At 36.9% G+C, this 576,716-nt stretch overlaps 1 protein-coding gene, 1 long non-coding RNA gene and 1 pseudogene across 4 annotated transcripts; all 3 read left to right on the top strand.

The window, feature by feature from the left end:
- Window positions 1-157,660: 157,660 nt before the first annotated feature.
- LDOC1 (LDOC1 regulator of NFKB signaling) lies at window positions 157,661-160,033 on the top strand. Its single transcript, XM_010983053.3, has one exon. It carries the CDS (start codon window positions 157,820-157,822, stop codon window positions 158,258-158,260), a length of 441 nt encoding a protein of 146 aa, XP_010981355.1. The 5' UTR covers window positions 157,661-157,819; the 3' UTR covers window positions 158,261-160,033.
- A 59,945-nt stretch (window positions 160,034-219,978) lies between these two features.
- On the top strand, window positions 219,979-530,810 carry LOC135320143 (uncharacterized). Of its 3 annotated transcripts, none has more exons than XR_010379378.1 (4): window positions 219,979-220,175; window positions 221,788-221,878; window positions 475,145-475,199; window positions 530,729-530,810. It is a non-coding gene; the product is annotated as an uncharacterized LOC135320143 (long non-coding RNA). The 3 variants fall into 3 exon arrangements; XR_010379377.1 differs by lacking the exon at window positions 530,729-530,810 and adding an exon at window positions 514,475-514,728; XR_010379376.1 differs by lacking the exons at window positions 475,145-475,199; window positions 530,729-530,810 and adding an exon at window positions 231,616-231,755.
- LOC116150973 (translation machinery-associated protein 7-like) lies at window positions 443,690-443,877 on the top strand (annotated as a pseudogene).
- Window positions 530,811-576,716: the final 45,906 nt, after the last annotated feature.

The raw sequence follows: 576,716 nt of genomic DNA, 5'->3' as shown, positions 1-576,716 counted from the left end.
ATTATATATCAGGGCCCATGTTAATTTTTGCAGAAAATTCTTAAGATTTACCTTTATCAAAGTTTCTTTCCTGTTCAACCATATAATGGCTTCTATCATGTGGACAGTACTTACCCTTGCTAGTAATCTTCCTGGAGACCATGTACTCACTTATGGCACAGTTTTAGGTATAGGTGTCCTGCTATCCTTAGATGGGGGATACTTGGCAGTACTTACCTGGATTCTGTGTCACTGTGCTCTGCCTATAAAAACTATTCTATTACTGAGAATTTGCCTACCATTTTCAGTGGTCAGTTCCCTTGAAACAGCTACTATCTCAGAGGATAGTTGGAAGAGAGGCACTTCCTTGGCAATTATTTATATGAAAATGTAAAAATTTTCCTGAAATTACATATACTTTTTAAATTAAAAATAGAACTGATATGGAAAGACTGTAAACCTTGAACATCCCTTGATGTGAAATACAGTTGCTGAAGAGAGGGTCTAGATGCTCACTAATCTCATTTACTCTTGCTGTACACACAGGAAAACTACGTTTGCCATTCTCTCTTACTGTTATTTTGGGCTGTGTAACCGGGTTTGGCCCATGGGATGTGTGCAGAATTGAAATATACCACTTTTAAAACTAGCCGTAAAACCCTATTGGATCACCCACAGTCTCCCTTCTCTTTCCCTGAATGAGGCCAGTGGTTTAAATGATCCAGGAATCCCACTTCTGGGCATATATCTGGAGGAAACTCTTAGTTTGAAAAGATACATGTACTCCAATGCTCATAGCAGCACTATTTATAATAGCCAAGACTTGGGAAACAACCTAAATGTCCATCGACAGATGACTGGATAAAGAAGTTGTGATATATTTATACAATAGAATACTACTCAGCCATAAAAAAGAATAAAATAATGCCATCTGCAGCAACATGGGTGGACCTAGAGATTGTCATTCGAAGTGAAGTAAGCCAGAAGGAGAAAGAAAAATACCTTATGATATCACTCATATGTGAAATCTTTAAAAAAAAAAAAAGTACACTAATGAACTCATCTACAAAATACAGACTTGCAGACATAGTTAACAATCTTATGGTTACTGGGGGAAAGGGGTGGGAAGGGATACATTAGGGAGTTTGAGATTTGCAAATGTTAGCCACTATATATAAAAACATAAAAAATTTCTTAATTTGAAAAGAAATGAAATGAAAAAGAATGAAAATGAAAAAGAATATGAAAATGAATATATGTATGTATGTGCATGACTGGGACATTGTGTTGTACACCAGAAATTGATACGTTGTAACTGACTGTACTTCAGTTTAGAAAAAAGTCAGGTTGTATATCTTAAATATGTAAAATTTGTATTTGTCAATTGTATCTTAATAAAGCTAGAAAAACTCAAATCTCATGATTTTTAATATTACAGTATACTGACTCCCTGATGTCATTTGGGCTTGTGTTGGGTTGCTATTCTAAATGTTAAGCAAGATCTAAGTGATACTAAGGATTGGGTTAATCGATTGCCTTTTTTGAGAAAGACAATACTAAGCTTCAGAATAGGATTTTTCCTAAGCCATTTGTTTCTGGGTAAACGTTCAAGGCAGAGTTACTCATAATCTACATTGGGAAGGTGGCAGGCTAGGGCTGAGTTTTGCATCAGTGCTTTCTAGCCTGCAAAAATCACAATTTCTAATATCACACTGTCAGCCAGCCTCTGAGGCTTGATTCTCTTCCTTGCCTGGCATGTGAGATCATTTCCAAGTAATCAGCTCTGCTTTTTAAAAATTTCCATTTCTTCTCTTCCAGTAAGGTAGAGGTCTTACACACATACCCTTGCTGCACTAAACTATAGAAAGTTAAAGGGATGGTGTTCATTAAGGAAAAGGGACACTGTCACAAAAAAACCTTACTTCTCTGTTATAGAAGTATCTAAGCTTTGAAGGTCAACGAAATCCACATCCTATGTCGTATAAGGAGTTCAATTATATTTATGCCTAAGTTTCTTCATTTATAAAGTGTACACAAAATTTCTTATTTACAGAGTACTTCATGTATTTATTCATCAAATACTCACCATTGATCCCTAAGCCCTTAGAGTGATACTATTTTAGCTTGCTAGGTCTGCTGTTCAGAGTACCATACAACAAACTAGGTGGCTTAGAACAACAGAAATTTATTCTCTCAGAGTTCTGGAGGCTTGACGTCCAAAATCAAAGTGTCAGCAGGACTGTACTCCTCCTGAAAGTGCTAGGGGAGGGTCCTTCCTTGCTTCTTTCTGTTTCTTGTGTTTTACTGACAACCTTTGCCATTCCTTGGCAGGTAGATGCATCACTTCAGTCCTTATGTGTCATTCTTCCTGTGCGTCTTCACATGGTCTTCCCTATGTGGGTTTCTATTTCTGTATCCACATTTCCTTGTGTAAGGACACCAGTCATAATGAATTAGAGCCTATCCTAATAATCTCATCTTGACGACTTCTCTAAAGACTCTTTTTCCAAATAAAGTCACATCCTGAGGTAGTGGTGGTGGGGGTTAGGACTTCAGCATATCCTTTGGAGGGTATAATTCAACCCATAACAGATGCCAAGATGATAAAGCACAGTCCTTGATGTAAAAGTGATTCCTTTTTGGTAGGGGAGATTAGCTGTAGAGAAATAACTGTTGTACAAAGCATCAAGAAAGGGCTTTAAGTGAATGACCGTGCTAGTTCTGAGGAGAGAGATCACTTCAAATAGGGAGAATGTGGAAGGAATATGATTGGAAGTTCCCATCGTTTAACATAGAAGACTATTTCCAGTGTGCATGTGGAAATATTTTTAAATAGTTTGCAATAAATTACTTTTGTGTTCTTTCCATAGCTGGCATATCTCTGAACACTCCTGTGCACACAGTGGTCCCTCTCTAGCCCCTTTATCCTGCTTTATTATTCATAATACTAAACACAATCTAATGTATTATGCAGTTAATTGTTTATCTATTCCTAGCCAGATGTAAGTTATTTGAAAGTAAGATCCTTATCCATCTTGTCTATCCATATATCCCTAGTAATTAGACCACTGTCTGGTAAACAGTAGATGCCCAATAAATAATCAGTGAATGAACAAATGATCCAGTGCATAACTTGAAAAATCAACTTGTCATGTGGTTTCTTTCACATCCATTTTCTGAAAAGAATCAGGAAGGCACAGTGGCTTTTGAACCTAGCAGTCACCTCTAGAGGTGAGAGAATCTCCTTATAGTGTACCAACTTGAGGGCATTGAAATGAAGGCTGCTAAGTCATTATGGTTCTAAAGAAGGTGGCGGGACCTTCTGTGGTCAGGTCTTGTCAGGGAAGAGGAGAAACAATTTGGCTGCAAAGACTCATTTGTATAATTTCATTACTTTCTTCCTCTTGGCTCTTCTTCATAAGTTAAAAGCCTGTGTTGCAGCAACCCCCTGCAATTTCTACAGCATGACGGGAGAATCCTGTGGCCAGAAAGCTTTGCAATACAATACAAATGGAGCGGTTCAGCAGCACTGCAGTGCCTCTTCTTTCCTTTCACTATCAGACAATGGCACAAGTACAAGCACTTACTCATTAGATGTTTGAAAACTATTGTAAAAAGCCAGAACCATTTGCCAAAAGTAATTTAATGAAATTGGGCATAATTGTGCCCTGAAGTTTTCTGATTTGCACACATTTAGATGACTCCATGGAAATTATTTAGCAAATGAATGAATAAAACACGTAGACAAAAATCTCTGTGTAGCTGGTGGAAATGCATGGCATCAGTACTGAAGGTTATGGATCTTTAATGATTTCAAGCGAGATTTTTGACAAATAGGAAGTAAGCTAACATATTTGCTTGATGGTAAAGTACTATTACAAAGGAAAATAAGATATTTTAAGGCTCAAGTATCCATTTGACATTTTGATTGAAATTGTTGACATTGGTAAATTTCAAATGTTGATTAATGACATTCTTTAACTACTTAATAAATACAACAGCAATAAAACAAGTTTTCACCAATTTGGATGAGTGAAGTTTAAAATGTATTAAAACTCTAACTTATAAGATAGCTTTAAAAGAAATGAAGTTTCTTTACTTTTTAATACATATAATAGCTACATAGGCCAACTATTACCTTGTCTATAGGGTCCAATATTTTCTGTGACTTGATGAGAATAATTTATAATTAATACCTAAATTGTTTGTAAATTGGTGCTTGATTATAATAGATTTTATGATGAGATTTAAACATTCCTTTTGTTTATTGATATATTACTGGCTTAGTAATCCTCACCCTATGTATTTTACTTCCTTTTTTATCAAATGAATTTATTTTTTTCAGTAAATGCTTGTTTATTTAAAAATAATCAAGCAGTGCAGAAGTACAACAAAGGGAGCCATCACCTCAAAACTCATTACCCAGAGATAACCATCAGTAACATTAATGAATATCATTCCATATATCTCTCTATGCCAGTATACAAGTGATTGAATGACTGGATAGATGCATGAAGTAGTTTTATAAAAATGAGATTATACTGTATTTATTTTTAATTTAAAATATAAAATTTAAAATAAAAAATAGAAAGTTTTAAAAATTTAAACAAATTTAAATTTAAAATTTAAAAGGAATGTATTAAAGTTAACTTGAATTTAGTAGAATTATAAAGTCAGAGTACAATTGAAAAAATCATCAAGGTTAAGCAAAAAAAATTATTCAAGCATTATTTTTTACATTTTTTTAAGCTCCAAGGGAAATTTTTAGACAGTACTTATTACTTACTTTTATTTTTTCAAAGCTATTAGCATTTAAATTGACTTCTAAAATCCTAATTCCCGTAGCAGTTTAGTTTTAATTCTCTATTTAAAAGCATTCAGTGCTTACCATTTCTTTTTTGGCCACAAGTTCTCCTCCATCCCTAAATTCTACATTTGGATTAATCTCTTAGCTGACTGGTTTCATCATCAAGTAATTTTTTTCAGGTAGTGCTCATGGTGGTCGTTGAATGTGTGCATGCTTAAAGAAACCTTTTGCCTTTATACACAAAGGGCAGCTTGACTGGTTATCAAATTATATGCCATGTTTTTCCCCCCTCTCAGGATTACAGAAATGGCTCTGCTATCTTTTTGAACTGAATGTTGTGCTTCTTTTTACCATGACTTCTCTATTCGTTTGTCGTCTGGCTGGATTTCATCATTGAGTCATTTTTATAAGACCCATTCATGTTGAATGTTGCAATGGAGAAGTTTGATGGCAACCTAATACGTATCTTTCTCTTTTGTAAGTGCCTTTTCCCCTTTGTGTGGATGACTGAAGAATTTCTGAAGGCAGTAAGTAATGGCTTCTGCTCTCAAGAGTCCAGTTTTGACTTTTCTCTGGGCTGTCTATCCATCCTGTCAATCTGATTGTGACCAGATGGTGGGTATTAGAATGTCTTTTTGAGCTTTTATTAACACTTTTTCCCTTAGAACTACCTGTGTAGTCAGTCAGTGGTTGAGTCAAATTGCTTGCTATGTCATGCTGGAATATCAGGATCTTTTCCCCCCCATTGGCCATGACTTTTTAGAAGTATTTGGCATGAGGTTATAGCCTTATGTTAATTTACTGCTGTTAAGTCACCACTCTTGCCATTTTTATTGTTTAAGAATAATATTGTTATTTATTGCATAAGATATTTTTCTGACTTATCAAGAAGTAGAACATAATACTTGTTTGTCTCATTTTCCCCACCATTTTATTTAAAATTTTTTTCAAACATACGTGAAAGGTGAAAGAATTCCCCAGTGAATATTCTTATACTGACTTGATCAGTCAGTGCCCAGTCAAGAGACAGAAACCACATCAGAATTTTGGGCAGGGAAATTAAATGTAAAGCATTGCTAACCAAGTAAAAGCTAGACAGTCATCACTTCTTACATTAGTGTAGAACTGTAAAAATGACGATGCAAGCTGAAACTTTGCAAAATGCTCTTAGTAATCAATGGGGGGAATTGATTGCATTTAACTTTTTGTCAAAATCCTTAAGTATTCTTTTACTGTTTGTTTTAAATATATAGGGGAATGAAAAATAGCCAAGCTAATATTTATTTAGTATACTAATTTAAAATACTAGAAACATTGAGTGTTAGAGTGTTTTATCTCTTTGTAAAACCTTATCAAGAGTAGTTTGAATAGTACTTGCTTTCTTCTTGGCATACAACTTAGTATATGGAATGAGCCTTGGCGAATTGTCATACTCCTTTCTAAGTTTGAGTTTGCTTCAAACTTTGTATTCTGTGTACTTTCAATGTTGTCAGGTATTTCTAAGATGTCCTTTAATGTGTAAGTTTCTGTTGGCATCACTTCTTCTGGGATATCTTCATCTTTTTAATGACAGCAGCTTTCTAAATTTATGTCAATAATTTTACCCTCACTAAGTTCTTCTGGCTTCATTTCTAGGTTCTCTTGAAGGGCAACAGTGTCAACATTTCCAGGCTGAGCTATTTCTTCTATAACTTCATTTATGCTTGATTTTATTTTCAGTTCTCCCATCATCACTTTTTGTTCTCTTTGCTTCTTTGTTACACTTTCATCTTTATTGACCAGTTCTCTTTCAGTTATCCATTTTTGTAAAATATCACATGGGTTTTTCACTGGGAAACAAAGGTTCGACACAATGACATGCTTTGCTGTCTGTGCATGAACTGAATATTGGCAGACTTTGAAAGAAATGACATGATTGGTTAGTGACCATAACATGCATCTATTATTTGTATAGTGATTTGTGAACTGAAGAGCAGCTGGCAAATTTTGTACTTAATGCAATTGCTCACTATTATTATACCCTTGCAGCTAAAATTCAAGCTGCGTTGTTCAGGAACTGGTGTGATAACTAAATTGTGGTAAATCACAGCCGTACAAAGTAAGAGCTGTCTTAGATAAAAGAGAATTCTAATGTGTAACTGAAATGTTGACTGCCAAAAGAAGCTACCACTTGAGGATGGAAGGAAAATTGATCATCTGATCTTTGTTCAAGTTCTAAAAGAACTTAAAAAAAGTTCCCCACAAGGCAGAGATTCAGGTATCTGAGAATTGTAACTGTGAAAAGGAGCATAACTTCTACTGCTGTGAGTAAAAAGAAAAAAAAAAAAAAAAGGACACCCCAAAGCCATAAGAGCAGCCTGTCACTATGCTGATGAAGAAAGTTGCTGGAGACCACCAAGAGCAACCTGCCACAATGGTGAACACTGCAGATGTCAGCTGCATTTGCATTGCTCACTGCTTCAAAGACAAATTAAAAGCAATAAATAAATAAATAAAGGGTACTTTTCTTTTTCCATCTCCAGGCTTGCAGTCACCCTCTTGCACCCAGTATTGGCAAAGCAAGATAGGAAACCAGATAGCAAAGGAGAAAGTGAGTTGCAGAGTCCAGCTCCAGAATCACAAAATGGGGCCAGGAATGGTTAGGTTGAGTTATGAGGCAGTTACTGGTAGATCCTAGATTATACCAGTAACATTTTCTTATATTTGTATTATCATATATCTGTCTACTGAGCCATTCCTTTTTTTGTTCATTAATACATCATATTTTTGATGTATTCCAAAGTAAGTTGCAGACGTCAGTACACTTCCCCCTAAATAGTTCAGCATGCATAGCATTAACAAGAATTTGAGGGGGAGGATATAGCTCAAATGGTAGAGTGCATGCTTGGCATGCACAAGGTCCTGGGTTCAATCCCCAGTACCTCCTCTAAAAATAAATAATAAACCTAATTACCCGCCCCCAAAAATCCCCCCAAAAATGAGTTTGATATTTGAGTTTTTTCAATTTTAAAAACTGTAAAATTTTTAAATGCACAAATGTTAAATTATATTAACTGCACAGATTTACTGATTTTGGAAAAGTGATACATCTGTGTAACCCTAACCCTAATTATGATATAAAATATTGCCACTATCCCCAGAAAGTTCCCTCGTGTCCATTCCTCAGTCAGTCCTCTCCTCCTGTCCCCAATGTTCTGATTTTTTTCCACCATAAATTAGTTTTGCTTTTTCTAGAACTCCATAGTAATGGGGTCAGAGATTATCTACTTTTCTTCTGTATCTGGCTTCTTTCCCTCAGCATAATGTTCTTGAGATGTATCCATGTTTTGGGTAAATATTGATCAGTCATCCCCTTTAAATGTTGAATGGTGTTCCATGGTATGGATATGTCAGAGTTTGTTTATTCATGCTTCTATCAGTGAGCACCTTGACTATTTCCAGTTTTGGCTATTGTGAATAATGCTGCTCTGAATATTCTTACACAGTTTGTCTGATTTTTAAAGACAAGATCAAATCAGCGTGTGTGCACGTATGTGTGCGTGCTTTCTTACAACATTCTGTCTGTGAGTGGGAAATGAGGGGACTTGTGTTCTAACGTGGAAAACATTAGCCCTATTCTAAAATTTAAAAACCAAAAATTTTTATCGATGCTTACCAATCAGCCTAGGGGAAAGCAGTTGAAAACAGTCGATGGCAATTGGCTAAATCAGTGTTTCCTCTCACGCACGATCTACGCATGTAGACAGTGCCTCAATCTGTTATTACTGCTCATTTCTTTTAATTGTATATTTCTCCTGTTAAGAAAACATACACAACAAGGATTGACAGACACACACACTGAAAACTTTCTTTTCTTCATTTTTTCTTTTAATGATTCTAGTAGTCATTCACATACAATCATATACGACATGCACTATGTGTGATTTAGTCTTAAAATGTTAATTTTAGTGTTTTTATATTGAAAAAAATTGGTAACAATGGTTTTAAATATTTGATTAATATAGCAAGTTCAACATTTTTGTCAATTAAATGAAAATTGGAAAGTTTTGTCTGTTTTTAATTGTTTGAAATTAATCAATGATCTCTCAATGAAACTAAAAACTGGATGTGTTAAAAGGTTCAGAGAAGAAGTAAAATGAATTATCTAGCTGTCTCCATGGAAATAGAAAATGAAAATGGAGTGAAAAACTTTAGTAGAGTTACAAGGTGATTTTTTAATGAATGCAACACTAATTTTTAATCTTAAGGGATATGACTCATGGTTTTTAATAAAAGTTTATAAAAATCATTTTGATCACTCACATTTAAAATTTTTTATTTTGTTCCTGGCTTGTACGAAACATGACTTTATATAATCATAACAATTGCATTACAGTATTTGTTTTTAAAATATGGGCTAGTGCCAGCTTTCAAACATATTGTGTATAAAGTATTGAATACCAAATGTAATGATTAATGAAGTCAGTAGTTATCAATGCAGAACGCATTTTCTCAGAGAAACTGTGTTGTAAAGGTGTTTTGTCCCTGAATCATATCTTAATTTAGATCTTCATAACATTTCACCTGAGTCACTTACAACAGCATTCTGTTTTCCTTCATTCACTATAATTTCCCTCCAGACTCCTGAAGAGTCTGATGAGTCAGTCTTTTGCTTAAAAGCAGTAAGTAGCTCCTCACTGCAGTCAGGGTCCTAGGTCCTTTGCCTTTTGGCCCTAATATTGCAGCTTTGTTTTCCATCACACGCCTGCTTCAGGATCTCCTCCTCCAGCTGGTCCAAGATCTTCACTTACAATATCTTCCAGAAAACATTGTACTGTTTGACTTCTCTTTTCTCTTCACATACTGTTCCCTGTGTCCTAGATGGCTTTACCTATTCTCTTTTTCTGGGCTTCACCGTGGCCTGGATAAGATAACACAAAAGACTGTCTTTTTTCTTTTGCTCTATTTCCAAGTTCACCAAGTAGCCATCTGATTAGAATTTGGCTCCCTACATAGGTCTGCCTTCAGTGAAGGAATATATGGGTCAAAATTTCTGGACTTAGAAATGTGAAGGTCAGATCCAGGACCATGGTACATTCACCCTCATCAGAATCACCTTGGTATCTTTACCAGCTGCTAGTCAGATTACTCTATCTACCTTTCTTTTTCCATCTTGTCTTTTAAAAATGTTAGTTCATTTTCCTTTCTCTCTTTCCCTCTTGGTTGTCAACATTTGTTTGCTTTTTAAGTGCGAAGATAATGTGTATATTTAGCATCATGGCTGGCAGATAGTAAGAGCTCATAAAATGTTGGCTAATAAAAACAAAAACAGTAACAATTACAATAATATCTTTGACATTTGTCCTGAAGAGACTAAGACTACTTTAATAATCAATTGTTAGCTTGCTTTAATGGTTTTGTCCACATGCTCTAGAAATTTACAAATATAACTGTTGCATTATCTAAAGCCCCAACTGTTTAGAATGTAGAGACAAACAACTCAAATGCTTGTAACTGATTATTATTATTACCACTTTATACTGGGGCATTTTGGTATCGTGTTGTTATAATAGTTAATCAGTTGTTATGGTCACTGTCAAAAACTTCAACAATTACCATTTTGTGGTTTTCTGGTAAATCACTCTTTAAATAGTGTGTCAGGGGCCTAAGCACCTAATAAAGAATGGAACCGTGGATGTTAACTAGGTAATTCATGTAAAAAATCCTTTTGTTCTAACTTATTTTAAAAAGAGGTTCTTATTCCTGAAATTTCTTCCTAAAGTGTCTAATTCTTGTTGATCAATGTTACTGATCAAGGTTGTTGGCATTTGTTGAATTTTCATAACAAAATTCTTACTTGAAAAGCTCTTGTGCAGTTTATTTTGCACAAATATATGTTATTTTAAAATACTTTAGCATGAGAACTTGAATAAAATATAATGCTGGGTATAGATCATGCATGTTTTATTAAAGCAGAAATGGACTGTCTAACTATACTTAAGACAGTATATATTGTAATATAGGCAAATGCATCATCTTATTAGACATTTAAAAAGTGGTTTAGCTTAGTATTTTGTATAGATTTGCACTTGAAGAGAACTTAAGGAACTTAAGATTTTATACATATTGATCTTTGAGTCTGGAACTCTGTTGTAAAATATTTGCTTTACTTTTGAGTTGATAATCAATAGTTAGCCTATCCACCATCAACCCTATGTTTAAAGGCCTTTATTTTACAGAGAGTGTTGATTATACAACCAATTTGTTCAACTTAAACCTCAGAATATTTTCTCTGTGCTATGCAAAATATATCTGCAGGGCTTGCTATGACTGTCTCTGCATACCAATAGACAGAGTTCTGTAGGCTATAATGTGCATCCAGTCAGTCCAGAAAAGCTGCTGTTACCACCTCCTCAGTGAAACATCTCTTGTGGGTACCTGCCAGCCATTTTACATTTGTGCCTGAGATAGCGCAGGTTTTGTGGAGGATCAAGATAAATAAGACAGTGTTGCTGCTCTCAAAATTTCATAATTAAGCAGGAGACATGAGAAATTCATCACAATTTTTCTAGGATCAGAAAAATGTGCTCCAGTATACCTCTGAAATAGCCACAAAGTGCTGCAAAGGTTTGAGAGAGGGAGCATTTGCTCAGGGAAGGCTGGGTAAAAGAAGTCATTCTTGAAGGGCAGACTGAGCATAGAAAGGCATTTCAGGCCATGGGAACAACCTGAGCAAAGGCACTGAGGGAGGAGAAGACTGTTTGCTGTATCCTACTAAGTGTCAGGCACGGCAGCAAAGCTTTACATACGTTTGCTCTGTGGAGTCTGTACAGTCACCCTGTAATGTGCATGGTACTCTTTCCATTCCACAGATAACATCAAGGCCCAGAGCTGGTCAAAAAAGTGGCAGAATGGGTATTGAACCGAGATTAATATGATATCAAAGTCCATGTTATTTCCTCACAGAGGTGGGAGAATTCCCAATCTGGGAAAAAGAAGAAATAGAGTTACTTAGAACATGGTACCCCTGAAATGGAACATGAAAAACAAAAGGATCAATGGAATCCATAAAGAACCAAATATGTTACACTAGATATTAACAGGTATTCTGGACAAACAATGTTCGGTAGTCAAATATGTATGGAAAATGCTGCAGGCTATATCCTAGTGCAGCCATGTATAGGTTGTGTATTGCTTAAATGAGTGCCATGTAATAGGCTATATGAATAGCAGCCTCTAGTGTTGTGCAGTGCGCAGCCTGCAGAACCATATGTTGCAGATCACCTCTCTCTCTTTCTTGGAGATTCACAATCACATTAACATATGAAAGAGGCTGTGAAGTCCTATAGTAATAAAATCCTTTTAACCCAATAACCTTCAAAACTATTTGACCACTGAGAGGGGATCACTTTAGTATGTATTAATAGGCTGTTGAAGGCGATTTGGAAAACACTGGGTTAATCAGTCATACTTGATAAGTCAGACTAGAATGGGTTGACTTGGCCACATAATTCTTGTCTGGAAATTCTGCCAAAGATACTCATGTATTAGTCTGGATGATACTGCTTCCATTTGCACATGGTGCACATTTTCCTTTCCCAATACCCAGTTCTGGGGAACAGGTTTCCTTGAGCAGAGCTTATGTATTGAAAATAGGTTACAGGTGTGACAGGGTATTTATTCCCTCAGTCTTGGGGTGGCCTAATAGGACATGAGGCAGCTGGAGTGCTCGGGCTGGTTCCTTCCTGCCCAGGCAGACTTGTCCATGTACCCCTGGGTAAACATTGTAATTTTCTTGGTATTCCATGATGTGGGAATGGGCCAGAAGCACTGATTTTGAAAATAGCCAGGAGTTACTTACTGAAACAAAAATCAAGTCTTATTTTATGAGGTAGAGGGTTTTTTTTCTCTCATAACACCAGAAAAATTAGTTGGTAGAGTCAATGTTAGAAGAAACCAGCATTATTACAAAATACACCGCAAGGAAAGATGAATCAGATATTTGAGAATGATTTTTTGATCATTTTGCTTATCAGGTTGTGAACATCACATTAGTCTGTGTTCCTCTCATGATTATAACTTTTTTGAATAACAGCAATTACACATTTATGTGCAAATATCTAGAATGTGAGCAATGTGAATCCGTAACAGTAAAGGAGGTATTCAGGATGAGCTGGCACCATTCTTTAAATAGTCATGTTTAATTTCAGTTGAAAAACTTTGCCCAACTGAAAGAATGACAAAAATGCTATTGTTAAATAGAAAAAAAATCTTTGGAAAGTTATGAATGTCTAAAATTTCCTGCAGTTATTTTTGCAAAGATTGATTCATATTCAGATTAGCTTCCTGCCAGATGGAAGAAACACACAGTAAATCAGGAGAGAAATCAAAAAGAAACACAAGCTTCTATTTAAAGAGTTTTCTTTCTTGTTTTGCTGTATTAATAGCGCATTAACCCATAGGGAGTATTAGTGCAAGAAGCTAAACTGTGGGGGCTACCATTCTATCCTTTAGGAAGACTGAATATTTTTTGGTCCAATGGATTGAGAAAAATTATTTCCTTGAATTGCACATCCAAGGTAATATTTCTGTTTAATGATGGTCAAACCTCGTGCATTCCAAAGCAGAAAGAAAAGGGCAAATGTGTGGAAGTTGGAAGTAAATTATTCCTCTTGTAGCCAGTGAAGCACTAGTTTATGTGCTTGATCCTGGGAAGGATTAGGCACACAGTAGATGAGACGGACTGATGTGCTTGGCCCAGGTTCATGATGTCCCAGGAGCCACACTGGTGGAGCCCATGCAGTGACCTGAAGGAGGTGTGTTTGTTCTGACCAAGTCAGCCAAGTGCATTAACAGCAAACCTTGCTACATGCCCGGTGTTGGAGACTAGATCTCCTCTCTGCACAAGGAGTCACATTCCACACTCAGTTAATTCTTGTTTCTCCTGGCTTCACATCTTCAATGTGTTCTTCCCATGATGGTTTTGTCTCTCCCATTCAACTCTATGCCCCTTTTTGTTCTCTCTTATTCTTATGATCCAGGATTTCCTCGTGAGTAACGCTCTTCCCTCCACTGCAGTTCAGTAAAATACCCAGGGCTGTGACTCTCAGGCTCGATCCATCCCAGGTGCTGTCTCTCTCATATGCTGACTCCATGGGGACAGCTTTCCATCTGGCCTGTATCAGCCTTGCTGGAAACTCCGACGATAACTGTAACAATTTAGCTGTTAACATTTGCCTACTGAGCACGTACCGTGTGCCAGTCCTCTCAATGGCCCCGTGAGATAGGTATTATTATTCGTCCATTTTTTCACAGCTGAGGAAATAAGGCTCAGACAGTTAAGGAACCTGCTCAAAGGTCACAGAGCAAAGATTGTCTTTTCAACAAATGGTGCTGAAGCATCAGGACATTCACATGGAAAAAAATGAATCTAGATACAGAGCTTATACTCTTCACAAAAATTAACTCAAAATGGATCATAGACCTAAAGCATTAAACTATAAAACTCCTAGAAGGCAACACAGGAGAAAACCCAATTGACCTTGCGTGTGGTGATGACTTATTTTTTTAATTAAAAATTTTTTTTAAATTAAAGTATGGGTGATTTAAATATATTAGTTTCAGGTGTACAACCTAGTGATTCAATATTTCTAAGTATTATACTTCATTGCAATGACTTAATTTTTAAATTTTTAAAAAATTAAGTCTTTGTATTTTAATTTCTTTTAAAGTTATTTTAAAAATAATTTTTGCAATGACTTTTTAGATAAAGCACCAAAGGCAAGATCATTGGTAAGCTGGACTTCATTAAAATGAAAAACTTGTGCTTTTTGAAAGACAATGTGTTGATAGAATGAAAAGACAAGTGACAGAGTGGGAAAAAATATTTGTAAAACAGTGTATCATAAAATATTTGATAAAGGTGATAGAGCATTACAAATATTTGATAAAGGATTGTTACCCAAAATATACAAAGAACCCTTAAAATACAATTATGAGAAAATGAACAACCTGTGTAAAAAGTGGGCAAAAGACCTGAAGTGCTCCTCACCGAAGAAGATATGTAGATGACAAGTAAGCATGGGAAAATATGCTTATTTTCATATGTATTAAAGAATTGCAAATTAAAACAACAATAAGATACTAGTACACACCTATTAGAATGGCTAAAACCCCAAACACTGACAACACTAAATGCTGGTGAGAATGTAGAGCAGTAGGAACTCTCATTTATTTCTGGTAGGAATGCAAAATGGCACAGCCACTTTGGATGACAGTTTGGCAGTTTCTTACAAAACTAGACATGTTCTTACCATACAATCTGCAATCACACTCCTTGGTTTTACCCCAATGTTTTGAAAACTAATGTCCACACAAAACCTGCACAGAGTTTTTAGCAGCTTTACTCATAATTGCCCAAACTTGAAAGTAACCAAAATGTCCTTCAGTAGTTAAATGGATAAGTAAACTGTAGTAAATCCAGACAAGGAAATGTTATTCAGTGCTAAAGAGAAATGAGCTCTCAAGTCATGAAAAGACATGGAGAAAACTTAAGTTCATATTGCTAAGTGAAAGAAACCAATCTGAAAAGGCTATCTGTTTGATTCCAACTACGTAAGATTCTGGAAAAGACAAAACTATGGAGACAGTAGAAGTATCAGTGGTTGCCAGGGGTTCGGGAGATAGGAGAGATGAATGAGCAGAGCATAGAGGATTTTTAGGATAGTAAAACTATTTTGTATGATACTACAATGATGGATACATGCCATTATACATTTATCAATACTCATAGAATGTAAAATATCTAATGAATGAAAATATTTAAGAATGAACTCTATTGTAAACTGTGGACTTTTAAGTGATAATGATGTGTTGATATAGTTTCATCAGTTGTAACAAATGTATCACTGTTAGTGTGGAATGTCTGTGAGGACTAAGGGTATATAAGAACTCTGTGCTTTCTGCTTAGTTTTGCTGTCAATCTAAAACCGCTCCAAAAACTAAAGTTTTTTAATTAAAAAAGACTACCAAGAAGGGAAAACAACTTCTATTGTGGAAGAATCAAAGTGTGCAACAAAGACTAACAATCCACTAGCTGCTGGTTCTCTTAAAATTTAGCAAATAACCAGTATCATTTCCAGCTGTCTTTCGTTACCCAGTTCAAACACAAAAGCAACAACAACCACAAATGGGCACACACACACACCCCAACACACACACACCCCTCTTCCCTTGTTGTGAATGGGTAGCCTACCACTACTGTGGTTTGACACTGGACCCTAAAGACCATAATTTAATTATAATTTATAAAATAGCCCGTTTGACAGATACATAATGCCATCTGTTATAAAGTCAATCAAATCATTCTTGAAAAGGTTAAGATAAAAGAAAAACTTACAAAATAAGTAAGCACTTTAAAAAATCAGTTTCCTTCTTCAAACTATCTTAGTAATACTTTCATAGGCCTGTTCCTCCTGATATATTGTACCCAGATTTTGTTTTCAGGGTTGTTCCAGTGCACCTTATAAGTATGCAGAACCATATCAGATGCTAAATGCCTGAAGCATGAGGTTCTTTGGGTTCTTATTCTTAATTATTGTGCTGAATTTCATATTTGAGTCTGGATTTCATATGAATAAATTTTCCTCCAAATACATAATTTAAGACAATTAATATTCAGTCTTAACTTTAATACAGACTAGAATCTAAGCCAAATTCATCTATGAACAAGAATGTTAAGTAGGAATGCCATTTAAAACTCCTAAAACTTGTAGTCAGCCAACATGCAAGTTATTATGCTATGGACAGCATCAATCCCCCAAAGCCAATTACTGTGTTCTTTAATGTTGTGCTTCCTGGCATTATAAATAACAATAATGCCTTCTGACTTTTGTTTGCTCTTGATCCTTAGTATCCCGAAACTGATAGATTACAAAATAACTGTAGATCCTGACAAAGTCATTTCCCTGAGTTGTTTTCCATTGGGGCTATCGCACTGTTTACAGAGTCCCATCCTTCCTCTCTGCTCTTTCCAGTTCTGTTCATGACTGCAACCTTGCTCTACCTTCAAGTTTATACTCATTTCCATATTTTTGTTTATATTTGATTATAATCTTCTTAAGAACAGGAAACACATTTTTTTAAAAAAAATTATGGCATTTAGTCAAATAATTTAGCACTGAATGGATGCTGAATTAGTAGGGAAGTGATCCATGTTCTGGACAAAGGTAGTCCATGTACTTCATATAAAAAATAAGTGAGTGGTGAAAACTTAAGGCTTTTTAGAATCACAATAAAGAGGGTATTACATACAAACTCAACAGTGTTGGAGTAAAAATTTGTTCTTTTTTTTACTCATAAATGATTTGATCAAAGTGGGGTTAAAAACTATTAATCTGGCATTAATTATCAGAAGAAGAGAACAGAGATGGAATTACATATTTTATCTGTAGGTAATGCAAATAAGTACAAGAAAGATCCCTAAAAAATGATTTAAAAGAATATAATTCTAGATTTAGGTAGTTCACTTTCTCACCAATGATAAATGGTCACTTATTCAACATGACATAATAATCTTAAATGTGCATGCACTTAAGAATTGAATTTCAAAATGCATGAAGCAAAAATTGTGAAAACTGAAAAGAGAAGTTAATGAATCAAGATTTATACTTGAAGATCCTAACATTCCTCTCATTAACCAATAGCATAAACAGACAGAAAATCAGTAAGGCTTCCAACCATTGTGACACAATGGCATATTTAGAATACTCCAGACAATGGAAGAGGAATGCACTTTCACTTCTAGTGGCTATGAAATAATCCAATAAAGTAGATAACCTGGGTTACAAAACAAACTATAAGGACTTTAAAGAAAAATAAGAAGTATGTTCTTGGATCATAATGGAGTTGAACTAGAAATCAGTAAGAAAGATAGCAGGAAAATCTCTAAATATTTTGAAATTAATGACATGTGTCTAAATAACCCATGGGTCAAACAAGAAATATGGGAAATTGGAAATATTTTGAATGAAAGGAAAATAGAAATATAGCATATCAAAGTTTGTGGGATGTTGCTAAAGCAGAGCTCAGAGGGAAATTTATAGCATACTATTAGATGTTTATTAGAAAAGAAGGAAGCTCTCAAATCAATGAGCTAAGCTTCTGCCTTAGGGAAATTGGAAAAGAGAACAAATTAAACCCAAAACAAGCAGAAGAAAGGATGTTAGAAAGGTAAAAGCAGAAATCAATGAAATTGAAAACACAAAAATTAATACAGAAAATCAATGAAATGAAATTTGATTCTTTGAAGAGAAAATAGTGCTATCAGTAAACATTTAGTCAGACTGACCAAGGAAAGAGATGACACAAATTTTAAATATCAGAAATGAGGAATGAATGATCAACTACAGGCCCTAAAAATATTTAAAAAATAATAAGGGGATACTCCACATAATTCTGTATCCATAAATATAATATAGATGAAGTTGGCAAGTTCCTCTGAAAACAAGAAACTACTAAAGCTGAATGAAAACACAAATAACCTATTATATCTATTAAAGACACTGCATGTGAAGTGGACAGCCATCCAACATGTAAAACTTCTGACACAGGCATTGTTGACAAATTCTACCAAACATCAAAGGAAGAAAAAATGCTAATGTTAACACAAACTCTCTTCAACTTATTTTATAAAGGACAGAATTACCCTTGTAATTGTTACCTTGTAATAACCTTGAATGAAATATAATCTATAAAAATACTGACTCACTATGCTGTGCACTTGAAACCATCATAATATTATAAATCAACTATATTTCAATTCTTAAGAATTTATTACTTTTAAAAAAAAATTTAGACATTTGCTGTATGATTCAGCGATCCCTCTCCAAGCTATTTACCCAAGTAAAATGAAAGCTTGTAGTCACACAAAGGCTATATACACCATTTTGTAGTAGCTTTATTCCTAACCAGCAAATTCTAGAAATGAGCCAAATATCTCTCAACTGGTGATTGGATTAACAAAGTTTGGTACATCCATACAATTAAATACCGTTCAGCAATGAAAGGAAAGAACTAAGGATACATACAACAATAATAATGACTCTTAAAATCACTATGGTAAGTGAAGAAAGCCAGAAAAAAAACCCTACATAATGTATGTTTCCATTTTTTTTTGGCATTCTAGAAAAGGAAAAGTATAGGAGAAGATATCAGATCAGTGGTTACCTGAGTCTAGGGGTAGTAATGGGGATTAACTGCATATAGGCATGAGAGATCCTTTAGGGTAATGAAAATTCTCTAAAATTGAATTTTGGTGAACATTCCACAAGTCTATAAACTTACTAGAAAACATTAAACTATATACTTATAATAGGTGAATTTTGTGATATACAAATCTACCTCTGTAAAGATGTTTTTTAAAAAAGCCACCATAAAAAGAGACATTTGCACGTGTGCTTGTGTGTGTGTGCACAATCTCTCGCTTGCTCACTTGCTCTCTTCATATATATATACACACATATATATATATATATATATATGTATCTCACACACCTATGAATGACAAAATGCTCATAGCCAGACTCCTCCTATAAATCAATAAAATAAACAGACAATCCAATAGAAAATGGTCAAAAGAATTGAAAGTGCAGCTCAAAAAAGGGGATATGTTTCTAGGAATTTTATGGTGTCATGTCTTGCATTTAGGTCTTTAAACCATAGGTCTTTAAACCATTTTGAGTTTATTTTTGTATATGATGTGAGGAAATGTTCTAATTTCATTCTTTTAGATGTAGCTGTCAGCTTTCCCAGCACACTGTTGAAGAGACTATCTTTTCTCCATTGTATACGCTTACTTCCTTTGTCATAGATTAATTGACTGTGGGTGTGTGTTTATTTCTGGGCTTTCTGTCCTGTTCCATTGATTTATATGTCTGTTTCTGTACCAGTAAGTACCATGCTGTTTTGGTTACTTTAGCTCTGTAGTATAGTCTGAAGACTGGAAGGGTTATACCTCCAGCTATGTTCTTTCTTCTCAGGATTACTTTGGCAATTCTGGGTCTTTTGTGGCTCTATATACATTTTAGGATTATTTGTTCTAATTCTGTGAAAAATGTCATGGGTATTTTGATGGAGATTGCATTAAATCTGTAGGTGGCTTTAGGTAATAGGGACATTTTAAGAATATTAATTAATCTAATCCATGAGCATAGAATGTCTTTCCACTTCTTTGAAGCATCTTAGTTTCCTTTATCAATGTTTTTGAGTTTTCAGAATGTAAGTCTTTCACCTCCTTGGTTAAAAATAGGGAGGATATAAAAATGGTCAGTAAAGCACATAAACAAATGAAAAAAAATGAACACATTTAAAAATGCTCAACATGATTACTCATGAGCAAAATGGAAACAAAACCACAGTGAGATACCACTGTACATATACCAGAATGGCTCAGATTAAAATAAATGATAATACAAAGTGTTGACCAAGATGTGGAACAATTGGAGTTCTCATGTACTGCTAGTGTCAATGTAAATTGGTACAACCACTGTGGAAAGCTCTTTGGCAGTATCTACCAAAGTTGAATGTACTCATATGCTGTGGCTCAGCAATTTCAATTTCATTCCAACATATAAGCAACATATATGTGTACATATGTTTACATAACACATGGACAGGGATGTTCATAGTAGCACTACTGGTAGTATCCCCAAACTAGAAACAACCCAAATAATCAAAAATTGAAATGGCTAAATGAATTGTGGTATATGATTAAAACAGCAAACCACCCGGCAATGAAAATTGATGAACTACTGCCACAGGCAACAACATGGATGAATTTCACAAACATAAATGTGATGGAAAGAGAACATACTGTAAGACTCCATTTATATAAAATTCAAAATCAGACACAACTAGTCAAAAGAAGTTAAGATAGGAGATGCTGAGGTGGCAGTGGTGGTGGTGGTGGTGAATTCCTGGATCAGCATAGTGATGCTGTAGCTGAGAGTGAAGTCTTTCAAGTTGGACATGGAGAGCTTAAGAAGTGATTGGGAAAAAAATGCACTGATCAAATGCATAGTACTTGTTATTACTTCAGTTCTACTGAGATATTATCTCAGTTCTACTTGCACTGAAGGAAACTTTGCCTTGAGATAAGGGCAAACATAGCAACTAAACAAAATTCAAGGCAGAAACAGTCTCCTTCAGTCAAGAAATCCTCAAAAATATCTTGCCGTGGATATAGAAGATGAAGAAAACATGAGTATTACTGGCTCCTGTTGTGCTTGGTTCTGGATAAATTTAATGATCTGACTGACTTCTCTCCTCACACACACTGAAAAGTTCTTGCTGGAATTGTCATGACAACAGGCACAGATGTGAAAGATGCCAAGGTGAGAAGCATTTCTACAGGAACAAAATGTAGTAATGGCAAATATGAGTGACTGTGGCCTTGCAGTAAATATCTGCCATGCAGACCTTAGATCAGAAATCCTTGCTTTGATTTATTTATATACTCCTTGAGCTTTACTTACATTAACAAAGATGATTAAAAAAGGATCTGTCTTTCAGGAATCAGTGAAGAGGGCTATAACCAAAGGAGAAGTTCAGTTTCATCTGTATATCAGCACCTCTCCTTGTGGAGATGTCAGAGTTTTCTCATTACATTACCAATACTGGAAGAGCCATCAGACTTGCTCAGTGGCAAGCATCTTTTGAATGTAGGTACTCAGTCTCTTTAAGAGAACTTTATTTTACAGTGTTCAAGTACTTAGGAATAAAAACAAGTGGAAGCTACTCTGTGGCTGTCACAGAAAAATCAGAGCCATTTTAAAAGGACAAAAGGTGATGCTTCTGGGCCTCTCAAGGACTTGTCTCTAAGGCCTTTTAAGTGAATCCCTCTGCAAAATTAATCTTTTTAACCAATTGAAAACCTTACTACTCATAGAAGAAATTAAAGCCTGGACATGGCACCCCTGTGTTTTTCTTTCACTCATGCATACAAATTCAGTTTCTGTCTAGTGGCAGATACTCGTAGCTGCTGTGAAAATTTTGTAATTGTTGGCTTTCTGAGATTAACTCTGGGCTGGAGTTTGCTGAACGTCCATCCTTCCATAAAGCCACCTAGGATATGTCCTCACAGTGATGAGCTACCACCCACAGCGCAAGCCGCTCTCAAGCCCTGCCAGGACCTGGCTGGGGCTCCTGGGAGTCATGAGAGATATCATTGAAAGGTACCCATGACAGATAGATGATGTTTCAGTGATGTCTTGCATCTACTCTGTACACCCTTCATCACATAAAAAAACTGTCAGTGGCTAACAGTAAAGGGGACAAGAACTTTTGAATTCAAGGGTCTTGACTTTTGAATGTACCCTTATGTGAAAGGACACAGTTAAGGTATTTTTATCCTTTTGAAAATACCATTTTACACTCCCTTACACCATATACAAAAATCAACTCAAAATGGATTAAAGACTTAAACATAAGACAAGATACAATAAAACTCCTAGAGGAAAACATAGGCAAAACATTATCTGACATACATTTCAAAAATGTTCTCCTAGAAGAAATAAAAGCAAGAATAAACAAATGTGACCTAATGAAACTTACAAGCTTCTGCACAGCAAAGGAAACCAGAAGTAAAACAAGAAGAAAACCTACAGAATGGGAGAAAATTTTTGCAAGTGAAACCGACAAAGGCTTGATCTCCAGAATATATAAGCAGCTCATACGACTCAATAAGAAAAAAATAAACCACCCAATCCAAAAATGGGCAGAAGACCTAAACAAGCAATTCTCCAAGGAAGACATACAAATGATCAAAAAGCACATGAAAAAATGCTCAATATACTAATTATCAGAGAAATGCAAATCAAAACTACAATGAGGTATCACCTCACACCAGTCAGAATGGCCGTCATTCAAAAATCCACAAATGACAAATGCTGGAGAGGCTGTGGAGAAAGGGGAACCCTCCTACACTGCTGGTGGGAATGCAGTTTGGTGCAGCCACTATGGAAAACAGTGTGGAGATTCCTCAAAAGACTAGGAATAGACTTACCATATGACCCAGGAATCCCACTCCTGGGCTTGTATCCAGAAGGAAATCTACTTCAGGATGACACCTGCACCCCAATGTTCATAGCAGCACTATTTACAATAGCCAAAACATGGAAACAGCCTAAATGTCCATCAACAGGTGACTGGATAAAGAAGAGGTGGTATATTTATACAATGGAATACTACTCAGCCATAAAAACCGACAACATAATGCCATTTGCAGCAACATGGATGCTCCTGGAGAATGTCATTCTAAGTGAAGTAAGCCAGAAAGAGAGAGAAAAATACCATATGAGATCGCTCATATGTAGAATCTAAAAAACAAAAACAAACAAACAAACAAAAACAAAGCATAAATACAGGACAGAAATAGACTCATAGACAGAGAATACAGACTTGTGGTTGCCAGGGGGATGGAGGGTGGGAAGGGATAGACTGGGATTTCAAAATTGTAGAATAGATAAACAAGATTACACTGTATAGCACAGGGAAATATACACAAAATGTTATGATAACTCACAGAGAAAAAAATGTGACAATGAGTGTGTATATGTCCATGAATGACTGAAAAATTGTGCTGAACGCTGGAATTTGACACAACATTGTAAAATGATTATAAATCAATCAAAAATGTTAAGAAAAAAAGAAAATACCATTTTACTTTATTTAGTCTCGAAACTAAGACCATAATCCTAAACTAAGACATCTCTTGTAGGGGTGTGTGTGTGTGTGTGTGTGTGTGTGTGTACTGTACCTTGTTTTGCAGTGTTTGACTACTAGCACAGCTTTAATTTGAGAGACAAGAGTAAGGGATTTTTATTTCAAACCTGTCTATTAGAGCACATACATTAAGCAGGAATGAGGGCAATCAGAAGTTATCTCAGATCAAATTTTATAGCTCCCTCACCTTAGCCCTTACTTTTTGAGAAAAACAAAAGAGAAAGACTGATGTGTGAGTTAAAATTGTAGCATCAGTGTCGAACTTTCAATGATAGATGTGAAATAAAATGTTAAATATTTTGTTGTAAAAATAAGTTAGTACCAGAGCTACCTTTAGAGTGGAAGGGAGGGTAGTGACTGGTAGGGGCACCAGAGGGCCTTCTCAGGATACTGCTAGTGTTCTAGTTTCTGATCTGAGTGGTAGTTACAGGATAATTGTACTGTGGGAAAAATCATTGAACTGTACAATTATGATATGTGTTCTTTTTTGTATTAAGTCATTTTTTCCAATAAACCAATTTCACTTAAAAAAGAGTAATAGTTAAAAAATTAAGACAATTATTTCCATCATTTTCTTTCCCCAAACCACTCATAAATATTTATAGGAATTGGCAACAAATATCCTAAGCTTTCTTCCAGTGCTTAAGGCAAAGATTTATGTAAACTTTTGCAACATCAAAACAGAAGAATTTTGCGGATTATTCCATCTTTTTTCACTTTTGTGTAGACCCAGCTTTTCAGTTTGAGATGCTTTATTTCAACAAAGCAAGCTTCAAAGTCGTCAGGAGTCTGTCCCTTCCACTTGACATTGTAGAATAGTGACTTTAGGGACTGTGACTGATCTTCATCAAGAAGTTCTCAGTGGTGGCAGCAGTACAGGTTTAGGCTGGAGTGCGGTTCAGTCTTAGGATTCCTTCCTCGGATGTCCTCCAGCTCCCTTCTGGTATCTCTGGTGCATTATTTCCTCCATAAAATGGAACCAGGGAACTCAAAACAGTACTGTGCTTTACTCTCAGATAGAAACAAGAGTCTGTTGGATTCTCCACTCATGTTTACCCAGGAAGCCTGCCTCTGGCTCAGCTTTGCATGCATATCTTGCTGCCTGCGGTGTAGATACTGTGTCTTTGTGTCTTCTCTCTTTAGCTACCTGAACCATAAACAGCCCTGTAATTAATGTGTGTCACATGGCTCAGCAAGATAGAAGCACTGAGGGGCTCCTGGGGCATTTCTTTTTGTGCTTCTTGCTGCCATCTGCCAAAAAAAAAAAGGTACAACCCCTTCAAAATAAATATACCCACTATTTTTAGTCATATCTGCAGAGTGTTTGATTAGGAAACCCTGTGCTTAAGGATTTCCACATGATACAGAAGAAAATACTTGATAACTTCAGTTTGATGTTTAAAAACTTGTTGAGTAAATATATGGCTATACTCAGCTATACTTAGCTGTAGTACATGAACTGCGTACTACGAACTACGTAGTCTCAGCGTCTTCCCTTAAATTGCAGCATTTGAAAATGGGGAATGATTTGTTGGGGTTAGAGAGGTGGCATAGTTAATGGTAAGGACAGTTTGGGAAGCATAATGGTAAGTTATAAAATACCTCTTTTATCACTACCTCTTCCTCTCTCTGATATTGGGTGATTCTTCATGTAACAAGTATTTACTGACCGCTTACACATGCGGGGCCTTGTATCGGGCGCGGAGGCCCTGTTCTGTGCGCTGGGAATGCCGTGGTGAACGATGCAGGCAACAGTCCCTGATGGCGTGGAGCTTCTCTTCCGCTGGGTGTGTAGACAACCAGATGTGCTTAATAGTAACTGAGTAAATATATGAAATAAATAGTATGTCAGATAGGCCATGAGTACTACAAAGAGGGAAAGAAAAAAACAGAGCAAGAATGTTAAGGAGTGCCGAGGGGCCTATTTTAAATAGTGTGGTCACGGCAAGCAGTACTGCTGAAGTGACATTTGAGCAGACACCTGAAGGAAGTGAAGGAGAAAGTCATGGGCCATCTGTCGCCAGGGAGTTGTCTGGTGGGAGAGCTTGCTAGTCGGAGGGAGCAGTGCGCACACAAGCCCTAGTGCGGACTTCGCGTGGCCTCTTTGAGGGATGGCAAGGAGCCAGTGAGGCTGAAAGGAAGGTAGGTTATTTTGCTGGGGCTACTGAAACAAAGCGCCACAAACTAGGTGGCTTCTCCCACGGCTCTGGAGGCCAGATGTCCAAAATTAAGGTGTCAGGAGGTTCACGCTCCTTGCAGAGGCTCTAGGGGAGAATTTGTTCCTTGCTTTCCCACGTCTCGTGACTATCTGCATTCTTTGCCCTGTGGCCGCATCACTCAGACCTCTGCCTCCTTCTTCACATCTCCTCCTCTTTGGGACTTCTCAGTATGTCTCTTTCTGCCTGTTTGGTATAAGGACCCCTGTGATTATATCAGGCCCATGTGGATAGTCCAGGATAAATTCTTTCTCTCAAAATCCTTTATCATATCTTTTGTCATAGAAGATGCCATTAACAGATTCCAGGGATTTGACACGTATATCTTTATAGGAGGAAAATTTTTCGGCCTGCCACAGAGGTAAGGAGTGACAGAGAGGGAATGAGGTCAAAGAAGTGGCCAGCCGATGGGTCGGGGGGAACTGTAGGCCACCACAAGCCTTTGGGCTCTTTTTCTGAATAAAATGGGAAGTCCAGTGACACTATCCAACTTATTCTACATGTTGTACTGCTTAAGAAAACCCTTTCAAAGTAACACCTATAAGGTTGTGATAAGGGAAATTTTGATCTGTTCTTGGTCACTTGATGGATCTCACTGACCCACACTGTGAAGAGGGGGCTGTCCATCCCTCACACTGCAGCCTTAGTGATGTTTTAAAATGAGACACCAGATTCAGAGACAAAACCTGCCTGTGGGTACTGAGCATGCTCAGCTCTTACAAGTTTTCATAGAAAGCTCAAGGACAGTACAGTTGGTAACATAAAAGGTAAGTGGGCCTAAAAAGGGCCCGAAAAAAGGAGGAAGACAAGTGGGCACTGCAGAGAGCACTCATAATGCAGATAAAATCTGACCTTGCCCCCTGTGACCTCCACTCCATCACCCTCAACCTCTGTCCACATTGATGTATCTACACTGAGCCTAGATTTCTTCATGATCACAAAAATCCTTTCCAGCCAAGTTACAAAGCTCAGGCTTCACCAAAAGGCCGATGGCTTATAACTGACTCAGTGTGACCTGACTTTTGTTTCAGAAACATCATATATGCCAGAGTGTTAGGGGTGGATTGGAGAGACGTGGGATGCAGACAAAGTTGGCCAGTGGCTGTGCTCTTCGAGGCCAGGCGAGGAGAGCCCACACTACACAGAGGCAGACACTGCAGGGGGGCAGGTTTAGAGGATGGAAGAAATCTTAACACTCCTCACTCTCAGCAAACAGTGTTGAAGGAAATACCTCTGTAGTAACAATGCCATACTGTATGATACATCTTAGAGAGGATGGCTCATGTCCACCAGCCCATGTTTTCGCATGCGAACTCCTTGTTCGTGACAAATCAGAGCATTGATACATTGCGACCCATGTGTGTCGGTGTCTCTAGAAAGACACCTGTGCAGCGTGTAACCAGCACGGATTGCTGCAGAAAAAGCTGTGGGTAAGTAAGGGTGTAGATTTCAGGTTCTGTTCACAATCTGCCTTTCCTTAAATGACTGCTGATCTTTTTGCTTTGATAATCAAGTCCAGATTCCAGACAACATTTTAAAGTAACTACATCATTTTCTATCTGCACAAACCTAGAGGGGAAAAATGACCCATTGAACAAGTTGACAGAGTGATCCTAATCCTAGACTTCTCAAGACAGTCCAGGTTTACAACACTTGAGGTGGCATAATTATGAGTAATCATTAGTAGCACACCTTTTCAAACTTAAAAGTGGCCTGGTTCAGAGAATACTTATATGATCACTCCTGATACAGAAAAAAAATCCCTCAAAACTAAAGGAGGCACTTTGCAGTTTCATGGCTATAACAGAAGCATTAAAAATCTTAAGGATATCAAATCATCTCCTGATGGTCCTGTGACCCAGATTAGAGGAACCCCTGCCTCTGATTTCACAGAGGAAAAATGCTAATGAGTACAGTTAATGTGTCTATTCCAACGTCTCCAAGCACTACTAATTTTGTTTGTATTTAGTGTTAAATGATTTTGGTGAAGGTTAGACTTAGGTCTGGGATGAGGACTAGTGGAACAAGCAGCAGGAGCAAGTCAGGACTAACATACAAAGGCCACCTGTTTCAAGAGGGAAGAAACGGAAGTGGATTCAAGGTAGAATCCAGCTGCCATATAAAGGCACACTCCCATCAGAGAGTGAAGCAAGAAAATGTGACCAGAATTCTATAAAACTTCATGGGGGAATTCATGGGAGAGAGGAATAGATTAACATATATTAAGTGCCTATTATATTCTGGGTATTGTGGAAAGTGCTTTTACATGTGATAGCATTTAATTCTTAAAACAACTCCACAAGGCATGTGTAATTATTCACGTTTCATAACTGAGGCCACTGAGGAGCAGATACGTTTATATCTAGATCTATTCAATATGTGGCAGAGCAGAGATTTGAACCCTGGCCTGTCAACAAAGCACACGTTCTCTCCATAACACTATCGGGCTCCCTGTTAAGATAAGACTGCCATCTGCTTTCCCCACAGACACTTGGCCGCATGATTTATTGGGTAGTTTTTGGTCAGACTCTTGGCCACAAATCCCTCTCTGTACTTCAGGGAGCCATTCGAAAGCCGGGAAGGTATAGAGTGGAAAAGATAGACGCTGTCCCCAGGGCAGAAGTAAGCCTGAGTGATAACCTCGAAGGTATTGCTCTGTTTGTCCTTTGAGAACTGGGCACCACATCATTTCAGAGCACTGCAGTAACTTCCAACAGTCACTTTCTGCAAATGCAAATTTCAGCATTAAAGGGTGTTAACATGTTTTAGAGATACAGTGTCAAATTATTTCTGTGTAATGACTGTAACGTCTAACAGATGAATGAATCCTGAGGAGTCGCTCATAATTAATACTATTTATTCTGTGCTGTAGTACTGATTACTCCCATACTAGAGGCAGGGTTTGGAACATAAGTATAAACCTCTGTGGTTGTTTTGGAAAAAAACAATATATAAACAGGAGGACACATAGATAAGATGCAGGCATTGTAGTAAACAGCTGTGATCCTGCAAGATCAAAGGGAAGTTTCTGTGTGTCAGTAAGAATGAAGAAACTGATTCCATTGACAGTAGAGGCTCTGTTCAGGCTGATGGTTTTCAAATAAATAGTATAATCAGACCTCCCGCTGTTAGTATGCGCATTTTTCTCACACAGAATAGAGAGAAATTGTTGTTCTGACGTTTCTTTAGATTAAATAATCAGGATTAAATGGAAAGTGACATGATCCTACCTTGAGAGTGAAGGTGTTGGTATTTGTATTTGTAACGGTGCAGTTGCAGGTGGCTCAGGGAGCCCATTCCTGGTGGCTCTGGTATCTTCTGATGCCACAGGAATAAAAGAGTTGTACCCTTTCTGTCCTTTCAGTCCTCCTTTCTAAATGAAAAGCATGTGGGGATGAAAGCACAGCTTCCTCCCCATTAGTGCCAACAAGTGCACCTCTCTCTTTTCAAATTTGCCACTTAGGAATTCTAGTTGTAGTAAGTGCTCGGGCACCAAGCATTTCCACTGAAAGAAAAGCTGTAATTTTTACCAGAGGTGCAACCTTCAGGTTGAATTTAATATATTGGGAGGCAATAGAGAAGAATTTAATATACTGTATTATCCTATGCAGATTATAGTTGCTGGGTAATTATTAGGTATTATACATCTTCTGTTCATAGAGTGGCTTTTATAGATGGACCATGTGAATGTTGGCAGGATCTATTTTTAAGACAGACTGTCTATGGCAGGCCTAATAGGATCAGAAAGTTTAAAGGTCCCTACTTCAAAATGACAGTGAGAACTGAATTTTCGGTTTAATACTAGCAAAGCTCCTGTAGGAGCTGCAAAACTGTACTCACTTGGCTAGCTCTGTAATGGTGAAAAGGAGGAAACAGGGCAGTCCTAAAGGCCCCCATCTTCTGACCTCTCCCTGAGTATGGCCCCACTAGCAGTTCCGTGGAAGTAGCCTTATTTTTTTTTCACCTGGAAATTGGGCCTGACGTACAGGACTCTTTAAAAAATTAGGTTACATCTTGATGCAAAGTGCCTAGCATCCTATAAATAGTAGCTTTTGATATTATTATTGTTGTTATGAAGAAGAGAGGGTAAATGTCACAGTACAACAGCAAATTATTGCCCTCTGGCATGTTTCCATAATAGCAAGACAGAAAGCACATGATGTCAGAACTACAAAGAAGCCAGAAGATTAAAGACCGATTCTCAACATACTGATTGAGCAGCTGTGGAACTCTGACCTTCTGGAAACAGCATCCTCAGGCACTATTCCACTATGATAACACCAGCTCAGAAATGCTCCTCTAACTTTTGAAAATCACTGTATTACACAGGTAGATTGATAGGCATGTTCGTATCACCACCCCTTTTATTTTCTGCAGTATACATTAGCAGGTCTCTACCCACTTTCTTTCTTTAATGGAGAACTTCACCTTCTTTCATGACATTCTTATTTTGCTACTTGACATGTAAATGCTTTTACTGAAAGGAAAGTACAATTTACAACAGACAACAAATCTAAATTACAGGTTGTGTGAAACTCGGGTCGCCATTTTAGAAACACAAACTTCAGAACCGAAGAGAAATAGCAGAAAACGACAGTGTCCATGACACAGAAGCCAGACAAACTGGAGGTGACATTACAGCCTACATTTTAATTCTCTTTTCCTGAATAAGTGATCTTTCCAACTAAATCTCTGTAACTCTGTCCTCAGCTTTTATGCTGTGAATCTGCCTGGTATTCCTCAGAACATACCTCTTTAGATTGGAATCAAGACAAACTTGCCTCCTGTCAGGAAGCTGGGCAATCATTCTGGAGTGCATGTCCTAGATGAAGGGCACAGAGTATTTTGCTAAAACATCCTGTCCAATATTCCCTTCTGTTTATTCTCATGGTGTCCAGTGATTGTCAGCAAGGACCAAGGAGGCATTGGACTTAAACAAGAAACGGAAAGACTTGGTAACTATAAGCGATGTTTTCTTCCCTCTCTCCTACTGCTGGTTGGGGCCTGTGAAAAGAGGGGCAGCTCTGGTTTATGAAGGACTCCCAAGGGAACCGACCTATGTAAAGCCTAAATCAGATCACATAATCCCTCTGCTTAAAACTTTGCAGTAGCTTCTTATGAACCTGTCACAGTCCTTACAATGACTGCCATGGTCCACTTAATGATCTGGCTATGGCTAACCTCCTGAAACTCATCTTCTCTCATTCTCCCCTTTGCCCACTCTGCTCCTGTTCCACTGTCCTTTATCCTGTTTTCTGAAGCAAGTTCAAGCTCATTCCCATCTGAGAGCACTTGCACTGGATGATCACTCTTTCTGGGAGACTATTCTCCAATAACTTCGTGTGACTGCCTCCTTATTATTCCGGTCCTAAAAGGTAACTTCCCTGACCAAAAATAAAGTAGCCCTGTCACACTACAGTATCATCCCCTTGTTTTACTCTCTCTCTGAAAGTTATTGCTCTGTGACATTTATTTGCTTATATGTTAGTTCTTCCCTCTAGAATGTAGGCTTTGTGAGATCAAGGACTTCCCCCATTCTGTTTACTACTATAGCCCCAGGGTCCAGAAGAGTGCCTGGTAAGCTTAGTGGATAGTCAGTAATATTTATCTATTGAGGAAATAGGGTAGGAATTTCTGAACTTTAGCTTTACATACCATATGGATGGGTTCTCTGAGTTAGAATGCACTGCACAGCCATAGTGATAAATATGTTTTCTTAAACTGAATATGATGAAAGAGGGGAAAATATGACCCAGTAAACACATGCAACCTGTTACTAAAAGGAACAGAAGGCAACATTTAAAAAAAAATGAACGCAGGAGGTACTAGAGATTAACATAAGAAAAGAATCTTGAAGAAATTTAGGGCTTTAGATGTGTATATATCAACATGCCAAGCTTAGATAATAAACAGGGTGAACTTGAGTTTATAAAAATAACCTGGTGAAGATGGTGTCACAAATAGTATCAAGTTTTGGTACAATGAGAATCAAAATTAGAAGCCAGTGATGAAAAGGGCTTCCTGTATGCCTTATGTTTTGTAGTACTTGTCAAGAAAGCACTCATGAAAACAAAATGAAAGAAGAGAAATCACTATATACAGTTCCCTGGAATGTGGGAAAATTGCTATTAGTCATATGCAAAATTATTTTAGTATTATGTACATAATCCTTCTCTGCCCAAACAGGTCAGACAGCACAATCCAAGAGCAGTCAGTTCTTGGCTGGTGCCAGGGTAGCTGGCAGCACTTAAACCTGGGGAAAGGGCATCCATAGCCCTTGGGTTTGATGTAGGAAAGAAGGGAGGAAGGAAGAAACAGGTAAGCAGAGGGAGTAGTAAGTGCAGACGAGTAAATTGGTGACTGGGCGTGCACCTCTCCCAAGATGGACCCAGGGTTCCTGACGCCCATCTCTGGGTTCTGAGGAGCCCTTTTTCAGCCTGCTTAAATTCTGTTACTGATAAAGTCGGCTTGGGGAATAATTAGGAAAAGCCCTTTTACCTATGCGTGATATATTTTCTTTCAAAATAAATTTCAGAGGGGGCAGATTATAAAGAAAATTGCTAAACAAATGTAATATATGATAATGGGAATATAGTAATAAATACAATTGAAGTGATCATTTAAAAATATCATCAGTTTTTTTCCCCATTTGACTGAGTACAAGAGTCAGACTTGCATTATGGTCTTACAATTTTCCTTCACAGGTGTTTCAATACATTTTTTGCTTGTCTAATCCTGCTTTGGCTTCTGATTCTCAGAGGACATGAACTAAATTTCAGACATGAAATGCAAATATATAAACTGAAAGTTTAGAAATCTAGATATAGACATATATATCATACAACACAAATCATAAGAAAACTCAAGTGCTTATATTAATAACAGAAAAAGACTTCAGGATAATGAATACTATTACAGATAAAAAGATAATTCTTGGTGATAAAAGTATGGAAAGTATGGATTCATTAAAATGACATAACATTCAAGATGTTTATGTACCTCAAAATAGATTAAACAAAAACGGACAGGACTTAAAAGAGAAATCTACAAATCCATGATAATACTTGCAGATGTCACCACTCTTACTTTATTAATTGTTAGAATAGAGAGACACAAAATCTGTAAAGATACAGAAGACTGGAAAAGCACTCTTAGCCAACTTGACTTAATTGACATATGTAGGACACTCCACTACCAAAAAAGATTACACATTCATTTAAAAGGCACATTGCAACGTTAGACCAGATAAGCCATAAACAAGACTCAATACTTTTTAAAGGGATAACACTATAGACCATATATTGTGTGACCTCAGTAAGCTTACATTTAAAAATTAATAAGAAAAAGGTATCTGAAAATTCCTAAATATTTGGAAATTAAATCTTACCACAAAGAAAACTCTGGGCTGACATGGCTATACTGGTCAATTCTACCAAACATTTAAGGAAAAAACAGCACCAATCCAACACAAACTATTACAGAAATTACAAAAGGAGGGATCACTGCCTAACTAATGCTGAGGCCAACGTTACCTGAATAACAAAGCCATATAAAGACATAGCAGCAAAAGCTAGGTAACTATCCCCCATGAACATAGATGCAAAACTCTTAATCAAATTCTAGCAAATGTAATTCTGCAATAATAAAAAAAAAGATTACCTCATGACCAAGGAGAGTTTATCCCAAGAATTTAAGGTTGTTTTTCGTATTTGAAAATTACTGATGCAATCCACCACGTTAACAGGCAAAAAATGATCATCTCAACAGATGCAAAACAAATTTTGACAAAATTTAACATTTACCCGTGTTGAAAATCACAATAAACAAGAAATGTAAGAGAGGTATTAACATCTTTGATGTTCCTAAGTGATCTATAGATTTAATGCGATCTCAGTTGAAACTGAGATTGCAGAAGACATTTTGAAGAAATTGACAGGCTATTTATTAAATTTGTATGAAAATTGAAAAAACCTAGAGTAGCTAAAGGTTTGAAAAAGAAGAACAAAATCAGAGCATTTGCACTGCTTGATTATAAGTCTGATAATCAGCACAGAGAAGTATTTTTACAAATATAGATCTATATTATTAATAGAGCAATAGAACAGAATGAAGTACAGAAAGAGACCCAAGCATATGTGGCCAATTGTTTTTTGACAAAGATGGCAAGAAAGATAGTCTTTTCAATAAACTTCAACTCTCACTTCACTCGATACATAAACTTTAACTCAAAATGCATCATACACCTGAATGTAAAACTTAAAGCTCTAAAACTTTTAGAAGACCTTGGAATACTGAATATTTTTATATGAGTTACATAAAGAATGACCTCCTAAAGAAAATTGATAAATTGGACTTCACCAAAGTAAAAAAGCTTTTAAATGATATATTGTAAAAATGTAAAAATGCAAGATACAGAGAAAAAATTTCTTAACACTAATCTCTGCAAAAGAACTTGTATCTAGAATATATACAGAACACTTACAGCACAATATTGAGATAGACATCCCCCAAAAATGTGCGAACCATTTGAACAGACACTTCATAAAAGTTGAACGTGAATGACCAGTAAGTACAGGAAAATGTCATAAAATAATTCATCATCAGGGAAGTACAAAGTAAAACCATAATGAGATACCACTGTATGCTTACTAGAATAACTAAAAGTGAAAATAAAGACTTAACAATACGAACTGTTAGCAAGGGTGTTCAGCAGTGGGAACTCTCATACATTGCTTGTGGGAAGGAATGGAAAATGTAACAACTACTTTGAAAAACAACTTAATTTCTTTTAAACTTGAACTTACGCTCTGAGCCAGTAAGTTCACTCTTATTTACTCAATGAGAAATGAAAGCGTGCCCTCACAAAGGACTGGCACACAAACATTCATAGCAGCTGTATGCATAGGAGCCCCAAACTGGAAATAATGTAAATATTCATCAGCTAATGAATAGATAAACAAATTGAAATATAGTTGTACAATGGAAGAGGACTCAGCAATAAAAATGAATGAACTACTGATACATGCAAAAAGGATGAATCTCAAAAACATTACACTGAGCAAAAAACCAGAAAGAAAAGAACACTTACTGTATGATCCCATTTATAAGAAATTTTTGAACAAACAGAACTAATCAGTTTTGACAGAAAGTAGATCAGTGCTTGCCTGGAACTAGGTTGGGTGTGCCTGTGAAAGTGAGGGTTATTTTAAACTTAAGCTTCAGTAGTTTCACAGTAAATCTGCCACTGATAGTGTACAATAAATAACATTTTAAAAGACATAAAAAGACAGCAGCAAAATGTTGGCTAAATAGGCATAGTCACATCAGGGCCCGCATTTCCCGTTTGCATAATATTAATTGTTCTCCCGAAATTCATTATCTTCTTGAGGAGCTATCTGCCCAGCTAGTGACTACATGCCCGACTCCCTTGCAAAGAGTGTGGCCACGTGACTAGTTTATCAGCAGTGGAATGAGAGTGGAAGTAATGTGGGCAACCTCTACCTTACTGGCTTAAAATTTTTTTCTTTTTGCTCTGGACTTTTTTTTTTCTCTTCTCAAAGGCTTGAAGATAGACATGGCCAGAGACCTACTTTAGCCACTCAGACAGGTAACAATAAACAAGATGGAAAATTCCTGCATTTCTGAATGACCTTGTATAGCAGAGCTGTTCCACTACCCTAGGTCATTTGTACTGTTACGTGGGAAAGAAAAAATGTATATATTATTGAAACCCGTGTATTTGAGGGACTCTTTTTGCTAGTCTTCCCCAAATGTGAAGGAGTATTCTGAATAGTCTGTAAGGATCTCACAAATCTGACATTTTTGTATTTCTATGAATCTTCTAAGAGATTTTGAAAAATTGTAACCGTGACTCATAGTACAAAGTGTGTGCTTCTTAAGGTTTCCACAGTTTAAAAATGTTATATAGCATGGGCCTTCACTCGGAGCTTCCCTTACTTAGGTATATTCCTTGTGGTGTTTTCTTAGTTTTCTTAAGTGTAATTCTCAAGAGCACAGACTCTGGAGTCCGATCTCAAAACTTCACATCAAGACTCTACCACTACCTAGTTGTTTAATTAGTTAGAAGTTAAAGTTACTTACCTTCCGTGAGTATCAGCTTTTTATCTAAAAAATGGAAATAAAAATTGTATCCACCCTGTAGGTATATTTTTGGGATCAAATTAGTTAATGAACGTAGAGCACTTTCCTCAGAACATGACAAACAGTAAGCATGAATGTAAACAAATCCTGATACCTCGTTATTATTGATCTTTCATGCTATTTCCTTAGCCTGGGGAAATTATTTCATTTCTTCTTATCAAAGTTCTGTTCATCTTTCAGGGCTCAGCCAAAATACTTCCTCCTTGGTTAGTGCTTTCCAGATAACACCCCTCTGTCCAAACAGAAGAGCTTTCTCTTCCCTCCTATGATGAATCTTTTGCAATAAGAAATTTGTCTAAGGATACCTAGGGCTGAGTCATTGTGTACCATTCTTACTCTTGACTGTGTAGACCCCACTCTTCTGATTTTCCTCCTATATCACTGGCCACTCCTTTTCAGTCTCTCTTGCTTGGCTGTCCTCTTCTATCTTACCTTTAAATGGTGGAATACCTAGATTGAGTCAGTCTTCAGTATCCACTCTCATTTCCTAGGTGATAACATTTAGTCTCATGTCTTAAAGTACCATCTGTGTGCTGAAGACTGCTAATTTATGTCTCTAACATAGAACTCAGCTCCGGTTTCGTATGTCCAACTGCATTCTCAGCATCTCCACTTAAGTATCTAACAGGCATCTCAAACGTAACCAGGCAAAAATATATCTGTCAATCCATGCTCTCAGGCTAATCCGCTTCTCTTTGGTTCTCATTTCAATAAATGAAACTAGGTATCCATCCAATTGCTTATGCCAGACACCTGCAACTCATCCCTGATTTCTCTGTTTCTCTTACTCTCCACATCCAGCCCACCAGCAAATGGAACCAGCTCTTTCTCCAAAACATATCAAATTTAACTACTTCTCCTGTCACCCTGCTTCCTCACAGAGCTACGAAAAGGTTTTTTTAATATGGTAATAATATAAAATCCACTTCATAATTAACCTTTCCCAAGACTTCATACCACACTTTGAGAGAAATTCAAACTCATCCCATGGACTATAATGGCCCTCTGTCATCTAGACCAGCCCTTCTCTTTGATGTCATCTCTAAGCTTTGCCTGCTGTTAGCCAACTATACTAGCCTTTTTCCTGTTACTCACACATGCCAAATTCAATTTCACATTCAGTTATTTGCATTTATTTTTTTCTCTGCCTGCAGTGCTCTTATTCCTGATTTTTTTTTTTAAGGCTGGCTCCTTATCCATTGTTCAGGGAGGCCTTCCCCAACCACCCACTCTAAAGTAATCACCCACACTTACTCTTATGTCACCCAATTTAAATCCTCTATGTAGTACTTAATACTAGTTGATGATTTACTTGTTTATTTACATTTGTTTGTTTGTCTAAGTGATTCCCATCTACTGCCCCTACCAGAATGAGTATTTTGTACTGAGCTCCACACCCAGTATCTATCTAAAACAATGTGTAACACATAAGAGTGCAAGAAATAATTGTTGAATGAATGTCTTTGCCTTTCATTTCCAATACAGTACTTATTTATTGTCCTTAATCAAGTAAGTAGGAAAGTATTAAGAAATCATCACCCTGCAAAAGCAAATCAAATTCAGAAACATTTGTGGAAAACTGGGTTGGACCAAAAACATCATCAAGGCAAATCAGTTTCACTGGATGTATGGCCACAAGATCCATTTCCAACTCTAACCAAAATGTTAAAATGGGGAGAGAAGGAAGGATGGTTAGTGATAACCCATATCTGTGGAGGAATAATCTCAGAAATTATGTGTCCTTCTAATGAAAATTTGTGCTTCTCATTCCACTTAAGCTGGCACCTAAAAGATGCTACATCAATAACATGTGACTGTCATAGACTGATAAGTGCCCGTGACCAAGGAAGATACTCATGATGGATCACTGTCACAAGTGACCATCCTGTGGGCAAAGATTTTTTGCAAAAAGAGGGAGAAGCTGCTGTATGTCTAAATGACTTAATTTCACTTGCTTTAGGCAGAAATTATTTTGATAATTGGATGATGCCCCCTTATTCATTCTCAGGGAAATAACCCAATGCAGGATATGTGTATAAAGGACAGAGACATAGCTATGAGTTCAGTGATCCAGGTAATCAAAAGTTACGATGCTCTTGGAAATTGGAAAGGACTTCTGATACTGACCAAAATAAAGTCAGCCCACTATAACCTCTCTCTTCCATTGATTGTAGCTAAAAATTGTGAAAAGAATACATGGAGGAACTGCCTGAGGACTCTGAAAAGTAAAGTAAATAATAGCAGGAAGATGAGAAAGAGAAGTCAAAACTTGAAGAATGTCTAAAAAGATGGTGAATTTCTTGGTTTTATTTTCCTCCATTGTAACAGGTTTTGACCCAAGGGTGGAACATGTCGCAGAGGTACATAGTGAGAGTGAGTACAAAAAATTCTGAGAGAAGCTATTTCTTTTCACTTCTCTGCCATAAGGGAAGCCTTAACTGCAAGAGAGCCTGAGGGGAACTAAAACTCCAAGAGAAACTAATTTTCTGGCCAAAGGAAACTGAAAAAGGTGCCCCTGAGAGCTGTCAAGTATGGGGGCAGTCCTGGAGAGAATGCTAGAGAAAGGGACCCCCAAACCTGTGTATGGGTTAATACATACCTAGGTTTGCTCCTGAGCAGTGCACAGGTGAAACAGACGCAAAGAAGCCTAGTGTGAGAACTGAGCTATAACACAAACCACCACACAAGTTTCAGGACAGCTCCTGAGTGGCTTAACACATGGGGCAGATCCGAATCCTGGAGCAAAGATTTTGAAACCTGAACTGACATTGTAACCACTGCCCACAAAAGGTGAGGCAGAATTTGATTTGCAGCTAACCATGCTGATTGTCTCCTAAAGCAAAAAAACAAAAATCTACATGCTACAGAGGATCTTAATAGGTGCCAGACTCTTACAACATAATATTCACAATGTTCAGGATACAATCTAAAATTGCTCAGAATATAAAGAACTAGGAAAGTCACACCAATTCTCAAAGAAAAATATAATCAATAGATGACAACACTGAGAAGACACAAACGTTGGAATTATCAAATATTTTAAAGGAGTTATTAAAAACATATTACTTCTATCTTAATGGAAAGATAGAAGTTCTTAGAAGAGGAAGAAGCTGTGAAATGGAACCTGATGGAAATTTTAGAACTGAGATATAAAATATCTGGATTTAAAAAAACCTCATTAGTGTGCTTAATAGCAGAATGGAGATGACAGAGGAAAGATACAGTTCACTTTGAGGGTGATCAATTGGAATCATTCCATCTGAAGAACATAGGGGGTTAAAAAGAAAAAAATCTGAAAAGACATTCAGGTATTTGTGAGACGATGTCATAAGATGTAACATTCATGTTAGAGTCTCAAAAAGATAAGAGAAAGATGTTGATAGCCCAGATTTGAAAGAAATAATGGCTGATAATTTGCCAGATTTGTTAAGAGACATAAATTTAAACACTCAAGAAACTTGGCAAAATAAATAGACTGAAACAGGTAAGATAAACTCAAAGAAAACCTAAACCAGATCCAGCATAATCAAAGTTCTGAAAACTAAAGATAAATTTAAAAAATTCTTAAGAGCAACCAAATAAAAATTGCACATTACCTAAATAGGAACAACAGTTCAAATGACTGAACACGTCTTCTCAGAAAGCATGGTGACCAGAGGACATGAAACATCTCTAAAGTGCTATAAAGGGAAAAAAGAAGGAAACTGTCAAGTTAGAATTCCATATGTAACCAAGCAGGACCCTATAGGGCCCTCCGAGGACAGACCTCTCCCTCACATCCTCTCCTATAGCTCCTCTCTGAAGTACCCAGATCATAGTGTGTGATGCACATGTCCTGAGTTATTTTACAGATGCTAGCCACCCCCCCAAATGGAAGAAGTTAACTACTTGATGACCAGGAAGGAGCCTGTAGCCCCCAGACCTACTGGTACCTAAAGATTGATAAAGTTAATCCCTGTGACACTGCCCTGTTACCTCACTATCAGCCAGGCAGAGAATTGTACACAAGTTGATCACGTACCCCAAAACACCCCTCCCTCACCTTGCCTTCAGAAATGTTTTGCTGAAACCCATTGGGGAGTTCGGGCTTTTTGAGTCCTAGCTGACACCTGTACTTCGCTTCACCACGACACAGTGTCAGTAGACTGGCTTTACTGTGCATGGATGAGCGGACCCAAGTTTGATTGGGTAACACATGTCCAGTGAAAATACTCTTTTGAAATGAAAGCAAAATAAAGACATTTCTAGATGAAGGAAAATTAAGAGAATTCATTGCCACCAGATCTTATCTTTAAAAAATGTCAAATTAAGTTGTTTAGATGAAAGGATACAAAATGGAAATTTGGAACTTTAGGAATGAAGAAAGAAGAGATTCGTGATTGTTAGAGTTTAGGAGTGAGGCTTTTACTCAAGAGGCAGCACAACGGAATGTTTTGGGATGAATATTTTGGGATTAATTATGGTTTTCATGTGACCATATGCATTTGTTAAAATTCATAGAACCACATACCAAAATGAGTGAATCTTACTGAATATATGTTAAAAATATTTTAAATGGGTGAGTGTATGGTTGAATTCCATATCATCTAGGGAAGAAAAAATTAAGCTATAGGGTTGTTAAATTGAAATGTGATCAATAATTAAAAAAAAAATACAGGTATCCTGCACTATCCGAAGTTTGCTTTTTCGAAACACCTACTTTAGTAGCTATTTTCACTAACCAAAACAAATGCAAAGAGGATTTTCACTTTCACAACAAACGGCAAAAAGTGAAGTGAAAATAGAGTCAGCATTTGTTTTGCAGCAAGCTGAGACATTACAGAGACCACAAGGACCCCAGGCAGTGAGTGTTACCACCAGGTTCCTTCCCCAGGAACCTCACTCAGCATCCAGCTGCCAGAGCTTTGAACTGTGTCTGTGAGCATCTGTGCTTTATCTCCATTTATTTTGTGCATCCCTTAGCAAGATGTGTCCTACAGTAATTGCTTCTTCACTTTATGCCATTTTGGCTTAGAATTGGTTTCATGGGGATGCTCCACTTTTGGATAGTGGGGGAAACCTGTACTTAAAAAAATACCCGCCAAAGAATGCTATTTAAAATCGCTCAAAACTGGAGTAAGTCGAATAACCAGGAGTCAGACAGCAGGTGGTCTCATCAAGAAGTGATCAGATTCCATGTCTTGGCAATTGTAAATAATGCTGCTGTGAACACTGGGTGCATATACCTTTTCAAATTAGTATTTTTGCTTTTTTTGGATATACACCCAGGAGTGGAGTTGCTAGGTCATGTGGAAGCAACCTAAGTGTCCATCAACAGATGACTGGATAAAGAAGGTGTGGTACATGTATATACAATGGAATACTACCAAGCCATAAAAAGAATGATATTTTGCCATTTGCAACAACATGGATGGACCTGGAGGATATTACCTAAGTGAAATAAGTCAAACAGAGAAAGACAAATACTGTATGATATCACTTACATGTAGAATCTAAAAAGTACAACAAACTAGTGAATATAATAGAAAAGAAGCAGACTCAGAGAACAAACTAGTGGTTACCAGTGGGGAGAGAGAATGGAGAGGGGCATTATAGGGGTAGGGGAGTAAGAAGTACAAACTATTATGTATAAAATAAGCAACTGGAATATTTTCTACAACACAGGGAACATAGCCAATATTTTCTAATAACAATAAATGGAGTATAACCTTTAAAATTTGTGAATCACTGCACCATACACCTGTAAATTATATAATATTGTATAGCAACTACACTTCAATTAAAAAAAAAGCCATCAAATTAACATGACAGTCGAAATACTGATCACCCTGCTGGGACGTCACCCAGAGAAGAGGACTGCTGGGGAGGATCTGATTTTGGCATGAAAGTAACACATTCCAAAGATCTATTCTCCCTTTTAGAAACTTCCTTGAATAACAGTTGGTGTATCATCTCTTCCAGACCTGTGAGCAGCAGGCTATCACTTAAAAAAAACACCCTAATATATTAAAAAGACTAATTAGAATTTAGCTTCTACACTTGACAACATCAAAATAAAAACATTAGAAACATTTTAATAAGACTAGGATAGATACGGCAAATGGAAATAGGAATGATGTGATTATTATTTGTCAGTTTTATAAAAACATTTGCGACAAGGTATGGTTTGGGGGATAAAAATAGTGTGTTGATAAGAGAACTCATGTACAAAATGGTGGACAGAAATACATGTAGAATATGACTGTCACTATTCAGGATACAAATATGAGGGACAGAAGTGACCATTTATTTGTTGATGACTCAGTACAAACTAGATGTCTCCTATACATTTTCTCATTCAACCTCCAGTGTTTCTGTTAGGTAGGACTTATTGTCCCTTTTCATTGATGAGAAAATGGAGATTCAAAGAGGTTAGGTAAGTTGCCCAATGTTACAAACATAGGACTTGAACTTAGGTTTGATTTCAATTTCACGCTATCACATTAAGTATGTACCATAAATACTTCAGTCCTGTAGTCGACAACTCAACTGAAGGCAGAACCAAGGGGAAACAAGCCAGGCATTGTTATTTTAATGTTATTTTATATGTAGGGGGTAGGTTTGATAGAGCGGGAACAAGAAGTAAGAAAAAGTAAATAGTTAAAAGTTTAAACATTTTTAATCAAATATAGTTGTTATTTGGGTGCTCCTAGTTTCTTGTTTCTCCTGTGTGATTTATAAAAATAAATGTCTCAGATCTTTTTTTGCCCAAATGATCATGTAACTCAGAGAAAATTTTAATTAAAACTGAGATTCAGATTTCAAAATGTTGTTAAAGGCAACTACACTTAAAAGAATATGTTCCTTGTTCCCATAACATTTTTTTTTTTTTGCATCTGATACATCATGGTATGGCTTCAGTTTTTCTTTAAACTCACACTCTATTTGACTTATTTTCATTCTATTCTGGCTCTTGCAAGATTGGCTCACTTCATCAATTCTTGTTACAAGAGTTGTTAGGGTAAAAAAATAATGTATGTACCTTCCTGAGATTTTGTGTTCCTTCCATTCCAGCCTCAACTTCACAGTGCAAAGTTCAGCATTTTTTGATAACAGTGACTGAAACCCAGCTATTATCAGGGCCGAAACTTAACAAGCCTACACCTTGATGATAATCAGTAGAAAAAGGTCTGTTTTTAAGGATACCCACATCAACCTCAAAAGCTAGAAAAAAGAAAATTATATTGAAAATATCTGAATAAACTGATTTTATAACTGTTGAATTTTTTCTAAACAGAAATCAATAATGTATAACCCATATGCTTATGAATCAACTTTTATTTCCGATCCTAAGTATAGTCCCCCAAAGTCCCCTGGATAAACCTAATTTTAAGATACTTGACTGATTATAGCAGTATAATGTTAGAGAACCCAGTGTCAACTGATATTGGAGCTTTCTTAAAGGATACTCCAAAAACAATTGATCTTGAGATTTTAAGTTCTTGCTATAATTCTGTTGAGGCAATTGTTCGGAATAAAAGAATTAAGAAAGGTCACTGAATGTATTGATCGCAATGGTCCCAATTTAGTTACACAGACGGGCTCCTTCCTTGCTTAATGGTGTCATCTCAAATGAATGGGCTCAATTTGATCAATTCTGATAGGAAAAAAAAGAGAAGAAAGGAAAAGAAAAGAAAAAAATTGATTATTCTTGGTAAATGGATTTTTGTGAAGCAAGCAAATCAGTGTTTATCACTATCAGTTCTAACCCAGGAATATTGAATGAAAAGTTTTATAAAACAAAATTTCCCCCAGATTATGGAATTATTACTTCCTTATCATTTTCACTTTCTTATCTGATATTCTTTTTTAAATTTTGATTTAAGGAAACTAGGGGTCAAACAAAACTTCAGTTATATTATAGTATCTCTGTTGAATAAAAGCCAATCTAAATGTTATAATGGCAGGGAAGTTATTTTTACAAACATTGATCTTTACCGTGTTTTTAATTTACACATTTCTTTCCTAAAGTAATTATATGATAGAAAACTAAGAGAAACATATTCAAAAAGCTTCTCTTCAAGAAGGACTATTAAGGCATTATTGGATTGTTTATGAGTGAACTTGCAGTTTAATATGTCTCATTTTCTTTCGAAGTCTCACTATGTACATCTTTTATGTGCAACTGCAAAGTCTGTAGTTTGATCTCATTAGATATCAACATGCAAATTACAGCACTACCCCCGAGTGTACTGAGAATAAGACTGATCAAAATAAATGACAAATATAAAAGGGAGCAACCAATGCAAAAGTCTAGGATGGCAATAAGCTTGGTGTTTCTGAGGAAAAAATATGCGTGGCCAGAGGACAGTAGCCACAGGGTGGAAGATAAGAGGTCGTTAGAGGCCAGATCTTAAGTCTTGTAGGCCAAGGTAAGGAGTCTAGGTTTTATTTTAAGGTTCATGGAAAGCCATGGGAGCATTTTGCATAGGAGAATGACACGGTCTGACCAACCTGTTAAAAGATAGTTCTGTCTATTGTGTGGCAAATAGACTGTAAAGGGGTGAGGTGAGGGGCAGGGAGATAAGTTCAGAGGCCATTACTAGAGTACAGGGGGTGAGCTGATGGTGGTGGTTTGAAGTAGGTTTGTAGTACAGAGCACAGGAAGAAGTGGCTGAATTCTGGACCCATTTTGGAGCCTACTGGACTTGCTGATGGATTGGTTGTAGAGAGTGAGGAAGGTAGAGAAGATGAAGGATGACTCCTAGTTGTGTGTGACCTGAGGAGCTAATTGGACGGTCCTGTAGAGGAAAAGGCTGTGGAGGAGCAGGCTGGGTGTGCGGTAGGCAGAGATCAACAGTTCTGTTTACAGCATTGGGTTTGAGGTGTCTGTTAACTGTCTAAGTAGAGATGATGACTCGGTAGTCCTATGTGAGTACAAAGCTGGAAGGAGAGGTCAGCGCTTGGGGCAATCGGGAGAGCCATGGAAAGGGTTGAAATTGCTCAGGGAAGAATGTATGCGGGTAGAGGACCAGCAGTCATATTGTAGATCCTCATAGAAGAAGCAAGTAGACAATCAAAGGAGACTGAGACAAAGCGTCCAGTAACATAGGGAAACAATGAATGCGGCATCTTGGAAGCAAAAAGAAAGTAAAAGTGTTCTAATAAAATGAGCCTTCTGAAAGGGAGTTGAAGGATTTGAGAATGAAAAGATGTGTTTTCTAGAAAGCCTTGCTTTTTGAGAAAAGGCACTGAGAAATGGGGCTGTAGCTAGAAGGTGATATAGGGTAAGAAAAATGTTTATTTTTGCTTTTAACATAAGAGGCACTAGAAGTTTTAAAGATTTCTTTGGTCTGTTTTTGTTTTTGTTTTTCTGATGGGAATGATGCAGTAGAAAGAGAAAAGCTTGCTGTAGGGGAGAGAAGGGAATGGTCACTGCTGGAGATGATGCAGGAAAAATGGATGTAGGGCATGAGAAAGGCCGTGTCCCAGGTCTCCGTTGAGCACCTGGGACGTGCCCTGCCAAGTGTGGGTCCTTGGTTTTGCGCAGGAAAGAGTTCAAGAGCGAGCCACAGTTAAGTAAAGGTAGATTTATTTAGAGAGATTCATATTGGATAGAATGTATGCTGTTTCAAAAGGCAAGAGAAAGGCCCTGAGGTGTGGGGGTTGGCTGCTCAGTTTAGATTAAAAGTGGGTACACACTCCATAGACAAAGTGCGGGCCCTCTCCCTGAAGAGGGAGAGAGTGCGGGCGGCTAGAAGGCCCTGTGTTGCCAGTTTTTATGGGCTCAGTGGCTTCATATGCTAATAAGTGGAAGGACCAGTCTAACTAGCCTGGGGAAGGGGCTGGGATTCCCAGGAAGTTGGCTATTTCCCACTCTGACCTTTTGTGGCTAGCTTTGGGACTGCCATGGCGCCTGTGGGCGTGTTATTCACCATGCTACTACATTACAATGGGCGTATAATGAAGCTCAAGGTCTACTAGAAGTCAAATCTCCCACCATCTTGAGCCTCAAGACCTACTGGGGGTTGAATCTTTTGCCATCCTGGTGTTTATTGTTATGTTATTCCTTGAATGGCTGTGCCCTGCCCTCTTCCTGTCTCAGAGCGGGTTTAGATTTGAAAAGAGGTCAAAATTTGTGATTTAGCTGCACCAAGGAAATGGATTTAGGAGTATGGAAGATAATTGTAATCAGTTCTACAAATTCAGACGTTCCCTGTACTCGGACTTCATGGTTATAACTGAGTACTAATCATATCATTGTTGCCTATACTCCCACACAGCTCATTCTTCATAACTTTCCAAATATGCACTAATCAAGGTGGGTATTAGGGAAATTAAGTCAGAAAGATGACTTGTTCTGATTTGACAAAAGCAATCCCAAATTCTCTGGATTTTCTTTTTGGTGTCATGGTTAACAAATTGCTTCAGAGGCATAGCTCCCTTAATTCTTTGTGAAGTTGAAGGCAGAATCAATGTTGTTTGATTCTGACCAGTCAAGGATGTAGAGGACTGTGGAGTTCCTAGACCATTTAGCTGAGCAACCTGAAAGCTTTGTCCACCCCATCACTTCCCTTCTGTACGAACTCTCCCTAGGGACCTTCTCCAATGTCGGTTTACCCCCTTTCGTCACATCCTGAGCAGTCTGTCAATGCCATCTATGGAAATAAGGAGTTTTTTCCCCAGATGTGTCAGCCCATAATATATTCAGTTATTTTTAGTGAGCAGACACTACACTCAGAGCATAATGAAAAGTTTTTTGGGGGAGGCATGATCTCCAGTCTATACAGCATTTATTAAAGACCCAGGGGGCATGATGCAGTATGACAGGAAGAGAGAGAATTAGATTATTCCAGTGGTTCGATCTCCACTTCCAGTCCTGCTGTCTGTTGTCAAAAACAAGCAATTCTTTTTGTGCTTCACATTAACATGACGTTTTCAGAATCTGGCACATCAGAACTCTCAGAGATTATCCAGTTCACCTTTATTGTATATACTGGAGAAACTGAGACCTATCTGAATTTAGGACTTGCCAAAGTTAATGCAGAATGTTAATGGTACAGTCCAGACTTACTGACTCCTTATGCATCACTGTCTTCACTGTGCTTTCCAGCTTTGCTCTCTCAAGGAACACTTCAGTGTAGCAGTCGTCTTCGCAGAGCAGGCATAGTGGTCAGGTGGACGCCTGATACCACATGTACACAAGCTTCTGGAGCAGCTTCTCTAGAGACCATAGCAAAATCCATTCCAGGTTAAGGAGCAAGAACTAGAAAATAACAAAGACAGAGGCTGCAGGAAAGGGATACAAAAGGAGAAACGTACAGATATAAAGTCCTAGCAAACAGGAGAAAAGAAATCTGGCATAGGGAAAATGAAGAAGAAAAACATCTGGCATGAGGGAAGATAAAAAAGTCTACAAATTGTTTGCAGTAGCAGGGCGGAAAGGAAGATGAGTTATGCAGCCCTCCCTCCCAGACTGACACAACCCAGCGACCTTGACTCTTCCAAAGGCCACGCTAGTTCTTGCTGGTGATTCATCTTGCCCCTAACAGAGACAGACCTCCTGCCTGGCTGCTCTTTTCCCTGTTTCCTGCTTTTCCCATCTTTGATATTGCAGAGACATGATTGTTGGTATAATCTTTTCATTTGGGAACTCATGGCCTTAGAACTAAAGATTTCATTACTAGTATCAAGCACTTAAAAGTTTGTAAATTGCTTACTCATACATTATCTCCTTTGGGTCTCACAATAAACTCGTAAGACATATGTTGTCTGAGGCCTTCCAGCAAGGCAATGGGCGGGTAGAGAGGGGCTGGAGGCCATGAAGGATCATTAAACCAAATATCCTCTGGAAACATACCAAGTCAAGGAGGACATTCCTCCTGGTACCCGAGAAATTCAAGGCTTCAAGCCAGGAGAGACTAAATCATATGTCCAGGTACTGAGGTGACAGATAAGGAGGGTACAAACCAAGGAAACTAAGATATTGGATTAATGACTAAGGGTGAAAAGTGGATGGAGTTGTTTGATTCAGAAATGTTGGCATCTACATATATTACCCATGCTTCAGTCAGACCCACTGACTCTTTGCTACACCTGCACACTGTATTAAGCACCCATGTTCTTTAAGTTTTTGAACTTTCTATTCCCTCTGGAATGCTATCTCACCCCACTCCCCTTTATACATGTCTGACTCCCTCATGTCATTAGGTCTCTGCTAAAATTTCACCTTACTCATGAGGTTTCCCCATACCTTCCGATCCTACCTAGTAGTGCACATTCTCCTTTTCCCCTGGCTTATAGTTCCTCACAGCACACGCCACCATCTGAGTATACATACGTATGTAAATATACAGATCCAAATCCATCCATTATATGGAGATAGATATAATGTGTCTACACACACACACACACACACACACACACACATTTGTCATCAGTCTATCCCAATTGTAATAGGATCACAAAGACAGAAATTTTTGTCTCTTTTCTTCACTCTGTCTCTCCAGCCCCAGGAACAGTGTCTGACCTGAAGAAAGCACTCAATAAATTTTTGTTGAACAAATGAATTATTCCATTTCCCTGTCTGCGCAGCTAGACTGCAACTGTCTCAAAAGCCAAAAACTCTGTCTTCATCACTACGTCTCCAGTGTTTTGCAGGGATTGGTGGAGTGAGAAATGGACAATCTGTCACATTCTTATGGAGCAAGCGGCAGTATAACCTGAAATTCTTTCTCCTGCCAACTGCAAATTTAACCCTCCTCCTTCAGTTTCCTGCTGAGCAACTGCTTTGTTATTCTGAGGATATCCATTCTCCTTATATGTTCGTTTTCCCAAAACTAATATAAAATGAATACAGCTTTTCTCTGAGGACTGTTTGCTCAGGGTCTCCTGTGTCTACTGAGGTTTCTTTACTTGATGAGGTATTTGTTAATTACCTTACCAGTGAGGAAGAATAACTTCATATATGTGAGCACTGTCGCATTAAAGTATCTTGAAATGTTATTTGAAGTAACACAAGTTTTTAACTAGAAAGATGTGAAAATACCCTCTAAGTATAAGGGTAGCTAAATGAGTTACCTAGTCAAGATTTTACAAGTGATTACGTAAATGGATATGTTCTGTACTTGAGTTAATGGACTTCTTTTTTTAGGGTATAAAATCTGTAATATCCAGATTATGCTGTCAGTTTGTTCTTTATGCTGCCTAACACATTTTGACTGCTCAATAAATAACAATCAAATGAAAGCCACAGCAACTCTAACGTTATGAAGCCCAGTACAGTTGTGCTTCCTTGTGCCTTTCTCTTTCACTAGTAAGTGCTTGTTGTGGGCTTGTGTAACAAATGCAGTACAACCTTAGTCATTGGTTTGTTGTCCTTTTTCTTACAAAAAGAAGATTTCGAAATATTTATAATCTGTAAAGAGTGGAAGGAAAGATATAAATAAAAACAGTAGCAAAAGCCACTGGAGTTCAGCTCAAAATGACAAAGTAATAAATCAGAATTACAAGAGGCCACTGACCTCTAAATATGCTTGAGAACAAACTACAGGGAATAGCTTGATTGAGGAATGGACAAGAAGGACCATCAAGTGGCTCCTTTTCACAGGTGACTTTCTCTTCCCTCCGTCAGTCTGTCCACCCTACTCGCTGCCAGTGTGATGAAACAATGAGATTTGGATAGGGACAAGTAGACACTATATCCGCTCTTCTCTAAGGAGTAGAGACTGTTGACTAACAACAAAAGGGCACCCTAATTATGCTCTAGTGTTCTTGTGATTTTCTATACATCAGTTTATAACTGCATATACACTCTAACATATTCAGATAAATTCATTAGTATTTCATAATCTATTTTAGAGTATGGGTTTCACCCCTGTCAGCTGAACCTCCTGTGATCCTTGTAAAGCTGAGAAAAAGATCCACTTTAGTAAATATATGTTCTATTGTCTATTGGGCCCCAGGTGTTAAGTTAAATAATACTATTATTTCAATCTTCACAATAACTCTCAGATGTAAGTGGATAATAACATCCCCACTGAAAATAAAGGAAATAAGAATCAGAAAGATTAAGTCATTTGTACAATGTTGTATAATTATGAATTGCCCAAGGCATGATTCCAAATCCAGCAGATCTGACTCCAAAGCCCATATTCTTTCCAGAGTAGCAGGACTCCTTCAAGTACTGTAAAAGAGTATCTGATTGGGAGGTCCAAGCGTGGGTGCAGTCAGTGGGTGCAGTGTGGTGCCCCACTTGACTTTATCTGTTTGGGTATGAGACCCTATATACTTTCATATATATTATTCAATATAACCTTCAAAATAGCACTGTGCATTATTTATTACTCCTGTTTTTTAGATGAGACAGCTAGAACTTGGCAAGTTCAAGTAACTGGCTCACAGTTCCACAGCAAGAGACAGATCCAAATGTCAAACTTCACTCCTCCAACTGTACATTCTGTTTTGGTACTTAATCCCATGTACATGTATATGTGTATGCACATGCACACTTGTTTCCTTAATTAGACTGTAACCTATTAGAATAAAAGGGTTATATTTTACATTAGTTTATATGTTACATTGTACCTTGTACGTGATACTTAAGAAATGGAACTATGTATTTTCTGGCAGTATGAAAAATGATTTAATAGAAATGTCAAGTAAAATGTATTTCTAATAATATACAGAGAAATGACATAAGCTACTCACAATACAACAAATATTTTCAATATACTCTGATATTTCAAGATAGGAATCAAGAAAGAAACACCACCAAAAACATTTTCTCCCAAATCAGGGACATTGAAAACAATCATTTGCTAAAAACTGCAGTGCAATGTAAACTTAAAGTGTTTTATTAAATTCTAATTGACATTTAAGAATATGAGAGTTTTTCAAAGGAGAAAGTTGTGACAAAGTGAAAAGCTCTCCACCTTTGTGGTAAGTGTAAGGTGAGCAACCAGTCTATAATTAAAAGTAAAATGAACAAGTAAAGCAGATTGTTTTTTAAACAATGGATGGAATATGGCTGATGGAATTGGTTTGTGACCTCCCACAAGCCAAAATTACTTTAATAAATTGGTAAGATGCAAATAAGAAATTTATATAGAAGTCAAAATGAAGGCATTTATTTATTCAGTATGACTAAAGGGCATCGTGTATGAAAAATATGTGACTACTTAAACTGATGTCTAGTCCATGTTTTGTGCATATAAGGCATCAAACGAGTATGTGCAAACTGGACTTTTATTTTTCTGTTTCATGCAAATGTTCCATATTACTTTGAGTTACAAGAACTTTGCATGACTTATCAATAATTCGGCCTAATATATTTATATCATGAGTTTATTTTTCAAAGATTTATGCAAGCTGCTGTGAAATGAAACAAAGTTGGCCCTATATAAGAGATAAGGAAATTAGTCACAAATGAATTGTTTAAAAAATAGAAAACAGATGTGTGGGAAAGCTGGCTGAATAGGAAAATATTGAGCGAATATAGGTTCATGAAGAGGACACATAGAATGATTCTCTTAGTTCTGAGATGGTAGAGGCAGAAGACCAGTTCATTTCCTTACGTAGATCATTCATGAATCAAGAGAATGAAGTAAGATCTTAGTAACTGAATTCTATTAGAAAATTACCAGTCTTTTCTTAGGTTCAGTCATCACTAGTTTGATGTTCAGATTGTTCCCGTTACAGACACCAGCTTTCTGCTATAAGAAAATCAGCCGGCGAGATGAGAACACTAATTATTGTCAGGCATTATATTTTCCAGAGACAGTTTTAGTATCAATGTTCTGAACTCTTGAGTCCACGATTATTGAGAAACCACTGAAGTCCAAGCACTTTTTTTCTCTCTGGCCACCCACATCACTGTGCTCTAAGCCTCTGTCATTCAAAACTAAAAGCAGTTGCTACAGTTAAGCCAATGTGCAATGCTCCCTGACCTCCAGGCTTTTGTATACATAGTCTGTGAAGAAGTTCCTTATGCTCAGATTTTTAAAAATGAAATTAAGATAAAATTGGTTTGTATTTGGTGTACAGTTCTTTGCATTTTAACTCATCCATATATTCATGTAACAACTACCACAATCAGGGTACAGAACAGCTTCATCCCCCCCAAATGCCTAGTGCTATCACTTTCGGGTCACACCCTCCCTCCCCAAATGTCTGACCCCTGGAAAATCACTGATCTGTTTTCTGTCGCATAGTTTTGTCTTTTCCAGGGTACTGGATAAATGGAAGCATACAACAGCATATATTTTGAAACTAGCTTCTTTTACTTGGCATAATGCCTTTGAGATGAAGCCAAATTTTGTGAATCAATAGTGTATTTCTTTTATTGCTGAGCAGAATTCCATTGTATGGGTATACCACAGTTATTCAGTCATCCATTGAAGGCCGCTTGGAATGTTTCCACTTTGGGAATATTTTGAATAAAGTTGCTATGAACCTTCATACACAAGCCTTTGCATGAACATGTGTGGTAGACTGAGTTATGTTTCCCTAAAATGTCCACTTTCTCATTCCTGAAGATTGTGAATATATTACCTTATGTGGCAAAATATGCATTGCAAATGTGATTAAGTTAATTATCTTGAAATGGAAATATTATCCTGAATTATCCTGGTGGGCCCTAAGTACAATCACAAGTGTCCTTATAAGAAGGAAACAAAGGGAACTTTGCCCCAGAGAGGAGAGAAGGCAATGTGACCGTGGAGGCAGATGTTGAAATGATGTGACTACATGCCAATGAATACTAGTAGCCACCAGAACGGGGAAGAAATAAGGGACAGATTCTCCCTTAGAGCTTCCTGAGGGAATTTGGTCCTGCTAACACCTTGATTTAAATCCAGTGAAACTGACTTCAGACTCCTGGCCTCTAGAGCTGTGAGGGAATGTATTTCTGTTCTATTGAGTCACTAAGTTTGTGATAATTTTTTACAGCAGCCAGAGAAGACAAATACAGTAAGTCTTCATTATTCTGGGTTAACTATCCAGGATTTACCCTACATTGTTAGAGAAATAAGTGTTTAACTTTAAATGAAAGTACAAAACTATTTTTCAGAATGACTATACAATTTTGCATTTCTATCAGCAATGTATGAGAGATTCACTTGTTCTTCATTCTTGCAAGCACTTGATACTATAAGTATTTTTCATCGTATCCATTTAATAGGTGTTGGCTGATATTTCACTGTGGTTTGAATTTACCTTTCACTAATGAAAACTGATGTTGAACACCTTTTCATGTGCTTATTAATTGCCATCCACATAGCCTCTTAAGTGAAGTATATATTCTAATCTTTTGCCATTTTCTAATTGGATTGCTTGTTTTTTAATTGTTACATTTTGAGTTTTAAAAAATATTTTGTAGATACCAGTCCTTTGTTGGAAATGTAGTATGCTTATCTTTCTATCCTTTTAATAGGATCTTTCCCAAGGCAAACATTTTTAATTTTCATGAGGGCTAAATTATCATTTTGCGTCTACGGATCTTGTTTTTTGTGTCAAATCTAAGCTTTTCCTCAGACCCTCAAAAACAAAGAATTTCTCCTATGTTTTTCTTCTAAACGTTTTACAATTAGATCCATGATCCATTTTGGGTCAATTTTTGTATAAGATGTGAGGTTAAATTGAGGTTCATTTTTTGCCTGTGGTTGTCCAGTCGTTGGATACCACATTTTGAAAAATTATCCTTCCTCCTTCAAATAACTTTTGCATCTTTGTCATATCTCAGTCATACTTGTGAAAGTCTATTGGTGAACTGTATTCTGTTCCATTGACTTTCATGTCTGTACCTCCAACAATGCCACCTGGTATTAATACTGATCACTATATCTTATAGAAAGTCTTAAAATTCCTCCAAATTGATTCTTTTTCAAAATTATTTTAGCTGATCTAGTTTCTTTGCTTTTCCCTTATATAATTTAAATATTTTTTATAAATAAACAAATAATCCTGCTGAGATTTTGATAAGAGTTGCATTAAGCCTGTAGGTGAATTTTAGAAGAATTGACCATTTTACTGTGTTGAGTCTTCCAATTCAAAACCACATGATTAATTAAAATCATCTTTGATTTCTTTCGTCTGCATTTGGTAGTTTTCAGCATGAGGACTCTGTTTATTCCCTAATATCAGAACCAGACAGAGACATTGCCAAAAAGGAAAACTATAGATCAATTATCTTTCATAAACATAGATATAAAACTCTTCAACAAAATATTAGCAAATGAAGTCCAGTAAGGTATAGAAAAATTATACACTACAACCAAGTAAGATTTAGTCCAGGTATATAAGGCTGCTTCATTATTTGGAAATCAATTAATGTACACTGCAAAATGATTAGTATAAGTATGTTAATTAATGCATTCATCACCTGTCTTTTTTTGTGGTGAGAATGCTTAAGATCTACTGCCAGCAAATTTCAAGTATATAATATTATATTGTTACCTGTAGTCACCATGCTGTACATTAGATCCTCAGAACTTATTCATCTTATAACTGCAAGTTTGTACCCCTTTACCTACATCTCCCCAGTTCCCCTGCCCCTGGCAAACACTATTCTATTCTCTTTTTCTATGATTATTGGCTTCTTTTTTTATTTCCATATATAAGTGATACCATGCAGTATTTATCTTTCTTTGCCTGGTCTATTTTCACTTAGCGTAGTGCCCTCCAGGTTCACTCATGTTGCAAATGGCAAAATTTCCTTTTTTATTTATGGTTGACTAATACTCAATTATATGCATATATGAAATCATCATCAGATTATATATACTTTATATAACATTTTATTTTTAATTTATTCCTCAATGAAGCTGGAAAAAAAGAAAAAAAATCAATTAATATAACCCATCACATCTATGGGATAAAGAGGAAAAATTATATGATCATGTAAATTAATGTAGAAAAAGCATTTGACAAAATTCAACAATCTTTCTTGATAAAAAGTCTCAGAACACTAGAAATAGAGGGGAACTTCTTCAGTTTGATAAAGGACATCTACAAAAATCCTATAACTAACATGATTTTTTTTTTATTGTGGAATAAATAATATATATAATACTGTAAATATAATATATATAATATATAATACTGTAAATATTTTTACAGTATTAGTTTCAGGTGTACAACATAGTGATTCAACATTTTCATAAATTATACTCCATTTAAAGTCACTATGAAGTATTGGCTATATTGCTTGTGCTGTACAATATATCCTTATAGTTTATTTGTTTTATACGTAATAGTTTGTACCTCTTAATCCTCTACCCCTATCTTGCCCCTGCCTCCTTCCCTCTCCCTACTGGTAACGACTAGTTTCTTCTCTATGTCTATGAGTCTTTTCTGTTTTGTTATAGTCATTCATTTGTTTCATTTTTAGATTCCACATATAAGTGATAACATGGATTGTTTATCTTTCTGTGTCTGACAGTTTCACTTAGCATAATGCCCTACAGGTCCATCCATGTTACGGAAAATGGCAAAATTTTATTCCTTTTTATGGCTGAATAATATTCCATTGTGTGTATGTATGTATGTGTGTGTGTGTGTGTGTGTGTGTGTGTATACATATATACACATACATATACCACATCTGTTTTATCTGTTCACCTCTTGTTGGGCACTTGGGTTGCTTCTGTATCTTGGCTGTTGTAAAGAGTTCTGCTGTGAACATTGGGGTGCATGTATCTTTTTGAATTAGTGTTTTTGTTTTTTTCAAGATATATACCAGGTGTGGGACTGCGGGAGGGCTAACTGTAATAGGGGATGCTGTATGGGTAGGGAAGGATGTCTGTGCTTTCTACTCATTTTTCCAGCAAATCTGAAATTATTTTAAAAATAAAGTCTATTAATTTCTAAAAAGATATTCTCTCTATATTATTAGATTTCTATATTTCATGTTGTTGGGGTGACCATAGATTTAATTTTGTTTTAAATTTCAGTTTCCAGTTGTTCATTACCAGTATGTAAAAATATGACTGATTTTTGCATGTTAATTTTATACCATACAGTTGTGTTAAATTCACTTATTTGTTGTACAAATTATTTTTTTTCAGATTTCTTGGGATTTTTCTACAATCAATTTGATTGTGAATAGTAACAGTTTTATTTCTTCCTTTCCAATCTGTCTGTATGCACACTACACACACACACACACACACACACACACACATACATACGCACATCAGTTCATAGCAGACTCTGCAGGAATGTAAATCTTTCATTAAATGACAAATATTTGAATGTTTGGAAGTTATCTGCATGATGTACTTTTGTCACTATGAATTCTTTTCATATTTTTAAATGACAATTCATGGCTACATCTAGAAAATAATGTCATCTTTGGTGGATGTCTACAATAATCCAAATACTTGAGACACATCTATAAAAGCACTTTGAAACTATCTAGATAAAAATAATTGTTTTTGCTCATGTTCTGCAGACTTCCTGCAAAAGTCTTCAAACAATGTAAACGCAGTGCCTGGTAAATGCACCTCAGAAAGAGTATTAATCATTTTGAAATGGAATTAAGACAACATAGTGACTCTACTGAAGTAAAAAAAAAAGACACATTCTTACTGTGTTGTCATCATTTACATCAAGGGAAGCAATAGCCCATCATCTAAAAGTTCTGTATCTAATTAAAGTTCCCAACAGACTTCTAAATAGAGAACAATCATGAGGAAGAAAACACTCAAGTAACCAGTATTCTTAAGAGTGAAACCTACACTACCCAGTAACCTGTGAGAGATAATCAATATGTAGAATTCTTTTGTTCTGGTTTTGAAATTATTTTATAGAGTCATAGTTTGCATATTGTATAACTTTCCCTTTTCATGTGTACAATTAGATGGTTTTTTGGGGGAGGGCACATTTACCACATTTGCTAAAATTACCTAAGCCATCATCATATATCAGTTTTACAACATTTTTGTCACCCTAATAGGAAATGTTATGCACATTTACAGTTAGTCCCTGTTACCCACAACCACCACACTAGGCAACCACTAACCTCCGTTCTATTTTTACTTTTTTTGCTTATTTTATATAAATGGAATAATGAAATATGTGGCCTCTTGTGTCTGGCTTCTTTCACTAAGCATAATGTCGTTGGGGTCTGGTAGCATGCTTTCATTTCTTTTTATGGCTGAATGATATTCCATTGGATAGATATACCACATTTTGTTTATTCACTCATAAGTTGATGGAAATTTGTGTTGTTTACACATTTTGGTTATTACAGATAATTCTGGTATGAGCATTTGTGTACAAGTTTTTCTGTGGACATTTATTTTCAGTTTTATTGGGTATATACTTAGGAGTGGAATTGCTGGGTCATATAACACTGTGCTTAGCTTTTTGAGGAACTGCCAACTGTTTTTCCAAAATAATTGTGCGATTTTACAATCCCATGAAGAATGCATATGGGCTCCAATTTGTCTGACACTTCTTGTTTTCTATCTTTTTGATTATAGCCATTCTGTGGGTATGAAGGAGTGTCTAACTGTGATTTTTATTTGCATTCCTTTAATGACTTAGTAATGTTTGAGTGTCATTTCATGTGCTTATTATTTATTCATGTATTTGCTTTGATGAAATGTCTATTCAAATCTTTTGCCCATTTTTTGATAGGATTGTTTGTTTATTTGTTACTAAGGTGTAAGAGTTTTTGTATATTCTGGATACAAGTTCTTTATCAGGCATGCATTTTGCAAATATTTTCTTCCTTTCTCTTGCTTGTTTTTTTAAATCAAACTTTTTATTTTGAAGTAATTGTAGATTCACAGGCAGCTGTAACAAATAATACAGAGATCCCATATACTTCTTACCTGTTACCCCAGTGTTAAGAATTTGCAGAACTGTAGTACAGTAACACAAACCAAAATATTTACGTTAATAAAATCACATAACAAAATGTTTCTATTACCACAAAGATAGAGCCACACCCATTTTCCTCCTACTCTGCTCCTTCCTTAACCCCTCACAACCAGTAGGCAGTTAATTTGTTGGCTGTTTTCTTTCTTTTGTGGTATGTGCTTTAAAAAAAAAAAGCACTTTCAAATTAAGATCATTTCCAAGGATTTTGGAGTACCCCTTTCACTATTACTACTGTAGCCAAAAAGGTTTTCAAAACCTCTCAAATTCATTTTTAAACATTTTTAATGAAACTGGGTTTTTTTGTTTCGATTTTTTTCTGTTTTTCATAGACCAGATGCCACCATATGGCATCAGTATGTTCAACTTCAGCAGCAAAGACAAAACAAAATGGCTGCCAGATTTCCCTAGAGTCCGCATAAAAGAAATGGTTTCTGAATCCTGGAGACTAAACATTATGATAGATCCTCCAAGATGTTTTAGGTCAGTAATTCAGGGTAGCCAACTGAAACAGAAAGGACATTAGATGGTACCTGCACTACAAGATAGCCATCCCACCCAAAGGCCTCAAAAGTTTGCAGGTTGATGGTGTTAAAAGCTATTTTTCTTCAGTGATCTAATCCAGTGTCAGTTCAGTTTTAGAATGTTGTCCCTTTTACAAAAGTTGCTATAGGTATAGCCTTCCATTAGTCAAAGAAGTTTCACTTGTAAATCTGACACCATGTATTTACATGAGAATTAATGCTAAACTTAGTTGAGTTACATCACTGTAATTAACATGTATAAAGACAACTATTCATGTAATTGAAGCCTTAAATTAATTTTTCTTCACTTTTGCTGTTCTTCTATGCTCTTAAGAAAATAGTGGTGATAATATTTATCAGTTAGTATTCCCTAGACAATATACATCTTCAAAATCTTGGTGGCTTCAAGCAAGAAGGCTTATTCCTCACACAGTCTGCTGCTAAACATAACATTGAATGAAGAAAGTTAAAATCAAAGAGGTATATACCAGACTTCAATGTAAAATTTGATGGTGTAAGTGGCAAAATATGCATGTAGGATGGGGAGATGGCTATATTAATTAGCTTGACTGTAGTAACCATTTCACGATGTATATGTATATTAAAACATCATGTTATGTACTTTAATATGTACAATTTGTAATTGAAAAATATAGTTTAGGACAGTAATTATCTTCAAGATGGACAGTGAGTACATAAGGGGTCATTATATTTACATTTTACATATACACATAAATATTTTCACATGTGTGAAATATTTCATGTGTCCAAAATGGACATTATCAAAGACAAACAAATTTTAGAAACATTTGTAGAGGCCCTGCCTAACACTAATAAGTAATGACAGCTACAGTTAGTTTATAATACTTAACTGAGATAATGGTCTAACCCTAGATCTCCCCTATTGCAAATTTTTTCATAAATTCTAAGGACAGTATTCATACTTTTGAATGATGTGAAAGAGACAATATATGGCTGTAGTTAATAACATAGACAAGAGGCAAAATGCCCTGAATTTGATTCAACTTGCATCAAGCATTCATACCAATAAAATAAGTGAAACTGGAAGACTGGAAGACTAGAAGGTGTGAGGCCTTGGCCCATTCTAAATGTTAACTGAAATACTAGTCTATGAGCATCATTGGAAGGAAGAAATGGATTTCCTTTGAGATGTGGTTCTATATTGAACTACTTGAGCAATAACAATCACAGAGGGTTCCAGATAGTGGCACCAACCCTACATTTTTACTTTCACAACAGTCTAGCATACATGCAGAGTCAGGGGATTATAGAGTTATTGGAAAAGTTTTCAAACCTAATAGTTTCCCCTTTGCAACCAATCTACCAGAGAACAGAAAGATAAATGATTTTGTAATATCTTCTAGACTAGGATCTGCTTGAAGTCAAAGGACTGTCTTCTACCTCAGACTCACAGACTAAGGTACACAGTAAGTTGCTCAGTAAATGTTGTAAAATGGCAATGAATTGATCCAATTAAAACCAATATTTTTCAAGTATCTCCACAAGTGTGTTTTATTGTATACATATCGATATCTAAATTTATATTGATATAAATCCCTATGTATATCTATATATAAAGTTTCTCTGGGTATGAAAGTTGAAAGAATATAGGAGCCTATAAGCAGCCTAAAATGATTGACTCACAGGGAAATGACTAAGAATCACCAGAATGCTATGATGTGGGCACTTAAACTGTAGACATGAGGACACTCACTCTCAGGAGCTATGAAACCCCCATAAGTAGTTTATGAACAGGATTTTAGGGTGGTAGCAAATATGGCTTCATGAGAAATATTTTACGGACTACAATAAGTTCTTTTAAATCATTACTATATGACAGCCGTATAGAGTTATTAAATTCTGGGTTTTGCTAAAAACAGTGTAAAAGCTAACATGTATACACCTATGATGGACTGATATGTAGAGTGATTAGAAAAGGATACAACAGAATAGCTAAAAAGACCTCAGAAATAACAAAATTAAGCTGGAAGGAGTAAAGTGGAATTTCTTGAAGGTTAGTGACAAAGTTGGAATGAGATGCTTTTTCTGCTAGGTGTGTGTGGAAATACTACCACCCTTCCAAACTTCCAAAACAGAACCTTAACTTGGAAGTCATAATCCAGGAAAAATCTATGGTTTAAACAATTAATTTGGGCAATAATAGTTGAAATGGAAGAATAATTCATCAGTTAGATGTTATGCCCTTCACTAGACACTGGACAAAATTTGAACTACCTAAAATATAAAATATGGAATGTTAGAGCTTTGAGGGCATCAACTCAAATTACCATGTTTTACATGAAGAAGCAGAGTTTCTTCATAGGAGTTCATGTACTTGTCCTAGGGCAGGCAGTGGATGTACACCATTAGGGCTAGGACCCTGGGCTCCAAGTGAGCTTTATTTTTCTTTGGATTCCATAAAATAGGACTGAAAAAGTCTGTTAGCAAAGTTTTGAAGAAGGGGCGATTTGGTGGTGGCCTCTCTGGCCATTCTCTCAATACCTTCCTCATTTTGTTTCCATTTTGTTCACAAGCTCAGTACTGCTGCATCCCGTGCAGTCCGGTCCTTCATATTCCAGACCTTGGTCATCTCACTCTCCAGGGTTGCCATAGGTTTTGATGCAAAAAAATCAAGAAAGAAATCCCTACAAGTGGAATTTTAGGCCATAGAAAAAGGCTTGGAAAGGAAGGGGACGTTTGTGTATCCTCAGATCACAAGTAGTTTCATACACAAATCTCCTACTCCTGTGGCATACACATTTCTGACTTTTTTGTTTTGTTTTGTTTTGCAATTCCAAAGGCAGAATTTAGCTTAGTATTTTCCACACAAGGCAGTGCAAGCTTTAAGTGCAGAGTCTCAGATTGGATCACTAATGAACATTTGCAACAAGGTTATTTCAGGCAAGTTAATGACCCAAAAGCTCAGCAATCAAATCAATTGTTCGGTACCTGACCTTTAACTAGACAGAAACCTATGTCCCTGACAAGTCAGGCCTCCATACAGCCTTCTATACAAAAAAGAAGAAAAAAAAAAAAAGGCTCTAGAGCATGAGCCAGAATGAGATACAGAGCAAACTATCTTATAATTTAATAAAATATATAACCACCTTTTCTTTCCCACAAATATAGTCAGCTCCAGACATAACGGTCAAGCAACTACAACTGCACAAGGAAGGCTCAGACTTTTCTCCTCTTTATGCTAAATATAGCTTACTGAGGAACTGTTGCAGGCTGTGGATTAATCCCACTCTTTGTTCCGGTAATAGAGTATGTCTGTATTACTACTTTTTAGAACAGCCAATTTTTTTTTCTACCCCAAAAATCTAAAGGGAGAAATATGGTGGTGTCGCTAAAATATGTTGCCATGAAATATTTTCCACCACGTAAGTGAGTAGAGAAGTCTTTCTGGCTATTACAGTGCTGTCATTTAAAGGTGGTTTTTTTTTTTTTTAAATAAGCTGTAGCCATGCAGGTCTTCTAGGCTAAGTGTATTTTTATACTGTGCATGATAATGGCCTTCTTTTAGAGTTCTCTGATAGAATTGGTCGGTCCAGGCCCTGAAACCTGTAGCAGTGGCTCACGGCCAGCATCCTAATTAGCAGTAGGATCCACGTGGCCCTCGAAGTATCCATGTTTCTCTTGGCACAGCCTGTAAAATCACTCGTACATTTTTCTACAATGACAGCCAAATACCTTTTCTTTCAAAAACTTCTTCCTCTCTTTCTCTGAAAGTAAACCTATGCTTTGAGAATTGTTTTTACTGACTCTTCAAACTTCAAGTAAAACTAGCCTACTGCAGGATAAACCCTGCTTCAGTTTCTATTGGAGTTTTGTATTTGCAGAAAGAAAATAGAGAATTTATCTTGTATCAATGCTGAACGAGGCCTGAGTCCCTTATTAATTAATTGACATTTAAGATGTCAACAGATGGGCCCACATATGAAGAAATAGGTGGCTCTCATACAGTTTATCTTCCTGATGCTCTCCAGTGGCCAGGCCCAGCAGTCCCTGCAATATTGAACAAGCTAATGGAGGTGCTGCAGTGACGCACTGTTGCAGTTAGGAGCAGAACATTAAGCACAGAGTTCTTTAAGTATTTGGTTGTAAGCACACATCCTCAATCCTAATAAAGAACAAAACTTTTCAGTATCTCATTGCAACAGTTAATAGTATTAAATACCTTACAAATAACATTGTAAAGTTGAGGGAACAATGCATCACATAAAAAATAAAGGGATGTGATGATATTTCATTGTTTGTAGCCTAACCAATTATGTCTCTTTCAAGAACTATTAAACTTTCTGGTTTAAGTGTGATTTTCACTTTCTAAATAGTTCAGTACATCCATGTGTGCATATTAAAATATGAGAATAAAATTATTATCATGTAATGCATTTAATGTTCAGTCAACTGAATTATCTTCTGTTCTAAATTCCTAATGATAGTATCAGAGAGAGAGGGAGAGAGCACGTGAGAGTGAGCAACTGGTGCTGTTCAGAACTATAATTGAAAGTTAACAGGATGTTTCATTACTACCCAGATATGATACAATTCCACCTATAATTTCACTAGGAGAAAAAAATAAGAGCTTTATGTTCTATTAATTCTGAATATTTTTTATTGTTTATAATATTTTATAATACACTCTGTAAAGGTAATAAATTGTGTCATTTTCCATTTGATTTCAACACTATCTAATCAGCTTGCAAATAACGAGGAGCATTATGAAGTGGCAATGCAATCTTGAATACGCATGAAAACAGACAGCACCACAAATCTGCCTGCCTATTACTTTCAGTGAAGCTAATAATCAAAAGTGCCTCTTATAAAAAGTACTGCATATTATAGCTTTAGAGAATTCAGAGGGTAGCTCAGAGAACTGCTATGCATAAATGTTCATGAAGGTCAAAATAACTAATAAAGCACGGGATGCGTTGCCTAGGGGAAGGGAGATTTTTTCCAGTCTTGCAGAGGCGCACGAGTCCATAACCCAGCAGCATGATAGAGTTATAGGACACACCTAAGGGGAGTTAGTTCAAGGAAGGGAGGAACTGCCCCAAGCAATTATGATATCACTAATATTGATCAGCTCTTTTACATACATTATGCAGCGGTTTCCAACTGCACTGATTAGAATGTTGTTCAGCTGCTATGAGGAAAATATAAAATAACAACGGATTAAACATTAATTTCTTTCACATAAAAGTCTGACTTGGTGGATCAGTGGTCCAGGATCACAGTGTCATTGCTCTACCTTTCTCAACATGGTTTTCCTGTTCATGACCCAAAATGGCTGCTCCAGCTTCAGATGATTTCCAGCCAGTAGGAAAGGGATAATAAATAGAGAAGAGGCCATACTTTCTCTTTAACAGCATTCCACCATGTTGCACATTTCACTTGTGCTTACATCCCACTGGTCATAACTTGACTTGGCTACTCAGAGTTGCATGAGGGACCATGGAATGAAACCATTATTTGGGCACCTGTGTGACCAACTGAAAGTTATTTGATCATATAAGAGGGTGCAAATGGATATTGGAAGCCAATTAGCAGTCTTTGTCACAGCAGCAAGTGGTCTGTGGAGCTCAAGTGACCATAGGGTTTTGGCAAAGGAATAAGAAGTTCATGTGTATACCAAGTATTAACTGCAAGTGGAACAAACAGTATATCTCATAGATAGATGCACTATTAAATAATAAAATGTAAATTTATTTTGAAATGTTCTTTAATTCTAGACAGCATTTTTATCATTGCATATTCTCCTAGTCAGTAGATACTAATGTATATCTACTTCATGTTGGAAGAAGAACTTGAAGGTTAAAGAAGTCAAATGACCCGTCCCCAAATTAGACAACTAAAGCCAGTAGAGGATCTGGGACTCCCACCTAGGTCTGTGTGCTTGTCCACTATGTCACTCAGTGTCTAGGCAAGCAATGCTGATAGTTTCTCATGAAGTTCAACAAAGATGGTATACAGCAAACAATGAATGCTGAGCCATCTCACTCATGTACCATCCTTTATACTAGGCTAACTGAGAAGAAATTTGAGCAGTGTTTGTCATGCTTGGTCTAAGGAAGTGGACAGGATGGGGTAGGGGAGACTAAGAGGGAATTCTAGTTACAGTAAGAGTTCTAACTTTGACCATCAAGAATTCCTGGACACAGTCTCACTCTGAGGGATTCATGGAGGTTTGCAAGGACTAGCAGGCTAGTGACTCTTAATCTAAGGGTTAGGGGTCTCAGCTCACCACTTAAAGGCCCAAGTGTACGTTTCCTGCTCAATCTGAAGGTTCAAAAGTCAGCATACTATACTGGACACAATCACACTTTAGATTCAGACACACCCAGGTATGAAGCTTTGAGAAAATTTTAAGTCCATTGGACTTCAAAGCATTAATCTGTACTGCTCATCACTGAGGATATTTGATGAGGGATGTGACAGATTCTGAGCCATGTTTTAATAAAAGCACATTTTTGGCAGCATGAAAAATGGAGAATAGCTAGACTAGAGATTGGAAATCCAATTATAAGGCTGCTGCAATAGAATTATGGTAGTGACAGTGGAGAAGGGGGGAAATGTATAGCAGCTGTTGCCGGTATAGCTGTGATAAAACCAGATAACTGATTTGACTCAGGAGGGCAAGGGAAAGAAAGGAGTTAACTACTATACATAAAATAGATAAACAATAAGGTCCTACTGTTTAGCAGGGAACTATATTCAATACCTTGTAATAGCCTATAATGAAAAAGTATATGAAAAGGAATATATATGTATAACTGAATCATTATGCTGTACACCAGAAATTAATACAACCTTGTAAATAGACTCTAATTCAACAACAACAAAAAAAAGAAAGAGGTTTCTAGATAGGAAAATTAGGGAAATGGTGACAAGTGAAGTAACACCCCAAAGGAGGATGGTGACCTTTGGTATATGTCAACTAGATGGTAACAGGAGATGGAGAAGCTGGGGAAATGAGTTCAGTTTTAGACATGTTGAAATTGGCATGTTGATAGTGGATAATTACATGGATTCTGCAGGTATTCTGCAGTTAATGTAATAGGAAGTTTAACAGATTATTTTAAAAATTCATCTGTCTATAAAAGTAAAATATGCAGAATTAACTTTATGAAAGTGAATATAATTTGAGAGAGTTGATGGTCCTAGTTCAGCCTATGTCACAGGGTCATTGTGAAGATTTGAGGTGATAGCTATAAAAGTGCTTTGTAACCTACAACATGCTATGCAAATATGAATAACTGACTTGCATTAGGGATGTGTAATAGGCATGTGGATACTGGAGACCAGTTACTAAAGGACAAAATCAATCCAAATGATAAAGACCTGAGAGTTGCTAACATAGAGGGACTGTGGGTGATGGAACACATTTTATTTTATAATTGCCTTATTGGACTAACTTGAAAATGAATGAAATCGGGGCCAAGAAATATAAGTTGAACTATTACTGGATTGCCAAACTGATTTTACTTTTAACCTTCAAAATTCAGCACACCTTCTAAAGTCACACAGAATAGAAAGCATTCCATTTTCTGGGTCTATTAGGAAGAAATTTATCTTTTGTTCCTCACTGCCTAGTGCCTCACACCACAGGAGTTACCCCATTATGGTGCTCTTTCTTTTGAAACCTTGGGTAATGAGAATGAACTAGATATATTCCATAAAATGGCTTTTGCAGATTTAAAAATAAGAATTGCATTTGGCTCATTAAAAAAATCTTTGTGGAAGAATTTCCATTGAAAGGAGCATATTTAAAACAGTTGTGGGAGAAAAGTAGTATGTGAAAATTTTATTATTCCATAAGTACACATAATATGGTTCAGGAATATTACAGAGAAAATTATTACATGGGCAGAAGGAGGTTAACATGCAATTGAAAGTACATCTCCTAGCTACATAATGAAACAGTAGAAAGTAATCATTATTTAAAAGTGCATGGCATAGACAAAATGAAGAGGGTCATTTTCATAATGTCTTTGTGGGTTATGAGCCAAATCTTCCCTAAGAATTGAAAAACTGGAAATGAAAAAGTCACTTAGTCTCCTGAAGCTCCTCTCAACGTAACTGCACAATTAGCCATGGATAATACTCAGTTGTTTCTAAACTACCTGTGTCTTTGCATTCTAAAACAAAGCATGTAACAGAAACGTCACCTGCCAGCATTGCAAAGACACTTCCTTTAGAGATCACCTATTCCAAACCTTCCTTTGCAGGTGAGCAAACCTGAAGCTCGGAGAGAGGAGACAATTTGCCCAAGGTCCTACATCAAGAGGAGAGTAGAGCTAGGTCTAAAGCCCAGAGCTATTTTCAATCCACCACACACAGCCGTATCTGTATTTTTGGCCTTACACACTGGTTTTCTTCTACCAAATTCTCTGAAATAGAAAATGTTGGTTCCTTAAACGTATTCTTCAACAGAAGCAGACAAAACTCAAATTAGTATGTTTGTCTAGTAGGCCCTCCACTTATCTAGTAAGAAGAATGGGCAAAATTGAACTGAATTGAAATAATCAAAAGTTATGAACTGTGAGTAACTGTGCCAGCTGAGACAGCTGTGTCATCATTTGTTCCTTTGTTCCTGGTACAATGGGGTGCAAGAAACAGAATGTCACTGCAAGTAACCCATTGAATTTACAATTGGAAAAAGCCACATGAGTAGATTTCATATGCTTGTAGGAAGCAAATTAGAATGAGATGATCTCATTTGATACTCCTCTTTAATATTTCTTAATTCTTTGAAATTTATCTAAAGTACAAATTTTAATGCATTCATTTTTTCCCCTCAGAATTCTTTGGAGAAGGAGAATAGTGAAGTTCCATTTGTTTCAGCATGTAAAACATGGGAGAATTTGATGAAAAATATTTAACAACTCATTTCTCACTTTTGGTTCAAAATATTATCTGATTATAAATCTCTTGAAGGTATCTCTGCCAAATTCTTACTAAAATACTAAGGAAGGCATAGAAAGAAGGAAAAGTAAGAATAATTCTTTAAAATTGAGTGCAATTTGTAATTACTGCAAAGTCATGAAGCTGGATGAAGAAACCCAACTAGTGACATATTCATGTTTCTCCCCTGAAATAGGGCAGCTCCAATTGCTTCACAGTAAAGAGGAAGTAGCTTCTGATTTGTGTTTTGATAAACTATATATATAAGTATATGCCAGCACAAATGAGTTTGAAAATTAATGACAAATACATTTGATTCACAATCATAGTAAAACTCCAAATACCTACAAATAAAACAAGAATGTGCAGGATACATGTGAGGCAAACTACAAAAGTTTTCTAAGGAAAATAAAAAACATCTTGAAAAATTAAGAGATGTGTGTACCACGGTTCTGGATGGGAAGACTCAGTATTGTGAAGGTGCTGCATCCTTTTCAAATTAATTTGTAAGTTTTAGGAAGTAGACATTTTAAAATTTGATTTGGTGGAATAAATGGCCAAGACATGTATAATTTTTAAAGCAAAGGAATAAAGTTTGGGGAATTCAACTAGGTATTAAAATCTACTTTTAACAGACAATGGTGTCCAACTTGTGCAAATTGGAGACATGTCAACACCAGTGAACATAACATATTTTTGTCCTTTGAATTGATAAAGATTTTCTAAAGGATAATATTTAATGCTGGCACATATTGGGTAAGATGGCTGCATTATGCACTGACCACAAAAAAATGATTTACTGTTTCTGGAGTTCAATTTGACAAAGTATATTAAAAGCCTTACAAATACACATATGATCAGAACCAGGATTTCCAATTCTATAACATGTCCTAAGAAAATTACCAGAGTGAAAACCAAAGACTTATGTATAAAATTATTTACGTGAACTTTATTCATTAACAAGTATAAATAAATAAAATAATCTAATGTCTAACAACAATGTATCATTAAATAAAATATAATTCCTTCTATATGATGTATTATGTAAACTCCATGATAAATATTAATTGAATGAATTAATATCTACTCAATAAAAATCATGTAGGAAAATACTTAATGGAATGGGAAAATGCTGATTAAATAATACAAAATTAAAAGATAATTATATTAAATACAATACTACTTGCACTTCATACATAACTTTGTATATATTCGTAAGACAAATAACTGGAAAAATACACAATAATTGTGTATAGCTCATTATCTTTGGTAAATTAGTTTTCTCTTTATATTTTCCATATTTTAAATGTTTATACAATTAATATGCATTATTTTCATATAAGTAACAGACAATTATTTTTAAATTGTTCATTGTTTCACATCAGGGGATTCTCTCCCTAGATTCTGTTCCATTATTCTGGAGCTAATATATATTAGTTTTATTTGGCTTCCTATGATTGATTGGTTTATAAATAAGGTGACTGCAACTTGTGGTTATTCCTAATTTATGGCTCCATAAATGATGTAATTATCAGTAACCCCATTTCACTCCCCAAAGAGTCCCAACTTGCACAATGAGGTATATGGTTGGTAAATAGCAGTCTTGTCGTCAGCATCATCATCCACACTTTACACTTCGGTTTAACATCAATTCCTTTTTTTAAGGGTGGTATTTCTCCAACATGGTTTACTGTTGGATGAACAATTAGCATGTAAAATACTGCTTTAGCATTCAAACCAAGTTTTGTCTACTATAAACTATATGTTGTACCGCTTCTGTAAGCAATTGTAAAGCTATTTTTGAGAGGCAGCCAGGAGTACAAATCCAATAGAAACCTGTGATAGTGTTTAAGAAGAGGATAAGGACAAGAAAGACATTCTATATTTTCCCAGCTATAGTGAAGGATAACTGAATTCAGGATAAAGTAAGGTCTAACTTATATAGAAGTAAATGCACTCTCATGACTATAAATGCTTTCCTGAGGCCCTGCGGACCATGTTAACCTGCCTTCATTGTCCCCCAAGGTGAACAGAAGTGATAAAGTAAAAATCCCTTTGCGAGGTAGTAATTCTTCCTATTCCAGGGTGGTAACCACAAAGAAATCTATTTTTCAATTGTATCCCAATATATATTTTTTTCTTTTTCACCTTCGCACTAACCTCAATGCACTGCTGCCTCTGCTACGTCTTAAATGCAGCAAACTACTATTTTAGCTGATTTCAGCTTTCACTGCCACTTTATAAAGCTGTGTGCTGTTGCTATCCTTGAGAGTTTTACTAATGGAAGAGATGATTAGGAAGAATAAAAGCCTAATCATAAAATTACTCTTTCTCCCAAACCTCTTTCTTCAGTGTCCCTTTACTATACAACATTGGTTACCCTGCTGCTAATTAATAAACAACAAAAAGAAGGCTCTTTTATAAAACCAAATTGCAGGACATCTTTCAAAACAGTACCTGTGATGACTCAGGCATCAGGTTAATAAAACTAATTTCTCCTCAGGGTTTCATACAATTTAGGGTAATTATTTTCTTTCATCATTTTCATTTACCTGGCAAGAAACAAGTCAAAATGTTCAAGGTTGGTAGCTAGTGAAGTGCATTGAGTGAGTGACTGTGATGTAATTATGAGAGTACCCTAGAGTATCCTATTATTTAGCAAACAGAAGTAGAACATGTAGCACCCTGCATAATTACTGATCCATCTTCACTAAAGGGCCTTAGTTTGAGTCCCGTTGCTTCCCGTCAGTTCAGAATTATGGTCTGCGAAACTGAAAATCAGTTACTGAATTTCAGTGTGCTGGCTACCTGTTGCTTCTGCCTCAGTTGGTTGTCCTAGGAAGAAGGAAAGTGTGTTTTGTAATTCTTCTGTGTTTCTTTTTGAAATCTCTTCGTAGACTTTGAGAGAAGAATACATATCAGGACAGAAAATTTTTCCAGACACATCTATCCTCACAGATTATTTTTGTATACTACTTTAATTAAGTTAAACATACAGGTATTGTTATTGACTGAGTGTTTGTGTCCCACCCTCCCCAACCCCAATTTCCTAATCCCAATGTGATGGTATTTGGAGGTAGGGCCTTTAGGAAGTAATTATGTCATGAGACTAGAACTGAATGAGATTAGTGCCTTTTTGAGAAGAGACCCGAGACCTAGCTTGCTTTCCCCAGTGTAAGGATATGCAGAGGAGTCAGCAGTCTGCAAACCAGAAAAAAACCCTCACCAGACCTTGACCATGCTGGAACCCTGATCTTGGACTTCCAGCCTCCAAAACTGTGGGAAATAAACTTCTGTTGTTCCTAGCCACCCAGTCTATGGTATTTTGTTCTATCAGTTCATGCTCACTAAGACAGGTAGTTTCAAAGAACATGACTCCAGCTTCTCATGCTCTGGTTACTCCTCATTACCTTTCAAATTGAGCACAGTCTCCTCTATTGATATTCAAGGAACTTTTACAACAAAAACTTCAACTACATATGCCCAGTTTATCACCATTACCCACTCAAACGCTCATTTCTGTGATGACAGACTAAGACTCTACCAGACAAAAAGACCCATGCAGAAAATAATTATAAAACCTAGACCTAATATAGCAAGCAACTACCTGAAAGTGCTGGAGTGTCAACAGAAGTAGACAGATTCTGGTAAGGAGTTTATCTTCAGAAAAGGGGAGGTGGATCGTTGTATGAGGTAAGTTGATGCTTTTGTGAGTTTTATCTGGAGAGTAAGTGCAGTTGCTTATGTGGTGCATAAAGTGATAGAGGCACCAGTGGAGGCAGAGGGGAGGAAAAACCAATGTCTTTCTGGCCAGAGAATCCAGAAAACTGAAGATGTGGAAACCATGGCTGCTGATTAGAGTGGGAGAATCTAAAGAGCCAGAGTGAGGATTCCCAAATTCTGTCTAACCACACTGCTGACTGACCTCTGAACCAAGCATACATGGCATAGAATAAAAGCTGCTTAAGCAAAGACAAAGGATTGATGTGAGGCCAGATTTGCTTCTCAAGAAAAAGAGTTTGAGGTTCAATCCAGCCAAGATAATTGCATGATAAAACAAAATAAGAAATATTCATCATTGCAAATTAGTAGAATACAAAATCTCTACAATATTCATAATGTCCAGAATACAATTCAGATTGATATGCATGAAAAACAAGAAAATGAGATACATTATCAAGAGAAAAGAAAATCAAACAAGTCATTCAAGATGACCTAGACATTGGTACTAGTAGACACGGATTTTAAAATAAGCCATTATAAAAATCCATAATTAAAACAAAATATGTTTGTAATAAACAAAAACATAGGATAAATCAGCAGAGATATAAACATTATTAAAAAGAACCAAATGGAAATTATAGAACTGGAAAATATAATACCTGAAATTTAAAAAATTCCCTACATGAATTTGACAGCTAAATGGAGGTGACAGAGAAGAATATGTGAACTGTAAAGTTAATAGAAATTACTCAGTGTGGATGAAGAGAAATAAAAGATTAACAAATAAATAAAATATCAGTTGACTAATGGATAATACTAGACTTTTCAACATATATGTAATTAACACTCCAGAACAAAGGAGAGAGAATGGGACAGAAAAATTATTTGAGGAAATGGTGACTGAAAATAGTTAACACTGTAACATTCACCAATATCAAGAGTTAGATTAAATGCTAATTAATTAAAAGAAAAATTGGGAGAATATACTTTTTATAAAGACACATATATCCTATCTAAAAGAGATATACTTTACATCTAAAGACAAATATTGGGTGAAAATAAATGGATGCAAAAAGATATACTAGGCAAAGAATAAAGACAGGATGAATGGAGTGGCTATATTAATATTAGACAAAATAGATTTCAAGATAAAAAATATTAACCAAAAATAAAGGATATTTCATAATGATAAAAGCAAATTCATTATGAAGGTACAGCTCTAATATATGAGTGTGCATCTATTAACATAGTTTTAAAACATGTTAAGGAAAAATTGACAGAAATTAGGAGAAAATAGAGAATTCTGCATTAATGATTGGATATTTTAGCATGCCAATCCCCTGGAGTTTGATTTAAAAAACTAAACCAATAAAAAGTAAAGACATAAAAATTCTGAACAACACTATTAACCGCACTGAGTTAATTGTTGTTTATAGGACATCATGGCCAACAATGACAGGATAACACATTCTTTTCAAGGGCACACATTGTACTAACCAGGATATAACATGTGATTGGTAACAAAACAAGTCTACATAACTTCAAAAAGAGAAATAGTACAGAGTCTGTTCTCTTAGCACAAAAAATTATATTAGAAATCAATAATATAAATAGGAAAATATCAAATATTTGGAAAATAAACTGCACTTGTAAATAACACAAGAGACAAGGTATCTCAGAGTTTAGACACTATTTCTAATAGAATGATAGGGAAAATATATTAACCTTTTGGTGTAGTGCTAAAGCAGTGCTTAGAGGGAAAATTATGGCTTTAAATGTATTAGAAAATAAGGAAAATCTAGTATCAGTGATTTGAGCTTCTATCTAAAAAATTAGGAAGAAATTAAACCTCAGGTAAAAAGATAAAAGAAAATCATAGAAACATGAGAAAAATCAATAAAATATTAATTGAACAAATAATAGAGAAAAAAATCAATGATACCAAAAGATGTTTTTAAAATATCAATTAAATTAAATTAATAAACCTCTAGACTGAAAAAGATAAAAAGAGAGAAAACACAAATTACCAATATCAGGAATAAAAGAGTGGCCTTCACTACAAATTTTACATAATTAAAGGGATAACAAGAAATACTGTGAATAATTTTAGGGTGATAAATTTTACAAATTGGATAAAATGAAAAAAGATGTTCAAATTTTTTTTGTGGTAAAATGCAGAAAACATAGAATGTATTGTTTTAAACATTTTTAAGTACACACAGTTCAGTGGCTCCAGTCCTTGGCACTTACCATTTCTACTTTAAAAAAAAAACTCATCCCTTCCACTTCCCCGAGCTTCTGGTAACCCCATCTATTACCATGAGATCAGCTTTTCTTTTCTTTTTCTTTTTTTTTTTTTAAGATTCCACACAAAAGTGAGATCAGAGATCATGCAATATTTGTCTTTCAGTGTTTAACTTACTTCATTTAGCATAATGTTCTCTAGGTTCATCCACATTATTTGCAAATGGCAGGATTTCTGTCTTTTATGACTAAGTAATGTTCCATTATATATCTATACTGCACTTTCTTTATTCATTCATCCATGTAACAGACAGTTAAGTTGATTCCATATCTTGGCTATTGAGAACAGTGCTACAGTGAACATGGGAGTGCACATATCTCTTTGTGATAGTGATTTTATTTCCTTTGGATATATACCCAGAAGTGGGATTGCTGGATTAAATGCTAGCTGTATTTTAAATTTTTTTGAGGGAACTCCATATTGTTTTCTGTATTGGCTGTACCAATTTATGTTCCTGTCAAGAGTGTGCAAATATTCTTTTTTCTACATCCTTGAAAACATTTGTTATCTTTTGACTTTTTGATAATAGCCATCCTAACAGGTGTGAAGTACTATCTTATAGTTTTGATTTGCATTTCACTGATAATTAGTGATATTGAGCATCTTACCATATACCTGTTGGCCATTTGTTAAGTCTTCTTTAGAAAGATGTCTATTCAGGTCCTTTGTATATTTTAAACCAGGTTTTTTTGTTTTTTTTTTTTTTTTTACTATTCAGTTATATCTGTTTCCTATATATTTTGGATTTTAACCCCTTATCAGAATTATGATTTTTAAATATTTTCTCCCATTCCATAGGTTGCCCTTAATTTTGTTAATTTTCCTCTGCTGTGAAGGAACTTTTTAGTTTGAAATAGTCTCGTTTATCTCTTTTTTTGCCTTTGTTGCCTGAGCTTTTGGTGTCAAATCCTAAAAAATCTTTGCAAGATCAATGTCAGGAATATTTTCTCCTGTGTTTTCTTCTAGTAGTTTTACTGACTTAGGTCTTATGTTTAAACCTTTAATCCATTTGAGTTTATGTTTGTATATGTTATGAGATAAAGGTCCAAATTCATTCTTCTGTATGTGAATATTTAGTTCTTCCAACACCATTTATTGAAGAGGCAGTTTTTCCACATTGTGTGTTCTTGGTACCATTTTTAAAGACCTGTTGACCATAAATATGTGGACTTCTTTTTCGAGTCTCTATTCTCTTCCATTGGTCTATATGTCTGTTTTTATGCCAATACCATACTGGTTTGATTACTATAGCTTTGTAGTATATTTAAAAATCAGGCAGTGTGTACTTGCAGCTTTGGTTCAGTTTGTTCAAGGTTATTTATGCTATTCTGGGTCTTTTGTAGTTCCATATAAATTTTAGAATTTTTTTTCTATTTCTGTGGAGAATGCCATCAGAATTTTGATAAGGATTGCATTGAATCTATAGATGGCTTTAGTATGTATGAAAATTTTAACAATATTAATTTTTCCAATCAATTAACATGGGCTATCTTTCCATTTATTTGTATTTTCAATGTCTTTCATCAATGTTTTATAGTTTTAAGTGTACAGATTTTTCACTTCCTTGGTTAAATTTATTCCTAATATTACTTTCTTTTTTGGATAGTTAATTGTTAGTGTATAGAAACACAGATGAGTTTTGAGTAAAATTTACTGAATCTGTTTATTAGTTCTAACAATTTTTTGGTGATGTCTTTAGTGTCTTCTATGTACAGAATCATGTCATCTGCACAAAGAGACAGTGTTACTTGTTAGAGACCACCAGACAGCTTGGAATGCACAAGCACAGTCCTTTGAGGGCAGAATTTATATTGCCTCCTTTGGCTCTATCTATATATACTCTAAATCAGCATTCAATATATGAAGTTGTTTCTCCCATATCCACTGTTCGTGGATCCAGAAATCAGCAGGTGGAAATGGGAGTGGCATCATCATTCACTATAATACCTAATGAGCCACTAGCAAAATTTTGCTTTCTGTTCACATGACCTTATGCTACTCTTTCCTAGAGGTGTTAGTTCCAAAGAGAGGAATTCTTCTACCAGAAGACACATCAGTGATTCATTCCATTGAACTGAAAATTAAGACTGTTATGTGGACACCAGGCTTTTCAGGACTCTGAATAAACAGGCAAAGAAGGGAGTTACTGTGTTGGCTGGAATGGTTGATCCTGAATACCAGAGGGAAATTGCACTACCATGAACAGATGAGGTGCTTGTTGAAGGCAAAGGGAATACAGTGGTTAGTGAAAGAAGATAGTTAAAAATACCAGCTATGACCATGTGACCAGTTACAGAAATGATTACTGTAATTGTCATGAGTCTTTCTTGTTTTGTTATGAGTATGTGGGTGTATGTTAAGCAAATATCTTTGTTTTATTTCCTTTCTTATTCACTTATTATGTAACATAAGATGTATTGATTTTATATTGTAGCATTTAAGTATTGTTTATTTTACATCATATTATTTACATTATTGGGTGTCAAGGAGAAGAGCAAGCATTACTCAAAGACTTTGCCTCCTCTTCTGTGGAAGGGGTTAGTGTGTACTGACTTGTAAGCAGAATAGTTGTATTATGTTCAGTGGAATTATGATCTTGTTATTGTCTTTATTCGAAGATTAAGTATGGGTTAAGGAAATGCATATGAGTGCCCAGTTGAAAGGTAGAGAATTGGAATGGTTAATTTTGTATGTCAACTTGACTGGGTCACAGGGTGCCCAGATAATTGGTCAAACATTATTCTGGGTGTGACTGTGAGGGTGTTTCTGGACAAGATTCATGTTTCAGTCAGTAAACTGAGTAAAGCAGATTGCCTGCTCTAATATGGGTGGCCTTCAAGCAAGCACTTGAAAGTCTAAATAGAACAAAATGGCTGACCATCCCATGAGTAAGAGGGAACTCCCTGCCTGACTGGTCAGTCTTTTCCTGTCATCAGGCTTGGACAGAAACATCAGCTCTTCTTGGGTTTTGAGCCTGTAGGCACTCAGACTGGACCTTAAACCAAAAGCTCTCCTGATTCTGAGGCTTTCGGACTCTGATTGGAACTATACCATTGGATTTCCTGTGTCTTCAGCTTGCTGATTGTATATTTTGGGACTTCTCAGCCTTCATAATCATGTGAAACAATTCCTTATTATCTATCTATCTATTTATCTTGTTGGTTTTGTTTGTTGGCTGGGAATACTGGACACCCACATACAATAAAAATGAAATTGAACACTGTCTTACACCATACACAAAAATTAACTCAGAATGGATTAAAGACTTGAAGGTAAAAAGTGAAACCATTAATCTCCTAGAAGAAAAAATAGGCAGTGTACTCTTTGACATCAGTCTTAGAAATATGTTTTTGGATATGTCTCCTCAGGCAAGGAAAACAAAGGCAAAAATAAACAGATGGGACTACATCAAATAAAAAGCTTCTGCACAGCAAAGGAACAACAAAATGAAACAACCTATCAAATAGGAGAAGATATTTCCAAATGATAAATCTGATAATGAATTAATATCCAAAATATATAAGACACTCCACTATATGCCGACAACATGTTACTATATATAGAAAACCCAAAAAGGTCCACACAAAAAATACTAGAGCTGATCAAAGAATTCAGCAAGGTAGTAGGTTACAAGATTAACATTCAAAAATCAGTTGCATTTCTTTACACTAATGATGAATCAACAGAAAAAGAAAGTAAAGAAACAATCCCCTTTAAAATAGCACCCAAAGTAATAAAATACCTAGGAATAAGTCTAACCAAGGACGTGAAAGAATTATACACAGAAAACTATAAACCATTGATGAGGGAAATTAAAGAAGACTTTAAAAAATGGGAAGATATCCCATGCTCTTGGATTGGAAGAATCAATATTGTTAAAATGGTCACACTGCCCAAGACAATCTACAGATTTAATGCAATCCCTATCAAATTACCCAGGACATATTTCACAGAACTAGAAAAAATCATAATAAAATTTATATGGAACCATCAAAGACCTAGAATTGCCAAAGCATTACTGAAGAGAAAGAAAGAGGCTGGAGGAATAACTCTCCCAGATTTCAGACAGTCCTATAGAGCTACAGTCATCAAGACAGCATGGTATTGGTACAAAAACAGACACATAAACCAATAGAACAGAATAGAGAGCCCAGAAATGAACCCACAAACTTTTGGTCAACTCATCTTCGACAAAGGAGGCAAGAATATACAGTGTAATAAAGACAGTCTCTTCAGCAAATGGTGTTGGGAAAACTGGACAGCAGCATGTAAAGCAATGAAGCTAGAACACTCCCTTACACCATACACAAAAATCAACTCAAAATGGATCAAAGACTTAAACATAAGACAAGATACAATAAACCTCCTAGAAGAAAATACAGGCAAAACATTATCTGACATACATCTCAAAAATGTTCTCCTAGAACAGTCTACTCAAGCAATAGAAATAAAAGCAAGAATAAACAAATGGGACCTAAAGAAATTTACAAGCTTCTGCACAGCGAAGGAAACCATAAGTAGAAATGAAAGACAACCTACGGAATGGGAGAAAATTTTTGCAAATGAAACCGACAAAGGCTTGATCTCCAGAATATATAAGCAGCTCATAGAACTTAGTAAGAAAAAAACAAACAACCCAATCCAAAAGTGATCAAAAGACCTAAACAAGCAATTCTCCAAGGAAGACATACAAATGATCAATAAGCACATGAAAAAATGCTCAGTATCACTAATTATCAGAGAAATGCAAATCAAAACTACAATGAGGTATCACCTCACACCAGTCAGAATGGCCATAATTCAAAAACCCACAAATGACAAATGCTGGAGAGGCTGTGAAGAAAAGGGACCCCTCCTACACCGCTGGTGGGAATGTAGTTTGGTGCATCCACTGTGGAAAACAGTATGGAGGTTCCTCAAAAGTCTATGAATAGACTTACCATATGACCCAGGAATCCCACTCCTGGGCAAATATCCAGAAGGAAGCCTACTTCAAAAAGACACCTGCACCCCAATGTTCATAGCAGCACCATTTACAATAGCCAAGACATGCAAACAGCCTAAATGTCCATCAACATATGAATGGATAAAGAAGTGGTGGTATATTTATACAATAGAATACTATTCAGCCATAAAAACTGACAACACCATTTGCAGCAACATGGATGCTCCTGGAGAATGTCATTTTAAGTGAAGTAAACCAGAAAGAGAAAGAAAAATACCATATGAGATCGCTCATATGTGGAATCTAAAAAAAACAAAAGCAAACAAAACAAGGAAAACATAAATACAAAACAGAAACAGACTCACAGACATAGAATACAAACTTGTGGTTGCCAAGGGGACAGGGGGTGGGAAGGGATAGACTTGAGATTTCAAAATGTAGAATAGATAAACAAGATTATACTGTGTAGCACAAGGAAATATATACAAGATCTTATGGTAGCTCACAGATTAAAAAATGTGACTGAATATATATATGTTCATGTATAATTGACAAATTGTGCTCTACACTGGAATTTGACACAACATTGTAAAATTATAAATCAATAAAAAATGTTGAAGAAAACAAAATATGTAAGACACTCATATAACTCAACAATAACAAAAGAAACAACCAAAATAAAAAATGGGAAGAGGATTCGAATAGACATTCTTCCAAAGAAGACATACAGATGGCCAACAGCATGAAAAGATGCTCAACATCACTAATTATCAGGGAAAGGCAAATCAAAACCACAATGAGATATCACCTCATGCTGATAAGAATGGCTATTATCAAAAAGTTAAAAAATAGCAAGTGCTGGAGAGGATGTGGAGAAAAGGGACCCCTCATACACTGTTGGTGGGAATGTAAATTGATGCTGCCACTATGGAAAGCAGTACCGAGAGTCCTCAGAAAATTAAGAATAGAAGTACCATGTGATCCAGCTATACTACTTCTGAGGATTTATCTAAAGAATACAAAACAGTAATTCAGAAAGATGTAGCCTTCCTTATGTTCACTGCAGCCATTTACAATTGCCAAGATAAGGAAATAACCTAAGTGTCCATCAATGGATGAATGGATAAAGAAGATGTGATACACACACACACACACACACACACACACACACACACACAGTAGAATACTACTCAGTCATAAAAACGATAAAATCTTGACATTTGCAACAATGTGGATGTATCTTAAGGGTATCATGAGGCTAAGTGATATAAGAGAAAAACAAACTATGTTATTTTATTCATATATGGAATATAAAAAACTATAAAATAAATGAACAAACAAAATGAAAACAAATTCATAGATACAGAGAATAGATTGGTGTTTACCAGAGCAGAAGGGGGGTGGAGGGAGGGCAAAATGGATAAAGGGGGTCAATTTTATGATGATGCATGGAAGCTAGACTTTTGGTGGTCAGTATGCTACAGTTTATACAGAAGTTGAATTATAATGTTGTATACATGAAACTTGTATGTTATAAACCAATGTTACCTCAATAAAAAAGATTAAAAAGACATGCAGAAAATAGTCATTATAAATCCTTGTTAATGTGCTCACCATATATAAAGACATAATTTGTGACATTAACAATATAAAGAGGCAGGAATGGAGATTGATAGAAGTAGAGTTTATGTATAATACTTATGCTAAATTGATACTAATTCAAACTAGGTTCTTAGAGCTTACAGTTTCTTATAAATATAATAAGTTAATTATAATCCCCCAAATAACCACTAAAAATAAGTAAAAGTTATACAGAGAAACAAATGAGAAGAGAATAAAAACAATACACTATAAAAATCTATTGAACAAAATAGAAGGCACTAATGGAGGAATTGAGGAACAAAAATATATAAGATGTAAAAAAAAAAAGAACAAAATGGCAGAAGTATGTCCTTCCTTATTAGTAATTACTTTACATATAGTGATACACTCTCTAATTAAAGAGCAGAGATTGCAGGAATGGATACAAAAAGATCTACCTACATGTTGTTTATGCAATACTCAATTTAGATTCTATAGCCTACCAAAATAGACTCAGCTACCAAAACAGAATAAAAAAGACACAGAAAATCTGAATTGGTGCATATGTATAGAGATTGAATCAGTAATCAACACACAAAAAAGAAAAGCCCAGGACCAGATGGCTTTACTGAAGAATATTCTTCCAAATTTTAAAGTATTAACACCAATCCATCTCACACGTTAAAAAAAAATAGAAAGGACTGCTTCCTAACTCATTCTATGAAGCCATCATTACTCTCATACCAAAGGCAGATAGATGTGGCACGCACGCACGCACGCACCCACCCACCCACCCACCCCACTACACCCCATTACAGGCCAATTTTCCTAATGAATATAGATGCAAATTTTCTCAGTAAAATACTAGCAGACTAAACCCAGCAGCATACCAAAAGGATTATACAACATGACAAACTGGGGTTTATCATGGGAATGAAAATGAAGTTTCAAAATGTGAAAGTCAGTCAGTGTAATAAGCCTCACTAATTGACTGAGAAAAGATAAAAACTTCCATGGTCATCTCAACTGTTGCAGAGAGCGTTTAACCAAATCCAACACTGTTCTGTGATACAAATACTCAGCAAATTAGGAATAAAAGAAAAATTTTTAACTTGATAGGGCGCAGTTGTGGAAAACTTAAATATGCTATCATGCTTAGCAGTCAAAGACTGAAAGCATTTCTCCTAAGATCAGTACAATACAAGGATGCCCATTTTCACCCACTAGTCAGCATTGTACAGATAGTACTAGCCAGGGCAGTTAGGCAAGAAACAGAAGGAAAGGCATCCAAATTGGAAAGGAAGAAGTAAAACTGTTCACAGATGACATGATCCAGACAATCCTTTACCTTCACCCACACACACATAAAAAACTATTAGAGAAAATTACCTATTTTAACAAAATGCAGAGTCCAACAGCAATACTCAAATGAGGGACTATCTTGATCACTTATGAGAGTTTTACCTTCATTCCGTGTATTTTTTTTTTTTTAAAAATCAATTGAGGGAGAACAGTTAAGTGACTGCTAAATTGGTATTGGATTTCATTTTGAGGTGACCAAGTATTCTGGAACTAGATAGAAGTAATGGTTGTACAACATTGTGAATACACTAAATATTACTGTATTGAACACTATTAAATAGTTAAAGTGATAAATTTATATTATGTGTATATTATTAGAGAAAAATAAAAGTCAGTCCTTCTGAGCCCTAGGCATGGATTTAAAAACTAACTAGATACTTCCTAGCTATATGATACTGAGCCAAGCTACTAGCCATTCTAGGTCTTATTCTCCATAATTACAAAAATGGAGATAACAATGCAGTCATGTAAGAATATTTTAATGACTGAAGCTAGTTATGTATGGGTGCAGTACTGACTTGAATGTTCAGTAAGTGGCAGTGCTGGTGGGGTGCTGGTAATTGTGGCGATGGTAATGGCATTGTACATCTTTATAAAAATGGTCTTTACAGCAACTCCTAAAGTCTAAACTTTGGCCTGGTCAAGTAAAAAAACAAACTAATTAGGTGGCATATTACCTTTATTGATTTCCTGAGATGAAAGTTATATTTTTTCCAGTTTAAAATAAGAGAAAATTAAGATTTTGTGTATTTGTGAAATACTACTTGAAAGTATGATTATTAATACATCATACAGTATGTCATGTCCATCTGTTTTTTTTTAATTGAGAGGAATGTATTTCACAAATGGCGAAATGAGCAAATAAATTATATATTTGCCTCGTAAGACTTACAAATTATAATTTTCAAGTTCTGAAGTTATAAAAACAAAGTTTATGACTTATGATGGTCATTATTATTATATGTGAGGTTGTTCACCATGAACTCTGGGGGTTTGGTTTTTTTTTAAATCTGAAGGCTTCAAATGGACAACATTTGAGTATACATCCTTAAATCTTCCAGTTTCCTGGAAACACTGAAATATTTGAGTGCCAACAATATGCCAAGCACTACAATGTGCTAAATGCTAAAGATATACCACTGATCAAAAAGAGACATTGTTCATACAGTCTACTAAGCAAGGCAAACAAGAATTAAATTACACCCAAACATGTATTATTATAGCAGTGATGAATGCTATGAAGGAAGGGTACAAGTGTTAGGGAGGATATGAACTAACCAGGGATGTCTAAGTAGGCTCTCTTGATTAAGTGATTAATAAGATCAGAATTCAATAATGAGTAGAAAACTCAGAGTATAGAACCATTTGTAACTAATGGTTAAGCTGGAAGGTTAGATGATATACATAGACCTATAACTTTGAGAGTAGTAGAGATACATTAAAACCATAAATAAGAACCAAATCAAACTTTCAGATATGAGGGAAAAAATGAAATAAAAATCACACACTGGATGGCATTATTAATGGGTTAGAAAAATCAGTAAACTGGAAGGCACAGCAATAGAAACTAAACTATTCAAACTAAAGCACAGAAAAGGGGAAAAAAACTGAAAAAAAAAAATGAACAGACATGAGTTGGGGACAATATCAAGTCTTACATGTTTCTTTGGAGTCCCAGAAAAGAAAAAGAGGACTATACATAAAAATATTTGAAGTGGGTGATCATACTTGGTTACATATGTTTACTATTTGCCTCTGGCTGCAAAGTTTATGGTTTTGAATTAATGAAATTGGTTTATTTGTGTGGAAATTGACTTGACATGAATTCCTAAAGAGCAGCTAAATATAGCTTGAGTGTTGGAAACAATATTAGAAAATGAGTGGTTTCCCAAAAGACCTACTCTGAGGTGGATAACACACATTTAACATTAGAATGAGATCTCATTCATTTGTAAAATACGAGTAATATTACTTACATGTGAGGAAGAGAGGGCATGGTCAAAGAGGGAGTATTAAGCAAAGAGGGGAAGCATTTATGGAATGCCTATACTTTTATTAAAGAAAGGTACCAATACCTCTAAATTATCCCATTTAACCATCATAGCATTCTCATATGTTGTCATATCACTTTAAAATTACAAATGGGGAAATAAAATCAAAGATTTACTCCAAATCACTTTAATAGTAAGGAGCAGTCTTGGGATTCAAAACCATGTCTGTTTGGCTGAAATATAAAAATAATGAGAAATTTACTAACCTACATTATACCAGCATCAAGTCTATGTAGCCAAAGACATTAGGATGTGAGTGTTCTTCCTCACAGCACTTCACTTTGAGAAGGTTTATCTTCAGCTAATGACAATTCAGACATAGCAAATCTGAAATCAGTATTTCAGTCGTTTGAAACAAAGGAAGGAACCTAAGGACACATTTGTTCCAGTACTGCATCTGGAATCTTTTTCATGTAGACTTTTTTAAACAAATATTCTCTTTTCTACCTCTGCCAACAAGAAGAGACAGAAGATGGAACGAGAGAAGAAGCTTTCATGAAAACTTGGTGGGAAAAAGCAGACAGAACAGTGGTACAAATTGACTTTTTCTGGCACCTCACATACCATTTTTTGTGTGTGTGGTGAAAACATTTAAGGTCTATTTTCTTTAAGCTAATCATATATTGTCCTGAGGGAAGGACTAGACAGAGAAGTAGAAAATTGTAAGTACATTGAGATTCAAATGTCATGATAGAGGAGATCTTTTCTTTTGATTTCTAAGAAAACAATTATAAGCAGTCTGTTAGCCATAATTTCAGCATGTTTTGTTAATTAATCTGGCTTCCCAATTATTCTTTAAGGAAACAAAATGAAGATGATAATGCTATTCACTACAATTTCAAATTTTAAATCACTAGCCAAAATTAGCAGCATATCTCATGAATTTTATCCACTAGTCATTATTATTTCTCCATGTAACCTAATTTTTCCAACATCATCCTCGTTCAAGGTCGTTGAATATCATGATTATACATTCAAAACCGATGTTGCTGTACTAAACACTATTCTGTTAGTTTAAAAATTAATTCAAATATAGTCTAGGTTTACAACACATTCACCTTCACATTCCAGTTTGTTTTGAAAATTATTCAGTCAACAAGATATTTTATTGTAATCCACCAACAGTGATATGGGTATTAACTGACTAATTAAAATAACAATTTGGGAGCCACTGGAGGATACTGAACTCTGTCTGAACCTGATGGCAAAAGGCACTTGAGCTACCAATGCAATCTACTTTACATCACCAAAAAAAGAAGAGAAGACTATTAAGTAATCACTATTTATAGTAATTACCTTTAGCAAGGTACAGAGCCAGGGTGAAAATGGGAGCAGGTCATGGCGATGGCTATGATTTCAAGGCACGCCCCCACCCCTTACCATCCACAAACACTTCCATTAACCAATTACTGAGTCATAAGATTCTGCTATTAGAGAATTTCTCCTTTAGTTTAAGAATTTGGAGACTTTTAAAATATTAATCCTTCTGAAAGAAGTCATGTTTTATGTGTCTTAAAAATTATAATTTGGTATTTTAATATACTTCTTTTTCATGAAGATATTTCCCTGACAACTAAAACTTAACAACTCCTTCCTCTGCTATGCACAGCACTGATTTTTTCCAACTTTATTGAGATATAATTGATGTATAACATTCTGTAAAACATTTTGTTTGTCTAAGAGTGGGGGAAAACTCTCATTTTACAAGAAAGAGAAAAAAAAAGTGTAAGTTGAGTATATGAGAGAGAGAAGATTTAATTGATGGTTCCTAGAGGAGTGAGAAGGGAACAGAATTCAAAGCACAGGTTGAATGACATATCTTAATCTGAGATGGGAAAAAAAAAGAAAATGGTTGATAAGTGTGGATATAGAAATCTTGTAGGTGGAAAGTCAGGAAATTGAAAGATGTTATTTCTGATGAAGTAGAATAGTAAGCCTGAAAAGGGTGAAGAATGTTCAAGTAGTTTCAAAGACAGTGTTAGATTGACTTGTCAACTCCAATCTTCACCTTCCCCTGCACTTTTGCCATGCCAGTGATGAGCATAGAAGGTATCTTGCCATCCCTTGACTTAGGATTTAGTCGGACTTGGCCTTGTGACTTGCTTTAGCCAAGAGAATCGGGTAGCAATAACAGTAGGCCAGTTCTGACCCTCATATGCTTTTGCTTGCCCTTCTCTGCCTCTGCAATGACCAAGAGAACATCCCAGGATAGCTGGTCACCCTTCAGCCTAGTTACTAGAAGGAAACACATGGTGCCAGAACATCCCCAAGTGCTACAGTGTTGAAGTGGAGACATCCAGTCAACCCAGAGATTTGTGAAAAAAAAACTTTAAGGCACAGAGTTTGGATGATGGTTTTTACACCTGTTTATGGTGGCGATATTTAACACATACAATGGGTTGACCAATGATAAGAGGACAGATGCCTCTTATCTACTCCAAATGAGTTTAGGAAGAAAGGAAGTAGAAAAGAAAATTAAAGGAGGGCTTTGAGGCTCAGAGAACCTAAGAAACTTGTCCAATGTTAAAGACAAATTATGAATATTAGTTATTGGAACTCAGGACTGTCTGATTCTGGCTCTAAGTTCTTTGTGTTATAAGTCTGCATGCCTAAGAGGACATTCTCAGAAGAGTCAGCCTTACATATCTGAAAAGTTCTGGATGGAGATGACCTTGGATTAGTATGAAAATTTCTAGCCACCAAGAATCAAAACTCATATTCTAAGGCTGGTCATGTATAAAGAAGTACATATTAATACCACATACTAGCTTTCTAGGGGCACTCCGAATTCCTCTTTTAGGCATGTGTGTGTGTGTGTGTGTGTGTGTATTTTTTTTTTTTTTGTAAATGAAGGTAGCATGGAAAGAGAAAGAGTCTTTGGAATCAGACAGATCTGGGTTTGAATCCAGATATGCAATTTACTTACTACATGAACTTCAGCATTTTACTTGAACCTCTCAGCACTTCAGTTTTATTCATATGTCAAGTGGACAAAATTTACCTTGCTGATTTGCACAGGGGATTTATAAACTTAGGCACCTTTCCCATGTAGGTACTCAGTAAAGATTAAGTTAGCCCCTTCCTGCTTCTAATCACAAGGGCACCGCCATCCACACTTAATGCACCCTCATACACAGGAATTTGAGAACACCACCACCACCACTACCACTAACAACAAAGCAGGCTTCCTCTGGACTTGAATTACTCAGAAGTTTTTATGTAACAAATATTTCTTTAAGAGCAACAGAAAGATACTACCTACTTGCCTTCATTATAAGCATATGCATTTTGTCCCTGTCTTCTCTTTCATTTTTTTGCTCTTAATATATCTTTACTCTGTTTCCAGTTTCCTTATGAATTCATGTGCTACTTTCTCTACTCTTCTGCAGTAATTCTGTCCAGGCTGGACAAAGGGCAATATGACTGGAGGACTAGGGAATGATCCCATCTCCTCTGGTTCCTAAATCCTGCCATATGCCCAGCCTAAGGGATGGATTCAAAAAGTAGGAGAAAGTGAGGAAGAATACATCTTATCGATCTATTCTGTCAACAGATTTCTTTCTCCCTTCAGTTCAGCAGGGATCATGTTGAGGATAAGGTTGGAACAATAAATGGTTTCTCTCTGTGATCTATTTTTTTAATATATCATTTCTACATTCCTCTATTGCCCTCCCTTTTTACTAGTGTTCCATAAGAGAAGCAAAAGTGATGAATTGGTATAGTGAAGTGTGTGTCAAACATAGAAAATAACAATGGCTCTGGGTAGACTAATAATAATAGCAATAGTTATAGCTACAATTTTTTATGTTCTTACAATGTATTAGACACTAAGTGCTTGATATTTGTTAATTCATTGAGTCCTCATACTCATCCTTTTAAGTAGACACTAGTATTATTCTCATTTTACAGAAAGGAAAAATTTCTCCAACTATAATATCAAATTCATCTATTTCTCCTAGTAGCTCTATCAGATTTTGCCTCATATATCATGGTGCTCTGTTGTTAGGTGCATACCCATTAAGGATTGCTATGTTTTCTTGGAAAATTGACCCCTTTATCATTATGTAATGCTCCTCTTTATCTCTGATAACTTTCCTTGCTCTGAAGTCTGCTCTTCATGAAATTAATATAGACACTCCTGCTCTCTTTACATTACTATTAGCTTGATACCTCTTTACTCCTCTTTGCTCTTTTCTCCACCTCTTTACTTTTAATCTATATGTGTCTTTATATTTAAAATGAATTTCATGGAGAAAACATTCAGTGGAGTCTTGTTTTTTGGATTTAGCCTGATGCTTTGACAATCTCTTTTAATTGGTGTATTTAAACTATTGATGATAAATCTGAACTCAAATCTAGTACTAGAGCCCACTCTTAGAACCACTGCCCTAGACTGCCTTATATCACTCTGCAATACTTAAGAACAGCATATTTTAAAAAATTTACGTGGACATTTTATTTATTTATTTTTAAATTTATGTATTTATTTTTATTGACGTATGGTTGATTTACAATATTATGTTAGTTTCAGATGTACATCATAGTGATTCAGGATTTTTACAGATTATACTTCATTATAGCTTATTACAAGATAATGGCTGAATCCTTGTGCTATAAAGTACATCCTTGTTGCTTATCTACTTTATACATAGTAGTTGGTATGTGTTAATCCCATACCCTTAGTTTACTCCTCCCCCCTTCAGTAAGCACTAGTTTTTGTTTTCTATGTCTGTGAGTCTCTTTTGCATAAATGTTTGTTTGTATTATTTGTCGTTCATTTGTAGTATTTGTCTTTCTCTGTCTGACTTATTTCACTAAGCATAATATTGTCTAGGTCCATCCATATTTCTGCAAATGATAGAATTTCATTGTTTTTTATGGTTGAGTAATATTCCATTGTATATATATACACCATATCTTCTTTATCCATTTGTCTGTTGATGGGCACTTGGTTTGCTTCCATATCATAACTATTGTAAATAGTGCTTCTATGTACATTAGGATGCATATATCTTTTAAAATTGATGTTTTCATTTTTTCTAGCTATATACGTAGCAGTAGAATTGCTGGATCATATGGTAGTTCTATTTTTTTTTCATTTTCCTCATATTTATTTTTTGCATGTTAAAGTCAAAACATAATATTGACATGCCACCAGGGAAATATTTTCACACATAGGTTTCGTTTATTCCCCAGGATTCAGGGGATTGGAAGAAAAAGCTGACCAAATTATAGAAACTTAATTTGTGAGGCAAGATTTTGTCTGATGCAAAAACCAGAAAAAATTACAATAAAAAACAACTAAAACCAGTATCTATTTTTAGTTTTCTGAGGAACCTCCATACTGTTTTCCTTAGTGGCTGCAACAATTTACATTCCCACCAACAGTGTACAAATATTTCCTTTTCTCCACATCCTCACCAACATTTGTCATTTGTAGACTTTTTGACAGTAGTCATTCTTACAAGTGTGAGATGATATCTCGTTGTTTTGATTTGCATTTCTCTAATAATTAGCAGTGTTGAGTATCTTTTCATGTGCCTGTTAGCCTTTTGTATGTCTTCCTTGGAAAAATTTCTATTCAGGTCTTCTGGCCATTTTTTTTTTTATTGAGTTGCTTGTTTTTTGATATTGAATTGTTTGGGCTGTTTACATAATTTAGATATGTAAATATTATTTGCAAATATTTTCTCCCTTTCTGTAGGTTGTCTTTTGCTGTGGAAAACCTTTTAAGTTTAATTAGGTCCCATTTGTTTATTTTTGCTTTTATTTCTTTTGTCTTGGAAGACAAACCCAAAATAAATCTTGCAATGATTCATGTCAAAGTGTTTTCCCTATGTTCTCTTCTAGGAGTTTCATGGCTTCCAATCTTACATTTAGATCTTCAATCCATCTTGAGTTTATTTTTGTATATGATGTGAGGAAGTGTTCTAATCTCATTGTTTTACATACAGCTGTCCAGTGTTCCCAGCACCACTTATTGAAGAGACTGTCTTTTCTCCATTGTATATTCTTTCTTCCTTTGTTGTAGATTAATGGCCATAGGTGCCTGGGTTTATTTCTGGGTTCTCTATACTGCTGTATTGATCTATGTGTCTGGTTTTATGCCAGTACCATGATATTTTGATAACTGTAGCTTTGTACTATAGTCTGAAGTGTGGGAGAGTGATACCTCCTGCTTTATTCTTTTTTCTCAAGATCCCTTTGACAGTTTGGGGGTCTTTGTGGTTCTGTATGAATTTTAGGATTATTTGTTGTAGTTCTGTGAAAAATGTCATAAGTATTTTGAAAAGGATTGCATTAAATCTGTAGATCGCTTTGGGTAGTTTGGCCATTTTAATATTAATTATCACAATCCAGGAGCATGTGATAGCTTTCCATTTCTCTGTATCATCTTCAGTTTCCTTCCTCGGTGTTTTATAGTTTTTAGAGTTTAAGTCATTCACCTTGGTTTAGTTTATTCCTAGGTATTTTATTCTTTTTGATGTGATTTTAAACGGGATTGTTTTCTTGCTTTCTCTTTCTGATAGTCTGTTTTTAGTGCATAGAAAAGCTACAGATTTCTGTATATTAATCTTGTATCCTACAACTTTGCTGAATTCATTTATTAGTTCTAATAGTTTTTGGGTGGCGATTTTAGAATTTTCTATACAAAGTATCATATCGCAAATAGTGACAGTTTTACTTCTTCTCTTCCAATTTGGATACCTTTTGTTTCTTTTTCTTATCTGATTGCTGTGGCTAGGACTTCCATTACTATGTTAAGAGTGGGCATCTTTATTTTGTTCCTCAGTTTAGAAGAAAGACTTTCACCTTTTCACTGTTGAGTATGATGAAGAACAGCATATTTTTTATGTGTAGCCTCTAGAGCTAGATTCTCTAGGTACAAATTCCAGTTCCTTTGCTTTTACTACTGTATGACTCTGCATAGGAATTTTATAGACATTAACTGAATTAGTAAAGCACTTACAAATTGACTGGAAATGAGGAAACTTATGCTAAATGATAGGGACATTTATTATTGCCTGGAAGAGCAAATAATTTCATTGTTCATCTACCAGGAAAAATGCTCAGATGTGGATTTATAGCATCTCTTCTGTAAATTGCATGTGGAAGGGAGTCCAAAAACACCTGTTTCCTTAAAAGACTCCATCCCATGTACTGCCTTGTTCTGCAAAGTCGGGTGCATGGAACTAGCAGCACTGGCATCTCCTGGGAGCTTGTTAGAAATGAATATTCTCAAGTCCCATCTCAGACCTATTGAATCAGTATCTGCATTTTAAGAAGACTCTCAGGTGATTAAGTGGCACATTATAATTTGAGAAACTCTGATATAGCACAGTGGTTAATAAAACACAGGCTTTAGATTCAGACCCACTTGAGTCCTAAGCCAAGTTCTGTCAATTACTCAAAGTTCTGTGACCTCTGAGCAGGTTCCTTAACTGTCTGAGCCTTATTTCCTCAGCTGTAAAAAAATGGACGAATAATAATACCTATCTCACGGGGCCATTGAGAGGACTGGCACACGGTACGTGCTCAGTAGGCAAATGTTAACAGCTAAATTGTTACAGTTATCATCGGAGTTTCCAGCAAGGCTGATACAGGCCAGATGGAAAGCTGTCCCCATGGAGTCAGCATATGAGAGAGACAGCACCTGGGATGGATCGAGCCTGAGAGTCACAGCCCTGGGTATTTTATTGAACTGCAGTGGAGGGAAGAGCGTTACTCACGAGGAAATCCTGGATCATAAGAATAAGAGAGAACAAAAAGGGGCATAGAGTTGAATGGGAGAGACAAAACCATCACGGGAAGAACACATTGAAGATGTGAAGCCAGGAGAAACAAGAATTAACTGAGTGTGGAATGTGACTCCTTGTGCAGAGAGGAGATCTAGTCTCCAACACCGGGCATGTAGCAAGGTTTGCTGTTAATGCACTTGGCTGACTTGGTCAGAACAAACACACCTCCTTCAGGTCACTGCATGGGCTCCACCAGTGTGGCTCCTGGGACATCATGAACCTGGGCCAAGCACATCAGTCCGTCTCATCTACTGTGTGCCTAATCCTTCCCAGGATCAAGCACATAAACTAGTGCTTCACTGGCTACAAGAGGGCAAAGTCTTTTTACCCTATCCCATCAATGTGTTCAGAAAGGCTCCTTGTACCCACCTAATCTAACTAGCACCCCTCCATCTCTGTCTATCTCAGTACTTTATTTTAATGCTCTGCATATTATTTATGGTTACCAGATGTTTTCTTGTTTATTTGCTTTGTTGAGTGTCTCCTCTGATTAGAATTTATGAAACTCCATGAGGTCAGATCTTTGTAGGTCTTGTTTGTAACTATGCCCTCCAGGTGTATGTAGAACAGTGTTTGGTGTTTACTACCTTCTCGTTAGTTGTTGAATGAATGAATACACTTCCTCAGTCTGTTCTGTACTCTTATTTTCATGTCTTATTTCTGGTTGTTCCCCTTTTCTGACATTACTTCAAGCCCCTCGTATTTTCTGTGGATGTCCTTATCATTGAAACCTCATCCACATCTCACTTCCTCCATAATATTTCCTTTATTCCTCAGAATAAATGTGCAACTTGATGTTTTATTTGAAATAGCCATTTTTGTTCTAAGAGAACAAGTAGGGGGGAAACAAGGGTATCAATTTTGACAATTACCACATTCTGCTTTGAGTCAGAAATAATGATTCCAGTATCTATCCTAACCATAGAGTTGGGAGTTCTTAGAGAAATCTGCAGTATCATCACAGTGTCTGCTGTAGCACTTAGCAAATTATGCGCTCATAGGAGACAACAGAATATGCTAGTTAAGCATTTAGGTGGTGGAATTAGACAGTATGGCTTTAAATTCCACTTGGTAGCTGTTATGATCTTGTGTGAAATATTTAATCTCAGTTTCTTCCTTTGCAAAATGGGGACAGATAGTGGTTCGTACCTCATAGGATTATATACAAGAATGTACATGATCAGAGGGGAGGGTATAGCTCAGTGGTGGAGTGTATGCTTAGTGTGCACGAGGTCCTGGGTTCAATCCTCAGTATATCCATTTAAAAAAAAGAAAAAGAAAAGAATATACATGATTATACATATGAAACATTAGCACAGTGTCTGTACTATAATAGGCATTCCATCAATTCTAGCTTTCATTATCATAATCACAATTACTAGTATTATCATTAGGGACTCAAATGGTAATTGAGTTTATTGGAATAACACTAAGCTTTATAAGATATCAGTTTTTTTCTATTCAAATATTAAATTAAATTCATTTATCTGAATGTTTGTATAATTATCATATTAGAAAAAAAGCTTTATCCCCAAGGCAGTATCCATGTGTTTCTTACTGGTTACTCCCAAATGGAAAGAAAGTGCATATAAAATTGAGATGTCTAGATAATAATCTAATGCATTTGGGCATCAGCTTACTTATATTCTATATCCTTTGAAAATAAATATAAAATCCATTTGCATTATGTAGCATCTTTAAAGGCTGTTCTTTGCAGTAATTAATACAATATGTATTTAAAAGTAGCAACTCCTTTTACTACAAAATATGTGTATTTTAAATGATATCCTGGCACATTTCATAAAAGTATAAGAACATAACCCTTGTGTTTTAATTTTTAATGTTCAATATTAATCACAGACCTTTGCTTAGGTTTCTCTTCTAACATAACAGTATAACTTAAATGGATAAATTATTACATCTTTTAGCATGGCAAATAATTTTACATTTTTCACTACTAGTAACAGTTATGATTATCTGACTCTTCTATATTACAGAAAAACTTTATAGCATGGCTATACGTCTCCTGAAGTTTATGAGTGGTAGTCGGTTGTACAAAGTCTGTCCTCAAAATGCCATTAGTTTTCCACTCTATTTATAGAAATAATCTATTTTAGGAAATTTAGCTGTAATTCTTAAAGGTTTGTTAAAATGACACTTTCAGAACTTCCATATTTGGCCACCTTAAATATTTAGATGAGTATGCAATGATTGTGTGTATTTGTGCATGTTAAGTTTGATTTAGGAGAAGCATCCATTTGTAAATCAACAAATGTGCGTGTGAAACATAACATGTTACCCACTTATGAAGATATGCCTCCAAAAAGCCAGGATATATGACCACCTTCTGATCATGGCTTCCTACCCTTCAGTTCTCTTTGTAGGTCAAATGTTACCTCCTTTCAGAAGTCACTAGTCATCAGATCTAGAGCACTTCCTACACCCTGCCACATGCCCTGAGCCATTCTTTCCAGGAGTCAATTTCAGCTAAATGGTACATAATAGGTCTCAATAAGTATTTGTTAAATGAATTAGTATCTGCTACTCACAGATGAGTTTAGCAGGCAGTGCTCTCATCCCGTGTTTCTCAAACTTAGCTGTGGATCAGAAACCACCCAGGAAGCTCTCAAAAATCTCATTTATCAGAAACTCAGTCCTGGAGATTCTATTTAATAGGTCTGCCCTGTTTAGGGCTGTTGCCCTAGCATAGTACGTGGTGTACAGCTAGAGTTCAGGTAAGTAATGGTGTAATGATTAGTCCTGTTATTATGAGTGTTTTACTTAGAGGAGCTTTCAACCTGGTTCCCTGGCTCCAGCTGCTCCTCTGTCTCCATGTTCTCATGCCCGTCCATTTCATTTTCCATCTCACCCATGGAATGCTGTTCTAAGCTAGCAGAACTGAACGTGGCAGCTCCCTGCACAAAAACAGTTCATCATTCTCTGTTTTCTTCAGGTCAAAGTCCAAAATCCTTATCCACTGAGCAGGACCTTTCACAAACTGACTCCAGCCTGCCTTTCCAACCTTTCCAACACTGAACTTCTCCCAGAATACCATCGCTTTGCATCTGCTGTTTCATTGCTCTAGAGTGTTCTTTCCCTTTTTCTATGTCAAATCCTTTTGTTTACTTTAAGACATAAATCTAAGATCACTTCCTCCAAGAAGACCTTCCTGAATTTCCCAGGCTTAGTTAGTACTTAGCACAAAACCTGTTATATATTATGAACATACAGGCAAGCATTATTATTACCCTTTATCCAGTCATAGTATTAGTTACGGTTATTTTGAAGATTTTTTTAATGAGAAGCTAGAGGCAAAAGCTTTGAGTGAAGCTAAGGTAAAACTTTAACTCCTGGGCAAAGGGATTGTCTTTGCTCTCCTATCTTTGTACTGACTCTCCAAGGAGAAGATGAAACTTTGAGGAGGAGATTTTTCTCTCGGAGACAACCTCTGTGACCTTCAGGTCAGTCTGTTGTCAGAAGCAGCATCATGACATATTATCTGAGGATTAAAGTGGGGTTTTTGAAAGGGTTCCTGACTAGCTGTGGCCCTGACATGGCCAGCACATTCCCTGTGGAGCAGCATCCGTAGGTTTGAGTCCCAGTTCTTTGGCTTACTAGCTGGGCAAGCTCTTTTATATTTCTCAGCCTCTGTGTTCTCATCTATAAAATTAGAATATTGAATAAATAAATGCCCATCCTGCTTACAGAGGATTTTGTTTTCAGCCTCCAAGTTCTCCAGTTTGAATCCCGTTTTAGAAAAGCCTTTTTTCCAAACATCATCTGATAAAGATTGGATCAGAAACAAAAATTGTATGACTTAAAGATGCAAGAAAATCCCCAAGGATCGGGGAACTATATTCATTGCAGTGATTTGAAAATTCTTCCAAGCAGAGGAATAAGAATGGATATCCTGGTTGGATGGCCACATACAGCAGCTGTAAGCCCCAAGCTTTTTGAAGACTTTTCATTATTTTAAAAAACATCTGATTTGAAAGCTGTATCTCATAATATATCTATTTTAATTGTTTCTATTTTTATTTTTCTATAAAATGCTTTTTTACTCCAAATCTTCAAGTTAATGTAACATTCTAGGAAGTTACTCCATGTTTATCCTTAAGGGTCATGTCCAGGCATATGAGTATGAGGTCTGGCTTTACTGTGTGATCACTAGGGAGTGATGTAGAGAAGAAAAGGGCTGCACTGAGTTACCTTGAGTGGCATTTCAGCAAATTGTGCATGCTTAGAATCTGTGCTATGTTTTCCCTTGCTCATCCATTTTTATCAATTCCTTTTAGATCATCCAAATAACTCTTCCCTTTGCCCTTAATAGGAAAAGGAGGAAGCACCATGCTAAGTTTATTTGTGTTCTTATGTGGCAAATGCTGCCTGTTTTATCAAATTTGGTTTTATAGCTCGTTTTCGAATCTGAAAAATCGACATGAATCTTTACCTCTTCAGGCTTGAGATTTCAACTATTGACCTTCGACCTTCAAAGTGACAGCCTCCATTAGCTAGGACTGGGGACTGTTGGAGTAGTTTTCCCCATTTTCCGCCCTTCCCCTGCCCACTGCCTACCCTTGCCACTGCCTTGAGTGGCAGGACAGAGAAGTTTGGTAAAGCAATTTCTCAGTCTCACAGTACCAAAATATAAATGCTGATGTTCACCCCACAGAGACTTTCCACTGATCTTTCGTTAAAGCAAAGACCAAATGCCACTCATGAAGTACCTTGGCAAAAGTGTATAAAACCTTCTTAAAGTGAACAAGTCATCCATTGCACTTTCTCAGGGTCAAGGCAAAGTGGCTCCCAGGGAAGCATTTGTGCTTTTAATAGTGCTTTGCTTTATAAGTGGACTTCCTCTACTAGTGGTACCAAAGTCTCCACGTCTGGGTGAGGGGGATGCAAAGTTAACAAAGAGAAGCATCAGGGAAAAAGCTTTGTTTGCAATAATGAAACGAAGAATTTCTTTCTTGGAATCTCCCTTTCAAGTCTGCCTGCAGCAAGCGACTGCTGGGCCTAGGGCTGGCTGGCTGGCTCTGAAATGTTCTGCATATTCAGTAGCACATGTTGTGATGCGCAGCTCAGGGAGGCAGGTGTACCCGTCTCTATATGGTAACCAGCCATCTGTTAAGTGCATTTTGGGATGTGGGGTGAGGAGGCAGCTCCATGCAGGCTGATCGTCTCTCTGACTGGGCTGCTGTGCTTCTGCTGTTTGACTGTGTCTGAGGGACTCACGGCTACGCTGGACCGAGTTTGCTGCCGAGGTGTGACTCTGTCCTGTTGCTTCCTCATGCCTGTCAAGATGTTCATCTGAGGACTGTGAGAAGGCTCTACAGATTCCCGGATGAGCTTTCTCGAATGTGGCCTATTTGCAAAGCGACAGCTCTCAACCGATAAACATAGCTTTAGGTGGAATGGTTGAAAAATAAATAAAACTTAGTCTTCACTCCCTTCCCTAGATGCTGTTCAAAGATCATTCCTCCCAGGAAAATTGCCATTTTCTTGTTACATACATGACCATGCCAGGGGTCCAGACAATAAGAGATGAGGAGCAATACAGAAATGCCAGCTTAGGTGTGCATCCCGAATTCTCTCAGCAGAGATGTCGAGTCTGCAGCCAGGCCCAGCTGTTTGCTAGTCTGAGTAAACTTCACGTGATGACATTTCCACGTAGCTTTAAGAAGCAGTCTATGTAAAACAAACAAGCCAACAACAAAACAAACAAAAAAACAAGGTTTTATTTCTGATTAAAACTAAAGTAATTCTGCCTTATGATTAAGATTCTGTTTTGTTTGTTTGTTTATCTTAAAGGACTGCCAAGCTACTTCAGTCCTGCAAGAGACTCCCCTGTCACTGATTCCCCTGACGCTCCCCATGCCCCGCAAGCAAACTCGCTTTCTTCAACACCAGGACCAGTACAGTTGACCCTTGAACAATGCAGGGTTAGGGGCATCAACCCTCCATGCAGTGGAAAATCTGAGGATAATTTAGAGTTGGCCTTCTAAATCCATGCTGCCCTCATACCTGCATTTTCATATCCGCAGACCCAACCAACCACAGATCATGTTGTACTGCAGCATTTACCACTGGAAAAAGTCTCCTATCTAAGTAGATTTGTGCAGTTCAAACCCCTGTTGTTCAAGGATCAACTGCAGTGGTGAGGCTGCCACCACTGAGCCAGATGTCAGTGATAATGGTTCTTGTTGCCTGTCAGGGGAAAAATGGAAGTCCTGAGCCTGGTGTTTGTGACCACAGCTAGTTGGCTCCAACCTACAATTCTAGCTCTAGTCCCTTAATTTCCTTCACTCAGTAGTGACATTTTGTAAAAATTCTGCCTTCATGCTTTCACTCATAATTTTTGAAACTGTATTATGGGCAGGTGTCTGACGTGGCGTCTAGCACATAGTAGACATTATATGAATGTTCCCAAATATTCTTCCCCTCATCTCACCCATCTATCCCAGCCATCGGTTTCTAATTCAACTGCTACCTCCTCCTTGGGGACTGTTGTTACTAATAAAACCTGTATAGCTCCCCAGGTTAGGCAGTATTATAACATGAATTTTATCCCCAGGAAATCCCTAAAGGTTGGCTTGCTTTCTCTGTTTCCCTTAAGAGGAAACTCAGGTTCAGGGAGTGAAGTAACTGGCCATGCTCATATAGCTAGTAAACTGCAGAGTTAAACATTGATCGTGAGTTTGTCTAATTAAAAAAGAAGAAGGAAAAAAGATATTTATACTCAATGCTCCTAAGAACTACTCAGAACTTAGGGATACAGATGTGACTTTTGAGTTGTTTTTTTTACCTTCCACTGAAAAATGAGTGTAATGGATGTTTTTTAAAGACAAACAAACTCCTATTGTTAATGAAGAACTAAAATAAGCCTTTACCCCTTTCCCACTGAGTAGATAATTGAAGTCTAGACTCTAAGATCCAAAGAAGAGGGCACATCCTATCATATGACTTGTTTTCTTTCTTTTGTTTTTGTTTTTTTTCCATCTACTAATCCTTCTCCAGATTGTCAGCCAACCTGTTCTCAGTGTTGGAGAAGCATGTTTGCTGCTTAAGTTAAATCAAAGAACAATTAAAACTTTCAGGAAAAGAAGTTTTTTCAATGTATTTCACAGACTCTGCTCAAAAGAAAAACATTGTGTGACATGATTGTCATTGGACAAGGAAAGAGTCATATTGGCCTTGGCAACACTACTGTCCAGCATGCGTGACCCGTTTAGAGATTAGGATGTTTGCCCAGTCTGACCATTAGCTCCCTTCTGTTTCACAACAGACAAAGCCAGGAAGACATATAATACAAACTCATCAACAGAAAATGAAAACACCAATGAGATGTAAACTACTTTTAGTGCAAAATACGGATGGGATAAAGTTACACCTTCTGGAAAATGATGCCAACCTCTAAATCCATGAGGTAAAAGACAAAGCAAAACATTAATGTGCAAAACTGCCTTCTAAGGGTTAATTGAGCACATTGCAGTACAGAGGTGCTAGAAAATCAGAGGAAAATCTTTGCTATTCATTTTCAGAAGGTCCCAGGGGGAACTGATGGCAAAAATATGACCTTTTTTTTGGAAATTCTTGGAAATTTGGGGGCTGAAGATGATGACTTTTTTAAGCAGGGAAGGATTTGGTAGAGCAGCTAAGGAATGGAACTCAATCCAAAATTACTGGTCATGATTATGTTCTTCATCACCAGATTTATTTTTATGATGACAGAATTTAACAAGTCAAAATGTATTTATTTCCAGTGAACACATTCAGAATATTTGCGGAGGGGTTTGGAAGTAAGGAACTCCATAATTTCAACAGAGTTGCATTTTGGCCTATAACCAGGTGTCACAGAAGGAGTGTGGAATGTGAATATATCTTTAAAAACCAACTAATACGCAAGTATTTTGAGATCTTCTTTAGACTGACTTGACTTGCCCATTTACTGACTTTTGAGGTAGTTTATCTTACTTAGGAAACAGGAAGCTAATTCTGATTTAATATTCACAATGACCTGCTGTGGTTAAGGGAACTGTTATTAATATGTCCATTTTACAGTTGAGGAAACTGAAGCTCTGAGAGGGTGAGCTATTTGCCCAAGTCCCACAGTTAATTTATTCAACACACAATTTTGAGTATCTGAAATATACAAGAAACTGTGATATGAAGATATGAAGACAAACAACCCCAAATGACTAAACAAAATGCTTAAAATGCTTGTCCTCAAGGAGATCATCTTCTGGGAAAGACTCAAGTAGAAAAATAATTGCAATACAAAGATGCTGGGATAGCGATAGAATACACAGGGAGCAAAGAGAAATGGGGGTACTTAGCTCTGCATTTGGGGGAAAGTAGAGGGCTCTTAAAAAGACTTCACAGAAGAAATGAAACCTGAGCTAAATTTTAGAGACTAACAAGACAATTGTCAGGAAGACATAATAGGGAAAGGTATCATAGACAGAATAGCCCAAGAGATACATGCTTCTTAAACTTAGTGTAATAGTTACACTTTAGTTACCTGTGGAGTGTATCAAAAAGCTGATTCTTTCTGTATAGCACAGGGTACTATGTTCAATATCTTGTAATAACTTTTAATGAAAAAATATGTAAACAAATATATGTACATATATGCATGACTGGGACATTGTGCTGTACACCAGAAATTGACACATTGTAACTGACTGTACTTCAGTAGAAAATTAAATTTAAAAAAGCTGATTCTGAGTTAAGTAGTTCTGCTGTGGTGCCTGAGATTGTGGATTTCTAACAAGGTCTCAGGTGATGCTTATGCTGCCTATTCTGGGAACTCATTTGGAATAGCAAGTCACCTAAGCACAGAGGTGGACATGAGACATTCTCAGCAAGTTCTAGCCTGAGGCCCACCAGTGGTAGGCCTCCGCAGAAGGACAGAACCCCAGGGAAGACTAAAATGTAAGGTTTGAGAGGGGGGAAAGACAATAAGAAGCAGTAGACAGGTGGGAGAAAAACGAATAAAGAATGGTGTTTTAGAAGCTAAAGGCAGAGAGTTTTAAGACGGAAGTAGTTAACTGTCTTAACTGTTCTATAACAGTCAAGTAAGGATGTTAAAAATGCTCATTGGATTTAGCATGTGAGTAGTCAGTGTTGACCGCCTCAAACACAGTTACCGTGTAAGTGCTCTTGGCCTGTGCTGCCCAGTACAGTAGCAACTAGCCACACGTGGCTACTGAGCACTTAGAACGTGGTGAGTGTGAATTGTCATCTACAAGTGTAAGCACACATTGGATTGTGAAGACTTGGTATAAGAAAGGGAAAAAAAAAAAACCCATAAAATATCTCTCTAGTAATTTTTACACTGATTATATTTTAAAATGATAGTGTTTTTGATATATTAGATTAAAATATATTAACCATAATTTTACTTGTTTCTTTTTTAATGTGGCTACTAGAAATTTTAAAAGTACACGTGTGGCTCACATATGGCCCATATTATAATTCTATTGGACAGTACTCATCTAGGCAGATAAAAGTTGGGCTAGGAATGAAAGTAAGCAAGGATATAGATACAGTGAGGGTCAATGTAGGAGAGCATTTTTAGATGAGAAAGAATTCAATGTATTTATAGATTGAGTAAAGTGCCAATTTAAGGAAAATGTTAAAGACAAAAAAGAAAGTTCATAATTGACAAATGCTAGAGTGGTTATAGAAAAGAACAGGCTTGGGAGTACCTGAGACTCAAGGTTTAAATCCTGGTTCCACTACTTATTAACTCTGTGGCCTTGGGCAACTGTACTTGACCATTCTAGGATTCGTTTTCGTCACCTGTAACTTGGAGAAGATAATAGTTCTTAACCTATAGGCTTGTTGGAATTATTACATGAATTAATATGCGTTAAGTAGTCAGCACAATGCTTGGCACACAGTAAGGACTTAATAATTGTTAGTTACTATTAATGGTTGCTTAAAAGGCAGAAGACCCCAGGTGTAGGAATTTATCTTGAACAAGGAGAAGTTGTAATTTTAGGGCTTCTTATGTCTAATTACTAATTACTTCCAATTAATCAATCAGTGAAGTAAGAAACAAGGTCATTTGCTGAGAAAGCAAGGTAGATAACAAGATTGAGAGATCTGATCAGGAATGTGTAGACATGCTTCCAAGTAGTGTTAGTAGTTAGCTCAATTTGTAGACCATGGATTTGTGGTGCACCTAACGTTCAAGGGCAGGGCTCGTTGGTGGGGGAACAAAGAGAGCAGGTAGTTGAATTGCTTTGAGCTGGAGGTTTGCTGAATAGGCACAGTAACAGCACAAAGAAATGGCATGGAGGATGCTAGCAAATAACGGTTTACGTGACACACAGCAGGATCTGGCTAAGTTAGATACTGAAAGAAGTGTGGCCAGAGAAGAGGTAAAAGCATTGGAGGAAATGGAAGAGGGTAAGGAATGTGGGGACTGAAATGAAGTTAAAGAACAAGTAGAATGTGAACAATAGAATAAGAGAGTTGGAGTGGTAGAAAGTCATGGTTAGAATTGTATATTTGAATTTAAGATGTCAGCAGTGGCCAATTCCTCATCATGACAAAGTCTACAGGGTCAAGAAAAGGTGAAGATTACTGGAATCAAGCAACCAAGACCATGGTGTTGGTTGGCTGCTTCTTCCAACTTCCAAACAAGTATATGATAGTAATAGAGATATTGATGGTCTTTTCTTGTCATAACTTTAACAGTCATCTCTCAGTTGTTTGATCATTCAGTGTGAAGTTAGATGTGTGTTTGACATAGGTGTTTTTAAGAAAAATGTGGTCAGAAAGTTTCTTCCTTTACTATATCTGAGCAGGCTTTTTATCAGGAACGGATGTTAGGTTTTCATCAAATAGTATTTGGATTTTTCTCATGTTGGTATCTATTGAGATGATAATATGGATTTTATCCTTTGACCTATTAATGGTATAAAATATACTAAGAAATTTTTTAATATTGAGCCATTCCTGGAATAAACTGAGAAGTTTTATGTTACTCTTTTAATATTCTGCTGGATATAACTTGCTATTGTAATCATTGGTTCTGCATGTGAATTCATAAGTGTGATCTATAGGTAGTTTTCTTTTCCTATCATTGTCAGGTTTCAGTATCAGGTTTTTATTAGCTTCACAAATGGAAGTGTTAATAATAATAGCTCTAATTTTATATTGTTATTATATCTAGGCAACATATGTTCTACATATTTAATCTGTACAATAACCTTGGGAAGTGAAAATGTGTGTGTGTGTGTCTGTGTGTATGTGTGAGAGACAGAGAAACATGCAATTCCTATTTAAGGATGAAGAAAATAAGGCTCACAGTAGTTAATTGACTTGTTCAAATTCACGCAATTTTAGTAGCTGTCAGAACTAGGAATTGAATCCAGGTATGCCTGACTGCAGAGCCAAAACTTTTAAATCATGCTATATAAACTATTCAGATTTGAAAAGAAAATATGCATGTAGTCATATGCTCTGAAATGATGTAATAGCATAGAAATTACACATTTATTAAAGATTTAAAACAAATCATCTGTAAGACAGTTGGGATTTAGTATTTTTATTGAGGTAGTTCTTTGACAACTTTTCCCATTTCTTACGTATCTATTACAGACTTTCTACTTCTTGAACCAGTGTTAATTTTTGTTTTTAAAAATACTTACCTATTTCCTTGAGAACTGTATACCTTTTAACATTACATATGAGTAGTATTTTTTTAATATGATATGGTTGTTATAGCCTGCTCCCCAACCATTTTATTGCTAATTGATGAATGGATTAAACTTGCCAGAGATTTGTCTCTTTTATTGGAATTCTGAAATAACCATTTCTTATATATGTTAACTACTGATGCCCTTTTTTGTTACCCAATTTACTACTCCCTGCTTTTATCATTATTGACTCCTTCCTCCTGAACTTGATTTTGTCTGGTATTGTTATTTTGCAATTGCATTTATTAAATAAATATATAAAATTAATGTACAGGGTTTAGTAATTCACCTCTCTTCATTCAGTATATAGGCTTAAATGGAAAGTATAGATCAGAGAAAAAGAGTATTGACTAAGAGGAGGGAGAAGGCATTTGGGTTAACTAATAGAAATTGAAGGACTTAAATTAGTGAATTGAAGACAAACTATTTCGGTTAGACAGAACTTGAGGCAAGAGAGAGAACTTTGAGGGAGAGAGACAAACATACAGAGTAGAAGACAAAGTTGAGGAATGGCTTCAGTTCTAATGACAAGAATTTTGATGGCCATGAGCAGAATAAGAATCTGAACAGATGAAGTTCAAGGTCTTGATCAAAGCTGCACTGCCCATAGTTCATTCTCAGTTACTTTAGGACCAGATCTCCTTCTTTATAATGATAGCAATAAAATAAGACAACTGCAAGTAAATAAAGTAAACAATAATTGGGGCTGGAGTGACATATCCTTGCTAGTTCCTCCTTCAGGGAAGTTGGAAAAAGGAGAGGTACCTAATGCAAAAAAATGATGTCATGAAGGAGGACTTAAGTATAAAAGAATTAACTTGGGTTTATACTTCTGAGGGGACTTCCACATACTGCAATATTGCTTCTCTCTCTGATGGATTGGTGGATTCAGTGTTGGGTAAAAATTATACAGTTAAATATCCACATTGTGTCACTGGCCTACTCTGGCACCACTACTTCGGAAGAAACTTGAGAAATTAGGGAACTTGGACTAGGAAAGGAGATGCTGACTCTCCTGATACATTGCATGGGGGTCACAACGTTTAGTGTGCTCTTTGGATTGCTCTCCATGCCTATCATCACCCTGGGACAGGCCAACCAGGCAGGGGAGTGAAGAATAGAACAGCAAATCTATACTTCTATCTTTCAATTAACCTTTATACAAGACTGTTTCAGAAGCTGGTACGATTCAGATACCAAAAAAAAAAAAAAAAAAAAAAAAAAGCATATATCCAATCCAATGGGGAGAAAAAGAAAAAAAATAACTAAAAAATGGAAGTGCAACAGAGCATAAAGTGCTAATACATAAGAATTTAAAACAGAATTCGCTGGAGTTCTACCCCATGATGTTACAGCAGCATTGCCATTGTAAGTACAGATTCTATATTTAGCAGTGTGTCCATTCCTTACAGACCATGTCATGTGACGACAAATGATTAGGAGAGCTTTTCCTTTCTTTATTCTGCGTTCTTCTTAGCTAGGGAAGAATGCCACATCTATACACAATAATTATTGTCAACTTGGAGGAGAAAACCTAGTTTAATCCATCAAGAGTAAATAATAATTGCGAATATAGATGCACCCAACATTGGAGCACTGAAATAATAAGGAAAATATTAACAGGTTTGAAGGGAAAAATAGACAGTAATACAGTAATAGTGGCGTGCCAAAATACCCCATTTTGAACAATGGATAGGTCATCCAGACAGAAAAACAACAAAGAAACTTTGGGTGTGAACCATACTTTAGACCAAATGGAACAGATATATACAGAACATTCCATTTAACAGCAGCAGAATACACATTCTTCTTGGTGCCCATGGAACATTCTCCAGGAGAGAACAATGAAGGGTCACAAAACAAGACTGAGCAAGTTTAAGAAGATTGAAACCAAACCAAATATCTTTTCCAACCACAATGGTATGAAACTGGAAATCAATAACAGGAAATTAGAAAATATGTGGAAATTAAACAATACATTGCTGAAGAACTTAAAGGGCTGAAGATGAAATCAAATGGGAAATCAAGAAATATCTTGAAACAAATTAAAATAGAAGCACAACCTATTAAAACCTATGGGACGCTGCATAAGCAGTTCTAAGAGGGGATTTTGTAGTGATGAATGCCTCCATTAAGAAAGATCTCAAATAACCTAACTTTACACTTCAAAGAACTAAAAAAAGAACAAAGTAAGTTCAAAGTTAGCAGAAGGAAGGAAATAACATAAGAACATAAATAAATGAGAGTGCTCAAAAACAATAGAAGAGATCAACAAAACTAAGAGCTAGTTTTTTGAAACAATGAACAAAATTGACAAACCTTTAGATAGACTCAGAAAAAAGAGAGAATACTCAAATAAATGACGTCAGAAATAAAAGAGGAAACATACAACTGATACCACAGAATTACAAAGGATCTGAAGAGATCACTGTGAACAATTATATGACAATGAACTGAATAACTTGGAACAAATAGATAAATTCCTAGAAACATACAACTAACTAAGAGTTTTTTCTATCATCAAGAAATAAAAATCTGAACAGACCAATAATGAGTAAGAGAATTGAATCAGTAATCAAAAACCTCTCAAGACAGAAAAGCCCAGGACCAGATGGTTTCACTGATGAATTCTACCAAATATTGTGGAAGAATTAACACCAATCCTTCATAAATTCTTCCCAAAAATGGAAGAGAAGGGACCACTCTCACTTATTTTATGAGGCGAGCATTACCCTGATACCAAAGCCAGATACACTGAAACAAAAGAAAACTACACACCAATATCCCAGATGAATGTGGATGCAAAAATTCTCAATAAAATATTAGCAAAGTGAATTCAACAGCACATTAAAAGGATTATAAACCATGATCAAATGGGATTTATCCATGGGATGCAAGGATGCTTTGACATATGCAAATTAGTAAATGTGATATACCCCGTTAATAGAATGAAAGAAAGCATATGATGATCTCAAGAAATGCATAAAAAGCATTTGACAAACTACAACATCCTATTATGATAAAAATACTCAACAAATACTCATATCTCAACATAGCAAAGGCCAAATGTGACAAACTCAGAGCCAAAATTGTACTCAATGGTGAAAGCTTGAAAACTTTTCCTCTAAGATCAGGAACAAGACAAGGGTGACCACTCTCACCACTCCTATTCAGCATAGATGGGTATACTAACCAGAGCAACTAGGCAATTATTAGAAATAAAAGGCATCCAAATAGGAAAGGAAAAAGTAAAACTGTCTTTCTTTGTAGATGGTATGATCTTATATATAGAAAAATCTAAAGATTCCACCAAAAAGCCATTAGAATTAATCAACAAATTCAGTATAATTGCAGGATACAAAATCAACATAACACAAAAATAGTTATATTTATATACACTAAAAATAAACATCTGAAAAAGAAATAAATAAAACAATCCCATTCACAGTAGCATCAAAATACTTAGAAATAAATTTAACCAAGGAGGTGAAAGATCTGTGCACTAAAAACTATAAGACTTTGTGTCTTCCTCAGTTTCTTTTATCAAACAAATGGAAAGGTATCTGGTATTCATGGATCAGAAGAATAATATTGTTAAAATGACAGTATTGCCATTTGTGACAACTTGGGTAAAACTTGAGGGCATTATGCTAAGTGAAATAAGTCAGGCAGAGAAAGACGAATACTGTATGATGTCGCTTATATGTGGAATCCCAAAAGCTGAATTCAGAAAAATGAAATGTAGAGTGGTGGTTACCAGGGCCTGGGGGTCATAAGAAATGGGGAGATACTGTTCAAAGGGTACACATTTCTAGTTATAAGATTGACAGATTCTGAGGATCTAATGTACAGCATGGTGATTAGAGCTAATACTAACGTATTACATACTTGAAAGTTGTATCTTAAATGTTCTCACCACAGTAGATCTTAAATGTTCTCACCACAAAAAGAAATGGTAATTTTGTGATTGGATAGAGGTGGTAGTTAATGCTACGGTGGTCATCATTTTGCAATATATTAATCTATCAAATCAACATGTTTTCTATCTTAAACTTATACAATGTAGTAAGTCAAATACTTCTTAATGAAGCTAGAAAATACATACAAAAATAAAAGAATATGTAAATCCTAGGATAGGAATGTTGTAATGTGTTGGTCAAGGCTGGAGAAGTGCTAGATATCTGGAATTTATTTGTACTCCTAAACTTCCCCAGACTGGGGTAGCATCTAATTTTCCCTCCAACTGTGTGTTTATCCAAGTGATGTACGAGGTAGAAGTCAAAGAGAGTTATATCTTTGATATAAGAGGAAAAGACATCTGCTTCCTTTGTTCCCAAGTTTATTCCATGAATAAATAAGATCAATACCTGTGTTAAGGTACTGACTGCATCACTTAACCTCAAGGAAAACAATCTATTATATGCTTCAGAATAGTTTGTTAGACTACAGTCTTCTGGTTGACTGAGGGAGTAACTGTCAAAAAATTCTATATGTGGGTGTAGAGGTGAAAAGCTCCTCCCTCCTTGGATCAAAAAGAAAGTTTAAAAATGGTGTTAGTAAATCATTTTTTTAAATTGATGCCTAATTCTAGCTAAACTGTGTGTATATTTAGATGCAACTTTGGTAATATTAGTAAGTGTCAGTATTTTGCCAAGTAAAATCTCAAGAGGAAAGAAATGAGATTGAAAGAATGTCCTCTTCTGGAAGACCCATAAACATCACACAGAGAGTTATCTGTTTCTGCTTTTAATTCAGTTTTGTAGGGTGCCAGATAAACTTAGTGACAAAGGGGCATATTATGAGAATAACACTGCACCCTGCGTGGCTCGTGTGGCACACTTCATTTTTTTTAACATTTTTTATTGATTTATAATCATTTTACAATGTTGTGTCAAATTCCAGTGTTCAGCACAATTTTTCAGTCATTCATGGACATATACACACTCATTGTCACATTTTTTTCTCTGTGAGTTATCATAACATTTTGTGTATATTTCCCTGTGCTATACAGTGTAATCTTGTTTATCTATTCTACAATTTTGAAATCCCAGTCTATCCCTTCCCACCCTCCACCCCTCTGGTACCCACAAGTCTGTATTCTCTGTCTGTGAGTCTATTTCTGTCCTGTATTTACGCTTTGTTTTTGTTTGTTTTTGTTTTTGTTTTTTAGATTCTACATATGAGCGATCTCATATGGTATTTTTCTCTCTCTTTCTGGCTTACTTCACTTAGAATGACATTCTCCAGGAGCATCCATGTTGCTGCAAATGGCATTATGTTGTCGGTTTTTATGGCTGAGTAGTATTCCATTGTATAAATATACCACCTCTTCTTTATCCAGTCACCTGTTGATGGACATTTAGGCTGTTTCCATGTTTTGGCTATTGTAAATAGTGCTGCTATGACCATTGGGGTGCAGGTGTCATCCTGAAGTAGATTTCCTTCTGGATACAAGCCCAGGAGTGGGATTCCTGGGTCATATGGTAAGTCTATTCCTAGTCTTTTGAGGAATCTCCACACTGTTTTCCATAGTGGCTGCACCAAACTGCATTCCCACCAGCAGTGTAGGAGGGTTCCCCTTTCTCCACAGCCTCTCCAGCATTTGTCATTTGTGGATTTTTGAATGACGGCCATTCTGACTGGTGTGAGGTGATACCTCATTGTAGTTTTGATTTGCATTTCTCTGATAATTAGTGATATTGAGCATTTTTTCATGTGCTTTTTGATCATTTGTATGTCTTCCTTGGAGAATTGCTTGTTTAGGTCTTCTGCCCATTTTTGGATTGGGTGGTTTATTTTTTCTTATTGCGTCATACGAGCTGCTTATATATTCTGGAGAGCAAGCCTTTGTCGGTTTCACTTGCAAAAATTTTCTCCCATTCCGTAGGTTTTCTTCTTGTTTTACTTCTGGTTTCCTTTGCTGTGCAGAAGCTTGTAAGTTTCATTAGGTCCCATTTGTTTATTCTTGCTTTTATTTCTTCTAGGAGAAAATTTTTGAAATGTATGTCAGATAATGTTTTCCTTATGTTTTCCTCTAGGAGGTTTATTGTATCTTGTCTTATGTTTAAGTCTTTAATCCATTTTGAGTTGATTTTTGTGTATGGTGTAAGGAAGTGTTCTAGCTTCATTGTTTTACATGCTGCTGTCCAGTTTTCCCAACATCATTTGCTGAAGAGACTGTCTTTATTCCAATGTATATTCTTGCCTCCTTTGTCAAAGATGAGTTGACCAAAAGTTTGTGGGTTCATTTCTGGGCTCTCTATTCTGTTCCATTGGTCTATATGTCTGTTTTTGTACCAATACCATGCTGTCTTGATGACTGTAGCTCTAGAGTATTGTCTGAAGTCTGGGAGAGTTATTCCTCCAGCCTCTTTCTTTCTCTTCAGTAATGCTTTGGCAATTCTAGGTCTTTGATGGTTCCATATGAATTTTTCTTATGATTTGTTCTAGTTCTGTGAAATATGTCCTGGGTAATTTGATAGGGATTGCATTAAATATGTAGATTGCCTTGGGCAGTGTGACCATTTTAACAATATTGATTCTTCCAATCCAGGAGCATGGGATATCCTTCCATTTTTTTAAGTCTTCTTTAAATTCCTTCATCAATGGTTTATAGTTTTCTGTGTATAATTCTTTCACCTCCTTGGTTAGATTTATTCCCAGATATTTTATTACTTTGGGTGCTATTTTAAAGGGGATTGTTTCTTTACTTTCTTTTTCTGTTGATTTATCGTTAGTGTAAAGAAATGCAACTGATTTTTGAACGTTACTGTCAGTTTAATAAAAACAGTTATAGTAATGGGTTAATAGATTTACAAAAAAGGGTAACCACAAGCCAAAAATTTACAAGGGAGTCACACTTCATTGATTGTGCCCTGGACTTTCATTATCACACTTTTATGCTGATAGACTCTACAAGTTTAATATTCAGGGTGTACACTTTGCTACCTTTTCTGCATATTTTATTAACCAAGAAGTTATACCATGGTGGTCCGGTTTCCTATTTCAGAGATCCAGCTGCAGAATTGACGATGAAGCTACATAACTTATTAGCTTAGCTGAATGCATAAGCAAGCATTTAATCAATAATCAGGTTGCATATTTTGATGGAACCAGTGCAATGACTGTGCTAATCAAAAACTACATATCAAATTTATATCCTTAATTTATTCTGAAGAGCAAGTTAGTGCTATTCAGGCTGGTATTTTCAAGGTAAATAGATATTTGTGAACTTAAAAAGAGAAATACCAGCATTTTTCTTTTGCAGTGTTTGTTATTTGGTCCTCCCTCTCCTCTGCAAAAAAGTCTCCAAATATTAAAGCTTGTCTTCCTTTAACACAGAAGCTCTGCTTACCAGCTGGGCAGCACAAGAATCCCCAAACCTACCCAGCCATGAATTTGCCAAACATAGCAGCTGGGGACCTTCTAGAAGAACCTGACTGATAGAAACTCAGGGATGTAGACCCCTTGGTTTGCATTCCTGCAAACTTGGACCATGGCTGATGGATTTTTAACTAAGAGGGTCAGTTGAATGATTCAGAAATATTTTCTTCACTACACATGTTGGTGCAGTCAGTTTTCAAAGTATTACCTCAAAAATCTTGAGTAATTGGCTTAAAGAAGGTTTTAACTCCCGGTATTTAATTCAGCGAGCCTCTGTTATACTACTGTGTTAGGTAGTGGAGGTGGTGTTGGAATCCTGATACCTGTCTTCCAGGACTTTGTACTTCAGCAAATTATTTAGGAAGACGGATAGACTATTGCACAACTAATAGGATGCAGAATGACAAGCAACAGAATATAACCCAGGGTCACAGAAAGCAAGGGAAGGGTCCGACAGGGGTGAAGGAAAAGGTAGAATTTGAGTGGGCCTTGAAGGATGGAAAGGATGCTGACACCAAGAGTTGGCCGTGACAGGCATTCCAGGCAGAGTGGTATTCTTCACATTTCTTGAACAGCAGCGTCTTTTTTCATTGAAACTGGAACAAAAGTTTTTGTCAAGGTTAAATGTCGTACATGTAGAGAACTTTCATCGTTTTTTCACTTTTCAGAAAAGTAAGCTGACTGCTGCTACAAATCAGACTCTTGACATATCAGCTCTTTTCAGGATGGTGGTCAGACGGCATTGCTGCCTGTACTGTGTGCTTGGATAACTCCAGCTCAAACTGGGAACTGGGCCTCAGCCATGTAGGCAAGAACGGAATATATGAGGCAGATGTTCTCCTGACTTCTGCTCTTTTGAATCTGCTCCGTGCAGAAGGGAGACGTTGTTTGCCTCAAATTATTTAAGTACAGCATTTGTCACTTCTGTAATTCACTTACAGATATGCAATTAGTTTAACAGCGAGCCACTTACATCTTAGTCAGTTCTACTGTCTAAAAATATGTCGGCTTTTATTTGAAGAGCTAAGATTGAAACTGTCACTTGGGGCCGTTCCAAACCTTTGCTAATTGTGCACTTCAAGTAGAGCAATATTTGAATTAATTTTCCTCTTGGAGTTTTAAGAAAAAATAATTACTGATGTCATGGTTTTCATCTGTAATGATCGTTTTACACTGTTTTTCAAGAATAAAAATTGGGAATTGGTTGGCCTGAAAGGCTACACAACTTGTTCTGCTGTTGGGCCTTGAGTTACAACTTTTATCCAAATGCGTCCTTTCATGTTGACTTCCCTGAGGAGCTGATCACCTTCAGCTTCTACTTTAATCCTCAGAAGTCAGTACTGAGTTGACTTCCCTATTGTGCAGGGACCCGAGACTCAGAAAACAATATAGCTCTTCCGTGAATTATGTCTTTTCTTCACATTGAATGTGGCCCTGAGAGATTTAATCCCCGATTCATGACTGATAAGAAAACTTTTGAAGAACCGTTATTCACCTTCAAGCTAGGCAAGGTGACCTAGGAGGGTTTAGTTCAGGTGATGTTTACTCAGTAGGTTAAAATACAGACGTGATGACAAGCAAGTTGGGCAGCTTCATCTAAACTATAAGGACAGAGCTTTAAAGTTCACCAGGAACACAGGATGGTTTTGATGACTCAGAGATGAAGGGCCTGGAATTCTTTGCCTTGTTGGGTTATTTTCCAGGGTAAATGAACTGTGTGATGTGCCCACTTTGTTGCTCATCTCACCAGCTGTCCCTGTTTTCTTTGCAACTGAATGTGGGCATATTCTTCACCTTAGTTGGCTGGACCCAGTGCCGACCTGGAGAAGCTTAGCAATGCAGAGTCTGAGAATGCAAATCTTCATTCTATGCCTACCTTTATCAGTCTTTTTCTTTTCTTTCAGTTCTTCTAAAACTCTGCACTCTTTCCTGCCTCAAAGGATCTACATGTGGTGCTTCACCTGTCTCTCACTCTCTGTCTCCATCCTTTGCCTGGTCAACGTTTTGTCACTCTCCATATTACTTCTAAAAGCCACATCCTAATGAATATATAACTGAAAATTTGTGCTCTACACTGGAATTTAACACAACATTGTAAAATGATTCTAAATCAATAAAAAATGTTAAAAAAAAATAAAAGTCACATCCTCAGGAGAACCTTCTCTGATATCCAGAGGTTGGGCCCACTTTCTATGATCCAGAAGCACCCTGGTCTTCTTTGTAACACTGGCTGAAAATGTTAGTAAATAATTTGTTTTGTAATTATTTTTGGAAGTCTCCACCCTGAAATGCATACTCCTTGAATGCAGGGGGTGCTAGTCTCTGAACCTGCTGTACCCTCAGCTCCCAGCACAGTGGCTTACACATGGAGACCCTTCGGTGCCTATTTGTTGAGTGAAGAGCACAGACTGAAAGTTGAAACACATACATGCACAGATCATCAGATATCAATCTCTTTGTTGCAAATTTGTATCTCATTTATTTTCATTATTTTTCTTGATACTGGCAATGGATTAAGAGCTCTAAGGCAGGTGATGCAGTTGGTTTACTGTAAAGTCTTAGTGTCTGTCAGACTTGGATTTGAATCCTGTCTCTTCTGCTTGATTCGAGTGATAGTGAGAAATACACTTCATATCCCTTTACTTCCTTTTTTGCATTTCTAAAATCATGATTGTTATTACATCTATGGGGACAGTTCAGGGGACAGACTATATTGTTGTGTTACAATGAGGACATAGTAGGATCTCAGGGAATGCTAACTGACTTCCTTCCTGCCCTCTTCCTTTTCAGTGTGAGATAAGTTAAATGAAGTTTAATATTTTCTCTTGGTCCTTTAAAGAACACAAAAGCCACATCAAAAGGCACCACTTTTCCAGTTGGAAAAAGTATTTGTACTTCCTGAATGTTGGTCTATTTACCATGAAGACTTGGAAATAACTAATTAATGTCTTTTGAGAATTATCAAATACTAAAGTGATGGATTCCATTGAACTATCATGAGAACTGACAAAGGGAAGCAAAATATTTTGAAACCAATGTCACATACTATTTACAGTCTTTGAGGAATAAAAGAAGCCATTTTTAGATTTCTTATCAAATAGAATTTCACGGCCTTTGCAAAAGAAGACCATGTCTATGGCCAGTTATTCATTAAATAACCAACTATTAAGCACTGACTGTGTGGCAGTAATGATGAGTAATGAGTATGAAGACTGCAGGCCTTCGGTTAGCTGTGATGTTAAACAGAACATGATAATCACAGTAGTTCTGAGAACCAGGAACAGGGAACCAGGAACCGATAGATTCTGGAGCTGTTCCTGTTTTGGTCCTTAAACAGGATTAAAGGAAGACAAATGAAAGAGACTGAGAATGGAATCAATTAGATTTTTTGTAGTCTGGAGATTATGAGGATCGGAGTCATCTTATTTATGGTTTTAAAGGGCATGAAAAATGTCTACAAAAGGAATTGGGATTAGTTGTTTTCTTTGCAGCAAAACATCACAATACAAGGAACTGACTTTACATCAAAGCAGGAAAAGTGTTCCTTGGTCATAGGAAGGAACTTCTGGCTTCTTGGTATGTTAAGTTACAAGAATGAGTCACTGAGGATTATGTAGCATTTCTGCTTTGTGGAGAGCTCTAGAGGAGGGCAAATAATCCTACACTGTAGCAAATTGTACTGGTCTTACATTGTACCATGGAGGAAAACAGGCATTCTCTCGAGCTTTTATACAACTCTTCAACTCTATTTCTCTAATGATTTCCAAATGCTACTCCATTAGCAGCAAGTATTATTTAAAAGACTTCTCTGGAAAGAGAGACACAGGCTCTTTCTCCAGTATTTCATAGTTGAGTCGTATCTCCAGTCAAGTAAACATTTCCTCAGTGAATTTGTATTCGTTCATTTGCACAAGGCATAAAAGTTAGAGATATTTTCAGATCTACTTGTATATCATTTGTTGGGTTTAATTAGCCTAAAGTTTGAACAAGTAATGGGATTTTCCTTTATGGTTCTCCACCCTGGTGATGGCATTAATTATTAATAGCAACAGGGGATCTCAATAGTGAAGATATTGGTTGAATAATAACTCAGAGTTTTTTAGGGAGACTCAGAGAGTTCACAGAGGCTCTCTCCTCCTCTCCTCAAAAGTCATAAAATGACACTAGAAGAGGAGTCGGAATGTAGAGAAATTTAAATTACCCTCTGCTGAGGAGCAGAGACATAACTGTGGGTAGGCCTTTGGTTGGAGTTTCTACACTGCCCACCCCCCTAACAAAAAATTACAAAATGTAATAAAACCAGGTTTTTTTTTTTTTGAAGAACAAGAGGCCTACCTCATCCCTGCCATATTCAGATGTCTTTCAACAGAACTGACCAATCTGTGGGGACAAGGTATTTGACCTCTGTGGTATCATCCTAGCAGTGTTTGAAGGAGCTTGCTAATCACATTTTTTAAAAGTTGAAGTATAGTTGATCTACAATGTTGTGTTAGTTTCAGCTGCGTATTCCACGCAGATGGAAATGGAACTTCCTCATCTTAAGGACCATGCCACACATGAAATGAAAAAGAAAATGGCAGCCCTTGACAAAGTACTCAAAACAGGAGGCTACCACGTGGCCTTTAGAAAGGTAACATTTGGCAGAACTTGATTAGACTGTGAGATATTCAAGGGCAGGGAAGTTATTTGGTTTCCTTCCCCAGAGAGGATTATGGGAATGCCACATAATGGTTACATTATACACTGAGCAGAGCCTAATTTGTGAGAGGCTTCAGCTAACAAGGATGTACTCGTGTTTTCCAACCAAAGCAAATGGCTTCATTCACCCGTCACTTACTAAGCGTTTACTTCTGTGCTGTGCAGTGTGCTAAGACCTAGGGCTTCATTCCAATTAAGACATTATTCTTGTCCTGGAAGGTCTCACACATTTGGGGGAGGGGGTTGGGGACTGACTAGTCAACAGGCAATTGAAATGCAGCTAGTCAGGTATTGCTCTGTGGGAAATATGGGGCCAGTGGGATGGAGTGCAGGAGAGGCAGGCACTTCGCCAAGCTGGCCCAATGGAGGTGGGCATGGATTTTGGAGTATTTGCTATCTTACATGCTCCATGCTGCAAGTCCTCTCTGTTAGAATGACTAAGAATTATTGAATGAATTTTAATTTTCTTTAATGTTGCAGTTCTTTTTTAATATTTAACTTAAAATTAATTTTTCGCAATGCACCATTGCAAAAAAAGAAAGGCAAATTTTTCCAATTCCTTATTCAATAGGTAATTTCCTACATGAATGGGATGGTGTCAAATGAAACACATTCATTCATTCAAAAAATTACATGTTAATGCCTCAAGAAGAATGTGAGCAAGAATTTACCAGACAGAACTTGGAAAATACTCCACCGAGGCCCACTGAGCTGCCCTTGCCAAGGCGAAGGACAGGTAATTTGCCGTGACTAATTGAAAAACATAAAGAACATTAATATGAAAAATGAAAGCATAATCCATGGTACAACAGGCAGCGAAACCATTCACATAACTGATTAGTCTTCAAGGTAACATGTTCTTCCTCTCAGGAGTCTTTTTCTTTGGTTCAGTCTGTTTGAAAAGCCTGGTAAAGTGACATCACTTGAATGGTCATGGGGAGCAGCTGTCTCTGTTTTAGTGGTCCAGAGAGTGATACTGGGATGCTCATAATTTGAGAAAAGAATTATTAAAGGAAATATTTAGAGACCTTAGTGACGCTATATGCACCATCTGAACATCCTGAGACACTGTATTAAGAAGCAATGACTGTAATATTAATGGCTTTTAGTTTGAACCTAGACCCTGCTATTAATTTTCAATCTAGCTCCACTGCCTATTAGCTGTGTGTACTTGGACAAGTCACTTCTTTCCACATAACTCTCTTTTCTTTATCAGTGAACTGGAGATAATAGGATCTCCTCTGCTTATCATACAAGGTTGTGAAAAACCAAATGAAAGCTTTTAAAGACCATAAAGATTAAACATAAAAGGATTATTAGGAAAGTCCTGAATTATTTCTGTTGTTAGGTTAGGTCATACCAGCTTATCAAAATGAATTGTTTGGCATATATTGTTCTTGAAGTTCAAAGAAGAATAGAGCCAAATGATGTCCATTTATAGTATGGAAGCTTCTGATCTTCTGAAGGTGGGTAGTTCTATGGAAACTCTTAAGTCTGCTGTGGGAGCTTCTGGAATGTTCATTTCTCCCCATGGCTTTCGGTGACAAACAGCAACAAATACAAGGCAGAATTGTAAAAACACAGTAGCCATTGTGTGCTGACAGGGCCAGTGTGACTACTTTTTTTTTCCCCCAATGTGTTGTGGGCCTTGACAGCAGAGTAATGACTGATTAGCGTCCTTAACTTATCCTCTGCAATCACGTAGGGACAACATACCTGAAGTCTAGAAGGTGGCATATTGTAATGGTTAAGAGCAAGAGCTTTAGGGGGAAGGTAAATATGGCTTTATGTCCTGGCTCTGCTATTTAATAGCTGTGTGATCAAAAGTAAGTTACATAAATTCACTGAGCCTGAGGTTTCATATTATTAAAATGGAAATGACAATAGTGTGTAACTCATGTAGGGATGCTGGGAGGATTGAATGAGTTAATATACGTAAAGAGACTGGACCCTTTGGTATTCAGCAAATAGCTGTCGACAGCTGGGATGGAGGGAACGGCAGGAGGTTGTTTCAGGTGCGAACCATGACAGAGAATTAATGGATAAGAGTGATGTAGCTACAGAGAGCAATGGAGATAGTGATTCAAAGCTTAGCTCTGGCCTCATAAAGTCCGCCTTCAGGTTCCGGCTCTGTGTGAACTTAGGCGAGTCAGTGACCTCTCCGAGCTTCACTTCAAATCATGGGGATCATGTTACTTGCTTTTTCACAGGGCTGTGTTGAAGGATCGATTATGTGATGCATATGAAATGCAGAAAAAGACTGTCCCGGTCATGTGCATCTGTTATAATTACCATCCCAAGTGATCTCCTGTGCTTCCACCCTTCTTCGTCGTAGGCAGCACTGTGTAGTCCTAGACTGTCTGACCTCATGAATTGAGTCCCACTGAGTTAGAATTAGTGCAAATGTACATGCAGACTCATGTCCTCCTTTGTACTGTCTTTGAAGGATAGATCTGCCAAAACATGAATGGTGTCATACATCTATGGTCCATTGATCAAAGGTGCCAAAGCAGTTTAGTGGAGGGAAAATAGTCTTTTCAACAAATCGTGCTGGATCCACTGGATATCAATACAGGAAAAAAGTGAACATCAACTTTTACCTTGTGCACACACAAAAATCAGCTTGAAAGGGATCATAAATGTAAATAAGTTCTAAATGGAACTAAGTGTAAAACCCCAAATGCTAAAGTGTCTAGAAGAAAGCACAGGAGAAATCTTTGTGACTTTGGGGTAGGTAGAATTCATAGAACACAAAAAGCACAAAAGTATTAAAAAAAATGATACATGTGATGTCATCAAAATCAAAACCTTTTGCTGTTCAAAAGAGATAGTTAATATGAAAAGGCAAACCTTGGAATAGGAGAAAATATTCACAGCACTTGTATCAGACAAAATACTTATATCCAGGCTATGTAAATGCCTTTTAGAATTCCTTCATAAGAAAACAGCCAATAAAAATGGGCAAAAGACTTGAAGAGATATTTCACAAAAGAAGATGGGCACAAATGGCCATCAAATGATGGCACCTAGGCTGAACTGAGGAAGGGCCTCATCTGGGCTCTGTAACATGCTGCTAGTTACGTTGCACTCGGGGACCTGGGGAGGGAGACAGGGCAACCCTACTTCTTCCTGTACGCTTTTCCATTTTCTCCTTTCCTTCTGCTTCCTCTTATCCCCTTCACCCGAGGCAAAACGGGTTTGGAGGGCTCAAGTTCAGTGGTCTGTGTTCGTCCTAAGGTCATACAGCTAGTTCTAGGTAGAACTAGAAGCCAAAGCCTAGTTTCCTGACTCCCTGGGTGCAGATTCTTCATGGACCAGTAAAAGGAGTGTAGCCTGGGCTTCCAGGGGCCTGGCGGACTTCCCTTTCTTCCCACCTTCAGATTAAAGTTGTGTGGTTCTTTAAAACTGGCGGCCCGGCAGAAGTAGAGCCCCGTTTACATGTGACACATGTTTTCAAAGCAGATGTGCGGAGTCCCTCGCCGGGAGATCTAGTAGGTGTTTCTGTTTCACCCTGAGTGGGGGAATGACACCTTAGCGCTTGGGCAAAGACGGGTAATCAGCACTGGCTTTTGGCTCCCAGAACCATCACATACATTTACATTTGCTGTAGCACAGTTATGCTTTCAAACTGATGTTCTTGATTATTTGTAAAGTTCTGTAAAATGTTTCTCTCTGGCTGGTCTGAAAAAGACAAGTGTCTCCCTGGATCCACCAGAATCATCTACTACTTATTAGCTGTGTGACCTTGGGCAGTCCCATCCCTCGCTGGGCCTCTGTTTCCTCATGAGTAAGACTGGGGATTGAACTAGTTGATCTCTGAGGGCCCCTTAGCTTTCACCTTTTCTACATTCTCTTGTTTCAGGATTCTAACTCGTCTGCCTCAACAATGAAATGCCACCAACATATATTTAGGTACATTTTTTGCTGTCGACCTGCAGTCTCAGGGATTCCTCTGCCTTGTTGATTGCTTTCTTAGAGCTGACTTGCACAATTTGCCTGCTTATGAGCTTGCTGTTCCTGCAGATGGGGCATGCTTGACAGGTGAAGGCCAGAGTGTTCAGTGCAGGAGCCCAGCCACAGACCCCTCCCTTTCTGACAATAAAGCTCTGTGTTTCTCCCATTTCTTGTCCTCTGCCCCCCTTCCAGTTCCGCTGCTGCATTTGGGTTTTATGATTGCGTCTGCAATAACGGGCACAGATGTTTTCCTCACTCAGTTGTATGGTTAATGGTGGAATGGAGTCTTCGAGCAGATGCTCGCGTGTGGGTGCTATTCTTTTCTCTCCTGACACATTCTCTACACAAACAGCAGATTGTGTGTCTAGTGTGCTTTGAGCCTAGCAAGAGGAGACTTCACGCTGAATAATGCTGGGCTGATTTTCAAGCTCCTAAAAAAAATAACGCAGGCGCTAAATTTGACAAAGTCTTCGTGGCACCCCTGCAGCCCAGAGGCAGACCTGCATCTCCAGCCTTTGCCAGTTTTAGCTGAGGAGGCTGACAGTAAGCATTTGTCCTTTGAAGGGCTGCCTTATGAAGGGGAAACGACATCAGATTCAATTTTCGAAGACCCGGACTCGATTGCTCTGTCACTGTGACTTCGGAGACTCAAGGCAGGTTATTTAACCTCTGTTTCTGCATCTATGAGATGGAACTGATAATACAGAGCTGGTGTGGATCATTGAGAGAATTGCCAAGTAGCAGAGGTCCCTGCTGAATTCTAATCCACATCCACGACTGAGCATGGATGACTAATGGAAGCTGACTGGCCAGGAGTGTGTTTGCACAGAGGGCCAAGAAGTCTCCAGGGACAAAGGCAAACCTGTGGATGGGTTAAGAGTTTAGGCTTAAACCAAATTTCGGTAGGTCCAGGGTTTCTCAGCCTTGCCACTATTAAAATCTGGGGCCGGATGATTGTTTATTGTAGCATCATTCCTGGCCTCAACGCAGTAGTATACCCCAGCTCCCTCCAAGTTGCAACAAGTAGACTTGCTTCTAGATATTGCCACATGTGCCCCGGGGGGTTCGGGTCCAACTAAGAACCCCTACCTTAGAGACATTCAATGCGGGCTTTAAATTCTAGCCCTAAACACTTATGCAAGGTCATGCAGCTGGTCACCCTCGGTGCTTCAGTTTCCTCATCTGTAAGATGGGGTTCCTAGCTCCTTTGCAGAAAGGGTGGTTGAGAGAATTAAAATAACAGATGTGTACAAACCTTGGCACACAGTAACACACTAACTCCCCAACACCAGACACCCTTTGCTTGTCCTTTTACCCTTGCCTAAGAGACGCTCGTTCTCTCACCCCGCGCCTTTTTGTCTTGGTAGCTCCAATTCATCCTTCAGATCTCAGCTGCAGTGCCATTTCCACAGGAAGCCTTCCTTGATTTGTCAGACTGTGTCAATGTTCAGGGGGCTCGTAGCGCTTCTTTTGTTGATACCATACATCTAAGACTTGGGCGATCATTTCATTAATACCTGATGTGCTTTTAGGACATCAGGTGACCATGCTATTTTGGTGCCCGTTTGCTGTGGTGTGGCTGCTTTTCAGGATCAAGACAGATGGATAGATAGGTATGGTGGCTTGAGAACAAAATAGAATGAGCCATGCCAGTACCCAATGGAGCCTTGGTGTTCTCATACAGCAAGGATAAAACATTATTCACTCATTTATTTGTTAAACCTCAACTTACTAGGTAGCCTGTGGGAGGCTTGTTTTCACCAATTGGAAATTGGAAATAATATGAATCTCTCATTCTCAGGACTGTTGAGTGGATTTAAGTGAGGTAATAAATGCAAGGTACTCACTATAATGTCAAGCACATGTTTGTTTGTTTTAATCCATAACCCTTATTACTATCATTATATTATACAGTATATTTCTTTGTAGGGTCTCTGCTTTCCCCTACCAAAATGTGAACTCTCTGAGGGCAGGGACTGGATTTTGGTCTTGAATCTCCAGAGCCTAGCAGAGTGGAGGTGCTCAATAATTACTACTTGGATGAGTTAATGAGCCCTCAATATAAACAACTTCCCTAAACTCCAGACTCCTGTTTACTATGTGCTAATCTTTATTTCTGCTTGAATGACCAACAAGCAACTTAAACTTTCCTGGACTGATACATTCCACACCCATCCCCAGCATTTGCTGTTAGACATAAAGCAGGTCCTGTGTGGCCCCGGATGGGGAAGGACTTGTAAGCTGGTGTTGAGCTTCCTGGACTTGGCCCAATGCACATCTTTTCCTGTTGTTTTTGCTGTGTATCCTCTGCTGCAATAAACTATACCATTCATATTAAACTATTGAGTCTTACAAGTCCTCGCAGTGAATTAATAAACTTGAAGGTGCTCTTGGGGTCCCTGAAACACTCTACCTTCAAAATATATCCAGAATTTAACCACTTCATACCATCTTTGCTGCTCCCACTCCAGTCCAAAGTACCATTATTTCTAGTTTGGTAAAATGCAGTACCATACCACCCTTACCTGCATATGGTCAGGTTTCTGAAGAACAGCCAGAGTGACCTTCAAAAAATATAAATCTTTTTCCATCACTCCCCTATTCAACACCTTCCAATGTCTTTCTACCATACAGTAGAATAAAAGTCATGCTCCTTATCTAAGCACAAGGTCCAACATGATCTGGCCTCCTGACATCTCTCCGAAATCATCTGTTACCACTCTTTCCATTGATCATTTTGCCCCTCTCTGTTCCTAGAACACCTCAAGTTCATTCACTCTGGTAGAAGCTCTTCGTTTGTATCTTTCCATGGCGGGCTTCTTCTGGTCATTCAGGTCTCAGCTCAGATATCACCTCTACAGACCAGCCTAGCTTTTAACACTCCCCATTACTTTTATCATGTAGCCCTCTTTATTTTATTCATGCCACTTATCAATATCTGAAATTATCTTGTTTGTATTTAGAACACATCCTCTTGATGACAAAGACTTTGTCTTTCTCATTTACTCATGTTTCCCCAGCGCCTGACTTGCACTAGCAGGCATTCAGTAAATATGTGTTGATTGAATGAATAAAATATAAAACAACTTGCATTTTTAAGGAATTCCCTATTGGGAGGCTTCTGTGTTCTGTTCTGTGTTTCTTTTCTGAAACATACTGGAAAAACCTTAAGGTAGGTGGTGTGTGTGTAAGGGCTAGGAAGTTTTCTGATACAGTGAAGGTCCATAGCCTGTATTATTCATTATTCATTGTTCCTCAGTTCCTGGAACAATGCTGGCTTATAGCAGGTGCTCAATCAAGATTTGTCAGATAAATTAATGGCATCTAACACAAAATGCCCATCACAAATATTTGGAGAAAAATTAATAATGTAAGACATAACCACAAATACCTGGGTGAGTGGTTTATTTCTTTCCTCTTATCGCATTCCTCATTTTCCTCCCCTCAGTAAAAGATATTTTTCATTTTTTCAATCAGTATTTATTGAGGGTCTAATTTATACCAGTGATGTTGTGATACAACATCCAAACTAACTATCCAGACTAACTTACTGAAAGCATTACTAGACAGAACTTCTTTAATAGTTGAGTTCATCTTATATCTTTGTCAACTGGGCAGTAAGAAAATTGGTGGAAGAGGAGGATCACACTTTATCATGCAGTATCATAGATTTTGAGCCCACATCTAAATATCTATACATAGGGAGAGAATTACAAGGCTGGAGTTGGATAAAAGATCTAACAATAGTACAGACCAGACTGAACAATTTTTTTGTCTACCCCTAAAGCTCATGTCTACTGCTGGAATTTTAAGAAAGTGTTTCTACGAAGTTCAGTGTACTTCAATACATTTTACAGAAGGATTAATTGCCCTGGTCAAACAAGTAGCCATGCAAGTCTGATAGCATTATTTGGATGCCTGCTTTTTGGGTAAAACTTAAAAGGTCAATTATCTTGGCTCAGAAAGGCAAATTATTTCGAAGGGGTTTTGGACAATGAAGAACCTTTGCAATGTCTAAGAAACTCAGGGATGTATCCATTTATACTGGTGGGGTACATTCTTAGGAATGAAATAGCTGGATCAAAAGGTATGCACCTTTTTTTGAGCTGTAATGGAAAAGAATCTGAAAAAATTTTTATATATATATCTGAATCCCTTTCTTGTACACATGAAGTAACATTGTAAATCGACTACACTTCAATGAAAAATAAGAATTAAAAAAGGTATGCACTCTTAAAACGTTCATAGTTACTGCCAAATTACTTTCCAGAATAGTTACAGCAAATTTATACTCCTGCCAACATCTTATGAGTTCTTGTCCTTTTCCTGTACCCCTGCAGTAGGTATCATTAGATCTTCTAATATTTCTGCTCTTACTTTCAAAAAATCATGTCCCTTTGATACTTCAGTTTTCATTTTCTTGACAGCTACTGAGGTTGTACATATTTACATAAGCTTATTATTTTTTAATTCTGTGAATTTTATATTCATGTGCTTTGCCTATTTTGTATTCATTGTATTTTCTATAATAAACCATTAATTATTGATATTCAAGATTTTTGTGTATTAGAGATGTGAATGTTTTGTCTGTTATATTTTTAAATGCCTTATCCTCATTATTATCATCTGAATTTATTTATAGAATCTTTTGATGTATAGGAAAATTTAATATTTATGTGGTTAAAGTGATCAAGTTTTAATTTTAGCCCTTCTAAACTTTTCTATCTTGCTAGGAAACCCTTAACCATACTGAATTTACAAAATATTATCCTCTTACTACCTCTATTTTTTTTTCAATTTAATTTTCAGTCTTCCCAAAATGTATGTAGGTAAGAATCTAAATTAATTTTCTTCCAAAGGCATGTATTCCAAAGGACTTAATTAGATTTATTGAATAATCCTTTGTTGTCTTACCTCTTTGATTGCCCCCATTTTTAGAATGTTTCATCCCCTAAACATACTTGGATCTGTTCCTTGACTCTCTTTTCTTTTCCACTCATCCATTTGTCTCTTCTTTTGTTGATACCATAGTCCTTTGATTACAGAGGCATTACAATGTATGTTGAGATCTGTTAGGTCAAGTCCACCCTCAGTAGTCTTCAAAAATTTCTTGGCACTTTTTATACATTTCTTTTGTCATAGAACTTTAAATTTTTTAATTGCAAAAAAATCCTTTATTTTGAATGAAAATAAATTAATATGCTAATTAACTCTATTGCCCAGCATTGCTATTATCAACTATTAGTAAATAAATAAATCTTCGCTTTTTAACCTTAGAGATTGCTATTCAGGTGGGAAAATCATCTTCATTGCAAATTGAGATTTGCAATTCATGGTGTCTGATCCTGTGATTTGCTGCTTATGTTTTCTGTATCTGTAGCCTCTGGCATGTCATTACTGATGAGTAATCACATGGTACCTTGTCAGCTGCTCTGGAGGACACTTGCTTTATTCCTGAGGCAACCCCGAGAACCTTCCTAAATAATTTTCACATAAGCCACATGGTCTACATCTTTTCTCATGCTGTATTAAATATACTCTATGATATTTTTGAGAATCCAATCCAAACAACAGAAACTGAAGTTAGATTTAGGAATATATTACAGCCTTAAAGTATTGTCTTCCTTTCCAAGGATCGTGGTATATATCCTTCTTATGTCCATCTATTCAGGTATTTTTATAAGACTTCAATATGTTCTTATATTTTTTCATTATAACATTTATTCCTTGGTATTTTATAGATTTTGTAGCAGTTATGAAGAGACTTTCTTTCCTGAATTTCAATTTCTGATTGTATATTGTTAGTTCAAAACAAAACTTATTTCTAGCCAACTTCCTAAATTTTTTTATCCTAATAGTTGATTTACCCAAGTGAGATTTTGGATTTTTCAGGTACACAACTGTAACATCTACAAACAATATTAATTTTGTCTCATGTTCTAGAATGTATACCACATATTTAATTTTGCTATCTTATTGCATTAACTACTACTCCAAACAGATAGAGAAAAGTATTTTTATACTACTGCTTAATAGTTATATAGAAAATCTGAATACTATGCAGCCATTAACAATGACATTTTTGGAGAATACTCAATGATGAAGGAAATGCTACTTACACATTAATTTTTAAAAGATACAGAATTTGTTTTGGCATATGATGTAGTTTTAAAACACAGACACACAGACACACACATTCTCTCACATATATTCAAAATGAAAAAAAAGAGTGAATATATGTCAATGTAGAAACTTATCACGAGATGATAGAATTTTTTCTTTTCTTTACATTTTTAGGTATTTTACAATTTCCATGATAAGCAAATACGGTTCTTGTAATCAGGATAAAATCATAAATTTTATTAAGAGCCAGATAGGAATTTTTTTTAGGGGTAGTGCTACTAGACAGTGAGATTGGTGTGCAAGATCTAGTCACTAAATTCCAAAATATTAACTGCAAAGAGTGTTTAATATAATGGCAGTTGCTCAATATCTTGCTTTTATATTTCTATGACTCTCGTTGCTATCTTTGCAGATTTGTGCAATGCCGGCACTGCAGCTCTCTCCTTCGATGCAAACTGGCCATCTGCCATCTGCGAAATACATCTGCTGCAAAATGTATTTCCAAAATGGCTACCTCATTGGCTATAGGTAGAGGAAAAAAAATCTCTGCTGAGCACTGCCTAGAAGACTCTCCTCCATCAGTGAAAGTCCCTTTCCCCTCAGAGATCCTTTTCTGCTTTCTCTACCATAAGTCATCTCCTTAGATGACATAGTTCCATTTAAAGCTGGTCCCTTTGCAGGCTCGTTGGTGCTTTACTCTATTTCATACAGGTTATAAAAGTGGTTATAACTTTCGTACTTGAGTAGAATTAAATGACTTGTGGTCTTGTCTTTTATAGCCTTTGCCCACTCTTCCTACAGGGATTTTATTTAGGAAAGATGTTCACCTGAATGTGCTATTAGCTGGGAGTCAGCCAGTCTAAGCCATGAGAGCATCTTAAGTCCTAGGAATGGAGGGTCCTTAGGCTTTGTTGTCTGTGGCCTTTGATTTCTTTCCCTCCTGGTGGAAATAGAGTGGAGGGCATTGGAGGTTAAAGAAACTTCATAGAGTAGCGGCTGTCAAAGACCCATTAGGTGAAATATAAGACAAGAATTCCAAAGCTCACCAAGTTTGAAAGCATAAACTTTCCTTCAAACATTTAGAGTGTGGATATATTACTTAAGCCATTTGATTCTGTTTTAGAAAGCCCAAATCATTTTATCTTGTTAAAGAAGATTTTCATGGAAATGTTAATTCTTTAAGTGGATTGCTGGATATTGAGTGTGTATCCTTGGTTTGAGCAAATCAGGAACATCCTACATTTTGATACATGTTTGAAGCTTTGGATGATATCTTCTTTCTTTTATTTCCTAACAGAGGTGCTACTATTGAAAACAAACTGTTGCTTTGTCAAAGCCCATATTCTGTTACTGTGTGCTGTTTATATAGAGCCTAATAAAACATTATGCTACTAATCAAAGGTGATAGATACAAAGCATTGTTTTGTCTTCTGGCATTATGGATTATGCTAATGGCCATCTGCCCACAATTGATATTTTGTTCTTCAGTAACAGAAGAGTAAACAGAATCGACTATAAAAGACAGCTGTTTTGTTGTGATAGGTGTTTTGCAGTTGTCTTTTATTCTCCATTTTGTTTTTCATAATTTCTTAGTTAATTATTTAGTAGGATACTACTTTCATGGTACTAGGACTGTCACAACATTCCAAATGGGGATTTGAAATACACTGTGTCTGCTCAGTGATGTCATCCCTGATATCCTCACCATGCAGCTGGGAAAGAGCAGTCACCAGTAACATTTAAGGCATATTGAGGGTTGTATTTTCTCTTCTGTTTTCACACATGTTGGAGGGTAACACACTTTAGTTGGCTGTAAAATAAGAATTAGTAATTTTAAAAAATCAATCCAGAAACATGCAGGCTTAATAGTTATAGTAGAAAATCAATTAACCCAGAATCTCCTTGAATTTTGCACATATAGCCCTAAATTAGAGAAAACCCCATTTCTCGGAGGAATTCATTTGTAACTGCATTCTCCATTACAATCGAAAGTCCTCTTTTGCACTTGTGCCTGGAAGTAGATGTGGATATATGTGGTCGAAAACTATTCATGGTGTGTGTGAAGAGAACTCCACTAAATACCCCTAAATACTAGGAGAAAATATAAAAGAAGTCAAAGATGTGGTACTTGCCCTAGTAAAATTTATGATCCAGTTGGGAGCTGTACTCTGCAACTTAGGAACAGTTGTAATCAAGGCATCCAGGGTGAATTGATAGAGGCTTTAAGTGCTGGAAGGTAAGGACTTGTGCATTAAGATTGGCCGCAGAAATTGCTCACTATTTTGAAAGGTCTAAGGTAGCTGAGAAGTTAAAATATTTTCTGAGATCTCTGGAATCTGTATGCACAGAGTAAATAGATGTCATTTGAAGAGCATGGTATAGTCCCCTGGTGACAAAAAGCCCTGCACTGACAGCTGAAATGGCATCACTGGTGATTCGTGTCTTTGAAGTAAGCACTCCCTTACCCGTGAATGAGGTATGATTGGTCTCTCAGAGAGGCTAAGTGATGTGGTTCGGTTGCCACAGTAAATGGCAGAACATGTATCTATGTGCATAACTTCTCATTACAAATCTCATACTGTTTTCTGAATCTTGAGGTGGGATGGGACATACACTCTGCTCATTTTTCTGTCAGGTTGTCTTTTTCTCAATGGTTCCTGATATTTCATTGCATATTGTATATTAACCTTTTGTTTTTCATATATATGGCAATTAGTTTCTCCCATCTGTATTTTTTGCTGTTGTTACTTTGTTATGGTACCTTTTGCCTTGCCTAAGTTTTTAATTTTTATGTTGTCAAATATGAGAACTTTTCTCTTATGTGTTAATACATACATTTGATTTAATGCTTAGAAAGGCCTTCTCTATTCTAAGAGCATATAAATAGTCTTTTTTATTTTCACCTATTCCTTTCATACTTTTAATTTTTACATTTATACTTTCAATTTACATGGATGTTTTTGTTGATGTATGGTGTGGAGTCTACCTTTGTTTCATTCTTTTGTCCCCCATATAAGTAGCCTGTTGCCTCATCATTGTTTATTTAATGATGATGTAAAATGCAACTTTTATCACATACTGAATTAGAATTTGTTTCTGGGATCTCTATTTGTTTAATTGATCTGTTTTCTATTATGTAGGTGCCAGGATTACACTGTTTTTATTCCTGTAGTTTTATAGTAAGATTTTTATATTTGTAGGACTAGATTCCCTCAACGTATTTTCTCCTCCATAAGAACTTTAGAATCAGTTTGTTAAATTTTGAAAGAAATTTTCACTAGGGTTTTGGTTCAAATTGAATTGAATTGAATGGATGGTGTAATTAGAGGGGTTTATTTTTACAGTATAGAGTATTCCTTTAAAGGAACATGATCTACCTCTGCATTCATGCTTGTCTATATATAGACAAACATGAATATGTATTATACATATGTATACTTCAATTATGCATTATAGGTTTTTGTTTTCAAAAAAATTCCACAGAGCTGAATTTGAAATCATTTTAGCTACCTTTTCCATGTATTTATCTTTTTCCAACTTGTTTCACTCTCAACCAGATATATTCAGGAGGAGTTTGTGAAGCTCTGAATGCCCACTAATGCCCATAACACCATTCCCATGATTCTTTCTTAATGAATAGGAACCACATGTGTCCAACAAGCTGACCACATCCAACCAGGGCTTGGAACCAATCATATATAGAACAAGAACTTTGCCCGTTAGGGTTACTCTTTCTTGGGTAAACCAATCTAAGCCTCTCTTTATTGGGGAATTTTCACTTGGAGAAATAGAAAAAATCAATGATGGGTTGTTGGGCAGAAACTGGATGAGACAAAAGGAAGCAGAAGAATGAGGTAGTAAAATCCATGATTATTGAGAAGCCATGAGATAGGAGAGTACAGAGATGACGGTGGGTAGTAGGCAAAATAGAACAAATGGAAGCAGACAGAGGGAAAAGCTGAGTCAGGAATACAGGAGAACTGCTAGAGGAGGGAGCAATGGACATCTGTTGGCGAGGGGATGGGAATAAGACTGGGTCCCCATTTATTCTATCTTGAGCAGTATTCCAGCTCTCCAAGGGCTGCTATTGAGACTTTTTCCTGTTCTCCACTTCTCTATGTAGTTTTCCAGTTAGCACTTTTGAACTCAGTCAACCTGAACACATCTCTGTTCAACACAAATGGAAAGATCCCGATAACATATATCGCCTTATCTGAATTTGAGAACTTCCTACTGAATTCCACTACAAATTGTTTCCCTTTGCTTCCCTCTCCCCTGCAAAATGAAGTCCCCAGTTAAGACTCCATGTCCTTATGTTTATAAGTACAGGAAAAGAATGAAGTGTTGTTTGGGGAGACCTTTACCAAACAGAGGATGTTAGAACTAGTTTCCAAGAGTTGTCTATGTAATATCTCCAGTTCTTCCCTTTCCATTCTTTCTTGAGCCTACTTCGTTCAGGCTTTTGACCCCACCATTCTACCACGACTACTTTTGTGTAGGCCAGGAAACATCTCCACATTGATAAGTTCAGTGTTCTTTCCTCCTTCCTCAGCTTATCTTACCTTCAGCAGCATTTAAAACTGCTGATAACTCCATCTTTCTTGAAACACTTGCTTTATTTGGTTGCTGACATCACACCCCCAATCTCCTTCACCCTACTGGCTGAGACTCCTTCTCAGTTTCCCTTACTGGTTCATCCCCATCTCCTCAAACTCTTAACGTTGCAATGCCATGCGGCTCAGTCCTATGGCTCAAAAGCCTTTTCTGTGTCTACACTCACTTCCTAGGTGATCTCATGCAGCTTCAGGCCTTTACATAATATTCATAAGATGATGATTTCCAAAATTTTATCAGTCCCTTTAAGCTCTCCCCTCAGCTCCAGGCTCATATATCCAACTGCGTAACCAACATCTCTTCTTAGCTAATAAGCATCTCAGTCTTTTTTAAGTCCGCAGCTGAACTCCTGATCTTTTTCCAGCTTCCCCTCATAAACTTGTTGTTTCCTTACTCTTTTCCATCATTCTAGTGGTGATTCCATCCTTCCAATTGCTCAGTCCAATATAATTAAGAGTCATCCTTGATTTTTCTTTTTCCTTTAATATCCCAAACCATCCTCAAATATTCTCAGTCATATCTTCAACATATATCCAGAATATATCCACTTCTCACTACTCCCACTGCTGTAGACCTGATCCAAGCCATCATCTTCTCATCTTGATTATTCTGATAATTTTCCTATTTCCAAACTTGGCCCTATAAATCTGTTCTTGACATGTCAACCAGACTGATCCTGCTGAAACAGACACCAGATCTTGTCACTCCTCTGCTGGAACATAAATTTGGGCTCCAGATATCACTCAGAGTAAAAGCATTTAAGTATTGCAAACTTCCCCCTATGTGACACTGCCTATGTGACACTCATCCCCTTCCTTGTTGTACTTTCTTTATAATAGTTCGAACTTTCTAACATACTATTTGCTTTACTTATTTATATTGTTTATTGCTTGCCTCTGCTTACTGGACTATATAGATTTTTTTCCTTTCTTATTCATGATTCTAGTACCTAGAATGGTACACAAAGCAGTGAGTGCTCAGTAGATATTTGCTAAATGGATTAGATAGTTGATTTCCCCTGAAACTAAGACAGGAAGTCACCTGAATATAACTAAAAGGGCTTAAATATTGGGAAACTTTTCCTGTACCCCGTCAAGTACCAGCTAAGTCTTTGTTAGGTGCCTCTCAGTATTTCCACAGCAAGCTGTGATTACCCTATCAGAACCCTGCTCGTACTGTGTTGTGATTATCTATTTATTTGTCTTCTACACTAGACAGTGAGCTCCTACGTAGCATAGGTGGCTTAATATTCACCTGCCTATCTTCTGCATTGATTGAGCACAGAGCCTGCCAACAACTGGCACTTAGTACTGTTTGTTGACTGTATGGATAAATCCATAGATAAAGGTTGTTATCAGTCCTGGAAGCTGCATGTTCCCAGCATGTTGTTCATGTTGACATCTGTTTCTTTCTGGAAGAATTAGAAGTGGTTCTAGCTATGTTTTGCCAGAAGTATGCTTCCAGTTCAGATACCGCCCCAGCAGCCTACACTGGCTGACTCTAAAGAGTCAAGGAGACCAAAGCTGACAAAGCCACAGGGAGTGATGGCTTTCTTCCCCACTAGGAATACTGGGTGAGACTAAAAGCTCCAAGAACCCTGTCCCTAAAGGGCTGAACCTTCAGAAAGTGAACAAATTTGAATGTGCAAATTATACTTTGAGTCTCAGCACACTTAGAAACTGCCTTCCCTCTGAGGTATTAGCTGGCCCTCTGTTCATAAACTATGGCTTTTATCAGGTGAGCATGATTTGAGTTCTGAAATAGTAGCTCTTTCCAATCATTATTCAATAATAACCATCATCAAAGAGAACTAATTTCTCTTACAGTTTTTCCTCTACCCCCCAAAGTTACACTGTTAACGATGGTTCAAGCATTGTAAAACTGTTGGTTTTACCATAAGAAGAAGCAGCATAAAATCAGTTTTTTCTGTTCAGCTGGTTTCAAAAATTCCTTCCTAGGATGTGATGACATTCTGCCAGGTGCCTGTTGACTAAATAGCCCGAGTAAATAGTATTAGGCATTCTGATGCTTTATGTGTATGTGTACGAATTAAAGTTGTGGACAAATAGAAATTGTCAGGGTGATTTGCTGTTGTTGTTTGTTTGATTGTTTTCTGGAAAGTTATGTTACTTCTAGGACAAGATTTAGCACCTTTTTTTCTTCTTTTTTCCTTTTCAGTAGCCTGTAGAGGTAAAGTGTCAAGGCAGCTAAGACATGAAGCCAGTAGAAAAAGGGCTGCTGTCCAATTAGATACTATCCGTCAGCTCTGAAAAGTAACACTTCCTCCATTTCTAAGCAATGAATTTATGTTTGGGACAGGAAATATAAGAAAGTAGCATGTTGTTTTGCCCACTTACCATCCTTCAAGACTGCAAATATGTTAGGAGTTTTCAAATGTTGACCTTTTGTCAATCAACCGCCTAATTAACAGCACCTTAATTATCAGCTAATTGGTAACTAATACTTACATGTTAAGTCAAACTTTGTCAGGGATTAAATGACAGTCAGCAGGAATGGGTTCCCGTGTCCTGCCTGCCAAAAACCAAAAAAAGGATTTTTTTCCCTTATTCTGAGCATTTCCATGAGGAAATTCTATTTCCTTATGAAAAGCAAATTTTGCATTTGTGAAATAACCAGGCAGCAGACTCCGAGGTTGAAACTTACCTTTCTTGATTTTGCTTTATGTTAGAAATCCTAATACATAATTAGCACTCAATAAATGCTTTGTGAATTAATGCCTAAGCCACACTCTTGTTCCTAAGGTAGTGGCAGCCCACTCATTTTGTACAGGAAGAAATTGAGATCCGATAAATGTCCACACAAGTAGGCCAGGTTTCCCTACTCCCATTCCAGTCTTTTTCCCACTAAACACTCTGTTGTCATGAAGTAGGAATTATATTAAATACCCTGCTGCTCAAGCCTGAGATTCTTTGGGATGATAAGCTGGGAAGAGCCTTGTGACAGCTGGTATCTAGATGCAATTTTTACTCTTTGTGTATTTTTATGAACCAGAAAATTAAAATAAATGCAGTTATTGAAGGAAAATTCAAAAGAGCAATTATCTGTCTGATGGATAATGTATTAGCCTATTTTATACCACATTTAGGATTGTTAATTATAAACAACTCTAATCATTGTTCTAGTCATTCTACTTTGATGTTTTGTGAGCTACTCAAAGGTAGGGACACTATTCCACTCTCAGTCTCTGTGTCTGGCACTCTGGCCCAAGGAAGTTGCTCCCTAAATATAGGATTAATTAATTACTATCAACAAAAATAAAAAATCAGAGGACTATACATACACACAGGGGCACACACAAGTGACTCAAGAGTAGTGGCTAAACCAACGGCAGTGAGAATTGACATCTGTTTTATAATAAACCTTCTTAAAAATCTTGAAGGTGTATAGTGGGCCAAATCAGACCAAGATGGTAACTAATCTAATTCATACTCTTGCAGCCATTTCCCAGGTCAAGAGCTAACCCCAGACACTCACCATTCCATGCTCTTTAGTACTCACAGCTTCACCGCCACAGTATGCCTTGGGACCACCTGACCTAGCTCACTAGCCCTTTATCCCTGAAATGTCAGTTACCACTGACAGATTCCCAGGGTTCATCTCCCCCAGTCTAAATCCTGTATAATCCTGCACCAGCACCTCCATTCTCCATCCTATTTCTCTGACATTTCCCCGACTCCTGAAAACCTTCCATTCCTGAAGTCCTCTGAAATTCACCATTTCCATCATCACGAAACCCCACTGTATTCTTAATCTCTTTTCTGAAATTTCCCTTTCCCCCCTGATCTAACTAAAACCTCCCCGAAGAACATTGCTTGTCCTGCTGTCTTCTCACACTGTGCCTCATTTCTCTCCTACTGTCTCCTCTAACACTATACCTGGAGGTCAGATGGCTGCCCACTGATTCCTCATTACTGTTTCTAGACCATTCTTCCTTTCTCCTTCCTATACATTGTCACTTTTGAGTCTCATGTTGTCAGATTAAATTACTCACTGGGCCTCATTCTTATGATTTCTAATGGCCCCTGGGCCATTCCCCAATCATTGTCCAAAAATGTTCTTTCCAAGTGCATTGGCATTTTCTCTAAAACTACTCCTGTCTTAATTCATAGCAATTTCATAATAGATGTAAATGATACGCCACTATTCTACTATTTCAATTCATTGAACCTTTCCCATCCAAAGATTTTTGTCTTTAATCTCACTCAGATACTTGTACCCATACCCTTGATTTTATCATAGCTAATGGTCAACTCCTGCATAACCTCAATTTCAATCATCATTCTCTGTCCACTACCTCCTATCTGTCCATCGAATTCCTTCTCTTACACCAGCTCAGTTCTTCAACTCATCTGGACATGAGTACACCTGGACCTTTGCCACTGTCCAACCCTCATGTCTTCCCTTACCTCCTTGACCAGATTAAATTCCAGGATCAAACATTAAAGTCTCTCCTCTACATACAACCTCAACTCCCTTGCCCCTCTCTTGTGTTGTTTTACTCTCTTAGAAAAACAATAACCTGGTTTAATTCACTCTCTTCCTATTGTGCAATAGTACCTCTGCAACTGAGTGTGGCTGGATAAATCACACAGCCATACTTATTGGAATTACTTGAAATTCATGCCCCATTATCTCAAGTGGATAGTTAATGCAATCCATGCACTCTCTCACTCTCCAACATTTATACTTCATCCTGTATCTTCTCTCCCTAAACCACTAAAATTGCCTACACCAGCTCTACTATCAACTGGTGAGCTTGCTTACTCTATCACTGAGAAATGTGCAGTGATCAGAAGAGAATTTCCAGAAATGCACACCATCATATCTACTTCCCTGTCAGTATCTGCCTTCACAAACTCTGCCTTCCCATCTGTTACCATAGATCAACTGTTCATGTTTCTCAGGCCACCCCCTCTGGTCTGCATTAGACCACGTTTCCTCTCACTTACTCTAGACATCACTCTGGCAATTCTCCTTGATCTTTCTTACAGTATCATTTTTCTCTGCTCTACTAGATGATGCCTGTCAGGATACAAACATATTGAAATTCCTCCTGCCTTTAAATGAAGTCTTGGCTGCACTTTGCCTTCAAGGTGCCACCTCATTTCCTTTTTATCCTTTGCAGCAAAACTCCTTCAGTTTTCTATGCTTGCTGTAGCCAATTCCTTTCCTTCTGTTCTCTCTTCAACAGTCAAATAACCACATTGGTTATCATTGGTCACCATAAGAAAAGTTGTTCAGTATGGGGCAGCGGGAGTGGAAAGCCTTATTTGCAGTATGTTTGTATTGGTCAAGTCTCGGTTCTCACCCACTAGCAGGTGTGGCACAGTGCTCCTTAAACAGTCTCTGTCTTAAATATCTGGCTTCTGCGATTTTTTTTTTTCATTCTCTTCCTTTCACCTCACAAGTTTCTCCTTCTCGGACTCCTTTACCATCTTCTCCTTTTCATCCCAATCTTTAAATTAGGAGTAACCTTATTCTTAGCTCTTCTCTAAAATTAACTTACTAGCTTGGTGATTTCATCCAATCTCATGTCTTTATGTAATAACATCTGTATGCCAGTGACTCCCAAATCTATATCTCCAGCTTGGACTTCTCTCCTGAACTCCAGACAAGTATATGCAAGTGCCCATTCTTTAGAGGGCAAAAACCACATGGGCACTTTTGTTACTTGAGAACAAACATTCAGTGTTGGTAAAATATGATCTGTAACCCTAAATATCCATTTTCCTGACAAATATCCTTCAGGTTCCAGAGAAACACACTGCTAGTTCTGTATTCTTGAAAAACAAAATGATGCATACATGTGCTTTGAAGGCTCAAGTTTCTGTGGCGGCTGAAATTGAAGACAGGCACTGCATTAGAGTGTGGGGCAAAATTTGAGAGGCAAAGCTCCTAAATAATGAAAAGAACAAATTAACTTATCAAATCCTTTTTCTCAAATAGCATAAATGCAGTAGAACCTTGAATGAGAAAATAACCGTTTCCCAGCAGTGCTAAGTGTCCATGTTCTTGCTTCCTTTTGTTCCAGTTCATGGTTCTGGAGGGGCTTATGAGTTCATTGGGTAATCACAACTAGACATGGCAGATGACAACTATTCTGTCATATTAAACTATTTATATTTATTTAAATTTAAAATGTAAATGTCTTTAAATTTCCACATAACATGCCGGAAGCATGACACCAATTCTTTAAATTACTATATGCATTCTACATATATTTTAAGTCTTTTTGAAATTGGTATATGTCATGGAAAATTAAATGATGAAATTTAAATACATGGTAATAACTTCTACAGTAGTGAAAATTTGTCCAATGCACTGTATTACACTGTTGGAAAATGGTGAGTAAAATCTATAGTTCACTTATGAATCTAAGTATTGTATTAACAGTTTTATCTACAATTTCAGTTGCTACTGCCTCGCAGATAGTTTCCCCAAAATGAGATTATTAAATATCTATTAATACTACAATGACTCAAGAAAGGATATGTAATCTGGCATTTTCATGAATAAATTAAATATTATGTAAAATCTTGATTATATAATATATACAATAATTTCACTGAAATAAAGGCAAGAAAAATGATAGAACAGATATATAATAAACTATAATTTATATATTTTGTTATTAATCATACATATATTGTTAGTCCACCAACAGAACATCCAGACACAATGATAGGTAAATTCAGTCATATTTTATATTTTCCTAACTTTTAATAATATAAAAATCATACAATTATAAATTAAAAAAATTCTCACCATGAAGGCATATTTGTGAGTAGGAAGGTAGAATATATCATATTGAACACATGTGGGCTCTCATTTAAACTCCTTCCCTGAGCGCTACTTTTGCTAACGCTGCTCTCCCCGAGGTCGGAGCTACCCTCATCTCTCGTCTGAATTCCTGCAGTAGTCTTCCGGCTGCTCTACCTGCCTACACGTTATCATACTCTATTCTCAGCATAGTGGCCAGAATGGTTCTGCTGAAACGTAAGTCAGATTGAATCACTGCTATGTTCAAAGCGCTTCAAAGGTTCCGCATGTCTTCAAAGCATTGCAATGGCCGACAAAGGGCCCGCACCCGCTCGTTATCTCGCTCTTTCGTCTCCACTTCCCCTCCTGTCTCCCTGCCTTCTGTCTACCTGAGCCTTCAGAGTATTGTGCAAGGCACTCTTCTGCCTTGGGGCTTTATCATCGGTTATTACCTCTGCCTGGAATGATCCTTCCCCAAGAGATACCTGGCTCACCTCTTCTTCTCCATCAAGGTTTTGCTCAAATGTCACTTTCTAAAATGAGGCCCACTTAAAATTCCAGCCGGTCCCCTAGCAGTCATAATTCCCATGGTGCTTCTGTCAGTCTCCACAGTCCTATGTCACATATGTATGTACACTTATTTGTATCACACTTACTGTCTTTCTCCCTCCACTCGAATCCTATGATGACTTGGTATTTCCTTAGAATTTTGTTTTATTTACTGTTGTAAGGCCTAAGACAGTGCCTGGTAACAACAGACACTTAATAAATAATTATTTGTTGAAGAAATGAATGGATCTTTCACACTTGAGCCAAAATAATATTTCCATGACTCAAAAATAACCAGAATTTCCTGGGTTAGAATGCTTCAGGGGTTCCTCATTGCTCTCAGGGCAAAATCCAAAGTCTTAAAGGCTGATCAGAGTTTGCGTGTTCTTACGAGGTTTATAAGGTTTTAGATGATCTCTCTACGTCTCCTCTTTCATGTCTTGCTCTTCTTGCCATAGGTTCCCCAGCACCCAAACTCACTCATAGGTTGTGACCTAGCCCAGCCAAACTTTCTCATTCCCTACCCTGCACCAGAGCAAGATCTCCTTCAGATTTTGATACAAGAATTTCTGCCTGCCTCACCGCACCCCTCAACCTGGCAAGTGCACACCCTCCTGCCTGCATACAGTCTCTTAACCCCAGTCGCCCTTCAGGGATCTTGACTCAGAGACACTTCTGAGAAGTGATTCATAGGGGTTCCCATAACCCCCTGAACTGCCATGTCAAACACTTGCCATAATCTGTTAGGCCAGTTTAGGTATCTGTTTCCTCAAGCGGATTTTGAGGTTCCAGAGAGTGGGGATCCTGACAGTCAGATCCTCAGTGATTCACATGGTGTCTGGCAGTAATAAGCAGCCTTTGATCATTTGTGAACTTTTTGAAGCACTGACTGTATGTTAAGTGATAAATCCTAACAAATAAACTCTGAGAGGTGCTGTTACTCCCCAATTTAGAGATGAAAACAGCAAGGCCCAGAGATTAAGCAAAGCGCCCAAGGTCACAAAGCACTCATTGCCTGAGCCAGAATTTGAACCTAGCCTGACTGCCCAGCTCCAGAGCTCTGGCTCCACACCGACATATTATACTGGCTGTGGAGCAAGGTGAATGTTCAGAGTATAATACACATTTTCTAAATGAATGCACAAAGGATGGAGCACATGTCGGCTCAGTGAATGGTGCTTACGAAAGACAACCTGTCCAGAGAAGCTAAAAAGAGCCCTGTGCTGGTACACAATGACTCTGCACCCACTAAAAACTCAGACTGCCACACAAGGGTGACCCACTGACACCTGATCCTTCTCTATGCTTGTCACAACTAGTTGAGTGTGCTGTGTTCCTCTTTCCTGAAGGAACTGCTCATGCTGCCAGCAGAATATTCTTAAGGAAACCTTCCTGTTCCTGACACAGTATCCTTATCTGAAAGTAATGAGGCCAGCATTCTAAATCAGAAAAAAAAATGCATTGTTCATGAACCTAAAAAATAGTGAATGGGATAAATAAAGATGAGAGATGGAGGTATTTTCCATTGGGAAAATTTTAAAAAAGTCTTTTTCATTGCACTACACTTAGCTGATAAACAGTATGAGTAGCCTGCTTACTAATTCTCAATACCTTATCGATCTCTTATCCTGTTCATTCCGTTTTTTTTTTTTTATGAAGCTCATTTGCTAAGAAGAACCTTGTCCAAAGAAGGTAGAAAAATATTCTTGAAATGTTTCGCAGACCGCAAGTGCAGAATATTTGAGAGAAAATGTCATGTTGTGCTCACCTGGGTATATTTTTATGTATCTTTTTTCCTTCTGAGCCTACAAGTATGGACTCCACCTGTCTTCAGTAGCTGTTTGAAGAGGCTAACCAAGGTTAGACACCACGAGATCTCTGTGCCATCAGACAATCTAGGGAATTGGTTGAGAAAGGCAAACCTGAGTATGTGCTGAAAGGTATTCACTAGAGGATAGAAGAGCATTTCAAAAAACTAATCTCAACAGCAGCCTCTCTCCTATAGAAATCATTCATCCTGGGTTACTAGGGGAAGACATTAAGTTTTATATAAGGAGGGATTTTTTTAGATCTTAGAGTAACTTAATGGGAGGGAGAACTCTCCCACTGTTAAGTCACTGATAGAAGGTGTTAATTGTCCATACGGGCAATTGATTCAGTGATGCAGTATGCCAAAATAGCTATACAGCTTAGCTGGAAGTCTCCAGAATAGAAAGCACCGTTCCCACGAACACACATAGATAGCCGTTTTTTCCTGACTTAGGCTGTCGTAGGGATTTCATTATCTTTTATTTATTTTAAACTTCAGCTTCTTTTCACGCCGTTGGGAAGATTAATTTGATTCATAAGGGCTTGCTGTTGTAGCTAGGGTGAGGCTATAGAATAGTATATTGTTTTGGTGAATCAATTAGGCAGTAATTAATGACTTACTGAGTGCGTAAACATTCCAAGTTTTATTTAAAGTTTTGGGGAAGTCGTGGTATATGTGTGTACAATACAGTTCTATGAAGTACCTTCTCTGCTCTCCAGAAACCGAGACTGTGGTACTGAAAATAGGCTAATTGAAAATTCACTCTTTCCTAAACTATGGCAGTAATCTCATTGGTCTCCCCACATCCACTTTTTCTCACACTCAATCCAGCCCCAGAGAAATTGGAGTGATTAGCCTGTAACACAAGTAAGATTATGACATTCTACTGTTTAAATCTCTTTAATGCCTTCAATTTTATTGGTAGAAAAATCCAAATTCTTTATTAAGGAATGAAATGAACATCATCATTGGCACCTGTCATGGCTTCTTCTGCCTGTCCTCACTCACTAAACCATACTTGGTTATTCCAAGAAAACAGCTTAGATTTTTAAACTCTATGCTTTTGAACAATCTGTTATCATCACCTGGAATGCCCCTGCCACAGATTCCATGACGTCTTGATTCTAGTTGTAACCTGGAAGAGCTCTCAGTCCACTGTGAAAGACAGGCACCTAAAATAGACAGTTACTCTTCTGACTGCAGCAAAATGGTAAAGACAATTGAGAATACTCCTGTAATGAACACCTAGTAATGCTGAATTAGATGTAACAAAATTCTTTTGTGTACATAGTTGAGATCATAGTTTCTGGTGTCAGAACTGAAGAGAAACCTGAAAACCAGAGCAAGAAGGATATGACTTAATGCTGTAACTATTAAAGGGATAGGAATGATAAGAGGTTGTGAGTGTCAATAATCTAAGGGTTGGGGTTTTTAACATCTACCTGAGGACATGAGATTAGGCCTTGGGCTCACACAAGGGAAGTAATTTGAAGTTAAGATGCTGATTTAGAGCTAGGACCAATTAAGAGCTGCATTTTTGGCTAAAATAACAAATTATGGGAAAAAAGAGAAACAATACAAATCAAGACTCCCAACAGCCCAGGGATATGATGTGGAAGAATTTTTATCTCTATGTCTCTGGGTAGAAAAGTATCAAAATATCTCTCTTAATAATTCAAAACCCTATGCAGATTTGGGTTAAAAGCTACACTCCACCTGTGTAATGCAAGAAACTCCAGGCCAAGAAGTTAACATAAGATTGGGGGTGACCTGCTGTTATCCCTGGACATTGGCAAACATGAAATCATCCTGAAGAGATATGCCTCTAGGCCAAGTGACCTGCAATTTATTCATACAAAGCTGTACAGAAAAGAACTCACAATCCATAATTTAAAACACAAAAGGAAAGGATCCATCATGAGTGAGATTCAGCAGACACAGCAAAATGTATGCTTCATATCCTTCCCTCATTCCCCCGTCCACTCAGTAGATCTTAAAATTGTCTATAGACTATAAAGTAAATGTTTATAATAATTAAAGATCTAGTTGGAATAAAACCCATGAGATGATAAGACAATATGGAAAGGAAAAGGAATGAGTATATATGAAAAAGAACCAAATAACACTTCCAGAAAAGAATTATATTATCTTTGAGCTTAAAATCACAGTATATTGGGCACAGCTGTATATAATCTATTTAGAACTTGTGATCTAGAAGATAGATATTTAAAGATTATCCAGAGTTCATTTTAGAGAGATAAAGAAATAGAAAATGTGAAAGAGATATCAGAAGACATGGAGGGCAGAATGAGACATTTAAATATATAATAGAAGTTCCAGAAACAGAAAATAGAATAGGAATAGTTAAATACTTTACTAGAATTTATAAATATGAATTCGCAGCCTCTGGAGGTATAATGAATCACAAGAAGATAAAACTGAGACTACTTGTAGACATATAAATGTGAAACTGCTGACCAACAATAAGGGAAAGATCTTGTAAACAGAGGAAGAAAGATGACCTGTAAAGAAATGACAGACCATTCATTAGACAGCCTAAAGCTTCTCAAAAGTACTAATAGAAGTCAGAAGACAATAAAATCATTACTTAAGGTAATGGAAGAAAGCAATTGTAAATCTAGCATTCCATGGCTAATTTGTAATGTGAAAATGAACATACCTTCAAAAAATAATGAGAGTTCACTAGTCATAGACATTTAATGAAATAACTATTAATGGAACTACTCCATAATTATAGATGTTGAACTCAGAAGGAAAGACTGAGATGTAAAAAGCAATGGTGAAAAAGAAAGTGATAAATATGTGAGTAATCTAAGTGTGGACTGCAGAGAACAATAACTGGCTAATTTCAGAGGGATATAAAACCAAATGGAATTAGAATACTAGACATCTAATAATGAAAAAAAGATCTCTGTAAAAGTGTTCTAAGGGTTTTGAATTATCCAAATGGAGGGTTGGAGATACTGCTAAAATTTAGACTTTAGTCAGTTATTTAAAATCTTAAGGCTAACAATTAAAACCATAGAAATAAAATGTGTACTTTTATACCAGTAGAAATGGAAAAGGTAAATAAAGAAGAGTAAGTTAGTAAATAGAGGGCAGGAAAGGAGAGAAAGGTAACCTAAAACAAAGAAGGGAAATAGAAAAGAAAAAAAAAAGAAAATAATAGAAATAAATCCAAATATATCCGTAATCACAATAAATATAAGTGCCTATAATTGTTATTTAAAATCAGTGTTCTTATATTGTATAAAAAACATCTAGCCATATGTTATTTAGAAGAGATATACCTAAAAGGCAAAGACCTAGAGAGGCTAAAGATAAAGGAATGGAAGAAAATACACCAGGATTAATATGCCATGGATATATCAGTATCAAATGAAGTAGATGTTAAGGCAAAAAGTATTAGTATGGATGACATAATGCTAGAAGATATATTAATGATATATTATTGGGGATTTATAATCACCTAACACAGAGAATCAAAACACAGAACACCAAAAATAAAAGAACTTGTACAAAGAAAAGTCACAAATCCATGATCATGGGAGAAAATTTTCATACTAATCTCTCAGAAACTAATGGATTGAGCAGTAAAATTATTAAGAACATAGGATGTTTGTACAGCAAAATTAGCAAGCTTTATCTAGTGGCATATATAGAATCTCACACCCAGCTGTTAAAAAATAAATTATTTTTTTCAGAGCACAAATGGAACATTTATAAAAAATAAATATATTTTCATGAAAACACTTAAGATCTAATCTCTTAACAAATCTCAAGTATATAATATAGCATTATTAACTATAATCACCATGCTGTACATTAGATCCCCAGAATTTATTCACCTTGCATGATTGAAATTTTATACTCTTTGACCAACTCCTAGCCCCTTAAACCACCATTCCATTCTCTGCTTCAATGACTTTGACTATTTTTAGATTCAACGTATCATGCTTGTTAAAAAAAAAACAACAAACAATAACTATGTGAGGTGGTGGATACATTAATTGGCTTGATTGTGGCCATTATTTCACAATATATATTTATATCAAATCATCACATTGTACACCTTAAATATATACAATGCTTATTTGTCAATTTTACCTCAATAAAGATGGAAAAAACTGTATTGTGTAAAACTAATGATATTCTGTCAAGAAAAAATAAGGGCCATGGTTTAGCCCAGAAAGTAAATGTTAAGAAATATCAACCATTATCGTATAGACTAGACAGTATTTTTGTGAAATACGAAATGAAATAACAGAAATAACTAAAAGATAACTAACTCCCAATATATTTAGACATATTAAAATATATTTATAATGATGCATGGAACAAAGACAAAGCCATAATAGAAACCATATCATGTTTTGAACTGACATAAAATGAAAGCACTTCATATCAAAAGTTGTGAGATGCAGCCAAAGCAGTAATGAGAGAGAAATCTGTAGACTTAAGCAGATACATAAGAAGAGAGGAAAGGCTTAAAGTTAGTGAGCAAAGTGTGCAACTCAAGAAATTAGAAAAAGAACAGCAGAATAAAACGAAAGTAAAATGGAAGGAAATAAATATAAAAACAGAAATAAAAGAAAAAGAAAATGAAAACAAAGAAAAAGTTGTCTTTTTATAAGTAAAATATAGTAGATAAAACTCTGGAAGTATGAATCAAAAAGAGACAAAAGGGCCAAATGAACAATATTAAGCATGAAAATGTGAACATAATTGCAGCTAGAGTAGAAGATTTAAAAGAATGAGGGAATGCTATGAATGACTTTCTGCCAACATACACTTAAACATGTATCAAGTGGATAATTTCCTAGTAAAAGACGTCTCAAAAATCTTTCACAAAAACATTGAAATCCTGAGTAAACCTATAACCATTAAAGAAAGTGAATCAGGAGATTAAAATCTGTATGTGTAAACTACATGAACACACACACACATAAACCCATATGCACACACCCCACAGTCAAGTTCTGCCAGATCTTTAAGGAAGAGATCACTCCTATATTAGACAAACTGTTCTTGAGACCCAACCTCAGTGAGACTGAAAAACATCTCAGAAGATTACAATATGCAGCAGCCAATGTTGAGAAGCACTGAGCTGGTCCCACTTCATTTGGCAGCCCAGGAAAGTGGGACTCTGTCAACTCCCAGAGCCAGTTATGTTCCCTGAACTGAGGTTGGTGTTTTTATTGGCACAGGAAGATTCCATGAAAATCTCTCTTGGATATTTTTCTTATTCAGAACTGCAAATCCTACATATTTCTTTCCAATTCTCCTTTTCAAATGGTTATTAGTTGTAGAAAGTTACATTTGTAGTTTATTACAGCCATTATAGAAAACAGTATGCAGATTCCTTAAAAAACTAAAAATAGAACTACCATATGATCCAGCAATCCCCCTCCTCGGGATATATCCAGAGGGAACTCTCATATGAAAAGATACATGCACCGCAGTGTTCATAGCAGCACTATTTACAATAGCCAGGACATGGAAGCAACCTAAATGTCCATTAACAGATGACTGGATAAAGAAGTTGTGGTATATTTATACAATGGGATACTACTCAGCCATAAAAATAATAAAATAATGCCATTGGTAGCAACATGGATGGACCTGGAGATTGTCATATAAGTGAAGTAAGCCAGGAAGAGAAGGAAAAATATCATATGATATCACTTATATGTGGAATCTAAAAAAAAATGATACAAATGAACTTATTTACAAAGCAGAAACAGGCTCACAGACATAGAGAACAAACTTATGATTACAAGAGGGGAAAAGGGAGGTGGAGGGATAAATTGGGAGTTTGAGATTTGCAAATACTAACTACTATATATAAAATAGATAAACAACAAGGTCCTACTGTACAGCACAGGGAACTATATTCAATACCTTGTAATAGCCTATAGTGAAAAAGAATGGGAAAAAGAAAAAAAAAATATATATATGTAATTATATGTATATAACTGAATCACTGTGCTGTGTACTGGAAACTAACAGCATTGTAAACTGACTATACCTCAATTAAAAAAAAATTTAAAGAGAAAAAAAGAAAGTTACACTTTTGATGAGCCCATAATAGGAAGTAATATGTAATTATTGAATGCCGTTTCATGTTGGAGCAGATATGATATTGAAATTGAATTCTTCAGGAGTGAAAGGAGCAGACAGCAAATTTATTACCTGAAATGGGTCAACATCAGGTTTTAACAACATAGAAAAATAAGAGAGCAGTAGTCTCTGCTCAGTTTTTCTGGAAACCTAAAACTGCTTTAAAATATAAAGTCTATGAATTTTCAAAAATGATAGACAGTATCCCTTCATCTTACGAGAAAATTTTCTCTCGTGGTTTACACGTACAAAAAAACATGGGTACCATAGCCTAGAACTTTCTTGGCATTTAGTTCCTCACTGTTGCTCAACATTAGAAGGCTTGATAGAAAGGGGGTATCTATCATATGCTAACTGGTTCAGAGAGTGTCCAATTAGATGGAAATATTTCAATAAATGTATCAGCCACAGTTACAAGCATAATGAACAGTAGTCAAAGTATATTAGTAAGGATTATGATTCATTTATGGAAAAGTTGATTTAGCTCCAGCTCAACTAGGTAGTTCAGCTTGTATTTCTGTTGGGTAATAAGCATGTCATTTATACCATGAGTATTTCTAGAATAGCCACAAATTATAGTGAACACAGGGAGTTATAATTTCTGATGGAAGGCCAACATCCAAACCTTCTATTTAAAAACATACAAGAAGCCCTGAAACACCCAAATATTTCTGTGTCAGGAGCGATCTGCCCAAGAAATTACATGCATGGCATAGCCAGCACGCTGAAATCTGTCCTTTGTTATTCCCAGTTTTCTTACCATTACTCTGATGTTGCCACCCTTTATCAGCTCTTCACAGTTGGAGCCAAGAGCTGCTCTTTTAAACAGTTTCTCCTAGCCCACGGGAGAGGCTGGGCAGGTGGGCCCCTCCTTCTTTCATGGTTGAATAATATTCCATTGTGTATATGTGTGTGTGTGTATGTGTACGTGTATGTGTATATATCCCATTTATTTTTTATCCATTCAGCCATTGATGGGCATTTAGAATGTATGATATCACTTATATGTCAAATCTAAATAAGTGAAACTCATAAAAACAGAGAGTAGCATGGTGGTTACCAGGGTCTAGGGGGTGAAAGAATAGAAGAGATCTTGTTTAAGGGTACAAACTTGCAACTAGTTGACAGTAAGTCCTGGAGTATGGTCTAGTGAATATAGACACCAATACTCTATTATAATCATCCAACTTGCTAAGAGACTAGATCTTAATTATTCCCACAACAAAATGATCATTATGTGATACCATAGAGATATTATCACTACAATGACAATCATATTACATATACAAATTATCGAATTAACATGTTATACATCTTAAATTTTTGCAATTTTATGTGACAAATAGATTTTTTTAAAAACTATAAGCTTCTGTGAGATAATGAGGCAATGCATTTCCCAGTCATTTGAACGCCTGGGAGCATTCTTTCATCAGAACCCTGGTGAAACACAGCGCTACCTAAAATGCCTTTGTCCTCAGTTCTTACTAATGTTCTAGTTCAGTCACAAAGCTCCTTTTGCCATTGAGCTTCTGTAATGAGATAACAGGTCTCATCACAACAGAAGTAACACACATATTTTGTCTTGAAACTGTCCATCATAAATGGGCTTCCATAGAGTGCTATTATGTTTCCAGAAGTAGGTGCAGAGTTGATTAATTAAAAGTTAACGGTAATGCAGGCTTTAATTTTACCTTCAATGTAGCCATCCTATTTTCTCTACAAGCCTAGGGACCTGCTATTGCAAAGTTATGATTTATCTCTGTCTGCAGTGGTTTCTTCTGGAAGTCTGATAAGAGTTAGTATAACTTGGAAAAATCATTATCAGTTTCTACCACTTTCATATTTTATCTCTTTGTTTATAATGAACAGCTCCTCTGAAGAATCACTGAAGGCATTTGTTCACTGAAACAATGTGTGTATCTCGTTTAATTTGTTATATGAACAAGTAGTGGTAAATTCTGAGCATTGCAAAGTTTTGTTTTCCTTTGCTTACAAAATGGGGCCAACGAACTCAAAGGTTTCTTGGCCATTCTTTTTGGAACAGTAAGACCAGGCTTTTCAATACAAAGGAACTAAGTGCTTTTGGGGTCATTTCTTCCTCCAAATTATTCTTTTTCTATTGTCTCTGAGGCCAAGCAAAATAGTAGATCTTAAATGAAAAGGGAAACCATGTCTCACAGATTAGCTTAAAGCCCAGAGTGTTATCTTTACTTCCTTCCATGTCTAAGGCCTGTGTTGATTATTTCTAAGAGTCACTACCAGGCTGCCAAAATAAATCTATCCAAAACTAGCAGAGAAATACCAGGTTTTCACTGGTGTGAAAATCTGTAATTAATTGTGGACATTAATATCCTCCCTCACCTCTACTCTGACTCAGAGCATTGTCTACTATCTTTTAATGAAAATCGATTGATATAAAATTTTTTCTTTTCAAATGAAAAAGTTCACAGATTGGGAGATCTTATAAGACAGAGGAGAGAAAAACTGGAGTACAAAAAATGATCCCCGATAATGCACATTGAAGTCAGTAAAATAACGAATATTCTCATACTGCTTTCTTATGGAGGAGACTGGGAGTGGCAAGATGTGGTTTAAGGGAGCAGCTGGGGCATGACCTGTCACTCTGAGAGACGATTGTCGTAAGATGAAAGCTAGAAGATCTGTCTGAGAGAATTGCTGTGTATTTTGGCAATGTGGGCAAGCAAAGTGGGCAATCCGATTTTCCAGGCAGATGGACGTCAGAGATATTACGATGGCACTAAGAATGGTGGCACCAGACCGGTATGGCAACAGCATCAGAACCACAACACGTGGTGTAGCATGAAGTGCTTAGTATAGGAATTATTTGATTGTGTGCTATTGTGGGAACTGGTATAGGGGTCTCTATACCTCTGTTGCTTCTGAGTTTGTGTTTGTCCTGAAGATAGCAAGGCAGGCAGTTAGGAAGTAAAGATGTATGTAAGATGGAGGGGAGAAAGGACAAACCGGAATCTGCAAGGATAAACGAATACCCACGTCAGTCTCCTGCCATCTCTTTGATGATGCAGATGAACTGCAAGAGAAGCCAATGTCTTTCATCAGGAAGCTGAACATAGCTCTTCCAGAAGTTAGAGAAACCGAAGCTGAAAGTCAGGCAGGCACCAGGGGGGCTGTAATATAGCCTGACTCTTAATACGTGTGTCAGTAAGGCAAAGCAGTAGATCACGGCTCACTGCATGAGCATACTTGGCTTCTTAGTGTGACGGTGTTTATTGTTATCTTTTAAAATATCTGACTATACATAGTACTTTATCAAATTAGAATGATATGGTTTGACCTCAGTTGTGAAAGATGAACTCACTGTATAAATAACAGTAGCCATTTAACTCTAGTCTTTCTTTTCCTTAATCACCTAATTTCTAGATTATCAGGGTTTATGGAATTTGTATTTTTTATCTGTAATTATAATCTCATTTGTTTTACTTTCAGCCTTATATTTCAATGGATTCAATACTGTCTGTTTGACTTTTTGCCAGATTTTTCACTCACCTAATGAGTTTTTCTGGGTGCCTGTTACGAATGCAGCATGACCACATGTTAGTTTCCTATTGCTGCTGTAACGAATTACCACAAACTCAGTGGCTTGAACAGCATAAATTTATTATCTTACAGTTCTGTGGGTCCAAAGTCTGACAAGTTTCTCATTTAGCAAAAATCAGTGAGTCAGCAAAGCTGCACTCCTTTCTGGAGGCTGTAAGTAAGAATTGCTTCCTTGTACATCCAAGTTGTTGCAGTTGTAAGACTGAGGTTCCTGTTTCCTTGTTGGCTGACAGAGTGTAGAGGCTCTATGCATTCTTAGACTCCTGGCTCACTTCCTCCATCTTCAAAGCCAGCGATGGTGGTGTGGAGTACCTTCTCGTGCTTTGAATCTCTTTTTCATCTCTCTGATTTACTCCTCTGTCTCCTTCTTCCCCTGCTAATAAGGGCTCGTATGATTATGCTGGGCTCACATACATAACCCAGAATAATCTCCCTATTTAAGGTAACCTTAATTTTATCTGCAAAGTTCTTTTTCATGTGTAAGGTAACATATTCACAGGTTCCAGGGATTGGATATCTCTGGGTGGCCATTATTCTCCCTACTTACAACCATCAAACTGTTTTAACGGTTTTTTAAAATTATTGTTACAGAAGAGAAGGCAGAGAACAGTTTCCCAGCATCCCTTTTCCTAAATGATTCTGGCTTAAAGTTTGCCATTGAGAGGCACTTGCATGAGATTTAGAAGGTGGAACAGATCAGTCTGTTACACTCCGCCAGCAGTTGCAGCCAGATGCATAGGCAGATGTCAGATTCACAGGAGGTTCCTAGTCAGCCCTTGAGAGACATCTGCTTTGTAGTAGCAGACAGAGAGAAGTACTGGGAGCTTCTTCAAGATTCTTGAAAATCACTACAGCTTTCCAGCATCTAAGTAATATAACTTATGATATGAAACAAATTTCTATACGCTGGCGAATTATCATACTCCTTTCTAAGTCTGAATCAGCTCCTTTGCATTTTCAATACTGTGAAATTTCTCTAAGAGTTCCTTAAATGTGAGGGTTTTTGAACATGTCACTTCCTCTGTGACATTTTCATCCTTTCCATTACGACCACTTTCCCATTTCATATTTGATTTGTTTTTTTTTGTTTGTTTCCTTGCTACATCTTCCTTTGTCACACTGACATTTGAGCCATATTTTGGGCAGTGGTGTTAATTAACTAAACCGCAGTGTATTAGTCTGCTAGGGCTGCCACTGCAAAGTACCACAGATTTGTAGCTTAAATGACAGAAATTTATTTTCTCATAGTTCTGGAGGCTAGAAGTCTAAGATCCAGGTGTCTGCAGGGTTGGTTCTTTCGGAGAGCCATGCGGGAAAGATGTGTTCTGGGCCTCTCTCCTTGCCTGGTAGATGGCTGCCGCTTCCATGTGTCTTTACATCATCTTCCCTCCGTATTATGTCTGTGACCAAATTCCCTCTTCTTATAAGAATACCACTCATATTGGATTAAGGCCCACCCTAATGAGCTCATTTTTGCTTAATAAGCTCTGTAAATTCCCTATCTCCATATAAGGTCACAAACTGACATGTTGGGGGTTAGGACTTGAAATGAATTTTGGGGTGAGAACACGATTCAGCCCACAACACATGGTAACTGAAGTTTGTGCATATACATATTTTACAGAAAGAGAGTGCCTTCTGTTTACCTGCATGGGCCCTGAGAGATATAGCTGAAATTTGAACGTTAGCAGTATCTCCCATAATGAGTCATGGGTGATGTTTCATTAGTTTTTCCCAAGTGCTAAAAACAGCCTGTGCCTTTGTTACTGAATGTCAGATTTGTTACATTTAGAATTTTGTGTCAGCTTTTCTTTTGTTAAGGCCTTTGAGGATAATACTCCACAGTCTTTTTTAAAATTTAAGTATATTTATATAAATTAGAAGGCATAGATCTTAAGTGTTTAGTTGGGTGAGCTTTAACAGTTGTACAGAACCATGTAACCACCACCACAGTTAAGATGTAGAACCCTTTTATTACCCGCAAAATGTCCCCTGTGTCTCTTTGCAATCAGTCCCCCTTGCACATCCAGCCCCAAGCAACCTTTGTTTTGATTTCTATCACCGTGGAATAGTTGTGCCTGTTTTTGGATTCCATATAAGATGAACCATGCAGGTATGGCTGGCTTGTTTCACTCAAAATGATACTTTGGGGATTCATTTTTGTGTTGTGTGTATTAGTAACTTGCTGAGTGGTATTCGTTATAGAGATGTGCCATGATTTGTTTTATCCATTCTTCTGGTGGATGCTTGATCCATTCTTCTGTATTTGGGCTGTTTCCAATGCTTTATAAACATTGTCATAGAAAACGTTAGTGCATATATGCTTTTATTTTAAGAGCATAATCACTGGGTCATAGAGTTGATATAGTTTAACTACATAAGGCATTACAATCAGCTCTCTAGAGTGGCTGCACCATTTTACATTCCTACCAGCAGTGAATGAGTATTCCAGCCATTTCACATATTCTCAACACCTGGGAGGTGAGAAAGATGCCGTGATTACTCTTATACATCACATGCCTGTTCTTACCTAGGGACAGAGAACTTTTTACTCAAAGAGCCCATTTCCTATCTTGAGAGAAACAGTCACTGAGAGAATAAGGAGGAGCCAAGGGACCTGAAGGAGGCAGCAGGAATTCCTAGGGAACCTGGGAAGAGAGAATGCTGGGACTCAGCTGAAAGATGACCAGAGATGCTCCGAGGGCTGAGAGAAACCCTGTTTCCTGATGCCCCTGGGGCTGCTGGCTTCTCCCAGGATGACTGCCATCATGGCACAGTGATGAAAGAAAGTTCTGGAAATATAATTGCCTCTTTCCTCTGAGAGAGCATCATGTATCCACATCACAGATGTAGCATGGATTCTCTCAGGATTGATGGGGAAATGGAAAATGTTACATGCTGGCCTTCAGAATGTTATAATGGATACCAGTTCTCCATTAAAAAAAAAAAGGCAAAAAACCTTATGTCTCATCATTATGAGAGCAGCATGCTTTGAACTGACAGAAAGCAAGACCAACCAAGATGAAATCTTATTTTATTCCTCCAACTATTTCTTACTCAAAAGTAAACATTTTTTAAAAATTTAAACATCATAGTTAAATTTACAGATACTAGGATAAAATAAGAGAAGAGAACTAACTATACATTAAATTTAAAATGCAGGTAATAGAATCACTGCAACACTAGTAAATCACAATTCTCCAGTGAAAAATAATATGCAGTCTGTGTACAGCACTTTGTATTTTGCCGAATAATTTGTATTTTATCATTTGATCTTCACTGCAGCCTTATGATTTAGATCCTATTATTATACATATTTATTGAAAAGGAGGCCAAGACTCAGAAGAATTAAGTGACTTGCTCAAGCCACACAGTTACTAAGCAAGAGTATGAGGATTTGAACCCAAATTTCAAAAATTCTTCTCTTTCCCTAATGCTTCCCTGAAATGTGCTTCACTGCTTTTACTTAGCCATATACATTCCTTGGAGAAAAGATGCTCAGTTTTGATTCTATGTCTGTCATCCTGTGACACTGCCAGTTCTCACTACAAGTAGCATCATGGGTGACAGTGCAGCGGTATGTGTACTTGTCCACTTGGATACAGATGCTCACACCGTGACACAGATGTGCACTCTCCTCACGAGTTCCCCACAGGAGGCAATTACTTTGGATTTCTTTCAGTTGTTCCCACAGAACTTTAATTTACGGAGGTGACTGAAAGACGACATGGAGAGGCCAATGCCATTGAAAAAAAAAATGACTACATTTCCCAAGAGGAGGGGCTGTGATATGCCAAGAAGGGACACATGGGTAAGCACCGGGTTTTAGTCAGGCTGCAGAAAGGAGTAAAGGGGTAGACCTAGGCCAGAGCTTTTATTTTGGTTTTGCGGGGCAAAGACTAGACAGGGCTGGGTAGACAATTTAGGGCTAGCTAGTTTAAATAATTACGGTGAGCCTTGGGGAGTAGAGGCTGACCCTGGTTGTCTGGTACCTGACCCTGGGTTGGTTTAGGTCAGGGGAGATGCTGACTTGGTGTGTGAGAGTTAGGCAAAGGAGATGGCTTCAGGGTATGGGCTCTGGATCGCAGAGGAGACGTAAACAAGTTGGGCGGTTTATTTGACCCTGTGATTAATGGATACCAAACAGACAAATCCAGAACTAAGAAAATAGGACAGGACTGTAGATTCATAACATAATAATAGTTCTTTGACACGGAGCTCATGCTTTTATCCGCAGCATACCCTGAGTTTCTCCATGTTTCTGCTCTCTACTGCCATGAAACAAACCATCCCCAAACTTTGTGGCTTAAAGCAACTGCCATTTAATTTGCTCATGTTTCTGTCAACTTGGAGTTCATGTAGTTTCGGAATTCATGATGGTTTCCTGGCTCTCTTTGCGGTCAGCTGGAGTCATTCACTCAGCTGCTGTCGGGTGGTGGCTCCGCTGGGCTGCAGTGTCGAAGGGGGAGCTTCGCTCTCATGTCTGTTTGCTGCTTTCCTGCATTTCCATGTGACCTCTTTTTGTCTGTGTGGCTGGCTGGAGCTTCTCACAGCATGGTCCTCACTGGTGGTCTCAGGGTAGTTAGACTTCTTTCTTATATGGTGGCTCAGTCCCAGTAGGGAACATTCCATGTAGCAAGAGCAGACTCTTCAGGTCTTTAAGGCCTTGCCTCATAAATTATAAATTACTTCTATCATAGTTTTGTGTGTGCATGTATAACTGAAGAATTGTGCTCTACACTGGAGTTTGACACAACATTGTAAAGTGACTATAACTCAATAAAAAACGTTTAAAAGGAAAAAAAAAGAAAAATCGGGCATGGTCACAGACGGAATTAAAATGGAACTGAGAAACAACAACAACAACAAAAATTACTTCTATAATACTTTATTTGTCAAATCAATACACAGGGCCAGCCCAGATTAAAGGTGCAGAGGACGTTGCTTCTACCTTTTCATAGGCTAAGTGGCAAAGAATTTATGGTTATCTTCAATTCACCACACCTATTCTGCCTCATAAAAAATTAGTCTAAGTCCAGGTAACTAGCCAATTTGAAAGAGAGGTCTATTCTACACATAAGACAAGTAAATAGGAATTATGCCCAGCCACACTCTTAATATTTAAAACAACAAATTTTCTATGATGCCAGATACTTTCTAAAATATATTAAAATGCAGGAACAAACCAACTGTATAAGCTCTTGTATGTTCCACATGACTAATTATATTAAAATAACTAGGAATGAGAAAAAATGAGAACAAAAATCCAGTGCAATATACTGCAGGCAATAAATTCTGTATCACAGGAGTATAAAGACATATATGAAGAATACCAATTACTTAATAATAAGACATTCATTCATACAAATCATAGTGCAGTTACAGAGCTCTGATTTCCCAGTTCTGTACCTTTGGGGCTGTGAGTGTATTCCTGCATCATCTGAGAAACTGACGAAAGCTGGGTCTCTTTAGTTCTGAGGCAAGAGTGGACCTGAAAAATTCAGGTGGAGTATTATGCAATTATTAGGAAGACAGCTCTGTGCATCCTCCCTGTGTCTCCTGACATGTAAGGAGGTTTGACATATATATTTTTAGCAGAACTATGTGTATTAGAATTCTGTAAATACCACTACACACACACACACACACACGTGCAAATGCATACATACAATGGAAGGAGACACCAAATTTTGGATTTTCAACAATCCTGTTAAGTGAGATTTTGTAGGGAGAAGGAAAGGTATTGGAAATGTTTCCTATTTATTTTAACACACCAGTATTATTTAAGTTTTTTAAACCACAAGAATATATTAATTCAGTACTTAAACATGTAAAAGTGTTTCAGGGCACTTTGGTAAGGTGGAGAGGGTGAAGACAGGAGGAGGCAAGCTGCACCTTTTCCCTCCTCTCTTTAGGCCAGAGGTTTCCATGGGCCAGGGTACAACATAGCTCCAGGTGGACCTGGGTAAGAAGAAGGAGGGGAAGGGTCTTTGGACAGAGGCCCAGATTTCAGTGGCATCCATTTGACCTCTCACAAATATCCCCTTCAAAGCTGCTTTCTGCTCCTGGCTGCGTATTCAAGGGCCAGGATAGATTACCCAGTCTGTACACATTCCTTTGGAAAAAGAAAAAGCAAGGGCCGCTTTCATGTTTATTTCAAGGGAACTTTACAGTCTGGCTGCTAGGTGTATACCAGGGCAGGGGCTGGAGCTCAGAAGGTGGTAGAAGTGATAGACACCAGGGATCAGTCCCTTGGCTTTGGGCCCAAGCTCATAGCAAAGAGTGGGGGCGAAACACCCTCGGGACATTCTGAGCCAGAGCTGCTCTGATAGTTTCGGAGTCTAAGTACTTATCTCTGCCGCCAGCATCTTCACATAGGTATAAAGGCTCATTAAAAGGTCACTTGAGAGGAGCAAAGGGAATAAGGAAGGCGACATGAGCCCTAAGCAGGGTAAAGGGACAAGGGAAGGCTGGCAGGCCTTGACATGGGTGGGAGTGCCTCACGGGCACTGGATGCTGGTAAGATGAACATCACAACCCTATGTAATTTATCTAGTGATACTCCTCACCTCTTCCCAGCTACTTCCCCCTTGAGTCGCTGATCAGCTGTCTCTTCTTCCTCCCTCCACATTGGGAAGCCCCTCACAAAGGCACTGCTCAGCTCTGTGGCCAGTTCTGGACGGGTCATTTCTTGTTTTCTAGGAACTCAGAGCCCCCTCAGAAGTAATACCAGTGGTTGCTTCCTATGGTTTCTGCCCTGACTCCCTCTGTCCTGGGGTCATAGAAGAGGACAAGCACAGCATGGGTCTAAGCCTCTCTAGGACTCCATCAGACCTTCTTGACTCACAGAAGGCCAGGGCATAATAATTTTCAGTAGAAGCCCCCGGGCATCAGAATCAGAAGAGCTGAAACCATGCTACCATACCACCAACATATTGCTCTCCTGGGTTTAGGGAAGTCTTTAACTCCTGGATCCTGAACTCCCAGAGTGCTCATACCCGGGTGTGGTCCTTGTGCAAGGCTCAGCGAGGCAGCCTGTGTCAATCGCCAGATCCAGTGCCTGCCACAGATGTGTGTTCCTGGGAGTAGAGCCCCCACATCTCTTCCTGTATTAGGGTCTAGACATGGTGGAGGTGGACACTCCCTGTTGCCCCAGGCAGGTCCACCTTCTGCCCTGAGCTGTGAATGTGCAGGATGGCCAGGAACCTACCTCTGATATTTCCCATCCTTCAGTCCATCCACTGGACATTTAGGGAACACGGAGTAGATACTTTAAGTGGCTGAAGATGAAAGGATGAATCAGTGCTGGGGGGGGGTCCCTGCTTGGTCTTAAGGGGCTTCTTATCCAGTTGGGGTGCTCATATCCAGGAGAGTCCAAGGGCTCACTGCCTCTTACCTGCTCTTTTCCCTGCCTTCAAAGCAGAAAGGAAAGAAAGTGCAAAGACTCTGAGGCCAGGGCTACTTGATGTGTGCGAATCAGCAAGGAGGATCCTCTCAGCCTTGTGATCCTCCTCCTCTCCCTCCTTGGACCTTGGCCTTGTTTCTCTCCTCTTTCTCAGCTTCTCACTTCCATGGATGCACATTGAATTCTATTGTAAAAGGACTGAGTAGGGTTAAAAATTTATTTTGCCTTTTTTATTATGTCAGTCATGATTTCACAATGGAAACTGATTCATGATCAGAGATAGGACATACTGGATAATTTGAAGAGTATTTCTAAACACTGTATAGATACCACTTCTAATTTTTATCTTAACATCTGCACCCTGAGATTCTTTCATCCACCAAACATTTATGGAGTTCCTGCACTGGGCCAGGCACTTTTTCTTGCATTAGGACAGAGCAACCAACAAAGCAAGGCCTCTATCCACATGGACTTACATTCTAAAGTGGAGGGAGAACAATAAACAAAATGCTATGTGATATGATGGCTGCTGGTATAAAAATACTATGCAGAGAAATGGAGCAAAGTAAGGGTTTAGAGATTACGGGCAGAGAGCAGGGTGCTCTGAGAGATGAAGTGGTTAGGAAAGTCTTCTCTGAAAATAGTGGGAGAAGGAGTCAGGCAGTTAAATGGGGAGAGAGCCTTGCAAGGCAGAAAGGATAGAAAGTGCAAAGATCCTGAGGCCAGAGCTACTTGATGTTCGTGAGACTCAGCAAGGAGGACAATGAGATGAGAGCAGAGGCGGGACTGAGTTGAGGCATAGGAGGTGAGACATGGCCTTGCAGGTCATCACCAAGACTGGTTTTTATTTTGTGTGAGAGGGGAAAACTTTTGGAGGGTTTTGAGCAGGGGAGTGAAGAGATCTAACTTTTGTTCTAAAGGATTCCTGTGCCTACTCTGGAGAATATGTATACTAAAGGAAGAGAAGAGTGGAAGCTGAGTGATTAGTTGCAGCAGCCTGGGTGAGAAAGGAGGGCTGGGATCAGGATGTGAGCGGTAGAAGTAACAAGAAGTGATTCAGTTGGGGATATATATATTTTAAAAGCAGAGCCCTAAGGTCCTTGCCCCAACTCATTTCTCAACAACTGAATAATCACATTCAAAGTGGAAAAACAAAACCATTTAAAAAATACAATAAGTCTTCACTGTTAAGCAAAGAATAATACCGAGTGGCCAAGGGACCTCAATGTTAGGACGTGAAATAGAGTCAAAGATAGGTAGACTCCTGCAAATGGTGATTGGATGCTGATTTTGCAGAGCTTTTTACACTTTGCTATTTAGAACAATAATTTTTAAAAGGAGAGAGGTACACAATATTATTTTCCAACTAAAGAAAAATCCCAGTTTAAAGATTGGTTTGTCATAAAAGGATCCCTAACGGTCTTTCCTAACTGAAAGTATGTGACTCCCGTGGTGCACGCACCGCTGCCAATAGTTCTCTGGGTGAGGGAGATTTAAATAATTCCACGCAGATGGAATCTGGTGGCCACAGACCCACCAAGAAACACTGAATTGTATGAGTTGGCTGAGTTGAAGGGTGGTTAATCCTTCAAAATTGAGCAGGTTGACCCTCTATGAGAGATGAGTCTTAGCGCTCCCTGGGTCTGGCTAAGTCCTGGCCCACATCCAGGGCTGGGTCGCTGTCCACTGCCTTTATCCGCCAGCCTGGAGAACTAAGGACCAGCAGCCTGCGACCCTCCCCGCCCCTCCCCTGGCCACGCCCTGCTTTGGCCACGTCTCAGCCCACTTCACCCTGGCCACACCCCTACGGCGCTCCGCCGGTATCTTTGGCCACGCCCCTTCTCTCCCCGGCTCCCGCCGCCTCCAACCGGGCCGCGCCGGCACGCCGGCCGTCAGAGCGGGTTGTGTGGGCGGGGCTTGCGCAGCCGCCGGGACCCCTACGCGCACCGCCTCTGAACCTTAGCCACCGCGCGCCTCCGCCGCCGACACGCACTTCCTGCGGGGCCTCCGTGCGCACCTCAGCCGAGCCGGACCCAGCTGAGCCCAGCCCTGCCCTTGCAAGCTGTTCGTCATGGTGGACGAGCTGGTGCTGCTGCTGCACGCTCTCCTGATGCGGCACCGAGCCTTGAGCATCGAGAACAGCCAGCTCATGGAACAGCTGCGGCTGCTGGTGTGCGAGAGGGCCACCCTACTGCGCCAGGTACGTCCGCCGAGCTGCCCGGTGCCCTTCCCCGAAACGTTTAACGGCGAGAGCTCCCGGCTCCCCGAGTTTATCGTGCAGACGGCTTCTTACATGCTCGTCAACGAGAACCGATTCTGCAACGACGCCATGAAGGTGGCATTCCTAATCAGCCTGCTCACCGGGGAAGCCGAGGAGTGGGTGGTGCCCTACATTGAGATGGATAGCCCCATCCTAGGTGACTACCGGGCATTCCTTGATGAGATGAAACAGTGTTTTGGCTGGGATGACGACGAAGAAGACGACTACGAAGATGAAGAAGACGATTACTAGGCCTGGAGACCCTCGGGCCTAGGGGGGAGGGCCCTGCACGCCGCCCCTCTCCTCCTCGCCACCCTCCCCCCACCCCCAGTCCTGCCTCGCCTCGCCTCGCCCAGCCCGGAGCCGCCGCGCTCCCCTCGCCCCCGGATCGTCTTCCTTACCGGTCCCGCCGGTTCTCTCCCTCATCTCCCCCGTAGTGCTTGTCTTTGTTCCGGGAATAGTGCTCCAGTTACCTGCTGCTGGGGCTGGGGCCGCTCTCAGAAGTGCGCCGCCTCCGACTCTGGCCAGCCCCGGGACTCTCCCCTGCTCATTTGAACTGTGTCCTGAGCCCCAGTTTTGGGGCCCCGTTAGAAACTGGTCCGACTACGCACAGCCCTGCCGCCTGTCAGGCCTACTTCTGCCCAGAGACCTACGCTGCCACCTGACCACCGTCCATCACGTTCCAGCGACAGACCAAGCAAGCCTTTGGAGATAAGGACCAACCTAGAAGATGCCTTAGTCGGCTACGCCTCCTGGACATTGATTGGAACTGCTCACCAACCCCCCCCCCCCGAAGGGGCTAATCTTTCAACCTGGTTAGTTCCCTTACTCCCAGAAGCCCTCTCCTGCCCCACCAGATTGCTGCAGGGCCCTGGTGTGCCTGGCAGCCAAATTGTTGCCGTTTCTTTTCTCCCATGCACTAGTTTTGCACAGCTGTCAATTTTCTTTCAGAACTGAAGCAATCCCACAGATGTGTGCATTTGGACAAAAATACTAAAAACAAAACAAACAAAAGCAGGTACTCAGCGTAGCTCCTCAATACTACCTGGAAAAAAGCATTTGCGTTCTTTTCAATAAATATCAAGCACTACAAAAAAAAGTGTCTTTTAATGGTTAAGTGCTGTCCTTGGCCTCTGCCACTCTCGCCCTGATTCCCACTGAGATCGGGGAACCTGGTTCAATCCCAGTGTTCCCCACTGTCTTGTCTGGGCTACGGAGGACAGCTACTGCAGGGTTTTACCGGGAATCTGGTACTCCCCTCAGCAAGGCATTGCTTAACGCCCTGGTGCGGGGAGTGTCCTCTGGGGCCTCCAAAGTGGTGTGGGCAAGGGGTGGCTGAGCAGGTGGCCCGCCATCCCAAGCTGGGAGACTTTTGAGAGTGAAAGGGGCACTATTAATAATTAGACTGGGTCAACAGGCATAAATCAGGACACATACAATATTCCTGTCTGTTTGAGCCTTTGGGTTCCTTCCACACTTCCAGGGAAGTTCTGCCCCTTCAACTTTATAGCCTGTGGAGTTCTGTTGAGTTCAGGCTTCAATTAACAGCATACCACGTTGTTTTAATTCCCCTCTCAGGTGCTTGAGCAAACAAATCCTAGATCCTGAGTAAATACGCCCATAATAAACAGAGCCTGGTTTTAACATTTCATCCTCTTTGGGCAGACACCATTAGAATCCCACCAATCCATGTGCCCCAGATTCCTGCTTAACAGAAATTGACAAGATACCTGGCTGTCTCCTGAACCAGACCTTGTGCTGCCATCTGGGCTATGCAGAGATCTCTGTGGGCCTGGAGGGCTCAGAGGTGGCTGAGGAGAATCTGCATACCTTTGTGAGGCAATTACCCCAGATGACTTTAGTTACTGAAATGTTAAATCTGGGAATCTTGGCTGGGGAGTTTGTGCAGGCTGCCTCTACCAGACAGGAACTGTCAGGAGGAGTTGAGGCTTCAGTGTTCTCATTCTTACCTATATCTGCCCAGATGTCTTCATTGTTCATGCCTGGGGCCAACCGTACCTTAGGACCTCTAATTTAGATAATAAATTTCCTTATTGTTTAAGACCTTTTGAGACTGGATATTCTTTCATGTGTACTGGTAAACCTCACAGTGTGAGTTCAGTGAGATACTGGTCATCATACTGGTTACCTCAAGGTATAGATTCAGTGAGATCACACTCATGAGATATTTAGAATGGTTCCTGCTACATGGTGAGCATTCAGTAAACACGGGCTGTTACTCCCAGGCCTGGGAACCAAAGTATCATTCCAAAAACAGATCTCTTGCTATGAGCTTGGATTTAGTGAGAAAATGTCAGGAGTGAACAGGAAATAAGCAGGCTCAGAGAGAGTGGAAGTGAGCATGACAAGACCTCGTTTCCTCTTTGGGATCTGACATGAAATCAGATAGAAAACCAATTTTCCTGGTGAGCAGGCAAAGTCCAGAGCAGGAGTCATTTTTCGGGCCTAGGAAAGTGGTTTCTGGAGGGTGGGGGCAGGAGTAGATATGACCTAGCAAAGGACGTTGAGGCCCAAATCAGGGGTGGATGTGGGCAAGTGGTGGGAAGGAGCTGAATGCAAGGTAAAAGACCCAGAGAGACTAACAGTCAGTCATTCAAAATTGTCAGGGGTCTGGGTAGACAGGAGTTAAGAGAGATGATGGTCAAAGAAAGGTGGTTCCAGTCTGTTGCTTTTATGGTGCCTTGGGCCAGAATTGGGATGATATCTAGCTACAGGTAAGGTCCAGAAAGAGAATCTAGACTGTGATTAGGTTTGGGAGTGGCCCATTCCAGGGTGGCAGTTGAAGGCATGAGTAGATGAGATTACCCCCCCTCCCCCACCAAACCAAGTGAACATGTGCTCTATGAGGAAGGGACCCTGGTCAGTGAGGATGACCCATCAGTGCAGCATCTGAGTAGCGTTCATGACAGCAACTAGGCCAAGGAGCTTCTGGAGTCGGAAATGCGCTTGTCCTGGCCTTGTATGCGTGTGCGTGAATCGGCCCTGTGTGTGTGTGTGTGTGTGTGTGTGTGTGGGGAGGGTAATGTCCTTCATGTATCAGGGAAGAGCAGGTTATTCTGTGAGCTGCAGAGAAGGACAGTGTAAGAATCTGGCTACCTGGGCAGGAGGTACAGATTCTGCAATAAAAGCCCAGACATTGGCAAGGGCTTTACCACCAAGGGAGGAACTCGTGATGATGTGATAGTGGCATAAGGCATGGCACAAAAGAATGGAGAAATAAATAAACCTATCTGAAGATAAAAGCGCCGCTCAGATGGAAACTACTAAAAGTGGGTGAAAATGCTGAAATAGCAAATATAAACTTCAGACTCCTGAATTCCCATCATAGTGGACTTGAAAGGGCCACTGAAATTCTGCTATTAATGAAATGAAATTAATCATATTGAAGGACATAATCATGTAATCATATTAAATCAACCAATGTATATTTGGATTTCTCTAATCATTTGAATATGTAAGCACTGCCATCCATGAATTCTGTGTTGCTGTGTTTTGCAGGATGGTATATGAAGCCAGAGGTACATTAGGTACATTGTGTTTGGTTATTTTCTGCTATTAACACAGTGAAAACCTCAGCGATTTGGAAGCAGGCAGACTAGAGGGAGATGTCTTGTTGGAACTAGTGGAATGTTTATTTTTTACCAAATGAACTTTAAAAAATTAAAGCTAATAAAGGGGTATCAATTCAAGGTCCTGAGAATGTTTTCCTTGATGGATGATTAGAGTAGGATAATTGTATGAAGTATATATATTATTTGCTTTGAAATACGGATTTTGCTAGTAGCATTAAAAGTGTCTGGTAGTTTGCATTACTGAGTAGTACAAGTATATTCCCTTCAGTCTTATGTCCACTTAGTTCTAAAGGTAGATACAATGAACTGTGACCTGTTTGGTGTCCTTCGACAGTGCTCGTAACCCCCTACTTCCTACTTCTTATCATCCCCCTTGCATTTTTTCCTCTCCTGTCTGAAATGCCTCTGTTAGGATTTGCTCTTTTATCTTCAAATATTCTATTGTCCACAGCCTTAAAAAAAAAACAACAATACAATTAGCCTGTGATGGGTAATAGCTTGCTTGAAGTAATTATGAACAGCATGGCAAGATTTGTTAATGGAGCGGAAGCCCTCCCTTGGATGAGTTGGGGGAGGCTATGAGATGCTGCAAAGTGGGTTTCAGAATAGCTGGGGAGCAACATTTGTTTGCGTCCTGCTATCTGAGCGAGGATCAATAACAAATCAATTTTTCTTATGATAATAGCCAAAACATTTGCATACCTTCTCCTCCCCTGCCCTAAAGGACAAATGATTTCATGAGCAGAACTGCAATAATAGAATTCTATTTTCAGCCAAAGTCCCTATCTAATCAGGTTAATTGACCAGTCAGTTCAGAGTCAGCCATTCAGCTTGAGATAAAAAAACTGCCTCAAGACTGTCTGTCTGCCTCATTTAAAATTGTTACTTTTGAAACAAATAATACCAGTAAAAGAAAGCAAAGGGAATTAAATTTCAGTGGTAACTGAAGTAATTGGGATATTTCTGATTTATCTCTTCTCCAGACACAGATAATTGCACTGCCATACAGGACTTTTAGAACTGCTCATTTGAATGTACACAATTAAATTTTTAACATGTTCACAAATAGGAAGAATTGTATAATGAGTCCCCATAGACCCATCTCCAGATTTAAAACTTACCAGTATTCTTGCTACATCTATCCCTTTTCTTTCTTATAATTTTTATGGAATATTTAAAATCAAATCCCAGATATCATATTAATTTAACCCTTCAATATTTCAGTATGTTTCTCTAACAGATAAGTCTTTAAAAACAATCTGTAATGTCATCATCACATGTACTAAAACACAATGACTCCTTAATATTTAATACGCAATTTGTATTCAGATATCCCCAGTGTCTAAAAAAGGTGTTTTTAATTATTTATTTAAATTAGATTTCCAGAAAAGGTCGACACACTGCATTTGGTTTATATGTCTCTAAACCTGTTAACTGATAACAATACCTCTCCATCCTTTTTTCTCCTGCAAATTATTTGTTGAGGTAAAAGGAATTTCCTGTATTCTGGATTTGGTTTATTCTTTTCATATCCTTGCCAAATTTTCTCTTGGGTTGTTGATGTTTTTCTCAAATTTTTAGAAGCTCTTTATTTGTTAGGGATCTATGATACATGTTGCAAACATTTATTCCCAATTTGTTATTTGCTTTTTTATTTTCTTTGTGATATTTCAGGCTGTTGCAAAAATGTGTAATATATTTCCATTTTTCCACTATCTCCTCCCATTTCTGTGCTTCTCAATGTATTTCCTTACATTCTTTCTCTTAGTGTTTATGCCTTTAACTAGTGTATATACCTCTATTGTTTTTCAGATATGAATGATCGATTTTGACTCTCAGCCATGAAAGTTAAGGAATTCAACATCTACAGTAATACTGTTTCCCTATCAACTTTGTAAGTTACATTGTTTCTGTGTTGTCAGTGTTTGTACCATTTCCATTTTTTTTGGTGTGGCCATAATCCCCACATGTGTTTTAATCTTAATATGTCAGATAAATTCATTAAATAAGTACTATCTTGTCCAATTTTCATTCAATGTCTTTTTGTTAGCTAGTTTTTTTTTTTTTCCATTTTTAGTTGCTTCTTCAAAAGGAATAAAAACCCCCACAAAATTCCTGGAAATTATATGGTCTGAGGTTTTCGAATAGTGAATGACAGTTTTGTAATGGGTCACACTTTTTTTTCTTTCATTGCTACATTATCTTTTTTATTTTTTAGTTTTATTTAAAAAATTCTTTAGGGAAGGAGGTAATTAGGTTTGTTAATTAATTAATTTATTTAATGGAGGTACTGGGGACTGAACCCAGGACCTAATGTAAGCTAAGCACACACTATCACTGAGCTCTACCCTCCTCCTGACTATCTTTTAGCATTGAATGTTATTTTGTAGAAATCTGAGGCCACACTCATATTTTTCATTCATAATTGATTTGATGTTTTTGCTGAATTCCCAGATTTTTTCTTTCGATTTGAATAGGATATATCTAAGTGTAATTTGTTCTTTGTCATTTGTTTTTTTTTGGTGGAACCTGGTGTGACCGTTTAATATGTAGATTCGAGGCCTAATTCATTTATGCAAAGTTTTCATAATTATTTCTTTAAATATGTATAATATATACTGATATTTATTTATGTTGGCTCTCTTTTACCTGCTGTCTATATTTTAAATTTTCTCAGACTTTAAAAAATGTTATCTTCATTTCCATTTTATTCTCTTTGCTTTGATCAATCCGGTTCATCTCTGTCTTTCACAGCGTCTTTAGAAGTATCAGTCATTCTTTGTGTTGGCTTCATTTCTGTGATAGTTTTTTATTTCCATTTCTTTACCAAGTGCTGCCAGCTCATGTTTTATCTTTGGATATTCCTGAATCACATATTTGTTATTTGTCCTCTTTTCGTGTAGCTGTGGAACCTTTCTATTTTTTAAGTTGATGGTGATGTGTCTTGTTACGATATTACATGATGGTGATATAAGTCACATCTGTTTGCTGGTAGTATTTTTCTAGAGAGTGTTATTTGCCATTTTTTTCCCTGTTCCTTTCCTCCTATGGGAGTGTTTCTAGGCACCTTCCAGTATCTTACCTCCTTCCTAGTAATGCTGCTCTTCCTCGGTAAGGAAGTTGTAAGTCAGCCTTTTTTGTCTCTTTTAGTCCAGTCCCAACAGCAGTGTCTCTGACAGAAAGAACTCAATGTTGGTGGCTTGTACATTGCATTCTTCCCATTTGCCAGAGACCAGACAGATCTGACCCCTTCTCTCATGTTTTCATCGTACCTGAATGTACCTAGATGATTTCTGACATTATTTTCAGAGTCAACATTCTGTACTTTCTGTTCTCGCCCCTGCTGTTCAGTAGTTCTGATATCTTAATCACCCAAGATAACTTACTTTCCTGGGCAGCATGTCGAGCTAACTTTTGAGAGGGATTGAGTAAGATTCAGCTCTGGGGTGGGAGAACCTGAAAACTATGAAACAAAATATTAATGATTTTGAATACTTTCTCACTACAGCTCTGTGTGTGTGTGTGTGTTTCAAAAATAAAGATCAACTTTATTCTCAATTTTGGGAACAACTTTCTATCTCTTTGTGCAGCAAGAAGGAAAATGGAAACGTTTTAGTATCTGTGGAGAAGAGCTACCTATGTAGGAGATCTGGTTGATATGTATATGGGAAAAAAAGAAAGAAATCTGTTGTTCATTGGAATAAGAAGTGGAGAGGATGAAATTGGTATTAGAAAATGGGCCTTAGAAGAGGTAGAAAAGTCTATACGGGAAGCTCAGTTTGTTGTGAGTTGAGAATGGATTGTTCCTCACACGAAGTTTGAGTTCAAGGTGAATGTGTTGGCAATCAGAAGGGCTGATCCCTGCTGTGGCTTGGCCTTAGATTTCCTCTGCCAACCCCATACAGTGTACTTGACTTCTCTGATTCTAAACTTCCATACCTATGTCATGGGAATAATTGTATGTTGGGACTGGTATAAGAAAAAACTGCCTAGTGTCTTATCTGGTAGTCAAAAATGTTAACACTATTCTCTTCTTCAATAGATGTTACTTAGTAAAATAGGAATGTAAATTTGGCTGTTACGGTAGTCTTTTGTGTCTTGGCAGAAAAACAGTGATATTGGGGAATTTGGAGTGTCAGGAGAAAATGCGGTCAACATATTAAGGTATTGGATTTTAGAATAGATAATTAAGAATTAATTGACATGTGAATAGCATTTGACACTTTAAAATCACTTTCATATTCAATTTCTTACTGGAGACTCATGCCAACTGAGTGACGAGATATTTTTACTTACATTTTACAAATTGGTATGTGAAGTCTCCGAGATGCTGTAGGACTTGTCCATGATAAAACATATCAGAATCTGGGCCAGAATTTCCCAAGTCCAGTGCTCTTTTTACAATTTCATGCTGCCTTTTGAAAGTAATGCCTTGTTCAGGTTGCTTATCTCCCTTGGACCGTCACTTCCTCATTTGTAATCCAAAGTATTTTCATTCGTGGCCACTCTTCAGGTTCTTCACTCATTTAGTGACAAGATAGTCCTGAGAATGAGCAACTGGCACTGTCCGCTCCAACTCTGAACTTCTGTAACTTTATCCCCATTTCACACAAACACTGCAGTACTTGCAAGAGACAGTATGAGATTTGAGAAAGATGCTGAGATTACTCATTTTTCACAGCAAAAAACCCCAACAACCTCACCCACTCCCCAGAAACCCCCCAAACTTAAATGCCCATCAAAGGAGACAGACTTAAATTATGATAAATTACATCTTTATATGAGCTAGTGCGGGGGTAAAAATAATATTTTCTTTGTATTTTTGAGGCAAAGTTCCAATAGGAATTGTAAAGCATAAAAGTAATTCATAAATACATATAGAGTATGATGAGATTTACAAATATTTTAAAACCTATATATGCATGTGTGTATGTGTATACATATATATGCAAAGAAAAAAAGGAACAGAAAGATAATGCCAAACCCTTAACAATGTTTACCCTAGAGAAGGGAGTAGTGTGAAAGAAGATTTTTTTGTTTTTTTACTCTATATTGCTCAGCTTTATTAAGAAATGAGTACTAATATAATTTAAAACATAGAATTCGTACTTGTTCTGGAAAGGTTTTGATGAAAATGAAAAACAACTGTTCGTACCATTATGAAATAGTTCTTTTTTGGAAACAATAATTCATATTGTAAAAAGCATAAACTTGTTCACAGCTTGTTATAAAATAAAAATAATTCATTTTGTGAATTATGTTACGTTACTTTGATTCTACTTAACAAGTAGAACTGATCATAAAACTCTACTTTATCAATGCAAGCAGCCTATGCTCAAATGATTACTTCAGTGGTAAGTCTGGTCAGTGCAGCTAGAAACAGGTCATTCCTGTAACACTTCAGTTTGTCCTGTCCTTTTCAGCTGTGATTTCCTTAGTAAAGCCTTCAGTTCTTGCCAGCTTGAATGGACTCCTAGATGACTTTTCTTCTTACAGGCTCTCTTCCTTCCAATCTGTTTTTTTTCCATTGCTATTATTGTTGTCTTTTTGAAACCTAAATCTTACTAACCACTTTTTTGTTCAAAATCCTTCCATGGGGGAGGGTATATTTCACTAGTAGAGTATGTGCCTAGCATGCACAAGGTTCTGGGTTCAATCCCCAGTACCTCCATTAAAAAAAATAGATAAACCTAGTTACCTCCCTTCCCCACCAAAAAAATCCTTCCATGATCCCCATATCTTCAGAAAGTACTTAAATTCCTCAACATGGCATTTATGTCTGGATTATTCTTTTTAAAAATTATCTTTTTATTGAGTTATAATTAACATATCATAAAATTCACCTTTTTATGTGTACAAAATTCTGTATTCTTATGATATTTACAAAGTTGTATGACCATCACCACTATCTAATTCCAGAACACTTTCATCGTCTCCAAAAGAAACCTTGTACCCATTAGCAGTTCCTCCCCATTGCCCCAACTACCCCTGCCCCCTATCCCTGGGAACTAATTTCTGACTCTATGGATTGCCTAGTCAGGGCATTTCATGCAAATAGAATCGTATGATACATGCTCTTTTGGGTTGATTTCTTGCACTTAGCATAATATTGTTATATTCTGTATCAGCATTTCATTCCTTTTTATGGCTGAATGATACTCTGTTGTATGGATATGCCACATTTTGTTTTTCCATTCATCAATGGATGGACATTTGGGTTGTTTCCAATTTTTGGCTCCTATAAATACTGTTACTATGCAAATTCATGCACAAGCTTTTGTTTCAACACCTGTTTTCAATTCCCTTGGGTTTATATCTGGGAGTGGAATTGCTACAACATATGTAATTCTGTGTTTAGCTTTTTGAGGAGCTGCCAGATTGTTTTCCAAAGTGGCTCTACCATTATATATTCCCACCAGTATTATATGGGTTTTACAATGTCTCCACATTATCAGCAACACCTGTTATTGTCCATGTTTTCAATTATAGTCATCCTAATTGGTGTGAAGTGATATATCATTGTGGTTTTGATTTACGTTTCCCTAATGGTTAATGATGGCAAGCATTTTGTCTTGAGCTTATTGGCTATTTGTATACTCTTTTGAGGGAAGAAATGCCCATTTTTAATTTGTGCTCTCTTCTCATAGTTGAGTTATAAGAATTCCTTATATATTCTGGATCCCAGACCTAATTATCAGATGATTACAAACATTTTCTCCCATTTGGTGGGTTGCCTTTTCACTTTTTTCATAATGTTCTTTGATGCACAAAAGTGGTTTATTTTAGGAAGTCCAATTTATATACTTTCTACTTGGTTGCTTGTGCTTTTAATGTCATATTTCCTAACTCAGGGTCACAACAATTAACACCTATGTTTTCACAGTCTTCATGTTTTACATATATGTTTTCATAGTTCTCAGTTTTTAGTTTTAACTGTTTCATTTTGGTCTTTGGTCCATTTTGAGTTAATTTTTATATAGGGTGTGAGGTACTCATATAAATTCATTCTTTTGCAGGTGGATATCCAATGTCCCAGCACCATTTGTTGAAAGGAGAATCATTTTAGCCCCAATGAACTGTCTTGACACCCCTATGAAAAATCAATTGACCATAGATGTATGGATTTATTTCTGGAATCACAATTTTATTCTGTTGAGCTATATGCTTATGTCAGTATCAGACTGTCTTGATTACAGTAGTTTTGTAGTAAGTTTTGAAACTGGAGACCATGAGTCCTCCAACTTTGTTCTTTTTTCAAGTTTTTTTTTTTTTGCTGTTCTGGGTCCTTTGTATTTTAATACAAATCTTTGGCTTAGATTGTGAATTTCTTCAAAAAAGACAACTGGCTTATGATAGGGATTGTTTTGAATCTGTAGATCAGTTTGGGGTACATTGCCATCTTAACAATAATCAGTGAACATGGGCTATCTTTCCATTTATTTAGGTCTTCTTTAATATGTTTCAGTGCTGTTTTGTTGTTTTTATTATGTATCTTCTGCTGATTTTGTTAAATTTACTCCTTAGTTTCTTATTCTTTTTGCTATTATTCTAAATTGATATTTCAAAATTTCATTTTCAGATTGTTTGTTGTTAGTCTGTAGAAATACAGTTGACCCTTGAAAAATAAAGGTTTGTACTGCATGGGTCCACGTCCATGTGGATTTTTTTCCAATAAGTATGTACTACAGTGCTGCACTATCTGAAGTTGGTTGAGTCTGTGAATGTGGAACTATGGATACTGAGGGCCGACTGTAAAGTTATATAGAGATTTTTGACTGCTTGAGGGTTGCCCCCCCAATCCTCACCATTGTTCAAGGATCAACTGTGTATTTCATTTCTCTTTATTGATATTGTATCCTGCAACCTTGCTGAACTAATTAGTTCTAGTAGTTTGTTTTTGTAAATTGCTTAGGATTCTCTAATCTGAGATCATGTCATCTGGAAATAGAGTAGCATTACTTCTTCCTTTCCAATCTGGATGCCTTTTATTTCTTTTTCCTTCCTTCCTTCCTTCCTTCCTTCCTTCCTTCCTTCCTTCCTTCCTCTCTCTCTCTCTCTCTCTCTCTGACTAGAACCTCTAGTACAATGTTAACTAGAAGTGGCGTGAGCAGACATCCTTGTCTTTTTCTTGATCTTAGAGGGAAAGCTTTCAGTCTTTCACCCTTAAGTATGAGGTAAGCTGTGGGTTTTCATAGATGCCCTTTATCAAGTTAAGAAAATTCCCTTCTGTTCCTAGTTTGTTGAGTGTTTATATTATGAAAGAGTGTTGGATTTTGTCAGATGCTCTTTCTGTATTTATTGAGATGATGGTGTAGTTTCTGATTTTTTTTTCTGTTAATATGGAGTATTACATTGACTGATTTTTATATGTTGAATCAACCTTGCCTTCCTGGAATAAATCACACTTGGTCATGTGATACAATCCTTTTTACATATTGCTACATTTGGTTTGCTATATTTTGTTGAGGATTTTTATCCACATTCATAAAGAATAATGACATTAAATTTTTTTCTTGTGATCTCTTTGTCTGGTTTTGGTATAAGAGCAAAACTGGCCTCATAGAATGAGTTAGGAAATTTTCTACATACATTCCTTTGCACTTGCTTTTTTCACTTACTTGTAAATTCACTCTGTCAGCTAATAGATGCTGTCCTCATTTTTTGTACAGCAGCACAGTAAACTCTGATTTGCTGTAGTTATTCAAAATTCTCCTATGTATGGGAAATATTTTGTTATTACAAAAATAAGATTCATCATTAGTAACAATGTGCATATTTTGTTTTATATTCATGGAGGTACATCTTTATAGTAAGTTCCTGGGAGAAGGGTTGCTAGATCAAAGGGTAGGAGCATATGTAGTTTGTTAGCTATTCCTAAATTTCCTCTCATAGTGTTCTTGCCACTTCATACACCCATCAGAAATGAGTGAGACTGCCTGTTGTCCTTTAGTGTTACCAGGATAAGGGCTATTTTGAATTTTTTACTCTCCGATAGATATTTTTAATGGTACCTCAGTGTAGTTTTAATTTGCATGTCTCTTATTGTGAGTGAAGTATTTTTCATATGTTGAGGACTGTTTTTATTTCTTTTTCTATGTATTATTTGTTCATATCTTTTGACCATTTTTTTCTGTCTTGTTTTTCTTCTTTTTCTCTCTTTATTAAAAAGCTTTTTACATACCTGGGAAATAGCCCTTTGTGATACAAGTTGCACGGATTTTCTCCCAGTTTTTCATTTGTATTTTACCTTTTTATGGTTTTTTTTTTTTGGCAGTGTCAAAGTTTTGCATTCTCATGTAGATGGATTCATTAGTCCTTTCTTTTATTGCTTCTAGATTTTGAGTTATAGGTAGAAGACTTTCCCCACACTCAGGTTATAAAGGAATCCTCCCCAATGTTTTCTTTTAATACTTCCATGGATTCAATTTTTGGACATTTATATTTCTGTTCTGTTTCATGTATATTATAGTGTATGATGTATCCAATTTAATTTTTTTCTCAAATGGCTATGCAGTTGCCCCATGTCATTTGTTAAATCATTCGTCTTATTCTCAATTATGTGATAAGATTTTCATATACTACATTTCTATATGTCCTTGTGTCTGTGTTTTCCAGATATATATTATATGCAAAATTTCTTTCTTTGTGTTTTTGAGATATACTATTATATTATATGCAAAATTTCTTTTCCAATTCTTCTGCCTCTAGTCATTTTCTCTTGTCATGAAATTGTAGTGAAGGTAGTGGGAATCCTTACGTTGTTCTTGTCCTTAGTGACACTACTTCTCATGTTTCCTTACCCACATATATAAACACATAGATATATATTTGTGTGTTGTGTGTTGCTATGTGTGTATGACAGAGAGATAAAAAAGAAACAGAGAGAGAGAGAGGTTAATCATGGTGTTAAATTTGTACAGCCTGTTTTTGGTATCCGTGGAGAAAACCTTATGGTTTTTTTCCTGATATTTGTTAAAATGGTGGTTAATGAATCTTCTAATATAAAACCATTCATGTATTTCTGGAATAAATCTCATTTGGTCGTAACATCTTTTTATTTTTAATGTATAATTAGAATCTGCTTGCTAATATAATTCAGAATTTTCCATTGATATTCATGAAACTGGTCTGTAGTTTTCCTGTTTGTGTTTTTAATCAGGTTTAGGTATCAATATTATACTTCCTTCATTAACAAAACGAAAATTTTCCTTTTACTATGCTCTAGAACAATGTAAGTACAGTAAGAGTGTCATATCTAGTTTCAGTTAAAAGTCTATTTGAGCAAAATAGTCACTGCAAAGTTAGTACATCAGAATTCTCCAGTGGGGGGAAAATATATGATATTTGAAAGTCCTTTGTTTAATAAATAAATAGTTAACTACAAGTTTAATAAGTTATTAGAGTTAACATTTGATAATAGTTAATAGTTTAATACAGTATTTAATAAATACTTTATATTACATAGTTTGATCTTCACTTCAGTTTAATGATTCTGTTATATCCATTTTATGATACGAAAACTGAGGCTCAGAAGGATTAAGTGGCTCGCCCAAGCCACACATTTAATGAGCAGCATGAGAAGAACTTCAACCTAGATCTACTGTTTTCATGTACTCTGTTTATTCTATACTATGTCCATGAAGTGTAGTTCACTGCCTTTAGGTCAGTAGTTAGCCAACATTTGAACTCACAATTAGTTTACACTTACATTTAGTAGAGAAAAACATCCTTGGTTTTGTATCTATTTTTGTCAGACTATGACGCTACCAGTTCTCACAAGTAGTATCCTTGGTGATGAGAAGCAGTAACATGTGTATGTCCCGATAATAATCTCTCTCTTTCTCTCTCCCTCCCTCTCTCACACACACAGAGACACACGCACATACATATCCTTCGGAGGACATCATGAGAGAAATTATCTTGAACCATCATTTCGTAAAATTCAGATAGGCTTTTGGCATACAGAGTTGTTACGATTTGAGGAGCACACTTTCATTCATAGTGTATTCTCAGTTGACTTACCTGCCTAATGTAGAGATGAGACTGGGTCTCAGTTATCAGTCGTTTTGAAGATAGGCATATTCAGAGTAAAAACGAAAGTGAACAAATTCCAAATTATCTGTAAGAATAGATTTAATGTGATGCCAGATACTTTCCACAATGTATTGAAAATTCCAGAAACAAGCATACTGCATAATCTCTTGTACCTTACTTACACTTGACTACTTGTATTAAAGTAACTCGGAATGGGGAAATATAAGTGTAAAATAATATAATGTAATATATTACAATCAGTAACTCACTAATACATCAGTATAAAAATAGACGTTTTGGTGATAAGAAGCATTTCCTTTTGATGTGCATTTATCTTCAGGTAAGTGCTCTAGCAAGTTAGTTAGCATGATTGTCTTTACTCCACCTAATTCTGGGAGTGCCTGGAGCCCTGGCATGGCTGTGCACAATCTGCCTTCACTCCCCCCACTCCTCTTTGAATTCATCTTTCCTTTTTTATTCTTCATTCTGAGCTCCAGCTTGACTGGCTTTCTGTAATTTCAGGACTGCCAAAATTTTTCCTTCCACAGGGACATCCACATGCTGTTTCTCTGCCTGGGGCAATTTTCCCCACCTCTCTTTACATAGTTAACTCAAACAACCTTCTGATCTTACCTTAAATATAATCTTCCTAGAGTGGCCTTAACTGACTAGTGCCTCCTCTTCCAAAACGACACCTGTTATCAACTCACACTATACTATGCTTCTCCTTGGAGCATTTGTAAAATGGTCATTTATATAATTTTGTTAGTGTCTCCTACTAATGCGAGCTCTGTGCAGTCAGGCTTTTTGCCTGTCTCATTCTCCACTGGATCACCAGTACTTAGAAGAGTCACGAGCACCTAATAAATATTTGTTGTATAAATAGATGAGTGAATGAATGAGTGATTTTAAACAAGCATTGTGAAAGGATTGGTGCATGAGATAATCAGAGCCTGGGGGAAATCAGATAATTCAGGCATCATTACGTAAGAAAATACAGGGAGAGAGACTGTAGTGCGCATGCCCTAGGAAGGAAAGCAAGCCTTTCTGGGAAAGAAAGATGACATGCAGCTCTCTTTGCAGTGTTTTCAGCACTTATGAGCCATTATTATTTCCTTATTTAATTTACTAAACAAAAGTAGTAAGCAAGGACAGCCGGGAGTGGAAATCTTTCTAAGGTTTACCAATGATGTACACAGCTTCTCATATCACTTTATTGTCAGTGGTAACATTAAATTCTTATGCTCTGCTGGAGTATAAAAGTGTATTTGAAAAAAAAAAAACCATTATCATTGAAAACACTGGATTCATGTTGTCACCCTAGGGAAATTAGGAAATGCCAGTGATTTAAGTTTGAGGTTAAAGGATACTTTTGGAGAACGAAAGATAATGGGTTTTTTTTAACACGTCAACATAAGAGCCGTGTTTATCTACATGCAGTGGTTGACTGTTGTGAATTTACTTTTCTTCTTTTATACCTCCTTATTTCCACGTCCTTTTCATTTTTCTGTACTTCCCCCTTTTCTTGACTGATCAGTCAACATGGAACAGTTAAAGTACATTCAGCCTCTGCATCTTTAGGCCAAAACTTTCTAAACGTACAATAGAAAGAATTCTGCATGAAACTTTCCGCTCTGCGATGAGCTTGGTGTAACTGCCTCTGGGATGGTAGCTGCCCTCATAGATTTCAGTGGGTCAGTAGAATTTGAGAGACTGTTTTAAGTGTTCTTTTAAGCATTGCATATTTAATAATTTTTGGTCATTTACAAAATTTCTTTTGGCAAGATTGCATATGGAAAACATAAACATCATTGGTAGTAATTTTTAAACTTTTCAATTGAAAGTCGTTATAGAAATATTGGTTCAATTACTAGTATTTACATGGCATTCTGCTTTATGGCGGTTGGTGGTCTGGTTCAAATGTTTACTTCCTTAGTGAAGCCTTTCCAGGTCTTAGCCCACTTCCCTTGGATGCATACATACACACATCAGACTCAGTCTTGTCCTTTCTTCATACTCCTTTAGCACTTAAATCAGTTTATTCCAGAAAACTGGACGGAAATATTTGGATCAATTGCATGGCAGTAAACATGTTTTTAAGAGTTAGAGAGAGAAAAGGGAAGAGGGTTTCTATTTTCTGAGCTTTACTTTGCCCTTTTTCTGATAACACCAATACCAGAGCCCTGCCTCTGAGATACAGTCTCATGGACAAGAAGTCCTGAAGCTAACAGAAAGCTGGAAAATTTCCTTCATGGTAACCGTCTCAGTAAATAATGTCTCAATATCTTCTTATATCAAGGCATTGCTACATAGAATTTGAAAAATGCTCATATGCACAATGCACAATATAAATAAACTCATCAAAATCATTGAATGGTAGGCCATTGTCAATTATGAGTTCTCTTCAATGCTTTAAAAATATCTGTAGATGTACTTCAAGAAGACAATGATATCCTGAAACCTGTTTGGGTTTCTGGCTGTGCTTCTGGCTGTGCACTCTGGGAGAGCTTCTCTTGCAGAGATATATCTGGGAAGAGGACATGAATTATATCGCCTTGGTTTTGGCGACACAGTGATTTGACTGCTGCCGACGTAGCTTTTAAATCCCTAGGATAAATGATTCTCTTTTGCAGAAAGTAACTGTTTGAGTGGAGGTCCAGTGTCAGTGCTATTAATGGCCCTATGATGACACAGTTCACATCAAGGATGAAAATGTTTATGGTCTTTTATTTGTTTATAGATTGTTGTGTATCTCAGGAGGCATATTAAGTCTTTCTGTAGACACTGAAATTGGGGTAAAGACCATTGGAAGTACCTAACGTTACCCTCACAGGCCTGCCTCAGAAGTAAGATTGAAATCCCTAGTCTCTTGCTTTTGTTAAGAAATATTTATAAAGGGAAGTGTAGATGGAGACAGTTTGTGAGAAGGGGGAATGTGTGCTGGGTTTGGGTGGGCTTGCTTGTGTAAGATGTTGTTATCAGTCCCTCGGATGTTTTAATGTTCGGCGTCACTAATGTGGCCCCATGGAGTGCTGACTAGAATCACATTTCTGAATGTGTACATTATGCTGGCCCTCTGCTAAGCACAACATATCATGATCTGTAAACTTTATCATGACTTTTCAAAATATTATTATTAATTGAGGCTCAGTGAGGTATAAATACTTGTCCAAATTTTTTGAGTCAGGATTCATACTCAGGTCTATATGATCCCAAAGGCAACATCATAATTCTGTTTGAATAATCAATATGCATCAAATATCATGTAACAGAGGAGTAAGCATATATGAGAGAGGGGGTGACATTTGAAGGGTGAGTGTCTAAGTTTCCTGTGGCTCCTGAAACAAATGACTACAAACTTGATGACTTAAAATAGCATAAAATTGTTCTCTCACAGTTTTTGAGTCCAGAAGTCTGCAATTAAGGTGTATGCCAGGCTGCACTCCCAGTGGAGGCTCAAGGAGAGAGTCTGTTTTGCTTTTTACCTTTTCCAGCTTCTGATAGCTTGTATCATGTCTCTGATCTCTGCTTCTACCGTCACAATGCCTCCTTTTCTGTTTGTCAGATCTCCCTCAGCCTCAGTCTTATAAAGACACTCATCCTTGTCGTTGGATTTAGGGATCATCCTGGTAAGCTAGAATGAGCTCCTCTTCTCGAGATCCTTAACTTGATTACATCCACAAATACCCCTTTTACAGATAAAGTAACATTCACAGTTTCCAGGAATTAGAATGTAGGCATATATTTTTGAGGGGCTACCATTCAGCCTGGGAGTAATGGATTTCTTGGTCAGACTGAGTTGGACCAGGGTCTTTGGCCCCCTTTTCCCAGTTGTGGCTTCCTGGAGGAGATGGAATTGTTGGAGCTCTCTTGAAGGCCTGAAGAGATGGATAGGTCTAATCATAAGTTGAACAGACAAGGGGGTACCAATGTAACAGCTTATCCCTATGGGTGCAAAGCAGCCAATGTAAAATCATTGATAAAAAAGTTAAAAGATTCTGTAGGATAAAGTAGTTTTAGAGTGAATGTTTCCCATATAGACTCTGTCTCCAAGGGAATTACATTCTAAGTAGATGACAGTTTATTGAATACAGCACGGGCCTACTACAACAGTTTAGCAGATGCTGGATTTTTTCCATAAAAATCCACAGCAGAAAAATAGATGTTAAAGGATGGAATCACCATACTGGGGGAAGAAATATGAAGAGCAGAACGAAACTGAACAGGCCTGCTCTCAGACAAAAACACCACCTTTCCTTTCTGGTCAGCAATGATCAGAGTCCCTCCACCGCTATTTTGATCTGGAGCCATCAGGGCTAATTTCATCTTGTCCTTCTATCTTTTGTAGGTTAGTTCCACAGGTATCCCAGGTCTCCTTATCTCCGTAGTAACCTTGTGCATCTTTTGTTTTTAACCCGATTTCTCAACTCCTGAAAACCATCTACTTTGCCCTCTGGAAATCAGCATCAGTGTTCAGTAGAATCTTATTTATTTTCAATAACTGCTCTTACTGTCTCCTCCCTATGCTAACTGAAATCTGGCTCTACCCCAGTGACCTTCTCAGCAGCCTTTTTAAATGGTGGATTTTCTTCCTCTACCACACTCCAATGACTATTGATCCTGGAGTTAGGATAGGTATTTTTATTGCTTCTGCTTGCTAATAACAGACTATTCTCTTTCTTCTTCTCCCAGCTTGGAATCTTATGTCATTAGATTGTATATCTCCTGTTACCACTTGTGATAGTTCATTTTATACGTCAACTTGACTGAGCCACAAGATGTCCAAATATTTGGTTGAACGTTATTCTGGCTGTGTCTGTGAAGGAGCTTTTAGATGAGCTTAACATTAAAATTGATAGACTGAGTAAAGCAGTTGCTCTCTGTAATGTGGGTGAGCCTCATCCAGTCAGTTGAAGGGGCTTGAATAGAAAGAAAACGCTGACTTTCCTCAAATAGGATGGAATTTCTCCTGCATAACTGCCTTTGAGCTGGGACATTATTTCCGCCTCCCCTTGCTGCCTTTGGACTTGAACTGAATCATTGGCTCTTCCTGGCTCTTGAACTTGGAATTACACTATCAAATCTCCTGGTTCTCAAGCCTCCATATTCAGACTGGAGCTACACCATTGACACCATTGGCTCTCCCGAGTCTCCAGCTTGCTGACTGCAGATCTTGGTACTTGTCAGCCTTCATAATCATGTGAGTCAATTCCTTATAATAAATCTCTTTAAATCCTGTTGGTTCTGTTTCTCTGGCAAACACTGGGTAATACACTCCTCTCTATTACAGTCGTCTACTGACTTCTGGTTTACCCCTCTTCAGTCATCAAAGATATTTTACCTCATGGCACACTTTCACTCTTATCCATACAATTCCTATTTCAATTCCTGGTGATTTCAATATTCATGTATGTGATCTTTCCAAGACCCTGGCCTCTCAGTTCCATGCTGTGTTCTTCAGTTTCATTTTCTTTACCAACTTTGCTACTTGTTCCTATGGCCATGCCTTATCTTGTCATCAATAACTGCAACCCCTCCAAAATGTGTGTGAAGCATCCCATTTGACCACCAACTCCCTCTGGTGCGCTGATAACAGCAATTATTTTACCCCACTGGGACCTCCAATATAGTAACTTTGCTAATTTTTCTCTATCAACTGTCTACCCCACTCCCACCCCACTGCTGCCATGAACATATCCTCATTTGCATCCACATTGGGCTTAGTGTCTTAGTGTCCACAATCCATTATTACTTTCAACTCCCTTGCTTTTCCTTTGTTTATCATACTCAATTGACAAAATCTCAAGCCTGGTTAAATCAAACATGGTTGGAGAAACTCATACAATCATGCTAAGTGGTCTCAGTTTAAATTCAAGATCACCAGCCTCAAGTGGATCCTTAAAACTGTCTGGCAATTATGCTATATTTGCCAATTCCATTAACACTCTCAGTGACTATTTTGTGCCTTCTGCCTTTTCAAAAATGAGACGCTCACCCCCTCCACTTGCTTCCTGTTTAAATGAGAAATAGAAATAACCAGAAGAAATTTTCCTTAAGCTGCTGTCACCACATCTTCCCACCAGTCAGCTTCTATGCTCATATACTCAGCCTGCTTTGACATTACTCTGGGTGAACAGTCTGTACTCCCAGCTAGAGCCATTGCCCTTAATTCCATCCGTGCTCACCTACCCCAGGATATCCCTTTTGCAATTTTCTTCTTCCTTTCCTGTATCATTATTTTTTCCCTGAATCTGTCTCATAACCTACTAATGTCTCTTCTATTCCAATAAAACATAACAAAATAGGTCTCTTGATTTCATTTCCCTCTCTGGCTGCTGCCTTATTGCTCCTTCCCCTTTACAGCAAGAGCCCTTGAAAGAGGAGCCTGTACTGCTGTCTCCAAGTCTTCTCCAACTTGTTCTTAAGGCTTTCAGTCTTAGCACTCTGTACACAATTGATTTGATAAAGATTACTGTGGTGGACTGAATTATGTCTCCCCAAATTCCAGTGTTGCAGTCCTCAACCCCAGTACCTCAGCATGGGACCTTATTTGGAGATAGGGCCTTTACAGAGGGAATCAAATTAGAAGGACATCACTGGGTGGGCCCTTATCCAATAGGACCAGTGTCCTTATAAGAAGAGGGGATTAGGACACACAGAGAGACATCAGGGGCACATGCTTACAGAGGAAAGGCCATGTGAGGACACAGTGAGAGTCTGCGAGCCAAGGAGAGAGGCCACAGAAGAAACCAAGCCTGCCAGCACCTCGATCTGGGACTGGAGCCCCCAAGACTGAGAGAAAATAGATCTCTGTAGTATAAGCCGCCCAGTCTGTGGTATTGTGCTCTGGCCGCCCCGGCAGACTAGTACGGTTAGCAGTCATGTCCATACTGCCGAATCTTAAAGCCCATTCTCAGTCGTCATGTAACTTGACTTACGAGCAACATTTAATATAATTCATCACTTCCTCCTCCTTGATACAATAGCTTCACTTTGTTTCAAGGATATCATAATCTCTTGATTTTCCTCATGCCTCACTGGTTTCAGCTTCTCAGTGTCCTTTGACGAGTGTCCATCCTCCACTTCCTCAATTCTAAACTTTGAACTACTCAGGGATCAGTCCTTGGACCTGTTATGCATTCTGCATTTATCACTCCCATTCTGGTCCAAGACACAACTTCTAGCCTACAATCTAATCTAGCCTGCATTATAGCGATATCTGCTTCACTTGACTCCCTGCTTCCATATTTGACTGTCTACAGTGTGTTCTCCACACAGCAACCACAGGGATATTTATAAAGGCCTAAAGGCGTATGTGACTTCTCTACTCAACACCAGTGATTCCTCTCTCTACCAGGGTAAACGCTTTATACCATCAGGTCCTTGTCATCTTCCTCCTGCCTCGCTCCCTCCGTCTCCTATGACTGTCCCCTTCACTCACTATACTCACCTGCACTGGCCTCTTTGCTTTGCCTTGAGTATGCCAGACATGCTCCCACCAGGACAGGTGTGCATTTGCTTCATTTTGCCTGGACTGGACCTTGCCCAAACGTCTGCCGGTCTCTCTCCCTAACCTCTGTCAGGACTCTGCTCAAAGGCCGTCTTCTCAGTTCTGTCCTTCCTGTGTGTCCTGTTTACAATTTGGATGCCACTCCCTGCAGTCTCCGCTCACGTTCCGTTCCCTGCTTTTCCGCATAGCACTCAGCGCCAGCTGACACGCACTGTGCTTTACTGCTGTGCCTGCTCACCACGCACACGTGAACGGAAGCTCCACGAGGGTGCGCATTTCCGTCTGTTTTGTTTGCCATTGCATGCCTACCTCCTAAGACAGGGCCTGCTACATATTTGGAGTTCCGTGAATATTTGTTGACTAAAGACATGAATGAATGACCAAAATATATTAGTAGCTCAGAATGTGATCATTTTTCCCCAGATAGCACTGCACGGAGCAGTAAGTTATAAGGAAAAACAAACCACTCAAGATGATATAGAATTCAAAGGAAGAAGATGTTGGGAACCGTGGATAAAAGTCAAGACCTATGACTGCTTATATCTGACTGTGATGCCTTCAAGTTTTTATGTTAAAAACAATCTGCTTGTTTTAATGGCTTCAATTTGGCTATAAACTACAGTTTCTTGAGTTTTCCTTACCTAAAATAGGACACTGAACACCCTGTGTGTGAAAATTGTGCTCTCCAATGAGTGAGAAAATAAGAGGGAGCATTCTAAAAGATAACACATTAAGATATCACCTGCTGAAAAAGGACATTTTAAAGGCCACTTTTTATCAACACTATTTTTCTGTATCCTGTAGAGTTTGAAACCATTAATTTTGAAGTACACATGGTATTATAATTACCCAGTGTCCAAATAAAGCCTCCAAAGACATAATCATTACTTCTGAAAGTCCATGAAAACTGCTGTGAAATAGAAATATGAAGGCTGGTTCTCACTTTTTGGTTAGACATTATGTTACCAGTAAAACCAAAGTCTTAAAAACCTTTTCTGTGTCCCTCTGGGCTGTTTGCCTTACCCCATTGTCTTATCGGCTTTGTGTGATGTGAGGATTTTCTTCCTTTGTGTTAGCAGGGTTTACTTCCTTTTCCAGGCTTTATGAAGACTTAGCCAAGGGCTCTTGGGCTTAGTACCTCGCCTAATACCTGGCACCTTGTAGTCCTCAATAAATTTAGACTGATTGAAGAGGTATTCATGTAAAAACATATATTTGTCCTGTGTTTCTCAAAGGGTAATTTGTCAAACACCTGCACCGGAGTCACTGAGATGCTTATTTCTTTTTTTTTTAATGCAAATTCCTATAGTCCATCCATGACATACTGAATAGCATGGAGGCGCTGAAATCTGAGAAGTTCTTTTAAGCTGCTCCTGTTTGTCACACTGTGTGTGACAGGTGCTGCGATGGACAATTGAGACGTTTTCTGTCCTCTGAAAGGGCTCAGCGTACAATGAGGAACAGGGAATGGATAAAAAATACTTAAACGAATGGATAATTGTAGGATGTGGTTAATGCTATGAAAGAACAGATGCAGGGCTTTGAGAAACAGTAACAGGATGACCCACTTTATGTTGGATATTCAGGCAAGTTCTGTCTGAGGGGCGACAGTTGAGACAGGAAGATACTTGAAGCCATAGGGTACTCCTACACTTCGAGGTTGGAAAGAGGACGGCAGTGAGGATCCCACCCAGGGCACTTTGCAGAGTGAAGGGAGGCGGGGCTCGTGTGTGAGGCGGAGCTGCTCCCTGGCAACGTCTCCCCACAGGCCACGCAGGCCACCCTCAAGGATCCTGTGTGAATGTGGATGAAAATCGTATCTGTTTCAGAGCTCACTGTAAGGAATAAATACGCAGTTAGTGCCCAGCAGATAGAGAATGCTCAATAAATGTTAAATATTATGTATTGTTTTAGCTTGGATTGCTTGGATACTAGTGAGTTTGTAGATCTTTTTTTATTTTCCACTATTATTTCTTTTTGGAGGGATTTCCTGTTCATATTCTTTGACAATGTAATGTTGTGTTCCCTTTTTTTCATTGGTTTTCAAAATCTTGACCTTTGTATCTCTAGCTGCAAAATAAAGTTGTATCAGCTGCTTTCTAAAGGCTTGTCTAGCTTGTTTTCTTCATATTTCTGAGTGTCTTAAAGGCAGAGCCATCTCAGTGAGAAAGGCTTGGCCCCCTAAGAGTTTTAGAAAGCAGTTTGACGTTACAGTTTATGAAACAGATGGCCTGCACTTAGAAATCTGTTTTTATTGTTGGACAGCATTATACTCTTCTACATATTTGTCTCCAAGTTGCTCGGGTTTCACTGCTGAGAAGACAGTGTCTTCTGAATAACACCTCAGGTTAGTTAGCCTCGTCTTCTTTAAGGCCATAATCTTTTGCCTTGAGATTGTCAGTTGTCTCTGCAAAGGCGTAATATCAGATGATGCACTTAAACTTGACAAAAGTAAACTATCCTCTCAGAATGTCCTGGGTCATTTCTTTGCTGCTAAATTTTCTCCTTGTAATTAGTAATGGCATTAGTAGCAGTAACGTACATGAGTGAGATCAGCAACATAAGATCAAGACTAGAAAGAATCCTTTGGCTTTGCATTTAGGTCGTAACATCTTTGGGTGAATAACAAAAACTACACATTTATTGCTTCTTTTTCCCGCAGATTCTCTATGGGATACATCTTTGTTACGTTCTAAAAGCCACACTCACAAAGAAATTAGAGGTGGCCTTTCACCCCTCCATGTATTCTCACCTCCTACCTGTGCATGAGCCTATCTGTGTGGGCAGTGTTCTGTGTATTGTAGAAAAGAGGTAGGTGATTATCCTCTTCAGGTATGTAGGCTGATCATTATCATTTAATGCTCAAACCAGGGTGCTTCTAGGAGTGAAAAAGGGTAGGACGAATGCGTAGGGCAGGAGCTCCATGCTGGCATTCTGACCACCTTGAATGGCTCCACGTAGGCCACGGGGACAAGACTCAAACACAGACTGGCCCAAGTCTTGGCTTGTTAACCTCCTAGGAACATGACAAGAATGGCACCTTGTGAGGAGTTGTCACAGGGTGTTTCCCATTTGACTCCCTATCTCGTGAAAGGCTGCCAGGAGGCAGTTTCTTATCTGTGTCCCTGATTCCGATGAGGCTTGGGACTTTCCACCTCACACTCTTCTTCTTAAAGCATAGCTGCATACTCTAAACCTATTTAGCTGAAGTCTAGATGGGCCCCTGAGCAATGTTGCCTCTCATCTGGTTGTCTTTGATTAGATATTATCCTGTCAAGTCAAGTGATGCTTGACGCTGGCACCATGTTGGTCTGGTCTTGCTTTTGCTCTCTGGGGGGGGTGAGTAATAAACTGTCTCAGTCTATCTGGGCCTATAGTCTCCTTTACCAGCAGAATCTGTTAGCTTGCTGGACTGAATGCTAAACCAGTTGAGATTCAGGAACTATCAGAGTGAAGTGCAGCTGAACAATCAAACCAATATCTTTCTCAACATTGTTCCCATGATACAGAAGGGGTTCATTGGTGGTTTCTCCATAAAAGTTTTAAGCAGTCAGCAACATCACTGAAATACTTCTTCAGTGATGTCTGCTGGTAAGCTCTTGGGCTCTCCATTAACGTGGTGGTGGCCCCAGGGGAAGGCAGTTAATCAGACACACAGTCTGTTTAAACTTCAGCCATAACAGCATGCTGACCCTAGAACATTTTGGAAAGTGCAAAAAACTAAAAAGACAATTCTTATAAATATTCATGGTATATATCCTTCCAGTCTTTTTATTATGTGTAATTCTTATATAATTATAATGATGTATTATATATACATTTGTATCTGCCTTTTTCTTTATTTAATGCTCATAAATACTTTTAAAAACATTTTAAGGACTGCGTATGTTTCCATCAAGTAGATTTATCAGTTTTGTAAATACTCTCCTATTAAGTGAAGTTATTTCTTCTCTGTTTTTTTCCTTTCTTAAAAAATAGTAGCCAATAATTTCGTGATGAACCTGTCCAGCCATTAGGATAGATTCCTAGCAGAAAAAGCCATTTTTCAGGTTCTTGATGCATACTGTCAAATTGCTTTTTAAAGGGTTTGTCGATTTACATTCCCAGCAGCATCTGTGGTATCCATTGTCTGGCTCTGAAAGTGCAAAGCAAATCCCAGAACCTCATAATCATTTATATTAACTTTCTGGGAAGTTGAGGGTCATTGTGTTTATAAGGACCAAGCAAGTCAATGAAACACTAAATCGTTTTCCATAATCAAAGAATGTATTACATTTTCAGTGAACATTTTTGACAGATAATTGTTCCTGGTTGATCCTTTTTTTATTTCTGCTATATGCATAGTAAATATCCATACCAGGAGAGGACTGTCTCATATGGATTTGATGGTCCCTGATATTACCAAGAATTTCCACAAAGGTAAAATGCACCTAGCAAAAGGATGCATCCTATTGTTGCCTAAAGCTCGCCACACTGTCTTAATTGCACCACTCAGGACACACAATAGACCGGTGGTTCTTGACTGTCATGAGAATAATGGAATTCTTTGAGGATCTGAGGAAATCTAGGAACTTTCTCCTTAAATACATTGAACATATGGACATAAACATTAAATTTATAGAAATTTTCCAGTTATTGATGATCCTCTTGAAGTAAATTTGTAGATTCCAGATTAAGAACTTCTGATTTAGAATGTGATAGCCTTGCCCTGAGGATGTGGCTCTGTTGTGTGCTCATTTCAGCCTATCGATAACCAGTGTTGTTGCTGGACCAGCCCATGTGGTTATCACTGCAAGATGCTTTCCACAATAACCATCAGGAAACTGAAAAAAAGGCTTATTACTTACAGGTCTTGGAAATTACATGGCACACCTGGGCGGGGCCACAGCCAGGAGAGTGCTCCTGACACCCAAGTCAGGAGTAGAGAGAGAACAAGTGTGGACCTCGGCTTCCGCTTTTACTGGGGTTGAGGCTGGGGTTGAGACTCACTCTTTATTGATGAATTTAAAATACAAGAATGGGAATATAAAGCATGTGAAGAGATAACACAAGAGGCCCAAATGGTCACTTATCTAAATCAACTAAGATGTCTGAAACAGAAGAGCCTCACGGCGGGTGCGGTGGCTTCGGGGGAAGCGAGGGTAGGCTGGCTCTTTATTTAGTCCTGTGGGTGGCAATGGGCAATGTGTTTGTTCCCCGTAGCTATCTTTGAGGTGGTTGGATGCCTCCTCCATCACAGCTTAAGTCAAGCATCTGCATTACAAAACAGAAAAGCCAATTGTCAGGGCTTATACCGCAGGTCTAGGAGAACAGAGTGTGGCTGACCATCTTTGCCCTGGCACACACTGAGAACAGTGCACCGCCTTTCTGCTCTCCGTACACACCTCCTGGCTTCTTGTCCAGTGCCCCAGTTCTAGCTTAAACTTCTGACTTCTTGGTCTGTGAAACTCCCAGACCCTCGCCTGCAGGAAGACGTCCTTACCAGTTCTCTCCTTTTTCTTTTAGTGCAAGTCATTCCTCCCCCCAAAAGTAGTATTTTACATTTACAGTTGTTAGCCATCATCCTGGGAGGTATGTGCACATGGTGAGCAGTGGTTCTCAGATTTCAGTATGCATAAGACCCACCTAGGAGCGACTGTTAACAGGCAGATCCCCAGTTCCCGCTCTGAAATCTCTGATTCAGTTCTCTGGGCTAGACCTTAGATATCTATTTTATATAAATGTTTACTTTTAGAATCATTTTAGATAAACAGAAAACCTGTGAAGATATAGCTGAGTTCTTATATTCCGCACAACCAGTTTCATTTCCTGTTATTAACATTGGGCATTAGTATTGTTGACTGAAAAAAATGCACAACCTAAAAAGTTGAGGATTATGTTTTGTTCGGCGGACTTACTGAGGATTTCAGCCCACAATACAGCCTCTCAGGTAGCTCTGAGAGAGTGTTCTGAAGAGGTGCGGGGGAGCCAGGATATATAGGAGCTGAAAAAAAAAATGAGAACATCAAAAGATTACTGCTAATCACAAAAAACAGGTATCTCGAATGATTTTGGTGCTTTTCTGTGTATGAAGATGCGAGAGTCTGGGCTTATTGAAATGATTCCTTAGATAGGCATCTTAACTATCTAGGGCCAGTATCCTATTTTGCTCCATCCTGAATTCCCCTCAGGGCGCACCATGGGGTTGAGGGTGGGGGCTGCAGCAGCTGATGGCTTGATGGCTTGATAGCAGCAACATTCATTGTTTACTAAAATGGCAGGCAACATCCTTTGTTCACTGAAATGGCAGGCAACGTTCTTTATCCACAGTGTGGTACAGTTTTCACAATTAATGAGTCTATATTGGTACATTATTATTAACTAAAACCCATATTTTATTCAGCTTTTTGTGTGTGTGTGGTTACCTAATGTCCCTTTTTCTTCTCCGGGAGCCCATCCAGGATCCTACATTACATTTAATCCTCATGTTCCCTTAGCCCCTTCCTGACTGTGAACACTTTATCAGACTTTCCATGTTTGTGATTTTGAACATTCTGAGGCTTGCTAGTCAAACATGTTTTAGGAAGTCAGTCTCATGGAATTTGTCTGATGTTTTTCTCCTGACTAGACTGGGATGATCAGTTTTGGGGAGGGAGACCACAAATGTGAATTATCATTCTCATCACATCATAGCAAGGGTATATGCTGTCAGCAGGAATTATTACTGTCTAACTAGTCTTGATCACCTGTCTGAGATGTTTTTTGTCATGTTTCTCCTCTGTAAAGTTACGTATTCCTTTTCCCCCTTTCTATATTGTCCTCTTTGGTAGGAAGTTACTATGTGCAGCCCATGCTCAAGGAGTAGGGAGTTATGTTACACCTCTTCTCGAGATACATTATTTGAAATTCTGCAGGGGAGATCTGTCTATTCTCTTCATTCATTTATTTGTCTATTCAATCATTTATTTTTATCAGTATGGACTCAGGGTTACTAATTTTATACTTTGGCTTATAATTAATACTCTATTTTGTTATTTATATTGTTTAACCTTGGACCATTGGAAACTCTTACGGTTCTGTGACACTTTGGCATATCCCCATCATTGTATCTTCCTGTCTTTCTTTTTCTCTCTTTCTTTCTCTCTTTCTTTCCTTCTTTCTTTCCTTTCTCTTCTTCTCTTTCTTTCTTTTTCTTTCCTTCTTTCTTCTTTTCCCCCTTCCCTTCCCTTCCCTTCCCCTCCCTTCCCTTCCCCTTCCCCTTCCCTTCCCTTCCCTTCCCTTCCTTTTTCTGTCATTATACAATGCTCCAGTCTCTTCTTATATATTTTTGGCTCCAGTCTTAGAATCATCCATTTCTCCAAAGAGCCCCAGTTCCTTTTATTGGAGCATGATGTTAGATATTATGAACGAAAAATACTGCAAGCCCTATCAGTAAACAAAGAACGCTGAAGCCATCAAGTCATCAGCCGCTGCCGCGCCCCCCCCCCCCCCCCCCCCCGAGTGAAGACAAGCCTGCAGCCCAGACTTTGCAGCCACTCACAATGGTGCACTCTGAGGGGACTCAGAATAGGAAAGGACAGGACACTGGCCCTACATAGCTAGGTGCTTGTCAAAGGAATGAATTCAGTGAGCCCAAATGTTTGCTCCCTCCCATACATAGAAAAGCGCTACATTCTTTAACTTGAGATGTCTGGTTTTGTTTAGTTAACAAGTAACCTTTTAATGTTCCAACTACCTGGTCTTTGTTGTAAAGCTCCTATATATCCTAGCCCCTCCCCTACCTCTTTGGAGCAGTCCCTCAGAGCCATCTGAGAGGCTGTCATCCCAGGCCCAAAGGGGTTCGAGTCCTCAGAAATGTCTGCCAAATAAAACATCACTCTCAACTTGTAGGTTGCACATTTATTTCAGTTGACAATATCAATATCTGGGCACTGGCTGTGCTCATTTCTACTGGGATGTTATTGTTTCCAGGTCCTCTCAGCTGACAGAGCAAGGAGATACATGCTGTATACTGACATACATGTGTCTTTCTGCCTGTCATGTGTCTACATATTCTTCTCTAACTATATTAAGATAAACATGAGTTCATACTGATATTTTCAACCTTAATTATTACCATGTGGATCATTCTAGACTTCCCCCTTAGTTGTCATAATCTCTCATTCCAAGAGTAAGAAGCCTGGCTCTCACCATCCTCCAACCATTTACTAAAATTGCTTATTTCTAGTATACGTGTTTGGTGGTTTCACAGTTATTAACCTGTACGCCTATGGGAAATGACTTTACCAACTAAAGTGCAGCACTTTTATGTGCAGTTCCTTTTGCCTTTAGTCTTACAGTATCCACTCAACTTCCAGAGTTACTTAGGTCAGTGTCTTTTACCCCATCCCCTTCAGTGAAGTTGTTTCATACTCTTGTAATACAGTTAGATGATTTTTCAACTGTCTGCATCATTCCATCCTAAGATCCCCCAATTTCAGGAATGATTTTTTAAAAATTTGCATACATTAATTTGCATTCTTTGTGTTGTAGAGTTATATGTGTTTTCACAAATCATTTTAGTCATTTAGTCATTAGTAGTCATTTATCCATAAATTCAGTATCATACAGAATAGATTCATCACCCTAAAAAAACCCTGTATTTCAGTCATTAAAACTTTTTCCCTTTTGGCCCCCCAAAAACCACTGGCAACCACAGATTTTTTTTTAACTGTCCCTATAATTTTGCCTTTCCCGTAATTTCATATAGTTTGAATCATACAGTATGTAGCCTTATTGGCTTTGTTCATTTAGCAGTGTGCTTTTAAGATTCTTCTGTGTCTTTTCATGACTTCATAGCCCATTTCTTTTTATTACAGAATAGCATTTTATTGCATAAATATGCCATGGTTTTTTTCTATTGATTTAGCTATTAAGGGACATCATGTTTGCTTCTAGTTTTTCTTGTGTATGATATGCATAGAGCTGCTATAAACATTTACATCCAAGTTTTTGTGTGAACATAGGTTTTCAAATCAACTGAGTGAATATCTAGGACCATAATTACTGGATCATGTGGTAAAATTATATTTAGCTTTGAAAACAACTGCCAAACTGTCTTCCAAAGTGACATTTATATCAGCCATGAATGAGAATTCCTGTTGCTCCACATCTCCAGCAATTGGTATTGTAAGTTTTATCCTTTCTAGTAGGTGTGTAGTGGTATCTCATTGTTGTAATTTACATTTTCCCAGTGAAAAGTTAGGACTCTCTTTTCATATGCTGATTTTATTTGGTGTGGTATCTGTTATGATATTTAGTTCATTATTTAATTAGCTTGTTTTCTTATCACTGAGTTTTAAGGGTTCACTATATATTTTGGATAAAAGTCCTTTATCAGATACGCATTACCAGGTAAGTATTCTGCAAATATTTTCTTCCAGTCTGTAGTTTATCTTTTTATGCCCTTAAGGATGTCTTTTATAAGCAGAAGTTTTAAGTTTTAATAAAATTCAACTTATCACTTTTTTTCTTCTATGAATTGTGCTTTTTGGCTTTGTATCTAGAAACTCATCACCTTTCCTAAGGTAACTTGGATTTTCTCCTAGATTTCCTTTTTATTAAAAAAAAAACAAGTTTCCTTGCCACCCTATTCTTTTTCCTTAGCATAGATTCTGTTATTTATGGTCCTTCCTTATATTACTCTTTGAGTAACTCCGATATAGAATTTAAGAACTTGAGCATTAGATTTAGACAGTTATATCTTCAAGTGCCGGCCCCACTACTTCACAGCAGGTCCTGTCACCACTGAGCTTTTGTTTCCTCATGTGCAAAATGTGTCTATTATACTTACAAAGTAGAGTTTTGAAGATCATGTGAGATAATGCATGTAAAGCACTTAGCATAGTGCCTGGTATATAATGTAGCTCTTGTGGTTATGCATTTTATACAGGAAATATAATTCTATTACCTTTAATTTCTTTTTTTTTTTTGAGTACCTTTAATTTCTTTCTGAAGTCACTATGAAGAACTTTTCATTTATAAGTAATAGTTTCTAAAACTTCTAAATAAAATTTGATGTTAAATTGCATGTTTATTTAATATACCTATTTTCATTTGATATTTTGAATTAGATTTTACTTGTAAGGATTGAAAAAAAATACACACGCACACACATATATATGTATATTTATATAGGGGAGAGAGAGAAACAGAGAGAGATGGAGACAAATAAAGACAGACTAATAGCAAACTGTATATAGTGTCTGGTATATATTAGACCTATTCCTCTTTTTTCCTTATATACCCAAAGTAGTGAATAAAAAGTCTAGTATAAAATGCTTCTCTCATTATATGATTTCCTCTGGGTCAGGATGACTCTAATGGAACTCAGAGTGCATGTAGGAATTAGTGGCTCCATGTTGCTATAAGGTATAGGAACCAAAAGCTTGGCTGACTTTACCAGACATCTTGGGCAAGGTGCTGCTTTTTGGATTCCAACTTCTTCTCTTGCTTGGAGAGTATACAAAATCACTTAATAATAATCATACATATAGGTCCCATTCATCAAGTGTTTCAATGAATCAGACACTACCTTAAGCATTTACCTTTATTATGTCATTTAATCTTCTCAATGACCTCTATTGGTGGGTGCTATTCATTTTTTCTTTCTCCATCCACGCTTTATTGAGAAATAACTGATATATAACATTGCCTAAGTTTGCAGCATACAACATGTTGATTTGGTACACTTATATCTTGCAAAATGATGACTACGAAGGCATTACCTAACATTTCCATTACATCACATAATTACCATTTCTTTTTTTTGTGGTAATAACATTTAAAATATACTCTTAGCAACTTTCAAGTATATAATATAGTATTATTAATTATAATCACTCTGTATATAGTAGATCCTCAGAACTTATTCATCTTGTAACTGGAAGTTTGTACCCTTTGACAAACATCTCCCCATTTCCCCCACCTCACAGCACCTGGTAACCACCACTCTACTCTCTGTTTCTATGAGTTTGGCTTTTTTAGATTCTACATATAAATGAGATCAGGCAGTATTTGTCTTCCTATGTCTGGCTTATTTCACTTAGCATAATATCTTCAGGGATTATCCATGTTGCTGCAAATGGTAGGATTTCCTTCTTTCTCACGGATGAAAAATATTCCATTGTATGTGTGTTTCTTCTTTATCCATATTCATCCATTGACAGACAGTTAGCTTGTTTCTGTATCTTGGCTTTTGTGAATAAAGCTGCAGTGAACATGGGAATGCAGGTATCTCTTCAAAATCCTGTTTTCATTTCCTATGATTATATACCCAGAAGTGGGATTGCTAGATTATATGGTAATTCTATCTTTAATTTTTTGAGAAGCTTCCATACTGTTTTCTATCGTGGCTGTACTAATTTACATTTCCACCAACAGTACATGAGGCTTCCCTTTTCTCCACATGTTTGCCAATATTTATTATCTCTTCTCTTTTTTATGATAGCCATTCTAACAAATGTGAGGTAATATTTCATTGTGGTTTTCATTTGCCTTTCCCTGGTGATTAGTGATGCTGAGCACCTTTTCATATACCTGTTGGCTATTTGTATTGGAAAAATGTTTATTCAATTCCTCTGCTCATTTTTTAATCAGATTTTTTTTTTTTGGCTACCGAGTTGTATGAGTCCTTTAAATATTGTGGATATTAACCCCTATTCAGAGGTATAATTTGCAAATATTTTCTCTCCTTCCATCAGTTGCCTTTTCATTTTGTCAGTTGTTCCTTTTGCAGTGTAGAAGCTTTTAGTTTGGTAAAGACCTACTTATTTATTTTTTGATTTTGTTACTTGTTCTTTTAGTGTCATATACAAAATTATTGCCAAGACCTCTGTTGGGGACCTTTTTCCTTAAGTTTTCTTCTTGGAGTTTTAAAATTTCAGTTCTTATGTTTAAGTCTTTAATCCATTTTGAATTATTTTATGTGTATGGTGTAAGATAGAGTTCTAGTCTCATTCTTCTGTGTGTGGTTACCCAGTTTTCCCAGAATCATTTGTTGAATAGCCTTTCTTCATTGAGTATTCTTGGCTCCCTTGTCGAATATTAGTTGACGGTATATGTGAGTGTTTATTTCTGCATTTTTGGTTCTGTATCATTGGTTTATGTGTCTGTTTTATGCTAGTATAATACTGTTTTGATTACTGTAGCTTTGCAGTATAGTTTGGAGTCAGGAAAACAATACAAGAACACAATGAGAAGTTCAGCAAAGTTACAGAAAACATTAAAAAGAACCAAACAGAAAATTTGGAGAATACAATGACTGACCTGAAAAATTCAATAGAGCACTTCAACAGCAAACTTTACCAAGCAGAAGAAAGAGTCAGTGATCTAGAAGACAGATCAGTTGAAATTATACAGTCAGAGGAGCAAAAAGAAAGAGGACTGAAAAGGAATGAAGAAAGCCAACAGGACTTAGGAGACACCATTAAGAGAAACATTGTTTGCATCATTGGAGTCCCAAAAGAAAAAGAAAGGAAGAAGGTGTAGAAAGCTTATTTATAGAAATAATGGCTGAGAATTTCCTAAACCTGAGGAGAGATTTGTACATCCAAGTTCATGAAGCTGATAAGTCACCCCAAAATTTCAACCCAGAATGATCTTTTCCAAGACACACTATAATAAAACTGTCTAAAATCAAAGACAAAGAGAAAATTTTAAAAACTGCAAGTCAAAGAGTTTTCTCTAATACAAAGGAACTTCCATAAAACTATCAGTGGGTTTGTCAAAAAAGACCTTGTTGGCCAGGAGAGGTGAAATGATATATTCGAAAAGATACATGCACCCCAATGTTCAGAGCAGCACGATTTACAATAGCCAAGACATGGAAACAACCTAAATGTCCATCGACAGATGACTGGATAAAGAACTTGTTGTATATATATACAATGGAATACTACTCAGTTATAAAAAAGAATAAAATAACAGCACTTGCAGCAACATGGATGGACCTGGAGATCATCATCCTAAGTGAAGGAAGCCAGAAAGAGAAAGAAAAATGCCATATGACATCACTCATATATGGAATCTAAAAAAAAAAAAAGACACAAATGAACTTATTTACAAAACAATAACAGACTGACAGACATAGAAAACAAATTCATGCTTACCAGGGAGGAAAAGGGGTAGGGAGTGATAAATTGGGAGTTTGAGATTTGCAGATACTAACTACTATGTATAAAATAGATAAACAAGTTTCTACTGTATAGCACAGGGAACTATATTCAATATCTTGTAGTAACCTATAATGAAATAGAATATGAAAAGAATATGTATGTATATGTATGACTGAAACATTATGCTGTACAGCAGATACTGACACAACATTGTAAACTGACTATACTTCAATAAAAAAGTGCTGAAAGCAAGAAGCTGTCACCCAAGAATACTCTATTCGGCTAAGTTGTCCTTCAGAAATGAAGAAGAGGTATTTGCCGACATGAACAGAAGCTGAATGAGTTTATCACCAGTAGACCTGCCTTACAAGAAATACTGAAAGGATTTCTTCAAGCTGAAATGAAAGGATGCTAATTATTAACACGAAAACACAAAAATGTGCAACACCCTGGTTGTATATAGGTACGCATATAGTCAGATTCAGAATACTCTAAAATTGCAACATGGTGATGTGTTAACTACTTAACTCTAGTATACATGTTAAAAGACAGTAGTTTTAAAAAGTTATAGCAATAATAATTTTCTAATGGATATAGGTACATATAAAAAGTTATAAATTGTAACATCAAAAACATAAAAGAAGGGGAGTAAGAGGGTAGAGCTTTTACATGCAATCCAAATTAAATTGCAGTTGGTGCGAAATAGACTGTTACATACATAAACAGTTTTAGTTAAGCCACATGGTAACCATAAAGCAAAAACCAACAGTAGCTTCACAAAAGATAACCAGAAGGGAATTCAAGCATACTACTATGGAAGATATTCAATGCCACAGACTATGGCAGGAAGAGAAACTGAGGAAAAACTAAACTACAGAACATCCAGAAAACAATTAAAGATAAGGATATTGAGGCTCTGAGGACTATTCTTTTTTCCAAAGGTCGCATAGATGATAGATATCTGAGTCTGGGTTGGAACCTAGAATTGTCTGATTCTAAAGCCAATTCTCATAATCACTATGCCCAATTGTCTCTCATGGTTCAAGTGAGATGGGTATAACAGTTACTGAGAGGAATTAAGTGACATCCAGAAAAATCAAATAAGGCTTAAATGACAAGATATTCTTTTGAGTAATTGTCAGTAACTACATCTTAGGTTTCTGTTTCAGAATCTCTGTCCAAGTATTCCTGTGGTTCTCTTGGTAGTGTAGGTAATGTGACAGCCACCCGTCTTTCCTGATGATCCTCGTTAGAAAAATGGTCCATGACTAAAGGCGAAGATGGTTTATTTTATATTTTGGAAATATGTGTAACAGAGATTCCAGTAATTGTGTGACATTTGTCTTTTTAAACATTCCAAAACTAACAACTGTATGGTTGATGTAATTGTTAAGAGAGCCAGTCTTTTTGATTTCTCTCAGTAAGTGGGATGTCAGTGCTAAAATGTAAAAGCGTCCATTCTCCACTTTAACCTCTGCATATGGTTTTTCTTTGCTAATGTGATATTATGCATTTCTTAGCACCACATGTCTTGTCACATCTTCATCAACTTATCTCTGCAATTACTGGTTTATACTTCGACTGTACCTTCATGTAGCCTTTGACAGATATAAATTCATTGTAGCTCTATTGTGAAACTCACCATAGTGCACAGGTTCTCAATCTGTGCCAGTTTCACATTACATTAGCACGGCTCAAGGGATGGACACACGAATTCTTCATCTCTATGAGATATTTCGTACTAAGCACAAGGCCACTTCCTTAGTATCTCCTTTGAAGTCAACAAATATGTGTTGAGATGAATCAAGCCAGAAAATGGGCTTGAGGATATTTCAGGTCATAATGTTAAGACATTCATAGTCTCTCTTATTTTTCCCTATAAAGAATGCACTCAAGATGGATGTGTGCATTTGATACAGTGATATCTAGCATAAGATTCCAAGCTGGAATCTTGAGGACTTATTTGGATTTCACATGAAACTTTACTATTATCAAGGTCAATTCTTTATGTATCAGTAGAATCAAAGAGTTTGGGGAAAGATGCCTTTCGAGTGTGAGTCATCTGAGATTTTTCTTTTGACCAAAATGTCTTTAATAAATCGTTCTTAGCTTCTCATTGGGTGTCATATATAGCCCATGGTACTTTTGATATCATAAACAACTTTATGAAGTAAAATACACTTAAAAGCCATTTTAAAAGCAGCTTTTCCTGCTGCATTTTAAAGTAGCATTCGCCCTTGCTCATTGATTAATGAGGATTATTGATTGGGCTGGTTTATGACATGCTTCTCAGTATTAGGAGACTCTATCTTATCTCTCCTTCAGATTTTATTTCCCCGACAGTTTTCTAAAGCTGTTAATTTTCTACAGGTGCTTTTATGATGCACCTATTCCCAAGGACAGAGATGCTCAGATAAGATTCGGCAAAGCATAGGAAACTTCTACCTGTCTGTTCTCCCGGTGGGGAAGTGAGGGATTAATGGAGCAGTGAAAGAGAATAACTGAATTGTTGTTATGGATTGCTTAATAAAAGCAGATTTGTGCAACAATTACATTTAATGTTAAATAATATTTACAATGTACCTATTTTGCTGGAGGCTGAATGAGAAGATATGTGTGAATATGCAGAAAATTGTGTGGTGTGGTGTATGTGAGGCATCATAATTATCATCACGAAGCTATTTCCTATTCAAACTGCTTTCAAAGGATTTATTGCACCTCCTTCCCACCTCAACCCCCTGACTCAAATTAAGACAAGACCAACAATAGATTTTGAATTCCATGTACTGAGTTTTTATAATTTCTCTTCATTCAAGCAGCACCCAACTTTAGTTTCTAACATTTGTTTATGTGAGTCGCATGTTCCTATTAGTGTGTACGTTATACCTGAATCTGACCGAGGCCAGCTCTCAAATGCTAATTTCAGCCTAAGGCATCTGCGCGCTAATGCCAGTAGTACTATTCAAAGTACATCTGACATGTTTTTTATATTGTTTTGGGGGGCCACTCTGACCTCCCTTCCAGCCCTCCTCTTCTCTAATATTTCTACTTAAAATTCAGTAGCTTCATATTTTATGATGTGGGAACCCAAGTCTAAAGTTTTTAAGTGTTATACTGCATAGTTTGTTTGAAGGAAGATTTTGAAGAATGACAGTCTCCCAAGCACTTATATACTTGACACTATAATATTTAATATTCATTGTTACCTTGACCATTGTATGATCTCTCATTCATTAATTTATTCATATACTTTATAAATATTTGTTGAGCACCTACTGTGTTGGGCATATTGTAGGCACTGGGCATCCTGTGGTGAATAAGATAAACAAGGTTTCCCTTGCTAATTTTTCATAATATTCTGCTGTTTAAACTCTGTCTGCTTAGATGCTGAACAGTAGTATATGGCAATCTCTCATCTATTCTGTACCATTTATTCTTCTCAATGTTTTGTGCACAGTGGCAATCAAATGTTTGTAGAATGGCGTGGTGACATCGTAGGAATAGTACTACATTGGGACCCAACATCTAGCTCTCGCCTTTGCTACCCCTGTGACTTTGCACAAGTCACTTCATCTGTATGAGCCTCAACTTCCTCATCTCAAAATAGCAATACTATTTCCTGCCTCACTAATTCATTGAATGTTACTATGAAGATCAGTGAGCTGATGGGGTATAAGTGCTTTGTAAGCTGCAAGATCCTGCAAAATTTTCTCATTCCTGTTATAGCCATTGTTGACTGACCTGGTATTCACTAGAAAATTATTTTCAACTTGGGAGAGGAAGAAGCAGCAGAAAATGAAAAATGAGGCTGAGGCTGAGAAATTAAAGTTAATACGTTCGCTTTGAAAATTCTATCCTTATGGTTGCTTTCTTTTGAGCTGTCTTCAATTCACTGTCGTAGTTTCAATGTGCTGTCCTATTAGTGACTGGTACTAGCAGTTTCCCACGCTAGAATGTGCCTGGGGTAAAAATGATAGTGTTGAAACCTCTAAGAGTTGTCAGGGTTCTAGAGTGATTCATTTAGGGCCCTGTCTCTTTCCTTGTGTTCCCTCAAAATGTAGAGAGCTGAGGGATATCAGGAAAGAAGGAAATGACTTGGAAAATATGGATGAATGGCTCAAAGTTTTACTACTGTTTAGTGCACATGTGGAAAGAGGAAAAGAAAGCCTCCTAGGTTTTCATGGACTTTCTTCTTGGAGAAGTTTTAAGACATTTATGTTTATTGCATATGCTGATAATTGTTCATGACATTGCCCCCATATGATGGGAGGCTGCGGTGTCCTGGAGTGGGACTGGAAAGAATATAGCCTTTCTAATCACAGGAGCAGCAATGACAGGAGAAGGTACAGCTTTAAGAGTACTTTTCCTTAGTGTCATTATTTTAGAAATAAAGCTCCGATCTGGTAAGTTCTCTCAATGTTGTCACTAATATCTACTAAATTTGCATCTTCTACTTCCAAAGCTTTTAACTAAGAACATTTTTGTAGTCAACATTTGATAACTATTTTAATAGTAACACAATGGCCATTATGGAACATTGCCAAGGCAGGAAGCATATGACACAAGCAATGGGGAGAAAGAGGAGCACTGTGAGCATATCAGTACTGGTACTTTACCAAAGTTCTAAAACTAAGATAGAAGATGAAAAGGTGTAAATTACAGGCTGCTGGGAGTTCAGACATGTGGTTTAAGAACTCTTCTTGTTTGCATGGCACTATAGAGTGTGTGCGATACCCTGTCTTAGATTTTCTCGTTTGCTTCTTTTATTAGTACTATAGGGTGATTAGGTAATTGATCTTTTTGTCTTTAACCCACTCAAATTTCTTCCCCATTCTTTCCATTATCTCAACTCTTTTGGGAAACATCCCCTCCCTAGTAGACAGAGGGATACAGGTACACAACCCCACCAGCGCCTGTGGTTCTGCAGTGGGAGGGAATAAATGAACACATGAATAGCGATGTTTAGAGAAGGTTACAAATGGTCTGGAGGACATTATTTGCACACCTGAGTGCAGTGATGCTTGAGGTCTGCTCTACTCTTCTATTTTTAAGATGACATATTTCCTTTGTGTCTCAGTTAGTTTGAGTTGGGCTTCTGTTCTTTGCAACTAAATGAATCCTGAATAAACAATGCTTAATGTACAGAAGAGGAAACTGAGAACTGTATTAAGTGTGCTTTCCAAGGTCATACACCTAATGTGTAGAGTTAGGCCCTGGATCCAGACTTCTTGACTCAAAGCCTGTGGTTTCCTTTTACACAAATGTTCTATAGTTCTGGCTGTGCCACTAAATACTTGTAGAGCTTTGAGCAAATTGCTTAGCAACTCTAAGCCTCAGTTTGCTTCATTTCTAAATGAGGTAACTAGATAAATGACTTCTAGTGTCCTTACCAGCCCTAGTTTTCTCTTATTTTCCAATTTAAATATTTATTTTTAATTAAAAAAGTAAACTGTGAAAAATTCTCATTGTAAAAATTCCCACCATTGTGTATTAAACTGAAGTATCTTTGACCACTGAGCTAATGCTTCTTCCTTTCCCATTGGTTTAATGCCTATCCGTTAGGCATTTTTCTATTTACATAAATATGAATGTTTCTATAGAAATTTTATTTGCTCTGTGTCTTTTGTGTATTTTAACTTAAGTTTTCCATATTGCATGCATTGTTGTGCAGCTTACTTTTATCATTTAACTCTGAGTCTTATAGACTTTCCAAGTTCATGCATATAGGTCTGTTTCCTTCTCTTAAACTCATCTGTGGTATCGGTCTACCATATTTTACTTCTCCCTAACATTTTGATTGATACCTCGATATTTTGTAGTTTTTCATGATGACAGACAAGGCTTCTATGGACAACCCTGTCTATATTTGCTTTTTGTGAGTGTTCTAAGACACATCCTGAGGACTACCAATTTATATTCCCTCCAGCAGTGCATGGCGGTTCCTCTGTCCCTCCATCCATTGCCAGCCCTTAATATCATTAAACTTTAAAAATATTAACAATTAAATCATTGTTTTAAATGTGCAGTTTCATGATTTTACAGAGCTTGAGCAGCTTTTCGTATATTTATGTTTTTTTTTTTTCTCCCTATGGATTACCACAATCTGCAGTTCTAAGTGTCTGGCTGTGTGGTTAATCTGGTTAGCCATGGTCTCTGTTGCACTGTAGAGTGCTGCTGGTGCTGTGATAATGGCAGTCTTCTTCCCTCAGATATTTTTTGGGCTGTGGATCACTGGACTGGCTTGTCTGCTAAAGTGTAGAGAGCTGACATGGAATTACAGAGCCTCATGTCTGGAAAGAACTGAATTTGAGCTGTCACTTAGGCCTACCCAACCATCTGATATGTAAACTGTCTTCAAAAAGCCAGCCCAACAAGAAGACAACTAATGCTTGAACTCTGCCTCTTGAGGCAGCCCGCTCCATCTGTGGACAGTTCTGTTGATTAGAACAGTCTTTCTGGTATTAAACCAGATCTTGGCTCCCACCGTCTTGAGACTCAGAGAACGAATTTGCTTCCTCTTCCACATGACAGCCTTTCTGACATGTGGTGACAGTTTCTACACTACTCCAAGTCATTTTTTCTCCACGTTAAACATGTTGGTTCTCATATGGTCCTTACTTGATGTGGTTTTAAGGTCTTTTTCCTTCTATCTTCTTGGCTACTTTCTACTGAACAATCCCTCATTTATCTGTGTACTTTAAAAAAAAAGTGTCACAGAGTTCAATACTTCAGAATATACTGAATAATAATAATGAATAATGATACTCGTAAAAATAATATCCTTCATTGAGCATCAAGTGCTATGCCAAGTATTTTAGGTGTATTAATTGATTTAGTCCTTACAGTAATGTGAGGAGTTAGGCATTGTTTTCCTCATTTAGCCAATTAAGAAACGGAAGCATGTGGAAGTTAAGTAACTTACCCATGACTGCACTGAACAGAGTGGAACTAGACCTTCTCCTGCTGTGGATAGTGTATTTCCGTGTATGTGCCTAAGGTCACACTAGTTTTTTAAAATTACAAATCGATTCATATTAAGTTAATTGTCAACTAAAACCTCCACGTCTTATTTGAATGGGCTACTGGTAGGTACTGCTTTCCATTGCAGAGCAGAGTTTTGAAAGCCAGTCCAGGACCTACTCTCTGTCTCTGTGAACCCACACATAACCTCATTAGTCTACTATAATTGGTAGCCCACAGTGCTCTTCAAGACCTTTCCCTCATCCCATTTTTCTTCCTGATTTAGTTGGCTGGCTCTCTTGTCGCGGGCATTGACTTCACAGTTGACACTCCCATCCATAGCACCACATACTCTCTATTTTCAGCTTAGTTATTCATGGGTGAACTGCTTACTTTATTTTGATCCCCTTTTCTGTTTGCAGGCAGAAAGTAGGTTCTCAGGGGAGGAGGGGAGCGGGTATTATTCTACAGTTTTATGGAGGTCATCTACTTCATTGTTCCTTCCTGCTGGAAGGATCAAAACCATTTACCAACTTGTCATACGCTTCATGTAACCGTCAGTGTTGTTTATGTTCCTTTCAATTTTTTTTTTTTCAGGAATATACTTGAAAATGATACTGAGCACAAGACTTGTCATCTTGGTTTCCACTTTTCTACTTAAGAAAAAAAAGCAATTTAGTTTATTAGCTATAAAATAAAATAATCCTTCTTACACTCTTTCAAGGCTTAAATTGAATAATTAATTCAAAAATTAAGAACCTATTTTGGGCACATTTCAGCAATTTTTTCCCTACTTTGAACTCAATAGTAGATGGAGTGGTATACTGGAAAGAACAAGGGATTGGGGTTAGTGGGAGTGCGGGCAAGAGACCTGGTTTCTACTATTAGTTTTCTCACTGTTTGGCCATATGAATTGCCAGAAGTCATTTCTTTTCTGGGATGTAAAATCTGTAAAATGAGGTGACTGGAACCAATGAGGTAAGACCCTCCACTACTCAGAAACTACCTTGAATTCAATATGACTGTCGTAATATAACTCATAATCTTCCAAAATATTGAAACAGCTTTGTGTGGGTGCTTCATAAATCTCTACTCAAGCATTGTATAAAAAAATCATTCTGGGATTTTATCTAGGAGAAACACTGCCTATTAAAATTTGGAGGACAGAACATTCTGAGCATTACTTAGTGTAGGTTCTGACAAAAATAGCAATCACAGTTGGATCATTTGGAAATTTTTTTATAGCCCAAGGCAAACCAAAGAGGCTCTTTGAATTCTTGGTGTTGAAAAAGGAGTCAGAGGCCCCAGCCCTGTGCTTGCATCCTACAATATATCCCCCTGGAGGACAAGCCCCAAGGAATGCTGGGGGCCTCTTGAAATTCATTTGGACATCTGCACAGTCAGCCATCAACTTATTAAAGAACAAGTTTTCTGTGAAAATGCTCATTTGGTTTCTGTGTCTGAAAAAAAGCATCACATGAAAAACATCCGGGAAGTATCTTCCAATCTATTTGTAAATATATTTACAGTGATTAAAAAGAGACATGCTGAATTGTTTGATTCCTTTAATGTAATGTAGATTTTGAAATGAGTTTGTCATAGCCTACTGCTATAAATGAAGATATCAGTGAAGATCAAATTTATTTACATGCATGTAAAAAATACTGCCTTCCTGTTTTTTTGCCTTGTATTTTTTATTGTGTTGTATTTGTTTATGCTAATTATAAGAATATAGCATTTATTGTTTTTGAGTGTTTTTGGTTTTTGTTTCCTTCCATTTAGTCTGTAGGTACATTTATCTGTTATAAATGAACCTAACAATGTAATTAATAATGAACGGTAATTTCCCTGAATGATTTTTTTTGGTCAGAGAATTGAATAAATGCCAGCAATGACAATGTTGAAAAACTGAAGAAAAAAAAATTGTGTTTATTTGTCCTTGTGATTCTGGAACAAACTCTTTGGGGAGAATGAAATGATCCACTTACCAATACTTGAAACAGTTAATCCCAGTAGTTAAATATATTTATTCTGTTTTTCTCAGAATACTGATTACTTCATAAAGAAGTGGACAAATAGATTATTGTTAAAATTAAACATAAATTCAGCAGGAATATATATATATATATATATATAGTATATTGCATTACATGGAGAGAATAATATAAGTTAAATAAACAGATCAGAACTCTTCAACTACCCAGTATGCAGCGTTTTTTGCCCTGACTTGTGGGAATAGGAAATGTTTCCTGTCCTGTGTGAGCTCCAAGAACCGTTCCTTCTGCTCTTTTCAGAAGATTCTTTCTCCAGCCTCAGGTAATTTTCTCATATTGTTGCACTGATCAGTGCTCAGCCAAGGAGTTGAGGGGACTCTTTATAAAGCTCTGTGGTTGTCTTTTTCTGCATCTTTCTTCTTGTATTCTGCCCTGAGAATTCTAGCTGCTTTTCTCTTTAAAGTCTCAGCTCTGCTTTCTTAGCTTAGAGAGGCCACTGAGTTCTACTTAAGTTCTCCCTCTCTGGGATGCAGTCTGAAACCTCCTTCTAGGCAGTAGGGCAGGGCAGTCACAAGACTTCGCTTTGTTCCCCGTCTTGCTGGACCTGATCTCCAGTTTGTGAAAACCATTGTTTCATATATATTGTCCAGTGTTTTTAGTTATTTCTGCCAGGAGGACAACTCCATTCCCTGTTACTCCATCTCAGCTAGATGTTTTCCAAGAGATTATTTTATTATTTAACTTTTTGTTATGAAAATAGTATTTTCTTATAAAATTTCAAGCAAAACAGACATGTATACAGAAAAATTAGTATTCCCAACGTTCTTCTCACCCTATATTCGCCCCAAACTCAACTGTGTTCATGCCCTTTAGGGGAAACAGTTTGTAGTTAGTATGTTCATTTACATATAATTTTACATTTATTTAAAAATATATACAGCATATGGTATATATATGTGGCCATACACATATATGAAAACATTAAATATGCATAAATATTTTGACCAAATGTGATATTGCATATTATTTTATAAGTTAGTTTTCTTGCTCTGTATCTTTAATTTATTTTGGTATATGCCATACAGACCCATCTAATTATTTTAATTGTCTGCATAGAACTTTATAGTATGGATACACCACATTAAAAATTTAGCAATTTCTTTAATGATGTATATAAGGATTTTTTACCAAATTTCAAGTATTACAAATTTTACAATGAGCATTTTTGAACCATATGTGTTAGGACATGTGTGTTATCATTTCTGTAGAAACTACTGCTAAAAATGTAATGTGCACATTAAAATTTGATAGAAATTGCCAAAATATCCTGCAAAGTAATTGTATTTTATATGCTCCTAACCAACAGGGTAGGGGCATTTCCTATTCCCACACCAATTTTTTTTTTTGGTTAAGCTGATGTGAGAAAATTGCCCCTTTGTTTTAATTCGTATTTACTTCATGAACAGTGAAGTTGAATAACCGTTCTTAGCCATTTGTAGCTATTAGTTTGTGGATTGCTTATTTCTATTCACTGTGTCTTTCTTTCTTCCTTTCTTTCAGTGTAATTGATTTACAATATTATCTTTTTTCAGGTATACAGCATAGTGAGTCAATATTTTTATAGATTAAACTCCATTTAAAGTTATTGTAAAATAATAGCTTTATTTCCATGTGCTGTACAATATAGCCTTGTTGTGTATTTATTTTATACATAGTAGTTTGGACCTCTTAATCCCATACCCTTATCTTTGTCCATTGTCTTTTTCAGTTGGCTTATTTCCTTTTTCTTTTTGATTTATACAAAAACTTTATATTTTCATTTTTCTATTATATAAATTGCAATTATTTTCTCCCAATCTCTTGTTTATATTTTAACTTTATATAAGGCACTATTTGCCATAAAAGTAGTGCTTGAAAAATTGTTTTCAGAGGAAGAATAGACCTCTTTCTCTTTTTCTCTTTGGAAAATTCCCCCTCATCCATCACCTGCAGGGCAAAGCAGTGAAATGGTTAACTGGGTTTGAAAAAGAGAAGAGAAGGATCTGACATCCAAGAGCGAGGCCTTCGTGTAGCTGCAAGCTGGCCTGGCACTCATAGCTAGGCCTTGATATTCTCGTGTTGAACATAAACACTCTCACAGAATATCAGCATCACACAAGGTCCCTCTGTGACCATGATGGCCCAGGAAAAAAACGAGACCAGCCCATCCCATAATCACATCTGAATGTAGACAAACGATGAACACTGTGCAAGTCACAAAAAAATGATCACATATTCCCCTATCCTGGCTAATATGAATGGCTGCTGTTTCTTTACCTATCACAGCTTTACCTTTGCTTTAGACTGGCCTCCCAGTAGATAAGATTTATTAAGATACCCAGTCATGCTAATCCCCCCCACTGCCTGACAGCATCCAATCCAGAGCGAAACTCTGCTTCTGTGAAACTTACCCCAAATTGTCTTATATACGCCCAAATCCTATTGCAAACCCTTTCTGTTATCTTCTTACTGAGTTGCCCCACAGTTCCCTGTGGTGTGTGTTCTCTCTCACCATAATGAGTGATAAATCCTACATGTTTAACTATGGTTATGTGTTCCTATTGGTCTTTGGCTAGAGGGCCTTGAAAGAATAATATGAAAATGTTGTGGCTCATAATCAAACTGCTTTATTTTTTAATGGGAAAGGTCATTTACAGTCCAGTGAATCCTCTACTGCTTTATTGCATCACCATGTATGGGTCATATAATAACTTTTGAGAGATACTGTGCACATTAGGGTAAATAGTTTCAGTGAGTCAGTGTACTGTAGTTGAAACAGCACTGCATTTGTGTAGAAAGATCTGAATTTGCGACATACTAGCAGGATGGTTTGGGAGAAATTTGTTAATCTCTCTAACCTTTGATTTCCACCTATAAAATGGAGATAATAACGCTTATCTTACAAATTGTGAGGATCAATGATATAAAGTATATATGGAGCCTCTTGTAAACTAAGACACATTCTGTAGTTTTGAGGGACTTTTTAAAAAATTTCATGTTAGAGCTGGAAGGGAACTGGTTGAATGCACACTGCTTTTCATCACCTCATTCTATTCATGGGGAACAAAAACACAGAGAAGGAGAATTGGTTTATCGTAGATACTAAAGTGACTTTGGGGGTTGACTTGTGGTTAGACTTCAGGTCTTGTGATGTGTAGTTTAGTATCCTTTCTGTTGCATGAAATATCTTTTCTCCTTTACTCTTTCTTTATTTGCTTCCCTATAATAAAGATCATTCTATCCAATGATATTTAGTAGATCCCACTGTCTTCCAGAAATTAAGTCCTCTGAATCCTTCAAACAATTGACAGCATTAAAGACTATGAGATTATGGTTAAGCCACAAAGGTGTATTTAAAAATTAATTGCCAAACTTTTTATATCCAAATGATTCTTGTGGAATTACCCCTATTTTCTCTTCTTTTATTCTCTCTCTCTTTAAAAACATATTGACCCTCTTCATCTAACCAAGATTCAGGCTCTTATTTGATGGTGGTTTCACTTGGATATAATTGAGTGCTATACAATTGTGTTTGCTCTGTCCTGCAATACAGGGTTTAAAAAAGAAAAAAAAAAGAATCTTGGAACCTGAAGAAAGTATTCTCTTCACTGATTGCAAATTGCTGTCTATTTGCCGGTCAGCTCTTTGTTCTGGTTACTTACTCTTTCTAACATGCTTGACTGCACAAATCACAAAACAGAGGGATAAAGAGATCTTTGGAAATCGGTATTTGTTATGTTGCAAACTCAGTAACCATATGGAACACAAAAGCCCAAGACCTTGAGTGCGAACCAGCATTTTGTTGCTTTGCTTTTTCTCCCTTGGCATTTTGAGTACGTGTCTTTTATATCACTGCTGAAATGGAGTCTCTGGTGCAAAAGGAGATTGTGTGTGTGTGAGTGTGGGCTGGGGTGTGGGCACCAGAATCATACGAAGCAACGTTTACTGCTATAGGCAAAGATGGTAATCTGGGCATTGTAAATAATCAGGAATTTCTTGTGACCCTCCTAAACATTGCCCAGGAATTGATTACACAAACATATTTATTACTCTGCCTCTATCATATTAGAATGAATGTTTACCATGGCATTGCCCAAAAGGATTTAGATTATGGGAACTGACAGCAAGGCGGATGAAAAATGAGATGAATGATCAAATGAGCCTTTTCATTCCCTCCGTCACTCACTTTTCACACATTGTGGAGACTTATTTTGTGCCAGTCTCTGGTCTCACCACGACGGTGCAGAGTGACTAAAACGTAGGTCCTCACTTTATGCGCCTATAGCAGAGCTTCTTAATGCAGCAAGAACAGAAGACACAGGGCATTGAGGCTGAGCGAGCTCTCGGTAGTGACAACTCTCTGACTTTTCTCTGCTCTGCCGTCCGTTTTTGTGGGGTGAGCTGCCTCATTGGGCACTTCTTTGCCGTCCATTGCCAAAGGGCTCACAGAACACAAGCCAACTTAAATATTAGTGTAGATGTATTTTTAGGAAGGCTCATCTGCTTTCTAGGTCCACCTATGACATCCCTGAATCAAATAGAAATGATAGATTTATTTGGCCACTGATGGGAACGCAGGCATAGGTAACAGAGATTATTTTGAAGGTATTTTATAACTAATACAATATTTATTTCCTCACAGATCTGGCAAAATATATTGCTTAAGTACCAGGAAATATAGGATCTTGAGACGAAAAATTTTACAAAACCAGTAAGTTTTACTGATAAGGAAAGTGAACCGCAGGTGGTTAAGTGATATCTCTAGGCTCACCAGCTACAGAGCTGCAAGTAATAACAACCCACTGAATCGTCCCAGTAACCTTTTGATTTGGGTACTGTCATTGTTCCTCTTGTACAAATAAGGAAACTGAGGTCCAGAAAAGGTAAGTTACTTGCCCAGGGCCACATGGCTAATACGCGTCAGAGCCAGGATTTGACCCTGGAGATTTGATTTGAGTCTGCTTTTCCTTGCACTATCCTGACTCTCCAGAAAGAGCTGTAGTCACCATTTCCTGACTTTTCTTCCCTCAGCCTCTCCCCATTTATATCTACTCCCCCGCCCACCTTTATATTGTGCTGCTAAATACATATATGTACAAATGCACACACACATACATACCATGAGCCACTTCAAACATAAGAATGCATGTGTGTATATGTGTATCTTCTTTGCTTCTCAGTGTGTCTGCACAATCATGATTGATAACTGACTCAGCTCAGAGAGCAAAGAGATGGATTCTGTTTTATCATCAGCCAGGAAAAAAAGCAAGCTTCCTTTAGGCTCTCTAAGCAGAAGGCAGGATGAACAGGGTGCTAATTAGCTCTAGTTCTCTCGGCCTGCTGTCCTTTGTTGGGGGCCAAGAAGAAAAGAGGTTAGGTTGTGCATAACAATATGGTCCACTGGCCTGATTACAAGGCTCCAAGAGAGCTTTTGCAGCATGAACATATGGACATTTTGCAATATTTACAGGGGGAAATGTACGCTGATTGGCATACAGGTTACAAATGGTTTCATGTTGGAAGCCTCTTTAATTTCTTCCCATAGGTATTGTTGCTTACCATTTTTCAAGAAATATATAAATTTTTTAATTTAAAGAAAATAATTTACTCAATGATAACCTGAGCTGTGGGTTTTTTTAAGAGGAAACTATGAAAAAATGCCATTAGGAAAAGAATTTAGAACAATAAGACCCAAGAACATTGGTCTTTTAGAGTAATAAATCATGGGGTTGAGTTCCATTTCTGCCCTGTGTATTAATTACCACTTCTTCGTAACTGGAGAAAATTAACCCATCATGCACCCTGGTTTCACTTTAAATTAAAGTGAATTTCATTTTAAAGTAACACTCTCAAATCTCAAATTGGGTGTCAGTACTGCCTGGAATTCCAGTTGTTTCTCTCTAGCAAGCTCAATTTTTCACTCTCTGAGACCTTATTTGCATACCTTCCTTCTTTATAACTTTTATCTCCCACCCCATCCCCTTGTGCCCAGTCCTGTACCTCACTGAGAAGATGGAAGGCATGGAGGAGCCTGCGCCACCTTTTGACTGCAAACTCGCCACACGTCCTGTTTGCATACCTCTGTCTAATCTGAAGATCGAGAAGTGTGTCTGTTACTATCAAAGGGCGGTCCCTCCACAACTGAGTTCCCTTCTCTTTCACCTACCTAAGTGTTATACTCATTCGGTTGTACCTTCTTTGTCTTGCAACATTAGTTTCTCCTTCTCCATTGGATCATTTCTGTTGGAGTGCAAATACACTATAGTCTGCCTTCACACTAATTATCTCTCCCTGTATAAGCCAATTTGTCTGCTCTCCTCACTGCAATATCTTGCAAGAGCTGTGGCTACTCACTGTTTCTTCTCCCCAACATCCCTGTGTCTTCTTATCCCGCTCTGGACTCCATCTGTCCATTCCTCTGACATCTCCTTTGTCAAGGTTACCAGTGACTTCCATATTCCTAACTTAATAATCAACTGTCAGTCTTTGTCGTACATAGTTGGCCACTCCATCTTTGTTTGAAAATCTTTTTTTCCCTTTTCTTTTGTAATTTCACATTTGACCTGATTTTCATTCTACCTCACTGATTTCTCTTTCTTACTCTCCTTCACTGGCTCCCACTTTATCCAACTCTGAAACCTTGGACCTAAGCTCTCTCTTCTTTTTCTATATTCATTAGATCCCACCTGATCCCTGCTTCCCAGATTTTTTTTCCCTACCCATTCACTATTTTTATTTCTTTCATGCAGAGCACTTATCAAAAGCTAATCAGATATAGTTTGTGAAGGAATTAAGTGATAAGATTGCAAAGGCAGTTTTTGATCAGATTTTATAGGCCTCATATACTCAGCTTTATGAACTCTATCTTGTAGTCAGCAAAGTGCCAAAGATGATTTTTTTTCAGCAGGTTAAATTTATGGAAACAGAAACAGACTGTGGGAGGCAAATTGTATCAGTTATGAAGTTAAAGTTGAACAATATAGCAGCTTGATGTAAAAGGAGAAAGACTTGGATGAGGTATTTTGGGAGTGTGAAAAGGTAACAAAGTAATAGACAAAGATACTAACAAAACAAAACAAAAAAAAAACAAAACAAAACTTGATGAGATTTGGTGAATGACTGAATAAGAATAGAGAAGAGTAGTTCCTCCTCATAATTCTTCTTAATCCACACAATTCGGAGGATAAGGTGTTAATATTGGTAACGAACACATTTCTCTCTAGGGACTGACTGACTCCAAAATTGGAGCCAAATTTACTCTTATGGCTACACTTAAATTGACATGATGATGTATTGGTCTGGTTTCTTTTACAAAATCATCTCTAAAAAAAATTCTTGTATTCAGACTCTTTGTTCTGTTTTGATCTTTCTACTGTAGCTAAAGATCACTGTGTCCCTTTTCTTTGTTTTTGGCCAAAGGCTATTGCAAAAGCAATGAAATTATGACCTAGTTCTGTGGGCTGAAAGAGGAAAGTCTAGCAGGAAAACTGATTTGGGCCAACAGATGTAGTTTCAGACATGTTAGGTTTAAGGTGATGTCAAGATATCCCAGTGGAAATGGCAGTTACAGAAAGGGAGCTAGCTTGAGCTCAAGGAACACTTGGAATGGTGACTGCAGAGTCTGGGTAGTCATTCACCAGGATGTAATGGCCCTGAGACATAGTTGGGAGCAGTGTTCTAAGGACTGAGGCTGGAGATTACATTTTGCAACTAACAGAGGAAATAAAGCCAATCAAAAAGACAGATGAGATGGAGGCAGAAAGTTAGGGAAAAAAATAAGAGAATGAATAGCCAAAGAGACATTTTGCAATGCTCAGAGGGCTTGACTATGCTGAATGCAGGGAAGAGCTGTCAAAGAAAATAAGGACTGAGGATTTTGCAATGAAGGTGACCTTGGAGAGTACATTTTCAGTGGAGTGGTGGGGGTGGGAGTCTTGTGGAAAAAAGATGAGTCAATAATGAGGGAAAGAATACAAAAAAAAAAAAAAAAAAGAAAGAAGGAAATTAGATCTAGGGGGTAGTATTTTCAGGAAAAAAATATTTTTTAAATAGCTTTAATAGGTAATTGTTTTATTTTGTGGGAAAATTATACTCACTCATTGTAAAGATTAAAAAATACCAAAAAAGTACAAAGAATAAAGTAAAAAAACACATGAAAAGCAACAATACAGAAAAATAATCACCATTATTACTTTGATAAACATACTTGCAGGCAATTATCTATACATATATTTGTGTTTATTTGTTTTTTCTTTCTCTGTACCTCATCTGTGTAGTTCAAATCCTGATACCAGACATTAGAAAGTTATCCCATTTGTTATGCATATGGGAAAAAGGGAAAATAGAAACGGCATCCATCACACCATGCTGCCAACTCTTTCTCCCTACCCTTTGGCCCTTGATGGAAGACTCACGAATTGAAAATCCTTCCCAATAAGATGAATGTTATTTATTGTTGATACAAAGTTAACATCTCCTTATGTCAATTCATTTGGATCCCTGTTGCTAACCTTTGTTTTCTGTCTCAGGGTGATCAACAGGAGTACTGTTGGTTCATCCTGAGGTTACGGGTGTATTCTCAACTTCAGAACTAGGTCTCAGTTCTCGCAAGGGGAAGTTGGGTCATATTCATGTACTCGGAGCAGAGCCAGCCCTTCACTGCTCTGTTTCCCCAAGGCTGCCACATCAAAGGTAGGGGCTTTACATCTTACTGGCTTATTTCCTCCTAAGAGCCAGGCAGAACAGAGGGTGTCTAAAACTATTGGTTCAACTACTTTATCATGCTTAGGGAGCCAAGCTTAACAAATCAGACATTCTTATGGCAGGGTCCTCTTGACCAGCTTCAGTGCAATATTTTGATTCATGATATACAATTAGCCAGATCATTATTGCTGTCTGAACACTTGCTTTTGACTATATTGGAATGAGGAAGAGATACATCTGTGGAGGTGAGATAATCACAAACAGAGCTTTAAGGAAGATTTTCTATTTTCATATATGAGTATATTATTACATATATTGAGTTATACTGTATATTATTTGGTAACCTGCTTTTCATTACATGATATGTCCACATGTCAATACGTATAGATTTATATTATCACTCTTAATGGCAACAGAAGTTCCATAATTCACTTCACAAACCTTTTATTTGCAGGATTTTACCACCACAGGTCACATTGGGAGAAACTTCCTTATGCATATAGTAGTCCTCCTTGTCCCTAGTTTTGCTTTCTGTGGCATCAGTTACCTGTGGTCAACTGCAGTCTGACAATATTAAGTGGAAAATTCCAGAAAAAAAAATTTATAAATTTTAAGATGTGCATCATTCTGAATAGCAAGATGAACTCTCACACCATCCTGCTCTGTCCTGCCCTGGACACGAATCATCCCTTTGTCCAGTGCATCCTGCCCATTAGCCACTTAGTATTTGGCTCGGATATGAGATTGACTGTCAAGTTATCGTGGTACTTGTGTTTAAGTAACCCTTATTTTACTTAACAATGACCCCAAACTACAAGAGAGGTAATGCTGGCAATTCAGATATTCTCTTACCATGCCTAACTTATAAATTAAACTTTATCGTAGGGAAAAATTTAATATATATAGGGTTTGGTACTGTCTGTAGTTTTAGGCATCCACCAGGGATGTTGGAATGTTTCCCCACCAATAAGGGGGGACTGTTGAGGAAAATGCGTTACAGCTCGGTGTTGCAGCTCAGTTGTGACAGCAACCTGGATCTGGGCAAGAGACCAAGTAGCACTCGGAGAGTTGGAGAACTCAGGTTTATTACGCCAGCAGGCCCAGAGGAGTTAACACTTCAAACTCTGAACCCCTCTGTAGGTTTACACAGGCCTTTTATAGGCTGCCAGTTTTACACTTTGCAACATCATATGCAAATAAAGTACAACAGAAGTTGACCAACCGGGAACAAGCTTTGTAGAAATAGACCAATCAGGAGTGAGCTCCATGCAAATGAAGTACTACAAATGGACCTATCAGAAGTTAGGGAAGTGGACCAATCAGAAGTGAGAGTAATAACCAATCAGAAGTGAGAGTAATAACCAATCAGAGTAATAACCAATCAGGAGTGAAGGAAATAACCAATCAGAAGTGAGCTCAGGGAACCAATAGAATTCTAGGTGTAAGTTAGCCACTTTAGAGGCAAAAAGTGAGATAGAGGCTCTGGGCCAGGGAACTGCAAGGTGCTAAGGAGAGCAGCGGCCCTGCCTAGGGGTCCTGCTGATCTTTTTATGGGGCTTCCCGCCTCAGGACTACTCTACATAGTTTTTCCCTTGTGCAATTAGTTTCTTGGGATAAATTTCTAGAATTAAGATTTTTAGGTAAAAGTCTAGCAGTGTGTTTTGTTGAGGTGTAAAAAGGGAGTATTTTATTCATCTTTGGCATAGGTAAATTAATATAATTTGTAGTGTTATTTAACAACATATAATAAAATGGAAGGATTGTTTTTAAATTTTATTGCAAAATGTATTACACAGAAAAAGGCATAAATATATATGTAACATTTAACAAATGTATAGTGAGCAACATTGTATTAACCGACTGAAGTCAAGAAATAAAATATTACTGTCACCCCAGACTTCCCCCTAAACCCCCAGCTAGCTGTAACACTGCCTCTCCTCCTGTGGTATCGTAGCTCCATTATACTGCTGCATGGATGTAATCACCCCTGAACAGTATCGATCAGGGCTTGTCACACTGCAGCTCACAGGCCAAATGGCCTGCCGTTTGTTTTTTGTAAATAGTTTTATTGGAACACAGTCACGACTCTTCTATTATATGTTGTGTCTCGTGTTTTTCTTGTCACAGTGTCTGAATTGAGTTGTTGAGACAGAGACCATATGGCCCACAAGATCTAAAATATTTTCTATCTGTCCCTTTATAGGAAAGGTTTGCTGATCCCCAGTGTAGGTTACTCTTGCTTGTGTTTGAAATTTATATAAAGAGAATCATACAGTGTAGACTCTTTGTGACTTGCTTTTTTTTCTTCAGCATTATATTTGTAAGCTTCATCTGTGGCAGGCCATTGTTTTCTAATGCTTAAAAGCCATTTTATGGATCACTTGGTAATTAATTTCAGAAATATTATATCCATTGATTTTTTTTTATATCAGTGAACATAAGGCGCTATTGTTAAATTTCTTCTGGATTGAGTTACAATTACAATTAATACTAGCATACAATGGATTAAAATAACATATTAGAAATTCTGGAAGATAATTATTAAACATAAAGTGTTAACATTTATTGAAAATGCATTTCTTAATGAGATGCATGGAATTGTTTTTGCCTCCCTCCCATCCGCTCTTGTAAACATAGATGATTGTTATTAATTGCTAGAATGAGACAGAGTTCATTATTGAGTCTATCTTCGTTTTTTGTTTTTATGGATGAAAGTGCCAGAGAGACTTTGTTCTCATAAACAAGAATATAGAAATGGTAGAGGTGTTTTTCTTTTACAGAAATTTCACTTAATTTTCTAAAACTCTTTGTGAGTTACACACTCAAGATTATATAGTTTATATATAATATATGTAAAATTATATATTATATGCGCTTATATGACAACTGCAAGTCGTTCTTCAATTTTGTTGAAAACAAAGCGTTAGAAATTAGCTGACTTGCAGAAGGATTTGCTGTGTAGTCCCTGGAGTTGTTCACTTTCCTGAGCTGATTATCAGTATTTCTTACTACCATCTTGCCCTTGAGGTGATTTTTTTTCTTTTCTTTCAACTTTTTACTGTTAAATAAAACACAGATGTAGAAAGTGCAAAAAGCAAGTATGTGATTTTATCTTTACTACTCAGATACCAGGCGATAGAACACTGCCACCCGACACAGCACCCCTGGCACGTGCCCTGAGTCACCACGCCCTTTCTCCCTCATTCTGTAGTTGAGCGAATTTGAGCCATCTGCCTGTGTTTATAGAAAGCCTGTAAGTGACCAATGGAGACATCAAGAGGAAACGCACTTAGACTGAGAAGGAATACGTGATGAAGCAGGGTCTTAAAGAAGGCAGGAGGGGATACAAGCAGACAAATGCTACATCATTAAGAGGTGTTAGTCTTGAAAAGAAGGAGTCGCTCTTCCTTTCAGTCAGAGAAGAAGGAAGAGAGGACAGATTCATTCAACTAGTCATTTAACAAAGATTCATTCAGTCCCTATTAATTAGCAATCCCATAGAAAGCAAGAGACAGAGATTTTAAAGAGGAAACGCTGTACTTAGGCTCCCTTGCTAGATGAACTTCATCTTTTCGAAAACGAGGCGATGAGGTCAGAACGGGGTTCTGAGTGAGAGCTGTTTAAAGGCAGGCAGATTTGGATGTTTGAGGAGTGTGAACAAGATTTCAAAAAGCTACAGTGAGGAAAGCCCCGAGGAATCAACACATTTTCTTTGCAGGGCTCTGGGAAGAGCCAAGCCCGGTATTCTGTGTGGAAAGCTAAGCTTGGACTGCTTCTATTATACATCACAGTGAATCTCATTGATTCCATTTTTAAAATTGCACCTGCCGTGGAGTCGTGCCAAAACACATATACCAAATTAAAGCTGAAAAACCAATACAACATAACAAGAGCTGAATGCTGCAAACTCAATTGCTTATTAAAAACCATTAGCCTTGAAATGTTAGCTTGTCAGAAAACAATTCCCTTCCACCGACGTCAGCTCTTCCAGTACATACAGGATTAGCACAGGCAGAGAATTCAGTAAAGCAGACCTGGCTAGGGAAGGAACTTTGCTCTTGGCCCTCACTCGTGGAATTAAAAAGACACATGCCCTCAGATTGGAGCTCGCATTGAGCAAGTAACAATTCTCGTGTTTTGAGTTCACCTGTAATAACTTAAGTCATTTTTTAAAATATCCTGTTTGATAACGTATTTTAGTATGTCTCCATAAGCGTGCTTGCAAAAGCTAGGATACTTGAACACTTTTAGAAATAAAGATATCCAAATCAACTAGCCAGTGAGCTTTCTTTCCTGCTTGCTTTCTTTCAGCAAAGAAGCTTTATTTTTTTCTGAGTTTTTTTCCTTCTATTCTTTGAAAAGTAAGCTGTGTTTCTGATTTTGGATTGGCATAGAGTGGAGTGCGATTACTGAGGTCTTAATCAGCATTCAGGCCAACAGAAAACAGTCGAAACTGCTGTTATCTTTTATGCTGAGAAAGGTGTTTGTTGTAAATGCTCTGGGCTCTCTGAAGACTTGGAAGAAGTGGCTTTTGAAACTGATGGGAATGGCTGCGCGTTGCTTAGATCCCTGAGGCTGAGAGAAATGCAGAGGTGACTTGGGGAAAGTTATTTATAAGATCATTGAGGAGAACATGAAAAAGAAGCTATTTTACTTCAAATATAATGTTTTTTGTTACTATTAACTGAATCATAGAATTTGAATTGGAAGAGATTTTACGAGTCTTCTGGTCCAGTGGTTTCCTAACACTAATTTCCATACTGACATAAGGCGGGGATGGTATTTTCACCATCCATAACACACTTTGAAATAAAATAAGAAAACAGTGTAGAGAAATTTTCTATGAAGTTAGATTTATTTTTTTTAAATCCTGATATTAAGTTCTTCCTACTTTTTGGTCCTAAAATATTCTTTCTTCTATGTAGAGGATGGATTTACATGGTGGGGTGTTTAAATGTCCTTGGTTGATAAAATAAAACATTGGTGGTTCCCCAATATTTTTTATAAATTGTATTGCATGGTGAAATAACATTCTGGGGCTACTAAACTGACTTGTAAAGGTAGAGAAGGAGACTGTGTACGCTCCCCACCTTGCCACTTAGTATTGGTTAGATCAAATGAAGCAGTCTCTATTCTTTTGGAATTTGGGGCAGGTCTGACATGAAGCTACACTGGAAATTAGGCAGCATTCAATTGGGTGACCAGGATCCCAGTTGTCCTACACCCTTCTCTTCCCCTAGTGTTCAGTATCCTTACTTCCCTGTGCTGTCTACAATGTCCTCATCTTCCCTACTCCATCCTCTTCCCCAAAGAGCCCAACTTTGGAAAGAATCAGCTTTCAATAATTTATCCAACTCAGATACAAGGTGAGGGGGAGTTGGAGGTGCTGGGAGGCATCATCCCCTGCTCCCAGTGTTCTGTTCTTATGTACGTTGATGTCTCCCTCTCTACTGGCTCAGTAGACAGACGGGATCTAAATTCTTACATCGTCTTAGCAGACCGGAACTTCCCCTGTTCTACATCCCCCTCCGGCTACTCTCTCATTTCATTTCTCAACACACTATATCCACTTCCCTCCTGTCTTCCCCCTCACTTTTCAATTCACTCCAATTTGTTTTTTCCCTTTGTCAGCTGGAACTGCTTTCGTCAAGGTCAACAATAACATCTGTGCTACTAAGACAATGGTCAATTTACCATTTTCGTCTGACTCAACGTCTCAGCCGCATTAAACACAGTGGCAGCTCCCTCTTCTTCAAACACAGAAATCTACTAAGATTGATCCGTTTCAGAGCCTTTGCACCTGATTTCCCCACGTCTTTAATGCTTGCTCTTTCTGCTCGTCCTTCAGATCTCTGAAATAATACTTCCTTAGAGAAGGCTTTACTTAATGCTCAATAGAAGGTAGTTCTGTCCATCACCCCAACCCTCAGTCACTACTGCCTGATGTTCTCTTTCATCCCCACACTTCCTTCACAGCACTTATAACTGGTAATTATTGTGTGTTTTACTGATTCTCTCCCAGTACATGAAGCTATATGAAGGCAGGGACCATTCTTTGCTATAGGCATTGCTGTACTTCCAGAGCACAACACAGTGCTTGATGCATACTAGTTATCTAATAAAGATTTATTGAATGATTTAATGGATAAATGAATGCCAATAGTCCCCCAATCTAATTAGTATTCTTGAATTGAAAATGCGTGGTAAGTCTTTTATACTTCATCTCTATAATGATTCTAGCATCTGTCTCTTCCTTTCAATCCTTACTTCTACTTCCCTTGCTCAAGTCAACATCACCTCTTACTTTAACAATTTAATAAAACCCACAACTCATTTTTCCTATTCTCTTGCCAATCTTCAATCCATTCTATATACTGCAGTTAACCTTGAAACCTTCCTGCACCTCGGAATTTATCATTTTTCTATGCAAAAAAAAAAAGCCTCCCCCAAACAAAACCAAACCTCCCCTTTAGTCTAGAGAGTTTCTTGTAAACTTCCTATCCTGGCATTGATGGCCCTTGAAGACCTGGCTCTAACCTCTCAGCTACAAGTGATCATGCCATCTCGTGAATTCACCTTTTTTTTTTTTTTTTAAGAAAAATGTACCTCTTATGGAACTTTTATGATTCAATGTGGAATTACTATACGATTACAGCAGAATGAGAGTATCTTGAGGGTGAATACATGCTGGTTTCTAATCTCATTACTTCGCACACTTCTCGATACATAGTAAAGTCTGTAAATGTTTGTTGTATAAATCACTGCGTGACTTTCTTCTTGTAGTTCTATCTTCAGGATCAAACAGAGTACAGAGTATAAGAAAGAACTAGTTGCAAACCTGTATCATGTTTAAGCTTAACTAAATTGAAAAATATTTGAAGCTGTATATTTTGTTTAAGGCAGTGGATGACTATGGTAACGTGAAATATTTTTTCCTAACTCATCCTTGTGGCTTCCGGAGTTAAAATAGAAAAAAAAATCTCAGAATCTGTCTGACTAAAAGGCCACCCAATGAATCACAGGACCCTTAGCAGAAACTATTGATGCATGTAGCCTTTTTGCCAGGCGGATCTGTAAGATATGAAGAGAGCAGTAGCCTCAGGCAGCACACTAAGTAGGTGAGACTGTAAAATGTGAAAAAGCGCACTGTGAGCACGTCCAGCAGGGACTGGCTGCCCCGAGGTCCCCAGGCGTGCTGCTCAGAGTCCCTTCACAACTCCTATAGTCCCTTGTGTGACATTCTTGGTAGCTTAGCAAAGGAATTCAAATGGCCAAACATATACTTAGCTTTTTTAAAAATTTATTATTGAGTTGTGTAATGCTGCATGGAACAATGTAATAGAATTAAGGCTAGATTAGATGGTAGAAATTTGCTTTTGTCGGGTATTTTTTTTTAACATAGTAGTTCTCAATCCTAGCCACACATGAAAGTTAGCTGGAGCGCTTCCAAAACTTCACATGCCTGGGCTCCACCCTGCATATTCTAATTTAATTTGTCTGGGACGGACCTCAGGCATGGTATGCATTTTGAACGTTCCCAGGTAAATCTAATTTGCTGCCAGTGTTGCAAACCATTACAACTCATTGAAGACTGACGTTCTGCTGTAGGTTATTAAGGAGTAAATTGATATTCAGGGGCTTTTGGTTTCATGCTAACAGTTTTTCTTTCATAGAGCTGTAAGCTTGAGATGTGAGTACTGCTCACTCAACACCTACGGTGAATGCCAGTGAAAATTCCACACTCATAGAATATCAATTAGTATTCCACTGGGCACTAGCTGTTCCAGTTATATATTTTAGCAGTGGAGAGAGGGTTGACATGCCCTGTGTAATCTCTATCAATCATGGCCTAGTCTTTGAGTAAACAAAGTGCATGGCTGACATTTGAGATACTTCATGCTTTATCCCTGTTTATCTTCTATTTTCATCTTATGACATGCCTGATTCTCTTTCCAGCTTGTGCTCCAATCATACTCGATTATGTTACAGCCGCCTCCACTCCAATAATGCAGTTGTTTTTTTGTTTGTTTGTTTTTTTTATGTCTGCAGGATTTTTCACATGTTTACCCTGTTTGGAGTCTTCCTTTTCTTGTCTAAAAATTCCCTACTCATCCTTCCATACCAAGTGTTCTTAATAATGCACATTCTGAGTTAGGAAGCAAAGTATAGGTGTCTGTATGTGTGTTACATGCATTTTTATTGGAGGAAGTCTCATAGATTTCATTACATTCCCCTAAAGGTCTGTGACCTCATAAAGATTCAGATCCATTCCTCTTGCTTATGCTCAGATATGACACATCAGAAGCACATTCTGAGACCTCCAAGTCTTCAACTGCCCAGCCAAGTCTCCTGTCACAGTTACTTTGTCCTTCTTGTGGGTTCCCATAGCACTGTGAATATCCTCTTTCTACATCATTTTCACTTGTCTCCCTTTGGACCAGGAGCCCACTGAAGGCAGGGACAATGATTTGTTTATCTTTAATCCCAAAGCTTTGTGCACATATGCTCGCTTGTATATAGCTGGGGAGAACATTGAGGCTCAGAATCGGTTTGGCTGTCTCCTCTTCTCCAAGAAATTTTCCCCAATATTTTAATTCTATGAATTTTAGAAAGAAAAAATATATAAAATGGAGGGGGAGAAATTATCAGTAGAATAATTCAATAAAAATTTGCAGAATATAAAGATACTTATTTATAGATTAAAAGACTGGTATCAGCAAAATAGATGAAAGTAGACTCATGCCAAGATACATCACTGTGGATTTTCAGAAACACTGGGAACAAAGAAAATTGTACAAGTTTCCAAAGGAGTGAAAGTAGAATCAGAATGACTTAAGAATTTTCAACACCATCAATATAAAATAGAAGGCAATGGAATGATGCTTTGAAAATTCATAAGGAAAATGATCGTGGACATACATAAACTAATAATTAAATATGTAGGCAGAAAACAGGTACTTTCAGACATATGAGCTCACAAAAAATTTTATCTCCCTGTGCACTTTTCTCAGGAAGCTACTGGAGATTTTTCTCCACCAAAAGGAAGAAGTAAACCAAGAAAGAGGAAGGTGTGGGATGCAGAAAATGGGAGACACAGGGCAGGAAAGAGAGAAATGAAATGCCTGAAAGGGTGGTGAAGGGAGATCCTCGGATGACAGATTTGAACCTGACACAGAGGAAAGTCAGTCAAGATTGCTGCAGGTTGGTAGACTCCAGGAGAATGTTCTTCAAGATGAATAGCATTGATAGAACAATTGATGTGACCAAAGTCTTGGGAGGAGATGTAGACAGTAAAAAGTTTGTGATTGAAAACTAGTGAAAGTCAAAGTACAGTTAAGTTGGAATTTGATAACAAAATCAATATAAATACATACTTTTCAATAATTCATGATTTATCATAATTACATAATTAGAACTTAGTGATTTTGAAAATATTAGGGATTAACCCTGTGAGTAGCAGCAAAAGTAGTATATTTCAATAAGAATTTATAGATTTAAACGTTTATACTAGAAAAGGAGAGAAACCTGGAAATTAACGTACTAGGTATCTGCCTTAAGAACTAGAAAAGAAATAACAAAATCAGTTCTGAAAGCCTGAGGTGAAGAGATAATAATGATGGAAATTAATAAAGTGAAATAGAATCAATAAAGCCAGAATTTCATTCTTTGAAAAAAAGATAAAACAGACAAACCTCAGGCAAGATGAATTAAGGGAAAAAAGAAAGAAAGCACAAATAAAACTAAGAATTAAAAAGGGTACATAACTATAGATACAGTATAGATTAAGAAGCTAATAAGAGAATATACTGAACACTTTATACCAAAAATTTGAAAATTTAGATCAAATGGACAGATTTTTCTAAATAACAGTAAAAGTGGTACAAAAAGAGATATATAATATGAATAGTCATAAACATTAAAGGAAATGAAGGGTTAATTAAAATTGACCTAACAGATTAAACACCAGACCTAGATATTTTTTCCCAAATAAAGCATTCCAATTTATATGAAGAATTGTAAAAAATAGAAAAAGAGGAAACATCTTAAGTTTATTTTATCGGACTGGCAGGATTTTGATACCAACACCACACAAAGTATGAAAAAGATTAAAATTGAAGTCCATTCTTGTTCAGGAAACAAATAGTAAAATCCTCCAAGTGTAAAAGCGTTTATGTGTATTCTCTGAGGTTTAGGATGAAGCCTGCTTCTGCCACGTGCCTGGGATCACTGCTAATCTAGGAAACACCCTGTCCCCTGTTCTTTTTAAAAAAACACTTTATTTATTATTGTATTATTTAATTATTATACTTTGGTGGTGGTGGTGGTAATTAGGCTTGTTTAGTTTTAATGGAGGTCCTGAGGATTGAACCCAGGGCCTCGTGCACGCTAAGCATGTGCCCTACCACTTGAGCTATACCCTCTCCACCAATTCTTATCTTGAAATTTCTTGAAGTATTCGAGTAATATAGAACTGAACTACAAATATATGTGACAACCAGCCTATGGCCATGACTCGTCAGAGACACATAGACACATATTTTTTTGCTGTTTCACCCCTTGCTCTGCTTTGGCACCAAGATTACTGAAATCCCTTGAGATTCAGTAATCTCAAGGGGATAAGTTTACTTTTGTTTCTTCTGTACCATGAAGATACAGTCCTATGTGGATCCCAAATCCATTTGGAGAGAGTCTGCTATTAAATTCTTTTGCTTAGTCAGGCTATGGGCCTCCTTTACAGTCTCTCTTAATATAAGGCTGATAGTTCCTTCCTAGCCTACCAGTTTTTAATACTATTAATGTTCTCTCCATCCAGAATTGTTTCGTTGGAGAAGTTGGTCCAAATAACCTGAGAGCCAGTATGGAACACAGAAGTTGGTGAATCGCCGCTGTGACAACCTTTAGCAGTGAGTATTCTTCATATGATATTAATTTTTTCTATTCCATTCTTTTTTATTTCTCACAGTATCCTCTTTATAGATTTGGGACTGCTGTTTTTTGAGCACATCTTTGAGTGAAGAAAGGTTTCCATGGGCCAGCTGTCTGCTTGGAAAAGGTGCAGGAGAAGTATTAAGGATAATAGGGCTTTCCTTTAATATTCAGAATGTTATTTACGTGTATGCAAGTGTGTGTGTATGAGTCTTTCTATTTTGGTAAGCTGTTCTGTAAGCTGGTCCAAATGAATAAGTTTGCAAGGGATATCCTGTTGTTTCAGAACATTTACTGAAGAGACTATTCTTTCTCCATTGAACTGACTTGCCACTCTTTTTGAAAATCAACTGACCATAAATTGATATGGATTTATTTCTGGACTCTCAGTTCTATTCCACTGATCTGTTTGCCTGTATTTATGACAATAACACACAATCTTGAGTACTGTAGCTTTAGAGTAAGTTTTGAGATAGGAAAGTGTCCCTTCCAACTTTGTTCTCCATTTTCTTATTCCTTTGCCTTTTCATAAGAATTTTAGGATCAGCTTGTCAATTTCTGCTAAAAAGGTAGCTGAGATTTTGATAAGGAGTGCAATGAATGTGTAGATCAGTTTTTGAAGTATTACCATCTTAATGATTACTTTTCAAATCCATGAACACAGTATTTATTTCCATTTGTTTAGGTGTGTGGTTTATTTCAACATATTTTGTAGTTTTCAGTGTATAAATCTTATACTTTTGTTAAATGTATTCCTAAGTATTTTATTCTTTTTGATGCTAATATAAATAGAATTGTTTTCTTATTTGCATTTTATGTTGCTCAGTACTGACGTATAGAAATACAACTGATTCTCGTACACTGATCTTATACCCTGAAACCTTGCTGAACTAACTGGCTTTAATAGTTTCTTTGCAAGGTTCTTAGAATTTTCTATATACAGGATCATGTCGCCTGCAAATAGAGAAAATTTTAATTTTTTTAAGGTCTGTATGCCTTTTATTTCCTTTTCTTGCCTGTTTGCTGTGCCTAAAACCTCTGTTACAATGTTGAAAAGAAGTGGAAAGAGCACACATCCTTGCTTTGTTTCTAATCTTAGGGGGGAAATTTTCAGGGTTTTATCAGTGTGATTGATGTTAGCTGGGGGATTTTCATAGATGCCTTGAATGAGGTTAGAGGAAGCTCCCTTTTATCTCTAGTTTGTTGAATATTTTCATTATGAAGGACTGTTGTGTTTTGCCAAATGTTTTTTTCTGCCTTATTGAGATTTTTTTTTAACTTTATTCACGGATTTTCATATGTTTAGCTACCTTTTCATTCCTGGGATAAATCCCACTGGGTCATGGTTTTTAATCATTTTATATATTTGGTTTGTTAGCATTTTGCTGAGGATTTGGGGAACTGTGTTTATAAAAGACATTGGTCTCGGACTATTATTGTTATGTTGTCTGTTCCTTCAATTCTGTCAGTTTTTGCTTTGTCTGTTATTGGGCTCATTTTTAGTTGTGTACATATTTTAATCCTTTATCTTCTTCATAGATGGACACTGACACTGTTACAAAATGTCTGTTTTTATCCTCAGTAACAATTTTTCTCTGGAGTCTGTTTTGTCTGACATTGGTAATATATACTGCAGCTTTCTTCCGGTCATTTTTTACATTGTATATACTTTCCCTTTTACAGGCGACTCATCTGTATCTTTGGATCTAATGTGTGTCTTCTTAGACAGTAAATTATTCATTTACGGGTTTTTAAAAATAATTTCTTCCTGCTACTGCCTTTCAATTGGTGTGTTTATTTACATTTACTGCAGTCACTGATACGGTAGAATTTAGTCTGTCCTGTTGCTATATTTTTCTGTACGTAATTTCCTTTCTGTTCTTCATTTCTCCCATGCTGCTTTTCTTTGTGACAAGTAGATATTTTCTAGTATAAAAATTTTAATTCCATTGTAATCTTTTAAAAATTTTAAGTGTTATTTTGCTAGTAGTTGCATGGGGGATAACAATTATCATCTTAATTTATAACCATCTACTTCATTTTAAAATTTTATTTTTTTTTTATTGACATATAGTCAGTTTACAGTGTTGCATCCGTTTCTGGTGTACAGCATAATGTTTCAGTCGGAATATACATACATATATTTATTTTCATATTCTTTTTCATTGTAGGTTACTATAAGATATTGAATATAGTTCCCTGTGCTATACAGAAGAAACTTGTTTTTTATTTATTTTATATCTAGTGGTTAACATTTACAAATCTTGAACTCCCAATTTATCCCTTCCCACCCCTTTTCCCTCTGATAACCATAAGTTTGTTCACTATGTCTGCAAGTCCGTTTCTGTTTTGTAGGTAAGTTCATTAGTGTTGTCTTTTTTCTTTTTTAGATTCCACATATATGTAATATCCTATGACATTTTTATTTCTCTTTCTGGCTTACTTCACTTCGAATGACAATCTCCAGGTCCAGCCATGTTGCTGCAAGTGACATTATTTTATTCTTTTTTATGGCTGAGTTGTATTCCATTGTATAAATATACTACATCTTCTTTATCCAGTCATCTGTCCATGGACATTTAGGTTGCTTCCATGTCTTGGCGATTGTATACAGTGTTGCTATGAACATTGCAGTGCATGTGTCTTTTTGAATTAGAGTTCCCTCCAGATAGATGCCCAAGAATGGGATTGCTGGATCATATGATGTCTATTTTTAGCTTTTTGAGGAATCTCCATACTTTTTTCCATAATGGCTGCACCAAACTATATTCCCACCACACCCTCTCCAGCATTTATTGTTTGTGGACTTTTGAATTATGGCCGTTCTGACGGGTGTGAGGTGATACCTCATTGTAGTTTTGATTTGCATTTCTCTGATAATTAGCGATATTGAGCAATTTTTCATGTGCCTATTGTCCATTTGTATGTCTTCATTGGAGAATTGCTTGTTGACGTCTTCTGCCCATTTTTGGATTGGATTGTTTGTTTTTTGTCATTAAATTGTATGAGCTGTTTATATATTCTGGAAATTAAGCCTTTGTAAGTCATATCATTTGCAAATATCTTCTCCCATTCTTAAGGTTTGTCATTTTGTTTTGCTTACAGTTTCCTTTGCTGTGCAAAAGCTTATAAGTTTAATTAGGTCCCATTTGTTTATTTTTGGTTTTATTTCCATTGTCTGGATAGACTGCCCTCGGAGAACATTGCTAAGATTTATGTCAGAAAATGTTTTGCCTATGTTTTCTTCTAGGATGTTTATAGTGTCTTTTCTTATATTTTAGTCTTTAAGCCAATTTGAGTTTATTTTTGTGTATGTTGTGAGGGACTGTTCTAACTTTGTTGATTTAGTTGCGGCCGTCCAGTCTTCCCAACACCACTGGCTGAAGGGACTGTCTTTTCTCCATTATATACTCTTGCCTCCTTTGTCAAAGATTAATTGACTGTAAGTCTGTGGGCTTATTTCTGGGCTCTCTATTCTGTTCCATTGATCCATATGTCTGTTTTTGTGCCGGTACCACACTGTTTTGATTACTGTAGCTTTGTAGTATTGTCTGAAGTCTGTAAGGGTTATTCCTCCATCTTCATTCTTTTCCTTAAGCATTTGTTTGGCAATTCTGAGTCTTTTGTGATTCCATATAAATTTTAGGATTATTTATTCTAGCTCTGTGAAAAATGTGCTGGGTACTTTGATAAGGATCTCATTAAATCTGTAGATTGCTTTGATTAGTTTGATCATTTTAATAATATTAATTTTTCCATTCCAAGAGTATAGAATATCTTTCCATTTCTTTAGGTCATCTTTAATTTCCTTAATCAATGTTTCTTAGTTCTCCACGTATAAGTCTTTCACTTCCTTGGTCAGATTTATTCCTAAGTATTTTATTTTTTTCAGTGCTGTTTTAAAGGGGATTGTTTCTTTACTTTCTTTTCCTGTTGATTCATCATTAGTGTAAAGAAATGCAACTGATTTTCGAAAGTTAATCTTGTAACCTGCTACCTTGCTGAATTCTTCGATTAGTTCTAGTAGTTTTTGTGTGGACCTTTTAGGGTCTTCTATATATAGTAACATGTCGTCGGCATATAGTGACACTTTTACCTCTTCTTTTCCAATTTGGATCCCTTTTATTTCTCTCTCTTGCCTGATTGCTGTGGCTAGGACTTCCAAGACTATGTTGAATAGGAGTGGTGATAGTGGGCAGCCTTGTCTTGTCCCAGATTTTAGTGGGAAGCTTTTGAGTTTTTCACCATTGAGTACTATGCTGGCTGTAGGTTTGTCATATATAGCTTTTATTATGTTTAGATATGTTCCTTCTGTACCCACTTTGGTAAGAGTTTTTAATCAAATGGGTATTGCATTTTATCAAATGCTTTTTCTGCATCTATTGAGATGATCATATGATTTTTGTCCTTTCTTTTGTTGATGTGGTGTATCACATCTTGTTTGCCCAAACTGTTATATACCATTTCAGACAGTTGTGATGTGCAATATTTCCCTCAAATTATTTTTTAAAGACATTCTTGGGGAAAAGGCTGTTCTCTTTGGGTGACCCTTGATTCAGGTCAAATGTAGACATCCTTGTAATGGAGACTCCTGTGGAAATACCAGACAGGTCAAATAAGGAAAATTCTCTAAGAAGAGCCTTTGGAAGATATTGTCTTAGTCTGCTTGGTCTGCTGTAGTAAAATACTGTAATCTAGGTACCTTAAACACAGAAATTTATTTTCTTATGGTTCTAGGGGCTAGAAGTCCGTGATTAAAGTGCTCACAAATTTTATTTCTGGTGAGAAGTCTCTTCCTGGCTTGCAGATGGCTGCTTTATTGCTGTGACCTTACATGATCTTTCCTCTTTGTGCATGTGGAGAGTGAGAAAGGGCAAACTCTTTGATGTCTCCTCTTATAAGGTCATTGATCCTTTCAGATCAGGACCCCATCCTAATGACCTCATTTAACCTTGATTACTTCCTTAAAAGCTCTATTTCCAAATATAGCCAAACTAAGAATTTGAGCTTCAACATATGAATTTTGGGGGCACACAAACCTTTAGTCCATAATAAATCTCCAACTCTGTTATATTCTCTTCAGTGACTGCTAGGATGCTCATTTTCACTGTGATTGTGGACTGTTATTCTTCATAAATATCATAGAGTTGGGATGGAGGTGGTGGGAATACAAAAAGTTATAATGCAAAAAGCTGTTTGTTTCTTGGTTTAGTTGTTTTTCTCAATAACTATTCTCAATTGTTATAAGCTTTTGATTAATTTTGAGTTCTGAAAACCTTGACTTTGATGATGTCAGCATTTTTGTTGCCTTTATGAAAGAGATACTTTTCAGAGATCATAACTCTGTTGTTTTCACTGACAGCCCCTTATTTTAAGTTTTCTAAACAGTAGCAATATATCACTCTGATTCGAATTTCTGTGTCACTCGTCTATTGACACAATGATGCTGTGTGATAAGCTACCTCATAATACAAAGGTATGAAAAATAACCCTTTGTTAAAACACATGTCACTTTCAGGGTTTAGATTATTTTGAATGAATTTATCTGGTCAGTTCTTCTCTCTTCCACTTGGGCTCATTTACGTCTTGTGGCTGGATGGCTGATCTAGGGTAGCCTCAGCTAGGATGACAGGCTCTGCTCCAGGTCACTCTGTACCAGTTCAGATTAGGAATCTTCTCATGGAGATTGTTTTGGAGAGATATATATAGAGAAGAAAGAAACAGTTTTTCATTTGTCAATTCTCTGCTTATGTCAAGTCTACTACTACTCCTTTGCCAAATACAGTCTCATACACAGAATCAGTGTGGGAATGCACTACCAGAAAGCATTGATATGATGAAATATTAAAAAAAAATTGTGTCCATTGTTCAAGTAGGTGATTTTACCCTCTACTTTGAAGGATTTCTCCAGTGGTCTTCCAGCTTCTTATGTTTTCCTGTAAAGTCAACTGACATGCTAAATTTTGTTCCTTTGTGCATTATTGCCTCTTATTTTGGTTGTTTTTTAGATCCTCTTCTTGATTTAGGTATTCAGTTTCACTAAAATATGCCTAGATACACTTTTATTTTTATGTATACTGCTTGAGATTTGGCATTTTGAATATGACGATTCATATTATTCATTCTTTGTGAAAAATACTGAACCATTATCTCATCAAATAGCTTTTTAATTATCTCCCCCACTATTTCCTTTTCTCCTTCTAGAAGTACTATTGGGTGAATGTTAGAAATGCTCATTTTGAGGGAAGGGTATAGCTCAGTGGTAGAGTGCATGCTTCGCATGCACAAGGTCCTGCATTCCATGTCCAGTACCTCCATTAAAAAAAAAGAAACGTTCATTTTGTTCTCTATGTCTCTTAAACATTCTTTCCAATTTCTCATCTCTCTATTACCCTGTGAAGCATTTAGAATAATTTCTTCAGATGCACCTTCCCTAAACTGATTTCATCAGGTGCATCTAAAATAAAGATGGAAGTTCTTTTTTTATTTTTATATTTTGGTGGTGCTGTATAGGTCTGAGTATTTTCAATTCTGTTGTTTTCACAGTTGCCAAACCTCTTTAAAATCCCATCAATTAGTTGCTGTCAAATATGTGGTTATTTTAGACAAAACTTTTAAATAAATAATGTTTCATATGGGCAATTTATTCTGTTTATGTTCTTACAGTGTGTGGATATAACTTCACACGTATTTCATTTTAATTAATTTCACTGTAAATTTTAACCTGGATCCTTTCTTCCAGGAGTGTTTACTATGTGGATTATTTTTTCCATTATGGGCAAGCTTTTAAATGTTGTCTTTGACTTTATTTGCTTTTTCTTCATGTATACAAATCACTTGCTATATAAATGTATTATTCCTGTTCTTAATAAAATTAAGCCTGAAATGTTTTATTTTTAATATTTAAGTTATTGTGCATTAAACTGTCCTTTTTTATGACTGAGAACTTTTTACCTCAAGTTGCAGTCCCGGGAATCCAGGGCTGATCATACTAAGCAAAGGTCATGTTAACAAGGTGAATTAATGTGCTTTTCATTTTTGCTTTTCTTCAATTCTGTATGCTAGTCTGATCCAGGAGCAACAGGAGAACTGTCTTCTGTGCATGTCTTCATTAAATCAAGTTGGTGGCTTGGGTTTAGCTAATTAAAACTGGTAATTTTTTTCTTTACCTGGTATAAAAAAATTCAGAATTTAGTACACTGATTCAGTTTGATAGATAAGCTGTGAGTACAGAATGACCGGATTTAGCTTGGGTCCAATGGCAAAATAATTAAGAAGGAATTTAGTTTGATTATAATAAATATAAATCATAAAGATTTATATATAAATCATATAGATGATACATCCATCTACTTTTATTTTCAGGTGAAGGACAAGTGTAAAGATGATACAGTTTAGGAAAGAACAATTCTTAAAGACTTTCTTTAGGACTTTCAGGTGAACATGATTGATGTTCACTAGAAAACTTGATACATCACGTATAATATAATTATTCTCAACAATCAGCTATATAGGGTCCTATGTACGCTTGTCCAAAATCTAGCTGTCCCGTTGCTGGGCTGTAAGTGTTTTGGGGAGTACTGAACCAACAGAGGGTTTCAAACTATTGATATTCATAGTTTGGCTCTTAAGATCAGAGTTGCTAATTTTTTTTTAATTAGAGATGGCCAATTTTTAGTCCCTTATGTTATTGAATCTCTCTGCATCCTTTGGATCTCTTGCTCACTTCCTTTTGAAACATTCTTTTTCCTACGTTCCTATTATACCATTTCCTGATTCTTGTCTACCTTCTTTCATTTCGTTAGCTTCTTTTAACTGAACCTCCCACTCCCCCTGTAGTTAAATATTGTGGTCTTCAGTGTTCCATCATTGACTGTCCTCTTACTCTGTCTTCTCTCTCCCTGTGATATACCCTCTGATTTCTTATTGTTCATATATAATGGCAACCCTGAATATGTATCTCCAGCAATTTCTCTTTTCTGTGATCTTGATTTGCACATCAGTTACCCTCTAAAAATATTCTAATATATTATATAAGTGTTTATCTACATAAATCAAACTCATTATATTTTTTCTTTTCACTATTCCATCTCCATTCCTTCCCTCACCAAACTTTATTACCTTCTTATATTTTCTGTCTAGGTTAATCACAACATCTAATCACCCAAGTCAGAAATTCAGAATTCATCTTCAGTCGTTTTTTTTTCATTCATGATTAGTTGGTCAGTCTATTAGTTTTCCATTACTGTTGTAACAAATTAACATAAACTTAGTGGTTTAAAACAGCACAAATTTACTACTTTACGATTTGGAAGTTTAAAGTCCAAAATGGTCCTTAATAGGTCAAAATCGAGGTTTTAGCTGGACTGTTTTTTTTTTCCTCGAGGCTCTAAGGGAGAATTAATTTTCTTGCCTTTTCCAGCTTGTAGCTGTTGCCCATGTTCCTGGTTTGTGGCCTCCTTTAGTCTTGAAATCAAGCAATGGCTGGTGTAGTCTTTCTCATGTCACGTAACTCTGATACTTTTCCATAATCACAAATCTCTCTAACTCTGACTCTCTGGCTTTCTATTCTATTTTTTAGGACCCTCCTGATTATAGTGGGCCCGCCCAGACACTGCAAGATAATCTCCATATTTTAAGTTCAGCTGATTTGAAGCCTTCATTCCATCAGCAACCTTAATTCTTCTGTGTCATTTAAGATAACATAGTCACAGATTCTGGGGCTTAGGATGTAGACATCTTCTGGTGACCATTATTCTGTTCTACCAGTCGCCAAGTCCTGTCCTGCTGTCTTCTGAGTCGGTTTCCTATTCTTCCTGTTACAACGTTAGTTCAGACTTAATAACTTATTACCCTGTTAATGTGATGTAGTCCAAGCTAACTTGTTTCCATACCTCTGACAGCTGTCTCCTCTAGATCATCTTCTACATAGTTGTAAAATTTAACATACTAAAAAACAAAACTAATCATGCTTGTCGCTACTTAAAAACCTTTAGCTACAAGACCGTTTATCACACAACATCTGCTGTTTCTCTTCCCCATACATTCTTCACCACCTGTTACATTCAGCCATGTCAAATGATTTGCCATTTCTTAAATTTGCCATGCTCTTGTATAACTCTTTGTTTCTGGACACACTTCTCAAAGTGCCTCTCCCCCAGTTTCTCTCCAATCCTTTGCCTGCTGACATCTTTTCATTTTTGTCATTTTATCACACTTATCTCTTTTTTTCATGTGCTCTTTCCAGTAAGTCAATATGTCATTTGTGATGCTCTAGCATTTTGTATATTCCTTTACTCTTATCATATTGACTTGTAATGAATTTTTTCCACTGACCTGTGCATTTCTCAAAGGAAGGGCCCAAGTCATACTCACAGTTTCTCCTTCAACAGTTACTGTAGAAACTTTTACTGAGTGTGTATTATATACTAAATAGTTCACTAGATCATTTTGAATAGAATTTTCCTTTTATTCCCCCACATCCAGTGGAGGTAGGAATTAAGGCACAAAGAAAGCTGGGCTCTGAAAAGTTAAGTGAGTTGTTCAATCTCACACAACTGGGAAGTGTTGGAGCTGAGATTTAAACCAGCATCTCTGTGACTCCTGAGCCTAGGTTATTTCAACCTGAGTTAGGAAAGTTTTATGGTATTAGTGTGGGGTAAGATGATCTTCATGAAAAGCCTAAGGAATAATTATGCCCTCTGTTGATCCTCAGTTTCAGGAATATAAATGACTGTGACTCACTTGGTGCTATGGGCCTTTGTTTGAAACTCTGGAATACTGCAGAATGATCAAAGCCACGCCATGAAAACTGGGAGTATTTAATAGCCACTCTTCATCTCTCAGACCATATTCCCCTAACCAGTACTGCACCTGCTTCAGGTATCAGTTATTTACTCATTTCAAATACGTACTGAGAATACCTGTATCAGGGACTGTACAGTGTATTAGGAATACTACAATGAGTAGCATAGAACTGGTCTGTGTTATGTTAGTGCTTGGTGGGAGATATGGGTAAGAATACTGCCAGTAATTGTATAGTGAGATAAGTGCTACGATGAGTGAATTATGGGGTACTGTGTGAGTACTTAAGAGGGTCACCTAGCAGATGATGGTGGTGAGGAGTAGCATTGTCTGGGAGGACTCCATGGATAACTGGATGTTTAAGCAGAAACTTGAAGTATGAGAAATACTAGTCAAAATAAAGGTAGGTTACAGACAGTGAGGATGAGCATAAAGTAATATTCAAGGCAGCAGCAACAGTATGTGCAAAGGCCCTGGGGCCAAGATAGAGCTTGGCATATTTAAGGATCTCAGCTGCAAGGGTGATTCTGAGAGGAAGACTTATTTAAAAAGATTATTGCTGATATGTCCAAATGGGAAATTATTCTTGACTAAATACTTGAGATCTGTTTATTTTGACCAATTGATATGATATTTACAAAGTGAAGAATAAATAAATCCTGTGACTATACAGTCTACTTAGTGGCATATGTGTTTGGTAAGAGCCAGGTTACTGTGTTTGGTTCAGAATCCCCAATGGTTATTCCAAAATTAATCTCACTTACCAAGCATTTCTATTCCATAAAATTCCACATACAGTATAAGGAAATAAGACTTGGGGGAGGGTGCTTTTAATGACGGATTTTGAAATACTGTATTATAATTCATTTTACTTGCCAAAATATTAATTGCTTCCTTTCTACCTCTTTTATGTGCTACATTCCAATTCCCTTTCAGCCTTACTTTTCTTCTTTATTTCTTTTCTTCTCTTTTTTTTCCCCCAACGTCAGTCATTCTCCGTTGAGTATTGAGCAGACCGTCAACTCTGCATGAGAGTGAGGAAGGGAAAAAGAGTAACATTTCCTTTTCTCTATCTGTTTACTGTTAACAGTATTCTCTGGCTTCTCTGGTCCCCAAAGCCATGAAGCATAAAAATTCACAGGCCTACCTAGAATAAGTTATATCTTAGTTTGAGGCATAAGTGTGAAAAACCAGCAGCTCCTTTAGTCAAGAGGTTTTCTTGAGGTTTTCTTGTTCCATGAAAAAGAAATCTCATATTTCCAAATTATATTGTGATTGAAATGGGCAAAAAATTCACTAGTATCATCTGGTTTGCAGACTGTCATGAGGCATGGCAATCTTGTATTACTTGCTGATCGTCAGTAGTAAAAATATAGACCCGGGATTTTGAAGAAATATATCCTCCATTGAAAGTTGTCTGCGTATGTCTTAAACATCACTGAGCAGCAATTAGAACTTCCTTGACTCCTCATTCCTACATATGAGTATATGGAGCCAATTAAATATAATTATGATATTTTTCTCCTGACCATTTAAAAATTAAAGCCTTTATAAAATTGAGATCATGATATGTTTTAAAAATAAGGGTACTTATTTTTCAGTTTTCAGAAGATTAATCATGATGTATCTGTATGATTGCATATTCTTTTTTAAAGTTTATTTTGTTAACATGGCCAGTTACATTGGTTGATTTTTAATCAAATAAATTATCTTTCTATCCCCTGAATAAATCTCACTTGGTCGTTGTTTGGATAAGAGTTAACATTGCAGTCGGAGATGACGATCATTGCAAAGGCTTGCTTGCATGGTTTACCATCAGCTCGTGTCTGGGAACTTGGATTTTGGCAGGTCTCTCTCCATTCCAGCTGAAAAGAGTGGCTCACTGCGCTTAAGTTGTTTGTACAAGCAATGTTGTTATGCTGAACATCTGCTTTCCTTTTTGGAATCTGAAATGTATGTACAAGGCAGAGGGTGCCCACAAGATCAGTCCTCAGTAAAAACCCTTGGAATTGAGTCTTTAGTGAGATTTTCCAGTGGACAGTATTTCACATATTTTGTCACAACTTGCTGCAAGAATTAAGCACATCCTGTGTGACTTTACCAGAAGGGGACCCTTGGGAGACTGCGCCTTTCCCCTTTACTGGTACTGCCTTGTATCCTGGGCCTGTGTTTGCTCCCATGTTCATGAGGGATATTGATCTATAATTTTCTTTCCTAGTAATATTCCTGTCAGATTTTGAAATCAGGGATATGCTAGTCTTGTGATCAGCAATGAGATGAGAAGTATTCTGTCCTCCTCCTTTTTGAAATAATTTGTGTAAATTTGGTATTATTGCTTTTTTAAATGTTTGATAAAATTCACCAGAGAAGCTATGAGAGCCTATTTTTTCAATGTGTTTGTGTGTGTAGAAGAGGTATTTTTTAAAATTTCACATATATTGATTATTTAAAAATTCAGTTTTTGACAGATATTCATTTATATCTCAATTCATTCTTGTGTAAGTTTTTATAAGTTGGGTCTCTCAAGTAATTTCTCCATTTAATCTGTTTTCAAATTTATTGGCGTAAAGCTGGATTTCTATTCCTTTAACATCGTTTTATTGTCCATAGGACCTATAGTTCTCCCCCCTCTTTCTTTCCTGGCATTGGAAATTTGTGTTTTCTCTTCTTCTGATTTCAGTTTTATTTGGGATATATCAAGTTTATTTTATTTTTTTTAACATTTTTTATTGATTTATAATCATTTTACAATGTTGTGTCAAATTCCAGTGTTCAGCACAATTTTTCAGTTATTCATGGACATATACACACTCATTGTCACATTCTTTTCTCTGTGAGTTATCATAACATTTTGTGTATATTTCCCTGTGCTATACAGTGTAGTCTATTCTACAATTTTGAAATCCCAGTCTATCCCTTCCCACCCTCAGCCCCCCTGGTAACCACAAGTCTGTATTCTCTGTCTGTGAGTCTATTTCTGTCCTTTATTTACGCTTTGTTTTTGTTTGTTTGTTTGTTTTTGTTTTTGTTTTTTAGATTCCACATATGAGCGATCTCATATGGTATTTTTCTTTCTCTTTCTGGCTTACTTCACTTAGAATGACATTCTCCAGGAGCATCCATGTTGCTGCAAATGGCATTATGTTGTCGGTTTTTATGGCTGAGTAGTATTCCATTGTATAAATATACCACAGCTTCTTTATCCAGTCACCTGTTGATGGACATTTAGGCTGTTTCCATGTTTTTTAATCTTTTCAAAACACCTTTGAATTCTTCCATATCAGAGGTGAAAACAGAGATCTGTAGGTTTTTAAGTACAGATTTCTGTTATTCAGTTCTAAATGTTTTATAAATTCCAGTATCATGGGTTTTTTAAAAATAATATATGAGTGATGTGAGAGCAAGTTTTCTATTTCTCAAACTTTTAAAATAAACTTTTAATTTCTGATTTCTACTTTAGTTATTTTTTTTTTTTGGTGGCAATGAGGTCTGTAAAACATCAATTCTTAAAAAATGTATTGAAATTTTCTTTATGACATGAAATAAGGCTCAAGTTGACAAATTAAGACCTGTCCATTCACCTGGTTGCTTGTTTTCATAAGTAATTTTTTTTGACATGCAGCCATGTATGTCATTTAAGTATTGTCTGTGACTGGTTTTGTACTAACTTGGCAGAGTTGAATCCTTGGGAAAGAGACCTTATAATCTACGAGGCCTAAAATATTTACTGGATGCCTGGCTCTTTGCAGAAGAGGTTTACAGCCCTCTGACCTAGAACATAGTCAGTTTTTGTAAATGTTCATTGTGTGCATGTCAAAAAATCTCTCCCTCCTACCTCCCTCCTCTCTCCCCCTCTGTTTCTTTACACACACACACACGATCAAGCATATTAATGGAATTGTTCAAATAAGTTTTGTCATTTGATTTTTGTATTTTTCAGTTTTCAAAAGAAATTCGTTTAAAAATTCTACTCTATTGATTTCTCTTTGTGTTCTTCTCAAATTTTGCTTCATGTATTTTTCAGGCTATGTTGTCCAGTTCCTATAAGTTCAATTTAGGTGATTATGATTTTTATCATGTTGACATGTACTTCTTTATATTTATCAATGTTTTATACTTTAAATTCAATATTTTCTGGCATTAGTACTGGTATACCAACTTGTTTTGGTTAGTGTTTGCCTGAAATATCTTTTATGTTACTAATTATTTCATTCTTTCTTTTATTTCCTGTTTTGCTTTTAAGTGCATTTCTTGTAAGTAGTAAATAACTGAATCTTTAGATTCTAATATAATTAGCTTTCTTAACCAATAGGCAAATTTAATCAATATTCATTGTGATTATTTTGTATATTTGGAATTATTTATATCTTTTCATTTTTTATTTTCTGCTTACCATATATTTTATTTGATTTTTCCCACTTTCTTGATTTATGTTGAAATGTGAAGCTTTTTTTCCTTTATTTTTGTTCTGCTTTAGAAACTAGAGCTTATATGTCTATATTTCTGGGAGTTATCTTAAAATTTTTAGCATCTGCAGTAACTTATATAATTTTTCTATCAAATTCCAAAGTTATTCAACATCACTAGTTTCCTACAATGCAAGACAAAGGTTTTAGAATGTTCAACAAACCGTTCAGTTCCCACCTCCTGTTTTCTTTGTTACTGTCCAAGACTTAATTCTTCCTTTCAATACAAACAGAATCTATGTTCTCTGTTGGGTACCAGGTAGTTTTTCACATCCTCCTTTCTTGGAGCAAGGGATCTCTCCCAGATCCAGCTCCATGCAATGAGCTAGTTCTAATCTATAGGGTATTTCTTTTACCTCGGAGAAGGCAAATGCATCTCTGTCTACTTCTTGTTCTGTGACTTCAATCCCCTGGTAAGTTGTTATGGGGCTGAATTATGATTTCTATATATTCATATGTTGAAGTCATAGCTCCCCAATACCTCAGAATATGGCTGTATGTGGAGATTATGTGGAGACACTGCCTTTAAAAGAGGTAATTAAGGTAAAATGAGGTAATATGGGTGGGGTTTAATCCACTATGCCTGGCATCCTTGTAAGAAATTAGAATACAGACAGGCACCTAGGGAAGACCATGTGAAGACAGGTAGAGAATGGCCATTAACAAGCCAAGAAGAGCGAGCTTTAGCCAGTCTCTTGATCTTGGACTTCTAGCCACCTGAACTGTGAGGAAATAAATGTCTATTGTTTTAAGCCATCCAGCTTGCCATACTTTGTTGTGGCATCCCTAGCAAACTAATATAGTCACTCTGTATTTCTGTTCCATTTGTAGTACACAGAGTTATTTATTTATTTTTAAGTACAATTATGTCTTTTTACTTAAAATAGAAACTCATTCATTTCAATGTGGCAGTGAGGCGGGGGGTGGGGGTGGGCAGCTTTGAAGTCCCAGCAGCATTGTGGTAGAATCTCATTCCCTCTGTATAACTTTCAACCTGGGTATTTAATGTAATCTCTGAGTAAGATAATATGATTAGGATACACCTTGCTTTTAGAAACATCTATAAGGCAGGAACATGATGGCCATTTTTGTATCGCCCACATGTCTAACACGATGCCTGGTATATCATTGGTGTTCAGTACATTTTTGGTAAATTGGCCAATGAATAGAAAACTTGACTGGGAGTCTGGAGATTTGGGTTCCACCATAGCTGGGTATCTCACTAACTGAGTAAGTTAATTAAGTTCTCTGGGCCTCATTTTGTTCTTTTCTACCGTGTGGGTTTGGGTTAGGAACGATTGAATTAGAACATCACAAATCTGTATATGCCTGAAAAATATGTCCAGTATATCCAAGGTCGTGTAGCTGAAAATAAAAAGTAATGTAGTACAATTTTCCTCTTGTTTCTCCCCACTTAACCTTAACGTCAATAACCAGTCTAAGCACTCCTGAGAAGCAACGCAACAGCCCACCACTACTGTCCGATTGACTAAACAAATCTAGACTTAATAAAACTTACTTTTGCTAATGGCAGGTAATGGAGGCATCAGAATCTCCCAGAGACCACAGGCTTCATTTCCCTTCATACCTGACTCGCTGGATCAGCAGTTGCTGCTGTACTTGAGCCGTGTAAGGCTAATAACCCTGGAGCGGAGGAGAAAGCCCTCACTTACTGTTTTACAGCAGTCACTGTCTGATAATCACAGAATGGTTTCTGGGTCAGTTACGCGTCCTCAAGGTGAGACCAAAATGCCAGTTCAAATAATAGGGCAATGGAGTGCCTTAATAAAGAGATTTCTATAAAATACTCAGAGGCACTGGTCTTAAAATTGCAGCAGATTTTCTTTCATGCCAGCTGCCACCTAAACTAGGTGCTCTATGACATGTATTTCTATTAAAATTTACTTGAATTCCACTGATTTTGGGGGCAAATGTAATATTTGAATGCCTCCATTAAGATAATTGCTGTTAAGCAAGAGACTTCTGAAGATGTGTGCAAAAACTATTTATACTTTACACAGAAGCTCTGTCTTTGACGGAGTTCACTTAAAATTTCCATACACATGCAGCTCAACTTTCAGAAAGGGTTTCAGCTGGAAATCTCTTCTTAGAATTAAGAGATCAAAAGGATGGATTTTTTTAGTTTCTTTTTTTAATCAGTCATCAATGTTAATAATTAAGGTTTAATGAGGATTTTCCCTCTAGTTAATTTCTTTCCAATTCACAGGTTTAGAAACTGTGGAAAAAAGAACCTTCTGCCTTAGTGTACATTATCTACTGGTCAAATGTGAATTTAAAAATGATGACAGCAGGGTACAAGCAGCTCATTGACAAGTGTTTGAGGCCAGTTTAGGAACTACAGGAATATTGGCTGGGAAAGTCACTGTAAACAAAGTTTTGCAAAACTTCTGAATATCTATGCTTGATATTCCAGTTAGCTCTATGTAGGTCAAATCTAGCCTGTAGGAGATGTCAGTCTGCCTCGTGAGTTTAGTCCCAGGTTAGTGAGTGTCTGTAGGAATGCAGCTTACAGTCCTGAAATGAGAGAGGGATCTGCAGAAAGGAGACCTCTTTCCCTAAGAGAGAGATACCTCAGAGGTCTCAGCAGTTACCCCTTAACCAAGAGAAAACCCACCTTACCTGTTTTGTGGGCTGGGATCCCAGTGTTAAAAATTAGTTATTAGGCTTAATTCATTTATTTTTTCAACAAATACTTATTGAGTGCCAACTATGTGCCGAGCACTATTCTAGACACTGAACTTATAGCAGCAAAGGAAACAAACAAACAGACATTTCTAGCTGCATAGAACCTACACTCTAAAAAGAGGCTATAGGCAATAAACAAGATAAATAAGTAAACTCTGGGGAGAAAAGCATGTAGGAAGGATTGTGTAGTGGTTGGATATGGCTTGGGTTAGATATGGTTGCCAAGGAAACCTCACTAAGAAAATGGCACGTGAGTAGAGGTCTGAAGGAAGCGAAGGAGTGAACTGCGCAGGTGTGTGAAGCAGAGCATCCTAGGCGGATGGAACAGCAGTTACAGAGGCCCTGAAGCAAGAGCGAGCCTGATGTTTTCTAGGAATAGCTAGGAGACCAGTATAACTGGATCAGAATGAGTGAACAAAAGGGAAGTATGAAGTGAGGGCGAAAGACAGAGGGGAAGCTCATGCACAGCCTGATAAGCCGTCATGAGAACTCTCCCTTTTACTGTGAGGTGGGAATCCACCGCAGAGCCTGAAGCAGGGGAGGCAGTATGGAAGCAAGGGGCCGAGTGAGGAACACTTGCAGTGTGCCAGGTGAAGGATGATGGGGTTTTGGATTAGAATAGTAGCAGTGGAGATTGAGGAGAAGGTGTCAGGTTCTAGGTAAATTTTGAAGTTAGATACAGCAGCATCTGTTGATGAACCAGATGTGGGTTGTATGCTATTTTGGGGAATTAAAGATGACTCCAATATTTTTGCCCAAAGCAACTGGGGTTACCATTTCCTGACACGGAGAAAACTCTGGAAGAACAAATTTGATGGTGGTGGTGATGGGAAACAAGAACTCAGTTTGTACATGAGAAGTTTGAGATGCGCATTAATTACTGGCAGTGATGGTATACGCTTAAAACACAGATTCTGGAGCCAAACTATCTGAGTTCAAATTCTCTTTCCACTATTTGTCAAGCACGTAACCTTCAGAAAATTACTTGATGTGTCTAGGTCCCTGTTTCCTCATCTTAGGATGGAGATGAAAATTGCACGTTACTTCATAAGGTTGTTTTAAGGATTGAGTAAGTTAATACATGAATAAGTGCTTTGGAATAAGGTCTAGAAAATAATAAACATTATACGAGCATTAGTTTTCGTTATTGCTATTATTATCATTATTATTATTTGTTATTGCTATTAGATATACCAGTTGAGCTGTCACCTATGCATTTGGCTATTTAAGTCTGAAAAGTTCAGGGGAGGGATCTAGGTTTGAGACATAAATTTTGTAGTTATCAGCATATAGGTGGCACTTATGCCAACAGACAAAGAGAATACCAAAGTTATGAGTGTAGGTGGAGTCTTCAAGGGCACTGGGACACACTCTACCATTTAGAAGTCTTCAAGGTAAAGAAGAACTTGAAAAAGAGACTGAAAAGAAGTGGCCAGAGAGGTGGGAAGAAATCTAAATGTGCGGTGTTTGGAAACTACATGAAGAAAATGTATCAAGGAAGAGGGGATGATCAACTTAGTCAAATGCTACTAAGTTGAGTAAGATGAGGCCTTGGAAATCAGTAGTGGGTTTCAGTTTAATTTAATTCGATTCATTTATTTGTGAGTTTGATGAGAGCGGTTTTATTGGAGTGGTAGGGACATTAGCTTTATCTGGGCTCAAGAAGAAGTAGAGACAGAGTACAGACAAATCTTTCTCAGAGCTTTGCTGTACTCCGAGACATGGGCATGTAGCTGAACAAGGAAGTGGAGCCAAGAGAAAGTTTTACTTAAGATGGTAGAAATAATAGAAGATTTGTGTCTGATGATATTAATCCAGGAGAGAAGGAAGTGTGATGATGTTGGAGAGAGGAGAATTGTCAGAGTGACAGGATGAAGGCGTGTTTCTCAGCGTTATTGGGTGGGAGAAGACGTTACTTTTCCTCATCTCTGAGGGCTTCAGCTATCAAAAAAATTGGATAAAATTGTGTGCTAACATTGATATCACATAAAGGGGGAGATATATTAAGGGAAGGGAGGTACTTCAGAGCTGGCCTCCCTGCATACTCTGATAAGCCTTGTAAACTACTAATAATGATCATAGTCTTAAAAGGGCGTACGTTGATAAAGACACATAACAGCAATTCCTGAAAACTCAACAAAATTATATTATGAATTCCTGTCCTCTTTTCCATCTGCATGGACTCCGTCTTAGTCCAAGTCCCCCTTGCTTCTCATCAGAAGTAATGTAACGGGCTTCTAAGTGGCCAGCCTACTTTATATCTTACAGTCTGTTCTCCACACAAAAGAAAGGGAAATCCTTTTAAATGGAACTCATGTAATGTCAACATTCTGCTTCCTCTGGTGTCTTTTGTGAATGAAGGTTTATTACAAACTTGGAAAATCACAAAATGTAATTGATGTACCAATATCATGCTAAAGCACGTTCTAAGATGTTTGCTTCCATTCTCATTTGACACACATTTTCATCTGAGTGTAGCCGTGTTGTCATAGTTTATTTGATTAACAATCATCTGCAACTATTAACGATGAAATCAGTTTAGAACTCTGAAAGGTTGGAGGTTAACCTGTAGCAATGGGTAAGTTTACTCTGTAGCCTGTTGGAAAAAAGTTATCCACAAAACTGTTACGATTTTCATACCGTATGTCTAACCGAGCAATCTTACTTAGGCTTTTCTTTTCTGCCTGTCTGTGTAAATCCTTGTTTGTCAGTCTTAAAACAGCTCTTTCTCTTTTATTTGTTCCCTTATTAATGAAATTAATAAAATGTTCACACATACTCACAGTTTATATGAAAATATAATACTACCTATTATATTTAGGATAAAATGCGAAGTCCTTACCCACGGCCACAAGGCCACTACATGATCAGGTTGCTGCCTAACACTGAGGCCATCCACTACCACTCTTCTGAGCTGTGTTGGCTTTCTTGCTACTCCTAGAACATACCAAGTCATCTCTGAGCTCCAAGCCCTTTCATTGTGCTGTTTCAATTTCCTGGAGAGCTTTCTTCCCAGATTTCGATTTTGTTCCATTCATTTATGAGTCAGATCCCTGCTCAAATGTAAGCTCCTCATAAGTGCGTCACTGACCGCCCTGTCCAAAATAGCACAAATACATACCGCTGTATAAACTCCTTAACTGGCTTTACTTATTCTGACATTTCACTGTGATCATATTCAAACATACAGCATAACTGAAAGGAATTTAGAGTGAACACCCATCTATCCACCACTGAGGCTCTAACAGTAACATTTTTAGCATTGTATACCGTTTTATAAATTCACTTGTGATTGTGCTCATTGTTTTTAATGCCCAACTGCCCTCCCACCCCTCAACACTGCAATGTAAAATCCAGAAGGACACTGGGTCTGTCTGTTTGAGAGGCTGCTGTGTCCTCGGTGCTTGTGACAACACTTGACATGTAGTGGATGTTGTAGATTAAATTACTGGTTCTAATTATTCAGTCACCTGTGGTAGCTTTATATATCCATGTCCTTGCCATGGCCTTATGATAGCTGGATGGGACCTCTGTAGGGGAGGAACCTCAGCCTTGCCTAGTCTTTCTTCTCAGTGAAGCGGCATTCAACACACACTCAAACCCAGTGTCGTGGCCCAGGCTCCAGGCCCCATGTGACAACAGTTTCTGGGGGAAGCAGAGGAAAGTTTCCAAAACCCCAGACATCTTAGAACTGGTATCCCTACCCTCCAAGTTATCATTTTGTTGTACCCTTTGGACTTTAGGGACACATCATTATTGGAACTTAGAAATTATTAGACTAAAAGAATTTACATGCCTGTGTAATTAATGTTTACCAATCAAGCAATGTTTTGCTTAACCATTAGAAAAACATCCAACAGTGCAATAACTATTTACCATTATAATAATTCTTTTAATAAAGTTGATTACTTTTTATGATATAGTTTAAGACATAATGAAATAATTAAAGTTGTGTAATAAAGAAAATAAATATATTACCCAAATTAGACTATGTGTCAAACAATGGTAGATTAAAGACTTCATTTATTGGAATGAGCCGAAGAGAAAAATCACATGCAAAAGAAATAAAAATGTACATTTTAGCTTTCATTGTTAAAATGCTAAAGAAATAGTCATTAGTTCCCTTGATCATCATGGTGGTGATATTAATCATAATGAACTCACAAAATGATAATATGACTATGAGATGCACTGTTAGAAATTCTAATTTAATTTTTGAAATATTTAATAAAATATACTCAGGGAGCATTGGCCTCTTGTTCTGGGGAACATTTAAATGGAAAATGTTAATTTTTATTGGTGTCATAATTATAGAATTAATGATGGTACTGTTCACCTAGATGTAAAAAGGAATTTTAATGCTATTTAAAAACCTAAACTGTATTTGTGTGAATTTCAGTTTAGTTTTGCTTTGCAGAAATCAAAACCAAGCAGAGCATATTTTGATAACATAATGAAAAGTGGTAAGTGGTAAATGGTGCAGCCTCTAGATACTTCTGAAAAACAGTAGAATGTAATCACTTACCTGCAAATGAGGCTTTTGTATACATTTTCCTATAAAACTAAAACATACAAGGATGATGTGAATTAGTACACCTAGATGTATAGAAGGCCCCTTAAGGATATGGTGCCTGAGGAACCCTTTCAAGTGTTGGCGAGATAGCAAATGGCAGGAGATTCTTTACAGGAATTCTTCAAAGGGAATTGCAGTCTCTGTGGAGCAGGAGCTATTCCGGTGGGTAAGACGGGTGTGCTTTAAAATTGTAGGAACATTTCAGTGTGGTCATTGGATCAGATTGGTGAAGGATATTCCTTCATGGGGACAAGTATGTTCTCAAGTTAGTAGTTTGAAACCTGCATAAGACAGGAGTGACTTTATGTTAATGCAGTTTCCTTCATGGAGCTGGTGTGTGGTGTGTAGGGTGATAGTTGCCCTGTTAAAAGGTAGTCATAGGTCATTTATTCCAACTTCCTCAATCTATACCTCAGGAACATTTGTCCTGCTGCAGGAAGAAACTTTGAAATGAGATGTATTTTAGAAGGCTGTGCTGTAGTTCCTCAATCTATACCTCAGGAACATTTGTCCTGCTGCAGGAAGAAACTTTGAAATGAGATGTATTTTAGAAGGCTGTGCTGTAGGAACATATGTATTATCTATATAAACTTCTGATCATATTCCAGTACAGGATATAGAGATAAATCTGACATGTCCATTTCATGGTGAGATATTTAGCAGATCCAGGTCACCAGTCTGTTCTTTCTCCCAGTGTAGGAACTATGCTGCATTTTTCAAGTAGACAATATTTTAATGGGAATAATATACTTCCTGCATTTAAATCAAGGAGCTTAATCTTAAGGGTTTAAATGAGGTGTCCCGAATTATTTTTATCTTAATTATTTATATGTTTAAAATGAGAGTTTTAATTTTATGTATTTAAACCCATATATGAATGCTATGCCTAGATAAATTCAACTCATGTTACTTTTATAATCAGGAATTAGAAATTATCCATGACACCATTATTAAAAACAGAAAAAAAATCAGTTCTTCCCCTCCCCCACAGGCATTTATCATTCTCATCCAATCCAGTGGGAATTTTCAAGCATATAGTTAAAAAAAGTGGGCTAATTAAGAACTACCATAGGAAATAAATTAATTTTATAGCATTCATTATTTATTATTTAATTGTATTTGGGAAATAGCATATTTTTTTCTGATTACCAAAGTAATAAATATTAATTGCTCTAAGTGTAACAAATGCATACGACTACAAAGAGGGGAAAGAAACATAATGTCACTTCTGGAGATGAGACCAGTGAACAAGCTGGCATACATTTTTCTACTTATTATTTCTATGTATATGTCTAAGTATATATATTAATAAGATCTCATTCTATGATGCTGTTTAGTGATTGTTTTTTGGATGTAATATATCATAAAAGTTTGCTATAATATTTTAAGATGCCTGTAACTAAATTCTTAACAGCTCCATCATTTTCCATGATGCCTTGGGCTCTGGTTAAAAGAAGGCCAGAGCAGGTCTGAGGAATGCTAAAAATGAAATTTATGGACATCTTGTTTCTACTCGTAAGTTTTATTAAGATAAAAATGATAGAAGAACAGGATAGGTAGAGGAGCTATCTGAATGTCTCCTTTCAGTTGTTTTGGAGGATACCCCGAGTCCAAGAATCTGTTAGGTCTATGGAGTCCTGAGCAAAGGAGCTCCTAGGCTTTTATTCTGATGTCTACCAGAAGGATCACATCAGTGCCCTAAAGCATCATACGTAACTTTAAAAGATAGTATTTTTCAACTTAAGAATCACCATTACCAAGACTTAACTTTAAACTTCCAAGTCCTTGGATGACATCGGCAAAATGGCAAAATAGGGCTTTTGTACCATCTATAATGCCAAGAGAGAACTTCTCAGCCTGGAGTTTCTGCCACAAGGGGGAGTGAGAGATTGTGGGTGAGTAAACAGCTTCCCCAGCTGTGCATGATGCTACTAAAGAGGGTCATTTCTTTTTCACTCCATCTGGAATAGACACGTGTGCTGCACAGCTGGAGGGCAAGAAGGGGCTAGGAGAACAGTACAGAGCTCTCCAACAGCATCAAAGGATTGTGGATCCTACTAAGAGCTTTGAAGAATTCATCAAGAAGCCTGCCCACAAGCCTAAGGGGATGACTCACTTATAGATCCTGCCAACAGGCCCACAAGCACCCTCAGTGCTCTGCACACCTCACCCCACCACACCCACTCTGTGGCTGGCTCCCAGGCATGCCCTTGATGACTCTGAGTGCAGGCTTTTGTAGATGTCTAGTGAGCTTGCACAGAAAGCTGACCTGACTCTGCAGGGTTTAAAGAAAGCGCACAAACTTGAGTCAGCACTGCCCTAGGGAAAGTGAATAGGAAACTGTCAGCACTCAGCCTAACTTTGCAGGATTGAGAGAAGGCATACAGCCTTAGGAATTCACTCCCCCTAGCCCTAATAAGAGAGAACAAGAAGTGTGGAACAGGTGTATCCATATAAAAGGTCTGACAAAGCCTTGGAATCTCCAGAGAGGCCAAAAGAAGGTATTTCTGTCCCCAAAGCAGTCAGTAAAGACTGGAGGAGGCGACTGCTTCTATAAATGTGAAGATAGTAGTGCAAGACATCAAGGAACCTGAGAAATCAGGGAAACGTGACAACACCAAAGAAACAGTAATTTTCTAGTAATCAACCACAAAGAAATGGAGATATGTGATTTGCCAATAAAGAATTCAAAATAGTTGTTTTAGGGAAACTCAGTGAGCTACAAGAAAACAGATAAAGACAATCCAACAAAAATCAGGAATGCAATACATGATCAAAACAAGAAGTTTAGCAGAGAAGTAGCAATCATTTTTTTTTTAAAAGAAGCCAAACAAATTTTTGAGCTGGAGAATATAATGAATGAAATGGAAAATGCAGTAAAGAGCATCATCAGTAGGTTTAATCAAACAGAAGAAGAAAAAAATCTGTGAAGTTGAAGACAGATCATTTGAAATTCTGCATTCAGAGAACAAAGAAGAAAAGAATTAGAATGTGAAGAAACCCTATGTGAATTATGGTATGCCAGCAAGTGAAACAATCTAAGCATTATTGGATTCCTAGAAGAAGAAAGAGAGAAAGGGGCAGAAAACTTATTTAAAGAAGTAATGGCTGAGAACTTCCCAAATATAGGAAGAGATTTAAAAATCCAAATTCACAAAGCTCATAGGTCCCCAAAAAGATTCAACACAAAAATACCCTCTCCAAGAAACATAATAAAACTAAAATCTAAGACAGAGAGAATTTTAAAAGCAAACAAACGAACAGACAAACAAACAAACATACAAGGCAATGCCCCATAAGGCTATCAGTGGATTTCTCAGGAGACACATTGCAGTCAGTGTGACTGCAGGAGAAAATAGGATGATACATTCAAAGTGCTAAAAGAAAAACATTCACCAGAGCAGTCTCTTGTCATCTGACAAAATTCAACATTCTTTCATGATAAAAAAAACTTTCAAAAATTAGTTGTAGAAGGACTGTACCACAACACAAAACAGGCCATAAATGACCAGCCCAAAGCTAACATCATACTCAACGGTGAAAAGATCCTCATTTTCACCACTTCAATACAATATAGTATTATAAGTCCTAGTCAGAGCAGTTAGGCAAGGAAAAGAAGTAAAAGACATCCAAATCAGAAAGGAAGAAGTTGAGTTATCTCTGTTGGCAGATAATATGATCTTATGTGTAGAAAACTCTTAAGACTCCACCAAAAAAATGTCAGAATAAACAAATTGAGTAAAGTTGCAGGGTTCAAAATCAATATACAATAATGTCTATCACTAACAATTAACTAGTGAAGAGAGAAAATAAGAGGGGAGGGTATAGCTCAGTAATAGAGTGCATGTTTAGCATGCACGAGGTCCTGGATTCAATCCCCAGTATCTCCATTAAAAAAAATTAATAATATAACAAATTTAATTACCCCCCTCAAAAAAATTGTCCAAAAATATAATTTAAAAAGATAATTAAAAAATTAAAAATTAAGAAAAGAAGAAAATAATCCCATTTATAATAGTGTCAAAATGCTTAGTAATAAATTTGATCAAGGATGTGGATGACCTGTATATTTAAAACTAAGACATTGATGAAAGAAATTGAGGAAGATACAAATAAATGGAAAAATATCCCTTGCTCATGGATTTAAGGAATTAATACTATTAGTATGTCTATTCTACTCAAAGCACTCTACAGGTTCAATGCAATCTCTATCAAAATTACATTGGCATTTTTCTCAGAAACAAACAAACAAAAAGTGCTAAAAGTTGTACAGAACCACAAATGACCCCAAATAGCCAAAGCAATCTTGAGAAAGGAGAACCAAGGTGGACACATCACATTTCCTGGTTTTAAACTATACTACAAAACTATAGTAATCAAAACAGCATGATCTTGACATAAAAACAGACATAGACCAAGGGAACAGAATTGAGAGCCCAGAAATAAACCCATGCATATACAGTCAACTAATATTTGATGATTCAGAAAGGACAGTTACTTCAATAAATGGTGCTGGGAAAACTGGAGAACCACAGTGCAGAAGAATGAAATTGGACTCCTGTCTTATACTACTCACAGAAGTTAACTTGAAATGGATTAAAGAGTTAAATATAAAACCCTAAACTATAAAATGTAGAAGAAAACATAGGGAGAAAGCTACTTGACGTTGGTCTTCACAACAATTTTTTAAAATGATACCAAGGCACAAGTAACAAAAGAAAAAAAAAACAAAACAAGTGGGACTAAACCAAACTAAAAAGCTTCTACACAACAAAAGAAACTATCAACACAATGAAAAGCAAAGCCACAAAATGGAGAAAATATTTGCAAATAATGTATATCTGATAAAGAGTTAATATTAAAAAAATGTACAAGGAACTGATAATAATGAAAAAGCAAACAGTCCAATTAAAAATCAGCAAAGGACTTGATTAGACAATTTTCCAAAGAAAACACACAGATTGCCAACAGGTACATGAAAAGATGAACATCACTAATCGTCAGGGAAATGGAGATCAAAATCAAATCAAGACAGGACCTCATACCTGTTAGATGGCTATTATCAAAAAGACAAGAGACAGCTAGTCTTGGCAAAGATGCAGAGGAAAAGGAACCTTTGTGCACTGTTGGTGGGAATGTAACTTGGTGCAGCCACTATGGAAAACAGCATGGAGATTCTTCAAAAATTAAAAAAAAAAAATGGAACAACCATATGACCCAACAATCTCACTTCTGGTTGTATAAGTCATATCAGTGAAAACAGGATCTTGAAGGGACAGCTGTTCTCCCATGTTCATCGCAGCCTTATTCACAACTGCCAAGACAGGGAAACAAACTAAGTGTCAATGGATGAATGAATAAAAAAGCATACATACACATACATTCATACATACATACAATGGTTATTTATAAACAATGGAATATTACTCAACCATGAGAAGGAAGGAAATCTTGCCATTTACAACAACATGGATGATCCCTGAGGGCATTATGCTAAATGAAATGTATCTGACAGAGAAGGACATATACTATATAATCTCTTTTATATATGGACTCTAAAAAAGCCAAACTCGGCAACAGAGAGTAGAGTGGTGGTTACCAGGGTCTGAGGCATGAGGGAAATGGGGAGATATGGTCAAAGGTTAAAAACTATAAGATTACTAAATTCTGAGGCTCTAATATATAGCATGGTGATTATAGTTAATAATACTATATTATATACTTGAAACGTGCTAAGAGTGTATTTTAAATGTTGTTACCACATAAAGAAAGGTAATTATGTGAAGGAATGGAGATGTTAACTCATCTTATTGTGATAATCATGTCACAGCATACACCTCTATGAAATCATTACACTATAGACCTTAAACTTACAAATGCATATGCCAGTAATATCTCAACAAAGCTGGAAACATAAGAATGCCTCTACTTCCCATTTTCATCTCCACCAATGAGAAATTTGGATTTTCTCTCCTATTTCTATCCCCCTCTGAACTTTCCTGAGGTAATACATTTAATTACAGATTACGATTAGATTAGAGTATTAGATGAGATTATGATTAGAAAGCATGTGCTTTGTCTTTGATTTTTCCTTATACATTCCCAGTAACTGTAATATTCCATCTATATTTACTTATGTATATTGAAATAATTATTGCCTCCTCAGTTTCCTTTCTTTCATTATCATTGTTCCCTCTCTTAATGCTTCTTTTCTGGTTCATTTGATATTTGACTAGAGTCCCATAGACCTTTCTTGAAAATATTACCCAGAAAGGGTTGTGGATGATATATTATCTGACAGGTGATTTGTATCTTGCCTGTATTTGGCAGTTACACTTTTTTTTTCAGTACTTTGTTCCTAATACTATACTACTTCTAGTTTCTGGCATTAGAGATGACAAATTTAATATTTATCTAATTTTTAAAAGTTACTGTCCTCTCTCCAGATGCTTGTTTTCTATTTATTTTGTAGTTTGGGATGATTTTAAAATCAAGATATGCCTAGCTGTATGTTCCTTAATGAGTCCTTTCTGGAAATTCCTGAGTCTTCTCAGTAGATGCACTCTCATCTTTTCAATCATTTAGCTAATGATTACTTCTTCTTCTGTTGATTTTTCTTTTTCTGGAACTCCTATTCATTTCTATGATCTGTGCTCAAAATTTCTTAGGATTTATATTCAGATTTGCATCTCTTTTTTATTTGTGCCTTGTGTTTTGAGATTTTTTTTTTTTACTAGGTCTTGCAGGCATTTAATTTTGGTTTCAATAGTATCATCTTCTCCATTTTATTGACTGAAATTTTAATTTCAAAACACGTATTTTGTGTTGTTCCAAGCCTTTTCATGTAACAATTGAATGTCTCTAAGTGTTGTTATTATTAATGTTTTTGTTGTCATTTGTCTCCTCCAGCAGCTTCATTGTACTAGTAATCTCCTGTTCAAAGGAACTCAAGTCACTTTTTAAAATCTTTCCATCCTTCCATAGCAAAGTCTGAGCTGGGGAGACCACTGCCCATCCTCTAGGAGGACTTACAGATCTCCTCTGGCCAAACTCTTCCCATCAGCTCCTCATTCCTGAGCTCTGCTGCGAATCGCCAAGCTCCACTGTGAGCCAGAGAACTGCAAAGTCATCTTCTAATTTTCTTTGTGAGGACTGCAGCAGAGCTGGGCTTAGTATTACTGCCTTGGGGCTCCGTAGGTCTTCTGTCTCAGTCTGAGAAAGAGTGTAGATTGGTAGTTGGATTAGAACTGGGAGGTGAGAGATGCCGAGATGAGCGTTAGAGTCTTCGTTCAGTCTTTCTCCATTTCTCTCGACCATTCCTCACATGACATGGTTTGATTCTCCTTATGTAACACCCTGGTCACATTCTTTAGGATACCCTCCAATTTTCAAATGCTCACAAATAAATATACTGAGTGTTGCAGATTTTGCACAATGAGCAACAAAACCATTGGTAGGTTTCTGTCCCCGCAGAATTACGGACACTCAGATGCGCAAAAATGGAACTCTTCCCTATTTGAAAGTAAACTTCTAAGAAAATTAAATTCCTGGCATTTCCTTTAAACACATAATATTTTAGTCATTTTAAACCATATGGCATATAAACTTTTATTGTTAATCCTCTTAGTTAATTAGAGCAGCACATTTTACAACTGCAGGCAAGCTAAAGAGAAAGATTTTTTTCCCCCAGAGGCCTAAAAATGAAGTAATATGCTTTACAACTTTTCAGGAAAAGTGATACTTCTTCAAGTGGCAATACATTAAGCAAGATATGTAGGAAAAAAAAGACAAACACCCAAGGTTTGTACCATGTATTTCCCACAGCATTAACTCTTTAACGTCATAGGAAAACTGTACCCCAAATGGATGGTGTTTAATGATTTTGCAGAAACTACCTCCCCCTGGCCAGCTACTAAAACATTACATCACACCTTCCTGGGATGCAAAATGTGTTATAGCCTTTCATTGATTTATAGTTACTGTGACCATAAATTCTGCGTTTTCTAGAAAGCTTTCATTTCAAAGATTCTGTAGTAATGCCAAGCCATATTTTGCAGCACTGGGCTCAGAAATACGAGTTGTATGTTGCATTTGAATTTTGTGGCAGAATTATTAACTAGTGATGAACAGGTAATGGATTTGAAACCACTAGCTTGCTTAGCAATTCTTTCCATGTAAAGTGATCTTCCTTTTATGAAAACTAGTCTTGACAATGATATTGGGACAAAAGGAGCTGTAATTTGGAATGGGCAGTTTAGTCCCTAATGTTTTACTAGGAAAGTGGCTCTGTTGTTATATGTTCTGACTTGCCACTGTGAAAATAATGTTTAATCCCAATTATAGAGACTTGGAACAAATGAAGGCCAGAAACCATTAAAAACCTATTGGGTTTAATGTAACATTTTATTTTATTGTTCTTTTTGCTTCTTTTTGTTTCACCTTTCCAGTGACCTAGTGTGTTCAGGCATGGTATAGAATAACCAAAGGAAGTAGGACACTTAATTGAAGTTCATAGGACTCCATCTGAAAAAGCATTTTTGACTTTTTGTAATTTATTGGATTTTTAAATGTAATAAGATTGGGTTGCATTTTACTTACTTTTCTGAAATACTTCAGGGACTGAATTTTTTTAGTATATGACATGGAGCTGTGTTGTTCAATACAGTAGTAACCAGCTAGAGCTAGCTGCACACAACTACTGCACGCTTGACATGTAGTCAGTTCAAATGGAGATGTGCTGTAAGTATAAAATACCCACTAGACTTTGAAAACTTAGTACAAATAAGACAATGTGTAATATGTCATTAAAATTTTTATACTACATGTTGAAATGATATTTTAGATATATTGGGTGAAATCAAATATATTATTAAAATTAGTTTCAAATGTTTAAATGTTTTTGTTGTGGCTATTGGAAAATTTGAAAGTATACTTCCAGCTTACATTTTAGAGAAGGGAGATTTTTTAAATGACTTAGAGGAGAAGTGGATAAAAAGCTTTTGCTGATATTATCCCTGCTGGTCCTTCATCAGGAAAATGACAGTGTGAGTCCCTCATGTCACATTTTGTTGCTTGTGACTTAGTTGTCTGACCCATATCAGGTGCTCCATAAATATGTGTTGAATTGATAATGACTTACAGTTGTAGTTCCCTGGCTTATGAATTAGGAATTTTGCGTTTTGTCTCCAGCTCTGCCACTGACTAGCTCTGTGACCTGGCACAAATCACATCCCCTTTCCCTTTCTCAGTTTTTTTTCTTAAGTAAAATGAGAGAATTTAATATGGTGATAAAATAATTGTCAGTTCAGACATGCTATGGTTTTTCATGTGATGCCATGTTGCTAGTCTAGTTGGCAGTTAGAATTCCCATTTTTGAAGTGGCACAGAAGTCTCTGCTTCAATGCAGATGAGTTTAATTGGCAAGTGTCTGTACCTTGAGGCTGATTATTCCTTTTTTCTTGAATATGTTCACACAGGGAGGTTCTGGAACCTGCAAGGAACCACCCGTCTGTGATTTGTACCTGATAGGTAAAATATGTTCCCTCATCTCTCTCTTCTCCCTCTACAAAGTTCAATACTTTCATTATTAGCCATGTTGGGATTTTAACTTTGATTTTGCTTTAGAATATGTGTCACAGGAAGAGCTGTTCAGCCCAAATGAACACATTAAATTAAGGCTTTGAGGCATAGTGATGGCTTACCAGGTGACATGGACAACCTGTCACCGCTTGGTGCTTTAGTTTACTACTCCATAGAATCCAGTTGATAATACTCTATATGTTCCCACTGACCTATGTGAGGGAAAGCTCCGCTCTGGCACCTGTACTTTCGCATGGGAGGTCTAGAAGAACTAGGCTGAATAGTGTGCACCAGGAAAGGAAGAGGTCCCTTAAGGAGCCCATTTAGCATACTCTGTTCCTTTCCATTTATGCTGTAAGCCTTACTGTCTGTATGGGTTCACCCATATTCCTCATAGCCCCATTTTCCCATCTATTTCCCCTAATAATGGAAACAGGACTAAAAACACTTCCGAGTACTTAGAGCTCTTCAAGGAGCATAAATTGCTTGTTTCTGTGTACAAAATAATTCTACGGCTTTGTCAGACTTAGATCCTTCCACCGAAGAGCTAACAGTCTAGTAGATGTCATATATAGATGCAAATACTCTGAAACAAGGAACATATAAGATAAGGTGCCATTAGAATTTGGAGAAGACAGGCGAGAGGCATTAGGGAGGGCTTCAGGGAATACTTAATGCTGGCCTTTTAGCGCTCAGTAATACTTAAACACGAGGAGAAGGGGAGAGGGTAAAGATAAAAGGCAGGAGGAGTCGTGTAAGAAAGGCAGAAGGAGGAGCCAAGTTAATGGAACAGCGAATACCCTCATTTGGATTGATTGCAGATGAAGCAGAGTGAAATGGAATTTTTTTCAGACTGTTTTAGAGTTGCAAGGGATCTCTAATGGGAAATGCTGCAGATTTGAAAGATCTCAAATGTCGTGGTATGATTTGTGGGCATTGTCTCCGGTTAGCACAACCCTCCAACTCATAGTCGACTGGTGTAGTGAATACTGTGGCTCTTCCCTCAGATGCTAATCCCAAGGCTATGCCATCTGCAACAGAGAATTAGAACCCATTCAAAAAGCAGCTCCTGCTGTGCTGCTCTCTCGGGTGGCAGGGCCAGAATGCTTAACCATGGGGCTCCAAGCGATCTGGAGCCAGAGCTGCGCATGTAGAGCTGGATCCTATCAGACCTCCCAATCCATAAGGACAGGAAGACCCAGCAGGAATCCATTGTAAATTTGGAGTGATGCATCCAAGAACAGGAGTGAACAGCCCCAGAGTGCTAATATAAGCTGCATAAGGAGGTGCCCCGGTCCCCCAGGCCTTCCTCTCCTATTGCACTAGTGCCTCCCTTTCAATTCACAGTCACGTGGGAGTTCCTTATGATGAGCTGGCAGAGATGACAAAACGATGGGCTTGAGTTACTTGTCACCCAGTGTTATGGCTTAAATTGTGCCCTCCACCCCAAATTCTAATATTAAACCACAGTAACTCAGAATGTGACTGTATTTGGAGATAGAGTTTTACAGAGGTAATTAAGTTAGAATGAGATCATTAAGTTGGGCCCTAATCCAATATGGTGTCTTTATAAGAAGAGGAGATTAGGACATAGAAACAGACAGATGGAAGATCACATGAAGGTACATAGAGAAGACACTATCTACAAACCAAAGAGAGAGGCCTCAGAAGAAATCAACCCTGCCAACACTTTGACCTTAGACTTCTAGTCCAGAATGGTAAGGAAATAAATTTCTGTTGTATATGCCACCCTGTCTGTGGTACCTGGTTATGTCAGCCCTAGCAAACTCATACAAGCAATCCATGGATAAAGCCAAAAATGGACTTTTGCTGTATTGCAGTCCATTCAGAGGTGGCCTTGAAAGACACCTGTGAAGAGAAATACTCCCGATGGATGGAGTTTTGAGTGGTACACCTGGTCATAAAGTTTGTGTGGAAAGGGAGATATCTGAATTTAGAATGTACTTTGTCTAAAGGAATATGAAAAGGCCTGGCTGGTTGGCCAGATGCCTTGTACTCTAGGCTCTGCAGGTCTGCAAGCTCTGGCTCACAGGTGGACATCTGGTCCCATTAGGTTCCTCATGCCTAGAGAGAAGCAAAGAAAGACATCACCATAGAGGTGCAAGAAGTAGACAGTAGTGCTTAGTGTGGGCTACGGGGAATGGGCTTGCTCAAGATTATGTCCCCCTCTGGGGGTGAGCCATGGCCAAGGACTGGCCGATACTGGGGTATGAAATAGCGCCCCTTGCCCCAGTGTGGGACTACCCTGACTGGCCGGCTCCTGAGTTTCAGGCAGGATTTGCTGAGACCTTGGTTGCAAGAACTTACTATCATCTTCTCCGTCTGCCTTAACCTGCCTTCCTCATTTTCTTACTGATGCATCTTCTGAGAGCACTTCTCAGTAAACATTCTGTAACAGATTGCTGCCTCCGACTGTATTTTTAAGGAAAACAGTCTAAGAGAACTGGTGACCTTGTTTCATTTTGTAAATAGACTTTTATAGACTTTATTTTTTAGGACAGCTTTAGATGCACAGAAAAGTTGAGTGAAAGTTACAGAGATTTCCCACGTACTCTCTGTTTCTGCACGTGTGACTTTGCTTCTTATTTCACTGAAAAAAACAGAAGCAAACAGACGAGACCTTACATCTGCTTTTACCACCAAATATACTAACCTCCTTGCGTTTATACCAACGCACTCGGCCTAGTCTCCGGGTTAGTGTGCATGAGCTGTATGGGCATCTGTCAAAGGCATTACATCTCATCCTCTCTCACCTACACGAGGAATTTCCTCATTCAATTCTCCTCCCTCTTTCTTCCATAATTATCTTCCCTCTTGATTTCATCATTCCATTTAATATACAAATATACTGTTATTTTTTCTATCTTAAGACAGGAAACATTATTCTGACTTTACCAGGCCTTTTCTCTGTCTCCATTGTTTCCATTTGAAAGACATGCCTGGAAAAAAAATCTGTCCCTACGTCTTCACTTGCTCTCTTCCCATTAGCTCTTGAAACTAAAGTGGTTCAATCAAGATATTATCCCCACTACTCCACTGAAACCACACTTGTCAAGGCTGCCAATGGCTTTCATCTTGCTTAATCTCATGATTAATTTTTAGTTCTCATCTCATCTCACCTCCGAGCTGCTTTGAAATAGTTGGCCATTTTCTGAAGCTTTTTTTTTTTTAATGGACTTGGCTACCAGAATATGGATAGTGCTGTCCTGTCCTCCTACCTTTGTAACTGTTTCTTCCTGTATCATTTGCTGCCCCCAGCCCCATTCTTCCCAGCCACGAAAAGTCGGAGTGCACCGGGACTCAGTCCTCAGCTCTCATCTCTGACTTCTCTCACTTTAGATAATGTCATCCAGTCTTATGGCTCCAAATGCCATCTGTATGCTGATGACTCCACATTTATATTTTTTCCATTTTTTTAAATTGAAGTGTAGTCAGTTACAGTGTGTCAATCTCTGGTGTACAGCATAACGTCCCAGTTATACATACACAGACATATATTTGTTTTCATGTTCTTTTTCATTAAAGGTTATTATAAGATATTGAAATATTTCCCTGTGCTATACAGAAGAAACACATTTATATTTGATTCTCAACCTCTTCCATAAATTCCAGGTTTTTGTTTCCAATTTACTGCTTTATGTCTCCACTTGGGACACCCCATAGGCATCTCCATCTTCACACGTCCAAAACTGATCTCTTGATTTACAACCACCATCATCTTTTGTGTACAAACCTACTAATTCCCCCATTTACCTCATTTCAGTAAATGAAAACACCATTCACCTAGTTGCTCAGGTGAAAACTCCTGAACTTATGTTTAATTTCTCTCAGATATCTTTTCACTCCGTAAGCAATCCTGTTTTCTCTACCTTCAGAATGTATCTAGAACTTCAACATTATTTTTTTTTACCATCTCTACTCTTACCACCCAAGTCCAAGCCAACACTGTCTTTCAACTGCACTTTTTAAAGCATTATTTTTGTGCATTTGTAGTCTATTCTTAATAATAAGATATACCGATATTTTTTGGCTAGTCCTTCTATCGGTCATCTACAGAGGTATATTGAAATCTCTCACTCTAATTGTGAACTTATCTTTTCCTCCATATAGTTCTGTCAAATTTTGCATTACAAATTTGGTAGGAATATATTTAGGTGCATACAAATTTAATATTTTCATATCTTCCTGGTGAATTAAACCATTCATCATTATGAAGTTCATTCATTTATTAATTTAACATCTACTTATTATTTATTGAGTATTTACAATGCTCCAGACACTACCCTAGGACCAGAGACCAAAGATAAAAAAAAGATCCCTACATTTGGAGATACATTGTCACTCAAGTAATGCTTTTTGTTTTATAGTCTTTTTTTTTTCTTTTGTAGCATAGCTCTAATTCTTTTTATTTTGCTTAGAATTTTTTTGGTATATTTTTTTTCATCCTTTTGCTTTTAACATTTATGTTTTAGATGTATTTTTTAAAGAACATGTACCTGGAGTTTTTAATCCTGCCTGAAAATATTTGCCTTTTAACTGGATAATTTAGTCCAGTTTAAATTAATATAATTATTGGTATATTCACATTCATATCATACCATCTTATGCTATTTTTTATTTGTTCGAGCTATTCTATATTTCTTTTCCCTTACTTCATGGGTTCTCTTAAATAAGTATTTTAATATTTCCATTTTTTTCTTTCTACTTGTTTGTGGGTATACAATTTTCTATTTTATTTTTAGTGATACCCTATAAATGACAACATATGTACTTCACTTTTCAAAGTCTAAAGATAATCAATGCATTTCTCTTCCTCATGACAATATAAGACCTGTAGAACACTAGCTACACTTAAATTCTTTCAACTTACATGCTATGATTGTTAAATGTTTTTTTTTTTAATGGTGAGCCCTTTATTTTCCTTAGAAAATTATTGTTTGATATTCTTTGAGACCCAAATGTATGCAACTTTCTCCAAAGAGAATTTTTGTTTTTTTGCTTTTATCAGATGTCTGCAGTTGCTACCAATTGAGGACTACTCTAATTTTATAGCTTAAGCTTTTTGAGGGGAACTATTCAAGTAATGTGAATTTGTCTTCTAATCCATATTAGAGCCAGCTTTTTATTGCAAAATCTACGTGTCTCCTTCCTTCATCTGTATGCATTTCTAAGGCAGTTTTCCTTGCTGTCCATTAAGCATAAATGTAGAGCAGAGTCAGATTTACTTCTAGTTCACCTTTACACTGAAGGTGTAAATTTATGGGGTCTAAAATTCAGGGAAGTAGTGTCTCCTACTAGACTCCCCATCTTGTGAAAGTCCTAAGCGTTGCCTTCTTTCCGCACAGACTTTTAGGTCATACAAAGAAAACTCAATTTCTACAGGTTTGGCAACCTGGCCTTACCTGTCATGAGCTGCATAACCTTAGACAAGCTACTTAACTTCTCTAAGCCTCAATAACTTTATGTGTGAAATGGAAAGTAATAAGAGTATGTAATTCATAGAGCTGATTTGAGGATTAAAATGCATAGTGCTTATAGCAGAAGAGACAAAAAAGAAGCAATCTAAGTGTCTGCCAACAGATAAATGGATAAAGGAAATGTGACATATAATGTATATAATTATCATACATGGTGATATTATATATGTATATAATGATAGATGTATAATATATGATGGAACATTATTCAGCCATGTGAAAAAAGGAAAATTTGTCATTTATGACATGTATGAAACTTGAAAGCATTAAATGAAGTAAGTCATAGAAAGACAAATACTGCATGATCTCACTTATATGTGGTGTCTAAAAAAGCTGAACTCATAGAAACAGAGTAGAGTGGTGGTTACCAGGGGCTGGGGTGGGGGGAGTTGGGGTGATGTATGTCAAAGGGTACAAATGCCCTTTGATAAGATTAATGGTGATTATAATTAATAATATTGTATTGTATTCTTGGAAGTTGCCAAGAGAGTAGATTTTTAAATGTTCTCACACCTACTTCAAAAAGACACCTGCACCTCAATGTTCATAGCAGCACTATTTACAATAGCCAAGACATGGAAACAGCCTAAATGTCCATCAACAGATGACTGGATAAAGTGGTGGTATATTTATACAATGGAATACTATTCAGCCATAATAAACAACAACATAACGCCATTTGCAGCAACGTGGATGTCCCTGGAGAATGTCATTTTAAATGAAGTAAGCCAGATAGAGAAAGAAAAATACCACATGAGATGGCTCATATGTGGAATCTAAAACAACAAAAAAAAGAACATAAATACAAAAGAGAAACAGACTCATAGACATAGAGTACAAACTTGTGGTTGCCAAGGGGGAGGGGGTGGGAAGGGACAGACTGGGATTTCAAAATTTGTAGATACTGATCAGCATATGCAGAATAGATAAACAATATTATACTGTATAGCACAGGGAAATATATACAAGATCTTGTGGTAACTCAGAGCGAAAAAATGACTGGTGACTGGATAAAGAAAGAGGTAGTATATTTGTACAATGGAATACTATTCAGCCATAAAAACAACAATATAATGCCATTTGCAGCAACATGGATGTCCCTGGAGAATGTCACTCTAAGTGAAGTAAGCCAGAAAGAAAGAAAAATACCATATGAGATCGCTTATATGTGGAATCTAAAAAAAAAAAAAACAACCCACACAAACAAAGCATAAATACAAAACAGAAACAGACTCATAGACATAGAATACAAACTTGTGGTTGCCGGGGGGAGGGGGATGGGAAGGGACAGACTGGGAGTTTGAAATTTGTAGATACTGACAGGTATATGCAGAATAGATAAACAAAATTATACTGTATAGCACAGGGAAATGTATACAAGATCTTGTGGTAGCTCACAGCGAAAGAAAATCTGACAATGAATATTTATATGTTCATGTATAACTGAAAAATTGTGCTCTAAACTGGAATTTGACACAACATTGGAAAATGACTATAACTCAATAAAAAAATGTTAAAAAGTTCTCACCACTAAAAAGAAAAGGTAACCATGTGATGTGACATTAGCTAAGGTAGCTGTGGTACTCATTTTGGAATATGTATGTGTGAAATCAACGTGTTGTACACCTTTAACGTACACAATATTATATGTGAATTATATCTCCATAAAGCTGAGAGGGAAAAGGATATTGCTTAAAGCCATGATCTGCCTGGCACACAGTAAGTGCTTAAGAAGGATAGCTTATTCGTATTGCTGACTATTTCAAGTTGCCTGAGACAAAGATTTATTTCATTGGATTCTTTCCTACTTGTTAACCTATTACATTTTTCCATATATCTTCACTCCCAATAAGTATTAAGCAATACAGACTCGGGATTTTGTAAACTAGAAAGGAAGTTGGGTGGCAAATAATTAACTGAAAAGGACATTAATACAGTTCTACTCAAATATTCTTTAAACATTTTTTCAAAACCCCTGATTTTTTATTAACACAATAAACATAAACTGTAATGAGTAATGTTAGAAGTGGTAGAGTAACATTTTAAATACAATGGACAGCGAATTTTTATTGAGGTTATGTTTCAAAGCCAGTTTCCCATTAAACACCTGTGCCTTTGTTCTTCATTTTCTAGTGAGAAAGAACTATCTGTTTCCCACTAATCAAAGGTACTAGTTTTCCTTCTTCTAAGCCTGCCCTCCCCCTGACTTAGATAGCACAGAGAAGAAATTACCAAGAGGGAAGAAAAGGCTAAAATTCTTTTCTGGTTCCTTATACGCCAGTCTCATCCCACAGTGCAAAGCTGTTGACTAGTGTGAAACCCTGTGATTGTGTTTCTTCAGTCGAAAGTTTCAAGGATTTTTGCTTTTGTTTTTCTTCATTCGTTTTATTTAACCACATACTATCCACCACCCCAAATCACCTAGAGCTCGTTGCTTCAATCAATACCCTAAATAGGGTATTAGAAACTGAAATGTATGGAGTGACTAGATCTCGCAACTTACGTATAAACTTATGGTTTTAAAATGCATTTATGAAAAAAGGAAATAAAGTATTCTGGAGAAATTTAAAGTGGGTCCACCAGAACACATAAACTACGGTTCTGATACATGTTACAGAACATCTACACGGGAAAATGAGAGTACATTTCTCAGAAATAGCCAATGACATTGTTTTTTTTTTTTTTTCTTTCATGGTTTTAGCAGTAGAGGAACCATGATCATTTTAATGCATGCTGCCTGGCACATAGTAGCATCTCAATAAAAGTTTGTTGGGCATATGGATATCAGAATAAATTGAATAATGCAACATTATGTGTAGGGGCAAAAATGGTCCCCTAGGCACAGACATGCACACTGGAAACAGTTGGTCATCAAAAATGCATTGACTATATACGTGATAGTGATTGTATCCTATAAAATATTAAGCAGATATTAAATCAAGTGAAGCATTTTTATTTATAATATATCTTTGATATGTTTTCAAAGGATTGAAGCAGGGACAACAAAATAGCAAATAAATGTATATGGTATGATTCCATTTTATAAAACAATGAAAGAGCTGCCATTTCTGCCCATGAAGGAATAACCAATCCAGAAGTTCCCTCCCAATGCAAACAATGAGAAAATTAGAAAATAAACATTTGAGACAATCTCTATTTAGAGATCAGGGCAGTGCAGGACTGTGATCCTAAGAGAAGGGAAACAAATGAGGTAAGCTCTACAGCCACTCCAGCTCCCTACTGGAGGTACACTTTGAACCGAGGCATAGGAAAGAGGAACCCAAGTAAAGCACTATTGTCTTTCTAAATTGAAGAGTAGAAACTGGAATTCAGGGAGGTTGAAATAATTGGAATTTGCATAGTTGAATAATGCAGAGGAGGGAGCTATTTAGAAAAAGAGCTCCAGAAATCTTCCTGGGGGCCTTTTGAATATTTGTCTGACTACTAAGTAACACATTTGTAGGATGATTTCCATGACACCAGAGAAAGAAAGACGGCTTGTGCGTCGTGAGTTGAAAAATGTCCAGAACTCACTGTCAGTGCCCTCCAGGAACACATGTGTAAAGGAAGAAGAAGTTGGGTTTACTACTCATTGCAGTGAGGGTGAATGAACACCAGGGCATCTCAGTAAGAGGGTGTTCGAAAGAACCTATGACGGGATTTAGGCTTTGGTTGGCTGATTTGAAAGAGGGTCTAAGGAACTGAGGCTTTGCTCTGGATTCAGTGCTGACAGAAAACAGAAGTAATTCTATCTATGAATGGATATCAGAATAAATCTTACGTAGAAAGAGGGCAGACTAAGGCAAATATAAAGCTGCAATTGGCAAAACAATCAGGATTCACTCAGATGGGAGAGGGGGATGTTCGCATTTTGTGGGTTACACAATGACCTTATTTTTGTCTGTGCTTAGACAAAAGTATAAAAATGGCCTTATTTCATCTCACTTTATCATGGTCTGAAATTTATGTTCTGTGAGATCATTTCTGTCCAACAAGAGAATATGGCTTAGCTGTGAGTGCCAAGCCATCTTCTGACAGCACTGAGGTCTGGCTAAATGTTTCAGAGAAGTTCCCAGATGTCAAAGACTGTTTGTTTGTTTAATTTCCCACACATCGGGATGAGACATCCTCAGACTCCTACCACTGAAAGTGAAAAGACCTCACTTAACACTTTAAGCAATCTGTAGACACCAAAAGGCTAAACTAGCCCAAAAGTAAAGGCTACTCTAGACTCACCCCAGTAAAGCCAAACACAAACCTTAAAATCAAGATCTAAAACCTTAAAATCATGATCCAGAAAACAGTTTAAGAAGCCTTAAATCTTTATTAAACTGCCCAGCAAAACAAACTGAACAGCAAAGTTTGAGCCATAAACAGGAGGAAATCAGAGATGATAGGATTAGCTGACAAGGGCTATAAAATAATTATTTAAAAACAACTCTGCTCTACATTTCAAAGAAAAACATGAACACAATGAGTAGAGAAATGGAAAACAAAACATGAGAGTTTGGAGATGAAACATATATACTATCTGAAATTAAAAACTGAGTGGATGAAATTACCAGGACATTAGAGACTGCAAAAGAAAAAAATATATATATAGAAACTATCTGGACTGAAGCAAAGATAGAAAATGCAGATCATGACAACAGATCTGACTCTTTTACAAGTGTATTCAGGAACCTCACCTAGGAGGGTGGGGGTAAAGGTAAATATGAATGGAGACTGTAAGACTAATAGCAAAAGGATTTACATAAACACTGCACTCTGTTGGATAACATTATTTTCCTATTGGGGTACAGGGTAACAATTCTAAAGCCACTTGACATCTGTACTGAAACTGGACAGCTCAGCAAATAGATGATGGATTGTGGGAATTCCATTTCTTACTGTCAGAGTGGGAGGTTGTTGACAAGCAAAGCAGAAGACTAGGATGATGTTCATGGTGATGGATTAGAGTTGAAGACATCAGTATAAACTCATATTTAGCTTAATATAGACACAGATGGCTACATATAGAAATATTTATAGATATGAGTATATACAAAATTGTGTATATATACATATACTGACCCACTGTATCAGTTGAGAGGGTCTAGAATGAATGACAACCCACTAGAAACCAACACACCTAGGACTCGGAACTTGGTATCTAATATCATTCTATAATAAAATAAATCAAGGCTCCTTGAAGAAATGGCTGATTCTAGGACTGGGGCAGGAAATACACAGTGTGAGCCTGGAGCATCTTGTAATGTCAAAAAGTAATGTAAAGCAAAAGGATGGGGGTGTGTCAAAAGGACACTGAAACCAACAGGAAAAGCCCCTAAAGGCCAGCTTTGAAATAATAACAACAAAATAAATAAATGGGGGAGAAGAGACAAATCTGCTATATAGAAGAATTCCAAATAATTTATACTGATAGCCCCTACTCCAAGAGCTGAAGCTTAATTCCCCTCTCCTTTGAGTGTTGGCTGCACTTAATGATTTGCTTTGAAAGAATAGGGTATGGAAAGGGAGAGGTAACTTTACTGTGGAGAAACATGACATACACTACTTTGACTGGGTGATTAAGGCTACTGTCATTGGTGGTACCGCATGTCATGTGATAACACATAGCCCTAATATGATGTGATGTGATGTGCTATGAGAAAAAAATAGTTCATTTCTGTGGTATTCTCCCCTAAAGCTTACAGCCTCAGTCTAATAATAAGAATAGCATCAGACAAATCCCAGCTGAGGGACATTCTACAGAATACCTCACCAGTACTTCTCACAACTGTCAAAGTCATCAAAAACAAGAAAAGTTTGAGAAATAGCTAACAGGAGCCTAAGGAGACAGATTACCAAATGTATGCAGTGTCCTGCATGAGATCCTGGAGCAGAGAAAGGACATCAGGTAAAACCTAAGAAATAGTGAAGGGAGAGTGGACTTTAGTTAATAATAATAAGTCAATATTGGCTCATTTGTTGTCCTATATACACCATACTAGAATGAGATTTTAACAATAGGGAAAAATGGCTGTGGGATTTTCTTATATGTGAACCTGCTATACTATCTTCACTTTTTTACAGTAAATCTAAAACTACCCTAAGAATGTTTATTTAAAAACCCACAAAGCACTAGTGACAAGTGTAATGATGCTATATGATGCAATATGTATATTTGAAGTCCAGGAAAGAGAAGGGAGAAAGGTGGAAGCAGAAAAGTTATTTGATGATAAATGGCTAAAATTTTGTAAACTCGATTAAAAACTATAAATTCATAGAACCAAGGAATTCAGTTTACAACAGGAAGAGAAATACAAAGAAAATCAAGCCCAAGGTATCATAATCAAATTGCTAAAATGAGTGGGGAAATAAAATTAAAAGCAGGAGGGGAAAAGGGCACATTACATGTAGACGAATAAAAGGAATTATTACAGACTTCTTGTCAGAAATTATGAAAGCCAGAAGACACTTTGACAAAATTTGTAAAGTGCTAAAACAAAACAGTCAAACTAGATGTCTACTTCCAGTGAAAATACATTTTAGAGATGAAGAAATACAGAAATTTTCAGAAATAAACAGACAAAAAAACAAAGGCAGAGGGAATTTTTCAAGCACTCCTGAAGTATAAGAAATGTTACTGGAAGTTCTTCAGATTAAAGGGAAATGACGTATACCACATAGACATTTGGATCTTTACAAAATATAGGGCCTAAAATGATGAGTATTTTTGTGAGTTTTAAATATTTTTTTCATTAATTAGAAGAAAAAGAAGACACAAATTACCAATATCAGGAATATAAAGGGGATGTCACTACATACCCGATAGTTATTTAATAAATAATACACAATTCAAACAACTTTATGACCATACATTTGCAACACAGATAAAATGTACAATTATTACATAATAATCTCCCATTAAAATTTTGTTACTGAAAACAGAGAAAGAAAAAAATCACAATATTTTAACCATAATACAAAATATTTAGCATAAAGAGCCGAGATCATTCCACACCCTTCTTGCTTCACCAAGACCATGAAAAGAGAATAAATGATTCTGGTCAAAATCCCTAAAAAAAAATAGTTGTGCTGAAAAGAAATAATTCCTGGAGTGAAGTTGTGTATATAAACATGCCCTTGAGGCGTTTGACTTTGGGATACTCAGATTTCAGAAGTCTTGCTTGAAGATTAGCCAATTTGTTTTTTTAAACAAGAGCTTCAGTCAGAAAATGCTGTGTAAGCTTTAAACTCACTATGCAGACTTGGTGGAGTTTAGTTAGCTTAGCTGAGCCTCACTTTCTTATCTATTAAGTGGGACATAATGCCTATCTCTTAGAGTTTGAAAATTAAAGATATCACTTAAAATCTAAATCTGATAGTTGCCTAGTAAACAATAGCTTTTATGTTTAGTTTTATGTGGTTATTCCATTGCTTGCGATTATGCACAGGACTAGTTTAGGGGTACACAGTTTTGTTACCTTAGGGGATTTGAATCTATTGTAGTTAAGGAGTGCCATTTCTATAGCCTGGAAAATTCACAAGTTTTTTTTTTCATGGATAGGGCCTATTAACACTGTGGGGAGTGTACTTTTAAGCTTAAGTCACCAGGTGACAACCTGAACCGAGTAATTGCCTTCATGTCTGGGACCAGGGTACAAGAATTGCAAGGGGGCAATTCTGCCTTGCTAAAGTTTTTGATAATTAGTGTATTGACAGGTTGATTGGCAAGGTTGGTTGGTGATGTGGGTTTCTTTCTTTGTATTTGAATTAAAATGAGTTTAATTTAAATGTCATCCAAAATAAATTCTTAAAAAGAGAACAACTTGCAGTGATCCTATTTTGGCACATTATAATTATAATTACATCTTTCATATTACTCCTTTCATTTCAATCTTCTTTCAGGTAGAAAAGTATAATTTATAAGTTTTCCTTATTATAAATGAGAATACAGTTATCATTAGAGGGAAAAGAGGTTGAATTGAGGAATTAGCCAACTTACATTCCAAATAAAACTTATTTCTGGTTTGTTATACAATGATGTTACTGCTCCCTTTGTGGTAGCTCTGAGAGCAATGGTGTAAATGGAAAATAAACAGTGTGATCAAAGAGTGTGAGGTCCTGCTTAGAATCTTTTAACACATGAGATATATTGTCATCACATGCCATGATCCTGCAGGAAAAGTCGATGCAATCTACTCCTGAAACATACATCTTTTTTTAATATAAGTGTAGTTGATTTACAATGTTGTGTTTCTCGTGTACAGCATAGTGATTCAGTTATACACACACACATACACACACACACATATATAGATTATTTTTCATATCCTTTTTCATTATATGTTACTACAAGATATTGAATATAGTTCCCTGTGCTATACAGTAGGACCTTATTTATCTATTTTATATATAGTAGTGTGTGTCTGCTAGTCGTAAACTCCCAATTTATCCCTCCTCCTTCCCCTTTGGTAACTGTAAGTTTGTTTTCTATGTCTAAGTCTGTTTCTGTTTTGTAAATAGGTTCATTTATGTCATTTTTTTTAGATTCCACGTATAAGTGATATCATATGATATTTTCCTTTCTCTTTCTGGCTTACTTCACTTAGTATGACGATCTCCAGTTACTCTTTAAATCATGACAATGCTGAATCTATGAGAAAGTAATCACAGAAAGAAAAAATAGGAAACAGGACTTGGAAAAGTCTCAAAGCAAAATGTATGTTTAACAATGTAAAACAACAACAACAACAACAACTACTACTACTACCACTACTACTGGAAATAATGTTTAGTTCTATGTAAGTAATTGTTACTGTTCTTAGAACTGGATACAGATATTGTTTGCCTCTCATGATTTTTACCTGTTGTATTTTTGGTAGTAAGTATAAAGCAGGATTTATATGGCTGATCTTTAGTGATATACCCAGAATGGTGAAGCTAATAAATTTATGTCATAAAAATTATTCATCCATTTTACAACTTTTTTTTTTTTAGAAGCTGCTATATGTCAGATACTGTGTAGGTTCTCTGGATTCAAAGCTAAGACTCACTGTCTGTTCTTGGAGAGACATGGTTTGATAGAGACAGTAGGGGAAAAAGACAAGAAAGCAGACAGTTGCAATGTGGGTGTTGTGTGCTGTGATGGAGGAACAGACTATCTTAAGTGTCCTGGAAACACAGAGGCAGGCGTGACTGTGGACATTGTTTACATTGACTCATAGATGGTGATATTTTGGCTGAGTCTTTTTTTATATCAGCTGTTTTAGGTTTTTGTTTATTTTATTTACTATTTATTCATCATTTTCACATAACATAGCATTCACCCTTTTAATTCAGTGATGTTTAGTATATACACAGAGATGTACAATCAACAGCGCTACATAATTCCAGAATATTTTCATCACCCAAAAAGAAACCCTGCCCACATTAGGAGTCACTCTTCATTCTTCCCTCTCCTCCGCATGTGGCAACTGCGTATCTACTTTCTGTATCTATGGATTTGTGTGTTGACATTTCATATAAATATTATACAGTGTGTAGCCTTTTGTGTCTGGCTTCTTCGACTTAATCTTTTCAAGGTTCATCCACGTTGCAGCATAGGTCAGAACTTCTTTCCTTTATAAGGGTGCATTACATTTTATTTATCCATTCTACAGTTGATGAACATTTGGGTGGTGTCTACCATTTGATTATTATGAATAATTCTGTTGTGAACACTTGTGTATAAGTTTTTGTGTGAATAAGCTTTCAATTCTTCTCTTTCCTGATTTTAGTAATTTGAATTTTCTTTCTTTTTCGGTCAGTCTAGCTAAAGGTTTGTTGATTTTGTTGATCTTATCAAGGAACCAACTTTTGGTTTTGATTGTCTTTGTTGTTTTTCTAATTTGTATTTCATTAATTTTTACCTTAGTCTTTGTTATCTCCCTCCTTCTGTTTGATTTGGATTTATCTTGCTTTTCTTTTATAAGTTCTTAATGTGGTAGGCTGGTTATTGATTTGAGTTTGTTGTTTTTTCTTATTTATTGTATAGCTTGTAGTTTGTACTTTTTGACACCCATTTTATGTTCCCCACCCCTTGCGTTAGTCTTAGCAACCACCAATTTGTTGTCTGTATCCATGACTATATATATATGTTATTTGTCTTAGCATAATGCACTCAAGGTCTATTCATGTTGTAACAAATGGTAAAATTTTCTTCTTTTTTATGGATGAATAATATTTCATTAAATGTAATAACCACATTTTCTTAACTATTCATCTATCTATGAACACTTCGGTTATTTCTGTCTTGGTCATTTTACATAATGATGTAATGAACATGGGGCTGCAGATATCTTTTTGAGTTAGTGTTTTCATTTTATTGAAATAAATACTATGAAATGGAATTTCTGGATAATATAGTAGTCCTATTTTACATTTCTTGAGAAACTTCCATACTGTTTTCCCCAGTGGCTGAAACGGTTTACATTCCCAGTAAAAGTACACAAGGGTTCCCTTTTCTCCACATCCTTGCCTATTTGAGTTTTTTAAAAAATACTGATTCTCTTAACTATAAATTTCTCTCCAAGTGCTGCTTTAGCTGCATCCTATTACTTTTTGTTAGTTGTGTTTTCATTTTCATTTCTCTCAGAGTGTTTCCTAAGTTTACATATGATTTATTCTTTGACTCATTGGTTACTTGGGAGTGTGTTTAGTTTGCAGAAACTTACCAAATTTGTTCTTCTATTGATTTCTAATGTCATTCTTTTGTGGTCAGAGAACATACATTGTATGTAAATTTATTGAGATTTGCTTTATAGCCTAAAAATATGGTTTGTCCTAAAGAATGTTCAATGTACACCTGTGAAAAATGTGTATTCTGCTGTTGTTAGGTTTAGTGTTTCACAGATTTCTGTATTTGGTTTATAGTGTTGTCCAAGTCTTCTGTTTCTTTGTTGGTCTTCTGTCTAGTTTTTCTACATATTATTGAAAGTAGTACATTGAAGTCTCCAATTATTGCAGTTGAGTTGTATATATCTATTTTCAGTTCTGTCACTTTTTGCTTAATGTATTTGTTAGGTACAATTATCTTCATAATTTTTATATATTCTTATAGATTGACAGATTTATCATTGTAAAATGGCCTTATTTGCCTCTAGTAATGATAAATTATCTTGACATCTATTTTGTCTGTAGCCACTCTCTCTCTCTTGGTTACTGTTTGCATGGAATATCTTTTTCCATCATTTTGCTTTCAGCTGATTCGTGTTTTTGAATCTAAAGTGGATCTATTGTACCCAGAATATAATTGGATTATTTTAACCTGTTCTGTCAATCTCTTCCTTTTGATTGAAACATTTAATCACTTACATTTAATGTAATTACTGATAAGGTAGCATTTATCTCTGCTGTTTTGCTATTTTTTTAATTTACTTTTTTAGAGATAATGTTGGTCTATGACTTATATAAGTTTCACAAGTCCAATATGATATTTCTTTGTTTTTAATTTGTGTTATGTTTCTTTTGTCTTTCTGTTGATCCAGTATTGTCTTCTTTTGTGTTAGATTTTTATATTGTATCATTTTAATTCCTGTGTCATCTCTTTTATAACATATTTTAAAATTATTTTATTAGTGGTTTCCCTGGGGATTACAATTAACAACTTAAATAATAACTGTAGTTTTTAAGTTGATACCAATTTAATTTCAATAGCGTAGAAAATCTTTGCTCCTATAAAGCTCTGTTTCCTCTTTCCTATTTTGTGCTTTTATGGTCATTCAAATGATATCTTTGTACAAAACATGCCTGTCAACATGGGTTCATAGTTCCTGCTTTAAGCAGTTGTCTTTTAAATCACAAAAAAGATAAAAAAAAGTTACAAACAAAATATTTATGCTATTTTTATATTTATCTTTGTAATAATCATTACTGCTGCTCTTTATTTCTTCATGTGGATTTGAGTTACTGTCCAGTCTCCTTTCACTTCAGGCTAAAGGACTTCCTTTAGTATTTATTATAGGACATGTCTGCTGGTGATGACTTGTCCCAGTTTTTGTTTATATGAGTATGTCTTAATTTCTCCTTTATTTTGAAGGATAGGTTTGCTGGATATAAATTCTGAGTTCACTGTTTTTATCTTTCAGCACTTTATATATGTCATCTTACTGCCTTCTGACCTTCATGGTTTCTGATGAGAAAACAGCTGTTAATTTATTGAGAATTGCTTGTGGAAGATGAGTTGCTTCTCTCTTCTGCTTTCATGATTCTCTTTTTATGTCTCTGTCAATTTTATTATGATGTGTCTAGGTGCAGATCTTTTTGAATTTATGTACTTGGAGTTCAGTGAGTTTCTTGGATGTGTAGATTAATGCTTTTTGTTAAATTTGAGAAGTTTTTGGCAATTATTTCTTCAGAAAAATTTAACACCTTTCCCACTCTCTTCTCTTTTTAGGACTCTATGCATAGTTTGGTATGTTTAATGATGGTTTCTGTGTATTCATTTTTCTTCATTTTTTCTTTCTGTTCTTCAGATTGTATCATCTCAATTAACCTATCTTACATTCACTGATTCTTTTGCTTTCTTAGATTTGATATTGAGCCTTCTAGTGAGCTTTTCTATTCAATTTTTATACTTTTCCATTCCAGAATTATTATTTGGTAATTTTTCATAATTTCTGTGTTTTTGATATCCTTTATTTGGTGAGACATGATTTTCATATTTTCCTTTATGTCTTTGAAAATGGTTTCCTTTCTTCCTTTGAACATGTTTAGAATGGCTCATTAAAAGTTTTTTCTAATGAATCCAATGTCTATTCCTCAGGGACAGTTTTTCTCGATTCCTCTTTAGTTTCCACCTGGAGCATATTTTCTTGTTTCTTTGCCTGTCTTATAGTTGTCAAAAACTGGATATTTTAAATAATATAATGTAGCAACTTGGGAAATCAAACTCTCCCTTTACCTCCAGGCTTGTTGTTATTGCTGCTCTTTATCATTGTTCTTGTTCATTTGTTTGTTTAGTGACTATTCTGAACTAATTCTGTAAAATATCTATTCTTAGTCATGTGTGGCCATTAACATTTCTACTCAGATTAGTTGTCAACTAATGACTGGACAGAAGTTTTCTTAAATGCTTGAAACCAGTAAGTGTTCTGGCCTTTGCAAAGGGCTCTGTGTGTGTATTGAAGGATGCCTTTAACACTGAGCCAGGTAGCTGACCGCTTTGCCCTATCCTTTACTTTCTCTTTGTACAAAGCCTCAAGGTCAGGCAGAGGGGAAGGCATAGAGACTTCCTAGGTCTTGCTAGAATATGCGCACAGCCCTGGCCTATGCTTAGCTCTATGCATGTAGTTGGCCTCTTATATTCAAAGTCTTTACAGACAGCTCATCCTTTAGCTTTTCTTTTTAAGCTTTTTGGTTGGTCTATTGTTCATGCCAATTGTTACCTACCTCCTCAGACACTCTTGAATTAAAACAATTATTTTTAATGATTTTCTTCAAATTCTAAGGAAAAGGCTTTCCTTAGTAAGTGAGCTCTGAATAAGCTCTGAATGAGGCCTTACAAGTGGGGTCTTCCAGGGAGACACCAGAAACATCAAATAATGACGTATATCTGGCAGTGTGCCTTTGAAGAAGCTCCAACAGTGTTCTGTCTCTCCCGTGGCTGCCAGACTACTGATTTTCACTGTGAATGCAGGCTGTTAGTTTGCAAGGCTCCTGTGGAGCTGGGGAACTAGGTATTGAACTAGGGCAATTCAGTACAACAAAAAGCTCAGTCTTCTTACCTGCCTTCAGCCATTTTTCTTGATTAAATAATTTTCGTATTGTAGTAGCCTTCTGTTAATTTCCAGAGTTTTGAAACAGATGATTCTTATAATACTTAAATGCTAGTTTTCTCAATGCTTTTATTAAAGAGAAAATTTCTGAAGGTACTTACTCCACTATTTTCACTGCCATCATTCCTCATCTGAATCTTGTATGACTATTAAGAGTTTCTCATTATCATAATTAAAAGGTAGCCTTCCAGGCAGAGGAAATTTAGAATAAATGTACAGGATAAGGAAACAAAAGATTATCCCTGGGGAACCATCAGTCATTCTTTATGAATGCCGAATGGGATTGGCTGGAAAGCTAAGCTTGGGGTGTGAGTATGAAGGGCTTTGTAGACCTTTATTAAAATGTATTAGTTTACTTATGGTTACCAGGAGGAAAGAGGATGGGAAGGGATAAATTGGGAGTATGGGATTTGCTGATACGAACGACTGTATATAAAATAGATAAACAACAAGTTTGTTCTGTACAGCACAGGGAACTGTATTTGATATCTTGTAGTAACCTATAATTAAAAAAGAATATGAAAACGAATATATGTGTGTATATGTATGACTGAAACATTATGCTGTACACCAGAAATGGACACAACATTGTAACCTGACTATACTTCAATTTAAAAAAAGTATTCATTTTGGATAATTTAATAACTCAAATTAAATTATGTAAAATATGGAATTAAACAGAATATATTAAAAACCAAGATAATATCTACTTAAAACTAATCATTTCCTAATTATTTTAGTCCATTTAACTATTATATATGCTATTGAGGGTATTTACTTGTATCTGCATGGTGGACATACATCATGGTATGCTACAATGCATCTCTTCCCAACTCTGTTTAGTGACGTCATGTTAGTAGTTTGAAATCAGTTACAATGGTAGTATTCACACAATACTTACAAACAGTACAAATCAGGGTTTGTTTGTTTGTTTGTTTGTTTTTTGAGAGGTAGGTGATAAACATTTACCAGCACATCACTGAATTTATACCTTATTTTTCTAAAAACTCTAGACATTGGAGAATTAAAGAGAGTAAATAAAATAATTTACTTGTCATTCTGGCAAAAATGTGGAGAATAGGTAGGGGAAGGGCTAGATGGGAAAAAGGGAAACCTATTAGAGGGTCAGTGAAGTAGATATTCATAAGGTGTTACAGACAGATTATATATTCATGACCAGAATGTTCCCGTTTAAATAAAGCATCAAAGTAATACATGCATTTAGAAACAAGCAATGCTTTAGAAGACTATAGAAGAGTTTGTAGTGAACCCCAGTAGTCCTATGCCCACACCACTCTTCCCCCAGTTCCATGCCCCAGAAGAAACTATTTTTTGACTTCCTATTTTTAGTCCTTCTGGTTGTTAATTCCTTATCTCTAAATAGTGTGGTTGCACCATTGTTTATTGACTGTAGATACGATTTGCTGATTGCCTGCAATGACTGATGCATGCTTAGGTCTCCTGCAGCTTCCCACTCTTATCCCTCTGTCCTCCTCTCAGTACTGATGTGTCATGTGTGCTGAATAGTTCTCGATATTTCTATTATCGGCGTTTCCTCTCCTTCTGGGATACAGAAAACAACATGGAAGGTTCTGCTTTCAAGCCACCTTGAAGTTAATCAGGGCCATGTGCTTAGTGCTGGCTAATGAGTTATGAGCAGAAGTAGTATGTGTTGCTTCTAACCCAAAGCATTTAAAAGAAGGCATGACATTTTCACACGGCCTCTTCTTGTACTATGGCGAACCCTAAACCTTGTGACGTGTGGGCATCGTTAGATGGTGGCTACTCAGGCAGCTTAGTTCTTCTGTGTGACATGGAGCAGGGTCTCTACTGACCTGTGTTGAAAGTGATGTGCACAAGAAAAATATACTTTGTTATGTTAGGCCCCTTTATTTCTGAGACTAAATTTTTACTGCAGCATAATCTAGTGCAAGAGTTATCAAGCTTTTCTTGTGTAACAAGTCAGTAGTATTTTAGGCTCAGAGGACATAAGACTTTGTGGCAACTACTCAGTTCTGCTGTTGCAGCGTGAAAGGCACTATCGATGATACACAAACAAATGGAGTGGTTGTGTTCAATAAAACTTTATTTACAATAATAGGCAGCAGGTCAGATACTGACTCTCAGCTTAGCTTGTTGGGACTAATATAACATTATTCTGAGGTCGTCCACGTTTTCTACTTCAAACTGAGAATTTAAATCTCGACTTTTTGTTTTACCAGTCAGAAACAGTATAACTTAACTCCCTATTTTGTAAGATAAAATATTGGTAATTCCTCCCTTCCCCCCTTTTTGTCTCCCTCTTGCACCCGTCCTTACCTCTTTCTAGCACCTAAGCTAGCTTTCCTGCGACGTAGGGGAAGGGTAGGATAGAGAAGGGAAGCAAACAATCAGTCCCTAAACCTGAGGCTGTAGAAAGCTTTGCAAGCCTGAATATTGACAGCTATTTTTAAAAAGTTATTAGAAAGTCAAGTAGTTAAAAGTGTTTCTGAACTTAGTATTGCAAACTGCAATATTAGAAAGCATCGACATGTAGAGGAAAGAATGCTGAACTACCAGGGAGCAAGAATCCAGGTGTCAGCACTCAGAAAGATGCTAATTATTCCTCCATAAAGCTGCACATCAGGCTTGACGTAGCCTCTGCCATCAGTGGCAATGCCAAGCACCTGGGACACAGGGCTTAGGCCACCGTAATGTTCATTAGACTCCTCCACAAATGCCTCCCCAGAGAAACACGTGCAGGTGAGAAACGGTGAGACTGCTATGCAAATTCAGCCCAGGACAAGTCCTTAAGCCTTTCACCCCACATGCCTCAATCATTGCCGACACCGGACTCCACGAATATAAAAATTCTAGGCCTGCAGCCGTCTCTACTGATGTCACTAATATGCATGGGGTGGAGCTTTCAATCTCCTTTCATAAGTAAATTGTTTATAGAAGTTTTACATACTGTGGGTCACATAGGATTTTGAAAAATTGACTTGAAATGAAATGTTAGTGATGCCTTCTTGTGAGTGGGGAAATAGTGTCATAGCTGTAGGCTGATTTACATGCCATTTCCACCTCCAAGTGAAAGTTAGGAGTGAGACTGCAGCTGGCGGGAACATACTTCCGGGTTCAGGTGTCAGGTCCCTGGAGAAAGATTAGAGCCTTACTATCAGTTAATTCCAGAACTTCAGCGTATTAATTGTATATATACAATTGTGTTTAAAATAAAAGCATGCACCACCATCACTGTCTCTGTCCCTGTTGATTAAATGACCAGTTCCTGCTGTTACCATGGAAGACATCACTCCTCTGGTTCCCTGCGGAAATGAGCTATAATTTACTCAGTGGAGCAGCCTTCCAAAACAATATCAACCCTGCCAGCGTGGCCATCTTAATAAACTGTGGGAGTAACTTCCTTGGTTGAAACATAGATGACATGTATACCCTTTTCAGCTCTACTATTAAGTCTTATTATATAATTTTATGTACAGTCAACTTTTTAAAAATCCTTAATGACAGTATTTTTTCTCGTGCTTAAAGGAATAAAGCTTATTTACATTTGGAGCTGGGAGCATGTCGGCAGTGCGTCACCCAAAATGAGGGTTCTGGGAGAGGATTTTCAAGAGAGTAAAAGAGATTATTGCTTCAACTGGTCCTTTTAGGACTAGCAGGAATTCACTTCGGGAGAAAGGATATTCCCAGCACGTGCACAGAGGCAGAGAAGTAAGAGAGGAAGGAATCTCTTTGGAAACTATAAAGAGTTGACTTTTTATATCAATTTGAATGTTGAGGTGGCAAGAGTTGAGCTGGGGCCAGATCTTGGAACACTTTAAAAATTATGTTAAAGAAACTTTGAATGTTCTAAATTTTTTTGAATTAATCTGGAAGGTTATGGGAAATCCTTCAAAGGTTTTGAATAGGAAAGTATTATGAATGGTCCTTTTTTGAGGGATGGGCCAAGGGACAAATGTGGGAAGAGATGAAGGTGGTTATAAGTTTCATGCTTTGAAAATAAGGCCTTTCAAGATAAAAAAGATCATTCCAAAGTCAAGTGAATGCAAGTCTGAAATCGTTTGTCCTCAAATGAGAACCTTAGGGGTTGTAGAACCCCTAGTCATTAAAAAAAAAAAAAAAAGCTAGAGAAATTCCTATTTCTTACTTTTATTTATTTTGACACTTTCATTTTATATATTAAGGGCCCACAATGTTCCCATAAATTATATTATTTTTGTTGTGAGTGCTGTGTCCTGTATGAATTGTGCGTCCTACCTTGCAATTTAGCTTGCTTTGGCTCCCTTTTGGCTTAGCCCCAGGCTCTAATCATTCATCTCTCGTAGTAGCCAGACCTTCTTATGATCCTGAACCAACCTTCATATTTCCTATCATTTAAGGATACGAACAAAGTACAGTATGTGTAATTACATAAAGAAAACAATTTTGTTGTTGTTGTTCTAACCAAGAGGAGCCTGAGAGAGACCATGATTTTTTTTTCATTGAAGTATAGTTGCTTTACAGTCTTGTGTTAGTTTCTGGTGTATAGCACAGTGATTCAGTTATACATATATGTATGTATATGTGCATATATATATATATATTCTTTTTCAGATTATTTTCTATTATAGATTGTTATAAGATATTGAATATAGTTCCCTATTCTGTACAACAGGACTTGTTTATCTATTTTATGTATAATAGTGTATGTATATTAATTCCAAACTCCTAATTTATCCCCCCCACCTTTACCCTTTGGAACCATGAGTTTGTTTTTTATGCCTGTAAGTCTATTTCTAGTTTGTAAATAAGTTCATTTATATTAAAAAAAAATCCCCGTATAAGTGATATCATATTTGTCTTTCTCTCTCTGACTTACTTCACTTAATATAATCCATGTTGCTGCAAGTGGCATTACTTCATTCTTTTTTATAGCTGAGTAATATTCTATTTATATATATTCCATGTCTTCTTTATCCATTCATCTGTTGATGGACATTTAGGTTGCTTTCATGTGTTGGCTATTGTAAACAGTGCTGCTATGACTATTGTAAACAGTGCATGTATTTTTTGGAATTAGAGTTTTCTCAGACATATGTCCAGGAGTAGGATTTCTCGATCATATGGTAACTATTTTTAGTTTTCTAAGGAACTTCCATATTGTTTTCCATAATGGCTGTACCAATTTACATTCCCACAAACAGTGTAGGAGGGTTCTTTTTCTCCACACTGTCTCCAGCATTTATTATTTGTAGACTTTTTAATTATGGTTATTCTGACTAGTGTGAGGCAATACCTCATTGTAGTTTTGATTTGTATTTCTCCAATAATTAGTGATATTGAGCATCTTTTCATGTGCCTGTTGGCCATCTGTATGTCTTCTTTGGAGAAATGGTCTATTTAGGTTTTCTGCCCATTTTTTTGACTGCGTTGTTTCTTTTTTTGATATTAAGCTGTATGAACTGTCTGTGTATTTTGGAAATTAATCCCTTGTCGGTCACATTGTTTGCAAATATTTTCTTTCATTCTCTAGGTTATCTTTTTGTTTTGTTTATAATTTCCTTTGCTGTACAAAATATTTTAAGTTTAATTGGTCCTATTTGTTTATTTTTGCTTTTATTTCCATTACTTGAGAAGATGGATCCAAAAAAACATATTGCTATAATTTATGTCAGAGCGTGTTCTGCCTGTTTTCGTCTAGGAGTTTTAGAGTATGTGGTCTTACATTTAGGTCTTTAATCCATTTTGAGTTTATTTTTGTATGTGGTATTAGAGAATGTTCTAATTTCATTCCTTTACATGTAGCTGTCCAGTTTTCCCAGCACCACTTATTGAAGAGACTGTCTTTTCTCCATAGTATATTCTTGTCTCCTTTATCATAGACTAATTGGCCATAAGTGTGTGGATTTATTTGGGGGCTTTTTATCCTATTCTATTGATCTATATGTCTGGTTTTGTGCCAATACCATACTGTTTTGAGTACTGTAGCTTTGTAGTGTAGTCTGAAGTCAAGGAATCTGATTTCTCCAGCTCTGTTCTTTCTCAAGATTGTTTTGGATATTTGGGGTCTTTTTTTCCCATGTAGATTAAAATTTTTTTTTGTTCCAGTTCTGTGAAAAATGCCACTGGTAATTTGATAGAGATTGCATTGAATCTGTAGACTGCCTTGGGTAATATGGCCATTTAAAAAATATTTATTCTTCCAATCCAAGAACACAGGTATGTCTTTCCATCTGTTTATGTCATTTTCACTTTCTTTCATCAGTGTCTTACAGTTTTCAGAGTATAAGTCTTTTGCCTCCTTAGATATATTCCTAGGTATTTTATTCTTTTTGATATTATGGTAAATGGGACTGTTTCCTTAATTTCTTTTTCTGATATTTCATTGTTAATGTATATAAATGCAATAGACTTCTGTATATTAACTTTGTATCCTGCAACTTGACCAGATTCATTGGTGAGCCCTAGTAGTTTTCTGGTAGCATCTTTAGGTATTTCTATGCATAGTATCATGTCATCTGCAAACAGTGACAGTTTTAAGTTTTCCTTTCCAATTTGGATTCCTTTTATTTCTTCCTCTTCTCTGATTGCCATGGCTAAGACTTACAAAATTGTGTTGAATAAAAGTGGCCATAGTGGGTATCCTTGTCTTGTTCCTGATCTTAGAGGAAATGCTTTCAGCTTTTCACTAGTGAGTATGATGTTAGCTGTGAGTTTGTCATATATGACCTTCATTATGTTCATCAGTGATATTGGACTGTAATTTTCTTTTTTTTTTGTGATGTCTTTGTCTTTAGGCAGCCTGTCTGTTGATGGGTGGGGATGTGTCCCTATGAAGTTAGTTGTTTCACCTAAGGTATTCTAACACTGGATCCTACAGGCTGTTGGGTGAAGCCAAGTCTTGGTGCTAATGACCCAAGCAAGATGTCAGCCTCCAGGAGAGTTCAAGCAGATGAATAGTCCCTGACATGTCCCACACCAGTGTCTATGTCCCCAGGGTGAGCTACAGCCACCCCCCACCTCCCTAGGAGACCCTCCAAGACCAGCAGGTAGGTCTGGCCCAGCCTCCTATGAAATTACTGCTTTTGCCCTGGGTCCCAGTGAGTGTGAGATCTATGTGCGTCCTCTAAGAGTGAAGTCTCTATTTCCCCCAGTCCTATAGGGCTGCTGCAGTTAAGCCCTACTGACCTTCAAAACCAAATATTTTGGGGGCCTCTTCTTCCTGGTGCTGGACCCTTGGGTTGGGGACCCTAATGTGGGGCTCAGAACTGTCACTCCTATGGGAGAACCACTGCAATATAATTTATTCCAGTTTGTGGGTCACCCACCCAGGGAGTATGGGATTTGATTCTATCACAAGTGTACCCCCTTACCATTTCATTGTGGTTCCTTCTTTATGTCTTTAGTTGTAGAAGATCTTTTCTGGTAGGTTCCAGTCTTTTGTAATCAATGGTGGTTCTGCAGTTAGTTGAGATCTCAGTGTGTTTGTGAGAGGAGGTGAGCTCTGGCTTCTTTTCTCTGCCATCTTGGCAACTCCTCCAGATCACGGTTTTTAAATAACACAATTAAGCTGCTTTGTTGCTGCTAAGACTGACCCAATGCTTATAAATGTAAAACTAATCTCTGAGGACAGTTTCTATATAAATATATCAGTGAATCAATTTCTCAACATAGCCCATAATATCACCTAACTCTTTCATATCGTTTGAATGGATATTTGCACCATTCTCCTATGAGCAGATAGATGAATCACAGTAAAACCTTGGCTCTGTGGAGACATTTCATTTTTCAAATTAAAGGTGATTTGATGATGGGATCAATTTGGTTTCATCATAAGGTTACAGTACAACCCTAATGTTTCAATATTTTTTCATAAAAGACACTGTTACCAAATATAATACTGATGTTACTATTCTTTTAAAACTGTAGAAGAACTTAATTAAAATATTAAATCTGAGTGTTCAACTTTGGGTTAAAAATGGTATTATACAAAAATTTTCCTATTTATGAGAACATTAAAAAAATTATGCCTCTTTGAATTCCATCCATTTTTTTAACCTCTTACAAAAATATTTATTGATAGTCAGCTATGTGTCACTTATTATTAAAATGTTGATTCAGTGTTGAACAGAAACAGACAGCATCCTCATGGACTATCTCCTAATTGGCAAAATATATATTAACCAAATAATCACATAAGCAAGTGTATAATTCCAATTTGAGAAAAAAATTATTACTGTCAGGAACGTGGTTACATGGAGCACATTAAAGAGGAACCTGGCCTAGGCTAGAGGGCAGTGTTGATCAGGGAAAGCTTTCCTGAAGAAGTGTTACTTTAGCTAAGACCCAATGCATGAGTAGGCTCTGATTAGGAAAAGGGCATAGATATGCAGGAACATCCTCGATGAAGGAAACAGTAACAGTAACCTTGTGGCAGGATAGAATAATACATTAAAGGAAAAATCAGGCTAGAGTGATTGGAGTGTAGAGGGTAAGGATGAGAGTGCTGCAGAGGAGGTTGGAAAGGGAAGGGAAGGTCATACCACAGAGCATCTTGCGGGACATTATCTAAGAATTAACTAAGAATTTTGGTTTTTAAGAGGCTTGAGCCACTAATGCAGTTGGTATATCATCTTTGTGTTTTGAAACACTCTAGTTGCAGCAGAGAAAGTGAATTGAAGGATCTGGAGTACAAGCAGGGAGACCAGTTAGGAAGTAATTTCAGTTGACCAAAGGAAAGATAGCTTAGGGTTGACTTGTGACAGTGGAGACTAAGGGGAAGGCAGATTCAAAAGCTATCAAGAGGCAACATTCACAGAACTTGATAATGAATTGGAAATGAGTGGCAAAGATGAGAAAAGTGTCAAGAATAACTCTGAGGTTTTTGGGTAGTACTACTGAATGCATATCGTACGTGTACTTTAAGGACTTCTGGGTAGGACAGTTCCATGAAAAAGATCAGGATTCATTTGAAGACAGAAATTTATAGGATAAGGAAACCAAACTCCTACAACAAACTCCTACAAACAAGTTATAGTCCAAACAGCCATTCTGCATATTAGAAACAAGTGTGACTGCCCTGTGGATGCCATGCCCTGCCATGTCAATTGCTTTTTTGTAGGTTAAACTGGTTGATTATTATTAACCTATTCATCCGTAAGTCACATTGACTGCACCATCTAAATCGCTTTTATATCCATGCCTTTTCCTCCATCTTCCTGCCTTATTTTTATCTTTCTTTCCTTGCTTGCTTTTTTTTCTTCCTTCCCTCCAGTCCTCCCTCCTCACACATATTTATGGACCATTTATTAAGAATCAAGAATTATGCTAGGCATTAGGCATAAGTGAAATACATTTGCTGACTTCATGGAGTTTAAAATCTATTAGGGTAGATACTTTAAAACAAACACTGAGAAAGAAATAAATATTTGAGTGTATCTGTGATAAGTAGCATAAGGAAAATGTATAGGTTGCTCTGAGAGTGATGCCCAGCGTGTATGGTCACGTGGGTGCACAGAGGCGAGAGCTACCCATGTGGGAAAATAGCCCATAGTATTTTGAAACTCGTTTCCTACAGATAGCACAAAAAAGACCATTGTTTCCACAATAGGCTTTAACATGAAGGAATTCAATTTTTAACCTTTTATATCTATTTATTTATTTACTTTTTTAAAACTGTGAGTCTGTTTCCTTTTTACATCTTTTTAATTTTTCCATTTAATTATGTATTTTTAAATAAAATTTATATATATTTAAAGTTTACAACTTGATAATTTGATATAGTGAAATGACTAATGATGTACCTCCTCATATATTTACCATTTTGTATGTGTGTGATGAGAGCATGTGAAATTAACTCTCTCAGCATATTTCCAGTGTTCAGTGCATATTAAGTACAGTCATCATGCTGGTACACTAGATCTCTAGGCTTATTCATCTACATAGCTGCATCTTTGTACACTTTGATCAACATCTCCCCATTTCCCCCACCCTCCCCAGCCCCTGGTAACCATTGTTCTACTCTCTGCTTCTGAGTTCCAATTTTTATTTTTAGATTCCACATATAACTAACATATAGTACTTGTCTTTGGCTTATTTTGCATAATATAATATCCTCTAGGTCCATCCATGTCACAGATGGCAGGGTTTCCTTCTTTTTAATGGCTGAATAATATTCCATTGTATAGAAAATATATATGATATCTTCTTTATCCATTCATCCATTGATGGACATTTGCGTGTTTCCATATCTTGGCTGTTGTGAATAATGCTGCAATGACCTTGGGAGTTTAGATATCTCTTCAAGATACTAATCTCTTTTCCTTTGAGTATATACCAAGGAGTAGGATTGCTGGATTATATACTAAGTCAAGGAAAGGGGAAAAAGAAAACTAATTTAAGATATAATACAAACATATATATTTATATGTATATGTATACATAGCCACAAACACACCCACTATACTATACTATTGTTTCTTGGAATGCAGTCCTCCATGGGACTGAATCTTGAGGCTAGCAGCTGGCCTTAAGATAAGTTACATAGTTTATGCCCCGAGGTGAGATGGAATCACAGTATCTCAGGGAAAGACAGTTTGTACACTTTACGCTCTATCCCTATGTCCTAGCTCTGAACATTTCTCCCGTCCATTGATGTAGTTCTCCTGGTAGGGGTTTGAAGGGAATATAATGGTACCAGGAAGCTATCTTCCATCGGATATAGGGTAGGAAAAGTGTCAACTGTGAGAGCCCTGTTCCTTCTATGTTGCTTGTCTGCCATTTTTATTTGCAGCAATTCCTAAGTTGTGTGTGTATAACGTAATGCAGCCTGTTGTCTCTTTTGAATTACACTAAAGATCTAAAGGAACGTTGAACTTCACTCTTATCATAGAAAACCCTTCACATGACAATTCTTTTTCCATAGAGAGAATTCCCTTTTTTCACAAACTATCCATTTTCCAAGAGATTAAAAATCCTATTAACTTTCTAGAAAATATATCAAGTCTTCCAATTGCACCACAGTATGTGACTCTGCAAATACAGATGCCAAGGACAAAGGCGGCTGAGATGGGAGCAGGGGTGAAAATAATGATCGTGTTTCTCCAGGCAGCCTGATGGGACTGCTGTTCAGCACAGGCCGTTGGGCACTGGGGACTGCATGCTTGTGGGATCCCAGGGTCCCCATGTTGCATATTTTTATCCTCATTCCTTTCCAGAGGTGAAGGATTTCATGACAGTGCATCATGATTTTATATTCTTATGTTCCTGCATTTGTATAATAACTAAGACAGGGAGGTGTATCTTGAAAGCCCCTGGTTGTCTTGCTGGCAAATACGGCAGGGCATCTTGTGACAAGGCTACTTTTCTAAGAAGTTGCTCTGCCTCCCTCCTCCCTTGACTGTCTGACCCATGAGGCCTGCAAGCCACATTTTTCAAATCTCTGCCCCAGCTGAGTTGGTTAATATATACTATTATTTGCCTTTTAAATTCAGCTTGATGTAGAATTGCTACCAGTGATTTTATATTCTACCAAATAACATTTTTATGTTACCAGCCTAATCAGAAAATCCCAGTTCAATCAGACTCTCTCAGAGCTGAGCTACAAAATGTCCTCCTATTCCAATTTTTAATCTCCACCTTGAGATAAATATGCAGAAAGGCTCTATAGGCAGCAGTTAATCTGACAGTGATTTCTTTATATCAAAATTAGTTTCTAAAAATTATTTCTAAATTTAAAAAATTCACCCCAGGAAGTAAAAATGCAGCAGTCTTTATATATAGGCTTTTGCATAGGGAAAGGCTCTTCAAATCATGTTTTCTCTTGAGAAGGAACGAAGGAAAGAAGGAAGGAAATTGACATTTATTGAGCACTTCATACATATCAAGTGATGGGCAGCGTGTTGTTATTAACCTTAATAAACTCACCTCATTTAACTTCCACAGCAACCCCCTGAAGTAGTTATTACGCCCACTTTGACAGGTGAAGACATGGACTCATTCAAGTTCAGTGACTTGCCTAAGGTCATACGGAGCTCAAGGGGCAGTGCTGTTTTTTGAACCTAGGTCTGCCTGATTATAGAGCTGATGCTCGTTTCACCATGTAGGACTGCCTACTTCTTTCTTGGGCATCTTGTTTTCCTGCTTCTAGTTAACTTGATAGTTTGGATAAACTTCAGCCTTCCAAGACTCATTTTGTTTCTTCTCAGGCCACCATTATGCTGATTGTTGAACTGCTATCTACTCTCGGTAGAACAACGGAGGCAGATTAAGGCCAGGTGCATCAGTGCCAGGCAGTCACCTGTCACATGATTCTAAGTAGCTTGTCTTCTTTTTTGTTAGCACAAGAAAAAACCCCTTATAGACCATATTCTTTATAATACAGAAATCTTCCTATGCTCCTGAATTTCATAAGAGCTTGAAAAGGAAGTCTAAGGAGAAGCGAGTCAGTGGAAGTGCAGAAGATCCATTCTTATCATGTCGATTTGTAAATGGCTAGGAAAGGAATCATTAAATCAAAAAAGCACAGAAACGTGTGTTCTTGGAACTGGAAGGCATCTTAGAGATCATTTCTGAGGAAGTGGACTAGGTTTCACCTTGCATATTGACTCCGGTGGTCTGGTAGCAGCTGCCTGGATTGCTGAGTTGAGGATCGTGAGGCTTTCTGTAGGTTCAGGAAAAATGGTGCTGTGATTCATTATGAGCATCTGCTGTTGCTGAAAAAGAAACTGGTAGAAGCATGTTTTCCTCAAACCTACCTTTGTTCAATTTATTTAAATCCTCCTTGATTTCCAGATAGATGAACTGAAACCGAGAGGAGAAATGGCTTACCGAAGATTCCATGGCCAGGTGGTGGCAGTGTCAGCACCAAAGCCCAGGTCCTGTGCATCACAGCCTGAGGCTCTCTCCAGTCTGACCGTGTCCTACTTTGAGCATACATCCAAGCGTATTAGGTTATCTCTTTGGCATTTTGAATGAATTTACTACCAAGGAGCTTCCCACATTCCTTAAAGTTTTTTTTAGGGAATAGCTTAGAGAATTCTTTAGAGGATGAGCTAAGGCTTATTTCTTCAAATACAACATTGAATATTTGTGTTAATTTAAGAATAAGTTAAGAATAAATATATATTTCCAGGGGGTTGAGATGCAGCATCTCATTCAGGTGATGAGATTCAGTGTACATGTATTTCTAGGTTAATATCTCATTTAGGAGTGCCTGGAATGTGACTTCACAGCTATCCCAGCCCTAAAACATCATGGCCTCTTCTCATTGATCCAGAAGTTTTGAATGGATTCATATCTCGAACCTGTTGAGGTTTCTTAGCCTCTTCTCCTTGATGGTAATCATTTCATTCCTGTCTCTGTGACCATGTCAGGTCACACGTGCAATGGCTCGGACACCCTCCTTTTAGCCTACTGCATTACATTCCTTCCTTCCTCCATGGAGCCTTCCTTCATACATGTGAGGACATGGTGAATTCATCTGTACCTCAGACTGCACATATCAACCCCTGTTTTCATATCCACCATTTTTCATGGTGAAAAAGGAATATAATGATTTAGATAGATTTATATCATGCTTGATTTTCATGCAATTGTTTATGCAATTTGCACTGAATTCAGCTAATCTGAGCTGTTAAGCTCATGATGATATACTACTGCCTCTACAGAAGCTACTTTCCACAAATTTTCTTTTTCTCTTGCTGGAAGATGCTTTATTAAGTGTATTATTTAGGTGCAGATTAACTAATGGCTCACTTTACTGCACTTGAAGCTAATTGCTTCCCCCAATCTAGTCAGAAATAATGGTTTAGATGTTTTTCTTAACTAATAAGATTTAACATCTCACAGCTTTATTCTCTCTTTTGATTCCTCAAAATAGCATCCCTAGTTAGTTGACAGTTGCGTTGCTTGGAACTTGGTACAGAAAACATATGCAGTATCATCTTCTTTTCTCTCTAAGTTCCCCCTGTGAACCTAGGCGGCTCACTGTATTAGTTTCTTATGGCTCGTGTAATAAATTGTCACAAACAAGTGACTTAAAACAAATTTATTATCTTACAGGTGTGGAGTTCAGAAGTCCAAAATGGGTCTCAACAGGGCTAAACTTAAAGTGTCAGGAAGCCTCCATTCCTTTCTGGAAGGTTCCTTTCTAGGGAAGAATCTGTTTTCTTGCTTTTTTCAGCTAGAGGCATCCCTCATCCCCTGACTTGCGGCCCTCTTTCACAAAGCCAGCGATGGCTGGCGGAGTCTTTCTTATGATGCCAATGTCCCTGGTTCTGAATCTCCTGCCATCCTGGCCACCAGATAGGGGCCCTGGCAATTATATCATTTGCACCTGGATAATCCAGGCTAATCCCCCATCTCAAAACCCTTAATTTAATCATAGCTGCAAAGCCCCTTTTCTAATGTAAGTTATTTACAGTTTCCGGGTTAGGAGGCAGAAATCTTTGAGCCACCTCTATTCTCTCTACCATCATTACTAATAGGGAGTTAGGGCAACACACTTATGAAATCACGTATCTGTTTTTCCAGCATCGAAAAATAAATGTTGGAGAGTGTACCTGAGTTCAGAATAGATATAGGATTTCAAGAAACCTACTTAGAATATACATATGGAAACAGATGACTACACATTTAATTATTTTGAGTTGAGTGCAAGAAATTCCTTCAGCTGAATCACATATATCATCTGTCTTGGAATTGCCATTAAGTAATAACATTCAGAGCTTGGCAAAAACACATTCCAATGACATTGGCAAAATCAGTTTCCACCTACTTGCTTTAGGCATGTCGCTGTGCCAATGAACACATTAGATGTGATTAATCTCTTTAGAGATGAGAGTTGAAATTGCTTATCAGCAAGGCCTGAATGAACAAAAAAAAATTGAACAAAAACATTACCTACCCTATTAATTCATTCTATCAAAAAGAGAAATTGCATTTGACCTTATCTGTAAATGCTTTACAGTTTAACTTTCTTTTGACTAACTTACTGTGTATTTTGGTTCCCACACACATTATGATAGTGACAATTTCTGAATTTACATTGTCATTTCTTTGGTTACACTTAATGCCATTATGATAAGGTAAATACCTACTTCTTTGCTTTTGCTTTTTGTCTCCTCTATATAATCACAGGAACCTTGCCTTGATTGTGGTGAAGGCATCGTGGGTGTATATTGTCCAAATGTAACAAATTGTACACATTAAATATGTGTAGGTTTTTTGCATATCATTTACACCTCAATAAAGCCATAACTTTTTTAATTAAAAGAAGATAACCTAGAGCTTAAAGATGATGACTCCAGAGATGACAGAGAGCTTTCCTGTTAGGCAGCACTAAAGCAAGGATTCAGTCAGTGAGTATTGAATGCTTGCCTGATCGATCGATTGATTGATTCAAAGCTTGTATTGGTTATCAATTAACTGTCAAGAACTATGTAAGGAAGGGAGGACAAGAGAGAAAACAGATATAATCCTTGTTTGCTTCTTTGTGAGACTTGTCCTCAGAGAAAGAGATCCTAGGAATTTCCTTGGTGGTTATTCTTAATGACCAAAATGGCTAGAGAGTTGGTAAGGCATTTTGGCCCGTTTACTAAGTGTCCATTCCAAACACATGAAAAAAAATCGCATGGAACATGCTCAATCTTGTTTTGTTAATGAGCATAGCCAAGCTGTGTTTGGCCAGCCAGATTTTATAACAAGCTGGTCTCATCTCTGGCTATGCAAGTTGTTGTCTTAGCTTTTTTTGCAAGAAAGATAATTTTACTAAAATATGCTAATAGGTGGGTGGGCCAAACAAATAGCATTGCAGGAGAAATGTGAGTCACCGCGAGTTTCTAAGCAACAGAGAGAAAAGGTAAAATGCTGCTAGTTATCTGAATACGACTCTAGAACTTTCACACAGTATCTATCTTATACCTTAGAGGCTGCTTTCAGAAATGAAATGACCTATGACTCTGGAGGGGCAAACTGAAGCCTTCATTTTATTCAGGCAAAGTTATTTTAGGCTCTCTGTTGCCATAGCAAACTTACATGACTTTGCTCAGTCACCATTTGTAAAAAAATATCAATGTAGCTGTGAATGAGGTCTGCCCGTGCCTCTCCCTTGCTAATTCCCCGCTATTTCAGTCCACTCAGCTAGCATGTTAGAGCCTTACCTTGCGACTAATATGGTATCAAAGTAATTGGTTGAAAAGTAGAAAATTCCATTGATAGGAACTAATTTACCATTTTCACTGACTTTTTTTTCTGAATTCCTTTCGGCTCATAGATTGATCTGCTTTGGACTCAGGTGGGTAAACTTCTGATGTCATTATTGCAACTCATATGTAATAAAATCAATTTTAATGATAACTGAATAATTTAAGTGTTTGTACTTTCTAAACTGAAGCCAGCTATGTATGAAGGGTCACTGACGACTTGGCTTACAGACACTGCAGTCAGCCGTTCTCATTCCTATTTTATCTACTAGTTCTACATGTTTTTTAGAGCTGCTTCACTTAATTGAAAAACTAGGTAGGTACTTTATTGAGGCATGATTGACAAATAAAAAATTTATATATGTAATGGAAATAACATTTTGAGATATACGTGTGTATATATACATGTATACATATACACACACACACACACATTGTGAAATGATGATCACAATCAAGCTAACTAACCTATCCATCACTTCAGTTACCATTTCTTTTTGTGGTGAGAACGCTTGAGATACGGTCTCTTAGCAAATTTTAAGTATACAGTACATTATCATTAACCGTGGTCACCGTGCTGCACACCAGGGCTCCGCAGCCTGTTAACTTAGAACTGGAAGTTTGTACTCTTGGACCAACATCTCTTGACATCGCCCACTCTGCAGCCCCTAGTAACTGCCCGTCTACTCTTTGTTACTGTAAGTTTGACTTTTTTAGATTCCTCGTATAAGTGGAATCATAAAATATTCATCTTTATCTGTTTGGCTTATTTCACTTAATGTAAATTCCAGATTTATCCATGTTGTTGCAAAAGGCAGGATTTCCTTCTTTTTTAAGACTGAATTATATTCTGTTATATATATATATTTTTTTTCTTAATCTATTCATCTGTCAACAGACACTTAGATTATTTCCATATCTTGGCTATGGAGCACAGATCTCTCTTCAAGATACTGATGTCATAAATGTATACCCAGAAGTGGGATTGCTGGATCAAATAGTAGTTCTGCTTTTTCATTGTTTGAGGAACCTCCATACTGTTCTGCATAATGGCTGTGTCACTTACATTCCCACCAACAGTGTACAGGTGTTCCCTTTCCTCCACCTCCTTACCACTTGTTATATTTTGACTTTTTGATAATAGCTGTTGTAACAGGTTTGAGGTGCTATCTCATTTTAGTTTTGATTTGCATTTCCCTGATGATTAGTGATGTTGAGCATCTTTTCATATACCTGTTGGTCAACTGTATGTCTTCTTTGGACATGTCTTTTCAGATCCTTTGCCCATTTTTAAATCAGGTTATTACTATTATTTTTGCTGCTAAGTTCTTTATATATTTTGGATATTAACTCCTTATTGAACATAGAGTTTAGAAATATTTTCTCCTGTTCTATAGGTTGCCTTTTCATTTTGTTGTTCCCTTTGCTGTGCAGAAGCTCTTTAGTTTGATGTAGTCCCACTTGCTTCTTTTTGTTTTTTGTTGCCTATGCTTTTAGTCTCATGTCAAGAAAATCATTGTCCACAGCAATGTCACGGAGCTTTTCCCCTGTTTTATTCTAGCAGTCTTATGGGTTCAGATTTCAACATTTTTTTTAGTACTTTATTTCAAGAAAGAGGAACACTGGGTTCATGGTATCGCAGGTTCTCATTGGTTACTTGCAGTCATCAGTGTTTGCCTTTCTGTTTTAAAACGATTGACCCTCTGCCCTCCGTGGAGTCCCAGTTGAGGATTAGAGCGACGTCAGGCCTGTGGGCAGCAGTGTGCTGGTAAATGTTTAATAACTGGTTCTTTGAAAGAACATAAAGGCCTGGTGTTAAGTGTAGAAATGTATCCTCCCAAAATTCATATGCTGAATTTCTGCTACCCAGTACCTCAGAATGTGACCTTATTTCCAAATAGTCACTTTGCGGATATAATTATTAAGTTAAGATGAGATGATACTGGAGTAGATTGGGCCCCTAATCCAATATGACTCATGACCTTAATAAAAGAATGTCACGTGGAGGGAAAGAGACACACACAGATGGAAGATAATGTGAAGAAACACTGGAAGGGGACGGCAATCTACAAGCCAAGGAGAGATGCCCGGAACAGATCCTTCTCTCATAGCCTCAGAAGGAACCAACTCTGCCGGTCTTGATCTCAGACTTCTGGCCTCCAGAACTTTGAGACAATCAATTTCTGTTGATTAAACCATCTAGTTTTTGGTAATTGTTACAGCAGCCCTAGCAAACTCATACATCTGATTCATAGCATTTGCCTATTTTCATAGAGCAAATACTCCCATTATGGCTAATTTCAACCACCAAAATACTATTACCAAACACAAAGTTATGAAGAGATATATACAGTCAACTCTCTTAAGCTGGTTTGTGCTCGTGAGTCAGTAGGTAACACCCAATCTGGGATACCTGTAAAAGCAGTGAACAGGGAGGTGATCTTGGGATAAACGGAAATGGCTCGTTAAAAAGAATGTTTATGTTCTTACTCATGTTCCACTCTCCAAGCTAACGGCATGATGGAAAGACAAATGTATTTTGAAGAAGAGCAAGAGGAGTATAAGGAGGAAAAGTGACACAAAGACTGAACTATTTACCGTCTGTTCTTTCATAGAAAAATTTGCTATTCCTAAAAGTAGAGAATAATTGGAAGCAGAGCAGCACTTGGTCAAGTTAACTCCACTTAGGGGAAAGATAATGGGAGGGATTTATGTCAGTGACAAAGCAATGAGGCCATCAGGCACATGACAGGTGTTCTATATACAAGAGTTAATTTGAGTCTGCTGACTCCGCAGGGAGATTCTGGGCATTGGTGACCTGACTCATCTTCCACTCAGTTTAAGGTACCATAGATATTATATGATTAGAAATATATATTGTCTCACCTGCTCTATCTTTTGACATCAACCCCTAAAAGGAATCTTAAACTGGAAAAAGGCAGAAATTCACTCTCTTCTTTCCCTATGTAAATTGACCTCTAATCAGTATAATCCCAGCAGCTTGCTATTTAGATTTTTTTCTGCCATTACCATTGTCCACAAGGGTAGTGAAAGTAAAATAGGAATGCAGAAATCTGTTGATGATATTATTATTATTATTATTATTATTATTATTATTATTATTATTATTATTATTATTTTCACTGTGGATTAAGTGTGCTTCAAAAATACAAGGCTGTTCTTGCATAAAAATAATTAAAACTTCTCTCTGTAAATGAAAAGATAACCAGAAAAAAGGGATGCATGTATCATACAAGAACTATTAATATATAAAGATCTGTTAGAAAACAATGAGAATATAAATGCTCCAATAGGAAAATGCGCAAAGATTTGGATAGGTAACTCCCCAAAGAAAAATATATACAGTCAGTAAACTTAAGAAAGATGTACTTTTACTGGTGTTAATTGGATTAATTACTGACAAATTAGTGGCTATATTTTTTCCTCATTGCATTTGACAATAATATAAAGAAAAACATTTCCACATATTCAGCAAATATTTACTTACCACCTACTATGTGCTGGACATTGTATATACAACCCCCCACCCCGGAATGAACCAGGACTACATTCCATTGTAGGCTTATCCTTGGATAGAGGCATGTTAATAGCTCTTTTATGTTTCAGTAACCCATCCCCCCTACCTGCAAAAAAACAAAAAAAATAAGAATTACCAGGTACCTTGAAGTCAACCCCTAACAGAATTTGATTTAGAAATTCTAGATACAAAGTCATGAACTCAAGTACCTGTAGAGGCCAGGCAGATAACTAAGATACCTAGGTGAAGCAGGGAAGGTGGTAGGCTGGAATGTGCATGGCCTGTCTGAAAAAGCAGTTAGTATTGGATCCAAGAGATTTTGCCTTGCAAAGAATGTAGATTAGTGTTGCCAGATCTTTGTGAGCAGGAAGAGGAAGTAAGTCTGGGTTTTTACATTAATACTCTCAGTTTTGAATTGTTGGAAACTAGCATTAAGAAGACAAGAACTAGGTGAGGGATTTCAAAGAGGCATCTTCATTGGGCATGGAGAATTAAAGTTTGACTGGTAGTTCTGCATTTGACTTGAAGACCTGACATTTGCAACACCCAGTCTAGACCCAAGAAGGACTTAAGGTTAGTCTGACCAACAACACTCAGGAGGTTTGGAGGCTGCGGTTTGGAGAGCTCAAGAAGAGAAGATTGACTCTTTCAGACTAGGAGAAAAGACAAGGAATACTGAGATTCTTTCTGATGTCAGGGACTTGTACTTGACCTCACAAGCTGTGCCTTGAGGTGGCAGGGCCTTGGATATCAAAGACTGGAGGAGGTAGGGTACTTAGCACTGTAGTTTAGAGAGCAGTGCGGGGGATGGTGAGTCACCACTGAGAGCAGGAGAGTCGTCCTTGGGGAGGAGATCTCTACAGCAACAGTTCCTAAAAATCACGGAGGACTACAGTTCAGCAGTGCCACTGGGGAGCAAGAGACGCCATGCTGTTAATTTATCAAGATCAGCTGCATTGTCCAAAAATGTCTCCTTTATTTCTCCTAAACTCCAAGTTCTAAGGTTCTGAGTTTGATTTTACTTTTATAAAGAGAACAAATCAAAGGACGCATATGCACTATATCTTATATCCCATATTTCCTGGAGCATTATTTCTACTGCAGTAGAAATCTAGAAATGCAAATTAAAATAAGATATGTTTTTCATCTACAATTTAGCAAAAGATGAAAAATGAATAAGAAAGTATTATATAACATTTTGAGTCGTAAATTCTGACTACAGATATCAACCCCGCCACCTCCTAATTCTGTGTCTTTTGGCAAATAACATAGATCCTATATCCTATAAATGTATATCCTTTCTGAGCCTCAATTTCTTTATTGGTAAAATGGAGCTAATAATAAAATCGACTTCATAGTGTTCTCAGTGATTAGGTTCTTGCTTGCTGCAGAAAGAATTCAGAGATGAGACATGGAGGTTAAGAAAGTGAAGTGGGGGTTTATTAAAGGATGGATAGTACACTCTCAGGGGAGAGCGGGCTGGCTCAGGTGAGCAGCTGCCTGGAGTTTCTTTGGCAAGTTGGTTACACAGGGTATAAAAATGAATGGGCAGAATGTTCATTGGGGAAGGAGGGGTTTGGGGTCATATTCCCTGATTTCCATCCCAGCTCCACCTTCCGGAGGGGAGGAGGGATTTGTGTCCGTATTTAGTCTGGATGGGAAGTGTCATGGCGTTGGTGCATGATGGGTACTTCTCATCTGCAAGGCTAATTTTATTGTAATGAGGGCATAATGAGCAGAATGTTACATTCGGCCACTCAAGATTCCTGCCTTTACCCACCTTTCTTTGTAGGCCCCCAGGGTGCTTGTCACCCCCAAAATATATGACCGCTTATGAGCCCAGAGGTTCCTGCTTTTCCTTCTCTGCCCAGGGACCCCTGTTTATATGATATAGGGTTTCCTGCATTTGGCCCGTGCCCCTCCTTTCTGCCCAATTCCTGCCATTTGGCCTGTGTCCCCCTTTCTCTGCTCATATCTAGCTGTGTGCCTGCTCTACCATTAGGATTGTTGGATCACTTAAGGTAATACATGTGAAGCGCTTGGAACAGTGTCTGGCACGTGGCGAAAGCTCAGCGACACTACCTGCTAGCCTGAAGAAAGTGTTGAAGATAAGGCACAGTGGTCCGGCAGTGAAGGGCGGGTAACCCTGAGGACCCAGAGAGAAGCCATCTGCGTGGTCAGTGCCTTTGGCGTGGCCCAGCGAGAAAACAGGCCAGAGGCATTTCAGAAGAGACAGAGCCAAGGAGAGAGTAGGGTCAGTCTCAGGCTGTGAGCGCCATCCAGTGAATTAAAACTGGGGACAGGGCGAGTGGGCGGAAATAACGCTCCTGACTCATGCAGACCAGAGTGAAACTTTGAAGAGATTTTCCTCTCAAGAACAATCTCTATGACCTTCAGGTCATTTTGTTCTCAGAAGCAGCATCATGACATTTCTTCTGAGCATTTAAATTCTCACACTGGTCTGTCACATGCTTACACTTTGGCAAAAAAAGACAATGAACTTGATATGGCCATTCTGGGTGTGGAGATTTGCCGCAGGGCATAGCTTTGCCGAAAATAGCCTATAACGCACGTTTTCCTTTTGTTAATGTTTCTGTTAAGTTAAAAACACTTATAATTTCAGAACCAAAGCATAACTTTGGAAGCTATTTATGAAGTCTGAGACTTTTATAGCCAATTCCTATGCTGAATTTCTGAATAAAGTTACAAGGTATAAAAATGTATTTTATTCCACTGTAGTATAATTTAAGCTTGATTATGAAAGTACATCTGGTTATCTTTAAATTCAATGAATGTGTTTCTGGTTTATAGAATGAAATTTGCAGGTTTCATAGACTTGAAAAAAATTCACACATCTGGATGGATGCTCTTCTCTTTAATCCCCGGAGCGAAGAACAAGATTTGTTCCAGCAGGGATTTTGTGGAGGTTTCATCTTCCTTTCTTTACATTAAAAGCAACTGTGTATTGATTTCCAAGAACATCTTGACATGTTCTTTAACATCCTGTTTTATTTTTTCTTTAGTTATTTAAGGTCACTGATTTTGAGTAAATCTGAAAAAAAAAACAAAAAACAAAAACCCCAAACCCTTGAGTGTGGAAGACTTCACATTGGCACCATCTTGAATTAGCTGGTAGTTTTCATGTCTCATGTTGGCAGCCATATTCACTGAATCACATTTATTCCACTGACTTTTCAATGAGTGATTTTCTTAGTAGTAGCCAAGAGAATGGCAAAGATGCACCAGTGGCTGATTAAAATGAAGAATACGTACTAACTCAGCCAGCATCAGTGACTTGTATCCATCAACAAGTTATCAGTAGAAGACAAGGCAAATAAGAAGGTAGGCTTTTGGAATAATTGACATTTTGACAGCTGACACTATTCCAGAAGTAAACCATTATTGGAAGCAACTTCCAGGAAAAATTTGACATTTAAAATAAAAATTGTTAGCCTATAAACATGGAAAATACTTTTTGAGGGGATTAGAACATGTGGGAAATTGGCACAAGATAGGGAAATCAAATTTTTGCTGAGAACTATTATGTTTCAGTCCCCGTGCTGGCCTGAGCACATGCATTATTTCATTTACTCCTAACAATATTTACATTAAATTAAGCAGGTGCTATTATCACCTGCATCTTACAAATGAGGAAATTGAGACGTTAATATGCTCAGGGTTATATGTTAATAATGGTAGATACGTGGTTGTTTAGCTCCAAAGATCATTCTCTCAGTCATTACTAGAGACTTCCTAGTAATTTAATCATTTGGCATAGATTGATTTTGAACCTGACAAACTAAATTTGTCAGAGGATTATAGCAAATGATGGTAGAATAATAATAGCTACCACTTAATAAGCATTTACTATGTTCTAGGTAATGTGCTATGTTTTTTTTCTTCTTTTTTCTGTTTTTTACCCTTGCCTTCCACACAGGCTTTTTAAACAACTTTACTGAGGCATAATTTGCATTATATACAATTCACCCATTTGAAGTATAGTTTGATTTTTTTAAATATATTCATAGATACATGCAAATATCACCAGTCTATTTTAGAACTTTTTTGATACCTCAAAAAGAAACCCTGTACCTTATGCTATTAATCCCCTATGCTCCCAACAACTTCTGCCTTAGACTTAAGCAATTAATCCACCTTTCACGATAGATTTGCTGGTTCTGAGCATTTCATGTGAATAGAATCATATAATATGTGGTTTTTTAGTGACTGACTTGTTTCACTTAGCATAATGTTTTCAAGTTTCATCCATGTTGCAATGTATTAGCAGTACTTCATGCCTTCTGATGGCTAAGTATTATTCTGTTGTCTGGATACGCCACATTTTATTTATCCATTCATCAGCTGATGGGCATTTGAGTTGTTTCTATCTTTGGGTATTATGAATATTGCTTCTATGAACATTCCTGTGGAAGCTTTTGTGAACATACATTTTCATTTATCTTGGGAATATACCTATGAGTGGAATTGCTGGATCATACAATAACTCTGTTTCACTTTTTGAGAAATTGCCAAACTTTTACAAAGCAGCTATACCATCTTACATTCTCACTAACAGTGTATGAGGGTTCTGATTTCTCCACATCCTCACCAACACTTAGGGTTATCTGACTTTTTGATTCTAGCCATCCTAGTAGGTATGAAATGGTATCTTTGTGTGCTTTTGATTTGTATTTTCCTGATGACTGATGCTGTCAAGCATCTCTAATGTGCTTGTTAGCTGTATGTATCACTTCCTTGGAGAAATGTCTATTCATATCTTTTGTCCATTTTAAAAATTGGGTTATTTAGCTTCTTATCATTGGCTTGTAAAAGTTTTTTATATATTCTGAACACAAATCTCTTATCAGATATATGATTTGCAAGTATCTCCTCCCATTCTGTAGGTTGTTGTGCTATATTCTTCACATGAATTACTTAATTTGATCTTTACAACAGTTGTATGCTATATCATCCTTTTCTTTTTTTTAGAGATCAGAAAACAGGCTCAGACTGATTAAGAACCTTGGAGTCAAAAACTCACAAAGCTAACATGGGATGGTTCCAGGATTTGAGCTTAGATCTCTTTTGGAAGTTCAATTAAAGCACTCCATCCTCTTGCCTTGATGCGCATATACACTGTATGTATTTGATGAAAGAAACTGAATCTTAGGATTGCATTACCCTGTCTATTCTTCACTCCTAGACATTCCAGTGGATAAAAGCTGAAAAGGAAAAACACTTTAGCAGTACTCCTCAAATTGATTCTCTGGGGACAGTGCTGATTCCCAGCGGGAAGGTGCAGCCACAAAGCTCCTGAGGCAGGTTGAATTGATGTTCTGAGTCTGGATTTATAAGCATGGGGAATTGTTCTTTTAAAAGACAATGACAAAGAGAAACCTTTTAATGTGAGCCATATGCAGCCATGATTTTGATTAAATGTTTGCTGGTAACCATACTTAGGTGGGAACATCTGCCCACTGATGAGCTCCCTGGAGTTTTAACAGGTGAATTTATGTAGGAAATACAACTCCAAGTACTTCTTCCTGAGGAGAGCTGTTAGGGAAAAAAGGCTTGCTTTCCTTTCTTTCATTTTTTTTCCACCTGCAATTTAGGAAGCCTAAGTGAATGCATTCCTATATTGGAATGATACCACTTCTTCTTGGCTTCCCTGCTTCCCCAGTTTTGGCTTTGTAGGTGCCCAGTAAGTGTTGGTGCTTGCATCTGGGCCACATGCATGCAGGCATCTGGGTTGTCCAAGAATAGTGCATGGCTCCATATACCGATGAATGTTGCTGTAGAAATTTACAAGATGGAGCTAAATGATCTCACCTTAAATTCTTGACCACATATCTTAAATCATTAATTCTTCCATATTATGCACCCATTTCCAGTATTCAAAATGAATATTCAGCCATTTATCTTCTCTTAACTCATGAAAACCCCTCTCTCACTCCTATCATTTTGTGACCTTACCTCTTCCTTCACTGAGAAGGCTGAAGGGTTATGGGAGAATCCCCTTACATCTTGCCCACTAAATCCACCAGCTTACCTGTATTTGTAACCATACCATAACCATTTCCTTCTCTTCTATAAAATGGATAAATATTACTTGTTCTCATGTTAAGCCAACCCTTCCACTCTTGGTATGGATCCCACGTACTAGCACTCTGAATACCCCCTCTTGCTTTCTCAGTTTTTTTTTTTTCTTCTGCAATTATCCCTTTGATGTTTTATCTCATCAGTTTCATTCAGTCATTTATATTAGCATACAGAGGTGCTCTTGAATCTACCCTCTTAAAAATATACTCTCTTAATACCAAATCCTGCTTCAGCTATAGTCTCATATTTCTCCTCCCCTTAGCTCCAAAACTCCCAAAACAAATTGCCTATCCACCCCTCACTTTCTTATCTCACATTTTCTAGAAGAAAGATTTACCACAAGTAAAATCTTTTCTACTCTTTTAATCTCCTTTTTCTCCAAGTTACCTATGACTTCTACACTAACAAGTTCAATAATCATTTGTCTGTCCCTGTCTTACCTATGAACAGTATTTAATAAAGTTGACCATTTTTTTTTGCTTCTTGAAACATCTGCCCTTTGCTTTTGTGTTGCTCAATTCACCTGTTTTTCCTCTTCTTTTCAACTCTTTTGATTATATACCTAGGAGTAGAATTACTGGGCAAAATGGCAAGTCTACGTTTAAGCTGTTGAGTAACTATCAAACTGTTTTCCCAGAGGCTGTAATTTTATGTTCTCACCAGAAGTGTATGAGGGTTTCAGTTTCTCTACATCCTTGTCGGTACTTTTAATTTAATTACAGCCTTCGCAGTGAGTATGAAGTGGATCTCACCATGGTTTTGACTTGCATTTCCCTAATGACTGATGATATTTAGCATATTTTCATGTGTTTGTTGGCTATTTGTATATCTTCATTGGCAAGATGTCTATCCATGTCATTTACTTAATTTTCAATGGGGCCATTTGTATTTTCATTGTTGAATTGTAAAAGGTCTTTCTGTATTCTGGATACTACATCTTTATCAAATATGTGTTTTGTAAGTATTTTTCTTTCTTTGAGGTGCCTCTTCAATTTCTTGATGGTGTTTTTTGCAGAAGCAAAAATTTAAATTTTAATATAGTGCAATTTACTCTTTCTTTGTTGCTTGTGCTTTTGGTGTCATATCTAAGAAAACATTGCTTAACCAAGTTCTGTATGGTTCTGATCTCCATAACTGACCAAAAGAGCTCAAACCCATTCATTGAACAGATATATTCATGACCACTTACTATGTGCCAGACCCTACTGGAAATACTGGGGACAGTGATGTACAGGATAGTGAAGACAGAGATTGCTAGCTCATTTCCAGTGTTCAAGTTCTCCTCTTCCATTAGATAAACTAAATTTCTCCTTTTCTCTTGCACTTAAGTGTGGCTATGTGCTTTTTTGCCAATGAGATGTGAGCAAGAATAACACATGCTGCTTTGAGCCTGGCCCATAAATATTTCCAAGTGCCCGTCTACATGCTCTTTTCTGCTTCTGCAGTTGGAATGGAAATGTCCTAGCAGAGATGACAGAAAGTGCTCTTTTGCCACTTATCTCAATAGGGTTGTGACGAGGATTAAATATGTATATGAATATTTAGCATAATTCCCACATAACGTGAACAGTCAATAAATGTTAGTTTCTATAATTATTATTACAGTCTCTGGATGCTGCAGTCATCATCTAGGATGGGAAAAATGTAAGAAAACCCTCATAATTCAGCAGATAGTGCAATTAGGTCTGCTCTTTTGTAGACAGTGTGTCAGACTTGCTGATGCTAGCAGCCTTTTCTCTTTCTGCACAGTCTCTCTGGTGCTGAACCAAGATAATTCTAAACCACCTTAAATAATATTTAAGGGACCATAATTTGGGAAATAATTAATCTAGTGAAAATCAGTTGAAACTAAAAGCAATATGAGAAGCTTGATTATAATGGTTATGAGAATTCTAAATTGTGCTAAACACCTTGCATTTATACAACATTAATCTATAAAAGAGCCTCACCAGTTCCTCTTCCTTTCCTTACCTCTGTGTGATCAGGAAGCCCAAGTACTCTCTTCTGCGGGCCAGCAGGAGTTCAGACAGTATAACCCTGGCCTTTTGACTGGGGACACTCCAGCTTCATACCCCTTACCACCGTAAAACCAAGCCAGTCTCCTTTCCCTGCTCTCTTAAGCCATTCTTGAAACTGCTTGACAGCCTGCCCTGCTCTCCCCAGAAAGCCTCATTATGTGAGTAATGAGCTTTTTCATACTCTCTGGGTTTGTGTGTCATCAGTCTCGACATCTAAACCAAATTTTGATTGAAGGATCCGTCCTGTCTCTGTGGAGTGATTACGACCCTTGGCCCTGTGAGCAGCACATCGAGATGCCGTCCGCTAACACCAGGGGTCTTTCTTCTTTTGCTTTGGCTTCCCAGCGGGCTCTGCTGTACGCTGGTGAACGTGCACTTCGAGCTACTGCCTGCTGGCCACCTTGTGCTTTGAACGTGCTTCTTGGTGCCACATTTGTGAGTCCTACTGGGCACCTGCTGAAGATCTGACCACCATAAGTCAGTTTAGCAAACTGGCATATAGTGAAAGTACTATTGGATTGGAACCCTCCTTAAAGCAGTCCTGAGTCACGTGTCTAAACCTGGACCTGTTTTTAGGAGTCTCAGGTTGAATCATGTGTCTCAGTTCCAAAATGAGGTGTGACTGACACTAAGCTCAAGGAAATGAATCTTACCTTGTGAACACTGGTTGTGTCTCCAGCGGGTGTTGGCCCCATTTCTATATAGAGCTCAGGAGAAAGACTGATAGTCTGGTCAGTATACAGGCCCATTGAGTGGTCACTCATGTGGAGGAAGAGCAGTTACTATGTGGGATGCTGAAGTCATACTTCTAAAAGTAAACGACTCACTAGCACCTTACGAAATTCTGCTGCTGCTGCTGCCTATGCCTCTGCCAGAAATAAAAAAGATCCTGATTCTCCGGACTCCAGAGAGAAACGTCTATGTCACCTCTGTGACAAAGCCAAGGGATTAATTCAGCCATTGCCGAAGGAAGTCCATAACCCTGAGGTTACTGACTTGATTTGAGGTTCTCTGGAAGAAGAAACTTATTAAAAATGTTGACTATAAGATCAATACCATCTGAGGATCTAATGTAAAACAATACAAAACAGATTTTAAAAAACCCCAAACTGTCAAGGTACTCAAAAACAAGAAGTCTAAAAATCTGTCACAGCCAAGAGGAGCCTCAGGAGGCATAACACTGGAATGACTGAAGTTACTGTCATATTCTTGATGGGATCCTGGGATAGAAAAAAAGGGCATTAGATAAAAACTAAGGACTACTGAATCAAGTACTGACTTTCATTAATAACACTGTTTCCGTATTGGTTCACTAAATATAACAAATGTACCCTACTAGTGTACAATGTTAATGAGGGAAATTTGCTGTAGGGTGTATGAATATTGCCTTCACAATTATTCTGTAAATCTAAAACTGCCCTAAAATAAAAAGTTTATTTAAAAAACACTAACTGCTAGGCGATGAAATCTGGGAGACAGCAGAATGAAACACTGAATGGGGGTGGCCATGTGGAATGGCTTGGAGAAATCACCCTCTCCCTGCCATGTACACCACCGCAGAGAAGATGAGGAAGAGTGGAAGGTCAGTTTGGGAAGGCTCTTTAAGGAGGGCTGAGGAAGCACTCCCTTTCTCTAACCAGGGCATCTAGACAACTCTACCCCTCCCCCTGAATTTTCAACTGGTGCTTTGTGATGTCAGGCCATCCCAGGGCCACCATTGGCTGGAAAAAATCCTTGCTGACCAATCAAAGCTGAAGGGTGTGGCTCTTCATTGTCCTGGGAGGGTATAAATAGAGGGGCCAGGCGCCTTGGAGCAGGTTACTGTTGCTAAAATATGGCAGAAATAACTAAGCAGGAACCACAGGAGTCTAGCTCTGACACAGAAACTGTAAGTTTGGAGCAGCACACTCCCAGCATCAAAGGAAACAAGAGGAAGCCTCCTTGTCAACTTAATGACAAAGAAAAGGAGAAGGTCAGATTATCTATGCGCCTCCCCTTCACCCCCTACCCAAGACTTACCCTGCCCTTGCCTGGCACAAACCCCCTCCTCAGTCTGCCCCCATTCTCTCAAAGTCCCCTTTCCCATCTGTTTCCCATCCTCTTTCCCCAAACCAATGTCTTTCTGTATCACCTTGTTTTCCTACCAGGTACAAAAGATTGTCTCCAAGGTAAAATTAGCCCTGGAGCAGAATGCTGACAAGCGTAGAAAAGGAAGGAAGTCAATGATACTTGTGTGCTACTACCGGCGCGGTAAAAAACCGAATGAAGTTCAGGTGAAGGAGGAGGAGGAGGATGAAGAGATCCCGGAGAGTTCAGAGATGTCGGAGAGTTCATCTGCAAGTACTGCTCTGTGCCAACTAGGACACCGAGACCTTGCAGTCTCCACAATGTCTCCAAAAAAAGCGCTGGAGAAATGGTCCGGGGTTTAAACTCACACTGTTGGTCACCTGTGTAGAGACCAAACAGTACCCAGGTGTTGATGATTAAAATACCAACATGCTGTAAAAAGATGTGTGTCTCTGTGTGTTTGCTGATGGGGAGGGGAGGAAGGGAAGGGGCAGGCGTGTGAGAAGGGAGGGAGGTGGAATCCTGCAAATTTGGGGCCCAGACTAGCTGGTCCATATTTAGCCAGACATTGAGAATAAGGACTGGGTGAGGACTGAGCACTGAAGACTAATTTCTTCCTGAACACTTCATCCCACTGGTGAGGAACAAAAGGACTTGGTGTTTCTGTGTGTGCTTGGGAGGTCCCAGATGGGGGGAGGGGTGATGTGTTGAGGGGTGGCAGTGTGTAATAATAATCCTTTGAGTGTTTGACTTGGCAATTTTTGAGCCTCGCTACTTTCTCTTCCCCTTCTGGCCCATGTCTGGGCAAGCTGATTCAAACAGCCAGGGAGGAAATGAACATGAAATAAACAGGTATGCCTAACCTTAACCATCGGAACTGTTGCCTTGCCTAAATTTCCCATAGCCAAAACATTCATTACCCTAAACTCTCCTCTAGTGAACATGGACAATCTGAACCAATGAGTAATAAAATTCAGCCAGGAAAATGTGGCCCTATGCATCTTTCTTCCTAGATAACACCGTCCTCCCCAGTTTAAAGAAAAAAGATTCAATCTAAATGAAAACAGGGTCTTCACAGATTGAAGCCTACTATATAAGACCTATTTCGAGAAAGTGTGGTTATCCCCACTGTTTCTGCATTTAACAGCCAAATTTTACTTATTCTTAAACCTGGAAAACAGAAATGATGCCTCAGTGTGAATTTGTACCCTTAGTGTCATGGTTCCACCTATTAGGGCTCTGTGTATATATTATTGAAATTACTGATTTCAGCCAATAAGTAATTGGTGAATACTTTGCAGTCGTCGCAAAGTAGTTAGCTAACATGTTCTATTCAGTGCCTATTTCAGCAACCTCTCAGTTGCAGTTAACCTTCACCTTTAAAGGGGACACAATACACCTTCACCTGGGTGCTCAGTGGGGTAACTCTCCACTCCTGTCATCTGACATAGTCTTTGCAGGCAATGCTTTAACCACAGCTAGCTTTTTCCAGTTACACAATTATGGCATCACACTGATGACATCATCCTTTGAGGAGATTCACATAACACACTTACTCAGGACATAAAAACATTCACAAAGGAGCTCACAAAAAGAGGATCACCTGTTATCCCCACACACAGGACAGGGCCCCCACCACTTCAGGTAAGTTCCTGACAATTATTTGGTAAGCTGAGGGCTGCTCCAGTCCCAACAGTGTCAGGAAAGACACTGAGTCTCCTTAGTCCCCACGTTGCTAAAACCAGCCCAGCATCTTTTAGACATTTTTAGACTCTGGAGACGACATTTCTCACATACAGACTTTTTAAAGTCCATTTGTTCTGTAACTTGAAAATAGGCCCACCTTGAATGGGACCCCATGTATCAGAAGATTCTAGAATCTGTCTAAATTGCCATACAACAGGTACTCCTATTAGGACCCCGGAGTCTCCTTCACAGTCGAGGCTTTAGCAACCTTCTTCTATCTCAGAGTCCCTGTACCATTATGATGGCCATTAGTTGCATGGGATTCTGATAAAAGGAACTGCCCTCCTTGGCCCAATGCTATATGCCATCAGTGTAGCAACTGGTGGGTACATACTGGACTTTCCTAAAAATATGGACTGTCTCAGATCTTGAACCTGTGACCCTCCATATCCAGCTGCCCATTTGGCCTTTGATCATGGAAGCAGCACTCTGCCAGCTCAGCATGGCTTATGAGGCCTCCTTGCTGCAGGTTGGAACCAAACCTGGGCCCTCTTTATACTTTCAGGAGAGGGTAACTTCCCCTCTGTTTGGTCCATTGTCAATTGCCACAGTGCTAGGAGAGGTCATCTCTTAGAACCCTTGGATACCTGGGTAGCCCCTTAGGATCAACACAGTGAATACCAAAGGGAGTTCATTCCTTCTAACCAATGATATTGTCACTAGCACGCTTAATGGAGCTTGCTTGAGAGATGCTGCTTTTCATCCCTTAATCAGAGTGTTCTTGATAAAGGACAGGACCCAAGGGTCAGCTCAATTGGCCAAACTTTAGGCAGTTATCTTAGCACTAAATGTCTTGGCCAACAGTTGGCCTCATATGCACATTTTTATAGATCTTTGGGCAATTGCCAATGGTCTGTCCATATGGTCTAGTCAGTGCAAACAAGTCCTTATCCAGCGTTGCCTCATCTGGGGTAAAGAACTCATGGAATCTCTTGCCTCACAGATACACAAAACGTAAATCAAGGTCACACATTTTCTGTATATATTAAAGCCACAATACAATGTCTCACCATGGCATTCCTCATACTCTTTGGAGTTCCATACATTGATAAAGGCCAAGGCACTCATTTCACTTCTCAGAATACACAATGCTGGGCTCTTGAACAAGATTTTCAATGGAACATTCACCTCTCCTACTGGTCTCAGGCTACACGTGCCATAATGGTCATGATTAAATTAAATAAACTGGAATGTGTTAGTTATCAGTCAAACATCATGAGTGAATTGTCATAAAGTCTGATTCCAATTTTTCAGTTTTATTGAGGTATAGTGGACAAATAAAAAATGTATCCATTTAAAGTGTACAACTTGATGTTTTGCTATAGGTATACATTGTGAATGAAAGCATCACAACCATCTAATTATCCATTAACTTACAGAGTTACCTTTTTCTTTGTCTGCCTGTTTTTAATGCATAACTCATTATGTGAAGTAATAATCCTTTTCATACCTTCTTGGTGGATGTGTGGCCTCATTAGTCTTGACATTCAAACCAAAATTTGGGTGGGGGATGTACATTCCACTCCTGTGAGGTGACAACAAACTCACATATTTCACAGATGTGTGGATACATACATGGCATATGAGTTTGACACTTTAAGAAAGATACCAGTGTTTCAGAAAACAAATATATCTTGACTGCCTAGTATGTGGACATTATGCTTGGTTCTGAGCTTACAGTGAAGAACATAAAGTCAGTAGTTCCTGTCATCAAGTCAATCCTATTTTTGTGGGTGAAGGGGTACTTAAGAGTGTTGGATGCAGGACAGAGGACACCTGCTTTAGCTAAGGAGTGTGGGGGAAATCTCTGACGAGTTGATATTTGAATCCAGATCTGAATAATGAGATGGAGTGAACTGTGTGAAGACTTAAGAAGAGCATTGTAGGTAGAATAGCAAGTAGCAAGGCCATGAGGCAAGAGCAAGAACTGTGTGTCGAGGAGCAGCAAAAGGGTGCGAGTGACTGGAGTACAGAGTGGAGACAGACCCTGAGACTGGAGAGGCGGGCACAGATGAGTCACGTAGGGACTTGTGGGGTAAGAACTTGGATTTTATTTTACGTGCCATGAAGAGCCGCTGGATGGTTTGATAAAGGAAAGCGATGTAGTCTGATTTCTGTTTAGAAAGTTTGCTGGATGTTGTGAACTATGTAGGACCAGAGGTGTGACAGGCTGTTGCAACAACACAGGTGTGCTATTTTCACTGAGCAGGACCCTATGGGGCCTTCCCGGGACAGGTCCCTTTCCCCTACATCCTCTGCTGTAGCTCCTCTCTGAAGTACCCAGATCACAGTATCTCATGCACATGTCCTGAGTAGTTTTACAGATGCTAAAACCACTACCAAATGGAAGACTTAACTACTTGATGACTTAACTACTTGATGACCATGAGCATGTAGCCCTTAAACCTACTGGCCCAAAGGACTGATGATGTTAACCACTGTGACATGGCCCAGTTACCTCACCATCAACCAGGCAGATAATTAATTGTGCACAAGCTGATCATATAACCTGAGACCTCCCCTCAACTCCCATCCCCCACACCTTGCCTTTAAAAATTCCTTGCTGAAGCCCATCAAAGAGTTTGGGCTTTTGGAGCACTAGCTGTCCTGAAGTCCCTGCTTGCCGCTCTGCAATAAACCCTACGCATTCCTTCCCCGGTGTCAGTAGACTGGCTTTACTGTGCATGGGCGAGCGGATCCAAGTTTGGTTCGGTAACAATATGCTGATGGCTGGGACTAGGATTGTAACCGGGGGAATGTAATTTACTGTCTAATTGAACAGTTTGGAGCATAGGATTTGAAGTCTAATCTCAATTTATAGCTTCACCACCTAAAAGCTATTTGACCTTGAGTAAGTTTCTTAACTTCTGTGCGACTTAGTTTCCTCATCTGCAAAATGAGAATGATGATAGTCTGTATCTATGTCTTAGAGTCATTCTGGGATTGAATGAGGCAATTTATGTAAAACACCTGACACTATATTAGACCAATAATAAGCATTTGGTTATATCACTTCTGTTGTTATCACCAATAATATCCATCCATCCATCCAGACGTATGTAAGTACATACTCCTTGCTTCTTTCTCCTCTACTCCCCAAAGCTAGTGTGTCTGTGTTAGCTGCTGTTAACCTGTGAATACTGAGCGCTTGTTTTTTTCCTTGAAGACATAGTGTTTGGGGGCACTTTCCCTCAATGATCGTGCATTCTGGTACTTTTAGATACTTTTTAGTAAGTGTCTGAATATGGCTTATGATTAATTTGTACAATGAATAAAGGGTTAGTGTCTGATCTCAAACGTTCTCCTTCCACCTAATGAATCATTACTTGAATAGCTATCCTCTTCTCTCCAACCTCTTCCACAAGGTCCCGAATGAACGGCGACGCATATTTCTTCCCTAACTGCGAACATAACGTGCTAAGCATAGTCAGATTACCTTGACAATCGCTTCCTTCCATTAAATGCAGCTTTGAGTTTCTCTTTCCTCAGAAAAAAAGCAGCTTGCATTTTTCGAAGCAGGTCTTCATTTTATTACTTCCTGATCGGGATTCTTCCAAAATCCCGTTCCCTTGGTGCTTTTATTTTCTCTTTTCATCTCTGCTATTTGCCCATCTTTCCACATTAGCATTATTTAAGACTATCATTAATAATCTCTTTACTGCCTTCTTCACATTCTTTTAAAAATTTTTTATCTAAAAGTTTTTAAAAATTATAGTTGATGTACAATATTATATGTTACAGGTATACAATATAGTGATTCACAATTTTTCAAGATTATACTCCATTTATAGTTATTTTATAATATTGGCTATATTCCCTGTGTTGTACAGTATATTCCTGTAGCTTTTTTTTATTGAAGTATAGTTGATTTACAATGTCGTGTTAGTTTCAGGTGTACAGCAAAGTGATTCAGCTATACATATATATATTTATATATATATTCTTTTTCCAATTCTTTTCCATTATAGGCTATTACAAGGTATTGAATATGTTTCCCTGTACTATCCAGTAGCACCTTGTTGTTTATCTATTTTGTGTATAGTAGTGTGTATCTACAAATCCTGAACTCCCAATTTATCCCCCTACCTTTACCCCCGGTAACTATAAGTTTGTTTTCTATGTCTGTGAGTCTGTTTCTGTTTTATAAGTAAGTTTATTTGTATCATTTTTTGAAGATTCCACATATGAGTGATATCATATGGTATTTGTCTTTCTCTGTCTGCCTCACTTCACTTAGTACGACTATCTCTAGGTTCACCCATGTTGCTGCAAACCTCCTTCACATTCTTGATGAGTGGATGAACTAGGACTGGATGTTTCCTTTCTCTTTGAAGGGATTGCTTTCCCTTACCCACCTAGGGAGGGTCAGTGGTGAAAGCATCCTCTCTCTTTAAGGCTAACCTCAAATTCTGCTTCCCCTTGGAAGCCTCTCCACCACCAATGCCAGCAGTTACTTGCTCCTATTTTCCTAGAAAGCTTAGACTAAAGCAGTTACCATATGTCTTCGTTTACATATGTCTCCCTCAATACACAATATACAACAAGAAGGAGCATATTTACCACCTCTGTAACCCCAGCCACCTTAACCCACCTAACACAATACCATGTTCGCTGCTCCATGTGTGCTTGATGAAATTCTGGAAGAGTAAACAATCAAATAATTCTGTATATACTGGATCATTTCCATAACCTGTTCTATAATGTTTGCCTTAGAAAATGTTAAACTTAAAACTATTTAAAATGTTTATTGTTAAAAATTCAAAGTATAAGGAAGCTAAAAAAAGCCCTAAACCCTAAAACTGAAAACACCGTTACCTGCACAATTTTGGCAACTATCTTTCTGTACATGACTTACACATATAATTTATATGTGCATTTACATAAATAAAGTAATTATATATGCATATATATATATATATAGAGAGAGAGAGAGAGGTAGGGAGAGAGAGAGAGAGAACCTGTACCTCTACAGGACTTTGGCATTTCATTACTCCTTCCTCTGCTGGATAACCAGTGTTAAAAGCCTATTGTGAATCTTTTCATATCTTTGTCCACATTTATAAATCTTGTAATATACATACATCTGCATACAAATGTGTAGGGGCACTGTTCTATTCTTTACTGCATCTAGTTTTTCTCACTTAGAAACATTTCAGAGAAATTTTTTCCACACCATCTGGTATAGACTTAGCACACTTTTTAAAGTAGCTTTATAAAATGCAATGGTTTGAATGAAAGACAACTTATTAAACAGTTCCTCTACTGAGAAGATTCAAGTTGATTCCACTTCTTTGGCTGCTACAATGTCGCAATTAATCTGAGTATATAAACATATGTATGTATATTTATATTTATATAATTTATTTTGTTCACATTCACTGTTATATACTTGTGCTTTTATTTCTATAGAATAAGGCCCTAGAAATGAAAATGCTAAATTAAAGTTTATGTGAAATTCTTAATTTTAATGGCTGTTGCCAAATTGAATTCCAAATGGCTTTAATATACTTTATATTTCCCACAGCAAATGTATGAGATAAATGTTAACGTCCACCACCTTCCAGCAAGGCGTGATAACGTATTTACTTAATGATCTTAAAGTGATAGTCCCTTGTTATTTTAATATCAATATCTCTGATTGTTAGTAAGGTTGAGTAATTTCACTTGTTTATTGGCAAGGTGGATTTCTGCCTCTTTGAACAGCCCTTTTTACTCTTTTTAACCACTTTCAATCAGAGTGTTTGTCTTTTCTTATTAATTCTTTTATATGTTGGCTATTAAACCCTTTATCTGTCAAATGTGTTACAAATATATTTTCCTCTATTATTTGTCTCGTGGTTTTATTTACCTTTACTTTTGTCACATGATTATAGTTTAAATTTTAAGCACTCGATACTTTATAATGTCTAGGTTTTCTAGCTTGCATAGAAATTGTTCTTGACTCCTAGATTGTACGTGACTTTCAAAAATGTATAATTTTACTTCAACATTTTCATCTTTAAATCACGCAGAATTTTATTTGTGTTGTGTGACAGGAGCCCAGACTTATTTTATCTTTCTAATATATATAAATAATAAATGTATGCTATGTTACTAAGAAGAAAATAGTCAAAAAACAAACAAAAACCCCACTTTATTTTGGATTCACATCCCGCTCTGAACCTTACTAGCTGTTGCCCTGAGAAAGTTATTTAATTTATGTGAACCTCTCTTTTCTTGTTTGTAAAAAGGAGATAATAATGTCAACATCATAGAAGCTTTATGGGAATTAAATTAGATAATGTGTCTCAAACACAGTGACTGGCATATATAGTCAGAGGTCAACAGATGATAGCTGTGATGGCTATTATTTACCTCTTTCTGAAATGCTTTTGCCTTGAACACACTTAGAAATGCTAAACCCAACCGTGTTGTGCTTCCTGGCTCACTTTGGTCTTGCATCCTTAATGGTGTTTTTATCATACAATGCTCCTAAAGTTTAAAAAATACCATTACAAGAAACTGGCATCAAAGATATTATCAACCAGATAGACTGATACTGAGGTGAACATTAGAGGACAGACTAAGGTGGCCTAGATCAACCTCACGCAGAAATACATCCTTTCACAGAGTAAGAAGATCTGCGAGAAGCTCCTGCTTCTAGAAAAATAAGGCAAGGATGTTAATAAATGTGGTGTCTTGTGGGGAGGGCATATTTGAGGCTCTGAATTTCCAGAGAGGATTTGAGAGAAACACTTTGTCCCATATGGTGCAGGGAAATCAACCACAAGGTCCCCAACTTGGGTGCTCCTCATGCCCCATGTACCATTGCTGACAGAGTTGGAATTTGTCGTCAGTACTCAAGTGCTCTTATAGATCATTTTTCATTTCATAGGAAGGAGAAATAACTTCCCTAAGCAGTTATTTTATCGGACCAACACTTACTATGGCTTTTACTCTGTGCCAGCAACTTTCCCTAAGGGATTTCCGTATATCAGTTTGTTTAATCTACACAATAGGTTAAGACAGTTATTTAGTAACAATATTTTATAGATGAGGAAATTGGGTTTCCAAGAAGTTAAATACTTTTCCACAGTTCCACAGCTAATGAATGGCAGTTCTCGAATTTGAATGGAGGCACAATGGTTTCAGACCATGTTCTATGGGGTGGTTATATAATACTTTCTGGAAACTGAGAAGGCACTAGTTACCTTTGTAGACTAAATAGATGAAGGCAGTATCTTAACTATATTTGACTTGTTGATTTAGACCAAGAGTTTTAATAGTTTGAAAATTCTTTGAATATTTTAAAACATCCACTGAAAAATTGATAAACTAAACAGTGTTCATCTGAGGTAATAAATACATCAGACTAGGATGGGCTGAGAAGTTTGAATGGGACTTTGTTGTACCCAATTACAGTAATAAAAGATTATCTGCTACCAGAAAAGAGAGTTCTGTCTGATATATCTGAGAATTCAGATAGAAACTTTGGTATGTTTATTTGATATGAACTTTTTGAATTTTCAAATCAGTGGTGAAATAATGATCTGTTTAGTAAACTGTGCCAAAACAATTAGTTTTCCATGTGATGGAAGACATATAATAGTAATCTCACAACATATGAAAAATACATTCCAGATAAATTTACATTTCAAGCCATGAAAATTAAAAACCATGAAAGTACTGGAAGAAGATCTAGGATATGAGCAGTATAATTTTTGACATTCCTGAGAATGACAAAGATCTCAGGAATTATAAAGAGAAGAACTGATAAGTTTATCTTCATTAAACACATAGACACACACACACCTGTAGATCACAAAATATCATTAAAAAATTTAATAAAGGAAGACTGATTACAAATTTAGGAAAAAGATTTTTAATTCGATCATATTTAATAGAATAGATACTGGATAGAATATATGACTATATGTATATTTATGTATTTATCCCTATTTGGGCTGCCATGGCCCACTACTGCAGACTGGATGCACATTTCTGGTAGTAAAGAATTTGCTAGCTATTGGGCAACATTCATAGATCGTTTTGTATCGGAGCAACACATATGTCTCACCTATGTATGACACCAAGGTGGCAAAAAAACCCTGTAGGTTTTGTGCTCTCTAATCAGTCGTGAATGAAGTTAACGTGAGACCTTTTAGAATGAGAGGCTGGGTTTTTGCCAAATAGCAATCATAACAAGCATTACCTTTTTGCTGCTGACAGGAAAGTTCACAAATTCCATCATGTCCCAGTTTCTCAGCAGTTGATAAAGGTTAATAAAACAGGATTTTAGGAAAGCAGTATTTCCACATTTTTTAATACTCTTAAAGAACAATTGTCCTTAGTTCCACTTGGCTCAGTCCTCAAACTTTTCTCACATTCCAACTGGAACGTGTCCCTTTTCTCTGCTTTGCATGGACCATGAATAGAGCTCTCGGCTCTGATAGCTGTTGAGAAGAGGATGCACTTTAAAAAAAATCTGAGCTGGTGACAATAAATAGCAGGAGGAGGTAAGATTTGAACTGAAATCCCCCGGGAAGACAACATCTGCATCATGGAATCAGAAACATCATATGAGGATGGGCTGTGGGTTTCTTACTAGAACTCTTGATGTAGCTGGGTGGTGAATTTTTTATGGGCTTTCACAAATGTCAAGAAACTTCCTCCAGGATGAGGCAGCACCACAGTTCCTTAAAAAGTGTTGATATGTTTCATGCTCTTACGCATTATTCATTTGGTATTTAAATGTGAATAACTGTTGTTTCAAGAGGTATTATTTTGACTTTCAAATTATTTTGAGAATATGCTGCATGGCAAAATATTATTGCTTTAAGAGTGTAAGTGTACTCTTAGCTTATAAACAATGAAAACTTGTTGAGTTCACAATGACAAGTTATTGCAGGGTAGTTATAATTGCTTCTGACTTAATTTCTCTGAGCCTCCATTTTCCATCTTCAAAATGTAAAAATAATTCTTATCTTTCAGGCTTTGGGGGAGAATTAAAAGAAATATTGTATATAAAATGCTTAACATATTGCAGAGTATATAAGTACTCAATAAGTGTAAATTGTTATTATCATTTTTATTATATTTATTATTACTATAAGGTCATTCAGTAGCCTTTAGATGAGGTTTGTGCAGCAAACAAAATACATATGAATCTCATCAGCTCTTTCGGAAAGGATTTCTCATTGTATCTTTGTAGACAACATGAAGAAATATAAGGAAGACTTGAGTTTCTCCCTGGTTGAATGTAACTGATTGGACTGTAGTTCCCCTGGAGAGGGGTTTCTAATGCTGTGTCACTGTACTCTGTCTAACCCTAGTCCTGTCCTGACTGTCATCATTATCAGTGATTTAGATAAAGCAGTTGAGTGTTGGCTTATCAAATTAATGGATGATACAAAGCTGTAAGGGACAACAAGTAGTTTATGTGAGTGAATCAGAATCCAAAAATTTATTGAAAGACTGAGATGGTAGACTACATATATCAAAATGAATTTTAATAAAAATTGGTGTAAATCCACATTCTTGGGTTCAAATCCCAGAGCGCACATCCATGCTGGGATGCATGCTTTGTAGCAGCATTGTGGAAGACGTCTGGTTTTAATGTCAATGGTTAACTCCATATGAGTCACAGTACAATTCCTGTCATTTTCCCAAAGAACACATGCTATCTTAAGCTGCATAAAGAAGAGTATTTTGTGTAAAATGAGAGCAATATTAAGTTCACTCTGCTTAACAGTAATTAGCAATCTCCTCAGTTTGCGAGAGGGTACAAATGTTTAAGAAGAATAATGAAAAGTGAACACTATTCAGAGTAGAAGCATTTATCAGAAATGATCAAAGGCTGTCTAACCTGAAGGAGAAAGACTGAAAAGAGATATGGAATCTGTGTTCTGAAGCTTAGTTATGTGCAGGTTTACGAGATGTTTATAATGAAGAATACAGTTCTGCCTTCCTGTTCCCTTCCACTTAGGAAAAAACACATAAAGAAAATAAAATTATTTAAAATCTTCTGTGTGAGTGCTGTGAAGACTGAAAATCAAAGGTCTAGAGAATGATAGCAGAAAGTAGGATCCTATTTTAAGTTGCCAGGAAAGGCTTTCTGATTGAGGTGGGTTTCAGGCTGAGAACGGAAGGATGAACGAGTGGGGTAATCTATTCTAGGAAGTAAGAACCACAAGAATAGCCAAAGCAGTGTTATTGATCTGTTCAAGGAATAAGATGTAGACCAATGTGGGTACACACACACAATGAAGAAAATACATATGTTTTCTGTGAGTTCTTTCTTTTTTAACATTTTTTATTGATTTATAATCATTTTACAATGTTGTATCAAATTCCATTGTACAGCACAATTTTTCAGTTATACATGAACATATGTATATTCATTGTCACATTTTTTTCTCTGTGTGCTACCATAAGATCTTGTGTATATTTCCCAGTATAATCTTGTTTACCTGTTCTACAATTTTGAAATCCCATCTATCCCTTCCCACCCTCCACCCCTTTGGCAACCACAAGTTTGTATTCTATGTCTATGAGTCTATTTCTGTTTTGTATTTATCCTTTTTTTTTCAGATTCCACATATGAGCGATCTCATATGGTATTTTTCTTTCTCTTTCTGGTTTACTTCACTTAGAATGACATTCTCCAGGAGCATCCATGTTGCTGCAGATGGCGTTATGTTGTCAGTTTTTATGGCTGAGTAGTATTCCATTGTATAAATATACCACCATTTCTTTATCCAGTCATCTGTCGATGGACATTTAGGCTGTTTCCATGTCTTGGCTATTGTAAATAGTGCTGCTATGAACGTTGGGGTGCAGGTGTCATTTTGAAGTAGGGTTCCTTCTGGATATATGCCCAGGAGCGGGATTCCTGGGTCATATGGTAAGTCTATTCCTAGTCTTTTGAGGAATCTCCATACTGTTTTCCACAGTGGCTGCACCAACCCGCATTCCCACCAGCAGTGAAGGAGGGTTCCCTTTTCTCCACAGCCTCTCCAGCATTTGTCATTTGTGGACTTTTGAATGATGGCCATTCTGACTGGCGTGAGGTGATACCTCATTGTAGTTTTGATTTGCATTTCTCTGATAGTGATATTGAGCATTTTTTCATGTGCCTTTTGATCATTTGTATGTCTTCCTTGGAGAATTGCTTGTTTAGGTCTTCTGCCCATTTTTGAATTGGGTTGTTTGGTTGTTTCTTATTAAGTCGTATGAGCTGCTTATATATTCTGGAGATCAAGCCTTCGTCAGTTTCATTTGCAAAAGTTTTCTCCCATTCCGTAGGTTGTCTTTTTGTTTTACTTATGGTTTCCTTTGCTGTGCAGAAGCTTTTAAGTTTCATTAGGTCCCATTTGTTTATTCTTGCTTTTATTTCTATTGCTTGAATAGACTGTTCTAGGAGAACATTTTTGAGATGTATGTGAGATAATGTTTTGCCTATATTTTCTTCTAGGAGGTTTATTGTATCTTGTCTTATGTTTATGAGTTCTTTTATTTAAAAACACACAATATAGATCTTGGGTAACAAGTCATGTTAACATATATAACTTCACTTTTGAATAACTTCTGCATATTTTTCTACATTATGGATGTGCCCTTCTTTATTTTCTCATTCCTCTATTCAAATTTCTATTCTTCTGCTCAAAGTTTCTGCCCATTTTCTTTTTCCTCCAGCTTTATTGAGGTATAATTGACCAAAAAGTAAGATATTTAAAGTGTACGATGTGATGATTTGATATACATTGTGAAAGAATTCCCCCCCATCAAGTTAGCTAACACATCCATCACCTCACATATTTACCTTGTGTGTGTGTGTGTGTGTGTGTGAGAGAGAGAGAGAGAGAGAGAGAGAGAGAGAGAGAGAGGGAGAGAAACATTTCTTTCTATTCTCTTAGGAAATTTCAATTATACAACGGTGTCAGCAACTGCAGTCACCATATTATACATTAGATCCTCAGAACGGATTCATCTTACAACTGAAAGTCTGTATCCTTTACCAACCTCTTCTGATTTCTTCCACCCCCTCTCATCCCAGACAACCGCCATTCTACTCTGTTACTGTGAGTTTGGCTTTTTTTAGATTCCATATTTAAGTGGTACTATAAGGCATTTGTCTTTCTCTGTCTGGCTTATTTCACTTGGCATAATGTATTTCAAGTTGATCTATGTTGTCACAAATGATAGCATTACCTTTTTAAAAGGCTAATTAATATTCCATTTTTGTCTCTGTCTGTCTGTCCATCTAAAACTGTTCTTTATCCATTCACCTGCTGATGGACACAAGTTGTTTCCATATCTTGGCTATCATGAATAATGCTGCAATAAATGTGGGAGTTCAGATATCTCTTCGATATCCTCTTTCCATTTCCTTTGGATATATACCCAGAAGTGGGATTCCTGGATCATATGTAGTTCTATTTTTAATTTACTGAGGAACAGTCATACTGTTTTTCACAGTGAGTGTGGCTGTGCAAGTTTCCATTCTCACCAACAGAGTACTAAGGTTCCCTTTTTTCCACATCATTGCCAGGGTGTGTTATCTCTTGTCTTTTTGATCATGAACATCCTAACAAGTGTGAGGTGAGATCTCATTGTGGTTTTGATTTGCGTTTCCCTGATTTAGTAATGCCGGGTACCTTTCCATGTACATGTTGACTATTTGAATGTCTTTTTGAAAAAAATGTCTATTTTTAATGAGGTTATTTTTTGTTGTTATTATTGTTACTGAGTTGTGTGAGTTCCTTGTGTATATTGGATATTACCCCTTTATTGAGAATGTAGTATGCAAATATTTTTCCCATTCTATAGGTGGTCTTTTCATTTTATTAATGGTTCTCTTTGCTGTTCAGAAGCTTTTTAACTTGATGTAGTCCCACTTATCTTCAGATTTCCTATTTCTTCAACTTTCAGTCTTGGTAGAATGTATGTTTCTGGAAATTTATGTTTTCTAGGTTGTCTATTTTGTTGGCGTATCATTTTTCATAGTAGTCTCTTATAACTCCATTGTGTTTGTGTGGCATCAGTTATAATGTACTTTCCTTCTTTTATAATTTTGTTTATTTGATTCCTCTCCCTTTTTATTTCTTGGTAAGTGTACCTAACAGTTTGTCTATTTTGTTTATTTTTTTAAAAAATAGCTCCTTGTTTCATTGATCTTTTCTATGGTCTCTTTAGTCTCTCATTTATTTCTACTCTTATCTTTGTTATTTTATCTTTCTGGGCCTCAGCCTTCTCATTTATAAAATAGGGATGACAGTTGTCCAAAAGTTGCTGCACGGATTAAAGAATGTATATGAAATTTCAAACGCATTAGTTAGCATGGTAAGTGCTTAAAGAAGACAATTATCATTATACTGAGCATGAGATAAAGTGCCAGGAATCATCTGGAAAACCAGAACACAGAAAGCTCAATGCTAGCTATGCAAAAATGCATTTTCCCATAAATCAGATTATGTGGATCAGCCAATGCAGTAATCTTGCACATTTTTATTACCATAAATTGAATCCTTTGAAGTAAAAATATTACGCTATTGTAGTTAACAAATAATGATTGATGGCCTACTCTGTGTCAGGCACTGTTGAGTGAATTTGTGTCAGTGATCTTTTGCAAACATTTTTTTGCAACCTTTTCTTATATGTTCCCCAGAGAAAATGAATCAGCATGGAGGGGTTGCTCATCCAGTACTTGTGAAATGATGGACACTCAAAGAGAGAATGAAGATGAGCACATGTGCAGTTCAGGGAGGTTTCTGCAGTACTCTTTCTTTAGCTTATATTTCAAAACTATGCTGGACTTTCAACTTAGCATAGTATTGCAATTTTCATAACTGATGTATTCAGTGGGTAGAGTGACTAACTGTCCCAATTTTCCCAGGACTAAAGGGGTTTCTGGGACATGGAATTTTCAATTTTAAAACCAGAACAGTCCCAGAAAATTGAATTGAGTTGGTCATAGTATCCAAGAGGGTATGTGTGTGTGTATATGTTTATGTATACATATGTGGTACCTGTTTACATATACATATGCATAGCTCATAATCTAGATGCCATAATTAGACTAGGAATCAGATGTGTTAAGTCCTATGATACACATGTATATTTATATCAGAAATCTCTGTAAATAACACATATTTCTGAAAATTTTCTAGAATACAGAAATAATTATGAAGTGCTAGTTTAATTTCCTTTCAACCATATCATATCATTATATAATTTTTTGGATTTCTCAAGGCCAGCTACATGAAAGTCTTGAACAGCCAAAATTTTAATCCGTTCTGTAGGACTCATAGAAAGTGCTCATTTTTCCTGCCCTTTATCCCTGTCCCCAAACAACTGAGCAGAAATTTGCTATTAGGATAGAAAATTTTTTTTTTTTGCCATTTTACAGATAGTGGGAAAGCTTGCACACATGGTCACTTTGGAGGCTGGATACTTTTCTTCCTTTTCATCATTTGCACATCTTTCTTCATTTTCATCATTGCACATCTGTTTGGCTGGTCCAGAAACATAAGAGCACTTCATAATTTTCATTAATCAATGTTGTTACCTTTACTTAAAGACTTGGACCATTAACTTCAGCTCATTGTGATGAATCTTGAGTCTCCCCAAGAAGAATGAGTTTGTGTTCTGGTAAATGAAAAGCAGCCCTTCTGCAGTTCTACCAAGACATGGTTGAATTTGCTCTTCTATTATATCTAGATGTCATCATGGGGAAATTAGATTGGGGATTTTTTTTTTTAAAGGTGGATTGATTTTACATTTGGTAATTGAAAATCTATCACAGCGCTGGGAAATAAGCAGAGGTAGAATTCTAGGAAGACTTACTACTGTCTCTTGTTACTCCCTTTTTCTATATTTTGATTACATTCGTTCTCACGCCAGCCTGCCCTTGATGTCAGCAATGTCGTTTGTGAAGTGCAAGCTTCTCGAAGACAGACAGATAAGTTGTTTGTCATTACAGACCCAGCAGTTAGTGTGGTGCCTGGCAAAAGATGGTATTCATGAAATGTTAGTTAACTAACTAACTAGCTAACTAAGAAAATGTTAGTTAGAATGATTTCCCAAGAATTGCTAAGGTTAATGCAGAAAAATGCAGATCCAACAGTAGCTATATACACGTGCGTACACAAAGCATTGAATGCCCCCAGGGGTCTCACTAAATCTCTGGATTTCACCAGGGCTAATTCTAGTGGCTTTGCTTCTGGTTACCGTCAGGTCACTACAGAGAAGTACAGGTGATGACAATGATGTCTTTGTCCTTTGATATTAATTCGTTCAACAAATATTGACCGAATACCTACTATGTGCCATGTGTGTGTGTTTTGTTTTTTCTTTGTTTGTTTCTTTGTTTTTGTTGCTGGGGATACAATGATGAATATGGTAAAGTCTTTGCTCTCCAGGAGACTCCGGTCTTTATCTTTCTCTTGAGCTCCACTTCCACCTTCCTAAGTGCAAGATGAGTACCTATGCCCAAATGTTCCGTAGTAAACTCAAACTCAAAACATTGAAAACTGAGTTCATCTCCCCCTACCAAATCACATCCTCTTGGATTTTAATGTAAATCCAAAGATGGGAGTGTCTTGTTTTTAGCTGTACATAACCAGTGCTACTACAGAACCCGGCCTGAAGGTTTTCAGTAAATGTTTCTTCCAAGGTCACACCTTATATCAGAGTCAAGCCCTGTAGCTTCTAATTCCCATAATCCCCTCTCATATCTGCTGTGGCAGCCTTCACGATCTTGTATCAAATTGTTTATGTATTTTTCTGTTTTACCTTTAGATTTTAAGCTCTTTGGGAATAGAGGTGGCCTGCATCGTTTGTCTTTACCATAGATCCCAGCACTTGCAAACCCATAGTAAATGCTTACTGGATTAAATAATGTTCAAAATACAGTAGTTTATTGTGCCTCAATAATTTTCAAGTAATTCTAGTGGCCTTATTTCTGGTGATTCAGTAGAGGCATGCTAGAGTAGTGTCAAGTGCCTGGCAGAGTGCTAAGTGCTTTCCTCAATTACCTTATAAAATCCTACCCAAACCTGTTACTCTACCCATTTCACAGATGAGAAAACTGAGATATAGATAGGTTAAGTGACTTAAGTTCACACTGGTAGGAGTCAAACCACCAGTAGTTTACTGACTACACTGCCCCCATGATATTTATTCTTACATCATTCTTCACTGAAAAAATACATTTGTTCCTCCATAGATTGTCTAAACATAAAAGGAGTCCACTTAGATTCCAGGACACTCTTACTGGCCATTCAGAGCCCAGAAGTTTTACCGGATACTGTGTTGGTTGCCATTTTGACAGGCAGTTTCTATAGTCTGGCAGGTGGACCAGAAATTCTCCTGATATTATTTCGAAGTTGACTTTAAATGTAGGCCACTCAATAGGAGCCATCCTCTTGGTGTGAAGTCAGAGAGTGGGCCACTGACAACCTCAGGGTGTGGAGGAGACAGTACCTGATCAACTGTGATGCCTTCTGTGGGTGGAATCTGGGCAAAAGGGTTATTAATAAATGAAGAAAAGAAAAGGAAAGGTATGCTATGCTTCTCTGATTGACTTGGACCTGGACATTTGAGGGACTGAGAGATCATTTTGGTGTAAAATAAAAATAAACATGTGAGCAGCACTCAGCCAAGCAAGGTTTTTCGCCGTCTCACCTATGATGGCCTTTTGTTCAGCTCTGTGTGGTGAGAGGAATTTCTTTTACTTAACAGACTGAAAGGTGTCAGAGCATAGATGCTTCTAACTATGGCCAGGCTTCTTTAAAATGCCCTCATTTAATGTCAGTAAAGCAAAACTTTTCTCTATTTTACTGTGAAAATGTATTTCATTTGGAAATCTCAAAATTCTTGCTGGAAACCTGGGAATTTCAAGCCTAAACAGCAGAAGGACCTGGCATTTTAAATAATTACTTTGATACAGAATGTACTTGCTTGGTGCACAATGCCAGGCCGGCACCGAAAGGCTAGTGGCGAATACATAATGACGACGGAAGATAAATGGCTCTGAGTTGATTGTCTCAAAACTGTGGTAGGCTTTACTTTGATTAATGGTTTTATTCTGTATTCTCTCCCCCCACCACTCTACGTGCCCTGACCATCAGACTACCACCCTCCAGTGCCCTGCTCCCCAGGCTTCACCACACTGGACAATTCTTCATTCCGTGGTCATTTTCCTGTCTCTTTGCTTTTGTCTCCTCGGGGTAGCATACCTTGCTCTTCCTGATGAACGCTTACCCATTCATCAAGGCTGCATTCAAATGTTACATCTTTGGGGAAGTCTCCAATGGACAACCGCCAACTGCAAAATCAGTGAACCCTCCTCTCTGCTTCGTGGCATGTACCTCGACTGCAGTGTATATCACACTGTGTGGCAATTATTTATGGTTGTGACTCCTCAAATATTTCCTACAAGGAGAAGGGCTAGTTTGTGCGTGTAAGCATGTATATCCATACTAAATAATTTCCTTATATTTATACTGAATCTTTTTTCAGCAATGATTTAAGACAACTAAAAGGCTACGTGACAACAATGAAACCGAATAAATAGATGAGAGCAAAGTAAAAATATGTGAATCAGGATACAAAACAGAGCTGTGAATGAGGCAGATAAGGACTGGGGTTATATTTTATCCATCTTTGTGTTTCAGTAACCCAGCAAACTGACTAGCATTTAGGAGACAACTAGCATAATTCAAATGTATTTTTTTACTTAATTATTTATTGATTATCATTGCCCTTGAGTGCTGTAAGCAATAATTTACCAAAGCATTAAGCCTCCTCTGATTTATGAACTGATCATTCAGCCACCAGTACCACCACATGACCTGTCAAGCACTGGAATTGATCACATTCATTTCTCCCAGTGGTTCTCCCCATTTATGGATGTGGAACCAAAAGCCTGGACAGATTAAGTCATTTGATCAAGATCACACAGCTTCAAATCAACATTGGTGAAATCACCTCTCAGGAACTGAGCTGCAAAATGAAAAAAATGAAAGGGAACTCAGCATTCATTTAGACCAGTCTTTCATGTTGTATGATTCTAAAGTTATTTTGAATGCAATATATATTAAGAGTCATTTCTCGTTTTCACACATTCTAATTCTCTGATGTTACTCTATTTTCAGGCTGTCCATAATTGGTCCAATTTCTATAGAATATTTATGCATTATTAAACGATTTGATTTATCCTGCTTCACAGATGTGTGAGAGGCTCTGTGTCTTGGGTGTTGGTAACTTGCAGATCGTTAAATTTGTCTCTTCTGATAAGGGCTTGCCTTTGAGGTTGTAGTAAGAAGTGGGACACATAGTGGAGCACACAGTGTGGCACGTCTACATTGTGTGGGCGTGTTATGGTAGGTGAGAATTCTACCACTGAACCACCAATGCTTACTGTGTGGGCCTGTTACGGGAGCAGGCATGCTACATCCCGCATCATTCACTTCAGAGCATCATCATTTCATCTACATCTGGAATCCTGGTGGCATCTTTCCATTATCCAAAGGATTTTGATCCACATGAGAAATGAGGCAGTGGCTGGAGAAAAGGGCAAGGAGAAGACTAAGAGCAAACAGATGGAGGAAGTAGGAGGGAAAGAGGAAGCAGAGGCTTTTGTTTGGATATCATTTTCAAATCAGTTATCAAAAACAAAAATAGAAAGTTGGATAAAGACCAGCCTCCATGTGCCCCAAAATGCATCATGAAAATAAATTGCCATGAAGTAATGACCAGTTTTCTTATTTATAGGTTTTTTTTCTTTAGAAACTAATCAGGACTCTCTAGGAATGTCATCTAGGGATATTCTGGACCAATCCACGTGCTCATCAGAGCAATTTCTTCAGAGGGATTTTCTTTTCACCAAAGAATTGTTCCTTGAGCTTTTGAGAAAGTTTTATTTGCAAAGCTTCTATGGAGGGAGGTGATTTGTAACCGGCCTCAGCATGAATCTTACAAGGAGATAGCTTCTTTAGTCTCCAGTTATAATTCTGGGCTAGTTTATTGTTTGATCAATGGACTCTGAAACATAATACTTTATGTAGGACAACTTGGATTAAAAAGATGGAGCAAAACCATTGTGCTAAGTGAAATTAGCCAGTCCCAGAGGATAAGCATTGCATGACTCCATGTATATGAGCTATCTGAAATAGTCAAGCTCATAGAATGCAACGTTGGTTGCTAGGGGCTGGGGAAAGAGGAGAATGGGGAGTATAAAGTTTCAGTTACACAAAATGAATATATTCTAGAGATCTGCTGTACAACATTGTTCCTCTGTACTTAGCAGTGCTGTGTTGTGACTAAATTTGTTAAGACAGGAGGCCTCATGTTAAGTGTTCTTACTAAAATGAAAAAAATCCTTTCGTGAATTAACAGATGTAAACGTCTCTGAATTGATCTAGTAGAATGTTCTGAAGTGCATGTCAAGTGTTAAAAACCTCTTGGCTCTTTACTATTTCTAAACAGGCTGCCTCTCCACAGAGTTGGGTGCTCTGGTTCAGAGTTGATTTGAAAAGTGGTTTAATATTAAGTAACTAGAGATTGTGTAATTAAAACAGAAGGATGCTTCACCTCATTATCCTAGTTAATTGATAGTCAATTTTATTCAAAGTAGGTAAATGAATTCTGAATGATAACCCTTAAAACAGAAAATATAAGATGAAGTGCTCTGTATTTTCTACACAGCTGGATTTTTCATGGTTATATTAAGAAAATAAAACTAATAACTCTTGAGGGGGAAACTTACGAAGACTCCATTTTACAGCTTTGATAAAGTATCAAGATAGTGAAAAATCAAGCAAGATTATTAAGAGAAAGATATATAAACTAAATAAAGCCCAGCTTTCACTATATAACTGTCAGTGCATTGAACCTCTGTATGCCTAATTATCTGATGACCTTAATTTAGGTAAAATTATCCCTGAAAACGGGCAAATACACATAATATTTTTAATGGTAAAGATCAAAAGATACATTTGTTTCCTTTTATAACACATTGTTTCTGAGACCAATCGGAAATTGTTCATCTGATTTACCAAAACCAGGGCCACTCAGTAAATTTTTTTAACATTTTTTTATTGAGTTACACTCATTTTAGAATACTTGGAGAATCATCCTTCATTGTTTTTGAAATTAAAATTTAAAAGAGATGATAGCGGCAATTGAACAGTTAAGGTGTACGTCTTAAAAAGCACATGGTTGTTGTCCAAATCATCATGTCAGTGATAAAGTGCCTGTGTGGCCACTGAATGAACATGTAACAACAGGAGACTTTTGAAACTGCTCATTGTTTACCTATTGGATTTTAATTTCCCCACATGGCCCTTTAAAGTTTATCAAGTAAATCCAAATGTGGGGTCATTTTAAGAATTAAATATGTGTTTGAAAGTCTCGGACAGTGTCTTGGGAGTCATTAACTACTATCCTAGAAATATATTAGGAACTGTTAAAAACCGTTTTTTCCTTCTATTTTAATTTGCTACAGTATAGTCTAATGAGGTCAAGCACATTTCTGCGGTGAAGGAAGAAGGATTTTGCTGGGCTAGACTAACAGTTTTCTAAGGCTTCGTCAAGGTTTTCTTGGTGGAATCCCTAATTTGCAGTGTCAATGTGAGGGTTCCCATTCATTAAATCTGCTTCTAGATTTGTTTTACTGGGTGGGGACTGTGAGGCTCAATGCTCACCAGTGGTGGCTTTACGTGTTTTTCAGTTGATTTTTAGAGTTGAAATATAGAGCCAATGATGCGGAAATCAAAATTGATGGGAGGTTTCTTTGAGGGACTGCTTTGATTCAGTTTTTCTTTATCAGTCACTTCACATGTGCCAAGCACTGAGTTAGGAGTTCTGTCAGACAGAGAAACAGGAAAGAATTAGATATACGCTCTCTGCTCAGGGAGGGGGCGTGTAGAGCTAGACCGTCCACGTACATTCTAAGGTCTGCCCAGCACTGGATCTAGCAGGTAGACCTAGACATGGTAGACACATTCAGCCTATTAAATAGACAATAAGTATTGCCTGAATGCACGAACAAATGTATTTCATAATAAAGAAACATGCAAATACCCTGAGAGGTCACACAAGTGAGAGCTTCCTTTTAGCCCAGAGAGATAATGGCTTGAATTTTGAGGAAGACTTGTCTGCTTTAGTGTAATACTGAAACAACATTGTTAAGATTTCAATATGACTCTCGTCATTAAAAACAGCGATGTGAACTAGACTTTTAACCTTTAGACTCTTAACTTGACAATTCTCTTGAAATAAACTTGTTCTTTGTTGTAGACATAAATATTTAAGGATATGTCAGCAATTATGAACAATTTTAAGGAAACACAGTAAATATAATAAGAATACAAGATCATAAAAGATCTCCTGCCTAGGTCAGCTCCATGGGGAGCTGAGAGAATGATGTTAAAGGTATGACTTTCATCCTAATACCAGTCTTAGATGCTAGAATGTCATCCCGAACATCCCTATAATAACCCATTGTAGTTACTTAATCATGGTATTAGCTAAAGCATTTTTTCAGTCTTCATCACTGCTTAAGTTAATGAAGTTTTATGAGATAGTCAATTTCCTCCTTCTCCTGCATTCTCCTCTTTAAGGTTAATTTATGTGAAACACTATTCAAAATGTATCAATATATAAAAGATATACCATGAATTATACTCTTCCTTAAGTAGCTGAGATGCCCTACATCATTTTTATAGAAGTGATCACATTCATTTATTCATTTTTTTCCATTCCAATTTATGGCATGCTTACTGGAGCTACATACTTGGGACACAAAGACAAACAAAGGCAGTTACGTATCTGCTCCAGTGGAACTCACAGTCAAATTACAAAAAGATGGACATATTGCTTTATCAAGATCAATGGAAGGAGGAAACATAGTACTGTGACAGAGGCTGACGGGGCAGGACAGCTAGTGGTTATTGGTGGACAGAGAAGTGCTCTTTGAAGAGGTGACATTTAAGCTGAGCTCAGAAGGATGAGAAAGAGCTAGCCATTCAAACAGCGGAAGAAAGAGGAATACTGGCAGAAGAAACAACATGTGTCAATTCCCCAAGGAGGAAAAGAGATTGGTGTATTATAGAAACAGGGGGAAAAAAGGCCAATGTGAAAAAACAATGAGGAAGTAGCATGAAATGAGACAGAAAAGAAGGGCAGAGATTAGATCACGCAGGTCCTTACGGGCCAGCAGCAGAGGTGGGATGACATTGAAATCTCCTATGCAGAAGTGTATCATGATATGATTTAATTATTTAAATGATTCTGGATATTGTAAGGAGAGTAGATGAGAGGAAGGAAAGCATTGAAGGAGGGTAATTTGTTCTTAAGAGTCTGTTAAAGTGACCCAAGCAAAGAATGAGTGGTGGCCTAGCCTAGAAGAGTGACGACAGAAGGTAGAAATGAATGTATTGAAGAGATATCTGCAGGTCTCTCTGAGAGGGTAATAGTATAATTACATGTTTACTTCCCTTTCTCCCCTTACAGCCAAGGGCCCATCCAAGGGAGGGACTGCATCTTGTTCATCTCTGTTTCTACTCCCAGCTGGGAATGTTTAATGAAAAATATATTTTTCATAACTTGGGCTTTCTGGGGCGTGACAAGCACTCATCAAATCTTCAAATAAATGAATAGGTTTTCTCTCTGCTATCTATAGTAGAATTTGACTTTCTTTGCCCTAAAATTAATTTTTTTTCACGCTTCAAGAGGGCCCCTCTGGTTTTGATATACTACAGCGTGGCGAACACGACCACCTTCTCTTTCTCCACCCACCCCCCTTCAAGATCTTACGGACTTCAGTAATATGCTTTCATTATTTTTATCTTTCAGGTTGAAGAAAGAGAATCTTTTGATTCTATTCTCATATGGCAGTTCCTCTTTTTCACTGATCATTTCTGCTGCCTCCCTTTGGATTGTCTTTGGCTCTTTTATGTCTTGTCTGGGATGTGATAACACAATGCTCCTGGTGTGAACACACCACAGTCCTGTATGTTGGCTGAATGCTGTTGGTTTGTTGTATTCCAATACATTTTCTAATAAAACTTACTGTTTTCTAGACAGTTTTTGGATCTAGGGAACAGGGCCCCAAGGCCCATAAGTCTTCTCATAGTAATAATTGAACTCTGAGTTCAATTATTCAATTGAAATAAAATAGTGTATTTTTTCCTTTGTTCTTAGGTATAATTTTCTTCCATTTTATACAGCCTCGTGTAATTTTCCTGCATTTAGTCCCAGCCCATTTGGTATCTCACTATCTCTAGAAGAGCTTAGTGTCAATTGCATTCTTTCCTTCAAATCACTTATAAAAACTGTGGGATTAGGCTGACCCCTGGGAGATATCTCCATTTGTACTTTCTGTCCAGAGCAATTTTCTGCTACTCTTAGTTTCTTGTCTGTAGGCAATTCTCTATTCATGATGAAAATAATCATCTCAACTTCAATGGTAATTCCAGTTGAAGATAATATAAATGCACTTTGAAAATAAATATAACATATCTGCTTGTTCTATTTTGTTCGTGTTATTAGTTATCCATGAATAACTCAATCTGATTAGGTGAACATGATTCTCCTTATAGAAACCACATTTCCTTTTAATGAATATGTTATACCTTCTTGAGTAACTCAGTTATTCTATCATCTAGCTAGCTATCAGTCTGTCTCATCTTCCATTAACTTGCCTGATATTGATATGCAGGTGGAATTTGTCAGTCTTTAACTGTAAAAATGCCCACTAAAACTTTTCTTATACATAGCAAATGTCTTCCTTTCAGAATTTATTATGACTATGTACATTTTTGGCTAACAGCACCACAATTTCACCCTTGGATTCTTTTAAAACTTTTGATACATTTAAACTCATTTCTCAATTAAATTGGTAACATCCTATAATTTTATTATTTGCTTAAATCCTCTTGTGACACTGTATTCTCTGAACTGTGAATTACCTTCTTTGACCATTTAAAGATTAATGAATATTTATTGGGTGGCTATGTGCCAAACACTGGGGACATACTACAGAATGAGACAGCAAAAATTCCTGCCTTCATGGAGCTTGTATTCTCTTAGGATTGAAAGACAATAAGCAAACAAATAAGTAAATCAAATATCAGGAGGATACAGATGCTATGAAGAAAAATAAAGCACTTAAGGGGATAGAAGGTAAGGAGGGGTGCTATTTAATATAGAGAGATGAGGAAAATCTCTCTGAGAGTGTAACGGTGGAGCAGAACTTAGGAACGAACCATGTGGTTACCTGGTGAAAATGAATTCCAGGCAGATGGAAGAGTAGGTGCCCAGGCCCTAATATAGCCACATGCTTGGCTTGGTCAATGAACAGCAGGATCAATGAGCAGCTATAGCAACAGAGTGAGTGACGAAAGAGCAGTGGAAAATGAGAGCTAGGAATTTAGCCCAGAACCAGAGCATGCAAGGCCTTACAGACCATGTTGAGGACTTCGAATTTTATTTTTGGTAAGACAGGAAGTCGTTTGATGGTTTTTGAGCATGGGGAGCTCATGTCACTTATTTAAAAATAAAACTGTGGCTTTAGTGTATAAAATAGATTGATGTTGAGGGATAGTGGCAGTAGGAAAACAAATTGGGGGTCTATTGCAGTAGGTAATCAGGTAAGAAATGATGAAGACTTGACCTTGGATGGTGGTAGTGAAAGTCATTGGATTTTTTTTTTTTACCAAATTCATAAATTTTATTTATCAGATATTGATGATATTTGCCAGAAACGCATTTGCTATTTGCATCAAATGTATTTCTTTCCTTTTCATTACAAAACTAAAAGTTGTTATGATAAAGATAAGACTGCTGGATTAAATTAGTTTAACATACATTTGTCTTCATTAAAAAACCATTACCATAAACTCTATCTCTGTAACTTTTTACTCTGTATACAATATATAGGCAATAATTTTGTTTAAAGATAGAAGCAAAATGCTTAAAAATCAAAGCATGTTTCCACTAGTTATTTTGCTTAACGAATTTTCTAACTGATCTGAGATTCCAGGAACTTCCATTTAATGCCAGATATTTTATTGCACGAATTCAGAGGCTGTGTATTTACTTTAGTGATCAGTGTTCTGTAAGGCTTGCTAACTAGGTCAACTTGGTATGCTTGGAAGAATAACCATGATGTTGAACATTAGAATTTTAAGAGCAACATGATAGTTTAAAGGAATAAATTGCTTGATGCTGTTTCCATAGGTCCCATATAAACAAATAGAATGTTGGCAAGCTTTTGAAATCAAGGTCAATGTTTAATAAAAGGAGGAAGGAATTAAAAATGGACATATTACTTTTGGATTTATATTTTTTTCTTTTACCTCCATCCAGATTCTTGCTGTTAAAACAATCCAAAAAATATTTAAGGTCTCACCTGGGCCTGCTGCCACCCTGCTCTTATAAACGTATTACTTGAGTTGACTTGTTTCTGACAGAAGCTCCCTTGGGAATTAATCAAGAATACTATACATACAGCAACTATTTGGCCTTACACACTTTTATCTTATGGCCCTTTTTTGTTGGCCTAGCCCCATTTTTTTTTTTTTTTTCTGGGAAAACTCCTCCCCCACACATGGAGATCATGAGTGACTATTTTAATCCTGCCCTCCTGCCCCTCTGGCCACACTTGATTAGTCAAGGGTTAACCTAAGAGGGGTAAGTATAATGCATTACCACAAAAATTTTCCATTTATATCAGAAGAAACATATTCTATTTGGTGGCCGGAGCTGCAGTGATTTAATTTTTAAAAAAAGTTGATCCTAGATCTCTGTATATTTCACAAAGACTTCTGATTCTCCAGCAGAATGGCCAAGGACCAACCTTAGAAGCACTTTGGTATAGATCAAGTCTGCTCTAATTTTCTTGTTGTGAAGAATATTCTGGGCAGATTGATTAACATGTAGCTTTCTAGCCCCTTATTTGGAGATTCTGAGTCAGTCAGTTTTGGACCCAGCAATTTGTATTTTAATAAGTACCGCTAAGTGATTTTATTTTCAGAAAAATTTGGGAAACTCTGAAGGATGTGCTCACTCTGATGGCTCTTACCTTTCCCTGCAATTCAAGTAATTAGCACTTGATGGCAGTATGCCTTTTCTGAAAGCATTGTTAGGCTCTGAACTACTTTCTAAAGGAAATCTCAGCCAACCATGAGCTGCCAACTCAAAAGAGATGAGCCCTTGGTCATGACTTTATGTTTTACTTTTTAATTGCTCTATTTATTCATTCAGCAAATATAAGGTGCTTACAGGTTAATGGGGGAAGAGGGCAGAAATTAAGTGAATAATCACGTGATCCCTGATTGACAATATGAAGCAATAGTCAAGGGTACAATGATTGCCAGAGGCCTGATGGAGGGACATAATTCAGGAAAGGTTTCTCTGGGAACGTGATTTTTAATTAGATAGGGCAATTTGCTTCTGACTCTAGTACATTGAATTACTGGTATAGATCTGTTCCAGATATTCTGACCCTGGGCTCAGTTGTGAATGGATCAATAACTCCAGGTTTATCAGGCCCTTTCTACTGCTCTGTGAAAGATGTCATGTTTTTTGACCTATAGCTTCTCACAGACCTTAGCTTTCTTCCTTCTATGTTAGGTAGAATAGACTGACATACAGATTCCAGACATATATGTATATATATATATATATATATATACACATATATATATATGTAATATTTGGTTAAATAGAACGCCATCCCCCACCCACCCCATTGCATTGATCCCTTCACGGGCGTCCTGGGTTCTCTCACTGACTTTTCTCATCTCTTTGTCTGACAGAGTATCTCAGTGCCTGCTCCACACTTCAGCTCTTCCCCTTACCCCGTCTTGGCATCCAAGGACAGAATATTCACAGAGTGATTCTCCAATACAAATGTAACCACTTCCTTGCTGAAGTTAAGGACATCCCAAGCATTGATAAAATAACTCAAACAACTAATTTTAGCACTTCTGTAAATATGATAACTTGAAGAAGGAGGAGGAGGAGAGGGAGAAAGTGAAGGGGAAGAAGGAAAAGAAAAAAGACTGCTAACTACCCTGAGAAGAAATTAATAGATCAAAAACCTAAGGGTCAGGTGTTTTCATTAGTGTGTTAGCACACTACAATTTTTAAAGGGTTTTAACATACACATTCATTTGTGCCTGACAGTAATCCAATATAGGAGAGGTGTTATCATCATTGTACCGATAATGAAACCAAGACCCAGAGATAGAAATGTGTAGCCCGAGGTCAAAACTCCGCCTAGTTCAATCTGCTTCGATTTCTGACTATAATGACAAGGTAGCTTACTCAATTCTGTAGCTTACCTTATCCTGCCTTGTCTCTTCCGGTCCCTGGGAGCCTGCTTATTTGCAGTTCAACAAGGCTCCAGCAAATTTGATTTGCTTTTCGATTTGCTTTTTCCAGCTGTTCCTGCTGTTTGAGGGCCAGGGCATCAGAGCTCAGCTTGAGTCCTGCCACTTCAGCCATGGAAACCTTTATCATTTTAATTGCTCTACTTGGAGCCCTAACTACATCAAAGAACTGCTTGTTTTCCTTGGAGAAGGTGTTGGAGCAAGAACCCCACGTGGTTCAGGTGGTTTAACTGAAGACAGCTTACACCCCCAAAGGGTGTGCAGTCTTAGTGGGAGGACGTTTCTGGCCAATTGGCATATGCCGTGTCACTGCTTCTGAACCACCCCCACCTCTGCCCTGCCATCTGTAGCTGTGGTTGCTGTAAGAATTCCTTTTCACAGAGTTTTCTATATAATTCATAAAACCAAAGGATTCTCCCAGCTTTTTGATCTAGGTTGTCAGTAGGACTTGAATTTCTTTTATGACCATTTTTAAAAGAACAACCTAAGAACAGGATAACATGCTTTTCAAACATCAGAACAGGGTTTTCCTTACAATTCATAATCTACACCACCAAAGACAGGGAGCAGCGACGGTCTGAGCATCCACCTCAGTCATACTGAGGCAGAAATGAATAATCTGGCCTCACTACAAGCTATTTTTTGTCCTCATGTCTAGTCTTTGCTTTGTATCCTTTAGTAGTTTTCTCTGGTTCTCAAGTTGGCATCAAAAAGAAACTGCATTTGCCCAGGAACCCTTCACAAGTGTTTTCTCAAGTCCATTTCGGACCCATATCTAAGGTATTCATTTTTCTAAATTGAAGTATAGTCAGTTACAATGTGTCAATTTCTGGTGTACAGCATAATGTTTCAGTCATACATAGACATACATTTGTTTTCATATTCTTTTTCATTATAGGTTACTACCAGATATTGAATATAGTTCCATGTGCTATACAGAAGTTTGTTTTTTATCTATTTTTATATATAGTAGTTAGTATTTGCAAATCTCAAACTCCCAATTTAGCCCTTATTCATTTTCATACTCAGTCATGTCTCTGTCCTTTGCCTTTGGGTTGTGAACGTAAAATACTGCAAGCCCTATCAGTAAACAAAGAATGCTGAAGCCATCAAGTCATCAGCTGCTGCCACCCTCATAGTGAAGACAAGCCTGCAGCCTGGCCTCTGCAGCCACTCACAATGGTGCACCCTGAGGGGACTCAGAATAAGAAAGGCCAGGATACTGGCCCTAGATAGCTAGGTGCTTGTCAAAGGAATGAATTCAATGAGCCCAAATGTTTGCTCCCTCCCATACATAGACAAGTGCTAAATTCTTTAACTTGAGATGCCTGGTTTTCTTTAGTTAACAAGTAATCTTTTAATGTTTCAACTACCTGGTCTTTGTTATAAAGCTCTTATATATCCTAGCTCCTCCCCTACCCTTTGGAGCAGTCCCTCAGAGCCATCTGAGAGGCTGTCATCCCAGGCCCGAAGGGGTCCGAGTCCTCAGAAATGTCTGCCAAATAAAACATCACTCTCAACTTGTAGGTTGCACATTTATTTCAGTCGACAGGGTGATCTTACTATATTTGAAAATGTCTTTCCTTAAGTTCTGGCCTCTGTCCTTTAGTCCCCATTTTGCCACTTTATCCCACCTATCACATTCTGACCTCCCCCAACACATACACATTCATTATGACGTTTTAAAAAAGTATTTAAACTTCTGATTCCATTGATTTTAAAAGCCCAGTAATTTTGGGAGTCAAAACATGTGGGTTAAAATTCTGGCTACACTGCTTCTGAGATGTGTGATCATGGACAAGTTGTCATTCCCTCTGTATCTTTGTCTCTTCATCTGTAAAATGAAATAATTTAAAGTACCCCCCCACCCCATTTGCCATGAGAATGAAAAATAAAAAGTCACGCAAAATGTTTAGAATAGTGTCTAGCAGGTAAGGAGAATCCATTATGCGAGCTGTATTATGACTCCAGTGTATGTTTCTATTAGATGGAGTTAAGCATATTGGCCTTACAGGGTTACCACAAAAATTAGATCATGGATGCGAAATACTCAGCAAGGGCCTGGCAGAAAATAGGCGTTCAAAGCACAGTAGTCCCCTTCCCCACCAGCTCACTCTCCTCCCCCATTCCACCCTTCCTTGTCTCACTTGAAGACTACTTTTCCTTATGTATTTTTGCTTTTGTGAATTAACAACTATAATTTTAAAGCTAGCTTTAAAGAAGTGGATTTGTATGAAGTCCAAATAAAAAAAAAAAATCAAAGAAAAGTAAAGAGGCAAATTGTCAAATCGCAGCTAGGCTCTCAGGCGAAAAAAAAAAATTAGAGCCGTGACTCATTTTTTTAAAAGTTTCTTTTAACTCCTCGATGAAGTGGACATGGTGATAGCCGTTACCTTCTGGCCATTAGACACCTGAGAGCTGCCAGAGAAGCTGAAAAACGAGCTACTCTGCTCAAAGTCGTCGTTCTTAATTGCATGAGGTCAAGTGTAAAGTGTAATCACTTCGCTTCTGTTCAATTGGTGCCACTTTTCATTTTGTTCTTTTTCACAGTCTCATAGATTTCCAGGCCTTTTACATGCCACCATATGTACACCATCATCCTCAACTCCCCTACTAGTGTTTGAACCTTAGCTGCATCACCCCGGCCAACTGGTCACCTGGCCTCTGTTGATACCTTCCAGGGAAGGGAAGCCGAAAATATTCAGAAGGCTGCCTAGACCAGTTTGAGACAGACGTATCTGTGGGAAAATTCTCCTTGGGTGAGCCGAAATCTGGTTCCGTGTATTCTCGGCTAGTATCCTAGCTTTGACTCTTGAGACTTTATAAAACTGGGTCTCCTTTCTTGTGCAATAGCAGTCAGTCTATGATTGAAAGGAAGTTCTCACACTTCTTATGGGTTTTTTTTTTCCTCACTCAGATAAAATTCTAAGTCAATATAAGAAAAATAAAAAATAGATAACAGAAAATTGAGATGTGCCTCCAGATAATGTAGACCCAGTGATATATAAATTTTTGCACTCAAATGTACCCTTAAAGAAGTTTTAGATTTGGGCACACATTGTATACCTCCAGATTCCACTCCGTATTTTATTGTTTGAGAAGCTAACAATTGATGTTTAGAGAAACATGATCTCTAGACACAGACATGTATTCATTTATTTTTTTTTAACATTTTTTATTGATTTATAATCATTTTACAATGTTGTGTCAAATTCCAGTGTTCAGCACAATTTTTCAGTTATTCATGGACATATACACACTCATTGTCACATTTTTTTCTCTGTGAGTTATCATAACATTTTGTTTATATTTCCCTGTGCTATACAGTGTAGTCTATTCTACAATTTTGAAATCCCAGTCTATCCCTTTCCACCCTCTGCCCCCCTGGTAACCACAAGTCTGTATTCTCTGTCTGTGAGTCTATTTCTGTCCTTTATTTACGCTTTGTTTTTGTTTGTTTGTTTGTTTTTGTTTTTGTTTTTTAGATTCCACATATGAGCGATCTCATATGGTATTTTTCTTTCTCTTTCTGGCTTACTTCACTTAGAATGACATTCTCCAGGAGCATCCATGTTGCTGCAAATGGCATTATGTTGTCGGGTTTTATGGCTGAGTAGTATTCCATTGTATAAATATACCACATCTTCCTTATCCACTCACCTGTTGATGGACATTTAGGCTGTTTCCATGTTTTGGCTATTGTAAATAGTGCTGCTATGAACATTGGGGTGCAGGTGTCATCCTGAAGTAGATTTCCTTCTGTATACAAGCCCAGGAGTGGGATTCCTGGGTCATATGGCATGTATTCATTTAATCATCCACTTATTCATTTACTCCAAGTTGGAAATATTTGACATAATTTCATATGTCACAAGAAGTATATCTTTCAGGATGGAATTATATAATACTCTCATGTCAGTGCCCATCACCTGTAAAATTCATTTATCCATGTTTGAAAAGTGGGGCTCTAGAAAAGCATTAAGAAAGATGAAACTAACAGTTTTATCATTGCAACCCCCCACCTTTGTCCTTAGAACCATCTCCCCTGCTCCACCCCTTTTCCTACTCCTGGGTCCTTCTGAGTGTATGACCTTCAGCATTTCCCATGTACAGTGAAGGATCCTAGCTCACAAGACAATTTGCTGCTTGTTGCTTGCTCCCTCATTCACGTCCAGCAGGTGTATGTCACCTGGCACGTGGCACGTATCTTGGCTGACAGATTGACATAGGAACTATAGGCAAGTGGAAACACCCTCCTCAGACAATGGGAAAGGTTGTTGTCCCTAACTGGCTGTGTTTGCTAGATGCGAAAATGCAATCTGCAAGGCAGAAGAGCTGGAACATTTCTTTGTGTAGAAAAGCAGGGCGCTGAAACTGTTTATGTTTGGAGTAGCCATGGCTTTACACTCCTCGTGTTTAAAGGAAGCTCAGGATATTCATTCAATGAATATTTTTTATGCACCTACTATCAATGTCATCCAGTCAGAGACCACAGAAACAGACTTCAGTTGAACTACTTGGGTTTATTTTTCATTGCAGCGAGGAGGGGAGGACACCCACTATAAGGCATCTCAGTAAGGTGTTAGATAGGATTTGGGCTTGTATTCGATGATTTGGACAATTTGGGGGATGTTTTCAAGAAGCAGGGTTTTGCTCTCGGTTGGATGCTGTCAGAAAGCAGGGTTGATTTTATGACTAGGTATCTCAATACTTCTTAAAGAGAAGGAGGGAAGTCTAAAGCAAGGGTAAAGTGGTAATTGGAAAAGAAGCAGCAATCACTGTTGTCCACAACAGAACGAGTTTTTATCAGGTGGTCTCTGGAGGGGGTTCACAGAGGCCCCTGGGGTGAATTTTATGTTGTCAGGAAATGGAGATCGAGCAGCTTGGAAGGCGATGTCCTCTGATGGCTCTCTCTCTTCTGTCACTCTGCCACCCTGAAGAAGGCATGTTCTAGTCCAATCGTCACTGTGGACAAATCACTATAGTACTTAGATTAAGTTAACGTGAAAAGAGCATGCCATCCTTTACACCTGAATTAAAATCAAAGTGAACAGTGTGTTCTCCAGCCCTGCAGCTCCAACAGTTCACAGGCACCGTCCTTCAAAGTGACCCATCCAGACTCCACACGAGAACCCAACACTTGTTCCCACCGCGTCTCGTTTTTTTTTTCAACTCGACGAACACAACAGACATTTCCATTTCCATTAGCCCTGAACAGCCTGTGAAGCCAAAGACACACTTTCTGTTTTTTCAAATAAAAACATTTCTTTCAGGAAACAGAAGAGAAGTCAAATCCTGAGGAGGAAACAAATACTAAAAGCAACGCAAGTGAAGATGCCCTCGCCTCAGGTGTATCTTCTTTGGATGACTTTTCCGGAACAGAGCCACAGTTTTGACATTATCCCAGCCAGGACAGGGGGATGCTGAGTTATTTTTGTGTTTTGGACAGCGTGTTCTGTCTGCGTTCAAACATGATTACAACATGCTCTTGTTTTCGTCTTGGTCCATCGTGGTCCCAGAGTGGCCTTGTTTGATGTTGATGTTCTGTGAAATGGTGTTTAACAGAGCACCAAGGCCTAGCAGTGACTGTCCGGCCAGCTCCTGGGTGTCAGGAACTGCTTTTCTCTTTCTCATGACTAGAGGTTTGTGATGCATCACTGAACAAACGTATCAGTTAACAAAGCAGATGACAGGGTATCTGCCCTCCTTGGGAGATGGGGACAGAAAAAAACCAGTCTGAGTAAGTAAAGTATACAGTATACTGAAATGTCATCAGTGCTATGGAAAAGAAAAAAGCTAATGGAACCAGATAAAAGAAATAGGAACTAGGGTAAGTATAGAGTGCAAAGTTGCAGTTTTAAATTAGGTGGTCAGGGTAGACCTCATTGAGAAGGTGACATTTGAAGAAAGACTTGGTATGGAGGTGAGGAGGGGAGCTGTGTGACAGCTGAGGGAATTCTGGTCCATTTACAGAGGAACCATCCTAGCGGTGAGCTTGGATTCCTGCCATACCCGGACTTACCCCGCAGGCCATCGAGCGCATGTCTGCCTTCCTGTCTAGTTCACTGATTTCCCATTCACCTCCCTCGGGCTTTTCTGCCCTAGACCCTGGAGAAAGGGATTGGCTGGGAGGGACAGGATAAGCTGAGGTGTGTATGATAGTGCCTCATGGGGGTGTCCTCCATGAAAGGCAGCGACCCAGCTGATGACTCCTCTCATGAGACCATTATAGCTCCACCTTCACCCCAGCCAGGCTTCTGCATCCTTCTCATGAAAGCTGAGACTTGCCCAAGTTTTAGCCTTGTCTATTAGAATCACAGACAGACACAGGATTCTGAGCAGAACGGATCTGTCTCCTGTGGGATTTCTTCAACTGCTTTCGTTTCTTCAGAGCATATTCATGGCTCTTTACCTCTTTTTCCTCTAGCATTATCTCTGTGAGTTCTACTAGTCTGCATTTTATCTCCAATTTTCATGTTTAAAGATATAAATACAGACTATTTTATCTGTACTTTGATCAAGAGCACAGTTTTTAAGTGATATAACCAAGTGAATTCAGGCTTAAGATTTTGAGATTTCCTTTACAGTGTTCTTGCCTCTAGACTCCACTACATTCTATCCTGTGATGATCCTTAGAAAACTGCACAATAAATATTTGTAAAGTGAAAATAGTTGACACCAAGACACATGGTATAGCACCCTTCAGTGACAGATTAAATAAAACTAATTTAAATGTGTATACACCACTGAAATGTGAGTGATAAGAGTGGGGGTCCCCTATTCATAAACAACATGGCGCTTGGAGGAAAAATATATGAATTTCTGATTTCTGACACTGAAACTCTAGCTGTATTGTTAACATATCCAAAGAGCAATAAATGTTTTTATTAAGAGATAATTCTCGATTTGATATGTTCAGTGAAGTGATTGTAGGACCTATTTTTATTGTTCAATTATAATAATCATAGCAACTTACATTTATATGGAGCATTATACCTTGCTTTTATATTTGGTTTGCCCATTTGAGCCTCATAACATCTCTGGAAGGCACAGAATGTATTGAATTATTATCCTCATTTTACTCTGAAGAGAGTAGGGCTCAGAAAAATGAAGTCACTTGCAAAATTAATAAGAGCTCGATACAGCAGTGGAATCTCCTGAATATGAATATAGATTTCAAATAAAGGGCAATCAGATATTATTTCAATTTGTTGTCTGTTACTTACTACTTATGTGACCTTGGATAAGTCATTTAATCTCTCTGAGTTTCCATTTTCTTAAGACTAATGATAATGCCTACCACAATGAATTGGGTGATGATGAAATTTATATTTACATATAAATATATATGATGAATATATATGATATATATATATAATGTATATAAATGTATATATATACATAAAAATAGGTGTTCTGAGACCCAGTTTCCAATTTCCAACGTGTGGGGGAGGTTCCTCACACCAAACAATTCTTCAGGACACCACAATTGTGTCCTATAATTTAACTCAATTCTGACACTATCTATTCTGACCAAAAAATAGCATCAGATTCTACAGGTTAAGGGTTTAGTCCTGTATGACTGCCTCCCCCTACCCCACTGCAGGTGCCAGTTGCTAGTCCAGGTTGTTACTTGTGCTTCTGACTGACTAGCTACAGGCTGGAGGTTCCCACAACTCTGTCCTTGGGTTTGATTAATTGGCTAAAGTGGCTCAAAGAACTCAAACCCCATTTTTCTGGGTTAACCCCATAATCAGGTGGTTTCAAGCAATCTTTGAGCAATTCCCAGGTCTACATACCCCAATATTTCTATCTAATGGGGAAGAGCAAAAGTCTCTATCCAAGCATTTCCAGCAAATGTCTCAGAGTCATTTGATTGTATCAGCCTACGTTATGTGCTCACCCCTGTATCAATCATTCTGGCCAGAGGAATATGGTGTATAGGTTTACTTAGACCTGAGTGACATGCAAATGTCCAATACATAATTAATATTCTGTATAGACCTGCTCTCAAAGGAGGTAGTTCCACTTTGTTGTTTTATGTAATTAGGTTTTTCCATTGTAATCCCCATAGCCACGTTCACCTTCACCTATACAGTCTCTCATTCTCCTGTGTGATAACACAGCAGAGTGAGATTTAGCACAAATGAGTTTAACAAAGCTGTTAATTAACATACTAACAGGATCACACTATTGGTTGTAATTAAACATTTATGTGATGACTCTCTACATTACATACCAATACCCTGCCCTGGGCACTGTAATGGAGATTAAAGAAAGCCCTGTCTTCAAGAGGGTCCCAGACTCCTGGGGTCCCAGAGACAGCTTGAAACCGAGACCCCCTACAACTGAGTTCTCCTGCCGAGTTTATGACTAACCTTCCTATTCAAAACTTTTTTTTCCCCTTTCTTGTCCCACCCCATTCCTCTCAGCACAACCCTGTGGGGCCTTCCCAGGTACAAAAGCCCTTCCATGTCCCTCATTTTGTGTTTGTAGACAAAAAGGCTTTAGTCTCCTAGGCCTCCCCTGAGTCCCAAAGAGCAGACTCAAGCAGTTACTAATTAGAGAAGCGAGGGAATTCAGAAACAAAGGAAAAGTAGTCAGACAAGAAAAATAATGACAGCTTAAACAGTAGTTCAGTGATAAACACACAGTTCTAGCTCCTCTTGAAGAGCTATACATAATCATCTGATGCCTATCTTTGAGTTGTTCTGCAGACACTAAGACCTGCCCCCAACCCAAGTGGAGGATGGTGACTACATGCTGAACATTAGCACACAGACCTCAGACTGGTTGGAATCAAAAGGTTCACGATTAAGATTCTTGAAACATCACCTGGGTACCTCACCATCAACAAATCAGAAGAAAGTCCACAAGCTGCAACCCTCACCCTAGATGTTCCCTTTTAAAACTCTTCCCTGAAAGCCATTGGGGAGTTTGGGTCTTTTGAGCATAAGCTGCCCATTCTTCTTACTTGGCACCCTGCAAATAAATGCTGCACTCTCCTTCACCACAACCCAGTGTCATAGATTGGCTTTGGTGTGCAGTGGGCAAGTGAACCTAAGTTCAGAAACAAGTTTTTTTTCTATTGTATGGGGGAATATGAGCAATAAGATAGCAGATCTGTCCCAAAGTGCTCTGGAAATGCGGAGGGTAATATTAATCTTGAATGGTATAGGACTGAAACAAATAAAAAAATGAGAGAGATGGTGATAGAAATTTGGGGACAAGTTGAGAAAACTTTTGGTTTAAGGTATCAACACTAGAGTTCTCCCAAGTACATAGACCTGGGTGTATGTTGAGGAAGTTATCATGGAGTCAGGGAGCATATCATTTGCAGATTTATGAGTATATTCTTTTCTTTTTTTTTTTGAAGACACTCTACTTTTCCTTTTCCTGCCTCTTGTTTCCACCAGAAAAAGGAAAATCAATTCCATCTGTCAATTTCCAGAGGAAATTCCTCACTTTCTCCATCCACCCACCCCTGGGACTTACTCTTATGATTACAATGGGTTAAGTAATAGTGCTCCTTCATTCAGTCTGTCAGTCAGTGAACTCCTGCAAGGTGTTAGTTGTGTACCAGCCACAATAAGGGCTAAAAAGATGCTGAGATACATTTCTTGCCTGAAATTCAATGTGTACACATTTTGTTTGGGGCACCAACTTAAAAGTACAATGAGAAGTGTAGTACTAGAAATCTGTGGGATGGTTTTAGAAATACTAGAAAGAACTAGTACTGCCTGATGAAAGATTCAGATGGATATTTGGTTAGGAAAGCTTTCACTGAGGAGATAACATGTGAGATGGGTCCACACGCAGGGGAGGAAATTTGTGCAAAGGAAGAGAGGCATAAAAAAGCCACCTTTAGAGTTTCTAAGAGTTGAGCAGTAGTAACTTGATATGCCTGGGGTGTGTATCTCAACAGAGAAACTGGCAAGAGAGAAGGTCAGAAAGGTGTGCAGTCAACAGATCAGGGAAGATCTTAGAGATGTCACTTTATCTCCTAGATAATGGTGACACAGGGCAACACAGATGGGGTAGGGACACTGGCATGGAAGAGTCAATCAGGGAAGTGATGTAATTGCTAAACATAATTATCAAGCATAATTACTAAATTGGAGAATAGAAAGCTGTTGGAAACATTTTATAGAAGCCTTGTTTTAGAAAAATCTAATGAACCCAAATGTAAACTAAAATTAAATAACATAAATAAAGAGATAAATAATGCTTCACTTTAAAGAAAGATAGTTCCTTGAAACTAAGACCTTCCTTGGTACAATGTAATATATAATTCTATTTATAATAAATCATCATAATGTTTTTTTCAGAATTACTTCCATTTTCTGAACCAAGGACTATTTGCTTATTTGAGCCAAATATGTAAATCTGACACAAATTGACTGTGTAGCTGAAATACATTGCTGGACACATCTAATATTTGAAGAGAAAACCAAAGATGACACAGCTATGTTCTCATAATATACCAGAGTCTCACTTTAATAGTGACCTTGGTATCCTTGCTGTAAGATCATCAGACAGGTGGAAGAAAACAGCAACTCAAAGACCTTGTGATGCTTGAATAACTAAATCCTCTTAGATTAAATCCAAAGGCTCATCTTATTCTGAATTCTATGCCATGACAGAGTATTAGCAAGTACCAGGTTTATATTCAAATTATGATGACCTTGTGCTTTTCATTTAGAAAGTTTACAGAGATTAGTATTCAAAAGCAGTTTGGGGCTTGCATTTCCAAAGCTATTGCAAAGACTGACAGAATGCCATATACATCTTTTGGTTTTTCTTTTCACTTTGCTTTTATAACTTAAGTGTTTACTCAACACAGTCATACTCTTCCTTTTAAGCTTTTATAGCTGAGGGCACAATTTCTGTTAATCACTAGTGAAACTCTGAAAAGCCATTTGATAGGAAATGTGCATGGGAACCTTCAAAACCATCACTTGAAACAAAACATGGGTAAATTTTCATGTGTTTGAATAGAGATATCAAGGAAGGGTGCTAAATTCAAACTGTTTGCCATTTTTTTTTTTTGCCATAAGTTCATGAAATATGTTTCTATCATCATTCTTAACTTTAGATCAACTTAGGGAAAAAAAAGTTATAAAGTGGAAGCCAGTGAACTTAATTCTTCCATCTCAGATTCTCAAAATATGTTAACTGAACTCAATTATTTCTCTTTAACATGGAAGGCAGTCCGGGAACCTACTTTCCTTCTACTTTATTCAGCACAGAAATGATTTCTTCTCCTACAGTGATGACATGAAATATATTTTTAGTCTCTGTTAGTTGACATGCAAATGTACCCACTGTATCACAAGCAAAAACTCATTAAAAGCCACTGGAATGCAATTGTGTTATCTCCCAGGAAAACGGAAAATAACATTAGTCATCACTCCAGTGCATTTCCATTTGCTAACGTAGTGAAATCACTTACCCCATCCCTGTTCCCCCGAGGTTTCCATAGAAAATTTTCATATTTTATTCTAGTTCCATCAGACAAAAGCTCTAGGTGTCTATTTATCACTAAGACACTTTTTAAAAATTTAAATTGCAAAATGCTACCACATGATTTCATGTACAACCATGGCAACTTTTGTTTCCAATATGTCATGTGGGTCTGACTCTGTAGATATTGCTAACAATTCCCCATCAAGTGTTTGGAACTGCTGCTTAGGTAACTGATCTTTGGCTAAATCAGACAGCAGAGAGAAGCTAATGTATAACAAAAGTGACAGATGTTGTCTGAAAATACACCCTTTCTCTAATATTTTACTCATTTTATGGAAGTATTACCTTTGCAGAGAGATTGCCAATGCTTTTAGTTTTGTAGGTGCTCTGCTCATGTGCATGAAATAGACATTTGGGCAATTCTTACCCTAGCTTGTCTTTAGTTTTCCTATTTCTACTTACTATCACCACCAACTCTTGAAGCTGAAAGGAATCTTACTTTAGGGAAACTTCAGATGGCAAAAAATAACTAAATGAGCAAGATCAACTAATATAGGAATGTTTGCTATAAAGGAAGTTAAGTAGAATGTTGTGGGGAAGCATCCTTAAATTGGGATTTTGATGATGAAATGATTCAATGAGAAGATAATATTTGATTTTTTTCTAGCTTTATTGAGGTACAATTACAAAAATGTGTATATTTAGGTTGCACAATGTAATTTTTAAAAGTTTACAACATGGTGGTTTAATATACACATACATTGTGAAATGATTACCACAGTGAAGTTAATTAGCACATTCATCACCTTACATTGTTACCATTTTTCTTTCTGGGGAAAAAAGAATAAGATTTACTGCCATGAAATTTCAAGTATACTATAGTTTTATTAACTATACTTACTATGCTGTACATTAGAGTGTCAGAACTTATTAATCTTATAACTGGAAGTTTGTATTGATGGAGGAAATTTTCACGTTTTGGGGTACGGGGGAGTCATTCTGGCTTATACATCATTTAACTTGAACTTTAGACTAACCAAAACAGCCTGTTTGTGGCCTATTAAACATGCATCGTGCATCTGTTTGAACCATTAAAGGAAAGAATGCATTTAAAAATCAAAATGGAATAACTGTGGTTTAGGCGTCCAAAATGGAACTAGGTGGCCATTGTAGATGTGGTTTCAGACACATTCCTGTATTACTGAGAACTTGAATATTCTGAACTGTATCAGACTCAAGGACATCACCAGCCAATCTGAAAAAAACTAAACAAAAACAAAACAAACCTGCAAGCAGCTGCCAGCTGCAACCTTATAGTCTCAAGGTCTCCCCTTGTAACTATGCAACCATTTCAGACCCCAACCAATCCTTGCTCAGCAAGCACCCTTACATCTTGCCAGCTCAATCCTAATTCTCGACAAACAATTTATGTAATTTTGTCAGTTTTGCCTTTATAAGCCTCCCCCGTTTTGCAGTCCAGCAGAACACAATTCAAGTGCCTCATGAATCTGTGTCTCCCAGGCTGTAGTCTTCAGTTTGGCTCAAATAAAACTCTTTTCTGTTCCTAGTATAGATTGTTTATTGATGATTTCCATCAGCAGTATCTTTTGAACAATATCTCCCTGTTCCCTCCAGCCCACCCAACCTCTGGCAACCACCATTTACTTTCTGTTACTGTGAGTTTCACTTTTTTAGATTACACATATAAGTGAGATCATACATTATTTATCCTTTTCTCTGACTTATTTCCCTTAGCATAATACCATCCTGGTCCATCCATGTTAATGCAAATGGCAGGATTTTCCTTTTTACGGCTGAATAATCTTCCAGGGTATACACATGCCACATTTTCTTTAGCCATTTATCTGTCAATGGACTCAAGTTGTTTCCATATCTTGATTATTATGGATAATACTATAATGAACATGGAAGTACAGATATCTCTTCTAGGTAGTGATTTCATTTCTTTAGATATATACCCAGAAGTGAGATTACTGGATCACATTTGATCTTGAGAAAAAGCCAGCCAAGTGAAGATCTTGGGAAAGAGCATCTGAGGGAAACAGCAAGTGTGTACAATAAGGTGCTCAACAATTACTTGATAAATGAGGAATTATCTTTAATTACCTTATAACTTTAAACTTTTTTATATTTATTGTCCATCCATATTTTTCTTTTGTTATTTTTGTTTGCTGCTTTTCTATGAAGGTAATCATACTTTAGTAGAAAAGATATTTTGTACATTGGGGAAATAAACCCTTTCTTTGCTGTTGGTTTGGCAAATGCTCTTCCATTTTGTTATTTATAACCTGACTCATTTTACTCTTTTTTTCTTACAGAGTTTATATTTTATATTTAGCTATATTAACCTTTTAATGCTTTTAAATTTTCAATATATGTTTAGAAATATCCACCCTACCTAACGGCTGCACCAAACTGCATTCCCACCAGCAGTATAGGAGGGTTCCCTTGTCTCCACAGCCTCTCCAGCATTTGTCATTTGTGGACTTTTGAATGATGGCTGGTGTGAGGTTATACCTCATTATAGTTTTGACTTGCATTTCTCCAGACTGCAAACTTCTGATGAACCAGGAAGCCAGCATGCAGACAGGCTACTGGGATGTCTGCCCTCCAGACCCTGGCCTGACCTGGGAGGTGCAGTAAGACTAACTCTAGAGTCAGACTCTTTTGACTTTGTGGGAAAACTGATGGTAAAATCTTATCTGTTAGTGTACAAAATGTATTCTGAATGGATGATTACCTAACAGAGACAGAGTTAGTCATCTGTTAAATGATTCTCCAGAAATAACATTGAAACTTAAACATCAATTTTTTTTTTTTGTAAATCCTTGGGAAGGCTAATACATATAAACAGTCATTTATATACCTACATATGACTGGCTTTATCAGCTCAGTGCTGGGAAGCACACTGAATTTGCTTTTTGTCGCTAAAGGCATGTTGTGATAGAGTTGCTTTAAGAGCTCTTGGTGACAAGGAAAGATAACTAGTGGTCACATGACTTAGAGGTCCAAGGCTGTTATCATGGTAGCAAGTGGAATTGTAGGGCAAGATGGGCTTCTGGTGAATCAGTAAGCCAAAATGCAGGCAGTCTGGTGGGGAATGTGCCTGCTGGTTTTGCTAGCCTGACCAGGGATGGAGCAATCGGGCTGGCCATTGGATAGCTGGCTGTTTCAGGAAAAAAAAGCAAAATAACTTGATTAAAGTAAATAATGTTATGAAACTAGGGTCATCTCCATTTCCCCATCATAGAAATGGGCAACCAATGAGCATGTAAAAGACAATGAGACAATTTATCTATTATGATAAAAATTCTGCCCCTACTTTCACTCCATAAACAACCAAACAAATAAATTAAAGAGGCTAGCAAACTAAGCAATAGATTACAAACAACAAGACCCTTGGCAGGCTAAAGTATTAAGCTCATTACGACATTCAGATGGTTCCAAATGACTGACTTTGGCATGTTTCTCCCATTATATTGCTTCTGCTTTTCGTCAGTAAGGGCAAGTTATTTTAAGAGAACAAGAACAGATGCGTGGGGTGACCTAGGCCAAACCACAGAGGCTGCGGACTCAAGAACTGGTGATAATGACGATGTAGTTCATGTTAACCTTTACACGGTGGATTTACTACAGAACCGGCAAACAGGCAATGCATAAGATACACAAAAGGCCAAGGCCACAATTCAGTGGCTCAAGAACTCTGATGAATTTCGGTTTCTCACAAAAGTATACTTGAGCATGGTAGTCATGGCAGCCATTGAATGAGGAATCAAACAGAATTTGATTCCTCATTACCTACAGGCTGCCAAGACCACTGTGTCATCTAGACTTGTGTGATCACTGCTTTTTATACTGATTAAGCTTTTGGCTTGCAGACATAAAGAGAGGAACACTTCAGCCTTCAGAGGGTCCATGGTCTTAACTGTATATAGAAATTCTTGCTGGATCCATTACAAGATCACTTGTCCTATTTCTTTCTGTGCTAGAATGCCTACTGAAGGGTTCACTGCAACTGACCTAGCCGTGGCCTATTATAGTGAAAAAGAGAACAGAGGTTACTGACACCATCTTTTGAATAATTCAACAACAGCCAGAGTTTACTGAACACTTACTATGAGCCCAGTACTGTGCTCAGCACTTTAAATGTATTAACACACTCACTCTACCCAAAGTCCAACTCTCTTAGTGGGTGGGTCTGGCTGGAGTCTGAACACGTACTGGTAAAATGATCACTGTTAATTCTGTCTGCATCGCATGAACTTGTCTTCAAATTAGGGCAGTTCGTTGAAGTGATAGAACCATGAGGTTAAGGTGAAACTCTTTAGACAGAGACAGCACCAATGGGTCAGCTACGTCGCATCCTCACCTTCCTACCCTCCCATCAGGAGGTACTCCTTCAAGGGCTAAACCTTGGAAATTATAAAATAATTTCAGAAGGAAGGTATTATTCTTCTAAGAGGAGAACAATAAATGTTTGCTAAATATTGGAATCGATAGTACATTTGTCACTGTCTTGCCTTACCTAGAGCATTTTCTCTCTCCAACCATACTTTGCTAGGAGTTGCCTGGGTTTATTCAGTCTACAAAGAAAGCTCATCATTTCACTCATCACTTACCTCCATGACTAGTTTAGTTGCCTAACCCTAGAAACTCTTGCTTTAAAGAAGTGGTTATCAACTGAAGTTGATTTTGCCATGTCCCTGAGGACATTTTTGATTGCCACAGTCAGGGGAAGGGATTTGCTACTGGCACCTAATGAGTAGAAGGCAGGAATGATGCTGGACTTTTTATAATGCATAGGATAGCTCCCCATAACAAAGAATTATCCAGTCTAGTAGTGCCGAGGTTGAGAAACTCTAGACTTTAGAGAACTCTTTTTTAAAATTGAAGTATAGCTGATTTACAATATTGTGTTAGTTTCTGGCATACAGCATAGAGATTAAGTTATACATATACATATATATTCTTTTTCATTATAGGTTATTACAAGGTATTGAATATAGTTCCCTGTGCTACACAGTAGGACCTTGTTGTTTATCTATTTTATATTTTGTAGTTAGTATCTGCAAATCCCAAACTCCTTATTTATCCCTCCCCTGGCCTTTCCCTCCAGGTAACCATAATTTGTTTTCTATGTCTGTGAGTGAGTTTCTATCTTTTGAATAAGTTCATTTGTACTCTTTAATCATGGAGGGTCCTTGGTCTCACCTATACAGTATTCTAACTTCATAGTTCAGAACTCTGTATGTTTACCCAGAACGACTAATGATTCTGATGCAAGGGGCCCCTGGACCAGATTTTGAGAAACACTACTCTAGGTATGTCGTTTTCATCTTGTGCTCACCTAGGACACATATGTACATTCCTCTGCTTAGAGAGCTCTGATCTGATAACTACCCTTCTTATTTTATTGCATATCGTTAACTCATCAGAAAGAGATTAAATCTCCCATGTTTTCAAAAATACTGATACTACTTAAGTGTAATATATAAACTACTGCAAAAAAGCTGTGCTGTTTTCCTGAGACAATGGGTGTGTTTTTACTGGTGGTGATATACAGTGTTAGGATATATTGGGCCAATACATTTCCCAGTTTGGGACAGGCGAGCATCATTTCACACTTACAACACCATGTGTCAAAGGCAGATTGTTAGGTATCATGACAAAGATGAAAAGGTGTGTTATTCGTTGAGCATTAAAAGCAATGACCACTGCAGGGGATTTCTGATGAAATGAAGGGTCCTTGCAATAATTCTGAACATTACTTACTCATTTCCCCACTCTCTCTCTCTCTTTGGCAAACCTAGCTGAAAAATTGATGCATTCATCTTCCATTGAGTTTAGGCTGCTGAAGAAGTACATATTACGTTCTCAGTAGTAATGGATATATAATTAATGTGTTGCTGGTATGAGTAAAACAGGCAAGGGATCCACAGGTTTAAGGCAATCTGCCCCTTGTTATGGCTAAAAGTTCTCTGGACTATCCCCACCCTGAATTAAAAATAGATAAACAGGTTTATATTGTATAGCACAGGGAAATATATTCAGGATCTTGTAGTAGCTCATGATGAAAAAGAATATGAAAATGAATATATGTATATTCATATATGACTAAAAAATTGTGCTGTACACCAGAAATTGACACAGCATTGTAAACTGACTTTAACTCAATAAAAAAAAAAAATCAGATGCTACTATGAGAAGTCAAAAGGCGGTGAAATAAAAATACAATTTCCAGACATACCTAATAAACAGTAAGCATCGTAGTACAAAGAGGCCTGGCTTTGAAATCAGATAATCCTAGGTTACAATTCTGGACCCTCCACTTATTTATTTATTTTTTAATTGAAGTACAGTCAGTTGCAATGTGTCAATTTCTGGTGTACAGCGTAGTGTCCCAGTCATTCATGTACAGACATCTATTTGTTTTCATATTCTTTTTCATTAAAGTTTATTACAAGACATTGAATATAGTTCCCTGTGCTCTACAGAAGAAATTTATTTTTTATCTATTTTTATATATAGTAGTTATTTGCAAGTCTCAAACTCCCAAGTTTATCCCTTCCCACCCCCTTTCCCTGGTAACCATAAGATTGTTTAGCATGTTTGCAAGTCTGTTTCTGTTTTACAGATGAGTTCATTAGTTGGACCTTCCATTTATTATCAGAGCAATCTTGGACAGAAAATCTCACAGAGCTCCAGGTTTTGTATCTGTACTATGGTAATAATAACATCCACTTCATAGACTTACTATGAAGGTTACATAATGAGACAACATATGTAAAATGCCTTGTACATAATAGGTGTATGCAAATGGTACTTACTAAGTAAAATATATTAATTTGCTTTATTCTCAACCAGTTGATCTTCACTAAGATTCTGACCTATAAGTTTAAAATAAATTTTCAAAGACTGTCATCCTTTTTATGGTTTACTTATTACTATTACTATAATATTAAGTATTATAGTTATATAATATTATTAATTATTAACATAATATAAATAATAGGAATTATATTACTAATTATCATACAGTTATAATTACTATTCCTATTATTATTTCATTATCATTTTTGTTATTTTAATTTATCAGCTTATAATGCTCTGGAGAAGAGTTCATTAGAATCTACACAATCCTGACATTTCACAAAGAAGAGCTGTGGGGTGAGCTACTCATTTACAAGGAACATTGTATCACATAATAGGGGTAGATTGCTGTATTCAACTTGACTTTTTCCTTTTAGGATATTGGAACATAAATAAAACATAGAGCTTAAGTCGTTGAGCAAAAGTAGCCAAATACAAAAGAGTAGATGCTGTATGATTCCTTTCGTGTCAATTGCAAAAACAGGCACAACTAATCTAAGCGATTAGGAGTCAGGGTCCGGTAGCGTAGCCCTGAGTGCAGTAGGGGTTGGTTAGCAAGTGAGAGAGAACCTCAAGGCAAGAGTAGAGGGGACTGGGGATGTCTGATTCTTGATAAGGGTGCAAGTAACACAGGGTACATTCAGTTTGTGAAACTTCATCAAGATAAACACTCATCATGTGTCCACTTTTTGTATGTATATTAATTGAAATATCAACTTTACAAAGTGATCATGGCAAAAAAAAAGTAATGTATTCTTTTAGAAACATGTGAAAAATACCAAAAAAGAACTAAAAATCACCTGGTAGTTCTACCATCAAAATACAGCCATTGCTAACATTTTATTTTATTATTTTGTTATCATATTGTTCTTAAACAAAACAAGAGTCATGGTGTATGTGGAATTTCGTATCTAACTTCTGGTGATTTACATTATTTTTTAATAATTTCCTCATGCCATAAAATATGCTTTGAAGTATGATTTATAATACTGACATGGAATTTGATTATATGGATATGTCTTATCTTATTTGAACAGTCTCCTCTGCACGGTCTTTAGATTGTTCCCATGTTTCTGTGCTTATTAGCAACATTGTGCATAAATCTTTGCATATCTCTGATTATTCCTTTATAATACATTACCATAAGTGAAATTACTGAATCAAAATCTTGAAAAATATTCCCAGTTTTTTCTCTAAAAAGATTCTGTGAAATTATACTCTTAGCAGAGATATTCAAAGGTGCCAATTCCTCTGTACCATTATCATCACAAGATAATGTAGTTAATATTTATTAATGCTTTACTATGAGCCAGTCACTGCACGTTTTGTCTCATTTATTATTTAAGATAATTCTATGAGTTAGGTACTCTTATCTTTGTTTATAGATAAGGAAACTAGGGCTTGGCACATACCTTTCTCAGTTAGCAATTAGCAGACCTCTGGCCTTTTTACATTACGAAGTCCAAGACTTTCACCTCCACATCCTACATTCATTTCGTACTGGTGCTTTAAAAATTGCCATTTTGATGGGCAAAATACGGTAACATGCTTTTAATTGTACCCTTGATTATTAGTAAGCTTCATTTTTTTCAAATGTCTTTACATTTCCTCTCTTGTCAATAACCTGCTCATGAGCTTTAATTTTTAATAGCATGTTGATCTTTTTTTACAATGATTTTTAAGTGTTTTAAAATAACACATATACAAGGTAAAAATGGTAAACAATAGAAAATTAGTTTCACTCCCACAACAGAGCTCTGTTTTCACCGTCTAAATTTTGCAATCATCAGCAGTTAACTGTGTGCCTTTCCAAACATTCCCCATGCTTGTACTTCCCCACCTATATAAGCATACATCTATATAGGCATATATGTATATATTCTATATGTAGATCTACCACATTCATGTAAATGGTGGCATTTTCTTCCATTTTATGACAATAATCCAAATTGCTTAAGCATTTTCCCGTAGGTGGGCGTTTAGGTTATTTCCAGGTAGTTGGGGTCATAAATAATGCCACTGTGAACATCATTGTAGATATATCTTTTATACATCTGTGGGTATATCTGAGCCTAACTTTAAAAGTAAAATCATTGGATAAAAGATTATATGCACTTAAAATTTTGATAGAACTTGCCAAATTATCTATTATACCAAACGTGAAAGGGAAGGCCTAATTTCTCATACCCTTAACAACACAAGATGTTTCAAACTTTTATATTTGACATTTTGATAGGTAGAATATGATGTCTTATTACTTTGAAATTAATTTCATATGTTCATAGTCATTTGCGTTTCTTTATTAAATGACTTTCACATCACTTTTAGATATTTTTGATTATGTTGGTCTTTACATTTGTTAATTTTATTTTTAAAAGCGCTTTATATATTAAGAAAATTGTCCCTTTGTCATAGGTGTTATAATTTTGTGAAGAGAAATTTAAATATATATTATATATATAATTAGAGAGAGGGAGAGACCAAGCACCAGATTTATATCTTTACTTTCATTACTGTTTCTGTTTTCCTCTGTAGCTTCTTAGCTACATGAGGATCTTCCCACAGCATCATTTTTTTATACAGTAGTTCTATTTTTAACTTTTTGAGGAACTGCTATACTGTTTTCCATAGTAGCTATGACTATTTATATTCCTACACTACTACTTTTTAATTGCCACATTTTACTTTCAGAAATTTTATAGTTTCTATTTGTCAGTTTATTGATTGTTTTATAAATAACCTAGTCCTTCTAAATTTATTTTACGAATGCAGAGATATAGCTTTATTTTTGCTTCTATGGCGAGAGCATGTTATAATCACTTTTCTGTCCTGAATGTTATTTTTACCTCATTTTATTTTGATCTACATTTTTTTTTAATGTTAAGGGTATATCTGTCAATTTTTATTTTAACCACTGTTAGATGTTTTTCATATATATATATATATATATATATATATATATATATATAATGTTGTTAAATCAAGCGTCTTTACATTTCAAATGTCTTTCTTGTATGGAGATAATAATAGATTTCTCTTTTAACTTTTTTTTCCTATAATGACATTTTCTTTTTCATTTCAGTTATATAACTGGCTTCTCTAGTCTTCATTGGAACTTTCTTTTAACTCCTAAATCACAAATCTAAGCCTTTGTCCTAGGCAACAGTAAGAAGTCTTACCTTCTACCAAATTCCCCTCCTCATGTATGGCAAAAAATGCCAAAGGAATCTGTCCATGTTCCACACATTCAGTTTGTTCTCACTTGCTACCTTAACCAGCTGGCTGACTCCATATTGCTGCCACTTACAGCTATCTCTTAACTTGCTTCCATTGCTCAGCTTCCATTCTTCCCTTTACTATTTTCCTACAAGCCTGGGAAATGGCCTTCCCTTCAGTTCCCTGCCCTGTTAGCAGAGGGTGGGTTGTAAAATTTAACAAGACTTTACTAAAGGTTTGGAGAAAACAGAAAGGGATTAAATTCCAGAAACATGAAATTGAGTCCTAGTTAATAGATACTCATACTTCTAAGACCTAAGCCTCTCCATCAAAGTCATGGCTACTTCTTAGCTTAATTCTGTCACTTTCAATGGGAGGTGTGACCTCTATGATCCTGCTGCCATTTTCACAGAGGAGCTTACCACCTCCCCCAGAAGAATGCCCTTGAACATGTATCTTAGAACCTGTGACCATGACTCCAACATGTGTAAGTCTATTGTAGCTATCTGATGGAAATAATGGAGTGTGAGGAACATATGCTACAATGTCTTCATTCACTAACAGCAGATTAGTAGCTTCAAATCAGCAATGGTGGGGGTATTTACACCATGGATATTTGAAAATGCATCGAATAATGGCTTGATTTTTTTGTTGTTGTTCATTTCGTAGACAAGCAGATTAAAATGAAAAGGGTATTGTGACCGTAGGCGTTACATTGTGAATAGTACAAAATATTGAGGACATATCCTTAACCAGCACTAGAAAACTATAATCTGATTCAGTGAAAATGTCGTTCCTGTAATTGATGAACAAGTGATGTTCCAAAATGTATCTTTTTTATTTCACTTGCATCTTACTCATTAATATAAATGAAAACAACCAGCATTCATGTTGAAAACTAAACAGGTTTATCATCTCCAACCATAGTTTGGCTATGGATCCAAGAGTTTGGTGAAAATCGACTAAAGCATTTCATAAGAATCAATCTGCTATATGGACTTTACCAAAAAAAAGGAATGTATATTTTATAAATATTTGTAAACTTTGCACTAGTCATCCTTTAAATCAGTAAATTTTATTATAGCTATAGTGTGTGTGCGCACACACACACACGTACTATTTTTCTATAGAATTAGCTGTTAAACACTTGCCAGCACACCACTGATACAGGAGCTTTGGGACATTGCATTCTGGATTTTATTTATAGTGAGATGGGAAGGAATTGAAGGGATTTTCAGGAGAGGAAATAATATGATTTGACTTACGACTTAGTGGGATTTAACAGGATCAGTGTAGCTTTCATGCTGAGAACACACTGTAGGATGGAGGCAGAGAGACCAGGTAGGAAGCTACTGGCAGTAACCCAAGAAACAGATGATGGTGGTTAGGACTGGGGTGATAGCAATGGAGATAGTGAAACGTCAGATTCTGGATGTATTTTAAAGTTAGAATGCAATGGCTTGCTGGTGGAGTAAATGTATATTTTGAATGAAAGAGTAAATTTGAGGATAATGCTAAGGTTTTTGGAACAGAACAAGTGGAGTTGCCTTTCACTGAGCTAGGGAAGACCATGGAATAACAAGTTTGAGATTTGTCAGAAACTGTTTTGGAAACATTGATCTTAAAGCTTGTTAAACTTCCAAGTGGTGATGTTGATTAGGCATTTGGATCTAAGTGTGTGCGGTCGGTTCAGACTCTGGATATAAATCTGTGAGTCGTCAACATATAAATGCCTAAATCATGTGACTAGAGAAAATCACCTTGTGAGTGAAAGTTGACATAAAAGAAAAATGATACAAGGACTGAGACCCAGAGTATTCCAATATTTAGAGGACAAAATATGAGGAAGAACAAACAAAAGAGACTTGCAAGAATTGGCCAAAAATCTACAGAAGGCAAAATGAGTGTAATAGAAGTCAGATTAGAAGAGGGTATCAGTGTTAGAAGAGTTTAGCTGTGTCACATCCTGCTGATGGGTCAAACGAGATGCAGTCAGTAATGATCACTGGATCTAGCAATATGAATGTCATTTGATAACCTAAGATTCGAGCAGCTTCAGTGGATTGGTTGGGTAAAACTTTATTTGGATAGTCCAAAAAAAAAAAAAAAAAAGAAAGAAAAGATACATTTCAGAGAAGAACTGTAGAGAGCTGTTTCAAGAAACTTTGCTATAAATGCAAGGATAAAATGGGGCCGTAGTTGAAGGGGGGAATGGGATCAGGAGAGCTATTTTGTTTATAATGAGAGAAGAATTGAAATTATATGCTGAAGGCAATGATCCATGTAGTGAGGAGGGTTTGAAGGTGCAGAGAAAAGGGGAAATTGCTTAAGTAGGCAATAAAGGATGAGACATAGTGTGCACGTGGGGGAGGGTTTTGGCTTAGTCAGGATCATGAACAGTCATGCATAGTAACAAGATAGAAGGTAGAATACATGACGACAGGTACAGATGAGTGTGTAGATGAATAAGTGGGAGCTGTGGGAAGTTCTGACTGCTACTGTATTTTGCAGAATATGAGCAAGGGCAGGGAGGTTTTCAACATTTGGGGAAAGAAGAGATGGTATGAAATGATCCCCTAGGAGAGTAAGAAAGAAGGTACTAGGGAGATAAATATGATTTGATGCTAATTTACAAAGGTGAATTCTAAATTCTAAGGGTGAATGCTCAGACTGCAATAATGAAATACCGTAGATGGGGTGAGTTAAACAACAGACATTTATTTCTCATGGTTCTGGAGGGTGGGAAGTCTGAGATCCAGGTGCCAGCACAGTTAGGTTCTGTTGAGAGCTCCCTTCCTGGCTTTCAGGTGACTGCTTTCTTGCTGCGTCCTCACATGCCAGAGAAAGAGAGAGCTGGCTCTCCTGTCTCTTCTTGTAAAGACACTAATCCCATCATGAGGACCCTACCCCCTTGACTTCATCTAAACCTAATTACTTCCAAAGTTCCCCCCTCCAAATACAAATACCATCACACTGGAAGTTAAGACTTCAAGAATGTGGGGGAGAGGGGCACATCCAGTCCATAAATGATGCTTTTCAAGCAACTCATAGCAGTATGTCCAAAATTAAACTCCAACTTCCCTTCACCTCTTTTTTCTATTCAATACTAACTAATAGCTAACATTTACTGAGCCAGCCACTGTGCTAAGTATTTTATCATCATTATCTTATTCAGTCTTCACCATAACTTTATTTGTTGGATATAACTGTTTTCCACATTTTCTAGATGAGGAAACTGAGACTATGAGAGATATTTTTTATGAATTTACAAACCTATTAAGTGGAAAAACCATTATTCAAATCTAATTTATCTATCTCTAGGATCATAGTTCTTATTAAGTACATAGAGATCTTATTAGGACATTGTAAGGACTCTGGATTCTACTTACAAAACGTGTGTTTTAAACTACAGTAGTATTTCAGTTATTCAAGGAACAATTTAAAAAAGTCACTGTGGTCGGCAGAATAATGGCCCCTGCAGATGTCTGTGTCTTAATCCCTGTAATTCATCACTATGTTATATTACATGGCAAAGAAAAATTAAGGTTGCACGTAGAATTAAGATGGCTAATCAGCAGATAGGGTGATTATCTGGGTCTTCCCATTGTAATCAGAAGGTTCCTTAAAAGTGAAAAACTGAAGCAGAATAAGAGAAATGGAGAGGTAACAGCATGAGAGACCTTGGTCCAATGTTACTGGTTTGGAAGATAGAAAAATGGAGCCATGAGACAAACAATGTGGGCAACCTTTGTAAGATGAAAAAGACAAGGAAACAAATTCTTCCCTTGAACCTCCAAAGGGAATGCAGCTCTATACACCTTGATTTTAGCTCAGTGACAGCCATTTAGGACTTCTGCCCTTCAGAATTTTAAGATAATGAATTTCTGTTATTTTAAACCACTCAGTGGGTGGTAATTTGTTACAGCAGCAATAGGAAACAGATACAGTCTTCATTAACTTTTCTTTCTCCCTCTGCATCATCTCTACCCAGTCCAAAACCAAAAGTCTTTTGGGTTTTATCTCCTTAATGTTTGTTGTTCTAGGAAGAATTTAAGACTCTTACTTGGTTAATATCTTCAAACAAGACTATCTACCCTGTCTTCATTTTCTATTTGATTCAGCACATCATTATGTCTCAACTGGATACTTGCAGTACTATCTTTACTAGTTCTCTTGCCTTCCACATGTAAGCCATGGTCCGCATTTGTGCAAAGTAATTCATCATTCTAAAATGCATAAAATTACACCGGAGACTATTTCAAATGGAAGAGGAGAACCTTGGATAAAGCCTGGGAATGGGGGAAAAAGTCATTTTTCCTTATTTCTATGTAGGATTAGCTTAAGCCTATTTGTTTCTCTTGAACTTCCCCTCCTAATTGTTTCCACACAAGATAATTTATTTTGCTTGGAAACTGCAGCGGTACAGAGCACAGGAACGTAGACGGTCAGCACAGCTGACAGTCATGTGGATGCATTGCTCTCTCTTGTTCTTTCTTACCACGAGACATTGCAGTGCAAGTGGGAGATGATTTTTGACACTCTCAGTTAAGAAACCATTAATAAGCAGCTGCTGGTGCCTATTTTGGAAGGATTATCACATTTGATAACCTTATGGAAGTGTTTTGCTCTAGCTGGGGAAGGGCACTGAAAAAACAATGATTATTCTCTCGTTATTTCAAAACAGTTTACTAACAGATGCAGAGGAACATTTACCCCAACTGATTCTTAAGTTCTAATGTTCTGTATTTGAATTGTTCATTTGGCATTACAGAATGAGGACTGAACTTGGAATCCCAAATTCCAAAGGTGAATTCTATCTTTTGTTGCAAGTATGGGTTCACAACAAGCTACTACACCTGTCAGACTTCAGTTTGCTCATTTAGGAAAATGAAAGGAGAAAGGAGATTAACTGCCACTGGGTGCTGGGCTACACACGTAATGTACATTAGCTCATCTAATCTCTAGGGAAAAAGCAAGAGCGCATTAGTTCACAGATCTGTCTTTTCATTCATCCATCTAAAATCCGAAACCTTTGTGATATCCAGTAGGCTGAAATATGAAATCTGGAAAATTGTAAACCTTAGTTACAATTCTCGGTGGCAGTATCCATTCTCTCAAAGGACATTAGGAAACCTGGTTTCTAGTAAGTACTTTGCTACTGAAAAACTCTGTGACTTTGGGCAAGCCATGCACTCCTTCTGAGTCTCAGTTATTTTTCCCTCCACAAAATGAAAGGATTGGATTATTTCTACAATCCCTTACCTTCGATGGTCTATGCCAGGAGTTGGCAGCCATTTTCTACAAAGGGTCGCGTGGCAAGTATTTTATATTTGCAGGGCACAATGGCCTCTGTCAAAACTAATCAACGCTGCCTCTGCAGCTCAAAAGCAGCTGTAGACAATATGTAAATGAACAGTCTTGGCTGAATTCCAATAAAGCTCTACTACATCAACATCATCAACACAGATGATGGCTTGGGTTTGACCCACGGGACTTAGTTTGATGACCCCTGGTCTAGACAGCAATAACAGATTTTGTGTGTGTCACCTCTTCCCTTTCCTGTTCGAACCAATATATCAAGAGCTCTATTTTATGCATTCCTAGTCTGAAGGTATCCCTCGATTGAAGCAGAGTTTATCTATGTGCGTCACTTTTAAAAAATCTGGATAAAGCTGAGAATTTGGAGAAATTAAAGGGCTGGGTTTTGCTTGCGGCTTATTAAAAGCAGCACTGATTTACAGGAACATGATGGAAACAGCAAAAACCTTAATGAATAAAGCTATATAATGGTTATATAGATTTAAAATACTATTCTTGGGGTGGGGGTACAGCTCAGTGGTAGAGTGCATACTTAGCATGCACGAGGTCCTGGGTTCAATCCCCAGTACATCCATTAAAATAAATAAATAAATAAATAAGCCTAATTACCTCCAAAACATAAAGTAAAATACTATTCTTGTCTATTTGTTCCAATTTTAATGTATCTCATATGAATTAACTTATTTTCCACTCATAGCAACCATGCTAACTTACTGACATGTGTCAAAATCTACCTTGGATTACTTTTTAAGTTTTCAGCAACACTGCTTTTCTCGAATGCATAATGATCTTCGAGGAGACTTCTTGCCTCCAAGAGAGTATTTTACAAAGGATGAGAGGGAGAGGGGAATGAAGAGTTCTCACGAATTCTCATGAATTTTTGTCGACAGTAGATGACCAAATGGCCTGTTAGATATATTTGATTAGATTCTGCAACTGAAAAGTGGAGAAAGTGGAAACTGGGAAGTGTCCTGGAAATCACTGTCAAGGCCAGCATTTGAACTAAGATTTAACTTTGGGTCTGTGTACTTTCCTTATGGATAGCCTGGATAGCTGCACCAATGGGAACATTACTCTAGGATTTTTTGTTGTTCTTATTGTTTTTGCTGTTGTTTAATTCTAGTAGCTCTTAGTGATGAAGATGAATCTGATGCCAATGTGTCAACAAAGATTTTCATCACAGTAAGAAGTTCTTCTGAAAGTAAGGGGAAGCTCTTCGGCACATTGACAAATTCCCCCAAAGCAAGTTTTCAGTGTGGGCTTCTAAACTGGCAGGAGTTTTGATATTCGTGTGTTCTCTTTATTTTGTACTCTCCCTATTTCTTGCTACTCAGCAATGCCTTCAACTTCACTCGTTCAGTGAGTTTAGTCATAGAAAGTATTCAGAGGGCATGGGCAGATGGTGAATTTATCAGGGAGTTTATGCAATTCTCTGATTCATTCCATCAATCTAGAATTAAACAGAAACAATCCCAATGTGAGCTTAAGCATATTCTGCCTTCAAGAAAGACAGAAACAACAAAATGATTAAAACGTAAATTTGAGTAGCCCTCTGTTTTCTCTGTAGAATACTTTTAATTAGATTTTGGCTGAACTCTGCTGGTTCCTGACCCCTGATAGTTGCATTTTCAGTTCTATATAACATTTTTATCAGTGCCACTTTTGTTATTGTAATGACATTTTCTTATAATCTTTTAAAATCTCATCAGCCTTTCATGAATTTTAGAAATAAATGTATATTTATCGTATGGGCTTTAGTTAGCTTTTTTGGGGGTGCTTACTTTTGGCATGACCCACTTTTCTTATTTCATAAATTAGAAACAGAATTTATCATGATACAAAAAGATTACATATATAAATGTGCACATAGGTGTACATATTTATTTGTATATATTTATATCTGTAAATAATCTTATTCCCCCCGAAAAGATCTGTGTCAGCTCCTGTGGTTCTGAATGAGGAGCACTTTTGACCTCTGTGGCACAGTTGGCAATGTTTGGACATATTTCTTTTTTTTTTTTTTAATTAAAAAAATTTTTTTGCAGGGGGTGGGTAATTAGGTCTATTTATTGATTTACTTGTTGATGGAGGTACTGGGGATTGAGCCCAGGACCTCATTCTTGCTAAGCATGCGCTTCGACATACTTCTGATTGTCACAACATGGGGAGGATGGAAGTGGGAAGTCCTGCTGGCACTTAATAGCTAGAAGCCAACGACGCTACTAAGATTCTACAATACACAGGTCAGTTTCCCCACCTCCAACAAGGAAACAGATTCATTCAGCCCAAATTGTCAATAGTCCTGAAGTTGAGAGATTCTGGTCTAGTCTAAAAACATGTAGAAATGTCTTCATACAATTCAAGAAATACTATATGAAGTTACAAATCCTTAACATACCATGAGTCTTTACAGGGCATACAGGAAAGGCTCACAAGAAGTTCTAGAAGTGTTTTCTAATGGTATAGAATGAACTCTTGTAGTAAGAGTATTGTAAAGTGGGGAACCATGCAAAGCACACAAAGTGACCTATTTTATCTTGAAAAAATAACCCGGAAGCCTTGGTTACAAATATATATTTATCTTTGCAATTATCTGTATAGTTGTGTCTGCCCAGGGCCTTTTCCCTCTCCCACCTGCCCTGCCCCTTTATCTCCTGAGTAATAGAGAAGCTGCCATTTTAATTCAGTGTGAGCCTGGCTCCTGGCTTTAAGTGAATTGAAGACACCGTGGAGACCTAGAGATAGACAGAGATAAAGAGGAGAGGGTGCTTGCTAAGTTTTGTTGTGCATTATGAATGTATTCTCCACTAAGGCACTCTTCCAAGAGTAGGAAGTAAAGAGTAAAGTTGGTTTTTGAATATTTGAGATGATAGAATGTTATTTCTTTGAATGAGACACCCTGTGGAAATAATGAGAGAACAAGAGGTCAAGATTTTTTTTGTCATACATTCGTATATGTGCCCCCGTAAGCACACACACCTGCATACACTTACACAAAAAAGGTCATACTATGCGTGCTATTTGGTAAGTTGTTTTTTTTCGCTCATCAAAGTATTGGTATTCAATATCTTGTAATAACCTATAATAATAAAGAATATGAAAAAGCATATGTATAGTATAACTAAATCACTATGTTATACACCAGAAACTAGCACACCATTGTAAATCAACTAGACTTCAAAAAAAAAAAAAAGACTGTGGACCTCTTTTCATGTCCATTCACATCACCATTTTCATGGCTGTCGAGCACTCTCTTCCCTGGCTTTACAGCGCTTTACTAAACCAGTCTTCACTTGATCAACATTTAGCTGGTTTGTTACCAAATGCTCCCTATTAAAAACTGCCTGAGTAATCATGTTTATGCATATACCTTTATGTACTTTTGTTATCATCTTAGGAAATATTCCTGCAAGATCTGCTGAGTCAAAGAATATTTAATTAAAAACTTTTTGAGGCACAACCCTAATTGCCCTTCCAAAAAGGCTGGACCAAATAGCACTCCCACCACCAGTGCCGTCGTATAGCCGCATCCTATGCCTTTCCTGCCAATGGGTTTCCTGATGTTCTTTCATCTTTGTTAATATTTTTCCCTTGTCTAAAGGGTGAAAAATGCCTCATTTTAATTTACATTTTTGATAACTAGTGAAGGTGAGCATCTTTTCATTTTTAATAATCATTTTCAACTTGTTTTTCAAATGGCTTTTCATGTCCTTTGCCCATTTTTAAATAATGTTGCTCATCTTTTTAGTTTTGATTTATACAAGCTCTTTGAATATTAAGAAAATTAGTCTGTCAAATGTATTACAAATACTTCCTCCCAGATTGTCTTTTAACTTTCACTATGATATTTTTAGCTAAAAAGAAGCTTTACAATTTTATGCCATCATATTTATCAAAATTTTGTGGCTTCTAGGCATACCAGTGAGGCTTAGAAAGGCATCTCCCACGTCAAGATCATAAAAAACATTCATACATATCTTCTTCTACAAAGATTTAATTTTTAACATTTAAATATTTGATCTATCTGCAGTTTATTTGAGTGCTTCGGGGTGAGGTAGTAATCTAGCTTGGCAGCTAGAGCTTAAGTTCAACGATAAGAAAGACTTGTGTCTGAGTTCTACCACTTAATAGCCAAGGGACCTTGAGAAAATCACTTAACCTCTTGAAGTCTATTTCTTCATCCGTAAAAAGAGGGTAATTATATTCCCTAACCTATAAGCTTGTGTGAAAATGAAAGAATTCCGAACAAAACCTGGATGATAGTAGGAATATAATTAATATTATCTGAACTGTCTTATTACTATTACTATTCTCAGTAGGTGCTTCCCCTAAATGATTTATTGATTAGTTCACTTTTTCCCCAAAGATTTAAAATGCTGCTTGCATTGTATTTCTCATTACAGCATATGATTAGATATATGTTTAATCACTTCATTGTTGTATTGTTCTTTGTGTGCATTTCCAGAACATAGGCACCTAGTACTTTCAGAAGAATTTTGTAATAGTGAGCATTCTTTTCTCATTCTTGGAATTAATTTTGATATTTTTTATTTTGGGGAATGAAACATGCGGCTTTTAGTTTGAGTCATATATTTAATTTGTTAAGAAACTACAATGCTAATTGCCTTTCCAAAAAGCTGGAACAGTTTGCGTTTTCAATATAATTCACGAACATGCCCACATCCCACACCTTTCCTAGCAGCAGGTTTCCTCATGTTCTTTCCTCTTTGCTAGTATTTTCCTTGTTATCAGTGTGAAGGGTGAAAAATAACTCATCTTAATCTTCATTTTATAGACACAGGGGGAATTCACATATTTAAATTATTGCCTTTTCTATATTTCTCCACTTTTATTCAGGTCTTTTTCTTCTAATTTCCCTCAGTAAAGTTTCATATGATAGTTTTCTTCATTCAGTACTTATGCGTGGCTTGTTAAATTTATTCCTTGGTATTTTATTTTCATTTTATTTTTGACTGCTTATTTAAATGGGATTTTCCCATTACATTTTAATTGATTTTTGTTGGTATAAATGGAAGATATTAATCACTGTATATTAATTTTGCATTTATCTTCATATCAAATATGTAAAATTTGATTTTGTTCTCTTGTTTAAATGCATTATCTAGCACTTTTAAAACAATTTTAAATAATAGTGGTGAAAGCAGCATCTTAATTTTATTCTTGAAATTAAATTCAGTCTTTTCAGGTTTTTTTGCAATAAAATACAAGGTTTTTAATTTGGGTTATATATTAGACTTTTAAAGGAAGCATGCATGTTTTAGTGAAGGTTGAATTTTATAAATCCTTCATTGGCATCTACTAGGATCATCATGCCTTTTTTTCCTCTGTTCACTTATTAATACAGTAAATTACATGTATGCAGTTCCTATGGGATTCCTGTTACGGAACTCTGCATTCCTAGAGTGCCTCCCACTTCATCATTATGCATTATTCTGTTGATCTGCTGTTGGATTACATTTGCAAATGTTTCCATCCAGATTTCTGCATCAAGACTTGTAACGCATATTTTTTAGCCATTTTCTTCACATTTGTTATCCTCTTCAGGTTCAGGTTGGGTGTTAGTATTATGCTGCCTTAAAAAATAATTGGAAACGTTTCCCTGTCATTCCATGCTCTAAAACAGTTTAAAATGCATAAAAGTTATAGGGGATGAAATGTACAGCATGGGGCATGTAGTCAATAACTATGTAACATCTTTGTGACAGATGGTAATTAGACTTATCGTGGTGATCATTTTGTAATGTGTAGAAATAATCAAATCGTTATATTGTGCACCAGGAACTAGGATAGTGTTGTAGGTCAATTATACTTCTAAAACAAACTTTTTCATAGGAAAAGAGATCAGATTTGTGGTAGTCTGGGGCACAGCTGGGGGAAAGGGGACTCAGATGAAGATAGTCAAAAGGTACAAACTTCCAGTTATAGATAAATAAGTATTATGGATGTAATATACATCATGATTAATATAATTAACATTGCTGTATGTTATATATGAAAGTAGTTGAGAGGGTAAATCCTAAGAGTTCTCATCACAAAGAAAATTTTTTTTTCATTTTCTTTTATTTTATATCTATATGAGATGATAGATGTTCACTAAACTTACTATGGTAATCATTTCATAACATTTATAACTCAGATCATGATGCTATACACCTTATATAGTGCTGTCTGCCAATTATATCTCAATAAAACTGGAGGAAAAAATAAAATAAAATTGTACCACATTTATCTTTTAAAAAAGGATAATCAATATAAAACACTTAGCATATGTCTTACAACACACTGAATAAATGAAAGTCATATTATCAACTTCTCAAAATATGGAAAATTTCACCTGTGAAACCATTGACAGTTTGGGTAAGAAGGAAATGTAGTTCTTTGATATTTTTATCAATTTCTATTCTGATTATTAATCCATTTCTATTTTTTGTCTTTTTGAGTCATTTGGGGAATTTATATTTTTCTAGAAAATACCCATTCCAGCCAGGTTTTAAGAAACATTGAGACTGTTCAACATATCCTTAAATAATCTCTGTGCCTGAGGTTAGTTTGCCTTTCTCCTTCCTAATAGTTCCTCGTTTCTTCTTAAATATGATTTCTAGCTGTTAATTTATTTTTTTTTAATTTTTTCTCATATGTTAAATCTCATTAAGTAGCTCCATCATACAGACAATTATATAGAATGATAAAATGAACACTTGTATACCTACCATTCAGCTTTGCCAAATCTCAGTATTTTCCTGTATTTCATTCAGCCCTTTCCTTTTTTAAACAATAAAATATTGAAGACAGTGAATCTCCCTTTGTGTCCCTCCATCATTCCCTTCTTGTTCCATGTTGCCTGGTCGTATCCTGAATTTCGGGTCTGCACCTACCAAATTGGGTGGTTAATTCTATTCACCAAGTGTTTTCAAGTCTGAAAATTTGTGAGCATATAGCAGGATGGTACTTCTCAGTCCCCTTGTGGTGGGATGAGACCTTGTGATTACTTCTAGCCAATAAATTACTGTTAGAGATGATGTGTGCCATTTTGAGGCCAGATCATTTCATTGTTCATCTGAGACCCTCAAACGCTTGATGTCCATCTTTCATAGCAACATACAACTTTCCAGATAGTGAGCAGTCTATGGCCTGAGCCCCAGAATAAGGATGATGTGGAGGAGGACCCCTTGGCAACCCTCAATTGATGTGCAGTACAAGTGAGAAATAAATGGTTGGTGCTTGAAACTTATAACTCAAATCATGATGCTGTACACCTTATATAGTGCTGTATGCCAATTATATGTCTTTATTGTTTTTACCACAGCACAACCTAGACCATCTTGACCAATGCGTCTATAAACAAAACATAGTAAGTTTTATAGGTTTTAAATTTCTACACAAATGCTATCGTTTTTTTATACTCTCCCACAACTCACCTTTCTCATCTGATATTAGGTTTTTAAGATTAATCCATGTGATATATGCACTTATAGTTCTTTCATCTTAAAGACTTTACTGTTCCTCTGAGTGAACCAAGATAATTTACTCATTCTTCTACTAATGGAAATGTGTATTATTTCCAATTTTACACTGTTAATAACAATGCTACATTATTGCACACCTCATACAAAACTATGAAAATTTTACAGGAGTGCAGTTATTATCAAGTGCATGCATCTTGAACATTATTGGGCCTTGTCGAAAGCCTCTCCTCTATGCTTGTAGAAATTTATACTCCTGCCATCACTATATGAGAACTCCTGTTTCTACATCCTGGCAACACTTGTTATTGTCAGATATTCTCACTTTGTCAGTCTTATTTATAGTATTAATTTGTATTTCCCTGGTTACTAGTGTAATAGAACATCATTTCGTATGCCTATTTTCCATACATAAATGACACTTAGACCAGTACATATGCTATGTCCTTTTTCCTCTTGGATTGTGTTAATTGAAATTTAGGGGTGCCCTTGTTAGTTATGTTCATTGTAAATATCTTCTCTGAGTCTGTTGCTGGTCCTTTGACTTTATATTTCATTTTATTCTATGCAACTTTTTAAATTTCAATGCTGTCAAACACTATCTCAACCTATTCATTATCATTTGACCTTATTCTTCATAGCTTTAAGATATAATTTTCACACTATACAATTAACTCATTTAACAAGTAAAATTCAATGGTTTTCAGTATATTCACAGTTATATATAATCGTCACTGCAGTCAATTTTAGAATTTTTATCACCTTAAGAAGAAACCCTCTACCCTTTAAAAATTGCCCAAATCCTCATCCCTCCAGCCATAAGCAATCACTAATCTACTTTCTGTCTCTGTAGATTTCCCTGTTGTGGACATTTCATATGATTAGAATCATATATGTCATCTTTTGTGACTAGTTCTGTCAATTTGCATAATATTTTCAAGGTCCATCCGTGTCGTAGCATGGTTTCAACTTTCATGTGCCTTTTAAAGGAGATTCTTCCCTATCCTGAGCCCACAATACTAGTCTCTTTTGTTTACTTAATTGAGTAATATAGTTTGATTTTTACATTTAAGTCTTTAATCTGTTAGGAATTGACATTTGTCTCTGATTTGAGGTAGGGAACTATTTTTTTCCCATATGGACAGCCAGTTGTACTAGCACCATTTATTAGAATACTCTTATCATTTCCCTTCAGATTTATAACACTACTGCTATTACATTTAAGGACTCCATACATGGTGAGTTTGTCTCTAATCTCCATACTATGATCCTTTGGTCTATTCGCCTGTTCTTTCAAGTACCTTACTGTCTTGGGTGCTATAGCTTTAGCTTTATAATTAATTAGTCTTGCTCCCTGAGAAGGAAAGCCCCTTACAGTATTTTAAAAATTGTCTTGCTTCTGGGCTCTTTGCAGTTTTATTTAAATTTTAGGATCAACTCAAATTCATTGAAAAATTTCTTATTGTAATTTTGATTAGAATTTCACTGAATTTATATATTAGTGGAAAACTATATATAGTTATTTATGATACATTTATATGATATATTTACTATATGAATCTTTCTATCCAAACACATGGTATATATGTCCTTTTAAGTTTATTGTATTATTTCATATAACATTTTATCAGTCTCTCCACAAAGAACTTGCATATTTTCTATTATTTTTCCCTAGTTATCATATAGTTATTTTTAAACTACGTGCAAATAATATTCTTTATAAAAATACACTGTCTTATTGTGAGTGTCATATAAGAATGTGATTTCTTTTTCCTTATACTGTTCTTGTCTGTAACTTTCATTAGAATTTCTTCATTAGTTCTAATGGTTTCGTAGCATAGAGTTTTTGGTTTTCCATATAAACAATCCTATTGTTTGGGAATACTAAACGAACTCTCTCTCTCTCACTCGCTCGCTCTCTCTTTCTTTTTTTCTTTCTGTCTAAATCCTACATATTCTAGTTCTTTTTCTCATCTTACGGTTCTGGCTACGGCCTCCTGTGCAATGTTGAATATAAAAGTGACATCAGCTGCCCTTTTCTTATTCTTGACTTTAAACATTTAATCATGATGTTTGCTGAAGGTTTTGCAGGTTATACTTTATCATATTAACAAGGCTGCCTTCTATTCCTAGTTTTCTTGGCATTTTTTAAGATCAAGAATTGATGTTGAAATGTGTAAAATGTTCTTTCTCTACTTAGATGATTCTGTTATTGCTCTCCTTTAATCTGTTAAAATGATGAGTTATATTAAATAATGTACTCAATTTGAATAAGGGCTACATTTCTGAGATGAAGCTTTTTCGTGGTGTAACACAAACACCCACATACACGTAAGTGTGCACAATATTGATATGATTATATATGCATACTATTTTTGTGCACATAATATATTTTACTGAATTTGGTTGGCTTATAATACATTGTTTTTCTGTCTTATCATGAGAAATGAGATTAACCTAAAGTTTTATTTTCTTGAACTACTTTTATCTGACCAAAGTCTTAAAACAAATTTGATAAGTTAGACCAGTTTGTAAAACATGGAAAGACAGAGGTTATCTGGTCCTTGAATATTTGGAATTGCATGTCTTTAAATTCCTGGATGCTTCTGTTTGAGGGAGGAGATTGTTTTTGAACTATGGATTCAATTCCTGTTATGAATTTGGGCCTATTTAGGTTTTCTATTTTTCTTCTACTTTTTAAAAGTTGAATTTTTGAAACTTCTTTATTCCCCCAAATAATCGTTATTGATACAGATATTGTTGTTTAAAACAATTGATTCTTGCTTGGGAATACCCATGTATATTTGAATTGTTTTGCTCACAATTTCTTTTTGCTTCTCACCCCTTCTATCTCACTTCATGTTACCTATTTCTGAATTGCACCTTTTAGTATTTCAGGATCTCAGGGCTTTACTGTCTGAAATTCTTACTTTGCCTCCCTTTTGAGTGATAATTTACCTAGGTATAGAACTTTAGGTTAACAGTTCTCTTCCCTCAAAACTTGGTAATTTTTATTCTACTATATTCTGGCTTCAGTCTTACTGTTAAATAGTGTATCATCAATTTACTTGCTGCTAAGTAGTCTACTGTCAAATTGTAGGCAATTGTGTTTTGTCTTTGTTTTCATTGTCTTCAGTGCCAGGAGTTCCCTTGCGATAGGTCTAGATATGATTCATGAATAAAATGCTTTCTGACTATCTTTTCTGTTTCCCTAATATCCAATACTTTGAGTTTATACTTAATAGTCTGTATTAAACAATGATTACCATTTGTAATACGTGTTTTCAAACTACATATTCTCTCCAACTGTGCATTTCTGGATATTTCAATAATCCCCTCAGGGGCTCTTATTGAGAATTGATTTCGTTGACGGTAATTGAATCCACTGGAGTGGATGAATTTGCTCAGAGCACAATGAGAAGTGGCCATAGATTAGAAGACTGAGGAAAATAAAGATTATTGATGAGCTTATGAGAACAATGTCAGAAGACTGGTAGGAACAGAATGCTAATTACAATGGAAAGTTTGCTGTGGAGTGATTTGCAGCTAAGGTCAAGGACACATACAGGATCATTGCTGGTAGGATTTGGAGGGGCAAAGGTTAAGACGGAAATGATGTTATATTTAAATGTAGATATGATATACCAATGATGTAACTGAGGATAAGAAAGAGTAGATATTTTAAAGTTAATTCCCTTGAGAGATGGAAGGTGAAAAGATTCAAAGCACACTTTAAAGTGGCAGCTACTCTATTACAACTGTAAGAAACAAGGAAAGGATAGCTCTCCATACACATATATTCATGGTTGTTTATCCCTAAATTTTCCTATTTTTAAAAAAATCTGCAATGTGGGGGATATTTGCCCACTGTATTCAATTGTAGTCATTTATAAACTATTTTGCCAATTTTTCAAGGGTATGTGTGTATATCACATAATTGCCAGTTGTTTTATGGGTCAGTACATATTTTTCTCTACACAGTAACCTCTGACCTGTTTTAAATGTTTTTTCCCTGCTAGTGAAGTGAGTTATTACAAGATGAGTGCATAAAACAATAATAAGCTTGACTCTGTCCAAAACACTTTCCATATATTAACTGATTTAATTCTTCCACAAACCTAATGGTGGGTTCTCTCATCATCCCTGTTTTGGAGACCCGAGCTCTAGAACCCGCAGCTTAAAGCACTGAGGCATTCTGCCACCTGGTGTGTGATCCACAGCAGCAGCGCAAGGTGAGCAGGGCTGATGGTCCTGACTCTCCAGGAGGGGAGCCTGCAGTTTAGGGAGGTGAGGGACTTGTCCACAGTAACACTGTAGCCACCCAACATGACAAAGCTGGGCATGAAACCCAGGTCTCCTGAAAAGTTCATTGTTCTTTGCACTTAATTCCCCTGCCTCTGTCCATACACTGCCTTTTCATATATCTCAAGATTAGGATTCTGTTCTGGAAAGTTGTTTTCCAAGTGGAGATATTGCAGATGCATAACACCAGTACGTCTCTCATAGGGAGCTGTGAGTCTTAAATTAGATAATAATTGTCAATGCCCCCCATAATCCCTTACACTGAACGAGTACTCCATAAATGGAGTGCGGTGCCTTCAACATTCTTTTCCTGATTCCCGGCCCTTTGTTCTGCTTCTCTTTAGTCCAGAGCAACCGGCATCTTTTCTGACCTTTATCTCTTTGGCCTCATCCCTTGATCATTGCTGCTTCGCTTAGCTTTCTGCTTCCACTGACTGCTGGGCTCCTTTTCTTTCGTGAAGCCTGACAGGCATTGGAGAAAAAAGGCTGGAATAAAACCCTGATAAAGAAACAGAGCTGGGGAGCCGGGAGGAAACAGGACATCAAGGACCGGAAGTATGAGGAATTCTTGTGAGTAACAGTGAGCAGAGTTCAGAGCTGAGGTGAACGTTAAGCAGGTGTATAACATTTATATAATAAGTGATACAATAAGACTAAAATGATCATCTTCTCAAAAGTAATGCATTCTACAAAGCACCCGCAAAGTAAAGACAGCAATTCTACTTTTCAGGTTTATGCCTGAAGCTTAGATGGGGTCTATGTCTTTTTAATATTTTTTTCAGGTAACTTGATCACTGTAAACTATAATTGCAGATTGATTGGAGCAGCCATGTATATAGAATATCAATTACAAATACATTTATTGCTGGTCTGCTTTTACACACATTATCTCATTTAAACTTCATAACAACCCAGTGAAGCAGCAAAGCTATTATAATCTCCATGTTAACGTAGGGAATAATCAAGGCTCAGAGACGTCAAATAATTACCTTTGAGTCACACTCCAGTAAGTGGCAGAACAGGATTTGCATCTATGTTTATCTGACTCCATATTCCTTCTTTTTCCATTTTCCTACAGTGCCTCACTAAAGAGAACCCATGAAGGTTTGTTGATGGATAAATTAATGAATAATTGATAACAGGGATACTCAGAGTGTCTTCTTTCACTATTAGTGACCTTTTTTTTGGTGTTCTTCCGGTCTGTGTGATGCAGAATTCAGGCTAGGGCTACACTAGCAAGTTTTATCCTGGTATTAAAAGTCTACTTTCTCCTGCATCCGCACTATATTCTGCACAGGGTCTAGCAAACTTGTGGTTTGCTGTGGTTGTTTTTAAGAGCGGCCTTGAAGATACTCAAATTGGTGTCTTGAGAAAAGTTAGCAATATAAAAGCACTGCTCTCATTTCCTTTTCAACTTTCTATACATTGTTCTCTCTAACCCTTTCAACAGCAAGGATGCTTTCTAAATTGTCATGGTCTGTTGATTTTCTTTTGGCCGCCTCTGTCACTTTGGTAGAAATTTTACCTCCATGAGTTCCCCAGGGGGCCAGACAGGAGACTATTTGGGTGTACAGCTAGAAAGCATCACTCATTGTTTGCTTATTCGAAAGTAAGTGACAGGGATTTAAATCCATTCATTTGTACCAAATTACTTTTTTGATATGGTCTTTGTTTTCTCTTCCTCCATCAGGATGTAGAGATGGGAGCATAGTAACTCAAGGGAAAGTGTTTTCTTGGTCTAAAAAAAGCTTACATCTAATGTTGGGGGCAGGTTACTCTTGATATGTGTGTGTGTGTGCTTGTGGGCACATTTGTATGAGAGGGCTCCTTCACATGTAACCACTGAGAGTCCTCTAGTGGAGAGGACCTGGATGTAACCTCAATTCTATCATTAGAGGCAAGTGCTGTGCTCACTAGAAATCCAGAGTTGGAGATGCTCTCAAGCGCTTTGCTGGCTTCTGTTCAGGAAGTGTGAGCACCTTGAGGGGGTGGCTGCTGCCAGATGCCCTCATCATATTCCTGGCCCCTTCCACAGATATCTGACTGAGTAAGTACTCAGTACGTGTTTATAAAATAAATAGATGAATGAATGAGTAAACATAAAGAATGAACGGGTAGATGGATAAGTGGATAAATAAATTACAGAATTATTAATTAGGACCAGAAGCTGGAATGGCTTGGAAAGCAGCAAGGGCTAGATTGGGCCAAGGCCATCGCTTGTAAGGAGTCAGGGAAATGAAACCCTCCTATGATCTCACAGAGGCCACTCAGTAGTGTCATTTAGCTGCCTTAAAAAAATTACAGTTATTCACATGGTGGGTTAAACTCTTACGTTTACCATCTCTGTCTTCAGAAACACTGCTAAAATGAAAGTAAAGGAATACAAATTGCATTAAACTAAAGGCAGAGGAAATAAGCAACAGTGGCAAAAAAAAAGAGAGATTTCAACATTAATCCATTTCACAAATGTGTACTGAATGCCTACTATGTGCCAGACACTGTTCTTGGCACTGGGGATGAGTCAGTGAGCAGAAGAGTCAAGAACCCCTGCCACCACATAGCTTATACTCCAGTAGAAGGAACACATTTTCCGAAGAAGCCTGAAAATGGATGAAAGAGTGCTAATTGATTCAACAAAGCAGAAGAAGTTGTAATATAAGAATGGCTACACGGGGCAGACATAAAAAGGCAGCGTGATCTTCCACACAAAAACCAGAATGGCTCATCTTAAGGCACCAGGTGGTGCAAAAGACAGGCATAGGGAGCTGGAATGAAAACAGAGGGTCTTGTTGAAAGTTTGTGCTTAGAGCTGATGGACATCCAGCTCTCCACCCCCACCTCCGCAGCACCTATCCACTTTCTGTTCCTCTCAGGTAAGAGGTCAAATGTTTTGTTTCTGAAAGTGGAACCTGAGAAGCTCCAGGCGGTGGGGCACCTAACACAGTGGAGGCCAGTGGTGAGATCCAGAGTTGAAAACAAAAGGCAAGTGAAAGTGTGCGTCCTGAGACACCCCCCCCACCGCCCTCCCTCCCTCTCCTCCTCCTCACAGAACACCAGGTTATGTCACCCCGGCATTATTCTCCCGAGAAACTGACTGACTTCATCAAGTAACCTTGAGAGACTGAAGTTGACTGGGTCCTCAGTAAGAAGACCAATTTACCACCTGATCATCTCGTGGTTCCACCTCTGCAAGCAGAGTTCTCAATCAGTGTGTGGTTTTACTTTTAATTATGAACAGGCAATCCAAAGATCATCAGACACTTCAGAAATCCAGAGAAAGTATAGGAAACATATTAAAAGAGAAAAGATACAAGATGGAGAGTTGGGTATTATCAAAGAAATTAATATAAGAGCCAAGGGACTCAAAACTACAGACTGAAAGGATTCCCCAGAGCCTCATCTCTGGAAATTCTGACATATTGGTAAGGAGTGGGGTGCCACTGGTATTTTTATACAAGCCCTACAAGTAATTATGATGCATATCTAGGACTGAAAACAATTGTTGCAGCTATTAATATGGGTTTTCCTTTTTTTGGATTTAGGTCATGCAGGCCAGCATACAAACTGACATGTAAATATTTTTCCTGTGCAATTATGATAGTGTGTCTGTCACGGAGGAACGTGCAGCAGGATGGGGCTTCTTTCTCCCAGTGTGGGATTCATGCCTTTTTGTCTTTCTCGTGATGTGTAAAATATATAGTAAACAATAAAAGCAAAGTTCTCTTTAATGATTAGCCTGTAAAATAGGTAAGAAGCCTTTTTTTGTATAAGTGCATCTTTCCTCTTAAGGAAGCTTTTATTTTTTAAAGCAATACTTGTATCTCATGTAGATTACTTTGTGGGATGTTGGACCCCCAAGGCCATGCCAAATCTGATTACAAATAGGGATCCAGAACCCAAGGGTGACAGGGATGAACTTCTAGATGCCTGTTCTAAAGAGTTAGTTACATAAAATCAATATAAACTATCCAATATACGGAGCAAGTGGCATAGCCTAACAGGGTAGAGAAAAGTTCCTGGGGCTTCACGTTCTGCAAATTTATCTGATGGCTTCCTCTGCTTAATTCCTGTTCTAAGGCTATACTGTTCTGACCATAGTCAGGGAAAGAGAACCCCCGTCATGGCTGTTTGTTTGGTCTATCTAATAACTTTCTCTCATCTTGAGAACTGGAATTGTTCTCTTGTGTAGATGGTGATAAAATGTTACAGTGACTAACTTTGAAATTGGTTATGAGAATATTCTATCTTTAAAAGCACCACCCATCAGTCAAATGAAAAAAGGAGCAGGACTAAGGCAGAAGGTACCCCAGCAGAACCCAAAGCAAGTCATTCTCTAACCGAAACTGTCCGTGATTCTCACCTTGGATAAGAACGGTTCAGCCTTGCCCCTTGCTCATCTTGGTAGCTTTGGGTTTTAGAGGTCAGCTGGGCCAAAACCTTTACTGCTGAGAGGACTGACATAGAGAGGGGAGTAGGACTTTCTGAATGGTAATAGTGGAACCAGAATTCAAAAGCAGCTCAGTGGTTTTGATAGGGATTGCACTAAATCTGTAGATGGCTTTGAGTAATATGGCCACTTTAACAATGTTAATTCTTCCAATCCAGGAGCATGGGATAGCTTTCCATTTCTTTGTATCATCTTCAGTTTCCTTCCTCAGTGTTTTATAGTTTTTAGAGTATAACTCATTCACCTTGGTTAAGTTTATTCCTAGGTATTTTATTCTTTTTGATGTAATTTTAAATGGGATTGTTTTCTTGCTTTCTCTTTCTGACAGTTTATTATTAGTGTATAGAAAAGTACCTGAGTTTCATATATGAATCTTGTATCTTGAAACTGCTTAATTCATTTATTAGTTCTAATAGTTTTCAGGTGGAGGCTTTAGGGTTCTCTATATAAAGTGTTGTGTCATTTGCAAATAGTGACAGTTTCCCTTCTTCCCTTCCAATTTGTATGCCTTTTATATTTCTTTTTCTTGTCTGACTACTGTGGCTAGGAATTCCAATACTATGTTATTTAGAAGTGGTGAGAATGGACATCTTGTCTTATTCATGAATTTAGAGGAAAGGCTTTCAGCTTTTCACCACTGAGTATGATGTTACTTGTGGGTTTGTCATAAATAGCTTTATTATGTTGAGATATGTTCCCTCGATACCCACTTTGATGAGAGTTTTTATCATAAATGGGTGTTGAATTTTATCAAATGCTTTTTCTGCATCGATTGAGATTATCATGTGGTTTTTGTCCTTCCTTATGTAATGTGGTGTATCACACTGACTGATTTGTAAATGTTGAATCATCCTTGTGATCCTGGAGTAAATTCAGCTTGTTAATAGTGTATGATCATTTTTATATATTGTTGGATTTGGTTTGCTAATATTTTTGTTGAGAATTTTTGCATCTATATTCATCAAAGATATTGGCCTATAATTTTCATTTTTTTGTAGACTCTGTCTGGTTTTGGTATCAGGGTAATGGTGGCTCTACAGAATGAATTTGGGAGTGTTCTGTCCTCTTCAATTTTTTGGAAGAATTTGAGAAAGATAGATATTAGTTCTTTAAGTGTTTGATAGAATTCCCCTTCAAAGCCATCTAGCCCTGGACTTCTGTTTGCTGGGATCTTTTTTTATTATAAAATCAATTTAACTACTGTTTAAATTGTCTGTTTCTTTTTTATTCAGTCTTGGCAGGTTGTATATTTCTAGAAATGTGTCCATTTCTTCTACATTGTCCAACTTGTTAGCATATAAGTGTAGTATTATTTTATGATTTTTTTGTATCTCTGTGGTATCACTTGGTATTTCTCCTCTTTCATGTCTTATTTTGCTTATTTGAATCTCATAGAACTAGAACAAATAATCCTAAAATTCACATGGAACCACAGAAGACTCCAATTTGCCAAAGCAATCTTGAAAAAAAGAACAAGGCTAGAGTTATCACCTTCCCAGATTCAGACAATACTACAAAACTACAGTAATCAAAACACCTTGGTATTGACAAAAACAGACACATAGATCAATGGAACAGAATACAGAGCCTGGAAATAAACTCAGGCACCTATTAATGTACAACAAATGAGGAAAGAATATACAATGGAGAAAAGACAGTCTCTTCAACAAGGTGCTGGGAAAACTGGACAACTACATGTAAAACAATAAGATAGAACATTACCTCACACCATATACAAAAATAAACTCAAAATGAATTAAAAACCTAAATGTAAGACCTGAAACTGAAAATTCTAGAAGAAAACATAGGCAGAACACTCTCTGACAAGTTGTAGCAATATTTTTTGGATCTGTTTCCTAAGGCAAAAGAAATAAAAGCAAAATAAACAAATGGGACCTCATTAAATTTAAAAGCTTTTTCACAGCAAAGGAAACCACCAACAAAACAAAAAGACAACCTATGGGATGGGAGAAAATATTTGCAAATGATGTGTCAAACAAGAGGTATTAATCCGTTTTGTTATGGTTTTCTATACTTGTCTATTAAGACAAAAAATATAAACAGCTTCTACAACTCAATATAAAAAAAAACTGAACAAACCTATTAAAAATGGTTAGAAGATTTGATACATTTTTCCAAAGAAGGCATACAGATGACTAAGAAGCACATGAAAAGATGCTCAACATCACTAATTATTAGAGAAATGCAAGTCAAAACAACAATAAGATATCACCTCACACCTGTCAGAATGGCTATCATCAAAATGTCTACAAATAACAAATGGCAAGGCTGTTGAAAAGGAAACCATCCGACACTATTGGTGGGAACGTAAACTGATGCAGCCACTGTGGAGAACAGTATGGAGTTTCCTCAAAAAACTAAAAAAAGGACTACTGTATGATCCAGCAATTCCACTCCTTTGTATATATCCAGAAAAAATGAGAATACTAATTCAAAATGATACACGTACTCCAGTGTTCATATCAGCACTAATAACAATAGCCAAGATATTAAAGCAACCCAAGCACATCAACAGATGAGGGAATAAAGAAGATGGGGTGTGTATGTATATGTGTGTGTGTATATATATACATACATACATAGTGGAACATTAGCCATAAAAAGAATGAAATGATGCCATCTGCAGCAACATGGATCGAACCAGAAAATATTATGCTTAATGAAATAAGTCCGACAGAGAAAAATATTGTGTGATATCTCTTGTATGTTGAATTTTAAAATAATACAAATGAATGTATATGCGAAAGAGAAACAGACTCACAGATACAGAAAACAAACTAGTGGTTGGTTACCAAAGGAGAGAGGGAAGGAGGATAGGGGCAAATTAGGGATATAGGATTGACAGATACACACTATCATGTATAAAATAGATAAGCAGCAAGGATATACTGTATAGCACAGGGAATTATAGCCATTACCTTGTAATGAGTTATAATCTGTAAAAATCCTGAATTACTATGCTGTATACCTGAAACTAATATAATATTGTAAATCAACTATACTTCAATTAAAATAAAAACAGCTCAGTTGTTCCCTAGACATGTAGGAACTTGCCCTTATATCTTTAAGAAGTATATTCCAGGTACAGTTGGAATATCGGGAAAGGAGAACTGAAGTATTATTAGAGGAGTCAGGGAAAGTTACTCAGAGAAATGACATTTGAGTCGATGATGTGAAAGAAGGTCGGGTGGATAAAGTGAGAACAGCAAAGACATGGCAGGTGGAGGGAAGAACATGTGCAAAGTCATGATGTCAGGAGAACCAAAAGCGTCCTTAGAGAGACTATATGACACCCTCCCTTTACTCTTGGGAAAAAATAAGCCCCTACACAGTGCCAGGTGCTAGAAATATAGAGATCATTAAGATGCTAATTCTCCTGTTCTCTAGAAGTATACAGTATAGTGTGAATGTAATCATTTTCTCTTTTCCCACCAGTGTAACTGTTTTCTTTCTATTCTGTATGATGCTCAAATGAGCCAGTAAGCTTAGCTCTGCTTCCTGGCTGAATGCCGCTGTCTGTGCTGGCTATCCCCGTTGCCAGCGGTGCTGGTGTGAGAGACTGCTTCCATTCCTCCCGACTGCAGGATAAAGACAGATCAGAGAACGCGTGCCACTGACGGCAGGATCGATGTCCTCATATCTATACCTGAAGGGCAATTTTCCAAAATATATTCACCACATTCCATTTACATTTTAATGCCAGTACTTGAGGTTAGTATTCATTAGTTCAATCCACTAACCCCCCCTCCACTGAGCACCGATTAGTTGCACAGCATTGAGCCAGGTGTTACGAGGCTGCAAACGTCGGCTGCGCGAAGGTATTGTCCGTTCGGTAGCTAAAGGTGTCATTGGGATAAATATTTGTATATTACTGAAATAAAATGTAGCAGGGTACCCATTTCCTGTAGGGAGAAGAACATGAACTTGGCAGTCATACGGACTCAAGTCTGCAACTTTCAGGTTTCATGATCTTGAACAAATGATTTAACTTCAAGTCTCAATCCTCCATAAAATGGAAGTGATGACAACTCCGACCTCAGTAGTTGCATATGTGTGTGCATATGTGTTTATGCTGAATAGATTAAATAATATACAAATCAATCTGGCATATAGTATGGCTTCAGCATATCTTTACTTAGCCGCCCCTCCCCTTGGCCAATCATCCCAGCACCCTAAATATTGAAAGTTGTCTTGAAATTCAGAGGAACAGAAAATATTTGATGATGTTTTACTTCTTTCGGGAATGATCCAACTTAAAACAAATTGACATGGCAATCCACATATAGTTCTCTCAAAATTCAAAATAATACCTTTCCTAAAACAATTTGGAGTGGTGACTTACTGTGGCCTTGGCTCCTGCTTCAGAGAGATTTGGCATATATTATCAAGAATACCGTTTTATTTAAAAAGCTCATAAAGCTTCATCCTCAGCTATTACTGATTTAGGAGTAGCAGATATATGGAAACGTTCACACTCTACCGAACGGGATTGTACATTCTTCTCCAATCCACATAACTCATGTTTCCAGACTGACTTCTAAGTTCCTCACTTTCTGATTAATGATGTGAATAGCATGGCTCGAGGCAGTGTTCTCTTATCTGACCGCGCCACAGACTCACTGTCACTTGACCTTCAGAAAGTATTAGGCAGCATTTCTGCAAAACTTCCTCTAGTAATGAATGTTGGAAAAGAAAGCTATGATTTGTGAATCTAAAACTACAAAGAAATACAAAACACACACACTCACGTGACAATTCTGGATTGCCTCTTTCTCTCTGTCTCTATATATATATATATATAAAATTTTTTACTGATTGACATCCTTTTTTATCAGGAGCAAAGTGTCATTAATTACAAAAAGAAACTCACGGGCAAAGGACTCATTAAAGATAAATGTGACCTGGGAAGAACACATGGATAAACCATTCCCTGCCTCATTCAGGTTGAAAAGAAACATTTTGGCTATGGAGGGAACAGTGACAAATGTGTATATTATAAAGTTATAGGTTTTAATAACTTCACCTCGTTCTATTAAGCCTCTAACCCCATTGGAATCATAAAAGGTTAATATTGAAATGAACCCTAAGAGAATAAATTAGGCTTTGGCCATTACATCCCCCCAAATGAGCCTTAAGCTATGTAACACTTGAACAGCAGGAATTTCCTTTTTTATTAAAGAAATGAAGATACGCTGCATTGAATGATATTATTGAGAATACCTAAAATTTCTCATTATCCTATAAGTGCTTAAAATTGCTATTACAGATTTCTGCAGGCCAAATCCAAGGTCCCGGAAGACCCCTGCAGAGTTTATGGGGTGCTAGTAGGGAATGTGTTTCAATTGCCCACAAATACATACTTACATAGTCAGATTGGGTATTTTCAGGAGGAAATGAGTTATTTTATTTTTATTCTATCTATAAAGAAGGGTCAATCTGAAATGGTGTGCTGGAGTTACAGGCCACCTATCAAAACTGGGGCATCACCAAAACTATTCCTCATTTATGAACTTTTTATGATATTGAAAAAGCACCAAGTTATCTATCATTTCTTGCTCCTTAGGTGGCTTCATTTTTCAACATTAGATATTACTACTTCCCATGTCCTATTTATCAACTTTAAAAGTGACATTGTCCAATAAAAATAGTTGGATATCCTTGGCAAAGACATGGCATTTCAGGATTGCCATCTATTTCATCAACTTCTTCTAAGAAGGCCTCCCCAGGTGGTAAATAATGAAAATGTGAGTCTGTCACAAGGAAAACAATTTTACAAGAATCTTTTTTGGCATCTTCTGTTTTTAAAAAAATAGTTATGGCATTTTATTGTGATTTTAATTTGCATTTCTCTGAGAAATGAAAAGAACAAATAAACAACACCTAATCCATATATCCTAAAAAAGAAAAACAGTTAAATTAAATTCAAAGTTCTTAAAAATCCTTTGTTCTTTAGTATCTGACCTGAAATGACAATTCCTCAAAATCTAAAATATATAAAAACATCTACTGTTTTAGTTTATGGCATAAATGTTTAATTATATATATGTAATATTATACATGTATAATATATTTCTAGAATAGTGAAATTTATTCAATATAAAACTTTTTTTTTCAAAGCATCTTTTAGTATTTCATTAATTATCTTGGAACTATTCTAATTTAATCATCATATTCAAATCTAGAAATACCAATCAGTGGTCTTCATGATTCAGATTTCCCATCAAAGCCCTGGGAGAAAAAATAAACAAGACTTTAGTTACTGAAAGGATGTACTTTGCCAAAACAAATACATTGAGTTTAAAGCAGTACAATGTTTGTGAGGTGCTTTCTAGTTTATAAAGTATTTTCATAATTATTTCACCATTTGATCCTCTTAACTCAGGGAGGTTGATAATCAGAGCTTCAGTTTTTTTTTTTAAACTTTTGCTATGAAGTGAGGAAAATCACTCCTATTACATAGTACTGCTGTAGGGAAAAATGATATCATATAGGTAAGCCATCTGTTAAAGACTCTGGCAGATAGTAGGTGCTCAACATATATTTTTGAAATGAACTAAATTTCCTCATTTTATCATGTGAGGAAATTGCAATTCAGTTTGTTTTTGTGACTTGCTCAAGGTCATACAGAAATTAATGATAGTCGGCCTATATGAATAATGTTACTAGAACTGAAGTCTTACTGATTCAGCTGGATTATTTCTAAAGATGAAGATTTAAATGTCCAGTATTGGTTCAGTTCTTCTAATACTGTTTTTTAATCAATGTGACTTAGACTTATTAATTTCATTTTAGGAAATATTTTTGGCATTGTGTTCCAGAGAACAAACAGATTAGAGCATGTTTCAAAAATACTCTAACCTAATCATGTGATCCCTTCAAATCACAAATTTGACCTCTATCACTTGGCGCTATAGTATGGAAGTAGTAGAAAGAGTAGATTATTAATAGCTCCAACTTACTCATCACTTATTCGGTGCTAGCTTGGTGCATAAATGTTTTACACGGATCATCTCACTTAATCCTTGCAATATCTTAACAAGTCTACCCTCATTATCATCATTTTATGAACAGGAGAGATGCAGCACAGAGAGACGTTAAGTGACTTTGCCCAAGGTCATGGAACTAGGAAGTAGGAGAAGAGATGATTTTTAACCCAAGCAAAGCGACTCTAGCCTAGAGTCTATACTCTTAATCCCCACGCTCCACAGCTTCCATGGGTGATGTGCACCTGAGTGGCTCAGTTGAAATGCAGAGCAATCCAGGGTTAGAACCAAGAGCATAAAAATTTGATGATTAGAAAAGAGGAAAGTGAGGGTTTGAAAGAGCAAAGGGAATGTGAATGGATGGCAGAGTAGGAGGTTTTGCGAGGCAGTTTTAAGTGAGAGTAAAAACACCGAGGGAAATGAAGTCCTGAGCCTGAAAACTGCACGCCTGTATCAGTAAGGGGCTAAAGTGCAGGGAGATCAATAGGACCAGGAAAGAACATTCTGGAATGTTCTGGTGTGTTCTAGTATGAATAAAGTCATCATGTGCCAGGTTAGGGAAGGTGTGAAGCCAGAATCCAGTAGACCATGGACAGCAATTGAGACTGTATTCAGTGTGCAGATACGGTACAGGGAGAACTCCATTAGTGCATGAACAAAGGAGCAGGGCCTTTCCAGCTCATGTATCTAAGTTAATTGCATTTCTGAAGCCAGATTAGTAAGACTCCCCAGGCCTGAGGTAACAAGGTAGGGTTTATACAAGTGAGAATTGGAAGGATTGAGATGGCTGCCAAAACAGGGGGTATGGAAACCTGGTATTTGTGGCTAATACCTCAAACACACACACTTATCCACGCATACACACACATATACACAGTAATCCACAATCCCTCACTCCACGTTTCCCTTAGGAGTGCTTTTAAAAAATATTATTATATTTTATTCAAAATGGAAATTATTGTCTAATAATATGTGTGATTTCTTTCTCTATAAAGTTTAGTTATTTTTGACAGCACTGGTTAGATAGCTAATATTGTTTAGTTCGAGAAGAGTAATGTTTCGCTCCAAATATATGGATGATATCTTAGTAACCTCAGTCTGCTGTAACAAAATACCATGGACTGAGTGGCTTAAACAAGAGACATTTCTTTCTCACAAATCTGGAGTTAGGGAAGTCCAAGATCAAAGTGCCAGCAAGTTAGGTTTCATTCTGAGGTTTTTACTCTTGACTTGTAGGCAGCTGGACCTCTTTTTTTGTTTGCCTGGAGGAAGGGAGAGAGAGAATGAGCAAGCTCTCCAGTATCTCTTCTTATAAGGGCACTAATCCCATCATGAGGGCCCCACCTTCATGATGTATGAATTTTGGAAGGACATATTCAGTGTATAATATATGGAAACTATATATATAGTAAACTTTTACACTGAATGCTGGTGAACAAGTTTCAAACATTTTCAAATAATTGTGGAATAAGAAATTGCTCTTCTAACTTTATAAAGATGAACAGCAAGATCTTCAGATCTCAATTATTTGTCTAAAAATGGACATTATTTTTTAACTCTATTCATAAATTTTGATCAGTCAGTCAGATTCTAATCAATGAAAACCAAATGTTATACTAGCAAGATCTTTGAACTGGGAGTCAGTAATATACAGTGAGGGGTGTTAAATTTGGCACTGATTTGCTGTGTAACCTTGATCTGATCTTTCTTAGTCTCATTTTCCTCTCTGAAAAAAAAGTGTGGTTGAACTGAGTGATGTTTATTTTGACGTGTCATTTGGATGACCAAATGACCCTTTTTCTCTAGGACTATCTTGGTTTTGATCCTAAAAGTCCAGCCTACCAGGAAGCCTCTATCCTGCAATGTGAAAAGTTCTGAGTTTCCATTATTGGTGAAGATATATTGGGGAAAGCACAAAGTCAGTATGGCAGCCCCAAAATCAGGGGCTGAAAGCCACACTGTTCTCAGTGTGAAATGGATAAGGCATAGATTATCTGACTTCCGTGGTTGCTGTTGCTCCTGCTTTTCCCTGACAGCTGATATTGAAACTATGACTTGTGGTTCACAATAATGGACCATCCATTGTTGCCTAACTGAGTTGTGATGAAAGTGTGCAGCTCCAATGTTCTATAATTATGAATGTTAACAACCCACTTTTGACTCTGCCTGCAAATTAGCTGTTGCACTTTGTATCAAGATAGTGTTCATTTAATTTTTAATTGTGAATAGGGTTACTATGTTTTCTCAGAGTTCAACTGATGACAAAGAGATGATTGCAATGCTAATACAGGCATCACCTGGACATCACTGAAAGAGATGGCTAAGTGACTGTGTGATTTAATGACTGACAGGATACAAACAACAGTATTAGGGAGGCGAATAACCAAAACAGACATACTATGCAATGTGCAGAAAATAATCTGGGACTGGGCATGGTGGCGCAGGGAGAGTGAAGGCATATACAGAGACTGAATCTCATAAACCTGAGGTAAGACAAGTAAATACTTGTAAGGCAATAAAATTCTTTCATCTTCCAAAAAGAAACCAACATGCAGTCAAAAATTCAGGCCATTGAATTAGCCTGGGCACACCACATGAAGGAACACCATTATCAGATTGTCCTTTTTGATTGCTCTTTGAATCTGAATAAAGTTACATTTCCTGATGCGGAGGTTACAACTAAAATGTCTTATGAATGATGAAAGAGGTTTGATGACAGACGTGTCCTCTTACGGTACAGAGCTGATTCTCTTAGCACAGCAATTGGTGCCTCAAATTACCGCAGCTAGTCCTCTCTGACTTAGAGACTTTGATTTGAAAAAGGGCGTTTCACACTGATTTCTTGTTTTCCTATAGTTGAATAAAACAAAAGATACAAATGAGACTGCTCATCTGTCTGCATATGTGGCAGATACCGCAAAGGTAAATGATGGCAAATTCCTTTCAGTTTATAAACATTTTAGCAAAGAAAATTAATTTTTTGGGGGGGAGGTAATTAAGTGTATGTATGTATGTATTTAATTTTTTTGTAATGGAAGTACTGGGCCTCATATATGCTAAATATGTGCTCTACTGCTGAGCTGTACCCTCCCCCTTACCAAAGAAAATTAAAAGATCTTTTCTGGTAAATGTTCTGTAGACCTTGTCCACAACACTGTTAAAAGAAGGGTGATTTCCTTACCTGAGGCTTTCACAGTGAAAGATTTTGGACTCCCCAAATGCACAGAGACACTTGGTGAGGTTTTCACTTTATACAACCTAAGGGGTTTAGATAGCCTCCTCAGAACTGTGCCTGCAAGATGGCAATCACTGCTACCGGCCCTAGAAAAGGTGCTAAAGTGTTAGCCTGCGAAAAATCATATGTTTCCAAAGTGTGGTGAAAGAAAAATGTCCATCTCTAATTTGTAAAGGCATTGAAGGTGAAAATGTTACGGAAAAAAAGAGATCATAATAAAACAGAATGTATATGCCACTTCTTCAGAACTGTTTGACTGCATTTGAGCTGTTCAGTGTTATGTGCAGATTACAACAAACACTCCTATGGAAAAGAAAGGAAAACAAAACCCACCTCGCTCTTTGGAAATAAGACTGTAAGACTGCTTCAAAACAATTCACCAGAAAAGGGCAGTTAGCAGATCCTTCTCAATTTACTTCTTAAAACTATAAATTATTGGGGGTCCAACTTCAATTTTACAAATTGTAATTACCTCTGTGCTTTAAAACCGTTTCCCTGGGAAATAGAGGTTTAAATACCCACTTTTCTTTGGAGTGTTTAAAAATGATGGGCATTTAATACATGGATGCCATATCTGATAAATTTACAGATGCAAAGGTTCTGATTGACCAAAACAAGCCTGTAGATACGAAGCAGATGGCTATGTTTGGAGACTTAGAAATGAATTCATAGCAGTCTGTAAACCTACTCTTGTCAGTAAGTAAAATTATAAGTAGTTCGTGCTCAGACATTGTTCTGAGAGGATATTTAGCTTGGTGCCATCGCTTTGGAACTGACTGCAGTACTCAGTGTAACGTGGGCGTGATGAGAGCAGAGTTGCAAGTCAAAATGAATTTTACTTTTGACTGTATTCAGTTTACCTTTATAAAAGGCAAAAGAATCTGTCCTGTTTAACCCTCTTGAATTTATATTCTTTAAAAAGTCTTATGTTTCTACATGTTAAGAATGCATCATAATACAGCCTATAAAATTTAAATATCCAAAAATATAAAATACATAAACAAGTTTATACTATATATCACAGGGAAATGTATTCAATATCTTGTAGTAGCTCACGGTGAAAAAGAATATGAAAATAAATATGTGTATATTCATGTATGACTGAAGAATTTTGCTGTACACCAGAAATTGACACAGCATTGTAAACTGACTATAACTCAATAAAAAAAAGAATAAAAAAACTTTATACAGTCATGAAAAAAAAGTTTTAAAAAGAGTTAAAATAAATTGCTGTATCAGAGAAAAGATACACCATGAAAATATTGTCATTTTTTCTCACATATATACTTTAAAGTCCTACTAACTGCTAATTGCCACTGTCAACTAGTTCAAATTGTTGTTTAGTATAAATTACAGTATTTATAATAGAGAAGTAAATCATGCAGAATACTGTATATAACTATATATGTAAATATATAAGTAATTATAATATAAAATAATATATAAATTTATTATATTAAATTATACTGTATATACAGAATAATTATTATACATAATACAAAATAATGTATAATTTTCTAAAAACAACTATTTTTCATATTTTATTTTCTTAATTGAAGTATAGTTAAGGTACAATTTTATATTAGTTTCAAGTGTACAACATAGTGGTTCAACATTTTTATAGCTTATACTCCATTCAAAGGTATTATAAATATTGACTGTATTCCCTATGCTGTATAACACATCCTTGCAACTAAGTTATTTTATACCAGTAGTTTGTATCTCTTAATCCCTTACCTCTGTCTTGCTCTCCCCCTCTTCCCTCTCCCCACTGGTAACAGCTCGTTTATATCTGCATCTTTCTGTTTTTGTTTGTTTGTTTGTTTGTTCTTGTTTTTTGTGTTCTTTTTTATTGTGGTATAGTCAGTCTACAATGCTGTGTCAATTTCTGGTGTACAGCATAATGTTTCAGTCATACATATACATACATACATTCTTTTTCATTATAGGTTACTATAGCATATTGAACATAGTTCCCTATGCTGTACAGAAGAAACTTGTTTATCTATTTTATATATAGTAGTTAGTATCTGCAAATTTCTGTTTTGCTATATTCATTTGCCTATTTCATTTTTTTAGATTCCATGTTATGTGTAATAACACACAGTATTTGTCTTTGACTTATTTCACTAACCCTTCAGGTTCATCTATGTTGTTAGAAATGGCAACTTTTTATGGCTGAGTAGTATTTCATTGTATGTATATACCACATCATCTTTATTCAGTCATCTGTTGATGGACACTTAGGTTGCTTCCATATCTTGGCTATTGGTAAATAGCGTAGCTATGAACATTGGGGTGCTTGTATCTTTTTGAATTAGCATTTTTGTTTTTTTCTCAGACATATACTCAGAGTAGAATTATTAGATCATACGGTAATTCTATTTGTAGTTTTTTGAGGAACCTCCATACTGTTTTCCACAGTAGCTGCACCTATTTTTCATATTTTAATCAAAGTAAAACATATAGATATAATTGTTCATTATTTATTATATCTTATATTATTAGGGATCTTTTTGTCTGATATGTCTGTGTTCCAGGTCTGTTTTCTAAAAAGTTGGTCACTTTATGTGCGACCCTGCTTTAACGTTCTATCTCCATAATTCTAGATAGCACACTGAGCTATATCGATTGGAATACAAGTAACCAAGTTACTCAAATTCATGAGAACTAATGAAGTTTTTGGTAGGAAAATAGTCTAATCTACTTTTCACAGAGAATTTCAATATTGGTCAGAGAGAGTTCAGAAGGAAAAAAATGGGGTAACTATATTTCTAAAGTTTCTCAATGTATTGACATGACTATTTCATGTCTGGTAGACATACCTCAGTTTATGAATAGAAATCACAGAGATTTGGGTCCTTAAGATGATAGAAAGACTCCCTTGTGGTCAATTGAGAGACTACATACTTGGGAAGTCAGGGAGCTCTTTATGTGCTCACTCAGTGAAAAACATTCTATCAGGAGCACTACTTAAGCTGAAATTTTGGGGAAGTTAGTATACTCGAAATTATATATATATATATTTTAATCCAACAATTGTGCTGACGTAAAATATCAAATCAAGTTTCTTACTCCCTTGATGTTAACGTGGTAGCAGAAGATTATAGAAAAAAAATTTGATGAAGATAATTTGGGAGAAAAAGAAATACAATCCAAAGAACTTTGGTCATGATGAAAATTAAGTCAAAACTAAAACCTATTGGATAACAACTATTTCAAGTGACCAGATTTTCGTATGTTGCTTTTTTGTTCTATTTTTGTTTGTTGTTGATTAAAAATCATAATTTATCTAATTAAGTCTTCTGGTGCTATTTGCAATGGTGAAGAGTGGGATTCCTAAATATCTAACATGTAAAAATTGAAACCAACTTAACAGTTCATCACTTCATAACCCATAACCTATGCCTTTCATGAGGTACATGCAAGGCACAAAAATGTTTTATAGTGATTGGAAACAATCATTTTCATTCTATTTGAAAAATGTTTACATTCATGAGAACATTGCCAAGTAAATAAGTAAAAGAAACAGTGTTTGAAAATAGAATTTATAATTTGGAAAATAAGAAAAAAAAACTTCTGTTGTCTTACTGCTTATATTTTATTCGCTTATTTAATTATGAGAGCAGTAAATGCTCATTACAGGAAAAAAAAAAAAAAGAAAAACAGAAAAGACACCCTAGCAAAAAGAATATGACTGATGCCCATAAACCAATAAAACACAGAGACTTCCTCGTTTAGTCTTTGGGATCTATTTTTCCAGATCCTTCTGCCTGCCCTACTCTCATTCTCATTCACGTTCTCTTAAATGAGATTGTACCAAGCATGTTATTCTGTAATCTATGTTTAACTTACTACAGTCTTTCAAGAACATCTTTGATTTTTAATCTTTTTTATTATGAAATTTATACGTAAAAGACTGGATAGCTATACTTTACCAATATATGTGATGTTCTCTGAGTATTTTTTAACTTTATTCTCTTTTCTGCATTCAATATATCCACTATTTTGCATATTATTGTAATCATCCACATGTTTTCCTTTATATGTATGTATATGTAGGTCTTTAAACAACATGGTGTTTGGTTTTTCTTGTATTTGATTTTGTCTAATTAGAATCGTATAGGTTTTCTGCAGCTTGTGCTCAACATTATGCCTTTAAGAAGGCACAGTTTTGTTGCAAGTAGCTGTATTTCATATATTTTCCTTGATGTATAGTAGTCCATTGTAGGCCTATAACACAGTTGCTTTGTCCATGAATCTTTTGATTGGTTCTAGTTTTTTGTTGGCACAAACAATGCTGCTGTGAATATTTTTGTACATATCTCATGGTTAGGGTTGCCAAACAAAATGCAAAGTGCCCAGTTAAATTTAAATTTCAGATCAACAACAGAATTTTTTTTTGGTATAAGTATGTCCTTAATAATACATAGGAGATATATAAATAGTTCTTGTTGATCTGAAATGCAAGCTTAATTGGATGTCCTGTATTATTCATTTGTTGATTCTGGCAACTCTACTTATGGTCCGAATTTTCAAGAAGTTATCTAGGATAGGTACCTAAGGGTGCAATTGTTATGTCATGGGAAATATGCATGTTCAACTTATTTCCAAATTGGTTCTATTTACATAGCTGCTTGCAATTGTATGAGAACTCTTATCACCCAGTATCTTCAGTAATACATAGTGTTGTCTGACTTTTTAACTTCACCAATTTGGTGATTATGAAATTATAAACCCTGTGGTTTTAATTGAATTTCTTTTATTACTAGTGAATTTGAGTATCTTTTCACATCAGTGTGGTCCATTTGTATTTCTCCTTTGAAGTGCCCATTCATGTGTTGTGCCTTCTTTTTTTTTCTATTGAGTTGTTTGTCATTTTCATGATGTGGAGGATTCCTTCCTATATTCAGGATACTAAACCATCGTTACTTTTATATGTTGCATACACAGGCTTCCGTTCATGGCTTATCTTTTCAAATTAAAGTTAGTCTTTGTTGATCATATATTTGTAAATTGGCTTCCAGAATCTCTGTTTAGTTCCATTGTTTTCATTGTCTATCCCTGGGCTCACAACCCATTGTCTTGATTATTATAACTTTATAAAAATACTGGATTATCTGATAGGGCATGTCTCCTCATTTTTTTGAGGATTGATTTAAGATACAGTACATGGTCAGTTTATATTAATGTTTCATATGTGTTTAAAAATGTACCTTAATCCAGTTGTTGAGAGCCATATTTCCATTAGATTAAGCATGCTATCTGTGCTTTTCAAATCTTCCATTATACTTACTGATATTTTTCTGCTTACTCCATCAACTATTTAGAGAGGTATGTTAACATCTTTCAATATAATAGTGGTTTTGCTCATTTATTTTTTCTTGTAGTTCTTTCAGATTTTCAAACTATTTTCAAAACTTTTTCTCAGTAGGGTCCATCAGGTTTAGAATTGCCCAATTTCCATAATGACTTGATTCTTCTATAAATATATATTGACCTCCTTTATCTATAGTAATATTTTTTCACAGAATCTATTTTGTCTGATATTAATGTAGCTGAGCCATATTTTTGTTTACATTTATTTGGTATAGCTTTTCTATTCTTTTATTTAAATACTTTTTGTGTCCTTATGTTTCAGGGTGACTCTTGTAAACAATGTACAATAGATTTTTTTAAACATCTAATCTGAAAATCTTTTAACTGGAGAGAATAATTTGTTTGTACTGATTGTAATTGCTGATGTAGTTTGATTCATTTCTATCATCTTATTTGGTATTTACAATTTGTCCCTCTTTTGCTAGAGTGTTTTTTTTTTTAATACTCCTTGCTTGACTGCTTTTGCTTTGGCTGTGATTCTTTCCCCTGGTTCCATTTTTCATGATACTTTTTGGGAGTTGTGCATTCAGTTTTAATTATTTTACTAGTTCATCTAGAAAATTTAATGTGAATGTGTAATGTGACAAATTATAAAATTCATATCATTGTCTATTCTCAAACTATATAAAAACCTCAGAATGCATGGGCTCTAATTACACCATCCCAAGTTATATTCTGTGTTTTTCAGTACTTTTAGTTTTATCTTGCTCTTCTGTGAACATGTAGTCTTCTATAGTGACAGAAAATGAAGCAAAATATTTTGTAATTAAATATTTTGTCTCTTATGAGATTTTAATTACCACATAGAATTGGATTATTTAGTAAAAAATCATAATTTAACTAAGTAACTTTTATTGGACATTCAGCTTGCTTCCAAACTTTCATGATTACCAGTGGTAGGCTTGGTTGACTAAAAATTATTTAGAAGTAAACTCAATAGCTCATAATAACTGTTAACATTTATTTATCACCACTATGAGGTGGTAATTATGCAAAGTCCTTTTGATAAATGATTACATTAGTCTTCACAATGACTCTGAAGTAGGTGCTATTATTAGCGCCATTTTTGAAATTGAGGAGCTGAGAACCTGACTTTATGTAATGTGGTTAAGGTCACACAGCTAATGTGTGATGAAAGTGGCTTTGGACTCAGGCAGTTGACTTTTTGAGATACATGGCAAATAGCGGGGATTTTTTAAAAACACATTTTCCAGGTTCTATTTAAAGAATAATAAATGGGGTCAAACTACCCCAACACACTAAAAGTTATCAATTTATGATAAAATACATGATTAGGAACCTTCATTTTGGACCTATTGGTTGTCTTGACCATCTAGGTATTTTAGGCAAACTGTTATCTCTGCAGGTACTTTTGGATAACTTGCTTTCAAACCTTGCTGGGAAACAGCAAGGCAACACAAGGCAATGACTGCAATTCATATCACCTAATTCTTAAGAGTTCTGGTGTGTATGCATGTCTGCTGTAACCTTCAGGCCTCCTGAACAAAGAGATTTCCTAAATCACAAAATAGGTATATTCATGACAAAAAGATACGCACTTAAAAAAATGTCTCACTTTCCAGCTTCCACAGAAATAGGATTAAATGAACATGAATATGCTTTATACTACTATTTAGAAATATTCCTTTAACATGATGTTGAGAATAGCTATAATATAATTTAATTGTAGATATAAGTCATGAAATAAAGGTGGTTACAGTCTTGACTAATTTAACCTGAAGACCAAGAATTGATTGATCCAGTGAGCAATTAGATTTTGATTTAAATTTACTAAGACTAGAATCACTATATTGACTTTTCTATTTTGTGTCACAGACCATTCAATATGATTTCAGGCTTGCATGAACAGCAGTTCAAACATATTTGAAAACATAATACAAATTTTTTAAGATTAGATGTCATTATATTCCACTTACTTAAACGGAGATATCTGTAGCACAACACTAAAGGCAGCAATTTTTGCCTAATTTGTTCACTGCTATTGTCATAATTCCTTGGTCAGAATCTGGCACAGCCTAGGCACTCGGTAGAATTTGTTAAATGAATAAAGGAGTAGATATTTATTTTTCAACAGTCACTGATGGGAGCATATCAACTGTGTATTATCAGGGAGTAAAAAGAGACCTGGTGTCTTGCTCTGTAGCAGCAGTTTTCCACAGGTGGCCTGACTGCTCCTGAAACCCAGCAGAACAGTTCCGGGCCTCCCAGGGGACAGACCCCCTTTTCTCCACCTCCTGCTTGTAATAAAAGCTTTAGCCTCCTAGGCTTTCTCTGAGTTCCAAAGAGCAAATGCAGTCAGAGTAGTAAGAAAATGCAGAAACAAAGGAAAACAGTCGAGAAAGACAAAATAATAATGGTTTAGCCACAAAACAAAGGACTTTATTCCTCCCCAAGGGCTATAAATAGTATCCTGAGCCATATCCTTAAGTTGTTTTGCAGACACTAAAACCCCTACAGGTGGAAGAAGTTAAGTGTGTGCTGATTGTAAACACATAGACCCAGACCAGTTGGAAACAGAAAGCTGATAATTGAGACTGTCGAAATTCCACCCTGTCACCTCACCGCCAATCAAGTAGAAGAATTTTCATGAGCTAACCAGGTGCTCTACAACCCTCACCCCTAATGGTGCCTTTAAAAACACTCCCCTGAATGACATCAGGGAGTTTGGGTCTTTGAGTATGAGCTGCCCATTCTCCTTGTTTGGCCTTGCAATAAATGCTGTGCTTTCTTCACCACAGCCTGGTATCAGTAGATTGGCTTTGCTGCACATTGGGTGAGTAGACCCAAGTTTGGTTTGGTAACCCTCCTAGAATATATCTGGGGCAAGGCTTGTAGTTTGCAAGAGTTTGCCTGATGATTCAGAATTATACTCATACTTTTACAGCAAGTTTTTCCAGGGCCATAAATGCAAGCTACTTAATCATGTTTCTTTCTGGGTAGGGGTAGTTTTTTTTTTTTTTTTCCTCTGTTAATCAGTGACCTTCAAAGTTGTAAGAATGGCCTAGCATGTCTAAGAGTATTTTCTCATTGAAATTCACTCTTTGTCTTTTGTTCAAAAAATATATGTCTGTCTTGTATACCATCAGATGTGGTATAGAGTTGATAGACAGTTGTATGGGGTCAGCTGGAATGAAATGAGACAGCAGAGAGAATGTTAATACACGGTGGGCACAATTACCAATATCGGAAGAGCCATTTTAAGTATTCCATTTGTGTGTTCACTGATTTGCAGATGTTCTTGTAAACATCCTGTGATTTCATTTTTAGCATCTGAATCAAGAGATCATTCTAATCATTTTAAAAGCTTTTCATTATAAAAAGTTTTAAAGGAAGCTGTGTGTTATTAACAGCTATTGAATATATGCATTTTGGAGAAAAATATTTTTGAATGACTTCTCTTACAATTCTTACGGAAAACTGGGCAGTATTCTGTATTGTTTCTCAATGGGGAATGTAGATTTAAACCAATATAGGTATGCCGCAATTTGTGAAGTATCAATTTACAAAAATATGAATTTTAAAACTCTGTTGGCTTGTTATATTTTCTCTCTGGAGATGGTCTTCATGTTCAGGAAAACCCAGCAACACTTAATAGAGACAGTGATCTTGAATTCCTGCCCTGAGTTTGCCTTATGAGATTAAACAACTCACTTTGTAACTCTGCGACTCAATTTTCTCATTTGTAGAATAAGACAAAAAAAAATTCCTCTAATGTATGAGCCTCTATGAAGTAATTAATGCCTGATCAAATTTTATTCTAAATCATGGGTCCCAAATGTCCAATTGACTGTATAAGTATCTTCAGTAGAATTATTTAAAATTAGACATACCATGGCCTCACCTGTAGAAATTATGGAAATCTGCAGTTTTGTTAAATGTTTTGTTAAATACGCTTCCTACGTGAATCTCACGCACTGCTCCCCCCAAATCCAGAATTTTGGAAGTGCTTTTTTAAGGACCTCCTGAGACTGTTTAATCTACAACAGACATATATTGGTCAGATTTCAAAATCCATCTTTTATTACATGTCTTTTCATGTAGCTGATTTGATTATTCTTTTATTTTCCTTTAAAATACTGCAATTAATATCCATTGTGCAAGTTTTTCCCCTCTTTTCTTCTTATTTTATATTTCTTAGGTTCACTTTCAAGAGGTGGAGTTATTAGATCAAAAGCTATGGACACTGCCAAGGAGGCCAGTACTAAGAATGAGGATGAGACAAAGGAGGCACTCACTTTGGACACCAAATTTTACAAATATTTTAATGCAGTATTTGGGGGGAAAAACCCAAAATTATTACAAAAATCCATGGTGAACAGAATAACAACATTTTCAATAAAGACCGGATCAGATTTTTCTTTTTCCCTCACACATATCATCTTCTTGGTGGATTGTTGCTCATCCAGGGTGGAGTCTCTGTCTTTGTTCCCATTAATGTTTTCCACCTTCAGCTCTGTTTTGCTTAAGATTAATATTGCTTTGATTTCTTTTGTTGGTAATTTACTTGAATATTTTATTTTAAACTTGTCATTTTGTTTAGATATGACTCTTGTAAATAGTACGTAGCAGGAATTATGTTGGTTCCAATTTGAATATACGTCTTTCAATAGGCATGCTTCATTTATTTCTATTTATTGAGAGCACTAATCTCTTCTAATTTGTGTATTTACCGTGCTTTTGCATCAATTCTTTGTTCTCCTTTCCTGTTTTCTATTGGATTCTTGAGTTTATTCTTTTCCTGCTCTATTAGATTACATTTTTCACAATTTATTCTTTACTGGTTTTCCTTACATTTTCACCATTTAAACAAAAGTCTAAAGTTACTGGGACCACTGGATATCTACTGCAAAGGAATGAAATTCAACTCCTATGTGAAACTATATACAAAAACAGCTCAAAATGGGTCATAGGCCTAAACATAAGAGTTAAAACTATATAACTTATAGAGGAAATCATAGGCGTAAACTTTTGTGACTTTGGATTAGTCAATGGTTTCTTAAATACGATATGAAAAACATAAGCAACACCACAAAAATAGATACGTTAAATGTCATCAAAAGTAACAGCATTTGTATTTCAAAGGACACCATCAATAAAATAAAAAGACAAGCTGCAGAATGGTAGAAAATATTTGTAGATCATATATCTGATTCGATACTTGTGTCCAGAATACAACTTAACAATAAAAAGACTAACCCCATTAATAAATGGGCTAAAGGCTTGACTATTTGGCCATTAAAGTATACAGATGGCCAAAAAGAATATGAAAAGATGCTCAAGATTATCAGTCATCAAGGAAATGCAAATCAAAACTATAGTGAGTTGTATAACTGAATCACTTTGCTGTACACCTGTAACTAACACAATATTGTAAATCAACTATACTTCAATTAAAAAAACACACAACTACAAAGAGATACCACTTCACCCCTGCTAGGATGGCTAGAATAAAAAGGAGGGACGTTAAAAAGTGTTGACAAGAATGTGGAGAAATTGGAACCCTCATATATTGCTGTCGTCATGTAAAGCAATTCAGCCACTTTGGAACACAGTTTGACAATTTCTACAAATGTTAAACAGAGCTAATACATGACACAGATATTCCACTTCTATATATATACTGCAGATAAATGAAAACAAGTGGCCACACAAAAACTTGTATACATATGTTCATAGCGTCATTATCCTAATAGCCAAAATAAGGAACAACCCAAATATCTATCAACTAATAAATGGATAACTATGATATGGTTTATCCACACAATGGGGCATAATTTATCAGTAATAAGAAATTAGACACTGATATATGCTACAGCATGGATGATCCTTGAAAACATTATGCTAAGTGAAAGTCAGACACATAAAGCCATGTATTATATGATTCCATTTTATGAAATGATCAGAATTTAGAAATGAAATCTATAGAGACAGTATGTAGATTGGTGGTTGTCTAGGGCAGGAGAAAACAGGGGGATGGAGAGTGATTGTTAATGGGTATGCAGTTTCATTTTGGGTAATGGAAATATTCTAAAAGTAGTGTTGATGACAGTACAACTCTGTAAATACATTACCAAAAACCCTGAATTGTACAACTTAAAATGGTAAATGTTATATTTTAATGGTATTTCAATAAAGCTTTTATTTAATATCTAAAATTAGTAAGTGTGTATAGCTGTCAAAGACAACTTGCTCTATTATCCCTGTGTTCTTAAGTTAGATTTTTCTATTTGGATCAGGATTTATTTTTGTGCTTTATCATTTTTGAAGGAGGGTTCTCCTGCCTAGGAGGTTATTTTAAATCATACATGTCTCTTCACATGAGGCAAAACCACTGTTGCCTCTGCCAAACAGTTTTGGGTTTTAAGACTCCAAAGGGAGTCTTTTGTGAGCAGCTTGGAGCCCTTTATTTGGGTAATGTAATTCTAGTCACCATGTCTGTGTGCAGCGCAGGCTGAGTTCCCAATCTCCCCGTAGCCTTTCAGCATCCTTTCTGTGGCACAGGCAACCTTGGATGTATAATTACATCTGCTCCTGAATATGGGCAGAGAGCGCAATTCGAGGCCCTGGCTTCACAAAGGAAGCCTGCTTTTGCCATCTAACCATTTCAGTTCAGGGATCAGTTCAGTCTCTGTTACTGTAGGAAATTAAAACTCTGGCCCCCAGTGCTTGTTTCTGATCAGAGCTTCCTGTGATCTTCCAGCTTCAGTTCCTGTTCTGCACTTTGGGTTTCCCTTCTCTCTGGCCCACAGTCTACTCTTGCATTAGTACATTCAGGCATTCTTGAAAAAGGAAACAAGCATTTTCCTATGTTTCCACAAAGGAGGAGATTTTAATCCACGCTCAGTCATCCATCCTGTAAGGGAAATTAACCAAGGCTAGAACATGGGGCCAGAATTTAGCGAACATAAAACACTAAGAAATACTGTGCATGTGCTAAGAGTATTGTTTAGGTGTGGTTACTGCTTGTGAAGCTGAACATTTTCCTATATCTTTGCTAACATTTTATAGTTCATTTTAATGAAGTAGCTTTATATATCCTTTTCCACATTCATTTGTTTGCAACTTGGTCCTTTTCTCATCAGGTCTTATCAGCTGCACAGGTGATTCATTTTGTTTATATTTTGTCACTTAATTTTAGTTGTTTTTTTAATATTTGAAGTAGTTTAATTGTTATTCAATGAAATCTGTTAGTCATCTTCGTGATTTTCTCTTTTAATACTGATTCTTTAAAAACACACGAACAATAAAAGAAGAGATTAGCAAATGATTTCAGTGTGTTTAGGACAGGTCAGGAAACAAAGAAATTTCCAAGACAGGACCAAATGCTGGGCACTTGAGGTGTTTAACAACTTTCTCTTTGTTAGAATGAAAACTGATTAAAGCAAAGTCCCCTTGTGCACTTGTGATTAAATTTGGTGTTTATCATGGTCACAGTGAAACACGAATACATTTCTTGAGGTTTCTTAAAGTTGCTATGGATACTTGATTTTGAATTTGACTGTCAATCATCACGTTTTTCCCTTATCATATTTCCATTGCATTTCCATATTTCCTCAAAGGAACCACTGTGGATGCACAAAGAATGAAATTTCACTGGCATGTTGCAAAAGTTGGTATCAACACAGATAGTAACTGAGAAACAAAGAAATGGGACTTGAGCAACAGCTGAGATGTGTTCTATTAATATTTAAAATGACTTTCTCATTGGAGACATGTCTAGACTGGTTGACTCTTTCAAAGAACAACAACTAATTTTACTTCACTGCTGAATATTTCTTCAAAAGTATACAATTTTCTTTTTCTTTCTTTTGTCATTTTTTATTTATCTGGCTTTGTTCCTCAAAACAATCAATAGCTCCTTACTATATAAAATAGAAGCCAAATTATTTATCATGTCGTTCAGAGTCATTTATAATTTGGCTTCAAAACTTTTCCCCAATATTATCCCTCTAAATAATAATAATTCTGATACTACTACTGCTAATAGTACATTTTGTTGATATTTGTTTACAATGTGCAGTGAATTCATTTAAGGCCATAACATACATTATCTAATTTAATCTTCACAACAAACTTCCTGTGAGCTTCCATTTTTAAGATGAGGAATTCAAGTCTCAAAAGGGATAAGTAACTTGCTCAAGGTCAGATAGCGAGTCTGTTTGATTCCAAAGACAATGCATTAACTCCCACATTTTTGATAGCCAGGTCACACTGGCCTACATGCTGTGACCCAAATACCTTTACCTCAGAAGTCCGTATGTTTGCATGTCTTTTTCCCCAACCCCATATGCATTCATACTCCATCTACAGATCAAAATTGTCCTCATTTTTTCTGCTTCTGTGCTCTTTTCAAATGCTAAGAACTTCAATACTGTACCATCTTAATCCAAATAAATATTCTCTCTTATATGTGCCCTTGGAACTTTGCTTGTCTTTCTACTTAGCACATTTTCATTGTTTATTATTTCTGTTATTGAAATCAAACCACCCCAAAACCAAGTTCTCCTGCCAAGCTTATGATTAAACTCTCTATCTAAAATTTTATTCCCTTTCTTGTCCCACTCCTGTTCCCTTTACAGTTGAGGAGTATCAAGGAAAAGGATGACTGAAACTGAACCGGACCCTGTGCGGCCTTCTAGGGTATGAGAGCCCCTCTGTGTCACTCATTTCTTGTTTGTAGAAAAAGGTTTTAGTCTCCTAGGCCTTCCCCAAGTTCCAAAGATCAGACTTAAGCAGTTACTAATTAGGGAAGGGAGGGAATTCAGAAACAAAGGGAAAGCAGTCTAGCAAGAAAAGTAATGACAGTTTAAACAATAGTTCGGGGTGAAACAGAGTCCTAGTTCCTCCTCAAGGGATATACATAACAATCTGATACATATCTGTGAGTTGTTGTGCAGAAACTAAGACCCCCCCAGTCAGGTGAAGGATGGTGACTGCACGCTGACCACAAGCATATAGACCCCAGACTAGTTGGAACCCAAAGGTTGATGATTAAGATTCCTGAAACATCACCCGATTTCCTCACCCAACCAATCAGAAGAAAATCCCAAACTGCAACCCTTGCTTCAAATGTTGCCTTTAAAACCCTTCCCTGAAAGCCATCAGAGGGTCCAGGTCTTCTGAGAATGAGCTGTCTATTCTCTTTGCGTGCTGCCCTACAATAAACGCTGTATTTTCCTTCACTACATCCAGGTGTCGGTAGAATGGTTTTACTGCACATGGGCAAGCAGACCTGAGTTCAGTTTAATAACATTATTACTATTGCTTGTTGGTAAGTTCATCTCCCTTACTAGCCGTTACTTTCCAAACCTCAGAAACTGCTCATGTAGGAAAACCTCAGAACCACAGCAGGTAGGACTTGAAGAGAAGGCATCTTTGAAGTCATCTTTTCAAGTCCTCCCATTTTACAGGTAGGGAAAATGGACACCAGTGGGACTGGCTTGCATTAGATCATATAGCTTATCAACTGCCGAGCTAGGAATAGAAGCCAAGTCTCCTGAACCACAAGGATGCTGCCTTTTCTCCTACATGCCAGGGCAAGCCAGTTGTTCTCCAGACATTCTCAAGAGTTCACAGCACCTGAACGTAAGCATCACAAATGCTGCTGAGCTGGCAGCACGGCCTAGCCATACCAGGCTGCTCCTATGTTCACATGACTCTAACTTGACACATTCTGATTCCAATTTCAAATTGTTTTCCCATTTATTTGCAGTATCTTTCCATGCTATTTATCACTCAGGTCACTGTTTCTCCCCCAAATCAAATGAAAATGAATCCACAAGCTTGACATACGATCTGAGTGGAACAACACCAAATATTGGTGTCAGAGGGACCCAGTGTTGGACAATGGCTGGTGTTCAGGAATGATAATTTTTTCAATCTCTTCTCTCTAAAGGAATTTGTGCTAATAATTCTGTAGTTTCTCATTGAACTCCTGTAGCCTGTGGCCAATAGGTAACCAAAAGTTGTAAGTTAAGCAAGATTTTCATAAGCTATCTGCCAATCTTAATATATTTATCATTCGCAGCCCAGACTTGCATTGGTCTTCATAAGGTAGGAATTAACCGTATTGCCTGGACTGCCTTTTCCCAGTTACCTGAATCCAACAACTTTCAAACATTTTGATGAATAGGTTTCTAGTGGAACATTTCTGTGTCATTAAAACACTACCCACCACTCCAGTAAGTGCTACCAGTTTTAGCCAAGAGTGATTTTCCTTTTGTGTAGACAGTTTCAAAAGAGAATGTTCCAGCGATAGCATAGCAAATATCTGACTTACTTCATACAAATGGTGATTAAAACACTCTGAAGAGGTACAGTGTATGTACATCATTTTCATTAATCTACCTGCTAAAAATTCTACAAAGTATTGATTAGAGATTGAATGCAGATAAAATTTCATAATGACTATGGTATTCAGTTATTCATTTTCTCATTCTTTTGTTGATTCAGAATACCATAAATAGAATAATTTGGAACCTGAGCCAACAGTCTTACGGTACCGTGATTTCTGTAAGATAATGCACTATTTATAGATTGAGTAACTCGTGAGAAATGTTTCTGTATAAATGTCAAATATAATAACAAGGAAAAAAAAGCCTTCTAACTAAGCCAAATGTAACAGTCATCTTTACCTATGTCTATTTTATCTTTCTTTACAAAAGAAAACAAATACAGCACACGCAAGATAGAAAATATTCAGTGTAAAGCTTCCTAAGGAATTCTTGGCCTTTTATTTACAAAACAATAGAACAATCTTTAGGAAAATACTTGTAAAAGATATGCCTGTGTAGAATTAACTTGTTGAATATTTCTCTGGGTCAGAATTCTATAATTTTACAGCAATTTATTTTTCCCTAGAAATAGTATCTTGCGGTAATTTTAATATGGAATCAGCATATAAAGGAAATCTAATTTTTTTTAAAAAATACTCAAATGACTGAGTAGTTGCCTTGTGTTTGTGCTGTGCTAGGCACTGAAGGGGCTACAAAGCGACATAAAGCATGAAGCTTGTCTTCAAAGAACTTGCCATCAAATTGGGAGGACTTCAAGTGTGACTTTTCTGGAGGACTGCTTTGTGAGATGTCTCTAGGGAGCACCTCAGAGCTCTTTCCTTCCAAAGTGACTGCTGCAGTAAAGAGGTAGCCAAATGAATTTCTGCAACAGGTTCCCATAAGCCAGCTATTTGGCTTCATTAAAATAAAATTTCCATATTTTTCTTTAATTTCTTTCAATTACCTCATGAACTTACATTGCTTAAGGGCATAAACAAAAAGAAAATTAAAATTCTTTATCACTTCCTCTGTCAAAGCTTGCATGGAACCAATCTTATACATAGTTCATCAAAATAAGCACTCCTGATACAATTAAAGCAGGGCATATTTGATTTTTAATTTGCTAATCAATAATTCAGTAAATATTAAAGTATTAATAATTTTGAATTTCACTGCAGGTCCCCATTTGTGGCAAATGAACCATATATAGCTATTCTATCTTCTGACAGACTTCTCCAATTCCAATAGTTAGTTAGGCTTCAGTAATATTTTACTTGATTAAAATAGCATACCTGTTACACATAAAATCAGTGCAAAATAAGCTTTGAACTAATTCTCTGAAGTAATATCATAACCGTAGAGAAAGGTCTGCAGTGATTTTATAGGACAAAAAATAAATAAAACTAAAGACTCAAGGGATAAGAAGCTGTCAGCGATACCTTATGCAGCATTTCTCAAAATGATGTTCCTTGGATTTTCTTTTATGGGAAGTGAAAACGTTTGCTATTTAAAAAAGACTATAAAGTAGAAGAAAAGTCTTGCATGACAAAGAAAACATTGTAGGACTTTCCTGAGCTGTTACAATGCTAATATATGTGGAAAAGCTGTAAGTGGTAAATAAAGTATTTGACTACAGGACCCCCATCTCTTTTAAAACAAATATCATCAAGTACTATCTAAGGCAGGGCTTGACAGGACACCTGCTCCGCCTCCAGGCGCCATGTCCTTTTATCCGCAGCCATGGGAACTACCGAGGCCCTCGCCGATGCTGTCTCAGCGCTCACTGCACATCCTTTCCCTGCCCTTTCCTGTCCTATTTCCCTGCAATTTTTCTTTCTTGACTGGTATTGATTACTATTCTACTAATTCTTTCATCTTCAGAAATTTCCAGAAGAGTGGACTCTAGTTTTCATGTTCATGTTCACCCCCAAATTCTAGGGCACGAGTGTCAAACTCTATCAAGTCGCCCCTTAGAATGTTTCTCCCATTTGTTTGGCAGCATCTGATGGCCCTGATCAGATCCTGCAGCTCAGCAATACTCCATCCGGGCAGAGAGGTGGTAGGCTCCCTGTTGAGTAGATACTGCCAGTCTTTGTGGTTGAGTTTCTTGTAGTCTCCTCTCGCTTGTTTATCAGGAAAGGAAAAAGTAACTGCTCTCCCCAGCCACTGAGGAGGGGAAGGGCAAAATCGCTAACCACGAACTCTGCATTCCTCACTAGGCCAGTGACACTGCTGACTCTGTCCCCTTACTCTCTTTAGTCTTCTGTTGGAGATGATGGGGTGGAGGTGAGGGGTAGGTAAGTTGTTGTTTATTTAGGGCATAAGATAAGGCTCTTTAGTAAAATCTGGAAGTTGATGTCTGATTTCAATTATTTGCAGCTCTGTTTAGGGAGCCTGTTCATGCTCAGGGTTGAGTTCTAGTTGTCAATTCAAAGGCAAAAGGAAAAGTTATACTTCATGTTCTATTTTGATTTGGGGCTGTCTTTTGTGCTCAATCTACTCTTCTTTTAATAACTTCTTGTGATAGATGCTTAGACCTAATATATGCATTTAAAGTTTAAGTTTCCCTGTAATCATAGCTTTAACTTCATCTCAAATTTTGATATGTAACATTTTTTATTATTATTTAGATTCAAATATTTTTAATTCCATTGCAATGTCTTCTTTAAACAATGGTTAATTTAGAGGTGCAGTACTTAAATTTCACACATTTGGGTATTTTATAGTTATCTTTTTATTATTTGTTTCTTGCTTAATAGCACAGTAGGCAAATAATCAAATGATATATTCTGTATGATTTTATTTCTTTGTAATATGTTGAAACAATCTATGGAAGAGCATGTGTACAGTTTTCGAAAAATTTATTATGCACTTGAAAAGAATACTTACCCTGACATTGTTGGGTGCAGTGTTTTATATATGTAAATTAGGTCAAGATTGTTAAAGTTGTCCAAATCTTCGAAGCTCTTCATTTTTTTGTGTGTGATACTTAAATCAGTTAAAATATTTAAAATATTTCATTATGATTATGTATTTGTCTATATGTCTTCTAATTATGTCATGCTTAATCTTTATATTTTGAGGGTATGTTATTAGATGCATACATATTTAGAATTATTATATAATTAATTTTTCCTAAAGTCTGCTTTCTTTTTATATAGCTGTAGCACCTTTCTTTTGATTAGTGTTTGCATCCTATATTTTTTTCATCCATTTACTTTTGAACTTCCTTTGTTTTAATATGTAAAATGTAAAACTAATTGGGCACCATTTAGTTATGATCTGTTTTTTAATTTCCTGTCTTATAATCTTCTTTTTAGTTGAAACATTATCTTTACATTTAAGGTAATTACTTACATATTTGGGATTAATTACTCACTGTATGCTTTATATTTGTCTCAATTATTCTATATTCTTTTTCTCATTTTCTTGCTTTTGTTTTTGATTTATTGGATATATTTTATCATTCAATTTCTCCTTTTTATTAGCTTATAGTTTCTATATCATTTTACAATAGTTTTGGGATAACTAAAGATTACAAAATGCATTACTGATGTGTCCAAATTTTCTCCATGTTCCTGGATAATACAGAAACTCTCTATTTGAACACTTTAATATATTCCCCTCCCGAATGACTTTTTCAGTTTTTTTCTGTTATCTATCTGTAACCATCAAGTATCTGTTATATTTTCTGTCCCACAAGATACTGCTACAAGTACTTAAACACTCCCTGTGTTGTAGATTTATCCACATACTTACCCTTTTTTGATGCTCTTCATTCCCTTCTTCACCTCTGAACTTCCAAGTGGAATAATTTCCTTCAGACATAAGTATGTTTTAGCTGGTTCCTTTAGTACTGAATTACTTGTAAGAAAATGTTTTTGCTTCTTTTAAAATATTTTTGTCTCCTCTTTATTTTTCTTGGAAACAGAATTATGCATTGGCAGTTATTTACTTTCAGTAATTTTAAGATATTTTCCATTGTCTTGTGTAGAAAATTTAGCTGTCAATATTACTAGTTTTTCCATCAAAAGTAATCTATCTTTTTTCCTCATATGGCTTTAATTGGAATTTCTTTTTTTGTGCTGATCTTCAGAAATTTTACTATGAAATGCCTCTGTATGGCCTTATCAGCATTCACTTTCTCTCATTTTGTATTGACTCTTGAATCTGTAGCCCAATGTCTTTAACCAATTTTTGTGAACTCTCAGCTGTTATCTCTTCAACTATTCCTTTTTCCTCATTTTTTCTCTTTTCTACTAATACCCCAATTCTATGTATATTAGGTATGTTTACTGGGTCCCCTATGTGTTTGATAAACTTTTCTGTATTTTATGTCTTTTTGTGTGTGTGTGTTATCTGTTTCATTCTGGTAATTTTCTGATGACCCATCTTCCATTTTACTTACTCTGTCTTAAAATATGTCTAATCTTCTGTTTGACCAACCCCTTGAGTTCTGAATTTCAGACCATTATTTTTTCATTTCTAAAATTTCTATTTTAGTTTTTTGTTATCCATTTAAATTCTCAATCTTGTGTTGAATTTTCTTAAATATATTCAGTGTAAAGTTTGTGTATGATATTTCCACTGTCTAGATCCTTTGTGAGTCTGTTTCTATTGTCTGTTCTTTTTCTGTCTTGTCACCTCTAATGCCTAGTTCTTTTTAATTGAGGCACTTACTTTTATGTGAAGAATTGTGGAAGTATTTTGAGGGCTAGGTTTATGATATCTTCCAAAAGAGATAAATTATATATGCTTATGTCCAGTGGACTACCAGGGAGTGTGATGATTAGAAGTTGGGCTTCAGTTTCTCTCTCTCTCAGAATTAGAAGACAGAGAAAGAGAGAACAGCCTTTATTTAATGTATATATCTATATGTATCTAGAAAAGTTATACTATACGTATATGTAGTATAGATGTTGTAGTTGTTCTTATAGGGCAGTTAGTTCCAAATCGCTTAGTATCTACTGTCAGAAGTGGAATTCGCCTATTAAATACCCTATTTTGCCTATATTTTATTGTTTAGTAAAGCAAATTCCTTGCCGCTTATTATTTTAGAACTTGTTGCTTAATCTCTTATGATTATTTTTCCTCATGAAATTTAGGATCATCTCATCAAATTGTAAAATGGAATTAACACTGTATTTATTCATTTATTTAGGGACAGATGGCATTGTTTTACTAGAATTTTATTAGGGTATGATTTTATATAATGAGAATTTTAGCCCCCCCTTTTCAATTTTAATATCAATTACGTTTATCTTCTTCATGACATTTCAAATGCAAATATGCCTAATTTTTCACTTTCTGCATGAAGCTAATGAATGAAGCCTTTAAAAAATAGCATACGATGCATGTATTTCTCTATCCTTTATGTTTTTTAAATCAGGAAATAATGTTGAATTTTATTCATGTCCTCTGTCTATTTTTATTTTCCTTTAAGTAATGTTTATTTTATGTCAACTAGGTGCCAGATAGTCATGTATTGTGGGTATCACAATCAATGTCCTAGCAAGAAATAGATGGCATAGTCAAAAGGGACAATTTAAGTGATTTTTGTTGAACAAAGATTCAAAAATATGGGCAGGGTCCAGGAAAACAAATTATGGGAAAACATACCTAGGTTAGCAAGATTGTAAAGTTACAACTATTCCTTATCCCAAAGGAACAAGAGGAGGCAATGCTTTCCGGAACCCAGAGTGGAAGCTCTATGTCTTGGAGAGTTTTGAACACAGGAGCTATTACAAATAAAGAAATGCAGCCTGGAGCACCTGCAGCACATAAGGGAGGGAAGTGGAGGAATTAATTAGTACTTTGACCTCTTTCTTTCCTCAGATATTTTGCCAGTATCTTCCTTTGGTTAGAACTAGCTGGAAGCCAGAGGGCCAGGGATCCCAACCAAGCCAGGTTTCTGGAGCACAGACTAAGATGGAAAGGGGTAAAGAATTAATCAATCTAAAGAGTCAAATGGAGAATAACTAGCATGTAATATACGGAAACTGACATTTAAGTAGGTATTATATATAGTGATAAGTGCTATGACCGAGGAAATACTGAATCACATGGAAACTTTCAAAAGAAGCATCTCTGATTTGCTGCTCTGTAGCATCTCTTGAACACTGTTCCCCTCTGTTCTGTTCTAGTTAAATCCATCTCTGCATCTGTACTCATACTCAGTACTTAAAAAATATTTTGTTATGGAAAATTTAAAATGTACACAATAGTAAAGAGAACAGTATAATTAATCACCATCTACTTACCACATACCTCCAACAATCATCACTACTTTTGAATCTTGATTCTTTGATTCCCCCACTAGCCTTTATTTTATTTTCAGAGAGGTTTAAAATAGATCCCAGTATGATGTTATTTTACCTGAATATTTAAATATACGTCTTTAGCCAATAATAATATTTAGAATAATTTCTGCACAATCACCATGTCATTATAACACCTAACAACATTGATAAATTAACCTAAGAAAATTGTTTAAATTCCTTAAATATCATCAAATACCATCTGTAGTCACATTTCCTTGATTCTGTCAAATATATCCTTCCGTGGTAGGTTTGTTTTAATCAGGGTCCAAACGAAATCTAGATATCATATTTTTGGTTTGTTTACTGGTTATCTTTTATTCTGTAACTGTCCCCTTCCCCTCTGAGGATAATCACACCATGCAATTGATCGAGGAGAAACCAGGTCATTTGTGCTATAACAAGTACCACATTCTGAATTTGGAGATTGCTTCCTCATGATGCCAGAAAGTTGTAGGTAGATCTAGAGGCTTAAATGTATTTTGGTTTGATTTTTGGCAAGAATATTTAGTGGTTAGTGTTGTTTACTTCCTATTGCATTGTATGATGTTTGATTGTTCTACTTTTAGTAATGGAAACAAACTGTCAGTGTGGGCTCAGGTGATGTGGCCTGATTCTTTTATCATCAAGTTTTTCAACATTTCACTTAGTGTTTATAGCGTTAATTAATTATTGTTGCCAGAATGTATCGGTCCTTTAGGGGAAAATGGAGATTTTTCTCATTCTATATTCCTCCTAAATTTATCAGTGATAACTCTTTTTTAAAGAAGCATTCTCCTCCATTAATTATTCAGTTACCCTGAAATATAGTTAATCTGGAAAGGGACGATAAATGCTTGATTTTTTTCCTCGTATTATTCATCAGTTTTCAGAACAATGAATTGCTGCCTTAGCAACTTTTACTGATATGTAATGAATTTTTATCATTATGAATTTTTGTATTTTTATCCATCTTATGTGTTTTAGTTCATTGCAGTCATTATTGCTCAAATTGTACCATTTTTTTTTTGTCCAGTAAGAATTCCCTCAAATTAACTTCTATATTCAGATTTTACTTAACTTAAAATTGGGGTCCCTCTTTGAATTATACTCACTCCTGACATTTACCCCCTTTTAGATACTGTATTTTGCTACTAGACTCCCAGGATATGACATGAACATCCTTGAATGCTCTAGTCACCAGCCACACATTTGGTAGTGTGATTGGTAAATTGCCAATTGACCCTGGTTCGGTTCTTTGTTTTACATGCTGCTTAACTAAAATTTGTTCTTCAGTAGGTCTCCATTGCCTATAAACCCAGTCTGTACTCACTGGTATGGGACTTCGAGCCCTCCATGATTTATCCTCAAAGTCATTTCTCATTTCTACTTTGTCCTACCTCATTGCCACTCATTTGTCTTTCTCAGGTTCTGAAAAGACACTTCTGCATTGGATATCACCTGCAAGTATAGGTTCATGGCAGTTTCTGAGCTAATTTTGGAAAGGCTAAATAGAGTTTGAAATCAAAACAGTAGGAGATGTGCTTGAATTTTTTGTCAGTTCATCTAACTTCCTTTTTTTCTAGTTCTAGGCTCACCAAGGGCATACTGACAATTACTGGGTTTCCTAGGTAGGTCTTACTTTAAAAAAGAGACTGCTCTCACCAGAGTAATTCATGTCTTAGTGCCTTTTCAGTTATAGTTCTCATTATAATCAAGTTCCTGGCATTCTCATTATAGGTGGCTTTCCATATTACAGCCTTTATATAGGCTATAGGGAAAAGATATCTTAACTACAGTGTGCAGTTACTATCACAGTGCTATTTCTTACTGTAAATAATCAGTTATCTTTCTGATCAGTCTTGTAAGCCAGGCAATGTGAATCTACCCCTGAAGTAACAAGTCCACTCTAGCTGTGCTGACAATTCAGATCTCTGAGTTGACGAGGCTCAGGGGTAGACCCCAGACCTTGGCATCATGGTAGTACCACGCAGTGAGACAGTCAGCACCCTTTCTCCTGGTGATGGAAATCATTGTGTGGGCGTCATCCCCATTTGTCTGGTTTGAACTTCTACAGATACAGTTTGCAAAGCATCACAGGGTTAGACTATCATATATGCCAGTATTTTATTTTATAGATGAGAAAACTGAAGCCACAGAAGGGGAGAACATGTCCAATGTCACAGAATCACGGAAAAGCCGTGATTCATTCCAGGTCTCTTGATGCTCAGTTGAGCATTCTTTCCATTGTTTAATGATTCAGATGGATAAAAAAGCATTTTCCTAGTCTCATTTGAATTTCATACACACACACACACACACACACACACACACACACACACACACACACACATTCAGGGATTATGAAACTCTAGTGATTCCTGAGACCTTAGAGATTTACTGTTTCTCAACAGGGATCTATGGACTGGATATGCTAGAATGCTCCTTGGAGATTTTCATTCCATGGGACTGGGGTGGAGATAAAAGACTGTATTTATTTTTTAATTCCCTAGGAGAGTCTCCTACACAGAAAGACTTGGCAAGTCTTGATCTAATACAACTCACTTTACAGATGAAATAACAGAAGCCTAAAAAAGGAGAAGGAATCTTATCTTTGTGTATAACTTCTTACTTAGGGGCTCAAGCCACTCACACTTGACTTTTGAGCTGTTATTTACAAGTCCAGGACGACGTACTGTGTGTCCAGACTGGAGCTTTCCAGCGTGGGAGATCTGTGTTAGGGAGGTTAGAAAAGCAGCACAGTATCCTAGAGTAAATCCCAGAGCAGATCGGGAACTCAGTCCCAAATGTCATTTGGACACAAGTGCTTTCTGCTTCTATTGCTGCTACTTATAAAACTTAGGCTGTTGGACATACTCAAAAAGGAAAAAAAAAAAAAACCCACCTTGATTAGAAGAGGGCAATGAAAGACATTGCCATCACTGAATTTAGAGAAATAACCATAGATGAGGTGATTAAGTCAAAGTTGGATGCACTTTTGAAATATAATCAGATTCTGAAGGGCCCCAGCGTAGATTATTCAGGTCTTTATGAATTGTTCTCGGCTACATGCCAGTATTAGAGGTGTAGGCAGTTCTGGGGCTGTAACAAACTCACTTTAGAGGATCATTTACCTATTTCAGTTGCCTCTGCCAGCACCTCCTTAACGATGTTGTGCACTTGTATGTGCCTGGCACAACCATTAAGCATTTCATAGCCAGATAAAGGAATAAAACCACTCATATAGGTCTGAAATCAATGGAAAAGGCTACTAACTTCCATATGTGTTCAGAGATAGGAACTCTCACCGTCAATTTGTGGGAGATAATGGAAAAGGTTGATGGCATATGAGGTGAGCCTTGGAGAATGAGGCAGGGGGACAGAAAGAGAGAGAGAGAGAGAGAAAAAATGATTGGAGAGAATAAGAACATTCATTCTAGGCACAGGGAACTGTAGGAACAATGCCATGGATATACTGGAATATAACATATATTAGATCTGAATGATGCAGGAAAACGGATGTGGGGCATGAGGAGGGCTGTGTCCCAGGTCTCAGTTGAGCCCCTGGGACGTGCCCCGCCAAGTGTGGGTCCTTGGCTTCGTGCAGGAAAGAATTCAAGAGCGAGCCACAGTTGAGGAAGGTAGATTTATTCAGAGATACATTGAAAGGCAAGAGAAAAGCCACGAGGTGTGGGGGTTGGGTGTTGGGTGTTCAGATTAAAAGTAGGTACACACTCCGTAGAGTGTGTGCTGTCTCCGAAGAGAGAGAGGGGGGGCTGCCGAGAGGCATCCTGTTGCTGGTTTTTATGGGCTTGGTGGCTTCATATGCTAATAAGTGGAAGGACAAGTGTAAGTAGCCTGGGGAAGGGGCTGGGATTCCCAGGGAGTTGGCCATTTCCCACTCTGACCTTTTGTGGCCAGCCTCGGGACTGCCATGGCGCCTGTGGGCGTGTTATTCACCATGTTAATATAGTACAATGAGCATATAATGAAGCTCAAGATCTGCTAGAATTTAATTCATCATCTTGAGCCTCAAGGCCTACTGGGGGTTGAATCTTTCACCATTCTGGTGTTAATTGCTATAGCATTCCTTGAATGGCTGTGCCCTGCCCCCTTCGTGTCTCAAGAGTAACTCAGAGAATTATACTCTGCCTGTCTTCTCTGAAAGATATTTCTACCCACTTAATTCACTTAAGAAGCTTTCAAATGAAAACTCCTGTCTTCTATGGATTAATAAATAGTAATGGCTTTAATAGAGAGTTGGTAAGCAGAGAGGTGTACTTGAACATTGCCTAAAGGCCAAATGTGTTATTAACAAAAGCCTAGAGCTCTGACAATGACATAGTGGCATGAAGGGTAGGACCGTAGCATTAAGGAAAAGGGAGAAATGGATTTGAAATCAGGACAGAATTTGAGCCTCTTCTCTGCTACTAATTAACAATATGATCTTGGGTTTTTGTCAATGTATTTTGGACCTCAATTTCTTTATTTATAAAAAGAGTATGAAAATGCCTTCCTTTTCTAGCTTTCCAGGTTACTGTGAGGATCAAATAAGTGAAAGATAGGTGTTAATATGGAATATAATTATTACTAAGCTGTAATAAGTTTAAAATTTTCATGTCAGTTAAAGATTTGTATACCTTTGCCAAATGAGGATTTTTAAAATTCTTTTTCAAAGCATTAATCTTGTAATGTCAGAAATAAATTTCTAAGATGAGTCACTGGTATGAAGATCACATTCTGATTCATAAGTCCTTTTTGGGTGGCTTAGAGGCATTTAACTTTTAATATGAATAAGAAAGGCCAGGAGGCTGAATCATTGATGTGGAAAAAGAATCAACTTGGGGGCATCAATTAGACTTCAATAGCTGGTATCATCTGCCTACAGGGGTTGGGCGCAATGACCGTCCTTGTATTCTTTGGTTTCAAGTGTGAACGAAAATACTGCCATGTGAATGAAAATACTGCAACCATATCAGTAAACAAAGAATGCTGAAACCAAGTCATCAGCGGCTGCTGCCACCCCCCAGTAAGGACAAGCCTGCAGCCCAGCCTCTGCAGCCACTCACAACGGTGCACTCTGAGGGGACTCAGAATAAGAAAGGACAGGATACTGGCCCTAAATAGCTAAGTGCTTGTGAAAGGAATGAATTCAGTGAGCCCAAATGTTTGCTTCCTCCCATACATAGAAAAGCACTAAATTCTTTAACTTGAGATGCCTGGTTTTCTTTAGATAACAAGCAATGTTTTATTGTTCCAACTACCTGGTCTTTGTTGTAAAGCTCCTATATATCCTAGTTCCTCCCCTGCCTCTTGGGAGCAGTCCCTCAGAGCCATCTGAGAGGCTGTTATCCCTGCTCGAGTCCTCCCGCCAAATAAAACATAACTCTTAACTTTTAGGCTGTGCATTTATTTCAGTCGACACAAGTGTATTCCTATTATAATTTAACCCCTAAACATCAGTTTGGAAAGGTGACATTTGTTCCTCAAGATCACTGCAAACAAACTCCCATTTCTAAAGCTTCAAGCTGGAAGGGTTGTCATGAGGCCATCATCCTATTTTATCTGCCAGATACGCTACAAATATGTTTTCTCAGTAATTTGGTTTTGCTTATGGCGTTTTTTTTTTAGAGAGAAGATACTGTCCTTAATAAAATTAGACAAAGAACATTCTCAAGTGACCAACCAAAGAAGAAATGGCACTAGCCAACAAACATTTGGAAGCATTTTCACTCTAATAGTCGAAGTAATGAAGTGTAAATCACAGAGATACTGTTTCAACCCATCAAACTGAAAATATTTAAAAGAAAAGTAACTGGGCAAGTTCATAGCATCCTACAATGCAGGAATACTTAAATGAAGTATGGTGGAGTAATTAAAATAAGTTCTAAAGAGTAGATGGCAGTTAAGAAATGATCACTATAAAATACATGAGAAATGTCCAACACATAATCAGTGATGGGGAAGGAAATATAGCGAGGAGTTAGCAGATGTCATTTCTGAAAGGTTGTATTGCAATCCTTTATTTTTTAATCTGAGTTTCCAAATGTTCTTCAATGAATATTGTTATTATTAGTAAAAATAAAAGTATATGTGTGTATGCACTCATATACTCATGCACATTTAAGAATCATCTCCTAGGGTTGCTTGTTTCTGTTTTATTAATGTGTAATCTACCCAATATGACAACCACGTTCTTTTTTTAAAATTTTATCTTATTGTGGTAAGAACACTTAACCTGAGATCTGCCCACTTAAATTTTAAGTGTACCGTACGTTACTGTTGACTGTCAATGTCACACAGCGGGTCTCTAAAGCTTACTCACCTTACCGAATTGACACGTTATGCCTGTTGATTAATAATTGCCCATTCTCCCCTCCCCCAGCCTCTGGTAAGCACCATTCTGGTCTTTGTTTTTTATGAATTTGACTCTTTTAGATCCCTCATATAAATGGAATCATTCAGTACCTGTCTTTCTGTGTCTGGCTTGTTTCTCATAACATAATGTCTTCCAAGTCCATCCATGTTGTGACATTGCAGAATTTCCTTCTCTTTTAAGGCTGAATAGTACTCTATTGTATGTATATACAGCCGCCCCTCCTTGTCCGTGTGTTCTGTGTCTGCAGATTCAACCAATCAATACAGGTTGGTTGAATCTAAGGATATGGAACCCATGGATATGGAAGCCCGATTGTACTACATTTGTATATGGGACTTGAACATTGAAAGATTTTGCTGTCTGCGGGGTGTCCTGGAACTAGTCCCCTGTGGAAGGACTGTATTACATTTTCTTAATCCTTTCGTCTTTCAATGGATAGTTACGTTGTTTGATATCTTAGCTATTGTGAATAGTGCTGCAGTGAACATAGGAAAGCTAATATCTCTTCAAGATCCTGATTTCAGTTCTTTTGGGTATATACCCAGAATTGGGATTGCTGGATCATATGGTATTTTAAATTTTCTTAAGGAAATCTCCACACTGTTTTCTATAGCAGCTACACCATCTTGCATTCTTACCAATAGTGGCAAGGGTTCCAATTTCTCCACATCCTTGCTAACATGTGTTGTTTTCTGGTTTGAAAAAAATCTATTTTTCATAATGGCCATCCCAGCAAGTGTGAGGTGATATACCTCATTGTGGTTTTGGTTTGCATTTCTCTGATGATTATTGTCAATGAGCAGTTTTTTCATGTAACTGTTGCCCACGTGCATGTTTTACTTGGAGAGATGTCTATTCAAGTCCTTAGCCCATTTTTTTTAAATCGAGGTATTAGTTTTTTTAATTGAGTTGTGTGAGTTCCTTATGTATTTTGGAGATTAACCCCTCATCAGATATATGGTTTGTAAATCTTTTCTCCCTTTCCATAGGTTTCTTTTTCACCCTGTGGATTGTATCCTTTGCTGTGCAGAATCTTTTTCTCTTGATGTAGTCCCTCTGTTTTGGTTTTTGTTGCCTGTGTTTTTGGTCTCATAGCCATGAAATTGTTGCCAAGACCAACGTCATGAAGCAGCATTCTTCAGTGAGCTGCTACTCTGCATGTGGTTCTTTCATTGTTGTAAATCTATTATATCTCATTTGGTCTTCTGTTTTGAGGATATTTAATACTATAGATATTAGATATATTTCCAGGTGTTTTCAGTTACCTATTCGTAAACTTCAGTGGGGATATATGCAAACTGAATCTCTACTACAATCATTTGGAGCATAAACTTACATGATACAAAGGCTACAGTTTTTGTTATTTAAATAGATAGATTTTTTTCCCCTAGACCAGCGAGCAGAAAAGAAGCCTCAAACTGGAATTTACACTATAGACCTAAGAGTAGAATTTTATCCAAGAAAGCATCACTTCATTATTACCTAGTGAATAATATCTCTGACAAGCATGTTTTGCATGACTGCTTGCTGAGTCGGCTGCTACCAAGTAAATATCTCATTTATGAATTTTAATGCAATTTTACTTTTGAATGGAATCAATCTCATCTTATAGTGTCTTTGACAGAACACACCTAAAAGGCTTGAATTGCACAGAAACGAATTTTCTTTTATGTAATGTTGCAAAGTATATGACTAGTAATGTAGTGACATGAGTCAGCGGAGAGAGCAGAGTTCATAGTCAGGAGACTTGTGCTTTGAGCTTTGAACATAACTTTATTGTCTGTTGTGACTTCGGATGGACTATGCACTCTGAGTCTCATTGTCCTCATCTATAAAGTGGGATTAATAGCACCTGCTTTGCTTACTTTCCAGGTTTGTTTAGAGACTGGAAAATCAGAGAATGCATGGAGATTTTCTAACACCTCGTGTGCCACTTTGAGCGCATACTTAGCTGTTTGGTAATTAACTCAGTCAAAGTGAACCAAAGGGGCCCTAGTTGCTGGTTTAATTTCTAGTTAAAGTCATTGGCTTCACACAGTGCCGTTCCCTAATTTAGTCCAGTCTCTCAGTAAATTTGTGTCTGTGTAAGAGGTTAGCTGAGGGCGGGTGGTAGTTCAATGCTGATCTGTCTTAGCTGTAGGAAAACAATTCCTCCATGTCCTCTGTCTGTACTTGTGAGTCAAGAGCAGGATTTTGTGCAAAACAAAGAGCATGGTGATATTTATGAGATTGAAAATCTAGGTACAATTCATAGACACCTCAAACAGTCCTTCCTTCCTGAGCGCTGTCCTCGTTTGGCTTACTCCTGTCTAATATTGAATTTAGCATCTATTTCCCTCGTTACGTGGCAAACTCCATGAGGGCAAAGTATCTGTCAGTTTGTCAGTTTTCCTCACTACTGAGTCTTTTGTGTCTGTTGCAGTGATCCACACATTGCAGGTGCTCCATAATTACACTATGAATGATGATATATTATATTTATTTTATGTCATATTATTGTGTGTATATATATGTATATATATATATACACAATGTGTGTGTACATAAAACTGTTGGCCTACACGCTCATTAATCCCACCACCCTCCTCTGAGCTCCTACCACAGCATCATATACTTTTCAAGTGCACAGTAAATGGTGACTAAATACTTTGTATTATTTAGAATGAGTCAGTAGGAGGGCAGTAAGTATTGTTGTACAGTACATCCAAATGGGAATCCTTACATAGCACTCAAATGCATGCTTTATTGTGCCCTCAATAATTTGCAAATACATGCACCAAAAGTTATTTTCCATTTCTTCAAAACTACCAGTCCAGAGATGAATAGGAAGGCAATGATTAAAATTTTGGAGCAACCCAGTCTAACCTAGGGCTGGAGGCTCATTTGAATTCCCTAATTATCACCGGTCCACATCTTCAGGCTTGTAGTTCTCCTGGAAGTCCCTGGTTATTTTTCCTATGAGATGTCCCAGTCTTGTTAGTCCAACAGGTCCTGAATATTAAATATAAAGCTCAATATAAAATTGAAGTTGCATTGAATTTATTTTAGTAGAGGTCTGAAGTGACTTCCTGCTAATGACTAACTTTGCGGAATAATTTGCCTGGACTTTGGCAGTGTGCTAGGCCGACACCTTCTGAGTTATAACATATTTACCTACCATATTTAGTGGTAAAAGGAAAAAATAATGGATCCTCCCATTTAGACTAACAGCATTAACAAAATTTTTAACAATATTTAGTGACATTTGCATAAAAAGTACATGTGTAAATATGCATACATATATGTGGTAGTTATTCACATCTAAATTAGAGCATCAGTAAGTTATATTTCATCTATTTCATCTCTGATTTATCTGTTTTTGTAAAATAACAAGATTATGAAAATCTCTAGGCTACAGACATGAAAAACAGCATTCAAATCTGCAATGCCTAAAGGGCATACTTTTGAATAACTTCCAGATTTTATGCTCATAAATTTATTCCAAATGTTAGATGATTGACATTTCATTTTTTAATCACTTTCAGAGCTGACAATCTGGATTGTAAATTGTAAGCCAATATCTTCAATCGTATTTTTGGTTTTAGATGTTTCCAAATCTCCCGTTTTTTGAGTGTGTGTGTAGAAGAGAAAAACTGCGATCATCCAATTTTTTTTCATTAAACAATCCTTATAAAAGAAAAATTATGCTTTACTGGTAGGATGTTTTTCTTTCTGTTATAGTTCCTTCTTAATTCTTTTGATTTATTATTTGGCAAAGAAAATGAAACACACCCACTAGTATACCATTCTCGGTGAGATTAATGTTTGACATGTATACGACAACAAACACTTGAATATTTTCTTCTTTACCGACCACAGTTGTACCCCTGGACATCAAAATAGTTCTCTCCTAAGTTTGGGGGAAGTTGTGTTGTACACTTGAAGTGTCTGCCAGCACCATGCTGTCAAATGTTTGCCTCTGTGGCAGTTAAACGGGTCTCAGGTGAATTAAGTTTTACCCCCTCTGGAAGCAGGACAATTGTAGGAATTTTCACGGCAGGCTTCACAACAAGCAACAGAACTGTCACTCCGGAGTGAGTTTGAAGAGCAGTTAAGTGAAAATTAAATTGTTTTGCCTGCAACTTGCTCAGTTAACTTTGGAGAATATTCCCGTATGTGCTTTTGATATCACAACTCTTCTTCAGCACTCAGTCCTGAGGATAAGACGTCCCCTGCTCTGTTTTCCCCAAGGGCGTGCTTACGTCATGACAGCCTCATGTCTGAGCTGTATTTTCCTCCCTGATGTTCGAGTGGAAAAATCTTAGGTTCACAATGGTAACTTTTAACTGAAGTAAAATTCTGGGAAGATTTCTACCTCTAATACTTGGATCCACTTAACCCATCATTCATTCACCAATTTATCTCTTAAAAACACATTTGTTAAGTATTAATTTTAATCTAGATTCTAAGCAAGATATTGAAGATATGACAAAGAATGCAAAATAAATTCCTGGCATGAGTGAGCTCAGAATCTAGGCAAGGAAATGAAACACACAAAACACTTACTTACACAAAGTTATAATTCTAGCATCATTAAAAAAAAACCTTAAAGTGAGGAGAGTATAACTCAATGATAGAAGGCATGCTCAGCATGCACAAGATCCTGGGTTCAATCCCTAGTACCTCCATTTAAACAAAACAAAACAAAATAAAACCCCTTAAAACAACAAACAAATAGCCAGAGTTGGATCATCAAAGTCTTCCACAGATAAGTCAATTAAAACCCACAAAGGTTTAAAGTACCTTCCGGAAGTACAAGCTTAGTACTACGGAAGTTTACATAAAGGAGACATTAGTCATACTTGGGTGTTGAAGCAGAACCTCAAGCAGCTGGACCTAATGTGAGAAGATGGGTTTACACACACACGGTAAAGCGGGGAAGGGCATGCTCTGCTCAGAGGAAGACAGTAAAGGCTGAAAGGTAGGAAGGTCAGATTTGTTTTACCTCAGATAAAGGTCGTGCTGTAAAATATGTTGTGAGTCCTCCTTCCCTTAGTGAGTGTGGATGGTAAATCATCACCTTGGTCTCTTTTGTTGATAAACAAGGATACTTTCCAGAGTGACTGTCTTCTGCATGTGCCGAGTCCATATTAACATCACCATGTGTAGAGCTGTTGAGGCCAAGCTCCCTGGTTAGGTTAGATGTTTTCTTTTTGTTCTGTGCTCATGGGAAATACCACGAACACTGCACAGAAGCATCTCCAAATTACCCACTGGTCACAGAGGAGCTCATGAGAGATGGAGTCATCAAACCTCCTGATATTTAAATCCCTCAAACACATGGATGGAGTGAGTGGACCATAGTCTCAAACATAGTATCAAACACATACAAAGGACGTGACATTAAATCCTAGGCTGTGACACAGGCCAGTGGATGAGCTGTCTATAGGTCCATTTATTTACATTTCAGTTAAGTTCTCTTCCCACTTCATCCTGTGGTTAGAACGAAGGCACATTTTAATCTATCTTGTCTGTCTTTTTTTTTTTTGGAGGGGGGATGTATTTGTGAAAGGGAAATCACTAATATTTTTTGAGTTTAGAAAAGGGCTGTGTCCCGCATTCTCAAGTGAAGAAATAGTTGATTTCAAGTTAGAACGTTACAATAAAAAGGCTAATGTAAAAGCCTTTTTGACAATAGGCACCACTAAATGCAATGCATTAGGAGGTATATTATGTCTTTGTTTTAATAGCCCTATATGAACAGTGTGTAAAAAGCACATAAGTGTTTCCAATTTGCAACCTCATTTTGAATACCATTTTATTTTTAAAAGGGAAGTTCAGAAATATAGGTAAAGTCAAACCATACACTGTTTAATGGAAGTGTTTGAAGAATATTTATCCTTGACATTTTCCAAATGAAGTTCAGTGAATTGTGCACAGGGGAATACAAATGGATGCATTCATCCTGACTTGAAAAAAGGCTCTGACTTTGTTATACACTCTTTTAAAACTTTATATTCTCAGCCAACCATTAAAATCCAGTTTTGTGATAAAAAATAAGTTCTATATATAGATTTTCAGCCGAAATATGAAATCCATCATCAAAAGAAATTTAAGACATTAGGAATATATGTAACGTTTCCATTTTTTTTTTTTTTAGAAAGCAGTGGTAAATTAAGAAGCTAGATAATGAATGCCAGCAGTAGGTTGTGGTTTTAATTTGCAATTTAATATGAGGGTCATTTATCTCTTCCCCTACCATTTTCTTAATTAACAAATCATATTAGAAACATATGAACAGTTTACCCCTTATGCAGTGCTCTGGATTGTTGTATAATAAATTGAGGACACATCCATTTTCTACTTTTCTTTATTAGAATATTATCCTTTTGGTGCTTTGCAATCAACCAGTGAACAATAAACACTGCTAACTCCAGATGCCGGCTGCCATGCACCTAACCCAGCACGAAGGAGGGATGCGATGCAGTCGTTGGAGTTCGAGTGGTGACAAGCAGTAGGGATGTCGGTGGAGAAAACTTTGACTTCCTTTTACCAGACTATGTTGGTTCCTAACTCAGCGTGATTAAAACTCTGATGACACACATCCTGAGTTTCTCTCTTTGTAGTTCGTTGCTTATGCAAGGGAATAGAATGTTGACAGATGAATCTACTCCAGGAAGTCAAATGTGTATTCTTTCAGCCTGTTATATTAATATAATAACTTCCATTTTTCATTGCTTTATTGAAGTATAAAGATATAATTAACAGTACACATTTAATGTCTACAATTTGATGAATTTGGACATATGCAAATACCTGTGATAGATCACTACAATCAAGGTAACAGACATACCCATCACCTCCACAAGTTCCCTTGTGTCCTCTTTTTTGTGTGGTAAGAACATTTTTGCATGAAATCTACCCTCTTAACTAATTTTTAAGTATACGATACATTATTGCTAACTAGAGCCCATAAAGTGCAATGTGGCAAGCAGTCACATAGAATGGGTGACTTAATAAAGTCACCCATTAAAAAAATTTTTTTGAAGAGGCAAGAGAATAGAGGTGGCGATGTAGTAAGAAGACAAGGAATAGCCATAAGCAAAAGCCAGCACCAAACAGAAGTAAGGTTAAAGCAAGTTTTTTTTAAAGACACTGCCTAGGGGTAACATCTTTCTTGTAAGCCACGGTTGCTTCTGTATAGCGGATCTGTTGCTTGGCTTTAACCAAGTTTATTAATGAAAAAGTTCTAAAATAGTTTTGCAGCCTTGAGAAACCAATTAAACAATAGCATTTGTAAACTATAAAGTAGGGATGTTACAGTCTTTTGGTATTTAAGCGTACTGCTACATTTGCACCATTAGTACAAAGCAAAACAATAGTTTTAAAGTTGAAGTTATTGAGTTATAATTTATATTGAGTAAAATTCACCTTTTTAAGGGATGCAGTTCTATGAGTTTTAAGAATCATGCAATCCAATTTTACAACACTCTCATTACACCAAAAAGTATCCTCATGTCTCTTTGTTGTCAATCCTGTCTCTCTGCACCCAGTCCCTGCCAGGCACGGATAGGTCTGTGTCTCTGGTAAGTTCAGCTGTTTCAGAATGTCATATGAATGGAATCATGCAGTATAGAGTATTCTGTATCTTGCTTTTTTCATTCTGCATAATGCTTTTTATGTCATCCCTTTTATTGCATGCAACAGTTGCTTTTTAGGATAAAATAATATATGTGCCTTACAAAAAAAAATCACCAATAATACGACTACAAATATAATCACCACATTAACTGCTTTTGAAGCATTTACTTCCAGGCTTTTCTCTATGCATATGTCATTACACACACACACACACACACACACACACACACGTATTGAACTTCTATATATAGAGTTTTGTAATTTTTCAAGTAACATTATATTAAGATACTGTGTCATTAAAGTCTTCATGAGTCTAATTTTATGGGCTACAAATGCCATATTGTAGGTCAGTTTTTTAGCCATACCTATAGTTTTAGATATTTTGTGGTTCTTTCCAAATTCTTACTATTATAACGCAACAGTAGACATTATGTGATATAATGCTTTTGAGAAGTAGAAACCTCAAGATTCTAGCTGATCGCAGATTTTGCAATCTGAGTATGAAAGGGGATCTGATGTGTGATGATAAATGCAACACAAGAAAGACTGTATTACTCAGAAAAAGCAGTCTGATAGGAATGAATGTGTATAAGAGAAGCAGTACTATAGTACAAAGCATAGACTCCAAAAACTGTAAAATACAAAAAAAAAAAAAAAGCAGTGCACAGCAATAGCGTCCCTTCATTGAATATCTTGTATTAAGCATTTAATCTATATTATCTCATTTAACTCTTACAACAATATTATGCAGTAGTATGGTAGGCAGAAGCCCTTGGACCTATGAATATGTTACCATACATGGAGAAAGTGACATCACAGATATAATTATGGTAAGAGACCTTAAAATAGGGAGATTATAATGGACGATCCTTGTGGACTCAGTCCTACCAATATTAGCTCTTAAAAGCAGAGAACTTTCTCTGGCTAGAGTAAGATACAGCAAACAGAAAAGTCAGAGGGATCTGAAGTGTGAGAAGGACTCAGCACACTACTGCTAGCTGTAAGGTTGGAAGGGGTAACGTGACAAGGAATGCGAGTGGTGATAAACAGCTGAGAGAGGATTCCAGCTGACAGCCAACAAGGTAGCAGGAACATCAGTCCTACAGCCACACAGGACTGAATCCTGCCAATAATCTAAAGGGGCTGAGGAGCAGAATGTTGTCCAGATGTGTCAGATAAGAGCCCAGGCTGGCTGTTATCTTGATTTTGGCCTTGTCAGACCTAGAACAGAAAAACCAGTCAAGCCCACCTGGACTTATGACTTCCAGAACTGTGAGGTAATAAATTTGTGTTTTAATCTGCTAAATGTGTGGTAATTTGTTATGACTGCAATAGGAAACTAATATAGTTGGATTCTATTACTATCTCCACTTAAAAAATTAAACTGAAAGATTAGAGGCATCTAGTGATTTCTTCAGGGTCACTTCATGTTTGAATCAGGATTTAATTCCAAGTCAAACTGACTTTTTGAGACAATTTTTGTATATTCTAGATGATCATTTATTCTGTTACTTTAAAGATGAATATAGTATTTTTAAAAATAACTAAACATTTTTACATTTCTTTTGTATTATTAGTTTTTAAAGATTTATTAAAGTAATACTCTGTTTATATCCCTAATGCTATTCATTTATGCCTTTTTTGTTTTCTAGTTCTAGGTTTGACTATTTTATTGGTTATTTTTTAAAAATAGCCTTTAATTGCATTAACTCACCCTACTGTTTTTTCTGTGTTCTATTTTTTAAATTAATCTCTTCTACTTTCTTTAGATTGATCTTAATTTTTTTTATTGTAGTAAAATGCACATAGTGTAAAATGTACCATCTTAACCACTTTTAGTGCACAAGTCAGTATTGTATTAACTGTATTCATAACGTTGTGTAATTATCACCACTGTCTATCTCCAGAATGCTTTGCATCTGGTAAAACTAAAACTCTAGATGCATTGAACAGTAACCACACATCCTTCTCTCCTCCCAGGCCCTGATAACCACTATTACTTTTGGACAGCATGATTTTGACTATGCTATAGTATCTCATATAGGTGAAATCATACAGTATTTGTTTTTTGTGACTGGCTTATTTCCCTTAGCACAAGGTCCTGAAGGTTCACCTATGTTGTAGCAAATGTCAGAATTTCCTTCCTTTTTACAGCTGAATAATATTCTATATAATGATATTCCATTGTATAAATATACCACATTCTGCTTATCCATACACTTGGTTGATAGTAGCCATCTTAATGGGTGTGAAGTCATATCACCTATTGAACTGATAGTAATGGCCCCACTTTCATTTCTAATTTTAGTAATTTGATTATTTTCTCTTTTTTTCTTAGTTCATCAAAGCTAAAGATTTGTTGGTTTTGTTGATCTTTTAAAGGAACCCGCACTTCATTTCACTGTCTCTGTTTTTTTTCACTATCCTCTATTTTATTTATCTCTGCTCTAATCGTTATTATTTCCTGCATTCTACTAGCTTTAGGTTTAGTTTTTTCTTATACTTGCATTTCCTTAAGTTGTAAGCTTAGGTAATTGATTTGAAATCTTTCTCGTTTTTTAATGTAAGCATTTATAACTATAAATTTCCCCCTTAACACTGCTTTCACTACATCCTGTAAGTTTTGGAATGCTGTGTTTCATTTTCATTCGTCTCTAAGTATTTTCTAATTTCCCTTCTGATTTATTCTGTGACATATTGGTTATTTAAGAGTATGTTTTTTTTTTAATTCCCACAAATGTGTTAATTTTCCAGTTTTACTTCTGCTGTTAATTTTTAACTGCATCATGTTGTGATCAGAAAAGATACTTTGTATAATATCTATCTTTTAATATCTATTGAAATTTAATTTGTGACCTAACATATGGTCTATCCTGGAAAATGTCCCATGTGCACTTGAGAAGGATGTGATGCTCTTGTTGTTGGGTAGAGTGTTCTGTATATGTCTGTTACAGTTGGTGGGTTTATTGTGTTAAGTTTTCTATTCCCTTATTTATTTTCTGTCTGATTGTTCTCTCTATCATTGAGAATGGGTTATTGAAGTCTCCAAACATTATTTTAGAATTATTTCTCCATTTATGTCAGTTTTTACTTCACATACTTTGCTGATCTATACAAAGTTGTGTACATGTTTATAATTGTTATATCTTCTTGCTGTATTAAAACTTTTATTAATATATAATGTTCTTGGTCTCTCGGAAACTTTTTGCTTTAAAGTCTATTTTGTTTGATATTAATATAGACACCCTTACTCTCTTTTGAGTACTATTTGCATAGAATATCTTTTTGCATTCTTTCACTTCCATCTATTTGTGTCTTCAAATCTAAAGTGAGTCTCTTATAGACAGCGTATAGTTGGATCATGTGTCATTATACATTTGGCCAGTCTGTCTTTTGATTAGAGAATTATGTCCATTTACATTTAATTACTGAAAACATGTGACTTACTTCTATTATTTGTTATTTGTTTTATTATACACTTTACTTCCTTTCATTTCTTTCCCTCTGCCTGCTACATCCCATAATTGATATTATTTAATAGTTTAGTTCTAGTTTGTTGTTATTATTTTAAAATCAATACCTATTTAGATGTGATACAGATATACTAGTTTCTGGTTTCTTTGTCTGCCATTCCTTCTTCATTTCTACTTTCTTCTTCCAGAATAATCTTTCCTTTACTCCAGCATTTATTTCAGGGAGGACCTAGAAATTGTTAAAATGAGAATTTTGCATGTGTGAAAATATCATTATTTTAACTTAATTTAAAGTGATTGATTGGCTGCATATAAATATTTTTTCAGTTTTATTTCTTTAAAAAATGAAGTGTTTTTCCCCACTGTATTCTTAGCAGGTTGCCAATGAGAAATATAAAGTCAAAAATAGTTTTATTTGTAGATAATTATTTTTTCTCTCAAAGATTTTGTGGGGTTTTTTTTGACCTTCATATTCTAAATTATCACTACTATGGGAAGATTTGTGGCACATTTTCATTCATCTGTTTGACATTATGTGACTCTTTCATTTATCATTTCTTTCTTCCACTTGGAGAAGTTTGGTTCTACTATTATTTAGAACAGTTACTTTTCTTCATCCTTATTTCTCTCAATTTACTCCAGTCTCTCTTTCTTGGAATTATGTAATTAAATTAGAAAGTCTGGATCTATACTCTGTCATATATATATATATATATATATATATATATATATATATATATATATATATACACTTGCCTGGTATATACAACTTCACATCCTAGGGTATCCCTGGGATCTTTCCTACCTTTTTTCTATTTTTTTGTAACAGGTTTTTTTTTTCTGCTCCTATTTTGGGCTATGGTTTCTTTTTCAATCCAGTCCCATCTTCCTTTTCTCCATTTAGTATTCTTCACTTCATAGAAGTGAAAATGAGGCGCTGAGAATTAAGTATTTTATTCGAAGTCACACAAGTAGTGAGCAGAGCTGGGTTTTGAATCTAGGCTTGCTCCAGAATCAAGCTTTTCACCTTTAAGCCGTACTGCCTTACTTTTCTGTTTTTACTGTCTTTTTTCCATTAAATACTCCATTCAAAAATTTGCTACCTCCCTAAGTAATAGGATTAATTGTTATTTAAATTAAAATAGCAACATGGTAATAGAGCTAAAGATGAATATCTAGTTCTCTTCTCTCTGGGGTGTTACTGCCTATTCAGAAATAGTTTTGTTTTCGTTTGAGTTATTCTTGTTACTGTAAATTTTTTCCTTGGGCCTTTTTCTTCTTATAAATCATAATAAAAAAACAGAAATTTCATCTCAATTAGTTACCTATATAACAAGATCAGCATATTTGGTCTTTCAGTGTTTTTAGAGATGAGAATAAATTAAATTGGTTCAATATATAATCCATTAAATTGAGTTAACCTAAGCTGATTATATACAAGGTAAGCAAAAGGGCTTGTTTCAAATTTAAATATTTGTGAAAACGAAAGTACATGCATTAGATAAGTCTTAGAAATCAAAGACAAACTCACTGTTTCCCATGATGGATTTTTCTCCCACTGAGTCTCATTCTCACATATACGTCAGAAGTGTTCATGCCTAAAGAGAGAGACTGGAGAGCAAATGAATTCTCAGAGGACTTTCACATGAAAACTTTGAAAAATACCTGCAGAACCTCCAACACGTTCGTTTACTTTGGATGTTTATTTCTGTGTTTTTCCCATAGAATTCAGTATACGTTGCCAGCTCCTCTTTTAAAAGAGAAATATATTGAAGGATCACGTTTCTTATTCTGTGAAATCTCATACAAGTGTATTCTGGGCAGTAAGATATAGTAGGGACATTCTATTGTTATGGAAACGAGAGGCCAGTCAAGAAACAAGCACCACTCGGAGGGTTGGAGTACTCAGATGTATTACGCCAGCGGGCTCAGAGGGGCTTCTGCTCCAAGGCTCTGAGCACCTCCAAGACGGGCGCATGAGGTTTTATAGGGTAAAGTACAAGCTTGGGGTATTAGGCCAATAGGCATGGAACAGCTTTAGCAGCATTATCATCACAAAAGCAGAGGCGGGGAGGCAGCAAAACAACATTCCAAAGCCAGATATGTATCTTTGAAAACCCAGCTGGCTAGCAAAAAACATAAACAGCAAACTAACACTAACTAACTTAGATTTACAAGTTAGTCCAGCAGAACTCAGATCAGTATTCCAATACTTAGACTTGTGAGTTATCTTGTTAGCCCAGCCCAGCCTCTCCTTCACATTCCTAGACCTGTGAGTTATCTTGTTAGACCAGCCCAGCTTTTCCTTCACACTATAAGGCATTACAGGAAAATAAAAATGCTAATGTTGAACCCAATTCTTACATTTAAGCCTCTGACCTCGTTAGGTATGACTTTTTACCTCTGGAGATGGGACCATATTTCCCTCAATGCCTTCAGCATAGCATATGCTCAAAAAAATATTTTCCAGCCCTTGGCATTTCATTGAGGAATTCTTCTTCAGGTGTGACATCCAGTGTGGGTTTGTCACCAGTTGTGGGTTCTGGCCAGCAGAAGTCCCACCAAGACGGAATGAATTACTCAAGACTCTGGGGAAAAGTCAAGAGAGGGAGAGGGAGTCGGGAGCCAACTCCACGAGCCTCTCAAATCTCTCATGTTTATTGAGTACAGTTGAAGCAGGAATTTAGGGAAGGACAGGGTGGGATCACAATGAGTACAAAGGCTTTGTTTATTGTTGGTGTTTGGCTCAAGGTCAGAAGACCCTTTTTGGTGAATCATAATCCTGTTGAGCCTTTCAGCTTATCAGGGCGGAACGTATGAGAATCAGCTGCTTGACAAGATTTTCCTGGGCTCAGGCGGCTGTGCCTGTCTTAGGTTACCCCCTCAGGGGATCTTACCCGTCATTGGCTCACCAGCCTCCTCACCTCTGAGTCTGCAGCTTCTTACCATTCCAGCCCAAGGCTGTTTTGGGGATAGAAGACTAACAGCAGGCACGCCCAGCGTTTATAGCTGGGGGCCTGGATCATTGCTAAAACCTCAAGGCAGGTACTAAGCACATCTTCTTTAAGGAGATAAGTGGCTGGGATTGTTACAATTTGTTAACCCAATCATGGTCTCCCACAATCCAGTTCTCAATTTCATTACTACATAATATGGAGTGACTGGAAGCCCATAGATACTGACTAATCCTTAAAACAAGTAGCAAATCTACAGCAATCCTACACTAGTCCTTCTCTTAAGACAGCCTTGTAGACGAGACAGATGATACTGGCCTGTAATTCTTTTGGCTTAATGTGACCAGTATTTTTTGTTGTGATGCTGACTACCTTTGACCTAAGTTATATAACCACTTGGTCTTAAGGTTTTCTTTGTTCTCAAGGGGAAAAAGAGTTTCAGGTACTTGAATGACTTCTGGAGAGCTAGAAACTAAATAGGAGGAGCGGATCCCAGTTGTCTTTGGGGCTGCCCCTTTAACACTGTGCATTTCAGATCTCCATTAAATTTTTGTAAATAATGAAGAAATGATAAATAATAGGAAATAAGGCACTCTAAAATAAAACATGTAGAATGACAGATCCATTATAGTAGAACTCTAGTTAAGCTCAGCAAGTCTTTCTTTAATCTAGAGATTATGAAAATTCTCCTAAGGGACAATATTTTAAAAGTAGGATCTTCATTCATTGGAGTTGAACTGGCTAGGCAAGGTGGTGTGAAGGAAAAGCTGGGCTGGTCTAACAAGATAACTCACAGGTCTAGGAATGTGAAAGAGAGACTGGGCTGGGCTAACAAGATAACTCACAAGTCTAAGTATTGGAATACTGATCTGAGTTCTGCTGGACTAACTTGTAAATCTAAGTTAGTTAGTGTTGGTTTGCTGTTCATGTTTTTTGCTAGCCAGCTGGGTTTTCAAAGATACATATCTGGCTTTGGAATGTTGTTTTGCTGCCTCCCCACCTCCACTTTTGTGATGATAATGCTGCTAAAGCTGTTCCATGCCTATTGGCCTAATACCCCAAGCTTGTACTTTACCCTATAAAACCTCATGTGCACATCTTGAAGGTGCTCAGAGCTTCGGAGCAGAAGCCCCTCTGAGCCCACCGGCGTAATACATCTGAGTACTCCAACCCTCCGAGTGGTGCTTATTTCTTGACTGGCCTGTCGTTTCCGTAACAGTGGAGCATTTTTCCAATCAAACTTTAGGCTAGAGGAAGATGTGCTAGATGTCTGTAGGGTAGAAGCCGACATTGGTTGGGCAGAGAATCTTACTCTTTGGAGTGCTCCTCAATTCTTGCCTTCTTTATCATGAACCCATCCACCTCTTCTAGGTTAATCTCCAGACTTGTGGTTCATCTCTCTTTCCCATTTGTTTTTTCAAGTCTTTGCATACAGCCCAGGACTGAAGATAAAGAATCTACTTCTTGGAGTGGATCTAGTTGGTTTGGGCCATTGTCTGTATATCCTAACCATGTTTTTTGTGAGGCCCTCTGCTCACCATGCCTCCCGTTACTGGATCTCCAAATATTCTACAGATTTACCCATGATCTTCATTTTAGGCTGATACCTGGAGCCCTGACCCATGCACTTTTTTTTCAGATTATGAGTAGTTTGCCCTCACAAATTGAATTTTGAGTCTTGATCTCTAATCTTACACACTACTAAATCCATGCCACTTAGGTATATACCTCCCCAATCCTGCCCCCACTGTCACCCCTTAGCTGTCATGTCTTGTATCTGCTTATGAACCTCTACTGACTTTGGATAGTTTTTTATTTAAATCTCTTTTCATTTATGACAAATAATATTATTTTATGAGAAATAAAAATTAGACCTTAAAAATTTCTATCTGCCAAAAAGACATCATATAGCAAGTTCATAGTCATAGAATCATTGAATTTTTAGAATTTCATGCACTGTTAGGGTCATCAACTTCTGCTTCACATCCAAAGTTAAAAAAACGGCTTTCTGTATTATCCGTAATAGCTATTTAATCACTTGGTTGCAAGTGGAAGACATCCAACTAAAACTAGCATAAGAAAATTGGGAAATTTATTAGAAGGATAGTGTAGAATTCATGGAAGTCAGAAGCAGGGCTATAACTGGGCCTAGGGAAGAAATGGTCTCCAATACCAGCAGGGTTTAGTAACTTTGTGTATGATTTTCACTGCTTTTTGGCTTCATTCTTTCTCCATATGGCAAAACACATGACTGCTTATAGTTGCTAAGTTTTATAGAACCTCGCTCAAGAGAGACTGCCTTGATTCTGTGGCTTACATTTATCACACAAAAGGTTCATCTTGGGTCAGGTACCCATCCTGGACCAATCGTTTATGGCCATCGAGGATAGGATTTTGCCATGTAAAATGATTGCTCTTTCAGTCGTCCATGTTTACGCGTAGGAAGATCCTAAAAAAGCTGAGTATAGGTTAGAGTGCTGTATATAAGAATGTATATTATATATGCATATATATGTATATATACCTATATACATATGTACATGCATGCATAATGTGTATATACTTTGCATAAATTCTATGAAATAAGTGTATGTGTATATATATATATATATATAAAATGCATTCTGCTTAAATATTTCCAGCGATAAAATGCTTACTACTTTGTGAGATACCTCATTCTCTGAAGAATAAAAGATGTTAGATTTTTATTTGAAAGACCATAAAAATGAGATGAGAAAAATAGTAGTGACAGAGGTTGAGTATTAAAGCCAGTTCTAAGTAAATATTGGCATAATGGCAGAAATTAGAAGTTGTGTTCCTCCCTCTCTCAGACCTGTGAATGGTATACTAAGATTTTTTCATAGCTGCTGAGATTGACATAGGTAGCAAGAAGAAATATTGATTACAGGTTATTGAACAGCAATTAATTCATGATATACACTTTAAAGTATTTACAACATTAAGATGACAAAAATAAATAGGATATGAGAGTAATGTTAAATAAAAAGTAGTTTGAGTCATTTACATTGCTTTTACTTTTTACAGAAGTTATTAAACATACACTTGAAAAGTTCCTCCCTTTGATACATGTTTTGAAATGTTTTAAATATAAACTCACAATTCACAAACCCCTTTAGACGGCTTCTTCATACAGGACCTGGATGGTGTTTGTTTCATCTCCATTCTGACTTTCTTTTTGCTTAATGTTTAAATGGTGTCTATCATTTTAAGCAAATTTAGGATTGTGTACCTATTTTGCACTTTGTGAAATAGATCCGCATAACTTTTCAGTGTCAATGGTGGAGAGTTGTAGTAAATAGATTTGAACATTGTTTTTGAATTTTAATCTATAGATTGAACTAAATATCTAATAAACTCTACAGTTTACACAACCAACCAAATTTTTCATAAAATCTGTCTAAGAATTTAAGAATTGAAACAGATTAATCTGAAGTTAAATGTACTAATATGTAAACTCTAGTTTCTCTCCATCATAGGATTAAATTTTAGCCTACGGATATTCTAAATGCTTTTCCCTTAGTCACAATTTTGAGACCTCAGTTTAACACTGAGGGATCCAAGAGTTGGAGACATGTGGAATATTTTTGTAATGTTGACAGCTCTGTTATAAGACTGTTAAGATGAACTATCACACCAAGTGTCATTGACATTGTAACATTTCTAAACTAGAAATTAATTTGTCTTAATCCTAAAAAGAATTTCAACATTTTTTCATAAAATCAGTTAATAGGAATATGAAGAAGAACTTAAAGATTATTGATGTAACAAAACAAATTCATAAGTCAGCGAAAAATCTAATTTAAAATATGGCCTTTTTTGATGATATAATAGCTTTATTTAACATCCAGGAAACGATGATGAACAATGTGAAATACGTCACCCTGACCATCCCTCCCTCCCTCCATTCTTCTCACTCCCAGTCTGTCCATATTGCACAATCCAAATTTAGCGTGAAGCACCATATTGTTTTCCATTGAGTTGGGAATCAGCCAGTCATCATTTTGAATTTGAAAAACCGCCTTTGATCTATGTGTTTCAGCAGTGATAAGATCCCTAAGTGAAGCTCTTAAATGCTTGTGGACAATTTTTACAAACCTTTTCATTCTAATGTCACAAGTCTACCAAATAGCCAAGATAGACATCACATGAGGCGCAAGTTAAGTAACTGTCCAAAGTCTCATCTTGTTCTATGTAATAAACTACCTGACGTAAACCCAGGATTTTATTTAAACCTCCTGATTCATTGTTTTGGTTTTATTTTTTCTTGTGTTTTATTTTTCCTGCAACATCTGTACTCTCAGTTATTGTATAAATGTTTCTTGTTATGAGAGTTATATAATAACATCACAATTTTGATAATTTATTAACAAAACAAAGAAGTATATTGGCATAAGTGCCAGTGATTTTTTTTCTTAAAAATTGATTTTGAAATTTATCTTTGATATACAAGCTGTGTCCACATATGAAAGTTATGGACCTTAGTCCTATTTATCTGATTGTTGATTTTCATGGCTGATGTCAATTTACCTGATTGGTCAGACTGCAGTGAGTAATCTTTGTTAGGAAGACATATGACACCAACACCTAAAGGACCATATTAGAGATATGACCTGAGACTGATGATTCCATGTGCCTTGACTGCTTTTCTGGTTATGAGGCAAGTGATGTTTTGCAGGGTTTTCATATAAAGGTCAGTCTTGTAAAATTCAATGTGTGCTTTAAATCAGCTGTTCATTAATGAATCAGGAATGAGTGGTGAGGAGAAACTAAGAAATAACAGAAGACTGCATAAAGTTAGATGGTCACTCATTCTCTATTCATGTGTGTATGGAGATTTGATTTATCTCTATATAATTTTTTCTGATTCAGTTTTTCCATCAGGAAAAAATGAATATCATATCATAGACCAAATAATTTTATATGAAATAACTGAAAATCATTTGATCATAAATATGTATCTAAATGATGCTTTAAATATGCAGAATGGAAAATGGAGCATTACTTCGAAGGAAACAAATTAAATTTGCAAATACATGTGGTTACTCCTTTTGTGCAATTGCCCATTTTATGATACTATCTTATACTTATTATTGAGGCATATCACATTTTTGCAACTCTGACAAGCCCAAGAATGACCTCATACAATTTAGCTGTCTTTGTATTTTATGACATAATATTCTCAAGCCAATACAAATCTAGTTCCATTGTACGTCAACCATGTCATATTTTCCATTTTTACAGTAAGATATGGCTGAACACACTTCGATTAATTGGAAATAGGCTAACAATTGTGAACAACCTCATTTGAGATGTTCAAAATACAGCTTATACTTGTTTTAAACCTGATAGAATCTATAACCTGAATGATGACATGCATTTTCTACTGTTGGTGTGTTGATATATCAGAAGTACTGGCAATTGTAACAAATACATTTATTTAAGGTGTGCGTGTGTGTGTGTGTACATAAACTGTCATGATCTATTTTACAGGTTAAAAATGAGTAAAAGTTGATGGCTGATCTGGGTATGATAACAGTCAGAATTTTGAGATGCAGCCCCTCCCACCAGGATTCCTAGCCCCTGATGTAGACACACCTTCTCCCATGTATTCAATCAAATACCACTTTGTTATGAAGGGATCTAGCAGTTACAATTAAAGCCCCTAATCAATTGACTTTAAGATAGGGAGAATATTAGTGTGGGCCTGACCTATTCAGGCAAGACTTTAAATCTGAGCCTCAAAGTCAGAGATGGAGGAAGACAGAGATTCAACAGGTAGATTCAACACAAAAGAAGTCTACATTGCAGGCTTGAAGATGGAGACAGAGAATATGGGTGGCTTCTAGGAGCTGAGAGTGACTCCTGGTTGACAGCCAGCAAGAAAACAGGGACCTCAATCATACAACTACTGAATTTTACCAAAATCTAATGGATCTGAAAGAGAATCCCAAGCCTCAAATAAGATTATAGCCCCAGTCCACACCTTGATATCAGCCTTAATGAGACTAAGCAAAGGACACAGCTGTTCCATCCTCAGAATCCTGATCCAAAGGAACTGTGAGATAATAAATGTATGTTATTTTAAGCTGTTAAGTTTGTATTAATTTGCTAGGAAGCAACAGAAAACTAATACAGGTAGTTTTATCTTTATCTTCATATCTCAACCCAGGTCCTCTTTCAGGAGCAGTGATTGTAGTTAATGTTGGCTCTTGAGTAAAGGTTAAAGTCTTTAGTATTTGAAAACCCCTGTATTTTTCTCCAATGGACTTTTCCAGCCTCACTTTCCACTATAAGCTTTTAGTCACCCTCTTCTCTGAGTATTTTCTTCCCTGTATATTATACTTCTAGTCTTAACTATCATTCACAGTTCAACTCCAATACCACCTCTTTCATAATTCTGTCATTGATCCACTGCAGCCTTTACAAACTGTCCCTTTGTCACCCAGAGAAGTACCCTAAGCCCCTTATGAGTTCCTCATGTCCTTCATTGTATCCTAGTTGCTTAGACATTTGGTCTTCCTTACAAGGAGGAGGTACCACTGTAGCACATATGTTGCCTTATTTATAAGAGATCATTTAGTATTAGCTGTATGGATTGATGGATTTATGGATGGATGGAAGAATGGGTTCATAGTTAGTGAATCCTGAGAGCTGACTTTTTCTATCCTAATGTTCTGTGTCCACTCCATTTTCTCTAACTCTATAAATTCTTCTTTCTTGGTTACTTCATTTTTCACCATCCCCACCCTCCAATCTCTACACTCTTCTTTTGCTGACCTAGACCTTCTCACTGCTTTTCTTCCTTTTACACACATCCACAAGCAACAAACCTGAAAACATACTGCATAAGAAATTACATTAACCTAGTAGTTCATTGTTCTAATTTGGCCTCTGGGAATTATTTGGTGCATGAGGGATAACTGCATGTTCATTCAATTGCTAACATAATTCTAAAGGGACTTCCAGAAATATATTTACACCTCCTGTATATGCATATATAGGACTGCCTCCTATATATACATATATTAAAAATATACACACACACACACACACACATAAAAGTCAAAGGCACCTTGGTGACTAAGCAAACGAGATTTGGGCCATTAGTACTGGTGTATAGAAAAGCACGTGTCATCTGGTCTTGAAGAAACAATTAGAATAATCGGTTTCAGGTGTCATAATTTTGATAGAAATATGAAAACAAATGGAAGTATATAAACTTGAATAATGCTATAAGCAGTTCATCAAAACAATTATCATTATTACTTATCCAGCAAAAGAGGGTAATATATCAACCATTGTTATAATGGATAGTTTTGTGAGTAATTCATATGAAAGCACTTGGTGTTGCTACAATTGTATGGTCATCACATGCAACTCTATTAGATTGCCCATTGCTTTGCCCACTGAATTATAGATCTCAATAAATTGATGATGTTTCATTGAACTGTGCTAGAATCCCTCATGTGACTTCTAAAAATAATTGTGCCTGTTGAATGACACTTACAGTGATAACTGCATGTAGAGATGCTTCTCTAAAGAAAGGCACTTTAATGTCTAACATATATTTTCATGTCTTTCCAATTCTCTCTTGGTGCATACTGTGCCTTCCTCTGCTTCTTTCATCATCACTGCCCACCATCAGCTTATCTTTCTATTATTTTCTGAGATATCTCTGGAAAGATGAGGAGGAGGAAGATGAAAGCCACCAGTTATTGAGCAGCTACTATATGTGATCTAAATACATGTATGTATGTGTGTACATGTGTATACACACACATACATTTATTTACTTAATCCCCCAAAACAATCCAAACAAGAAGATAGGAACTCAATAAATATGTTTAAATTAACAAAGAGTATAGCTAATAAAATCATAGAAAACCTCAACTGGAGAAAAATGGGAAAAACAAAAGGAGGCAAAGAACCATCAAGAAAAGTTTGAAGAATCTGAAGCTCTGAAAGCTCTGAAAGATTTAGTACCTAAGCTATGAAGCAGGGTTGTAAAGTCAAAAGCATCTCTTGCTGGACCCAAATTATATATATTCACTTATGATACTAGAGCAATTGCTTCTTCCACAGAAAAGCCAGTGACAACTCTTCACTGCCATTTTTTCAAACTCTTCCTAAAGATGCTCTACGTCTTTCCTTTCCTTTCCGTGTATCCTCCAATTCATGTTTTCTGTGACATGCTCATCTCTGCTGTTTGCTAAGTCAGGATATTTACTGAGTGTCTACCTTGTAACAGGTAATGAAGTTACATCATTGAACAAAACAGATACAGCCCCCTACCTTCATGGAGCGGATGCTCTAGTAGACAATAAATAAATAAAACATACACTATGACAGGTGATTACGAGTGCTATAAAGACAAATAACATCAAGGAGTGGGGAAACGAATGACGTGGATCCAGGGCTTTGGCCAAGGCCTCAGTGGTAAGGTGTGACAATTTGGGAGATACTTGAAAGACACGATAGTTGGCAGTAGCCCCACCCAAATGGATAGGGGCTTTATGCAGACCTCTAGTCACAGAAGACTCAATGTCTAAGATCCTGAGGCAACGCCCAGTAGTCTGAGTAGTAGATATATGTGCAGTTTTTAAATGTAAAAATTACTGGGCAATGTCTGCCTAATTCTTTCTTCTTTAACCAAATTTCTTCTCATACTCGATCTGCTATAGCCATTCATTCATTCAGCAACTATTTATTGAGTTTTGACTATATGCTGGGAACTGTACTAAATGCTAGAGCTACAGAAATGAACAAGACAGAAAAGGTCCCACCTATACAGAGCTAACAGGCTAGTCTGTTAGGGGAAGATGAACATTAAAATACTATTTGATTAATTGCAGTTTTGATAGGAACAAAGCATGCAGGAACTTACAAGTGCATTTGAGATGGTGACCTAATCCAATCTGGGAATATGGTGAACCTCCTTGAAGTCAGTCTTTGCACGTAACCACCAGGGGTACCTGGTGGTACTATGGGACAGTAAGTTCCTTTCTGACAAAAGCCTGAAGCTTCTCCTTGGTTACAGCAGGATCTTCATATTAAAACCTCAGTTCTCTTCTCTGGAAAATGAGGACGATTACATTCCCCACACAGTCCTAAGAGGACTAAATGAAATAATTCATATAAACCACACAACACAGTGCCAGACAGTGTAGATTTTTCTTTCCCCATTTCCCAAATCTGATCCTTGTGATTTTCTATATTCAACAAGACAGACCAGCAACGTGTCAGCACATGTCCAGAAATAGGCAAGTACTCAGGATATTACATCCTTGGAACATATCAACCAATCTGTCTTCCATTCTCTGACTTCCTTCTTTGTTGGCTTACCATCATTTTCATCATCAGTATGACAGAGGGTCTATCAGAAGCCTTACTATAGCAAAGTCATAAATCTATATAAATTGTCAGAACCCTCAAACTGCTTCATGAGTTTCTCACCCGCATTGGCACCATGACCGCACTGCTTAGATTTTGCAAGAGGCTAAAATCAAAAAGGTCATCGTACTTAGAACAAACTGGTATATATACAGTTTAATTCGTAGTACCTGCCTTTGGTATCTTAATTTACTCTAAGGGGTTTTGAAAAATGTAGTAACAAACCTGTATTTCATCTGTTAAATCACTAGAGCAAAAGCATGTCATTCAAAGCCTATTTCTTTTTCCTTTAAATATGCTTCAATATTTGCATGTCAGCTTTTTTGGTGTTTCTTCCTTAGCCCCTCTTTGTTTTAGAAGGGAAAATAATTTTGTTCTTTTCTCTACGTGAGCAACTAATGTCAATACCTGATACCCCGTGGATCTCTGAAGGCATCGTAAGACCAGTGCTTTTAACCTCAGTTGAATGTTTTCCTCAGAAATTCTGGCAACGTTTAGCCAATTTATCATCATGGGACTGTTACTGACTGTTTCTGCTATTTTTTTTAAAGAAGAATTAGCTCTCTTTTTCGCAGAGCTTTCAAAGGCAGCAGGGGTGTATTTTCTCATCAGTCTGCGCAGGAGGGCTGTGACTGGCACTGCGGTGCAAGCGTGGGGTGTACATGTGAAGTGTTTAATAGCTGCCGGGTGTAGGAAGACAAGCAATATGCAAGTGATATATTCCTTTGCACTCTGATAGCCCACATCGTGGCTCATCTTTTGTTTATAAACTAGGAGGGAACACTCGCACATACATAAACACACAGTAGGGCAGAGTAGGTGAGGAAGAGAAGTGCTCTGGAGCCAAGATACCCGAGTTCCTATTTCTGCTGAGCTAGTTAGTATCCATGAGCTGTGTGAGCTGAGGTTAAGAGTCTTTATATTACTACGTCTTAGTTTCCTCATGTATAAAATGGGGATACTAGAACCCACTGAATAGTGGTGTTGTGATAATTAAATTACTTAATCTGTATATAGATATTGGATCAGTTCCTGAAACATAGTAGAACTTCGGTAAGAATTTCCTACTATTATTATTGGCTTTGGGCTCTGATGGGTTGGAGCTAAACATGTGTATGATTCACCTATAAGAATTCCAAGGCGATGATGACTGTTATTCAAAGGAATAAAATGGTTATTCACATTTTTAACAAAGCTCTTTAAAAGGTACACAGAGTTGAACCTCTTTTACCCCTTCCATCATTCTTACACGGACTCCCAGAGTTCCTTGCTGGTGTTTTCAGATGGTAGCTCTCCAGGAAGAGGTCGTGTCCCCTAGGCAATCATTTATTCAACACCACGCCCACACCTTGTTTTAACAATAGATGATTGGTATATATGTGAGAGATGAGGTGGAGGGGACAACTTTTGTGAAAAATGTGAAATATAGTTGTATTCTGTGTGTGTTTGTGTGTTAATGGAGGATTAACCATCCTACATATATTGGGATTTATCTAGTTTTAGTTTTAGGGAAAAAAAAATTTCTCTGTCTCTCTCTCTTTCTTGTTGACAAGAAAAAATTTCTTTCTTGTCAACAAATCTGGAAGGAAATAACATAGGAATGGTTGTCAGGGAGATAGGAGATTTAGTTTTGAATTTTCTGTGGGATAGCCACTAGGGTAATAACGAGGAATTGACTGCTCTGTGACTTCAAAGTTTTTTTTTTTATTATGTTTCAATCTTCACCCTCACCCCCACTCCCATTCTCAGCACTCAGGGAATTTGCTGGGATGACTATTCATCATAAATCAGAGCAGTACAAAGTAGGGACTTGGGGACAGGGAAGCATGGCTCTGTAACTTGCTAACTGTGTCACCCTGGATAAATGGCTTAATCTCTCAAAGCACAGTTTTCTTATATATAAAACTGAGACAAAAATATCTAGCTTATAGGACTGAGATGAGCATTAAATGAGTGGGCTGAAAACTCCTTTAGCACTTTCATACCATTCATTAAATGGTAGCTGAGCTTACTATTACATGTGACTGGATGCAAATGATAAAAAAAAGCCTAACCCTGGACCATTCACTTAGCTTCTAGTGTTCAAACAGTGAGGTCTTTAGACTTTAAATCCTGAGGAAAGCTATTTAACTACATAGAATACAGTAGTCAAGGCTTGGTAAAACATTTTTTCACTTAACTTCTGATGCTAATATGCACAGTCTTTTGCTTAAAAAGAAACTTGATTGTAAATAATGTACTTATGTACATTAGTAGTAGTCCTTATTACTACTGAATTCATTGACTTTATCTGGAGAATCCTGTAGTGCTACAAATAGTGTCCTGAAGAAAACATTCTAATATATTCAGTTTGGATATTTAGAAAATGTAAGTTGGGGGAGCAGACTGAAAAACAGAAGACCTATAAGGTTCTTTTTTGAATTTTAGAGAAAGTGGAATAAAATCTTTTTTACTTTCTCCTCCTTCCCTATTAGTATTTTGTGTACCTCTAGCAGCAGTAGTGTGGTCAGGAGGGAAACTGATGAATCTGCATTTTCTAAAAGCATGCTATTCATTCAACAACTTCCTAAGAAGATGAAAGTATTAACCATCTCCCAACAAAAGATGAGTTTCTCAGATATCTTGAATTTGCTAGTAACCTTTCTATGGGCTGTTCTTGAGCTAAGATATTCACAGATAAGACCTGCCACCTATTTTCTGTGTCTGTTTTGAACTGTTACTGGTTCATGTTATTTGAAACCATTTCCATTGAAGTTCATGACCAGCCTAAAAATCTGCTATCAGTTTAGCCTCATGACAGTCCAAATAGGTTATTTTCTAGGCAGAAAAAAATTTGCAAAGAGTGTTTGAATTACTTTCTACACACATAATATTTGGGGCTGACTTTTCCTATATAAAAGTTTTCTAAGATTAATTTGACTGAGGTAATATCTACTAAATGACTTGAGAAAATGACATTATAGCCCTGCGGTGAAAGAACTACATAAAAACCTGTCACTGCCTCTTAGACACATTATGAATCACTCCAAAATTATAATCCAAATTCAAGGTCTATCTAGACATATGGCAAAGCTCAGTTTGTACATAGGAGGGTTGAAAATGCAAAATACAAATACAAAAATACAGAGAAAAATGGCAGACAGACACATGAAAAAATGTTCATTATCATTAGCCATTAAGTAAAGACAAATTAAAACCTCATGTGACATCACTGCACACCTATCAGAATGGCTAAAGTTAACAATAGTGACAGCATCAAATGCTGTAGAGGATGTGGAAAAACTGACCATTCATACATTGCTGGTGGGAATGCAAAATGGTACAGATACTCTAGGAGCAGCTTGACAGTTTCTTTAAAAACCAACAAAAAAATTGAACATGTAACCACTCTACAACCTAGCAATTTCACTTTGAGACATTTATTCTAGAAAAATGAAGAATTATGTTCCCACAAAAGCCTGTACATGAATATTCATAGAAGTTTTCTTTATAATAGCCAGAAACTACAAACAACCCAAATGTTCTTCAATGGGTGAATGATTAAACAAACTATGGCACATTCATTCGTTGGAATACTACTCAGCAATAAAAAGTAGTGAACTATTGACACGTACAGCAATTTCAGTGACTCTCCAGAAAATAATATTGGGTGAAATAAAGCCATGACAAAGCTTACTGTGTAATTTTGTTTGTATAACATTCTGAAAATGTCAAAATTATAGAAATAGAGACCAGATTAGTTATTACCATGGGTTAAGGAAGGGGTGAGGGCAAGAGGGAAATGGCGTTCGCTATGCAAGAACAGAATGAGAGAGCCTTGTCACAGTGGAAATGGTCTGTTTCTTGACTTATTAATGTCAACATCTTGGTTGTTGTACTACAGTTTTGGAGGATGTTACTTTTGGAGGAAACGGGATAAAGGGTACACAGTATCTTTCTGTATTGTTTTCTTATAAGTGTATGTGAATCTATAATTAAAATTTAAGGTTTAATTTTTAAAATTATAGATTATGAGGTGAAGATTGCTGTGATCCAGAACATGAGGTTTAAATAGAGATCCAGTCAATCTGAAAAGTAATTACCTTACAAAGAGCATACAAATCATAGTGTAGATTTCATCTCGTAGTCTTCACACAGGTATTAGCTCATAAGTAAGCAGCTCTTAAAGCACGGAGGGTACTACCTGTTTTCTGAGGGTCACGGCTATTCACTGTTTTCTCTTGTTGGACAAGTTTATAAGCTGCTCTTCAGTTTACAAGTCACAAATATGTGCCTAGCAGGATGGACTTTGCTAAATACTTCTGCTATGTTACTGAATAGTACGTAAATCTAATTTATGTAAAATGATGGATTTTTGCAGGTGCTGGGATATGTTTTCATTTGAAGGAGTCTAGGGCTGAAGATTATATATATATATATATATATATATATAGGCTGTTTCAGCATTCCAGATGAGAAACACTGATGGCTTGCTGCAGAGCTAGAGCTATATAGGAGGGTATAACTGGATGTATAACTGTATGATAAATTTAGTTGGATATGATGGATAGAGGAAATCAAGAATGACTCATTGTTTCTGATTTGAATAATTGACTGGATGGTTGCTTTATTTTCTAAGAAAGAGAGCAAAGCCTGGGTGAAGATTTTGAGATGAAGATCAGGATTTCAGTTTTGCAAATATTAGGTTTGAGATACCTGTAAGATATCCAAGAAGAGACTTCAGGTAAACTTTTGTATGAGTCTTAAGCTCTAAGGAGACGTCAGCACTTCAGAAATAAATTTGAAAATAATTGTTAAATGGGCTGTATTTAAAAACGTGGAAATTTGTGAGATCAGTGATTAATTTTGTATAAAAAAGAAGGCAGCTCAGAAGTGAGCCATACGGAATTCCGAATTTCCAAGTCAGGTACAAGAAATTAAGAATGGACATGGAAAAGACTGATCAATAAAGTAGGAGGAAAACAAGCTGAGTGTTGGCCATGGTGACTTTCACCTGATGCTTACCACAATAAAATGAAGGCTGTAGGATTTACCAAAAAAAATTGTTCTAGTGGAGTGGCTATAATGGAAACGTAGTTGGAATTGTGAGAGAGGGAACAGGAAGTGAGAAAGGTGTGATAGAAAATGAAGGTGACTCTTTAGAAAATTATTGCTATGAAGGGACGTAAAGAAATGGTATCTGCAGGTGGTTGTTGGGTCAAGGGAGAACTTCTGTTTAAGCAGTTACTTGGTCATGTTAACAGGCTGATGTCAGTATTCCAGCAAAGAAAATGTTCAGCATGAAGATATAATTACTATAGCAACAGACTCATCGGGAAATTGAAAGGAGGTGGCTTCAAGAGCACATGAGGAATATTTGGCTTTCCATGGGAATAAGCTCACTTCTGTGGCAGGAGTAGTAATACATAGGACAGACTGTTTCAGACAAAGAGAAGAAATAGGGAATCATTTGGTTGATATATTCTTAGAGAGGTGTGATAAGCATTTGAACTGGAGAAGGTGTAATAAAATGGAGAGTATAGATTTGTGAGCCATATCATGTAGTTTTAATCATCAGAACCTAGCAACCAGTTGGGCATGAGGAAAAGTGCATGGATGAAAATGCTTCCATTATATGGAGGGTGGTGCATTAGAAGTTAGCACCCAAAGATAATTTTTTTAATAAATTAAATTTATTTTTAATTAATTAAAATTAATATTTATATTTATTTATATATAATATTTAATAAAATTAAAATTAATAAATAATTTTAATAAATTAAATTTATTTTTTAATTGAAGTACCGTCAGTTACAATATGTCAGTTTCTGGTGTACAGCACAATGTCCCAGTCATGCATATACAGACATATATTCATTTTCATATATTTTTCTCTAAAGGTTATTATACAGTTCCCTGTGCTGTACAGAAGAAACTTTTTAAAATCTATTTTTATATATAGTGGCTAACATTTGTAAATCTCAAACTCTCAAATTTATCCCTTCCCACCCCCTTTCCCTGATAACCAAAAGATAACTTTTAAGCCTTAATTGTCTAAGAATATTAAGCTGGGTGATTATTTTAAAAACTTAATAAAGCATTGAATGAGAGAATGATAGGACCATTCTAATTGAGATTGAAAATTAAGTTTATCGACCTCAAGTTTTTCTCAGGTCATATCTCATTTGTTTTGTTGAGGATGGTAATTATCTCTCTACAGATACGTTCCACTCTGTGATGGGCAAACCAGTGATTAGAGTAAATTTTCATTTGAAGATTATTTCACTGACCCTTGTCTCTCAAACTCTTAGATTGTGTCTTTATTGGCCACAGTTAATTAAATAACTTTGAGAACTATATGCCTCCCTATTTGTTATCCAATAGGAATTTTTTAATTGATCAGATCAGTGAGTAAAGATGAGGATTTGTCTCTGTGTCCTGGAAGATCAAGACTAAATGAATAAAGTAACCAACGTGCCCTACTGTTTGAGTTGGCGAGTCTAACTCTTGAATTTTTCTTTCCTGCAGTTCAACCTTATTTTACTCCAGACTTCAGAACCTGAGAGCTTATTTTATAATTATGACAGCTCTCTCAGAATACCGTTTGCTAGCCGCTGATAACCTTTCTTTGGTTTTGGCAGCAACACGTCTTTGTTAAAATGTTTTCAATAGTGCTTATATCCGGTGGGGGGATTGGTGTTTTGTTTTTTTTTTTCCAGAAAATCAGCCTTTTGAAGGTCACCCATCACTAGTGTATTCTCAAGTCAGCCTATACTCATTCAGCAACAGGACAACCATTAACTCTAAATGAACCTCAAGACACTAGAGAATTAAGCAGTGTATAAAGCAGACTCAATTTTGATCTATAGTAGGATTGAGAAAAAAAATCAGACACTGTTGTATATTGAATTTTAGAAAAGGAGATGGAGTTTTAGAGCAAACTTAAGTTAAAATATTCATTGGATTTTTTCATAATGTGCTAAACCTTTTACATTTTTGAACTTCTCTTGATTCTTAAAAAAAGAAAACCTCACTTTTTTTGTAAAACATGTTCCTTATAGAAACATTAAAATTGCACATTAAAGTATAGAGAAGAAAAGAAAGTCATCCATAAAGCCGTCACGAGAAGATAACCCCGTTAGTCGGCTTCCGGTGGCAGGGTCTGGGGTAGGGGCGGCAGGAGCCATGTCCGGGCGCCAAAGTGGCAAGAAGCAGCCCCTGCTGCCTAAGAAGCAGGCCAAGGAGGTGGATGAGATAAGGCGTTCAAGCAGAAGCAGAAAGAGGAGCAGAAGAAACTGGAGGTGCTAAAAGCGAAGGCTGCTGGAAAAGGCCTGCTGGCCACAGGTGGAATTAAGAAATCTGGCCAAGAGTAAGCTGTTCCTTGCCCCCGAGGCAGTGATGATCCCTAATTCCATTCCTGTTTACAGGTCTGGATTCCGTGCCATCACATCTGTTGCCACCTATAGCTAGAATGAAGTATTGTCTTTGAACCTATTGTACATTTAAGAATAAACTTGTTTAAAAAAAAAGATAACCACGGGGCAGGGTATAGCTCAGTGATAGTGCATGCCCAACATTCATGAGGTCCTGGGTTCAACTCCCAGTACCTCCATTAAAATTAAGAAATAAACTTAATTATCCCCCCCCCCAAAAAAAGTTAGAAAAAAGATAACCACTTTCAAAATTTTACTGTATTTCTCTCCAGTTGTTATGCTATTCATTTTTTTTATTTCTCAGACAACTTAAAAAATAGAAAGGGCAGCATAAAATGAACAATTTTCCATCAAAGTATGCACATGATTTTATGTATATGTAATGTCCGGAATAGGTAAATACATAGAGATAGAAAGTACACTAGTGATTGCCGGGGGCCAGAGAGTGGGGATATGGGAATGACTGATGATGAATATGGGCTTCTTTCTTTTTTCAGCGCAATGAAAATATTCTGAAATTATGTGGTAGTGATGGTTGTGATTATACTCTGTGATTATACAAAAACACACATTGAATTGTACATATTAATAGATTTATTTTATAGTATATGCATTACATGTCAATAAAGCTATTTTCAAAAGAGAGAACTTCTACATGTCTCTGACACCAATCTACCCACTTTTCTCAATCTGTTTCCATCTATTCTGCCTTCTTCCTTTTAAAATGAGTGGAATATATTTATTCCTATGTAAAGTGAACACTCTCTACTTGTATACTGAATCCAGTCTACCTCCTTTATTTGGAAGGTTTATTATTAATAAGAACCCGCTTCTTCAGAATTAGTATTTTCTCCTTCTCTACAGGTCATTCTTATCAGTATAGAAACATGTTGTAAGATCGTCCATCTTTGAACAATCATCTCTTGAACCTACCACCCCCTCAAGTTATAACCCCATTTCTCTGCTTTCTGACTCTACTTCTCTCATTTCCCTTTGAATTCATTCAACAATTCTATCATGATCATCACCAGTCAAAGCTGCTCTTATCAAGGACATCCAGTGGCCTTTCCATTGCTGAATTAAATGGTCAGTTTTCAGTCCCTGTCTTATTTGGCGCTAACTGCAGCATTTGACAGAGTCAATCACTTCCTCTTCTTTAAAATGCTTTCTTTTTTAAATGACTTTATATTATCAGAACAGTTTTAGATTTACAGAAAAAAATGAGAGGAAGACACAGTGCTTTCCCATATGCCCCCTGTTCCCACACATGTGTAGACTCCCCCATTACAGACAACTCCACCAGAGTGATGCATTTGTTACAAATGATGGACCTGCAAAGACAAGTCATAATCACTCAAAATCCAGTTAATGTTAGGGTTTATTCTGTGTTTTACATTCATTCTGTGGGTGTGGACAAATATATAATGACATGTGTCCATCATTATAGTATCATGCAAAATGTCTTCACTACCTAAAAATCCTCTGTGCTCACCTATTCATCCCTCCTCCTCCCCAGTCCATGGTAACCACTGAACTTTTTACTGTCTTTATAGTTTTGCCTTTTCTAGAATGTCATATAGTTGGAATCATACACTATGTAGCCATTTCAGATTGGCTGCTTTTGCTTAGTAATATGCATCAAAGTTTCCTCCATGTCTTCTCATGGCTTGATAGCTCGTTTCTTTTTAGCACTGAACAATATTCCACTGTCTGTATTTACCACAGTTTATTCATACATTCACTTATTAAAGGACATCTTGGTTGCTTCCAAGTTTTTGGCAATTACGAATAAAGCTGCTATAAACATCTGTGTGCTGGTTTTTGTGTGGACATAAATTACCATTTCTTTTGAGTAAATACCAAGGAGCATAATTATTGGATCATATGGTAAGAGTATGTTCAGTCGTGTAAGAAACTGCCAGACTCTCTTCCAAAGTGGCTGTACCATTTGCATTCCCACCATCTATGAAAGAGAGTCCTATTTCTCCACACGTCCTTACAGGCATTTGTTGTCAGTGTTTTGGGTTTTGGCTCTTCTAATAGGTCTGCTGTCGTATTTCATTGTTTTAACTTGCATTCCCTAATGACATATGGTGTTGAGCATATTTTCATATATTTATTCATCATCTATATATCTTCTTCGGTGAAGAGTCTGTTCAAGTCTTTTGCCCATTTTTCAACTGGGTCATTGTTTTCTTATTGTTGAGTTTGAAGAGCTCTTTGTGTGTTTTGGATAATGGTTCTTTATCAGATATATCTTTTACAAATATTTTCTCCCAGTCTGTTGTTTTCTCATGCTCTTGACAATGTCTTTGTCAAAGCAAGTGTTTATAATTTGAATGAAGTCCAGCTTATCAATTATATCTTTCAGAGATCATACTTTTGGTGTCATATCCAAAAAGTTATCACAATCCCTAAAGGTCATGTAGGTTTTTCTCTTATATCATCTCCTAAGAATTATGTAGTTCTTTGTTTTACATTTAGGTCTGTGATCCATTTTGAGTTTATTTTCATGAAGAGTGTAAGGTCTATGTCCAGTTTTCATTTTTACACATGTGGATGTCCTGTTGTTCTGGCTGGATTTGTTGAAAAGATCATCTTTGTTTCATTGTGTTACCTTTGCTCCTTTGTCAAAGATCAGTTGACTATATTTATGTGGGTCTACTTCTGAGCTGTCTATTCAGTTCCACTTACCTATTTGTCTGTTCTTTCACCAATACCACCTTATGTCGATTACTGTAGCTTTATAGTAAGTCTGGAAGTTGGATAGTGTCAGTCCTCTAACTTTGTTCTTCTTCTTCCGTATTGTATTAACTATTGTGGGTCTTTTGCCTATTCATATAAACTTTAAAATCAATTTGTCAATATCCACAAAATGACTTGCTGAAATTTTGATTAGGATTGCTTTGAATCTGTAGCTCAAGTTGGGAGGAACTGACATCTTGACAGCATTCAGTCTTACTATCCATGAATGTAGGATATCTCTCCATTTATTAAGTTCTTGTTTGATTTCATTTTTGTAGTTTTCCTTACAGATTTTTTTTTACATATTTTGTTAGATTTATACCCAAGTGCTAATATAAATGGTATTATGTTTTTAATTTTAAATTCCACTTGTTCATTGATGGTATATAGTTAAATGATTGATTTTTGTATATTAACCTTGTATCCTGCAACCTTGCTATAATCAATGATTAGTTCCAGGAGGTTTTTGTTGATTCTTTTGGATTTTCTACATGAATGATCATACCTTGGGGGCAAAAAGAGAATTCTATTTTTCCCTTTACAATCTATATACCTTTTGTTTCCCTAACTTGTCTTATTGCATTACCTTGGACTAAGATACTTTTTTAAACTTTACTTCCAGGATACCTCATCCCCTTCATTTTCCTCCTACCCTACTAGCTATTCCTCTATGTATTTTGGGGGTTCCTTCTCCACTGCCTGGACTCAAAATGTTTGGGAAACCAAGGCTTCACCATCAGATATCTTCTCCACCTATATTTACTCCTTCACTGATCTCATCCAGTCTCCCAGCTTTAAATGCTACCTACACACTGATGACTTCCAAATTTATAAATCTAGCACAGATGTAGCTTCTTAAATCTAGGTATATGTATTGAATTGCCTATTTGACATGTCCACTTGGATGACTAAAGGTTTCTTATGATTCTCTGAAATAGAACTCCATTAATGCCCCTCCTCCAACAATAGGCAGACCTGCTTTTCCCTGATCTTTCTCGTTGCTTCCATTAATTAAAAATAGAACATTTATTTACTTAGATGCTCAGACCCGAAGGTAAATTGAACTTAGACTACTTTTCCCCATCCACTTCGTACATCCAAAGCAGCAACAATTCCTACTGTCACTATCTCCAAAATTATATCCCAAATCTTGTTATTTACTTTAATTGTTCACCACTAACACCCTGTCCAAGCCAACATGGCTTCTTGATTGTATTATACAATAGTCTAGTCTTCCTGCTTCTCTTGACACCATTTTTTTCTATTGTCATCACAGACATGAAGTTACCCTTTTAAATCATAAGTTGATTCATTTTACTCCTATGCACAAAGCCCTCAATTGAATGCCCATTACAACTAGAATGAAATCCAAAACTCTCTTCCATAGCTCAGTAAATTGTACATGATCTGGCCACTACTTATCTTTCCAAAGTTATTTTTCTACCTCTTTCTACCTTGATCTTGCTGCTCTAGATGAAGAGGTTTACTTCTTTCTTTCTTAATCCAATATGTCTTCTTCAACTTGCCAAGCTTGTTCTCACACTAGAGTCTTTGCACTTGCTGGTCCCTCAGCCTGCATTGCTCTTCTAGAAATTTGTATCACACTCCCTGAATTTATTTTGATCACTACTCACAATGTCACCTCTTCAGAGAGGCCTTCTCTGTCCATCATACGAAATAGCACACCTCAAACCCATCACTCTCTACCCTTAAGGGTACTAGTTCTCTTCTTAGCACTTATCACACCTGATGTTATACCATATTTACTTTATGACTGTTTCATTACACTAGAATATAAGATCCATGAGAGCAGGATATTTTGTCTGTTTCATTTACTGCCATATTCCCAGCGTCTATAGTGAATAACTTCTTTAGTGAATAACTTCTTTAGTGAATAACTTTAGTGAATGGATGCATTTGGGAGCCACTGGATATACAATTGCTTGTCTTGTTTTTTTTTTTTTTTAATTTTTAACCTTTTAAATAGAAGATATTTTATTTAAAAGGACATTCATATCATTATGTCATTACAGGCTCTAAATAAAATAATTTTAGTACCTATATATCATTTCAAGTAAAATTTGCTTAGCATTTGCCTAATATTACGCATTTGTTTCCACATTTTTACAATTATTATCAGTTGTGTTGTCAATTTCTCTATATGAATTCCTCTCCGCATTCATGTTATCTCTCTAGGATTATTCCTAAGACGTAGAAATTCTTGGTCAAGGGATAGGGATATTTGTAAAGATTTTATTTTATGTAGCCATATAATGACTTCCTAAAGGCTGCATCAATTTACAAAGTCAGTTTATTCATTTATTTACTCCAGAAATATTTGGAATGAATGCAACAGACAAGACTCCTTGCTCTTTTGGAATCTTGGGGCTTACATTATAATGGAAAGTGGCAGATAATAAACACTCAATAGTAATAATGTATAGACTAGGTTGAGGGTGATACATGCTATAAAAAGAATTAAAAACTAGAGCAATGTGGGAAGATTGGCAGTGCTGAAAAAGGGCAGAAGATTGAAATATTAATGACAGTGTTCTGGTAGACCTCATTAAGGAGATGAGCTCTTTGCAAAGGCTTAATAGGTGAGGGAGGTGAGGAGGTGAATGTGGTACTGAGAATGAAAGCGTAGGTTTGCCAGCAACACAGAAGCTACGAAAATGGCATGGAACAGATTCTCCCTCAGAATCCTCAGAAGGAACCAACCCTATCAACATCTAAATTTTGGACTTCTGGCAACCATAAATGTGAGAGAACAAATTTTTGTTGTTTTAAGGCACCCAGTTTGTTGTATGTCATTACAGCAGCTCAAGGAAACACATACACTTACATTTTGAATTATGCTTAAAGTTTAATTATGTTTTCAAATAAAGTGTACTGATCTTGTTATTTCTTTCTTTAATATAATGTAATTTATTCATGCCAATTTATTTAGTTTTTATTTGAAGCTTCCTTGCTATCTCTTTCTCATTTTATAGTAAATGAATATTTTGTAGAGACACTATTTCTCTTTTACTACTCTTATCCATTCTCAAGTAGAGTCAAAAAAAAGTATCAGGTAAGCCAATATCAGGAGGATTCAAACTAAGTAAATTAATGGACTTTAAGAGGATTTAATTTAAAAAATAAGACAGAAAATAGTTTCATAAAATTTATCCTGAGCTATGAACTACCATTTAATTAACTCATTCATCAACTTACTCATTCAACAAATACATATTAAATATCTAGTAACCTTGAATACAAAAGTTAAAGAAACAGATATAAAATATCTTCCCTAGGATCTTGTATTCCAGTGGGAGTGGATATTAGACAATAAATATGAAATAAAACATTTCACTGGCAATTATTGCAATGAAACAGAGACAAATGAATAAGAGAGTAGGATTACTTTAAATAAGATTATCAAAGAAGACCTCTCTGAAAAGGTGGTATTGGGTTAGAGACTTAATTGATAAGAAGAAGCTGGCCATGAGAAGTTCTGAAGTAAAAGCCCTTTAGACAGAGAGAAGCAAGTACAAAGGCCCAAAGGCAGAACCTGGATTGCTAAGTGGTCAACAGAGTGTAAGACCAGTGTGGCTGTAGCCCAGAAAGCAAGTGGGAAATGTGTAAGAGAGGAGGTCAGAGAGGCATTGGGCTGTGGGAAGATCATGCAGGGATCTGCAGGCCATTGTAAGAGGTCTAGGTTTCTATACAGCCTTCTTGATTGAGCTACCCAAACATAAGCTAGTCTGTCCACGGGCTATTCATCTGTGATTAGTGGATTCATGGATTACTGGGTACCCGAGTCCATGAACTAGAATTGCTGGTGATGCTGGGTAGCCAAATCCAAGAGAAAGGCAGATGTGGAAGAAAAGTATGAATTCCTGTATGAAAGAGGATTTAGCAATCAGCCAGTCAGGAGCTCAGGGGACCAGGATCACCTAAGAGACAAATATCAGGATGAGACATGACTCAGAAATTAAGAGACATGCTAAATGAGAGACTGCATCAATTCCATAGTTAAAGGTGTTCTGGAGTCAAAAGGTTTATGAGAGAGCAGAAGATATACATTCTGCAAGGCATCATGACATAAGTGGTCACTAGTCTGGAATGGGTAAAAATAAAAGACTAAATCAATCAAATGTAAGTCCTAGAAGTCAAGTAGAAGTTAATTTCCTAAAACAAGATTCCACTGGTAACAGGAGCTTTCTTTACAGTTTCTATAATAGTTAAACCAATCTCAGAATGTAATTAGTGCCAGTGTGGCAGAGGAGACCCAGAAAGTGACTGTAACTAATGAAAAGGGGAGACAGAAGAGAGTACCCAAGGACAGTCCAGCTTGTGTGCCGTGTGTGCCCTGCGTTACCTTGAGGAAAGCAGCTGATTGTGACTGTGCAGATATCATAGCCACAGATGCCTCTTGGGACATATATTCTAGTAAAGATGGATGGAGTTCTAGTGCAATTTACAGAATAGAGATTCTGTCTGCCTGCCCTTGGCTGTTTTAAGCATAAAATGTGTTTAAAAATTTCTTTGAATGTAACTTTTTTCTTATAAGGCAACCATAAGGAGAACAAAGAGGCTTCAGTCCTTGTTCTTCTAGCTCTTGGCAAAGACACGCACATACGGAGATTTAAAAAGAGAGACCACTAAAGTCAGAAGAGGATCCTGACCTCTAAGAATACTTTAAAAATCTCCTAATTAGCACTGCTTAGAGTTAATAAGTGAATTGTTGCATCGCGTGGCTCATTTCCTTCACAGATTTGAAGTAATTTAAGTAACGTGAGACCAAGGAACTGAGAGCAATTCACTGTATTTTTGTTGCGCAAAACAACCTTGTGATAATATCTTTTTTACATGACTTATAGGACTGATAGAGAACTCGTTTGTTAATTAAGTGATTTTTTTAGGCTAAAAAAATGAGAAGCCTATCTCTAAATTAGACTAGAAAAAATGTGATTGTTCTTATTGCGTATATTCCTTAGTGAAAGCAAAACATTAAATTATAACGTTTATACACTGACTTAAAATTTTTCTTATGAAACCAAGTAAAATGATATTCTAATAATAATAGCTGTGGTTGTTTGAACACATATATGCTAATCTATGTTTCTAATTACCTTTTGAGAGATTTATAGGTGAGGAAACCAAGAGCCAGAGTGATAAAATATTTGAACAAGTTCCCGCAGCTAGTAAGTTGTAGAGCTGGGCATCAAAACAAGATTTATGGGAGTCCTGAGTTTCATAGTTCTTAGCCACTAAGCAATACTGCCACTCAGTCTAAAGACACCTAGGTTGATGTACTCAGTCCCATTTATTAGTGTCCTGATAAACCCCGATTACTTTCAGAGCCTTGTGTCTCTGCCCTAAGGATGCCCTTTACCACAATTTCCCACTGAGAACTTTAATGAAAGACCAGGCCTGGGTCTGGAAAAGGCACTGACTCTTCAGAGCAGTATGATATTTGCTAAGTCATTTTGCTAAATGTCAGTTTTTGTGGTAGGCAGTTTAATGCCCCCTTCCCCAAATAGGTCCATGTCCCATTACCTGGAACCTGTGACTATGTTACCTTACATAGTAAAAGCGACTTTCAAGATGTGATTTAAGTTAAACATCTTGAGAAGGAAAATTATCTTTGAGTATCCAGATATGCTTAATGTAATCATAAGAGTCCCTATAAAAGAGAGGCAGGAGATTTAGACTCAGAGAAGGAGATATGAAGATGAAAGGACAGGCCAGAGTGATTCAGAACCATGAGCCAAGTAATGCAAGAAATCTCTAGACACAGGACGTGGATTCTCCCACAGAGCCTCCAGAAGGAACACAGCCCTTCTAGCACCTTGATTTTATCCCAGTGAGACCCATTTCAGACTTCTGACCTTCACAACTATAAGAGAATAAACTTGCATTATTTTTATGCCACCAAGTTTTTGGTGAAGTGTTACAGCAGCAACAGGAAACTAATACATTTTATTTATGAAATATGTATAATACCAATCTGATAGAATTACAGTAGAGAGTTGGAGAAAATTGAGTGAATTGAATACATACAAGGGAGTTAGAGAATAAAGCAGGATCACGTGAGATAGTCTCTGAAAACCTAGGGAGTGTTCATGTGAAACAGAATCCACCCCTCCCACCCCGGGTCTCCATGAGGCCTTGGAGGTAGTAAGACTAGGGGCAATTAAACTTGATTTTCCTCTCCCTCCTCATCCTGAAAATTAACATTTTCAGGGCAAACAGGAGGCCGATGTGTCTGAATTTCTCACCTAGAAGAAGTGAGTAGATGCAAAGGAAGAAATTCTCAGACATGAAGTCAGAGGGACCGAGGACGTGGAAAGAAGCTTGGATTTCTTTTTAACTGCAGTAGGCAGAGAGTTTTAAGCAAGAAAGGTGATTGAATTGCTTTTTACTCTTAAAATATCACTTTGGCATTACAATGGAGACTTCTATAGGAACTACTTCATATTGTCCTTGTTCAATTCATATTAGGTTAATTCTTTTTATATTGAAGTATAGTTGATTTACAATATTGTATTAGTTTCTGATGTATAGCATAGTGAGTCAGTATTTTTACAGATTATACTCCATTAAGTTATTACAAGATAATGACTATTAATTCCCTGTACTATACAGTATATCCTTATTGCTTATCTATTTTATACATAGTAGTTTGTATGTCTTAATTCTATACCCCTAATTTGCTTCTCCCCACCCTCTTCCTATTGGTAACCATTACTTTGTTTTCTATATCTGTGAGTCTCTTTCTGTTTTGCATATAAATTCATTTGTATTATTTTTTACATTCCACATGTAAATGATACCATAAAGTATTTATTTTTCTCTGGCTGACTTATATCACTAAGCACAATGTTCACTAGTTGCATTCACATTGCTGCAAATGGCAGAATTTCATTCTTTTGTATGGCTGGGTAATATTCCGTTGTATATATATTTCACATCTTCTTTGTCCAGTAGTCTGTTGATGGGCACTTGGGTTGCTTCCATATCTTAGCTATTATAAATACTGCTAACTATGAACACTGAGGTGCATATTTTTTTTGAATTAGTGTTTTAATTTATTCTTGCTACATACTCAGGAGTGGAATTGCTGGATCATATAGTAGTTCTATTTTAGTCTTTGAGGAAATATCCATGCTGTTTTTCAGAGTGACTGCACAAATATGCATTCTCACCACCAACGTACAAGGGTTTCCCTTTCTCCGCATCCTCTCGAACATTTGTTATTTGTAGACTTTTTGAGATCACCATTTTAACAAGTGAGGTGATAATTATTTGTGTTTTTCATTTACATTTCTCTAATAATTAGCAATGTTGAGCATCTTTTCATGGGCCTGTTGACTATCTGTATGTCTTCCTTGAAAAAAGTGTCTACTAAGGTCTTCTGCCCATATTTTAATCAGGTTGTTTGATTTTATGATGTTGAGTTGTATGAGATTTCTGCATATTTTGGATATTAACCCTTTGTCAGTCATCATTTTCCCCCATTCCATAGGTTCTCTTTTTGTTTTGTTGTTGGCTTACTTTGCTGTGCAAAACTTTTTAAATTTAGTTAGGTCACATTTGTTTATTTTTGCTTTTTTTTCTTTTGCCTTAGAAGACAAATCCAAAGATATATTGCAGTTTATGTCAGAGAGTGTCCTACCTATGTTCTCTTTAAGTAACTTTATCATTTCAAGTCTCACATTTAGGTCTTTAATCGTTTTTGAACTTCTTTTTGTATATGTTGTGAGGAAATGTTCTAATTCCATACTTTTACATTTAGCTGTCTGGTTTTCCCAGAACAACTTGTTGAAGAGATTCTTTTTTCCACTGTATATTCTTGCCTCCTTTATCATAGATTAATTGCCCATATGTGTCTGGGCTTATTTCTAGACTCTCTATTTTGTTCCATTAATCTATATATGTCTGTTTTTGTGCCAGCACCATGCCATTTTGATTACTGTAGCTTTGTTGTATAGTCTGAAGTCTGGGATGTTGATAGCTCCAGCCTTGTTTTTTCTTCTCCAGATTGCTTAGGCAATTTGGGGTCTTTTGTGATTTCATATGAATCTTAGGATTATTTATTCTAGTTCAGTAAAAAATGTTATGGGTATTTTGATAGGGATTCATTAAATCTGTGGATTGTTTTGGGTCATATGGCCATTTTAACAATATTGATTCTTCCAATCCAAGAACACGGGATATATATTCCATTTCTTTGCATTATTTTCAATTTCTTTCATCAGTATTTTATAGCTTTTTCATAGTTTTCAGAGTATAGGTCTTTCACCTCCTTGGTTAAGTTTATTCCTAGACATTTTATTATTTTGATGCAACTTTAAATAGCATCTTCTAACCTTCTGTTTCTGATAGTTCATTATTAGTGTATAGAAAAGCAACAGATTTATGTATATTAATCTTGTATCCTGCAACTTGCTGAATTCATTTATTAGTTCTAACAGTTTTGGGGTGGATACTTTAAGGTTTTCTATATAATCTTGTCATCTACAAATAGTGTCAGTTTTACTCCTTCCCTTCCAATTTGGGTGCTTCTTATTTCTTTTTCTTGTCTGATTGCTGTCCCTAGGACTTCCAATACTGAGTTAAATAGAAGGGTAAGAATTGGCACCTTTGTATTGTTCTGAATTTAGAGGAAAGTCTTTCAGCTTTTCACCATTAAGTATAATGTTAGCTGTGGGTTTGTCATAAATTGCCTTTATTATGTTGAGATAGTTAATTTCTTATTTTAAAATTGAGATATAATTGACAATATATTAGTTTCAGGTGTACAATATAATGATTCAATATTTCTTTATATTGTGAAGTGATAACTAAGTCTAGTTAACATCCATCAGCACACAGTCACAAATTTTTTCTTCTTGTGATGAAAACTTTTAATATCTACTCTCTTGATAACTTTCAAATATGCAATACAGTGTTATTAACTATAGTCACAGGGAACAGATTGGTGGTTGCCAGAGATGGGGGGTATGGGGTGGGCAAAATGGGTAATGGTGGTCAAAATGTACAAATTTCCAGTTATAATATAAATAAGTCATGGGGATGTAGTGTAAAGCATATTAGATTACTTTCTAAGAATTGAATTTAATGTTATTTTTGTGTTGTTATTGATGTTGCTGTTGTTGTTTCTTGTATAAATGTGACTGTTTTTCTCATTATAGTCCCCTTTAGAGGACATTATTAAAAATGTTTTCCATTTTATCCTCTACTCTTATTGATTCTAATACAATTATCTTCAGTAGATTCTGTTAAATTTCTCCAGTAATGTAGATAATGTAGATAATGTAATGTTACATTATCTACAGATAATGATGATTTTTCCTTTCACTTTTTGATATCTCTGCCTCTTAGCTTTTCTCCTGATTGCATTGCACTGTCTGGCATTTCCACAGGAATGTGAAATACTTGTTCTGACAATCAACCTTGCTTTGTTCCTGACCTAACAACTATATGCATGTGTCAGAAATTCCTAGATATCCAACAATTCCTTCTTTCTTTACTACTAAAAGTCTTGCAGTTGATCAGGGTGCATGGATTCCCAGACTACATTCTCCAGCCTCCTTTGCAACAAGACATGGTCACGTGACTGAGTTTTAATGGGTGTGAGTAGAAATGAGCCATTTCCAGATCTTGCCCTTTAAAGGAATGAGTATCTGTTCTCATTTTTTAAATATATTATCCAGTAAACTTTTGCCAAAGATTTCTGCCTTCCTGAGTCACTTTCCTTTAGAAGTTCTGTGTTTAGCTTTGTAAATAGAATAGTATTGGTTATTAATATTGATTTGCCTATAAGTCTTTCTCTTTAAAAGTTTGGTGGGCTGTTGATTAGAGTTAAGTATTTGTTCTTACTGATCATCTCATCATTTCACTTTATTTTTATTCTGATTTTATTTAGTCCTTTATGTTACATCTGTTTTACATCTGAACTATATCAAATGTGTCAACTAATTTTTAATTCTGCTAGGTTTTTGTTTTAAACATTTAAATATTTAAAATGGCACATGCAATTTAAAATTTTCAAGTATCCCTTTTAGATATACAAGGGTTTCTTTGAATTCTCCTCCATAAAATATTAATAGCCATAGCTGATGCCTAGTGAGACTTTTCTTTGTAATTGCTCCCAAGCATGCATTGTCTTATTTAATCTTCACAACAACCCTGTGAGATAGACACATCTCTCATTCTCAGTTTGCAGGTGAAAAACTGAGGTTGAGAGGAGTCAATCATTGGTCCAGGGCCCCATAGTTATTTATTGTTAAAGCTACATTCAAAATATGTTTTGGTTGATGCTAAAGGCCAAAATCATGATATATTAAAGGAAAGAAGTTATTGAACTTCTTCCCAGTCTCAGTCCATTTCCAGTTAGTAAGTCTAGTTCTAAACTACTCATCCTAATGTTGAGTTTATTTTCTTTTATATCATGTTCATCTGTTTGCCCTTTATTCCTTGTGTTGTTTCTCGAGTCTATGCTTGAGGTTATTGACTCTAATTTTTTACAGGGTTAGTAATGTTTCTTATTACTTCTGATTGATTTTAGAATTGTCTTTTTAGTTTATCTACTTGTTATATATCATCTGTGATCTCTTTATTTCTTCAGCCACTGTTATAGAAGCTGGCAAAAAAAAAAAAAAGCCATTTATAGCTATATTCCTGTTCTCTCCCCTCCTCTATTTTAGAGCATTTTACGTATAGTCCCATGTTATGGGCTGGCTGGCTGGCTGGCTGGCTGGCTGGCTTGCTTGCTTGCTTGCTTGCTTGCTTTCTTTCTTTCTAATTGGGATCCTTTATCCCTCCCCAAACCAAATGTGTGGACACATGGCAACTATTGGCTTCACCTACTCTCTCCACTTTGAGTAGTGATTGTCAAACATGACTGTGTGGAATAGAGTGTCAGTCCCCATTCCAACCTACTGAGTCAATCTTATGTTTGGAGCTTCTGAATCTGTCTTTTTAGCTCAACTTCTAAAACTGATCTGAGGATCTATATTTATGAACCAGTGCCTTGTAACATGCACTGAATAGTTTTGTGTTTATTGCTTCTACCTTTGGCTCAATCATTCACCTCCTGTGTTGGGGGAGGGGAGTCATGCTAAGGGACAGTGAAGAGGCATCTAGGACTGTGTGCAGTTGCAGTTATTTTTTTTCCTTAGTTGATAGTTTCTCTGATTTTATTGACATCCATGTACTGGAGTAAGCTGCTCCATGGGTTTTTGTTGGTATAGAGTGCCCTTCATATTTCACCGTATTCCATCTCAGAGTAAGGAATTCATTTTCATGAAAAATGTCTGGGGTTGATGGGATTTTTGTTTTGTGTGAACCTAGGTATTTCTCCTGTCCAGAAAGCTGTTTGTGGCTCTAGTTCTCAGATTATTTCTATTTCTCTCTGAGGTTCACCTGGCTAGACGGAAGAGGAACTATAGATGGGTAGGTAGGCAGCAGGTAGACAGCCACATAGGTTTCATGGCTTTGCATCTCCTCCAGCATTTAACTTTGCAGGGATGGTTAGTTGCAGTGGTGAAAGAGCCTCCACGTGGTACAGTTAACATTTTCTCAGGTCCGCGCAAATCTAATTTCTTGGCCTCTCCAAACTGAGAGGTCTGGACTAAGGTGGTGGTAGGGCTCATATAATGATTTCCTGAGTCTTCTTTCAACCTGGGACAAATTATTTTGTATCTGTATCATACCTCAAGAAGTATATTGAATAAGACTCCATTTTTTCCAAGTTTAAGCCCTGATAAATTATGTCTGTTCATTTTAGTCAGTCATGGCATGAGAAGTTCTTCAAGCCTGCACTATTTCTCCTTGATTTCCTAGAAAGCCTCATGCTTATTCATTATTATTCATTATTGAAGATTTTTCAGGAAAAGACATTTATACAGTATTCCTTGCTGAATGCTAAACTTCCATGCTTGACATTTCATGAGAATAAAGCAAAAATCTCTACAGGAAAAAATGCTTGAAAGTAAAAGAACCCTTGTGCAATGTTAGTGGGAATGTTAATTGGTACAGCCACAAGGGAAAACAATGTGGAATTTCCTTAAAAATTAAAAATATGAATAGAATTACCATATGATCCAGCAACCCCACTTCTGGGTATATATTCATAGGAAATGAAAACAGGATCTTGAAGAGATAGATGTCTGTACTGCCATGTTCATTGTAGCACTATTCATAATAGTGAAAATACGGAAACAACCTAAGTGTCCTTTGATGGATGAATGGATAATGAGAACATACTACATGAGAAAGGAGAAATTTCGTGCCATTTGCAACAAGGATGGACCTTGAGGGCATTATGCTGAGTGGCATAAATCTGACGGAGAAAGCTAAATACTGTATTACACCACTGTACGTGAGATCTAATAAAGTCAAACTCATAGAAATAGAGTAGAGTGGTGGTTACCAGGGGCTGGTGAGTGGGAGAAATGAGAAGATGTTGTTCAAAGTATGCAAACTTCCAGTTATAAGATGAGTAAGTTCTGGGGGTCCAATGTACAGCATGGTCATTATTGTGAACAATACTGTATTATACACTTGAAGTTGCTGAGAATAGGTCTTAAATGTTCTCATTACAAAAGAGAAATGATAATTATGTGATATGATGGAGGTGTTAGCTAACTATGGTGGTAATCATTTTCCAGTATTTCAAATCAAATTTCCAGTGTATCAAATCAACACACTGTATAATTTAAAAGTATATAATGTTTTATGTCAATTATAGTTTAATAAAGTTGAAACAAAAAGATCCATGGATCAGGAGAGCTTGTTGAGGTGAGAATGGCATCAGCTCTGGAGTCATACACAGTCTGATAGTAAGTTTTTGCTCAGCTACTTTTAGATGCTGTGATCTGGATCAAGTGCTTCCTTTTTCTGAAACTCTGTCTTCTTTTTAACTCTGTAAAATGGAGATAGCTATCATAACTTCCTGATACTATTTTTAGAAGGATTAAATGTAGCAAAAATGTAAAGTACTGAGCATAATGCCTGACACAGAATGAGCTCGTCATAATGTCAGTTTCCTTCTCCTTTCCCTTACTTACCTACTAATGGTGAGAAATGGCTGTTAACTTGCCAAAACATACGTATTTTATATAGCTGAAAACATCCAAAATCTCTTTGGGTAACATATTAAGGAATGAGCTACAAAGTGTTTTACTTTGTCAGTAATGACTTTTTGTGGCAGATAATTCTTCGTTGGGGTTGCAGGGGGCACTGTCTTATGTGGTTTAGGATATTTCACAGCATTTCTGGTTTGTACTTAGTAGATGTCAATAGCACCAACCACTCTCCTCCCCCACCCAGTTGTGACAACCAAAAATGCCCCCAGAAATTGCAAAATATTCCCTGGGGAGGATGCAAAAATCACCCTGAGGCAGGAGGGAAGGGGGCAGGGCACAGCTATTAAAAGAATAACACAGCAGTTAGCACCAAGATGGTGAAAGATTCAACTCCCAGTAGACCTTGAGCTTCAATATACATTCATTGGAATACAATAGCTGCTAAATGGTCCTCCCACAGGTGCCAGGGCAGTTTCAAGGCTACCCATAAAAGGTCAAAGGGTGGGTGATGGCCCAGTTCCTGGGAATCCCACCCCCTTCCCCAAAGTAGCTGGCATAATGGTCCCACTTGTTAGCATATGAAATTACCAAGCCCATAACTAACAACCCCCCACCTTGTGGCCGCTCTCATTTTCCTAGCAGACCCCATGCTCGGAGGCTGCTGTTCCCCCTTCTGAGTAAGATGGCCCACATTCTGCCTGTGGAATGTGTATCTCCTAGGCTTCAGCCTTTTCTCTTGCCTTTTGAAACAGCCTGCACTCTGTCTATGGAGTGTGCATCTCTCTGAATAAACCTCCTTTTACTCAACTGTGGCTCACTCTTGAATTCTTCCCTACATGAAGCGGAGGACCCTCACTTGGTGGGGCATGTCCCAGGAACTCAACCAAGACCTGGGACGTGGCCATGCTTTCCAGTATCAACCCCCTGTTGGGAACTACTGAGCTAGAAGAACAAGATTTTTTGGAAGTGGATAGGGACTTAAACCTCAAAATGATGTTTGTAGCCTGGTGCAGAAGGTGTCCCTCAGCCCTTCCCACCCACTCAGTGAGCCAGGCCTCTCTATGCCTTTGTCTCAGTGAAGAAATACCAGCAGCGCAGAAAACGAGAGACAGAAGGAGGGTTTCTTCCATATAGGAGAAATTGAAAAAAAAAAAAGCTCAGTGCATATTTAAAAGATTCCAGAAGATTCCTCATGAGTTAATATAAAACTTTTGTGTCCTTAAGACCTGAAACAAAATTTTCAGCCTAGGGGAAGTGGCAAGTCGAGAAGGGTGTAGTGGTCATGGCTAACCTCCATTTTCCTGGGAGAGCTGGTGGAGGTGGCAAGACTCTAGAAAAGCAATGCTTTAGACACCTCAGGGAATTTTCAGTGCCCCAAAATGAATAGCATGATATGGTGACAGGATTTCAGTATGCCCTAGAAGTTGAAAAAAGAACTCGTAATGAAAGAACCAGGAGGATGGGCACTAAAGATGTCTCTGTTGCAATGGGAGACAGGCAGTTGGCAATCTCAAAAGATGCTAAAAATATGATTAGTAAGATACCCTCAAACACACATACACAAGCACAGAAACCTTGACCCTTTGCCCTGGGAAAGTGGTAGAAATCTCAGAATTGGTGTCTGCCATATTAGTAGGATGATAATTAAAAGGTGGACTATCAAAAATAATAAACATTATATTTCTTGTTCCCCTGTCTTTGAACTCAGATATAAATCGGGATGTGTGAAATAGAGTCTTGCATGTGCCAGAGGTCTCAGGCCTAAAAGTACAGTTCAATTTAAATAATTCAGCCATCACTTAACGACTGCCTCCTAGGTATCAGACCTGTGCCAGGTACCAAAACATAAGACAACACCTCTATCCTCACAGAGCCCACAGCCAAGCATATGTATAAATAGTTAAAATTTGGGATGATAAGATTTGTGATTGGAGAATATGTCTAGGATGATAGGAGAGCCCAGAGTAGGGACAATCTGATCAGCATGGAAGAAGGAAACAGGTAATTGTCCTTATTGCCTGAGGTGAAGCTTAAACAATGTGCATTGTATGCAACGTGCCCCAATGCCTAGCAACAGCCCCTGTTTGCTAGACCCATCCCAAAGGCCAAGGTTGTTGCATTTGAAAAGCACTGGAAACCTAGAAAAAGTTGATACAGATTTGACACTTTGATTCCAGTGTATCTGGGCAAGCATTTTAAGTGTAGTAGCACATGGTTCAAAGCTTAAACCTCTGGCTTAAGGTTGATTTGTTTGTGGAGATTAGTAACAAACCTTTTTTTTGAAGCATTTATCTTAACTGGTCCACACAGCTCTGCAGGTTCCTGCGTGAATAGGACAGTCCCCTGAAGCTTAGTGGACCCGGTATTCTGTATTTCACTGTTTCTTAAACAGTTTAAAAAATCTATTGGGGACACTATTAGTCACAAGGGACGAAGGCAGCCACAGTGACATCTGGCAGGAACAGCTCGCAGAAAATGATGTGATTGTTACCCCCTTGATGGACTCCAGTGTCTTCCCTGATGCCTTCTTTAAAGCAGCCCTCTGAAAACCCTGATGTTGTTAGGCTAATTAGACGTCCTGTGTGGGTAGAATGTATAATGAGTAGCTGGGGATATGTAGTTAGACGTCTTTATTCATCTGGCAAGACCATACATGATCCCTGGTCCTTGGCAATGAGCAATAAGAGCGCAGATGACCTGCTGCCTATGAATTATTTAATGCTACCTAGCTTGTTGACTTTGTACAGATTTGAGGTGAGACTGATGCAGAAATGGTCTGATGCTTACAGTGTGAATCTGAGTTTTCAGATCTGTGGGCTTTGCAGGGCCATCATGCACGTGACTTGGCCTGAGTCACTGGGTAATATTATTATTGAGGATGGAAATGAAGTTGCAGTGCTTACATTGCTGCACAGTTCTCATGTGAGTTTCTCAAGCAGGTATGACTCTTAAGTTAACATTTTGTAAATGTGTTCTATATTAAAAATGTCCATTTTAAAGAAAATTTAATGACTCTTTTCCATAATTAAAGGGTAGGAGTTAAGTGTTTTTTTTTTCCTGCTGTGGGATTATATATATCCATTATCCAAAAAAAGCCACGTATGTATTTATTATATATTCTGCACATTTTATTTTATAAATATGAATTATGTACATTCCTAATACAACAAATACTGCACTAACTTTTTAATGTCTTTAGAACTATCTTCCTTCGAGCATTAATGCCTTCCTCTGACCCAGTGGTTCTCAGCTGGGGAAGATTTTGTCATCTAGGGGACATTTGGCAATTTCTAAAGACATTGTTGGTTGTCATCATGGGGGCCGGGAGGAGATGCTGTTGGCTTCTAATGAGTAGAGGCCAGGGATGTTACTAACCATCCCACAGCACGAGGGACAGCCTCCCACAACAGAGTCATGCTGCCTCAAGTGTCAATAGTGCCGAAACTGAGAAACCTTCATTTGAGATAATGTGCTCAGAAATGTAAAAATAGTTTTACTTGCTCAAAACTTTGATACATGTGTTCATCTTGTTGGAATGTGCACTGCGGAAATTTGTGAAGGCTGTGCAGCCTACGAAGGGACTGACAATCACCTCATTTTCTGTGAGTTATTCCTACTAAGGCATTTGTATGGGGAGACCTCTTCCTCAGCTGTTAAATGATTGGCAGGAAGGTAGAGAGTTGAGGTGAAGTTGGCCAAAACCCCACTGATGTTTAACAGTAAAGAAATACTCTACCTGGCAAGTATTCATTGATAACATCATAAACCACTGCAGGAAAATGATCTTTAACCTCTGAGAAAATCAGTAGCTAAACTATAATCTTTCCTAATTAGCCTTTAGTTTGTGATGATAACAAATGATACCCTAAGTAGGGAGAGACCATCAGTTTGTAAAGTCGTATTTCATTTTCAAGAAAATATTTTCATAAAACTATGACCATAAAAAGGTGATTTAAAAAGGAGAAAGTTACATGTAGCATAAGATTTTAAATTTTTCTGTCAAAAGAATATGAAGTTGGAAAAATGTATAATTACGTTTTACTTGGAATTTTTTCTGTGTATCAAAGTTAGTTCAGACTTCTTAAGAACATTTCATAAATTTGGCATCTCCATATTAAGAAGAATTTCATGGAAGTAATATTTTCTTATGTCTCCAAATGGGAGAGAGTGCCCCTCTGCACCAAATCACCATATTGGAGTGGTATGCTCAGCATTTTTTTCACTTCATCCATCCTGGCTGTAATTCATCTTAATATGTGGGCAGAAGTCTCTGCAAAATAAGTCGGTGGGCAGTCACACCCATTTAGTGTGCTTTTCACATTAAAACCAAAAAGAAAACAAACAAAAATACTCAGTAAATATTTAATAAATACACCTTTCTACTCAAGGGGCTTGAGAATGGACCTTGCTTCATTGGTTAACTTTTCTTCTATATTTTCAACATCTGCCTTTTTACTGGTTACTTCACCAGAGTTAATAAATAAGTTTAATCTTGAATAAAAAGTTTAAAAAGAATCATCAGCAACCATAAACATCCATTGACTCTGCCCTCCCCTTCGACGGTGAAACTTCCTGTCTTTGATTTTACTTCCTTGATAATGAATCTCTTTTTAAAAAAGCTTCATTGAGCTATAACTGATATACAAAAAACTGCACGTATTTAATGTGCATGATTTGATTGGCTTAGACATATGCATATACTCATGATGCCATCATCACAATCAAAGTAACAGACCTATCAAGTACCTGTGTAAGTTTCCTTGGTTCCCTTTCTTTTCTTTGTTAGTGCGTTTCTAGTAAGAGCAATTAAATGAGATCTACCCTCTTAACAAATTTTTAAGTGAACAATCGTATATTGTTACCTATGAGCACTGTGTTGTAGAGAAGAGTTCTAGAACGTATTCATTTAGCATAACTGAAACTTTATACCCATTGAACATCAATTCCCTTAATGCTTTCTGACTTCTGTACTTACCGTTCAACTCAAAATGTACTTTGAAAAGTTACCAAGGATCCAGATTGAATCCAGTTCTTCCTTTGAGATCTTTGAAGTCTTAAAACAAATTGCATCTTCTTAGGGAGACCTTTCCTGAACACCTGAGCTAAATCTCAGTACATCGCCAATTTATTTTCTTCATTGCCCTTAGTACCTTAAATCATTTTATGTCCTTGTTTACATGTTTATTTCCTTTTTGCCCCCCGTTAGACTATAGGTCTCTTGAGGGCAGAGTCTTAGCCTACTGTATGCTCAATACACTCACTATATGCATAAACTATGCCTAGAACATAGCAAGCCTTCAATAAATATCTGTTCACTTGACTGGGACTGATTCTTTATCCTTTTAGTTGACCTCCCTTGAGCATTTGTCACTGATGAACATTCTCTTCTTAATGCTTTCTTCCTGGCTTTTGAGATAGCACCATCCCTTTTCAGTTTCCCTTGCTAACTTTCCAACGGGATGTGATCTCTTTCAAGACAGGAACTGCTGTTAATACATTTGCTGGCACATGGAGGTCCAGAGAAACACTCACGAGAGACCCTTGTATTTGGATTTCCATATGAAAGCTCTAAGCTGAACCCTGTGTTTAAGGTGGCTGAAAACTACTGGCACAAGAGGAAATATTATTTTGTGGCTGGTAACAAACCTAAATGTGCCCAGTGTGATAATCACTTATTGAAGAGAAACTTGAAATTGTATGAATATATGTATTGCTAATTACTGTAGACTGTAGTTGTGTTTTGGTGCTTGGTCTGCTATTTCAACAGAAACACAGTGAGCTCACAAACGGGTCAGAAAGCAGTGATGTCCAGATGTAGAAATGTCTGTATATGGACAAAAATGTTCATCTGTAGAGGAACGGTCCATGCATAGTAGAATGACTTGATTGAATACTATGCAGATATTAAAATTCTAAATTGTATTTTTGAAGATAAGAAACTTGAAATACTTGTAATAAGTGAACAAGGCATGACACAATATTGTGCATACAATATAAGTAAAGTTTCATAAAATATGTATAACAATGAAAACCAGTGAAAGATAAACAGGGACAGTAATCATACTCGAGTCATTCTGTGGGATTATGGATGTTTTGTTCTTACTTTTCCAAACTCCTTGTAGGACCCTATCCTTTATGTATTTTGAAAACAACAACCCAAAGCTGAAAACACTAAATGGCCTGTATCCCTGGTGGGGATGCATTTATGATGGAAATGTCAGAAGCGAGGTTGGCACTGGTGTCATCTTTTTTCAAAGACAAAATGCATTCCCTGTCACTCGTGGCCTTTGAGATTCCATATGTGTTTAATGTGTTCCACACCTCGATTCTCCTTTCAGGGTATCATGAGCTGGAAATGTAAGTAAAGACTTAAATTACTCCCATGAAAGAGACTTCCCAGTTAAGACTGCGAATCACTGGCAGATCTGGAAATGAAACCCCTCAATTTACACTCTTAGACTTGACAAACATCTCTAAAACACTTCTATTCTAGAGTGATAGCTGTATCATGAAGTGTTCTAAATTTATTAGACTAAAAGTCCTAAATTTTCCCTTTGATTGCTCCAGGTGGCAATGAAAGTCACTTTGACTTCACTTGTAAAATTGACTTCACTTCTAAAATTGGCCTGACACACGCATTGTGGAGTTTATTAAATTATTGCCTCTTCTCTCTCATTTATAATTTTGAAAGTAAATCCACGTTCATGAAATTTATTGCACCCGAGTTTGTAGAGGCATAGAGAAATGCGGCAGTTGATTCATGAAGGGGCTTTATCATGTAAATGGATGATGGCTCGTGTCTGTCTAGTTCACGAGGTGGGTACAGTGACAGAACACACGCAAGTTTCAGCTTTTTACATGCGACAGTTTTTAAAGGCTATGTGGTTCCTATGGCTGGAGGAGTGATCTGAGTCTGATGTATGAATCCACTGCCCTGCATGCAGTCCGCTGCTCCCCAGGGGTCAGACCAGCAGCCTGGGGAGTAGAAGCTGCTAAGCACAAGTACATTTCTCAGCTCTGCGCACCAGAATGACTTGCCATCAGCCAATTTAGACAACCCAAGTATTTAATTAGTGGCCGGCTACATCCTTTTTGTGTTATTTCATACCTGAATACATTTATTACATATATACTGTCCAATTATAGCAATGCTGAGCCAAAGAAAAAGCTCACCTTCTCTGAAGAATGTCTGAGAGGCCTAGAACCTAGAAATGCCAGATAACAACATAGGGCAAAAGGTTGATACTGAACTAAAACCAGGATAATTAATTGAAAGCATAAGGGAAAAGAAGCTTCCTTCAACTCCATCTCACCCCACGCACAAAATGCTCCCTCAACTGGCATACGACTCTAGAAAGAAAATTAGCAGTTCTCTCACAAAACGGGAATGGCTCAAGAGCAAAAACTTGAATACGATTTCTAAGGTCCCCAGCACTGCTTCTTGCCCTACCAGTCAGTCAAAAACAAACCCCAGTGATGAATGAGTGTTGCCTACACACATTCGGGGAGTTGCCCCAGGAGCTTTGAGTTGTTGTCGTCAGTCTTCATGTTAAATATACATATAAAGAAGCATGTATAACTTAGAAGTACAGCATAAACAAATACGTGGACATCTTAAGAAGTCTTCAGCAATACATTTCTGGTACATGAGATGCCCTCCATGTGCTCTTCCGAATCACACCCCCTTATCTAGTGATCATCACCACCTTGAACTTTGTTTGCCCTTTGCTCTTCTCTCTGGCTCATGCCAGGTTAGTATCTTGCAACAATATATTGTTTAATTGACCCTGATTTTTAACATTGTACATCTTGAGTCATACCATATGTATTATTCTACCTTTTTTTTCCATCCAAAATTATGTTTTTGAAATTTAGTCACGTATCTACGTGTCACTATATTTCATTCATTTTTACCGCTGTATAGTATTCAATTTTATGAATATGCCAAAAGTCACTTATCAGTATTCATTCAGTAGGTACTTAGGTTATTGGGGAGCAAGTCCTCTCACTTCTTGTTTGTCTAAGTATATCATCATTTCACCCTCATTCTTGAAAAATATTTACACTTGGTGTATGATTCTAGATTAACAGTTCTACTGCCTTCCGGTTCCCTTTGCTGATGCTGAAAAGTCAGGTCTTAGTCTAATTGCTGTAGATGAACTATCTCTTAATTGTATGTTTTTAAGCTCTGGGTGTCTTTGGTATTCTCCTCTTTCACTATGATGTGTCGAGGTATGGATTTCTTTTCATTTATTCCACTTGGGATTTGTTACTCTTCCTGGATTTACATTTTGGTGTCTTCAAAAATTAAACTAAAATATCATTCATTATCTCTTTCACTATTTCCTTAACCCCCATTTTCTACTATCTATTGAGATTTTTTATCTCATATTTTAGGCTTTCTCACTTAACACACCATGTCTTTTCATTTCCCTTTCATATTTCAATCGGATTTTATTAGGCAGCCTCTCAGATAATTTCTTCAGATTATTTCCTTTCTAATTTTAAATCCCTGCATTGTATTTGCATTAGTGAGAAACTTATTTAGAAGTAATTTAAACCAATGTCAGCATGGCCAAGCATAAGAGTTAGCCTTCCAGGAAACTTTAGGGAATATCGTCCTAGTATAATTGAACAACTTTTTAACTTAAGATCTTACTGAACATTTCTTTAAAGTGCTAACATTTCCTTATTCATTCTAGGCCATAGTATATGTTGACTGATGCTATATTTTCTTCATTGATATTTCCACTGCAAGCTCTCTGTATCAGCATTTTGAGCATTATAAAAAGATAGTTTGATGTACTTTTTCATAGTTAGTCTAATTTAACAATGAATAATGTAAAGTGATGATTGATAGGAAACCTAAAAAATAATTTTCACAAATTTAACATTAGTGGCAAGGATGTTTTGTAAGTGTAACTGATAATTTGATTTAGACACAAATAAATAACCAAATTAAACTGAAACTGAAAAGTTTATTTTTCTTTTGAGGACAAAACTTGCATACAGATATTGGTTGTGTACAACTATGTTTATGGTGATAAATGAGAATAGTTTTTATGATGGATAAACAAAAAAAATCCCCCAAATAAAAGCAAAATTTTTCAGAATGCTTTGGTATGAAATATAAGATACTTATATTTGAAGTCTTATATGCCAATATTAAACTTTTAGTTTTGCTGAATGGAAGTTTCCAAATTCCATCATTTCAATTCCAGTCATATTTCCAACAAGGGAATTATATATATATATATAATTTTTATTGAAGTATAGTCAGTTTATAATGTGTCAATTTCTGGTGTACAACATAATGTTTCAGTCATACATATACATACATATATTCATTTTTCATACTCTTTTCCATTATACATTACTACAAGATATTGAACAGTTCCCTGTGCTGTAGAGTAGAAACTTGCTGTTTATCTATTTTATATATAGTAGTTACTGCCTACCAGTCTTGAAGTCCCAATTTATCCCTTCCCACCCCTTTCCTACCCTGGTAACCATAAGTTTGTATTCTATGTCTGTGAGTCTGTTTCTGTTTTGTAAATAAGTTTGTTTGTCTTTTTTTTTTTAGATTCCACATATAAGTGATATCATATGATATTTTTCTTTTTCTTTCTGCCTTACTTCACTTAGAATGACAATCTCCAGGTCTATCCATGTTGCTGCGAATGACATTATTTTAATCTTTTATATTGCTGAATAGTATTCCATTGTATAAATATACCACATCTTCTTTATCCAGTCATCTGTCGATGGACATTTAGGTTGCTTTTGTATCTTGGCTATTGTATATAGTGCTGCTATGAACATTGGGGTGCATGTATCTTTTCAAATTAGAGTTCCCTCCAGATATATGCCCAGGAGTGGGATTGCTGGGTCATATGGTTAGTCTATTTTTAGTCTTTTGAGGAATCTCCATACTGTAGGAATTTATATACTGACAAAACCTAAGCTGTGTTTCAGGAAAAGATGTACTAAGTGAATATGCCTCTATTGACACTCATTTTCTATGAGGTAACATTTAAAAACTAACAGATTTGCAGGTTAGACACATGATTCTCATTAAGTTAATGCTATTACTTTTGAGAAACTAATGGAATTAGTAAATGTGTCATTTTGTTCTTTTTGTTGTATTAAGCCTTTATAGGGAGAGAAATGCTCTGGAAGATAGAATTGTTTAGTTGAAAAAACATTTATGGTCAATCCTATTTATGATCAAATCCTGGCCCTATTGCTAACTAGTTGTGTGACCAAGAATTTTTTCTGCATTTCAGTTTCCTCATCTGTAAAGTGGTTATGATAATACATATATGATAGGGATGTAGTGAAAACTAAATTAGATGACAAATTTAAAGCATCTGTAAGTGCTGTAATTCCTATATTGCAAGAAGAGAGATCTAAAATCAATTAACCTAAGCTTATCCCTTAAGAAATTAGAAAAAAAAAAAGAAACAAACTAAACATAAAGCAAGCCGAAAGAAGGAATTAATAAAGATTAAAGTAAACATTAAGAAAGAGAAAAGAAAAAACCAAAATTGGTGATGCCATATTTTGGTTCTTTAGAAACCAATACTTGAAAACTTGAAATTCGTTCTTTGAAAACTTATATATGTAAATATATATTTTTATATATGAAATAATATTTATATGTATAAATTATATATTTTTTTCAGGAATTAGCTCACATGACTGTAGAAGTACAAGTCCAAAATCTTCAAAATCTACAGGATAGGCTAGCAGACTGGAGACCCAGGAAAGGGTTGTAGTTCAAGTTCAAAGGCAGGCCACTGGCAGAACTTCTTTTTACCTGGGAGAGGTCATACTTTTTGCTGTTAAGCCTTCAGTTGATCGGATGATTCCAACATGCATTATGAAGGGTAATCTGCTTTACTCCAAGTTCACCAATTTCAGTGTTAATTGTCATCCAAAAAAAACTACTTTTTCAGAAACATCCAGAATAACTGACCAAATATATGAGCACTGTGGCCCAGTCAAATTGACACATAAATTTAAGCATGATAGACACAAATTACCAAAATCAGTACTGAAAGAGAGGGCATCACTACTGGCCTTACAGAAATACAAAGGGTTGTAAGAGAATAGTATGCAAACTTTTAGAACAAGTTAGAACGAAATTATGTAATCAGCAAATTCCTAAAAAGATATAAAAATACTGAATCTGACTCCTGGAAAAATATAAAATCTTATGTTATAGATTTATAATGGAATTTAAAATGGAATTGTTTTCTTAATTTCAATTTTTTGCTAGTCTGCATCGATCTTGTTTCATGAAATCTTGCTGAACTCATCTATTAAATCCGATAGTATTTTTGAGTTTTCTATACATAAAATCATTCAGTCTGCAAAAAGAGATAGTTTTATTTCTTTCCTTCAAATCTGGGGAATTTTCTTTCCCTTTTCCTTGCCAAATTGCACTAGATGGAACTTTTAGCATCATGTTAAAAGGAAGTTGTCCTTGTCTTGTTTCTAATCTCTGGGGGGATAGATTTCAGTCTTTTACCTTTGAGTATGATGTTAGCTGAGGGTTTTTCATAGACACCCTTTGTCAAATTGAGGAAGTTTCCTTCTATTAGTAGTTTGTTGAGTATTTTTATGATGAAAAGGTGTTGGATTAGGTCAAGTGCTTTTTCTGCATCTCTTGAGATGATGATATATTTTGTGTTTTTTATTCTATTGATATGATGTATTACATTAATTTGTTTTCAGATATTAAGCCAATCTTGATCTCCTTTGATAAATCTCACTTGGTTATGGTTCATTATTATTTTTATATATTGCTGGATTTTGTTTGCTAATATTTTAAGGATTTTTGCATCTGTATATGAGGTATTGCTCTGTAGTTTTATTTTCACGTGATATTTTTCTATGGTTTTGGTATCAGGGTAATACTACCTTCCTAGAATAAGTCAGATAGTATTTTGTTTCTTTGTCTATTCTTTTGGAATATTTTGTATAAGATTGGTCTTAATTTGTCTTTACACCTTTGGTAGAATTTACCAGTGAAGCCATCAGGACCTGGGCTTTTCTTTGTGGCATTTTAAAATTACTAAATCAATCTCTATACTATAAGTTCATTATAATTCCCGGGTATTATTTGTAACTTTAAAGACAACCTTTGAGGTAGGTGGCTTGATGACAATTTTAAAAATGAGGGAATGGGTCAAATTTCTTACCCAAGTTTTCCAAGATAATAAATGGCAAAGCTATGCTTCTGGTCAATCCAGCTCCAAAAACCATGTCAGTTTTCATTGCATCACACTGTCTTCCATGGACACTGATTAAAATTATATACTTCCTTTATCTTAGGTATGAACACAGAGTTGTAAGACACTAAAACCATTAGAGAAATGTAGGCACTTTGAAGCAAATGTCTATTGGCAACCAGAGTTCAACCAATATTTTTTTGTGCAGATTGTAAACATCTTGTCAAAAGATTTATTTAATTCAATCCATTTTTGGTTATCTGTCTTCCACTGGAAGCTAAGATTTTGGAAATGTTTTTGATGTTTCCTCTTACCTACTGTTGTACTTTTGATTCTATATGGCAGGGACAACCTTTGGGTTCCGCCTGCTGAAGAAAACTGGTGTTCTCTGTGAAACTTCTCTCTCTCTTTTCTTTCTGTGAGACTTGTCTTTGTAAGAAAGATGTCTGGGCATTTTTATGAAAAATTCAGGAGATTAAGAGACACACAAGAAAAGTGTTGTATGAAAAAGGGGAAGTGAGTAAAGGAAAAGAGTCATGCAGCTAGTGTTTTTTGAGTGTTTTGAGGTAAGGGTTTGAGAAGTAAGAGATGAGGAGAGGTGAATTAATGAGTGAAAGGGGCTATTGTGCATCGGACCTCCTTTTATGTTTTCTGAAAAATACAAGTGAATGACTCATTTTGTTTTGTCCACTGGGCTAAGTTTATTTAGTCACCAGACTAGTTCAAATATGGACCATGAGGGCTCCAGCTTATGTTAATATCACACTGCTCACACAATGAGGCTGTTTCTGACTTTGGTTTTGTACATAGGTGAACTCTATATACAAAGTGATAGTGGCTTTTGGATTTGCTTTGCATGAGGCAGATGATTTTTTCACTCATAAATTCAAAAAAACAATTATTGAAAACCAATTCTGTCCCAAACCCTGTGGTAGATTCTGGGTGAATAAAACAATTATGATCCCTGACATCATGGAATTTACAGCCCAGGAAGGAAGATAGATATTTAATGATTATATGCACAAGTGTATGAATGATTGCAATCTGTGGGAAGTTCTAGGAAGAGAAAGTACAAGGAATTATGAGAGATAAGCATGCCTGACCTCAGTTAAATGAATGGGAGAGAGGTCAAGAAAGCCATCTCTGAGGTAGTGTTTTAAGGTTAAGACCTGAAATCTGAGTAGGAGTTACCCATGTGCTGAAAGTTCCAGTTCAATGATTCTGCACATGCACAAGTTCTGAACTGGGAAAGAACTGTGATCTTTTGAGAAATTAAAAGGGGCAAGATCACACAGATCGTGTTAAAACTTTAAAAATGTTTTATCTTGTGTCCAAATGGGAGTTATTTGAAGGTCTGTTTGGGAGCTGGTTCCTCCCATACCCCAGTTGAACCCTTCAGGCCTACAAGAACCAAGCACCAGCATTCCAGGAGACCAAGGTTAAGGAACATGTAGATTTTGGGTGATCTCACTCTCAGGAGCATAAGTACAATTTTGCTAGGGGACAGGACAAGTAGCATTCTTTAATCAACTGTCGCCTAATCCAACGATGTATGATTAAAACTAGCTAGACAGGGTAGGAGGCCTGTGGCTGTAAGACAGATTTTTTGCAGTTGATGGGAGAGTGTATTAATACCTCTCAGTTGAGAATTCTTGTCTCTAGAACATCCTGTCAATCAGATATTATTCATTAATAATCATTCCTTCATTGACCCAGTCATTTGTTCTCCACATATTAATTAAATTGATACTTAATGAATGAACAACAGCTGGGAACTGAGACTATACTCAAGAACAACTGGACATTTTCCTTCATAGATCCTTCAGAGCTGTAATGAAATCCTAATATGCTTTAGGAAATAAAATATAAACATAATAAGCCAAATTAGCTATCAAGAATGAAATTTTTAAAAATCTCTGAGGGAAGAGAGGAAAGAGTTCTTTCTTCTAGAGAGAGGGCTTAGTGTAAGCACCATGTCTAGTGGATTCAACTTAGTCCTACTTTCATATAACAGCCCTTTATTAAGCTCATAATGTGTGCAAGGCACTAGTATTGGTGTTGATTTCACTCATATGTGTGGACTGAGACTAAATGAATAATAGCAAGTTTCATTTTGATGAAAGTTTGAAAAATCAGTCCCTCATCTGAAAGCTGGCAAAATGCCTGGTTTCTGATATATTCTGCAGCTCATAATCTCAAGGGGATTCTATGCTCAACCATGCACAGGCACCGAGTATAACCAGTGACATGAAGCTGAGGCTGGTGAGTCCCATATCCATCTCATGAACCATGTACAAAACCAGTAGATAAATTGAAATTAGTTAATATTAGGGTTTATTTGACTTTCTAAAATCCATGCATGAGGAAGAGAAGGCTTTAGAGTAGTATCTTTCTTTCGAGTCCCCAATTCATGGTCTCCAGTATTTTCTATAAGCCTGTGTGAAATAGGACTATGGGAGAAGTTGAAAGAAAAAGCAGACAGTGCATCCAAGTAAGCTACTGGAAGAGCGATGGATGGCTGTCAAACCTCTGAAAAACCATCTGGACCAAAACCAGTACTGACCAGTGCTCAGTACAGCAGTGTGGAGAGGTCTCTGATGGTCCTGGATGTGAGAGGTGGACATCAGGCCTGGCCCTTGGCCCAGCATTTCTGAGATGCACTCATGACCTTGTAATCTTGTGGCTGGATGAATCCAATTTTGTTAGTTGGCTTTGATTTTTCAGAAATGAGAGTTGAGAAAAATAAACCCAAGTAGTATACACACTGATGTTAGACCGTGAAACACATCTCTGTGAGGGAGTTCCAGGGCCTGAAGAGAGCTGATCATGACTAGAGGTGCGGCAGATCTTGTGCTGCCCCCTTTAGATGCCCTTTCTATAGTATATCAATATTACATATGTATATATGCATTCATACAGTCTATCAATACTATGTCATATCTGATAAAATATATAACTCTCAGAGGTTTAATATGAGGATAAAATGTTTAGGTATAATTAATATATGGCACATATTATAGGTAAAGTTAATATATGCTATATTGCATATAAACTGTATATCTCATAAGGTGTATGTATGTGTGTGGACCCATCTAATCTCACAATAATGGTTGAGATATATATATAATTATTTTCTCAATTTTACAGATACAGAAACTGAGGCACAGAGAGGCTGGTTCACTTGCCCAACATCACAGAGCTGGTAAGTGCCTGAGCTGGTGTTCACACTGCTGTATTTTAGATAAAGGGCCCGTGCTCAGAGCTATCCTATACACACTGCACGTTCAGTTTCCAGAGAGAGAAGACAGCAGAGATAGTAGATGCTCTTCAATTTCATCAGAGACATTGAGTCCCAAACTGAGGCCCACTTTTCCTTTCATAACACAGGCCTTCACTACAGCCCTATTGATGCAGAGACTTCCCTGATTATACAGGTTGAAATCTCAGCCACGTCCAACCTTTAAAGTCATTTGAGAGCTTCCTTGCCCTCTTTCTGATCTGGTTAGCAGCGGGCTGTGGTATCTTCTGCATCCTTCCCTTTCTGGCTCTCACCGCACTAGTTCAGGCCTCTGCTTCCTCTTGCCTCATCATAACATCAGCCTCTCGGATACGCTTTCCTTGCTTTAATCCATTCTACACCGCTGCCATGTTCATCTTCCCAAGTAGCCTTCCAATCAGGCCATCCCCTTCCTCAACAACATTCGATGATTCCTTATTGCCTAAGAAATTAAAAATAGACTGTTTGGTGTAACATTGAAGGTCATTCAGAGCATGTCTCAACACTACCGTATCAGCTACATGTCTCTTCTTTCCCCTAACATTGTACTTCGGCCCCTGGAACTATTACTTGTCCATTATACCAATCCTCATTCAATTCCCATTTTCTCTTCTCAAGGACCTGCCTTCCCTTCAAGACTTGTTTTGTCATAGACCCTTTCCTGCTCCCCCTGCTCCCCAGAATCTCTGATTTCTTTCTCTTCAGAAAATGTCTAGCTACTGGTGCCCCTCCTATAGCCCTCGGGTTCTGACCCATGTTTTAGGTACCTGTATACTCTGCCTCATGCATCTTCTCTCCTGTGAAGTATGAAGGCAGTTAGAAAACATCCAGTCACTGCTTGTCAAAGTGACTGTCGTTGGACATGGCTGCTGGAGCTGGCTACAATCGTCACAAGAGAAAACTGTTCTTGTTTTAAAGCAGAACACACGTATCCATCAAATGGTACTATCTGGAGAGCTAGCCATCTATATTCAGTAGCCTTAACCATAAGAGTTTTTAAAAACGAAATTCACCTTCAAAGTATGGGTATTTTTTACCATTGGAAACATTGTGCGATGCAAGATCTGAAGGCAATCGGAAATGAGGAATTCAAAATAGAATTCTAGTTCATTTCTCCTTTCAAGGGTCTCCGGTGGACCCATCACCATTGAAATATAATGCAAACTCTTTCCCCGCTCTGGTGTTTGCTCACCTCCTGAGTCCTTGCCTCTCCCTCCCTCCCTATTGCTTGCTCCTCTAATCATACAAGACTTTTTGCAGCTCCTTGAACTTGTCAAGCCTGTTCCTGCCTCAGGGCTTTTATCTTAGCTGTTCTCTCTGCCTGAAATGCTCTCACCCCGGACTTCAGATGGGACTATTCCCCATTCATTCAAGTCTCTGCTCAGTGTCGCCCTACGTAAAACGGGCTTCACCCTCATTCCATCACGCTCGATTTACTTACTTTGTTTTCTTTATAATCCTTACAACTCTCTGAAACTATCTGGCTCGTGTTAACTGTATCACTCTCCATTACAACGGATAGTTCAAAAGGGTAGAGAATTTTTCACTGCTGTGTCCTGAGCACCTAAAATGGAATCTGGTACATAGTAGGTTCTTAGCATATGTATCTTGAAAAAAATAAAGTATGATTAATAAATGAATACATGGTTAGTGACTATTGTAAGTGGGACAGTATTAATTTAGAAGAATTAAATCTAGTCAGTATTAGTTTTCCATTTTGAGTGACAGTTATACTTCATGCATTTAAATATTTAAGCTTTCTCAGGGAAACATATATGCTAATCTGGCTATGTCTTGGTAATATTACTTAAGAGAGAAAGGAACAATAGCATTCAAGTCTGTTGTCATCAGAAAATGTAAAAATGCATGTTGTCATCAGAAAATGTAAAAATGCATGCAGCTTCTCTTTTCTGTAAGAATAAAGAATCCATATTCACAGCTGAGGTGGATTATCTGATGCTTCTCCAGCAAAGGAAGGCTCAGGCTTGTCTTCTTAGGCTGAAAAACATTAGTTTATGTAATTCCAGCAACAAATCCACACAGGGTAAAGGTCACAGGAAAGCTCATTTTGTTTTACTTCTGATTGAAATGAGGGAAATGTCTTATGTAAGTGGCCTTCTCATGTAATCAACAATCATTCAAACCTCATTTACAAGCAGTTCATTTTATTTTTTATAAATTTATTTTAATTTTATTTACATATATCATTTTCAAAAATGCATTATCTGCAGGCATAGTGACATGTACTGTGTGTAAACATTCTTATTCTTTTTCTTTGTTCGGCTTTCGATTCCCCCAATTTAGTTATCCCCGGCCTGGTAACGTATGTTAGCAAATGTGTGTGTGTTTGTGAGATATGTGCACACACATCATGGAAGCCCTTGTTAAAAATCTAACATATATTCTTGCATGTTAAATATACTTTAGCATAAATTTTTTAAAACTTATATTTGAAGGAGGGGTGTATGGATGTGTTCTGGCCAGAGGGACTGGATGGTTGGGACAGATGAAATAAGCAAAGATATCTGTGGATTTTCTAAGGCCATCCAGGGTTTCTAGGTATACTGTATTGAAAGTGTCTTGAAATTAGTCCATTAAGGTGCTATCAAAATCTTGAAATTACAGATTCTGAGTAATGTGTCTATGGGGATTCACTATTACCATCTCTGTAGTCTGTATTCAAAAATTAAAATGGTTTTTTTTAACATTTTTTTTATTGAGTTATAGTCATTTTACAATGTTGTGTCAAATTCCAGTGTAGAGCAAAATTTTTCAGTTATACATGAACATACATACACTCATTGTCACATTTTCTTTCTCTGTGAGCCACCACAAGATCCTATATATATTTCCCTGTGCTACACAGTACAATCTTGTTTATCTATTCTACTTTTTGAAACCCCAGTCTGTGCCTTCCCACCCACCTTCCCCTGGTAACCACAAGTTTGTATTCTATGTCTATGAGTCTGTTTCTGTTTTGTATTTATGGTTTTTTTTTTAGATTCCACATATGAGCGATCTCATATGGTATTTTTCTTTCTCTTTCTGGCTTACTTCACTTAGAATGACATTCTCCAGTAACATCTATGTTGCTGCAAATGGCGTTATGTTGTTGCTTTTTACGGCTGAATAGTAAAAAACGGGTTTTTTTTTTTTAATGTGGATAAAAAGGCTATATTGTATTATCCAAACTAAAAGACACTCCAGAACAGGCAAAACTCTGGAGACAGTAAAAAGATGAGTGGTTGCCAGGGTTTCAGGGGAGGGGTGGAGAGAAGAATAAATGTGATACTGCAGTGGTGGATACATGACATTATGCGTTTGTCAGGTCCTAAAAACTGTACAACATGAAGAGTTAACCCTGATGTAAACTATGGACTTTAGTTAATAATAATGTATCAATATTGGTTCATCAATTTTAACATATATGTTACAATACTACTAGATAGAAATAATAGGGGAAATTGTAAGTGGTGGGAGTGGGTATGTGGGAACCCTTTGTATTTTCTGATCAGCTTTTTGGTAAACTTAATAAAACCCTGAAAAATACAATCTGTTAATTAAAAATATGTAAGTGATTTTAAAAGACATTTCCCCAATGAGGATATACAGATTATAAAAATGTTTGAAATGATGCTCAACATCATTTACCATTAGGGAAATGCAGATTAAACTTCAGTAAGATTCAACTATATATTAATTGCAATGGCTAAAATACAAAAATCTGGAAATGTAAAATGTAGGAGAGGATGTGGAGCAGAAGGAGCACTCATTCATTGCTGGATGGAATGAAAAATATACAGCCACTTAATTTTTTCATGTAAGATATATTTTAATAATATCTTTAAAGATGGTGCATACAATTTTATTCTAGTAATTAAATATATTTAACAATTCAATATTGCATGAAATAAATAATAAAATACGTAAGAGGAAACTACACAATTGGGAAAAAACACTTTTTTTTTTTAGTTCTTTTATATTTTGTTGGGGAGGTAATTAGGTTTATTTATTTATTTACTGGAGGTACTGGGGATTGAACCCAGAACCTCATGCATGCTAAGCACACGCTCTACCACTTGAGCTATACCCTCCCCCCAGAAAACACTTATTAAATCCAGATTCACTACAATTTCAAGACAAAGATTGGGATTCGTGGCTTCTAAAACCATACCATTAGCATAGCCTCAAAATATGACCAACAGATAAATACAGATATAAAAATCTTATTTTCTTACATTAATTTATAGAATGAGATTATATGACTTATGTGTGTATAAGACAACAGGATGGAGCTCCTCAGATTGCTTGATTTTGCATTTTATATTCATGTGGGACACTTTTAAGGCTCTGTTGTTAGCATCCTTTGTCCAAGTCTGAGCTTACACACACCAATACCCAGATACTTACACCTCTAATCTAGTGTGTCTGTTTTAGGAAACTGGCGGCTCTGCAATCACAAACCTTTCTCATAACAACAGAGCAAGGGACGAGAGGCAAACATGCCCAGAGTTACCTGAAGACCAGTTCTCCATGACGTTTATTGTAGCTAACTGGTGGACATTGTCAGAATTTTAGGGATGGGACCTCTGATTCCAATGGAAGGCTTTGAAAGAAATTTGATCCATGAACACAAGGGATGCAGAGCAGTCCAACTGAAGTGAGGACTGCAAGCCCAGAGTCCTACAACTCAGCAGCCTTTCCTCCTCCCATCCCCAAGGTAGTGGGTGCTCACGCCCACCTGCAGAACTCTAGGCTTCCCCTGAACACAGCTGCTAGAAGACCCTTCCTCAGACATGGGTTCTTATGCTTTGAGCCGTGTCCTACATCATTACTTCTCGACCTCTTTTTGTTTTAGTTTCTCAGGCTGACAGCAGATATTTTAGCTTCTCTGATCTTTTTGAAGAATGGTTTTGTTTCCATTTGATAGTCATTGTTTTTATAAATTTGATTTCATTGATTTCTGCTCTTATCTATATTATTCCCATTCTTCTGCATGACTTGGGCTGAATTTATTTTTCTTTTTATACTTTCTTAGGAGAAAGATTAGAATATTGATTTGAGTCTTCATGTTAAATAAGGACATTTAATGATATAAATTTACCTCTAAGCACAGCTTTAGCTGAATCCCTTAAATTCTGATGTGTCCTGTTTTCATTTTCATTCAGTTGAAAGTGTTTCCTAATTTCCCTCAATAATTTCTTGAAATAGGTTGGTAAAATATATTGTTTAATTTCCATAAATTTGGTGACATATCTCTTTAGTTCTATTCTTTGTTTTAATTCCATTATGATTGAATATTTTATACAATTTTAATCCTTTTCAGTTTGTTGGGTGTTGTTGTATGGCCTGTCCATGTGAATGTTATGAGTTCACTTGAAAAAATACACATGTTGCTGTTGGAGTGTTTTGTAAATGCCAAATGGATCAATTTGGTTGATATTCTTTTTCAAGTTTTATTTTCCAATTATTTGATTATTTACTCAGAGAGGAACATTGATGTTTTCAAATATAATTGTAGCTTTGACTGCTTTTTCTTTCCCATTCTCTTAGTTTCTGTTTAATGTGTTTTGAAGCTCTGCTTTTAGGTGCATGCACATTAAGGACTGTTATGTTGTCTTGGTAAATTGACTTTTTAAAATCATTATTTAATTAATATCCCCTCTTTATCCTTGATAAGTTTCCTTCTTATGAGGTCAGTTTTTTGACATTATTATCATTTCCAATTTTCATTTTATGTTTTTTCTAAATAACAAATAATAATGAGTTTTTTGTTTGTTTTTGGTGTACAGTACCATGATTTTTATCCATGTATAGATTTGTATAACCACCACCATAACTAGAATACTGAAATGCTCCATAACTGCACCTCTAAAACCAAGCAAAACTTTCCCATTTACGATCATATCCTCTCCCCACACCTAATCCTGACAACCACTCATCTGGTCTCCACATCCATAGCTATATACTTCAAAGAAGGTCATATAATTGAAGTAATAGAGTATGTTGATACTGACTTCTTTCACTCAGCAGTATTTGAGATCCTTTCATCTAAGTCTGTGAGTCAATAGTTTATTTCCTTTTGTTGCTAGTCGTGTTCCATTGTATGACTGTACCTAACTTTGTTTATCCATTCACCCATGCAAGGACATTAGATTGTTTCCAGCTTTTGTCAAATATGAATAGAACTATTACAGATAATCACGTATAGATTTTTCTGTGAACATAAGTTTTTATTTCTCCCAGTCTTAGGATTGTTGAGTCAAATGATAAGTGCATATGTATATAAGAAATTACAAAGTCATCTCCCACAGTGACTGCTCACCTTTATGTTCACAGGGGCAGTACATGAGAGTTCAAGTTGTTCTTCGTCCTTGCTAGCACTTAGTAATGTCAGCATTATTTTTTAACCTGGTCCCAAAAGTAAGTTGCATCTTACTATGCTTTGAATTTGCTTGTCTCTAATGGTTAATGATGTAGAATTTTTTTTCATGGGCTTACTTAACATGCATATGTTAATTTTAGTGAAGTATATTCTGCACATTTTTTACATTGGGCTTTTCCACTAACTTTTTAATCTTGAGATTTTGTTATGTATTCCAAATACAGAGCCTTAGTTGATTTGTGAAGATTTTTTTCTAGTCTGCAGCTTGACTTTGTCTGCTCTTAAGTATTTTTTTTTCAGGTAAAAATTTCTTTTTTTAATATTGGGGATGTTTGATTTGTTAATTTTTCTTTTTGAAGAATTTTTGGGGTCATTTTTTCAGACCTCTTTGCCTAATCCCAGGTCATTAAATTTTCTGTTTTTGTAGTTGAGCTTTACACTTTTCAGTTTGTAAGTCATCAAGGGGAGGACATTGGAGAAGGACCGAAGGGACCTGTAACCTCAGATGAAGGAGCCCCAGCCCCACCTGACCTCTAGGCAGGGTCCCCAGATGTGACATTTCCTGATCATGTTAGGGGGTCTGAGGGAAGCTCAGGATCATCTGAGAGGGCTTGACTCAGTCAGGAGAGGGAGAGTCCACGCCCTTCTAGATTTTAAGCCGGGGCCCCTGAGGAAGACCAGAAGGGCCCTCCCACCACAGATACAGAGAGCCTCAGTCCCACCTCACTCTTGATGTCAGCCTCCAAAAGCCCCAAGTGGTGTCCCCAGATGTGTTGTTTTCAGACTTCCATCTTGGGAGCTTGAGAGACTGGATGTGAGGCTTCCTCTGCAGGTTGTGGCTTTAGGTCAGCAGACAGGAGTTCCCAGCCAGCCAGGCTTCAAGTTGAGGACTCTAAGGAGGGACTGGGGAGACCTCTCGCTGCTGATAGAGGAGGCTCCAGCCCTGCCCTGCCCTTTCTGTCTTCCCTGGGAAGCCTCAAGCAGTTTCCCCAGGTGTGCTGTCTTGGGAGCCTGAGGGAGGTGAGGCCTTTGGGGAAGGATTCAGCCTGGGTTCAGTAGAGGGAAGAGGCCCAGGCCCTGCCAGGCATCACGATGAGGGCCTAGAGGGAGGACAGAGGGGACTTGTCACCACACACAGACAGAGCCTCACAGAAACCTTCCCCCAGTATTAGCCCTGAGCGGTCCCAGACCTGGACATCAGGTGACAACAAACCTTTCTATCCATCTAACGTTTTACTTTGGCGTGTCTGGGACATAGTGACCTTGACCTGAGGGCCCAACTCAGGTAAATAGAAGAGAAGAGTGCAGGCCTTGTCAAGAGTAGACATGATGCTCTTGAGGAGAACTGAAGGGACCTCACAGAATCCAGCTTTTCTCTGCTGTCAGCCCTGGGAAAGAGATATTTTTTAATTTTGAGGAAGTCCAGTATATCATTTTTTTCCTATTTGAATCATAAATTTAATTTGTACTCCTCTAATGGTTAATGATGCAAAGGAATTGATGTGCTTATTTAACATCCATACGTCAACTCTCTTGAAGTATATATTGATGTTTTTTGACAATTTAAAAAATTAGGTTGTTTGTTTTCAGATTTTTTCGTTTTGAGGATTCTTATTGTATTCTGGATACAGGTCCTTTATTGGATATTTGATTTGCAAATATTTTCTTCCAGTTTATAGCGTTGGTACACATTTGAGAAGACACTCAACATCATTTGTCATTAGGGAATTGCAAATTAAAACAATATTGTTTTATAAAATATACCTATTCAAGTGGCTAAAATCCAAAACATCAAATGCTGACAAAGATGTAGACCGAATAGAACTCTCAGTAATTGCTGGTGGGAAGGCAAATTAGTACAGCTACTTTGGAAGACAGTTCAGTTCCTTACAAAACTAGGCATAACCACAAATTGGTTTGTGATGTTATTAACATTTCTGAAAAATAGAATAAGTGTAACTATACCACTGAGATGAGAATCTTTAACCTAAATAATAGCTTGAAAATGTAAGTGCCTATTATCTGTGCATTGTACTTTAATTTGGGGACAAAAATGAGCTTAAGGCTATTTTAAAGGTTGTGTGGAAGGAAGATTTCATCTAAGTTTTATGTCTCCCAAGTCACTCCTCAGAATATTAAGAATGTTGTTGCTTATCTGACTTTCATATGATAGAGGAAAAACAGAGCTGGTGATTTACATGGGTTTTTCCAGACCAATAAAGCCATAACAAGAACCTCAAAGTCCCTGGCAATCATTCTTATGAGCAACACCTCTCTGAATAAACAAAACATACATCACACTAGGCCTACAGGTGCCTTTTGGGTGAATACAGCATTCAAAAAATAAAGAACTTCCTAAATTACAGCACTGAGAATGTAAGAAAGAAGAGAACTGAGATTTTCAATAAACTGTAGGTTCAGCAAAAATAAACTTGATTAAATGATGCATTGCCATTTCTGCAGTGGCAATAACTAATAGAGTTGAGACTGCACAGAAGTGCAGTGTTCATCTTACTTTAAACATTTTTCAAATGAAAATATATGCAAATCAGTTCTGTGCAGTTTCAAACTACGATTAAATGTATAATTTAGATGCTTAATTGAACTTCTTATTGAATTTTTCACAATAATTTTGTCTGATGTGTATGTATAATTAACTTATTGAAACCATCTTTCCAAAATACATTTATACATTTTAGAAAGATTGTTTATGTTGCTAACAGTGCTTCATATAGTGATAATAAAATGATATTTATTTAGGCATCCAAAAAATGGAAGTTTCACAAGAATTAAGTCTTCCAGTATTTTCATATCTATGATAGACTATATATCTATATATATATATATATATATATCTTTAGTTCTGGTTCTGGTAATGGCAGAGTAGTTTGTTTCAGAATAATCCTCTCACAGAGAATACTTAGAAACTGAGGACAAGGTTTTAAAAATATAACTATTTGAAGGCAGTAAAGTAAGACTGAAAGCAGACAGAAACTGGAGGGGCTCGAAACTTTGAAAGCAGGAGCCTGCACTGGGTGAGGGTCCTGATTATAGGACTTGCCCCCTGTGGTACTCCTCAGCCTTCATAGAAGAGGGGTGCCAGCACTTAAGCAGAAAATCACCATCTGATTGGCTTAAAGTGTCAGAAACGGGAGCATGTCCTTGCCAGAGTTAGTAGAAAGTGAGAAGGAATATTCCAGAAAGGAGGAAGCCAAAGTGAGGGTTGCCCCAAAATATGCATATGAACTCCTTTCAAAGGTAAATTGAACCATGAATTGCATAGGAAAGTTTAAAAACTCCAAATGGAAAATTACAGGTGGAAGGCTGAAATACACAAAGAGAAATTTCAGTGGTTGCTTGCTGCAAGGGTGACTGAGTTAGGAGTGCCAAGTCCAAAAAGGTTAGAATGGCTTGGTAAAAACCTTGGGTTTTCACAAACCAACCCAAAGAAAGTATAAAACAAAGCTTCCACAAGATGAAGGTGATCAGTCAGTAATTTACTTGAAAAAAACAAAAGTCAGCAATCTTCAAAAGAAGACAACTTAATTCAGTTTCTATACCGTATGTAAACCAGAATGCCTAGTATACAGTAACAACCAGTAGACATGCAGTGAAGCGGGAATATGTGACCCATGGTGATGCTGCCAATTTGGGAATTACTTGACATATTATTTTCAGCTGTAGATAAAATACAAATGAATAACAAGCACATGAAAAAATGCTCAACATCATTAGTCATTAGGGAAATGAAAAATGAAAATCAAAACCGCAATGGGATACCACTTCATAATAGAACATAGCAAGTGTTAACAATGATGTGGTATAACAAAAAGTTTCATATAATCTTGGTAGAAATATAAAATGATATAGCTCCTTTGGAAAATGGACTAGCTTCTCCTCCAGGGATTAAATATAACATTATCACATAACCTAGCAATTTTACTTCAACACACATTTATAGCATCATTAATCATAATAGCCAAATAATGAAAACAACTCACATGTCCATGAACTGATGAATAGATAAAATGTGGTATACACATCCAGTGAAATATTTTTCAGCCATAGAGAGAGATAAAACACTGATACTTTCTAAAATATGGATGAACCTTGACAATATTGTGCTAAATACGCAAAGGTATGTAAAGGACACATATCGTAGCATTCAAATTAAAAATAATATGCAGAACTGGCAAAGCCTTAGAGACCAAAATAGCTTATTAGTTGGCAAGGTGGGATGGAGAGCAGGGGGAGTGGGAATGACAACTGACAGATAATGTTTCAGCAGTTCTTTTCAGGATATTGAAAATGTTAAAAACCAAAAAACAAACTAGATTATGGCAATAGTTGCACAATTCTATAAATATGCTTTATACATTGAACTGTACTCTTTGGGTGGGTAAACGTAATGGCCTGTAAAATATATCTCAATAAAGCCATAAAAATTGGGAATCTCTTAAAAATTAATGCAGTATTAAATTGCAGTTAAGTAAAAAGGAGAAATAAAAAACTCAATTAATCATATATGTATACAAACTTTGTAATTAAAAATCTTTCAACAAGGGGAACTCCTGCCCCAGAAGAATTTGTTGGCAAATTTTATGAAATATTTAAGAAAGAATTAATATCAGTTATATATATATATAAAGTTATTCAGAGAGCAGAAGAGGAGGGAATACTTCCCAAATTATTTTATGATATTAACCCAAATTAAAAAGGCAGAAAAACATATAAGAAGAACAACAACAAAACTACTGGCAAGGAATTTATAAATATACATGTTAAAGTCTTTACCAAAGTATTAGCAAATAACTTACTAGCATACAAACATGACACATTATGGCCAACTGGTGTCGGTCAAACTAGAAGTAGATGAGAACTACTATCAGTAAGAGCATATATGAGTAACTTACAGCTAATATAATCAACAGTGATTCAGACATTCCTCCTAAAATAAAAAACAAGGTTGAGATGGCCACGTCTATTCTTTTATATTTTTATTGAATTGGAAAAATCTCATTCTAAAATTGATACTGAAACTCGAAATACTCAAAGTACCCAAAATATATTTTCTAAAGAAAATTAACAAAACAGAAGGATTACATTGTTGAAATATAAGTCTCACTCTAAATCTACAGTGATCAAAACAATGTGGAATGGCATAAATGCAATACAACCAAAAGAAGAGCATAGAAATAGACCCACACAAATGTGGGCAATTGATTTTTCATAGTGGCATCAAAACAATTTGATATAGAAAGTAAACTATTTTTAGTAAAGGGCTTTGAAATAATTATATAACCATATTTTAAAAATGAACCTTGACCCATATCTCCTGCTACACACAAAAATGAATTCTAAATGGCTCATATATCTAAATGTAAAAGCTAAAATTATAAAGCTTAGAGAACAAAAGATAGAAGAAAATGTTTATGACCAGGGGATGACAAAGACCTATTAGACAAAGAAACCAATAAGTATTGGAAACAAAAAGATCAATTAGCCTTTTCAGACTCAAACTTCTGTTCATCAAAAGATTCCATTTAAAAAATGAAAAGGCATGCCACGGACAAAGAGAAAATAGTCACAAATCATGTTTGGACTTATAGTCAGAATATATAAACAAATCCTACAACTCAATAATAAAAAGTCAAAAAAATACGCAAATTACTTGAAAAAGTACTTCACAAAGGATGATTTGTGAATTTCCAAAAAACACATGAAAAAATGCCCAACATCATTAATCATCATAGAAATGCAAATTAAAACTACAATGAAACACTATTATATACTTGGTAAATTGGCATGAATTCAAAAGATGACATGACCAATGTTCACAAGAATGGACATCAGTTGAAACTATTTCACATTGTTAGTAAGTATGTAAAATTGTAAACAAATTTTGGGAAAAGTTTTGGCAACTTCATATAAAGTTAAAGCTATACCTGTCCTTCAACCCAGCAATTTCACTTTATCCAGGAGAAATTAGAATATTTAAAAAACTCAGTAAATAATAAAGTTTATGAGTTTTATTTTTTTTAACATTTTTTGTTGATTTATAATCATTTTACAATGTTGTGTCAAATTCCAGTGTGGAGCACAATTTTTCAGTTATACCTGAACGTATATATATTCATTGTCACATTTTTTTCTCTGTGAGCTACCATAAGATCTTGTGTATATTTCCCTGTGCTGTACAGTATAATCTTGTTTATCTGTTCTACAATTTTGAAATCCCAGTCTATCCCTTCCCACCCCCCACCCCCTTGGCAGCCAAGAGTTTGTATTCTATGTCTGTGAGTCTATTTCTGTTTTATTAACAATAGCCAAAAACTAGAAACAACTTAGATGTATATTAATAGAAAATGGATAAACTATATTTATAGGATAGAATAGTACTTAGCAATAAAGAAAGATAGACGACTTTTTCAATCAATACAGTGGATAAACCTCACATTCATAACCCTGAGTGGGGAAAGCTAAATTCAAAAACAATATTATAAATGGATTTATGCAAAATTTTGGAACATGCAACACTAGTCTAAGGTGAACATTCTCAGAAGAGTGTTTTTTCTTGTGGCTAGAAGGACTGACTGGAAAAGAACGTGACACAGTTTGGGGAAAGTGGACCTTCTACATACTAAGAGAGGTGTGTGTTGTATGAGTGTATCCACTTGAAACAAATTTTCATTTACATTTTATCAATTTCAATATATGTAAATTTCACATAAAATTACTATCAAAAATAAGCAAATAGTGGATGTGAAGTCCATGGGGTTAAAGATAAAACAAGAAAGGCAATATGTAGATAATTATTGAAGTTGGGTAAATGGTTTTATGAAGTTTTTTTAATGACAGTTTATTCTATATACTTTGTATCAGTTTGAAAATTTACACAATAAATAGTTTAAAAGATCTTTTAAACAGTGGAATACACATTCTTTTCAAGTGCAAAGGGAACATTCACCAAGATACATCAAAATCTCAAGTAATTTAAGAGTTAAATTCATTCATAGTATATTATCTGACCAGAATGTAGTAAGACTAAAGATCAACAACAGAAAAATAACAGAGAAAATGTCAAACAACCTGAAAATAACACATTTCTAAATAATGAATGGGAAAAAGACAAAGTCCTAATATTTTAGAAAAATATTTTGTACTAATTGAAAATAAAAATAGAACATATCAAAATTTGTGAGATTCAGCTAAGAAAAGCTTGCAATAGAATCTAAAGCATTATATCCTATATTAGAAAACAAAAGAGGGCTCAACCAACAATTTAAGTTTCTACCTTAAGAAATTAGAAAACAAAATAATCCCAAGCAACCGAAGAAAATTATACAGATAAAAGCATGTGTCAATAAAATTGAATACAAAAATAAGAAAATCAATAAAACCAAAGGCCATTTCTATGAAAAGATCAATAAAATTGATTAACCTCTAGAAAGAATGACCCAAAAAAGGCATGAATTACCAATATGAAGAGTAAAAGTGAAAGTACAACTACGACCGTGCAGACATTCGTGGGACTGAAAGGGAACGCTAGATACAACTCCACACAGATCAGTTCAACAAATTTGATGAAATGGATGAAATCCTTGAAAACCACTAAGTACCAAAAGTCACTCAATTTGAAACAGATAAACTGAAAAGCTCACAACTGTTCAATAAATTCATAGTTAAAACCGTCTCAAAAAGGAAATCTCACATCACCAATGGTCTCACTGGTGAACTCTATGAAGCATTTAAAAAGTATAACACCAGTTCTATAGTATCTATTCCAAAAATAGTAGCAAAGGGAATACTTTCCAACTTATATTAGTAGTGTGTTAGACAAGTATTACTCTACTACCAAAACCAGACAAATACAGTACAAGAAAAGAAAAATGAAATCCAGTACCACTCATGACCTAAGATGCAAAATCCTCAAGAATATTAACAAATCAATACAACAATTTATATAAAGAATTAAACATCTCAACAAATGGTGTTTATTCCAGGAATGCAAAGCTGGTGCAGCATCTGAAAATCAATTAATGTAGTCCATTATTGGATTACATTATAAATAAATATAAATCATTATAATTTAAAGAAGAAAAAAACATGATCATAAAAATTGATACAGCAAATATATTTGGCAAAATTCAACTTTTGTTCATGATAAAAACATTTAATAAATAAGGAATACAGGAAAGCTTTTCAACTTGATTTAAAAAACGCTACAGAAATTCTTTAGGATATAGAGACTGAATATTTTTTTCCTAAGATTGAGAGCAAAACAAAGATGTCTGTTCTCACAACTCTTCTTCAACATCATACTGGAAATCCTATCCAGTGAAGTACAGTTAGACAGACAAATAAAATAATTACACATTGTGGGGAAGAAAAAGAAAGAAAACTGTCCCTATTTGCAGATTACATATTTGTCTGTGGAAAAAATTCTAAGGAATCCACAAAAAAACAGAAATAATGAGTGTATTTAGCAATGCCATAGGGTATAAAATGAACACACCCACAAAATCAACCTTAAATATATACACTAGCGATGAATATTGGAAACTAACATTATAAACAAAACTATACCATTCATAATGGCTTTAAAAGAATAAAGTACTTAGATATAAACTAATAAAACATGTACAGTATCTTAATGCATAAAACTACCAAAAGCTGTTGTAAAACATTAAAGAAATTATAAATAAATGGAGAGATGTACCATGGTCATGGATTTGAAGACTCAAGATAGTAAAAGCATTAAATCTCAAGAAAAAAGGTCTATAAAAGTACAATTCCAAAAATTTTTGTATATAAGGACAAGATGATTCTATAATTAATAGTGAAATGAAAAAAACACCTAAATAATTTTAAAAAAGAATAAAGTTGGAGAAATCTATCTGATTTTAAGACTCACTATCACATATCACTAATCATGACATTATGCTGTTGGTGGTTATCACCTAGATCAACAGAACATAATAAAGAGTTTAGAACTGGATCTATGTTAACCTGAACAATTGATTTTTGACAAAGATGAAAATGTAACTTAATGGTAAAGAATAGTCTTGTTAGTAAATACCATTGCCCCAGTTAGACAATTCTAAGCTAAATAAATAAATTTAAACAACAATGCATACTCAAACTAAAATTCATAGCATATGCAAAAATTACTTCAAGTGGATCAGAAATCTAAATATAAAATATACAACTGTAAACTTTTGGAGGAAACCAGGTTTTAATGACCCGGGTTTAGGAAAAACTTATTAGATATTACACCAAAAGTACAATCCAGTAAAAATTATGATAAAATGGATCCAATCCAAATTTTACAATTTGTTATTTGAAAGACACTGTTAGGTGAAAGAAAAGATGAGACACAGACTAGGAGAAAACATTTGCAAATCATGTATCCAACAAAAAAGCTTGTATCAAGAAATTGTAAAGAACTCTCAACTGTAAGAACCAGAGGCAGAATTCTGACACAAGAAGGAACAAGAAGTGTAGAACAAGTGTATCCATAGAGGATTGAAGAAAACCCTAGCTATAACAGGACCAGTAAACAGTATATTCCATCTGAAGGTAACTAGTAGAAGTTTGAGGTGTCTGATACTTCAAAGGTGAAAGCATCAATGCAAAAGTATGGGGAACATGGAGAATCAAGCAAACACACTATCACCAAAAGATAACAACAGTCTTCCAATTACTGAACTCAAGGGCATGGAGTTTTGTGATATACATGATAAAGAATTCAAAATAGCTGTTTTGAGGAAACTCAACTAGCTTAAAGAAAATACAGAAGGACAGTTCAACAAAATCAGGAAAACAGTACATGAACAAAATGAGAAATTTAATAGAGGTGGCAGTCATACAAGAGAACCAAACAAATTCTGGAGCTGAAGAATTCAGGGAATAAAATGAAAAATGCAATAAAGATAATCTACAGCAGAGTGGACCAAATGGAAGGTAGAATAAATGAGCTAAAGAATTGGAACTTTGAAATAACCAGAAAAGAGTAAAGTAAAAAAAAAAAAACCAAAATGAAAAAGGATGAAGAAAGCCTATGTGATGTGTGGAACTCTATCAAGCATACAAATATTAAAATAATTTGGATTCCCAAAGGAGAAGTGAAGGAGAGGGGGCAGAAAGTTTATTTAAAAAAAATAATAGCTAAAAAAATAATAGCTGAGAAATTCCCAAACCCTATTATCTCAATGGAAAAAGATCCTCTCCAAGACACATTATAATAAAACTGTCAAAAATAAAAGATAGAATCCTAAAAGCACCCAGAAAAATAGATAACAGCTTACAAAAATCCCCAATTATGTTATCAGTGGATTTCTCCATAGAAACCAAACAAGCTAAGCAAGAGTAAAATGACATATTCAAAGTGTTGAAAGAAAAAAACTGCCAGTCAAGAATATTGTATTCTGCAAAGTTATCCTTCAGATATGAAGGGAAATACTTTCACAGATAAACAAAAGCTGAGGGAATCCATCACTACTAGACCTGCCTTGCAAGAAATACTGGAAGTAATTCTTCAAGCTCAAATCAAAAGATGCTGATCAGTGACATGAAACATATGAAGGTACAAAACACACTGGTAAAGGTAAATATACAGTGAGATTAGAAAATAATTCTCTAATAGGATGATGTATTAACCACTTAACTATAATGTAAAGGTTAAAGTGAAAGGATGTTAAATCAAACTATTCTCTATTGTCTCATGGGAGTTTCCTTTTGTCCAAGTGAAAGAAAAGATCACAGACAGATAAGCCTTGTACTTTGGGGCAAACTGAAAATAGACTACTGTATCGCAGTATCACGCAGGTTTGCCTTGATATACGGTGGTGATGGGAAATGCTCCCATTGAGCGGAGCTTTTGGCAATGCAGTTGCTCGTTCGCTTTATATATAGAGAGAAGTGACCCAGTACAGGAATGGGTGCCTCTGAATTTATGAGGCCCACCAAGTGACTTAGCTGGTTTATCAGTAGCCCAGAAGGAGCAAGGTGAAAAGCTGAAGATGTGGATAGACTTATGGGAGTGGATACAAGTGTAAAGATCCTTTTTATTTTTTTTTAATTTTTCAGTGTATTAACAAACTTCAGAGAGCATCTGTTCCATTAGAAGAACTAAACAACCATATGGAAAGATGACTTGACAGATTGATGTCAACCAACTTCTATCTTCAGCTATCACTACTGGCAGAGATGGACATCATATATAGTCACAACAACACAGATTCCCTTTTCCAAGTCCCCATCTAGCTATGACCAATGCTGAGTGTCTTAAATGTCAAAACAGAGATATTGAGCCCCTGATATAACACCAACCCTTGCAGACATGGACAGTTACTCTGTGCCAAGTTGATCACACTGAATCACTTTCAACTTGAAAAGTGAAGCAATTCATCCTGACTATGACTGATATATGGTCTGGGTATGGGTTTCTGTTTTCTATCCACAAAGTCTCAAACTATTATCTGAGGACTCACAGTGTGTCCGATTTCCGAAACTTCATAGCATCGCTTTGGATCAAGGGACCCAATTTATGGCTAAGAAGGTGTGATGGTAGGCACGTGGTCAGGGGACCCAGTAGTTCTCTTACACAATGCACCATACAGAAACTGATAGAATACTAACCTAGTAAATGGGATTTTAAAGATGTTGTCCAGGAGAGTGACATCAGCAAGATGGCAGAATAGGAGATCTTAGGGCTCCTCTCTCCCACAGAAATACCACTTAAGATCCAGTGGAAAAGGGGAAATGAATAGCTGATTGATGGAACAAGTTCCAAGAAGGGGAAAGGCAGGGATGAGATCTCAAACACAGCTAGAGAATTATAACCTAATTAGCATAAAATAAAGGAAAAATGCCTGCTACTAAGTGCCTGAATGTGGAAAGCCACAATACTGATGAAGGGCATAAAACTCCACAAGGAACAGTAATTGGGACTGAGCCAAGAAGAAGCCCACCAGCATTGACTGCTGCACTCTATTCTCTGGGCGCGCAGGGGGACTAGAGACATGATCACAAATCATGGATGAAATTGGTATCCCAGGGCACAAGTTCATCTGCAGGACTGCTGTGTTAAGCTCATTTCCCTATAAAAGTGTTATTTGGCTCTCTAACACACATCAGATGCTAGAATCAAAGGACAGCCCTATTCTGTTTATACTGCAGTTAAGCAAGCAATTGTAATAAGAATGTGCTCGTGCTGTTTACTAATGAAGTCACTTCATCCCCAATCCCAATGTGTGTGTGTGTTTATAATGTAAATTTATATATAGAATAACCTATGTCACATATATGTATATATATATGATTTAAGGCTCAGAGTCCTCCATTTTTTATATCTTCTGTTTATTGGGCACTGAGATAAGTGTTGGTCACCAAAACCTCCCTGGGTACCAATGCCGCTCTCAGTGTAATTGAATATCCACTTTCACTCATATTGTGCAGTTCTCATCCTGAGCCTACAGAGTGACTTTCACTAGCCTTCCTTTATGGATGTGGGTGAAAGCGTTAAGTGACCTTCCCCAGACAGCAGCCAGTATTCACAGCAAGGCTGGAACTGCAGCCATATTGTTCTTTGTGGCTACCTTGAGACATGCTTTCCATTTTAAATGTTATGAAGGTTTATCATGGCTTTGCTTTTATGCCATATTTTGCGTTTACTCTCATGACTTCTTTCATTCAGTGTCCTTGGAGAGGCATTTCTCTTTCCTACAGTCTCTAGGACTACATGGTGTTAAAATGGCTGCCTATATTCAAGTATTACGTCTTGTTAACATTCAAAAATGAAACAAAACTTATGAAACTGAAATCTACCACAGGAGTCCAAAGTACCCTGGGGATAGAAAATAAACTCCCAAACTATGATTTGTCAAGTGCTACGTATCTTTCCCTAATTATGTTATTTTCAGCTACGTGCTGAGTATTATGAACACAAGATCTGTGACTCTTTAAGAGTCAGAGTTGTAGGTTAAAAAAATAAGTGGTTTTAATAAACAATGTCTTTGGGATTGTATTTCATAATCCCCAGTAATGCTGTTTCAAGTACTGGTCTATCAGTTTTATGAAAATCGTGGTTAAACAAGATGTTTTCCAATTCCCACAAGTGTTCATGGTGTTATAAAATTGTTCAGTACAGGTTAGTATATTATTTGGTAACATACTTTCCAACTGCATGAAAATTAAAACTGAACTATAATTAAGATACATTTTAAAAACATGATGTGTTACGTATAAATTCTGTCTCTCTCAAGTCTCACTTTTCCCCTATTCTTCCTATACACACCATTACTTTGTTTTTAATAATTGTGCTTAAGTAATAATAATATAAATTGAACCTGATTTTCTGTATTATAATACTACTATATAGTTAATTACATACCTGACCAAGAATTTAATACCTACAGTTGTATAAAATTAATCACAAACTGTATTTAATAACCTATTGCACAAATGATGTGCTGGAAGAATGAACCTTCTCTAAAATATGTAACAGTCAGTGAAGTAGGGAAAAATAACTGGCAGAGACATGCAATAACTTGCTGTAATACTGTATGTATTAATTATTATATAGTCTTGTCTCTGATGGCTTCCCAATTTCTGCCTTTTTAAAATACACATGAAAAGAAAGAAACACCTTTGCTGAAATTATGGGATCCAGAAGATTTTCTTTAGAATAGTCTTTGATGGATATTTTTTAGGCAATTCCCCCCCCCCAAAAAAAGCACAAATAATAACTTATATGAGAACCAAGTCAGAAATACCTGCCTTAGGGTCTTTTTCTAACATTGCAGTTTTTGTCTAGAAGCAGGTACAGGCATTCACGTTCAAGTTGGTGGTCATTCTCTTACTTTTTTTTAAATTGAAATACAGTCAGTTACAATGTGTCAGTTTCTGGTGTACAGCATAATGTTTCAGTCATACATAGACATACATATATTTGTCTTTATATTCCTTTTCATTATAGATTACTACAAGATATTGACTATAATTCCACGTGCTATGCAGAAGAAATTTGTTTTTTTTATCTATTTTATATATAGTAGTTAATATTTGCAAATCTCAAACTCCCAATTTATCCCTTCCCACCGCCTTTTCACCCTGGTAACCATAAGTTTGTTTTCTATGTCTGTGAGTCTGTTTCTGTTTTGTAGATGAGTTCATGGTGTCCTTCCCCCCACCCCCTTTTTTTTAGATTCCACATATGAGTGATACTATATGGTATTTTTCTTTCTCTTTCTGGCTTACTTCACTTAGAATGACAATCGCCAGTTCCATCCATGTTGCAGCAAATAGCATTATTTTATTCTTTTTTATGATTGAGTAGTATTCCATCATATAAATATACCACAACTTCTTTATCCAGTCGTCTGTCGATGGGCATTTAGGTTACTTCCATGTCTTGGCTATTGTATACAGTGCTGCTATGAACATTGGGGTGCATGTATCTTTTTGAGTTAGAGTTTCCTCCAGATATATGCCCAGGAGTGGGATTGCTAGATCATATGGCAAGTCTATTTTTAGTCTTTTGAGGAATCTCCAAACTATTTTCCATAATGGCTGCACCAAACTACATTCCCACCAGCAGTGTAGGAGGGTTCCCTTTTCTCCACAGCCTCTCCAGCCTTTGTCGTCTGTGGACTTTTGAATTATAGCCATTCTAACTGGTGTGAGGTGATACCTCACTGTAGTTCTGATTTGCATTTCTCTGATAATTAGTGATATTGAGCATTTTTTCATGTGCCTATTGGCCATTTGCATGCCTTCATTGGAGAAATATTTGTTTAGGTCTTCTGCCCAGAATGTTTATCTGTTGCTACATGTGGTAGGGCTTTTTTCACATACTGAATGTGGGCTTTTCTTCTGATATATTTATTTTCCTTTTCCCCACAACCCAAGCAGGGAGCTCAGTAATTTGTAATTTCTTGCTTCAAGTATTTTTTGGGGACTCAATACAAAAGCAGCTTATAGTTATGGACACATCTAATAGTTCATAAAAGTCTAAGCCCAGTGAAGAGCTATGACTAGGTTTACAAAGGTGTAGTCAGAGAAAAAGAGAAATAAAAGTGCCTTTGAGAGTAGAAGAGGAAGAGGAGGGAGATTTCTCCAGTTTGGGAAAGACACAGATCTATGGGTCTGAGGTAGCAGGGACCTACATAGGTGGCAAGATCTCACGTGTGGACCAGCAATCTCCATCACTACGATGGGCCAGAGGAGAGCCTAGAAGTCAATCCTTCATTTTCTTTTCCAACAGCTCCTTAAATCCTCATACCATCCTGGGAGGGGAAATGGAACCCATAAACAATGGAATTTTCTGCCAACACAGAAGGGTTTCCCTCTGTGAAGCTGGAGATAAAATTATGTTAATTAAAGGGAAATAAAGTGCTATTTTGATTCGTTCTTACTTATACATCTTCCAAATTTTCTGCAGTGATTTTGCATTCATTTATCATCAGAAAGAAGCAAATAATAATATAAAACCAAATAAAATACTTCCACACTAATCTCAAACTAGGCTCAATGACCAACCAAGACCAGGAAACATATTTTATGGAAACAAAAGTTCAAGAACTCACATCTGTGATCACATGACCATTTCTGATTGTCACACCAATCCTATGTTGTTGATAGAGCTACTATTATTACTACTATTTTTCAAATGAGAAAAGTAACTCTTAACAAGATTAAGTACGTTGTGCATAGTTACAAAAATAGTTACAAAGCCAAGATTCAAACCCAAGTTAAGGGTTTACATTGTGTGGTGGTGACAAGAGCATAAGACACAGAGTTGAAGAGACTTTGGAGCATATGTTGGATCCACTATTCCCAGCTGTGTGATTTAGTTTCCAATCTGTAAAATGGGGATAACAGCTCCCCCATAAAATGAAAATATAAAGATGAAATGTGACCTTATTCTTAATACACCTGGCACACACTAAATGCTTAGTTAATTTGCATTGCTGCCTGCATTTCCCAGGTGTTCTGATCCAGTGTTCTGACTTGGTTAGGTTTCAGCACTTCTCAAAGCAAGGTTGCAAGCCATTAACTGGAGACCTTGATGAAATCTTCCTAGTCCTATTTCGATCTTCCTGAATCAGAACTTCGACAGGTGAGGCCCTGGAATCCGGAGCTGACTGTGCTCCTTAAATGGCTCATATGCAGAGTAGAACCGGAGAATCACTGCAATTCTCCATAGTATCTAATGACAAAGAGTACAGCTGGCTTTTATTAGACTTACCTCACTAAGAAATAACTTTTGTCAAATCCATCTCCCGTGCCTATCTTCCTTGCTATATAAGGACATTTATATGCTGGAGCTTATCTTTGGTAAATACTCATTTATGTTTATTAAATATTCAGAAAAAAATTTAGCAGATGAAATCCTTAACCAAACACTTAAATCCAAGTCTATTATGCTAGCACAAGGAGGAATTCTCCACTGGCTTCTCTTTTAAGGTTGACAAGAGACTGAAATATGATATGTGTATTTTCTTGGGTAACCAAAATCCAAAGCTCACTTCCTGGTTTTGCTGGTCCATAGCTTCATCCAGGCAAGTAAAATAATTTTGGATTTTAACGTCCTTGCAAACTGAAATGAACAAGATGAGATCAACACCAAGCAGAGTGCTCAAAAAGCTCACAGAGATTCAAGTGAGTCTTTAAAATGATAAGAAGAAATGGCCCAAAGTATGTATTCAGCATTAATTATTTTGTAGGGAATCTTAATGACATGAGGTCTGTCTCTCTGTGAAAGTGTTTCTCAAGTTTTAATGGGCAAAGAATTGACCTAGAGTCTGGTAAAATGTAGATTCTGATTCAGAAGGTCTGGGGCGGGTCCCAGTAGATACCAATGCTGGTCCATAGATCACACTTTGAGCAGCAAAGGAACATAGGGCCCTAGTCACCGTACTTCTTAATTTTCCTACTTTTCTTCAATGTACTTTCTTAATTTGTACTCCTAAATCATGCTACTTGCATTGTTATTTTGCATTTTTATTTTGCACTTTAATTCATTTCACCTTAAATAAAAATAATTGTTTGCATGTAGGATGCTATAATCAGTTTGTAGTATCTTTGAGGACAAAACCCATGACCATTTGGTTTAAATCAACGTTTACTGAGCATTTATTGTATACTGGGAACTGTAATCAATGTTTTCACTTTAATTCTCTCATATGGTTATTATAATCTGTTTTAAATAGGTATTATTATCTCTATCTTGCAGCTAAGGAAACTGAGGCTCAGAGACATTCAATAATTTCTTCAAGGTCACAAAACTATTAAATGGAAGACATAGAATAAAAATAAATCATTTGACTCCAAGTCCAGTTTGCTTTTAGTCCTAGCAATGCTTAATCATCATTGTCTAACCAGTGGCTCTCATCTTCTCTAGCACAAGACACACAGGCAGGAAAAAGACATTTGATGAGTTTGTTGAATAGATGTCAAATAAAAGGAAGACCCTCTCCGTTTTGTCGTTTGGTTGAATTCTGTGTTAAAGTAAAAATCTGTTTGTGGTACAGATGGTAAAATTTAAACAAAAAAGCATGTTTTGGGGGATTGTTCATTTTCCCCCATGCACTGATCACTCTATCCATTCAGGGAGCATTTATTGAAAACCTGTTCTATACAGGGAACAATATAGAGTTATAGACATCACTAATGCAGAGTTTCTGTCTGCTAGAAGCTCATAATCCTGTTGGGAAGAGGGAGAATGAAGTGGAAAGAGACTATTGCAATAGGAGACTGACTACAAGTGATGGAAATACGCAGAAGGTACAGAGGACGAAAATGCTAACTAGGAGGGGTTTAAGGAAGACTTTGAGAAGGAACTGGCATTGGAATTACATCTCAAAGGATGATGAGATTAGTGATGATATTAACAAAGGTGAATTTTTGATGTTTGTAATGAAATGTACCAACATTTGAAAGATCTGCATAAGTTAGTGAACCAAACTTTTTGAAATGACCAGGGCTTGATGTGACAAAATCATGCATGGATAAAATATCTCTTCAAAGTGTAAGACAGACCTGGGAATTTTAATGAAGCAGAGTACAAAAAGTACACTGATACGACCTGGTAGTCTATCTTGCAACTAATGTTTAAGAAAGTATCACTTGTTTAGTTTTTGTGTAGTATCAAAGAAGAATAGCCAAAAATATCAGAATAAGCTAGAAAAATAATTCTCCTTTTTCCAACTACATATCTGTGGGAGACTGGATTTTCTTCTTTTATGTACTTCAACCAAAACAATATGTTGCAACATGATGACCACAAGACAAGGTATGAAAATCTGGCTGTCTTCTACTAAACCAGACATTATAGAAAATTGTAAAAAATATAAAACATCACCCTTGTTCATTTTTGGTTTGCTTTGAAAAATATAGTAAAGATTTAACTTCTGATTGGTTTCTTATAGTTATTTTATTCTAATTTCTAATGTAGTAAATGTTGATAGATACAGTCCACATAAACAAAAGCTCTTTCCTCTCCTCAATAGTTGTTAACAAGAATGTAAAGAGAGCCTAAAATGAAAAGGTTTGAAAGCTGGTGCACAGATGACAGACAGCTACTGAAGTTTTTAAATTAAAGGAGGGCCCTGGTCAAATATGAAGTTTAGGTATATTCCTCTGGCTGTGTTCTTCATTACTGTACATGAAGACTGAGTGTGCAGGTTATCTTATTGTTACATTCTTATACTTAGAAGAACAGCCTTTTATGTATTACAAACAGGAATCATGTCCAGGCCACAGCAAGATTTGTAGTGGGCAGGTCACTTTTTCTGGTGGGAAACAAAGTGACTTTGATCTACAAGGGTTAAGTAACTTGCCTTTGGTCACTCAATATATTCATGCAAGGATTTGAACTCAGATGTGTCTGACTCCAAAATTTATCATTTTTTCTAGTGCGTGCTACCATTCCATCCTTCGAGTCTTCATGACAAAATATAAGCACTTCCTTCACCCTGGCTGAGTACTAAAGAAGTCACTCTTAATGAGAAGAGGTCCAAAAATTGCACCTCTTGTCCTTGCACCATGTTTTCATTCTGGGTGCTGTAGAGGCCAGAGGAGCAGCTTGCTTCCAGGGGAGCCACAGTCAGTGTAAAAAAATTACTTGGCAAAGGGACATTTTCCTATAGCATGGGCCATCATGAGAAAAAGTAAAACGGGCCCCATGTGCTCCCCTAACACACATACACCCGGGCAGCACAGAGCACACCTAGCTACAAAGGGATAAGCGTACTAGTTTCCTATTGTGTCTGTAAAACATAACCGCAAACACAGTAACTTAAAACAGCACAAATTTATTATCTTACAGTTCTGAAGGTCAGAAGTCCAGCACAGTTCTCGCTGGGCTCAGATGAGGTGTCAGAGGGCTTTGTTCCTTCTAGAAGCTCTAGGAGGCAGTCTGTTTCCTTGCCTTTTCCAGGTTCTAGAGGTTGTCCCCATTCGTTTGCTAATGGCCCCCTCCCATCTTCAAAGCCAGCAATCCAATGGTATCACTCCAACCTCTGCTTCCATCATCACATCTCCTTTTCAGACTCTGACTCTCCTGTCTCCCTCCCTCTTTCATTTACATTCTTTTTTTAATTTTTAAATTATTTTTTGAAATATAGTCAATTCACAATGTTGTGTCAATTTCTGGTGTACAGCATAATAGTTCAGTCATATATGTACATACATATATTCATTTTCATATTCTTTTCCATTATAGGTTACTATGAGATATTAATATAGTTTCCTGTGCTATACAGTGGGATCTTGCTGTTTATCTAGTTAGTATCTGCAAATCTCAAGTTCCCAATAGTAACATCTTGGGTAATCCAGGACAGTATCCCCACGCACTTTACCACACACACACACACACACTCTATATACTAAGTAGTTTTCATTTAGGGCATCTTTACTTTCTAATACTATAATGATATCACTCCAAATTATGTTGCTTTTTTTTTCCTTTATCACTTAGTACTACCTAGAAGTACAGACTTGAGTGACAAGAAGTTGATTGTCTTAAATCCTGCTGAAGATGAGTTATTGCTAATTGGTTCTCTGAGCAGACAGAATGAGGTGAGCTTCTATCAGCTTGCAATTGATGGGAATAAATTTCATGTCAGTGAAACCCATAAGGATTCTTGGGGTGCTTTCCTTGATTTGGTGGATTGTCTTTTCACTTAATCAGCAAGTTTTTTCAGGCCAGATATCATAATAAGAGAGAAGATGTCCCTTATGCATTTGCCCTGAACAGACACATCTGATCCCCTTGGGATAGTTTGTGATGTTATCTGAAAAAGAGACTGAATTTTTGAATTAAAGTATAATTAACATACAATATTATGTTAGTTTCAGGTGTACAACATAATGATCCAACATTTGTATCCATTGTGAAATAAATGATCACCACAATAAGTCTAGTAACCATCTGTCATCCTACAAAGTTACAAAAATTTTTTTCTCTTTTGATGAGAATTTTTAAGATTTCCTTTTTTAGCAACTTTCAAATTTGCAATACAATATTATTGACTATAGTGATCATGCTATACATTATGTCCCCATGAATTATTTATTTTATAACTGGAAATTTGTATGTCTTGATCCATCCCCTTCACCCATTTTTCCCATCCTCCCAAACCCTTCCCTTTTGGCAACCACCAATCTCTTCTCAGTATCTATGAGTTTGGTTTTGTTTTGCTTTGTTCATTTGTTTGTTTGTTTTAGATTCCACAAATATGTGAAATCATGCAGTATTTGTCTTTCTCTGTCTGACTTATTTTACTTAGTATAATACCTTCCAACTCTCTCCAAGTTGTTGCAAATGGCAAGATTTCATTCTTTTTTATGACTGAGTAGTATTCTATTGTGTATATATGTCTCACTTCTTTATCCATTCATCCATCAGTGGACACTTAGGTTGTTTTCATATCTTGGCTGTTATAATGCTTTATTCTTCTTTCTTAAGACTGATTTGGCTACTTGGGGTCTTTTGTGATTATATACAAATTTTAGGATGATTTGTTCTTATTTTGTGAAAAATGCCATTGATATTTTAATAGAGACTGCATTGAATCTGTAGATTGCTTTAGGTAGTATGGACGTTTCTACAATATTAATTCTTCCAATCCATGAGCAACTGGTATATCTTTCCATTTATTTGTATCTTTCCATTTATATCATGTCTTATAATGCCACTCCCTACTGGCCTGCAAAGTTTCTGCTGTGAAATCTGCTGATAGTCTTATGGGGGGTTCCTTGCAGTAACATGTTTTTCTCTTACTGTTTTAAAGATTTTTCTCTTTATCATTAACTTTTGACATTTTAGTTGTAATGTATCTTAGTGTGGGTCTTTTTAGGTTTTATTTTGTTTGGAACTCTCTGGGCTTCTGGATCTGGATGTCTGTTTCCTTCCCCAGATTAGGGAAGTTTTCAGCCATTATTACCTCAAATAAGTTTTCTGCTCCTTTCTTTCTCTCTTCTCCTTTGGGGGACCCTATTATGTGAATATTATTCCACCTCATGTTGTCCCATAGGTCCCTTATATTATCTTCACTTTTTAAATTCATTTTTTTCTTTTTGTTTATCTGGGGTAGTTCCACTGTCCTGTCTTCCAGATCACTGATTCTTTCCCCAGATTCATCTAGCCTGCTGTTTAACCACTTGGTGTGTTTCCAACTGAGTTACTGTATTCATCAGTTCTGTTACTTGTTTGATACTTTCTTATATTTTATATCTTTTCATCAACATTTTTGCTGTGTTCCATCCCCTCTTCTGATTTCTGTGAGCAACTTTATGATCATTGCTTTCAACCCTTCATCAGGTGAGTTACTTATCTCCATTTCATTAAGGTGTTTTCTGGGGTTTTATCTTGCTTTTTCACTTGTAACATATTTCTTTGTCTCCTCATTTTGCTTGACTATCTGTGTTTATTTCAATGCATTAGGCAAAACAGCTATCTCTCCAAGTCTTAAAGTAGTGGCTTTGTGTAGAAGATGAACCCTGTCATTTAACCTTGCCCTAGCTCTCGTCTCTTAAAACTTTGCAATTGTCTTAGCAGCAAGATTTATTCTTGATAGATCTGAGTTGTTGAAGGTATGCTGGAGACCTGTGGGTGTTCCAGTGGGGTGAATCTCCATCCCTAGTTTAAGGATGATTGGAAGCCAGAGCTCATGCAGCAGGTTTTAGGGTGTGCAAATTTATACAGTCCTATGGGACCACAATTGTAAACCCTGCTGGCCTCTAGACCAGGCCACCTGGAGATGGCCACTTTGTGACAGTTGCAAAAATTGGGGCTCCAGATGAGTATTTGAGCTCCTTTCTGGGAGGTACCTATGAGCTGGAGTGAGGTCAAGGGAGAGCACAAAGATGGTGTCCCCTGGCCTGTGTTCCCTGAGACCATTTCCACAAGCCCTAGATGTGTGAAAAACCTGAAGTGTGAGCCTGAGGCTGAAGCTCCAGGAAAGTAAACAGGCCTTTTTCATAGGAAAACTGGGGGGGGGGGGTGAATTTCAGTCTGCTGTCTGTGCAGTGCCCTGGGGGAGAGGCAGCCTGCCAAGAACTCTCTCTCCAATTATTTCAGACCCGTGGGGCCCAAAAGCACAGTCTTCCTCGGCACCAGAGCCAGGCGTTCAAGGGGCATCCCCCATGTAGGCTGGCTCTGGTGGGGCCACGTGAGCGGCATGGGGGTGGGACACATTCACCAGGGTTAGCAGGTCAGAAGAAGAGTGTAAAAATGGCACCCACCAGAGTAGTGCTAGCAAGATAGGGGGAGAATGCCCAAAAGGCTTCTGTCCATGCCTCTGTCCCCAGAGAAAGTCTGAACAGATTTCTACCCCTCCAGCAGACATTTTGAGGGCAGCAAATAAATGTTCTTTACAGATGGGCTCCTAGCTTTCTAGTTTCCTTGCCCTGGACCCTGGGGCAATGAGTCTGTGCATGAGCCCTTTAGGAGCAGAATCTCTGTCCCCTACAGTCCTGTGACTCTCCTGAATTTCAGCCCCATTGGTTTTCAAACCCAGAGGTTTGGAGGGGCTTGTCTCTCTGGTGCAGGTTCCAAGGGCTTGGATGCCTGATGTAGGGCACAGACTCCTCATTCTGCAGGGATAAGCTCCATATTTGTGAGATCCCTCCTGATTGTGGGTTGCCACATCAGGGGTGGAGCTTTAGGTGAGACCATGTCTCTGCCTCTCCTGCCTTTTTTTTTTTTTAATCCTTCTTCAGCTAGTTTTTAGGTCTTTTTTTTTTTTTTTTTTAATGTAGGGAATTATCCCGTAAGTAGCTGTGTATTTGTTGTGTTTATGGGAGGAGGTGATTTTAGTACTCTCTTGCTGACATCTTGAACCACATCCCAAGAGATTGATATTTTCAACAAATCTAAAGCATGACAATGAACACCTAATAAATAACTAAATAATCCACTCATATTTCTCACTGATTGAACTAGATTTTTTGGTTCCACTTTTGTTGCATTTTTAAAATTCTTATTTAAAACACTAACATTTTAAATGGCTTCATAATTGTGTATCAAGTGCAAGGGTGGACCTTGACATCCTAAACTCCTGTGTCTTTGCAGGGGGCGGGGATTCTAAGTTGTTTCCAGTATGTCACAAATTATGTATAATTCTGCATTGAGCACCTTAGAGCAAGGTTTCCAACTTTGGAACTAGTGAAAATGATTTGTTGTAAAAGGCTCTCCTGAGCACTGCTGGATGGCAAACAACGTCCCTGACCTCCGTGCACTAGCTGCCAGTAGCATTCTCACAGTTGTGACAAACAAAAATAGTTCCAGACATTGTCACATGTCTTCTGGGGGCAAAAATTGCCTTTGGTTGAAGACCACTGTCTTTGAATATATGTTTCTTCAGTTAGATTATTTCTTTGTGACATATTTCCAGTATCAGAATTTATAAATGAAAGTATTTGTATGGTTCTTGATGTATGGCTAAATTACTTTCCAAATAGTGTACCCTCGTACACTGCCCACCAGTGAGATCAATCTGAGTGACCCAATTCCGTGTTAACTGCTAGAGTCTCAGTTAATATTATTTATTTTTGTTAATTTGCTGATGCAAATGGGACTATTGCTGTTATTATTATTTCATTTCAGTTTGTTTTTTCTTGACATGCTGCACATGCTTGTTTACTATTTGTTTTGTTTTGTGTGTGAAATACTATTTCAGGTCCTCATCCCATTTATGTTATAGATTTTCTGGGAGTAACAAAGGTAGTAAAGAGAAAAGAAACATGTAGCAGAAGAGAACTTTAACAAAATTGAGGCAATCTTTTTTTTTAAATGAGGGCTAGTTCAAACTTTTTCTTTAATGTTTTTTTCAAGATTTTCAAGATTTTATTAGAAAAAGATACTACGTGAGGTGACAGCTAAGTCTGATTTTATGATTTCCCAGTCACTGATGGCTTCCTTTCGGGGGAGGGTACCTCTAAACTTTTAGAAACATCATATCTAGCGTGTACCACAAGTCTAGTTGCTAATGCTGTGCGTTTAAACAGATTTTTATAATTTTACGCCTTTTTGAGCTTCTGAGGTTCCTGTAGTTGTCTCTTGACTAACCTTGTAAGCTACCTACAAAATATTTTTTAAAATAATGCCTCTTAATATTGTATTCTTTGAGATATTGCACATATATTAGTCACCTTTCTTCATTGTGCATAATCATTGTGCATTATCAAATCAGCAATGTCTTTAAAACAAGGGATGCACTATGTTGCCCACTTACTTTTGAAAATGCTCCCCTTCCCCATCCTGGCCTTGCCCCGTCACATCACTATCAGCCTTCTTTGCTTCCTCCTTCTTGGATCAAGCTAGACATTAGTCAAAACCACCTGCTAGGAAAATACTATTGCTCAGTTCTATTCTGTCTACTAGACTTGACCAAAAAAATCCGAGGTATTCAATCCACATAGGGTTGCAGGTAGGAAAGAGAAGAGCACGGAATTTATCCTTCTCCCAGCCTCAATTTATTCGTCTATATTTTGAGAGATGCAGAAAATAAATACGAGGCTCCAGGCTCAATTACTTCAGTGGGGCAGCCACAGCCCTTGGACTTACCGACTGCTCTAGCCTATAAACAGTCGTAGAGCTAGATGGTTACTGTGAAGAAGCCAAACCTAATATTAACAACACCATAAATGCCGTGTGTCTTCAAGAACAAACAAACACACTTGTATCATTTAGAAATTCATTAGATTAGATATCCACCATGCCAGGAAGCATTTATAAGGTTCTTGAGGATGTAAATTTTTTCCTCAATATTGATGATAATTAATAGTATATAGAATGGCTACATAACCCATCTATTTCATAAGTTCCCTTTATATAAGCTTTCTTTCATTAGCCAATACTTTTGATGCTGCATTTTGTGGTCTTTTAATTAAAATTCAGTCTCTGAAGACTGATTTAACTTAAGTATAGAATGTTTCTTTAACACAACTCCAAATTGCTGCTAAGTAGTCTTTTAAACTACAGTATTTCATTTTTAGAAGAAAAACACCACAATGTAATAACTAGACAATCTTGTTGAATCTTCTGCTGTGATATTATTTCTGCCCTGAAATGATCACTTGTCTTCATTTTGCCGAGTTTATTGCCCCCAAAGGATACCAAAAAAGCACAAATTGCTACCTGCAACAAATGCGCTGGTAGATTTAATATCTTGACTAAGGCAGCTTCTAAAACTAGTTTTACGGTTGTTACTGTAAGGACAAACATTCTTCCATTTTGCCTGTCTTTCATTTTTTAAATCTGAGTCAAGCAGTCAAATCACATAATTTGTAGTCTTCCACTAATAAACAAATAAAGGAGCTAAAACTTTGCTGGTACATAGGAACCTAGCAAATTCAAGAACCAAGGGGAAAATGTTCTGAGATAACATTTGTGTTGGCAGCCTCTATTGACTCTGTTTTTACAGGTAAAAAATATTTTACAACTTAAGAAACATATATACGTACGGAGCCAATGATCCATTCGTCTGCCCATGAACAAGCTATGGAATGTTCTCGGCTGTGTGTTGATCACATCAGGGTACAGCAGAACAGAAAGTGATTGCAGGGCACAGACATTTATGCAAGTGAGAATGCGCAGGAGAGGTGAGGGGCTGTATTACCCAGGGAAGTCTCTGCCTCTGGGTGATGTTAGGACAATTGAGAAGGCAGATTGCTCTGGGGTGGTTTGAATGCTGGCCCAGAGTTAGAGGGAAGCAAGTCCTTGAGGTCATTTCTTAAGAGCTTTCATATTCTCCCGATTTCACGTGGGAGCAGGCGCTGGTAGACATGAGCAGACATGCACAGCACTTCCCACTGTCTCCTAGAAGCTGAAAAAATATGGTAAAGGAGAAAAAGTTATGTGATTTATGCCATTTATTTATGCCACTGTGGGAGGAATGGTTGTGCAACTTAAAAGTACTAAACCTCAGTTTCTTCTCTGTAAGTAAAGATCACCTTGGTTGATTGAACATTTCCACATCCTTACTTTTTCTCTCTTCAATGAAACATCAAGATACAGTCCCCATTTTTAGCATCTTGTGATTCTGGATTATTTTTTTTTCCTAGTCTCACATTTTAAAAATGTTTTCTTAATATTTGTCCTATCCTGACAAGGCAGTCGGCGGTGGGTGCATTGGGTTAGCTCATTTTAGGCGTTTGGCATTTCCAAGTTAAGCTGCTAGTGAGATCCCAGCTGCTTAATAACATTCAGTTTAAAATTAAACTGGGGAAAAATTTTTTAAATGTTTACAACCCTGGACAAACTTTAACAGAATGCCTTTCTCCTATTCCATCTCCTAGAAGGAGCTCCAGGGCATTAGAAGAGCTACTCTGGCCTTGTTGCTTTCTATAAAGTTTGAGAGTTTTACTATCTATTCAGATGCCCAATTATAGCATTGCAGGTCCTTAAGATAGAGCCATGTCTCTAAGGTTCAGTTGATCATCACACTTCTGGGTAGCACTTAACCAGAAAAAGCATGAGCTTTGAAGCAAACAGAAATGGATTTAAGTTCTGCATCTGCCACTTGCTTGTGATATTAAACCTTCACAATTTTATGCGCATCAATTTCCGTGTGCGTAGAATAAAAATAATGTCCTTTCATGACCTTCTAGAACCATCGTGAGGGCCAATTTAAGATTTAAAAAAATGGAAAACAAGAGCAAAATACCTGAATTGTTAGAGTCCTTCAACTGATACTAGTTAAGTTTATGATGCAAGAATGAGTAGGGAATGTAGCTGCGGAAATCCTTCCTTTACAGATAGAGAGGTTCAGAGACATTAAGTTACTTGTCCAAAGTCACACATTTTCTCAGGCCATGAACCAAAGAGTTATCCTTGATTTCTCTTTTTCCCTCAATTCTACTCCCTCCCTTTGGGCTAATCCATCCGCAAGTTCTACCATAAAATTTGATATCAAATTCTGTTCTTTTTTCACCATCTCCACCATAACTGTCTTAATCTAAGGCTGTCACTTTCTCTCTCACCTGGCTTATTTCAACAGCCTCTTAACTAGTCCCCCAGCTTCAACTCTTACCTGCCCTACTCTCTGTTTGCAACAAAACAGTAAGGATTATCCATACCTGATACCACACCTCTCCCCTGTTCAAAACTCAGCAATGGCTCCCCTGGACTCTGTGTTCTCTAATCTCTATCTTCATCTCCAATTTAGTCTCTTACCACTTGTCCCCTTGTTCACGGCTTCAGTCACAGAAGCCTAATCGCAGCTTCTTGTGCAGCCAAAATTCTTTTCCGCCTCAGAGCTCTTACACTTGGCAGTTCTCTGCTTGGATGATGTTCCCACTAGATCCTCACAAAATTTCCCCTTCCTATCACTCAGGTCTCTGATCAAATGCCATCTCCTCAAGGGGCCTTTTCTGACTATCTTATCTAAAATAACATCATGTTCCCATTCGGTCACTGACACTTCATCTGGCCTTATTCCCTTCCTAGGCCTTACCACTATCTAAAATTACTATATTTATTGACTTAGTTTTTTACTTGCTTACTTTCAGTCCCACCTTAGTCTCAAAGGCCATGCCTTTTATATAAAAAAGTGAAACAAAGTAAAAACCAGATTAAAAAAAAATCATTTAATTGGACAGGGGAATCAGTTAAATCTATCTTCTCTTTTAAACTGATCTAGTAGATTTATATGATCCCAGCCAACTGTTTAGTTTCCCACCGTACACCTGGACTAAGGTAGACACGTTCGCAAAGCATTTGAACCTTCAGGACACTACTTAGCCAGCCCTCTGCTCACTTGGGAACCAGGAGTAGGAATCACATGGATAGTTTCATCTTATTTTAGCCATTAGTTGCAAACCCTTCTCCAAGGGCTAGCAGCTTTTGCCAGAGCTGCTAATAAAAAGCCAGATTGACTAATCTGCTCCTCCCCTTGGCTCTCCATCCCTGAGCAGTGTGCACTGGAGGTGCTAATGAACAACAAAATGGCTCAGTGCTCAATCACCAGAGGCCACAGCAGGAGCAGAGCAGAGATTCCTGAACTTGCTGGCTAACAAGGTTTGTGTTTCTCATCCACTTCTTGGCCAGGAATGGGAAGATGTAAGGCCTGGCAGACTTACCCTTGAATATGTGCTGATGCAGGGAGGTGACCAGCCCACTGGGACTTGGCAAGAAATGAAGAACTGGCTCAGGGCCAGCCAAGCCACCTAGCCAACAAAGGAAAGCAGACTGGCTTAGTTTAGCCTCAGTGTACTTCACACACATGTGACTCGGGGCTTCACACAAACCCGAGTGAGGGGCGGAGGGAAGTTCACAGCAGTTTCCCACTGCAGCAAGGTCTGTACGTTTTTGTCATTGCTGTGTAATATAAACTGTTTAGTGTATGCTGTAATTCATTTTATAAGTTTTATTTGCTTAACTAATTATTTTTTATTGAAATATATTCCGTTTACAATGTTGTGTTAATTTCTGGTACACAGCATAGTGATTCAGCTTTACATATATATGTATCTGTATTCCTTTCCATATTCTTTTTCATTACAGGCTATTACAAGGTATTAAATATAGTTCCCTGAGCTATACAGCAGGATCTTGTTGTTTATCTATTTTATGTATAGTTGTTAGTATCTGCAGATCCCAAACTCCCACAAATCAACCTAAATGTCCATTGATAGATGATTGGATAAAGATGTGGTATATATACACAATGGAATACTACTCAGCCATAAAAAAGAATGAAATACCGCCATTTGTAGCAACATGGATAGACCTAGAGATCGTCATACTAAGTGAAGTCAGAAAAATACCATATGATATCACTTATATGTGGAATCTTAAAAAATGAGGTAAATGAATTTATTTTCAAAACAAGAACGACTCACAGACTTAACTTATTCTGAATAAGATATATCCAACCAGTGGCTGAAGCCACTCCCTGGAGTAGGTGTATGATATTGGCAGAAGAGTCGCTGAGTAGGAGTTTTTTGGATGGATCACCTTCACTTCCTACTAGATACGCCCTCATGATTAAAGCCCTTCTAAAGCTCACAGTAGCTGGGGAAATCTGGCTTTAGCTTATGAGCCTGGAATTGGAATTCTTGCAGCAGCCAAAAGATTTTGAAATGCTGTTTGACATAAACTCAAACATGCTAGAACACTGTCAAAGGGAACTTTCTCACCAAGAAGGGTGTCCTCCCAGATATAAAGACAAAATGATGTGGCTTCTTTATTTATGAATCACATAGTGCTTGACCCTACCCGAGCAGCAGTTCTGAAAAGTTGAATGAAAAGTTGGCGATCATTGAATTCATTAGGAACTCTGAGTTTTCCAATTTGGTCACGTACAATGAGCAAAGAAATTAATAGTGGGTCAGACTCAGTGCTGTGTTGGCAAGACAGCCTCAAAGTCCCAGATTTCGACCAATGTAAGATTTACACTGCTCAGCAGACACTGCAGTGCACCACTTTTTGCATTTCTATTTAAATAAGTGTTTGGATAAATGCTCTGATGTCATTGCTCAAAATAAAGACTGCTGCAAGACCCAACTGCAAGGATTTGTTCAACATTCTGTGCACAGATCCCTGCAAAGCCAGCACATTCCCCAAATGATTTCATAGTACAAACCTTCATCACAAGCGAATAGTTAGGTCCCCCACGCAAATTGGTTGTCTCTGGAGCATTTTCTCTTGGCTGACAATTTGGCACATTATAGAGTTAGAGCATCATGTCTTACTTCTCATGCCAGTCTGCTCATCTTTTTCAAGTATGTCTGTCTTTCTAGTAATCACTGCTTTTGTTTTGGGAGAGAATATCCTTGCCCTTTCCCAAAGAAGCCATGCTTCCTTAACCAAGAATAGAGTTTAGCTTTTTAATAACCTACACATTACAGTGCCTAGCAATAAAATAGCTGTTTTTTTTTTTAGGGCTCCTAGTGTGTGCTAGGAGCCAAAATTGGCTACCTTATTTGCCAGGCCCAGCGCAAAACGAAAATACAGAACGTGTACAAAATTAGGAAGACTCCCAGGATGGTGACAAAAGAGCATTAACTAAGTGCAGGGCCCTTCTAACTGCAGGGCCATGGTTGGCAAACTGTGGCCCCCAGGGCAAATCTGCAAGCTAAAACTGTTTTTGTTTTTTTTTTTACATTTTTAAATGGTTGAATAAAACCAAAGGAAGACTAGTATTTCATGCGAGTTGAAAATTACACAAAATTCTGACTTCAAAGTCGGTAAAGATAGTGTTGTAGGAACTCAGCCACTGTCACTTACTGACTGTGGGTGACTACTTCTGCCCTCTAACGGCGGAGATGAGTAATTGCAATGGAGACCTGGTGGTCCGCAAAGCCTGAAATACTAACTCTTCACAGAAAAAGTTTCTCAACCCCTTCCCTATACCACGCAGTGAGCAAAGAATTGCTTGAAAGAAAAATAAATGTATATGCATAGATTTAATTGAATATTTCCTCATCCAGAGAGTATTACTTTCCTAGGGGCTGTCATAACAAAGTCCCACTAACAGGGTGGCTTAAAACAACAGTAATTATGTATCTTTCTCACAGTTTTGGAAGCTAGAAGCCTAAAATAAAGGCGTTGGCAAGGTTAGTTCCTTCTGAGAATTCTGAAGGAGAGTCTTTCTCATGTCTTTCTCTTAGCTTCTGCTAATAGCCAGCAATTCTTGGCATTCTTTGGCTTTTAGATGCATCACTCCAACTCTGCTTCCATCATCACCTGGAATTCTGGCTGTGTCTGTATCTTCATGTGGCCATCTTCTTACAAGGACATGAGTCATCGTGGATTAGAGGCCCACTCGATTCCAGTATGACCTCTTCTTAACTAAATACATCAGCAAAGACTGGATTTCCAAATAAGGTCTTATTTACAGGTCCCAGGGGTTGGGACTTCAGCATATCTTTTTGCTGAGAGGTGGGGACACAATTCAACCCAAAACACTTAGCAGAATAAATAAATAAATAGTAAGCCTGCAAATAAAGAGCAGACAACCTACAATCTGACATCATTCTTCAGCCTGTTTTCCCCATGCCTGACCAGACTGAGCCGCGCAGTGAGTATTTACAGGACTTCACCAAAGCAATGTTTTCAGACCTACTTTCAACCTTCATCTTAACTAATTTCTCAGATCCTGGGACCATCTTTGATGCCCAGTGGACTCTGCCTGCAAATCCCTTTGTTTTAGGATTTATAATGCAAGATCAAGCAATGGAGTAGGGGATTTTTACATCATACACATTCTGAATGTTGGAATGTGCACCAGTGCGGTTCCTTGCTTCATTCTTTCTATCTAGTTAAATCCTTTTTTTTTGTCCTGAATATGAGTGTTTGTATTTTTTAGATGTCATATACTTGAAAATAGAATAATATCTTATGGAACATCCAAGGCTCTCAAGCACTTCACTGTGTCATTGGAGTTTCCAACAAAGGCCTTTTGGAATTTGAAAGCATTCTGGGGGGCCTTGAGTTCATGGCATGGGATTACAGACTGCATGGGGCCCACAACCGGTGGATGTTTATTTAGCACTTTAATCCTCAGCAACCAGTTTCATCTTCAAAGCACTGCTTTCTGGCTTTATTAGTCTTTCGAATTTTCTATGAAGTGTGCCATCTTTCTTCCTACTCTCTACTAAGGGAAAGTGAAGTAGCAAGAGGAAATCCCTGATAGAGCATTGCAGATCTTTCTTGATGAGTTAGGAGCTAGTTAAGGTGGTCTGAGTTTTGAGATAGCAAGTAAGGTATTGGTGTCAGGGGCAACCTCAGAGACTTCCTAATTTTTCTTATATGGATGCTCTATTCATTGTATACCACACTCCAACAGAGTGGCCATTTAATAAATATTGGATGAATGAATGAGAGAAAGGAAATAAGATCCATTTTAATATCTGAAATACATTAAGCACTAACTGAAGTCATGTACCTTCTCAGTTTGTTTCTCTTGTGTTTTGTTCTATTGAAATGGCAGGACACCCATGCTAGTGATTTATCAAATGAGCTCGTCACACTGCCTACGTCTTCTCTGCTGTTTCACGACTTCAGTCTCTGACACAATCATATAGACATTTCAATAATTGTGTGCTCTGCCAAAGCGCCCTCAACACCTTAGCAGATGAGAGAAACCACTCGACCCAATTTCTGCCGAAGTTACAATCCTAGGTCGCCGTGATCCCTTTATCCCTGCCCTGTCATTGCTTGTATGCCCTCTGGCTATAGTTAATCAGATCAGAAGCAGAAACATGACCAAAGGGTAAACTATGATGTGGCCTGCCACACACAGGAAAAAAAAAAAGAAGCTATCTAAACAGGAATAGGCTGAGCAGATCTGTCTCTTGTTCTTAGGAATCTGGACTGAAAAGCCATGCAGGGAATGAGGCCATAAACAGGAGCTAAATGTTGAAGGCTACACAGAGGACCTGTGGACAGGTGAGTGTTACGAGATCGATGCGAAGGCAGAAGCTCTGAGCAGAGAGGAGTTGTAAAGTAGGTGGACATTCATGGGACCAAACATTTGCCCCTTGTTCATTTAATGTTTTAGACTTAGCACCTGAATCCCTATGTTGCTTGTCATCAATTTGGCAATTTCCAAGTTGACATAGATGATCCTCCTATACCCTGGCCTCTTTGTTCCTTGACCTTCTCACTTCCAATGGTCTTGGCCTCCATTTCCCCTTGACCACTCCTTGCACAATACTACCATTAACTCCTCAAAAGTGTTCCACTGCAAAGACTGAACTGGACGAATTGCCCAGTTTGGGCTATTAAATAGTTATGGCAAAATATGATGATTGCTCCAACTTGTGAGCTAATAGTAGAAATGGTTATAAGAGGGGTACGTTTGGGATTAGCCTTTGATCTTAGGTAACATGATATAAATTGGGATCTGTTTTGATGGTCCAACTGACAGGATTTGCTGATGCACTGGATGGGGGTAGTGGTGAGGAGAGTAGTCCTGAGCAACTGGATGAACACCATTTACTGAGGTGAAGACGAAGTTCTTGGGGTGGAACTCAGAGTTCATTTTTGGAAAACGGAAAGTGTCACGGGGGAAGTTGCATATTGAGTATGAAGTTCAACAGGGGCATCAAAGCCACAGATGTAAATCTGGAAAACTGTAGCACAGAGCAGACAGGATGGTTAAATCTATAAATCTGAAATCACCAAGGCTGTGAGATAAAGAGTAAGAAGAAGAGAACCAAGTACTGAGCTCTGGAGCACTCCGACTTTGATCATTTAGAAAGAGGAGGGTGAAGCAGGGCAGGATATTTAGGAGTATCTAATGAAGTAGGTGGGACATGAGGCATGGGTCAAAAGAGATGGTCATACAAATACAAGAAGTAAAAGGAAAATCGTGCTACTGTGAAAAAGTAAGTTCCTCTATGTTTTCTGGCCACAAGGTTGTATGTCAGCTCACCAATCAGTATATTAACCAGGATATATTAGTATATTAATAAAATCATCATGAGTAGATAAATGAATGGGTTTGGGTCAACAGTGTTCCCCAAAACAAAAAATACACACACACACTAAACAACAACAGCACACACGCACGCTTGTCATCCCTGTTTGGTTTGATAAAGATTTGAGACTTGCAAAGGTTAACCACAATAGATAAAAATAGATTTAAAAAAATAGATTTCTTCTGTGTAGCACAGGGAACTCTATTCAATATCTTGTAATAATTTTTAATGAGAAAGAATATGAAAATGAATATGTATGTATACACACACACACACACACACACACACATATACATACATGACTGGGACATTATGCTGTACACCGGAAACTGACACTTTGTAACTGACTATACCTCAATTTAAAAAAAAGTTAAATCAAGGAATGTGGGGAAAAAAAGATAATATTTAGAGATACACTAAGAGCAACACTAATATAACTCATCTTCTCATTTTTATCTTAGAATTCTCTTATTTTCACCCTTTACCGAAAGGAAGATTATTGATAAGTAGATACTTTTCAAGACAATATAAACTTCTAAAATACTTTAATGATCTCACCTACTTTAATTTTCCTAGAAACCACCCCCCCTTTTCTCCAAATCAAATTAAGTGCCCCTCCTCCTTACTGATGAAACATCTATGTCTCTAACAAGGCTTTACGGAATTATAATTAGCTCCTATGTGTCTCTCTTCCTACTATAATGTAAACTCCTGAAAAAATAGAAACTATGCTATAGACACAGCTCCATAGTCACAGCTTTTAGCCCAGTGCCTAGACTAGGGTGTTCATGTAGCAAACAGACATAGCTCAGACACTAACTCCATATTTAAGAAACCCCATCGCTCACAGAGTTTCCTTTGTAATAAGCTTGGGGGAGGAGCTGATTATTTCTCGATGGGACGCTGTACTAGCCCTTCCAGATAAGATAAAGGTAAACTTAAAAGACAGCTGCATCATATAGTAAAAAGGAGGCTAAGGGTCCTGACTTCAGTCTCCATGCCTCTAAAAGTTTTTAAGACTCCAGGCTAAAAACTTCTCTAAATTAAAGAGTTTAGACTCAAATACTATGATTACTTTAACAGTTAACTTATCCTGCGTACAATTACGATTTCCAATACTTCATGAGTCTATTAGGAAAAAAAAAGGAGAAGGATTTTCATTCTCCACCGAGGTTAAAATCTGAAGAAGTCGTGATGGAACCACTGACCTACAACGATATGCATGACACACTTTGTGGCACCAGGTGTCCCTTTGGCGGACTGTAGGGGGCAAAGCTCTCGGCGACCGTCCTGATGTCACAACGCTTCATTTATGGGTTAGCTTTTCAGAGTCAGACTCTCATCTTCACTTCTCCAGTTGCAATTTATTCCATCAGCATAGTAAGATAGAAAAGGCAGGAGCAGCAAGCCATTAATATTAGGGAGACCTCTTGATAGTTCCTGCTTTAGTGTTCAAATGGAAATTTTGTATATCTGCTTTCCCCCACACATTTTGCTTTATATCATACAGTTAATTAGATTAAAACATGTCATACGGAGGTACATATTAATAAATGATTTAGCCATTTTATTTTTAAAAAAAGCAATTCTTAGATACAGGAGGTAGTAGGTTATCTTGCAGAGAAGTTTTTTTTTTTTTTTTCTTTAAGGGAAGTGAAACAATGGTTAACTAAAATCCACATACCTGATTTTAGCCAATTATTTCAATCTCTTCTTCTGTCTGGGCTAATGAAGGTATCAACACTGCCTCAAATTCGGCTCCATTTTTTTGTAGAAGCATTAGAGGGGAGAAAAGAGGTGAAGGAGAATTTTTAGTGCAGCAGAGCCCATTCTGAAAACACTGCAGAGAAAAAGTCATAGGCTAGGTGGAGACCATGCGTTTTTCATCATTTAAAAAAATGCGAAGGCAAAACAAAAAATAATCTCTCATTGGTTCTTTCCCCCATAGACTACTTCTTTGATTTTTATAATCGGAAAGAATAAGAAAATCAGATTTGTTTTACAGTTACTGACTAGGAAAGTATGTTTCTTAATATGCAGAAATTCCATAGCAAATATGTTAGCTGAAGTCACTGTATTTCTACCCGTCCTCGGTGCCAAATAGATTTCCTTCCTGAGTCCATACATAGGTATTCGATTCAATCATTAACACATATTTTGGAGTTTGAGATCTTACAACCCTTAAGCCCTATAATAAAGGTGGGAAAGGAAGCCCAGATGCTTTCTCTGGATAAAGAGTTTATGATTAATTTCTATTTACACTTATTCACCTACAGGAACTGCTAACAACTATGATGTATGGTACCCTCTGAGGTTACCCATTGCCAGTCATTGTCATGCTACTTGCGTAACCAAGTAAATACATGAGTTACATGTGCACTAACTTCTTCTGAGTTTGCTCTTAATTGAGTTCTTGTAAAAGTCACTTTAAATTTATAATGATGGCTGACCTCCAGGGAATGCAACTGTCAAGACACAAAGAAGGCTGTCTGGGGACTTAGAGAGAGACAAGCTTTCATTATGCAAAGATTGTATTTTCTCGATATGGATGTTCAGTTATTCCTTTATTGCCCTAAAAATACATAAATATTCTAATTGCAGCTTTTATGCAGAAGACACCCAAGAGCTTGTATCCTGGCTGGTAAAAGGACCCTGAAGAATATTAAATAGAGAGATACATGTGAAGAATAATACATATTTTTGAAACATACTGCAATAAGCAAGGGCTTTCCAGAGTTCTGTCCTCTGCTTTGATACCCTAACAGGGGTATTAGGGTAGTGTTGAAGACCCAGAAAGCTGAGGATCTTATATGAAGGCTTGAGGACACACAGAGCCAGAGCCCATGTCCTGTTTCTTTACCTAGGGCTTCCTAGATCTTTGTGCAGTTGGCAGCCTACTCCAAATCCTCTAAACAGACACAGTCCTTTGTACCTGTCTAGACCTGCTTGCAATTGGAAATGTCCCACCAGAACCAATCTGAGCTTTCCCAAATCCTTGAAGTCATGCTAGAATGGAATTCACATTAAGCTGCAATGGTAAAATACATGGAAATACACACATCTATTGGAAAACTAAACTAACTGGTAGTAATGACCAGGAGAATCAGGAACCAGAGGAGAATTAGAGCAGGTGGGCAGGGTTACGGTTCCCTCGCTATCCTCTCACCTCCAACTCACTACTCTACCGTCTGCAGGCTGCAAACAAGTTTGCAGATCCACTCTGAGCCATTGCTATGTGAGCAGAACAGTGCTGTCTTCTTTAGAGGATTCTGATAGGTGGGTCACCCTTAAGAAGAAGGCCTGTAGAGCCAGCTTGTGTTTGAATCCTAGCTTCCATATTTACTAGTCTGGATAAGTTACTAAACTTCTTTGAGCCCCAGCCAGTGACTATGTTACTTGACACAGTAGAAGGGACATGGCCTATGTGAATAAGATAAAGATTTTAAGAAATGAGGAGTTTGTCCTGGATTATCTGGGTGAGCTGCATGTAACTCTGGAGGCCCCCCTTTTTAAGTATAATTGACTTGCAATATCATATTAGTTTCAGGTGTATATCATACTGATTCAATAATCTATATACATTTGTAAATGGTCACAGAGTCTAGTTAGAATCTGTTACCATACAATTGATTGACTATAATATTATTGACTATATTCCCTATAATGTATATTATATTCCTGTGACATATATTTTATAGCTGGAAGTTTGTACCTTGTAATCCCCTTCCCCTATTTCACACAACACCCCACCCCCTACCTTCTGCCTACCACCAGTTTGCTCTCTGTGTCTATGAGTTTGCTTCAGTTTCCTTTATTTTGTTTTTCTGATTCCTCATATAAGCGAGATCGCATGGTATTTGTCTTTCTCTGACTTATTTCACTTAGCATAATGCCCTCTAGGTCCATCCATCTTGTTGCAAGTGGTGAGATTTTATTATTTTTTATGGCAGAACAATATTTCATTATATATACATATATACAACATCTTCTTTATCCATTCATCTATCAAAAGACACCTAGCATGTCTTGGCTGTTGTAAAAACTGCTGCAATGAACATAGAGGTGATGATATGTTTTTGAATTCGTGTTTTCATTTCCCTTGGGTAAATACCCAGAAGTGAAATTGCTGAATCATATGATAGTTCTATTTTTAACTTTTTGAGGAACTTCCATATTGTTTTCCATAGTGGCTGCACCAATTTACTTGCCCACCAACAGTGCACAAGGGTTCCCTTTTCTCCATGTCCTTGCAACATTTGTTACTTATTGTCTTTTTGATAATGCTCATCCTAACTAGTGTGAGGTGACATCTCATTGTAGTTTTAGTTTGCATTTCCCTGACGACTGTTGTTGTTGGACATTTTTTCATGTGTCTGTTGACCATCTGTGCGTGTGTTCAACATTGGAAAATGTCTGTTCAGGTCCTCTGCTCATTTTTTAATCAGTTGGTTTCTTTTTTGGATGGTTTCTTTTGGGGTGATTCATATTTTTGTTATCAACCCCTTATTGGACATATCATTTGCAAGTATCTTCTCCCACTCAGTAGGTTGCTTTTTCATTTTGTTGATGGTTTCCTTCACTGTGCAGAAGCTTTTTAGATTGATGCAGTCCAATTTGTTTATTTTTGGTGCTTTAAAAGGGGAGTGATGTCTGGAGGTAGGCTGACTCCATGTTGGCTGGAGCAGTGAAGTATGTACTAACCACAACTTCACCTTTATTATATCTGTATTAGATTTATTCATATCTATTATATGCCTAAATTTCTGCCAGTCTTGGTAGCTATGGACTTAGCTCCTCAAACTTGATCAGAGAGATGAATTCCAATGGCAACTAGTGCTATATGCTTTTTTTTTTAATTGAAGTAGAGTCAGTTTACAGTGTTGTGTCAGTTTCCGGTGGACAGCATTAGTGATTCAGTTATACATATACATATATATTTATTTTCATATTCTTTTTCATTATAGGCTATTACAGGGTATTGAATACAGTTCCCTGTGCTATACAGTAGGACCTTGTTTTTTCTCTATTTTATGTATACATATATAGTAGTTAGTATCTACAAATCCCAAACTCCCAATTTATCTCTCCCCCCGCCTCTCCACCCTGGTAACCACAAGTTTGTTTTCTATGTCTGTGAGTCTTTCTCATTTGTAAATAAGTTCATTTGTGTCCTTTTTTTTTTTTTTTTAAGATTCCACATGTAAGTCTTATCATATGATATTTATCTTTCTCTTTCTGGCTTACTTCACTTAGTATGACAATCTCCAAGTCCATCCATGTTGCTACAAATGGCATTATTTTATTATTTTTATGGCTGAGTAGTATTGCATTGTATAAATATATCACAACTTCTTTATCCAGTCATCTGTCGATGGACATTTAACTGGCTTCCATGTCTCGGCTCTTGTAAATAATGCTGCTCTGAACATTAGGTAGTGCTACATGGTTTTAAGTAAACTTCTATCCTCTAACTTGTATACTCTGCCTAGGCCATTAGTCCATGTGTTAGTGAAATGCGCATAAATGATTTCAACTATGACCTTATACATTTTAAACTAAACTACAATCTGAAGACTCCTCAAAAGCTTCACATTCAAGGAACCAAAGAAAGCAGTGATTATGGGTACATCACTACTGAGTGTATCAATGGAAATAATTTCATGCGACCTTTGAGAATACATTTAGATCTTAGACAGTGATCATTCTCTAACAGTCCACACTGGCCTGAGAATCTTCACTCTCCAATCCAGGAAGTTTTCATCACATTCCTCTGGTGTGAAATCATTGATGGCTCCTATTTCCCACCCTGTCAGACTCACGTACCCATCCACAGGTTTTCAGATTCTCTCTAATCAGACCCCACCCCATCATGCAATAGTGTCTCCCTTCTCGCGCTCTCTGCTCCACATCTTTCACTTCCATAAGCCCAGGTTCCTTACCGGCCATTCAGAAAGTCATATTTATTGTGACTTCTAGACCTTTGCTTGTGCCCCTTTTCAGTCAGTCTCTGCCACCTCTATACATACGCTCTTTGGTGTTACAAATCAAGCCGGCCCTTCAAAGTTTTGTTCCTGGTTTATACCCTCCATGAAAACTCTCAGTATGCCTTTCCTTGATGCTTTCTCTCTGCCTAGAGCTGACCTCAAAATAATTTGTTCATTCCTGCCCGTGGGTTTTTGCACGTTCTATTTCCTCTTTCTTCCCTTGATACCCAAGTCCTCCACCTTATATTGTTGAAGTCAGCACACTCCTAAATAACCCCACCAAACTTATGAAGTGCTTTACTACAAGACCTATGGGGAACTTCAGTCAGGAATCTGTCCTCTGTTTTTATGCTTGAGCAAATATATGCTCGTGGTCTTCACGCCTTGCCAAGAGATAGTGCTGTAATTTCAGATGCCTCTGCCTCCAGCATCTCAGAAAAGCTTTGATTCTAGCCAGATTAGAGTCTCTCCTGAGGGGACACCATGTGCCCGGCTACACTCCCTCAGGTAGCCTTTGTTCAGGCAGTTCAGGGGGAGCTGATATCACCTCGCCTCAACATCTCCACCAGCTCCTGCTAAATTATTTATAACTAGGTCTTACCTCTTTTACGAGGTACTGTCAACCCTGTTTTTCCCCCTTCTTAACACAGGACCTGTGGATAAAGATATGACCCTTTACATGTGGATGCCCTGTGCTGAGCTTCCTACTCTGCCCCACGACGTTCCGTGCCACCCAGAATTCCTCCCCCGCCAATGGGTGCAGCGCTCAGTTGGCAAACCAGAGCATAAAGGGTCAAACTCCTCGGACTGAGGACCCAGCTCTATAACAACTGAGGGTAGGGGAGAAATACATAGATAAAGTCCCTTCATTCCCTCCAGCTCAGTAACGGCCCCGGAGGGGTTACTTGCAAAGCTTCCCAGACCAGGCTTTTTGCTTGCTTCCAAGGATGGGGAGGTGGCTTACCATGTGTGCGTGGCAGGCACTGTATCAGGCACACTAGCCCATTTGACCTGCCTGAGAGCAAGGGCCGGGGAACTCAACAGACTTTCCCAAGCTCAAACAACTGGCGAGTCTTGGAGTTGGGATTTGTATGGGACTCCTGGGCCCACGCTCTTAACCTCTGTGCTGCGCTCACTCAAGCCCCAAGTCACCTGTGGGTTAAATGAGGCAAGGAGACTAGACTTTGTATAGGGTCCCTGACTCTAAAGAGTCACGAATCTGGTCAAAAGACAAAGTCTAAGAGATGCTCTGCCACTCTTTTCTAGCTCACTCAGATTGCTGTCAAGTGGTATATTTGTAGAAAGTTGAAAGGGCATTTCTTGGTACGTAGGGTTCAAGCCTGCCACCCAAAATGCTGACAGATGTCAGTCAGGTTTATTCGTGCACACACCAACTCAATACTTTTCACCCCTCACTACAGCAAACCTGCGAGCAATATATTGAACTCTCCACACAAATACTCACTTTTCCCAAGGCTGCTTCCTGTCATTGGGTGTCACATCCTTCCTAGGCTGCGTATGTCTCTGCCCAGCAGCAGGAAGTCCAACTTCCAAAAAGAAGTCTGAAGTTGTCTGCTCTGTAATTTATCTACCTGATCTCCAGCCGTCACCATAGCAGCCCCGACAAAGAACATAATTGGAATACACTTTCCAAGTTAATAGTTCTGACTGCCACCCAAGGAAGTGTGAGTGCCTGTTAAAATAACAAGCATTGGATGTTAGGCATTCTCTCCAAGCCCTATACCTTACTGGACATTGCAGATACAAGCCTTTGCACCAGGCTGAAGCCTGGAGTTGGCTACTTTGGTCTTGGTTTACCCCATAAACAACACACATAGCAGTAACCTCACACTAAGGTGAAACAGCTCATTCCAGTGCCTCCAATATTAACTCACAGGATGCTTTACTTACTACAGAAGCTTCCATCAACTGATTTTCCTTCAGACAACTATGTGTTCATCCGTCTGCCCCACCCCTGCTCAATCATCCTGTGGGTATTAGTTTTCTTCTCCTCCTCACTATATACATGCGCAGTGATTCAGCTGAGGTCCTGGTTTTCAACTTTCTCCTGGTCCTAATGTCAATCACCTTTCCCCCAGCATCCGTGACTAGGCATTTGGAAGTCACTTTTCCAAAAGACTCAGTGGCTTTACATTGCCTTCTATGACAATGATTTACCTAGTCTTCATGGAAGTCTCAACAGAGGTGCACAAACCCAGGAGCAAAGCCTCAGAGCCAGGCTTTGTCTCCTCTTACTTTCTACCTCCAGTGGCTCCAGTCAGCCTTTACCCCCAAGACTGAGGATGTGCCATATCCTTTCCTGTAACCCCAAATTATCTCACACTGCAAGTGTATCTCAACGTAGCAGCATTGATAGCTTGTATCTGCTAAATGAGATGTTAGATCCATTCAACAACACATCCCCTATGAAATCCCCCCTTCTTTCCCATCTCCCTATGCGGTACTTAGGCCAGTCATCTCCAAACATTAGGTAATAATAATCGTCTCTCAATAAATGTTAGCTATCCTCATTATTCTTAAGTCATGTATTGAGTTCAAGAACTTAGCCTTCGTTGACTATAATATGAGGTAGGTAGGTACTTCAAAGATTTTGTTCAATGAGGCGCAGAGAAATTAAGTAACTTTCCCATGGGCATTTCAGCTGCTGAGCTGAAATTTGAATCCAAGTCTGAGTGACTGTATCATTCATGTTCTCAACCACTATGCTAGTTTCTCTTTATAAATGTCTCAGTACAGAGAAAACAAGTCTCAACCCGAGATATGATCACATGCTTATGAGATTACAGAACTAGTCAATATCAGGACGTATTGGTTGCATGTTCTATGTACACAACTGACGTTGAAATGGCCACTTTTAGATGGAGTCATTCACTGTTTTACCAAAGACATTCTAGAAAGAAAAATCAGTATGCTTCAGTCATGAAAAACAAATTTAAAAAGAAATGCAGATGCATGAAATAAAAGTCATAGTTTGTATTACGGAGCTAGACGCTGCCCCGCTTGCCCCCAGAAACTCTACCATTGGAAGATGAAGGGAAATGTAGTGAAAGCTCCTGAGGCCACTCTCTTCTGTCATGGGGACTGCTTTGGTTGTTGAAAGGAAATCTCAAAGAGAAGAATCGAGAACTAATGTATCTTGAATTTATACCAGCCACAAGGGAGGATGGGAAGCTGAATTAAAGGAGTAAATTAATATTAACACAACATTCTTGGCTTATTGATATTCCATTGGAATTCATCAAATTAAAATTTTGCAGTGTCTCCTTCTACCAGTCTTCTTGAGAGTTGTATTTCTATTTCCCTTTATGGCCCTTATCACTGTATTTGTGTGTGTGTCTCATATATAATGAGTATTCACTAAAAGTTTGTTGAAAGGATATATCCATAAAGGAGGGAATGAATGTATCTTGGGAAATATAAGAAAAGATATCTTTAGCCAAAAAAAAAAAAAAAAAAAAGGTAAAACAGGCAGAAAGTGAATGGCTAAGTAGAAAGGATTCAGGAATGATGAATGTCTCATAAACTTAATAAAGATTAAAATATCTCAGGACTGGGAGGGTATAGCTCAACGGTAGGGCACGTGGTTGGCATGCATGAGGTCCTGGGTTCAATCCCCAGTACCTCCATTAAGGAGAAAAATAACTAACTAACTAACCAACTAAATAAATTAATTAAATATCTCCTCTGAAAAAAGTAACACAAAACAATTTTCTTCCTACTCAGTCAAGAATCATTTCATGTTTAGTATTAAGGCAGATGACCTAATGAATCAAACACTTTAGTCAAATTGTTTTTGAAGAGTCTCATTACATCCCACATTGGTATAATTTGTCCAAGGTCACACAGTAAGTAAGCAGCAATCTCTGAATGCATAACCTACTCCTGTGATTCCAAAGCCTACTCGCCTTCCATTATCCTCTACAAGAAAAACCAGGCAGGTAGTGTGCAAACACATGACAGGAAGGGTTTTAGTTTGACTGAAGAGGTTAAGGCAATCTCCAAGGAGAAGGCATCATTTGAGTTAACTCTGGAAGAATGAAGAGACATTTTCCAAGAGGAAAGGGCAGGGAAAGATATTTAAAATATGTGTATTTTACATATGATATCACTTACATGTGGAATCTTTAAAAAATGACACAAATGAACTCATTTACAAAACAGAAACAGATTCACAGACAGAGAAAACAAACTTGTGGTTAATGAGGTGGGGGAGAAGGGAGGGAGACAGATAAATTGGGAGTGTGCAATTTGCAGATACACACTACTATATATAAAACAGATAAACAACAAGGTTCTTCTGCATTGCACAGGGAACTATATTCAATACCTTGTAATAGCCTATAATGTAAAAGCATATGAAAAGGAATATATATATGTATAGCTGAATCACTATCCTGTACACCAGAAATTAACACAACATTGTAAACAGACTATATACTTCAATAAAAATATAGTTTAAAATATGTATTTAAAATACATATGTGCATGCCTTTACGTGTGTAAAAGCAAGGAGGACTGACAATCTAGTGTGTGCATTCAAGGATATGCAAGTACCTGGAATGACTGAAGTTCATTTTGCACACAGAGGGGGCGTGGTGCCTCACGGGGCTACAGAGATCAGCAGGGACTTGACCACAAAGGTTCTTGCGTGCCTGGCCAAGGAGTTTAAATTTTCTAGACAATGGGATCCATTGAAGGGTTCTGGTCAGGAAATTGAAAAGATAAGATTTGTATTTTGGGGATACCTGGCTTCAGTGTGGAGAATGAAAAGAAGAGGAACAAAACCACCTAGAAAGCTATTGGAAAAGTTCTGACAAGAGTAGAGAAAGGATTCACTCAACTTAGCAGCAGAAGTAATGGGAGTAATGGAGAAAATAAACAGAAAAGGGATTTGGAAAATCTCAATAGAATTAACAAGACCTGATGACTGACTGAATCTGGGGCCGAGATGGGGAAGGGTGGGGGACTTGAGGACAAATGATGCTTAAACTCACTTGGTTGTAAGGATGAATGCTAGCATCAGTTGTCCAGAGAGGGAATACACGAAGAGGGCCAGAGGTGGTAAGAGTGCAATTTTGAGAGCAGAATGGAATCAGATTCAAAACCTGACTGGGTTTGAACCTCCGTTTTGCCACTTAAAACTTAGTCAAGTTATTCAGCCACCTTGAACTTTTTTTTTCATTTGTTTGTTTTTCATCTATAACATGTCTGATGAGAGCATTCACCCCACAGCATTGCACAGCATTATTGAAAAGTTTAAGTGAGAAAATGTCTATTTCGCAAAACAACTGGCTCATTTATTAGTAGCTAAAAAGAAACGCTTATTGAGACGTATAGGGAGTTTGAGGTTCCAGTAACATTTTCAGACAGAGAAGCCTGTTCAAATCAGGATCACTCATACGTGGCCTTTCTCGGGACCCTGGAATAGCGTAAGAATCAAGACTCTTTGATTTGATCCTAAATTTTTTTATTTGATGTAAAATATGTTTTCCTCACTAAAAACAACACAAAATATTCACAGAGAATTGAAAACCAAGAAAAGCACAAAAGAAAATGATTAAATTACATAAATCCACACCACGTATAGCCACTGCCAACATTTTTGTGTATCTCCTCCTATTTTTTCCTATTCTATAATAGTCTAGTCTATTGACTGACATGTACCTGTGTACTTGCAAAAGCATCATACTGTTACAATGAAATTTAGTATTAATATCTTATAGTAGAAATTCTTCATTTATTGTTTCTCAATTTCAGACGTTTCCTGGCTAGTCTAATAAGTTTGTTTTTTATCCTAAATATTTTTGTCAAGTTACAGAAATTCCACTTAGCTATTTCTCTGGAATAATGTTAAATGTATAAATTAACTTGCGGAGAATGGTTATTGTTTACAATATTAAGCCTTCTAATCTATGGATATGATATAGCTCTATTAATGAAAGACATTGTATATCTGTGTGACCTTGATGCATTATTGACCTTCACTGTGACCATATTTCCTCAACTATAATGTTGTACACACCTCATAGTATTATTGGGAGAATTAGATGAGTTAATACAGGTAATTTGAACATACAGTTTGAAGGAGTTTGAACAGCATCTAGCATGTAAGTGCCCCCAACCTGTGTTACGTAGTTTTGTTATTTCCTCTGGGAGAGTTTGTAGTTTTCTTCATATAGTCCCTATATATTTTTCGTTATGTTTACTCCTGGAATTTTATTTTTTTCTTTTATTGGTAGGGTTGCCAGATATAATAAGGGACACACAGTTAAATTTAAACGTTTAAAAAATGAATAATTTATGTTCCATGCAACACTTGAGACATACACTAAAAAAATTATTCATCATTTATCTGATGTTCAAATTTAAATGAGCTGCCTGAATGATTTTTTTTTCCTTTTCATTGAATCTGGCAATACTGCATTATTGAGAATGCAGTATTCTCCATTATATTCTTAACTAGTTAGTGCTCAGAAATGGAGAAGACTTTCCTTACCTTTTATTTCAATTTCCGTTGATGAGTGGTTTTCAAAACATTCACATGAGCCAGAATCACCTGAAGGGCTTCTTAAGACGCAGATTTCTGGGCCTCAATGCCAGAGTCCACGAGTCAGTAAATTTAAGATGGAGCCTGAGAATTTACATTCTAACAAATTCCAGGTGATGCCAATGCCACTCGTCCAGGGACCTTACTTTGAGAACTGCTGCCTTAGTGGAACTCTGTTGTTTTTTTAAAAATTTCTCATACTTTATACATGGATCCTCTTGGTTTTGTGTTGTTTTGTTTTTGTAAGGGGTGAAATTCTCATCAATTGATAATAATATTGTTTACAGATGTCTGATAATTACAATTTTATTTTCCTGGTATCTTGTGTATGCTTTAACTTTCAAGGTGATGCCACGTAGGTTTAGTCATAGTATGTGGCCTTACCTGATTCCTGACTTGAATAGGGATGTCACTAGGCATTCAACATTACATATGGCTGTTGTTTGAAAGATATATATTAGTCATTTCAAAGAATGATCAATTTTTAAATCACCTTATTGTGTTTAATAAAAAGTTTAATGTCTTTTACTGTTTATTGTTTTGGTTATATTTTTCTCCATTGTCCTAGTTATGCATGGTATTATATAAAATAATTTTTAATATTGAACCAACTTTACATTTTTAGATTATATAAATATAACCATGGCATATAATTATGTTAATACACCCCTGCATTTTATTTCCTTATATTTTAATTGGAGCATTATTATTCCATATTTGAACTTTTAAAAAAATAGTAGTTATTAGGGTGTAACTCTGGGCAAGTTACCCTAATTCTCAAAGGCTCAGTTTTAGTGTCTATCAGATGGGCAAAATAAAAGCTCCTTCCTAAGAGAGTTGTTGTCTGACTAAATTAATCTTAAAGAAACATTTATACATGCTTACTATGAGCCAGACAGTTATAATCTTTTCATGTGGATTCACTCCACTCTGTCCTTTTAGCTCTTAGCCACGTTCATAACACAGCAGCTCTTAAATTATTTGAACTCAATAGAAAGAGTTATCATTATCATCATTATTTGGGAAACAGTGGCAATTTGGGGACTGGGCTTACTGTCTCTTAAAAGAGGCAAGTGTTAATCAAATAATCATACACAGTACCACGACCACCACCACACACAAATGTCAAATTACAACAGCCACCATTGCAGTAGTGCCAGGAGTGCTGATAATGGGGTGGTCGGGGAATCTATTCTCAGTGGAGGATGTAATAGTAGACCCAAAAGCCGAAGAATGGATACAGTTAAATATGTGAAGGGGCGTGGTGAGAATTCCAGGCAGAAGGAAGAGCAAGTGCAAAATGCTGTGGACGGAGGGAGTACTGTGATTATGAAGGAATCAAAGAAGCTGTGAGTGAGTCTACAGGAAAGCTCAAGGCGGTGATGTAAGCGGACGCTGGAGAAGTGGGCAGGGTCCAAATCCCCCAGGACCTCGAAGACCATGAAGAGAGTTTTTGTCTTTATATTTCAAGCCGTGGTTTATAGGAAGGAATGTTATGATTAGATCTGTATTCCAAAGGAAACTTCTAGCTGCTGCAATGAATACAGATTGATTGTATAGATTGTATAAGTCACTTTATTTCCGCCACTTATTAGCTGTATCGCTGTGAATACATTTACTTAACGTCTGTAGGCTTCAGTTTTCTCATCTGTAAATCTGGAAGAATATTGACTTGTTTCATTCAACAAATATGTGTTGATCACCCACTATTTTCCAGACACTGACATTTCATAAATTTTTGATAAGGATTACAGGTAAATTCACAGTGTCTGGCAAAGAGCAAGTGCTCAATAAATATTTGTCATTGCTATGTTATTTCATAGCTTGATCCAAATGAATGGGAAAACTTTCATTTTTTTCATACTCTGGAAGAATTTACATATGACAGAGCAGTGTAATATAATGATTAAGGTTTTCCCTCTACTACTTACTAACTATGGGGCCTTAATGTCTTCATCAGTAAAATGAGAATGAGAATGAAAGTACCCATTTCATATGATTGTCGTGAAAATTAAATAAATAGCTGTATATGAAGCACTTAGAACAGTGTCTGGTACAAGGTCATACTCCTTTAAAACTATTTGTATAAATTGCCTATTGACTTCTGTAAATGACATTTTATTTGTGTCTTTTTAAATTTTAAAATGTCTTATGCCACAGAGAAATTAAGAAAAATCAAATACAAGGTAAATATACATATTTCAGAGGTATATATATGTTTCAATTGTTAGTTGGTAAACGTAAAAATTCAAACTTACCAAGAACAGTTTTTATACATATATATATATATTCAATAATATATACTTATATAGAATTATTTCCATGCAAACAGAACTTCCCATAATATTGCCAGAAATAGGCACACAGAATGCAGTTATTTGAGCACGTGTGTTAATCATGTACATTTTGCAAATACATCAGTGGGCCTTTCCTTTCCATTATTCGATTCCTGCGTTTAGTTTCTGCTGTTGCTAGTTTCAGAAATTCCTTTGGCCTAGTTCTTATCACTCCAGATGTCTTTTGGTTTGTAATCAGACATCCTTGGTTAACCCCTAAGCCTACCCTCCTTTTTTTTTCTGCTTAGATCAAATTGCTAACCATCCCAGCAGGCTGATTGAAATGAGCCCAGAGCTCAGGAAGGAGGTCATTAGAGAAGGATCTTGGAGGCACCCTATGTGAGTACTGGTTGATGTTACAGAACTGGGTAAGAGTAGAAAGAGTAGAAGAGGATGGTGGCAGACAGGACTCTAGAGAACATCAACATTTAAATTTCTTTTTTTTTTCTTTTTCTTTTTGTTTATTGAGGTATAATTGATATCCACCTTTGTACTGGTTTCAAGTGTACAGCATAGTGATTAAATATTTGTACATATTGTGAAATGATCAGCACAGTCAAGTCTAGTTAACATCCATGCCACACATAGAGATTTTTTTTCCTGTGGTAAGAACTTTTAAGATTTCCTCTCTTTGCAACTTTCAAATATGTAATATAGTATTATTAACTATAGTTGCTATGCTGTTCATTACATCCCCAAGACTTATTTATTTTATAACTGGAAGCTTGTACCTTTTGACTCCCTTCACCCATTTCATGCCTCCCCTCCCCACCCCCACCGACAGCCACCAATCTGTTCTCTGTATCTATGAGCTTGTTTTTTTTTTTTCTTTTAGATTCTACATATAAGTGAGAGCATATGGTATTTGTCTTTCTTTATCTGACTTCTTAGCATAATGCCTTCAAGGTCCATCCTTGTTGTAAATATTTGAATTTCTGATAGAGTAAGAGGGAGAAATAAACATTTAAAAAAAACGTTCTTCAAGGCAGTCAGAAGGGTGAGGAAACACCTAGTGAAGCTGGAAAACAGGCGTGGTGGTGGTGGCGGTGTTTTGTTTTCTTTTGTTGTTTTGCTTTGTTTTGATTTTACTATTCTACATGAGCTTTACGGTTCCACTTCAAATCCAACCAATCTGACAGTTTTACTGGAGAAGGGTTTAGCTTTGAATGAGTTAAGTAAAAGAATAAGAATTTTTTTTTTAAGTGTGAGCTATTATCTTGAGACTGAAACTTTACATTCCCAGTATATTTTATAGCATAGCCTTGTGATTTGATTTACTCAGAAAAACATCATAATTAGTGTTGTTCTTTGGCATACACTGCTAGCAGGTGTTAAGAATCTTCACCATATAAAAAAAGTACAGTAAAATGACTTAATTGTTTTGACAGCTCATCGTTAAAGCAACAGTGATACTTAATGGACATAAATCATCTATCATGAGAAAGTCTAATGAATCTAGTCTTCTCATACCAATGAATATCTTTTGTGGTTGACTACTTCACTGAATTTAAAGTTTAAGAAAATTAAGAGTATTCAGAAGGAATTAGGTGACAACCTATAAGGATGTGCTGATCTGATCCAACCTAATAAAGGTGCCAAAGATGGGAGAAGAGCTGAATTGCAAAGTGAACATACCTCTGATAAGTCAGGACTTTGGGTCTTTTTCTATTGATGACAATTCTATGGATGTGCTTTGTCACTTTGTCTTTTGTGATGCAGATGTGCCTTGATGAAACTGAAATGAAAATTCTACTCTACTCTCAGGTAGCCATTCAGAAAATTTGCCTTAAATACACGTGCATGTTTTTACTCCTATTGTCAGTGAAGAAAAAGTATGTATTAATAATAAAAAACACGTAAGATTTCCATGATGGATTAGAAAAAACTAAGTATATTCCAGAGGGTTTTATTAAAGGCCAAAGCACCGCATATGCCAGAGGAGTGTAATTTACATAACAGAAGGCCAGCGAAGAGCACATTTTGCCTATTGAAAAAAGGTTCCTCTGTCTCTTGCCTTACAGTTCTGCCTACTCAGGTAGTCCAATTAGCTTCGCTTTGAATTACCTCCACCTTTCTTTTTTCCTCTCCATTTGACAACTCTCATTTTAATTACCCAGAGAAACTGCATTCTTTCCTTGGAGACCTTTGAATAGTCACAATATAGCATTATCTTTGGAGAAAAAGCAAGCGCTGATTGAAAATCAATCTTATTTCTGGTCCTCTGAGTTGCCTCTTTCTTCCTCAGCCTCCGCTTAGGAGTTCAAGTTACAATTTTTCCATGCATGATAATTTGTTTGGAAAAAAAAAGCAGCTAGTAAGAAGCAAACTGTTCTCCTACTCTGGAAACATTCTTAGGGAACAGCAAGAAACACCTTTACAACAAGCACACGTCACACATTACAGGTATATAATTCTTTATAATTCACCTGGTGGATCCGATGTTAAGGTTGTGTTAGGATTTCCATTTTTCATTAGGAGAAACTTAATTATATTAGGAGAAGTCATTTTAGATTAGGAGAATAGGGAACTAATTGGCTTGGATCACATATGGACCGAGTACCTGACTGATCCAGGACCGATATCGCGAGGTCTCATTTCCCACCCATGTATTCTCCTTCCCTAAATCTGAAACTATTCTTTCCCCTGATTCCTCAAATGATGGCGATCACCTGAGTTTAGCTAGGGCATTTTATCGGCCTCTATACAGCTTATCCAGTGTGTATATTCAAAACACATCCTTTCTGTAATTGCGGGTACTGTCATAAAGAGACGAGAGAGTCTGAAAACTGAAAAAGATGGTGTTTGAACATATGAAACGAGACCTGTCAGCTGGACAGTGCTTTAGTTCTAGCTGCTGCCGCTACTGCAGCTGCTGCCGCCAGAGAGACAAGAACATCACTTGCGGTACTGACGGCGACAGGAAGCAGTAGGTAATGTCAGATCCAAATGTAAGTCAACGCCTCAGGGAGGGCAGACACATCTGGGGCGCGTCCCATGACTAAAGGACAACATTTAAGAGCCACAATGAGACTAGGAGAGACATTTCGAGGATGTTAGCCATCTGATGGCTGGGAGCAGGAAACTCCCCAGGAAGAGGAAAAATCTGAAAATGTACTTCCACTAATCTTCAGCTTCCTTCTCTCTGGATATTACTCTCCACTGTTGTGTACATCACGAAAAGGAATGGTTTTAAGAATAATCAGCCTCCCGTGGACTGAGAAGACCAGAGAGGCAGAAACCATGGTGAATGGAGTGTGTGGAGCTTGCGTTCGACGGTCAGATAACAGTTTCAGGAACCCACCTCTGCTATTTTCAAGCTGTGTGACTCTGGACAAATCACTTACATCTCTGAGCCTTTCCTTAGCTGTCAAAGAGATATAATAACAACTGGGTCAGAGGCAATCTTATTTGTTCGTATCACTTCTATCGCTTCTCCGAACCTCTAGTATTTATGAACATTGTAGAGTAAGATACTCCAGAGACTAAGCATAGAGGGTGATAGTATGTGTGAGGGAGACGGGTGTTCTTTTTATTAATAGATCATTTGCCATTAATAGATCATTAATAGATCATTATTAATAGATCAATATTCTGAGTGCTTTCTGCATATTTTCATTTAGTCCTGAAACTTCTTTACATCTCTAATTTAGAGGTGAGAAATTTGAGATAAGGAGAAGTTAAAAACTTGTCCCAGGTCACAGAGCTCTTAGATGGGAGAGGCAAGGGTTCAACTCAGAAGTCTCACTCTTAACCTCAATGCTAACGATATTGCTTCCCCCAGATGTTACATTTTAAGACAATGTGTTGCCTGTCTGCCTCCAATAAACCAGTAGTTCCTTTTACGTTTTAGCAAACATTGAAGCCAGGCATCAGCAAATGTCCTCACATTCTGCTTTATTCATGTGAAAGCGTGTTAGTGCCCAGAGGAAAATAGCCCATCCTTGAAATTTACAATTCACGCTGAGCAATGAATGAGCGTTTGGTTCTTACTGTTGTATCACTTCTTCCAGAGAATACTGCTTAACATTGTTTTAATTTCCACATTATTATTATTTTCTATGGATGCAGTTACTGTAGTCTCCATTGACCTTCAGCAAGTTCTCTCCTTAGGCTTCTGACCTGGCTAAGGTTTCACCATAAGCTCAAAAATCTTATTTCTTGAAAAGGCTTTATTCCTCTAATCCACCTTCTTCATCCCCTTTCTTTTCCTGTGCTACCCTCACAGGAAGAAAAGCGCAATACCCAATTTAAAGCTCCTTTGTGTTCTCCCTTATTGACAGCATCAAACAACAATCCTATGTCTTGTTTTATCCTGGCTTCAAAACAAAAAAATGTAGAAAACTGTCTCTCTTTACGTGAAATAAGTATTTAGAAAATGTGATTTACAGTTAATGTTGTTTATAATATATGACACTAAAGAAGTAGCAAACCTCAGTGTCGTGTTTAGCATACTCAGTTGGGCTGTTTGAGTATCCTTAGGGATCCAAGGGATATTTACAGTGGTTTTATCTTGCATCTTTATAAAATAATATAGAGTTGTCAAAACATCGATATCCTTGCTCATGTTCATGAACCCATTTTAAATCCATACTCCCTCCTATGTAGAATTACTTTGCCTATTATAAGGGGTCTCTGGATTATTTTTTGTGAGTAGAAGTACACATACCCATTCAACATTTATTGAGCCTATCCTAAGTGCCAAGCAATGAGCAAGGTACAATGTGCTGGACTTTTAAATATACAATCCAGCAATAATTGTCGTTAATATATCTTAAGAGATGTTATTTTCATGCTTGGTTAACTCTAATTCAGGAATGAAAAGTACATCACTTTTATCACACACGCAAACACACACACACACACAACTGTGATTGGTGTTGATAACCAATTATGACTATTTTTTTCCAATGAGATTTGACAATGTCTCAGAATCCCTATCAATCCTCTGCAATAAGCAGCTAATATAGATTGATTGGAGTTCACAAAATAGGTGAAACTTTTCTGCCATCCATACTAGTACTAAAAATGATCCTTTATACCTATTTAAAAAGCATCAGTCTTTTGTTAATAGACCTTAAACCCTGGCAAGGTCTATTATATAATGTTTTAAAACCATAAAGCAACATGAATGAAATTCAGCATGATAGGGCCACTTTGATCACATAAATTTCTCTGTATGTTTTCCAAAAGCTCAATGAACAATGATATCCAAAGACCAATGGCCCCCAAAGTTCAAGCAGTAATGGAAATCATTGCAGAACCCTCAAATAGTCTGTCCTTGGAAAAGACAAGGGACCATTTTCACCTATTCCTAGAAATCCAGGAAAGCTTTCTGATGGAAGCATTAAGAATTTGAAAAACAGTGAATAAGTGGTCAAATCAAACAAAGACATTAGTTCTTTTTAGAAATATACCAATTCATAGATAAAGGAAAGAATTATCAATGTGTACAAGTCAAGGTTTTTTTCAGTGACCTTTGAAATAGGAGGATGTTCAGGAACTTACCCCAAGAAGAACTCAGAGGTGTGGGCCCAGATAGAACAATTATAAAGAAAAAAGTGTACTTAATTTATAATGAAGGAATTCAAATGAAAACAACAATACAATGTGATTTCCAATAATAAAAATAGGAAGGTTCACTTCGAGGATGGCATTAAGTCTGATGAACATGCAGGCTTAAATAACAGGTGAGATAATAAGTTGAGAAAATGTTTATAGGACACAGTATGACACTATATATCAAGAATATTGAAAATATTCATACCACTTAATGTAATTTTGCTGCAATTTAGGAATATAACCAAGGGAAATAGAAATGAAAAGACTTACGGACAAAGTTGGTTATTACAGAATTATTTATGGAACAAACATTAGGAAACTATGAAATATAAAACATAGGAAACATAGGTTATATATATTAGTTCACATCATACAGTAGGATGCTACTGTTTTAAAATTGTATTTCCAAAATATGTTAATGGTATGAAAAATGCTTATGTTACCATATTTTTAAAAAAATACAAGACAGTAGTATGCATAGTATTATCTTGACTATGATATGATTAAAAAAAAAAGCATGAAAATATTGCCAAGATATTAACAGCAGTTACCTCTGGGTAATGACTTTACGTGTACCCTTGGTTTTCTGCTTGTTCATAACTTTCAGTATATAAAAATTTATCTAGAGTTTTTTCAAGATGACAGAATCAGTGAACATGGAAAAAAAGTAGAGGCTAGCAGAACCTTAAGAGATTAAAAAGAGATTAGCTCCAAAGAAATATCACTCAGACTGAGAGCAGACTTCTCATCGGCAACAACAAATGTCAGAAGACAATCATATATTGTCTTCAAAGTGCTGAGGTAAAAAAATCTCACAAAATTGAATTCTATACTCAGCAAAACTGTCATTCAAGGGTGAGGGAGTAATGAAGAAAATTTCAGCAGATATACAAAGACTAAAAGACACTCAATGTAAAAATACAAAAACAAACAAAAAAGGAAATAACACGTTTTACTCCCGTATAAAGAAAAATTAACTCCTAAAGAGTAAATGAGATCTAAAAAACAAAGATGAGGAAAGAAATCATAAACAACAACCATAACAAAAAAAAAACCAAAACACTACTAATTTTAAAAATTGATGCATGATTGGGACATTATGCTGTTCACCAGAAACTGATGCATTGTAACTGACTATACTTCAAAAAGGTTTTTTTAAAAATTGACAAAATGTAATAATTAAAACAATATAAATGTTCTCTTTTACTTTTTCAATTCCTTATTTTAACTGATATTCTTCATCTCTTCCATAAAATCTTTCAATTCTTGCTTGATGCCCATAGCACATGCACAGTGGTGCACCTGGTGGGCTAGTCTCTACCTTGCCCCTAGGCTTTAGCTCCCGCCTGTTCAGCTGCAGGCTGTCAGGAGCCAAGTTATGTTTGCTCCCGAATCTGTATGAGTTATTTTTATTATTGTAGTTACATAAAGTAATAGATTATTTTATTAGTTTTATGAAAAGAAAGGGATGTTTCTGTAGAGGCTGAATAGAATGCTTTGGGAAAACCTAATACAAGGGAGTTACTTTAGGCAAAAAAAAATGTCAAATCAGATGTGTTTTAGATAAGTGTAAAATCTGGGTAAAAGTAACGTCAACATCCAGGATTCCAGCGTTCACATTGCTTAAAATCTCACTCCATTCAAAAAGAACAGACACAAACTCAAAGCACTTCACTGTTGGTATGGATTATACAGCTAAGAGAGGGCGAACCACACTCAAAGGAACCATACAAAGAAAAGGTTGGATTTTTCAAATTTTTTTCTTGCATGTGTTGTGATGATTTTTTTTTATTTGTTAGTATGATAAGTTATATTGTTTGACTTTTGAATGATAAACCAACTTTGTATTTCTGAGATAAACTCCACTTGACAGTGATTTATTATCCTCTTCATATTATATTGGCTGGATTTGCTAAAACCCTGCGAATAATTGCATTGGTATGTAGTTTACATTTTTGGTAACTTCTTTTGACTGATTTGATATTTGGGTAATGATAGCCTCACAGAATGACCTGGGAAGTGTTCCCTCTTCATTTTCTGAAACACAATCATATATGAATGTGCAATTTCTTTTTTGGAAGATTTCTAACCATATACTTAATTAACTTAATAGATATAGAGTTATAACATTTATCTGAATCTTGTGAAGTAAGCTTTGGTAGTTTGTGTCTTTCAAAGAATTTCCCCTTTCTAATCAAAGTTGTCAATTTTATGGGCATACAGTTCTTCTTAAAAATTCCTTTCTTATCCTTTTAATGCCTGTTGAATCTGTAGTCTCTTATTTCTGGCATAGGTAGTATGTGTCTACTCCTTTTTTTTTCATTATCAGTCTGGCTGTTGGTTCATCCATTTTATTGATCTTTAAGATTCAGTTCTGGGATTGTTCATTTTATCTATTGTTTTACTGTTTTCTATTTCATTATTTTTTGTTCTAATCTTTAATAGTTACTTTCTGCTACAAAGGCATTTAGTGCTATTTCCCTCTATGTACTGTTTTAGTGACATCCTTCAAATTTTGGTATGTTGTGTTTTAATTTTCATTTATTCATAATATTTTCTAATTTTCTTTTGAATTAATTTTGAACTATTACTTAGTGTGTTTTATTTTTCCAAATATTTGTGGATTTTATAGATATATTTGCATTATTGATTTTTAATTTAATTCCATTTTTTCAGGAAACATGGCATTGTATGACTTTAATTCTTTAAAGTTTATTAAAATTGTTTGATATAGCCCAGAATATAGCCTATCTTATTAATTTTCCTGTGTACATTTGAAAAGGATGTATTTTCTGCTGTTTTGGGGTACAGTGTTTTGTAAATGTCAGTGAAGCAAGTCCAGTTTTGCTTTTTCATCCAGTCTGATAATCTCTTGTTTTTAATTGGGGTATTTAGACCACTTATATTTAATGTGATTATTGATATGTTTAGGTGTTTCTTTTCTCCATTCCCTTCCCACAGATGTAATGAGTTGTCAGCAATGCCCTAATGAGAACAGTGCTTGCTGTCCTTCCCCACAGGTTAAGGTTTTTGTTTCATAGTGAAGGTAAGAGAGAAGTTTCTTGGGACAGTTTTTTCCTCCTGGGCAGCACTTCTCTTTCCATCCTGCACCACAATAGCCATTTCATAGGTCTTGTTCCAGTATTTTCTGTACATACTACGTGTGGCTTGTGATGAAAGAGGTTGTAAAAAGATTTGAACTCCATCAGTTTCTCTGCCCCCTTTAAGGGTTTTGTATTATCCTATGAGCCTGATATTTGGTCTTCACTAATTTGACAAATATTCTAGCTGAATTCTTCTTATCAGTGTCTGGTTTGATCTACCCTAGTTGTGAAGAAGCTTATAACTCTAGACTCTGAAATACCTCTCTCCTTGGATATTTGAATCAATGGTTGCTCGGAAACCTCAGCTTTCTGATGTGTTTGAAACTGATAGTGAATTTAAAGTTAGCTTGTCTCTTTGAAGTCATGAGTGATGTTCCTTTCAACTCTGAACATCTCATGGCAGAAGTTGGAAATCCTTTGGTATACATCTTTTGCTTATCACAAACTACTTTCAAGTGATACTATACCATTTCACATATAGTTTAATAACCTTATGCTAATATACTATCATTTCTCTCCTCCTAATTTTGTGATATTATTGTCATATATTTTACTTCTGCATGTTTTATAAACCCCACACAATGTTACCTTAGAGTTTGATACATGCTATGTTTGGGAAATATAAACAGCCAAGGGCGTAACCATAAAGGGCATTTCTCCTAGATATGAGAAGGGGTATATCAGAAAAGCATTCTTAGGAAGTGATATCGAGGCTGAGAATTGAAATACGAGTGAGTTTTTTCTGGGTAAGGTGGAGTGGTCAGGGCAGAGGTGGTGCTCAGTTATGAAGACAGTGGTCTGGGATGATGTTGGAAAGATAGACAGGGGTCAGAATATGCTCTAACTGGTAGGTCCACAGTGAGGAGTTTAAACTACTGTAAGCACAGTGTGAAGTCATAGAAAGGTTTTAAATAGGGGAGACACACGATACCACTTTATTTTTAATAGATTACAGTGGCTGCTGGGTGGGAAACAGGTTTTTGTAGATGTGGGGATGGGGTAGAACTAGATAGAGGCCACCATTAGAAGGACAGGAGTGAGAACAGCCTAGTAAGAGGAGACAGCCAAAACAAAGACCCCAAGGCAAGAAGGAGGTTGGTTGGTTGAAGGACAGAAAGGTGCCAGTGGGACTCGAGGGTAGTAAGTAAGAGGAAGTGTGGTATAATAAGGTAAGGTTGGGCAGGCATTCAGTGACAGATTATACAGGACCCAGTGTAACAAGTTTATATCTTTTGTTTTTAATTTAAAATACTGAAAAATTACTGAAAAGTATTAATGCAGTGCTTATAACTAGAACTTCTAAATTTCATACGCATTTCAACTTTTTTTTAAAATTAAAGATGTGTAAGGTAGAACAGAGTTCATGTACGTACACTACCCAGCTTCGTCTAAAGTTAGCATCACATATAATCATTGTACAGACATAAAAACCAATACACTAGCCTTGATAATAATATTGCTAGACTGACATGATTTGAATTTCACCAACTGCACCACTAATGCCATTTTTTCTGGTCCAGATTCTCACAGTGCATTGAATTTGAATGTCTACTTGAGCCTTCTGCATGCTATGAGAGTTCCTCAGTGATTCTTTGTCTTTTGTGACCTTGACACTTTTCAAGAATAGTGATCAATTATTTTTTAGACTATTTCTCATTTTGCATTTGTCTGATGTTTTCTTATGATTAGATTTGGTTATGTATTTGTAACCAGAATATCACAGAATGAGGTTGTGCCCGTATCAGTGCATATCAGTGGGTTCATGATTTTGATCTGTATTAGCACTGATGACGTTAACTTTGATCACCTGGTTAAAGTGGTGACTGCTGGGTTTCTCCATTGTAAAGCTTCTATTTTTCTCTTTGTAATTTGATTTACATTTTAAAAAGAGTATTCTAGACTTTGCCTGTGGAATAGATTGAAGAAGGGCAAGACATGAGTGAGGCAGAACAGAGAAGAGACTATTATATTGGACCACAGAAGAGATTTTGTGACTCAGACTATGGAGATAATAGTAGAAAAGGAAAAAAATGATACAGTTGCTATATAGTTTGGAGTAAAAGTCACTAATACATTGTGGTGAAATGACTATGAATGGATTGACTGTGGAAGCATGAGATATAAAGAGTGACTCCAGGATTTCTGACTTGTATTACTTGATGAAAGTAATGGTATTCTTTCAGATTAGAAATATTGGAGGAGTTACATTTGCTGTTTTTAAGATGAAATATGGATAATGAGCTGGAAATGTGCAAGACTGGAAGGAAAGAGACTAGCAAAGAGTCTATTGCATTAGTCCTTCTGGATGAACAATGATGGTTGTTTCGATTAGAGAAGATGATGAAAATGGAGAGGAGTATCTGACTTGGGAGATAGTTTAGGAATTATAGTCAGTAGGTATTATCTCTTAATCGATTAAGGAGAACTGGGGAGGGAGAGAGAGATGACAAGGATATCTTCTAGATTTCTTGCCTGAACAGTTGGATGAATTGTGGTTCTGTTTATTGGGACAGAAAATAGTGGCAGAGAATTGGTTTAGGATAATAGGCTGTTTTCCCCTTGACTAAGAGTACCACAGACAGCAGGAGGCTGGGGGAGAAGGAGGGGAAGGGGCTTCCCCTGACAGAGCCAGGATACATGCATCCTCTTACAATATGACTTTCCACCAACATATTGTACAGTCTGGTACAAGAACATTTCTGTCTGGATTTTAAAAGCTAGGGTCAAAGAATCTTCCCAAGAGATGTTGTTCCTGCTCAAATATACCATTGATTATTTCAGCGTTCAATAGGATTTGTGATGTTGCTTTGGCTACAGCCACCGAATCCCTGCTGTGTCTCTTTCCTTTGGAATGAGAAGCTCTCAAAAGAAAGCCACAACCTTATATGGCAAAATTTGAAAAAATCAATCAACATAACAAGTATCATGCCCTCTGCACATTATCCAGAGGCAAAACTAGGCAAGACAAAACTCCTTAGGGGATAGGACACACTGTGCAACCACCCAAAATTTCAATATCATCAAAAAATCAATGCTGCAAATAATAGCAATGCGGAAAGACTTGAATGTACTTATTGCTAGAGGCAGAGCAATGTTTACCCCTTTCTGAATGTTCAGTGATCAACAAATACACATCTTAATGAGGTAAAGATGATAATCACTTTCTGGAAGACAAAACTAAGGAGAAAGGACTTAGAGCTCAGAGCTCTGGAAATACAAGTTATAGAAGGCATCAAACCATATCACCAACAAGCTAATAGTTTCTGTTTGTTGGTAATAAAGAGTACTATTCATTTCTTCTTGTCTCCCTCCATCCTTGTTTTTGTTGTTGTTATTCAGCAAATATATATAGGGCTCCTAATATGCATACTTTGTTTCCACTCTCTGTGGCTTGACAGCAAATTGCATGATTTGACTATCTAAAAAAAGCATATGAATCAGCAAAGAGATCTAGGACTCTGTTATCAATGAGATAATGTAAGAGGCGTTGGCAAATAAGAATAGAGACAGTCCAAGAATGTACATTTTTTTTAGCTACTCTATTATTTCTTTAATGTACAGAGTACATTTTGTATTAAATCATTATTAAAAAGTGAAATAAGGCAATAATTATTCGTGGCATATCATAGAACTCTAAATCGGAGACTATTTTGCTTCTATTCCATCATACAAAGTAAAAAACTTTTTAGGAATCCTAGAATCTTCACTTAAAACTGCTTAAAGCCCAAATGACTAGTCAATTCCATAATATTTACCACCACCAATTCTTCCATTAAATATTTGATAGAATGGACTGTTTACCTGTCCACAGTAGTTGTCCTGTTAGCATTCATTGAAATGTACAGATTGAATGGAGGCTAAAATCCAACTCCAGCTAAGCCAGAATATCTCAACTATGTATGGCCCTAATTATCTAGATCAATATTTCTTTAACTTCTCATATGTACATACAAATTATTTAACTATTCCAAAGAGTCTTGAATAAATATCCCCTAATATTTACAACTCAGATATTTACAGTGTAAAATTAAAATTAATCTTATGTTTTTCTTCAAATTGGGCTAATTAAGTCTTGAGTTTTCTGTTCCATTTCTTTTCCAGATACCTAACATTTTGCTGAGATGAAATAGAGCTATTTCCTAGAGAAATTAATCTCTACCTGCCTCATACTACCAAAGAATACTAAAAATGAAAGACAAGAATGTGGAAGTGCCAAGTGAAGTGGGTTTCTGCCCACCTGTCATGCTAATAAAACCCAAATAATCAAGATTAGTTCCCCAGGTAGAGCCTTTCATGACCAATAGGATAAAATGGACAAAGTAGCTAAATACCAATTGGATTTTTGAACTCCACGAGCACTGAAAGATCTTAACTGTAGACTGTTTCTCAAATAAAAGAGCTGTCATTTGCAAAAACCTAAGATAAATCCCCCAGAAACCCCACAGGATCTAGAAAAAGGATCAATATAAAATACGTGTACATTGGCGAATGATTTATAAATATTATATATTGAATTAGGAAATAAATTTAAAAGTGGCTTTCTGGTATTTTCTAATTTAGGTTCACTAAAAAAATGTATTTCAAAATGGTAAATATTCACCCTTAGAACTAGCGAACGTTTTCCTTTTAGCAACTAATCAGCCTGTTCATTTTTCTTGTCTTCTCCACATGAGACCAGTTGCAGGAAAAATTACTCTAGGCTATGTCTGTTTTTAAATGACCTGCTTTCAAATATGTGCTGCTCCTAGCGCATTTGAACTGCTCACAAAATAAAAGAAAGGGATGGCCCTTTTGTGAACACTCCTTAAGAAGCAGACACATTATTAGCAGATCTGTCTGAGCACTCTGGCTCATGCCAAAGGTCTGAGACGGGAAGCGTGCACAGCCTCCAAGTCAGCACAGCCGGGAAGAAGGTCTGATTCCTGATTAAGAGTCTGGACTCAGGAATTGGAGGAGCCGCCCCCATTGTTGTTCTCTGTGAATTTTAATTTTAGCTAAATGCATCCTCAAGAAGGGATCATGGTGAGATTTTTCTGCTCCTTACACTGAGAATAAGTATAGCTGCGCTCGGGCTGGAAATGGCAGAAGTAGGAACGGAAATTAAAAAACATTCACAGAACAAGAAATACAAACTGTTATTATGGATGGAAAATGCTCAGGCCTCAGTAATAAGCAAGGGGAATGTAAAATGAAATTGCAATAACATGTCTCTTTTAATATTAAAATTAGTAAAAAGTTAAAAATATCAACACCCTTTACTGGCAAGAGAGAACTGAGACGGACGCGTTCGTAGATTGCTTATAGGAACGTCAACTAATAGTTTCTGGCGAAAACATGACAAAATTCATCAGAAGCCTTTGAAACACTCACATTCTTTGATTTCAGCATTTAGGATTAATAAAAGTTGGAAAAGAAGTGATATTAGATATGCTAGTCACCTTACACCGGTGCCTCCCCCAGCCAACCCACGGCGTGAAGCCACTGCTCTGGCGGGACATCTGGATCATATTGCTGCTGGGTGTTTGAAAGAGTTCAATGCTATTTGTGCTTGCACTTGGACCCCAAGGCTTTTTTAGCTTTGAAATAGTATTTTTAAATCTAAAAAATGAAATAGATAAAACGATGCACAGATGAATAGCTCTTTAAGTCAAAGTCCATTGAAAATGCTCAGATCTGCTGTTTTATCTTATGGAAAGCAAATGCATTTAATTGAAGAAAATCTCCAAAGATCAGATCAGTAAGGGGTGCTTGATGACAAGTCAAAACCTCTTTTCCTCCCAAATAGCATAGGACATAGTGGAATAAATTGAGTTCCTCTTAATCAAGTAAGCAGCGTTGAAAGAACAGATTCTTGCAGGAAGCCTTAGAAATATCAATAATGTAAATGCTTAGCAAGAAATGCAGTCACACGTTTCCTGGCCTGACATCCGGGGTGGTTGACAATGCTCTTCACCTTGCTCCACTGCGCACCTGCAATTGAAGTGCACTTTTGGGTCCTCTGTGGGTTATCATTTCCCTTCCCATAGGAGCTTGATTTGAAGGATAGACCACAAATCTGTAAATATAGCAGGAATGGTCACAATAGAGATGACAATAATCTTTTTAAAATACATAAAGTATTTATCATAAGTCTTAGAGAGCAATGAATCACATATGTTTGACTGACTGAAAAAAAATCTGCAAAGCCACAATATAAAAACTCTTATTTAGAGTCCTCCATCCTCACTTCCGACGGAACACCTAAATAATAGCTTGGGAAGAATGACATGTGGATAAAAATGTCACAGTGAATTGCTACAAGAAAAGATCAAGTAGCCCGGGTAATTAAGAGTCTGTCATTTTGACATGAAGAAAAAAAAATTACAAGAGGTGCCAAATACCTGGGAAAGACATGTGCTTGTCATTTCAGGACAGAGGCAAAGGAAAAGCAACTTGATTGGAAGAGGGCACTTTGGCAAATAAGAGCACTTTGTGTTTTTTGAGAGCCTGTGCTCCTGCAAACATTTTTCAAAGGAAAAGAAGCAAAAGCTGCCCATTAACTGTTCCTTTAAGTGTACTGAGACACAAACAGCATTTAATAAGAGCTGTAGCTTACGTCAACCCACACATTTGTGGTATGGGACAGTGTTGTGTGTCTATTATAATCTGACGGATGCAACATCTCACTTTAATTTCAATGTAATGTGGCTCCAAAGAGATGTGGTTATTTTTGATGCCCGATGGTTATATTTGGAGACTTCCTAGGATAAGGTGACCATAACAATGCCAACTGTCTGAAAGTTTCACGACCACCTTATCCTGCACTTCCTTTAAAGTTTTAAAAAGTCTTTTTATCCAAGCCCTTTAGATATAGTGTCTAATTTCACAGTGTCTATTTTTTGAATATGAAAACTAATCAGACAGGTCAAGTAACTTGCCTAAGGTCACACAGCATAGAATAGGAGAATAGAAATCTGGCCTAAGTTTTGTCAGATATTTTCAAAGCCTATATCACTTTCCCTATAACACGATAACTCTGTAAGAATACTGCTGTAAATGCAGGAAGACCTGGGGTCTGGTGTCAGTTTTGTTACCGACTCAACATGTGATCATGGGGAAATCAGCCTTTAATGACTGTCTGCTTGTCTTCCTGTCCACTTGTCATTTTATAGGCCACCTCTTTTTTGCCACAGCCCATGAAGCTCATTGGTTTGCATTTCTCTCATTTTACCAGCATGATTGTTTCATAAATACTGTTGGAATCAGGATGCATAAAAGGTTGAGTTTGCTCCCACAGGCTTCTAGGATAATTGCACAAAGGTAGTCCCTCAGAGAGTTATATCAAGCAGAGCAAGAGGAAAAGATTAGAATTCACAGATCCCCAGTCTCTCCTTCTCATCACCTTTAGCTTGATTCCCTGAGTCTGTCATCCTTAGTGAGGTCTCTGGAACTTAGGCACTACAGTAGAAATGCAGAAAGTCCAAAACAGATTACTTAATTAATTGTGTTATTTCTGCTAATATTCTCTCACATGAGCTGGAATAATTGACAGACTGCAATAACAGAGAGGCTACTGCTGAAAATTGGTGGGATCTGTCTCACAAACCAGAATGGGCAGAGTTACCAAAGGCAGTAACTCACTCTTCATCTGTTTCTTCCCACCGAAGAGGACAAAGAATGCAGACTACCTTGTAGATACTAAGAAACACTTTGTTTTCTCTTTAAAAGGAGTTTGGGTAATATTCAATGATTCTTCATCTTTACTGATATTCACGTACCTACTGACCACATCAATAATAACGATGAGGAAAAGTCTGAGGTGCATTCTTGATCTGGTGCCAGATCATATTCAATGCGGGGCGAGGGAGAAACATAAATTTGTCAAGCAACTTCAGATGCCGTAGGAAACTCCACAAGGTTCTTCACATCCTTTATCTCCTTTTAATACAGAAAAAATCCAGGCATTGTGGGTATTTGTCTTCATTTTACAGATGAAATAGCTGAGGCACGTGGAGGATAGTAACTTGCTCGGAATCCCACAGCTAATCAGGACAGAGCTGTCATGACTTCAGAAGCCTTTGCTCTTTCCACTACACGATGCTAAAGCATCTGGGCTCTCTCGGCTGGTCCTCCTTAGCCTTTGTGATTAAAGACACACATTTAACAGATGGGAAAGGGTGCAGTTGTAGCTTTATAGCAGAGTACCATATTCCCCTCTGTGCGGACAACTTGTCATGTCCCTCATTATCACTAGGATCTAAGCAACTGAGCAAACTAACCCAGATTTAGAACCAGAAAAAATAAAAGCTGTGCCTAGATTACTGGCACCTGCTGGTTCAACGTCGAATTAACTCCTTTAATGGCCCTTTGAAGGAGAGAGGTGGCATTATCAGCCTTTTGATAGATGAGGAAACTGAGCCAAAGAAAGTTGAGATGAGTTGTGTAGCGTCACTCAGAAAGTAGTCACAGAGCTGGGGAGAGACCCACGGCCTTTGGACTCTTCCATCTTATCGACAAGAACATTCCACATCAAACCCAAGACACTATAATACATGGCTACAGCTGCAGACGCCAGTAATTCCTTGAAACTAAGATATTATAGAAACACATTTTTAACAAAATACAAACGGAGAGTTCAATTTCTATGCTAGCCATCCAGGTTTGGAGAAGGAACTAACTACTGACTACGGGCCTGAACTTTAACAAATGATTTTATCAAGATGTTCTAAACTGGTGAGTTCCGCAGTGTGGAAGAGATGGGTCCCTAATACATATTCTGTGTCTGTCAGGGTCCCAGATGTGAATAAGAAATAAAGTATCATTGTAGAAACCCGACTAGGAAGGAGACTGCACCCCATCATCTCCATGTCATTCAAAATAATAGACTAAAAACAGATAACTCTCATTTTATGTAGTCCAGTTTTGTCCTTTCTCTCATTGGCTTGATTTTTCTGGTTTTGTATACATGCAGTCAGAAAGAATTCCAGTGCTCCTTGGAGAGAGCACTCCGAGACTGCTGGTTGAGTCATGGAAGGAAGGATCGTTTTGATCTGAGAAATAATAATAATACTATAGCTACTGTTTATAAGCTCTTATGCTTTGGGCAGTGTGGTAAATTATGCCTGACATACATTGGTTTCTTTTATCTTTACAGGAAGCCTCAGAGACAGCTTCCATTATTTAGTATCATTGATGTTTTAAAGATAGGGAAACTGAGGCACGGTCTGTTGAGATATTTCACACAGCCAGAAGAGTCAGAGCAGGCATTCAAACTCAAGACTCTGATTCCATTGCCTCAGATCTTAACTAATGTTCGATGTGATTCTTCTGCCAAGAAGTCGATACAGAGTTACAGAGCCAACATGTCTGCTGAATGAAACAGTCTTAATTCCCAAGGGAAGATCACCCTGGGCTGTTAGCCAGTGTCCCATATCTCCCTTCATTCTCTGTGAGGAAGACCACACGTCATTGACGAGCAGTCAACAGGCATTTAAGCACAGAGACTGTGTGAACAGCTCCAGACAAGGGACTGCAGGGGTGGCAAGGAAAACTGACAGAGGAGGCGAACATAACAACACACTCACAGAGGTCTGCAATTTGACTTGCAGAAAGGAAGAACTGACCACAAAAAGCATTGCTAAAGTGAAATCGAGGCTACCTACACAAAGGATAATTTGGAAAAAATGAATTCACCATTTATGCATTCTGATAATAGCAAATTGAATTTAAAAACCAAGAACTGTATAGCAGTAGTTTATGTATAGCAGTAGTTTATGATAAGAAATGATTGCTTAACCAAATTAATCATTTTACCCCAAACCAGCATGCATGTGTGTATGTGTGTGTGTGTGTGTTTGGGTAGACACTATCAAAACTAAACAAAACTGGTTGATCACTAATTAGTGTTTCTATATCTGTTGCTTAATAAGTCTTAGATGTTATAATTGGAGTGTATCTATGCATTTGCATTAAAAATGAGCATGCAAATTTCTGGAGACAGATGAAACATATAGTACATGGCGAGTTCAGCTTCCCCTTTTGGTCTTGGTTCTCAGGCCTTCATTCTCAGAGCAGGAGTTACCCCCTTGGCCTCCAGTCTCCTGATTCATAGGCCTTTGGCTTTGGGCTTCCCTCCCCGCTGATCTCCCCCGGTTCTCAGGTCTTTGGACTTGGACTGAATTATGCCACCGGCTGTCCTGGTTTTTCATCTTGCAGAAAGCAGACTATGGGACTTCTCAGCCTCCATAATCCCGTTAGCCAATTCCTGTGATGAATGTCCTCTTATCTCTCCCTATCTGTATCCCTATCTCTCTCCAGATATAGCTTCCATCGGTTCTGTTGCTCTGGAGAATGCTAATATGGTACATACAAAGCATCAAATTCACTAATTTATACCTATACTCATTTCCTGTTGCTCACACGTCTGTGTGATGGAGTTTGGTCTTAGCGAGATGGACCTGCTATCAATAGCAGGTGTGTGGGTTGGTTCGGACAGCTACACTTCAGGCTGTGGCATGTGAGTGGCTCCGCTTCACCAGTTTTGCATTCTTTCCCTGAGATCTGCAGGATACAAATCTATCTTTTCTCCAGTCAGTCCACCTATGTATCATCTGTCTAGCATCTATCTGTGTATAGGATATACACACCTACCTGTGTGCAGAAACTCCTCCCTTTTTCTTTACATAGTTTGTACTCTTAATTATACTTCAAGGACATTTCTCCCAACTAATAGCTATAAATCTAACTCATCTTAATACTTGCATAATAAAAAAAATACTTGCATAATAATATATCAAATTGCCCTAATTTTAAGTTTTCAGAAGTTGTTTTTATTCATTTTCTTAGGTTGTGTGTATGTGTTTTGGCCACTGTAAAGAACATACTTAGACGTCGGTATGTACTGGTTTTTCTGAATGATAGATACTCAACAGTGGAAGTGCTAAGTCAAAAATTATGCTCATTTTTACATTTTAATAGATCCTAACTGATTATTTCTAAAAATATTTGTAGAAACTTATATTCCCTTTAGTAATTTGAAAGAGGGCCTGTTTCCTTGGGATTTCCTAATAAGTATACCATTCTCCCCTTCAAATATGTCACCAGTGAGGGAGAAGTGGTCATTATTGACTTCTCAGCACTGTCATTACACGTCACTGTCCTAGTGAGTCATTTTTATGGACGGGTATGCACCATATCCTTTGGGTGATCTGGGACTTTCTAAAGATGGAGAATCATTGCTTTGTTAGCTCTTCTTTCTCTAAAGGGACCCAGGCTTCAAGTACTGGGTGAAAGGAAAGACTTAGCCAGGTCTTAGTGGTCAAGTTTAACGAGCTCTCTAATTTATATTTTGGGGATTAAATAATTTAATTATTTGAAAAGAGCTAGGGAGCCACATAATAATACTATATCTAAAGAATCTGACTGAGAGCCAAATTAGAGCCCTTATATCTTTCGAAAATAACAACCCATAGCAAAGAAACAGAGTGATTTTACTCACCGAGCAATTTTAGAAAAAGGCATTTACTTGCTATGGTGTAGACACAGTCTGACATAGCACTTTAAATCTTCCTCAGGTTGCCTGCATCTTGAAATGAAGACATTCAGTAAACCATAAATTTAGCTCCCCTCCCCCATATTTTGTCAATATCATAACAACAATGTTGTCAGTAAGACATGCAACAGGAAATTTTATGGATGGACAATGGCAGTGCCTATTGAGACAATATCTCCATTATTTATCTGCCTCACAAGTAGAAACTTAAAGGCACAGGGAAATCAATAGAATAAAAAGGAATCAATGCTCAGTGTATTCTTAAAGCTACCAGACTAAAGAATAATTTAAAAAATATAGATGTGCAATATGATTAGGAGAGTTAAAAATTCTGAACATCTTGTATTCACGCACTCACTGCAAATGCAACATTGATTTTTTTTTTTTAAAAGGCTTTACGTTTGTGTGTGTGAGTGCGTGTGTGTATCGTGCAGACTGGACTAATTAAAGATAATTTTACCTTGCTGCTATGTTTGTGTTCTACTTTGAATTCAGCCCCAATTGCTCTGTTGGTAGACACATCTAAAGAGAGGATTTTCACACTAACCTATCCTTCAAAGGTAGTGACTAGTCAGGGAAATAAAAACCTCTAATAGCAAAGAATTCATCAGCTGAATTTAAAGCCATTCCCTATATGCGGCTTTGTAAATGCACTCAAGTCTAAAGTCCTTGCATGTTTCCATTTATAAAAGCTCTTGAATGACTCTATCCCCAGCGTTGTACACCCCCTGGAGTAGCGTACTTGGAGGGTGACTTGGAGAAAAATTTCGACCTGTGTGAACAGGCACCTTAACTGTGAATTTTCCCTGAAGTAACATATTGAGAACCTGCTACCATGTAGCAGGGGATAGAGGATTATTGTGACAAAGCAAGGCATTGAATATTGACGTTGCTCTGGTGGTTTAAATTTACTGTATTCTGTCTTGTGAATTTCCTGGGGTTTTTTTACTTGTTTTTATTTATTTGATTGATTTTAGATTCTCTGTGGAAAAGTGGGAAAAGTTTAAACTTCATTGGCACACAGACAGTCCTAATTTGAATCGTAGACTTCTCATTTGCTAGCTGCAAAACCTTGGATAGGTTCACCATTTCTTCATCTGTAAAATAGGAATGGTAAGAGAACTTACCTCTACGCTATTAGAGTAATTGAGATAACGCAGGTAAAGTGGGTAGCAAAGCTTGATACACAGACAATCACACATGTTAACTGCTACTACTGCTGCTATATGGCTAGGACCACCACCGCCTTTACTACCGTCTTGGTCCGTTTGGGCTGCTAGAACACAATACCACAAACTGGGTGGCTTGTAAAGAATAGACATTTGTTTCTCACAGTTCTAGAAGCTGGGAAGTCTGAGGTCCTGCCACCAGCATGGTCAGGTGAGGGTCCTCTTTGTAGTTTGTTGCTGATGCCTTTTCGCTATGTCCTTACAAGGCAGAAGGGGTTGGGGAGCTCTTTGGAGCCTCTTTTATAAGCCATTAATCCCATTCATGAAGGCTCCACCTTCATGATTTAGTCACCTGCCAAAATACCCACCTCCTAATATCATGATTTTGTGGAGGAGGAAGGGGTTAGGATTTCAACATATGAATTTTGAGAGGACATAAACATTCAGACCATAGCAACTACACGCCTGATTCCTGTGAAGAAAAATATGGTGGGCAGGAGAAGAAATTCTCTCTACTTCTGGGATCAGTATAAGAGCCTTATCAAATGGAGGAAGCAACCTTTATTAACAGAAACAGACTCAGTGAAAGATGTACTGAATCTGGTATTATCTTTCAAATTTCTATGCTTCCAATTGAATTCGGTTTTTAAACAGCTTTTTTGGCTTCAGAGACAAAAAAATGTTTAACTAGCACAATTATTCTACTAGTTGGTAACATGTAAAGCAAACCAATTAGGGGGATAGAATTATTTATTTTTCCACTGAGAAGGGGTCAACTTGCGGGAGGAGATTTGTAATGCAGGTGCAAAGCTCTTAAAATCCTGTGCTCTTTGCCCAGAGCAACTGGGCTCCTTTATGTGGCTGCATTGAAGGAGTATTTGTTTCTTGGAAATTACTAACATATAAGTGCTAAAAAACATGATTTCTAATAACAATAATGTACATTATGCATGGGATGAAACCTCATTCTAGTGACCTTTTTATCTATCTTTAATGAGGTGTTTGAAAAATGTAGGAAGGACACAGTAACCAAGCTAGAATTAGCAAAACTACTCTGTTCCATTATCTTTCTATTACAACTGGAGGAACAAAGGTGCAAAGATAAAGGTCAAGAAAGTTAGGCAAGGTTGTAGAGCCATTGGAACAAAAAAAAAAAAAAGCTCATTTTCCTGAGTTAAAGCCAACTTTTTAATGGGTTATTTAACAATACCCAGTTAACTCAGCTAAACACTACTTCGCTTGTTTTATTATGAGGGTTTGTATATTAGAGAGAGACAGAGAGTTGAATGAGCATCATTGCATTCATTAACTTACTAACTTACTACAGTAGAAATATACATTTTAATAAATTTAATAGAAAACAAAAAAAGGAATCTAGATTGTATAGAACCAAATAGAGTCTATTAAACTATTATTCACTCAAAAATATAGTGTTTGGATTTGTGAAAAAAAATTTTATTTTTCTTCAAATAAAGAAAAGGTTTAGAAACACAGCTTGAGAGAAACACTTCTGGAATGGCAGAGTAAAAATTTCTGCATAATCCACTTATCCATAAAAGCAATGAGAACACTGGCAAAAATTTCAAAATCAGCATTTTAAAAACTGTAAAAATTAGCCAAAAGCTTGCAAAAATCCAAAGAATGTTTATTCAAGAAAATGTACCATGTCTCTCTACAGTAGGGATTGTGTAGTGTTTAAACTTGACTTTTTCCTATTCCCTTCTCCCCAGTTTTGCAGAAATTTCAAAGCCCAATAGCCTCGCAACTGTGGTAGCTGTGAAAAGCAACAACTGAGTAGTGACTAGAAGAGGTTGAGTTTGGAGCTGGCCCCAAGTCCCATATATAAAGAACTGTCACTGTTTGACCTGTCTGGAAGCTCCTGGAAAAGCCCTGCTTAAATAACCTGTCTTTATTTGACCAGACTTAGAGTGTGACCCAGTGCAAGTTGTCCTAGTCTTAGACTATTTGTTAAAAACAGTCAGCCACCCTTGTATAACATTCCAGCCACCTGATGTGGTGATACCAGTTGGAACAAACATGAAATTAATAAAAAAAAAAACATGAAGGGAAATCTGGGGAATGAGGTATTTGTGGAAGGCTGTGAAAAACTCAAACATAGTCCTGGGCATATGGAAAGTATGTGCAGGGTTTTGTGTATACCCAGGAAATACACAAGAAACACTGAATCTCTCATTTCTGGGTGACCTTGCGGCTCTGCACAAGCTGGAAGTGAAGGTGAACACAGACTTTTAAAGTGACTGCCAGAATGTAGAAGGCATGCCCCAACATGTATACAGAGCCCCTCAGCAAAGACTGGGAGGCTTACTGATTCAAAGCATTTAAGGAAACTTCTGTTAAATTGTAAGCTGACCACTAATGATTTGAGTGGTTAGTGAAACAGGGACTTCATGGCCACGCACAACCAAGAACACAGACTTTGCAGATTTAGTTTAGACAAGTAACTAAACAAGCAACAAAAGAAAGAAAACTAGGAATAACAATAAATCCTTTTGGGGAACAGTGTCTGATCTCTGGAATTTTACAATATAATATTTAAAATGTACAGTTTTTAACAAAAAATTTATGAGACGCATAAAGAAATAGAAAAGCATGTACCATATATCAGAACATAAGCAATAAATATAAACTTTACCCCCAGGAAGTGTAGATGTTGGACTTAGTAAACAGAACCTAAAGCAGAACAAATATGTTCGAAAGAACTAAAGAAATTCACACCTGAAGGATTAAACAAAAGTATGGCAATGATGTCAAATCAAATAGAAAATATCCATAAAGAGATAAAAATTATAAAAAGAAAAAAATTGAAATTCTGGAGCTGAAAAGCCCAATAACTGAAATGAAAAATTCACCAGACAGACTCAAGAGCAGACAATAGACTTGAGCTAACAGAAGAAAGAGTAACACATTTAAACATAGATCAATTGGGAATATTCAGTCTGAAGAACAGAAAGTAAAAGACGGAGGAATGAACAGAGCTTCAGAAACCTATGGGGTGAAATTAAGCACACCAAAAAACACACAGTGAGAATATTACAAGCAGGGTAAGAGAAAAGAGCAGAAAAAATATTTGAAAAAGTATAATGGCTGAAAACTTCCCAAATTTGATTAAAAAAATTAATCTACACATCCAGGAAGCTCTGTGAACTCCAAGTAGAAAAACTGGATGACATGCACACCTTAAGATATCATAGTTAAAGAGTCAGATGACAAAGACAAAGCAAGAGAATCATGAAGACAGCAAGAGAAAGTTGACTCATCAAGGACGTGGCATACTCAGTTAACAGCTAACTTCTCATCAGAAAACATGGAGGCTGAATGACATAGACTATCAACAAAGCTGTCCTTCAAAAACAAAGGATAAATTGCGACATTCATAGAAAAACAAAACCTGAGAATTTGTTGCTGGCTGACCTGCCCTATATGAAATACTAAAGGCAGTCCTTTAGGTATAAATGAAAAGGCACTTGAGAATAACTTGAATTCACATGAAGAAATGAAAAACACCAGTAAGTGTAACTACAAGAGCAAATAAAAAAGACAGTGTAAATGTATTTTTTGTTTGTAAAGCATTTTTCCTCTCCTATCTGATTTAAATGACAACTGCATAACAAAATAATTATATATTTTTGTTGATAGGCACAGAATATATGAAGCTGTAATTTGCATGATGACAACAGCAAAAGATGGGGCAAGGAAATAAAGCAATATAGGAGCAAAAATATTTATTCTATTGAAATTAAGATGTTATTGATCCAACTTAGATTGTTATAAATTAAGATGTTAATTGTAACCTCCAGAACAACTACTAAAAATATTTTTTAAAAAAACACTATGGTGTAAAAAAAAAAGGTAAACTTTATTTTTCTAGTATTTTTTTTTCTGGTAAAGCATTTAATATAAAAGCAAGGTAGTCTTTCTAATTTGAATTTCCAACTTCCATTTCTCAAAAGGAATAAGATTTTTTTCATTTCATTTATTTTTTTTTTACAAACCAGTTTTTTTAAATTGAAGTATAGTTGATCTAATATATTAGATTAATTTCAGGTGTACAGCATAGTGATTCAATATTGTTATGGCTTATACTGTATTTAAGCTATTAACAAATAATGGTTATATTTCCCTGTGCTGTACAAATACATCAGTGTTGCTTATTTATTTTATATCTAGTAGTTTGTATCTCTTACCTCTATCCCTATCTTGCCCCTCCCACCCTTCCCTCTCCTCACTGGTAACCACTAGTTTGTTCTCTATATCTGTGAGTCTGTTTATGTTTTGTTAAATTCATTTGTTTTCTTCTTTAGATTCCACGTATAAGTGATAACACAGAGTATTTGTCTTTCTCTGATTTATTTCACTAAGCATAATACCCTCTAGGTCCATCTATGCTGTTGTAAATGGCAGACTATCAGATATATACATATATATATGTATATGTGTGTGTGTGTGTGTGTGTGTGTGTGTATATATATATATATCACATCTTCTTTATCCATTCATGTGTTGATGGACACCTAAGTTGCTTTCATATCTTGATTATTGTAAATAATGCTGCAATGAATATTGGGGTGTATATATCTTTGATTCAGTGTTTTCATTATTAGTGTTCATCCATGAGTGCAAGTCCTGGATCATATGGTAGTTCTACTTTTAGTTATTTGAGGGACCTCCATTTTGTTTTCCATAGTTGCTGCACCAATTTACATTCCTACGAACAGTGTACAAGTGTTCCCTTTTCTCCATATCCTTGCCAACATTTGTTATGTGTGGTCTTTTTGATGATAGCCATTCTGATAGATGTGAAGGAATATCTCGTTGTGGTTTTGATTTACATTTCTCTGATGATTAATGATGTTGAGCATCTTTTCATGTGTCTATTGGCCATCTGTGTATCTTCTTTGGAAAAAATGTCTATGCCGGCCTCATACCCATTTTTTATTGTTTTTTTTTTCAATATTTTATGGTATGAGCTGTTTATATATTTTGGATATTATTGTTGGCTTCATTATTTGCAAATATTTTCTCCCATTCAGTAGGTTGTCTTTTCATTTTGTCAGTAGTTTCATTTGCTGTGCAAAAGCTTTTAAGTTTAATTAGGTTTCATTTGCTTATTTTTGTTTTTATTCCCATTACTCTAGGAGACAGATCCAAAAAAACATTGCTGAGATTTATGTCAAGGAGTGGTCTGCCTATGTTTTCCTTTAGAAGTTTTGTAGTATATGGTCTTACATTTAGATCTTCAATTAATTTTGAGTTTATTTTTGTATATGGTGTTAGAAAATGTTCTAATTTCATTCTTTTACATGTAGCTGTCCAGTTTTCCCAGCATCACTTATTGAAGAGACTGTCTTTTCTCTATTGTAGGTTCTTGCCTCCTTTGTCATAGATTAATTGAGCATAAATGCATCAGTTTATTTTTCGGCTCTCTGTTCTATTCCATTGATCTATGTGTCTATTTTTGTGGCAGTATCATGCTGTTTTGATTATCGTAGCTTTGTAGTATAGTCTGAATTATAGGAGTGTGACATCTCCAGTTTTGTTCTTTTTTCTCAAGATTGCTTTGGCAATTTGAGGTCTTCTGTGGATCCATATAAATTTTAGGGTTAATTTATTCTAGTTCTGTGAAAAATGTCATGAATATTTTGATAAGTATAGTATTAAATCTGTGGTTTGCTTTGAATAGTATGGACATTTTAACAATATTAATTCTTACAATCCATGAACACAGGCCCTCTTTCCATTTACTTGTATTTGTCTCTTGTTGTAGACTTTGTTTTAAGGTCTATTTTGTCTGATATGAGTATTGCTACCAATTGAAAGTTGGAGAGAATTTAATAATACAATTTCATAATTGGAATTAAAAAACTATGTAGAGGATCATCAAGAAAATAGGAAACTTGAATTCTATAAACCAACTAAACAAACATTTGTAGAAGACTCCACTTAATAGTGAAATACATCTTCTTATGTACAAACAAAATATTAAACAACACTCAAGTAACCAGTGGACCAAAGAAGAAATCATAGGAAAATTAGAAAATACTTTGAAAAGAATCAAATTGAAAACACGACAGCCTAACACTGATGGCATTCAGTGAAAGGAAAGTTTATAGAGACATTTACAATTCCAAATGTTTACATTAAAAAAAAATCCAAACAGTAACCTAACTTTACAACCTCAAGGAACTAGAAAAAGAACTGCAAGTTTAATACAAAATTAGCAAAAGGAAGGAAATATTAAAGATTTGAAGTCCAATTTATTTATTTATTTTTCATTGGCCACTTGGGCTTTTTTAGTGTCACATCTGAGAAGACTTTGCTTAACCCTAAATCATGAATATTTACTTTCATGCTTTTTTCTGAGAGTTTTGTGGTTTTAGATCCTGTATTTGGGTATATGATTCAATTTGAGTTAATATTTGTGTATGATATAAGTAGAAGTACAGTTTCCTTCTTTTGCATGTGGATGTCTAGTTGTCCCTGAGATTTTTGTTGAAAAATTTCTATCCCCATTGTATTATCTTGGCGCGTTTCTTGAAAATCTATTGTCCCTGTATATAAAAGGTTATTTCTCGACTTTAAAATGTATTCTGTTGGTCTATATGTCTATCTTTATGTCAGTACCACACTACTTTTATAACTGTAGTTTTGTTGTTAATTTTAAAATTGGCAAATAAAATGTGAATCTCTCAACTTGGTGCTTCTGTTTCAAAATTGTTATGGCTATTTTGGGTCCCTTGAATGTCCATGTGAATTGTAAAATGAACTTGCCAATTTCTGGGAAAAAAAGAAGCTAGGATGTTGATTTAGATAATACTGAATCTGGAGATCAATTTGGGAAGGATTATCATCTCAATAATATTACATCTTCCAATACATGAAAATGGAATGGCTTTACATTTATATTGATATCCCATAATTTCTTTCAATGATCTTTTGTAATTTATAATATACATGTTTTGTACTCCTTTTCTTTATGGGGGTGGTAATTAGGCTTATTTTTTATTTTTGGCAGAGGTACTGGGGATTGAACCCAGGACCTCGTGCATGCTAAGTATGCACCCTACCACTGAGCTATACCCTCCCCCTCCTTTTCTTAAATTGATTCCTATAAGGTCAGTAGTGATGTCCCTCCTTTATTTCTTGTCTTAGTAACCTGACACTTCTGTTTATCTCTTGGTCAATCTAGCTGAAGTTCTCTCAATTTTGTTGATCTTTTAAAAAAATCGCTTTTGGCTTGTGAATGAACTCCATTGTATTTCTATTCTGTATTCATTTATTTTACTTCTGTGAAGTACACCATCAAAAAAGTGAAAAGACAACCCACAAAATAGGAGAAAATATTTACAAAGTATATGTAGTCTCATACAGATGTAGTATCAAGAATAAAAAGACAGCCGAATTCAAACTAGGCAAATTATTTAAATAGACCATCCTCCAGAGAAGATATATGAATGGCTGGTGAGCATGTGAAAAGATGCTCAACGTCATTAGCCATTAGAGAAATGCAACTGAAAACCACAATGAGTTACCACTTCACATCTACTATGATAGCTGTAATTAAAAAGAAAATTACAAGTATTGGAATGGAAAATAGTGTGACTGCTGTGGAAAAGAATTTGACAGGTCCTCAAAAAGTTAAATGTTGAGTTACTAAATGATTCAGCAATTCCACTCCAAGGCAAAGAAGGCCACGTATTGCAGGCTTTCATTTATATAAAATTTCCAGAGTAGGTAATTCTGTAGAAACAGAAAGTAGATTAGTCATTGTCCCAGGTGTAGGGGGCAATTAGGAAATGAAGAGAGACTGCAATCAATAAAGAATTAATTTTTGAAGGTAATGGAAGTGTCCCAACATTGTATAGTATGGATGCTTGTATAGTTCTGTGAATATAATAGAAAATACTGAATTGTACACTTTGAAAGGGTCGATTTATGATAAACAGATCATATCTTACTAGAGCTGTTATTTTAAAAAGTGGTCAAGGTCACATGGAGTTCTTTGAATGGGGAGCATTGATTAAAATTAGCTATTTCTACTTATTTGTCTTGTTATTTTTTAAAAATTTTATTCCACAACATTTACATACGTGAGATTCAGTATGACTTAGTGGAAAGAAGAAAGGGTTTGTACATATAGAAAAATGATCCCAAACCATTTTGCCATCACTTAAGGAAATCTAAACTTCAGTTTCTCCATCTGTGAACTAGTCATACCTATTAGCAGGTTTACGTGACTGTAAGGACACCTAACACAATGTTTAGCATATAGAAGGAACTCAGTAAATATCAGCTAAATGTGCATATTAGAAGTCACTAAATATTCATTTAGGTTATGTTCCCTACAGCAGGATTTGACAAACTATGGCCAGGAAACAGCTGCTTGTTTTTGCAATTAAAGTTTTATTGTGAGAGTCCTTATCGTTCCCAAGCCTAAAATATTTGCTATCTGGCCTTTGAAGAAAAACTTTGCTGACACTTGTCCTAGAGGATGAGGATGATGTAGGGGGGGGCAGGATGTGGCCGAATTTGTAAAGCAGGTTAATTTTTACTACTATTCACATATTAATCCTCTATCTCTCTAAAGCCATTTAACCACTAACATAGAAGTCAGGGACAAAGGGACTCCTGTGGTCTATTCCACAGTAAATTTTAAATCCACATTCAAGGACTACTGACTCATTGAACACACAGTGATAATGGCATATCTAGTTATGCTACCTGAAAGGAACATCAGCATGTATAGAAGAAGTGGGGTTGAGTGGCATGGTGACACTGACTATAGGAAGAGACAAAGAAAAACAAATAAGGCAATTACAAATTCTAAGAAAATGCCATGAAAGAAGTAAATCGGTGATGAGATACTGAATAATGGGAGGAAGGGTATTTAAAAGGGAACAATTAGAGCAAACCCTCTGAGAAGTAACATTTGACTTGCAAATGAGAGTTAAGAAAGAGCCTGGCTATGTTAAAAAATGAATCAGTCAGTGTGAAAGAGAAAGTCGCTGAGATAGGAAGGAAATGTGTCAAGTTGAACTTTATAGATATGATAAAGATTTTTTTTTTAATTTAATGAGATGGGAAACCTTGGGAATGTTTGAGAAGGAAATGAACATGATTATGTTTATAAAAATGTCACTCTGCTGCTCTTTCTAAATAATGTGTTTTTAGGGTTTTTTCCCCATTTCTTTCTTTTAGATTTTTCAAGTCTTAACTTACTTTATAGTTGATATTGATACTCCTAAAGGACCAGCTCCTAGACTGCTCAGTGCTACTTCCCTCCCCACCCCCTGTAAGATCTGAGGAGAGGTCTAACAATCCTTGGACCTTGTATTAGGAGGGCAAATACTTGGTAATTAGGTAAGGACTGCTTCCATGAATCTCTCGGACAACTCAAAACAAAGGGAGACCTGTGGCCTGCAAACTTCCTATATCAAAGTTTCTTGAAATAGGCACAAACATTTCATATTGAAAACAAGGTAGCATTTATTTTACACTATGGACTAAATATTACATATTTGAGTAATTTATCCAAAAACCTAAAAATGCTCTCATGCTAAACGTTTTCAGTCAGACCCTTCTCCACTCCTTAACTAACTTTGTCAGTCACTGTCTGTTCTGTTCCCTGTGGTTTTACCTTCTCCAGGATGTTATATAAATGGAATCTTATGGTATGTATCCCTTTAAGGCTGACTTCTTTCACTTAGCGTAATGTTTTGAGGTTCGTCCACCTTGTATGTGTCAATAATCTGCAGCCAACTAAGGCACAACTCCAGTGGCTTAAGGGCACTACTTTTCAAAGGAAAGTAACTCATCACTTATGTGCATCTGCGAGAAACTAAGGGGTCTTGGAACTGTGAACTAGGTTTTTCATAATTGGATATGACATCCCTCGAACAGTCACCTCTACTTTTTCTTTCCCTTAGTTTGCTGTAGATTTGCATAAAGGGCTTTTAAATGATAGCGAAACTTGGGAATGGTATTGAAATCTCAGGCAGGCATTTGCAGCTCACTGAGATTTCCCATTGGTAGCTTAATTCATGCCCCAATAGTTTATTTAATATTTTTTTGTTCTTGAAACACAGTGTCATCTGTTTGAAACTATTGTTTTAGTTGTTCGGTGAGTTCTTGCCTGAATAATTTGACATACTCAGCAGCTCTGTTTAAAGAAAGGACTCTGTTTAAGGTCTTTTCTTCTTTAGAGGCATAATGTGTGTCAGAGGGGAATTAGGAAGGAATTAGCTTTGTTTAATGAATACTAAAGTAAAAAAGGATTAAACATCTCTACAAATAGCCAGATCCCATGGGCCTCTTGACTTTAAAGATTGTGGAAGGTAATTATATATTGTAATTAAATTATTTTAATTCAATTTCAAACTTTGTTTCATGAATAGAAAATATTTCCTGTTCTGAATAGGGAATACCTTTCTTTCAGCTAAATCCTCCTTTAGGATAGAAGGGAATTTGTCATTTAAATGAAAGCAACAAGGGACAAAGTAAATTTCAAAAAAAAACCCCAAAAAACAAAGATATTCCCCATTTTGATCGCTTCTGTTCTGTAAATTTTTGGATTGAATTTAGCATTTGTAAGTAATGTTATTGGCATGAAATTGAATTAAGCCTTTTAAAACTTGGCTCAGTATAAACATTCAACCATTGTAGATTAAGGAATACAGACTTGCTGCTTTGTGATTTTCTTACCGGTTATCAGGAGGCACTTCCATGTCAATTTGAAGGTAGGAGTTTATAAAATAGCTGGACCCATTTCCTATTGCCATTTGAATCGTCATTAGAGTATGGAAAGTCGTTGGAATATAGTGGAATGATTGAAGAACTGTGACTGAATCCTGACCTCATTAGCTGTGCCCCCAGGATAAATTCATTTAATCTCCCTGAGTCCCGGTTCCGGCATTTGCAGAATAAGTAGAGCTGGAGGATTTCTAAGGGCCGTGTCTACGCTGACGTCCTGCAGGCCCCGATAACAGTAAACAGCCGTGAAAGTAACAGGGTACCTATTCTAACTGTATATTACAGGTGAGAAAATTGTGACTCAGAGTTTCACTTGCTCCAAACGACACAGGTAAGAAATGCAGAAGCTAAGATTCTGACTCAGAACCCTTCTGGAGGCTTAGTCCAGGATTCTTTGGGCGACATGATAATACTTTTGTGATTAACTTTCTGTCGTCCTGTATAGAGAAAATGTAAGTGCTCTTTCATTCTGTGACTGGCTGTCCTCTCTAGGTGCTTGTACAATTGGGTAGATTAATTACTGGTGAACAACTGTGCTTTCCGTGTACAAGTCCAAAGCCAATGGTAGAGAAGACAACACTGTGAGCACTAAGTCATTGAGAAGACTTAGAATCTATATATCCAGTTTATGGACAGTTCAAAACAAAATAAATAGAGGGTGATGTCACGAATGTGGGAAAAGAACCATTCGCTTTTTGAAAGCTCCTCAAGGGTTATAATATCCCCACCCTACCCCGGAGAGATTCTATTTTTGGAACAGACACCTCTTTGGATCATTGGTTTGCTTACATATCTGTCTCCCTCTGCTAGAGATAAGCCTTTTGTGGAGACTACATCTCATTTATTTCTCTATCCCTGGCACCAAGCTCAGGGTCTGCACTAAGTAGACTGAACGAATATATGCAAGTATTTAGGGATGGTGTTGTGCGTGGCAATTCACCTTTTATCAATAATAGCAGCAGTAACTGTCACATAATTAATGCTTATTAAATATCTACTACATCCCAAGCATTCTTCCAGGTGGTACCAGGAAGGAAACAGATATATACCTCTCCCCTGATGGAGCCTAAATTCTTGTAGAGGAAACAGGACAATAAATAAATAAGCAAACAAAGAAAGAAGTAAAACAAGCTATACTAAGATGTTGATAAATGCAGTGGAGAAAAATAAAAGAGGGAAAGGAGAGTGGGAAGTGTATCTCTAAACAGAGAGGGCAGGAAAGGCTTTACTGAAAAGTTCACATTTTAAACCGACTGAACACATTTGCCAATAGTGGGCCAGAAGCTTCCCACACCTGAGTTAGTTCGCTAGGGCTGTCGTAACAAAGTGCCATAAAATGGGTGGTGTAAACCATAGAAGTGTGTTGTCTCACACCCTGGAGGCTGGAATTCCCAGATCAAGGTGTGGGCTGGGTTGGTTCCTTCTGAGGACTGTGAGGGAAGAATCTATTCCAGGCTTTTCTCCTTGGCTTGTAGGTGGCCGTCTTCTTCCTGTGTCTCTTCACATCATCTTCTCTTGATGTGTGTCCCTGTGTCCAAATTTCCTCTTTTTGTAAGGCCGTCAGCCAGACTGGATTAGGGCCCACACTAATGACCTCAGTTTAGCTTGATTATCTCTGTAAAGACCTTATATCCAAATAAAGTCAGATTCTGAGATACTGGTGGTTAAGACTTCCCCATATAAAGGGATGAAATTCAACCCACGAAGTACATTATTTTATTTAATCCTCACAATATCTCTGTGGGGTAAGTATTGCTAAGCATGCTGGATACAAGGATGAATGGTAGTTCATCTTTTTCATTCATCCATGGATGGAAAAACATAAGACATACATACAGATAAATCTAATATGGATGACAGAAATAGAAACACATGAAGGAATTCCTAAACACTATTTGGGTAGAATCAGAAGTGCTGTTGAAAGTCAACTGGGAGAAGATATGTAATATTCTGCAACCCATGAATAGGAATTAAACCATTTTTACTGGGTCTGTTAAATACTACCACTTAAACAAAAAAAATTTTGGAACATTGCATTGTGCCAAGATGATTTTCAGCTTGCCTTTAAGTTTTGCAAATGTGACTGTATTCAAGAAGGACCATGAAAGGGACACAACCGGCCAGCTTAATTAAGTTTCTGAAACGCTTCTGGGCAAAATTAATATGTGTGGAAACCAGCCCAAAGCATTTGGACTGAACAGACGTCAGCTTACACAAAAATATTCCAAGAAGTGTAGTGATATTATAAAAATTGGATATATACTGATAATGGTGGTTAGAGAATTATTTATCCTTTCCCTGGATATCTTCTCTCATTGGTTAATTCAAAGTCAATATGGTTATCAGAACCTTTTGAAGCAAAATTAAAACTTTGGGACTAGGTGGCCATTTGGCAAAGCTTCCTCTGTATATCCTAGTAAACTCAAGTGGATAGAAACAAAATAAACTTAATTCCAGTGTAAAGTTTACTTATCCTTTGAAGAAGGTGATACTAAATATTAGTACTGAGTAAACTCAAATTCTCTTGCTGATCATCTCAGATGTGGGCCAACTGGCAAAATCAACACTGAAATTTCTCTTGCTTCTGTTTCCAGGATGTATTTTATCAGTAAGGTAAAGAGTATGAGAAATAATGAGGTCCACATGCACACAGTCTTTTATGATTTGTAAAGCCTTTTCGCATCTGTCATCGCAGTGGCCTCTGTACTACTCTGTGAGGATAGTAGGAGAGATTATGATTCTCATTTTATAGAAGAGAAAAACTGAGGTTCTGAGAGTTGATGTTTTCAATATTATAATTAGGGATGGGGCCAGCACTAGCACCCCCAAATTTAGACTATTATACTAGTACTTGAACATACCAAAGACTAGATGGATCTTACAATGCTATGTTGTTAGCAACTCTACCCTAACACTGATTTCCTAAAAAATCTCAGACCTGAGATGCTTGGAAATCTTACAAGGCTGAAATGTAATAACTTTATGTCTTATAGGCACAGTTGTCAACTGGTATAGTATCAGTATTTATAAAACTGTACTCTCAAATTACATTTTCAGGGGACTTGAAATTTCCATCAAGTAAGATTGTGTGTATATGTGCATTCATTCTGATGATTATCTATAAAACAAATAAATAAGTAAGCTATGTAAGTCTGTCCCTTATAACCTGCATGGTTACCTTAAACATAGGTACTGGATGTGATTTCAGGGTCCCTGTGGGTTGTGATCATGATGCCTTTGGCACCATGGCTCATCTGAAGAGCAGAAATCCAAGGCATATTTGGCCTTTGTTGATGTCATCCTGACAAATGAAAGCCAAGCCATTTCATTGTGTGTCATCCGAACAAAGGTTTCATAGCATGAGTGCAGAAAGTGGTGGGAGAATTGAGTCATCGTCTGCCATGCCTGAACTTAGACATACAGAACTTCCTGGAGCCTGAACCATAGCGACCAGCACTATATTCACGTGGTGAACTACAGTTTAGTTTCAGTGAGATGTCTTCCATCACATTAAATTAACGTAGCTAGTTTAATATTATTATTATTTGAGTTTTGTTTTGTGTCTAATTTCTCAATATGTTTTCATGTTACAGCCATCTAAGAACTATAAGCATAGGAATTTAAACCTAGTGTTATGTTGGCATACATCTAAGTAACATATATTAAAATAAACATGATTTTCGTCAACACTAGAGATAAGAGATGATGATTTTTCACTTTATAAAGGCTCTATACATGGTGCAATTTGTAGAAACACTGAACTCTGAGGCTTCTGACAGTCTAGCATTCTAAATTTTGAAAGAAGAGTCTGTTCCACTTATCCTTGTCTTGTGGCCAGGAGTGTTCACAGAGTAGCTAAGGAATCAGTCTACCAGGCACCTCTGAGCGACTACTATGTGCCTCATCATGGTTGTGTGATGAAAGGCGATAGAGAAAAAGCAAATGCAATCTTGGCTCTCAAGAAGTTGTGCCTAGGAAAATAGTTAGCTTAGTCTGCCACTGCCTGACTGCCTGGGCTACTCTGATTCCCAGCCTTGGAATCAATCCATGAGGACTTCGGTCCTGTGGCAGAGAAGCAACTGACTGCAGCTCGGCTCCCCGAGGAGTGCTGTGTAGTGTTCACTGAAATCCGCCTTGCTGTGGGACTCAGAGTGCTAAGACTTAAGCATGGTCCGGGTTGGAACCATTTCAAGGGAAAACACAACTTGTGTAATGAGTAAACTTGACAGAAAGTTAGAGGCTGTTTATAGAAAAGTTAAAGTGAAACAAACAAGAGAAGGCAACAGGGATCTCTGTCCCTGAGTTGCCTTTGAATACAAATAATAAGGCTAATGCATGACGAGGTAGCAAGGGACTGGGGGAGGGAGTGGTCAGGTGGTTGGAGCTGGGTTTACACTGGCACAGATTTCTTTTTGGCTCTTTTTTTCCCATTTTATCTTCACCGATCTCAATTAGGTGTTGCTATGATGATTAAAACTAGTATGTAAGGATGTGACTGGCCTAAGAAACAGCCTCCTGGAGGGCCTCAGGTCTCCAAAGACTAGTGTCTCTGTAAGGATCGTCACAATATTCCAGTTATAACACATGGGTTAGAAAAGTTTCAGTGTGGTATCTACATTTGGCCTGAATTATCCAATGTTTCCAAGGACATAAAAGAATATACAGTTAGTGTATGTTAAATATAGTTCCTGCCTTAATAAATCTTTGAATACTCATTCACTTCCTTCTAATTTGCCATGACCTCATTAGTACTGCAGTAAAATATTTACAGAAAGAAAGCACATAACTGACAACTATTTTTGGATTCTTTATCACAAGCTGTTACTCAAAAGTTGTACACATATAAAACCTGTTAAAACTGTTTTGAGGATTTTTTTTTTTTTTTTGGTTTGGAAAAATGTACTGCAAAGATTTCAAAATATATACATTAACCTTGTCAAAAGATTTATTATTAGCACAGAAAGAATTCCCTCCTTTTCCTGAGCACAAGCTAAACACAGAGCATAAATTACATTAGTGAAATAATCCTAATTCCATAAAGCAGGGTGTGACAAACTACAACAATAAAATTAGAAGAAATTGAAAACATGAAACAATCAAAACAAAGACAAGCCGTCACTCATTCTGAACGCTTCCAACAACACTCAATGAAAAATAATTTCCTATTATTTCTGGGTCCATTAGATGATGACTGTGAAGCATGTCAACAGAGAGCTGGAAATCTCAAATCCATAGTAAGCAAAGAGCTCTCAGTGGAAGATTGAGAGACAAAATAGAAGTAATGAGCAGAAGGCTATTTTTTACTTTAAGACAAAGAAATCATTGCTTAAGGAGTCTGGGATCTCAGCAGAAGTCTGTGTTAATGGACAACCCTTTCAGGAAGTGAGCACTTCCGGGGCCCGAAGGCACAAAGATGATCTCCAAAGGCAAGTATTACAAGCTGGCTGCCTTCATCACAACCGCCTCTCACCTTGGAAAGTTAACTCATTGTTCTGACACTCAAGCTTGGTCCTATTCCTGCCCTTACTACAGAGGGGCTCTGCAGTGTAGGGGGTCAGAGCGGGGTGCTGGAGCCACACCAGGGGCTTCAAGTCATGCTAGCCTGATGAAACTGGACAAGGGATTCAACCTCTCTTTGCCTAAATTTCTTTATCTGTTGTCTGATAAGGGGCAATAGTGACCTCCTCAAAGAGTTGTTAAAGTGAAGAACCTAGTTTTTCCATGTAAGTTGCTCGGCATTGTGGTTAGCACATGATTAAATTGGCAGCTGTTACCACAATTTTTACGGTTATTATTTATCCAGACATTGCCTCAAGGGTTTTATAACAGCACATACACTTCTGATGGTGTCCACACACAGATACACATGCCATTTCTTTTTTTGATTGAGATATAGTTGATTTATAACATTTCAGGTGTATAGCAAAGTGGTTGTTATACACATGTATATATTTTCAGATTCTTTTCCATTATAGGTTGTTACAAGATAGTGAATATAGTTCCCTGTGCTCTACAGTAGGTCCTTGTTTATGTTATGTATAGTAATGTGTATCTGTTAATCCAAAACTCGTAATTTATCCCCCGTCCTTTACACACACCATTTCTTGATAACCAGTCATGTGCCAGGCACTCTGTTAAGAATGTGACAAACAATTTTATTCCCTATTCACAACTCTAAAATAAAATGGACTGTATACTGGAAATAGCAATGCCTTCTAGTAAAATAATGTGTTGATATTTTTTGAGTGCTTACTGTATACCCAGACTATGCTGAGTGCTCTGCTCCGTGTGAATTCTCTCATTAATCTTTGCAACCACACAGTGTGTTATATATTATTTATGTCCACTTACTGCATGAAGAAAACAAAGTCGACAGAGGTTTAGTGACTTGCTCAAGGTAACATGTCTGGTAAGCGGTAGAACCCGTATTCATATCCAAGTCTCTCTGACTTCGGGGTCTAGAGTCTGTTTCTCCAACAGCAACCTCTCCCTGTCAGCCTCTTCCCCAGTCATCTTGCGAGTCTAGAGCCTCTCCCAAGGCATTTGTAATCAAACTCCAGAGTGAAATATTTGCTTCCTAAGATTTTTGTGACATTACACTTACCTGGTCCTCCTCCTACCTCACCAGTCCCTCCTTCTCAGTCTCCTTTGCTGGTTTTCCTTATCTCTCTGCACGATAAATGTTGGAGAGATCCTGAGCTCAGTCCCTGGACCTCTTTCTTCCCTTTTCTGCCTGCACTTTCTCCTTTGGTGATCTCATCCAGTTGCATGGTTTTAAATACTCTCTCCAGGTGGGAGACTCGCACAATGACAGTCTAGCCAGTTCTCCTCCTAAACCCAGGCTTGTATGTCTAACTGCCTACTTGACGTCTTTCCTTGGATGTCTCATAGGCACTTCAAATGTAACACGCTCAAACCAAGTTCTTAATTGTTCCCCCATATCTGCACTTCCCCCAATCGTCCCCATTTCAGAATATAGCAATTTGAGCATTTCCATGGCTCAGTAGGAAAACCTGAAAGTTATCCGGACTCCTCTCTTTCTTTCACCACTTCCCTGAGCATTAACCTGTGAGCAAATCTTCTCAGTTCTGCATATTAGCTATTACTTGAATCCATACACCTTTCACTAATTTCACCAGCGTGCTGTGAGTTCAAGCTACCATCATCTCTCACCTAGACAACTGCAATTAGCTTTACAACGGGTTTCCCAGCTTCTGTTCTGGCCACCTAAACAGCATTGTCTGCAGCAGTGTTTTCTAGGCACCAGACACCGTCTTAGAAGCCTTAGCTACATTAAGTCGCTTAATTTTGGCAACATACTGTGACATAGGTCCTATCATTCTTTACATTTTACAGGTAAGGAAATCAATGCTTTAAAAAGTGAGGTATCTTGAGTAAGGGGGAATTGTAAAGGAATCTTAGTCATGTTCTTTCCATGATGTCTTAATGCTTCAGCAGCCCAGTAATTAATTCTTAAGGTTTTACATAAGAAAACAAGGCAACAGAAAATAGACATCTAAAGGCATTCATTAAACTGTTAACTATAATTGGGAAATGTCATTAACAATGTAAAGTTCTCCAAACTGATGAATTGTTGAATAAATCAGACAATATTAATATAATAAACTATTAAGCTCTCACTAAACACAGGTATTAAGTTTACAGAGCATCAAAGACAAATATTTGTGTATGTAGAGTAGTAATAGTTTGAAGCCCCAGTCTGCTCACTGGAGGAATTCAGACATGTCTGAGGAAGCGGTGGGGCTGGTGCCGTTTGAAATCTATTTGATGAGTGCTGAATTGTGTAGATTGAAGAGGTCTTTTTCTTGAATTTGCGCGGGAACTGAAGTGTGTTTGCATGGGTGTTTGGGAGACGGGCCATTTCTCAGGGAAGGTAGCATGGTAACCTACATTGGCCCCTTAGCCAGGCTCCATGACGCAGGTCTAAGCTCTGTGCAGAGCGTGCAGGAAGGAAGTAAACTAACTGTTCCACGAAGATTTCTGATCTCCCAGGCACAGACATTTCCCCTGAGCTGTCTAACCTACTCCCCTCACCCTGCGCCCGTACAGCTCTTACACACAGTTTTGGTTCTAGCTTACCTGTCCTTTCCCCTTAAGAATCTTGCCTGCCCGCCCATCTAGGTTAGGACCTTCCTCTATGTTCCTTAGCATCTGCTTCTTCCCTTATCATAGTACTTCCCACACATTGCTCTGATTATTTAATTTCTGTATCTCACTCTACACTGTAAACTCCTAGAGGGTAAAGAGACGTCTGTTCTTGTTCTGCAAGCAAGGATGATATTTATCTTGTTCAGTTTTGAATCTGCAGCTTCAAGCACAATATCTGAATCAAAGCAGGTCATCAATCAAACATTTTTAGTGTCACCAAATTCTTAACTGATTCAAAAGCCATATTAATATTACTTCACCATCCAAAGGAGCACTGGAAAACAATGAAAATAGTTACCGAAGTTCTAAAAGAAATGACACAGGGAATTATATTGCATACCACTCGCAACTATGTTCTAAAAATCTTCACACATCTACTTCCTGTAAGTATCACTAATCACCACTCAGCACTCACTATTCCCTTTTAGTTTTGTTCAGGAAAAACAAATAATTCTAAATAATTCTAAACCAAAGCCAAATAAACTCCAGCCCTTTTTGTGTGTGTGTGTGCCTGTCTTCTCTGTCCTTCTTCCTATCTGAGGCCTTCTACTCTTAAGAAAATAACTAATGTCAACCATTTTAACTTCTACTTCTAGGCACAAATTAGCCGCTCAAACATATTAACGCAGTTAGAACAAATGCTTAGACAATGTTAATGTTAAAACAACAAAAGATCCTTCCTCCTTACAAAATGAGAGAGGATGTAAAGGTGGGGGGGGGGGGTGTTGTTCATGAAGATAGGATGGGAAATACTGGGTGACAAATATGACCTGCTCTTAGACCAGTCAATTACAAGCTAGGAAATTCTCTGATAAGCAGTGACTTTATTATTGCCCTGCTGCTACCAACCAGACTTTATTATTGCCCTGGCATCAAATAGGCAGTGGGAGGTTAGGGGCAGCGTGCAGGCAGGGCACATCAGATCCTCAGCCTTGGCCTATATGTGACACTCAAGACTTACACACATTCTAATGGCCCAAACTCGTCACATGGACAAACTGCAAAGGAGGCTGGGAAATGTGAAAGTGAACATAGTTATCTGTGAACATTAACAGTCTCTTTTTACATGGGGAAAAGAAAGGCCCAGTATGTAGTTAATGAATATTTTCCCTTGTCATGGTAATAAGGTAGAGAAAAGTTCTATTTTGTATTTCTATCAGTATTATTTTACTGTTATTTTCTTATTAAAATATGATTTTAAAAACACATTAATAGTACAAGAAAGAGTCGTTAGTACTACTGAATAACCAAATCTGAGTATAAACCAGAAGGACCCACTCTCTATCTCTGATGCAGAGAAAATGGCAGTTTGAGAAAATGAACATTAAAATATAATTGACAACCATCTTAGGGATAGAGTTCAGGGTAGTAGTTACCTACTGTTGCGTAAAGATTAATTCAAAACTCAATAGTCACTTAATGACTTGAGAAAACAAATATCTCAAAGTGTCTCTGGTCCAAGAATCCAGGCACAGCTTATCTTCTGCCTCTGGCTCAAGGTCTTTCAAGAGCTTACAGTCAAGCAGTTAGCTAGGGCTATAACTGAAGGTTTAGCTGGAGAAGAAAGGAATTCATTTCCAAGCTCACTCACATGGTCCTTGACAGACCTTGGTGGTTTGGAACGGTGGGCCTCTCCTATGGGCAACATCACAACATAGCAGCTGTCTTCCTCCAGAGCGACTGATCCAAGAGAGAGTGAGATTAATCACCTAAGTCAGAAGTCACAATCTTTTAACAACTTAATCTCAGAAGTGACATACTATAACTTCTGTGATATTTTCTTTGTTAGAAATGAATCAATACATCCAGGCCACCCTCAAGGGGAGGGCATCACCCATGAAAGTGAAGGCTAGGAGGGTAAGACCATTTGGTACCCATTTTAAAAGCAGTATAGCACATTAATTTTCAAAAGTAACATATTTAAGCAATTACTTTTTCAAACTTATGTTTGAAATTAAAGTCTTAATGCTATACTTTGGGGTCCAGAGTCCAATAATATAGTTATATATTGCAACCTTAAAATTAAAATGAGCATTCTTGAAGTGGCAATACAGTCATATACTACAAACTTTTTCTGAAATAAAACTCAGGTTTTGAGAGTTTTTCAATATGTAATTTATGGCTTAGAGCCTAACTTATAATTGTGCTCTTTGCTTTCTAGATAGAGACCTTGAGATGAAAATCTTTCCAATATTGCTGCCATGGGAATATGAAGATAAGAAACCATTTTTTGACTTGACATTTAGCCATGAAAAAGCATTCCCCTTTTGAGAAGCATGTCAAATTTCCTGTTCAAACAGGTTTCCTTTAGGGCACTATGGGGTTGAAAGCCTACCATACTATAAAAATCCCGTAAGGAGTTCTCTGACAGTTTGTTTGATTCATGGATCAGACAACAGAACAAAAGGCAATTGTGGCCAAAAACAAAAACAACAACAACAAAAAAACAGTGTGTCCTCCCTTGCCAAGGAAACTTATTTTTAAGGGTCACTAGATTAGCTCACATTAAAATATTTCTTTTTTCTGAAGTCATCAAAGCACTGTTATCGGAAGAGAGATCTATAATTCCGTGAGCAAAGACAGAATAAAATTGCCCAAAGTCACTTAAAGACTAGATAAACAAAAGATTTCAGGTTCCTGGTAAGAATTTGCTGAAAACAAAGAAAAATCTACACAAAGAATTTTTAACCTGCGATGTTTTCATTTGTCAGCCAATCTCAATCCTCTAGCTGGAATAATCTTTCTAAAACAGAGCTCTGACTGTGTCACTCCTGGCCTTTCAATTTGTCAAAGGTTTCCTACTGCCAACAAAATGAAGAGCAAATTCCTTGGCATGTAAAAGTTCCTTCCTGAGCTGTCCTCAACTTTTAGCCCTTTCTCAGATCGTTCACACACCTCAACTCTTTGCTACCCTTCACCCAGCAGCTGGTACAACACAGGTCTTCTGACTCTTGTCGATTACCTATTTTAGATGAAGTCACAATAATAGTGTTTTCAGTACCTCTGTAGCAGGGTGACGGCTTCTGCCTCACCACATCACTGAACCAATCTGTGTCTTTTCCTTTAGGCTTCATGTATGTAAAACAAATTATCCCAGGAATCTGTCTAAATTTTAAAATCATGAGCCCATACACAAGACTAGAGAGACAAATGGAACAGAATAAATCATTCAGACACATATGCATCTATATTCATTATACATATAGGAATTTAGATTATGACAAAAGTGGCATTTCATATGAATAAGGAAAAATAATTTCTTAATAAGTGATATTGATGGAAGAGATATTGACTAATCATGTAGGAAAAAACCCCAAACTAAACACTACCTCAGTACTTACACTAAAATATAACAAATAGAATGCTACAAAATAATGTGTGTTTTAAAGTAATCTTGCTGGGCTTTCAAATAGAACACAGAACACCAAGAAGTCATAAAAGAAAGTGTAGATACACGTAGCTGCCTAGATTCAGGATGAAGAAACTCACCATGAAATATATAGATTTCATTGTCTTACACAACCCCACTTACATGTCCTCCATAAAAATATCGCTATTATTTCTGTATTTTCATTCATGTAATTGATAACACCAGTAACCAGGACCAGGGTAAAGCCAGTGTTCTACATCAAGTCACTAGGACCTTCCCTGTGGCGCCACTGTTTCTTTAATCAGAACCGTCTGGGCACAGTTGTTCACCAGTAATTAATCTACCCAATTGTACAAGCACCTAAATTGCTTACCACCATCTTAGCCATGAGACTGTTAAAAATGTATTTAAATAACATGATGAAGTAAGATAAAGTTTTCTGTAAATTTCTTTCAAATGCCAAGATCTTTGCATAGCTGGTAACTTCTAATCACTCAGATCTGCTTCAAATGTCATTGTCTCATAGATATTCTGAGATCATTTTATTGAAAATTATAGCCCCTCCCCTGATGATAACTCTATATTTTCTTCCTCTGATTTATTGTTTTCATAGGATTTACCATCCACTGAGTAGATTTGTTATTAGTTTACTTGCTTGTCTTTAGTCTCCGTACTATAATGTAGCATTCATGGAGATAGAGACCATATCTCTGTGTGGTTTTATTCAATACCATATCCCTAATTCTTATTATGGTAGCTAGCACATAGCAGATGCTCAATGAATATTTGTTTAAAAATTAATAAAAACATAAGCCAATAACTGGAGTAAAATTTACACAACAGAAACAATGTAGTATACAAACTGATGAGTTTATTAAATAAGATGATACTAATTTCATTTCACCTCTCCCTTATGTTTTGAAAATAAAGTTTACCTTTTGTCCCACGACTCTGGGCAACATCTTTTAATAACTGAAAACATTGCTCAGATGTAAAAGAACATGCCCTATTGTGTTTCCAAGGTCATAATCTTTTTTCCCCTTCTACATCTCTAGTATAGTTGCCTGGAAAAGTCCTGAGTAGCAAAATGAGGAGATGACTACAGTTACCAGCCTTAGGAGGCTTATTTAGCTCATTATGTAAATGAAGTATTGTGTACTGTTCAGAGCATATCACACACCTTCTATTTTAGAGTCATAAATAGCCTTATGATGCATTTAAATAATAGTTCTCAAATGGTATGAATAACCAGAGGAAAATCTGTGGGGAAAAATAGAAAGAAGAGATGCTTAAATGTTGTATTATTAATAAATCTGATGCAAACAGCTCTCGTTGGAACCACTAAATATTGTATGATTTTGGCTACAAATCATGCATGTAATATACATGTATGAGACAAATCATACATATCACAGAATGATTTGGCCATTCAGTTTCAACATTTGTAGCATCCTTTTGAAAGGAGATGCATTATTAACATGAGTTGTAATAGGAATAGATTCAGCTGTGTAGCAAACTTTACATGCAAATATATTAATATTTTAATAAAGAATTACAACAGTCAATTTGTGTTAGATGAAATTAAAAATCATTATAATCATTTTCAAATTAATAAAGTTATCCTCAATTGTTCAACCACTGTGGCTTATTAATTCGTTGCTTACTCCTTTTGGAACATGCTAGTCATCATACAAATAAAGTTATTACAACCACATGTGGTCTTCTGAGAGATCACAGGGGGTATTGAAAAGAAAGAAAATTGAACTAAGGCATGCCATCTTTTTGACACACAGCATTTAGCAGATTGCTCTCACTCTTGGATTCTGTTTTCTCCTTGTTTCTAAAATGTAGTTACTAATACCTACCTTCTTTCCCTCATAAGGTTTCTATTTGTATAAAAATTAGTAGGAATAATAGATAAAATAGACAAACCACAAGAATCTACTGTATAGCACAGGGAACTGTATTCAATTTCTTATACATGGAATACATCTTGAACCATGGTCAGCAAACCACTGTATGTCTTCCTAATATTTAATCATTCCACCATGTGTTGGTTTTCTATTCATTAATTCATAAAATATTGATGAGCAACTTTTAGAAATCACAGCAGACAACTTATGTTTATTTTACACTCCTTGAAATTTCACTAAAACTATGGTACACAGCAATGGAAATGGTATAAATCCTCAAGGACAAAGAGATGGCAGAGGGGACAACAGATGAAGATGTCAGCACATTTTTCAAAAGTGGATAGCAAAGTGTTAAATGACTTAGCAAAGACCAGGAAGTTGAACTTGAAATGTCTACAGACCAGAGTAGCAACAAGAAGCTAATCAATTTGCCCTGAAGATCCCAGAAAAACTCAGATTTGGAGGCACCAGCTACAGAAGAAGGTCATCTAAAGAACAGAGTTGAAAGTGGAATGATCTAAAATTATGTACACAGAGGACTCAGACTTGCACTCACACATCTCATTCCCCTCTTCAACTCCATTCTCTTGGACACTGTCACTATATGTAGATACTGATTTGGGGGGGATAACCTTTAAATAAATTTTAAGGTTCC

Source organism: Camelus dromedarius, chromosome X (assembly GCF_036321535.1).
Source record: "Camelus dromedarius isolate mCamDro1 chromosome X, mCamDro1.pat, whole genome shotgun sequence".
NCBI classification, from domain to species: domain Eukaryota; kingdom Metazoa; phylum Chordata; class Mammalia; order Artiodactyla; family Camelidae; genus Camelus; species Camelus dromedarius.
The sequence above is the reverse complement of the archived record's forward strand: the minus strand, read 5'-3'. Positions and strand labels throughout refer to the sequence as shown.

Excerpts from the sequence above, each read along its gene's own strand:
- LDOC1 (XM_010983053.3), top strand. The coding sequence starts at position 157,820 with ATGGTGGACGAGCTGGTGCTGCTGCTGCACGCTCTCCTGATGCGGCAC.